General features: G+C 38.9%; 3 protein-coding genes and 1 pseudogene across 10 annotated transcripts; all 4 read right to left on the bottom strand.

Moving 5' to 3' along the window:
* Positions 1–22096: 22096 nt before the first annotated feature.
* Positions 22097–186396, bottom strand: FYB1 (FYN binding protein 1). 4 transcript variants are annotated; one of them, XM_043488907.1, is made up of 20 exons: positions 186303–186344; positions 135641–135778; positions 116093–117257; positions 68632–68788; positions 57525–57571; positions 55318–55337; positions 54839–54873; positions 53730–53850; positions 50975–51134; positions 50313–50457; positions 45730–45752; positions 44599–44665; positions 43449–43586; positions 41774–41799; positions 39783–39849; positions 36819–36909; positions 35678–35840; positions 27350–27383; positions 24994–25025; positions 22097–24211 (listed from the first exon to the last, which is right to left on the bottom strand). In XM_043488907.1, exons 3-20 carry the CDS (start codon positions 117228–117230, stop codon positions 24189–24191), a joined length of 2487 nt encoding a protein of 828 aa, XP_043344842.1. In that variant the 5' UTR covers positions 117231–117257; positions 135641–135778; positions 186303–186344; the 3' UTR covers positions 22097–24188. The 4 variants fall into 4 exon arrangements, with proteins under 4 accessions (XP_043344842.1, XP_043344841.1, XP_043344843.1 ...); XM_043488906.1 differs by lacking the exon at positions 135641–135778 and having other exon boundaries at positions 186303–186396; XM_043488908.1 differs by lacking the exon at positions 186303–186344 and having other exon boundaries at positions 135641–135819.
* Positions 186397–200905: 14509 nt separating this feature from the next.
* Positions 200906–200977, bottom strand: LOC122454673 (annotated as a pseudogene).
* Positions 200978–204894: 3917 nt separating this feature from the next.
* Positions 204895–268043, bottom strand: C9 (complement C9). The gene is made up of 11 exons (XM_043489093.1): positions 267900–268043; positions 252578–252677; positions 252013–252157; positions 251640–251787; positions 244707–244845; positions 233239–233514; positions 224311–224551; positions 221372–221497; positions 218790–218968; positions 209515–209743; positions 204895–205220 (listed from the first exon to the last, which is right to left on the bottom strand). The coding sequence occupies exons 1-10, from the start codon at positions 267974–267976 to the stop codon at positions 209528–209530; spliced, it is 1647 nt and encodes a 548-aa protein (XP_043345028.1). The 5' UTR covers positions 267977–268043; the 3' UTR covers positions 204895–205220; positions 209515–209527.
* A 14061-nt stretch (positions 268044–282104) lies between these two features.
* On the bottom strand, positions 282105–474376 carry DAB2 (DAB adaptor protein 2). Of its 5 annotated transcripts, XM_043488491.1 has the most exons (16): positions 337642–338042; positions 318328–318408; positions 306685–306877; positions 305562–305701; positions 304664–304762; positions 301461–301592; positions 300901–300981; positions 300081–300107; positions 299784–299837; positions 299316–299378; positions 293829–294482; positions 292675–292831; positions 287033–287665; positions 286178–286287; positions 285534–285604; positions 282105–283832 (listed from the first exon to the last, which is right to left on the bottom strand). In XM_043488491.1, the coding sequence occupies exons 3-15, from the start codon at positions 306773–306775 to the stop codon at positions 285539–285541; spliced, it is 2307 nt and encodes a 768-aa protein (XP_043344426.1). In that variant the 5' UTR covers positions 306776–306877; positions 318328–318408; positions 337642–338042; the 3' UTR covers positions 282105–283832; positions 285534–285538. The 5 variants fall into 5 exon arrangements, with proteins under 5 accessions (XP_043344426.1, XP_043344427.1, XP_043344425.1 ...); XM_043488492.1 differs by lacking the exons at positions 318328–318408; positions 337642–338042 and adding an exon at positions 474262–474376; XM_043488490.1 differs by lacking the exon at positions 318328–318408.
* Positions 474377–474601: the final 225 nt, after the last annotated feature.

Below are 474601 nucleotides of genomic sequence, written 5' to 3'. Positions count from 1 at the left end.
GGACCACGCCTCTGAAAGATAACTGCTTGATTCCAAAGATACAATGACTTCACTGATAGTCATTCTCTGGGTTCTATTTCTATCCAATTACACACAGTTAATAATTCTAATTATACACCAAATTGTATCAGTTTCAGATACAGTGGTAACACTGAACAGAAATGAAGCCTTGCCAAAATCTTAGTTCCCTTTATCTATCTGCCTTATTACATAGGCCATATGAAGATAAAGTAAGTCAAAAACCACAACATTTGATCAGTCTATTTTTTGGTAATTTCATCCCTTAGTTAAACCACAATTTAACATCCAGATAAAGGCTATTAAAATGACAGATGGTGGTCTAAAATAGATATTATAATCCTACACAGAATTGACAACTACAAATTGACCTCTCACTACCTCTTTGGAACAGTTCTCAGAGCTATCTGGGATGTTATCTCCCAGGCTGCAGTCCTCATTTTACCCAAAAATAAAACTCACATTGTGCATCTTTATAGTTGATAGGATTAATTATGAAGATTCAGCCTTGTCACAGCACAAAGTTGCTTCTTAGTATTATTCCTTTCAATTTCGATCTCTGTTCCAAAACTTGATGTAAATTTCATTTTTTAAAAAAAATTCTGTAAAGTATAAAGGCCCTCAGTGAAAACAGCTTTAAATGAAATTAAGAGTATGTTTGTGAAAGAAGATGAATAAATTCGTAAAATCTGGAAGGGTATGGGCTAAAGTTTCAACAGTGAATATCTCTGGTTGGTAGAATTTTGAGTGATTTTATTTTTCTTTTTCTCATTTTAATTGTTCTAAAACAAATTATTAACTTATGAAAAACTTTTTTTAAAGAAAACTGTTTTAGAGAAATTTTGTTGGCTTTCTTAACCGCAATTATAAACATTTGATTGTAAAAATTTGTTAAGCGTGGACCTATCAAAATTGTTTATGTATCTCATTATTTAAAAAGAACATTTCTACACATACTCTAATACATGTATATTAGCTTTTAATTAACTAAATATAAAGCATAAAGATGAAATTAAAATGGCTCAAAGTAATTTTTAATGTTACTTTACTAATGGCACATGTAAAAGCAAAGGAGCTTGAATATACTTCAGTATTTTATTTTATTTATTTTTTATTTATTATTTTTTTACTTCAGTATTTTAAAAATCTCTTGTTAAAATCTTTGTGGTATAGCAATTCAAAAGTCTAATTCTAAGAAGAGTGGATTTGTATATTGAGTTCTAGTGGCTGGAATCTCACAAAAAAGAAGTCAAAAGTCGAAGAACTATTCTATTGGTTGCAGTTTCTGAATCATAATCCTCGTTTTTTTCAAATTCATCCAAATTCCATTCATTCAAAACTTTTTAAATGTAATTTAGCTAATGAATGTCCATCTCCCCTCATGTCAGTTCGTTTTCACAGCAAACAGGAAGACATAACATTTAGAAATATTTATCAATTTCAAAATGGTTTCAAAAATCTTTACCAAAAGATTCTAAATATGTTAGTAACTCTGTTTCCATGATTTTTAAGTGTGTAGATATAAAATTTATTTAGATTACGTATTTATATTTGTTTTCAGAAGAAAAAAAAAATCACAAAGCTATGAGCTTCCAAATACCTGTTATTTAAATGCTCTCTCCCTAGCCCACAGTTCTCTGAAAATCAATAGCTTTATTAGTTAGTCTCATCATGTCTACCTTAAAGGAAAAGATTAAATTTAATGTTTTTTAAAATTTCTGATAGATGCAATGCTACTGGACATAATCAATCATCACAAAAAAAACAGTTTGGCACTAAATAGATATCAAACACCTGCATGATACAAAAGCTCTTCATAGTCACTCCACTTCTTGTTTCAAAGCGTTTGAGAACCAAACTGTATTTTTCTGTTTATGTGTGAATTCCTTTAAAATTATAATTTATAGAAACCTCTGTTGCTTTTTTCATAAAACATTGGTTTTTTTAAGGTAGTTGTTCACTGATAAGGATATATGTTCTTTGGTACATCTTTGCTTTGGTGCTGCAAAAAAAAGAGCAGTTATTGGTGTGTTTTACCAATGAACAGAATTTAGCAAACAACATAAGCTGAGACAAGTGTCATTTATGCTTCCATCCAAGTGCACAGGAAAACTTCCATAATACCTATTTGTTCAAGTACCATTTTCTTCTAATTGTCAGTTTGTTTTTTCTTTTCCTTTTTTTGTTTTGGTTGGCCAATATGACTGCATTTAAGTTTCTTCAACAAATTGTTTTCACTGTGTGTTTTTTAAGCTTTTTTTTTTTTAACCATTGCAGGAAATGCCACTATATGACATGGACCTCTTTGTTGCTAAAAAGAACTATTTTTTGCAAAGCAATGAATTCAGTGCTTTGTTGTTGTGTTCAGTTGCTCTGTCATGTCTGATTCTTTGTGGCTTCATGGACTGCAGCATGCCAGACTTCCGTGTCCTTTGCTATTTCCCAGATTTTGCTCACTCATGTCCATTGAATCAGTAATGCCATCCAACCATGTCATCCTCTATCACCGCCTTCTCTTCCCACCCTCAATCTTTCCCAGCATCAGGATCTTTTCCAATGAGTCGGCTCTTTGAATTCAACAATGTATAACTTCTAACATTTACTGAAAACAAAATAGAAAATTATTTTCATAATATCTTCAATTATCTGCATAATATTTTGAAATATTTTTCTAATCAGATAGCTTTATACTATAATTAGCTAACATCCCAAGGAACAGTGTACACTTAGAGTTAAATAATATTAAAGGATAATGTGCATAAATTCATATTTCACATAATCTTAATCATTTCAATTTTTTAAAATGTTAACTGACACTGATATCTGATTACATTCAGTTCCGCTTACTCAGTCTTGTCTGACTCTTTGCAGTGCCATGGACTGCAGCATACCAGGCTTCCCTGTCCATCACCAACTTCTGGAGCTTGATCAAACTCATGTCCATCGGGTCAGTGATGCCATCCAACCATCTCATCTGATTACATTATCATTGCTTTTTCCTTATAATAATGTTGATAAAGTGCTAATATCAGGAGTGGGAATATCTGATCTTCCGTATTTTAAAGTCTTGTGCTGCGCTTTCACTCTTTGTGTTATATACACACAGGTCCTTTGCAAGATTCTTTGTAAACCATGTATCCACTTTGTGAAAGATAGTTTAAAATATACTCCTTTAATCCACTTATCTGGATGTAATATATGGACCTCCTTTAATCCACTTATCTGGATGTAATATATGGACATATGATGCCCAAGTGAAAGACTTCATAGGGGAGTGTTGTGAACTCCTCTGAGTTTCAAAACACCTAGTCTTCCCTCAGAATACCTTATATGACTCATGCCAATTTAACCTACTAACCAAATGACAGCTTGATTGTTAATCAGCATAATAAATACCAACAGTTTAATTTATGTTTTCTTGTTCTTTTCCTAAAAAAAAAAAAAATCTCCCAAACTTCCCCACCAAAAGCCTAACAGTGTACTAAAATTAGAGCAACAGTGAACAAATGGAGAACTGGAAAAGCCAAGCTCTCTAGAGGGCAAATGCCAATAGCATACCAGGGCTTTGAAGGCCAAACCACTAGCAGAAGGTAGAAAAGCAGAACATTGACACTTCTGCTTTAAGCCCAAGATCCCAGAAGTGGACCAAAGTGGACCCAGGTTGGTAGTGCCCCCTGGCTTCCAGAAGTAGCAATTACAAATCCTTTCTGGGAAAAAGATATGCTCTATCTAACTCCTAAGCTCTTCTTCACATTTAAGATCAAACAAATAAAAGTCCATGTTAAAAGTTCATTAAAATCATAGGAAAAAGTCACCATGAGTAATAATCAACAAAAATAAAAATCAGAATTATATCCCATCAGCTTCAGATATTGATGATCAGAAACGGAATAAAAGGTGATACCTACTTAGATGATAGGTAGATGGATAGATAGATAATTTTTTAATTAAGAATTTCTGATTCCATCCATTATGGACAATAGGTGTTGAGTTTACTTTCCCACAATAAATATTAATCTAGATAAAATATAGGAACAACTGTTTTTAGGCACTGGACAATATATATAGTGTGAACCATGACCTTGAGATTAAGAAAGAAAGTGGAGTGGCTCAGTCATGTCCAATTCTTTGCGACCCCATGGACTGTAGTCTGCCAGGCTCCTCCGCCCATGGGATTTTCCAGGCAAGAATACTGGAGTGGGTTGCCATTTCCTTCTCCAGGGTATCTTCCCGACCCAGAGATTGAACCTGGGTCTCCCACGCTACAGGCAGATTCTTTATTGTCCGAGCCACCAGCAAAGCCCAAGATTTAGGAGGATATCAAGAAACGAAGTCAACTCAACATTCTCTCTTGCTTTTTGCCTGCTGACACCTTTCAAAATAAAACATAAGTCTGTGGCAACAGAATAGAGAACAGCAGTCTCACTGAATGGAGGAAAGAAAGATTAAAGTTCAGAAATAATGAAGCAATTGAAATTTGAGGGACAAAATACCAGGAAGGAGGGAGCTGTACAGAGTAGGAATTCCAGAAATCTGGACATGAATCCTTTTGATTATTTAGCTGAACTGAAAGCTGCATAAGTATTGGTACTTTGTGAAACCTGGCAGAGAACAACTCCTGGGGACTCTGAACTGAACAGAGTAGATCCAGAATTTGCAGGCTGGTGAAAGACAGTATGAGTTCCAGCCAGGAAGTAGAGACTGGTGAACACTCTGAGCATTCAGTTAGGACTTCCCAAATGGCTATAATTTAGGGAAAGGGGTGAGTGGAGAGCCCCCAACACTTATAACTTAGGGAAAATCCTGCACCAATCCTAAAATAAAGGATACTATAGATGCATCCAAACAAAACATGAAACCAAGTCTGAACAGGATCAAACTGATTTGCCAATATATTAGCTAATGACTCGGGGGGAAAAATCACAAAGCCATTAAAAAGAAAACAATATCCCAGTTCTCAAACACATACCTTTTACAGTGTCCAACATATAATAAAAATTCTATTAGATGTGAAAAACCAGGAAAATATGGGTCATCAGAAAAAAGGTCAATTAAAACAGACCCAGAAATAACACAGATGTTGACACTAGTAGAATTTTATAAATATAGTTAAATATTTTACAGTTGGACATAGTAAATAGACAAATGGGGACTTTGACTAAAGAAATGTATACTGTTAGAAAGAACCAAGTGAAAATTCTAGAAAGGAAAAATACAAAATTAAAATTGTAAAAATCCATAAGTGATGACACATTAGACACTAAAAAATAAAGGACCAATGAATCTGAAGAGAGAACAATAAAATGACTAGAGAAGAAAAAGACGAGAAAGAAAGACGAAAGAAGGAAGAGCAAGTTTCTGTAATCCACGTTAAAAAAAAACAAGCACACAGCCTGAAACATACGTTGTTGTTGTTGTTTTTTTTTTTGAAACGTATGTTGATTGAAGTCCCAAGAGAAGTAGAAAGAGATTGGGACAGAAAAACAATGTTTGAAGAAATAATGCTGAAATGTTCCAAACATTATGAAAATAAAAACACACATCCAAGAAGCTGAAAGAATCAAAAGCAAAGAAAACCATTCCCAGATATATCATAGTCAAATTGTCAAAAATCAAAGATAAAGAGAAGGACTTCCCTGGTGGTTCAGAGGTTAAGAGTCTACGTGCCAATGCAGGGGAACGAGTTTGACTCCTGGTTTGGGAAGAGTCTACATTTTTCCCTGACTTAGGAGGAATCTGTGGGGCAGTTAAGCCCATGTACCAGTACTGAGCCCATGTGCTTCAATTATTAAAGTCCACGTGCCAAAGCCCATGCTCTGCAACAAGTGAAACCACTGCAATGAGAAGCCCATACACCTCAACTAGAGAGTAGCCCCCACTTGCTGCAATTAGAGAAAAGCCTGCAGGCAGCAACAAAGACCCAGTGCAGCCAAAGATAAAATAAATAAATTTTTAAAAAATTAACAAAGAGAAAAATCGTAGTACCCTGCAGCTTGAAAGTGAAAGTGAAGTCGCTCAGTCATATCCGACTCTTTGTGACCCCATGGACTGTAACCTACCAGGCTCCTCCATCTGTGGGGTTCTCCAGGCAAGAATACTGGAGTGGGTTGCCATTTCCTTCTCCAGGGGATCTTCCCAACCCAGGGATCGAACCCAGGTCTCCCACATTGCAGGCAGACGCTTTACCCTCTGACCCACCAGGGAAAGATTTTAATACCCTGACCAGGGATTGAAACCTTAACCTTGGCAGTGAAAGTGCAGAGTCCTAACAACTGGACCGCCATGGAATTCCCAAGAAAAAAAATCTTAAAAGCAGAGAAGAGAACGAAAAGCAAATTAACTACAAGGAATAACAATAAGAATTACTGGTGACTTCCAGTCAGAAAAAATGCAAGCCAGGCAGAAAGAATATAAGATATCAATTAAATGACATCTTTAAAGTGAGAAAGGAAAGAAATGTCTACAGTCTAGAATTCTGTATCTAGTGAAATCAGTTCTAAAAAAATGAAATAGAGACATGTTAAGACTTCCAAAATTTTCAAAGAATTTTTCATGAACAGATGTATTCTACAGTACATTTTGAAGGTAGTTCTGCAGACGAGAGAAATAATTCCAGATGGAAATTCAGATCTATATGAAGAGACAAAGAATGCAGACAACAATGGTTAATATACACGTAAATGCAAAAGATGCTTTTTAAAAGATAATTTCTAATTTAAAGCAAAGGCAACAACAATGTATTGTGGGTTTAAATTATAGAAGTAAAATGTATGACAAAACTGACTGTTAAAATGTTCTTGTAGTATGTATGAAATGATGCAATATTAGTTCAAAGTATACAGTGATTAGTTAAGATTGTATATAATATAAAAAGCTACATAGGCGATTTCTGCCCTTCCATGTCAGTTATTATACTAAAACTATGTAAATTATACACTTCCTGACTTTAAAACTTCCTGCAAACCAACAGTAATGAAGGCAATGTAGAACTGGCATAAGGATAGATGAAAACAAGAGGCAAAAGCCAAAAGAACTGCAAGGACAAAGAGATAAACACACATTTGCAGTCAAAGACTTCAGCTCTCCTTCATCAGCAATTAAGAGAACAAATACACAGAAAATCAGAATATACGTTCTTTGTAATGCAATCAGAATAGATACAAGAGAGAGCACAGTCTGGGCCATAAAACTAATTCTAAGAAATCTGAAAAATTGAAATCATATGAAACATATTCTTGGACCATACAAAGTTAAACTAGAAACCAATAGCACAAAAAAGTCTAGAAAAATTCCAAATATTTAGAAATTAAACAGAAAAGAAAGAATCAAAGAAGAAAGAGTCAAAAGGTAAATTAAAACGTAAAAATGACAGCTTAGTAAACCAAAGTTTTTGCATGAAGCTAAAGCAGAGGAATTAACAGTATTAAGTGCTTTTATCAAAAAAGAGAAAGATCTCAAATCAATTGTTTAAACTATTAGCTTAAAAAACTAGAAAAAGAACAACAAATTAAACCCAAAATGAGCAGAGGGCAATAAAAAAGTTAAGTGCAGAAATTAATGAGGACAGGAAAACAGAGAAAAACAATGAAATCAAAAGTCGTTTCTTTGAAATAAATGAGTGATAAATTTCTAGCCAGATTGATCAAGAAAAAAAAAGCTGCAAATTACAAATATCAAAAGTGAAAGATGGGACGTTACTGTTGAACCTCCAGATATTAAAAGACTACAAAAGGAATATTAACAGCTTAGTGCCAGCTAATTTGACAACTTAGAAGAAAAATGAACCAGTTCCTTGAAAGATACAAAATACTAACAGTTATTCAAGAATCTCATTTATAGGTATTAACAAAATGACTCTAAAGTTTAGAAGGAAAGGCAAAAATATAGAATAGCCAAGACAATACTGAAGAAGAAAAAAAAATGTATATTTTTTGGCTGGGCCATACAGCTTCTAGGGTTTTAATTTCCCTACCAGGGATCACACTGGAGACCTTGGCAGTGAAAGTACCAAGTCTTAACCACTGGACCACCAGGGAATTCCCAAAACAGGGTAATTTTATAGAGAAGGATAGATGTAAATGAAATGAACAAACATAAGGAGCTCAGATATAGTCATATCTTCAATGAATTTTTTTACAAAGTTGGGAAGACAAATGTTGAAAGGATAGTCTTTTCAACAAATGTGTTGAATAAATTGGATATCCACATACAAAATAATAAATTTTAATCTGCATTTCATGCTCTATGTGCAAATTAACTCTGAATGGATCATAAACCCAAATATAAGGCCTAAAACTCCAAAACTTCTAAAAGTAAAGAGAAGAAAATCTTTGCAATCTTTGGTGAGGCAAAGATTTCTTAGATATGTTGCCAGAAGCATGGTCAATATGAGAGAAAAACTGATAAATTGGATTTTATGAAAAAGAAGAATTTCTGCTCTTAGACAATTTTAAGAGAATAAAAAGATAAATGATGGCCTTTGAGAAAATATTTTCTATTTTAAAGTAGTGTATAATTAACAAATAAAAGGATTCCTAACATTGAGTTAATTAACACATTTCTCACCGCATAGATTTACCTTTTTTGTTATTGTTGGGAACACGTCTGCTCTTTTAATAAATGTCAATGACACAATACAGTATTGTCAACTATAGTCATGTTATAGATTAGATCCTCAGAATTTATTCCTCTTGTAACTTAAAGTTTGTATCCTTTTACCAACCTCTCTTTATTTCCCCCTCCTTCTGCCCCTGGCAACCACTAAACTGCTCTCTGATTCTATAAGTTCAGTTTTTTTCAGAGCCCATATATAAATGAGATCATGCAGTATTTGTCTCTCTCTGTCTGTCTTATTTCACTTAACATAATGCCCTCCAGTTTGACCCATATTGCAAACAGTAGGATTCCTTTCTATTTTTTATTGATAGTGATGATTATGTGACTGTATGTGTTTGTTAAACTTACAGGATTATATATTAAAAAGGTCAAATTTATCTGTATATAATTTTGACCTTTAAAAAATGGAAGTAAAAATTACCCCAAGATGTAGAAAATATACAGAGTGTAGTGTAAGCTCTAACATACTTTAAAAGGATTCTCAGAAAGAAGGAATTGAGATATTAGAGAAGATTCAATATTTGCAGAAATTAGGGTTTACCTTTTTAGGGACTTATTAAAAATTCAAATTTACAAATACAAGAAGCATAAAGTATGGCAAGCACGATAAATAAAATGAAATTTACACCTGGACACTACATAGTGAAAGTATAGAGCATCGAACACAAAGAGTTCTTTAAGGCAGATGTAGAAGAAAAATAGATAACCTACAGGAATCCTCAGCAGAAATAATAGATGCCAGAGGAAAGTCTCTTTAAAGTGGTAATAAATATGGCTGCCAACCAAATGTCTGTACTAAAAAAAAAAATCTATCTTTAAAGAATATGGAGAAACAAAGACATTTCTAGATAAACAATGGGAACATTCACCACCAAAAGACTTGACCATAGGATTCTTCATTATACGCATTTCAAGAAGAATAAAATGGTTTTGAAAGGATAGTCTAAGATACAAAAGAATGATGAGTAAAGAAATTAGTAACTCACATAAACAAATGTAAACAAAAAGTTTGCTTCTGAAAATAATTAATATTAGGGATTAAAAAGGAAAAAAATTAAATATCGGACAATATTAGTTTCTTATGTAGGAGTGGTGATCTGAATTAAATCTGTCCAAAAATGCTTATATTGTTCCAAGAGAGAGGATAAGTAACTAACCAGCTTTAGACTTCTTGAAGTATGCTGAAAAAAAAATGCAAGTATAACAACTAAGAGAAGAACAACGGATTACAAAGCTTACACATGAGTGATATGGGATTATGGGGAATTAACTAACAAAAACAGCAAAGGAAGAAATAAATCGGTCTTCAAAAAAAAAAGAAATCGGTCTTCAAAAAAAAAGATAAGAAGGAGAATAAAGAAGCATAAGACAAAATGGAAACCTGGCAAACAGAAAATATAATGCAAGATTAAAAACACATCTAATTATATGTACACAGATGGAATGCTTTATCTAAATTTAATTGTAAATTGACCAGTTGAAAGTCAGAAGTAGTTAAATTAATTTTAAAAATTCAATTATGCTATTGCTATACATTAAAATTTTTAAAAAGTTTAAAAGTTTAAAATTGTACAGATTAAAAAAATGAGTGGTTATATGAATATGAGTAAAAATAGACTAAGTCAAAAAGCGTAATTAGTGGCCCAAGTTATCCCAACATAATGAAAAGAGGCTTGGCAATAAGGAAGATTTAAAATTACAAAAGCATATGTACTTAATAAAATAGTAACAATACAAAACAAAACAAAAATAGAAATAAATGAAGAAAACTTGCTGATCATTATAAGGGGAGAGTCCAAAATACTTCTTTAGCTATTGTTAGTTTAGGCAGATTTCTTTCCTGATGAATGCTGTTAAAACTTGATTTTCCTGTAAGGAGTCTTATCAGAAAAAGCAAGCACAGAAGAGGAAGTAAGTAGGATTCCTTAGAAAAGAGCTTCAAAGAGGTGATTTGCTTAGGCTTTCATTTACCTTCAGTGCAGACACACAACTTGTCAGTCAGAAGAGCCTTGGGACATGGCTCAGTCAACTTTAAAAACAAATGTCACGATCTGTGAGATTTCATTTTTTCAAAAGAAGGAAAAATAATTACATGATTGGTGCCAGTCGTTTTCAGATCCTATTTTAGGATTTTCCTGAAGATCACGCTAGACATTCATAAGAATTCTTTTGTGTAAGAAAGCAATTTGTTAAATAGAATAGCTCTTGCAGGGACTGACGTGTCTGTTTCTGCTCTGCTGCAGTACCCTCTTTCCAGATTTACCTTGGAAACTGAGGTTACTTTGTCAGCATGAAATCAGAGAAATAGTTTCTTTATTTTTTAATAATTTTGCTTATTTTATTTTTGGCTGTGCTGGGTCTTCATTGCTGCTCGGGCTTTTCTCCAGTTGCAGCAAGCAGAGGCTACTCTCTAGTTGAGGTGCACGGGCTTCTCATTGTGGTGGCGTCTCTCCTTGCTGAGCCGGGGCTCTAGGGGATTCGGGCTTCAGTAGCTGTGGTGCAGCTCCCAGGCTCCAGAGCACAGGCTCAGTAGTTGTGGCCCATGGGCTTAGTTGCTCCATGGCATGTGGAATCTTCCCGGACCAGGGATCAAACCCGTGTCCTCTGCATTGGCAGGCAAATTCTTTACCCGTGAGCCACCAGCGACATCCAATAGTTGGATTTTTTGAAGAATATTTGAATATTTTAGGTTTTAACAAATTGTGTCTAATATTCCTCATTAACTTTTCTGACTTTTGTAAATTTCTAATTTGTATTTATGCTTTTATTAATTTTTTCCTTTAGTATTCCTACAAATGATAATGAATTATTTTAATTTGCTACTATAATGGAAATTTTTAAAAATTATTATGGCTTCTTTTTTAATAATTTATTGATGCTATTGAATTCTTCAGGCTTCCCTGGTAGCTCAGCTGGTAAAGAATCCGCCTGCAATGTGGGAGAGCTGGATTCAATCACTGGGTTGGGAAGATCCCCTGAAGGACGGCATGGCAAACCACTCTGGTATTCTTGCCTGGAGAATCCCCATGAACAGAGGAGCCTGGCGGGCTACAGTTCACGGGGTTGCAAAGAGTTGGACATGACTGAGCGACTAAACACAGCACACTGAATTCTTTAAATTTCTTGTAAAAAGTGCTCAGAGTCTTGAAATTATCTGGTCCGATAGGAAGCAAAGTTCAGCATGAATTTAACGGAAATAAACGTGAAGCCCTGGGAATGAGACTCACAACAAATATAAACGAGACCTTAGCATATGATGGAGAGTTGGTCTTGCATTTAGTGAAGACAGTTGAACCAGGCAAAAGTGGCCTGAAGGAGGAGCTTAATTGGGGTGGGGGAAAGATTCACATTTCCAGGTGGGTTCAAAGAATTAAAAATGGAAAACAAAACGTTCAAACTTTTGGAAGTATAGAATAGCTTCATGAACTGGTAATGATTAGAGTTTCTAAAATAAGACACGCAAGGACTTCCCTGTGGTCCAGTGGATAAGACTCTGTGCTCCCAATGCAGGGGGCTGGGGTTCAGTCCCTGGTCAGGGAACTACATCCCACATCCAGAAACTAAAGATCTCACATGCCACATCTAAATATCCCACGTGATCCAACTAAGATTTGGTGCAACCAAATCAATAAATAAACATTAAAATGAAAAGAAAACCAATTGGAGATACCAAATGGAGGTTTTTCTTGTGGAAGTATCTATTCTTGTGGAGGATGCCCCATTCTAAGATTTAAAAGTATCCCTCCTGGGTATAATGACAGAGAGAACCCTCATGTGTGCTCCCACAGAAACTGACATGAATTTCCATAACAGCATTATTTATGATGCCAAAACTTGGGAATAATCAAACTTAGATGGCAGTTTAAAAACAGAATTATCTGTGATTTGTTTTTTCAAAGAATGAGATACCTCTTCCAAACATAATGAGGAGTGACAAAAGCAGGTTGCAGATAAGTGAATATAGTATGATACTAGTTACATCAAATTTTAACAAATAAAGAATAGTTACTGATAAATTTTGAAAGAAACATACATATGTAATGAAAGTATAAAGAAATACTTAGGAATGATGAACACCAAAATCAGGCACTGTTTTTTTTTTTTTTTAAGGAGGAAAGGAAGAAATAAAATGTGATTGGAGTGAAGCACACAGGGAGCTTTAAATATATTTACAATACTTTATTTAATGAAAAAATTCATTTTTAAAAGATGGCTGAGGGAGAAATAAAAAACTGTTATACCATTATTGTAAATGTAAGATTTAAATATTCAATTAAATTTATCTTTAGATACTAAGAAAGGTTTGAGGAAATTTATGATGAACAAGAAAATACCATCAGTTTATAGTCACAGCTTAATTGTGCATAGAAGCCTTGCTCTGATTGCTTACCCACTTTATACCCTACATGAAGTTTAAATGGTTTTAGCCTACTTGTGAAAATCAAATCTACTTTCAAAGGATAAACATTTATTGTCTTTTGATAACAAAGATATTAAAAATAATTTGTTCTAAGTTCTAAAGGCAAATTTGAAGTGAAATTCTTCCTTTTTTGGCCTAACAACAAATCTTAACCTCGAACAAATAGTTGAAACAAGTGTAGATACCTAAAATTGACTGCTTTGAAAGAAACAAATACTAGGCTGAATGTGTAAATTTTGGTATGTTTGCTAAAAAGTCCTTCACTATATATTATCTTTTTTTCCCTGAAGTTATTGTAGACTTTACAGTTAATATTCTTCAAGTTTACCTAACAATAACTACATTTATATTTCAGTCTTGTAAGTCTTTCTCTTGAAACTGGACTCTGTACCTTACTCAATGCTAAATTTTCTATTTGTCATCTGTTTTATAATAAAAAAAAGAACCAACAGTGTTTCTAGTTTCTGACTGCTTTGTGTCCTAGTGATAATTTTTATGTCTGCCTTTCTTCCATTTTTTTAGTGTTCCGGAAACAGAAGGAGAAGTATGTATCAGATGCACATGGAAAGCAGGTTATCACAGTAACAAGAACTTGGGTGCAAAGTGCAAGCCTCAGTGGCCATGCAACTTGGGAAAAGCATGGATCATCTCGGAGCCTTGTTTCTTCTAGTTGAATGAGCCTGATGTAGGGTTGATGATGTAGCTTGATAGCGTTAAAGTAGGGTTTAAATGGGACAAAGCTCATAGCACTCAGTTCGGTGTATAGCACATGGGAGTCTTTCAATAAATGCTAATGAATGGTGATGATGATGACAATGCAGCATATATATACTGAAAAAGTTGGCTTAAGGTTCAACATTCAGAAAATTAAGATCATGGCATCCAGTCCCATCACTTCATGGCAAATAGATGGGGAAGTAGTGGAAACAGTGGCTGACTTTATTTGGGGGGGATCCAAAATCACTGCTGATGGTGGTTGCAACCATGAAATTAAAAGACGCTTACTCCTTGGAAGGAAAGTTATGACCAACCTAGACAGCATGTTAAAAAGCAGAGACATTACTATGTCAACAAAAGTCTATCTAGTCAAAGCTATGGTTTTTCCAGTAGTCATGTATGGATGTGAGAGTTGGACTATAAAGAAAGCTGAGCACAGAAGAATTGATGCTTTTGAACTGTGGTGTTGGAGAAGACTCTTGAGAGTCCCTTGGACTGCAAGGAGATCCAACCAGTCTATCCTAAAGGAGATCAGTCCTGGGTGTTCACTGGAAGGACTGATGTTGAAGCTGAAGCTCCAATACTTTGGCCACCTGATGCGAAGAGCTGACTCCGTTGAAAAGACCCTGATGCTGGGAAAGATTGAGGGCAGGAGGAGAAGGGGACGACAGAGGATGAGATGGTTGGATGGCATCACCGACTCAATGGACATGATTTTGGGTAAACTCTTGGAGTTGGTGATGTACAGGGAGGCCTGGTGTGTTGCGGTTCATGGGGTCGCAAAGAGTTGGACACGACTGAGCAACTGAACTGAACTGAACTGAAGTCAATCACATACATAATTATATGTAATTATCTCACTCTTTTAAACAGTGAGATTGGATGGCTTTACCATTTGGATGAATGTATAAGAGACAGAATAATAATAAATAGGCTTATAATGAACATTCACCTTTAACTGCCTCTCAGCTTATTTACCCAGTGTACATTTGGTGACAGATGATGCTGTAGTTGAACTGATTCAGGGTGCTGACAGGACCCTGACAAGCCAGGACAAGCCCTTAATGATGTGAGGAGGGCTTGCTTTAGCGTTTGGCTCATAAAATACACACTTTTGTATCCCTTCCAATTTGATGAGAGAACCACTATATGGAGAAAACTGATTTCTAATCTACTCTTGGTAAATTTTATTGGCAGGTGCACCCATCCCTGAGCTACTTTAAGAAGTGGCTGCCATAAAAAAGAATGCAACAACACCATTTACATGGATGAACCTAGAGATGATCATGCTAAGATATGATGCAAACAAACTTATCTACAAAACAGAAACAGATTCACAGACATAGAGAACAGGCTTGTGGTGCCAGAGGGTGGTTCAGGGGAGGGTTGGATTTGGAGTTTGGGACTAGAAGATGCAAACTATTACACATAGAATGGATAAACAGCAAGGTCCTCCTGTATGGTACAGGGAACTATACTCGATATCCTGCAAAAAAAAACTATACTGGAAAAAATATACAAAAAAAACGGAATCGCTTTGCTATACACCAGAAACTAACACAACATTCTAAGTCAACTATACTTCAACAACGACAACAAAAGTTTTTAAGTGGCTGCTGAAGTTCACAGCTGTACCTCACTCCAGGGAGTCACCCTCAGCCTGAAGGAACAATGTTCCCCAGAGATGCATTGGAGAATGAGATTGGGAGAGGAGGAAGCCTCTGGTAACCAAAGACTGTTGACAGGTGAACACAAGCCCAGATCCCTTGCTTCAGTGAGGGATGAGCACTGCTTCAGCGCTTCCTTGTGCATCCAGCTAAGCCTGGGCTGCACCTGTATCCATCCGTGTCTTTGCCTGCCTTCTTTTCCTGTATTATCCTGTTTCCTTTTCCCTTACAGATTTCTCCTGGGAGATCTCCCTCAACAGATACCTCACAGAAGAATTCCAGTCTCAAGTTCTGTTTCCAGAGGACCCATCTTAAGGAACCTTCCTAGTAAGTCTACCTTATTAGCCATGTTAGGAACAGGAGAGATTTTTGTCTTCTTTCTCTTCTAGATGAATGCACAAAAAACTATGTGTCCTTGAAAGGTTTGGGGTTTTGGTTTCCTAGTCCTGCATGTTTATTTAGTTCTTGGAGGTTAGTAACCAGCATAGCTTAGCATACCTCTTTTAGATCTATACATATTAAAGACGAGAAACCAAAAGAAAACTTTGGTCCCCTGCGGTGTGTGGGTGGCAGCAGCATTTCAGTGCTTTTCTTAACACGGCTTCTACCATTTAGGGTGAAACTCTGACAAGCATATCGTATTAAAGTACAACAACCTAACTTTCATCATAACTTTAAAGTTTACTTTCAACAGTGCTGCTAGCAATATGATGGTGAGTGAAGCTTCAGTAGCTCATGGCATGTGTTTGTTATATCATAAATTTGAAAGGGAAGAGAGAATTTACATGCCTGAATAAAATTCTTCATCAGCTTAAAGTTTTGGAAAAAATATTAACAATATTTCAAAGATCTATTTCTGAGAACTGAGATAAGAGGGTTGACATTGGTGGTCATAGAAAGTATTTCTTTGCTCACCTTTGTTTATAAGAATCTGACCACAAATGAAGAAAATACCTTATATTAGAAACTGAATATCATTCTCAGCTGGGCAAATCCCAAACCACAATTTTGACTGGATTTCCATTCCAGGACATGGCATTTGCAGTATATCAGAGGCTAAGGAATTTGTATGCGGCAGCATTAGTTTTTTTATGATTGTATTCCTATTAGACCTCTCAATGGCATTTGGTGTTATAATGGAATCTGACTGTAACAGACACTAAATAAATTTAGTCCACCATTTACACAAAAAGACTCATTATTGGCAAGTTGGGTAGCTATACAGTGGCCTGTGTTCCATCTCACTGATTTCTCATCATAAATGGCTGACATTGCAGATGGACCGTATGGGTCAAATCTGGTCCATGATAATTTGAGATAATAATTAGGGTTAATTTGTTAGGTCTGAATAGTGCTTTTAAGAAAACTTGAATCAAAAGTTTAAAAAAAAAACAAAAAACCTAGGAAGTATATAAACCTTGACATCACTTCTTTTGAAAAATTGAAGACTCTGTTGACACCAGACTCACAATCCATGAGACTTGAGCCATACCTCAGTAGTGCCCAGGTGAAGATCAGATGTTGCCATTCAGTTGCTCAGTCATGTCCATATCTTTATGACCCCATGGACTGCAGCATGCCAGGCTTCCCGGTCCATCACCGTCTCCTGAAGTTTGCTCAAACTCATATCCATTGAGTCGGTGATGCCATCCAACTATCTCATCCTCTGTTGTCCCCTTCTCCTCCTGCCTTCAATTTTTCCTACCATCAGGGTTTTTTCCAGTGAGTCGGCTCTTTGTATCAGGTGGCCAAAGTATTGGAGCTTCAACTTCAGCATCAGCCCTTCCAATGAATATTCAGGGTTGATTTCCTTTAGGCTTGGCTGGTTTGATCTTGCAGTCCAGGGCACTCTCAAGAGTCCTCTCCAGCATCATGGTTCAAAGGCATCAATTCTTCAGTGCTTAGCCTTTTTTATTGTCCAGGCCTCACATCCGTACATGACTACTGGAAAAACCCTAGCTTTGACTATACAGACCTTTGTAGGCAAAGTAATATCTCTGCTTTTTAATACACTGTCTAGGCTTGTCATTGCTTTTCTTCCACAGAGCAAGCATCTGTTAATTTCATGGCTGCAGTCACTGTCCACAGTGATGAAACTCAAATCGGGAAATTGGAGGAAAACTTTAAAAATGGATTGATTACACATGTGTGGACAGTGTGTGTGTGTGGCGGGGGGGGGGACCATAAAGTAAGGAGCAGTACCCTAAAACCAGTAACCTTAGGGAGTGACTACAGTCTTGGAGGAAGGAGAGGGAGAAACAGTGGAGCCATTGAGGCAGCACAATGGAGAAGCCTGTCTGGCAGAGCTGTGACTTCTCATGAAGGACACAACAAGCTTGTGGACAATGTCTCAGGGAGGAAACCACAGGAATAAACAGCTAAAGTTCACTCTCTGTCTTTCTGAGTGTCTGCTAGTGCTCTTCAATTGGGTGAGTGAAGCTACAAGTCAAGGGAGCAGCCCATAAAGGGTAGTCCTGAGGGATACAGAGCAGAATGGAGAAGATTGGAGCAGGAATTTGGATGGTCAAGTAGGAGATACTCGGTATAATTAGCAACTCAGCCCTGTAAACAGGGGATTCCCCTGTAGCTCAGTCAGTAAAGAATCTGCCTGCAAAGCAGGAGACCCAGGTTCGATTCCTGGGTGGGAAAGATCCCCTGGAGAAAGAAATGGCACCCCACTCCAGTATTCTTGCCTGGAGAATCCCATGGACAGAGGAGCCTGGCAGGCCATAGTCCATGGGGTCACAAGAGTCAGACATGACTTAGCAACTAAACCACCACCACCTGTGGACAGAGCTTGTATTCCATTATTTGCCACAGGCCCCACCATTCTTTATTGTCCTTACACCAAAGATAAGTATCAGTTGCCAGTGATCATCATGTTGACATCACGGTGTTTCTTATAGGATAGAACCATTTCTCTATGCCTCTATCAAAAGTGAACAAGGAAAGATAGAAGAGAACTTAGAATATACAAATATCTATCTATACATTTCTTATAGAGAAATATTGCTAATGTGTTTAATATGCAAACAAAATACACAGTTGTCTTTTGTATATATACATGCACACATACATACCTTGGCTGCTTTACTCATGAGGTCAGGTTTCCTTTTCTTGGTAGCACTCTGATTTTTGTATTGGGAAATTATCTTCCCACCATTGAATATAGTCTTGTTCGAGAGGATGATTTTTGGTGACTTTCTTTAAATTGGGAGTCAAAGAAGTAAGAGCCTCCCTGCCCCCACCATGTAAGCAAGTACATGACTTAACCACAGTCAATGGTTTTCTCTCTGTAGGGACTTTGACTCCATGAGTGAGTTATGCAAAGGCAACAGTTAATTTATGTTGCTTGCAGCCAGGAACTCTGAATTTTTATCTAAACTCGAGTAGGAAAACCATTAACAAGTTGTCATTTAAACATGCCTTAAAAAAAATTATTCAGTCATTTTTAGCTGTGGTTGGTCTTTGTTGCTGAGCACAAGCTTTCACTAGTTGCAGCAAGTGGGGTCTACTCTCTAGATGCAATGCACAGGGTTTTCCTTGTGGTGGCTTCTCTCATTGTGGAGTATGGGCTGTCGGCTGTATGGGCTCAGTGGTTGTGGCACACAGGTTTAGTTGCTCTGTGGCATGTAGGATCTTCCCCGACCAAGGATTGAACCAGTGTCCGCTGCATTGCAAGGCAGACTCTGAACCTCTGGACCATCAGGGAAGCCCCTTTTTGACATTTGGAAAAGTCTTCTAATTCAATAAGTTGTGAAGACACTTACAGAGGAATTGTTGCATGTGGAAAACCGCCCAAAGATGAGAGAGGTACCTGTTGCACATTTATTATTTTGCCAAATTTGCAGTTAAAGCTGAAGACTGTGACTATGCCCCAGCCTACTCTAGGAGACCATATACACAGCCTAATATTTTCCTCAGTTAAATAGAGGAAACTGAATTGGAAAATAGACTTGCTGTTCAGTTGCTAAGTCATTTCCCACTCTTTGTGACTCCATAGACTGAAGCATATTAGGCTTCTCTGTCCTCCACTATCTCCTGGAGTTTGCTCAAATTCATGTCCATTGAGTAGGTGGTGATGCTATCTAATCGTCTCATACTCTGCCTCATCCTAGAGAAAGCTGAACACCAAAGAATTGATGCTTTTGAATTGTGGTGCTAGAGAAAACTCTTGAGAGTCCTTTGGACTCAAGGAGATCAAACCAGTCAGTCCTAAAGGAAATTAACCCTAAATATCGATTGGGATAACTGATACTGAAACTCCAATACTTCGGCCACTTGATTTGCAGAGCTGACTCATTGGAAAGACTAGATGTTGGGAAAGATTGAAAGCAAAAGAAAATAGATGCTTCTATTATAAAAACCAGGATGACTACCTCCCTAGGTGTTTCAGAAGATATCAAATTAAAAAAAAAAAAGATGTCCACCCTGTAACCTGAAACTCAGATGTAGGAACTGGACCTGGTTGAGACATTGGGTTTAGTATTATATTATTTATATTTATTGTGTTAAATCTTAAGTGTTTCAATGTCACTTTCAAATTTGTTGGTGTTGTTTAGTTGCTAAGTCATGTCCGACTCTTGTTACCCCATGGACTGTATCCTGCCAGGCTCCTTTGTTCAAGGGATTTCCCAGGCAAGAATACTGGATTGGGTTGCCATTTCCTGCTCCAGGGAAACTTCTCAACCCAGGTATAGGAGTATAAAACAAGTAAGACAGATTCTTTACTTTTGAGGAGTTCAGTTTAACGATGAGTCATTGGACATGAAAAGTGAAGGAGCAGAAGCAGAGAAACTTTTGGGTTTCGAGCTTGAGTGAATGGATGGTTGATTTGTCATGGAAATAGAATCTATAGGAGGAATCATCAGCTGAAAAGGGAAAAGAGGTTGAGTTTAGTTTTGAGTCATGTGAGTTAGAGGTACTGTGGGATATCCACATAACCTTGACTTGAGAGTAATTGTAGCAGAGACCAGACTGCAGTAAGTTGAAGATTGAATATAACTTGAGAATGTAGTAGAGGGTGAATAGGGGCCAGGGCTTCACATTAAATTCATATTTAGAGGTAATTAAAAATTGAAACCAACAAGAATCTATTATATTGCACAGGGGATTGTACCCAATGTTTTATAATAATTATCAAACAATAATTTTATATTAGATTATATATATGTATAACTGAATCACTTTGCAGTATGCCTGAAACTAACACAACATTGTAAATCAACTATACTTCAATTAAAGAAAATTGATGGAAACAATTCTTCACCAGATATTCTGATTCAGTTGATCTGAGGAGGATGTGCATTTTTACAAACTCTCCAGCGCTACGGTGGTCAGTGCAGGTCTTCTGGAAAGCAAACACCAAGATGGAGTGAAAATGCAGTAAAATGGGAGACGAAAGTGAAGTCGCTCAGTTGTGTCCGACTCTTTGCGACCCCATGGACTGTAGCCTACAGGCTGTCCATCCATGGGATTTTCCAGGCAAGAATACTGGAGTGGGTTGCCATTTCCTTCTCCAGGAGATCTTCCCGACCCAGGGATTGAACCCCAGTCTCTGGCATTGTAGGCAGATGCTTTACCATCTGAGCCACCAGGGAAGTCAAAGTAGGAGATGGGGGAGGGGCAAATACATGTGTCAGAGGAAATGGGAGGAAGGCAGGGAAGGCTGGAGGAGTCAACAGCGAGCAAGGCAAGTCTGAACCCAGAAAGGGAGGAGGAAGAGATGGTTGGGGCAAAGCGTCTCAGAGTGATATGATGGTCAGGAAGGGCTAGCCAGGTTGTTGGAAGGTTTTGTATCTTTCAGGAATAGGCCTGCCACACTCAATTGCTGGGTACATAGGAGCAGTCTGTAGGAAGGCTGGCATTGGCAGGACTGAGGCCTTTGGTTAATTAAGCTCTCTGTGGTTGAAGGTCCATGAGGCAAATTTTCCTGGCTGCCACACATATATACTTTTTTGGGGTTGGGGGGCCACATCTCATGTGACGGTCTTTCTTCCTTGACCAGGGACAGAACCCAGGCCCCAAGCAGTGGAAGCATGGAGTCCTAACCACTGGACCCAGGGAATTCCATATACCATACCATTGAAAGACAACAAAGTGAGGAAAAGAAGATAGAACAGATTGTAGTTAGAAGGGTATTTGGATGGTAGGCAAGATTTCCTGTTTTTCAAGCAGGAAAGACTTGAGTATGTTTGCAAGCCTAAAGGAGGGAATTTGCATAATGGGAGAAAAAGAAAAGAGGAAATGTAAGAGGGAAAAAGGGATGGGGAAGAAGTGAGAGAGGGGGGTTGAGAATGAAATAATTGTGAAAGAAGAAGACTCCAGAGAAGGCAGGAAAACGTGAGATAACAGGTTGTGGCTTTGGCTCTGAGTGGTGACATCTTATTTTCTGGGTTAGTGTCTGGATATGGATTAAGGCTGCACCTTGTAGGATATTCGAAGCATTTGCACTTGGTTATCTCAATTTCTATCACAAAAACAGGAGGCGGATATCAGGGACATCAGTGGTGGAAGGTTTGGTTTGAACCAGAGGTATCCCATCCTCTGAGGCCGAAGCCAAGAGGTAAGAATGGGCTCAGAGTCTTACACAGATATGGGATCAGTTAAGGAACAGAAAGCCTGCTAGACTTGATTTCTCGATAAGTAGGAGGCAAAGTTATCTGCTAAAGGTATTATTTATTTGTCACTCTTCTCACATGACAAAATTCCTTATGTAAAACCAAAACAAATAATATTTAGTATATTAAAATTAATACTTCAGATATTTCCTTTATATTAAGGCAATTACCTATTATATAAATCTTTCACAGGCATGTATCTGTTTCTTTGTGTATGAACCAAAATTCTAAAAGATTCTCTTGATATAATTTAGCATTTTTAAAACTGACATTGTATTGAGTTTATACTATTCTCAATCAGAAGAAAAAATTAGTGGAAACCCACTGTCAGTGTATTCTGTATATTTGTTACCTGATTTAACAAACAAAAACCACATTTGGATGATGTAATTTTATCTGGTTTTAAAGTAAATTCATCACATGAGCAAATACTGGCTCCCTCTATCAAAAATTAGACATCAAAATATTTCATAATTGGAAGGGGCCTTTTAAGATCAGTGTCTTCTAACCTGGGGGCCTCAGACTACCAGAATCTATACATGGAACTATAGTAGTTGATAATCTATTTTTACATTTCAAAGTACCTAGTAGAAATCCCACTTAACCCATATGAAGACTTTGAATTCTTTTACAATTACTTGGAGTTATTTCAATTCAGAGGGGCTACTCTTCAGACTCTCCAATGGGTGGGCCTTTGAAATATTAAACCATGGATAATGCATTAATCATTATTTCATCACTGAGTTTTAAAAATCAGCAAAAGCTTCTAAAACACAGGGCTAGGGCAGAGGAAGATTATAGAAGTTAACTGATAGTGAAAACATTGGGAAAAACTGACTTAGTCTAACCCTGAAATTTGCAAATGAGATAACTATTAATAGGAGGAGGATTAATAATTTATCCAATATCACATCAAGGTTCATTAATAGCAGAGCCAGTATTGGGATTTGCTCAATTCATATTTTGTTCTAGTCACTAAGTCCTGTCTGACTCTTTTGCGACCCCATGGACTGTGGCCTGCCAGGCTCCTCTGTCTATGGGATTTTCTAGGCAAGAATACTGGAGTGGGTTGAAGTTAAAAAAGTTTCCTAATATACTCTTTTCTTGGGTGTTAGGTCTCCTCAGTTTGTGTCATGTTTAGTGTTCTTAGCATTTGGAACCCAAATGATTCACATTTTGTTTTGGGGTTGTTTTTGGTTGAGTATGTACTAATAGGAAACACAGCCCAAACGCTAAGATTTATTAATTTATATTCCCTCTGTTGGCCAGCTTTCCAGTAAAATGGTTTAAATTTTTTTCCATAGAGGTAATTGAAAAACAAAAACCTTTAAAAGAGGCTTCATAGAAAAGAGGTGCATTAAAGCCTAGTTACTTTCAAACTTCATTCTTCATAATTTTAGGGTAGTCTTCATTCATATCCACTCTACTTACAATAGCACTTTAAACAGAATTATACTGTTAGCGTACAATTCTACAAAAAGAAAACATTTTAGACTCTTCCACCATTTTAATCTTAGGTGTGTATAGGAATTGCATACATTCTCATCAAATAATTAAAACATATTCACAATTAACAAATAGAGACAAACTTTATACAAAAGTTCCACTACTACTTTCATTTTTAAAAACATCTAACCCACCAATAAGAGAGGAGATAGCCCTGCCTTTTAAAAGCTAGGTAATTTGAATGGAGAATATAAGATATGATCATTAGAAGTACAAACAATAGTTTTCCCTCTTAGGAAAAGTCTAAAAATTTCCTTCCATTTATTTTTTGTTGTTCTTTATGTTTCTTTAGACAACACAGTCATTTCTTCTCAAATGATTTTTTTAGGAAGAGTTGTCTATTGATGGACTAAAAGAAGTGCCTTCATTGTAGCTGAGGCAGAACTGGGTTTTTAATATTTCTTACATCTCATAAATGCAGTCTTCTAAGATGTTGATTAGGCAGAGCTATCACTTTCCAAGTGCAAAATTTCAAGATGTATAAAAGTAATTTGGAATTTTTTAACAAAAGTACTAAGTAGCTTTGTGCATTCATTTTCTATGATACTCGATAACACAGGCCAATTAAAATCCAGACTTCACATTGATGTCAAATGAACGTAGCAGAATGACCAAAACTGAGAGCTAGTCGTTGTCATAGATGCAACCTGAAAGAAGAAAACAGAAATTTAAATTAGTTACACAAAATACATATCCTCTAAGTGTTCACACACTGGAAATGTAAATGATTCATACTCTCCTAGTTTAGGATTAAGAAAAAGTAGCATTGGCTCATTTTATGAAAAAGCAGTTAAATGGAAGGCCATATATTTATTTAGCATTCATTGCTCAGTGTACTTTTCCAAACAAAGTTTCTGGATAAATCTATTCTCTATCAAAATGCGACTCAGGATTATTTAATCTGAAACTTTATTAAATGTATTTTTTGAAAGTAATTCTGGATGAGGAAGAAAATATTAAGCATCAGTAAGAATCGTACATTTAAAAGGAGACTAAAAGGAACATTACACTATGCTTCATTTAAGGTGAGATTAAATTTTTAGATCATAATTTAGAAGTGTTCAATGCTTAGATAATACTAATGAGTAATACATGTTATGAAATATTTACCTATTTATTGTCCAAGCACAGATATTTTTTGTGGATAAAAGCAATTCTTATTAATATTCATGGTATAATGAAAAATTCACTAAGTATTTTTATTCTTTTATTTTCAAAGGAAATGAAGAGATTTTCTCTTGATTTCCAGTCATGTACAAAAATAAGTTTTTTTAATTATACCAAGGTATTTACATTTCCTAACATTTTCAGGTGATTCAAATTCTGATCAGATTGGAAGGCTCTTGTTAATCCAGTAAGCTATTTCCAGTATCTGTAAGAACAGTAAATTCACCATTCTTCCCTATGGTGGGTGCCACATGAGACTTACCATCAGCAATATCATCATAAATCTCTCCATCACTGTAAAGTAGAAAATAAATTTTACTTTAATGACATAATCTTCTTAATATTAAAGTAACACTTAGGTTAAAAGTTTAATAAATTATTTCATGTCATACAAGACATTTAAGGATGAGAAGTATGATGATGATGAGGATTATGTGTTATACAGTTATAAATGGGAAGAAATTTCATATACATCTGCATCCCCTTTCATTGACTTAATCTAATCTTCTGTTTCATTCTTAAACACACACGCATGCACACACACACACAACTTATTCCATATCATAGACATACAGAATAGTGAAAACATGCCCCAAGAGCACAGACTATGCCTTATTCATCTTTCAATTGAACTATAAGCCTAGCATACATCTGTCCTTGGTTAAGAAATGTTTGTTGAACTGAACAAACTGAAAAATCAAGGCACAGTACTCTACTGGGGGGCCTAATCCAAAACTCTGATGAATTCTTTATGTTTGTTAATATCAAATGTATACTACTTTCATATGAACTTCAAGTGTTGAAGGAAATACAAAAATATTTGGTATAGGAAATGGGTATATCATTTTTACAATATTTCTAATTATAATTTGTAAATATTAATTAAAAAATATATAAGTATTGGTTACAAAATAAGCAGCCAGGATATTGTTCATAAAGTGATTCTTATGTTATATAATTTTAAAAAGTTTGTGGTTATAGGTAGCATTCATAATAATAGTTTGTGACTTTTACACATTTTAGGTTTTATCTGATCCTGAATCTTTGTGACATATTCTATTTCACACACACACCGAGTCCCTCCTATGTACCAGGAGACTTATAAGTAAGACGCAGCCTTTATTTCTAGAAGCTTATAAGCTAATGGAGAGAATGACATGCAAGTAATTAAAACAGAATTATAAATATTAACAGAACCTTGAAATGGAGGACACGGTTTTGAAGTGCAGAAATGTGAGGTGAGTTGGTCACTTAGACCAGACCTCCTCTTGGTTCCTGTACTACCCTTGTGCATTTAGAAGCAGCAGGCTTTTCAAATTGCTGCCAACCATGGCAGATGCCGTGAGTTCCCTATGTCTTCTGTTTGAATCCTTTTTCTGAGATTGAGGAAGGATTTGGCTAATGGAAATTTGATACAAATGCAAAGAGGACAGATGTTTTTTCTACCGTTCATTCAATAAACATTTATTAACTGTTCACTTCAATAGATGGTAAAGCAATAATTAGAGAGTACACTTTCTGAATTCTCTCTGAATCATCCTGTAATAATCACTGATGAAGATGTGGTCCCATTATTTGTCACACATTCTTTCCTTGAAATTTGTATCTTTCATAGAGTAAAGCCCATTGAAAAGTCCAATGCCTACTACTGTGATTAATGCTCTGAAGAAAACAAAAGTGTTATGGTTATTTTTCTCTTGATTCTTTACTAGTTTGCTGACAGAGCACTTAACCTTCCGTTGTCTCTTTCTGATGGTGTCAGGTTGTTTATGGATACAGTTTGTGAATCCTCTTTGATTTCTTAATTATGCTGAATTCTGTACATCTCTGGACTGGTGTATGACCTACTGTGATAATGGAGTTCATTTCTTGCACTGGTTTACTTGGAACAGAATCTTATAACATTGTGGGGGGCAGGAGGGAGAGGCGAGGGTGACTCTAATAGCATTAGTACCAGACCGTGACAATGTCCTCGTCATAAAAATAGAAGAATCATTGACCTCTATCTTTTCTTTTTGGCTTGCTTCCAAAAAAGGCAACTTAATACTCTATGATGCATGGTGTGAGTAAAGAAAAACCCTCAATTAGGAGCCAAACTATAAGCTGTTAACAGGTGACATTTGTACCTACTCTGCAGAAGCTATTGATCTCCGATCAATCCAATCAACTGCATTCTTGTTTTGTTTTGTTTTGGAATCTTAGCTCCCTGATCAGGGATCAAACCCATACCCTCTGCATTGGAAGTTGAAATCTAAACCACTGGACTGCCAGGGAAGTCCCTCAACTACATTAATAGCTAGTGAAAAGTAAAGTATTAATGAAAATGCTAGCAATTTCGATCTGTACCAATGTTTGCTATGTCTGTCTCCAGTGAATATATAAAACCAGCAATGGTATAATCATGAATGAGAAGGACTCCTCCTTTATATTTAAAAGAGTGACACTTAAAACTAACTTCATTATGGATATACCATATTGATATTAGTATAGAGTATTGTTTTAAAATTTATTTATGATAGCTTAGTAGATTATGTTATTTAAATGATATTAGGAATCCTTCCTAAAGAAAAGAATATCATTCTTTTTGAAAGTATAGTAGGAGGAGAAAATAGGCTTACTTGTCCACCAAGTAGCTCCGAAGGACATAACCATCTAAGAAAGAAAAAGAAAATATATTTTATTAACAATATAAACTTGAAAACTCTCTACTATTTTTAAAGAAATTGAAATAGAATTTAATAATTAAAATATATAACATATTGAATAATTATATCCATCTCCAAATATGACTCATTTTTATGTGTCCACTTTTCTTTCTTTTTTCTCTCTCTCCTGTTTTCTGCCATTTACAATATTTCCTCCTTCTCCCTTAAATTAAAAACCAGTATTTTCTTTTCTAAGCTACTGTATGTTGTAGCTCAAGCTTCTTTCTCAGTTTAATCTATTTCTTCAAGGTGTTACCCATATGGCACAATTTTAAGAATTTATTAAGCATAATTTCTCCAGTTATAAGAGTAGGTCACAGGGGTGTGTGCTTAGTCATTCAATCATGTCTGACTCTTTGCGACCCCACCGACTGTAGCCTGCCAGGCTCCTCTGTCCACGGGGATTCTCCATGCAAGAATACTGGAGTGGGTTGCATGCCCTCCTCTGGGTTGGATCTTCCCAACCCAGGAACCAAACTGGGGTCTCCTGTATTGCAGGTGGATTCTTTTATCAGCTGATCCACAAGGGAAGCCCAGGTCACGGATAGGGATTTTAAGTATCTCCAGGTCTAAGACTTAACTTTTCAATTTTTTTTACACTGAACAGTCAGAACTGTATTCCACTCCCCTTTCAGATCTGCAGTCTAGTGGTTACTTGGGGGAGTGTGCATTCTAAAAGGTTTCAAAACAGCTCTTTTATAATCAGTGTGAATGATCTTTCACTATTGCTTTTGCCACTTGACAGAATGTCAATGTTTGCATTTTCATCTTTCATGGAACAAATAATTATTAGAAGAACAGATATCAGAGATTCCAGTGATTCCTCTGTTAAATAGAAAATAGACATTTTATACAGGAAAGCAAACAACTTTTTTCCACTTTATTTTTGCCCCTCTTGAGCAAAATATTCCTAAGAAAAAATATGGACTATTTTTCACAAGAAAATATCTGCTGACATCTAATTTACTAACCTTTATAGCTATTAGTTTTGTGCTAGCACCTAGTCACTATTGCCTGCTTGACATTAGTACCATTTATAGTTTTACCAATGAACATCTAAATAATTTCTTTCACAAAGTCAATTTATAGGTTTTGCTCCACCTCAGATCTGGTTTTGGGTTCTAAACCAGAGTAAACGTGTAAAAAATGACAAAGCAGGAAGTCATAAATGAAAATTAATACCAATGCTAATAAACTTACTTAAACATATTAATATATTGCCACTGACTTAGCATGCAAAAATTTTAAGCTAGAATCATATAACTGAAATTGTGCATTAAAATTTAAGGAAACAAACTTTCCCTTGAAATATTCCAGGGTAAAAATACGCCACCAAATATTCTGTCAAGATTCACCACTTTTTGATAAAAATTGTTTATAAGAGTCATATTTGGAAAATAAAGAATCAAAGTTATCTCTGAATTCCTGTAGCATAGAGGTAATGAAGCATGTGTCAAAATGATAAAGACAGACTAAAGTAATATTTTTCTTGGAATATGAAAAAATTAGACCATGTTTTATCTTCCATTTTACTTCAATTAAAGCAGATGTGGAAAAAGTTAATATAAAGGTCATCCAAAATTAATATCTATGATCCTTAAGTTGCCTTTGATTCCACAGTTCTTTCATTTCACATGAACAAACTTAAAAAAATTTAAGGTTAGACACCATCCATTTAGCATGATTTTTAAAGGGGGATAAGCTCATTAATAAATTCAATTCTCTGTGTGTCTCTCAAAAGAGAAACTTTGTGCAAATAACAGACTTTTAGAACAAACTGCAGATTTTGTATCAGGGTTTCAATAGTGGAAATCTGTCTTTACCTGTATCTGTGTTTAGGGCTAACATAAAGTGTGAACCATTTCTACAGACAGTAAGAGTCAAATACTTTATTTTTTCGTTAGTTAAAATTGATGGCTATGTTTTCATCTTTAATTTTCTCTTAAAATGAATTGGAAAGTAAAACAACACAAGTTAAGTGTTCCCATGATATTCATGTTTAAATTAATAATTTAAAAATAACGACTGAAGCCTTCAATGATGAAGTCAATCTCTTTGTTAGTTGTCTGGGCTTTGTAAAGTATCTGAACTAAAATTAGAATGTAGACAATTAGGGAAATATATAAGAAATAAGAAAATATTGCCATAGAATGGAATTATTCTGGCATCAAGTATATTTGTTGTCATTTGTAAAAAACATTTAGAAAGTCAAAAGAAACAAAATCCAAAATAAAGAATATAATCCTCATTTTGGAAATTAAAGGTTTTTATTTTCCTGTGCTAGAGGAGCCTGGCAGGCTACAGTCCATGGGGTTCTAAGAGTCGGACATGACTTAGCGACTACAGCACCACCACCATAGGACATCTAGTTTTCTAAAACTCAATTATGCTAAAATTGTGTTGACATGGATAAAACACTATCTGTAATTAGGCGTAAAACAGTCCTTTCAGTGATCAAAGTTAATAACTCACAATACAGTTTAATTACCTAATCTCACAAAATTAATTATAAAAAATATATTTTCTTAGCTTCTCAAACCTCTATTACATTTCCTCCTATATCTTGTCTGTTCAAGAGTTCTAACCACTTTTTCTTTTGAGGAAAGCTCTAATGTTGTTGCTGTTTTTGTAGTTGTGAGATACATAAACATCAATGATTGGGAACATTGTTTGAGAGCAAACATATTAAGGGATTGGAGCAGGGTTGGTCCTGCGCTGCTCTATTTTAGTTCCCTGAAATGATGTGATCATTTAGGGCTCATTAGCTATAAAATCACTATTAAATAGCATTTCTACAGGGTGAACAACTTTTAATACAGCATAGGTTTTGCTGTCTAGTACCTTTAAAAATCTCTGCTAAAACTTCATTCTATTAGAAGCATGATTCATGATAGTGTCAAAACAAGTGTCTTACCATGAATTTTTATACAATCTCTCCATTATAGTTCCTAGAAACAAATTTTTGTTTGCAGTAGAAAATATTCTCTTTGCTCACATATTCCAAGTACAACCATCATAGGGAACATTAATGAAAAATACAAACAATTGAAATAGAAAATCTCACCGTAGTTCTAAAACACGCAGAGGAGCTGCTGTGTTTAGTTAGCTCTATAATATGATGGACACTGGAACACCAGGGAGTCTCATATATCATATGAAATTATTATTTGGAAACTTCACATTCACAGAGCAGAACATAGAACACAGTGGCTTGAAACAAATGCTTTGAAATATGTGGTGGGGTAGAGCTAGTTAAGAAAGTCACACCCACCCCCTATACATGCCAGTTAATTTCTTCCCCTAACATTACTTGCTACAGGGCAGATGTGTCCTAGAACTAATGACTGACCTTTCGAAGGGCGTTGTGAATATAAAATTACCAAGGATATACGAAGCCATCTTTGGAATAAAATGAAAGAGATCGTTGTTCTAATATTTTCAAATTTTTTACTCCATAAAAATGAGGAATTGTATTATTTCCTTATCATTTCATTTGCTGTAAGCAAGCCCAGAAATGAAGTTAAATTTACTCAGTTTGGCCTCATGAAGTTTAAAAACAATAAAATTACATTGCATACTTTTACCCAGGCAAGTGAAACAATGTCCAACTTCAAGAGAAAATGCTCATAGTGGAATAGAAATTAAAAATGAAATGCAGTATATAATACTAAATATAAATTATTATCCTAGTGTATTAGAAATGTTCTCTTTCCTCTCTTTTTCTCTCCGTACTTAGTTTTAGGGTTTCAAATCAGAAGAATTATTAAATTTCTGAATAAAATTTTTTTTCTTCAGTTAGTATGTGTTGTTTTAAAATGGAAAACAAAATTACCTAAGCAAAGAAATGATCAATTGGATTGGAGACATTCAAAGTACCTTTAAAATTCCCCTTCCTTTGATGCCCAAAGGAAATGGAGGACATTTTGACCACAAATAACTCAGCTCATGTCTCATTTCACATATTTTTGTAGGAAAATTTTCTCCAGGAGGTGGGAAACTCATAGCTTATGAGGCATTGAGTTAAGGAAAATGCACAAATATTATCAAGAAATTCTAAACATTTGGGAATGTGCCGTCAAATATATATTTAAGATCTCAATGCCTCTACAATATGCTCTTCTACAAGTCTGTGGGCGAGACTTTTTCAAATGTGTTAATGCCAGTAAAAATGACTTGTACTCTATTCAACAGTGAGAAGGGATTACTGTTCATGCTTTAGCCTTGGATTTCTATCATTAGAAATTGTGTTTAAGTAAACTATGGTTTTCTCTCTCTTTTTTTTTTTTGCCAGATTAAAAAAGAATAGAAAGTAAGGAAAATGTTAGGATCACCGTGGTGCTGAATTGCAAATGCTATTACTGCGAATTACATGTAGAAAAAGGAACTGAAAGATTTAAAGTCTCTCAAATGATACACAACAAGTGAACTGAATCACTAACGCTTAAGACAGAGAACTTGTGTCTTAAAACAAGTTAAACTGTTCAACAGACTTCTTCCCACAAATGTCAGTATGTCAGATTTTCATCTGGTTAAACAATTGCAGTCTCCAAATTCTTATACTCAATTCAGCAAGTCCCAAACAAGGTACCAGGCAGTGCAGGATGTGTTGGCAATACAATGTTAACATTTCACTGAAGTTACTCTCAAACTCAGAGTCTAGTAAGAGTAATATGTTGGTAAAGCAATAAGGACAATTGCAGCAGTAACAATAGTGGTATGGTGGAGCAAGGGAGAGATTGATTGTGTTAGGTAGGCTAGGGAGGAGGGAGTGAGTGTGCTTCCAATTTTAGATGACAACTGGTTTGTTTTTAATACATAAATTATGGGCATTTTAAATAGAATAAAATAGTATAGAAGGGTGAAATAGCATAATTTACTCAGGCAATGACAAGTCGGTAGTCTGTATTTCTGAAGTATCAGCTGCAGATGGGAAATAGTTGATGAGGGGAAGGCTAGATCATAAATGATTTTATATACTAACCGTAAAGACTTCATGTTTTTAAAAATAATATTTGGGTAACAGTGTGGTGAGTGGACTGGCTGAGAGTAATGGTAAGGGAATCATATCCTTTGAAAGGTTATTGGAATAATCCAGATGAGGGAGGGTTAAATCCACACAGCAACTGTCCCAAATCCTATAGTAATATTTGAGGAATGGATCAGACATTAAGAAAATTAAAAATGTCAAGGATTCAGTTCAGGGAAAGAATAAGGAGCAATTTTGGAAAAATTAAGAAAGATAAGAGATTTGGGAAAATAAAAGGGAAATGAAATAAATCTGATCATTGAATTGTGGAATAATGCAATTGAAGATGCTTTTGATGGCCCTCCCATGTACTTTCACCCTCATGATTTCAGAGCTTTGTGGTTCGACTTGCAACTGATAGTAATTGCATTTTCTATTTATTTACGGATGGCTTTCTTTTTCTGGCTTCCCATAACTCTCGTTGTCTGCTTTTTCAGTGTCCTGAATGACTGGCCACATGCCCAGGGGTAGGCTTCAATTCCTGATGGACAGGAGTTGATGTATAAATACCCCTGTTTGTTTCCCACTGGATGGGATAACACTGCTGTTTGAGTCTGCCAATGAAGAAATGAGAGATGTGGGTTCAATCCCTGGGCCAGGAAGATCCCCTGGAGGAGGGCATGGCAACCCACTCCAGTATTCTTGCTGGGAGAATCTCATGGACAGAGGAGCCTGACAGGCTACAGTCTATAGGGTCGCAAAGAGTTGGACACGGCTGAAACAACTGAGCATGCAAGCTCCACCTACCCAAATGATACCTCTTTTTGATAACAAGGTTTTATTAGCTGCCTTCTCTTCCCAGTCTACTCTGCCACTTGACCACAGGAGTTTCCCAGACTCACCTTCCAACTGGGGAGGCCAAACTAAGACAAAGTCCAGGTCAAAGGAAGTTTTTAAATAAACAACAACTAGTATACAGGATATAATAAGATAATTTTCATTCTGTTTGAGATGAACCCCAAACCACCAAAGAATTGAATTAGCTATTCGTGACCTTGGGAACTGTAAACTGCATTGGTCCTACACCAGGGGAAAAAAAGGATAAAAGTAACAAGGAACCCTTGATTTTATCATGTAATGTTTTCACTTCTCATTTTTAACAGATGATAAATTCTTAAGAGGATGGGAGCCCTCCACTATTTATACTAGTATTTAGAATGATTGATGTCCAAATAGAAAATGACAGCAGATTACAAATTATCCCTGAATGGCTGCTTTTTCTCCTGTTTAAGGTCTGTTGATTCCTAGATAGGAGTCTACTCCAAATTTCAATTTTTGATGCTGAATCTACATCTGCCCATCTGTATCTATACATGTTTGTTGCTGAGGTCATTTACATCCTGTTACTCAGAGTCTGTTCTGTGGACTAGCAGCATGAAATACATGAGACCTTGGGAAAACTCCTCACCTCAGATCTACTGAATTAAAATCTACATTTTTAACAAGATCTCTGTGAAGTGTATGTACTTTTAAGTCGAGGAGAATTGATCTAGATGGGATCTGTTGTTAAGGACAGGAATCTCCAGACAGCAGGTCAAAATAAGCCTGAAATTTGTCCTCTGGAGAAAAGTCCATATAACAAGCATTAGAACAATTGTCTGTTGTGAAAAATGTGACATAATTGGAAAAGCAGAGGGAAAGAAACTTAGGCCCATCACCCTGCGCATGCGTGCATGCTCATTCGCTTCAGTCTTGTCCAGCTTGCTGTGACTCTATAAACTGTAGCCTGCCAGGCTCCTCGGTCCACGGGATTCTCCAAGCAAGAACACTGCAGTGGGTTGCCATGCCCTCCTCCAGGAGATCCTTCTGACCCAGGGATTGAACCAGTGTCTCTTACGTCTCCTGCATTGGCAAGTGGGTTCTTCACCTCTAGCGTCACCTGGGAAGCAACCCCCTCCATCGCCCTCATCAGCCATTATTAACATTTTCGTTTTATTTACATATTTTTTAAACATGGCTATAAATAAATCCCATCCTTTATTAAGCAGGCTTCTTGTTTCTGTTACTAATGGATCATGAGCATTTCCTCATGTTACCATAATCATAATGGAAAATATTCGATTTGGTATATTCATCATAACTTTAATAATTTAAAAATCTTGAACATTAAAAAAATATTTTGGCAGCCCTTTAAAGCATGCAGTTATCTGCATTTAAGACCATTCCTTAGGGTGTGTGTTCACAAATCCTGTATTGAATGGGGGTATTCTTTGTCTCCTGCAGTGCTGTCTTCAAATGATCTCCGTGACCTTCTAGTCTAAACACTACATACCCCTGCCTGTTATCCTTTGTACCCACATTCCATTTTTCCCTTTTACAGCCAACCACACCTTGTCCATAAAAACTCTAGATTCATTTTCCCCACCCTTGAGTCACTGTGTTTTATTCTTAAAAGATCCATTTTCGTTCCTGTCCTTGAGTCACCTTCCTGTCATTAAAATTGAACTCAGAGCTTGTGTTTTCCGTGCAGACTTACTGGGCTGATATGGGACAGCCAGGCTGGCTATTCAGTTTTAAATATAGGACGACAGAATTTTGACTTACTCTTCCCCGGACTTTAAACGAAATAAGCTACCTTTTAAAATTGGACAAAAATATTTCCATCTGTCAGCTTAAGTAGCTGTCAGAGAGGAAAGGACTGTCTTGTATTTATTTGGAAGAGTAGGTTATATTAAATGTGCCAAATAGGAAATGAAAACAAGTGAATTTGCAAGGTAGGAAAACTGGAAATGCTAGGTGTGACATATGAGATATAATTTTAAAACCAGACCAGAGCAAGAATCACTCAATTCTTTAGCACAGTGGTTCTCACTTTAGTGTACATAGGAACAAACTAGGAAAGACTTACAATCTCTGACCCCCAGAGCTCATGACTCAGCAAGTCAAATGTGGGGCTAGGGTATTGCAATTGTGATAATCGCATCAGACTTTTCTGATGCTGGGGGTCTGTGGGACCATATTTCCAGAAACATGAATTTGGCATTATCTTTGCAACTCAGTGCCAAATATAGCAGGTGGGAAATGAAAAAAATTAAAATGAAATACACTGATTCCAGCCCAGCAAGATCTCCAGTTTCTTAATGTGAATTTTCCAGAATTTACAAAGCATGGAATTTACAAAGCATGGATCAAAAAGAGTTTGGAGTGATCACTAAAACTTGTTTAGCTATTAAATGCTGGAGCGTCATATTTCTGAAGAGTAAGTAGTGACTTACATTTTCCTTCTTCATTCCTGCAGAGAACTTTTGTATCGTCTGTGTTTTGTATAACTTCCAGAGATTCTCCAGGCTTTATCTGTAGATCTCTGTTGCCCCACTTTTTAGAAGATAAGGAGGGTGCAACTTTGGTGGAATAGAGGACTCTAATTTCACCATCATACTGGAAAAATAAGGGAAAACATTTATTATTGATTGATGTGTATTATTAAAGTAATTCACTTATTGACAGACTTACTAAAAAATTTTGTTAAAAATGCCAGCAAAATTTCAAATTTTGTTAAAAAACTAGTTCCTTGTTATCTTTTCAAAAGATAACATAAGAAGATTAAAGAAAACTTTTTTGGAGAAAAATCACTTGCAACCTCACGAACCTAATATAATAATTATTTTTAAAATAAAAAAATTAAGATGTACATGTGTTTATTTGTCACACTCATTTTCTGCAAAATGATTACCATCAAAACTTCAATTCTGTTGGTTCGATCACTTTACATAATTACCATTGCTTCTTTGTAGTGAGAACATTTAAGATGTACTCTCTTAGGAATTTTCAAGTATGTAATACAGTATTGCTAACTATAATCACCATGCTGTAATTAGATCCCTAAACTTACTCATCTTATAACTGAATATTTGTACCCTTTGACAAACAGCTCCCCCTGCTCTCCACCTCTGGTAACCACCACTTTACTCTTGGTTCCTGTGGGTTTGGTTTTTTTAGATTCTACATATAAATGATATCATATAGTATTTGTCTCTGCCTCTTGTCTGACAATTTACTTAGCATAACGTTCTTGAGGTTCATCCACATTGTCACAAATGGCAGGATTTCCTTGTTTTTCATGATTGAATAATATTTCATATATATATATCACATCATTTTTAATCATTCTATTTTAAGCTTACCTTCTTATTGAGTTTCAAAGGACAGCTAAATTTAGATGATTACCACAGTATGTATATTGGGCATGTACAAGAGTTTGCTTAATTTCTTATAGGAATAAATCTAAATCTAAAACAAAGTTTGTAGAAAATAAAGGTGTTGTGATGGATAACTGTGATATTGATAGTTACACAGAAAATCATCAGTTTTTTCATTAGAGCTTTGAACTTTGTATAATATTTAATTGTAACATACTTTAAATTTTTTCCTGAAGTCTTTTTCTTCTTTTTCTTGCTTTTTTAGCTTCTTAGGGTCTTTTTCTTCGGCTTTGGTCTTGGGTCCTTGACTAGGATGGCAGAACACACATAAAACAACATTTAGTTTCAAAACATAAAAAGAATAGTGTATAATGGAGAATTCATAGCATTGCATTTTTGTTCAATTTCATTTTCAATTAATTATTTTTCTTACAATCTAGTACATTCACTGTGATAAATGATAACTTTTCTTAATGTAGAATATTCTTCAACAGAGTACAGGCTGAGTTAAAATGGAAGTTTGAGATTATCATGTTGAACAATATAAAATGACCAAAGTGTAGTTTAAACATTGTTACATATCAGCAATTTCAGATGATCCAACCTATTCTTAAATCCTCTATATTTTTCAACCCTTCCTAGGTAATCAAGTGGTTTGACTAATGTCATAGAAAAAAACTTTTTTAAAAAGGACATTAAAAAAAAATTTGACCATGCCATGCAGCTTGCAGGATCTCAGTTCCCCGACCATGGATTGAACCCGTGCCCTAGCACTGAAGGTGCTAAATCCTAACCACTAGACCATGAGGGAATCTCCCACCAAAGAACACTTTTTGAAAGATTGATTTTCATGGCTTAAAAATTTATCTATATATTAATTTTTTTATATCTACTTAAAATGAAGCCAAGGTTGTATCTTATGATATCAACTAAAGTCAATTACTGTAAGAGAAGTGAACTGGTCTAAGGTAGTGATTCTCCAGCCCGGTCACAAATAGGATCACCTGGGAAATTTTTTAAAGATACCACTGCCCTTGTCTAAATCCTAGAAATTTTAATTACATTAAATTAATTAAAAATTCTAATTAATTAGGTTGAGTGAGGTCCAGGTACCGACACACAGATTTTAAAAGCCTCCAGGTGATTTAATCTGAAATCAAGGTTGTGAACCATTCCCCAGGATTAAATATGGTTGTTAGGAAAAGGCTGTGAATCTCTGTAGGAAGGAATTTTAAAAAGCAGAATATTTGTGACTAATGACAGTTTTTAAACACTGATATTAATTTTTATTTTGATTACCTAAGATAAAGCTTTGTTTGTAACTGAGCTATTTAAAATGTTTGAGTCTTAATTTTTCAATCTTAGAATTGAGTTTATTCACTGGGAGTGAATTAGTATACACTGTCCTGCCCTAAGTTCTGCACTGTCCCTCAGCGCCTTCTTCTGCAGGCTTCCCTGGTGGCTCAGTAGTAAAACATCTGCCTGCTAATGCAGGAGACACAGATTCCACCGTTGGGTTGGAAAGATCCCTTGGAGAAGGAAATGGCAACCCATTCCAGTATTCTTGCATGGGAAATTCCGTGGACAGAGGAACCTGGTGGGCTACAATCCACAGAGTAGGAAAGAGTTGGACCCAACTGAGCAACTAAAGGATACAATCTTCTGTCTGTTGGTGTCCTGGGCAGTGATGGAATCTCTGGCCCAGATTAGCACACTGGAGCAATCAGAACACACACGAATGTTAAAAAGGCCCCACAAGTGCTCTTGAAAGATAATTTATTGAAATTTATTTTTAAAAATGCAATGCTATGTTAGAGAATACACAATTGTCTTAAAACTCTGAAAACAAGCAATGGGAAAGAAAATAGTCCATACTGCATAATGTTGAATCAGCTGGGGCTTATTTTGCTTAAAGAAAAGGGCCAGTGGATGACTCTGGGTTCCTAGAGAGCTATTTAATGGAATGTGGTGACATTTCTACAGTAATATTAAACACAAAAATGCATTTAAAACTATCAGGGGTAGAAGCGGCTTCCCTACGGTGAGGACTATTGGATTTTCCTTTCATGGAGCACTAAAAAATGAGAATGGTTCTCCTTTCACATTTCTGGTGTGTTTTGCCTGTAGAACTTGATCATCATATATGAATAACAACATATTTCCCCTTAGTTTCTTTGATCTTGACACTGCCTCTTGTTCCGTAAAATTAGTTTAACAATGTTGGTAAAAAATAAATATTTACTTAGAGTTCCCTCATGCATTTTTTTACCAGTATAGCTCAGAAGACGCCGCTTGCTATATTCCACTGATGTTACTTTCATCCTTTAACTGATCAATTCTGAGATCTTTTTATTCATCTTTCTTTTTTCTTGAAAAAGTTAAAGGTGTTCTTCCTTTTAGCATGTATCAGATCATCTCACATACTCACTGGAGCACAAGAAAGCATTCTACCCTGTTACATTCAATTTCAGAAGAATTTTCAAAAGGTACTTGATTTTAGATTTTCTTACAATTTTTGTCTAAAATTAAGTTGAAGCCTTAGGGAAACTAAAGAATGTCACAATTGACTGTTGACTGTTTTTGTTGTTGTTGTTAGTTTGAATGGAACCTTTGAGAATCTGATGCTTTTGTAAAAATATGACATAACTTTTAAAAGTCCTTTCAAAATACAAATCTTGCTCTCATCTTTTTCACAGAAAGAAACAATCTTCTTGAGGAGGACTTAAAGCAGGTGGGTTAGGATTTGAGATACAAATTAAGCAGTGTCTTCAAGACAAACAGTGTTTGGGAAAAAGTAAAAATAAAGGGAGGGGATGAATTAGTGAGATCAATTGCTATCAGGCTTTCAGATATTTTCCCAGTGAATGAGAGAATAAATGAACGTAGACATTGGTGAGTCACAGGGCAGAGGATGACCAGGGGACCAGAAGGACCACTGGGGAAAGGGGGGGGGGGAAGGGAGAAAAGTGGGGGAGGGGAGAGAGAGGAAGAGGAGGAGGACCTGGGCTATCCATCCATTCACAAACCTGGCAGAGACATCAGAGCTGGGATTAGGGAGAGGAGGACAGAGCCAACAGGATGGCACACAGTACAAACGCACCCTGCTGGGGTTTTGTCCAATTGAATGTTCTTGAACTGTCTGATTTTCATTACTTCACTGTAATGAGAACATTTTAATTACCTTATCTCTATTGGGGGAGGAGGGAAATCAGAGGCATCCACATCGTCATAAACTTCATCTCCCATGTCTAACAAAAGACAGAATAGCAAATGGTGAAACACTGTTAGTGGACATTTTGATATGAGCATTCAGTGATGTTTTTAATATAAAGATTGTTTTGAGGACAACAAAATAACTTTCCCTGAGGCCTCTGTACATTTCTCCTGTATGCATCACCTATTCTTTAAAGAGGAAAGATTTTTCTCTTCCTTGATGCTTGTGTTAAAATTCCCTCAGCAACAACAGTGACAATGATTATAACTACTGTTATCAGGAAAAAACCCTCAAATAGTAACTGAGATTAGTTGAAGATCCACAAGTATGAAGAATGGCAGGATTAGTTGATTGTTGACAAAGTCAATATTACTGGCCATCAGCAGCAGGTAAAGATATTTAAAAAGTACTCAAGAAACTTACCTTTGGGGTGCTATGATAATATCTATCATTTTACTTAGCCATAGATATATGGCTATGTCTTTGTCTATGTATCTATCTACTTATCTATCGATTTGTCTATAACTCTTTTTTACTCACTGATCTTCATTAACTTTTACCTTATAGTAATATTATCTGTGGCAGTACCTGAAAATAAAAGGTGCTTGTGTCAGAAGGTTTTGAGAATCAGTATTGGTGGAAAAGTGGCTATGACCTTAACTGCCTCAAGGATTTTTCCAATCTGCAGACACTTTTCTTCCTTCTAGACTTCTTGTTATTAAAGTTAGGGGCAGTGCTTCCTTTCTGCACTAAGTTGCCCCACAGCAAATTAAGCTGAAGAGATGGCTTGAAAGGAGTACAAATGTTTTAAGGAATGATTAGCACAGAAAGTTTAAAATGCTCTCTAATAGTGGCAAGAATTTGATTTCCTTTAACTCCCCCTTGTTCTGTATATATGTACACACATATACATGCTGTATTTATATGTGCATATTTTCCTTCCACTCAGATTAACTAATTTCACAGTATAAAAACTTGTTAAGCTACATGAACAATCTAGAATAAATATATAAAAAATAATGACATATCACTGGTATTCAGAAGAGGAAAAATTACTGTTCCACGCACATGCACTTAAGACAAAATTAAAGGCAAAAGAAATAAAAACGAGCAATACAGTTTTTACTTAATTGATCACATTTGTTCCATTTTATACCTACTCTTTGTGGAGCTAAGTTTCTTGAGTACTTTTTAAAAATTATAGGTTAACACATAAGTTCATCATCAGTTATTAATCAATTTGAGCTACAGCCTTACATATTTTCAAATTGTTAGATGAAAACAAAGTCAGATAAACAGTCTGGAAGAATAGATTATCTTTGTGTTTCGTTTGCGTTTTCAATTTATTTATAGATTAAAATAAACTTTTTGAAAGCCTCTTAATATTCTTGCAAGACATTTTATTTTGTTCAAATAAAACTTAAGAAAATTCTTTAAGTCTCAGCAGGGGTAAAAAAAATAAGATGATCAAAATTGTACAAAAAAAAAACTATTTTACATTTACCAGTGGAAAAATTTCCAAAGATAATATAAATGATACAATTTTAAAAATCAAAGAAATTTAGATTCAGAAGGATCTTGGTTGCACATAGTGTGGCATGTATTTAGAACTCTTTTTGCAGAAATCTAATAACATCAAACTCTGACTAAATTGGGGTGGGATCTATAAGGACTGTTGGGGCCCATCTCTACTCACTTGTCCCTTTCTCCATAGTGATCCTGTGACTGGAAGAACTGTTTAAAAATCAGTGATAGTTAAAAATTTCCTTTCCCCACTATTTTACTGTTGAGAAACTGCGACCATCCCAGGTGCAGTTACTTGACAAAGTTATACAGTTTATTATTTTCAGAGTCAGGACTTTAATTTGGATAGCGTGACTAAAGCGATCGCTTCTGCTACCCTATCTGTAAGAAGCGAGATATAAAATCTATTAACACAATTAGTTTTTATTACTTACCCACTTGTTTAGGAGGAGAAGGGAAACTGGAAAGAAAATGAGAACATAATTATAATCAGACCAATATAAAAACAGAAATTGGGTCTCTTATTTAGGAAAAGCATGAATAAATAACAGCCTTGAGGCTTATAAAGGCTAATTAATCTGTTGAGTATTATTCCTTTCTCATCCTCCATTTCTCTGCTGAGTCCCAAGATTTTGTCAATCAATTTGGAATTTAGCAAGACTTTTTGTGAACTCTGGTATTGGCCAAACAAATCAAGAATCATGACATCCAGTGGCTTATTTTTCTCACTGTCACTGGACCAATGTTTTTGAATTTGTTCTATGAAGTTTGGGCATATTATCATACCAGAGTAAATGAAATGATCTAAATATTTCAGTCATTGCAGTGTAGCTTCAGATGAAAACTGTTTGTTTGACTCAAAGAATAGGAATGTAGGGTCAAAATCAACAAAAGTCACAGGAATCTTCATGTAACCATAGTATTGTATATGGTCATATGAAGATCATAGTATGACATAATATTGTTTGATAATATGTACACATATATCCCCAAACAGAAGAATGGTGAATAAGAGAGGAATATCCACTGAAACCAGAGAGTGACAACTTATTAATAGAAGTGATTTGAAATCAGGATTGGGTGACTTTTAGTTGCAACAGAAAAAAACCTGTGTTTTTATTACTTTCTGAACTTGAAACACACATACACACATAACTGGAAGAATGGTGCACAGTTACACTAAAGTGTGAGAGGTCATTAGTAAAAGTGATTTAAAATCAGAATTAGCTGGTGTGTTATTGAGCAAAAAAAAAATTTGCTTTTATTTCTAAGTGAGGACTACATATGAGTAATGATACATGAAGAGAAGATTTGCTATGTTTACTTACAATTTTAAGTATCTCATTTATTGGGTGTTGTTTTAGTGTCTCACAAAAGGATTTAAAACTAGGAATTCTGTGTGTAATTAACATCTTATAAAGACTTCTGTTAAAGTGTGGTGAGTCTATTAGTATATATAAAACAATAAAAATTTGAGTGTACTTAAGGTCCTTCAAATTTATACACATGGAACTTATGCTAAAAGATTATTTTTGTATAGAAAGATAAAATGTATGCTTTAGTCTTATTTATACAAACTGAAGATACTTAGAATAATTTTAGTATAGGACAAACATGTAATTCAAGTGGAATTACTATGTCATTATTGCGAAAGTTACAAAGACTTTAGATACTGTACTTAGAGAAAAGAAATTCCAAATTTTGTCCTTTTTTTCCTATAAATTAACTTTTAAAAGAGAATGTATATTTTGAATAGTCAGTATAAAATATTATATAATAAAATGTAGTGTTGGAATTGTGACCTTTTAGATGTGATCTACAGCTTAAAAAAAGGTCCTACTAAATGGAGGTTGAGTGTATGTATGCTTGTGGATTTGTGCATGTTTGAAAGGAAAACAAAATACATTTTTGACGCATATGATGATTTTATGTAAATGCACGAGTTTAAAAGTGACACAGTAAATGAGACTAGAATGACTAATGGAAAAACACATTAAAATTTCTTAAGACTGTCAGAATTTGGTTACTGGTTATAAAATATTAGTAGCATTTGATTAAATTATTAGTGTAGTTATTGTGCACTGGATTTGGTGGTTGGTTGACTCTTACGATGAACCTTCATCATTGTCTGACTCAGAGTCTTTAGGTTTCTCTCGTATACTTTTCTTTCTGTCATCTTTTCCCTTTAACATCTTCAAAATCCCCCAGGACCAGGTGTTACTCTTCTCTTCAACCTGTAGTGTGGAGCTTTGGAGCATGCAGGCATTGATCAGATTTTTTATAATTATACTGTGTTGATCATTCAGGCTATAAGCTACTTATTGTATTCAACAAGATGAAGCTATTAAGTTTATAAGTCATGGTCTTTGAATACTGCTGTGACTAGGTAAATAGTAGGCAAGTTATTTTCTCCTATTTGGTAGATTTCTTAAACCTTGTTTCTTAAACCAGTGAGCTGAGTCAAAAGTTTTAAACATCAATTTAGCTTTGCTATGATTAAAAGTAAGTTGCTATTAGATTAAAATTTTAAAATATGTATTTAAATTTTAAAATGCACCACTTCAAAAGTTTAAACACCTAAAGGATTAAGTTTTCAATATTGCCACATACAGCCACAGATAAACATACGATCTCAATTTATTTGGATTGCTTACAACTATGATTATTATACAAGGGCTTCCCTGGTGGCTCAGATGGTAAAGAATCCACCTGCGATGCAGGAGACCTGGGTTCAATTCCTGGGTTGGGAAGATCCCCTGGAGGAGGGCATGGCAACCCACTCCAGAATTCTTGCCTGGAGGATCCCCATGGACAGAGAATCCTGGCGGGCTGCAGTCCATGGGGTCGCAAAGAGCTGGACACGACTGAGCGACCAAGCACAGCACAGCACGTGATTATGATACAAAGGCTAGCCATGCAACTATAAACTTTCCAGAGATTATAACAAAAATGAAGTATTGATTGATAAATAAATGATTGGGAAAAGTTTGAATACTAGTAACCCTTACCCCTTTTCCGTTTCACTCCTTTTGACATAGTTGTCAAGATTCCAAGTGGTATATTCCAAACAATATACCATTTCATTTGAAGTGCGGTATAATTACAATTCCTCATTTGCCATTGCTGTTAATCAAACATTTTTGGTTATGTAACAGGGAACGCTACTTTCTGCTTTTTATTCTAACTAGAAATCAAAACCAGTGACAATTTCAGTATATATAATATTTTGCAAAGAGGCAATTAAGCTGATTATTCTTACCCATCAGCAGCATCCTCCTCTTCTATCCCATCATAAATATCATCATCTGGGGGAGGTGGGAACATCCCTTCATGTGAATTAGGGGGAAAAAAATCTGTTAATTTTGTAATTTGGTCACAAATGCTCACTCAAAATTTGATAATAAATGTCTTATGCGAAATAAGATGCAGAGAGCATCTTATTTTTATGGCAATTATTTAAATTAAAATAGCTTTATTTTCCCACTCTTACACAGAGGTAAATTAATTTTTTAACATTATTTTATAAGGAATTCTTAGAAGTGAACTGTAAAAATATGAGGGATGATATAGAGTACTGTGCACTGGAGGTGACAGAAGTGGGAGAAATAACTGAGAAAAAGTAAAATTAAACAGAGGATGGAGTTAAAATTTATTGTGGGAAAAGAAGGGAAAAGTTGATAAGAAAAACTTAATTAGTACTAAGGAGACATTCAGAAAAAAGCATTGATCAAGATGTAACTAAAGGAAAGCTAATGAAAAGTGACTGTAAACATTGATGGGAACTGGGACAAAGAAAAGAATGGAAGGTGACTTTTTCATTTCTTTATTTCATTTCATCAAAGTAATATTTTAAAAGTTAAACCTTTGCTTGATTTGTTATCCTATGTTTGCTATTTGACAAATATTTATTTAACAAATGTTTACTGACTACCTTCTTTGTAAAAATATGTGCAATAAAGTTGAAATTAGATTTTTAAGATGAGAATTTCAGCACTGCCAGGTATTAGCAACCCTTATTTTGTTGATGGGATAATGAGAAGTCTTTAGGAGTTATACTATGGTGACTATGTAAGGAATCATCCAAATAGGGACATTTCTGAAAGTGAAGGGGGATACTACTAGAAATTGTGCTCAGACAACTGGCACAAATCAAGACTGCCCTGGGCACACTGGAAGTGGAGTCACCCCATGACCCATAACGTGGAAGAAAGAAGTGACTTACTCAGGGTCACTCAGTGGCCAGGACTGGACTCCATGTCATTGATTCCCAGTCCATTGTTCTTTCTACCACATTAAGATCCTCCTCATTATTTGCAAACAAGAGCATTTTGTCATTAATATATACAAGAACGTCGAAGACTTGAGAAACTGATAAAAGTGTGTAGCTTACCTCCACTTCCACTCTGACTGTGGCTAGGAGAAAAAGAGTAGACATTAATTGATATATTAATTATTTAGCTATCAGGAAAGGAAGTACATATTGAGCAGTTAAATGAGAGAAAAAAATAACATTCCAGTCAACAGTTATCAGGATGTTATTTACAATTGTCAAGATATAAAAACAACCTAAATGTCCACCAACAGATGAGTAGATAAAGAAGACGTAGTGTATAAACACGATGGAATGTTATTCAGCCATAAAAGAATGAGATTTTGCTATTTGCAACAATACCAGTGGACCTGCGGGGTATTATATTTAGTGTAATAAGTCAGAGAGACAAATACTGTATGTTGTCACTTATATATGGAATCTAAAAAATAAAACGAATGAATGAATATTACAAAACAAAAAGAGACACAGATATGGAGAACAAACTACTGGTTACCAGTGTTGGGGTGAGGGTAGGGGTTTAAGGAGTACAAACTACTATGTATAAAATAAATAAGCTATAAGGATATATTGTACAGTATAGAGAATATAGTCAGTATTTTATAATAACTTTAAACGAAGTATACCTTATAAAAACATCAAATCACTTGTATACCTGAAACTAATATAATATTGTAAATCAGCTACTTTTTAATTAGAAAAAAGTTATTAGATGTTATATGTGAAAAGGAATAAAAATTGTTCCTTATTGTAATAGATAAGTAGTACCTAAGCAAAAAAAAAACAAAACTAATAAGAATCAAGTGAGATTCAGTACTCCATAAAGTTTTCTAAACAATGATATTGTTTGTTTCTAGCATTTTACCATAAGGCAGTTTTCAGATTATATAGTATTACATCACTCCATAGATGGACTTATTAAAAAAAGAGAGTATTATTCTAGAACCGTTACTGCATTAAATTCAATTTCCTCTCAATATCTTACAATTACAGCATTTAACTCTTAGTCCAATAGCATTACATTTTTTACAAAGGGGATACTTAAAAAAAATTTGAAATCCTATTCGTGGGGCCTTTGTAGAGTGTAGCTCCTAATTCTCTAAATCTATATTTCTGCATTTTAAATTTCTTTCTATAACATTCTATACCTCCCCTATCTTATAATTGTTTTCTTGCCCATTTCCCCACTAGATTGTGAATTGTGGAAAGGAAAGGAAGTCATTTAGTTCATTTTGCAGAAAAAAATTGAGGCTCTGAGAAATGAAGTGATATGACCATGTCCACTTTTGATTAATTGAAAAAATGACATAAGAATCTCAGTGTCCCACTTTCCTGTATGGACGACATCATTTTGACTACATCTCACTGTGCCCGCCGTGTCATCATTTTTGCCTTTTAGATAATCTTCCAAGAACAGATATCTGATGTTACAATCATATAGTATATTTATACATCATATGTGATCCTTAGCCTTAAAGTCAGAATAACTGTGAAGTCTACTGTTAATCTAGAAATAAAAAGTACTTTCACTAATGGAATTTCGGAGAAAAACACGCTATAAATGTCTTAATATACAAATAGAAGTGATTTTTGATGAAGCTTAAGTATATTCGCTACTTGCTTACAAACTATTTTCACACTCACTGTCTTCAACACTTTCCTCTGAGCATGAAGCAAGCATTTAGAATTATGAGAAAAACTGCCAATTTGGGTTGGCTGCCACTTCTGGCAAATACAACATATTCCACCTTGGAGATTTCATACCCAATTTCCAAAGAATTGGGTGATCACAATCAGGAACAAAGCCACTATATATTATTTGATTTCTAGAGCAGTTCTTCATTTTCTCTGGAATATAAACCATTGATCTGGTGAGCTAGAGGGAAGGGAAGGAGAATGTGAGAAAAGACCAGGAAAGAGAAAGAGGAAAGGATAAATGGCAGGAAAAAGGTTGGAAAACACACCTAGAAGAAAAGTTTTTTATATGACAAAGGAGTGGTATTTGCACTTGTAATTTCCTTTTGTTCAACTTTTCACTTTTATTACAAAAAAACAAAAAACAAAACTGCTTCATTGAGAAGAAAGGGAGAAGATCAGCTGCCAGGACCTGTGTTTTTTAAGCCTCCTGTCTGCTCTCAGAGTGTGGGGTATACTGTTGATTCTCCTAACCTGGAGAAATTGGGAAAGAACTTGTCAAGAACCTCCTGATAGGGGCCAGGAGGTATCTGGGGGAGGGAGAGGAGAGGATGGTGCTTTCTCTTATTCTTGCCAGGACGAGCTGCCAGCTATACTCAGCATCTTTCCTTGTTCTACTAAGGACAAAGCATGTTCTGTTATAAGATCTCTGCCAGCAGCAGCTGTAGTTTCAAAAAAAAAAAACAACTTGTGTAGAAGTGATGTCTCTTCTTCCATTTTCTTATTAAATATGCATAAAGAAGGAATAGATGCTAGTAAATATTGTGGTGCTATACTTGTTTAAAATATTAACCAGTAAAGCTATACACTTCCTCTAACCCCATTTTATTAAATAGAAGATTCCTTTTCTGCTTCATGTTTACTAACTGGAGAGGTCTTGTAGAGCTGTGGTATGTATGGTGGTGGTGATTTAGTCACTAAGTCGTGTCCGACTCTTTGCAAACCCTGGACTATATGTAACCTGCCAGGCTCTTCTGTTCATGGGATTCCCCAGGCAAGAATACTGGAGTGGGTTGCCATTTCCTTCTCCAGGGGATCTTCCCGACTCAGGGATCAAACCTGGGTCTCCTGCATTGGCAGGTGGATTCTTTACTGCTGAACCATCTGGGAAGCCCTGTGGTATGTACAGACTAGTTAAAATGGAAACGGTAATAGCATTAGTTTTGGGAAACAGTCACTTATTATGAAGATAATGCTTCATTTTAAGGATATTATCCCTTTTTTGTGGATTTATTTATTTTCTCAGTATTTTCATCAGTGTAAATATATATATATCTCACTGGAGTTCCTTAATTCCAAAATGAGAGAAATTGTGTGTTTTTTTAAAAGATAAAAGACAAACATAAGGTACAGTGACATTGTTCAGTTGTGTCCAGCACTTTGCGACCCCATGGACTATAGTGTGCTGGGCTCCTCCATCCATGGGATTTTCCAGGCAAGGATACTGGAGTGGGTTGCCATTTCCTTCTCCAGGGGATCTCAGGCAGACTCTGCCATCTGAGCCACCAGGGAAGCCCAACATAAGGTATATATGCTGATAATATACGGGGTAAGACATACTCATGTCTAGAAAATTCTGTAACTCTCAGAATATGGCCAATTGGAACTCTGACTTCAAATTTGACATTTGCTAACTTCAAAGTAGGTCAAGGTGTTTCTTATTACTAAGGTCAATTTACAATCTGTAAACTCCAGTGCATACATGGCATGTTTTGATATATATTGCATAATTTATGATCATAATATGTTAAGACAGCATTGATATCAGACATTTTAGAATGATGAACTGCCAGAAAGCAATATAAGTTTAACTGATGCCATAAGCTCAAGACCGTAAAAGGGAAATTTAATTCTTTATGTGTTTCATAACTATTAGTATTAATAAGTATTAATATATTTCTATTTTGATTGTTTTACATTTTTAGAATGCTTAATAATAAAAACATTTTTTACTTTGAAATTTGACTTATAAAGAATGCAGACACATTTTTTTTCTCAAATGAAGATCTTGCATAGATCATGTGGGGAGGTTTCCCGATTTCACAAAGTGGGCATAGAAAAATGAGGATTCTTCGCTGGGTTGGAGATTTTCCTTCTCCTTTTCCTTCCTTTAAAGGGATTATGACTCTACCAGGAAAGGGAGATATTGGAGGAAAAAAGGAATGAAAGGAGAACAGAAAAGGAAGAAAAAGAAAGAACAAGGAAGATCAGAGCTAGGAGAATGAGACAGAAGAGGAGGCACTATAAAGGGAGCTGGAGACTGAGAAGCAAGAGAAGGAAAGTATGACAGAAAAGTTTGCCCTCCTCTTTGGTTCCTCTGGAAAGGATGTCTTGATCTGTCCCTCTGCCCCAAAAAGATGGTCCTGTAATTTTTCCGGGGAAGGTCACAGGTCCAATGGAAAGTTGAACCCTTAGTTGATTGCTAGGGATCATAGAGGATTGAGCTTTTACATTCTTACTCTTAAAGAGCAAAGATGTCATAAAAAAGCATTTCTATTTGTTATATTTTCAAATAACAATGACAAATACATTTATACTCAGATTTCAGAGAAAAATATTTTATATTTTTAGAGCTAACTTTTATATCTCATGCTTCATATTTTACAAAGTCATATGTATTCTAGGCATATCCTTAAAGTCAAATCAGAATGAATATTGCAAAACAGTATATTGTATTGACAACACATCTGCCAATGACCCATTACATTTCAAGTAGTATTTAACACAAATAGCCAAAGAGTAAAATGAAGGACTATAGAGTTTCAAATGAGTTATCATCCATATTGAAGTGATTTAATTCAGTGGTAAATTAATTTAATTTACTGGTAATTTAACTTAGTGATAGAAAGTAGTAGGAAATTAGGAAAGTAAAATTCTAGTATCTTAAAACCCACAATCTCTGACAAAGAGATAGTTTGATTTGCTTTCCAATTTGTTTTTACATATACCTGCTAACATTTTCCTGCTCTGCAACGTCATCATACACTTCCTGGTCATCTTCAAATGGTCTTGATGAAAGAGCACCGAGACAGCCTTTTTTCCGTTTCAAGGAGTCATAGTCAATCTCTACAGCTGTTGTTTTAATATAGCCATCTACCAAAAGGGGAACAATTTATGTTCAGATAACTGTAGTTTAAATATCATGGAGTTGTGAATAAAATATCAATTGTACACTTTCTTTTTAAATTTTCCCTTTATTTCTTTGCTTGCAATTCTGACTTAAAGACTTGTTGACACAGCGTCACTGTGCTTTGTCAAAGTCTCGTGATGTTGTGCTTTGGGGTAAGTCAAGTCTGTTTTCAAGGTTCTAAAGTGATTCAGAAGAAACATTTTTGCTTTTTAACATCAATGAAGAACCTAATACTCTTTGCTCCTCTTTGGGATATTATATTTACATTTTTTCCCAACTAAAAATATTACACAAATGAGGTGAAGATGGAGCTATGTTTGTCATTTAAAATCTTCCTATTTTTGTCTACTCTGTAACATAATGCTACTTATGCTATGTAGCATAATGCAACTTAATGCTATGACTAGCTTTGGAAGAATTTTCACATTAAGATTGGCTCAAAAGAAAACACTTTGAAGTCGTAGAAAAATATGCACTCACATGACCCCCTGGCTGTTCTGCCCAGCCATTTTCCTTCAGGGTTGTCTGTGATGCGAATTATTTCAATATTCTCTCCTTGCTTGAAGCTCAGTTCATTCTTTCCTCCTTTGACATCACAGCAAGCTTTTGCTTGATGGATGACTTGAATAGGGCCTGTTAGCTGCAAAGAGAAAAAAAAAAATCACAACCAGCTTCTTACTATTCACGAAATCCTTAAGGAATGCAGTTTTGAAAGACTAGGTCCACTACTTGCTAACCTGCTTATTACCAACATTTACAGGTTTGAACTAGAAGTTGAGGGTGAATGTTATTTCTGGTGAGGGTTCTTATAGGAGGGGCAAGGGGAAAATTGCAGAGGTCAGACAGAACCAGCAAAGAATAGGTACGCACATGTTCAGGGGCCAGGAGAGAATAGCAGTGATCTGTTGACCTCGGGAACTCTGTGAAAGATTTGAAGAGGAAGTGACTGAAAACCAAACACCACTTATGTATGCGACATGCTGGGTGCTATGTGTTTTTATGGGGTATGCTGGTGTTCTGCTTACTAGACAGAAGTTATTTCCCTCTCTGCTTTGTGCAATTATTCTGATGGTTCTCTGCAGGCTTAAAATAGCAAGAGAGAGAAGGATTAGTAGTGGTGGTAGGTCATACTTGTGAGAAAAACATTTTCTTTCCTTTTTTCAACTTCATGGTACTTGCTATCTATAAACTTGGAGTAGACATTACCTGCTATAAACAAGATAACAGTTTAGAAATAGCTTTGTGAATAAAAAAATAGCAAACGAATATTATGTGATGTTTTTATAATTAATATCCTGAATAGTACAGTGGTTTCTTGACAGCAGAGGAGTAATCTAGTTTAGAGTCCATGAATCTTAAAGTCCTAATTTCCTAATCTTTTGTCTTTCAACAGAATTTCTTGAATCTTTTGATATGCAAATATGCATCATGATTTTTGAAGAAGCTCTACTTTATTTATTGAACTTGTGATGTGATGAATTGTGAGATACCATCATTAATTATATACTACTAAGAAAGTAAACTAGCTTGATTTAAACTTTGATGTGCCAACAATGTTACAATGCATCCTAATTTCAGAATTTTAAAATGTGAAATATTTTGTCATAGAATTAATGAAATGTGGAACTGTATAACAGTTCTCACATTTATTTATTTAATTTGAACATCTATTAACAATTTTGTGGAAGGAATATAGCGTGTAAAGTCCTAGTCTTGACAAATGTTTGAGTTCATGTTTGGTGGTGTGATTTCATATCTTATCTTTTTCTTACTAACAAATATTATTTGAATTAATGAGTGGAACCATCCAAAACTGGCTTCTCCAAAAAAAAAAAAAAAAACCCACAAGAAAAAGCTTCACCTAATTCCTTCAAAACTATAAACAATCTTTTCATAAAAAGTATGTTATAAAGATTTTCATTTAAGAAATTAATTTTCCACGTTTTCCACTTGAAAACTATGAACATTGGTAGCCATACATTCTGTATGAGTAAAATATTTTAATATTCATATTGCAGTCTTACTTTTGCTTATATATAGTAAGCAAAACTGAATGAGAACCTATAATAGACACCATGTATTATTTTATTTAATCCCATAACAAACTTTCAGGAGAAATATCGTCTACTCACTTTAAAAATAAGAATCTGAGGTTCAGAGAAGTTTAGCAATATGCCCATGATTATATAACTCACAAATGCAGCTGGAATTTGAATCCACATCTGTCCAACTGAGTCTAAGTTTTACATTTTCCCTGCGCCCCGCTGTTGCATCTTTGTTTCGCTATAATCAATACACTGGGAAATTATATATAAGCCAGATTTTTATAATTCAAACCATATATTAAATGTTCTGGAGGAACTAAATATTTAAAGGAAACTTGATATGAATCCTTTTCAAAGTGAAGAATAGTTTTGTGACTAGATAATCACTCTAAATATAGCTGACATACCAGACCCATACCAGATGGGCCATGTCATCAAAGCCTATCCAAGAGAGTATAGCCAGCAAGTATAGTGTTAGCAGTAGTAGTAATAGGAGTCATTCAGTTAGAATGAAAGATCAGAGAAGACAGAGGTCAATGAGGAAGGAGAAACAGAAGGTATGAGAAGTCAGCATGTACATAGGCTTAAAGTAAAGGTGTAGATGTGCATCAGGTCTAGACAGCATCAGTCAGGGTGGCTCACGGAGTTTTATTGAGACAGGTCTGCTTACTCCAGAGACACTTCTGTCCCATGCACCATCATAATACATGCCAGGGATATGTATGTGTGTAGTCCTGAGCCCATATTATGAGTAGGTTAATATGAAATGCTCAGTCGTGTCTGACTCTTCGTAACCCCTCTGACTGTAGCCCATCAGGCTCCTCCGTCCATGGAATTTTCCAGGTACGATGAAATGCATAATGAGGAGAGTCAGAATGGATTTGAGTAACTGAGTATTCATTCACTCAACTGACATAAAATTTCCTGAGCTTCCACCATATTTTGTTTAGATTTTATCCAAATTATAAGCCACATATTTTATTTGGATTTTATTGTATTGCATTTCTAGTGCAGGGATAATGGAGTGTAGTAGACAAAAACATTACTGTTATGAAGGAAGTTACTCTGTAGAAAACAATGATTAAGTAGTTGTCCAACCATGTAAGGTTTCAAAAAATGGTGCCCCTTTTGTATGAAAGTTATAAAAAGAGAAGTTACTCTTTTTCACCCATCAGCAAGCAAGCTCTTACTTTAAATTTCTTCTTTATTTCTTGTTCTTTCTTTTCTCTCTCTTTCTGTTCTTTTTTCTCCAGCTCTAATCTCTTCTTTTCCTCCTTTTCCCTTTTCTTCTCTTTTTCTTTGGATGTGTCTCTGTGGATAAAAATTTGGCTGTTTCAGCACCTGCAGGCATTTATGTGTTAGGGCTCACTATTCAGAGAGGTTCCTACCCCAAACAGAAGATAGTATGTGGAATAGAGGTGAAGGTACAAAGCTAAGTCTTGTCAAAATTCCTGGGTGTGTGAGACTGTTCTTAAAACCTGCAGGAGGCATTCAAAGGAGGATGCCTTCCAAAGGCCCCCGCTACCTTTACAACCCCCGAGGGCAAGTGGAAGTCATTGTTATAAAGGTTCCTGTGGCCTGTCAGCATGAATACAATTAAACCTACCCCCCTACTCTCGCTCACAAGAGTACACTCACTGGTACAAGTTCACATACACATATTCACTCGTACTTATAAGTACAAATCTTCACTTAGAAACTTTACTCAGAATTAGCTGAATTCTGGGTAGGGAAGATTAACATATTTGAATCAACAAAAGATAAAATAAGAGAACATGCTCATTTTTATTTTCACTCATTTGCTAAGAAATTTCTTAATCCTGGGCCACCCAGAAACCCACTTGGAAACTTTTTAACATCTTTCTTCTCAAGCAGGTTAAAACTTTGGGATTCAGTGCTGTGTTAAATCATCTCTCAGAGCAGAATTTTGAGATAAAGTACTGCCTAGGTGAGGACATTGTAATATACACACAAACTCACTTGCCCAAAGACATACCGAGAGCAAGAAATACAGATTCCTGGCCCTGTAATTCCCTGCCTGTGGGCTGTCTAGTGGGTTGCAGGCCTCTGACCTCTCACACAATGGCATTTTAACAGAGTCCTCTGTAAAATCCTTTGACAAGAAAGGAATCTTTAGTCCTTTGTATTGAAATAAAGGTTATCATTATACGCCCGTCATTTGAACAGTTGAACTTTCCCCCTCCTAGTATTGAATATCCATTCATTCTCCCTCATACAAATTAGTATATTCATCTTAGAAGAAAAATATCATGGTAAAAAAAAAAAATGTAACTCATACATGTCTTCATATGTTTCTCCTTCACTCTCTTGTTCCTGTCGAGAAAAATATTAATAATGATTAATTGCAATTATTCAATAAAGGAACAAATATATACTACACTGCTCAAATACTCAGTAAAACAAACATAAATTTGTGTGTATGTTTGGCGTGTTTAATTTTTTTTTTTTTCCTTTTTGGAGACAGACTGGGAAAGGAAGCACAGAAAGATTTCATTTTATATCTTGCTATGTAATTCAGAGTTACAGCCAGACTTCAGTTTCTGTTTAGCATAACAAAATTACCGAGTCAGTGAAATGACTGGTGTTTAATGTCTCAAGCATTTCAGGTGAAATAAGATTGCAAAAGGAAACATATTACCATTATTCTTAAGAGTTTTCATTTTTTGGTTTATGTCAGTAGAAAATAGATCACAGCAATTGTTACATATTCTAGTTACAGCAATATAATATGAGAAGAATAAAAAAAGAGAAACTAACCTCATCTAGATTTCCAGTACCTGAAGTGTTTAAAAAAAGGGATAGCAATTAAGAAGTGCTTTAATAGAGGATTGTTAGATGTAACATAATACTCAAAACAGTCCATAATGTTAACAGAATCTATACTTCACCAAAGGTTTAGAAGTACACAATAGAATATGTGGTTTAGATCCTTACTATGGCTTTTCTAAACCTTGTAACTTATTATAAAATAATTTCATTAGCTTTCATAAAATAATGCAAAAGTGAAAAAAACTGAACACTCTTTAGTCTCTTTACAAATGGACACTGAAAGCACCCGTATTTGGTTTTTCGGGCTTGTGTGGAACACAGGCTTTACCAGAAAATCACAAGTTCACACTTTTTGACTCATTTGTTCCTAAGGATCCGCTTTCATGTATCAAACAAATCAAGTTAATTAGATTTTTTTAAAAGATATTTTACTGCTCAAGTAAGTGTTTAATAAAATCAACAAATTTTCAGGTATTAAGACATCATCTAAAACAGTAACAATAAAAACCTTGTGGAACTGATACATGAATGAATAGACCAGTAGAATAAAACAGAGAGCTCAGAGATAAAATTTAAATACACACAAATAGGAACACACATTTGTAGTTGTTTAGTTTCTAAGTCTTGTCTGATTCTTTTGCAATCCCAGGGACTGTAACCTGTCAGGCTCCTCTGTCTGTCAGATTTCCCAGGCAAGAATACCGGAATGGGTTGCCATTTCCTTCTCCAGGGGAGAAAAAAAAAATCTAGGTTTCTACCAATTCCTCAAAAGTGGACTGCAAACAATCAAAGACTAACTATAAAGGATAAAGTTCATAGAAGAAAATAGAAGAAAATATTTTTATTTCCTAGGGATAGGAATTCTTAAATAAAACTTTAAAAGTACAAACTACAAAGTATTAATAAATTTGATTATATCAAAACATATTTATGTTCAATGAAGGACAGTATGGACTAAGTTAATAGACAATGGACAAAATGAGAGAAGATATTTGCAGATATTTGCAATCCCTACAACTGCTGCTGCTGTTAAGTTGCTTCATTCGTGTCCGACTCCGTGTGACTCCATAGATGGCAGCCCACCAGGCTCCCCCGTCCCTGGGATTCTCCAGGCAAGAACACTGGAGTGGGTTGCCGTTTCCTTCTCCAATGCATGAAAATGAAAAGTGAAAGTGAAGTCGCTCAGTCGTGTCCGACTCCTAGCGACCCCATGGACTGCAGCCTACCAGGCTTCTCCATCCATGAGATTTTCCAGGCAAGAGTACTGAAGTGGGGTGCCATTGCCTTCTCCACCCTACAACTGACATGGTATTAATATCTGGAATACAAAGGAACTCCTGCAAGTCATCCAGAAAAAGATACCAATCCCAAGAAAAAATGGTCAAGGAATTGGAGTTGGCAACTTACAGAAGAGAAAACCACAAAGGCTAATAAACAAATCAAGGTTTTGAACTCAATAGTAAGCTGAGATATGAAATTGAAACAAGACATTTTATACACAGAAGATTGGAAACAACTGGAAATCTGCCTCTGCACTGGTGGAAGGCAAGCATCTTGGAGTCCTCATGCCCTGGGATGGGACTACACACAGATGCAGCTCTTCTAGAAAGTACTCCAGTACTACTCAGTCAAAATGAATATGCCATAGCTTACAAGCAGTCACTCTACTCCTTGATACACATCTTAAAGGAAGGCTCTCAGGGATTCACATGGGGATATGGACAAGAAGGTGCACTAAACTATTAATATCATTTTCGGTAATAGTGAGTTGGAGGTGAAATATGCATAGGATGCATACCATAGAGAGCTGTGCAGTAGTTAACAGAAATAAATTAAATATACACATAATCACGGATGAGCCTCACAAAACACATTAGTCTGAGTGTAAAAAAAAGACCAGAATGAGCTATAATATGCTGTTTATGTAAATTGAAGTATATACATATACACACACAACAATATACAAAGAATGTGTACAAAATACATATACACACTAAGTGCATTAAAATATTTCACTCTGGTAAGAGAAGGAAGGAAAGAGAGTGGGTCGTGAAGAGAAAAGGGAATAAATAAGCAAAACGAGAGGACTTGCATGGACTAATGATGATAATGACTCATTAATGACCCTATGAGAACAATTAACTCTAACTGTCATATCTGAGGGAACAAAAAATAAAACAGCATTTGCCTCTTACCATCAGAGTGCATGACACTATCTTGATTTTCTTCATTTACAGGGCCTCTGAAAACAAGAGAGAGGAAAAAGTGAAAATGGGATAAGTAGATGCTCCTCTTACAATGAAAAAGAAAAAAAAATAAAAGGATTATTTAAAAATAACTCTTGGACTTCCCTGGTGGTCCAGTGGTTGGGAATCTGGCAGGGGACACATGTTTGGTCTGGGAAGATCCCACACGTTTCAGGCAACTAAGCCTGTGTGCCACAACTACTGAAGCCATGCTCCACAACAAGTAAAAAACCACCACCACGAGAAGCCCATGCACTGCACTAGAGAGTAGCCTCCACTTGCCACAAGTAGAGAAACGCTGCGAGCAGCAACAAAGAGCCAGTGCAGCCAATAGTAACAATAAAAATAATAAAATCTTTTTATTTTTTATCTTTTTAAAAATAAGATAAAAATAACTCTTTTCTCTTTCATATCTACTCTGCTTTAAAACTTCAGAAGTCAGTAGAACAAGTTTTAGCTCTGTACTGATGCTGCTACTGCTGCAAAAAAGTGGAGAATTGGGGAACTTCTGTCCAGCACTGTCCATTCAAAGTGAGCACCTACAATTAATCCATAGTTTCAGGGCAGTAGTATGTTTTTCTGTTAAAAATGACAGTATATCAATAAGTCAATTCTGGATTCTGATGGCAGATAATTGGCCGTACGGTATAGATTTCAAAGGCCATTAGTTTCAGTCCTGGCTCCTCCCCGCTTCTAGGTATTCTCCACCTGGCTTTGCTTCCATCAGTTGTGGCTTGGACTCCAAGGTGCTTCATTTCAAACCACTTCACTCCAACTGCTCATCAGTTCAGTTCAGTTCAGTTCAGTCGCTCAGTCGTGTCCGACTCTTTGCAGTTATCAATACCTGGGCCCCACGAATCCTTAATGATTTATGGACCCATCTATATTTTCTATTTCTATTCTTGGGTTGATCAGCATAGCTGGGGAAAATTGTCATCTTACTGATTCGGGAGATTACAAATAATTGACATTCAGTCTCAGCTGTACTCCCAACACTATCCTATAATCTCATTACATCTTTTTCCTAGTCAATCTTCTCTTATATCATTCTTCTCGATAACTATTCAAGACCTTCACTTCTTCCCTTAAATCTCCTATTTCTCTCCTTCCCTTTATCATTAGATGATTTTGTTTCTTATTTCATTATTTAGCTGTTATTGGGAGTGAACTCTCTTAAGAAAATACATTCCTTTAACTTCCAAGTTTATCTACAATTACACCCATCCTTACATCTCCTGACCAAAGTTCTTCTTTCCATCTGTGTTCTGAATGCTATCTGAATGATCAGTTATTTCACTCCTTTTATTTGTTTTCTTCTGTGTGTCATCATATCATTTATTTTTTATTATTATTGTTCTTCTTTCCCTCCCCATCCCTAAATATCTCACTATAGTAAGTCCTCTACAAACAAATCTTCAAGTTGCAAGCTTTCAAAGATGCAAATGTGTGTATGTGTTTGCATATCCAACTACGTCAGGAGTAAATGAAATTGCAGCTTGCCCTCCATCTCCTATTGCTGATGATCCTTCAGCTCTGCTATCTCCCACCTCTTCTCCCTCCTCCAATTAGTATCTCTTCTCGCCTGTTCACTCAATACCAGCCCCTGTATGTCAGCTATTGTCATGTTCTAGTGTATTTTGAAGATACTGTACCGTAAGAGTAAAAATATTTTCTTTTTGTGTTTGTTTTTCTATGCATTATTTATGTGAAAAGTATTATAAACCTATTACAGTAAGTACTATATAGCCCATTGCGTTAGTTGGGTACCGAGGCTCGTAGTTACAGCCTAAGCAGTACTTACAACCTAGGTTAGAACAAATGAACTTACGAGCTTCCTCGGAATGGATCTTGTTCATATGTAAGGGACTTATTGTACTGCTTCCTCCCTCAGCCCAAGTTACTCTCATTCATAAAGGACACACGTTTCTCTTCACTTTTCTAAATTCCACACATCGCCACAAGGACATCTTCCTCTTCCCAGTCCAAGTAGGAAAAACTGTCCACGCTCACTTTACTTGCTCTCCTCCCCTTGTTTCTTCATTGACTGCAAGCTAACTTCCTTCGCTAGTCCTTCACTGAAACTACTCTTAAGAGGCTTAATTACTGAATCCACTAAACACTTCTCAGCCTGCAGCTTCCTTGATTGCTTTGTGGCCCTTAACACCATATCGGCTATTTTGCCTTCCTGGAGCCTCTTTTGGTTCCACGAGAAAGCTCTTCTTGCTCATCTATTGTCTCTCTGGTCTTGATCCCACAATTTTCCTTGTGGGTTAGTTTCCTCTGACTTCTCTTTTAAGTGATGGTGTTCTTTTGTGTTCTTGTCTTGGCTTCCTCATTTTTTCCCTTCTACCTTTGCCCCTAGATGGCCTTATATTCTCATATGCTTCCTTACCTTCACAAAGTATTTTAATGTTGGTGACTTCACATTGAAATGTCTAGCCCGTAGAGAATCTCATATTCTTTGTTTCAGACACATCTATCTATCTATCATCTACCTATCTATATATTCATTTTTCTATCTGTGTTTATAGGTCCCACTGATGGTTCTACATTAACATCCCTGAAGCTGAGGTTTTCCTTTCTCATTTCAGCCTAAATCTATTTTTCCTACTCAGTTTCTTACCTTGGTGACTGGCACCACAAATTCACTTCACCACCCAAGCCTCACTCAAAAAGTGAGAGCCTTTATTTCTCATTCTTTTACAATGCTATGTCAAATTAACCAAGTTCTGTCAGTTCTACATATTTAATATCTCCTATAATACACTTCCCCTTCCATCTCTCTCCCCTGTCCTGCTAGACACAAGAGCAGGATTCTACCATCACTAGTGTGGACCCCTATAGTGGCCTTCTGGATAGTCTTCTAGTAACGAGTGACTGAACTAAAGTGAACTGAACTCAACGAGAATTGTGCTTCATCTTTTCTACCCTTAAAGTCCCTTCTTTATGCAGCTGTCAAAGTGATCTTTCTAACGTGAAATAATACCATTTAAAGAATGTGAACAGGAAAAGCCTTGCTATCACTAAGGCCATAAAAAAGGCTTAGTGGGTGTCCTTGTGACTCTGGAAGAAATACCTTAGATACATATATGTAATCACAAACTTTTATCTAATAAAGTCACTCAAAAATTGAACATTTAAATATTAACATATATGCCTAGCTTACTATCTAGGTAAGTGTGAATGGCCAGTGAGATTGATAATGACACTTGTTTTTCTTAGTTGGCGTTTTTAGATCTTAGAAGATTCAGAATTATACAGAAAGGATGAAGTAATTCAAACCCATGATACAAAAATCTGTGAAATAAGTTTTCTAATCATTGGGACAATAATGTATGTTCAATATTTTAAGTGTTGTTATGTTTAAGAAATTTGTTACATTAGATATTCATGAGTTAGGCTTATTATTTTAATTGAAAAGTAAGGACTCTTAAGTGTTGAATGTCTATGATTGCTGGCCTCGCAAAACAGAGTCAGCTAAAGCTATGAGCTCCTGATAAAAAAATCCACCGTCACCTAGGAAGGAGTCTTATGTCTTACCTAAACAAAGAAAGAAACACATTTAGAAAATAGAACGAAATTCGATCAAATGCTTGTCTATATCCAACAGCCAGTTTACAGAGGAATGGGGAGCACATAAGCTTACTATAAGGAAGCCATCAGCACAGGGGAGACTGTGGGCAACTATAATGCCCACCAACAACTTGATGTATTCAACAAATAAACTGCAATAAGTAAAAAGAAAGTAATACAAGGGGAACCTATAGCTTGAAAGAGAATTGCAAAACATGTAAGCCATAGACTTTGCTTGGATTCTTACTCAAACAAACAAAAAAACCCACCCAGGATTTAAGAGACAACTGAATAGTGGCTTGATGTTTTATATTAATACAAAGGGTCTATTTTTAGGAATACCTACTGAAAGATTTACCAGCGTAATTATATGATGTTTGATATTAGTTTCAAAATAATATGAGACGAGAGAAGTGGGTAGTGTATAGATAAAACAAGATTGGTAGTGAGCTTATAATTGTTGAAGCTGGGGAGGGGTGTATGGGTACTCATTACATTATTCTCCTTGCTTTTTATATGCCTAACATTTTTTTAACATAAATATGTTTCTTTAAAAGTATCTGAAAAATCCAATTGTAAATGCAATTGGATTATTTAAAGGAACTGGATATGATATAATGGATTTATGAGTTGTTTACAAGTTCTTGGGAGGGTTTTGCTGAGTAAAGTTATGAAATTTGTTCAGTCAGGCATCAGAAATGCTTAAAAATAAAATTCAGTATGTAAATTCATACATGCAATGTCAAACATGTAAAGGAGTTTAATTGCTTAAGTTTATTATGAGCACAAGTATTGATATGAAAGAATTTAGTCTGAGTTGTCCAATCCTTTATCAAAGATCCCCCTGAAAATAATCATTTTTATTGAAATAAAAATTACTAGGTGTATAAATAGCATAGCAAGTTATGTGAATTTAAGTACTTAAAATAAATTAGGCCTTTTCACTATTAACTTTAGTGAATTGAGTATTAATTTAAAGCATAAGAGTATTAATTTAAAGCATAACACCTCAGACATCAAAATACATTGACATTCTATAGAATAAAGTCTATTGTCCTTTTCATAGTGTACAGGTCCGTAAGATGAGTCCTGCTCTTTTACAGTTTTATTTTTCATATTTCCTCTTCTTACAGCATCTTCTTCAGATATTAACACTGAATTCACTTATTCTCTGAACATGTTCAGAGAATACTTAGCCCACGCTATTGGCTTTCTCTGGAGTAATCCTCGCTTCTAATCATCCCCTGCCGAGGCCCTCCTTAATCTTTAAGATTCTCCTTTAACACCCCCTCCTCTGTGAAGTTATCTCAACTCTCCCAAGCTCAGCAGTTGCTACTTCCATATGTCATACATTGCTCACTACAGAGACTATTCTGGATTACTATAATTATACAGCGATTACTTGCAGGTCTCTATTCTTACTATAAGATCATAAACCCTTAGTATGACGAGATTATGTCTTTGTTAGTTAATTTATTATTATGACTGTCATTTTTAGGAAGCTGTTAGATTAATTCTTGTCAGGTATAGGACTTTTGACTAAATTAATGCTGTCTTAGTAACACTAAAGCAAACTGTTTATTATTTTTGAAAATAATATTAAGTTAAAAAGACTACTGGACTTGCAGTTAACTTCCTGAAACACACGGAAGAGTAACAAATATTTGCAAAATGAAGATCTGTGTAGCATGCTTGTACATACGTACTTGCACTTAATGCAAACCATTTATTACTTGCAGGTAAGGTTTACATGCATATATATATTCATGGACCCAACATTATAGCATCTAAATTTTAGTTTTATATAGGTCTGAATTCAACACATATAGAACAGCAAAATATTCACTAAGTATGAAATAATGTTAAGAATAGGAATAACAGTGAAGAATAAAAGGAAGAAAGATGAGGGGGAGAAGGAGGTGAGTGTCATCGATAGACCCAGATCAAACTGTCACCAATTGTTCAAAAAAAAAAAAGTATTACAAGCATTGAGAAAAGCCAAACAGAGAAAAATAGACAATCAACGAAACCAGTCACAACCCAAGTCCTAGAAAATGAAACAGAAGGAGTGGGTGAAAAAGAAAAGGAGGCTTATCAGTTGTTACAGTAAGGACATCTATTCAAGAAGGTCTTTCATTATAGTTCTCTGTGTTTCTACTTTAGCATAAGGAATTAAAAAAGAAAAGCAAAATTAATTTAATGTTATGACTGTCATGCTCAGAAAGCTACTAGAGCTCTATATCCTGACTTTTAAAGATGGGAAGCTATTGACCTTTATACCTTATTTGCCACTCATGACCTTTATTCCGTGACTCTAGCATTTGTCAGTTTGATTTTTAAAGACAGAGGAAATCTAAGTGACACTTTGTTCCATGCCTGCCCTCACTGAAAATGAAATCCAGTGAATTTTTCTCTGGAACACGTCTTCCTGTATTTAACGCATGAGAAATTATACAACTATGATGACTTGTTTAAGCCAATGGACTTAGGTAAGTCTGTCTGGGAGTGCATGACTGATATGGCAAGTCTCAAATTTCAGAAAATGTTAAATATTTCTAACTAATAAAAAAGGTTACAATGCTGAATTCTTACATTTCCTCTAATTTTAGAGCCAGAAAAATCTCACACTGAGTAAGAATGACCTCAAGGTAAGATCTGGTTAAGCTTTCCTTTTTCAACCTTAGTCATTTCCATTAGTTGTTATTTCTTATTACTTCACTTTTCCTGTCTCATTACTATTAATAACCATGTAATTTGCTTTGTATACTAAAATATTCAACTATTGGTTCTATATTCATATGAAGAAAAAGTTACATTGTTAAAATTATAATTAATTTTTTAAAGTGGCACCAAGAAATATGTTACCCTAAAGAAGTTGATTTGAACAAAATGATAAACGAGCTCTTCTGACCCATTTCAGTTCCTCTTCAGACTATCTGAATAAAGTAGAAAATGGAGCTAGCTGCTTTCTGACCACTAGGTGGGGAAACAATACAATTTAAAATGCAGTATAACTTTGGCTTCAACTACTTTTTAAAAAAATATGTTTATTATTTTAAATTCTCACCTGCCTCCAATTTTTTACATTCTTAAGGCATTCTGACCTGAACGATATAATTACAAGTGACTTCTGGGAAGTAGGCAGGTAATAAAGGCCATGTGATCTCCTGAAATTCTTCCTTTGATCCACATTAGAAGTTCTTTTCCTTGCCTTAAGCAACACAGACTCCACACCCTGGGGGAAATGTGAACCTTATCAGTCATTTATGCCTCTGGGGAGCTGGTCCCTCACCTGAGCGCTGGTTCTTGTTCTAATCCTTTGTTCTAGGAATGCACTTTCTCTGTGATCCTAACAATGTCTGACTTGAAGCATGGGGTATACGCCCACGACAAACATATATTTATAACTCAGAGCTCCCTTCCAGCTCTTCACTTCTTACATCTAATTGCCTCCTCAACATCTCTGCCTGCATGCACACCACAAGCTTTGAGCAACTATGTTGTCCCGATTTCCCCCACGCCCAAACTTGCTCACCTTCAGTCAATCTCATTCAGTCATGGACACATCATCCTTGGAGTTACTCAGGCTCAGAACCTTGGAGCTGCCCTGGATCCTCTTTTCCTTTCATACCCTAAGTCCAGATTCTGTGGTCTCTACCTTCAAAGTACATCCTGAATCTGGACCCCTGTCATCATCTCCACTGCACCATCCTGGTTAGAATATCTTGCCTGCATTTCTGTAGGATCTGCCTAACTGGTTTTCCTTCTTCAACATTTGCCTACTACCTTTTTTCAGACAACGATTAAGGTAATACTCACAAAACGTGAGCCTGAAAACATCACTGCTCCACTCAAGCTCTTCAGCATTTCCCCCGTCCCTTAGGATAAGAGCCATCATCTCTATCACGACCCGCAGGGCCTGCATGAGTCTGCCTCTACTACACTTTCCGTCTACTCAAGCCTCAGTTACCTCTTTCCGAGCCCCTAGACATTCGAGGACTTTGTTCTGTCTGTCCTCGCTGACTAGAATGGTCTTCCCCCAGATACCTGCATGCTTTAACGCCTTCACTTCCTTGAGTCTTTTCTCAAGTATAACTTCCTATAAAGGGAGCGACCCTCATCTCTCCTTTAAAACTTCAACACACTGTCCCCAGCACTCACACTGCACCACCTAACCTGCTCTACTTCATCCCATATCATTTGATATTTCCTAACATTCTATACTCTTTACTAGTTTATTATTTTTTCCCTTTTGTCTCCTGCCCCCTGCTTTATGTGAGTAGGGGTCTTTATTTTGTTCACTGATATTTCCTGAACTTCTATTACAAAGGCACAAAGTGGTGCCTCACAAAATAATTACTAGAAGGGTGGTGGTGCAAAGAAAAAGCACAGAGACACCCATCTTTCACAATTTTACTTAAAGATCATTCCATAAATTTCCCTCTCACATGAAATATAAATTTGTGAGCCTGACTATCAAGACCCATTTTACTTTCATTTCCTCTTTGTGTCTTTTCTAGCTTCCCCTACTTGGGGGGAAAGTTTCCAATTTAGATATTTCTTCATTTTGGATTTTACTTGGGCTCTCTGATGGGAGCCTGAAAGTCTTACACCATATACCACATTTTTACTTTTGAAAAAATAATCATCTTACAGATATCCCTTAGCTTTCATCTTCATCTGACATTTAACTTTTAGATGTGACAGTTCCAGCGAATCTAGGCAATGTAACATCTAAAGTCTTGTTTCTCAGCTTCTTTTTTTTCTGAGAGTATACATTTTGAGGAGTTGGTAACTCTTAAATGAATCAGACTTTTGAATTAGGAGTCCTTAATAAAATGGAAATAAGGATGAAGTTAAGTTGATTACAACTGATGGATTTTGCTAATTTCTGATGTAAGCAATGTTACAAGCAAAAATTTGAACTTGGTTGGTTGGTGGGCTCTTTTTGACTTTGTAAGAATTTCCTACAAATGTGGGAAATTGACCAGCATCGGTAAGACACAGTAGTCCAGGCTACTGGTCTCTTTGAAATTCTTTCTTCCTTCTACAGCATTGTATTCCTCACCTTATCATGGTGGATTCTAGGGGGCAGGTTTACAGAAAAGAGTTAACATAGCAGGCCTGAAGCTGCTATTTTAAAAAGAATCTTCTACCAAGATAGTCTGTTGGCTTATATCTGGGAACTCAGCTTCTAAAGCATTCCTTGCACTGATAGGAAAAGTTGCCTAATGATAAGAGTGCTTTGCTGTGCCTAGACTGTATAAACAACACGACTTATGGGGAACACCTGCTTTACTTCTAGAAGTCTGGTATTTTGGTAGTTGCTAGGCTGGCTCAGAGATTAAAGCGTCTGCCTGCGTCTGCCTGCAACGCGGGAGACCTGGCTTCGATCCCTGGGTCGGGAAGATCCCCTGGAGAAGGAAACAGCAACCTACTCCAGTATTCTTGCCTGGAGAATCCCATGGACGGGGGAGCCTGGTGGGCTACAGTCCATGGGGTCGCAAAGAGTCGGACACGACTGAGCGACTTCACTTTCAGGCAGAAGGTGCCTAGGTGGCAGCTTTCAATAGAAGGATGACTCTAATAGGCTTCCCTGGGAAGCAATACCACACATCTATTGCATTTTTGTAGCTAGAGAAAGAAGCAGTTTTACTCCTGTCCACTGCCAAGTTTAGAAGAAGAGTATGACTAGGGTAAATCTTAGCCACGAATACTCCTGTATGCTAAGTCTTGTGTGTCCTTGTGGTTGATCACCAAACCCAGGACTGGTCTTGGGGACTCTCAAACAACAGGAATAGTGATAAACCCTCCTCCATGATTTCTTCAGTCAAAGAATTACCAATCTTTTTGCCTTATAAATTATCAGGAATTCATACTCAAGGTATTTACTGAAATTTCTCACTAGAATTACACAGGATCCAGAAGCCTAATTAAAGCCAGCTGCTGGGATAGGGTCATATAATAAGCCTCAAAAGTACTGAGATCAAAATCTAATGGATTAAATTCTTCAGAGTAGGATAAAGACACAGGATTTAATACATGTGAAAAGAAACTCATTTATACAGAAATCAAGTTTATATAAGAGCACATATTAGTTATTTTAATTAAGTTAATATTTATTTGACACTCATATGTTAGTAAGCAAATAGCTCATATTCTCCTTTGGTAGCTGGTTGTCATAAACTAGGATTCATAAACTCAAATGCATGGAAGGGCATGTGGTTAACGTAAATGTAAAATGCCGGTTTTATGCAAGATAGTAAACTGCTCTAATATCTCCTAGTCAGTTGGAGTTCTGCTTTTAACCAATAGCGCCCCCTAACCCCCCGTCAAAGCCTAATAAAGTGAAACGTAGCACTGGCTACCCATGACAAGTATGTTTTCAACTCCTGCTCTAAATTGTAATTATCAGCATTGAAGGAAAGCTGTCAATCAGACATGATATTAATTGAGTCTATCCTAAGGATTATGGATATTAAGTACTTTAGATGTAGTGAACATCAATCTGGTAGGAGATTGAAGTAAAGGAAAAACAACTGTAGCTAAATATTTTTGGCATATTTGTGGTAAAGGATAATCACGCAAAACAATTTTTTAGAAGAAATAGAAGATCTACTCTGACTTGCAAACAGAGTCTATGCTTGCCATTGTCTATTTCTCTTTAAAACAATATTTCATTCTATCCGAGTCTTCTGCTTGCTTTTTTCTCAACCAGTTCTCTGGTAAATCACGGGTAAAGAGCCTGTGCATAACAACCTACACAGTTCTGACATTTCTAAAAAGTACCATCTAAGAAAAGTGAGAGTGGGCTTGAATGTTTCCTATTTTTTTAATACACAGTCAGAAATCTGATTACTCAGAGAAAACCTCCATTTTTTTTTTTTTTTTTACTTATAGGAGGTTATTTAGCAGAGTGGTTAAAAGTATACAGTGGACTCAGACTGCTACTGACAGTCTTCTATTGAGAGTTACTTAACCTTTGTAAAGTTCCATTTACTTATCTGTGAAATGACAAAAACACTATCCACTCAATGAAGTCATAAGGATTATATACGTAAAGTGCCTAGCACATTACAGGCAGCCAATAAAATATGGTGGTGGTGATGATAGTGGTGGTAGTGTTGGTAATGATGGTGGTGATGCAGTGATGCTAATGGTGGTGGTGGTAGAAATGATGATGAAGGTTAACGAGATGGTGGTTGTGTTGATCTGAAGAATGTTTCAGAACTTCTAAAAAGGCTCTAGAAATTTTCCTCAAATGAATTCTTAAGGAAAAACCATTGCCAAAACAGATAAATAAGAATTGCTAAAGGCTATGGAGGTGTGAGAGCAGCTTGCTAAGCCATCTCTTCTCCCTGCTCACTGACCACTTTTGTGTTTCCCCCAGAGTCACATGGAACCCTCAGCACTCAGCCAAGCATAGTCTGAAAATTCCTGACAAGAGATTGACAAAGTAATGGCAAAATAATCTTTTGCTTACTTGAGGTCTAAGGGAGGTTTAATGTTTCTGGGAGGTAGACTTGGGGCTGGCAATTGTGTTGGGTGAGACGCTGGCAATGGTGGTTGGCTGGCTGGATGGGATGGTGGAGGTGGTGGTAGGGCAGTTGTTGAGAAAGCCATTGGTCCTTTGTTGGTACCTAAGAAGCAAAACAAAAAACACTGTGAATTAAGACAAATCTTCATCATGCAAGAACTGACCATTCCAAGTATACAGAAATGAGGATTTTAAACATAATAATGAAGGAAATGCATTGTAGGTTGAATATGCTTCAAAGAATTCAATACTCTCAGTATCATGGGACATAGATTTTTAAATGTTCCATTTCTCCCCACCCCCCACCACCCAGTTTACGGATGTATAATTGACAAAATTTTAAGATATTTAAACTGTATAATGTGATGATTTGATGCACATGTATCAAAGGTTTCACATATGTGAAAGGTTTCTTCCCACCAAGTTAATTAATATATCTATCACTTTACATATCTGTCTTTTTGGGAAGAGTGGCAAGAATACTTAAGTTCTACTCTTTTAACAAATTTCAATTATACAATATAGTGTTATCAACTGTAGTCATCATGTTCTGTTTTAGATCCTCAGACTTTATACATCTTATAAATGAAAGTTTCTACCTTTGACCAAACACCTCTCCTTTCCCCCGCAAACTCAGCCCCTGGCAACCACTTTTCTACTACTTAAATATTATACAAAAAGTTTCCTAATTCCTTTTAGATATTTTTGCCTCTCTTATTAGAAATACTACCCTCTCAGAAGCCTGGCTACAGTCCATGGGGTTGCAAAGAGTCAGACATGACTGAGCAACTTCACTTCACTTCACTCTCTTCTCACTATCATAGTCCTCTTAGAGTTTTAAAAATTGTCCAGTCCCTACACCCCTGACTTGCGACATTCCTTGACAGGAGAAAATCTCACAGGATTAGCTCGTGTTTTCTATTGCCAGCCATTTTTTGGGGGGTTGAGGTAGGAATAATTAGTTCCCTTATAAATCTGATAAATGAAAATTTCTGATTACACTTATATATTAGAAATATTTTTGTCTTTTTGTCATAAAGTTAAAGTTTTCTGATATTTAAGGCTAGATACTTTTTCTTGAATTCAATTAGCAAATTTTTTCATGGATAATTTGTCTCTAGAGTTACATTTAGGAAGCCCTTCCCTACCCTGAGAACACATAATTATTAACCTTATATTTTCTCCTATTTCTCATTGGATTCATTTTTTTACCTTTAACTTTTAAAAATTATTAGTAATTTATTTTGGAATTAGATGTGAAATCAGGATCTATTTTTATGGGTTTATTATTGTTCTTAAATCATTTACCAATGTCCCAGGACCATTTGTCTAATAAGGTATTATTACTTCTTCTTTCATAAAACAAATATTAAAAATCCTAGTGAATGAGACAGATGGAAATGCAGCTTGTTATTTTAATTTATAAATAATATGGTTTGATAGAATCATAAGTGACTTGAAAGCTTTACACAAAGAGAGTAAGCCACTGTGAATGGATATTAATAAACCATTGGTGGTTTAGTCACTAAGTCGAGTCTGATTCTTGCAACCCCATGGACTATAGCCTGCCAGGCTCCTCTGCCCATGGGATTTCCAAGGAAAGAATACTGCAGTGAGTAGCCATTTCCTTCTCCAGGGTATCTTCCTAACTCAGGAATCGAACTTGGGTCTCTTGCACTGCAAGCAGATTCTTTACCGACTGAGCTACCAGGGAAGCCCAAAGAGAAGAACAATTATTTATTAGTCATTTGTGACATCTTTTCACGGGATATGTTTTGACAAGTGGGAGACTCCACCACGTGAGTGATCTAAGGCCTGAAGGTGAGAAATCATAGACATGATTTGGGGAATGCTGAACTGGGTAGACTAGAACCCAATCTACCCTGAACTCCGTAGCTACAGGTTTGCCTTTACACAGGATTAGGAGGCTTTCTGATGGGGCCGCTGGGGCGACCCCCTGCTCTTCTTCTTGCCAGGCATCTACTCCCCCTTCCCTGGTTATATTAACTTGAGCTGTTCAGAAAGTGGTGTGATTGCCTGGACTTGTAACTCCAAGGGGTCCTCAGGGAACTATGACAGCTGTCTCACCACCACCCCAGAAGGCGTGCCTGAGGGCGCAGTCAAACCAGAGGAAAGGAGAGCTGGGAGATGGAGAAGAATTGGATGGGTTGTTTTTTCAAATTACTTTTGGAAAATGGTTAGAGATAATCTGACAGGCTACGAGAAACTAAACTATAAGTGTCTTGTTCTTCTTTAAGCTTGAGGGAACACACGCTAAAGTACTCCTATGTTACACTAGTATTTAGCAATAGGATATTTTGCTTTGCAAAATCTATGGTCACTTTCAAATACTACTAGGAATATATTTGCATGCATACAAAATAATACTAAGGAAAAGCATCTTAGATTTTCAGGGAGGCAAAAAACAGGTAGACTGGCCTTACTGTAATAGGATTGGCTCTAAAATCTTAATGTAAACTTCAAAAATTGTGCCAAAATATAATTAATAATATTGGAATTCTCAAAAGCAAAAATCTAGACTGATGTGATGGAAGAAAAGAATGAATATTGAATTATAATAAAGCAAATAAAGAAGAAATGGAAACAATAAATCTATAGGAAATTTCTGAGATTAATTATAACATTAATAAATCATTTTTTGCCTAGGAACCATTTTAGGTGTTTTGCATAAAGAATTTTTTTTAACTTATTTAACACTTCTTCAGGTACTTGTTATCTAGTTTCCATTTGATAAGTAAGAAAACTACCCAACTTCAGAGAGTCAGTAAGCAACAGAGGTGGAATTCAAACTTAGCCAGAATATAAAACTTAGTTGCTATCTTCTGATGTTTGTGCCCTTTCTGCTATGTTCTGTCCATGCTCTTAAAGTCATTAGATGGAAATTATTGATAAGTTCAAATGGACATACTAACACATTTTCATAAGTCCAGCTTTTCTAATTGGTTCTTTGCCTCTTAGGGAAATATTGAACAACTGTTTTCAGCTTTATTAGGGCAATATTAACTCTGCAGACTATGAAATAATCTATAAAAGCATTCAAATAAAGTGGTGTTTTGGATATATGTTTCAGAATTTGACAATCAGATAGCAGGAAAGTAGACATCCAGGAGTTAGTGGAAAATGGGCCCCCAAAGATGGATGACTGATACAGGTTGACAGGGAAAAAAATGTCTGATGATTTGGAATTGAGGAATTTGAAATAAAATCATGAAAAGATCTAAAATATATGAATTAAAACAAAGGGAAAGAACAAGTTTAGAATTTAGTTGGTATCAAGAATTAGAAATGTAAAAGTTGAGAGTTAACAACCAAAACTCTGATCAATCCATCTATTTATCTATATATTTGGGTCTTATCCCTCAAGTCTCAGGGATATCAATATTGCCTAGGTAGTCTGTGGCTTTACAAGAATTGAAAAGACCATTTGGAATTTCTTCCTCAGAGAAATGTGCAAGAATATGGGCCTCATAGTAGCAGACAGAGCAAGACTACTGGACAGTACAGGATAGCTCAGTTGCAGTGAGCTAAGCAGGTAAATTTATATCCTACTGCCCACTCTCATTCCAAGTCAGATTCAGGAATTATGTTCCTGGGCCTTTTAATAGGAGCTTAAGGCTTAAGGTCTTAAGTATGTTTTCACCCTGCTTATTTAACTTATATGCAGAGTACATCATGAGAAATGCTGGGCTGCAGGAAGCACAAGCTGGAATCAAGATTGCTGGGAGAAATATCCATGACCTCAGATATGCAGAGGACACCACCCTTATGGTAGAAAGTGAAGAAGAACTAAAGAGCCTCTTGATGAAAGTGAAAGAGGAGAGTGGAAAAAGTTGGCTTAAAGCTCAACATTCAGAAAACTAAGATCATGGCATCCGGTCCCATCACTTCATGGCAAAAATAGATGGGGAAACAGTGGAAACAGTGACAGACTTTATTTTCTTGGGCTCCAAAATCACTGCAGATGGTGACTGCAGCCATGAAATTAAAAGACGCTTGCTCCTTGGAAGGAAAGTTATGATGAACATAGATGGCATATTAAAAAGCAAAGACATTACTTTGCCAGCAAAGATCCGTCTGGTCAAAGCTATGGTTTTTCCAGTAGTCATGTATGGATGTGAGAGTTGGACTATAAAGCAAGCTGAGCACCAAAGAACTGATGCTTTTGAACTGTGGTGTTGGAGAAGACTCTTGAGAGTCCCTTGGACTGCAAGGAGATCCAACCAGTCCATCCTAAAGGAAATACCATCCTGAATATTCATTGGAAGAACTGATGCGGAAGCTGAAACTCCAATACTTTGGCCACTTGATGCGAAGAACTGACTTATTTGAAAAGACCCTGATGTTGGGAAAGATTGAAGATGGGAGGAGAAGGGGATGACAGAGGATGAGATGGTTGGATGGCATCACCGGCTCAATGGACATGAGTTTGAGTAAGCTGTGGGAGTTGGTGATGGACAGGGAGGCCTGGCATGCTGCAGTCCATGTGGTCGCAAAGAGTCGGACACGACTGAGCGACTGCATTGAACTGAACTAAAGCTTCAAGTAGATGCTGGCCATTTTGCTAAAAAGCTGAATGGGAGTTTGACTGACACCTAGTTGTAACACTTGAACTTCCACAAGAGATGTAATAAATTTGATAATAAAATTCTTAACCATAATTTTAAAGTATGACTAATAGCAAAAACAAAAGAGAACTGACTGTACTTACAGTAGGGAGCAGTTCGTACCAGTTACAAAAAAATGGGAAGAGTTGTGAACGAAGGGGAGAGAAATTGCAAAACTGTCTAGAACATGAAAACAGCTCTCGAGAATCTGGGAAGTTAACAACCTCTGATTTGAATTTTTCATTCTCTTTAATTTTGGGAGCTTAGTAGAGGCCTTACACAAGTCATGTGCTCTGACACATGGGTGGAACACTGGGACCATTTTACTAGGAGGAAATGCCTGGCAGGGGCCTCCATGAGTCTGCAAGCAGTGCCCACGGATTATCTGCCTGAACCTTAAGGGTGGTCCCAGGTTCACTGAAACACCAGCTACTCAAAGTGGTGACATTATGTCAGGATCTAAAACTATAAATGGAAAAGCAGAATTGAGGGGGGAGGGAAGAAAGACTGAGAAGGGGGGGGATAATTAATGAAGAAACTTTGACAGTGGTAGTATACTTATATAATAGAAAATGGAAATTGTATTATTTCACAAACTTTGTACTTGAGATTTTTTCTTTTTTTTTTTAATAAATACTGGTTCCTGGTATTGTGACAATACTCTTGTAATGTAAAGATCTATGAGGACTCAGGAAATCTACCCCTTAGATTCTGACATTGATGACTTTGATTAAAAAGGTGCTTGTAACCTTTAAGGTCCACGAGGTCTAAGGAGTATCTTGAGTTGTGGTCTGGATTTCCTTTTCAATCCATGGATTCCTTAAGAAAACCAAAGATACTATGAGGACTTCCCTGGTGGTCCAGTGGCTAAGACACCACAGTCCCAATGCAGGGGGCCTGGGCTTGATCCCTGATTAGGGAACTAGATCCCGTATGCCACAACTAAGAGTTCGCATGCCACAACCGAAAGGTCAAAGATCACATGTGCTGCAACTAAGCCCCAGTACAGCCAAATAAATAAAATAAATATTAAAACATCCTGAAAAACAATGTATCATATCATCCCTAATTGCCATAAAACCTTGACTGTAGACTTAATTTCTAATTATGATTTTGTTGGGATGTCTTAGAATTGAGTCAGATGTTAGAAAACTGATTTTACCACCAGCTTTACACCAAACAGTCCTTTGTCTTCAGTAAATCATTTAATTTCTGTGTGATTTAGTTTTTCTAACTGTCAAATGGGAGTGGTATGACCCCAAATACTTCATAAAGGTTTAAAGATTAGATGAGCTGATATGTATCGAAAGCATCTTGAAAAGTCTGAAGCATAGTATAAACATAAAAGATGATCACATAAGGATGAGGGATGCGACAAATAAAAATCATTACTGAGCTATCCTGACTTGAGTTATTCTGAAATAATATTTTGAATTTTTATAAGGTCTTCAGTTATTTATTGGGGAATTATTATGTGCCTGCCCAAGAATTGATGCTTTTGAACTGTGGTGCTGGAGACAACTCTTGAGAGTCCCTTGGACTGCAAGGAGATCCAACCACTCCATCCTAAGGGAGATCAGTCCTGGGTGTTCATTGGAAGGACTGATGTTGAAGCTGAAACTCCAATACTTTGGCCACCTGATGCAAAGAGCTGACTCATTTGAAAAGACCCTGATGCTGGGAAGATTGAAGGTGGGAGGAGAAGGTGAGAGGATGAGATGGTTGGATGGCATCACTGACTTGATGGACATGGGTTTGGGTGGACTCCGGTAGTTGGTGATGGACAGGGAGGCCTGGCGTGCTGTCCCAGGGAGGCCTTGGGTTCGCAAAGAGTCGGACACGACTGAGCGACTGAACTGACCTGAACTGACCTGAACTGCTCCAAGATTTAGCCATTGAACTGGCAATGTGGAATATAAACTTTTATCTTCTCTACACCTGCGTAGGTCGACTATGGCTATTGTTCATCCAAATGGGACAAAAAGCTCTAGCAATTGTCTGGTATTTCCTGAGTCTGGGCTGATAAACTCTGCACTAAGAACAATCTAAGTGTATATTTGATGGAATCACTAGCAATGGTCTGCCCATGTACAGTCATTTACACCTAACTAAATACAGGCTCCTTCAGAATCTGGTCTCACTGAGACCTTATCACGTTTCCCATAATAGTTGTTTAAAAGCTCCCCACATTCCCGGACCCTCTCACTCCATCCTCAATTCACCACGGATACTTTACCTTTTATTTTACCAAGACCATGGAGAACACTCTACTTGACCATCCCCATTTACCTTTTGTTCTAACTTAAAACCTCCTTACATCTTGCTACCCTTATTTCCTTTGCCTCTGATTATCTGGAAAAATGTCATTCTTACCAATACTAACTGCCATTCTTGGTTCATGACATGCCTGCTTTCTTATAGACCCTGCTCCATTAATCAATAACTCCTTCACTTTCATCAAGTAAGAAACGATTATTAAGCACTTACTCTCTGCTCTGGATTGTGTTTAAGCCTTTACGATGCACTTCCCATCTTAAACGTGGTTTGATCTCCTGCACGCTAAAGAAACACAACAATATCCTTCCTTCTTTGTCCCTCACTCTAGTTAACAGCTGCTGTTTCTCATTCCCTTCATAGCCACACTTCTTGAAACACATGTCTTATATTTGCCACTTCTATATCTTTATTGTGCTTCAGTGGCTTCATGGCCGAGGGAAGAATGAAAAGTTCTGGAATAGAGAGTCTTGAGTTTGAATTCAGACTTCACCACTCATATTCATTTAATTGTTTATTACTCAGTTTTGGGCCATGAGTAAGCTGCTTGACATCCCCAAGTCTTTATTTTCTCATCTGTGAAATGGTCATATACACCCACCTTGCAGAAGCATCTGAACATTATAGTTCTTAATAAACATTCCTATTCTTAGTTATCACTTAGTCTGGCTACATCATTGATACATGGCAGTCATCCCATCTCAACTGTAAAAACCCAAACCTTTTCCACAAACAAATTATCCATACTTTTGGTTCAGTTAGGATATCTTAGAATGGACTAAGAATCAGGAAGCTTAACTCCTTATCCAGCCCTTCAGGTAACGAACAAACATTGCTTTTACTTTCTTGATTCCTGTGTGTGTCTGTGCTCAGTCATGTCTGACTCTTTGTGATGCCATGGATGATAGCCTGCCAGGCTCCTCTGTCCATGGAATTTTCCAGGCAAGAATCCTGGAGTGGGTTGCCATTTCCTTCTCAATTCTTGATTTCTGAACAACACCAGAAGCAAGTTTTCAGCATGGGAAGTGGAATGGTTTGATAGAAAGAATACTTGTGCTGGAGTCATTCAGATCTAGGTTTGACTCCCAATCCCAACTTGTAGTAGCTGTAGGACACTGGATAATGTGTTTTGCTTTTCTGGTTTTATATTCCCTGCATGTTAAAAAGACACTACTGCTTCCTAACATGCAGGATGGCCGTGAGAATTAGAAATAGTATGTACCTACTATTTCTATCCAACACAGTGGGTGTTTTGCTTAAGAAGTATCCTAGCACCTAGAACCATTTTTTTTTTTTTTTCTACACGGGACAGGCTCTTATTAAACCTCTAAGGGCACATTTATGTCTCTATGTGTAGAGAGACTAGGATAATCAAACTTACTATGTATGCTTTTTTTTTCTTTTAATTTTTGTTGAAACGTAGTTGATTTCTAATATTGTGTTAGTTTCAGGTATAGCTTAGTATGATTTCTTTAAAAAGTTTTCTTGGGACTTCCTTGGCAGTGCAGTGGTTAAGACTCTGAGCTCCCAATGCAGGGGGCGTGGGTTCAATCCTTGGTAGGGAAACTAAGATCTACATGCATGTGTGCTCAGTCGTTTCACCCGTGTCCAGGACCATAACTTGCCAAGCTCCTCTGTCCATAGGATTCTCCAGGTGAGAATACTGGAGTGGGTTGCCATGCCCTCCCCCAGGGAATCTTCCTGACCCAGGGATCAGACCCTTGTCTCCAGTGTCTGCTACAGATTCTTTACTGCGGAACCACCGGGGAAGCCCAAAGACCTACATGGTAAGGCCACACACACAAAAAGTTTTCTAAACTTCCACTTGTGCCTGAAACAACATGCTATGCTGCACTTGTGGCCATTTTGCTACAAGCAAGCTTCTGACAAGCCACCTGTTTTTTTGAAGTGTCGTGTGGCTGCCCTGCTTATCCTCTGGCTTGACACCATGCAGCCGAGTGCTGCTGGGAGAACTCTCATCTGTATATAGAGCACTCACACATGGTTTCTTATGCTAATTTTATGTTTTTTAAAGTTCCCATAAATTACTTTGTCACTTTTTAATTTAATCTCTTCCTAGTTAAATAGTAAACCGAGGGTGGGTCTGCACTGTCGCCATCTGTGTTTGCCCCACAACACTTTACATCTATCATACATAGCAGAGTATTTCATGTCTTACTGGTTTGGACTTTCTTTTTCCCTCTCTTTTCCCTTTAGGGAAAAAAAAAACAAAACTAGTTTAAAATAGTTTATTGTGAGATAAATATATGCACAGTAAAACACTTAAGGAAAGATAAGAGGGAATACTGAAAAGAAAAATCTCACATTCTATAGCCCATCTCCCATTTCCCAAAGACAACTGTTACCAGTCTCATATGTGTCTTTCAAGAAATATTCCATGCATTTTATCACATAAATTGGACCTTAGTACAGTATTCTGCACTTTGCTCTTATAACAAATTTTTTTAGAAGATTTCTTTTTACTGGCACAAAGAGGGCAATGAAATTTTCATAACTGTGGCATTCTCCATTGCATAGATTTAGCATAATTTATTTGACTCATAATTGATGGAAATTTTGATTAATTTTTAAAAAATTATTTTATCAAGTAAGAAACATATTGGTTTAAAGAGTACACTTCAGGGACTTTCCTGACGGCCCTGTGGTTAAGACTACCCCCTCCCAAGGCAGGGGGCACAGGTTCAATCCCTGGTTGGGGAACTAATGTCTGTGTGGTGCAGACCCAAAAAAAAAAAAAAAGTACAATTCAGTGGAATCAGTATGTTTGTATTAGTGCAATCATCACCCTAATCTAATTTTAGGATGCATGAATCACCACAAAAATAAAGCTGACCTATTATTTATCTCACCCCATCCTCTCCCCCTTACTCCTGCCTTAGGCAACCACTAATTTACTTTTGGTCTCAGTGGATTTGTTTATTCTGCGTTCTTCAGATTAATAGAATCATACAATATGTGGCCTCTTGTGACTGCTTTTTTCTCTTAGTTGTTTTTGAGGTTCAATCATGTTGCAGATATCAGGACTTCATTCTTTCTATGGCTGGTTTATATCCCACTGTATGGATACCACATCTACTTATCTATTTTTCAGTTGATGGACTTTTGAGTTGTTTTCATTTTTTAGCTGTTACAAATAATGTTGGTGTGAACATTTGTGTACAAGTCTTTGTGTGGACATATGTTTTCATTTCTTTTTACTATTAATATATGCCCAGCATAAAATTGCTTAGTAACTGTATGTTTACTATTGGGAACTTTAGTTTGTTTTGTATTTGATATCTTTGGATTACTAGACAAGTACAATTATAAAATTATGCTGTACTTGTATGTTTGATCACAAGTCTAAATATATCTGTAGGGTAAATTCTTAGAAAGTGGGATTCGTGGATCAAAAAATAGAACATTAAAACATTTTGGTAAACAGTGCCACTTGGTAAGAGTTTATCAATTCATGTGTCTTCTAACACAAGAGGACTACACCTGTTTTACCGTAACCTCACTAACAGTGAGGTATTATCACACTGTTTTGGTCTTAATTCTGATATATAAAAAAATGCTATGACATTTTAACTTGCATTTCAATGTTTGCAAGTGATGTTAAGGATCTTTTCATATGGTTATAAGACATTTTGTGTGTATGTGTGTTTCCTTAATATAGTATGTTAGTGATACAGCACCCTATTTAATTAAATTGCTGAAAAAAGAATTTATCTCTTCTATGATTGACAGTTGATCTAATACGTTGCTGTTTGATCTAAATAGAATATAACTTACAATATAGGCATTCAAGTAGATATTACCATTTATGTCAAAGCATCTTACAAGTTTTCAGAAGATCTTCAGTAGCTTTGAAAGGTAAGGATTTGAAAGTGTTTTTGAGCCTATTTGGGTCATAGGCTTAGAAAATCTAGCTTTACAGAATTTTTTTTCTTGCCTAATTCAAAGTCATCTATTCTTATCATCAAAGAATTTATAAGCCCATAGTGGATGTAAACCCACAGAGGATGGGAAATTTTGAAAACCAATTTAGTTGAAAACAAAGTACTGTAACTATATTAGTGAAAAACTCTTTGCTTTGAAAGCAAGCTACCAAGAAAATGTTGGTCAACTTAGAATATTCCATCAACATGGAAAGAAAAGTAATACTGAAACGTTCATGCTTGCATAGATAATTAAGCAGAAATTAAAATGAAGGTGAAGAAGTAGAGATCAAAACAAATACAATCAATTAGAGGAAAATAAGTAAAGAAAGGCTTTGATCACTATCTTAAACTTCCCCCATCTCAGATCTAACTTTAACATTCAATGTCTCTGAATCTTTTTTAATTCTTAAAAATTCACTTCCCCAATAACTTTGTTGGATATTCATAATTTATGTAGTTATTTTTATAATTAGATGTAATCATGAAGTGTTAAAAGTTTTTATTTATTTTCAGTTCATAAAATGACATGAAATTCAAATCAGGCAGTAATTTGACTGCAGGTTGCTGACTTCTGAATCTTTCTTTTTTAAAAAAGGTTAAGGGATTTCCCTGGTGGTTCAGAGGTTAAGACTTGTGGCTTTTACTGCCAAGCCCTGGGTTTGATCCCTGGTCAGGCAGCTGAGATCCTGCAAGTAGTGCGTGTGTGTTAGTCAGTCGTGTCCAACTCTTTTGTGATCCCGTGGACTGTAGTCCACAAGGCTCCTCTGTCCATGGAAATTCCCAGGCAAGAATACTAGAGTGGGTTGCCATTTCCTTCTACAAAATATTATATTAAAAGGAAAAAAGTCAGTGTATAGGAAAAGTTTTTTGTCAGAAGCTGATAGTTACAGAGTACCTTTCTTATTTCTAAGATAGAGTGTATTGGTGCAGAAGACAATAATTGAATTTCTTTTCTTCAAATGCTAAATTAAAAAAATATATATACTTAAACTTATACAGGAGTAAAGGAAGTCCTACTAGAACTCAAGGTTTAGAAAAGCCTCATGTGAACTGGTTGATATGTTGAAAGGATAGTGAATGTTTTGAGTCAATCAACATTTTTAAAATAAAAATCAATATAACCCAGAAACATAACATCTATGGGCAGAGAAGGAGTAAACATTGGTGATGCAGAGATAATAATATAGTTTCAGAATATGAGCAAATAGAGGGACATCTAAAGCAGATGCTTCAAACTCAACTTTCAGTGGAAGCCAGGCAGCAAAATGCATTTGTATGTACTGCTGGGAATTGACTGGTGAGCAGGAAAGTCATACTGTCTTGATGGGGTCACTGCTATAAGGCTCCAAACTACTGTAAATATGTGGAGAACAAGTCTAGATTTTTCCGTGAAATCTTCCAATTTTTTAATGTTGGCAACTAACTAAACAAAACAAAACAAACACATCAAACATACACCACCCTCCAAACTCTGCACACCAAACAAAGCACATTTTTGGATTATTTTGTGATAGATGTGAAATACTTTGTGAAAATTACTTTGCGATAGATGCCTTTTTTTTTTTTTTTAAATGAGAGGAAGTGTCATAAAGAAAAGGACTATTAAGGGAAATTGCCTGATCATAGGTTCATCCAGGAAGCCAGATTTTTCCTGTTAAAACTGTAAGGTTTTGAAAGGGGTAAATTAGACCATCAGACCAAGTAGATGTGAATTGAGGAAAGAGAACCAGAACAGCCAACGAAGAAGACAGAACTTCCTTGTAGTGCATGGGCAGAGCATGAAGTGACCAAGATCCAGTATAGCTGTAAGCACAGCTGTGTAGACAGACTGGTTTAAACAGAAGGTGCAATTCAGTTGCATGCTCAGTCTCTCAGTCTTGTCTGACTCTTTGTGATCCCATGGACTGTAGCTTGCCAGGTTCCTCTGTCCATGGGATATCCCAAGCAAGATTACTGGAGTGGGTTGCCATTTCCTATGGGGCTTCCCAGTTGGCACTAGTGGTAAAGAACCTGCTTGCCAATGCAGATGTAAGATGCACAGATTTGATCCCTGGGTCCGGAAGATCCCCTGGAGAAGTGCATGGCAATCCACTCCAGAATTCTTGCTTGGAAAATCCCATGGACAGAGGAGCCTGGCAGGCTACAGTCCATAGGGTCGCAAAGAGATGGACACGACTGAAGTGACTTAGCATGCCATTTTCTACTCCAGGGGATCTTCCCAATGCAGGGATTGAATGCACGTCTCTTGTGTCTCCTGTATTGGCAGGCAGCTTCTGTACCAACTACGCCACCTGGGAAGCCCCTCAATTCAATTAATGTTTGCTATGACTCTTTTTGTCATTGCTATTTTGGAAGATCACCAACAGAGAAGAGAGGAGGATCCCTGAGTCAAGAGACAGCGTGAAAATATATTGTGATAAATCAAGACCTGGGGGTGGGGGTGGGGGTGGGGGGAAAGACATAGAAGAAGAGGAGATCCAGGAGAGAAAATATAAAAGCCACAGAGAATCTCCTACTAGAGGTGTGACCTTAGGTAGGTCTTTCCCTCCTTCTTCTTCTTCTTCTTTTTTTTTTTTTTTTAAAGTATTTTAATTTACTCAGGGGGCTTCCTGAGTAGCAGATGGTAAAAAATCTTACAATGCAGGACACCCAGATCCATCCCTGGGTTGGGAAGATCCCCTGGAGTAGGAAATGGCAATCCACTCCAGTATTCTTGCCTGGAGAATTCCATGGACAGAGGAGCCTGGTTGGCTACAGTCCATGGGTTCGCAAACAGTCAGACGTGACTGACTGACTAACACTTTCATGCTTACATTAATTTTTTTTAGATTTTCACTAAAATGATAATATAATTAAAAATGTATATAGAAGGTCTAAGGGACTCTGAGAACGTCCAAAGGCCTCACGTTGAAATATACTACCTTGACAGTTCACAACTCAGTCAGATTTGGGAATTGCAAATAAAGATTCCTCCACCTCATTTATCTCATCTGTATGCTTTGCTTAATGATTCTAACTGATCAAACAATACCAAGTTTTACTGTTCCTAAATCTAATTCATAAATTTCTTCACTATTTTATGCAAAGTAAATAATATATCACATTTACATTGTGCATCTAATTTTGTATGAAGTCCAAATATAATAGTAAATTGGTGAAATTAACGTAATCAATATAATATTTAACAACCACTTATATGATTCCTATTTTGTGTTTTCTTACTCCCTATACCTAGCATGTGAACAATTTCTATCAGTGCTACCCATGAAACATATTCTGAATTCATCTCCTGTCTCTTCCACCCTAGTCCAAGCCATGTCATTTCTCACCTGAAAGTCTTCTAATCAGTCTTCACATTTATTCTTATGTGCCTACATTTTATGCTCCACACAGCAAAGAGAAGTCCCAAAATGTAAACTAGGTTATAATATTCTTCATAATGCCTCTAATTTCAGTTGCTTCCTATTACACATTTTGAACTATGACCTTCTAGAACCCAAGGAGTTTGGTCAGTGCCTACTATTACAGCCTCATCTTGAATCACTCTCCCTTCACATAGGTATTCTAGCTGACATAAGGGCTTGCTATTTCTTTAACCACATCAAGCTGATTCTTGCCAAAGTAATTTGCACTAACTCCTTTCTGCTCAGATATTCCTCTCCCATATCACTGTGTAATTGGATCCTTTCATCATTCATGACTCTGCTTAAATATTATCTGCTCAGAGACTTCTTCACTGACAATCTCTTCTAAAATCACTTCACCTTGTCTGCTACCTTCTCAATTACTTGGTTGCCTTATTGGTTTTATTTTATTCACAACACTAAGCATTCTCTGAATTTGTTTATCCATTTATTTGTGCTTTATCTGCTCTTCCAACTAGGATGTAGGCTATATGAAAGCAAAAATTATATACATCATTCTTATTGTTGAATTCCCAGGCATAAAACTATGGCAGTCAACTCACTAAATATTTGCTGAATAGATAAATGAATAAATAAGAGATCTTCTGCTGAAAAAAAATAGGAAATGTCAAATTCTCTTGCATGTTGCTGTTATTAGAACCAAAGCAAAGATTAAACATAATAATAAAGAATTTATTTTGTAATTCATGTTTATCACTAATATTCATACTAAAGATCATCATCATTTTCAGCATGAAGCAGTGAATTGAATGCTACAGGGCCCTGAACAGAAAGAATGACAGGCAAATGTAGGCATAAATGACATAATTAGTATAAAGAGTAACATTTAACATCAGACTTAGAGCTGGGATAAGATGTCGTCCAGTAGAAAAATTCACTAGATCAAAGTACAATTAAATTTTAAATCAGTGATTGATTGAAGAACGGTAAGTCTTTGGTAATAAAAGAGTCAGGCCGGTCAGGAGTGCAGGACCAAAAGAAAGGATTCTGAACAGATAAGAAATGGACTGGTCAAAAACCATCTAGATTAGGGATATTTATCGCAGTCGGTGCTGGTGCCTGCCAGTGAAGGAGATGTAAGAGATGTAAATTCCTGGGTCAGGAAGATCCCTTGGAGGAGGAAATGGCAACCCACTCTGGTATTCTTGCCTAGAGATTCCCGTGGACAGAGGAGCCTGCAGGCTATGGTCCATAGCATTGCAAAGAGTCAAACATGATTAAAGCAACAGCACACACAGGCATGCACATCCCAGAAATAAAAAGGGATTGAGGTGAGGAAACAGGTGGGGTTACAGCTGGCTTCAAATACATGAAGGACTAATTTGAGGATGAGTCACATATTTGAACATACTATACAGAGGCAGTATGAACACCAAAGGAATTTATAGAAAATTTTCAGTGGAAAATAAGATTAAAATTTCTAGAAGACAGAACACGCTAAGAAGTGGATTCTCTAGTCACAGAAATTTCAAGTGTAAGATGATGCTTCCAGGGACTTCCCTGGTGGTCCAGTGGTTAAGAATCTGCCTTCTAATGCAAAAGATGCAGGTTCGATCCTTGGTTGGGAAACTAAGGTCCCACATGCCATGAGGCAATGAAGCCCATGCTGCAAGTACTGAGCCCATGCCTCAACTAGAGAGAAGCCCGTGCAATACGGCATGTGTGCCACAACTAAGGCCTGATGCAGCCAAGTTTAAAAAAAAAAAAAAAAGATGATGCTTCCAGACATTTAGAGCCCATTCCATTAGCATGGATCAGTGGAAACGGCTGTTTGAGTTCCGGCCAGGCTAATTACCAATTGTGAGACCTTAAGCCCTCTTCCTTCCTCTTATTTAAAATGGGAACAGCTATACCTGCTACATAAATTGAATGAGATAATGTGCATAGTGTACCAGGTACAGATTCTGCAAGCAAGTAGGTGCTCAATAAATAAATAATGGTCATTATGGAAACTTTGCAACTATGAGAAGACAGCCCAGGATGCTGATGACTTGATAGCTTGTAGAGGCCTTTCAGACTCTCCGTGGCTTCTCAGTTTCCCTGATATTGATATTGAACTAACTGATATTGAACTATTCAATTAATATTGAACTAATCTTTGAATAGAAAGGACAAATTTATGACTATTATTTCAGACAATTTCTTTTATTTTGTTTTCAGGAAAAAAAGTAATATTGCCAGCATTCGTATTCATTAAGGCCTTAACAAAACTATTATATATATATTTTTAGAAAAGAATTGGACTGGTCAAAATTCATACAGAAAGATCAGCTGGGAAGGAGAAAAGAGTTCAATATAGGCAGCCAATGTAGAGTTCCAGTCAAAACCATGTACTTTGGAGTTAGTCAGACTTGGAGTCAAGTGCCCTTGACCTTGCCCATAAGTGCTCCTCTAGTCCATTGACTGAGTAATCATTGTTACTTGGCTGCAGTGTGCCTATATATATATATATCTGTAATAGTTAATCATTGTTATATAACTTGTGGACAATGAAGCAAGATAGTGTTGGTAGCCTAGTAAGAAGTCATATGTAAAAAAGCGATACTAGATGCAGATAATATGACTTGCTAAATGCAGATTTTGCAACCATGAAAGTTAGTGATACTGGAGTTTTAGCATGATGAAACTGGGGAGGGAAAGGTAAGGGGTTTAGTAAAGCTCCATTTTGCTCTTTCCACATGTGTCAAGAATTCACAAGTGAAATATTTTATGTCCAACATATGATGGACACCAACCCAAAGTTATCTTGAGGAACTAGGAGATATAAGAAGTTATGCTCATCTAAACTCCCCCGTTCTGATTTCTTCTGATATGTTTTGCTAACACTGTATTACTTATACTTTTCTTGGTAAACTTTAATATCTACAACTTGTGTGATAGTGTTCATTTTGACTAAACTTCTAATGCAGTCTTTTGCAGGACTGTGTCAAAGGGGCATACTTAACTTAGATTGTGGATAACACCCTTGTTGAAGGGTAAGCTGCTACTTTAGAAGCTAAGAATTATATTTAAAGAAACCCCGTAAGTTAGAGATATCTAACTAGAAATCATTAAACAGAAAAAGTACAAGCAAGTTAACTACTTAGTGACCAAAAAGTTAGTACAGGATGGGGAAGAATCAAGGTATGTACAGCAATCACAGAAAAACTTTCAGGGTACCCTTATTTCATTATAGGTGATACATTAATAAATTATATAGCATAGCTATATATTTATATCACATGGCTATATATTTATATTGCATAGTTATATATTTATATCACGTGGCTATAGTTTAATAAGACCCGGCTATGCTGGGTCTAAGTTGTGGCATGCAGAATCTCTTTTTTTAGTTGCAGCATGTTGGGATCTAGGGATCTACCAGGGATCAAACCAAGGCCCCCTGCACTGGGAGCATGGAGTCTTAGCCACTGGACCACCAGAGAAGTCCCTATTATAGCTGTTTTGAAATTTAAAATAGTTAATATTTTTAGATTTAAATATCATCCCTAGTTCTAAAAAGAAACCACCTTTTAGGCTGTTATTAACTTGTCAGAATTTTCCTATTCAAAAATTGAGTATAAGGCTGACTATTGAACTTGGATTTATAGCAGTAGTTTTCAAAATTTAAGAATAACTTGGTGCATATTTAAGAAGCAGGTTCTAGGAACCCATCTTTAGAGATTCTGATTCAGATGCTCTCAGATGGGGCTCAGGGGTCTGCATTCTTGCCTAGAATCTCAGGGAATTTTGATGCATGTAGACTATGGACCATGCTTTAAGAAACACTAGTTTTGCTATCTTCTCCTTTAAAGAAATAGTGAAACTCAAGCAAGCTAATGTTGATACTACTGATGTGGTAAAAGGTTTAGATTAAGATAGGAAGAAAAGCTTTAAGTAGATTGCCTAAAGAATCTTAAAAAATAACTTAGAGATAGTATTTATGCATTTTCTTCTTCTTAACAGTATTTCTTAAAGTGTAGACCCAACATCAGTAGTATCAGCATCATTTGAGAACTAGTTAGAAATATAAATTCTCAGGCCCCATCCCAGATCTAATGAATTTAGAGATTCTGGGGCTGGGTTCCAGAAATCTGAATCTTAACAAGCTCTCCAGGTTGTTCTGATGCACAATCAAGTGTGAGAATCACTGGTGCAGACTAAATGGTGGTCGACCTGGTGTGATTTGAAGGACAACAGAGTAACGTAGAAGGCTGTGAAGAGACTGGTAACTTGAAGTAGTCATTGTGCTACTAAGGTGTGCAACCTGTTGCCTGAAGTGTGCTGTTATCACAAATTCTCTTTCTCTTTTTTTTTTTTTTTTCCCACCCGACCCCACAAATTCTCTTTCTTAAAGCACAACTTGCTTATTTTGTTTTTGATCCTCATATTGGCTACTAGCTGATGTTTTCAGTTTGTACTTTATTTTCAGTTCCTTCTGGTTATTTCTTGTCCTTTCTATAGGAAGCAAACCTTAGAGGATCCAGCCATAGTTGAAATAAGAAAACCTGGTGATTATTAAACAGGGAAAATCTCATTAAGAGGATACCACACTGAATTAAGAGGTTGGGATTAACATATACACACCATTAAATGCAAAATAGGTAACCACAAAATCACTGTGGATGGTGACTACAGGCATGAAATTAAATTAAAAGACACTTGCTCCTTGGAAGGAAAACTATGACAAACCTAGACAGCAAACCAAAAAGCAGAGACATCACTTTGCTGACAAAGGTTCATATAGTCAAAGCTATGGTTTTTCCAGTAGTCATGTATGGATGCGAGAGTTGGTCCATAAAGAAGGCTAAGCCACAAAGAATTCATGCTTTCAAACTGTGGTGATGGAGAAGACTCTTAAGAGTCCCTTGGACATAAAGGGGATCCAACCAGTCCATCCTAAAGGAAATCAGTCCTGAATATTCATTGCAAGGACTGATACTGAAGCTGAAGCTCCAATACTTTGGCCACCTGATGTGAAGAGCCAACTCATTTGAAAAGACCCTGATGCTGGAAAAGATTGAAGGCAGGAGGAGAAGGGAATGACGGAGGATGAGATGGCTGAATGGTATCACTGACTCAATGGATATGAGTTTGAGTAAAGTTGGGGAGATATTGAAGGACAGGGAAGCCTGGTGTGCTGCAGTCCATAGGGGTTCAAAGAGTTGGACACGATTTAGTGACAGAACAATAACAGCTAACCAGGACCTACTGTATAGCACAGGGAACAATGCTCAAAATTTCGAAGTAGCCTGTAAGAGGAAAGAATCTGAAAAAGTATATATATATGTATATATATATATATATATATATATATATATATGAATCACTATGCTATACACCTGAAATTAACATGACATTGTAAATCAACCATACTTCAATTAAAGAAAAAAAAACTTAAGAAAATGATGACACCACACTACTCCTTTTATAATTGGATGGATGGGAAGTGAGAAGTAGGGGTAGAGGGTGATAATCACAAAGGCAAAGATCAGAAGATAACTTTAGGAGATGGCAGATTGAAAAGATTGGAGAAAGGAAGGCAAAGTGATTAGGATCAATCTTTAAAGTACAGTTTATAGAATACTGACTACTAGTCTTCCCTCCATAAAGGAAACAGAACCAGGCAAAGGTAGATTCACAAAGGAGATGGAATTTCTTTTGACTGCCTACCCTATACCTTTCTGGAGCAAATAGCCTAAGAATTAGACTCTCTGTTTCTCAAGACAGCCATAAAATTGTAGCACTGTAAGTTCTTGTGAATTTACTATTTTTGTGCCTTTCACATAATTTGGCAAAGAAAATCTATTGATTCTTTATGAAGCTATCTTCCTGCTTCTGCATAGAACTTTGAAGCAGAGAATAAGCGAATCACGTAGCCTTGTGGGTGACAAAGCACAGGATATTCCTTTAAAATATCCTCAATTCTGATCAAAGATAAGAAATCTGAGGTCCAGACAAGTTTAGTGATTCGTGAAGGAACGCAAATCTTAAAATCACGAGGTCCTGATAAAAGAATCTTGTTTTCCAGAAGAGTCTCCTGTTCTTTCTACCATCCCTGGAAACAAAATCTCTCTCTATATATATGTCATTTGTTTCTAAAGCCTAAAGTTATAAAAGTTTAGCATTTTCCTTTTGAAAGTTTTTTCAGTATCTCAACATTGAAATAACCAAAAATGTACATGTTACTGTCTATATGAAAGAAGCAGCTAAGGAGAGACTAGACAAAATAGAAAGTCAACAACTAACAGACTTAAAGGCCAACACAGCAGGCAGAACTGTTCCCCAGTAAAGAAACAGTCTCCCAGTTGTTTTTTTGTGAAAGGGAGGAGTGTTATAATTCCCCAAAGTTGTGAATATATGGTTGCTCACTCACATGTATGTGTGTGCATGTGTGTGCAGAGATGATTCTGGGCATGAGCAAAGCTGATAAATAACTTCTGGGAAAGAAGGGAATTATTCATAGCTAGATCTCTGAGTTGGAGGAAGGAAGGAGGAGCTTAGGATTGGAAGATAGAACGGAGTGGAAATTGACCCAGGCAAACTCTATGTTGAAATGTTGAGCCTTCTTTGCGGATAATCCAAGAAAACGTCAAAGAAGGGACTCGGTTGGTGGGGGGAAGGCCATGTGTCAACAGCAATCTATTTGATGAGGTTTGGAGAAGACCTCAGTGATCGATGTCACTGATATAAACAGTGAGCTGGGTTTGAATGAGTTAAAATGGTTCTGAGATGAGAATGTCTCACATGGGCTGGAGCATAGGTATGTGATGTTTGGAAACAGTGAGGGACTTCTTTTGACTTCATTGAGCAAAAACCCCTGCCTTCTGGAGACAAAAAGAAGTACTACAAAAGTTGCTGTGATAGTATAATATGTGGAATTGCCACTCTATAATTTCATAATGAGTTCAACTATTAGTGTGTCTTTTACGTGCAGGTTTCCTACTACATAGGATGTTTCCAAAAGATTTTAAACTGAAGACTCAGACTTAGACTGAAGACAGCAAAGTACTCTTCTTGACCATCCTGATAGGATGCTAGGCAGAAGAGAATATCCACATGCATCTGCTCAAGGGTCCAAATGGGGGTGGTTGGGCAGTACCAGCTTCCAAGGAAGCATTTGGAATTGGGGATGGGGGTGGGAGAGGAGGGGTTGATTTTGGCTGTTCCAGTGGCTAATCAGTGCTACTCGCTTTTCAGTAGCTAGAGATCAAGGAGGCTAAAATTCTTGTCCTAGGCAAGACTGTTCTACTTGAGGAGAAATAGTGTGTCTCAGGCTGCTGGTGGCATTCCAAAATTCTGAAGACTTCATTTTATACATGAGATCCAGGGGTCTCCAGAGGCTGGTGCAGAGCACAGAGCAGCCTCCTCTAAATACAGCAATGTAGCTTCTCTGCCCCATAGTGGCCCCCTCATGGCTGTCCTCTTTCACTCACAAAATCTCAAGTCACGTCTATATCCACCCAAGGATGGTATAAATAGAAAGGCACACTGCCACTGCTTTGCTCCCATAATCAGCAAAAGCAAATCTATATTTTCAAACAACTAAACATATAATAACTCCCCACTCTGGATGACCATACCATTAGTCTTCATTTGGTATCAATGATTAGGAGTGGCTTTACTATGAAAGTGCCAATTTTTGAAAAGATAAACCCCTCTTATCTCTCCAAATAGTCATAAATGGTAGGAAAAGAAAGTTGGAAACTTGAGAGTTTTTCAGAAGTGAGGCTTTTTGCTTGAGTTAAAAATAAAATAGAAATAGCGACACAACTTCCTGATTTTCAGATTCAAGTCATTTCATGTGCTAGTCATTTGGTTTGCCTTCCCAAGTCTACTTTAATTGAGATGGTGTAGGCAGTGAAAAGTGTACCCGTAAAACCACGACGAAGTTTCACCTTGAGAGAGAGGAGCAAAAACAGGAAGGTAAGAAGTCAGCCTAATTTCCAGAGGCTGAGTAGTTACAATTTTAATGAGGCATTATGCACCCATGGGAGGAAGGTTGTAATCCTCCTTCTCTTATGTAGCATTTGTGACTTTAAAAAATGTGGACTCTGGCTCAGGAGCTCTGGCCCTGGAAACCCTAGAAGATCACTTTGTGGCAGCTGTCCTTATTTCCAGCCATTCATGGCCTACACTTACTATTTCAGGCCCATCCTGAATTTAGTAACATGACATAGAAGCCTGCAGACTGGAGCCTAGACACCTATCTGGTTTCCTGAGGGCTGTGGCTAACCTCTGTAGTTTGTTATTTCTGTTGCTGCCTTTTTACTGCCATGCCCCTGCTATCCAGACAGGTCTCTATTTTCCTTGAGGAATTAACAACCAGTTCTGAGATCTGAGACCCACCTATTCCTTTAATGTCACAGATTTCCAGAGCTGCAAGGTACCTTAGGGGTGATCCAGTTCTACCCTCTCCTTTTGCAAATGAGAAGGTGGTCAAAGACATTACTTGTCCAAGATCAACTGAAGTTAATAGAGTTGAATGGAACTCTTGACATTAAACCCAATTGTTTACTAACTGCAGGTTGATCACAGTCACTGCTACTTATGGTGCTGAAACTGCTGGGCATCATAGAATCAGGGAATCATTTAGCATGCAAAACTACTTTTTTTCCAGTAAGTTTTTAACCTTTAACATTGCTTTATTTCCAGCCTTTGAACCTCAAATTTTATGTTGAAAATCACTCACCTCTCTCCTGTCCCTGAGTTTGTGTGTGCACGTGTGTGTGTTCTCTGAGAGAAGGTGTCTTACAGAGCTGGGTCTGAACAACAAAGTTGCTGAAGCTGTTAGAAGCTGCAACAATACCCACTTCCTACTTTACTGGTCACATATTTTTGCAAAGCCGTTCTCACTCAGCTTCCCCATCTCAAGCAAATTAAGAGTTAGAACAGTGACTTCAAATTCCTTTTTATGAAGTTTCTGCTCTGTATAGTAAAACAACTTAGCAAACAAAATATTTTTCACCAGTGAATTTGAATTGTAAGTATGCTGTTACTCTGCATTTATCTCATGCAACATTTCCTTCAAAGCTAGTTCCTGGGAACATTGGTCCTACTGAGCTATTTTGAGTGAGGAGGGGGAGAAAAAAGAGGTCTGTGTTCAAATATGATTTAGAAATTGCTGTAAACTATATTCTCTGCTTGATATTCACAGTGCTCAGTAATATGTTAAAGATCTGACATTAGAAAATTGCCTTTCCTTGCAATATTTCCCAAGCACACTTGAATTGCTTTTCCCTATAACATTTATTAAATCCTGCAGAACTCTCAGTAGATGGGCAATTCTGAGAAAACATTAACCTTTCAGTATATCTCAGTGTTCCAAGCACTGAATGGGAATTAAATTTTTTTTAAGGCTCAAATATCAGAATGCAAAATAAGATTCTGTAGTCAAAAGCCTCAGGGTTCAATTTTGGCCACATCTCTTCTTACTAGTTACATAATTTTGGGTAAATTACTTATTTCTGCTTTATTGACTATGTCAAAGTCTTTGACTGTGTGGATCACAACAAACTGTGGAAAATTCTGAAAGAGATGGGAATACCAAACCACATGACCTGCCTCTTGAAAAATCTGTATGCAGGTCAGGAAGCAACAGTTAGGACTGGACACGGGACAACAGACTGGTTCCAAATTGGAAAAGGAGTACGTCAAGGCTGTATATTGTCACCCTGCTTATTTAACTTATATGCAGAGTACATCATGAGAAACGCTGGGCTGGAGGAAGCACAAGCTGGAATCAAGATTGCTGGGAGAAATATCAATAACCTCAGATATGCAGATGACACCACCCTTATGGCAGAAAGTGAAGAACTAAAGAGCCTCTTGATGAAAGTGAAAGAGGAGAGTGAAAAGTTGGCTTAAAGCTCAACATTCAGAAAACTAAGATCTTGGCATCCAGTCCCATCACTTCATGGCAAATAGATGGGGAAACAGTGGAAACGGTGGCTGACTTTATTTTTTTGGGCTCCAAAATTACTGCAGATGGTGACTGCAGCCATGAAATTAAAAGACGCGTACTCCTTGAAAGGAAAGTTATGACCAACCTAGATAGCATATTAAAAAGCAGAGACATTACTATGTCAACTTAGGTCTGTCTAGTCAGGGCTATGGTTTTTCCAGTAGTCATGTATGGATGTGAGAGTTGGCCTATAAAGAAAGCTGAGCACCGAAGAATTGATGCTTTTGAACTGTGGTGTTGGAGAAGACTCTTGAGAGTCCTCTGGACAGCAAGGAGATCCAACCAGTCCATCCTAAAGGAAACACCGTCCTGAATATTCATTGGAAGAACTGATGCGGAAGCTGAAACTCCAATACTTTGGCCACCTGATGCGAAGAGCTGACTCATTTGAAAAGACTCTGATGCTGGGAAAGATCGAGGGCAGGAGAAGAAGGGGATGACAGAAGATGAGATGGTTGGATGGCATCATTCAATGGACATGAGTTTGAGTAAGCTCTGGGAGTTGGTGATGGACATGAAGGCCTTGCGTGCTACAGTCCATGGGGTCGCAAAGAGTCAGACACGACTGAATGACTGAACTGAACTGAACTTATTTTCTGAGCCTCAGTGTCTTCATTGCAAAGTGGGAAATATTGGAATGGATTATAATATAATATTGGGAGAAAAGGGAAAAAATAACTGGTAGAATATCCAAGTAAAATAAAGGAACATGAGCAATACTTGGGTTTTTTTAACTACATGTATGCATGCTAAGCTGCTTCAGTTGTGTCTGACTCTTTGCTACCCGTGGACTGCACCCCAACAGGCTCCTCTGTCCATGGGATTCTCCAGGCAAGAATACTGGAGTGGGTTGCCATGGCTTCCTCCAGGGGATCTTTCAGACCTAGGGATCGAACCCATGTCTCTTATATCTCCTGCAATGGCAGGTGGGTTCTTTACCAGTAGCACCACCTGGGAAACCACCCCCCCCCTTTTTTTTAACTACACCAAGATAAAAAAAAATACAGAAGTCCTGTCATTATGTTTCCAATAATTATTTTTAATCTTTAAAGAAATATTTCTTGGGAATTTATTGTTGCATGTGATAAGACAGATTTTTCCCCCCTCAAATCTTTTACCATATTGTAATAGTTTTCTAACAGATAGCTGATAATTTTCTCAAAATTTTAAGAAATCTCTAGGAAAAATATTATCTGTAGAAAATACAGAAAGTTTGCCTAAATCTTAAAAAAAAATATCCCTAGTTCTGACTCCTAGTGAATTGGTTCACAGAGAAGGTTGTAAGTTGTTTCCCATGGAAGTGTAGGTTAAACACTTATTTCCGTGCTATCTAACAAGAGTCTTTTTAGCCCAGGCTGATAGCAAATAACATTTGTAGGGTACTTCCTATGGGCCAGGCATATATATTCTCAAAGCTCTGCTTTTGGAAATATTCCTATAATTCCTCAAAAACCTTAGAGGTAGGCAGCATTATTGTTCTCATTTGTAGATGAGGAAACATGCAGATTATTACAACTTGTCCAACGTCTGACAGCTACTGGTGGGCAGCGCTGGGACTCACACCCACATAGCCTGGCTCCAGAAAGTGTGTGTCTAACTGCTATGCACCGGCTGAATGGCAGATTCCTGTCGGGGAGCAAGAAACATGGGGTAGAGTAGGAAAAGAGAAAATAAAGAGATGAGATCTTTTCCATTTCTAGGGAACCAAGAACAGTGTGTAGGATTTAATCTTTTCAGTACTTTTTTGTATTTTCCACACCTCGTCACTTCTCCCACGGATATTCTTTGAGTTACAGAAAAGTCCACTGTGGGGCCCCCGTCAGCTCTCACTTCTCTCCAGATATCTATATGTGCTCATCTCCCTCTCCACCAGCCCTTCTTTTCAGCCCCTTTCCTCTTCCCTCACTGACCTGATTGACACGCTTTCCTGAGAGGGGCGGGGGTGTCTGCTTCGGTGTCAGTTCCGATAGGAAGCCTCCTCCTTTAATTCCCAAGAATGTTATGACTCACAGTACCCAGTAGCCTGTGCACTCCTCTCCTTAGCGTTTATCAGGGATGGTATATGTGCCCACTGGCTTGTCCATGGCTCCTAGCACAAGACTAGTGTCAGGAGGACAGTGCGGCATTTGTGACCTCTCTGGCAGGCCCCTAGGGTCCCACACAGCACCTAGCACATGCTTGGTACTAAAGAACTCTTTGTGGCTGTCCACAACTATTGTTATTGTTGTCTAGTTGCTAAGTCCTCTCTGACTCTCTTGCGACCCCATGGACTGTGGCCCGCCAGTCTCCTCTGTCCATGGGATTCTCCAGGCAAGAATACTGGAGTGGGTTGCCATTTCCTACTCTAGGGGATCTTCCAGATCCAGGGATTGAACCCGCATCTCCAACATTGGCAGGTGGATTCTTTACTGCTGAGCCATCAGGGATGCCCCATTCCCCAATGTTTCACCGTGTCCAAAATAATTATCCCTCACCTACAATTTCCTTCTTCTTTGTGCTTAAACAGAAAAATCATGTTTGACCTTGTGTGCCACCGGGATAAAGAGGACGAGTACGCGTCTACTCAAGTTTTGCCTCTTTTGTCTTGTTCCATTTCATGTGCCTCATCACGACTCCTGGGCCCTTCACTGATGCTTCATTTCTATTCTGACCCTCCCATCCTTCTGTGTGACAAGGCAATCCCTTGTAGAAACACTGATGAACAAATACAGGTTGGGTGTTGACTAAGACTCTTGGGAAAGTTCCTATAGTGACCAGTCCCAGAAAGACTATGTGGCCAGAAGGCTCAACAACATCACGGTTATCTGGCCAGGTATTCTGGCCCTTGAGGGATCGAAACACAGATGCTATAGCAACAGATGCTATTGCTGTTACTGTCTCCGTGAAGTGGTCCATGGTGGTGGGTGCTACCCACTGAACGCTGGTCTCATTAAAGCTGAGTGTAGTAGAGACAGAAGGCAACTCGGGAGGACACCGTCTCCTTTCCACCACTCTTGCCTTTCCTCTGATTATGTTCTGATTATGGGTAATAAACCCTCTTACTGAAGCTGTCTTATAAACCAGATTATATTATTCTCTGTTTCCAGATTTCAGTAGTTATCTCACCAGTATAAGAGATTACCTAAGTGATTTTTTTCTACATGTTTTTGGAACAGAATTTTAGATATTATCTTGCTCAGTTACTCATTCATTCAAGCAGTGCTTGCCAAGCATATAGTACAAAGGCCTTTGGCTGAGTATGAGGGCACTTGAGGATGAAGGGTATGGTACTTGCTTTCATAGAAGTCACAGTACACAAGAGTTCAGGTACAGAAATAACTAGCACCATGTAACATGTAATTGGTGTGATATTGTTGGTGATATTAATTCAGTTTTGGAGATGTAACTAAGGCACCATTAGATCAGCATGTTCGGCAGAATGTTCTGGGATGATGAAAATTTTAAAATCTGTGCTGTCTTATACTATAGCCACTAGCCACAGATGGCTACTTAACATTTAAAATGTGATGATTGCAACTAAATAACTGAATTTTAGATTTATTTGGTTAATTTCAAGTTAAATTGCTCCCTGTGGCTAATGGCTACTGTCTTAGACAGCACAGATCTAGATAACAGCATGTCAGACAAGCAGAAATATAAACAGTCAGAAAGGCACGGGGCCCCAAGAGTCATATTGAACTATCAACAATGTAGAGAGAGAACTGAAACTGCTATGAGCACCAGACCCTTGTAACTATCTGCCTTTGTGAGGGCTCAAGGACTCTCCTGATTGAAGGTGTTCAGGAGAAAGATCATGGTCTTCTCACATAGCTAACCCATCTTTTTCTAGTCTATATGTCTCTCCAATCCACTCTCTTTTTCCACGTCTACTGCCATCTTTTCAGTCGGAGCTCCTGCCTGGATTAATGCAATGATCTCTTACTTCTTTATATTGCGTCTAGAACCATCATTCCCAAACATCAAATCTAGCCAGGTCACACTCATATTTAGGCAAAAGTCCCAAGTCCTTTACATGGTCTATAAATATAAAGTCGGACCCCTGCCTACCTCCCTGGTCCCCTCTTTCACTGCTCTTATTCCTTCCTTATTATTACTGCTCTTATTCCTCTCCATTGCAATTTCACTTACCCTCTTTTCTTTTTTTTTTTGCATTCTTTTTTTTTATCAAAATATTTTAAAACAGCATCATTCACTCATTAAAAATGTTTCTTTGATTTTTTGCCTTTTAAAAGTTATTTTGCTTTTTAAAAGGAGTAGCCAAAAACTTAATATTTAGCTACTAGCTGTTTTACACACTTAGGAGCATGTGTCAGAAATCTTTTTATTTTATTTTATTTTTTTAAAACTTGAAGTTTTATTTATTGTGGTAAAATGCATATAACATAAACTTTACCATTTAAACCACTTTTTCTCCTTTTTTAAACGGCTGAAGATTTACAATGCTTTAGTTTCAGGAGTTCAACACAGCAATTCAGTCATACATATCTATATATACATATAAGATATATATATATATATTTTTTTTTTTTTTTTTTCCAGATTCTTTCTCCTTATGCATGCATGCATGTTGATTTGCTTTAGTTGTGTTGGACTCTTTGTGACTCTATGGACTGTAGTCCACCAGGCTCCTCTGTCTATGGGATTCTCCAGGCAGGAATGCTGGAGTCAGTTACTGCTCCCTCCTCCAGTGGATCTTCCAGGACCAGGGATTGAACCCGCATCTCTTACTTCTCTTGCATTGGCAGGAGTGTTCTTTACCACTAGTGCCATCTGGGAAACCCTCTTTTCCCTTATAGGAAGTTATAAAATACTGAGGATAGTTCCTGTGCTATTTAACAGGTTTTTCTCACTTACCTTCTTATTGTCCATTAAACAATGCTAGTGTGAATGGAGAGCAGGTGGCCTGTACAGATGCTATTAATATATGTGTGTGTGTGTGTGTGTGTGTGGTTAAATATTATCTCCCACAGCCATTTGGTTTCACTAAAATTTGAGGAAGCTCCCAGAGGCATCATGCAGGTGCCTCTAAGCAATAAAAATAGATGCTTTTATTTAGGCCTAAGGCCTATCTCTGTTTAAAACAAGTTTTAATTAAACAGAAGGCTTTCAAAGAGATTCAGGTCATATACATCATTTTAACTAGGTTAGTGTGACCTATGCAGGAACAGTGTGGGAAAAGTGACCTATTTGAGCACCATCATATCCCTCACTAACATGTTCATCACAGACCTGCTACTGCTAAGTCACTGCAGTCGTGTCCGACTCTCTGCGACCCCATCTGCAGCCCACCGGGCTCCCCCGTCCCTGGGATTCTCCAGGCAAGAACACTGGAGTGGGTTGCCATTTCTTTCTCCAATGCATGAAACTGAAAAGTGAAAGTGAAGTCGCTCAGTCGTGTCTGACTCTTAGCGACGCCATGGACTGCAGCCTACCAGGCTCCTCCATCCATGGGATTTTCCAGGCAAGATTACTGGAGTGGGGTGCCATTGCCTTCTCCATCATCACAGACCTAAATCAGGGTGAAAACAAGGAGCCATAATTTAAGATCTTTGAAGGTCAGAGTATGTAGCTTGTGGGTGATGTGAAATATTTAATAAAATAAAGTACCCAGCTGGAGGCAGAAAAATGAGTAAGAGAAGACTTTCTTCACAGCACTTCTCTACAGTAGTTGGCACCTTGGTTTGACGTATTTTGTGCCATTGTTTCTTTTATGTTTGTAGTTGTTATTAATTTTTGGGTGCTTCAGGAAATTTTCATTATCCTCAAAAGTTACTCAGAACAGAATTGTCTTCTTAGGCAAAAGGAAACAAGTGTAGGCAGGCCTAGTTTTAAGCAAAACTGAGTTCACAAAGTTCATCTTCAAAGGTCCCTGTGTCTCCTCTTTGCAACTGTTTCTCCTTTTAGGTACTCTCAAACTCTGGTCCATGAAGAAAAGTTGTTATATCGAAAGTGTCTTTTGCCACAACCCAAATCAAGCGTAGTCTATGCCTTTACCTGTTTGGGCCTATCCTAACAGCACTTGACTCTTTTAGGAAGATTGGCTGAAACTCCTAGCAGGATGGGAGAATGAATGTTGTCCAGAAGTTTTCTCTGATTCTACACAAGCTAACTGACAAATCCAGCTCTAGTAGCACTTCTGGCCACCCAGCAACTATGACAAGGTTGTGTGGGGTGACGTTCAGGCCAACTGCCTGGCTTACCAGTTGTCCTTTTCTTTGATGTCTCTACCTTTCCATTTCTCCTCTATCTGGGACTTACTTAAGGAAAATGAGTTTCTAACACTGCTCAAAACAAGCCATTGTTTACTTTATAACACCAAAAAAGGCATTTGCCAGTTAAAAAAGGGCTGTTTTTTTAAAAAAAGAGAGAGAAAAAACAAAACAAAGAAGAAGGGCTGATTTAAGTTTTCTCTATTGTCAACATGCATAAGCATTTCCTGGGCAGTCATTAAAAATGGAGATAACTTGGCCTCAAAGCCAGAAGTTCTGATTCAGAAAGGTGGCTATGGTGGTGGTAGAATTGTGAGGAAGCAGTGATTTTGAGTTGGCACCCCACTCCAATACTCTTGCCTGGAAAATCCCATGGACGGAGGAGCCGGGTAGGCTGCAGCCCACGGGGTCTCTAAGAGTCAGACACGACTTAGCGACTTCACTTTCACTTTTCACTTTCATGCATTGGAGAAGGAAATGGCAACCCACTCCAGTGTTCTTGCCTGGAGAATCCCAGGGACGGCGGAGCCTGGTGGGCTGACGTCTATGGGGTTGCACAGAGTCGGACACGACTGAAGCGACTTAGCAGCTGCAGCAGCAAAGTGTCTAAACCTGTTCTGATGTAGATGGTCAACAGGCCACACCTTAAGAAGTGATGGGTAAAAAGAAAATTTTGTAACAGTTGTCAGGTGAGCTATTCTGAGAAGGTGAAAATTTACTTCTAATGGAAGACCCAGTCTACCACTTAGTAACTTAGAAGAAAACTTAATTTTCAATTATTAGAGAAGACAGTAATGCATTATAAACTGATTTGCTAGGCTAATTTTGTGACCATATGAGAAAATGTGATTATATTATTCATAAAACTATCTAAGGCAGATAGCTGCCAAAGTTTTGAGGTGAATTATAATTTAACAAATTGATCAATGAAGTCTAAAACATTTTGCAATGTTGTATGTGAAATAGAATAACAATAAGTTAAAATAATAAACAATTCAAGCATTTTAACCAAAAGAAAGTTTGGTGAGCTTTCTTCTACAGGGAGGTATACTTATCCTAATTAAATCAGTAATGTGGTTACCTGTTTAAATTATTTTAAATTACCAAAAGGTAAAAATTTGAAAACAAAAGTTAAATGGGTTATTTTGGTGAATTTGAATATGAAAATAAACTATTAGATAGTATAGTTAATACAGCTCTCTCTTTTTTCTCTTCACTCACGGAACACAAAAAATGCCAAGGAAATTTCCAAAAAGTTTTTCCATTGGGTGATTAGTCCATTTGAAGACTATGAAAAGACTCTTTTCATATTTGCAGAGAATACTAACAAATATGCTACTGCTATTGCAAACTGGGCTTTTACTTAAATATTCTTTGTTGAATCAAGATGCTGAAGTAATTCCCATCAGTTCACTGCTGTAACTTAGGAAAAAAAAACTCTTTAGTAAATGCATATATTTTTAGACAGTTCATCCTGTGCCCCTAAATTTGTTTAATAGTGCTATAGAGAGATACCTGCTGAATATATGTTTTGAATCAGTGCTCGTTTAAAAGTGACAGATTGGGGGGAAAGGCAAGCAGGGATAAACTGGGAGATTGGAATTAACATATGCAAACTACTATATACAAAATAGATAATTAGAAAAGACCTAATGTATAGCACAGGGAATTCTACTCAATACTCTGTAATGCCCTATATGGGAAAAGAATCTAAAGAACAGTGGATATATGTACATGTATATATAGCTGATTCATTTTGCTGTATACCCAAAACTAACACAACATTGTAAATCAGCTATATACTCCAATAAAAAATTGTAAAAATTCCCCACCAAAATAAAAGTGAGAGATGATGCACAACCTCTTCTGATCTATACACCTATAAAATCTTACAGAAATTCTGTTGATTTTACTTATCAAAGATTAATTAATCTATATCCCATGGACATCTTTTGACTTTAATTTATATGATTTTCCCCCAAGTAAATGGAAAGCACTTCAAGTAAAAACAATTTTGGCCCAGCTTTAATTAACCTTAATTCCAGATTATATACTGTTAGCATTTATACCTTAAGTCTGGAATCTAAGTAAAAATCCATTTTTGGAGACTACGTGATTTTTACAATGCCAAATAATGAATTACGTGTCCCTTTAAGGCACTGAGATATATTTCTCAAAGCTCTTTCTTTAGATCTTATAAGTCCTTTTAAATAGGGAAGAGTATTTATTATATGTAAACATTGTTTTTCTTGTAACATACTTCAAGAAATGAAAAGCCCACGTAAACAATTATCTTCTTTAAGATGGTTGTCATTTATTATTAGCAGGTGCAAGCTCTGACACATACATACTATCAACACATGAGGATGGTTGAATTCTTCATTGTTTTCTACACTGTGTAAATTCAAATTTTAGATGATTCTTTTAAGACAGCCCATTAAGCACTTTTTCTGATCTTAATGCTTTACGACAGTTAAATGGCTTACTAATGTTTTCCCCTTAGATATATGATTAAACGTTCCTAGTCAAGTGGCTGGTGGGTTACACAGCCTAGTAACTCTGCTCACCTCAAATCTCTAGAAATGATGGACAAGATTACTGATGAAAACAAAGAAACTATAAACATACTGTAAAGCAAGAAAGTAAATCCACAATGGACCAGCCATGAGCAATCCCTAAAAGCCATGAAGAATCCCTAAAAACAGATTTGAAGAAGAGATCTACTTAAAGAAGAAACAGAGCTCAAATGGACTACGAGAGAGAGGGCTATGAAAGAGTGGGACCCCCCTCAGAGAGCTCTTCGCTCAAAAGACAGAGATTGCTGGCAGCAAGAAGGGCCTTTGGGGGAGCACCTGGAGGAAATGAAGTGGTATAAGTTATGACCAGAAATCATGGGAACAATGACGGAGTCCTTGGGTGGGAGAAGCCGAGCAGAGCTCCAGAGGCACAATACCCAGGAGGAAAGGGGTGTCCTGGTGAAAAGCCATCAAGGCCCTGTCCCCCAGCACTCAGCTACTCCCACTCCACTGAACTCTGTCTTTCCCCCAGAGCCCGCTGCACAACCAGTAACAGCAGTTTAACTAAATCTCTACTACCGACCTGCGCACAAAGATTCTCCCTAAATTCAAGAAAAGCCAATGCCAAGAAAGGAGGACTCTGTAATGAACAAATAGTAGAACTCACACCTAAGAAGACGGCAATAGTTGGATGCAGGATGATAACTGCATCTCAAAGAGAACCAAGTTAAAACTGTGATAATGAAAATCTTGCATGTTGCATTGAAACAAAATAAAAAGTGATTTAAACTCTGCAACAATTGGATGATGTTCTTATTAGTACTGGTTGATACCTGAGGTGACTGCTGATGGCTGCCATCTATTACTCATCTATTTTTCAATGAGGTCTTTATTTGAATATTATCTTCTTTTCTCCTTTAATAAATGTAAGTAAATTGCTGCTAATGATCTGAATCTTCAGAATACACCAGGAACTTTAATAGTATATTTTATACCTTTTCATCGAATTCTCACAACAATCCCATGACACAAAATTGATTTCTTATCTCCATTAACAGATGAGAAAACTGGAGGCTTGAGAAGCTAAGAACTCTCCTTAGGGTCACAGTAATTAGCGGAGCTTGTACTAGACCCTGAGTCTCGAGCAACAGATCATCTGCTCTGAATTCTCCGTGATGAAAAACAATTGTGTAAACGCTTGCATTTTTCAAAACCAAAAAAGCACTACTGTCTTTAGAATACATCTCACTTTCTCATAGATTAGAGTGTTCACAGCGTTTTCTGCAAGCTCACGTACCAACTTCAACAGTGAGATTAAAAAAGAAAGTTTCCAGCTTACAAAAATACAGTGACAAGATTGAAAAAAATCTGTGTGTGTTTCTTTTTTTTTCATGCCATATCTACCCTTTCCTTCTCTCATTAGGCTTACATGAGCAGGAATCTGTCTGCAACATGAAAACTTGAGACAACTTTGCTCCAAACTTGCATGGCTTTGAACATCAACTAAAACAGCATTACAGAGGAAAGACATCCTTTATTTTAGGACAAACGTTAAGTTTTCTTTTGCATTGGCTAAAATTCTAAGTGCTGTGTGAACATAGGCTTATTTTGAAGGTTAGCAAATTAACATATTACACATTGGCAAAGAAAAAGATGAACATTGTTACCAAGCAATGAATTATTTATTAACAGATAAGGTGAGTAACTGGGCTTCCCAGGTGGTGCTAGCAGTAAAGAATCCGCCTGCCAGTGTGGGAGACATAGAGACAAGGGTTTGATCCCTGGGTCAGGAACATTCCCTGGAGGAAGGCATGGCAACCCACTCCAGTATTCTTGCCTGGAGAATCCCATGGACAGAGGAGCCTGGTGGGCTACAGTCCATCGGGTCCCACAAAGTCGTGAGGGATGACTGAAGTGACTCAGCATACACAGCACGCACAAGGAAGGGTAACCAGGCCAGTCCAGTTGCACTTGGGCACTAACCAGATTCAGCGCATTTAACTCTGCTCATTCCTTGGTCCTCCTGATCAGTTTTAGTGGAGGGGACCCCCAGTCTCCAAGCATGGATATCTCCCAAGGAAACAAGTGTGTCTACCTTGGGCAGGACTGTAGACTCCCCTGTAATTCTGGCCGCCAACAATATAGTGGTAGTTCTTACAGTGACACACAATTATTCAGGTTTCCAAAGTCTCTTTATCTGAGCACTTACATTTTTTCCTCTGCCTTGAGTACCACCAATGGGGCTTCCCAGGTGGTGCGGTGGTTAAAAAACAACAACAACAAAAAAAAACAGGCCTGCCAAGGCAGGAGATGCAAGAGATGAGGGTTTGATCCTTGGATCAGGAAGATCCCCAGAGTAGGGAATGGTAACCCACTCCAGTATTCTTGCCTGGAGAATCCCGTGGACAGAAGACTATGGGGCTACAGTCCAGGGGCTCACAAAGAGTCAGTATGACTAGAACACACACACACATACACATACCACCAGTAGTGCCAAATATGGTTTTTTAATTTGTTGAATAGTAACTGTAAGTGCCACGTGAAACACGCTGCTGAACTAACCTGATGGCCACTGCAGGGCAGAGGGAAGAAAAGAAGTGGAAAGAGAAGAGAATTGAGAACAGAAAAAAGGAAGAAAGGAGAGAGAGGGAGCAAGTGGCAAGAGTCCTTGATGACAGGTGTTCTGTCGGGGCGCACTGCACTCCTCCAGGCTGGCCGGCAGCCGGGGTGTACCAGCCAGCTGGTGTGTGTGATTTAACCACCAGCCTTTAAAACAGCCTAACTAGTTGAAGCTCCTGAGGGTTCCAAAACCCCCCAGTCACCCCTGGATACCTCTGTCATCCAGCATCACACAGGTTAATGCCTGATACAGCAAAAGACTTTCAAAACTCCAGTACCAGCCACCTAGATGGTAGATATTTGAATAGCACCTTCTCACTTTCCCTAACTAAGCAAATTTTTAAGATCAACACTTGGATACTATTTGTTTACTTAAACAGATCATTCAGTCATTTCCATGTTTTGATGTAATCCCTAACTTTTAATATCCTATCTCATTGTTTCAGTATTTCTTTCGTTTACAGGAAAATACCTCTGGTTTAGAAATCCTTCCTCTTCCCTTATTCCCCTTACCCCTCCCCTACTGGAACAGTCCTCATAAACAGCAGTAAACCTTAACTGTGGTCCAGAAACAACTTGCAACAGAACCACTTGGTAATGTTGATAACTATTCCGATTCTTAGGTTCCATCTCAGGCTTCTTGAACTAGAAGCTTCAGGGGCATTCTTAAGCAATTTAAAGTTTGAGAAACTTTGAAGGACTAAGACCCAACTTTGATGTTCTCTTCACTTCTTCTGAATATATGACATATCCACTGTTGATCAGAAAGCCTATCCATTTTGGTCATCTTTTTCTTTAGGACCCATTTAGTGTCACAGTGATCTGGAAGGCATGTAAGGGACATTGGTTTCCATGGCTGTCCTTGTAATATTTTAATTCAGGCAAAAGTCTGAAAACTTGCAAATCCCAGATCTCATAGAAGAAAACCACTCTCTAGCACTCTTAGTTTTTAAAGAATCCCTGGTTATTAGACACTGAAAGTAAACAAAAGAATAAAACAACCTAACTGACTATAATACCAATTTGGAACAATTCAGTTCCTGTACTTCTATCAGGACCAACCAAACTCTCCTGGATATATTCTATTCATCATCAGTTTTTTAAATCTAGTAATAAAATGGATATCAACTGCAATATAAAATAAAACCATTTCCGCTCTCCCCACCCCTGGCCATCCCTCACTACAAACTCCTTCCACTCTCAAGAGATGGTGAGATGGCCTTTGAATACGAAACTCCTGCTTATGTGCAAGGGAAGACCCCAGCTGAGTTCCAGACTTTGGGTTAGAGACAACTGAACTTTTCAACTTGAATAAGAAAATGGAAAGAGTGTTCTCATTTTTCTTTGCCATTGAGAAAGAGGAGTCAAACAAGTGAGGAAAAGAAAGAAGAAGGTGAGTCACTGTGGTGGGGACAGAAGGTTGAGTTGCAAAATGCCCAGCTGCTCTTGAAGAATGATGGTTGCCGAAGTTCCATCTTACACCTCTAGCCTCAAGCAATGTTAACTCCTGTCTCCACACACCTTCACTGAAGCCTGTCACTCACGCACACTCTTGCCTTCAGTGAGTGATTCACAGTGAAAATTAAAGGAAAGAGCCAGGTCTTGTTTGGGTGTTGCAGTATGGAACAGGGTCAGGGCGGTAGTTGCTAAATGATCCCAGTTAGACTCAGGAGCTTAAAGCAAGAAATGACCTTGAGAATTCAGGTCACATGGTTATTCATTTATCTTCTGTGGGGACCATTAAATTTGTCCATGAAACTTAGGCTGGCGTTTGGAATGAACTTTATCCAGATTTTTCAGGCGCATGTTAGCAACATTTTTTATTTCTTACTTTAGCTTTTCCATTTCAAAATCATGTTGATGCATGTATTTAGCCATACTTTCTTAGTAATTTAGAATTCAGCCACCTTTTTGAGCCTCATGCCTCCATAAACCTCAGCTTTTCTTCAGGTTTTACTCCCCAGGCTTCACTGTCCCCAAAATAAAGAGATTTGTGGTGATGGTGGAGAGGGATGGAAAAGAATAAGATTTTTACAGAGGAAACATAGAAGATGAGAATGAAGAACAAAGCAAGAAAATAGGAGGGAAGCTGATGGCTGGGGGAGCAGCGGGCTCTCATTTGCAAATTTGAGTGGCAGAAGAATGTTTGTATTCCTCCAAAATTTACATGAAACCTAATCCCTATTGTGATGATATTGGAAACTTTGGGAGGTAATTAGGTTAAGAGAGTGAAGCCCTCTTGAATGGGACTAATGCCTTTAAGAAAGAGACCCAAGAGTGTTTTCTAGCTCCTTCTGCCATGTAAGGACACAGAGAGAAAACAGCCACCTATGAACCAGGAAGTGGGCTCTCACCAGACACTGAATCTGTTGGTGCTTTGATCTTGGACTTCCCATCCTCCAGAATTGTGAGCAATAAATGTCTGTTGTTGCAAAGTCACCAGTTGATGATATTTTTGTAATAGCAGGCTGTAATGCCTAAGAAACTATGATCACTCAAAGCGAGGGTCCATTAGACAATCACTCAGAGTCAGTGGAGAAAGCAGGCGTTCCTAAGTGGTAGATAGAGATCGAGCAGAAGATAGTGATCTAGAAAGCTTGCATGCCACTCAGCCAGAGCAAGACTAACTCCTCCTCTCTAGGCCTGAGAACTCAAGTCTTCAGAGGAATCAAAGACAGCTTCTTAAAGCGTGAGATTTCCTGCTTGTCAAACTGTTCATATCTGGTTTACAAAATCCTCTTTAACTGAGAGTAACATGAATGACTGAACTGTATTTTATAGACTTGCCTAAAATTCCTTCCATATAAAACAGCTTTTGAAAGAAAATGGCTGAGGAGCCAGTCAAGGCTATATTGTGGTGTGTGTGTGTGTGTGTGTGGCCTTCTTATCCCATCTAGATGAACCAGAAGCTAAAGACTGGAGAACAGGGAAAAGTTGTAGACTAGACCCTCGATAACTGAGAATACGTGATGTATCTCAACTTATTTAAGGTGACAATTTGGAAGAGAAATAGGAACTATTGTAGGATTTAAAAACAAACCACTGAGAGGGACTCTTTTGGGCATTACTAGAGTAATGCCTAGAAGCTTCTTTCCCCACCTAACAACAGTTGAACAACTTTCATTCTAGATGAGGAGAACAAACACTGAAACACTCCTTGGATCTCTGTGGTATTTATCTGCCTTGCCATTTTGTGGGGACAGATTTTTATCTGCCTGGTTGCAGTAACCGGATCACCACAGGGGTTGCTTTGGAAAATCAGATGAGCTATCTTATTGTTCTAAGAAAAGAAAACCAAGAAAAGAGAGTGGTGGGTATTATGTGGCAAGAACTTCCCTGTGCCCCTTTCTACCTCAACAGACCCACTGTGGCCCCTGGAGAAACACCTGCCCGGTTGCTGGGAGCATGCTGGCCAGAAAAGCTGTTGTGGTGTTCAGGAGCTCAGCTGCAGAGAGATGCAGACTTCTGTTAACAAATGCAAACAGCTGATTCTACAATGCAAGTTCTTACTTTGGGGAAAGAAAAACCTCACATGGGTTTTTATACAGATTGTTTTTTTCTACAACAGATGTCTCATCTTCGGTTACTTTTTCTTGATAGCATCTCTGGGTGTTTTTTTCTACCTGTGCTTTGCCAGACAACATGAAGTATAATCTTTTTTCTTTAGTGGCAATTTAAATGGAAGAGAAATAGGCTTCTTGCCTACGTATTTACTAGTTAATATAGCAATTGGATTCTCCTGCCTATGGACTTTTTTTTCTCTTTCTTGTTTTTCATATGTTGGAAAAACAATCTATTGCTCTAGATGGTTCTCTGGGCTTTAGAGCCATGGCAAACCATCATGATTGTGCTTCAGTTCACTTCAGTCGCTCAGTCGATTGTGCTTACTCTATTAATAAAAGGATAAAATATTTTCAGGTATTTTTTTACAAAATCAAGTAGCTGGATTTCTGCTTCTGAGGCATATTTTGCTCTTCTAATAATTGGAGTTATTCTTGTGTTATCAAAGTTAATTCATTTTGCTTTGAGAATAAAACACACATGCACAAAGAGGTATTTTTTGCATTCGAACTCATCATATTCAAAAATAGCTATTATTGGGAGTTAAAAAAGGAGACTTCAATGACAAATGAATATCATGAAATTCCAATTCTTTGAAAAAAATAAAAAGGGTTTTCTTTGGCTTGGATTGGAAATTATTTTAGCAGATTATATGAAGCAAGAGATCTCTTGTCCAGTAACTGGACTGAATGTATGTTTGTCCCAATCTTTCTATCTAAGGTTCTTAAAAACTTTTTAAAGTGCAAGCACAATTGAAATTAAGGAAAAGCTTGCAGGTATTTGATTATGAGACTCATATATATTTGTATTTGACTCTTAGCTGTGACTTTCTTTTTTACCCCCTTCTGTCCTCAAGTAAACTGCAACTTCATTTTATTGTTTTTATCTCTATGGGTTGCATGTCTAACTTTTGTCTGTTTTATTGAAATATAATTGACATACAGTACTGTGTAGGTTTAAGGAGTCCAACAAAATAATTAGACATATACAGCATGAAAAGATTACCAAAATAGGTTTAATGAACATCCATGATGGAATATAGATAAAAATTAAAGAAATAGAAAAATAGTTTTTCCTTGTGATGAGAACTCTTAGGATTTACTCTCTTAACAGCTTTGCATGCTTATTTAAAGAATTAAATACTGTTGACCAAATTTGTTATATATTAAATCAGCTTGTATGCATTTCATACTATAAGAGTAATTGAGCCAGTCAGTCATTGTAAAACAATATATTCATTTATGTTACAAGTGGCCATAGCTTTTCTATGCTATGTGCTTTTCCATAGCACATATATTATGTGAATGCTAATATAATGCCAGTTGATTGGGCAATATTTCCATATTTTGCTTTGTAAGTGGCTTTAAAATGTGCCAATTCCTGCCCCTTGGTCACCGGAAGAGTTACTATATCAGGGTAAGTCATGGCATGTTGCTCCAAACTGGGTTTACCAAAATTTCTCTTCTCATAATGAGGAAAAGCAACAGTCCATCTTATAAGCATGGTGACTATCACTGAAAGGAAACTTTTTCCTGTGAGTTAAAGGATAAAAATGGATAATTGTGTCAAAATTAATATTAAAAGACTAGCTGGTGCCTGAGCCATTAAGAATGAATTTCGATGGCCAAATGAATTTTGATGCCCCAGCAAGAAAACAGGAACTTCAAGATTCTGAGGGGACTTTTACTGGTGACAGTGACCCTGGAGGGGGGGACTCTGCCCTCCCCAGGAGTCAGCCTGGTGGGCCTTTCCTTTCCCTGGCTCATCTTCCTAGCCAGTATCTAATTCCTGTCTTAGTCTAAGTATAAACTATTGGATGTTAAAGGCTTAAAATATGACCGCTCTCAGGGTTTTGTAGTCGGTAGAGGTCAGACGCTATCAACTGTCTGAGGGGAAGCCCCCATCGGGTAGCCCCCTCACCCCTTCTTGACTGTGTCCTGAAGACTCCTCAGAATAGGAGACTTGGGGAGGCAGGAGGGAGTGTCCACGCCAGTGAGCCCAGTCCAGAGCGTCCACAACAAAGCCCTCCGTAGGCACTCCAAGTCACATGAGTTTCCTTTCTGCCATCTTGCTGCCTGTCTTGCCAAGGGCTGAACTTCACAAGGTCCCTTTGGAAAAACTGCTGAGTCCTGGATTACAGCTGAAATACTTAGTTGGTATTGAACAATGAGGGGGGGGGGGGACCTACAGGATGTCTCTCTTCTAATTACCAAATAAAATAGGAAAAATGAAATAAGGCAAGATAAATATTCTCCCAAACTCAGTTGCAGCCAGCACACAAGAAAAGGAAAATAACTTCATTGAATAAACTTCAAAAATTAGTGACTAAGGGAAGAACAGAGAGTCTGGCGCCGCAGGAGGCGAGTGAGGCTTCCCACTTGTTATGTGGGCTCAGAGCAGGATGGCGTGGTGGTGGTGGGGGGGGAGACAGTTATTCTAGGGAAATCTGTGGATGCTCCCTAATACACACCAGGTTGGAGAAGTGGACTCGGGGTGAATGAATAGCCTGGGGAAGGTCAAGGGAAAATCTATAGTATGAAAGCCCTAAATACCACAACTGGATTTTCCCAGAGACAGAGCGGGGAATGAGTTGCCATGGTTGGCCTCGCCTGTGCACACGCTCTAAACAAGATGTCAGAAAATGGAACAGCATTCGTGTCCCCAGCAAGGACTGCCCTCAAGACCAGCACAGCTCACCTTCATTTTGCAGGTGAGCTGATTAAAAACAATACTCAGAACTCAAATCACAGCTCTGAGGGGAAGAATCATTTATCACACTGGATTAAAGTGAGTAGATGCATTTGTCATCCATTAATCAGATCAAAAGAAGTGGTGACCCCTCCATGTACATGGACCAGAAAATCTCTGAGAACTAAGAGGAATATCATCTCAGAAAATACTGGTGATAGAATGACTGACACAGATACATCTGGGCTAAGTTTTAAACCTTAGTAAAGACAGAAATTCCTTTGGGAATCCTGACAGAAAAGCAAGTCATTTTCAAAGAGGGGAGTTCAGGGTGGTTTCAGATTTCTCTAAAGCAAAATTATATGCCAGGATATAAAAACAAAGACCATGAAAATTGTTTATAATAGTGATAAAAATTTGGATAAAAACACAGAAAGCATGCTGGTGGAATATAATACAGCAGGGAATAGGTTACTCAAGAGAACAGGGATTAGACTGAGGAGCTGGTTTATTTTAGAAGAACGAAAGAGGTTTAGACCTTGGAGAGGAAAGACCAAGAATAAGAAGATCATAGTATTTGATTCAGCTTTTTCAGTGTTGTGAAATAACTCAATTTGTGAAATGTTTCAGAGAAATTGCCCTGGGATGTTTTTAAGTACCTTGTTTTTAGATTCCAAGCACAAAGCAGTGTAGTAATGCTTGTAGAAATCCTGCTGAAAGGATCCACTCAGCCTCACACTTCTTAAATGTGCTTGAGCATTGAATTTCATGCAGTAGTTAGGATCAACACACACCGACATCAAACATTTTTCAAATATACAATCTAATAAGGTGATTTTAAGGGAATACATGTAACAGGAGAGAGAAAGAGAAGAGACATGAGAGTTTCAGAGCCTGTGATGGGAAATCTTGCCCCTCCTAGAAACAAGTGAGTTGCTGATGAAAATAACCCAAGCACCTTTTGGTTCCAAGTTGGTGCAGGATGGATTAGTTAAAGTGATACAAACGGAGAGGGAATGGGTCAGCCACATCATTAGCCCTTTGTTATTGCCCACTGGCACCCTGGCCTTACCCCTTCAGTTGTCAAGATGATGATCTAATCATTCTCTCTCTCTCTTTTTTTAATATTTATTTATTTGACTGCACTGGGTCTTAGTTGTCGCATGAGAGATCTTTGATTTTTGTTGCAGAATCTTTTAGTTGTAGCATTTAAACTCTCAGATGTGGCATGTGGGGTCTAGATCCCCAACCAGGGATCGAACTTGGCCCCCCAGCACTGGGAGAATGGAATCTTAGCCATTGGACCACCAGGAAAGTCCCTGAGCTGATCATTCTTAAAGCTAACATGTGGAAAGATGAGTTTTAGTTTCTCTCTAGCTTTAAAAACAAGACCAGAAAAAGGGTTGGATTGAATGTTTCCCGGTAGGTTTTATCAACTCCTACATGCACACCTACAGTCAGGCTAGGGCTCCTTAGCAACTCACACTTTGCTGTGAGGCGCACACACTGGTGTCTGGGAGGAAGGCCTTTCACTACTGCTCCAGAACCAAAAGGAACCAGAGAAAAGGTTAGTTCAGAGAACATTTTGATATTTGGATTTTTTTTTTTTTTTTAAGTTTAGGCTTTTGTACCTTCAATGATTCTGGAGAAAAGAAAAGCTATTCAGTCCATGCTCAGAAAAGTGACAGGTTATATTCAAGCTGTGGTTACAAGTAACAGAATAGATCTAAATTATGGGCCATTTTGTATAGATATAATATTTATTTTGTATTGAAGCATCATTCGATTGAGAATAATTCTATTGGGACTGGTTATGTAGTTTGTTAAAAGTAATTGCTAAGCTATAGAGAGTATGAATACTGAATTCCTATTAGACTTTGGTGGGAAGACAAATTTAAACAACTAACAAGAATATATTATGTCTGTGCTCCAAATAGATAAAGTTAAACAGACTGTTCTCTGTCTACATGGATCTTATTTCTGGTATTTATAGTATTTATGGTGGTATTTATAGCAAAACAAAAACATGACAATTTTCAACCAAAGGACAGAGAAAGGGAGAAAGATGAAGATTCTGTGGGTTTCATTTATGCTTGATTTATTATTTCATAATATCTTATGTTTCAAGAGAGGGAAAGTAGCAGGGAGGGTGATGAGGGGTCACAGGCTCTGAAATCAGAGAGACAGGAGGACTGTGCCCAATGCCCAGGACCAATTTCCCTGCCTAGTCACATTGTGGATTTGGGCAAGTCCCCTAACCCTCTGAGCTTTAGTTTCCACGTAGAATTCCCATTTCCATTGGTTTCTTAGGAGGAATAAACAGGGGTAACATGTATCTAATATGTAACAAAGCCTAAATCAATGATAAGCATTCTTTTAATTTTTAAAGTTTTTTTTTTTTGATGAGGATCATTTTTAAAGTTTTTATTGAATTTGTTACAATATTGCTTCTGCTTTATGATTTGGCTTTTTGGCCATGAGGCATATGGGATTTTAGCTTCCCTAACAGGGATTAAATCCGTGTCCCCCTGTGTTGGAAAGCATAGTCTTAACCACTGGACCACCAGGGAAGTCCCCTTACTGGCTGATATATTGGACAAAAATGATGAAAGATGGAAGGTAGATTTGGAAAAGAGGTTTAAGGAATTAAATGTGAACCTGGAAAGGAAGGAATCAGGTAGAAGGCTAGGAAAAATGTTCTAGAGTTTTGAAAACCTACAGGGTTAGATGAAGTTTCAATTAATTTGAATACTATGAGACACTTTCAAATTCTAGTATTCTTTTAACCTTCCTAAACAGAATGCTAAACTACTTAGTACGGTTTTGGAACAATAGCAGTGGTGGGATTAGGAGTCAGCAGACCTGACTTTTAAGAAATTCTCTGTGTTCAGGAAATAAGCGTTCATTTTTGTGACACATATACAAAGTTATTTTCTGCAGCACTGTTTTGAGGAGCAAAAGTTTGGAAACAATACAAACTGTTACATCAATTAGGCCAGTCATCCATTTACCTGAATATCACGGAGCTCAACAGTAACCTCTTACTAAAATGTGGAAAGATAGACAGGAATTGTATTTTTATTTGAAAAATACAATCAAAGGATCAAAGCAATGCATACTGTATTTTATTTCTTCAGTAAAAGGCAAGAAGATTAATATCTATATTTATATTTGCTTGGGTAAGCATAAAGAAATTTTGGACAGATATAGCAATTAAGAGGAGTCATTTCTGTGGAGACCCAGCAAATGGTGGAGACTGACTAAAAGTACTTTTCACTGTATTTCATTTTATAGTTGTTGTTTTTGAGCCAGATATAATTTCTACTTAAAAAATCAGTTAAAAATTAAATGCTTTTTTAAAATCATGAATGCTGTAAAGGGGTGTTACTCAGAATTAGTTATGAACTGGATTGCTTTATACTGACAACAACTTGATGTCAGTTCAAATTAAGAAGATCGAGTTTTGAATTTATGGTTACCTTGGGGAAAAAGCAGCTAGGGAGTTTGGGACTGACATGTATATATACACTGCTATATTTAAAATAGATAACCAATAAGGACCTACTGTATTAAGATAGGGAACTCTGCTCAATGTTATGGGGCAGCCTGGATGGGAGGGGAGTTTGGGGGAGAATGGATACTCATATATTTATGGCTGAGTCCCTTTGCCATTCGTCTGAAACTATCACAACATTGCTAATCGACTGCACTCCAACATAAAATATTTTTTTTTAAAAATTCAGAATCCCACCTCCCACCAGAAAAAAAAAGATTGAGTTTTGATTTCTGGCAGAGGTGAATAAAGAAGGAACAGTTTGAAGCATAATATGTATCAAGGGATCAGAGGGTAGAGCTGGGGTACACTGATGAGAAGACTTAGAATCTTAACTGTGTCATGGGACACTTGAGCAGTGGGGAGGCACATCGGATGGGGACAGGGTTGCAAGGAGAAGGAGAAAGAGGGCAAGGATCAACTTGGCTTCCTAAGCAATTTTGCTTGAATTTCTTGGAGCTGTATTTCACTGAAAATCAGCTCCAGGCTGACCTTGCTGGGATGACAGAGCCAAAAGAGAGCTTCACGGGCATGTCAATAGCACAGCAGCAGACATCTGAGTACCACCATTCAAACCAGATAGTGCACTGGAAATAAAGATGGAGGACATGGAAGAAACCTCTCAAGGATTTCTATTTTGCATCAGGACAGTTTCTTTGGCATGAAGTCAGTGACATAAAATGGTGGTTATGATAGCTCATTTTTACCTGAGGCACAGAAAAATTAAGACAGGGAATTAGAAAGGGTCCTTTAGAAGATTAAAAAAACAAAACAAAGCAAACATTTCTGAGTTATGGATCAGTATTAGAACTAGCACATGATGGATGACATATGAGGACATAAGTGGAACAAGACTGACTCTTTCTAGAAAGCAGATGATCGTGGGGTCATTCCAAACTTGTTTCTGTGTGAGTGATTAATGGGGCATTTGATTACTAATCTGTGGTTTGACATAGAGAATATTGATCTTAGGGAAATGACATATTGCAAAATGTTTCTACAGGACCAAAATAAAACAAACTACCTTTATACTCAGAATTGCTTTAAATAGATCACACTCTTGTAAGTAAAAAAAGATATATCTAGTAGTGGTGTGGTCACTTGTAACCATCCTTTTCCTTTTCTCATGATAAACAACAATTGCACATTATTTGCCTAAAGTCTTAATCATTTCAAGCACAAGTGAGCTTCTTTCATCACTTGGAGGGTTACCAAGCTTTACCAAGTCATTCAGGATCAACTTTTATTGTATGCTATAGCAGGGTGGTAACATCTCTGATAGAAAATTAAACTGTTTACCCATAAGGAAAATAATGTGTCCCTCTGTCTGGCTTATTATCCTAAAGTACTACTTTAGCAATCAGGAATGTTCAGAAAACTTTATGCTGACTGAAAAACAGCAGCTAAAATATAAAAGAGTAAGTGCCCTTTCACAAGTCCTGGGCATCTCTTATTTGAATACTGGACTTACGAGACACAGGATAAATTTGTGGACATTTAAAATCATTTGTCATTCGGGCCTGGATAATTCTTTCTTGGGAGGAGCTGTCCTGCGTACTGTGGGGTGTTTAGCAGCGTCTCTGGCCTCTACTCGCTGGATGCCAGGAGCACCCTGCAGCCGTGAGAGTCAAATGTCCCCCGGGCTCCATCACTTGACTCGGAGGTTTGCTCACCTTCTAATGCCTCTGTGGTACTAGAGGGAACACACCTCATTCTTAATTCAACAGAAATGAAACCCAACAAAGGAAATAAAGGAAATGGTCATCATTAAGCAAAACTACCTAGTAATCAAACGGATGTATTCCTCCTCAAGACCCCAAAGCAGCCCCCTCAAGGCACTTCCTCACAGAATAGAACTAAGGATTTCAACTCCCTCAGACGTCCAACACCAGGAAAAAAAAAAAAAAAGAAACCTGCCAAGGAAAAGTCGTCATACACACAGGAGTACTGGTGATGGAATCATTCCTTGTTACAGATTTTTACCCAGAAGCTATAACACCCTCTGATGGGAAGCAAAATATATGAAATTACAAAGGAGAGACGAACTCACTGTTTCCAGATGTGGCTTTTCGGAATTTCGACAGGTCAACGTGGGGTGGTCTGCTGGGTTTTGGTGGAGGGGGTCCCAGGGTTAACAAGGAAGGCAGAGGTTTCTGCTTGGGGGTCGCTGAATTTTTGTCCCCCTTTTCCTTGTCTTGACTTTGGCTCCAGGGCCCTGTCGATGTCAGCTTTGAAGGGGTCTTCAAGAACTTGGCAGGAGGAGCCCCAGAGGCCGACTCTTCCTGAGTGATTTTGCTCAGGAAGACATTCTTAGCAGCGTCCAACTTCCTATCTTCTCTTTTCTCTTCAGTATTTTTGGGGAGGCCTCCGGGAGTCCCTCTGTTTGCAGCAGGTTTCAGAACAACTCCAGGAAAAGGAGATACTGACGTCTCACCCCCATGCTCTTTATTCTCTGGCTCTTCCCTGGCTGGTTTCAAAGGGCCAGGCTTGGCCTTGGCTGCCAGGGGGGCCAGGGGCCCTCTCTGGGGAGCCGCAGTCTTGGCGGGGCTCTCGTCTTCCTGGGCATCCTCTGTGTTGCCCAGGGGTGGCTTCTGGCCAAAGACAGGTTTAGGGAAGAGAGGCTTGGGGTCCAGATCTTGTGAGGCTGACAGAAATTTGCCTTTTGCCCCAGCCAACTTTGACAGGACTTGTTTTGGTTCACTCTCCAGGGCTGGAGGCATTGACCCGGGCTTGGGGCCTGGTTTTAAGTCATGGTCTTGGTTTACACTGGGAAGTGAAGGTTTAGTCCCAGGAGGCCAGGGAAATGCAGGTTTGGCATCTTCTTTTGGTAAGTTGATGGGCTTGGGGCCTACAGGTTTCAGAAATCCTGCTTTCACCTCGGGGTCTCTGGTGGCCGAGTTAGCCTGCGGTCCAAACCTGGGACTCACTCCCGTTGGCTTTAGAAATGGGGGCTTGGGCTCCTTGTCAGGTTTTTCCTCAGGAGAAGGTTTCACCCCCACAGGTGGCTTGGGGGATCCAAATTTGGGCACGTTGCTCAGTCCTGCAGGAGGGCTTGCATTTCCTTGGTTGTTGAACAAGTTCTTTTTGGCCTGGACTCCTGAAGGGGAGTTTTGTCCCGGGACCTTGAAGGGCCGGCTGTTGACTGAGACCTCCTCCGTGGGGTTGCCCCCGTTGTTAAACTTCGCCATGAGGGACTTCACATCTGCTTTTCCATCCTGCAAGCACAGGGAAGAAACACTCACTGAGAACCTGAAGTCTCACTTGCACAATTTAAAATACTACACTTTAAAGGTTTCCTGGTTTGAGGCCTTCAGCGTCGCTGATTGGTTCACGAGGTATTGTAACATTTATCTTCCTCTATGGCAAAATAAGTTGTGAGACTTTCTTTAAAGGGGAGGGCTGTGATACATAGACTTTTTTTTTTTGGTTGTCTTAGACTGACTTGATATTTTGTTGTTGTTAAGTCACAACTTATCTTTCCTTCTTTCCTCTCACTGTTTCTGTAGCTCTCTTGTGGGATTTACTCTGAACTTGGTATTTATCTGTTTTGTTGAACTTGAAAAAAATGTGAAAGTGGCTAACAAAAGACTTCTTCCATATTTTACAGCTGAGGCTCTTAAAGAGAACCTGCATTTCAAAAATGAAAGCAAGCTCTTCTGTAAATTTAGGTTGCATGCTTTATACAGCATAGCCACATTTGACATCTCTGTGGTTTGCGAGCCTGTTCTTGTTCTTATATATATTTAAAGTCTGTTTGTTCACAGGGAGATGTGGCAGAAAAACCAACTCATTTTTATATATAAGCAATAAAACAAGTTTTGTTCTACTTATCGATACATATTTAGTGTAAATGATTCAGCTGGAACCAGACTAGCAGGCCGGCTGCACTCGTTTTCAAGGGATATAGAGTCTGGGACACTGGAAAGGTGATGAGGAAGGGGCTGGAGATTCTCATTTCCAGAAACTGGTTTCTCCAGTCTCCTCTTTGTCCCTCTTGTCTAGAATCAGGGTATTACCTAGGAAAAAGGGCGGGCTGTCACCTTCTTTGAGACTATAATCCTATATAACCTGGAAAAATTCATGGTGGGTTTCCTTTTTTCTCTCAAAAGCTGGGAGTTGAACTTTTGTAGTTCTTTCAGGAAATTGAAAAAACAAAACAAACCAAAAAGACAGGTAACCAGGACAGTTTCCATTTCTATGCTTTAAAAATTCACCTAGGAAGGTTTTCTTATTTCCCACACTCACCTATCATTGCCATATGCCTGAGCATATTTCTTCTCTCAAGGCCCCACTCAGATACCAAGAAACCAGAGATGCTCTCTGGTTGGAAAGAACTGCTTTCTCCTCTTAACTCATGTAGCAGTGAAGGTGCTATGATATACCCCCGTGTTACTTTCTTTCATGATAATAAGAGCCACTGTTTAATGTGTAAACACATGTGCTTGATTCTGAACCAGGCATGTTATCTATGTTGCCCCATGTCATTCTTTTGAAGGATGGCATCATTTAATTCCATTTCATAGGAAAGAGGACTGAGGTTGAAACTGCAAGAGGATGTGATGGTAAAAGCATGGGAACTTGGTTGGAATCCTCGTTGATTCACAGGGCCTCAGTGATACAATCTATACAATGGGGATAATAGCCAGTATCTGCCAGAACTGTCATGTGCGTTAAAGATGGAGTTTGTGAAGTGCCTCCCTGCCCCTCAGCCTGGGCTCAATGAAAGGAAACTACTCTTATTAGAAATGTTAAGTAGCATATTCAAGGGCTCACAGCCAGAAACTGTAAGGCCAGAGACGCAGATTCAGGTCTGTCTTGGGCTACAAAGTCCAGAAACTGTCTCATTTTCCTTTGTATAGAACCCTTGGGGTTCTAATATATTTGGGGAATTGTTCAGGCTGACGCTGAGCTGAATTCTGTGAATGGTGATTTTTAAAAGAAATGGTCCTTTCATTAAGAATTTCTCTCTGTACTAACTTATAATGTATGTGTACTTGCAAGATGGGAGTAAGGAACCTAGACAGCAGGAGAAAAACAAATGAAAGTAGCATTTTCCAGGTTGATTTTGCTCCTTTCACTTATTACCCTATATCCAAGTTGCTGCAAATATTTTGCTTTCTACCTTGCCTCCTTTGACCATTTTTTTAATCCACATGATTTTCTCAAATCCTCAAGCAATCCCTGGGGGTAACAGGCAGGAAGACCAGAGAACCAGGGAGAGTCTGGCTGCTGGAAGAGGGAACAGGTGAAGACAAGTTTTGCCTTTGCCTCCTGAAATCATAGCTGTAGAAGACTTTAAATCTTAACACAAAATGCAAAAAGAATTATCAATACAAAAATTTCCTCAGTTTGCTTTCCTCTCTTATGGGACTAGTAAAGGCATGTCATAGGGCTGTTAGAAGATAAAACAAATCAATATCTGTAGGACATTTTAAAGAGTATCTGGAACTTGGGAGGGTTTCCTGTTTTTACAAAGCAAGTGAAGCCTTGGAAATATATAGTTCACCTCTCTCACTACATTGGTGACAGAACAGAAACCAAAGGATTTCAGTGACATCCTTTTTAGTCACAGTAACTTCACATCTTGAATTTTGGCTGGAGTGGGGGAGGGGTTGGGGGGAATCCACGAAACACACTAACCCATTCTCAAACCGCATGCCCTGATTTTACTTTAAAAATATGGAAGTGGTTGATTTGGAGTTGGAATTTAAGTCCCAGGTGCCAACCCAAACCCAGGAGGCAATGTAACATCAGGGTGAATAGCCCTAGCTCTGAAATTACTGACTTGGGTTCAAAGTTTGACTCGACTACTTACTTACTGTGTGATCTAGCAAGTTACTTAACCTCTCTGAAACTCAGTTTTCTTCATCTATAAAATGAGAATTGTAACAGTACCTATTCCTCATTGAGTTTTATTTTTTAAAAAGTAAAAGGATTAAATGAGTTAATGCATGTAAATTTCTTAGACCAAGAATTGCAATATAATATACATTCGATGATTATCTGCCACTGTGATTTTTTTTCTAATTCACTAGTCACATAACGTCATTTTCTCCAAGTGACCAAATTCTGAAGTTACAATCATTAGTGTTAAGTCCTAATTTTATATCAATGTGACTGAAACCAGCATACTGCTGGGTAACATTGTAAAGTTATGATGTTTGAGTTTGGCTTACCTCCCCCCCATCCCACGCCCCCAAAACTTTAACTGGTTGTTAAAGGACAAGGAAAGAAAAAGCCACAGATTAGCAACAGCACCTGTGTTTACTGATACTTCCCTGGTGGCTCAGTGGTAAAGAATTTGCCTGCAATGCAGGAGACCCAGGTTCAATCCCTGGGTCAGGAAGATCCCCTGGAGTAGGAAATGGCAACCCATTCCAGTATTCTTGCTTGGAGAATTACGTGGACAGAGGAGTCTGGTGGGCTATAATCCATGGGTTCACAAAGAGCTGGACACAACTGAGTGACTAATATGTTCACTTTCTGAATGGCTTGAAATCCACAACTATTAATCTATTATATGGACTACTTAGGTTTAGAAGTTTTGGTTGTTATCACTCTTAGTAAGTTTATTAGCTAAAATTTTCAACACCCAGGTTCACCCTTCATCTTAACAATAATAGTTGAATTTCTTCCTTAATGATAATGATAGAAAGGCAAAAATGGCTAAATTTTTTTTTTTTTAACATTCTCCCATTCTGATTTCATTGTAGACTGAATATTCATTCCATTTTCTAGGGCTCTTTTTACTTTGAAAAAGTTAAAAAGAGGATAAGAACAATTTATCTTATGATAGAGGGAAAAGTAATCCTGCTCCAAACACTGACTCTCTAAACCCTCCTGCCCCAGGTCTAGGAGGGTCATATACCTAACTTAACAGTACAGCACAAGTGTATGCTTATTGTTCTGGAATAATTATAAATAATGCTCCCTTTTATTCTCAAAATTGACCTGCTTTAAACAATAAATTGCATGGAGAGCTTATTCAACTCCTCTCTAGAGTCAGTCAACCACTGTTATCAGCTTCTTAGGTATATTTCTAAGCTATGCCTATATTGATAAAAATGTATATAAATAAACACACAGACATCTTTTCTGTCCCTACGTTTTATACGCATGGGAAGCTCTGCTTTGCACTTTACTTTTTTTCCTGTGCTACACACCAGCTCAGCAAGATAAACTATCAGCAGCCATTCTGATTGGTTCCTAAGTGATTCTAGTTGTTACATACTTTCAGTATCAATTTTGCTTTTTTCCCTTAACAATTGATCCATATCAGTGCCTATTATTTACACAATTTTTAAAGCCTTACTTTATTTTTTACAACAATTTTAGATTTATGGAAGAATTCAGAAGATAATATAGAGAGTTCTCACTAATTTACCTAATTTTTCCTGTTATTAACATCTTACATTAGTTTGCAGGACTTTTTTAACTTTTAATGATTTAAGGATCAGGCTTCTGCTTATCCTTAAGAAAAGGTATTTCACAATCTACTGTAGAAGATTTCAGAGTTTAAGATATTTTAAGTAAAACAAACATTTCATCTCAAATTACTCAAAACTTATTTTCCAAAGTTATTTGATGTAATTTGCTATTTTTTTTTCCATCTGTTAATGAATTTGTGCAGATCTTTCTCCACTTATGATGGGGTTTGTTCTTGCTGCTGTTAGTTGCTAAGTCTTGTGCAACTCTTTTGAGATCTTATGGACTGTGGCCCTCCAGACTTCTCTGTCCATGGGATTTCCCAGGCAAAGATTCTGGAGTGGGTTGCCATTTTCTCCTCCAGGGGATCTTCTTGACCCAGGGGTCAAACCCATGTCTCCTGTGGCTCCTGCATGGGCAGGCAGATTCTTTACCACTGAGCCACCTGGAAAGCCCTATGATAGCCCTATGATAGGGTTACATCCAAATAAATCCATAATAAACTGAAAATACCTTAAGTAGAAAGTGCATATAATTCACCTCACCTAGTGCACATTCTAGCTTAGCCCAGTCTCCCTTAAATGTGCTCAGAACCCTTACATTAGCCTTTAGTTGAGCTAAAGCATCCAACACAAAACCCATTTTATAATAAAGTGTTGAACATATCATGTAATTTATTGAATATCATGCTGAAAGGAAAACAGGATGGCTGTCTAGGTACAGAGTGGTTGTAAGTGTACTGGTGTTTAACCTTGTTTACCCTCCTGATTGCTCAGCTGACTGGGAGCTCTGAGCATCACCTGAGAGTACAGTACCACATATCACTAGCCTAGAGAAAGGTCAAAATTCAAAGTTTGGTTTCTGCTAGATGCATCATTATAATGTTGAAAAATCTGAAATTGAACCATCTTAGTTCAAGGAATGTCTGTACAATGTTTAGCCAAAACTACTACCCATTGCACTATAATGACATAGATGTAATTGTAGAAATGCTCTTGATAGAAGTGAATTTCCTTTAGATATCATATTTTCCCCTTCCTGAGAATTATACATCTTCACTGATATAAACTCAACATGTTTTCCACAGTCCCTGGGAAGATGCAAAAATACTTTAGCTACATCCTCTGAACTTCTAGTTAACAACTCCAGGTTCCAGAAAATCTTTTTTGCTTTCAGCAACTTACATAAAGGCAGCGAATCAAGTATATGTACTTAAACAAAGACTGAGATGGCATTTAGGACAGACATCAGGAAATTACACATCAAGAAATTGTAGCTAGTTCATCTACATATTTTCATATGGAAAAATTAGTAATGCCCTATCACTGTTAGTGGCAACTGGTTTTTGCTTGGTTTTAGTATATCTTGGATATTAGGTTAATCCAGTGATTCTCACATTGGGGCAGTTTCTGCAATGTCTGCAAATGCCCTTGATTGAAATGGCTAACTGAGAAAGTGCTCTTGACAACTCATGAATAGAGGCCAGAGCTGCTGTTAATCCTACAATACCCAGGACTGACCCCTGAAGCTAAGAATTATCAGTCCCAACAGTGCTAAGACTGAGAAGCTTTGAGCTAATCCTCTTACTCCTGGATTATTAGAAACATCTTACCAGAAAGCCAGTTTTTAATTTTTATAATGCAATACACTCTAAAACCTACAAAAAAACTGGTAGAGAAACTAAATAATACAAAAGACTATCACTAGATTGTTTTCAAAGTTCCTTGTCTTTCAAGTCTCATCTTTGTAAAGTTTCACTTGTAAAACACAAACGAAATAAAATACCCACAAATCTTGGGTAACTAATGGATTTAAAATAATTTTGAGGATTTCTTTGGTGATGCAGTGGATAAGAATCCTTCTGCCAGTGCAGGGGACACAGGTTTGATCCCTGGTTCGAGAAGATTCTACACGCCACAGAGCAACTAAGACCTTAAGCCACAACTACTGAGCCTGCATGCTGCAACTACTGTAGTCCGAGTGCCTAGAGCCTGTGCCCCTCAACAAGAGAAGCCACTGCAATGAGAAGCCCATGCACTGCAGCTAGAGAGTAGCCTCCGGTCACCACAACCAGAGATAGCCTGCATAGAGTGACTAAGATCCAGCACAGCCAATAAACAAATAAAATATAAAATAACTTTGAGCTTGATTTTGCTTCCTTAAGATGTGGTAGTGTCACTTTTGTAATTAAATCATGAGGAAAATTAACCCCTCTTGTGGATTCTCTTATTCTTTTCTAAATGGAGACCATGGAATAAGAAAAGAAAATGATTTTACTTGATTGCATATAATGCTTTTATTTATGAGGAAGTTGGCAAACAACAATAGTTTATTCAAATCTTTCTCTATGTCTCTGGTTCTCTTTGTTCTTTCTTTAATCACTGATCAATTTTACCACTGTATTTAATATAAATACCACTATATTTACCAATATAGATTTTCTTTTTTTATTGCTATGTTGCTCAAATACAGTCTGAATTGTTGGTTCTACCTGTAGAACAAAATTAGTTCCTACCACTGTCACTATTGCCCAGAACAGAACCCCATATAAAGTGACATCAGAGGATAATCTGAGGCTGAGATGAGATGCATATGTAATGGGAAAGCATTCCAGAGAGTCAGCCCTACTCCTGCCCAGCAAAGAGGGAAGGAGGCAGATGAGGGGTGGTGCACTACACGGGAGAGCCCAGTTCCTGCCAAAGTGATGGCTCATATTGTTCAATTTTAGGATCCACTCAGCCCAGGACTGACCAGAAGTATAGCAAAAAGACTGAAAAGATAACACATTCTTCTATTAGCCAATAAATTAACCATCCCTGAGGTAAGAATAGGCTGGTGAAAATTTGGATTAGACTCAAGCAATTCAAACTTTCATAGAGCAATAGTAGTATTTAGCCTCATTGATTTCTGTTGCTTAGATTAAAGAAAATAAAAATACATTATTCATGACCAAGCCAAGCCCTCCCCAACTTCACACACACACACACACACACACACACACACACACACACACACACACACACAAAGAGTGATAAGTTGTCTTTTCTCTTAAAAGAGACTTGATCTGCTACACCCAGTAAACTTGGAAAAAAGAATTGTTTCTTTTTTTGGTGGGTGTGCAGTTATTATAGTCTGAAAATAAAATGTCTTAAAACCCCTTTTTGTTAGAAATTATATAATAAAATGACTTTCACTGCTTTTGATTGTCAAAATAGAGTTCACGGCAGCTGACTGAAGATACAGTTCTTACGACACAGCTTCTCAAGATGGTAGATGGCAAGTTCCACAATAGACATTAAAACTGCAGTAGAGTCTTATCATCTCTGTTAACGCTGTCTAAGTATTTAGGTACTTAATGAATCATAATTTATGTATTTAATGTGTGTCCTCTGTTGCCTTAAGGAGATGAAAAATCAGGGACCTGTTTTTTTTTTTTTTCCTCAAAAATGTTCCCTCTCTGTCACTCCCCACCCAAATAAGCACTCCCATATTTCCTGATGCATTTCTTTTCATAATTGCTAATTCTAATTTATTTTTACTTAAATATTTAAAATATTTTTACAATGTTGTGTTGAAAACTGAAACTTTTAGTCACTCAGTTGTGCTTAACTCTTTGTGACCCCATGGACTGTAGCCCTCTAGGCTGCTCTGTCTATGAAATTGTCCAAGCAAGAATACTGGAGTGGGTAGCCATTCCCTTCTCCAGGGAATCTTCCTGACCCAGGGATCAGACTCAGATCTCCTGCATTGCCAGAAGATTCTTTACCATCTGAGCCACCAGGGAAGGACCTAATGTTGTGTTGGTTTCTGCCACACAGCAATGCAAATCATCCATAATTATATATACATAAACATACTAACTGATGGGATGAATTTGTTTGAATTTCTCCATGATTGATCAGACAGATGATAGTAGGAAAAAAGATTTTCTGAGCTTCTTAAGGAGCGTTGAACCCAGCCATGAATCTATTCTCAAGAGCTCCCTGTCTACTTCATGGCAAATGGGCTATTATGGATTCCAACTGGCTGAGCCTCTGATGCTGAAGGGAGTATTAAGCCCCTCTTTAACAGGATGTGGGAACGTGCCTCTCACCACAAATTGAGTTCCTGGGGCAGGAGAGGGCTGCTACAGGCTGGTCAAAATGCAGGGAGGAGGGGCTGGCAGCGGAAGAAGCGGTGACAGCCCCACTGTGACAACCCCTTACATTTTTGTCCGCGACTGAGAAGGTGGAGCGGGAGCAGTACGTGACCCAGCGCAGCCTCATGCTGAGAGGTATAGTGTAGTAAGCAGAGAACACCTGGTGCGAGCAGGGTCTCTGGTAGCTGTGTGTGTGCCTGGCTTCCTCTGGAGGCTAGACTGAGCACCTTGGCAGTAAACGTCTATAGACGCCACTGTGCATCATCACTCCCTCTTCTGTGATCTCAGGCACCTGCTGCTCTGCACTCCTTCCTGGTTCCCACTGGGTTCTCCCTTCTGTGTTGAACTGAAGTGGGGGAAGCCAGGTTACTCAGCAACCGGTAAAGTTCAGCCAGCGAAGGCTCACCTCCCAAATGCTGAGTCACCTTGAACTCTCCAGGTATATTGATCGGTTCGACTTTTGTGTTCCCTTTGTCCTGAAAGATCAGGTCTGAAAACCACCATCACTTTACAAATTAGAACCTTCAAACATCTTCCTGGTTATCTGACCAAATAGCTCCCGCATAAGTATAATTTTGTCTTTGGCATGGCCTCTGATGGCTTAACCATTAACGGATGAGGAAATTAAATATGACTCTTTAAGTAATTCTGAAGTTTGTTCTTCTGTAAATTTTTGATTTCTTGATGTTAGTGGAATGCTGATAGGATGTTGATAATAAATAGTTCTGAAACCATGGGTTTTTGTTACTCTGTTTCATATAGTTTTTACAGCAAATTTAGCTTACATTTGCTTAGGTTATAATTCACTTTAGGTCAGTCACTCAGTCATATCCGTCGCTTTGTGACCCCATGGACTGCAGCATGCCAGGCTTCCCTGTCCATCACCAACTCCCGGAGTTTACTCAAATTCATGTCCATCGAGTCAGTGATGCCATCCAGCCATCTCATCCTCTGTCATCCCCTTCTCCTCCTGTCCCCAGTCCCTCCCAGCATCACGGTCTTTTCCAATGAATCAACTCTTCGCATGAGGTGGCCAAAGTACTGGAGTTTCAGCTTCAGCATCAGTCCTTCCAATGAACACCCAGGACTGATCTCCTTTAGGATGGACTGGTTGGATCTCCCAGCAGTCCAAGGGACTCTCAAGAGTCTTCTCCAACACCACAGTACAAAAGCATCAGTACTTTGGCACTCAGCTCTCTTTATTGTCCAACTCTCACATACATACATGCCTACTGGAAAAACCATAGCTTTGACTAGATGGACCTTTGTTGGCAAAGTATTGTCTCTGTTTTTTAACATAATGTCTAGGTTGGTCATGGTTTTTCTTCCAAGGAGCAAGCATCTTTTAATTTCATGGCTGCAGTTACCATCTGCAGTAATTTTGGAGCCCCGAAAAATAAAGTCTGCACTATTTCCCCATCTATTTGCCATGAAGTGATGGGATCAGATGCTATGATCTTAGTTTTCTGAATGTTGAGCTTTAAGCCAACTTTTTCACTCTCCTCTTTCACTTTCATGAAGAGGCTCTTTAGTTCTTCTTCGCTTTCTGCCATAAGGGTGGTGTCATCTGCATATCTGAGGTTATTGATATTTCTTCCGGCAATCTTGACTCCAGTGTGTGCTTCATCTAGCCTGGCATTTCAAATGATGTACTCTGCATATAAATTAAATAAGCAGGGTGACAATACATAGCATTGATGTACTCCTGTCTCGACTAGGAACCAGTCTGTTCCATGTTCAGATCTAACTGTTACTTCTTGGCCTGCATACAGATTTCTCAGGAGGCAGGTCAGGTGGTCTGATATTCTCATCTCTTTAAGAATTTTTCACAATTTTTTGTGATCCACACAATAAAGGCTTTGGCGTAGTCAATAAAGCAAAAGTAGATAATTCACTTAGCCTGCATTAACTATATGAAATCAGAGGGTAATCTCTGAGGAATTTACATTTTGTCTAATGAACTTATAGATAATTGAAGCACTTTTATAGATCTCTTTCTAGGGGCTTATTTGGATCTTAGGATAATATTTAATGTCTACATGGTAATACAACATAAGTCATTTTATTTTTCTGTATTTCCAAGTATCACCCCAAAGAAATTTTATTTTCATCTACTATTTCTAATTTTCTATTTTCATATAAAAAAAGAGTATGAACCAGCAAAAGAGAACTCACTTTGCCAAACACATGAAATTGGAAACAAAACGATGGCTGAGAAAGCTACTCCTTGGCATAGGAAAAACAGGACAGAAATGTTCTGTTCTTTTTTCCCTCAGCCCCCATATCCCTCTCAACACACGTAAACACACGTTGACACCAAGCCTGGCAGTTCCTTTCTGCCCTTGACGGGAAGTTAGAAACTGAAAGGGTAAGGTCTACATGGAGTGGGTGGGGGTGGGGCGGGGAGGCCATCTGTGGGGTTTTCTAGAGACTTCCTTCCCAGCATGTGAGTAGTTCTGTGTGACAAGAACCACTTAGAAGAAGAAGATTTCAACAGGCTCATCAAGACAGACAGCAGCTAGCTGCCGGTCAGTGAGGGAGCCAGAGTGTGATTTGAGAGGAAAAAAAAACTAGACATTAGAAATGGAAGGTTATGGGAGATTCACATCCATCCACAGAGAGATGGATGATTTTTGGAAACTCACTTTACAGAGTATGTGGAATCCTTCCCCCATACCTCTTTCTTCTCAACTCATTTCTGTTCCATTTCTTTTGAACTTGGAAAAAAATGCACTCACTATTTCTTAGTCAGGATTAGATAATATAATCACTCCACAGTCCTGACTTCACTTGTTTTCCTCTCTTGGAAGTCACAGCAGCAAGACTCTGCCATGAAATGAGCAATTTCTCTCACCTTTGTTGTCATGGGACTCTTTAATGTCGATTGCACCTTTCCTCGTTAAAACTGTGATGTTCTCAGTTTCAACCTTTTCATGGCGTATATCCTGCTCTTAACATCTAGCCACTCTCTTTTCTCAGGCGCCCTCAGTTTTCCAAGGTGCTACATGACTTCAGCTGCTCTGGGTTTTCACATACCCACTCATTCATGCATTTCTTTATTTTCTCCAGAGGGTCCTAGTGATTCCTTGCTAATGTGTTAGTTCTGGTATGTGGCACTTTGCCACTATCTAGTTCAAAATCTGTGCTTTACTAAGATTGCTTATTCCAGGGTACAGATGATCTCAGTACTTTTCTTTGTTTGCTTGTATATATGGCAAAAACATTCTGGAGTTTGGTATTTTACACCCATTACTAACTCTATTATTAGAACTAATAATCACACTTAAAAATAAAAATTCCATGTATAATATCTCATCTGATCCTCCCAAAGCTTGGTAAATTCTTCCTGTTATAGAAAGGTATACAGAGTTCAAGCACATGGTAGAAAAGAGGTCTAAACCCAGATTTTCTAAGTCTCGTGTTATCCTCAATACAGCATAGAATCATGACATGAACAAGGAGACAGAATGTGACATAGGGGATGTAGGTCTCTGGCCAGAATATCCTGACTGGTTTTGCAATATCACAGGTCACCTGGAAAGGGGAAACAACTAAGAGAAGACAAACAATGCTGCCTGCTTTTTTTGATGTTTGGTCTAAATGTGTCTGGTGTAGGAGTCGGGGTTTAAGTAGATGACTATATTAGATCTCTTTCCTCTCAAAGAGCTGTTCTCTAGAGTCAGTGACGTGAGTCATGTAACTGTCAGTCTAGGGATCTGGAGCACCGTTCTGGTTTATCCATTGTCCCCTGGGGCTAGTGTTGCTTGTTCAGCTGACTGCAACTTCAAGTTTACTACCAGAGGGAAGTTGAAGAAGGATGTGAACCAATATGAAAAAAATTGCTTTTATATTTTCGCACAGTGAGATATATTTTTTCTTTTTTTCTAAGTTACAGTGATTGAAAGAGCAAAATTAAAATGACTCAATCTCTCACATCATACACAAAAATAAATTCAAAATGGCTTGAAGACTTAAATATAAGATGAAAAGTAAGAAAAGTGTTAGTTGCTTAGTTGTGTCTGACTCTTTGTGACCCCATGGACTATAGCCTGCCAGACTCCTCTGTTCATGGAATTCTCCAGGCAAGAATACAGGAGTGAGTAGCCATTATCTTCTCCATGAGATCTTTCCAACAGAGGAATGGAATCTGCATCTCCTGCATTGGCAGGCAGACTTTTTACCACTGAGCTACCAGGGAAACCCTCCAAAATATACAAACAGTTATACAACTCAATAAAAACAACAACAAAAAATCAAAAAACCCATTCAAAAGACCTAAATAGACATTTCTCCAAAGACGACATACAGATGGCCAACAGGTACATGAAAAGGTGCTCAAGATCACTATTAGAGAAATACAAACCAAAACTACAAAGAGGTATCACTTCATACCAGTTGAAATGACCATCATTAAAAAGTTTACAAATAATGAATACTGGAGTGGATGGAGAGAAAAAGGAATCCTCAAACACTGTTGGTGGGAATGTAATTTGGTGCAGCCAATATGAAAAACAGTGTGGAGGTTTCTTAAAAAGCTAAAAATAGAGTTACTATATGACCCTCCAAACCCACACCTGGGCATATATCTGGAAAAGATGACAACTCTTAATTTGAAAAGATACAAGCACCTCGGTGTTCACTGCAGTGCTATTTATAATAGGCAAGATGTGAAAGCAACCTGAGTGCCCGTTAACAGATGAATGGATAAAGAAGATGTGATATATATATATATATATATATTCTAATATATATATAATGGGATATAGCTTAGCCATAAAAAAGAATAAAATAATGCCATTTGCAGCAACATGGATGAACCTAGAGATTCTTATACTGAGTGAAGTCAGTCAAACATCATATGACAGTGCTTATAGATGGAATCTAAAAAATAATGAAAATGAACTTATTTATAGAACAGAAACAAACTCACGGACATAGAAAACAAATTCATGGTTTACCAAAGGAGAAAGAGGGGGAAGAGATTAATTAAGAGTGCAGGCTTTCCTGGTGGCTCAGTGGTAAACAATCTGCCTGTTAATGCAAGATAGGGGGTTTGATCCCTGGGTCAGGAAGATCCCCTGGAGAAGAAAATGGCAACCCACTCCAGTATCTTGCCTGGGAAATCCCATGGACAGAGGCACGTGGTGGGCTACAGTCCACGGGGTCACAAAACAGTTGGACCTGACTTAGTGAGTAAGCAACAACAACAATGGAATTAATAGATACACACTACCGTATACGAAACAGATAAACAACAATGCTTTACTGTATGGCACAGGGAACTATATCCAATGTCTTATAATAAACTATAATGAAAAATTATATATTTGTGTATATATATATATCTGAATCAATTTTCTAACACAGTATTATAAATCAAGTATACTTCATTAAAAAAAAAGAAAATGTCTCAAAAGAGAGGAAAAATGGTATTTCAATAATATCAAGCTTATATGCAAACATCTTACTGCTCAGAAGAAATTTCAATTCAAAATTTTTTTTAACTTCTAGAATATTTTAAATGACACATATAAGTGTGACTAACACAAAACAGTGGGCCAGTGTCAAATTTCTAACATGAATAAAAACAAAAATGACTTGAGAGGTATAAGCACATTTGTCACTGACTAAAGCTATTTTTTGACTGATGAAGTAAATACAGATATTTTGAATGGTCTACTTTGAGGTTAAGATAAGGAAAGGGGAAGGTAAGAGGAACAGGGTGTGGTGGAATCACCCTGGGGAGTTTTTCAAGCTGCACATGCTAAATGTCCCAATGCATCCTGTTTTGTTTCTTCAAAGATTTCTTTATGGAGAATAACCAGCCCAGCCAGTACAAATGGGAAGGTGTGGCATCACCTGGTGTATTTGGGTACAAAAATGATTCAAAACCATTGGGACCTTGGATCCCTCTTGCTCTTATCCTCACATGTTTATTGAGTTGCTGAAATTCAGTGGCAAGGATTGGAATGTCTTTGGGGGCTACCGTGATTCAGCATAGGCTTCCCTAGTAGCCCAGATGGTAAAGTAACTGCCTACAATGCAGGAAACCCGGGTTTGATCCCTGGGTCAGGAAGATCCCCTGAAGAAGGGAATGGCAACCCACTCCAGTGTTCTTGCCTGGAGAATTCCAGGGACAGAAGAGCCTGGTGGGCTATAGTTCATGGGCTCTCAAAGAGTCGGTCAAGACTGAATGACTTTCCCTTTTTTTCACTGACTCAGCATGGGTGAATGGAACTGGGGTACAGAAGTTGACTGCTTGTCTTTCTTAATTTCTGCCCTGTCTTCTCTACTCCCCACTAAGTGGTTTCAATGGTAGCAACCTCGAAATATATGTTCATGTCTCAGAACCTGTGCACGTGACCTTATTTGAAACAGAGGATTTTGTATATTTAGGGTCAGATGAGATCATCCTGATTTACCAGGTGGCACTAAATCCAAGGACTAGTGTCCCTGTAAGGTAAGATACAGAGGAGGAAAAGACCAGAGAGGAGGAGAATGCCACGTGTAGGAGGAGGCAGGCTTGGAGTGATGCAGCCACAGGCCAAAGAATGCTGGAGGCCGCCAGGAGTTCTGTGTGTGAGTGGGCGCATTGCTCAGTCGTGTCTGACTCTTTGCAACTCCATGAACGGTAGCCTGCCAGGCTCCTCAGTCCATGGAATTCTCTAGTGGGTAGCCATTCCCTTCTCCAGGGGATCTTCCTGACCCAGGGATTGAACTCTGGTCTCCTGTACCGTGGGCAGATTCTTTACCATCTGAGCCTCTAGGGAAGCCCCAGAAGTTGGAAAAGGCAAAAACTGGATTTTCCTCTAGAGCCTTTGGGGACAATGTGGCCTTGTGGACACCCTGATTTTAGAACTCCAGCCTCCAAAACTCTAAGAGAATAAATTTCTGCTGTTGTTAGTCACCTAGTTTGTGATTTGTTATAGGATCCACAAGGAATTAATACACCCACCCTCACAAAGATCCAGGATGCCTTTGTTCTAATTTCTCTAAATGTCCGAGCACCTGCATGGGTGCTGTTTAGGATGAAGGGCAGGAAGCATTGCTTCATAATTATCTTTTCTGGGCCACCATCGTTATCATCCCAGAGCAAGGTGTTTCTAGTGGGATGGTCCCTGGCTTGGAATAACAGAATGGGGAATTATTAATAATAGTAGGTGAGTTTTGGTGGCATTTATGGGTTCTTGGAAGCAAGATCAGATACTAGTTTGACCATCACGGGTGGCACAGGCTTAGCAACACTACTCATAAAGTATATATTGAATTTGTACAGCTCAAAGGTTTTGTTGGTTTCCTGTCATGCTAAGGAGGCTAGTTAGCAGAGATAAAAAACAAAACAAAACACGTTCTGAACTCTTCAAATATATGAGAAATCCTAGACCAGCTTCTGATGGGGGAATATTCTTCAGTTTCTAGGACCTTCCATTGAGTTCTCATCCTGACCAAATATATACTTGGTCTATTCCTTGTGACTGATACAGCAAAAACTGTATCAGTAGTTGTATCTATAGTTGCTGGCTATTTCTCATCCGCCAGCAACTATAGAAATAAATGCCTGGGACACGCTTGACTCTGGACTTTGGTAAAAAGAAAGATCAAAATGAGCCTTAAAGGTGGGCAAGTTTTAATGGGAAGACTTGCCTTAGATTTAGTGTTTGAGAAAGAAAAAATAACCTTAATGACCAATGAATTCAAGCTCTTCATTTTGCAGGAAAGGAAACAGGATATGTGATCCACCCGAGGTCACACAGCTACTTATTGGAAGAACCAGAATCTGGTTATCCTGTTTGCCCAACCATTGGGCCCACTGTCCTGCACTGCCTGACCTGTGAGATAGCAGTTTCTACAGTATCTTCCTCTTAAAAACAGTCACAACAGTAGATAATGCTGTGGATTGCCTTCTTTGTTAGGAGCTCATAATAAACCAAGAAGAAGTTATCGCCATTTTATAGACAAAGAAACCAAGGCATGGGGCAGTTCAGTAACTCACTCAAGGTCCATAGCCGGTAAATGGCAGAGGCCCCATTCAAACTCATTTCTTGATTCTGGAACCATGGTCTCAACCAAAACCCCTGGGACCACAATCTTAACTTTGCCAGCGAACCACTGTCCTCTTCCACATCCTTGGTGTTGGAAATTTTCACCTAGAAGCAGCCGCTACTAACGCCTCAGACCAGTGAAAGATCTTGTCTACTTCCTCTGATTTTCTCCGCTTCTCTTTTTCTCCCTCACCCCACCTCACTTCTCTCATTAACATGGGATTCTAGTAGTAGAAAGAAAACATGATTTTTAAGGGACAGTAAGGCCAGAGGGCTTCCCTGGCGGCTCAGCGGTAAAGAATCCGCTTGCCATGAGGGAGACCTGGGTTCGATCCCTGGGTCCTGCCCCTGGAGGAGGGCATGGCAACCCACTCCAGTATTCTTGCCTGGAGAATCCCCATAGACAGAGGAGCCCGGTGGGCTACAGTCCATGGGGTCACACAGAGTCAGACGCGACTAAGCAGCTGTAAGGAGGCGAGAACAAGCTTCAAGGCAATCGCTTGCACTTATTTGGCCTTTGCGCCACTAGGTGGCGGTGTGACTACTCAATGAGGCTGCCGGAGCTTTTAGAATTTCCCCCCCAAACAGCCTTTACTAAACGCTGAGTCCAGAGAAGGGGCCTCTGGATTCCTACAGGAGCTGGGAAGCCTTTGAAGTGAGCTGGTAGTTAAATGGATGGAAATAACACGCAGAAAGCATGGATTTGAATTTTTAAAATAATTTCCCAAGATAAATGGAGTCCTTCCCAGACATTTCTGTTTGAAACAGAAGCCTAACTTCTCCAGTGTGTTCCATGAATTTACACTACAATTCCTTTGATATTCATGATCATCTTTAATTGAGCATTTTAAAAGATATAGTTTTATTGAAAGGAACCATCTAGTCCTCCTGCCCCTCATTTATCATTAATTTCTAGGAGCATCAGAATATCTAAAGTTTGTGTCCTGCCTTGTATATGAATGTTTCGATCAACCTAAAATCATTCCCAACAATCTCTCAGCCTGTACATAAAAGCAAAGGCATGATTTTGCCTTATGTTCATAAACCCATCTATGTTTCTACACAGAATAATCTCTAATGTCAAAATATTAAAAGTGGCAAATATTAATGATCTCTAATAATATTTATTACTGTTAATATTAATACCCAATAAGTATGTATAATTTTATACTCACAACAAACCTAGGAGATAAGTACTATTATTATTCTCATTGTTTTAGTGGAGGAAACTGAGGCACAGAGAGGTTAAGTGGCTGAACCAGAGTAATGCAGTTGGTAAGAGGCAGAGTAAGAGGTCCATTTTAATTATAATTACCTCATTGTAAGTTTAGTTAAAAGGGGGAAAAGGGGGAGGATGGGCAAAAGACACTGTAATATTTTCATGAGAGACTCCAATTCATACAAGAGGGCCAAAGGCACCAACTAAATTTTGGATTTCCTCAGATGACTTGTAGCCATTGTCATTGGTCTCACTTTGCTAGAATTCCTTCTGAGAAGGCAGGGTTGATGGTAGCATAGCCCTCTTTCTCTAGTCTGTATAGGAATTTCACATGAATTTCCTGTCAGCTCTTAAACTTTGGGGAAAAAAATGAAATTTGCTCCTTTTCATCAAAAGGGTAAAACTAGGCTTGTCAGGAGCCAAGACTGAAATCAATCATCTGTGCTCAATTAGGACCATGGTTCCGGTTTTGTTGCAAGACTTCATTTAATGCTAGCAACAGCAGACGTTGGACCAGCCATGTGTGAGAAGCCCCATCTAGAGCAAATGACACATGTGTTTTTATCTGCTTATCACCCTCTGGCTACAATGAAATTGAGCTGTGGTGTCTGATGTCCACCTCTTCTGCTGTTTGCCAACAAAACATGCCTTTCTGTCAATGATTCCAGTCAGCACAATCTGTGCTGCCAGAATTTGGAGGCGGTACATTTTCCTGCTGAAAAAAAAAAAAATCCCATGTTGATTTGAAAGAGGAAACCTGGGCAGAGCTGTTACCTGACTCCTGCAGAATGAAGTGGGAGGGCTGTCTCATTGAGGAGGTCTTCCAGGGGCCAGGGACTGGACCAGTCCTCACTTTGGGCTGTCGTGTCTGCTCAGGATGGAGAGTCCAAGCCCTGTGGCACTTTCTGAGCCCTGGCAAGGAGACGTCCAGGGGAACGGTTGAGTGATCCACGCTTCCCCCCACCCCGCCCCACCAGGCTGACTTAGACCAGAAAAGTCCTCTTATGCCCTCAGGATATTGAGTAAGAAGGAAGAGGAAGAGAGGAACTAAAAAGTGTCTACTCAGCCTGAAGGCTTCTGCTGACATTCCCACCAAGCATGTGATATTTAAAAGGGTGAAACCAAGTCAGGCTCTCCTGCTGCCCCCCTGGCTGTCAAAGGGAGGAACCTGGAAGGCCTTTGGTTCCGTAACCTCTTGCACTCCTGGGATTGTCCACCTGCAGAGGAGGTCAAGGATGGGGAGCTGTGATTAGGGAGGTCCTCTCTATCGTGTGCCATATTTGGGACCCAATTGCATCTGTGGTTGGGAGGTAAAGTGGGCTGCTTGACTCTAGGAACCTAAGGGGGTGAAGCAGGTGGAAAACCCAGTGGATTCACTCGTCTGCTCTTGGCTAGAGTTTTTTTCAAACTCTGGAGAAAATGGGGTTTTCAAATGACAATCTATGTCAAGAGACTATCATTGGCACAAAGTGGGGTTATAAGAAACATTCATTCATTCATTCATCACTCATCCATATTAAGCATCTACTCTGTGGACCAAGCACTGCGCTAGCCTCTAAAGGTGAATGAGGCAAATCTCTTCCTCCAAGTGGTTTATAATCTTGTAGAGTTCATGCTGGGATTGGGCACTTTTCTTCTTAAATAATTTTCTTTTCTTCCATAGGCTTGTCACATTTTGTGTGCCCAGTCTGACTTATGACCTGTTTTACAGAGCCTCAAACTAAGAATGGGTTTCACATTTTAAAAGAGTTGTAAGAAAAACAAAAAAGAAGAAGAACAACAACAATACGTGACAAAGACTGTGATTGAGTGACTGATAGTTTCTCAGTCGTGTCCGACTCTTTGCGACCCTATGGACTGTAGCCCGCCAGGCTCCTCTGTCCGTGGAATTCTCTAGGCAAGAATACTGGAGTGGGTTGACATTTCCTTCTCCAGGGGATCTCCCCCACCCAGGGATGGAACACCTGTCTCCCGCATTGCAGACAGATTCTTTACCATCTGAATCATCAGGGAAGCCCTGACAAAGACTGTGTGTGGTCTGAAATATTTACTATTTGGCCCTTTGCAGAAAAAATTTGCCAAAACCTGTTCTATAGGAAGAGAATTCTTGCTTTTCAGCCAGGCATACAACTACACCAAATAGGATATTTTCCAGCCCCTCTTGACACTAGCGTGGCCATGTGACTGAGTTCGGGCCAAGTGGGATCGAGGTGGAAGAGATCTGCCTAGTGCTCTTAAGTTGGGCTTGTGATGCTTTTCTCTCCTAGAAGGATGTGCAGGCCTAAGCAGTTCAGGTTCATTGATAACTAGGGCTTATTAATGCCCTAGCAATGGCAGAGCCAGAGGTGGAAGGAGGCTGGACTCTGGCACCAGGGAGCACCTTGACCATCCCTGGATTTTACTGGATGGTTATGAAGGAGAGAAAGAGAGAGGAGAAAAATGTTAACTTTTTAATTAATTAATTTATTTTGGGCTGCACTGCATGGCATGTGGGATCTTAGTTCCCTGACCAGGGATCAAACCTAAGTCCCCTGCCTTGGAAGCGCAGAGTCTTGAATCGCTGGACCACCTGAGAAGTCCCCCAAAACGTTAACTTTTAAAAGTCAGTCTTATGTTTCCTCTCCCCAACAACTTCTTCCTGATACCCAAAACAAAACAAAATCTGCCATGACCCAGAAAGTGCCCTGTCTTCTTGGAAGATACTCCCTTTCTTTTCATTTACCTGCTTCATTCCTGCTGGTGCTTCAAAGCCCAGTGTAGATTGACCACGTCCTAACCTCAGTCCCTAAAGATCAAAGAAGGCGGCCTGCTTTCCTTTGTCTTCAGAGCTTTTAGTTGTTGGAATCTGTTTCTCTTTGAGGGTGGACTGTGGCTTCTTTGTCTTTGAATCCAAGCTTCTGGTACAGTGTCTGTCACGCAGAAGGCACTTTATAAATATTGTGAAATGAATTAATTTATTAGAGGCTGAGGATGGCTTCTTGGGGGGGATGCTTTTTTAATGCATTTATCTCAGGAAAAGATGTGCAGCAATATCTGCCTCTGAGGGGTAGACATAAATTTAGTTTTCCAAAATGAGGCGAAATATACACATTTAGAAAGGTTTTATTTTAAAAATTGAATGTTCGTTGGATTTGGAGGGTAACTGTGCTTGCTGATAGTGTCTGAATAGGTTTGAAGATTTAATGCTAAAAAGCCATGAAGCCAGTTTAGTAACATGATGATTTGTTCCTGAAATTAAGGGAAGTATAGATACTTACTCAAATCTATCTTATTTGAGATGATCTTATCATTATGTAATAATAAACACTCAATTTTCCCCTATTTTTATAAAGTCCTGTGGTGTTGGAGAAGACTCTTGAGAGTCCCTTGGACTGCAAGGAGATCCAACCAGTCCATCCTAAAGGAAATCAGTCCTGAGTGTTCATTGGAAGGACTGATGCTGAAGCTGAAACTCCAATACTTTGGCCACCTCATGCGAAGAGTTGACTTGTTGGAAAAGACCATGATGCTGGGAGGGATTGGGGGCAGGAGGAGAAGGGGATGACAGAGGATGAGATGGCTGGATGGTATTACCGACTCGATGGACATGAGTTTGAGTAAACTCCGGGAGTTTGTGATGGACAGGGAGGCCTGGCGTGCTGCGATTCATGGGGTTGCAAATAGTCAGACACGACTGAGCAACTGAACTGAACTAAACTATAAAGGAAAATATGTGCAAGAATATATTATTATTTGCCAACAATAACATAATAGTGATGATAAAAATTTTGTTTACTTCTCCCTTTTCCCCCTTCTATCTTATGTAGTTTATAATCAATAAGTGCAAAAGCAAAAACCACTGTTTTTGGTGTAAACCTCTTTTACCATATGCTCTTGGTATATGAATACAAGAATACAAGATAAGAGGGGCCTATTTTTCTTCACATATAGTCCTTCTTGAGATGGCATTAACAGAAGGTAGAGTTGGAAAGAATTCATTGTACAATTTTCTTTTTTTTAAGAAACCAATAATGACATGTTGATGTTTGGCAGAAACCAGCACAATACTATAAGCAATTATCCTTCTATTAAAAATAAATAAGTAAATAAATAAAACTAAACTAAAAAAATAGAAGTCAGTAATGCAACATGGGGTTTGTATTTGAATGCCTATTTTTCCTTATTTTAGTACCTACTCCCTAAAGCTTTCCATAAATTATAATCATTTAAACATTTCTTAAATCATATGTTTGATCTTACATTACGTCTGCTACAGAATCATAGCTAACACCTCAGTACTTCTGGATGTTATAATAAATTTTTAGAGCTCTGCTCCTCCCCTAGCAAGAACAATTCTAAGCAAATGATGAAGGATTCAATGAATAGCTCATTCTTTGTGCGCTTGAATACCAGGCTTTTTCTTCCCCATCCTGGGCAATTTTGTTGTGCAACACAAGGAAATAAAATACTGCAGGAGGAAAATTAGTGAGTTGGGAGCTAATGTGATGAGAATGGAGGAATTCAGCTTTCTCAACTCATTATTTCTAGTAGCAGTACCTAGTTTGGAGAAGGAAATGGTAACCCACTCCAGTATTCTTGCCTAGAGAATCCTGTGGACAGAGGAGCCTGGTGGGCTGCTGTCTATGGGGTCACACAGTCGGACACGACTGAAGCGACTTAGCGTGCATGCATGCATTGGAGAAGGAAATGGTAACCCACTCCACTATTCTTGCCTGGAGAATCCCAGGGACAGAGGAGCCTGGTAGGCTGCCGTCTATGGGGTCGCCCAGAGTTGCACACGACTGAAGTCACTTAGCAGCAGCAGCAGTAGCAGTACCTAGTTAGGATATCAGAATTTCTGTCTTTGTAATCCAGGCACATTCTTCTACTATCCCTGTCTCATCCCATCCTCACCTCTACCCCAGGCTGAGCAACTTTACCCTATCTCCATTTGGTAATTACCGCCTAGAGCACTGGCCTGTTTATACGTATAGCCTGTGAGCAAGCTTGCTTTTCTGATTCTAAATTAAAATGTTTATGTTGTTGTTTGGTTGCTAAGTCATGTCCGACTCTTTTGAGACCCCATGAACTGTAGCCTGCCAGGCTCCTTTGTCCATGGGATTTCCCAGGCAAGAAGATTGGAGTGGGTTATCATTTCCTTCTCCAGGGGACCTCCCCAACCCAGGGATGGAGCCCGTGTTTCCTGTATTGGCAGGCGGATTCTTTCCCACTGAGCCACCAGGGAAGTCCCCTAAATTAAAATGCTGTGTGTACTATTGTTGTTACACTTTAGCAATTATGACTCTTAGTGTCCCTCAGTTTAAAAAATGATACATCATATATTAGTGCATGTTTATGGCATCTAGAAAAATAATACTGATGAACTTATTTGCAGGGAAAGAATAGAGACGCAGACATAGAGAATGGACTTATGGACACAGCGGGGGAAAGAAAGGTTAGGACAAATTGAGAGAATAGCATTGACATATATACACTAACAAGTGTACAATAGATAGGTAGTGGGAGTCTGCTATTTAACATAGGGAGCCCAGCCTGACACTCTGTGAAGACCTAGAAGGGTGGGATGGGAAGAGGGTGGGAGGCTCAAGAGAGAGGGCATATATATATATAGTTATGACTGATTCATGTTTTTGTGTGGAATTAATAAAAATGACTCAGACAGTAAAGAATCTGCCTGCAATGCAGGAGACCTGGGTTCAATCCCTGGGTCAGGAAGATTCTCTGGAGAAGGAAATGGCAACCCACTCCAGTATTCTTGCCTGGAGAATCCCATGGACAGAGGTACAGTCCATGGTATTGCAAAGAATCATACATGACCAAATGACTAACACTTTCACTTTTCACAATAGAAGCCAATGCAACATTATAAAGCAATTATCCTCCAATTAAAAATAAATAAAAAAATGATGAACTCCACAGTCTAGTTCTGAGGGGAATGAGTGACATAAAGCCAAAGGGCCAGTCCCGCTGCGTCTCAAGGAGAGGTATTCTGGTTCTGGTGACTGCGTTGACTCTGCTGTGCCTGTTAAAGCCTCTTGAGATTTACTCAGGACACAAGTCAGAACGTGTTTGGGAGTGAAAATGATTTGGCCTGAAGCTGGGCTTTGGTACAATCCCCAGGCTTCCCTTCCCAGGAGGGTCTGGGTATAGTGTGAAGACAGATGGCACAGGCTTCTACCTTCTGCTTGCTCAGCACCCGAGTGCCTTTGGCAGGAGAGCCCGAGCCTCGCTCTGCTCCACGCTGAGGAGCACAAGGTGAAGCACAAATGAATTCAAAGCTCGGGGCTGCCCTGCTGACAACATATGCCTGGGCATCAGGAGTTCTGTCTCTGAGCCGGTGACGTACGATCACAGGTCGTCAAAGGTGGGTATTCCTGGAGTGAGTTCATCGCCTGCCGTCAGAAGCCACTCTTACTCCCAGACACACTGGCAGTTAGGGTGAGAGTGGATCACCTAGCAAGCAAGTCAAGAAACACGTTCTACTTATTTTCCTTGACTTTAACAGCTAACCCTCAACCCCACCCTTCCTCCCCACCCGCCAAAACGCCTGCACACAAGTCAGAGAACCAGAGAAACAATATAACCTGCAAGATTCAGGACTAGTTCCAGGTTAATGTGTGAAGAAAGGGTGGCTTTTCTCTACTTTCTTCTCCTCTTTCTCCCTCAGACCCCAACTTTCTTCTCAAACCTGCCCTTTTCTTTTTGCTTCTCAGGAAAGCAGAAAATGAGTTAATCAACCTCAAAGATTTTTCCAACACTGAGTTTCTAAGATTCTAAACATATGTTCAAAACAGGAAAAGGCAGGAGACTTGAATACCTTCCAAGTTTTCTGTCACTTGGGGTTCTATCAGTGGGCAGAAATGTTTGAAAGAAGCCAATGATCTCTGAGCAGTGGGCCTGCAAGACCCTCACACGTATTCCCTCATCTCCTTCTTGAGTCCTTTCCTGAGTTTTGTCATGCAGAAAAGTAGTCATTCAAGATTTTTCACTGTTGTAGGTAGCAAAAAATATAGATTTGAGCATATGCTCCTAATATCTGGGTATTTGTTAGTGATATCTATCTATCGATCGATCGATCGATCCATCCATCCATCCATCCATCTACATTACTTTGGGAATATACTTTATCCATCATGAAATGTAAACAAATGTGAAAAAGATGAGATTTTAAAAAAAGATATAGCGTATGTAACAATTTCTCTTCATTTTCAACAAACTGTCTTGAACCCTCCTCTGGAGGGTCCTCCACTTAGGAGACCACTGGAGAGAGGATGTTGGCAAAGGACCCAGAGCGGCAATAAAACCTGCACCCCCTGTGGTTGGTTCCACCCATTCAAATGGGTTAACCACTTGCTTTCTTTAACAGGCAAATCCAGCCACGCCCTCTGTCTGATCCACAGCCATCTCCTCACCCCATTCTGAGCTCACTGCATCGCCTTTCCTGGGTCTGAGGCTCTCTCACCACGGCTCTCCTGGCCAGGTAACCAGCTAAGGAACATTATCACCTAAATGTCCAACAGGCACCACAGTCACCAATTCCCAGGAGACTGAATCGAGAGCCCAGAAACAGCTTTAGCCTCCTTTCTCTGACTCCCAGGTCCACACCTCCCCGGAACATCCTGATGCTTCTCTATTCTGAGCACTTCGGCTCCTGCCCCAGCGCGTTGCCTCCCTCACTTCCTGCCTCTGTAGCTGCAGTGGCCTCTTATGGAATTGCTCTGCCTTCAGTCCTCTCTTCTCAGGCCTGTCGAGCATGCTCTTCCTTTGATCCACTGGATCATGGTTGCTTAAAGCCCTTCAGTGGCTCTCCAATCCTTCAGAAAACAAAACAAAACAAAACAAAAATGGAAACCCCTCACCACGGATGAGATGAGACTCTCCATCCTCTTTGCCAAACCTGCAGGACGTCACATAGCAGAACATCTGCTTCTCTCATTTCTGTAGGTTTCCCCCTCCTTCTCCATCGGTTAACCCATATCATCATCAAACTCCACTCAGAATCCACGTCCCCCCATGAAGCCTTCTCTGATCTTCCCTCTGGGCTTCAAGAGGATTTATTGTCTCAGTGATAACATTTTATGGTTTGGTTTCACTAGAATTTGCCAGTGCTAGGTCCCAATTCTTAATTTATCTGTGGGTCTTTAGAATAGTAGTCCTCATACTTTAATATTCAGACTAATAGCTGGAGATGTTTTTAAAATAAGTGCATTTCCAGATTGAGTAGGTTTAGGGTGGAGCCCAGCCACAGGCATTTGTAACTAGATTCTTCTTCCAAGTGTCTCTCATCCAGCTCCTCCTCAGAGTTTAGCACAGAGGCAGTGCTAAGACCTTCCATTAATAGCAGTGAGAAAAGGAATTCCATTTCCTTCTTTTATCTTTCCATCCCTGATAAGTGAATGCACTAACATGGGCCAGTGTTAGTTGCTCAGACATGTCTGACTTTTGGCAACCCATGGACTGTAGCCCACCAGGCTCCTCTGTCCATGGGATTTCCCAGGCAAGAATACCGGAGTGGGTTGCCGTTCCCTTCTCCAAGGGATCTTCCTAACCCAGGGATCAAATCTGGGTCTCCTGCCTTGCATGCAGATTCTTAACCACTGAGCCACCAGAGAGGCCCATAATATGGGCCAAGACAGACCATATTGACTCTGCTTTTGGAAGTGGGACCTTTGACAGACTACACCTGGGTGCAAAGATACACCCTGCCCACACACACACAGTATGAAGCTGACCTGTGGATCTGCTTTTGTTGCCTATGGGTGAGTGTGTGGGTGTGTACACACACATACACAAATTCATATAAATCATATTTATTACTAACAATTAACAATAGTTAAAAAAAACACAGCAGGATCTTTTCATGTGCCTCTTAGCCATCTGTATGTCTTTGGAGAAGTACCTATTTAGGTCTTCCACCCATTTTTTGGATTGGGTTGTTTGTATTTTTGATATTGAGCTGTACATGTGTGCATGCTAAGTCACTTCAGTCATGTCCTATGACCCTATGGACTGTAGCCTGCCAGGCTCCTCGTTCCATGGGATTCTCTAGGCAAGAGTACTGGAATGGGTTTGGCCTACTCCAGGGGATCTTCCTGACCCAGGGATTGAACCCTGGTATCCCACATTACAGTTGGAGTCTTTACTACTGAACCTCTGGGGAAGCTCCTGATATTAAGCTGGATGAGCTGTTTGTTTATTTTGGAAATTAACCCCTTATCATTTGCATATATTTTCTCCCATTCAGAGAGTTGTCTTATCTTGGTTACAGTTTCTTTTGCTGTGTAAAAGCTTTTAGGTTTAATTAGGTTCCATTTGTTTATTTTTGTTTTTATTTTCATTACTCAAGGAGGTGAGTCAAAAAAGATCTTGCTGCAATTTATGTCCAAGAGTGTTCAGAAAATAACAACATTGTAAAGCAACTATCCTCCAATAAAAATTAAAAAAAAAAAAGAGGGTAGGAGAACTCTTCTAGATTAAAAATACCAAAGAGACATAACAATGAAATGCAATATGTAAATCTTAATTAGATCCTGATTTGAGCAAAAATTTATAAAATAATGCAGGGGTAATTGGAGAAATTTTCATTTCTCCAATTGATAAAGGCATTATAGTTAAAAATGGAGAAGGCGCTTACCCTTAGGAGACACATGGTTAAATTTCCAGAGATGAATTGTCATGATTTGCATAACTTATTTTTGTTAGTTCAGGAAATTATTTATACATATACATAGAAAGAAAGAAGGATAGTGCTAAGTCATGTCTGATTCTTGCAATCCCATGAGCTGTAGCCTGCCAGGCTCCTCTGTTCATGGGATTCTCCAGGCAAGAATACTGGAGCGAGTTGCCATTTCCTTCTCCAAGGGAACTTCCTGACCCGGGAATTGAACCCAGCTCTCCCGCACTGCTAGCAGATGCTTTACCAACTGAGTTACGTGGAAGGTAGCATACATATACATAAAACATGACAAAAAGTTAACAACTGGGTGCGTCTAGCTGAAGGGAATACAGTTGCTTGCTGTAGTGTTTCTTAAGCTTTTCTGTAGATGTAACACTTAAAAAAAAAAGGGAACATGTAAATACTAGAGTGATTTCATATAATTATTCAGATTTATGACTTTCCTTGAAAAGCCTGAAAACCTGATACAAAAATTAACTGAAGTTTCACTGAGCCTCTATGATTTGCTATAGCTATACTTAGATAGGAGGCTTCCCTAGTAGTTCAGTGGTAAAGAATCTGCCTGTAATGCAGGAGATCCAGGTTCGATCCTTGGGTTGGGAAGATCCCCTGGAGGAGGGCATGGCAACCCACTCCAGTACTCTTGCCTGGAGAATCCCATGGACTGAGGGTCCATAGAGTTGCAAAGAGTCGGACACAACTGAAGCCAACTGAGCGTGCACGCATAGCTCATACTTAGATGGGGCTTCCAAGGTGGTGCTAGTGGTAAAGAAAACCCACCTGCCAGTGCAGGAGACACCAGAGACAAAGGTTCAGTCCCTGGGTTAGGAAAATTCCCCTGGAGGAGGGCATGGCAACCCACTCCAGTACTCTTGCCTGGAGAATCCCATGGACTATGGAGCCTGGCAGGCTACCAAGCATAGGGTCACAAAGAATCAGTCACGACTGAAGTGACTTAGCATGCAGGCATGCATACTTAGATCATTAAAATCACCTCCCTAGCCAGAGGAGGCATTTTATTTGCAATTCATGAGATGGAGGTCAAGAACTCTTGAAATGCTCCTCCTGGATTCTCTTGCAGGGTTGTGTCTCTTAAATCCAACAAGACTGATCTAAAATGTCTTTTGTTGGGGAAAGCGTTCACCTTGAGGAGGCCAAATGGGAACTAGGGAACAGAAGGCTTGGGCTTGCCATGTAGGCTGTGTCTGTTCTTAACACACACAGAGCCTAGAGTGACCAGATCAGGTCATCAGGATATGAGGTGAAAGATCCAGTGAGCAGCAGTGGGTGACTCTTAACTGGAGGAGTTATCATCTCCATCTTCTGGAATTTGGGATACTGGCCACACAAGTCAGGACAAACCAGCGCTGACCTTGGTGGGCAGAGAATTACAGTGAAATCATGATGGAGACTGTCTTTGGGAAGCCATGGTGGGAAATTGGCCTGAGGAGGAATGATGACTGATTTCAAGTTTCTGTACACAGTTTACTCCTTACATATTAAAAAAGACTTCAAGCAAATGTAACAAAAGTCTTGGATCCATTGGTGTTTGTTGTATCCTTCTGTGTGCTCCCTCCCCCCCCCCCCTTTTTAAACATTTCTCAAAAATAAACAAAGCAAAATATTACTTCTACCTCCCAAAAGTGTTCCATGTCCTGGACATGAAAACTTTGGAATTGTTGTCCCCTGGTGGCTCAGACGGTAAAGCGTCTGTCTACAATGCAGGAGACCCGGGTATGATCCCTGGTTCAGGAAGATCCCCTGGAGAAGGAAATGGCAACCCACTCCAGTACTCTTGCCTGGAAAATCCCATGGATGGAGGAGCCTGGGAGGCTGCAGTCCATGGGGTCGCTACGAGTTGGACACGACTGAGCGGCTTCGCTTTTTCTTTCACAGACCTGAAGAAAGCAGAAGTATAAGCTCTCATTTTCCTGAAGATGAAGAACCACAGATTTTAATATTAAGTCACTAGAGTCAATGTTTTTTGTTATGGTGAGTTTCCCCTTAATTTCCCAGCAGTTAAATAAAGAGGTTATGAAAGGAAAATACAAGGCAGAAAATGTGTGAGATTTTTCTTATGTATGATATAATTTCCCTTTTCTTTTTTCTGACTCTGGAAGCTAATAAAGCAAGATCCCTCCCTTATGATGTAATCTCCCCTCTTTTTTGATTTTGGAAGCTAATAAAATTTAAAAACACAGTTCTAGTACTACAATTGATGAGTCTTTGGGGATTTTAGCTAAATACAGCCTTTTCTCACTATGAAATTAGGTATGTTCTTTTGGTCCATTCTAATCGTTAGTAATGCATGAGAATAAAGCAGGATAGTAAAGAGGTTCTGTCTTGTGGTGATGTCATGCAGAGGGTCTCATCTCTCTGTGAGGGAGGGTATGGCTGCCACAAAAGACTGGGCTCAGTTTGGACTGAATATCCTGCTTCATGGGCTCGTATGCGGCTGGGGCTGATGGAAACAATCTGGGGTTTAGGATCCCAGGCATGGGGAGTTGAGTCCTTTAGAAGATGAGGACTGATACTCTTTTACTAATGGCAGAACTTAAAACACTAGTAGGACGATGAGCCTTATTGGGATGGGCCTGAGTTTATGTTTTCCCGCATGGAACAGCTGGTTGTGTGCACAAGATGCTAAGCTGATTTGTCCTGCAGGCTCTGCAATGTGAATGGAGAAAGCCCAAGGAGAAACCAGCCATCACCCAGAATCAAATGAAAGGACACCAGAAACTATGAACTCTCCTATCGGTTTACAGGCAATCTCAGCAGAATCAGTTGGAACCCTAAACTCTTTTAAGTCTGACGAAGAGGAGTGAGTTTGGGGTATATTCTTGGAGATTCACTTTTTATATTTATATTTTCCATCACTTAGCAATATAGTTTGGCCTGCTTTGTAAAATTGATAATTATGGCTACCTTTTATTGAAGGATTAACATGTTTCAGGCAAGGCACATGAGACTTCCTATAAATTATCTGATTTAGTCCTTATATGACTGCTATGTCTTCCCTGATGGGTCAGCAGGTAAAGAATCCACCTGCAATGCAGGAGACATGGGTTAGATCCCCAGGTCGGGACGATCTCCTGGAGAAGGAAATGGCAACCCACTCCAGGTATTCTTGCCTGGAGAATCCCATGGACAGAGGAGCCTTGCGGGCTACAGTCCATAGGGTTGCACAGAGTCAAGACACGACTGAGCATGACCACAAGGATGATTATTACGTTGATCTTATAGATAAAGGCTCTCAGGTTGAGAAATACAAAGTGAGTGATCTAAGGGCTGAAGAGAGCCTCTCCAAACAGGTATATGGGTAATACCTCAAGGGCTTCCCTTGTGGCTCAACTGGAAAAGAATCCGCCTGCAATGTGGGACACCTGGGTTCAGTCCCTGGGTTGGGAAGATCCCCTGGAGAGGGGAAAGGCTACCCACTCCAGTAAACTGGCCTGGAGAATTCCATGGACTGTATAGTCCATGGGGTTGCAAAGAGTCAGACATGACTGAGTGACTTTCACTTTCAGGCCCTGTGGGTAAGCATTCAGATACGGCCATCGCTGATCTAAAGCAGAAACATTTTGGTGCATGTCAATTTCTGTAACATCTTTCAAGTTATAAAGTTGGTGAAGTGAATTTGCCCCTCACAGCTGTATGGCTGGCTCTGGGGCAGTCCTGCCTAGATCAGTGTTTCCTCTGACCTCTACAGCATGGGACACCTAGCAACGATTAGGCCATGTTTTGACCACTTTCTGAGACTGGCGCCTGTAACAGCACAGCACCGAAGGTCTGAGACTGGGCTGTAGCTGATTTTAAAAGTTTTAAAAGCTGTCAAAGACTTTCTTTTAAATGAAATTTGTGTTAATAGTAGACATAAGTTAAAATCATTCTAGTAGAGACTGTGGTTTCAGAAACTCATTTCTCCTATCCCAACCTATGGATGCATCTCCTTGAAATTCCCAAGACGCCTCAGAGCAATCTGAAATTACTTTGCTATAATATTAGTGGAGGGAATGGGATTCCTGCTTGCCCCAGGATAGCCATACTAAGAATGCAACATAATCTTGTACAAATATATTTTCATTTTAAGAGGAAAATATACTTATTTTACATCATGATATTGATTGATATTGATTAAGAAGTGGAGGAAGATAAAGATGAGGAAGAGTAAGAACTATTAATCAAGAAATATTTACTAAGGGAGACAGTATGATGAAATAGATAACGGTGTTTGGCTCAGAGCCAAACAGCTCTAGTTTCCAGCCACAACAGTTGTTCCTCTTGGATTTCTGTGCTATCTTGGGTGTGTCCCTTCTTAATTTTGAGCCTCAAGTTCAAGAATTAAATTAGATGATTTTTGCAAAAGCACTTAGCACGGTGCTTGGCACATGGAATGTATGGACTAAATGTTGGGTCCATCTTTTGCATCTGTACTGAGTACTTTTTAGGCTACAAGGCATTCTATAATCAAAGATAAATAAGGTGAAATCTCCACTCTCGAGAAACTCAAGGCTATTTGGGGAAGAACAACACATTTTTTGAAAATTTGTTGTATAATGATTGTTACAGGCAGTGCATTTCCAGCACCAAATAAGAAGTCCAGACCAGAAAAATTATTGTGCACTTGGAGTGATCCTGAAATACTGCCTGAGGCGCAGGCAGGGTTTGGTGGGACGAAAGATGAGAATGGTGGAAACAAGGGGAGAAAGCATGCTAATAAGGAGGATCTCAGACGCTACATAATTCTGGGAGATGAACAGACAAACAGATAAGTATTTCTCTTCACTGAGTGGGGAACTGAGACAGAGAAATCTATATTCTCACAGAGTCAGCAGTTCCCAGTCGCACCCTGTCTGACTGGGTGACAGTCATTAGACCACATAACTGTCAGTGTGGTCTTTGAAGGCGGGTAAGACAAGGTTGGTTCACCAAAATAATAGCACATTTTTTACTTAGGTGATGAGACTTGAAAAGTGGTTTTAAGCAGTAGACAAGCCAGAAGACAAGCTTCAGGAAGCAGAGAAGTACATCATCAAACAGTCTGACTTAGTCTGGAGTCTTGGGACATGGATTGGTGTAGAGCAATTAGCAGTGACAAACTTTCTCTGAGCCTAAGATAAGACTGATTAAAAGAAGGAGTCTGAAAGATATCTATTTGAGAACATGCACATACATGTGCGTGCACACACATGCATACACAGGCACATGTAGATGAATACCAATGCTCTTCAATAGTCAGTCTTTATTAAAATGAACATTGTATTCTTGTATAAAAGGGATTAATTTAATATAAATGTTCCTAATAGCCCATTTTACCTAAAAGTACAACCTGTGAAGCTAAACAGACTAATAAGCTATTGGAAAGATAGTCAGGGTTAATTTAGGCACTAGTCTATCCTTTCTCTTTGCAATAACCCACAGTTGCAACAAGTCTCACAAGTAGCAACCATATGCAGTGACCACACTCAGCCCAAGTTGCCAACAGACATGCCATGTTCTCAAATTAATATTGAATTGTCATTACCTACTGTAAGGTACAGGGATCTCTACTCAGTACTCTGTAATGATCTATGTGGGAAAAGAATCTTAAAAAGAATGAATATATGTATATGTAAGACTGATTCACTTTATTATAACACTACATTATAAATCAACTGCACTCCAGTAAAAATCAATTAAAAAACTGAATTGTAATTGAAAACCATTGTAGGTATGACATTTTAAATATCTTATGAAATAAAACAATTTGCATGCAACTGGAAAGAGTTGGCAACTGTTTGTCAAATAAATGGTTTGGATTATGAGAAAACAGTAAACACTTAGATGCAACCTCCAAAGAGCTATGGGTAATTAGTCGATTGGATAAATAACAATGGTCAGCATTTTAAGCAAAGTTTTCTGGTCAAACTTAGAAACAGGTTTCAATTTGCTCTTTTCTTTCTTCAGTTAATCATTATCTAGAGGCCATTAATTTTGCTTATACTCACCATATTCTAGTACAAAGATTCTCAAGCTTTTGATTTCAAACTACATTGCATACCTAAAAATGTTCATTGCAACACTATTTACAACACCTAAAACATGAAAGCAACCTAAATGTCCATCAACAGATGAGTGGATAATGGATAAAAATGTGGTACATATATATAATGGAGTACTACTCAACCATAAAATAGAATGAAATAATGCCATTTGCAGCAACATGGATGGACACAGAGATTATCAAACTTAGTGAAGTAAGCCAGGGAAAGACAAATGAGACAAATGTCATATGATATCACATATATGTGGAATCTAAATATACATACATATGTATATATACAAATGAACCTATTTACAAAACAGAAATAAACTCACAGACATAGAGAACAAACTTATGGTTACCAAAGAGGAAAGGGGTAAGTAGGGATAAACTAGGAGTTTGGGACTAACACATACATACCACACACTATAGATAAAACAGATAACCAACAAGGACCTACAGCACAGCACAGAGAACTATGCTTCACATTTTGTAATAACCTATGAAAGAAAAGAATCTGGAAAAGAATATATATATATATATACACACACAGCTGAATCACTGAGCTCATATACCTGAAAGTAATACAACATTGTAAATCAACTGTGCTTAAAAAAAAAAAATATTGGAAGATCCTAAATAGTTTTCACTAATGTGGATAGTAGCTGAGAACATTTTGATGTATTAATTCATTTAAAATGACAATAGTAAATTATTACATGGATATTGCATGGAAAACACTTTTATGAAAAATATGTTTTCTAAAACAAAAAATTTAATGAGAAGCATAGCACTGTTTTATATTTTTGTAAATGTCTTCAGTGTATGGGGTAATAGAAAACAGCTATATTCTCCTATTTGGTCTACATTCAATCTGTGGTGACATATTCTTTTTTTGGGGGGGGTGAAATATGGCCTCATACAGATAGATATGTATCTGGAAAAGGGAAGCATAACTTAATAGCTTTTTCGTATAATTTTGGGGTCTCTGAAAAATTCCACTGAACATTCATGAGAGAATGAGAATAAAAAAGGCAAATAACATCTTAGTAGTATTATGTAGATAGCATTGATCCTGTAGAGTCCATGAAAAGGATTTGGTGATTTCCAGGGGTCTTCAGACCATACATTGAGAACTTCTTCTCTAGCCTTTCTCTGGCTTTATGTGGGGCAGATGTATTTCCAGGGGATGTGAGGTTTCCTGTTATGTATAGATGATTCTTCAGGTTAACTAAATAGACACTTCAAATGTATGATATTCAGGCTTCCCAGCTTGTTTCTAGGTATTCTAACAGAACCTTCTACCTAGATCCATTATAAAGGCCCCATGATCACAGCACACATATGTCAGATAGTCTGATTTTGCACGGAGCTAGGAGGAATCTGGGCTTCCCTGATAGCTCAGTTGGTAAAGAATCTGCCTGCAATGTAGGAGACCCCGGTTCAATTCCTGGGTTGGGAAGATCTGCTGGAGAAGGGATGGGCTACCCATTCTAGTATTCTTGGGCTTCCCTTGTGGCTCAGCTGGTAAAGAATCGGCCTGCAATGTGGGAGACCTGGGTTTGATCCCTGGGTTGGGAAGATCCCCTGGAGAAGGGAAAGGCTACCCACTCCAGTATTCTGGCCTAGAGAATTCCACTGACTCTATAGTCTGTGGGGTTGCAAAGAGTCAGACATGACTGAGCAACTTTCAATTATGGGTTTCCCCTGTGGCTCAGCTGGTAAAGAATCCACCTGCAATGTGGGAGACCTGGGTTTGATGCCTGGGTTGGGAAGATCCCCTGGACAAGGGGAAGAAAGAAAGAAATAGAGGAAAACAATAGAATGGGAAAGACTAGAGATCACTTCAAGAAAATCAGAGATACCAAGGGAACATTTCATGCAAAGATGGGCACAATAAAGGGCAGAAGTGGTATGGATCTAACGGAAGCAGAAGATATTAAGAAGAGGTGGCAAGAAAACATGGAAGAAATATACAAAAAAGATCTTCATGACCCAGATAATCACAATGGTCTGATCACTCATCTAGAGCCAGACATCTTGGAATGTGAAGTCAAGTGGGCTTTAGGAAGCATCACTACGAACAAAGCTAGTGGAGGTTATGGGATTCCAGTTGAGCTATTTCAAATCCTAAAAGATGATGCTGTGAAAGTGCTGCAGTCGATATGCCAGCAAATTTGGAAAACTCAACAGTGGGTCCCAGTACTTGAAAAGGTCAGTTTTCATTCCAATCCCCAAGAAAGGCAATGCCAAAGAATGCTCAAACTACCAAACAATTGCACTCATCTCACACGCTAGCAAAGTAATGGTCAAAATTCTCCAAGGCAGGCTTCAACAGTACATGAACCATGAACTTCCAGATGTTCAAGCTGGATTTAGAAAAGGCAGAGGTCAAATTGCCAACATCCGTTAGATCATTGAAAAAGCAAGAGAGTTCCAGAAAAACATCTGCTTCTGTTTTATTGAATATGCCAAAGCCTTTGACTGTGTGGTCCATGACAAACTATTGAAAATTCTGAAAGAGATGGGAATACCAGACCTGACCTGCCTCCTGAGAAATCTGTATGCAGGTCAAGAAGCAACAGTTAGAGCTAGACATGGAACAACAGATTGGTTCCAAATAGGGAAAGGAGTACATCAAGGATGTATATTGCCTCTCTGCTTATTTAACTTATATGCAGAGTACATCATGAGAAATGCTGGGCTGGAGGAAGCACAAGCTGGAATCAAGATTGCCAGGAGAAATATCAATTACCTTAGATAAGCAGATGACAACACCCTTATGGCAGAAAGTGAAGAGGAACTAAAGAGCTTCTTGATGAAAGTGAAAGAGGAGAGTGAAAAAGTTGGCTTACAACTCAACTTTCAGAAAACTAAGATCATGGCATCTGGTCCCGTCGCTTCATGGCAAATAGATGGGGAAACAATGGAAATAGTGAGAGACTTTATTTTTGGGGGCTCCAAAACCACTGCAGATGGTGACTGCAGCCGTGAAATTAAAAGACACTTACTCCTTGGAAGAAAAGTTATGACCAACCTAGACATCATATTAAAAGACAGAGACATTATTTTGCCAACAAAGGTCCATCTAGTCAAGGCTATGGTTTTTTCCAGTAGTCATGTATGGATGTGAGAGTTGGACTATAAAGAAAGCTGAACACTGAAGTATTGATGCTTTTGAACTGTGGTGTTGGAGAAGACTCTTAAGAGTCCATTGGCCAGCATGAGGATCCAGCTAGTCCATCCTAAGCGAAATCAGTCCTAAATATTCTTTGGAAGGACTGATGTTGAAGCTGAAACTCCAATAGTTTGGCCACCTGATGTGAAGAACTGACTCATTGGAAAATACTGCAATGCTGGGAAAGATTGAAGGTGGGAGGAAAAGAGAACGACAGAGGATAAGATGGTTGGATGGCAGCACCAACTCAATGGACATGAGTTTGAGTAAGCTGCGGGAGTTGGTGATGGGCAGGGAGGCCTGGCATGCTTCAGTCCATGGGTTCACCAAGAGTCGGACATGACTGAGCAACTGAACTGAAATGAACTAAGGAGGAATTTTAAAAAAGGTCACTCATAGAGGTTGTTTTGTTTTTAATTAGTTATGTTTTATTATTAATATGACTGTCTTAGACTTACTTTCAGGCAAGGAGACATATTAATCTTAGACACATTTGATAATTAGCACATATATTAGTTTAGTTTATCCATTTAAAAATATTTATTGATAAACAAACAAACTTAATGGTTATCTCCTATGGGACCTTGTCCCAGGAAATGGGATTATAAAACTGAATCAAACAGTCCTATTGTGCCAAGAAGCTCACAGTCCTTGAAATATGAACAAGTAATCACAAAACCACAGAGTTCATAAACACAAATTGAATAATCAATTTAAATTCTATGGCAGAAAAGAGGCCAATTGGCTGGTGAAGCAATGGAATTGCTTTTCTGTTTGTATTACAACTAGGAATGGAGGCAAGAAGTGACGACTGTCAGAAAGCTTGAAATGAAGAGGGAATTATGGATAAGATCCCAAAGAACAGCTTTTTCTTTCCCAGTCAGCGCTGGATCTTAAAAATATTTTTCTTGAGAAGCGAACAAAGGTGACATTTCTACCCTTTGGGCTTAGAAGTGGGTCAGTGCACATTTCGAAAATAAATAACACCTGGGTGATTTGATGCAGATGTCATTCACAGCTGTCCAAGTAGGGGCACAGGGATTGTCAACAATTTGCCACAAATCTGCATTTAGAATTTGGCAGAACTCATGAAATGTAGATTTCTTGTGTATAGAAAAGCTTGCTTCCTCATACATCGCTTAAATATTTAGTTTTTTTTTTTTTTTTTTAATATTGTGGTGGCAGACAACTGAGTGTCCCTACAGGAGCTGCCATCTTTATTCTACACGCACTCGTTAAACATTTCTGAGCACTTATTAAGCACCAGGTGTTGAATAAAGTGTTGAATAAAACCCTAAATTAGCTTCTTATTTGCCAGAACTTATAGTTAATATATCATTTGTTGCTGCTGCTGCTGCTAAGTCGCTTCAGTCGTGTCCGACTCTGTGCGACCCCACAGATGACAGCCCACCAGGCTCCTCCGTCCCTGGGATTCTCCAGGCAAGAACACTGGAGTGGGTTGCCATTTCCTTCTCCAATGCATGCATGCATGCTAAGTCATTTCAGTCGTGTCCAACTCTGTGCGGCCCCATGGACAGCAGCCCATTGGGCTCCTCTGTCCACAGGATTCTCTAGGCAAGAACACTGGAGTGGGTTGCCATTTCCTTCTCCATAATATATTCAGTTGTTATGAATTGCATGAAACATATATTTTTCAACAGAACTACTTATAAACTTTTAGAGGAGTGCTGTCTAATAGGTTTTTTTTTTTTTTTTTTTGTAATGTAGAAATGCTGTATATCTGGGCTATCTTATCTGTAGCCACTAACCATATTCCACTACTGAGCACTGAAATGTGGCTAGTGCAGCTGAGGAACTGAAGTTTAAATTTTATTTACATCTCATTAATTAAAATTTAAATAACCACATGTGGCTAGTGGCTACAAAATTGGGTAGCACCATTCTAGAGGGTCAGAATCACACACCATATCTTTGTTTTCTAAACCTGTCAGCATCATGAATTCTGGGCATGTAATGGAATTTTAAAAGATACTTTTATATGAAATTATATTAGTCATATTGTTATTAAGGCCCAAATCTGGGTTAATGAGAATTTAACTCATTACTTACTTTGCTCAGAAGTTAAGAATAGATATTGGAAATAATTACTAGAAGATTTATGGAACTAGATCTCTCATTTAAAGTGATCAATTTTCTTGGAAAATCTGCCGGACATTAGCTAAAGGAGGCATTGGGGCTTTTTGATATTATAATCTATGAATTGAAAAATTAAGCTATTAAATAACTGGGCAAAAGAGTAAAGGCAAATGCAGAAAATAAAGGCCATTAATGTAAATTCAATTACTTGGACACAGTGTGACAAAGCACATGTGGGCCAAAGGTACTATGATGCTTCGGCAAAAATTCAGAAATTGAGATGTCATATCCATAGAAACGAGTGACACCTAAGATCTATAAGGGATCCAGGTTTTGCAGTCAAAGGTTCTTAGCACAGTTGGACAGATGACAGAAGACAAACAAGCAGGCAGCTACATAAAATTGTAAGAATCAGAGACCAGCAAAGAACAATCAAAAGATTATCACATGATAGCAAAATTTTAATTGCCCAATTGGGAGTTTGGAAAGAAATGTTGTGAGTTCAGCATAAGCTAAACTCACATTGGACAAAGGCAGTAGAAAGAGTATGTTGTCTGAAGTTAGGCTGAGATCTGAAGGCTTAGCTCCTCACTTAATGATCAGTTTTTCTTTTCGACCAAGTTAATTATGTTCCAGCTTTCTTATTTAAAAAATTGAAAAAATATTAGCTAACTTGAAAGACTGCTGTGAAAGCTGGCGCAGGGCCTAACACATAGTAGGTCCTCAAGACTGTCAAACTACTCAAGGAATTCTGAATTCGCTACTACCACCAGGATCTTCTGGAAGAAGAACAAATATAAGAAATCTGATGCTGTTGGTGATAGGCAGTGAATATGTGAATTTAAATTGAATTGAGGTTGTTGGAAAAATTTGTAAGAGAATCATTTAACAGGTAAGATGGGCCTAAATAATTTCTTTTCCTTAATGAAATATTGACAAAAGAATTTAGGTTTGACTGTCATTGGTGATGGGAAACAATTACAGGTTCATGCAAAAGCAGTGGGGAAATAGATTAGTCACTGACACCACCAACGACAAACTTGGGGGAAAGGCAAGGGTAGCAGTTAAGACGATGTTACAATAATCCAAGTGTGAGATAACGCCCTTGATTGATTAAGATGATAGCTGCAGAAATGGAAGTAAAAGGGCAAATGTGAGACATTTTGAAGAAAGAATGGACTAAATTTGAACTTCCCAGCTGTGTGTGCCCAGGTGTTACAGGTCAGCTGAGATACTGGTCCACAAATCCTTCGGGGCTGTGGGGCACTCCTTCTCCATCAGCAGGCAATAACTTTCAGACACGAGCAGACTCTTTTGTTTACCCAACCTGTGTGGGACATGACATACAAATTTCTGAACTAAAATGCTTAGTGCCAGTCAGGATGTAGGGAAAGAAGGGAAGAGAGAGTTAAAATGACTTTAGCACTTTTCATTCTCCAAGACAAGATAGGGAGGTGTTGATGAAAATGGCATAGGTAGGGGAGGGAACTGGTTTAGAGAATTTTGTTTTGGGTATTTCAGGGGCTGTGCATGTGAAATATTTGTGTGAACAGGTTGTTGGGAAAACAGGATTGGAATAAAGATGGGACTTATCTTTTTTTTTTTTCCCACACAGCACAGCATATGGGATCTTATTTCTCCCACCAGGGATTGAACCCATGCTCCCTGCAGTGGAAGTACAGAATCTTAATTACTGGACTCCCAGGGAAGTCTTGAGACCTAACTTACAGACAGAAATTATTTGAATTGATAATGTGGTGGTGGTTTAGTCACTCAGTTGTGTCTGACTCTTGAGACCCCGTGGACTATAGCCCACTAGGCTCTGTTCATAGACAAGAATATTGGAATGGGTTGCCATTTTTCTTCTCCAGAGGATCTTCCCAACCCAGGGATCAAACCCTGGTCTCTTGAATTGCAGGCAGACTAAAGACTGAGACACCAGGAAAACCCCCATTGATAATGGAATATAGTCAACTGCATTAATAGAACGGACTAAAGACAAAGGAGATTGAAACAGGTTGATAACAAACCATTAATTGACATCCTCTGAGTAGGGTTTTAATCAAATGCAATTGATAATGGCATATAGTCAACTGCATTTGTTTAAAATCCTACTCAGAGGATGTCAATTAATGGTTTGATATCAACTTGTCTCAATCTCCATTGTCTTTATGCTTGTCCTATTATTTATTTTAATCTTCATGTTAGCCAAAGATATGGAAGGATTCTGCTATTTACAAATCATACAAATATGGGAGAACTAGCTAAAAACAGTGGTTGATATAATCAAGGTTTGGAATGATTTGTTGACCCTAAACTAAGAAGATAAAAATAAAACAAGTACACCCAACAATGCAAATGTACTTGATGCTACTAAACTGTATGTGTACATAAAAAATTACTGTGGTTGGGAGTGGGATGGGGAAGGTAAGTCATAAGGAAACCTTAGAAGAAGATAAGAATGCTTTGCCCTTTTCTAGGTAAATATTTTAGTTTCGTCCTTTGGATCTCTCTTAAATAAGTCACTCCTAATATGACAAAGATCACAATATTTAATTAAGCCAAGATCAATTTGTTTGCGGGGCCTCCCTGATGACTCAGAGGTAAAAGAATCTGCCTGCACTGCAGGAGACCTGGGTTTGATCCCCGGTCGGGAAGATCCCCTGGAGGAGGGCATGGCAACCCACTCGAGTGTTCTTGCCTAGAGAATCCCATGGACAGAGGAGTCTGGCGGACTGCAGTCCATGGGATCGCAGAGCGTCAGACACAGCTGCAGCTGATGAGCAGCAGCGGCGGCAGCAACTTGTTTGCATCACTCCTGGCGGCCAGTCCACTTGCCTCCTGAAGAAGGGGCAATAAAAAGCAGCTATTGCGTGAGCAGAAAGCTAGACAAGGACAATGCTGTCTCTGTGGTCAGACAGAACTCTTACCAGGGCTCAAGAAGAGAAAAAAAGGAGTTCTCAAGCCCTATGATGATCTGTGCGTAAGGTCTACAGCAGCCCCCATCCAATGGGCAGAAAGTATGTCTAGCGGCTTCTCCAGAACAATTAAACAAACAAAAATGAAGGAGCACGGCTGAGAAAGTTTTTTTAAGAACATGGCAAAGGTGAGAGTATATCAGAATGAGGCTTTGAGTTTTGTTTACTTCTTGCTCCAACAACTAGGCTTTCAAACCACTTCCCCTTTAACACGTAAAAATCTTTGTTGTGTTAGATCGTGCCGAAGATTTCTGCAATGCCAATGTGTCTTATCGGTCAGCCCAACTTGTTTAAGGAGCCTTGGGCATAAGTGGAGTTATTCTAATGGAAGTGTCACCAGCTGGGGGTTCTCATAGGCTTGGCTTGGGGAGATGGTCAAAGTAGAAGGGACATGGGCTTCAGTTTTGCTCCTGGGCTTGGGAGCTACATGTTCTCAGCTCATGTATTCCCCTCCAATTTCCCATTTATTTCCACCTCCTTCTCTTCCACTTCCCCTTTGCTCTTGTTCCTCAAAACCTAGAGTGATGAAGAGGTGGTGAAAAGGAAGGGAAATGAGGTCCCTGGGATTTCCACCTTATTTCCATTTTTCTCTCATTTCTAAGGGTGGCTCTGAGCAGGCAGAGCACCAGGTGTAGTTGAGCCGATTGTGCCCTGCGCAGCCTCAGGGAGCGCCGTTCATAGTGCGCGCGCAATGCGAAGCACTGGCCAGTGAGGATGGAAAGGAGACTTATCACTTGGGCTCATCTGATTTGTTCCTTCTACATTTAAATGCTGGAGGGTATCTGTTTATAACCCTGTTCAGAGAATGTTATTTAAAGTGTAATTCTCTTGTAAATTTACATTAAAACCCCAAAGGAAGTTTTATCAGGCCAAGAATTTTGCATTATGCTCCCTCTTGGCCGTAATTCAGCCCCAGCCCCCTACTTTTTTAGTCATCCTGAGGTTATGCTGCTAAGATCCTTTAGCACGCTTACATATTGTTTTTTGTACTCCAGAAATTGTTAAATCATTCCCCTGTTGGGTTTCCACCCCGCTCTGGTTCAAATAATCCCAACTCTCCTAGGTTGCCCCAAAGTTTTTCTTTTCAATCGACTTCAACAATTTTCTTAAAGCTGTCAAATGCTGGAAGCCAGAGTTAATTTCCTTAAAAATTAATTTTTAAAAAGGGTAATGTGTGTGCATGAATTGGGGGAGGGGATGCACCTAATTTGTACAGAAATATTTTCCCAACTCAAAATGAGACGTGATCATAATAGCTATAAATTTCTGCACTACAGTTGTTAGTAATTATATTTGTCAATGTGTGTGTGTGCGTGTGTGTGTGTGTGTGTTTGGAAGAGTGAGGTGAAGGAGATGGAAAACATAATTTATCAGGTTTTTTTGAGAAGGAAGCAAGAATAAGATGATGGTTAGATGATTATTTCTGTGAATTTTTGAGAGAGTTCTAGCTGAGAATTCGCTATGGTCTCATATGATCCACCAGTTCCTTATTTTTTTGGCTGTGCTGCAAGGCTTATGCAATCTTAACTTCTCAATCACCAAGGATCAAACCCTGGTGGTCTTAACCACTGGGCCACAAGGGAAGTCCCCTGCAACAGCCTCTTAGGCCAGACACAGCAGAGCTGGGAGTTGCATTTAGGAACACGTGAGAGAAGAGGCTTCCTTGACTAGGATGTCCCAGCAGGAGGAGGAGGGATAGGCTTTCCTACAGCTTGACAAGCAAGGTTCTTAGCTCCTAGACTATCCTTCTTCAAAGAACACAGCACATAAGACTTGGAGGGGGCCATTTTGCTTGCTTCCACTATAATTCTAATTTCTTCTTTAGAAATTTCACAGCAACTCTATGTGTAGGATAAAGAAAATATTTTTCCCTTCTGTTTTGTTTTGTCCATGCCTAATGTATATAGAAAAAAAATACAGCGGTGTACCTTTCTTTGGGGTGGACAGGTGGCTCAGAGGATAAACATGGGAAAACCCTAAATTTAAGGATGAAGCATAAAGGCAAATGGAAAAGGATTCCTGTGGGAAAGAGAGACCTTAACCTCAGAACCGTTCTACGAGCACATCACTGTGTCTCCCAAATCACAAAGCTGTTGTTTTTATTTTTATTTCTTCTCTGGCTGAGCCACGTGGCTGGTGGGATCCTTAGTTCCTTGACCAGGGATTGAACCTGGACCCTTGACAGTGAGAGCACAGAGTCCTAACCACTGGACCACCAGAGAATTCCCCAAAATTGTCATTTGTAAAAGCCCAAGTATAAGAACTATCTTTCCCCTTGTATGATAACCAAATAAATGTGTGGGAATATAGTATATAATAAACATAATCGTATGATTACAAATCAGCTTAGGTCTATTGTCTACCAGTTTCATTTTTATCTTAATGATAACCTCAAATGATTAGGCAATTTTTCCACAACAATATTTCTAACCCTGCTAAGTTCCTGTCACACAAAATATCATTTCTTCCTAGGAGAGCTCCAAGTTACACTGTCCACATACTCTTTTCATTTGGTTCCTCTCTTATGTCACACAGGCAATTGTTCTGAGTTAAAAATAGTGAAAAAATTAAAATTCAAAATCCACATAGAGGGAAAAGGTTAAACAACATGTAGTATTATCGAGATAAGGGAATATTATTTGTCTATTAAAAAGATGCTACAAGGGTTTCCCTGGTGGCTAAGATGGTCAAGAATCTGCCTGCAAAGCAGGAGACCTGGGTTCAATCACTGGGTTAGGAATATCCCCCAGAGAAGAGAATGGCAACCCACTCCATTCTCCATTGTCTGGAGAATCCCATAGACAGAGGAGCCTGGAGGGCTACAGTCCTTAGGGTCACAAAGAGTTGGACATGACTGAAGTGACTTAGCACATATCACATATGCTAGGATCATACTGTGCGTTTAGTACAGTTCGTACTTGGGTGGCTCAGACGGTAAAGAGTCTGCCTTCAGGAGAACTGAGTTTGATCCCTGGGTCGGGAAGCTCCCCTGGAGAAGGCAACCCACTGCAGTATTCTTGCCTGGAAAATCCCATAGACAGAGAAGCCTGGTGCGCTACAGTCCATAGGGTCTCCAAGAGTACTTAGAAACATTTGAAAGTTGGATCCACTAGCAATGTTTCCTTTTCGAAGCTCTGGGTGTACTTTTCTATATTTTTTCAGAGAGACTTGCGTCCCTCCTCTGAGGTTTTGGGAATTTGATATGGCAACTTAGAAGTGGTCAAAGCACACCTCTTTGGTAGCTCCTGTGTAGCAGGAGGAAAATTGTTCCTGTTTAAGGGGGTCCCTACTCTGTGGCCACTCTCTGGGTAGATCAGGAGTCAGGTAGAAATATGCCACAGCAATAATTCATTTTCTAAAACTCAAAGCCTCCTACTGAAGTTCACTGATAATATTTGGTTCTGTCTTCCACATCCCCCAAGACATCCCAGCTGTTTTTGAGCATTGTTAGAAAGTATGCTATTGATCTTTTTAAGAAGAATTTTGAACCTTCAAAACCATTTTGAAGGGAATCAAGAACTTTCTGACTTTAAGGTCGTGAAAGTATTTGAATTTGAGGTTTGAAGCATTTTAAACAGGACAAAATATCAAATGTCCCATAAGTGCCCATTCTGGGGTAGGCTCAGTGCTAAGTGCTTTTGCAGTGTTGGCTCATTTGATGTTCACTGGCATCCACAGGGAAGGCTATCCTTGCCCCTATTTTACAGGAGGGGAAACTGGATCATTGAGGGTGAAGCAGTTTGCAAAAGGGGAAGGAGGTAGTAGAAGGTAATGCTTGGATTTGTGCACAGACTGTCCGGCCCTGGAGACCATTCACTGTGCTGATCCAGGAGGAAGATGACCCCTAGGAGTGCATATGGGCAACACTGACTACTTGGTGAGAGGATAAAAAGAGAAGTGATCTGCTAAACAAACTACACCCTCATCATGCAGTACTTTATCCTTTTTCTCTATATTCTTGATCCTACGGGGATAAGATATTAGACTATAAATAAGATAGTAGAGCCTTAAAAAACCATTTGAAATAGATTAAAATCTTCCGATTTTAAACCTCAACAAATGAAAACACGTCAGTGTTGAGAAAGTGTAAAGCACCTTAAAGTAATTTGTCTTAAAGCGTTCTTAATTCTACACAAGCCAAAAGGAGTTCCTGAAGTTGTCAATATTTATGGTGGAACCTCAAAAGGAAATGTGTGGAAGCTTTGCTTTGATATTCTGAACACTGAGAATGTGTAGAGTTGTAGATTTTTGGCTGACTTTGAAATCCACCTGACTGGGCTACATTCTCCAACATTCTAAGAACCGATACTGACATTTTTTGGCTGCTCCTTTTAAGGACTGTTGAATGTCATTGTGATTTGTGTCACACACACAACTCAACACACTGGGCTCATGTTGGTAGAAAACTCAAACTCTAGTTTCTTGACATCCTTAGTTTAGATCATGTTAAAATATGCTACAACTAAATAAAAAACCCGTTAGCTACAGTAGCTAAGGGGTCACAGAAGGCACAAGTAACCAGTGTGTTCTCAAAAAAGGCCCAATGAACAGATTTCATAGAGGTCAAACAAGTAGGTTGGCAGAACGGACATGGGTTGTTCATTACTACTTTTAGAAGAATGTGGCATTTCTGACTCTAAGTCTCAAAGATGCTATTATGAAAGTGAACTTTAAAATGTGTAAACAAAGTCAGGTGGCTGAGGGGATTGTAATCCCCTATTTTTCCCAGAGAGAAGTCAACATGTCATGGGGGAGGAGGGGTTTCTAGGATATTTTAGCACTTGTACAAGCAGCCATTCTTCATTTGTCAAAGAGCTATCAGTGAAGAAAAGAGATTGACATGTTGAAAAATCAGTTTGAATGTGGAATTAATCTATTTGACCAGTATTAATTAAGCTTCTGGCACACACCAGCCATTGGATTAGGGGCTTTTTAGGCAGACAAAGATGAGTTGGGCCAGGTTCTGCATTCAGGGACTGTTACTCTGGTTAGGGGAGATAGATTAGAGTTAAAAATTTTTTTTCCTGATCATATGAATAAATATGAGGACACAGTACAACAGGGCTTAGAAAACAGAAAAGCCTCCTTAGAAAAGGTGAGCCTTAATTCACTGTTGAAATGTGTTTCCCCGATAGACAGGGTATTCTAAGTATTTTAAATATTCCCGTTAGAGTGAGCAAAGATATTGTTGGTGACACAGTCTAGAATAATTCTGTCTGACGTAGTAGACACTAGTCACATGTGGCTTTACTTAAACTTATGTTGATTACAGTGGAATACGGTGTAACATTTAGTTCTTCAGTTTCCTTAGCCACATTTTAAGCACTCAATAGCCACACGTGGCTAGTGGATATCACATTGGACAATGCAGGCACACCTGCATCACCGCAGAAATGTCTCCATCACCGCAGAAATTTCTATTTTCAGTGCTGGGAAACGGCAAGCAGATGGTCACTGCTGGCGGGTCAATTTTAAGGGGTGTGTGGCAAGAGCTAAGCCTGGAGGTAGGGGTTGCAGGTAAAAGATGGAGGTCTCACGTGTCATATCTCAGAGTTCAGTCTGTACCCACTGGGTTAGGCATGAGCAAAAAAGGGCCAGATTGTAAACATTCTTGGCTCCTGGGACCACACAGTATTTGTTGAAACTGTACAACTCTACTGTTGTCGCCTGAGATCAACCACAGTCAATATAGAAATGAACGAGTGTGACTGTGTTCCAATAACACTTGATTTGTGAAAACTGAAAATGGGCTGTATTCAGCCCACAGACCACAGTTTGCTGACCCTGCACTAAAGCATTAGGAAACCCCCTGAAGGGATTGAAGCCAGAGAGTTGCATAATTAGATGTTTGCTTTAGAAAGACCATTCTAGTAGCACAGTAAAAAGGATTTAAGGAGTGTGAGATGCAAGACTAATAGTCTGGTCAAAAAGGATAAGGGCCTGAATTCTGAATGCAGCCTATGGACTATGGTTGGAGAGAAGGGAATGTGTATGTGCTTCTAAGTTAGGTGGCAATGGAGAGATATCAAACAATATAGAAATATAAGGCAGGGGTGGTTAAGTAGATGGTGGTACACTATCTTGGCTGCACCAAATTATACAATATAAGAAGAAGAACAGATTTGGGGAAGGGTGATGACTTCAGACTGGGTCAGGTGGCATTTGAGATGCCACACATGTGAGTCATTAGCAGAGGGTAGTAGCTGAAGCCTGGAAAGTGACAGAAAATACCCAGGAGATAAGGCAGGCAGAGTGCCTGCAAATGATGGTGCCTTGAGTGTTACCAAATGGAAGACACTTTCAAAGGGAATTGAGAAGGAATTGTTACTGGCACAGCGAGGAAAACCAGGGGAGGATGGTATTGCAGAAATCAAGGGAAGACTTCAAGTGCTATTTAGAAGATTAAAAAGATTCCATTACATTTGGCAACTAGGGAGTCATTTTTCAAATGCTTTCCAGAATAGATTTCACAGAAGGAAATAAGATATATTAGGTTGGCCAAAAAGTTCATTTTGGTTTTTCCATAAGATGTTATGGGAAAACCCCAATCCAATATATCTTATTTCTTATTACCCCCAATAATAAGGAAACTCCTTTTAAATATGATTAAGTGGGATAATAGCTATGACTTCTCATGTTCTTGGTTTTCGTGTGTGTGTGTGTGTGTGTGTGTGTGTGTGTGTGTGCACGCGCATGTGTGTGTGGACAAGGGACCCTGGAGTTCTATGTAATAAACACTTGGTTCAATATAATACTAATAAAAAAATGAAATAGCAACAGTTTTAAGACAGAATCATGTGATTTGGGAGTGCTCCATTTCACAATTTAATGGTCAAAGAATTAGTCACCCCTTCAATGGAGGAGTGTCAAATGATGATTTATAGCCACCTCATAGAGGTTTATATTAGGAAAATATTTTACATGCTTAGTGGATGAATATAACCTACTCAAACTTTGCATGATTTGTTGTTTAAAATTTTGTCTTAAAATATGGAAAAACTGACAAAAACATGCTTGTGGTTTTTAAGAGTATTTCATGAGAGAATAAGAGTTGGTATTTGTTCCTGAAGGAATTGCTTTAAAGAGCATGAAAATCTAAGGAACACACATTTCTCTTTGCTTTAAATGACTTTTACCTCTCAGCAAGGGAAAAGTGAAGTGGAATGACAATAATACAACAATAATAACAATAACAACACAAATAAAAGAAGGAGCCTCTTCATCACCAGTGACTATTTGGCTCACTGGGTAGACGGAAATACAGTTTCATCATATTTTTTTTTTTTAGGCTGCATTAGGCAGCTTGCGGGATCTTAGTTCCTTGACCAAAGATGGAACCCGTGCCCCCTGCAGTGGAAGTACTGAGTCCTAACCACTGGATCACCAGGGAAGTCCCTGGAGTACAGTTTTATCTAGCACTAGAGTTTTACTGAAGGCTAACTTTATTCTCTGCTCAGACTGCTCTCTATTCTTTGGCAAGACTCTGCCCTGAACTGAAAAGTCATTCTGAGAATATGTAGGTCTACTTGAATAGACAGGAACATCTCTAAAATGTGATATATGAAAAGTAAATTGAATTCTATACAGAACTACATTGAAAAGGAAAGCTGTACACTATTTTTTTTTTTTTGATACTGAAAGAGTGACAGAATCACAACAGTAATGTTTGAAGAACTTAATTAAAAACTTTACTTAGAAAAATACATGAGCATAAACATCAATGAATATTGTGACAAAAGAGGAGCAATAATGGAGGGCATGAAGGAGATTAGCTCTATTAGATATCAGAATATATTATACAATAATAATTGAAAAGGTATAATAATACAAGCATAGACATAGATGGCTCGAAAGAGAGCCATTATATGCAATAATCTAAAAATAACAAAAACAGGGAAATAGAATATCCACATAAATATTATTTTAACTTCACACTGAATTTCGTCTCTAAGTCATAGTACATTGCAAATAGAGAGTAGAGTTAAAAGGAAAATCAGCAGAGTATCGATTACAGTTTTTATCCAGAAAGGTGTTGGCTTCTACAGAATTTACAGCAGAGGAGACCAGCTCATAAAGGAGATAAACCTGCCCTGTGACAATGGACAACAGCAATAAAATAAATAGAAAACAAAATATATAAATTATTTGCACAAATGTGATCAAAATTTAATATATTCTAAATTAAGAATTTAAATATGAAGGTATCATTAAATGTCAATAGATAGCCCCTCACTCCCTGTACACCCATAAATCCTCTATGAGAGGAAATAGTAAGCTAATGTAATTGAAAGTGTTCAACAGCAACTAAAGAAAATTTATTTAAAATGGTTCTTTCATATTAAGTAATTAATGTGAAAAAATTAAGAATCTTATTCTTTCAGTGTTTATATATCCATAAAGTACCAATAAATTTATTTTTTTAATTACCTTTATGACTTTAAGGAAATCATCCAAATTAAGAAAATAACCAACATTATTATATGCAAGAAAATGTTTATTACAATTTTCTAATTGGGAAAATCCTGGCAGCAAACAAAATGTCTAAGTAAATTATGCTATCTTAACTTAAATCACTAAAAGAACTATGAGCAGCAGGTAACAGCATGGAAGAATGCTCATGAATTAACCTTAGGTGAAAAAATGCTAAGAAAATTATATTAAAATATTTATATATTTACTAGTGGATAAAGAATGAATAGTCATACAACATGAAGGAAATAGTTTTGACTGTGGATTATTTCTCTTTTCGAATTTCCTTTAATATATTTTGCTTAACAGACAAAAAGAAAAAAAGTCTGTTGTGCACAGAAGAGGGAAGGAAGCAGAAGGCAACTTGATGTTTTTCACAAAAGGTTAAAGCATTTTTAAATAGAAGGTTAAAGCATATGTCTTAAAAGGAGGGCTCACAGCATCCATTCGGCACAGTTAACTAGTAATCTGATACTAACTGAGTAACACCCACCTAGAGAAAGATAAACTCATTTTAGTTTATGAAACAGTAAGTTCTATCATCCCCACCTCTAGGCTATTCTAGTGCCATTTCTTTGTAGTCTAGAGTCAGTCAAGTGGAATAGTTCAGGCCCAGGCTCTGGAGAAAGTCTGGGTTTGGATCTTAGTTCTACCACTTATTTATTGGTTGTGGGTTATTTAGCCTTTGGTTTCCAGATCCATAAAATGGAGTAAAGTAGTATATCTCACAGAATTGTAAGAATTTACTGAACTGATATTTTTAAAACATACCATTGTCTGGTATACAGGAAGCACTTAGTAAAATGTTAGCCATTGTTACTATGTTCCTTATTTCCTCAGTACAAAGTTTGAAAAGTGATTCAAATATCCATATAGCTCAGGACAGTGCTATACTAAAAGGAGGGAGATAGAAAAAAATCCATTTTTATAATTCTAAAGAAAAGTATACTTTTTATCACCCAGATTATCTAGCCTATTAATCTATTATTTGAGATTCCCTGAAAGTTTTTAATAGGAATAAGATGTTTCTATCAAATAGGAAACCATTTAAAAATTTACAGTGCAAAAAGGTGAACTCAAGGAAACTCTGAAGTAGATTTACTAAAGACAATTTTCAAATATGAGAAAAGAATATTTCTTTTTGCTCTTAAAGAATCCAAAATCTAGTTTTATTTCTATGAAATAAAAATGGCCGTAAAAACTGCCAATACCCATCTAGGGAGCCTGAACCCTCCCTGTTCTGTTAGAGACTGTACCAATCATTCATTATCAGCCCTTGGGAAATGTCAGTGACAAAATCTAAGATAAAACTTGCAGGGAGGTTGGCTTATATTTTCTGAAATAAGAATTCTATGTGTTATAATCTCTGTGTTTTCCATGATTTAGCTGAAATGGATTGGCATGTATATCCTTATTTTTGAATCAAGTGAGAATTTTATTTTAAACTACAAAGTTACTCATTAAATCAGGAGGACAGTTTGCCTTAATCAGATTAGGCTCCAGTAAAATTGTGAGTCTGACAGCAAACATGTACTGGCAGCTTGGGGTATGCAAGATAGCATGGTAGGATACAAAATAATTGGGGAGAAAACACATTTGAATATTAGAGGAGCTTGATGAGAACTTCAAGGCATTGACAAGAGAAATGCTGAAGGTGGGACATGGCAAGTCAAGGGGATGTAAGACTGGGGCGAGAGTGAAAAGTGGAAGGTTTCTCAAAGGAAAAAATTAGAGCCATGCATTAAAGGGAGGGTCAGAGCTGGGTGGGCAGAGAAGAAAATGGAGAAGTAGCAACAGTTTAGCTACAAGAGACATATATGGACGATCTTAACACTCTCTAGTGGTATGTCTTGAAAAATTATTACTAAAATGTTAACTGTGATTTTCTTCAGATAGTGGAACTTTCACTGTCTGTACATTTTACTTTCTCAAATTTTTGAAAAATATTCATCATCATGCATATCATTTTTATAAGAGGGGAGAACAACAAGGCTATATACAGTTAGAGGGGAAAATACTTTTTGCTGATTCTCAGTAGATAAATGGAAACTGTATAAATAAACGCACCGGTTAAGAATATAGGACATGGAGTATTTTACTAAAATTCCCAACTCTGTTTGCTCAGTCTATTTGACACTTAAACTTTTTACCCCACTTTTCATTATGAAATATTACAAGCATATCTGAAAGTTTTTTGAAAGTGAATACCAAAATCACCCCCCGCTCCTCAGAGTCTACATTTGTTAGCATTTCTCCACTCTTGTTTTTGCTTTCTATCTATTTATCCATTCATCTTTTTTTTTTCTTGATGCATTTCAAAGTGAGTTGCAGACATCAATACCCTGTTTGATACTAAATTTTAACTGCTCCCCAGTTTCCTCTGTACACACACACACTAGTCCAGAACCTTTCAGCTGGTTGTTATGCACTGAAATCTGATTGCACTTCCCTTATCTAGATACGGCTTCCAATCCAAACACATCCCATATCAGCTGCCTACCCAGAAGGCCATTTACCAAACTTAACCCTGATTCTATAAGCTCAGAACTATGGAATTTATTCAACTCATAGAATATTAAAGCCAGAAAGGAAATTATCTGATCTGGGGTCACCAACTCCAGTGTTTCCAGAATTAAGCAGGTAGCTTAAAAAGTGTGTGTCTCCTGTAAAATAATCCAGTGGATTTGATAATGGAGGCTCATTGTGGGGAAGCAACAAGGAGAAACAGTACAACCCAGGGAGCTTGAGAAAACAAAACTGACCCTGGGGCAAGACTCTCAGCCTCAGCCTATGGTTCTAATGGCCCGGCATTTCAACCACAGCTCTTTCTGTCTCCTCTGTGGGTCTAGCACACTTAGAGAAACATATTTGTTAGATATAACTGAAAGAGTACACTGTTAAGTAGAATCTTCCTTTAATTAAAAGTACTTGCAGATGCAGACTTTATAGCCTACAGTTAAATACAGATCTTAACAGTGCAAACAGTAGCACACATATCACAAATGTAAAGATGTGATATATTTCTAGTTTTTCCACACTGCTTGCCCAAGAAGGGAATATTCCTTCATCTCTGGTGGATTGACTACCTGTCTGTGTGTCCATAATGAACCCAAAGAAGAGAACAACCAGTTTTCTCACTGATCAAATATAGTGTCATTTCTCAGGAATGTGCCTGCAGATTTCTTTTCTTCTTTCTTTTTGGTCTGTGTGGCTTGCAAATTAAATAGAAGGAGTTACTGTGCGGAAGGGAAGAAAAATGGGGATGTAGGAGGGTCAGGACATATAGATATTATGCTTGCTTTTTCACGCCCATTAGCCACCTAGATGTGGTTATTTGGCCTGCTTTATGAAACTTCCTCTCTCCTTGCCCTGCTTATCAAATTCAATCAATGTTTGCTCAGGTTAGTTAACTTTTACATCTATGGAGAATTGAAAACATCTCCTTTTCATTTGTGCGTAGTTACAGGTGGAATTTGCTTAGAAATCAGAAGGTACAACAAATCTGCCTTCACAGTCTTTCCTTTGTATGCTTGATAATTAAGCACAGATAGTTTGGAAACTCACCCCTTCCCCAACCCCATCCCCTAGGGAACTAATTTATTAAACAGTATGTATCTCAGCCTTACTGTGTTGGGATAGCTAGTTCTGCTATTTGAAAAAAAAAAAAAAAAAAATCCACCCAGGCCTGAAATGCTGTCTCATGCAGTTGTGAGTACATGTGATAAAATTAGGTTCTTTCGGGTGAATGTCCTTTTGTGATAAAGTCAACTCAACTACTTTCAGAGTTATAAAGAATAAAATTGCCAGTAGTTCTTTTGGAGTATGCCTGTACACTGACAAACCAAAATGTATTAATGTAAGTTAAGCCTCCTAAACCTCCTATTTAAGAGTTTTTACTAGATTTCACATGAATTCTTTCAACTGAATGTCTGTCATAGATCAAATTCAGCAGATGTTTATTTCAACCTCTTTTGATCTCTGTCAGTACTTACATAAGGATTCAATTTATTGTTGGCTTATCAGTTTTCGTAGTTAAAATCTGACAAGAAGCTAGTGATTCTGAGCTCTGGTTTTACAGTTCCACTAGCTGGTTTTAAAAGGCATATAGTAAAATTCTGAAAAATTTTAATAAAATTAGTTTTTACTGAATTAATATTTTAAAGAGCATATAGCATTTTTTTTGGGGGGGGGGATGCTTTAAAGGAAAAGGTCCCAACATGAAAAAAAAAAGAGAAAAAAATTTGAATGCTTTTAAAATTCCCATTCTCAAAACACTTATTTTGACTAAATTTTGTTTTGCAAGTTCTTTGCACATTTTACTTATGAGACAGATAATCGTTTTAGAAAAATTTTGCATAGCTTTTGTTATGCAACAGGCATTACTCTGAAGACATTCATATGTAAAACTGCATAAGTCTTATAACAACCTTAAAAAGTAGTAGGTATAGTTATTCATTTCTTTTTACACACAGGGAAACTGAGGCACAGAGAGGGTAAACTGATCAAAATCACATGGCTGAAAATGGGCAGCACTGAGATTCAATCCTGGAAGTCCAACTCCAAACCAAACTCACTTTAAACTCTATTCACAAAAAATCAATCAATTTTCACTTAGGGTTCCTGTTACACTGGGTTAGACTTGGTGTACATGATCATCAACATGGGTTAAGCAGTAAATAAATAACTAAAGCAAACTTTAGATGTTTGAATCTTTTGGGGGAGCTTAAAAGTAAAAAGTACCTGAGCCCCAGCCGACCAGCTGAGTCAGTATTTCCGGGGGTGGGGCTCAGGCAATGGTGTATTTTAAAGTTAAACAGCCGGTTCCAATGTGCTGCCAGATTGAGAGCCACTGGTTCAAGATTCTAGCCAAGTTTTACTACAAGGAATTTCAAACTTGAGCAGGCATCAGCATCACATGGAGGGTGTGTTTAATGTACAAGTGGCTGGGTTCAACTCCCAGAACATATTCAGTCAGTCTTGGGTGGAGCCCAACAATTTCTGTTATGTATCCAGTTCAATGAAGCTGGTGTTGCTGGTTTAATGACCACATTTTGAAAAATACTGTCTTAATAAGTTGGGACAGGGATAAGGGTGGTAATAGAGACCTAGAAGAAACTGGACTAATTCTCCAAGTATCTCATCTCTGATGCTGACACATTTCCTCTAGTTTGTTGATTTATGCAATAACATTGATTGAGGATGAGAGAGAAAAGAAAAAGGAAAGATATGACCCTAAAGGGAAGTGAGGGACATGAGATAGAGAAGAAGAATCCACATCTTCAGTAAACTAGACTTTGTGACTCTTTTACTGGCCTAACCACATGTCAGTGACAGAATATGAAATGGGAAAATTTAGCAATAGCAACCCTCAGAAAGAAATGCTCCGTTCTGTGTCAGAAACAGAACAGAACTGACTGAGAGCAAGACTGGAGGGGTGGTCAGGTGGGCTGTTGCTTTAGGGTACAGAAGTATTTATTAGTTCAGCTCTTATAGGTAATCTGAGAATCTGAGCTATGGCTGATCTTTGAAACCAAGGGCGAGGACAGATATGCTTTTTCCCAGCCTCAGCACCATGAAAGATGACCAAATGATCAACGCTAAGAACTGCCTGAGGATAGAGCAGCAATTCTCAACTGGGGATGTGAACTTGGTAAGGGGAGCAAGAAGCACACTTTGTAATATCCGGAAATGCTTTGTGTTGTCACAATGAGGGGGGACAGAGGTGCTACTAGAGCTAGTGGGTTGGGACCAGAGATGCTGTTAAACATCCTGCAATGTACAACATTGCTAAAGTTGAGAAATGCTGGGCTAGACACAGTCCTAGAACCAGAATCTGGGCCAAGATGCCAGTTGACTTAGTAATGAATATACTAAATGTGCAAAAGTATTGGGGGCCTGGATCAGCTATCAATATAGACCTGTTTCTGGGCTGGAGGAACCTCATAAAGAAGTAGAAGTAAGTACAACATTGGAGACAGCAAAAACTAAACAATCTACCAACAAAACCATATCAAATGGGTTACCACATAGTTCCAAAACACAGAAAGAAGACTATTAACAAAAAATAAAAGCCCAACAAAATCAACAACTGAAAGATGGATTTGCCTCAGTTTAAGCTAAAATAATAGGACAATCTGAAAGTGACCTTAAGAATTTAGGATACATCAAGTAAAAAAATAAATGAATAATATCTGTAGGAGAGTATGAGAATACTTGAAACAAAACTGGGCAGACATTAGGCAATCACAGGTGATAACAAAAAGAACCAATTTTAAAAATTAGAAATAAAAACTTAACCATTGAAACATAAATTCAATATATGGGATGAACTATGGCTTGGACACAGGTAAGGTGAACAAATATCTTGGTCTGTCAGGGACTGAGCAGTTTCTAGGACATGGCACTTCAGTGCTAAAACTGGGAAAGTGCTGGGCAAACTGAGACTGTTGGTCACACTAGACATAGATGAAGTGAATGGGAAGATGAAGTTGATAAACTGATTCAGGATTCATCACAGAGGCACAGAGATAAAAAAAAGTGAAAAACCAGTTAAAATCACATAGGATAGATTGAATCTATCCAGCCTTCTCTAGAGTAACAGGGATGCTAGAGAAAAAAAACTAGGAAGGAGGAAATGATAGAGTAATGGTTTTTGAAGAAATAATAGCTGAGAATCTTATATAGAGTTAAAGAAAATCATTAGGCTTTACATCAGGGGTTGGCGACTATAGCCCATGGACCAAAGTCAGCCTGCCACAAATGTTTGTGAATAAAGTTTTATTGGAATGAAGCCACAGCCATTTGCTTATACGTGGTCTGCAGCTGCTTTCATGCTACAAAGTTAGAGCTGAATAGTTGTAACAGAGACCACAAAACCTAAAAAACCTGAAATATTTACTATTGGCTCTTCACAGAAATATTGTAGATCCCTGCTTCAACTTGCAACTCTGAGTATCAAGCAGGATAAATAAAAATCAATTCACATGTCTATGAAGCACATTAAAGCTGTGAAACATAAAGACAAAGTAACATCTTGAAAGGAATGACAGAATTTCACCTACAGGGTAAGACAATTAGATTTATATAGCACATGATTCAGCAACACTAGAAGTCAATGAGGTAAGTCTGCAAAGTGCTGAGGAAAAGTAATATCAATTTAGAATATTTATATATGGCTAAGCTATCATTTAAGATTGAAATTAAAATGAAACAGTTTTCAGTCATACAAAACTCAATATACATTGTAGTATATAATATTATTCTTCTTTCAAATGGGTACCCATCTCTGCCATTACTCTGAATGCATAAAGATTATACATCCCTACATCTCTGCCCTTTTTAGCTGAGGCATGACTATGCAATGTATTCTGGCTGATTAAATGTGAGTAAAAGTGGAGTACATTTCTTCCAAGTAAAAGTGTTAAGAACTAGGAATTGGATTGGAAGGTCATGTTCCATGGGTAATTGCATTGTATTAAGATTCTTGTTGTGTTCAAGAGAACAGAAATACTAAATAGCAGTAGAAATTGTTAAACAGTAAGTAAGAGTATGTGTACTTGGGTAAGAAGATATATGAATCCAGAGCCCAAGAGTAAGATGTGAGGAATAATGCTATATATGGAGTTCTATGGAGCATACAGATTGAACAGTATATCAGAGTTAAGAGTTTAGAAACAGTCACACATATATGGGAACTGGACAAACGGCAAAGGAAGCAACAGAAGGAAGTAGGTGAAAAAAGAGACTGAGCTAGATAGTACTTGACAATCAGTTGTCCACAGGTATAAAGACCTGATTATTAAAGACCTAAAGGTGAAAAGAAAATCTTTAAAATATTTAGAGGAAAGGTGAGGAAAATAGCTTTAATATTTGAGAGTAGAGAATAACTATTTAAAACTGACATCAAAGCAGAAATGACAGACTTATTTTAAAATTTGACAGCATTAAGATTTAAAACTTGTGTATAAAACAGAGACACTAAAAATAAAAAAGAAGCCATAGATTCAAAGCATAAAATTAGCAATGCATATAACTGACATGAGCTTCCCTGGTGGCTCAGATGGTAAAGAATCTGCCTGCAATACAGGAGACCCAACACCTGGGTTGGGAAGATCTCCTGGAGAAGGAAATGGCAACCTACTCCAGTATTCTTGCCTGGGAAATTCCATGGACAGAGGAGCCTGGAAGGCTACAGTGAGTCAATGGGTTTGCAAAGAGTTGGACATGACTGGGTGACTAACACGTTCCCTTCAAAAATGACATAGAGTCAATGCCTAGAATATATAAGGAATTACTATAAATCAACATGAAAAGATAATCCGTAAGAAATGAACAAAGCACATGAGGGGAATTTACAGAATAGGTTACCTGAATGGTCAATAAACTTACAAAAACATGTTCCATCTTAGTAGTAATCAGGAAAATTGAAACAAAAATGAGTTTTGCTATGCCAACAAGAGTTTAGTTTCCAAAATATACAGACAGCTCATACAAGTCAATATGAACAAAAATGAACAATTCAATCAAAAAATGAGCAGAAGGCCTAAACAAACATTTCTCCAAAGAAGACATTCAGATGACCAACAAGCATGTGAAAAGATGCTCGATATCAATAGTTACTAAAGAAATGCAAATCAAAACTATAGTGAGGAATCACCTCATACTGATCAGAATGACCATCATCAAGTCTACAGGGGAGTTCTCTGGTGGCCCAGTGGTTGAGAATCCACCTTCAAATGCAGGAGACACAAGTTTGATCCCTGGTCAGGGATCTAAGATCTCACATACCAAAGGGCAACTAAGCCTGAGAGACACAACTAGAGAGGTATGTGCACCACAATTAGAGAAAGCCTGCACATAGCAACAACGACAGAGCACAGCCAAGATAAATAAATAAAAAGAAGGAAAAAGGGTCTGCAAATAAAGCATTTTGGAAAGGGTGTGGAGAAAATGGAACCCTCCTACACTGTGGTGCTGCCACTGTGAAAAACAGTATGGAGTTTTCTTTAAAAATTAAAAATAGAGTTACCATACCATTCAGCAGCCCCATTCCTGGGCAAATATCCAGAAAAGACAAAACTCTAATTAAAAAAGCACATACAAAAACCAATGTTCATAGTAGCACTATTTGCAATAGCCAAGACATGGAAATGGCATAAATGTCCATGAACAGATGAGTCAACAATGAAGATATGACATATCTGTATCTATATTTATATTTAATAGAATATTACTCAGTAACAAAAAAGAATTAAGCAATGCCATTTACAGCAACATGGATGGACCTAGAGATTATTATACTAAGTGAAGTAAGTCAGTGAAAGAAAGACAATTATTATGTGATGTCACTTACATGTGAAATCTAAAAAAATAATGCAAATCAACTTATTTACAAAACATCCTCACAGACATAGAAAGCAAACTTACGGTTACCATAAGGGGAAAGGAGGGGAAGGAATAAACTAGGAATTTGGGATGAACAGATATACACCACTATGTATAAAATTGATAGGCAATAAGGATTTACCATATAGCACAGGGAACTATACTTAATATCTTGAAATGACCTATAATGTAAAAAAAAATCTGAAAAAGAATATATATAGATATATCACTGTGCAGCAAACCTGAAACAACAGTATTGTAAATCAAGTACAGTTTAATTTAAAAATCTGTAAATGAATAAAGTTTTGTATATAATAATAAATTCTCAAAACTCTATCAGTAAATCTGGCAATACCAAGTTTTAGGGATGATGTAGAGAAATGGGAAATGTCATAAAAGATGAGCAAGAGATAAATTGTTACAATGATTTCAGAGAAAAATTTGCTAAATTCAGTAAATTTGAAGGTGCCCAGATCCCTTATGCAAAAGAATATTTATTCTAGTACTGTTTGAAATGGAAAATAGCAGATGAATGGATAAGGAAGCTGTGGTACATATACACCATGGAATATTACTCAGCCGTTAAAAAGAATTCATTTGAATCAGTCCTAATGAGATGGATGAAACTGGAGCCCCTTATACAGAGTGAAGTAAGCCAGAAAGATAAAGAACATTACAGCATACTAACACATATATATGGAATTTAGAAAGATGGTAACGATAACCCTATATGCAAAACAGAAAAAGAGACACGGAAATACAGAACAGACTTTTGAACTCTGTGGGAGAAGGTGAGGGTGGGATATTTCAAAAGAACAGCATGTATACTATCTATGGTGAAACAGATCACCAGCCCAGGTGGGATGCATGAGACAAGTGCTCAGGCCTGGTGCACTGGGAAGACCCAGAGGAGTCGGGTGGAGAGGGAGGTGGGAGGGGGGATCGGGATGGGGAATACGTGTTAATCTATGGCTGATTCATATCAATGTATGACAAAAAAAAATAATAATAATTAAAAAATTAAAAAAATAAAAAAAAATAATGACAACAAATTCAACATCGGATAATAGATGACTAAATAATAAATAATATATAATAATAAATAATTATTTATTATAATAAATAATAAATATAATATATTTAATATAATATATAAAATAAATAATAAATAAATTTATAATTACAAATAAATAAAATAGGTGGAACTAGAGCTGCATGTGTCCAAATGCATATGTATTGAAAACATACCAATGTCAAGATAAAAGAATGCAAATGCAGAAATCATAAAAAAGCAAAGTGGGAAATCACTATTATATGGTATCTTACGGATACAGGCAGATTAAATAAAAATATAAAAACATGTTAGGGAAGGTGAGGTGTCACTCTCAGAGCCGACATTCCTTTACCTGTAGAGGGAAGGGCATGGAACTGGGGAGGGTAAAATGAGGGCTTCAACTTTGCCTTTTTAATTTTTTGAAAAGATGGCAAAATGGCAATAATATGACAAATGGTACAATAATATGCATGAACTCTGGGTGTGAGTATGTGAATATTTGTCACGTTGTTTCCTAACATGCTACAGTATTTTAAGAAGAGAAGGGTACAGGAGGAAAGAAAGGGCAGATGAAATGCATCTCCAAGAACTAGGGAAGTGATATTGAAGTTACCAAACCCGGAGCTGGAGCCCCCACCCATTTGCTTCAAGAGCAAGGCTGCTGAGCATTTAGTGTTTGCGCTAATGTGCTCTAAAGTGCCTCTCATTTCCTCCTCTGTGCATTGACATGTGCATGAGTGAGATCTGATAGAATTTGAACTTATCAATCTTGGCTCAAAACTTGCTTGTCATAACAGAGGAGCTTTTTTTTTTTTTTTTTAACACATTGGTACAGATCTTGCAGCAAAAGGGAGGTAGTCCGATTTGCAGAAGCAGAGGATATACAGATCAAGAGTAGAGAGTAGGCGTGCATGTGAAGGGAGTGTGTGGAGGAATGTGGACTTCTATTTGGGGACAGTAGCCTGTCATTCAGAACTGTGACTCACCCTCTCCAGCTTACATGATAAAGACAAGAACCACTGCTCTCCCTCTCCAAGAAAGAACTGGGTAGGAGCCCTCGTTCCCAGAGGGATTCTTGTAGCTCACATTTCATACTCTAATTTGCCTGGGATACCAGCTCTCAATTGAGCCTCCATTGTAGCCCCTCAAATTATTTGTGGGGTCACAAACTAATCCCCCTCAGAAATCCTTCACAATTTAAACTCTTGGCTGTGTTTAAATCTGGGGCTCACAGTTTTAAAGGATGAGGGAGAAAAAGTCAGTATTGACTTTTTGAAGTCAATTCAAAAAGTTGAATTAATGAAGCCCCCTATCATAATCAAGGACATCTAGAAAGGATGTGCGTTGGTTCAGAAAAAGCCCTCCTCTCAAAATGTGAATCGGACAATGACACGGACTCCTTTGCTTGGGAGTCTCCAGTGGTTGCCAGAGGGGAACAGAATACCATCAAATTCCTTGTCGTGACCCTGGAAACCCAGCAACATGTGAAAGTTGCCTCTTTCCAGAAGCCACCTCTTTGCCCCTCTCCTCTCCTCCTGCCTCATGTATTCTTGCAGATCCAAGCTCTCTCCTGCCTCTTGTCTTTTGTACCTGCCATTTCCTGTGTCTGAAATGGTCTTTACTGCCACATTCCCTGTGCCCAGCTTATTCTCAATCTTCGGTGCCATAACTCTCAACCTATACCAAGCCCCACTTTATACATTAAGGTTTCGATTTAACCAGTCTAGGCTGGGGCCTTGAGAATAGGTATGATTTATAAGGTACTCATGTGATTTCAATGTGCAACCAGGGTTGAGAACCAGGGCTTTAGTTTAAACATCACTGCATCAAAGACCAGACTGGTATCTAAAGAGGATGTTTCCTTCTTATGTCCTGTCTCAGCTCCTTATTTACCTCCTTCAGAGCTCACTACCTGGTATTTTACTTACATGTTTACTCGAATTGGTGGCTCAGATGGTAAAGAATCTGCCTGCAATGCAGGAGACCTGGGTTTGATCCCTGGGTCAGGAAGATCCCCTGGAATGACCACTCACTCCAGTATTCTTGCCTGGAGAATTCCATGGACAGAGGAGCCTGGTAGGCTACAGTCCATGGGGTCACAAAGAGTCAGACACGACTGGGCAACTAACACTTTCACTTGACTTTACTTCAATTAGCTTTCCATCTTCCAGGGAACAGTGGTCCTCCAAGTGTAGTCCCTGGACTAGCAGCATCAGCATCACCTGAAAATATCACCTAGAAATGCAAATTTCTAGGCTCCATCTCCGACCCTTCTGGATATTCAGATGTGTGCTAAAGTTAGATCCACCACATTCAGTGTGAGCTCCAAGAAGTCAGGCCCTCACCATCTTTTTTGCCCTGCATTCTTTCTTGTCCAGCAGAGTCCAACAAGGAACAAGGGCTCAATAAGCCTTCATTAAATAAAGAGTGATAACACATTTCTTCTGTAAGTAGCTTACATGCAAATTGTGAGCTGACTGAAAAGAGCAAAACAAACTAATAAAACCCTCAAACCAATTTTATACCTAATTTCTTAAACATTCTAAGGTTTATTGGTAAAAGATGTTTCCCCTCTCTAACTGTGAACATACAAAAATCTGTGCATGATTCACTATTTTCTCCTCACTATTTTTCAGGAAATCTATGACTTGAAATGTGCCTAAAAGTATTTGTCATGTGGACAGTTATCATTCTATCATTTCCATTTCGGGCTGTGAAGTGAGATAATTTGTTTAAAGTTTCAGATTATGTTAATTTCCACAGGATCAGATATTTGAGAAGTAGAATCTTACTTTTTTGTCCTTCTGCTTCTAAAATGTAGAATCATATTATAAAGAACAACAAGGAACCCATAGCCAATCCTCTACCCTTACTAAGCAACTTGAGAAAGAGCTGGCAAGACCAAGTCAAGATCCCACTGCAAAGCCAGCACTCCCTGCCACCAGGTAGCTAAAATCCATCGTTCATTATAGCTTATGTCCTTGTCCTCACAAAACCCCATGTACTTTTCCACCTAATTCCCACAAGTTTCTACAGTTCCTCTACCAATAAGTTATAGGAAGAGGGTGATAACAGGTGAATTTCTCAATAACCACTTGGGCCACCGTGTGGTTCCACTTTCTAATACCCGCTTCCGGCACTCAGCCTGGAAGAGGAGGGTTTAGTCACACCAGTAACACAGAACTTAGAGAAAGGCTAAGCATTTGATCATTGAGTCCCTTGTTCTGAGCCCTGGGGTGGAGAGCCACAAAGCCAGTGACCCCTTCAGTCTCCCACCCCAACAGCTCTGCAGGAAGATTTCTGTAAAGTGATCACTCTGAAAATAGGATAATTCATAATGGGACTAGCAGAAGTTACAAGCAGTGCCTCCCAGATCTAACAGAGGTGGTCACCAGCCTTAGGAAAGGTCCTTGACACTCCCAAAAACCAGTCCCGGGCTTTTCTTGAACCACTATCTTCCTTGGTACCTACTTTTTCTCAGATGCAGCATGAGACAGAAAAACTCAGGCCCTGAGAGCAGACAGAACTGGCTCAAATCCCAGTCCCAGTATTCACCAGCTGTGTGGCTGTGAGTAAGGGGATCACCCTTCCCAAGAGTCAGTGTTCTCAGCTAGAGAACAGGGACAATAGCAGTAACTGCTTGCAAGGAGGTGATCGGGATTTTATGGCAGACAGTGAGGAGGAACTAAAGAGCCTCTTGATGAAAGTGAAAGAGGAGGGTGAAAAAGTTGGCTTAAAACGCAACATTCAGAAAACTAAGAACATGGCATCCGGTCCCATCACTTCATGGCAAATAGAGAGGGAAACAGTGGAAACAGTGGCAGACTTTATTTTGGGGGGCTCCAAAGTCACTGCAGATGATGATTGCAGCCATGAAATTAAAAGACGCTTACTCCTTGGAAGGCAAGTTATGACCAACCTAGATAGCATATTAGAAAGCAGGGACATTACTTTGCCAACAAAGATCTGTCTAGTCAAGGCTACGGTTTTTCCAGTAGTCATGTGTGGATGTGAGAGTTGGACTGCAAAGAAAGCTGAGCACCAAAGAACTGATGCTTTTAAACTGTGGTGTTGGAGAAGACTCTTAGGAGACCCTTGGACTGCAAGGAGATCCAACCAGTCCATCCTAAAGGAAATCAGTCCTGAATATTCATTGGAAGGACAGATGCTCAAGCTGAAACTCTAATACTTTGGCTACCTGACTCATTTGAAAAGACCCTGATGCTGGGAAAGATTGAAGGCAGGAGGAGAAGGGGACGACAGAGGATGAGATGGTTGGATGGCAGCACCAACTCAAGGGACATGAGTTTGAGTAAACTCCGGGAGATGGTGATGGACAGGGAGGGCTGGCATGCTGTGGTCCATTGGGTTGCAAAGAGTCAGACACGACTGAGCAACTGACCTGAACTGAACTGATAGGGATTTGATGAGATGGTGGATGCCAAAGCTTGCGCTTTCCTGGTGGCTCAGATGGTAAAGAATCTAGCTGCAGTGCAAGAGACCTGTATTTGATCCCTGGGTTGGGAAGATCCCCTGGAGAAGGGAATGGCAACCAACTCCAGTATTCTTGCCTGGAGAAATCCATAGGCAGAGGAGCCTGGTGGGCTATAGTCTATAGGGTTACAAAGAGTTGGACACAACTGAGTGACTAACGCTTTCACTACTTTTTCATGCCAAGGCTCACAAATGTTAATGGCCATTATTATTGTCTTCCTGTGTTCACTAGGAGTCTTTATACCTCCTTAGGAAATCATTTTTATTTGGGTCTGGAAAGAAAGAAACCAACAGTCTGGCGGCTGCCTGCACTTTTATAGGTGCTTTATAATTACAGTCTTATTCACTCTTTAAAACAACCTTTCAAGATAGTGTCATCATCATCTTCATCATTGTTGGATAAGGAAACAAACTCAGAGCTTAAGTGACTTATGAAAAAACCATGCAACTATAAAGCAAAGAATAAGTAGGTAGAAATACAGCCTTTGACTGATCTATGATGTCTCTCAAGGAGAAAAAGTAGAAGAGTTTTTTCCCTTCCTTTTATATGCTACCTGCCATTCTGCAACTTGTTATAGAATGTCAAAGGCGATGTTGGGGAGAGAGAAACTAAAGGAAATCTACTTCCTTTTTAAGTATAACCTTGATAAGCTACAAAGGCATCCTATACCATTATTGCAACTGGGAAATTCGTGCACCATGCCACTATATAGTTTCGTTGTTTTTGTTGTTTAGTTGCTAAGTTGTGTCCAACTCTTTTGCAACTCCATGGACTGTAGCCCATCAAGCTTCTCTGTCTGTGGGATTTCCCAGGCAAGAGTACTGGAGTGGATTGCCATTTCCTTCTCCAGGAGATCTTCCTGATCCAGGGATTGAACCTGCATCTCCAGCATTGGCAGGAGGATTCTGTACCACTGAGTCACTAGGGAAGCCCTCACTATATAGTAGGTAAAACTAAAATATGTTGTTTTACAAGAGGGTAACTTGGTTAAAAGTCTAAATATATCTGTTTTTTTAAATTTACCTATTCTTTTAGCATTTCTTGCAATGGAAAATAATTAGGCAACAAACGTAAATGAATGTTTATGATAGTCTTATCTGTATGACCATAAAGAAAGAAAACTAAAACAAAAAACAATCTAAATGTCCAACTATATGGAACCAATTAAAATAAATTACTGGTTCCAAACAGGAAAAGGAGTACGTCAAGGCTGTATATTGTCACCCTGCTTATTTAACTTATATGCAGAGTACATCATGAGAAACACTGGACTGGAAGATGCACAAGCTGGAATCAAGATTGCCAGGAGAAATATCAATAACCTCAGATACGCAAATAACACCACCCTTATAGCAGAAAGTGAAGAGGAACTAAAAAGCCTCTTGATGAAAGTGAAGGAGGAGAGTGGAAAGTTGGCTTAAAGTTCAACATTCAGAAAACTAAGATCGTGGCATCTGGTCCCATCATTTCATGGCAAATAGATGGGGAAACAGTGAAAACAGTGTCAGACTTTATTTTTTTTGGCTCCAAACTCACTGCAGATGGTGATTGCAGCCATGAAATTAAAAGATGCCTACTCCTTGGAAGGAAAGTTATGACCAACCTAGATAGCATATTAAAAAGCGGAGACATTACTTTGTCAACAAAGGTCCGTCTAGTCAAGGCTATGGTTTTTCCACTGGTCATGTATGGATGTGAGAGTTGGACTGTGAAGAAAGCTGAGCACCGAAAAATTGATGCCTTTGAACTGTGGTGCTGGAGAAGACTCTTGAGAGTCCCTTGGACTGCAAGGAGATCCAACCAGTCTATCCTAAAGGAGATCAGTCCTGGGTGTTCATTGGACGGACTGATGCTGAAGCTGAAACTCCAGTACTTTGGCCACCTGATGTGAAGAGTTGACTCATTTGAAAAGACCCTGATGCTGGGAGGGATTGGGGGCAGGAGGAGAAGAGGACAACAGAGGATGAGATGGTTGGATGGCATCACTGACTCGATGGGCATGAGTTTGAGTAAACTCTGGGAGTTTGTGATGGACAGGGAGGCCTGGTGTGCTGCAATTCTTGGGGTTGCAAGAGTCGGACACAACTGAACAACTGAACTGAACGGAATACAATGCAGTCATTAAAAATGATTCATTATTAAAAATGCTTTCATAACTCATATATTATTCAAAATATTTTAAATTAAAAAGCAGATAAGGGGATGGTTTATAAAGTATGATAGTACTTATAGAAAATTATATTTATAAAATATATTTTAAATGACAAAATTCTAGAAGAATCTATACAAATTTAGCAATGATTGCCCCAGGTGATAGGACTATAGGAAATATGTATTGTGTCATTTCTGCATGTCTATATTTCTAAGAAATTTTTTTTAATAATGTGTTACTTTTACAATAAGATTGTGCTCTCTTAAGAAAACATTATGTAAGACATCAAACACACTATCCAATTAAACCTTTCTTTTTTTCTTCTATTACCATCTTGTGTTCCCTAAGAAAATTCAAATAACCCCGTAAACCACAATGCCCTCACTTGTTTTTGAAAAGAATATGGCAATTAAGGTCAAGATTTTTTCTAAGAATCCTAGATCTGCAGGTCAAGTATGGAAACATTAGTGAAAGTGATATTCGCTCAGTAGTATCTGACTCTTTGCGACCCCATGGACTGAAGCCCGCCAGGCTCCTCTGTCCATAGCATTTCCCAGGCAAGAATACTGGAGTGGGTAGCCATTCTCTTCTCCCTCTGGAGATCTTCCCTCCCCAAGGATCAAACCCAGGTCTCTTGCATTGCAGGCAGATTCTTTACCATCTGAGCCACCTCTGCACTTTCCCCACTTTGGCTCACAAGATTTCAGACTACAAACTCGTGCCATGAATTCTTTACCCTGTCCATTCCAGTGCCTGCAGGGTGCACTCTCTATCCCCACCAACTACTTGTAGGGATCATTGCTTCAGTCCCCATTTTCCCACTGGGAGGTGGCAAATCAGTCATCTTCTCCATAAGGAGAGATTTCTCAGTCACAAAGTCGTGTTTGACTCTCTGATCCCATGGACTGTAGCCCACCAGGCTGCTCTGTCCATGGAATTCTCTAGGCAAGAATACTGGAGTGGGTTGCCATTTCCTTCTCCATAAGGAGAGAAGGGGTAACCAATTTCTAGTCTTACAGGACCTGGAGAGTTGGGGAAAGTTGCGTGGAATTAAAAAGTTGTCTCTCTTATGGACTTTGGGAGCCTAAGAACACCACATGTATGAGAACACAATCAATTATACAGAGAAATAATAGGAAACTAGCAGAATATTAATGCTGTAGTTAAGGTTCATTATGAGTTAAGCTAGTTTTTATGGCACACTGGGAACCCAGTCACGATTTTAAGTGTGCTCCACATAAGGATTTTCTATTAACTTTGGAACACAACCTGTCCCTAAGATTTGGACTGTTTGGATTTTGTTTGCTTCTCTTAATTAAAATAATAAACTTCATTTTCTTTCTCTTTCTTTTTTTAAATTTTAATTTTTCTCCATGTTGTAGGGGCATGTGGGCTCTTAGTTTCTAGACCAGGGACTGAACCTGCACCTAGAAGTGCGTAGTCTTTAACAACTGGACCACCAGGGAAATCCCCTAAACTGCATTTTTCTAAACAAAAGAACTCCTCTTGTAAAACTTCACTATGTTGTCAAAATGACACTCATGCTCAGCAATATTACCCAATGTATATCACTGGCGTTTTCTTCAGGTTTCCAAAGTGCTCCTGAAAGGAAACTTGACTGCCCTGTGGTTCTAAACGAACCATCTTAAGAAGCAAAGACAAAGAATGTAGCTTTTCTTTCTTTAAGGCATAACTCTTCCTCTGTTCGGAAGGCTAGAATCAGAAAAGGGAACTCCTGCAGCCACAGTCTCTCAACTGGTATAATAACGCCTTAGCAACTTTATTAACAAAGGGAACGACGATGAGATAAGCAAAAATTCCAGAGGCTTGGAGGACCTGCCCGTGAGGCACACCCACCCCTCTCTGCTCTGTGTAGAAAAGATCAGATGTTTGCCAGGAGATGAAAGAGAGTCATAAAATCTATTACTTACCATTTTTTTATGAACGAGTTGATGTGGGTGGCACACAGCGACTCCGAAGATGCTGTAACTCGGACAGTGAATGTGCAAGTTAGCTATGCAGACAGTACTTCCTTTTTTGAACCCTGTGGTCTGTCCAGTTTTCACACATTGATATATAAGGTTTATTTGCATGTTATCTCAGAAACATTTGTGTAACTGGCCAGGTTTATCCAGTTACTATGCCTTACTGATATGAAAACAGCTACAGGTAGAGCTTTGAAGTCTTAAAGATTGACACAGACCTTTTTAAAAAGTGTCTGAATAGTAAATTTTGTGTATGTTATTAACCCATTTTATATATAAAATGAGTTTGTAGAGGATTCATATTAACATGTTAACAGTGGTTGACTTCGGTGGAGATATTATTATAAATCCTTGTTTTGTACTTTGCTGACTTTCTGACTTTTCAATTTTGAGTATATAATACCTATTTAAAACAAACTATAATCTTAAAAAGAACAAAATGATTATGATAATTTTAACCATCAATTTCAATGCATTTAAATCTATCTCATCAATATTTAAATACAGGACATATTTTAACCTTATCATAAGATGTTATTTGTTTCATTAAAAATATAAAGTACATGACAGTCTAGGTTCATGCGTTAATTTTTTGGTAATATTTGTTAGCAACTGACATCTTAATTTGAGGTTGCAAATTTCTAGATCTTGTAAGTATTACCACATTAACCTAGTAGAGGGGCACCAATTTTTTTTGTTTGATCCTGAGCTAATACTAACTACTACCATGACGATAAAAATTCTTTAGTAAATGGATGTTTCCTTTTATTTATTTCTTAAACAAAAATGTTTTTCAAAATTGAGATGTGGTTAGAAATATGGATAAAACCATTGCCAGGACAAGACAGAAAGGCAGAGGAGGGGTCAGTTCCCAGAGGTAGAAAGGAATTTGAGATTGCCTTGAAATTGTAGGTATTTTTAAAATGGGGCTTGAGGTTACTCAGGAGCTAGGAGAGTAGTCAGAAATTATACTGTCTCTGGCACATCATAAGCATTCAATGAATGAATGGAGGAGGAAGATCAAGGTAAGGCAGGTATGAGAAAACTAGGCATTTTTTTAGACAATAAGACATTGCCAGAAGACCTTGAAATGGAGACATTCTTTAGCATAACCAGAAAGCCTCTCATCCACTATCTGTTGGAACAGTACAAATTAGGGTCTAAAGCAGAAGTTTTTCACCTGGCAGCCCATTAAAATCACCTGGGAAGTTTTAAAAAATCCAAGTTTTCAGGTTTAATCCGAGACCATTAAATAAAGACCTCTAGTTTTAAGCCCCAGGCATCAGTGTTTTTTAATACAGTTCCCCAGGTAGTGTCAAGGTATAGGCAAGCCTGGGCTCTAAAGGGAGGAGTAAGTGACATACGAGGAAGATGAAAAACAGATTAGCAGGCAAGATTCATCAGTGGAAATAACCCTGATGTTCTGACACTGTTTACTACTAAGTTTATCAACATATTTTCACTATACACTACATAATAATTACTTTTTCTTGATCATTCCATGACTTTTCTCTCTGGGCCAGTCAGTTGGACAAAAATCACATGATAAACAAAAACTGAACAATTTCCATTAACAATGTAGCACAAGTCTCTGGTTAAATGAACACTGAGTTTCAATTTATTCATTTGAGTTCCATTTCAGTTTGTGTTTATTTAATATTTCTAAATGTAGTATATTTAAGAGGTGTATTTTGGCTAAGAAGAAACAGGCTAAAGCTCCCATCCGTAACTCATAATCCACCAATAAGTTTTTAGTTTTTGGAGCATAATCATTTTACTTCAAAAAACATGTATTTCAATCATCACTTATGTGAGTACATTTCCTGTGAAGTCAATTAAGTATGCAAATCCTTGAGCAGGAAGATGAAACAGGAAATGCAAGAAAGCTGACACACAATAGAATGATACCATCTGAAGAAGATAAAGTTTTTTTTTTTTTTTTTTTTTTTTTGTGGTATAGGCACTGAAATTATTCCTGCTAGCAGAAGGGTGAAGTACCTTAGAGAATGCAAATGTGGTTATAATTCTTCAAATCTCTTTTCATAAATTTGCATTCTGGAGAACTATTTACGTTCAGGCAATGGTAAAATTAGGCTGTCTCCCTGGTACACAGTGACAGCTAGATGGAGACTGTGAGGCTCAGAGACAACCTCGGGGGTGGAGGGGCTGGCAAATCCAGCTTCGTTTTTTTTTAAGTCAGTTTACAAGATGGAGGCAGGGACCTCTAATAACAATGTAAGTCACACTGCTTATGCTCCTTATTTAAAAACACCGTCGTTGTATCTATCAGGTTTTAAAAGGAGCATGGTTGAAGTTGTTAGCATAGAGGGTTAGAAATACTTAGAAACTCTTACATGATTGATTTCAGCTTTGTAACCTGAATGGCTAACATTTTAGAAAAGAAACAAATGATCATCTACTTTACGTGTTCAACGTTCACAGGACCGGACAAGACCCCTGAGATAGGAGAACAAGAGGATGTTGAGTCTCACCTCTTCCAGGAAGCTTTCTCTGCTGCTGGCTCATTCATCTCCCCCTTTCCTGGATTCCTGTAGAGTGAACCTGGAAATGAAGCTCTTTGATATCTTTGCCTTTTATGGTGCTCCCATTGTATTGGCTGCATTAAGTTTGGCTCCCTAACCAGATCTGAAATTCCTCCAGTGTGAATTAATTTTTGTACTTCCTTCTGTCACCCTAAGAGCATAGAGTAGCTTTTACTCTTTTTAAAGCTTTTTTGGCTTATGTGTTCTTTTCAGAATCTGATAAAAGCAGTATATAGTTTGCACACTAATTATGCATGTGCACAGTCTTCCTTGAAGCCCATCATTTCTGGGAAGCTGTAGGAGAACTCTTGGCTAAAATATCTTCAAATACTAGGAGGTAGTCACTATATTATATTGGCGCTTTTCGATGATGAAATGAAAGCACAGAAATGTTCAGTGATCCCTTAAGTTTCCAAATCAGGGAACTGGTCAGCTGAAACTTCATTATTTTGTAAACTTGTCTCCTTTTATCAACATGCATTTGAACCTTGCCAGGAAAGAACAACTCAAACTCACAAAATAGATTCATAGAAATTCAAGGAAGTTCTAGTCTCCCTGTGTGCAGAGATATGGAGTAGCCAAATGAAAACTAACAGGAAAAAAGCAGGATAAGAACAGGCACGCTTTAAAAAATTGTGCAGGAGGAAATGGGTAGTTCCTTGATTTGGCTTATTTCTCTTTCACTTTTCATTTTGAAAACAAAATGGGTGTTTTTCACTCTTGTACTTTCTATTTTTGATGAAAGAAGGCCTTAACCCTTTCAGAACATCCATGCACTGGGAAGAAATAACATGTTACACCAGTGAAAAATCAATTTCTCTTTCGAGAAATCCTATATTTCAATAGGATCATTACCTGAAAACTGGGTTTGCCTCTTGGTGAGTGTCGAGCCAAAAGACATATCAAGCCAAAGCATAGGAGAAGGAAGGACTTTTTACTTGCAACATGTAAGGAGAACACTAGGTGTCTTTCCCAAAGCAGTATTACCTGGAACAGCAACATTGGGGAAGTTTTAAGTTAAGGGTATATGCATATTCATGAAGTGGCTTGGACAGTTAGCAGTCCAAACTTTAATTGGCTGAAATCACTAGAGTCATCAAAGGTCAACATCATCATCTCTTGTTGTTGTTCAGTCGCTCAGTCATGTCCAACTCTTTACAACCCCAAGGACTGCAGCACGCCAGGCTTCCCTGTCCTTCACAATCTCTTGGAGTTTGTTCAAACTCATGTCCATTGAATCGGTGATGCCATCCAACCATCTCATCCTCTGTTATCCCCCTCTCCTCCTGCCTTGAATCTTTCCCAGCATCAAAGCCTTTACCGATGAGTTGACGCCACATCAGGTGGCCAAAGTATTGGAGCTTCAACATCAGTCCTTCCAATGAATATTCAGGGTTGATTTTCTTTGGGATTGACTTGTTTGATCTCCTTGCAGTCCAAGGGACTCTCGAGAGTCCCTCTAGATGATCTGGTGGTTGAGGGCTTCAGGCTAATCTTTAGCACTCTCAGTGAAAGACTCCCACTGAACTGCATTCTTTCGTTCCCTTAAGTTCATTAATTACTGAGACTTGTTCAAGGACAAGCATTGTGGCCAGGCTTAGAGCACAAAATGGTTAAGGCAGAAAATGACTTCTCTTGTGTCAAGAAAGTCATACAGCGTGCTAAGTCGCTTTACTCGTGTCTGACTCTGTGTGACCCTGTGGACTGTAGCCTCCCAGGCTCCTCTGTACATGGGATTCTCCAGACTAGAATCCTAGAGTGTGTTGCCATGCCCTCCTCCAGGGGAACTTCCCAACCCAGGGTTGAACCTGCACCTCTTAGCTCTCCTTCATTGGCAGGTGGGTTCTTTATCATTAGTGCCACCTGGGAAGCCCCTGGAAGAGTTCTATGTTATATATTAATTTACTTACAACTTTCCTATTTTGCGTATAATTTGTATCTTACCCTCTCTTGAGATTTGGGCACTCCTAAAGTTTTGCGGGGGCTTCCTTGGTGGCTCAGATGGTAAAGAATCTGCCTGCAATGTGAGACACCTGGGTTCTATCCCTGGGTCGGGAAGATCCCCTGGAAAAGGAAATGGCAACCCATTCTAGGATTCTTGCCAGGAGAATTCCATGAACAGAGGAGCCTGGGGGGCTATAGGCCACAAAGAGTTGGACACAACTGAGTGACTAACAGATACACAGCTCTGTAGGATTCTGCTGAGTCTTGTAATTCTTTTATCTTACTGGGTCTCTAAGAAAACATTTAACTGACACCATCAAAATATACACCTTCATTGGGTTGATCACTACCTTTGAAAATGTGTTAATGATAATTGCACTTCAATGAATAAAAGAAAAAAAAGGTCCCACATGAAAATAGATCTGTTTTCCTTTTTGTCCTTCCCCATTCATTCATTTGTTCCCATTTTCCTTCCAAACAGGAAAGTGATGCAAGAACAATTTGGAAAATAAGCTGATAGGCTTTGGGAATGAATAGACTCAGAGATGATGACAAAGGGGAAAATGGATCACTATCCCATTCTAGAGTTGTTATCCTGTCCCACTGTTGATTAACTGTAGGTATGAATATTCTCATTTTCTCAGTCTGTTGTTTAACTTTTAAAATTTATGTTTAATTGGAGGATAATTGCTTTACAATATTCTGTTGATTTCTGCCATACAACATGAATCAGCCATAAGTATACATTTATCCCCTCCCTTTTGAGCCTCCCTCCCATCCTCCCTGTTTAATTTTAAAACAGAAATATTTCCATTTTCAGTCAGTTCAGTTCAGTCGCTTAGTTGTGTCCAACTCTTTGCGACCCCATGAATCGCAGCACGCCAGGCCTCCCTGTCCATCACCAACTCCCAGAGTTTACACAAACTCATGTCCATCGAGTCAGTGATGCCATCGAGCCATCTCATCCTCTGTCGTCCCCTTCTCCTGCCCCCAATCCCTCCCAGCATCGGGTCTTTTCAAATGAGTCAGCTCTTCCCATCAGGTGGCCAAAGTATTGGGGTTTCAGCTTCAGCATCAGTCCTTCCAATGAACATCCAGGACTGATCTCCTTTAGGATAGACTGGTTGGATCTCCTTGCAGTCCAAGGGACTCTCAAGAGTCTTCTCCAACACCACAGTTCAAAAGCATCAATTTTTTGGTGCTCAGCTTTCTTCACAGTCCAACTCTCACATCCATACATGACCAGTGGAAAAACCATAGCCTTGACCAGACAGACCTTTGTTGACAAAGTGATGTCTCTGCTTTTTAATATGCTATCTAGGTTGGTCATAACTTTCCTTCCAAGGAGTAGGCATCTTTTAATTTCATGGCTGCAATCACCATCTGCAGTGATTTTGGAGCCCCCAAAAAATAAAGTCTGTCACTCTTTCCACTGTCTCCCCATCTATTTCCCATGAGGTGATGGGACCAGATGCCATGATGTTAGTTTTCTAAATGTTGAGCTTTAAGCCAACTTTTTCACTCTTCTCTTTCACTTTCATCAAGAGGCTTTTTAGTTCCTCTTCACTTTCTGCTATAAGGGTGGTGTCATCTGCATATCTGAGGTTATTGATATTTCTCCCGGCAATCTTGATCCCAGCTTGTGCTTCTTCCAGTCCAGTGTTTCTCATGATGTACTCTGCATATAAGTTAAATAAGCAGGGTGACAGTATACAGCCTTGACGTACTCCTTTTCCTATTTGGAACCAGTCTGTTGTTCCATGTCTAGTTCTAACTGTTGCTTCCTGACCTGCATACAGGTTCCTCAAGAGGCAGGTCAGGTGGTCTGGTATTCCCATCTCTTTCAGAATTTTCCACAGTGTATTGTGATCCATTTAGTATGGGATAAATAATGATGAAGCCATACAGCTTTTTTTTGGGTGCACTCTTAGAATATATTTCAAATTTGTTTATAATAGTAGATTTAATAGCATCCCCAGTTTATACTCTTTTTCCTTAAGTTTCTTTCTTTTCTCCTTTTTTTAACTTTAGAATTACTCTATTCTCTCCGTTTGAAAGATTACTTAACCTTAGTCTTTTTTGCACCCTATTGGTCAAATCAGGATTTGTCAGACTAGAAATCTTCCTAAATACAAAATTATTTATGACTTAATGCAAAATTGGCCATACCTGAGTTAAACTAGTGACAGTTTTCTTTTTGGTCAGAAAGATAGTAATATTTCTATTTTCAACTCTATAGTACTTTTTTGGAACAAAATACTACTACTTCATAATGCTATATGGAGGATGTAGGAATATCTATAATATAGCTATGAAAACAAACATATTAGAACACAATCTGTGAAATGATTCAGTGTCATCCTGATCCTCTTTTCTCTTGTCCTTTCCATGTAGATTGACTTTAGCAGGCTAGCACATGGTTTAAAAAAATCATTGATCAACAAACGATACTGGGATATTCACATTGCAAAATAATGAAATTGGAACCTTACCTTACACCATATACAAAAATTAACTCAAAATGAATAAAAAACCTAAACATAAGAACTAATAAAGTGTAAGACTCTTAGAAGAAAACATAGGGGGAAAGCTCTATGTGACATTGACTTGGATTCAATGACACCAAAAGCACAGGCAACAAAAGGAAAAGTAGGTAAATTAGACTTCAACTTTAAAAACTTCTTGCAAATCATATATCTGATAAGGAATTACTTTCCAGAATATATAAAGATCTCATACAACTCAACAGCGATGATAACAGCAAACAGGCAAAGGACTTAAGCAGAAATTTCTTCAAAGAAAAAAATACTAAAGATCAATAACCACATGAAGAGATGCTCAACATCATTAATAATTAATTAGGGATGTGTAAATTGAAACCACAATGAGATACCACTTCATACCCTACTAGGATGGCTATTATTTTAAAAAGTCAAAGTCACAGAGATAGAAAGTAAAATAGTGGCCACCATGGTTGGGGTGGTAGGGAATGGAGAGTTACTGTTTAATGGGAGTTTCAGTTTGGGATGATGAAAAATGTCTGCAGATGGATAGTGGTGATGGTTGCACAACATGAATGTACTTAATGCCACAAAACTCTATTGTTAAAAATTGATCAAATGGTAAATTTTATATAATGTATATTTTGCCTCACACACACAAAACAGCCTCCCTTAAAAAAAAATCACTGAATCCACCAATTAGATAAAGGAGAGTACTAAGCCACTCTGCCATATATTATCCTCCATTTTCAGATTTAATCCTCTTGGCTGTCTAATGTCACATACATTAGAGTCAAACTTGAAAAGATTTATATCAATAGCCTTGCATGATAACATAACAACAGCAACCACTTATTGCTCTTGGGTGCCAAGGTCTTTATATGCGTTATCTCAATGAATCAACCTAACAATTCTATGAAGGAGATATTATTATCCCTGGGTTTATCTTGGGGTTTAAGAGTTCAGTAAATTATCTACTATTAAAAAGCCACACCACTCCATTCTCTTGAACCATTTCACTGCTCTCAGTACAGTAGTTGGTAATGAACGTGAGGTGAGGGTGGAGGGGCTGGGAGGTGGACTGGTGAACAGAAGGATAGATGGTTATTCTATAAATTACTTGTGTGTGTTTGTGTATGAGAGAGAGACACATTCACAAACAGAGACTAAGAGACAAAAAGTTTTATTTTCTTTTAAACTAAACTTAAGCTGATTCTAGTCTTTATTCACCATTTTGGACAGTTTTTCATAAATATCGAGACACTAACTCAGGAGCTGCTCTTGTGGGGTTTTGGATGCAGTATTCGGCTGTGTTTGCAATCAAATACACACTCAAAAGGCCTTGGGGAGATAACGATGTAAAACAAGACAGCTCTTGGCAGTGATATAAGTATATGTCTGTCGTATCATAAGTAGAGTAAATAAGCAACTGGAGTTTTAAGTATAAAAAAGGAAAACAATAAAAATGTAGTATTTCTCTGAAGCTGTCTTTCCTATTAGGCCCAAGGAAACATGAATGCCCATCCAGCTTCCCCAGGTCCTTTGATAATGGCTGGAGCTCAGTAAAATGAACTGAATGTAAAGTCTGAGTGTCAGAGGACTATTCCCCCCACACATCCTTCTCTCTGAATTTGTGGGATGGCCTCTCAGAAGGCTGGTTATACTGTGCTCAGTCTGGCAGGACCAAGTGAGGACTTCTCTTCTCAGGAAACTTCAGTCCAAGTTGAACCATGTAAGCCTTAGCCTCCAGAGCTCTTCCTTGCCCCCAGTTTCTGGTGATTCATCCTCTGTGCTAATTCCTGTTGGGCAGTTTCTGGTGTCTCAATGGTGCACCCTGCTGGAAATGCTCTACCAGATACACCACCTCTGGAGGAAGTTGGAGAGTATCATTGTCAACAGTCAACCTACACTGTTTCCCCCATTTCCAGCAAAGGGACTCTGATAAATCATTATGCTAACCCTCAGGGATCTCATCAAGGCTCAGCTCTTTTCCTGTTTGACATTTATAATTCACAAGGATGTAAGGAATTCTCAGTAGCTAGTATGGTAACTCTTCCTTGATTCAAAGGCTCTACATCAGAAATTCTTTCAACAGTGGATTGTCTAGGAACAGAGGGTAGTATTTCTATGCACTGAACATCCTAATTCTTTCTGATTGACTCAGACTTCTGGGGCAAGGAAATAGGTACTCTTGAGTGCCAGTGCTATTTTATACCCTAAAGGGTTGGACATTGTTATTTTTAGAACACCATCTCTGTGTCCTACCTAATATTAAAATACATGTAATATCCAACAGGCTTTTTCTTTGCTAGGGAAAAAGAAAAAAACACTTGAAAATTGCTTCTTAAATTTTTCTTTTGAGGAGAGACAAGATGGCAGAGGAGTAGGTACAACTCTCTCCACAGTACATCTCTCTCTGAGTACATCTCTCTCCACAAAGATGTCAGGAATATATCTTCAGAAGCAGAGGATCTCACAGAGAACCAGTTGAGTACTGGCAGGAGTCCCTGACCACCAGAAAGGAAAATATAGTTTTGTGCAAAACTTGGTAGGATGAAGGAAGGAAATGGGGGCCGGGCGGCGGAGGAGAGAGTGAGTGGCACCTTATCTGTACCTGGGGGGGTGGGTGAGCTGAAGCAGGAGAGACACTTGCATCCAGGCCAATCAGTTGGGACAGAAAGGGAAACATTTGAGCCTGTCAGAGAGTGAAGCAGCCGATCTGTGACAGTCTGAATGGATTGAGAATCACAGAAACAATTCATGCTGTGGTCCTACGTACCCTGAACAGGGAGGCAAGTCCACTGAAATGCACCGTGGCTGGGAGCAGGAGCATGGGGATTGGGGAGCAATCCCAAGGTGAGGACAGTTGTTGATTGTGGGAAGATGACCAGAGGGGATGGGAGCGAGGAAGTCCATGGTGAGGAGTGCCTTTGGAGGAATGCTGGGCAGCTATGGAGGCAGAGTGTTGAGTCATCCACAAGGGGTGGAACCATCATGATCACCTCTCTCTCCCCACGCACTAGCAACCAATAGAAAAAGACCTCAACAAGGGTGGACTTTTGAACGCCTAACACACTGAGCAATAGTAAAGGACCCCCCCAGGGGTGCCTTTTGAGTGCCTCCTGTGCTGAATAATAGAGAAGGACCAGTCAGGGAGGCCCTTTGAACACCACCTACCAGAGACTAGAAGAGAATTCTAATAGTGCTGTATCTTCTGCGCCTGTTACTGATGGCTTCCTATACACCTAGAGCGACTGCGGTCCCTGCAATACAAGCAGGGGCACCTCCACGCCAGGTCCTCACCGGGGCAGCGCTGCCAGAGGCTAGAAAAGGACCTCATAGCACCATATCTCCAGTGCCTGTGGTGCTCGCTTCCCTGAGCACTTGGTGCCACTGGGATCCCCACTATACAAGCAGCCATGCCACTTTCACAACCGGTCCTCACTGGAGCAGACCCAAGTCCTCCAGGGCAGCCTCAGAGCAAACTTCTGTGGAGGACTCACATAGAGAAAGGGAAAGTGGAAGTGTTAGTTGCTCAGTTGGTCTGAGTCTTTGCAACCCCATGGACTATAGCCCTCCAGGCTCCTCTTTCCATGGAGTTTTCCAGGTGAGAAATACTGGTGTGGGTTGCCATTCTTTTCTTCAGGGATTTTAATAACCCAGGGACAAAACCTGACTCTCCCTCATTGCAGGCAGATTCGTCACTGTCTGATCCATGAGGGAAGCACCCCTACTATTGGGATCCAGGGATGGAATGGCTAAGGAAGAGGTTTGAAAACCTTTCCACCAGCTGTATAAGCTGAAGATTAAATCCACACAATCACCTAGGCAGACTGTGTCTATGTCATAGATATATGAGCATTCCCAGAAAAGAAAGTGCCCTAGCTCTGGCAGCTGTGGACATTGGAGGCTAGAACACGCAGGAGTAGGGTCAGATCAGTGAGCTAATTAGTCCCACAGCAGGTCCAAAGACCAGGCCTCCAATGCCACGTCGGAGGGCTTCCTAGATAGATGGCGGTGCGCTATGGCTCACAGCTGGGAAAAGGACACTGACTGTGCTTTTATGGAACACATAAAAGACAGTTATTTGTATTTTTATATTTTGATTTGTCCTGTAGTTCTGGATTTTTTTCTCTGCTGCTGTGATTGATGATTTATTACTGTTATCTCTATTTGGGCATTTGAGAGCTTTTTCTTGTTTTTGTTTTAAACACACTTTTTATTTCCTTTATATATTTCTACTTCAACTTTGGCTTTCTACAGATCTGCATTTTTATGTTTCTTTTTATTTTGTTCTTATTCTTTCCTTGTTGTTATTATACATATATATATATATATACACATATAGATCTTTTTAATATACTTTTATTTAACTTTGCTTTTCTACTTTTCTTGTTTTTCATTATGTTTGTTTGTTTTCTTTTCTTTGCTTTATTCCTTACCTGACATTCTGCTTTGGTCTTTTTTCTGTTTTAGTTAGTTTTGTTTTTAATTGTTTGATATTTTTGGTTTCCTTTGCTCACTGGGTCACTCTCTTGTACTTTGTTTTCCTAGGTCTGTTTTGGTTTTGTGTGTGTGTGTGTGTCTGTGTTCCTTTGTTTTTGTTGTTATTTGTCTGAATTTGCTTTTACCATTTGTCTGGGGTTTGTTTTTTGTTTCTTGTTATTTTGTTTGCTTATTAGTTTTTTGTTTGTTTTAATACCCTTTATTGCCATAACAGACGGCTTGTTGGGTCTTCATTCTCTGACCAGAGGTTGGGCTTGAGACTCTGGGATGGAAGCAACTGAGTTCAGGACACAAGACTTCTGAAGAAATACTGACCTCAAGGAATATTAATCAATGAGAACTCCCACAAAGGCTTTCATCTGTATCCAAGACCTGGCACCACCCCAATTGCTGGCAGCACCCACCTCAAGATGCCTCACCCAAACAACAAGCAATACAAGAACACAAACTCAATCATCAACAGATATCCCAAAACACACCACCTCACACAACTCTGCCCATCAGAGGGGGATAAACTCACCTCCTTCCACCAGAACACGGGCATAAGTACCTCCCAACATGAAGCCTTCATAAGCCACTGGACCAACCTCACTCACTGAGGGCAGAGACCAAAAACAAAGGGAACTATGACCCTATAGCCTGGGGAAAGAGACTTCAAAGACAGTAAGTTAAGAAAATGGAAAGACAGAGAAGTATTGCGCAAAGGAAGGAAAAAGGTAAAAATCCACAAGATCAACAAATGAAATAGGCAAACCATCTGAGAAAGAACACAAAGTAATAATAGTAAAGATCCAAAATCTTGAAAACAGAATGGAGAAAATGCAAGAATATTTAACACATTTAACAAGGACCAAGAAGAAATAAAGAAAAAACAAACAGTGAAAAGCAACACAATGACTGAAATGAAAAATACTGTGGAAGGAATCAAGAGCAGAATAACTGTGGCAGAGGAATGGATAAGTGAGCTGGAAGCTAGAATGATGAAAATAACTGCTGAAGAGCAGAATAAAGAAAAATGAATTAAAATATTGAGGACAGTCTCACACACTTCTAGGATAACATTAAGTGCACCAACATTCAAATTATAGGGGGCTCAGAAGAAGAGAAAAAGATAGGGTCTGAGAAAATTTTTGAAGAGACTATAGTTGAAAACTTTCCTAACTTGGTTAAGTCATCAATCAACTCCAAGAAGCTCAGAGAGTCCCATCAGAATAAAACCAAGGAGAAACAAACTAAGACACATATTAATCAAACTAACAAAAATTAAACACAAAGAAAAAATATTAAAAGCAGCAAGAGGAAAGCAGCAAGTAACATTCAAGGGAAACCCCATAAGCTTAACAGCTGATCTTTCATCAGAAACTCTACAAGCCAGAAAGGAGTGGCAGGATGTGCTGCTGGGGGTGACAAAGAGTCAGACATGACTTAGTGACTGAACAATAACAACAACAATGAAAGGGAAAAATCTACAACATTGCTCTACTCAGCAAGGATCTCATTCAAAATTGATGGAAGAATCAATGGCTTTACAGATAAGTAAAAGTTAACAGAATTCAGCACCATCAAATCAGCTTTAGGACAAATGCTAAAGGAATTTCTTTAAGTAGGAAACATAAGAGAAGGAAAAGACCGACAAAAACAAATCCAAAATAATTAAAATGCCAATAGGAATATATATATATATATATATATATATATATGAATAATTGTTTTAAATGTAAGTGGGTTAAACATTCTAACCAAAAGACAGAGACTGGTTGAATGGATACAGAGACTTACTTACAAAGGTAAGACCTATATTTATGCTGTCTATAAGAGACCCACTTCATATCTAGAGGCACATACACACTGAAACTGAGAAGAAATTCCATGCAAATAGAAATCAAAAGAAAGTTGGAGAAGCAATTCTTGTATCAGACAAAATAGACCTTAAAAGTAGAGACTTACAAGAGATAAGGAAGAACACTACATAGTGATCAAGGGATCAAAACAAGAAGACATGACAATTGTAAATATTTATGCACCCAACATAGAGGCACCTCAATAAATAAGGTGAACACCAGCAGAAATAAGAGGGAAAATTGAAAGAGGTGGGTAGAACCAATTTGTGTCATGTGCATGCTTACATGTGTCTGACTCTTTGTGATCCCATGGACTGTGGCCTGCCAGGCTCCTCTGTCCATGGGATTTTCCAAGCAGGAATACTGAAATGGGTTGCTATTTCCTACTCCAGGGCATCTTCCTGACCCAGGGATTGAACCTGTGTCTCCTGTGTCCCCTGCATTGCAGGTGGATTCTTTACCACAGAACCACCAGGGAAGCCTCATCCAAGAGGAAGACATAACAACTGTAAATATTTATGTACATTGGGGCACCTCAATACATAAGGCAAACACTAACAGACATAGAAGGGGAAATTGACAGTAACATAATAATAGTAGGGGCCTTTAACACTCCACTAACACCAATGGACAGAGCATCAAGACAGAAAATTAATAAGGGAACACAAGCCTTAAGTGACACATTGCCTTAGAGGGACCAGTTGATATTGTCAGAATATTACATCCAAATGCAGAAGAATACACTTTTTTACTCACATGCACACGGAACATTCTCCATTATAGATCACGTCTTGGGTCAGAAATCAAGCCTCAGTAAATTTAAGAAAACTGAAGTCATATCAAGCATCTTTTCTGACCATAATGCTATGAGACTAGATATCAATTATAGGAAAAAAAAAACTGTAAAAAACACAAACACATGGAGATTAAATAATGTACTCCTAAATAACCAACATGTTACTGAAGAAATCAAAGAGGAGATGAAAAATACCTAGAATAAATGACAGTGAAACACGATGACTGAAAACCTATTGGATGCAGTAAAAGCAGTTCTAAGGGGGAAGTTTATAGGAATACAATCCTATCTCCAGAAACAGTAAAGACATTGAAAGACAGCCTAACCTTACACCTAAATCAACTGAAAAAAGAACAAAAAAGCCCCAAAGTCAGTAAAAGGAAAGAAATAATAAAAATCAGATAAAAAAGAAATGAAAAAGAAATGAAAGAAACAATAGTAATGATCAATAAATCTACACTTGATCTTAGCCAAAAGGCCGAGAAGCGATGATCAATAAATCTAAAAGCTGGTTCTCTGAGAAGATAAAAAAATTTAACAAACCATTAGCCAGATTCATGAAGAAAAGAGAGAAGACTCAAATAAACAAAATTAGAAATGCAAAAGGAGAAGCTACAATAGACAATAAAGAAATACAAAATAAGAGACTATTATGAACAACTATATGTCAATAAAATGGACAACCTGAAAGAAATGGATAGATTCTTAGAAAAGTTCAACCTTCCAAGACTGAATCAGGAAGAAATAGAAATTTTGAACAGACCAATCACAATCACTGAAATAAAACTGTGATAGAAAAAAAAAAGTCTCCCCCAAAGCAAAAGCCCAGGGCTTCACAGGTGAATTCTATCAAATAATTTTTGATAGAATTCTATCAAAGAATCCTTAGAGAAGAGCCAATGCCTGTTCTTCTCAAATACTTCCAAAAAATTGCAGATGCAGGAACCCTTCCAAATTCATTCTACAAGGCCACCATCACTGTGATACCAAAGCTAAAGACATCACACACAAAAAAGAAAATTATAGGCCAATATCACTGATGAACATAAATGCAAAAACCTTTAACAAAATTCTAGCAAACAGAATCTAACAACACATTAAAAGGACCATGTTCAAGTTGATATTATCCCAGGGATGCAAGGACTTTTCAATATTTGCAAATCAATCACAAATGGTGTGATATTTCATATTAACAAATTGAAAGATAAAAATCATATGAAAATCTCAATAGATGCAGAAAAAGCTCTCAACAAAATTCAACACCCATTTATGAAAAAAAAAAACTCTTCAGAAAACAGGCATAGAAGGAACCTACCTCACCATAATAAAGGGCATATATAACAAACCCACAGCAAACATTTTCTAAATGGTGAAAAACTGAAAGCATTTCCTCCGAGATCAGGAACAAGACAAGAGTGCCCACTCTTGCCACTATTATTCAACATAGTTTTGGAAGTCCTAATGATGGCAATTAGAGAAGAAAAAGAAACAGAAGGAATTCAGATTGATAATGAAGTAAAGTTCTCACTGTTTGCAGACAACATGATACTATACATAGAAAATTCTAAAGATGCTATTAAAACATTACTAGAGCTTATCAGTGAATTTAGTAATGTTTCAGGATACAAAATCAATACACAGATACTGCAATACTGCATTCCTGTACAGTAACAATAAGAAATCAGAGAAATTAAGGAAATCAATCCAATTCATCATTGCAACTAAAAGAATAAAATACCTAGGAATAAACCAACTTAAGAAGACAAAAGACCTGTATACACAAAACTATGACATTGATGAAAGAAATCAAAGACAACATAATCAGATGGAGAGATATACCATTTTCTTGGATTGGAAGAATTAATATTGTGAAAAAGACTATACTACCAAAATAATCTACAGATTCAGTGCAATCCCTATCAAGTTACCAATTGAATTTTTCATAGAACTAGAAATAAAAAAATCACAATTTTTGTGGAAACACTTAAGATCCCCAAATAAGTAAAAAAAAAAAAAAAAATCTTGAGAGAGAAAAATGGAGTTCGAGGACTCAATCTTCCTGTCTTCAGGTTAACTACAAAGCTACAGTCATTAAGACAGTATGGTACTGACACAAAGCAAAAATAGAGGCCAATGGAATAAGATAGAAAGCCCAGAGAGAAACCCATGCCCCTATGGGCACCTAATCTTTGACCAAAGATGCAAGAATACATAATGAAGAAAAGACAGTCTCTTCAATAAGTAGTTCTGGGAAAACTGGACTTCTACATGTAAAAGAAAGAAATTAAAACACTTCCTAACACCATACATAAAAATGAACTCAGAATGGATTCAAGACCAAAATATAAGAACAGGAAATATAAAAATCTTAGAGGAAAATATAGGCAGAACACTTTTTGACATAAATCACAGCAAGATCCTCTATGACTTGCCCCCTACAGTAATGGAAATAAAAATGAAAATAAATCTTGGGACCTAATTAAATTTAAAAGCTTTTGCATAGCAAAAGAAACCATAATCAAGATGAAAAGACAACTCTCAGAATGGGAGAAACTAATTGCAAATAAAGCCACTGACAAAGTATTAATCTCCAAAATATACAAACAGCTCATGCAGTTCAATATCAAAAAAACAAACAACTCAATCAAAAAATGGACAGAAGACCTAAACAGACATCCAAAAAGGCATACAGATGGTCAATAAACACATGACAAAATGCTCAGCATAGATTATTGTTAGAGAAATGCAATGAGATATCACTTCACACTGGTGAGGATGGCCATCATCAAAAAAATCCACAAACAATAAATTCTGGAGAGGGTGTGGAGAAAAGAAGACCCTCTTGAACTGTTGGTGGGAATGTAAAATGATACAGCCACTGTGGAGAACAGTGCAGAGATTTCTTTAAAAACTAGGAATTAAACTACCACAGGACACAGCAATCCCAGTACTGGGCATTTACCTTAAGAAAACCACAATACTAAAAGACACATGTACTGCAGTGTTCATTGCAGCACTATTTACAGTATCCAGGACGTGGAAACAGCCTAGATGTCCCTTGAGAGACAAATGGATAAAGAGGTTGTGGTAAATATATACAATGGAATATTACTCAGCCATAAAAAAGAATGAATTTGAGTCAGTTCTAGTGAGGTGGGTGAATCTAGAGCCTGTTATACATTACAGAGTGAAGTAAGTCAAAAAGAGAAAGACAAATATCTTATATTAATGCATATATATGGAATCTAGGAAAATGGTACTGACGAACCTATTTGCAGAGTAGCAATAGAGAGATGCATATAGAGAACAGACTTTGGACAAAGTGGGGGAAGGAGAGGGTGGACAAATTGAGAGAGTAGCAGGGAAACATATTCATTACCATATGGAAAATAGATAGTGGGAATTTGCCATATAACACAGGGAGCTCAATTCGGTGCTGTGTGACAACCTGGAGGGCTGGGAGGGATGTTCAAGAGGGAAGGGACGTATGTATATCAATGGCTGATTCATGTTGACGTATGGCAGAAATGAGCACAACATTGTGTTGATTATCCTCCAATTAAACAGTAAATGAAGCAGTGAAAAAAATGTGCTTTTGAGATTATTTGTATTGTGATCTCTCAACAATCATGTACATTCTTGAGAATTTCTGTTAAGTGAGGAAAACTAACTTAAATTTATTTACAAAAGTGTGAGAAGTTTATTAATAAAAAGAATAAAAATTAGTGAAGACATGAGAATTGACATTTAATGAAATTTAATTATTAGTTATAAATTAGGATTTTAATAATTAAATTAACATTTAATTATTGACATTTAATTAAAATTTATCAATATTGTTTGCATTTTTCCCTTGTACTTTGAGCCTTTCTTCTTTTTCTTCTCCTTCTCCTCCTCCTTTTCCTTTTCTTCTTTCTGTTTAAGGATTGTCAGACCTCTTCAAAAACTCTCAGATCTTAAGTACCATGCTATCTAATGAATAAAAGTGTACAATCAGCTCTGTTAATTAGCTTATTATGTTGGTTGACTTATCTTACACAATTCATAAGGCTTGGTATTAAATTTGGCCGTATGAAATTCCTGGGTTTTGGGTTTTGTTTTGTTTTTGGTAAAATATGACTTAATAGAGACAATTTCACATGATTTAACTTAATGGTTTTTGGTCGCAAATACATTTTTCCCTCTGGAGGTGTAGAGTTAAATCACAAAGCTAAGACTTAAAAAGCAGAGATCTGTGCTTGTGGTAGGTGTTCGGCAAGTATTTGCAGAATGAATGCATGCGCGTATTCACGAATGACTGAACAAGACAGGAATGTAAACAAGAGCAAAATTGCATGGTACAGACGCATGGTAATGGAACTAGCAGAATGTATTCATCATATGAAGAACTGTGACAATTACTTTAAAGTCTTTTTAATCAACATTCTCTTTTTAATTCAATTTTGTTTTGCTAGCCAGAGATTGGCATTAGCTGTGTGAGAAAGAAGTCCTGGCATACCTCACTGCTGACTCTCCTCATTAGGAAATAACAAATGGAAACATCATGGGAATTGAAGGAGAAAAAGAAGCATTGTGGATTTAAGAGAGAGACTTCAGAGGTTGGTAGGCTTTTCATGAAGCATGTTGCTCTTCATTTGGCAGCAAGAACTATCTCTGGAGGGTGCTGGTGTTTTTCTTTCCATATGATCCCAGGGAAACCAACAACTCTATTTTCTTTTTTTTTGACTGCAATCCTAGAGAAAAACAAAAGATTATCAAATCTTAATGATTAATAGAGCTTCAATGTTGGGTGAGTCCACCCATCCATTTACTCACCCTTTTATCTTGTTGAACTATGATACACCAGATACTGTCCAGGTGTTGGGAAGACAGTGAGGTTTAAGATATAAGATGCATTTCCAAACTAGAGGGAATGTTCATCTGGTGTTGGGAGAGTAAATGTGATTAGTGCTAAAAGAGCAGGGGGGCGGGGGCGGGGGGGACGTGGTCAGCGCGTAGTTAGAGAATGGATGCCTGGAGATGCTGGAGGTGTTAATTGACCTGGGTCCAGAATAGAGGTTTGTTACCTTGGCTAAATAGACTAGAATAACCAGAGGATTTAAAAGAAGAGAGAAAGAAAGAGAGAAAAAGAAAAGAAAAGGTAGAGAGGGAGAGAAAGAAGAAAAAAAGAACCATGGCAACCCAGGATCCACCACACAGGTTCCAGTTTAATTGATTTGGGGGTGGATATCTGTTTTGTTATATTTCTATTTTGCCCTTAAAAAAAGCTAATAGGTTAATATTGATACAGTTAGCAACTAGATTGAGAACCATTGGTCTGGGAGAAGTAGAAACACATAAGGAGAGGGAGGTTGGATTGGTTGAAGGAGGAGAAAGTTGCAGAGTCTTCCACCCTAAGTAAATAGTATGCAAAAAGAAAGATGACGTCCTAAGGTTTTCAGCCTCATGATGGGGGTCAGTCCAGTGTATGTGGAAATGTGGAATGGAACGTTCTGTAGAAAACTGGATGCCTGGAAGTGTTTCCATGAGGGAAAGAGTCAGCAAGAAAGGTTTCACTGTGGTCTAGTGTCTCAGCGAGGAACTCATGGTCAGGTGTGAAAAGTCAGCCAGAAGACACCAGTGTTTTCATGCATGTGATGTATATAGGAGGAGGGACCTTGATTGTCATTATTCATGAATACAAAATGTAGAATCCAAATAAAGAAATTTACATGAAAAACTGGTGCAAAGTGATAAAAACAACAGGATACCCCTAGAGACAAACAACCCTAGGATTACCATCTCTACCCAGAATATACAAGGTTCCCACAGGAAACAAATTTCACTGAAGACTAGGCCTGAGATAAAAAAAAACTATTAATACTCAAGGGAGAAAAAAACGCCATGAGAATGAGTACGTGTAGAAACCATATATTCTAGGCCAATCTGAGAGAGACTTTTATATGAACATGTTCAGCATGTTCAAAGGTCTTCCCTGGTAGCCAGTAGGTAAAGATTCTACTTGCAATGCAGGAGATCCGGGTTTGATCCCTGTGTCGGGAAGATCCTCTGGAGAAGGAAATGATGACCCACTTCAGTATTCTTGCCTGGAAAATCCCATGGACAGAGGAACCTGGCAGGCTATAGTCCATGGGGCCACAAGAGTTGGACATGACTTAGTGACTAAACCACCACCAGCATGTTTAAAGAAATAGAAATAGGAAACATCCAGTAGGCCAAGAAAGAAAAAAACAGACTTAAAAAAAGAAACCACTCAAATAGAAATTAAATTTATTTATAATTAATTATAATTAGTTTATGATTAAAATAAATTTGAGAAAATTCTCATTGGTTATAGGATATAAGACTATATCCTATGTAGCTGAAAAATTAGAAGACAGAGCTGAAGAAATTACAGAAAGCTGAAGGATATTCCACATATAGAGAAATAGGTAGAAAACAGAGGTCCTGAATATGAAGTTTTTGCTACAAATGCTGCTTGGAATACAGAACATAGGATTGACATTTTAGATAGGTGAGAGACAGAGTTAGTATATAGGATAAATCAGTTATCCTAAAATTTCTGAGAAATATTAACATGTATATTGTCAGCATATTCTTGAGTTTCTGCATTTGCTAAGAAGGGCAAAAGACACTTGTAATGTGAAAATTTAAAAATTTTCTTTGTAAATACAAAAAAATTTTCTGTCAGTTCAGTCGTGTCCGACTCTTTGCGACCCCATGGACTGCAGCACGTCAGCCTCCCTGTCCATCACCAACTCCTGGAGCTTACTCAAACTCATGTCCATTGAGTCAGTGATGCCATCCAACCATCTCATCTCTGTCATCCCCTTCTCCTCCTGCTTTCAATCTTTCCCAGCATCAGGGTCTTTTCAAATGAGTCAGTTCTTCACAGCAGGTGGCCAAAAGTCTTGGAATTTCAGCTTCAGCACCAGTCCTTCCAATGAATATTCAGGACTGATCTCCTTTAGGATGGACTGGTGGGTTCTCCTTGCAGTCCAAGGGATTCTCAAGAGTCTTCTCCAATATCACAGTTCAAAAGCATCAATTCTTTGGCACTCAGTTTTCTTTATAGTCCAACTCTCACATCCATACATGACTACTGGAAACAACCAGAGCTTTAACTATACGGACCTTTGTTGAAAGGGTGGTTGAACGATAAACTTGAGGCTGTGAAATCTTTGAGGAAACTGCATAATTGTTTCAGACATTTTGTTGTAGGAAACTGCTTATTCAATAAAAAAAAGTAAGTTATGATTTTCAAAAGAAATTAATCCAGCTAATCTTGTAATAATTAACAGTTGAGCTAAAACTTACTTTTCTATTAGGATTCTAATTAAAATCCTCAGTTTTAGAAAGATGGCTAAAGTCGCTCCTCCTTGAAAAAAGCAAAATATTGAAATACAATTCCAGGGGATTAGCTGTAAAATGTGAAGAATCTCAGTTTTCTTGGTCTGGAGCCTGCTAGACTCCTCTGTCCATGGGATTCTCCAGGCAAGAATACTGGAGTGGTTGACATTTCCTTCTCCAGGGGATCTTCCCAACCCAGGGATCGAACCTGGGTCTCCTGCATTGCAGGCCAACTCTACCATCTGAGCCACCAGGGAGGATAGTAAAGTTAAAATTAAAAAATTAAAATTCAGTAAATACCATTTATGTAGATTAAAAAATCATCCAAAACAACATTGGATATTTTCCCATTGGCACAGATGTATTTGGAAAAAGTGAAAAATATGGACCAGAAGGAAACACTCCTAACTTAATGAAAGTGACTGTAAGGGGAGGAGGGTAAAAGAAGGCGAGGAATAGGTGAGGGAGATTAAGAAGTACAAAGTATGAGTCGGGGTAGGGAATGTACAGTGTAAGGAATGTAGTCAATAACTATTTAATCTTTGTAGGGTGACTGATGATAACTAGACATATCAGCATGGTGATCCTTTTGAAACATATAGAAATATTGAATAACTATATTGTGTATCAGGAACTAACATAGTGTTATAGGTTGATTACACTTCAAAACCAACAAAATAAACAAACAAACTCATAGGGAAAGAGATCACATTTGTGGTGACCAGAGGATGGGGGTTGGAATAGGTGAAATTGAATGAAGATGGTCAAAAAGGTAAAATTTCCAGTTATAAGATAAATAACTGCTTTGGGTTTCCATTTCCTTCTCCAGGGGATCTTCCTGACCCAAGGATCGAACCCAGGTCTCCTGCATTGCAGGCAGTTTCTCTACCATTTGAGTTACAGGGAGGGCCTCAGGATACAAGGTACAACACGGTAAATATAATTAATACTGCTGCACAGTATATGCAGCTTGTTAATGGAGTAAATCCTGAGTTCTCATCACAAGGAAAATGTATTTTTTTTCTAATTCTTTAATCTTGTATTAATAGATGAGATGATGGGTGTTTACCTAATTTACTGTGATAATCAGGTAAGTGAAATATCAGTCAAATAATTATGCTATACTCAAATTCATACTATGCTGTACATCAATTATATATCAATAAAACGGGAAGAAAAAGACAGTAACTGTATCTGAGTTCTGTGGGAGACAAGAATCAACCTGGGCTTTTTGCAGGGAGATGATGAGGTACAAAGTACTCTATTGTATCTGTGAATGTTTTTCTTATAAAGGGGTTCTGAAGTATTTATTGTATATATATATTTACACACACACACACACACACACACACATATCCACATGGTGAGTTCCTGGATGTTTGTTATACTTCTGTAAACTTATCCCTTTATGTAAAATTTTTATAACTAAAAAAGTAACACAATCATTACAATTTATTGTCTGTAGCTCTACTTAGAGGAAGAGGTAGAGGTTAACTGTGTGCTAAATGACACATAAAGGTTGATCTGTCCATTTCCATTATTCATTCCATTTTTATCCTCTGTTTATATGGCTAATCTAGAAGCTTAGTGCAAATTAATTGAAGAACTAGCTTTCAAATTAAATAACATCCCAATACATATTTTTGTCCTTAATGATGTTAACGAGGTTGTTCTCACCTTTAGAAATTTTCTATTTTTTTATTTCACAGGCCACTCCCTTGAACTCTCTTGGGCAGGAACACACGCATTCTCCGTCCAGCAGAACCACAGTCCCTCCATTTTGGCACGGTTGGCATTTCCTTAAACTGAATTCATTGACGTAGTCTTCAATGGCTCTTTCCAAATTTTGTTTCTTGAGGTGTGCGTCTTTCATTTTCACTGGAATCAGATCATATATCGGAGCCAGCTGCAAGAGAGAAAAACGTTTAATTTTAGGTCTTTTCCTACTGACTGATATTTTAGTTTATGTAATATTTTTGACTAAATTATTTATTCTTTGATTCACTAATTCAACAAAGGCTTATCAAATGATTATTATTGTCAGCTATGATGTTAGCTTTTAAGACCTGGTGGCTCAGATGGTAAAGAGCCTGCCTGCAATGCGGGAAACCTGGGTTCAATCCCTGGGTTGGATAGATGCCCTGGAGAAGTAAATGGCAGCCCACTCCAGTAATCTTGCCTGGAAAATGCCATGGATGAAGGAGCATGACAGGGGGTTGTGAAGAGTCGGACACAACTAAATGGATGACAACAACAACAAGATGTTAGCTTTTAAGCCTATACTAATGATCAAAAGTAGCCATGATCTCTGTAATCATGGACATCCCATTATAGAGATAAAGTGTGTTAGTCACTCAATCTTGTCTGACTCTGTGTGACCCCATGGACTGTAGCCTGCCAGGCTCCTCTGTCCATGGGATATTCCAGGCAAGAATACTGGAGTGGGTTGCCATTTTCTTCTCTGGGTTGGGGGTGGGGGGTCTTCCCGATCCATGGATCAAACCTGGGTCACCTGTATTGCAAGTGGATTCTTTACCATCTGAGCCACCAGGGAAGCCCATTACTGAGGAAAGGAGACTGATACTGCAAGATAATTTACTGACATATTTATTGTGAATCCTTTTTGCTGCCTTTTTTCTGTCTTCCCCTTCTGGAAGGTAGACAAGTGCTTGCAATCTCTTGTCTAAGAGGAGGTTTATGTGTGATGCCAAGTCCAGAATGTCCCTAAAAATAAATTTTTTATTACCTTTGAGAGAGAGCTTTCCTCCAGTCCAGGAAGGGGATAGAGTTAGCATATACTTCAAGTAGCAGGAACCATAACTAGATCTCTAACAGCTGTTTTGGCAAGTAGCAAAATCTTTGAAGGGGCCCTAGAGAAGGTGGCTATCAGGGACCAGGCTACAGGTTTGTCAATGTCTCCAATGCACAATCTTGGCATGGAAAGTTTGAAACCGCTAGATGTCAAGTAAACTTGTAAACTTGAACCATGAGGTCATCAGGGTGACCACAATGGACTAAATACTTACATATATCATATCCTTATTTCCCAAAGAGAAACATCTGGACAAGCAAGAACCACCCTGAACCCATCCAACAAATGAATGATGAATGGATTTTCCAGCAGCATGGAAGGGTGGAAATCTCAAATTTAATTATACTCAAATAAATGAAGCAAAGTGATTTATTTTGTATCCTTAAATTCCTGGAGTAAGATACATAGTTGTCACAATTGAATCAGGGAAGTTTGGAAAAGTTTTCCTGAGAAAATGAGTATGAAGTTGAGATTTGAGGGTATAAAGACAAAAAGACTACTCTAGTAATATAGTGAAGAATTTAAAAAATTCTTACAGTAGAGTTATGTTACATATATAACACATATAGAATATATAGAGTTATGTATTATAAATCTATATAAACCATATATGGGCTTCCCAGGTGGCACTAGTGGTAAAGAACCAACCTGCCAATGTAGAAGACATCAGAGACTTGGGTTCAATCCCTGGATTGGGAAGATTCCCTGGAGGAGGGCATGGCAACCCACTCCAGTAATCTTGCCTGGAGAATCCCATGGACTGAGGAGCCTGACAGGCTATAGTCCATAGGGTTGCAAATGAGACCCTTTGGTGGCATAGTACTTTGAAATGAGATAGCAAAATTTAGAAGAAATTAGAATCTGAAGACTCAAGAAAGATGAGATTAAAAAATATACCACAAATTCCTGCAGAAGAGTAATGACAGATTAAATAATGTTAACCAATCCTTTTTCTGAGGACAATGAGAAAAGCTGAACAAGTAAATAAAAGTGAAATTTAAAAATCCGCTAGAATCGGGTGGAGAGGGAGGTGGGAGGGGGGATCGGGATGGGGAATACGTGTAAATCTATGGCTGATTCAAATCAATGTATGACAAAACCCACTGAAAAAATAAATAAATAAATAAAGGAAAAAAAATAAATAAAAATCCCCTAGAAGACCCTGGAGAACTAACAAGATGACAAAAAAATGGCTAGGCTAAGACCAGGGAGGTGGTGGAAATTCAGTGAGGCGAGATCAGTACTTTTGAGTCAACAGTCCCTTTGACACATTTCCTAAATCAGAAAGAGGAGCTAAGAAGTAGGGCAGCATGTTACTGGGCTGGGAAAAAGATTGGAATTCAGAAACAACAAAGGTAAACAAGTTGTGTTTTTGGTTGAGACTCAAGGACCAGAGCCCTAGAAGTAAGAGGGAATTGGAACTGAGGAAGCCCTGGCAAAGACTGCAGCCAGTTTAAACATAATCCTGAGTCAGTACCCCAGAAGCTTTTAAAATATAAATATGTAGTTTCTTCGGAAAAAAATAAAATCACCTCAAGCCTTAAGCTACTCTGATAGAATCCCTTGCAATGTGGGAGATATGAGTTGGATATCTGGTCAGGGAATTAAGATTCCACATGCCATGGGGCAACTAAGCTTGTGTGCCTCAGCTACAGAGAAGCCTGCATGCCACAATGAATGTTCCTGCATGCTGCAACTGAGACTTGATACAGCCCAAAAGAAGAAAATAAATTATATAAAAAAATAAAATAAAAAACTAGAAAAGGGACTTTGCTGGTGGTCTGCACTTCTACTGCAGGAGATGCAGGTTTGATCCCTGGTTGGGGAACAGAGATCCCCACGAGCCACATGGCGCAGCCAATAAAAACAAAAAAGGATGCCACTCAAGGGTGAAAGTCCTCAATGAAAGAAGACATCTGTAACACTGTTATATAAGAGAATAGGCTCATATCCTGAATACATCAAGAACTTCTACAAAGTCCCCACAACTGTCCCCCAGCAGAGTCTTTTATGAATTTAGCATGTAGGATTCAGATTCCAACTCTGACATATTTAATTGGAAGAAAGAAACCTCTTACCAGTGTTGCCACATTAGCACAAACAGCATAAGTATGTGGTGGAGTTATTTTGATTTTCAAGAAAAGAAATCCTTCTTGTTTTTACCCTTCAAAGGAAAGTCAAGGCCAGATAACTGAAGATACAGGACTAGAGGGTCACAGAGAAAATACAGTTTGGATGAAATTCATAAACAGTGTTTAAAGAGATAAAAAGAAATGACGCGCAATGGCAAATAGTTTCAGAGGAGCCCCTGGAGTCAAGAATCCCAAAAGAAGACAAAGAACAATGAAAATGCACTTCTTGAAGTTTGCTTTAAGAGCCGCATTTTTTTCCCCTGGTTGAACTTTGGCCTTCTGTTAAGTAAGAAAACAGTTTTCATTGTTCTCCCATACTAACTAACTGTTCTCTTTCAACCATTTTCAGTAGAGGTTTCTTTCTCCCAAGTAAAGATGTCAAAGTTAAAATCTGAATCCTATGTGCTAATTCATAAAAATTATGAATTTTCAGTAGATGTAATCTATCATGTGACATGCTAAAATACAATGAATTCACAATACAGTTTAATATTAACTACACTTAAGTTTCTTAATGTCAACTTAATGAAACTATGTGAACCAAATTTAGTTTGTTGAAAAAGTGTTTTGTTTTAAACTGCTGTACAAGAGAGTTAGAGATGATTTTTACTATGTCACTGTAACTGTAATGACTATAGTGTAGAACACTGGTACCACACCTCTTTAAAATTCTTCTGATGTTTTTTAACATCTGGTGCATCATTCTAAGAATTGCATGATAAACAAAAATGGTAGATCAATTAACTCATTCTTACTTAAAGTTGTTCCCGAAAGAGCTTAATAAAACTTGACATGTGGGTGGATAAGAGCTGCTGAGGGAAATGAGGGAAAGGAGAATTGAGACTGCATGGCGAAGGCGAGATGAAGGCAAAAGCAACAAAAATGCACAAAAGTCATGCAGGAGGACCCATCAGTGCACAAAGTGAGTCAAAAATCTGGTTATATTTCTAGCGAGTTGAATAAGACAACTGAATTTTAATAATTACATGCATGTAAGAAAAGCTCACCTTGATTCCCAAGAGAAACAAAATGATCCTTGAAACTGAGAATGAAGAGTAATATCTCCCATGAGCTCTCATAAAGGGGACGTTGTATTATGTAACATCCTTTCAGTAAATAAAGCAAGCATAAATTCACTTTTATAATGCAAAAATAAAACTCTGTAGGAAGTCAATATGCTATATGCCACCTATACCAATCGATCTCTACTGCTACTGCTCTAGAGGAAATCATAAACTTTTTATCTTTCAGGCAATCCTTACTAAATGTAATTTTGCTTAGCTGACATTCTAATAACTAGTTTGTGGCAGTAAGCTAAAGAAACCACAGTTCAGGTATTCTATTGAGGCAAAATGTAGGGCCATTTGTGTTAATATTCAGGCAAGCAGGAAATGGAAATAGTATATTTTCATGAAAGCTGAAGACTATGACAAACCCAGTACTGGAAGGGTGACCTAGCTTATCTCCTCTGCAGAGAAGAGCTGAAGGACAATTCTTGGTCTGGGCCAAGACATTCCTCAAGAAGTGATCTGGGGTCTGCTGAAACACACACAAACAAAAGGGTAATCAAAGCCACTGTATTTTACTTAATATAGCATGGTCATAGTTACTTTGGTGTGGAAAATAAATATAAATAAAACTAGGTGCTTTGCTTAGAAAATCTCAGTAATATATTTAAGCAGCTTTTAATTTAGACTGATGTAACTTCCTCATGTTTTCTCCAAGAGAAACTCTTTGCAACATAAATACCTAGGTAATTGATGTAAACTGCTACAGAGAATTAAATATAAACCAATTTAATACAGGTAGGGAGGGGATTTTCCCATTTTTTGCATAATTGAATAGACAGGCCAATTGTTTTATTATGGTCATCCCAATATTTGGACATGTCATCATACACAGACAATGGGATGCTTCAATTACCAAAGAATAAATCCATGACTATAGATTGTTCAGTTATCTCATGGAAATGCCAATTAACCAAAGGACTTTACATTTATAAGAACGAAATAATTTTGAATCTATTTCAAGACTAAATTAAGCGTTATCTCAAATTTCTTTAGAGATTTAAAAGCCATACAGAGTCAATAAATTTCATATTATTTTACTATTTTCTGAATTTATTCTATAATAAGATGAATTTAAGAAGTGTTTCATGGTGGACTCACTATGGTTGACTTTTTCTCAGGTAGAGCATTAATATGAAAAATCCAAGCTCCCAATTCTTGAAGAAAGAAACATACAGATATTTTAGATAAAATGCCTGCATGAAAGTGAAAGTCAGTCATATGTGACTGTTTGCAACCACATGGACTATACAGTCTGTGGAATACTCCAGGCCAGAATACCAGAGTGAGTAGCTTTTCCCTTCTCCAGGGGATCTTCCCAACCCAGGGATCGAATCCAGGTCTCCCACATTGCAGTGGATTCTTTACCAACTGAGCTATCAGGAAGATGGAATACCTACTAGTCTAGAAATATGGGAGTCAATAGTTGTCCTTAAAAATAGGATAAACTGTATTTTGCATCCAGCCAGTAGTACTGAGCCAACAGAGCTATGAAGGTCTTTGAATAGTTCTAGTAAATTCAGTAGTAAGTCTTCAGCAGATACTTTATTGACTTGAGATTTAAAAAATCAGCAGCTCTAGGACATTCTGGAGTGTAATGCCAAGTAGGTCTTAGGAAGCATTACTATGAACAAAGTTATTGGAGGTGATGGAATTCCAGCTGAACTATTTAAAATCCCAAAGATGATGCTGTTAAAGTGCTGCACTCAACATGCCAGCAAAATTGGAAAACTCAGCAGTGGCCACAGGACAAGAAAAGGTCAGTTTTCATTCCAAACCCAAAGAAGGGTAGTGCAAAAAAATGTTCAAACTACTGTACAATTGCTCTCATCTCACATGCTAGCAAGGCTATGCTCAAAATCCTTCAAGCCAGGCTTCAGCAGTACATGAAGTGAGAACTTCCAGATGTACAAGCTGGGTTTCAAAGAGGAAGAGGAACCAGTGATCAAATTGCTGACACTTGTTGTATCATGTAGAAAGCAAGGGAGTTGCAGAAGAACATCTCCTTCTGCTTCTTTGACTATGTAAAGCCTTTGTGTGGATCACAACAAACTGGAAAATTCTTAAAGAATGGGGAGTACCAGACCACCTTACCTGACTCCTGAGAAACCTGTATGCCTGTCAAGAAGCAACAGTTAGAACTGGACATGGAACAATGGATTGGTTCAATATTGTAAAGGAGTATGACAAGACTGTATAGTGTCACCCTGCTTATTTAACTTATATGCAAAGGACATCTTGCAAAACAGCAGACTGGATAACTCACAAGCTGGAATAAAAACTGCCAGAGGGAATATCAGCAATCTCAGATATACAGATGATACCACTCTAATGGCAGAATGTGAAGAGGAATTAAAAGAGTCTCTGGATGAGGGTGAATAAAGAGAGTAAAAAAGCTGGCTTGAAACTCAATATGAAAAAAACTAAGGTTATTGCATCTGGTCCCATCACTTAATGGCAAGTAGAAGGGGAAAAAATGGAAGCAGATTTTCTTTTCTCAGGCTCTAAATCACTGCAGATGGTGACTGCAGCCATGAAATTAAAAGACACTTGCTCCTTGGAAGGAAAGCTATGACAAACCTAGACAGCATATGAAAAAGCAGAGACATCACTTTACTGACAAATGTCCATAGAGTCAAAGCTATGGTTTTTCCAGTAGTCATGTATGGATGTGAGAGTTGGACCATAAAGAAGACTGAGTGTCGAAAAATTGATGCTTTCGAACTGTGGTGCTAGAGAAGACTCTTGAGAGTCCCTTGGAGAGCAAGGAAATCAAACCAGTCAATCCTGAAGGAAATCAATCCTAACTATTCACTGAAAGGACTGATGTTGTAACTCCAATACTTTGGCCATCTAATGTGATCAGCCAACTCATTGGGAAAGAACCTGATGCTGGAAAAGACTGAACACAGAAGGAGAAGCAGGTGGTAGAAGGTGAGATGGCTGGATAGCATCACTGACTCAACGGACATGAAACTGAGCAAATTCTGGGAGATAATGGAGGATAGGGGAGCGTGGCATGCTGCAGTCCATGGGATTGCAAAGAGCTGGACATGACTTAGTGACTGAACAACAACAGCAATACAATATGATAAATTATTATTAAGACCTCTTCAGAGAACAATCTCGGATCCATACAAGAACAGTTGAACTTTCTTTGTAGAGATGAGAAGACAAGTCACTTTAGGTGTCCATCTGAATGTAAGGGCTTCACAGGTAGTGCAGTGGGAAAGACTTCATCTGCCAATGCAGAAGACACAAGAGATAGGTTTGATCCCAGGGAAGATCCCCTGGAGGAGGAAATGGCAACTTGTTGCAGTATTCTTGCCTGGAGAATTCCATGGACAGTGGAGTCTGGTGGACTACAGTCCATAGGGTCATAGAGTCAGACATGACTGAGCACAAATGAATGCATGAACTGAATGTAAACTTCTACCTAAATCAATTCTTTTCTTGTTTGTTTTGGCCAATCAGCTTGTAGGATCTTAGTTCCCACACCAGAGATCAGACGCAGGCCCTTGTCAGTGAAAGTACAGAGTTCTAACCTACTAGACCACCAGGGAATTCTCAACCAATTATTTTCCTATTTGAGATCTTCTGACAGATTTATTTCACTGAGTTCAAGATAATGAATATAAATATTATTTAAATATGACAAAATAAAAGTGGCCTCTTCTGATTCTAATTTTGGTTAGCTTGTTTCTTCTCTTTATCCTAGCTATTGAACAAAAATTTGAAGTCTTTCATGGATGTGTTTGAACATTTACAACTGGCTGGATTTTCAGATTTCCATCACAGTTTTGCAGTTTCTGAGTTTCTCAATCACGTAAATGAGGTAGCTTTGGTGGTTTTACTCCCTCTTTAAAGACAGTAATGAAGATTGAAGAAACCCAATTCCCCAATAACTAATCCTATCAAAAATGTCAGCAACTTTATAGCTCATTAATAAAATGGAAGTATGGGTCAATCAAAGATAAATTTGATCTGAGGGAAGATAATTGTGAAACTGACAGGGAAAAAGAGCTCAGACAGTAAAGAATCTGCTTGCAAAGCAGGAGACCTGGGTTCAATTCCTGGGTTGGGAAGATTCCCTGGAGAAGGGAATGGCTACCCACTCAAGTATTCTTACCTGGAGAATTCCATGGACAGAGGAGACTGGTGAACTACAGTCCATGGGGTTGCAAAGAGTCAGGACTGAGCAACTAAAACTTTTCCTTTTCACTTTTATAGAAGATAGTAGGAAAAATACTTTCTAACAACATCAGGAACAAAATAAGCAGTAAAGGAAAACAGATACCTTTTTAGTTAGTTTGGGGAGAGAATGATGAGGCTAAATAACATTGGCAGTTATATTTTTATATTAATAGTTATAATGTCATTTTTTTTTCCTTAGGAATAAGCACCAGACTGTAAAGTCACAAAAGGTTTATAAACTGAAGACTATTATGATCAAGAAACAAAAAGGAATGGATTGCCTAACCATGAGAATTTCTCATCCTTGGTCTTACTTTCTGAGAACTTATAAACTTTTCTTTCACAAAGGCCCCTGATAAATACGATTCTCCTCTGTCGAAAAGGGTGGTATGATGTCACCTGAAGGCGAGGAACAACTTGCACAGATGGAAGGGCACTGACAATTCCTGGGCAGCTATTTTGTACCAATCTGTGCTGCAGTCTCTATATAAGCAATCATACTAAGTCCTCAGAGTAAAACGGAGCCCTGGAGAACTCAGCGTTGCAGGAGTTCCTCATCTAGTGAGGAAGAGAGACTGAGACTCCGTCCTCGAGGGCCTGATGCCCATTCCTCACCTTTCTTCTATGCCATGCTGCTTTCAGGGATGGGTATGAGTGAGTGACTTTGATACTCACATGTCTTTCAGATGAAGTTACATTTAGTCAGAAAATGACAAAACCTTCTATTTGAAAATAAGTATTTCTTACTTTTTGGCTTATGAGCACCGGAGCATCATTTAAGGAAGAGGCCCAGTTTACAAAGTCAGTCACATTAATCATTCTGGCTCCTTGGAGAAGTTTCTCTTTCAGCTCAGTTGCATATTTTCTGGTTCCTCCTCTTATGAATGTAATAACATCATCGAAGAGGTCAGCCTCTGGGTTCGTATCTGAGAAGAGAAAGAAGACATAAGTAAAGCATGTATAGTTCTGTGATATTTGATAAATATTTATTGAACCCTTTAACAAGGTATAGTTCTAGTACATTTATTGAATTTTACTTATAAATATTACTTAGATAATTTTTTCACCCCAAATCTCCAAGGGTAATTTTTACACTTGATCTTAGCCAAAAGGCCAAGAAGAGATCCAAGGATAATTTTTATTAGTAGACAATTATAGATTTCAATCCTTTTAAAGAAAATATAAATGGAATGATATTTGAGATACATTAATAATTTAAATGAACATGAACTTGGGCAAACTCCAGAAGATGGTGAGGGACAGAGAGACCTGGCATGCTGTAGTCATGGGGTTGCAAAGAGTTGGACACGACTGGGTGACTGAACACACACAACACAATAATTTGCAGTTCATCACCTAAGCATGGGCACACATGGGGACATGAGGATGAATTTTTTATTTTATTAAAAAAAATAAATTTATTTATTTTTGGCTGCACTGGGTCTTCATTGCTGCATGGGCTTTCCCTAGTTGTGGTGAGCAGAGGCTAATGTCCAGTTGCAATGCATGGGCTTCTGATTGCAGTGGCTTTTCTCGTTGCAGAGCACGGGCTCTAGGGCACATGGGCTTCAGCAGTTGTGGTGCATAGGTTTAGCTGCCCCATAGCATGTGAAGTCTTCCCAGACCAGGAATAGAACCCATATCCCCTGCACTGGTGGGTAGATTCTTAACTACTGGACCACCAGGGAAGTCCAACATAAACCTTGACTGCATGCATTTTTTGTTGAAGACTTACTTTCAAAATTATATTTTATATTTTGTATAAATTTGCTTTAAGACTATTTTATTATTATAAAATATCAAAGAATATAAAAAAGAATAAAATAAAAAGCAAAATTTTTTTCCACCACGTTTTTTTTTTTGCACATTTCTCCCTCAGTCTCTCCCAGACCAAACCACTTTTAAAAAGATTTGGGTGAATCATTTAGAGTTGTGAATTTTTTGAACTAAAAATCTAATTTCAAGAAGATATTTTTATCCTTCCTTATTTTTATAGATGAGAAAACTGAACCTCAGAGAGGTGGAGTGACTAGCCCAAGATCACACAGTAAGCTTCAGGGTCAAATTTTGAAATCATGACATTTGATGGCAAGGTCAGCTTTCTTCTCACTTCAGCAGTAGTTTCCATTCATGACCACATGTTCGTGACTGGTATGCTTTTAAAAATATTAGGCTTTCCTCTCCTCTACTTCTCCACTATCAGCTGACTCTTTAAAGGTGAGTCTTAGGCATTTGCATTTCTGAGAATGCTCTTAAGTATTTCTGGTCAGAATGAAAAATTGAGAACTCCAGCACCACTCTTGATTATAAATCTGCCAATGACTAGCAACAGAAGTAATATTTATACCAAGCAATTTGTATTTCTTTAAAAAGTTATGTACTGACTTAACGTTAAGGATGGGTTAGGGATTTTCCCATTTTCACCCAGTTTTATTGAGATATAATTGACATATAACGCTGTGTAAGTTTAAGGTGGACAACATAATGACTTGACATACACACATATATATATTACAAAATGATTGTCACAAAGTTTAGTTAACATACATCACCTCATATGGTTACAAAAACGATTTTTTCCTTGTGATGGGAACTTTTAGGATCTATTCTCTTAGCAACTTTCAAACACATCACACAGCAGTGTTAACTAGAGTCATCATGTTGTATATTACATTCACAGTATGTGCTTATCTTATAACTGGAAGTTTGTACTTTTTGACCAGTTGGGTGAGGATGAATTAGGGATTTTGAGTCAGGTGGAAAATTAGAGTGTTAAGGAGATGGCTTTGGCCTTCTCCTCTCTTGATGGACACAGACAGCACCTCCGCTAGGCCATTCAGAAGCTTTGTTAAAATTAGGGGAAAATAAAGAAAACTTTCCTCAAGATATTTTTCTACCATTGGTATTCTACCATTGCCATGATAAATATACAAATCTTCCATGACCACTGCCAGAGTTGTGCACTTCAGGGCCCAGCCATTGAATACATGTCCCCAAGTTACTTGTGTTTATAGCCATTTGGAAAACACTATAAAGATAAAATAGTTTTGGGGAATTTCCTGGCAGTCCAGTGGTAGGGACTATATGCTTTTACCACCAAGGGCCCAGGTTCGATCCCTAGCCAGAGAACTAAGATCCCACAAGCTGGTGTGGCTCAGCCAAAAAAAATAAAAAGAAAGAAAAAAATGTAAAATAGCTTTAAACACTTTTAGTTTTTTGTTTTGTTTTTAAATAAAGAATCGAGACAATAAAGAAGACTCATAGTGACAGGGCAATTCTCATGGACATTTCTTCCTTCTTTTTACCCAAGTAAGTTAGATCATACTTACCCGTTTCACCGCTACCCTTCTTTGAGCAAGGGTTTAAACCAATATTTCCTGTAACTTCAACTCCAACCCTCAGAGACAAATCCAGATTAAACCCGAGGCATCTCTGTACTTCCCTCAGTTCAATACCTGTTTAATATATTTAGTTAGAAATTATTAGATAATATCTATCAATATCATCAATAAATTCCAATTTTGTTATTTTGTAAGAAACATACTGACTTAGATTCCTAGACATTATTACTGAACTCAACTGTAAGGTTATATCTGCCCCGCTTTGCCCTCATACTAGAATCTACTGGTCTCCTTTGACTTTGCTTGTCAACTTAATGGTAAAGGACAAATATATTTACTGCTTGTGAAAAGGAACATGAGTCAGACAAGGGTGGTTATTGTGAAGACCTTTATCTCTAATACCATAAAAGGGAGACAATGTCTAACATGTACTGAATAATTATGTGCCCAGCATCATTCTAAGTATTTTGTGGAATTAACTAACTTAATCCTCACATTAACCTCTGGAGGTAAGCTTTATCATTATCCTCATTTTACAGATGAGGGTACAGAATCATGAAACAGTTAAGGAACCAGCTTTGGGCAGATGGTTTAAATACATGACACTTTGTTCTAGTCCTATGAATGCTCTTTAGTAGACACTGGTCTTGGGAGCTGACTCATTGTGGTGTGTGGATGCTCCAGTAATAAGGAAGAAAAATCCTAATATTTACTTTAGTATATAATTTATCATCTCTTCCCCTGTTTAAAAGAGGAAATTATTTCTTTCAGAGTAACTGTCCAGGCCTCAGCTCATTGACCCTATAGCTTTTGCTCTTATTTATCATTTCCGATCACACACACATATATAAACATGTAGTTATTTTTCCTGGAAGCCAAAATACTTTATGAAAAGGAAAGGGATAGGCTAAATTAATCCCATAGTGGATTAGAATCTCAAAGTGAGATTTAGAAATAGATACCTAGGGCATTTAGTCATTCATTCATTCAACAAGTAGCTTTGATGTACCCACAATTAGTGAGAATTTAAGAAATGTTCTGTGGAATTTTCAATGGGGAGGGAGGAAGGAGAATAAAAATGGAAGACAATGTTAGAAATTCAGAATACTAAATTTCCAACCTTAACTTAAGAAGCATGAGGATTCTAAGGTGAGGATGAAAATACCTAAGAGACCCCCAAAGCTTAGATTCTCTACCTCAGCTGTGGATATTTCTATGACCAGACAGAGTCTGGACATCCCACACGGAGGTGGAGGATGTGACTTGTTCCTTGGGTGTGGCAAAGTGGAAAAGTAAGAAGAGTGACTTGCTCTTCAAAGACCCAGGGTTGACCTAATCATCTTTGTCTACTAAGGCTAGAAGGTACATAGATGTAAGCAGGTAGCTCTGAGTTATCCATGATGAAAGATTTCAACCTGTGGGGTTTTTCACCAAAGCAACTCTTAGCCTGAAGGGCTCTTTGTGATTTGATCACCCTTCTCTTCTGATTTTCAGGTTATTTAAGACATATCCCTTTTGTGCCCTTTCTCCATGTGATATCTATCAATATAGCCTACCAGTCAGGGCTCCTAGAGACCTATTTATACCATCTCTCAGAAATAGCCTTGTGAGGCAATATAAGCCAAGAAACATCATACGCCACTTCCCCTGGCAATGCTTCTACTGGTCCAAGACTGAGGCATCAAAAACAATTGGTTCTGGCCATTCAGATTTGTTTCATCTACAAAATATTTATCCATTGTGGGGACAGGTCAGGCTTTAGGATCAGAACTGAACCCCCCTTTTATTTTCACTTGACACAGAGGTTAAGGATAAGAAGCCATAGAAGTGGTTTTGGCAACATTTCCTTTGCTAAGAGATACACCCCAAAACTTTGAGAACAGAGAAAAAAGATATGCTGACATCTATCACCTCTTTAAAGAGTATTGTAATTAGCCATAATTACCCACAAAATCAATAATTAAAATTTATTAACATATAAAATTTGCATTTAGTTTATTTTTAAAAGGCTTTGAGGAAGTCTTTAGGCTAGGATTTTAATTATGTAGATCACAGACCTATTCTGTACATATGGCAGACATTGAGGATCAATAAGAGTCTCTTCTATGATTTCAACTGTGGTCAGAAACCTACTCAATATGGACCCAATTCAACTACCACTCTATGGTTAGAATTGTTATCATATGAGGTAAAACTAATTTTCCACACTTGCTTTAGACTTATATGATGTTACCACTGCTTCTTCCTTCTACTCTCGGAGAAACTTTACAACATTTTCTTTCCAATTCTCAAGAATACTTTGAAGATAATTGGCACAAATATAATTGAACCAGTCTACAGATTAAGCAAGAGGTTATATAAATGATGTCTCTTGTACTTTCTTTCACCTTGTAAATAGTGCTGTGGACTGTGTTAAGTTGCCTCTGTCAGGTCCAACTCTTTGTGACCCAATGGACTGTAGCCCACCAGGCTCCTCTGTTCTTGGGATTCTCTAGGCAAGAATACTGGAGTGGGTTGCCATGCCTTCCTCGGGTCTATTCCCAACTCAGGGATAGAACCTGCATCTCTTAGGTCTCCTGCATTGGCGGCTGGGTACTTTACCCACTAGCCCCACCTGGGAAGCCGTTTGTAAATAGTGCTTCACTAAAAGCAGCATCACCAAATAACATTATATTGCAATATGAATTTGTGCATTTCTCAGTAGCCTTGCTGAGTAGTACATGGCCAAGTTATCCTGTCTGAGGTGGAAGTCAACTTGCTGTTTGATAGGATTTTAGAGGCCAAAAGGCAGGGAAAGAATTTTTTCAAAGAAGTAGGTTATAGAACTCTACCACCATTTTTAGTGCTAAACACTGGAAGAGGTTAGTGCTAGAAATAGTGGTTGATTCAAACAACATTGGAAGCTAGAGCTCTATTTCTCAGTATACCTTTCTGCTCCATGGACTTTTTATCCAAAACATATATTAGTTCATAGACTCCTCCAAGAGATCCAGAGCTACTGTAGTGGGTTCCATAGGTTTCCAAAAATGCAAAATATTCCCCTTTTTCATAAGTAGTTGGCAGAGTATTTATAGAATCCAAGAAAGTTGTTTGCAGCATGACATCCCGACTTCTCATCACAAATCTTCCCAGGTGAACTTTTCCTTTTACATGCAGATACATTTTTTCCTTTATTGCAGAGCAGAAGAAAAGAAACATGAATTTTATCACCCTTATTTCAAATTCAAAACTCACAAAATTTAGACTTTCCATAGTCAATACGTTTTTTAGCCATGACTGCAAGGTAACACTTTAACCCATATGAACGACAAACTAAAAATCCTATCAAAAGTGTTGATTAAGATGTACAGAAAATGGAACTCTCACGTATTACTGGTGGAAGGGTAAAATGGTACAACCACTTTGGAGAACTGTTTGGCAGTTTCTTAAAAAAGTCAGCACTTCCATGGCCAGCAAATTCATTTCTACATAAGATCAGTAAAAGCGTTCACAAAAAGATCTGTAAGAGGCTTTTATAGCAACTTAGAGCAGAATAGCTTAAAATGGAAAATAACAAATGTCCACTGACAGGAGAATTAATAGACAAATTGTAGTCTATTCACACAAAAGAATACTAGTGAGCAATAAAAGGGAATGAACTACCATTACAGCAACAACACAAATAAATCTCAGAAATATTTTCCTGAGTGAAATATACACCAAAGAGTTTATACTGTATGTGTGCATGTGTGTATGGTTGTTTCAGTCATGTCCAACTCTTTGCAACCCTATGGACTAAAGCCTGCAAAGCTTCTCTGTCCATGGGATTCTCCAGGCAAGAACACTGGAGTGGGTTGTCATACCCTCCTCCAGGGGATCTTCCCAACCCAGGGATTGAACTTGTCTCTTATGCTCCTGCATTGGCAGGAGGGTTCTTTACCACCAGTGATACCTGGGAAGCCCATATACTATATGACTCTATTGTATTTATATAAAGTTCTAGAAGAGGTGAAACTAAGCCGTGGTCAGAGAAATCTGGTCAGCAGTTGCTTTCTAGGTGGTAGGTGATTGATTCAAAGGGCATGAGGGAATTTTCTTGAGGAGATGGAAATATTTTGCATTTGTTTGAGGAGGTGGTTACAAAGGTGGATATAACAGTCAAAACTCATGGAACTATATGCTAAAATATTTTCATTTTATTTTATGTAAATTATACCTCACTAAGTTGACTTAAAATGTTAACAATGGAAGGATATGTAGACATTATATATGAAGCCCAATCTTATTTTACATACAAGGAAACTGGGATACAAAGGTATCAAATTATTTTCCCCAAATCTGTGGCAAAGATTGGTCCTGAAAACCTAGGTCTCAGGCCTTTCTGTGCCTTCTCCTAAGTCCTCTGAAGCTTTGATAACAGGAAAAGACAGACAATGTTTTAAGAAGTAGTTTTTAAGTCAATCTAAACACCTCAGCACTTAAATGTTCCCAGGGATGATGGCTTACATTTCCCAAGGAAAACTGGGGCAGTGACAAAGAACTATTTGATTCAATGCTATAGACTGTCCCAGGCAAAACTAAACCACAATTGAGATCCCATGATTTTGTGGAAGGTTCTTTTAAAATTTTCCTGCTGTAGTTGTGGTGAACACATGTTGATTGCATAGGAGTTTAAAACATTTTATTATTTTTTTTAAAGGTGAATCTTGGTATGTATAAACATCACAGCAAATTTTTTATGTTTTAGAAGCACAACTGTTTACACTGTAGGGCTTAACTTCAACTGATACTGGGTGATTCAGTATCTAACAAGAATCTTAAAAAAACTTATTCCATATTTATATGTTTTCCATTTGGTTAATTGCATAATAATTCTTAACAAAATCTCAAAGATGCACAAAACATATTTGAATTTCTTTTCATTTGCTAACATTGAGAGGTGTATCTTGTCAGAAAGACATTATATTCTTTGGTTCAGCTTATTTTAGAGATAGATCATTCCCATCCAAATCCATTGTTGTTTCTTCCATCTTAAAGGAATAAAATAATTTCTTGGTTTTACTTGTCTGACCACTTGCCATCCATTTCTTTGCCCTTATTGTGTTTAGTCTCTCAGTCATGTCCGACTCTTAGTCACCCCATGGACTGTAGACCACCAGGCTCCTCTGTCCATGAGGATTCTCCAGGCAAGAATTCTGGAATGTCTGCCACGCCCTCTTCCGGGGATCTTCCCAACCCAGATAATGAACCCATGTCTCCCGCATTGCGGGTGGATTCTTTACCATCTGAGCCACCAGGGAAGCTCAAGAATACTGGAGTGGGTAGTATTCTATCTTCTCCAGGAACTCTCCCCAGCCCAGAAATTGAACCTGCATTCAAATCTGAATGCAGGGGTCTCCTGCATTGCAGGCAGATTCCTTACCAGCTGAACTACCAGGGAAGCCCAATTAGAAGTAAAATTCCTTTAAAGAGTTTTCTAGTCTGGTTGTTTCCAATTCTTTTCCCATTTTCCCTTAAATCTAAACCAGTCCTGCTGCTGCCCTCTCCACTCCCAACAAAACTTCTCTTTTATTCAAAACCTCTTCTGAAGGTGCCAGTGATCTTCATAATGCTAAAGCCAGTGGTCACTTCTACATATCCTCTTACATATATTAGTACATTTGACACAGTTCATCACTCTTTTCTTTTTTGTCATCTAGGATAGTGCTTCTCAAATCATACAGTATAAACATCTAGAGAATCTTGTCAAAATGCAGTTCTGACTCAGTAGGTTTGTTGTAGGGTCTGAGATCCTAACTTCCCAGTGACATTGTTTCTACTGGTCACAGAACACACTTTGAGTAATTAGGTTCTATGGCATTACCCTGGCTACATTCTCTTTCCTTCACTCCTGGTTCCTCAGACCACTTTCTATTGAAGTTTCTTGAGTTTAGTCTTTGATCTTCCCTTTCCTAACCACACTAAAAGGCCTACAGCTTGAAGCAACCATCTATATATTTTGTTATTCAGTTGCTTAATTGCATCTTACTCTACGGGACCCATGGATTGCAGCACACCAGACTCCTCTGTCTTCCACCATCTCCCACAGTTAGCTCAAATTCATGAGCTATCTAACCATCTTATCCTCTGCCACCTACTTTTTCTATTGAACTCAATCTTTCCCAGCATCAGGGAAATGAGTAGGCTCTTCGCATCAGGTGGCCAAAGTATTGGAGCTTCAACTCCACCAACTGCCCTTCCAACATATGTTCAGGATTTATTTCTTTTAGGATTGACTGGTTTGATCTTCTTGCTGTCTCAAGAGTCATCTGCAGCACCACAATTCCAAAATATCAATTCTTCGGCTCTCAGCCTCCTCTATGGCCAAACTCTCACATTCATACATGACTACTGGAAAGATCATAGCTTTGACTATATGGACCTTTGTCAGCACAGTGATGTCTCTATGCTGTCTAGGTTTGTCATAGTTTACTTCCCAAGGAGCAAGCATCTTTTAATTTCATGGCTGCAGTCATCTTTTGCAGTAATTTTGGAGGCCAAGGAAAGATAATCTATCACTTCTCCTTCTTTTTCCCCTTCTACTTGCCATGCAGTGATGGGACCAGATGCCATGATCTTAGCTTTTTCATGTTGAGAATTCAAGCCAGCTTTTTTACTCTCCTTTTCATCCCCATCAAGAAGCTCTTTATTTCCTCTTCACTTTCTGCTCTTACAGTGGTATCATCTGCATATCTGAGGTTGTCGATATTTCTCCCAGCAACCTTGATTCCAGCTTGTGAGTCATCTAGCCCAGCATTTCACATGATGTACTCTGCGTATAAGTTAAATAAGCAGGGTGACAATATATAGCCTCTTTTTTTACTCTTTTCCCAATTTTGAACCAGTCAGTTTTTCCATGTAAAGTTCTAACTCTTGCTGCTTGACACATGTACAGGTTTCTCAGGAGATGGGTAGGGTGGTCTGGTATTCCCAACTATATAAGAATTTCCCACAGTTTGCTGTGATCTATACAGTCAAAGGCTTTAGCATAGTCAATGAAGGAGAAATAGATGTTTTTCTAGAACTCCCTTGCTTTCTCCATGACCCAAAGGATGTTGGCAATTTGATCTCTGGTTCCTCTGCCTCTTTGAAACCCAGCTTGTTCATCTGGAATTTCTCAGTTCATGGACTGCTGAAGCCTAGCTTGAAGGATTTTTAGTATAACCTTGCTAGCATGTGAAATGAGTACAATTTTACAGTAGTTTCAACATTCTTTTGCATTGTCCTTCTTTGGGATTGGAATGAAAAATGACATTTTCCAGTACTGTGGCCATTGCTGAGTTTCCTGAATTTGCTGACATGCTGAGTGCAGCACTTTAACAACAACATCTTTTAGGACTTGAAATAACTCAGTTGGAATTCCATCACCTCCACTAGTTTTTTTGTAGTAATGCTTCCTAAATTTCACTTGACTTCACACTCCAAGATGAGTGACACACACACCTTAGATGAGTGACCACACCATCATGGTTATCTGGGTTATTAAGGCCTTTTTTGTATAGTTCTTATCTGTATTCTTGCCACCTCTTCTTAATCTCTTCTGCTTCTGTTAAGTCCTTACCGTTTCTGTCCTTTATTGTGCCCACACTTGCATGAAATGTTCCCTTGATTTCTCCAATTTTCCTGAATAGATTTCTAGTCTTTCCCATTCTATTGTTTTCCTCTATTTCTTTGCATTGTTCATTTAAGAAGGTCTTCTTATCTCACCTTTCTATTCTCTGGAACTCTGAATTCAGTTGGATATATCTTTCCTCTTCTCCTTTGCCTTTATCTTCTCTTCTTTCCTCAGCTTTGTGAAGCCTCCTCAGACAAACAGCTCACCTTCTTGCATTTCTTTTTCTTTGGAATGGTTTTGGTCACTGCCTCCTGTACAATGTTATGAGCCTCCATCCATAGTTCTTCAGGCACTATATCAGACCTAATCCCTTGAATCTGTTCATCACCTCCACTGTGTAATCATAAGGGATTTGATTCAGGTCATACCTGAATGGCCTAGTGGTTTTCTCTACTTTCTTCTTTTTAAACCTGAATTTTGCAATAAGGAACTCATGATTTGAGTCACAGTCAGCTCCAGGTCTTGTTTTTGCTGACTGCATAGAGCTTCTCTATCTTTGGTTGCAAAGAACATAATCAATCTGATTCCAGTACTGACCATCTGGTGATGTCCATGTGTAGAGCCATCTCTTGAGTTGCTGGAAACGGCATAGTTGTTTGCTATGACCAGTGTGTTCTCTTGACAAACTCTGTTAGCATTTGCCCTGCTTCATTTTGTACTCCAAGGCTAAACTTGCCTGTTATTCTGGATGTCTCTTGACTTCCTACTTTTGCCTTCTAAACCCCTATGATGAAAAGGAGATCAAACCAAACAATCCTAAAGGAAATCAGTCCTGATTATTCACTGGACAGACTGATGCTGAAGCTGAAGCTCCAATACTTTGGCCACCTGATGCAAAGACCTGACTCATTAGAAAAGACCCTGAAGTGGGAAGGATTGAAGGCAGGAGGAGAAGAGGATGACAGAGGATGAGTTGGTTGGATGGCATCACTGACTCAATAGACATGAGTGTGAGCAAGTTCCAGGCGTTGGTGATGGACAGGGAAGCCTGTTGTGCTACAGTCCATGGGGTTGCAAAGAGTTGGACATGACTAAGCAACTGAACTGATGATGAAAAGGACACCTGACATTAAGTGTCAGTTCTAAGAAGGCATTGTAGGTCTTCACAGAACCAGTAATCTTCAATTTCTTTGGCATTAATGGTTGGGGCACAAACTTGGATTACTGTGATGTTGAATGGTTTGCCTTTGAAACAAACTGAGATTATTCTATTGGTTTTGAGATTGTACCCAAGTACTGCATTTCAGACTCTTTTGTTGACTATTTGGTCTACTTCATTTCTACTAAGGGTTTCTTGTCCATAGTAGTAGATATAATGGTCATCTGAATTAAATTTGCCCATTCCCATCCATTTTAGTTCACTCATTCCCAAGATGTCAATGTTCAACCTTGTCCTCTTCTGTTTGACCACGTCCAATTTACCTTAATTCATTGGACCTAACATTCCTTGTCCCTATGCAATATTAAATCCTATGACTTTAGGAACCATCTATTTATTAATAGCTTGTGACTCAGTTGGTAAAGAATCTGCCTGCAATGTGGGAGACCTGGCTTCGATCCCTGGATTGGGAAGATCCCCTGGAGAAGAGAAAGGCTACCCATTCCAGTATTCTGACCTGGAGAATTTCATGGACTGTATAGTCCATGGGGTCGCAAAGAGTCAGACATGACTGAGCGACTTTCATACTTTCTCAAACTTTAAGCTTAATTCCAGACCTCCTTCCCAAATGTCAGACTCATAACATCAACTTACTACTTTATGTCTCCAAAGGAATGTCAAATAGATGTCTCAAACATAACCTGAAACTTAACTACTGGTCTTCTTCTCCAAACCTGCTCTACCTGAAGTTTTCTCCATCTCAGCTGATAGCAACTCCATTCTTCTGGTTGCTCAGACCAAAAACTGAGTCACGTTTGACTCTACAACTTCCTTTTCTGAACTGCCATCATCTCTCACCTAGATTCTTGCAGTAGGTTTTAACAAATCTTCTTGCTTTTGCTACTAACTTTCATAATCTTGTCCCAACAATATCCACAGTAGTCATTTAAAATATATGAAAATATGTCAATCTCCTATTCAAAACATTCCAATGGTCCCTCATGTCACTCACTGAAAAAAATTAAACTCTTATCATAGGCTGTGAGTCCTTTTATTATCTGATTCAGGGTAATCTCACTAACTTTTTCTCCTTCTGGTTTACTTTGGCCCAGTGTGCAAGTATGTTGCCATCTTAGGGACTTGTCTTTAATAGATCCTTCTGCCAGTTATATTTGACTATCTCCTCTCCTTCAAATCTTTATTCAGATCTTATCTTCTCAGTGAAGCCTATCCTAAACTTCTTTTTAATTTTTTTTAAAATTTATTCATTTATTTAGCTGCTCCAGGTCTTAGTTGCAGCACATGAAATCTTTTCTTTTCTTCTTTTTTTATCAGTTGTGGCATGCATTCTCTTAGTTGCAGCATATGGGATCTAGTTCCCTGACTAGGGATCGAACCCGGACCGCCTGCATTGGGAGCCTGGAGTCTTAACCACTGAGCCACCAGGGGAATCCCTTAATTTTTTATTTTAATTTTTTTGTGCTGAGCTGAGTTTTCATTGCAGAGCATGTGCTCCTCTAGTTGTGGTGCACAGGATCAGTAGTTGTAGTGTGCAAACTTAGCTGCCCAGTGGCATGTGGATTTTATTTTCTTCATCAGTTATTGAACCCAAGTCCTTTGCATTAGAAGGCAGATGCTTAATCACTGAACTACCAGTGGAGTCCCCTAAGTTTCTTTCTAAATACTGCCATCTGCCCAGGACTCCTGATTGCCTTATGCTATTCTACTCTTCATTTTATTCTGTAGCACCTGTCATTTTAAAAATAATCTATAGCTTCCCTTTTTTGCTGTTATGCTTATTTTTATCTATCTTCCCTGCTAAACTTTCAGCTCCATGAGGAACAAGAATCTTTGTTAGTTTGGTTCACAAATGTATTCTAAGCACCCAGAACAATGCCTAGCCACATAGTAAGTCCACAATTAAATAGTTGTTGAATGACTTCAAGGATTTTCCAACTGCACTCTTTGAGTGAGTGTGCATGTGAATAGAGGCAATGTACTGACCTATAAGAAACGGTTATATGGTTGTTGGGAGTTAGGGATAGTTAGGGAGTTTGGGATGGAGACGTACACACTGCTGTATTTAAAATGGATAATCAACAAGGACCTACTGTATAGCACATGGAATTCTGCTCAATGCTATGTGGCAGCCTGGATGGCAGGATAGTTTGGGGGAGAATGAATACATGTATATATGTGTGGCTGAGTACCTTAGCTGTTGACTTGAAAACTATCACAACATTGTTAATAGGCTATACCATAATACAAAAGTTTAAAAAAAAAATTATACAATTAGGCATAATATAAATACTAAGAGTAAAGGAGTATTATTTTTTAAGTGGTAGGAGGATACCTAAACAGGTGACTGTGATATCAGAAAAGGGAGGTGAGCATTTTACCAGCATCATACTGATTATGGAAAGTATATTCTATATTTATTCCAAAGATGATACAAACCACTAAACCTGGATTAAATATTAAAAAACAAACACATTTTCAAAGTCTCAGATTAAATGAATGATTACAAAGTAAGCAGACAATTTCATATGTAATGTATATAATTTCAAGGCATTGTTACTTTAGAAGTACACTTTATAGTAAGTAGTCATCATTTTAAGACATTGCAATGAATTACCAAAAAATTCCTGAGCATGATTTTTCATTGTAATTCTGAAGAGAATATAGATTAAACAGTCTGTTACCACAATCTCAGTCAGAAAGAATGTTCTGAATTCTTCTCTTTGTTTTTTGGCTGTACCACAGGCATGTGGGATCTTAGCTACTCCTAACTAGGAATCGAACCTGTGCCCATTACAGTGGAAGCACAAAGTCTTAACCACTGTATTGCCAGGAGAGTCCCAAAAAGTATGCTCTGAATTCTTAATATGCTTGTTCTATTTGTAACCACAAACACTCACATTACTACTGAATTGAAGCAATTTTTCTCCAGTTAACTTTCTTCCTCTGGACCCTCTAGCTACCTACACATTTGAAGATTTGTTGAGTATTATTTTTCTCTATCTTATGAGCACCATCTGTTCTAAACAATTACACTTAAAAAAGGATGCTTGGTTAGTTTGCGAAATACTCCATTATATTTTCTATGCTAAAGTTTGATCTTACCTGCTTAGAAGAAAATGATGACAACAGTTTGTAAATTTCATCTTTGGAATATGTAAATCGAAATCTAGCCTCAGCACCCTTGTTGGAAGGACTTGGGATGTATTCTTTGTTAGAATGTCCACAATCCATACATTTATGCTTTTCAGTTGCTTCAACAGGTGTATATTTTATACTTAAATCTGCATTAAAATTTAATTTCTTCTCTTCGATAATAGTTCTGAGTACCTGTATCTCTTCTTCACGATTTTCAGTTCTGAAGTTCTTGTCAGCTTTGGTCTAAGAGAAAATATACAAAAACCACCCACAATAAACATGAAAAGACAAAAATCAGGCAATTTATTTGAAAGAGAGTAGAGCAAAGAAGTTAAGAGTGAAGGCACAAAAGTGAGACTGCCAGTATTTAAATACAAATTCGATAACCTTGAGAACATTGCACGATAACCTCTCTGTGCCCAGTCTGATCCCTAGTCTATAAAATAGGGATAATCACCACACCTGGCCCAAAGGTTGCTATGAGAAATCAATGAAATAATGTATATGAAGGGCTTAGAACATAGCAAGCTTTCAAAACTTAACATATTAATAATTAAAAAGCAAGTTGCATAATAGATCAGATGTACAATATATTTCTATTTGTGTAAAAAAAGAAAGAAAAGAAATGATAAAGCTAACCCTTCAGAAGCCTTATATACCAGGCACTATTTTGAGCATTTTACACATGTCAATTAATCTAAGTAGAAATTTCAAGACTTGAGCCCTGTCTGCCTCTTAATCTTTTCACTCCACTGCCTAATCAAAAAAAAAAGAGAAAAACTTCTATATGCGTAGAAAATTACTGGAAAAATAGACAACCCACCGAGTGTTCACCCTTGGGAAGGCAAACTGTGAAGAGACAGATCTCTGGAGTAGTGGCAGGCTTGCTTTTTCTTGCATTATCTTTTATGTTGTTTGGACTTTTTGATTTTTTTTAACCGCGCTCATTTTTGCATGAAAAAGACTGAAGTAAACAACCTAGTTGTTTAGTTAAAACTAGCTGTTTAATTAAAACAACCTGGTTGTTACTAGTTAAAACTAGTTGTTTAGCTAAAACAGCCTAGATGTTTAGTTAGCTGTTTAATTAAAACTTTCAATTAAAACACATGAACTTATTTACAAAACAGACTTACAGACATAGAAAAGAAACTTCTGGCTACCAAAGAGGAAAGGATAGGAGAGGGATAAATTAGGAGCTTGGGCTTAACAGATAACAAGCTACTATATGTAAAATAGATAATCAACAAGGTCTTACTGTACAGCACAAGAAACTATATTTAATATCTTGTAATCAATAATAGAAAAGAATTTTAAAAAGAATATATATATATATATAATATATATATATATTTGAATTAGCTTTCTGTTCACCAGAAATTAGCATAACACTGTAAATCTACTATACTTCAATAAAACAAAACTTTCTTAGCCAACTTGGTTACTGTCAGGCGTCAGTAGGAGAGCTGTTAATCTCGACAATTAAACTCTCTTTCCAGAGGTCCCCTGAAGCAGGCTGCAACTCTTGTCTAGAAAGAGACACTCATCTCTTTAGTCAGTGACACAGATGGGACTTAGTAGCATACATTGAGTGACTTTTATGCACGGTGAATGCTAAGATCTGAATGTGTATGTCTCCCCTTAAATACATGTGTTAAAATCCCAATGCCCAATGGGATGGCATTATTAATAGAAGGTGGGGCCTGTGGAAGGAGCCGGTCATGAAAAGACTAGTGCTTTTATAAAAGTGACTCCACAGAACTCCCTAGTCCCTGGAAACCATGTGAGGATACAGCAAGAAGTCTGTAACCCAGAAGAGGGCCCTCACCTGACCCTGCTAGCTCTCTGATCTGAGATGCCCAGTCTCCTGGACTGTGAGCAGTAAATTTCTGTTGTTTCAAAGCTACCTGGTTCCTGGTATTTCATTATAGCAACCCAAGAAGACTAAGACAAGAAACCCAAAGTTATCATCTAATGGGAAAGATTGAAATGTGTATAATTTTCTTTAAAGGAAGGTGCTCAATGAAAAGGGGAAGAGTAACCTAACCATGTCACTTCCCTGCTTAAAATCTTTGTCTTCCCACTGCCTTTGAGATAAAGTCTAAACCAGATTTGTTCCAAGTTAGTCTCTCCCTATCTACACTCCAGCCCGCTGATCTCCTTTCCATTTCCACCGCCTATGTTTCCTCCCACCACAGGGCTCGTTTATATTGTGTTTACTCTCTGGAAACTTCTTTAATTCCCCTGCCTCCTCCACCTTCCCATAACACAAACATTATACACACTCATACACACATACGTACTATATATCCCTTGGTCTGGTGAATCCCCACTACTATTTCAAGTCTGAGCTTAAACATTACTTCTTTAGGGAGATGTTTCCTCATCCCACCGACTAACAAATCTGTTTCCTATAAGTTCTCATGGTTCTTCTTACAAAATGAAAAACTCTTCCCTTTTATAATTGCTTATTTAATAGACTTTCAGATGGTAAACTCCTAGAAGTCAGGGACCATACCCATCTTACCCACATGCCACTGTAGTTTCACCATTTAGTAAATTGCCTGGTGAAAAGTGGATGACAATAAAAAATTTATTAAATTTAATATGCAGCTTCAATATAGCTAACATAACATATGTTGTGAGTGCTTACTCTGTGTCAATAGTTGCTAAAAGTATTTTACATAAATATTTAGTTTCCTATCTTTTAATTTCTCAAATTATCCCCATTTTACAGATAAGAAGATAAAAGTTAAAAAATGCTTCCAAGATCACACAGCTAGGGAGTAGCCCAGTCAGCAATGAAACCCAGGAAATCTGATTCCAGGGCAGAATTATTCATTTTTATGTTACACTGCCAAAGAGGGCTTGACAAATTCTCTGTGGTAAATAAAGAAAAGGTTCATGGAAAAGTTTTTCTGGAACATTTGGCCTTGAAAAATTAATACATATATATATATATATATCATGCAATAATATTGTATGCTATATTAAACTGAATCACTTTACTGTACTCCAGAAACTAACACAGCATTGTTAATCAACTATACTTCAATTAACAAAAAGAGAGTGAGATGAATAAATTTCTATTGCCTTGAAATCTAAGGAGCGATTGAAGACAACTCCACTCTTTCCACAATTTCCATGCTGAGAAGTGCCAAAGCTGAACAAAATGGCACCGGAAAACTCTCTCTCTCTAACTCTTCTAGAAGGCTAAGTTCTTCCTAGTTCATAGTCTTCTAATTGGTTGTAGGATTAGAGTAGCATAATTTGTAGGCTCTTGTGCTTACATCTGAATTGGCTAGAAAGGAACCAGCCCTGGGCAAGGATCAACTTAGTTGTGTGAAGCACTGCTTGCTGGTATAAAGGAATATTAGTCAGGGTGTCAGTTAGAATGCTGTTGAATGGTCTTGTTTCACTATGCTAGAATGGTAGTAGTGAGTAAAGCCTGAAATAGTGAGGGTTGGGTCGTCCCCCAGAAAGCCTAGAGACAAGAGCTAGATTGAAAAGCTCCAAATCCATCCATTCAAAAATAAGTCTGAGCTCAGTGATAGGCATTCAGAGACGGACCAATATGTGGGATCATTCTGAAGAGAACAAAAGCCTTTGAAGAGAGGTCAAGAGGCAAGATTACAGAAAGCAGGAAGACACAAAGATGGAAGTAAGTTTCTTTATGAGAATCAAATAAACAGATGTTGGAGAAGCTGAAAACAGAGGGGGGCGGGGGGGCAAGTGTGGCTGTGTCTTCCAGAAGGTCTTTATAGGGGTTAGAGAAATCTATCCTGTTTAAAAATTTATCAACGGATGCTTCTTGAATAGAAACAAACATTACTTGTGGCCCTGGGAATGGAAGAGATAGAACACCTCAGAAAATACTTCATAGTTCAAACTGAGGAGGTTTGGAGAGAGAGTGGAAATAAAAAGTAAAGAGAAAAGATTATTAGAAGTTTCATTAAAAGTTTGTATGTACAAATAAAGAATAAAAAAATACATTACTTACTATTATTATTAAAAGCATCTCTCACTAATTGACAAAAGGAACCTGGAAAGAGCAGATTGCTGAAACCTTATGAGTCATCCTCAACTAAGGTACCTAGTCAAACCACCTAGCCATCCCCTTTTAACTGTTAAATTTCAGGATAATTTGAAAGATAACAGTAGATAATGAATATAGTTCTCTATTATCTTCAAAAGATCATCTTCTCTGCCTAGGTCTTCAATATTGGCATGTTCTAGAATTCCATTCTCTCTGTTCTTTCCTCTCTCATTATACACCTCCTGGACTGGCCTTAAGCACTCTCAAGACTTCAGTGATGCTCTGGTATATGCTGTTGGTACCTAAATTTCTGTCTCCAGTTCAAACTCCACCCTCACATTTATATATTTTATATAATCTATTTTGGGCAAGATAACTCTACCCAGAGATCAATCGTTATCTTCTTCTTGGAATTAACTCTTCTTTGGGAACATTCCCCATCTCCCCTTCCAACACACACACACACACACATGCACACACACCCACACACACATCTCAGGTCTTCTCTGATGGCCTACCATCCACTGGAGGTCTCCTTTGACTTCATGTCTCCATATTTTTCATCTATGGTGAGTTTACTTTGCATTGGACCCTGTTCTAAGCACTTTGTACTTATTAACACATTTAATCTTTTCCAAATTCCTATGAAGTATATATTATTATTACCCCACTTTATGATAAGAAACTGAGATTCAGGAAAGATAATTAAGTTGCCTGGAGTCATGTAAATGATAAGTGAAGGAATTTATCAGAATTCAAACCCAAGGAGTCTTATTCAGAACTGAGCACTTGACCTTATGCTCTACTGTCTCCAATTCATTACTGAACTGTTGGTTCTTAAGCTGAGCTGCATCTCGTATCTCCTTCTCTGCCTCTAGAATTACAGACACAGTTCAGTTTTTCATCATCTCCTTGGACCATAAAATAGCCTTCTTCACTTATTATCTCTGTTGTTGTCTCCTCAAAATTCATCTCCACAAAACACAAAGATTTCAAATGCAACTCTGACCATATTATGATCCTCAGAGGTTCCTTTATCATCCTCAGGATTATGCCCAAGTTACTTAGTATGGCATATGAGTATCTTCATAATTTGACTCCTACCTATGACTCCAAATTTGAATCCATAATAAGTTCATTGCAGACTATAGTTCCTTTCAAGATAGCAGCTTCTATAGGCATAGTCTTACTTGTTCCCCAAGAATATCAATATATAACAGATAAACTAACATGTAAATATACAATAAATTTTATTTGTTCACTGCCAAGTTTTCTAAATGCATGCAGAGAGAGTAGTTGGAATGTTTATTAAGCCTGTTTTCACTTCCTGTCAACTTTAATGGCAATTCCAATTATATGTTCACTTGAATATGGGTTATTCCCTCCATTAAAAAAAAAAGCATTTGCTTTTCTAAAGAGTGTCAATATTCTGCATGAATTTAGTTACTATTTCAGTAATCATTTATTTCCCTGGAGGAGGAAATGCAACCCACTACACTATTCTTATCTGGAAAATCTCATGTACAGAGGAGTCTGGTGGGCAATAGTCCATGGGGTTGCAAAGAGTCAGACATGACTGAATGACTGAACACACAATTATTTATTTAGCATGATATATGATGTTAGTTTCTTAGGATTCCATGGTAGATAAAATGACTAGAAACTCGACTAAAGTTAGATATGATACAGCAAAATCAACACGTGAACAGAAAGAAAAAGCAAAGGCTATTGCATAATTTGCAGAAAAGGCATCTAACCAAAATAAAAGATTCAGAGGAGAAAGCGGAGGGTGGTGTAGCAATTAAAAGCCAGATGAAGAATGACCTTTTCCTCCCTGTTAAGGAGATTGATCGTTATTCAGAAGGCTATAGGGAGACAACACCAAATTTAAGCAACAGTGTGATAAGGTCAGATTTATCATATATCTTCATACTGAAGTGTGTGGAATGAATTGAAATTGAGCAAAACTAGAGGTCTCAGACTGATAGGAAGACTAACATAGTAGCCCAGATGGAAATGATGAGAGCCCAAGGCAGAGGGCATGGCAGTGGGAATGGAGAAGAAGAAACAGAGATAAGAGACTTTACAAAATAATGGAACTTACAGATTGATTGGATGTTGTGGGCTTTGAGAGAGATGGACCTGTAGAGGGCTTTAGGAAGATTTACAGATATTTGCGTTTAACGATTAGGAAGATATTGTTTCAATTACCAAGCAGAGAATTCAAGAGAAGAAACAGAGGATTGGCAATAAGATGGGATATAAGGTTTGGATATGTGAACTGTGTGATGTTTGCAGTCAACTAGCTACACAGACCAACCTGAAAGTGAAAGTGAAAGTCGCTCAGTCGTGTCTGACTCTTTGTGACCCCATGGACTATACAGTCCATGGAATTCTCCAGGCCAGAATACTGGAGTGGGTAGCCTTTCCCTTTTCCAGGGGATCTTCTCAACCTAGGGATCGAAACCAGGTCTCCCACATTGCAGGTGGATTCTTTACCAGCTGAGCCACAACACAGACCAACCTAGACAGCATATTATAAAGCAGAGACATTACTTTGCCCACAAAGATCCGTCTAGTCAAAGCTATGGTTTTTCCAATAGTCATGTATGAATGTGAGAGTTGGACCATAAAGAAAGCTGAGTGCTGAAGAATTGATGCTTTTGAACTGTGGTGTTGGAGAAGACTCTTGAGAGTCCCCTGGACTGCAAGGAGATCCAACCAGTCCATCCCAAAGGAGATCAGTCCTGAATATTCATTGGAAGGACTGATGCTGAAGCTGAAACTCCAATACTTTGGCCACCTCATGCGAAGAGTTGACTCATTGGAAAAGACCCTGATGCTGGGAGGGATTGGGGGCAGGAGAAGGGGAGACAGAGGATGAGATGGCTGAATGGCATCACTGACTTGATGGACATGAGTTTGAGTAAGCTCTGGGAGTTTGTGATGGACAGGGAAGCCTGGCATGTTGCTGTCTATGGGGTTGCAAAGAGTCGGACACTACTGAGTGACTGAACTGAGTTACACAGATATCCAGTTCAGAGGGAGACCTGGGCTATAAATGCAGTATTTGTAAGCCATCTGGATGGAGGGGAAATCTAAAGCCACAGGAGGGAATGAAATTGCCCAATGTAGAGAGAGATTGTGAAACAAGATGGAAACTCTGGTAGCAGCAATATTTAAGGGCTGTTTCAAGTAAAGGGAACTCAATGAAGCTTAAGGTGAACTTTGGTGAAAACAGCTTGGGTAACAAGGTAACAGAGGTTTGGTGTTATGGGCTGAACTGTGACCATCCCCCCCCCCCACCCCCCGCCCCCGTCTCTCCCCGCCCCACCGCAAAATCCACATGCTGAAATTCCTGACTTCAGTTACCTCAAAATGTGATGGCATTTTGAGACAGAATCTTCAAAAAGGCTGTTAAGTTAAAATGAGATCATTAGGATGGGCTGTAATCCAGTATGACCAGTGACCTTATAAGAAGGGGAGATTAGAATCAGTCCAGCATGGAGGGAAGACCACGTGGAGATATAGGAGATAGCCCCCTACTGTCAAGGAGAGGGACCTCAGGGGAAACCAACCCTGCCAACATCTTGATCTTAGACTTTCAGCCTCTGGAACTGTGAGAAAATAAATGTCTGCTGTTTAAACCATCCAACTTGGGGCACTTTGTGACGGTAGTCCTAGGAAACAAATCCAGTTGGGGAATTCATGGGAAGTACAAAAATTGAGATAGCAAGTGTAGATGAGAAGAATATGTAGAGATGAGGACATCCTTTCTGTGTTTTTGTTTTTTAAACGAGAATCTTAAAGATACTTACATATTAAGGACAGGGTGGAAAATGAAGGAGACGGAGGTTGAACTGAGCATCAAATAAGTTTGTACATAAGTACAACTTTGAAGAAAAAAAAACACCTGAGAAGATTCTTATCTGTGGCTTGGATATTCTCTGTCCAGTTGGAGCTCCTGCCATCTAGTAAGATAGGCAGAATAATAAGTTAAAGAGCTGGAGGAGGTTGTCTAACATTTAAGCTACCCTGTGGAGACGGGGAAGGTGTGTGGACCTGCTGAGATGGGTGGAAGACCTGGGTGTGGTTATAATGCTACCCGTTCCTGAATTATTAGCATGATTTTCTCTACGGTGTCCAGTAAGGTAAGTTTACGTAGAAAAATAATAGGGTTCATCCAAAGATGGAGTTTTTCTAGAAGGAATAGAAAGCAAGGACAATGATAATACTATCAAGAGTGGTCAAAAATGGATGTAGATTGATTAGAGAAAAAAACTGGACATAGGAGGAGCAAAACAGACTGGAAGGAAAATAGATGCCCCCAAACTGGGTCTGCTGCTGCTGCTGCTAAGTCACTTCAGTCGTGTCCAACTCTCTGCGACCCCATAGACAGCAGCCCACCAGGCTCACCCATCCCTGGGATTCTCCAGGCAAGAACACCGGAGTGGGTTGCCATTTCCTTCTCCCAAAACTGGGTCTAGATGGGGTTTAAGACTAGATTAGTGGTCACAAGTGAGGATGGGAACTGAGAGACTGGATAGTTGTGATGAGGCAAAACATAAAATGCTTCAGATTTCAGAGGCAGCATAGTTCTGGTGAATACAAGGTTAAGGATGTGTCTAGAAAATTAGTGACTCTACTAGAGTAGATGTAGGAAGTTAAGAGGCAGCAAGAAATTACTGGCAATGTACATGATATAAAATCGCTCAATATTTTGTTAGGATTTGGGGTGGAAAGGATGATTATAATCCAGGTGCACTTTCCAAACCTTTGTTGACCTCCAAAATCTTACATTCTCATGGAGATTCAGGCTTAAAAAAAATTGTAATCAAAACCTGAAACCTGATACAAACTGTTACTTTCAACAACAAAAGTAGAAATGACTAAAGATAGACAAGTGAAAAGGAACTAATTCATTCATGTAATCATCACTTCTGATTTACGGTAACCAATAAACCTTGAGTGAGAATGTAACTGCTAATCAACCAGAACTGCATTTAACCAGAACTAAGTCTTCTTCTGTTTATACTTTTAAAAAGAATAGCAAATATTTATTGAGTGTTTGCTATGTGTCAGTAACCTGAATGTTTCACCTATTTAGACTCATTTATCTTTACAGGGTAGGCATTATTATTTCTATTTTACAGATGAGGAAACTGAGGCATGATGAGGAGAAGTAATCTTCCCAAGGGCTAGGATTCCAAACTCTGCAGTGTGCTCTGGAGTCAAAGCTGCCTTTGAGAGAAGAGGCATTGAGGGAAAGTGAATGTGTCAGAGTAAGATGTCATTATTAAGGGATATTCCCTGCGGAATGATAGGTTCATAGAATTCGCTCAAAAAATGAAAGGTAGTAAATTATTGCCCATAAGTAACTAAAACAAGTTTTTAAAAATTGTCATCCAGTACAATTTTGTTGAGCACCTATCCTACACATACATTGAGTGACAACTGGTAATAGGTTATAAGGAAGTAAAATATACATTCTCTACCTTTAGGCACTATCATAAGAATATACATGAAAAAGTAGGTAAAATATGCCTAAGAGTATTAGAAGGTGTAGAAAATAACCCTTTCCTAAGAAGTAAAAATAGAGATTTCCACTCAATAAACTCAAGTTCTTTAATGTTGAGCTAGTTGTGGACCTTAACAGATTAGGATACTGGGAGCATTAGCATTACTAGCACCAAGGTAGGGGGGATGATTCGGGGACTTTAACAGGCCCCAGCCAACTCTGTCAGCATCCTTCTTCAGGTGGCATGAAATAAACACTCAGGTCCACAATCCCTATCAACTTTTTTATAAGCTTGATGCCAAAACTCATTTGGAGGCATTAATCTGATCTGAACTGAAAAAAAGTTATTTATGGTCTTCATTTCTCCCACTTTTTGTAAATATCAGTTAATCTTGCCATAGATATGTTAATGTGTTTGATTCTAAGATGCTGCTCCCAGCTCCACCTCGGATGTTAAGTAATATACAGGATAAGCACCACATCATCCTTGTAAAATTCAAATCCTTCTGAATTAGGAATCACATCTGTTTTCAGAGTTGTAGATAAGGGACAACAGTTTGCTTACTTTCCAAATGTAGCTTCAAGATCAGTCCTGAGCAACCCTCTAGCCCTCATCTCTTGGTTCACACCTGTTAACTAACCTTACAGAGAAGCTAACAGGCTGGTGACAGTGTCAAAGAAAAACTGTACAACACAGACCTGAGAACTAAAAAAAAAAAACAAAACACAATAGCCCTTCTTGCATCAGCAATGACAAAGCTTCCCTTCTTTGGTATACTCTTTCAAAGAAAGTAGAACATGTGTAATACTTCTTAGAAAGATGAAAACTCCCCTTCAAAAAATATGCTTAAAGAAGGTTAACCTGGCATGATGGGAAACATCAATAATGTTCCCTTAGATTTGTGGAAAACTGATTTTTTTTCTGGACTTACAGGTACCAAAAATATGAGAGTGTGCACATGGGGGAAAGAATGCCAGTCAAATATTTGAGACATTAAGCATCTTTAACATTCACAAGACAGGATGATCACTTCAGGCTGCAATGGGTAGGGACTGATTTATAACATTGTTAGAAATAAAAGGAATACTAACTACAATTATGGAAAAGTAATATGTTTCTCAAACTGATGGGACTGACAGCAATAATAAAGGACATTGTTGTGACTAAATAAAGTAAATTTTATGGGTCACCAGTGGAACCATTTAAAGAAACAGATTATTGTAGTTCCTGGATCAGAGTAAGTTATTTATTATTCTTTATTATATCTTGTTTAAGTCAAAAATGAATCTCTAAAGGTGATAAATGCTATTCCTTTGAATGGGGGCAGGTACAGTTTGTGGATCATTTTAGAGAATTTAGGTGACTTATAGAGAGGCAGTAGGCTTGAGCTGGCATTTTGTAGAGTAAAAATCACTCTAGGAAATAATTTCACTAGAAAACTGGGGATGGGGGGTTTTGAGGTGAGTGAGAATAACCACTCATGTTAGTCAAGCAGGTGTTACAAAGGGGACATGAAGGAAAACAAATCTAGACATGTTCTTGGTAGGTTAGCCAAAACCAAACCTCGAGAGTGTGGCAGCAGTGTACTCAGTCCTTAAGTCAGCACTAATTTAATTTTCAGTTTCATCAGAACCTCAGATGATTCTTTTCACAGATATGAGATATTTGCCAAAACTCTGCCACTAACTGCATGCTACTGAGGATTGATCATAGACTGCTGTATATTGTCTAAAGAGACTCAAGCTATACCTCTTCTTTAAGTCAATCTTATGTTTACATTGAATTTTCATTCTACTGAATTTTTCACATCATTTAGAACGAAACTTATGGAAACAATTGGTCAGCTAAAGTTGAACAATGAATTGTCTTCTAAGAAGACTTACGTCATAGGTCAGCGAAGCCACGTTCCAGGGCCTGCGGTAGTACGTCAAGGTGTTGCCATCCCAAACTCGGTCACAGAGTCCATTGTAGTACTGGTTGTCAAAAGGGGTGCTGAGTGGATCCATGCCTAGGATGTTGATCCTGAGAGTGAACAGAGTGGCTTCAGGTATGGAGATACCTGTAGCGAATGCCAGGCAGCCCTCAGGAACTGGGAGAAGAGAGCTTCAGCTCATCGTGTCCCTGAAACCCGTGTGATGGTGTGATAGAATCAGGAACAGACGCAAGAGCCTGGTCACCTCTGCTCTGCGTCTGGGTGGGAGGTACACCTTAGGAAGGTCTTATAAACTCTTTTAGGCAACTAGGCCACTGTTGAGCCCAATGAAAGAAATTCAATAAGTAGGAAGCAAAGGACCATCTGGCTGTTAGAGTTGAATTCTCACTGATGTAACTCTTAGCTAACTTCCCTTGGTGAACTATAAGCCAATGCTACAATATCACCTCTTAAAATTGAGAACAGAGCATCTCAGGGGGAGGAGTATAACATATGCATATGATTTTTAATCTATGAATCAACATGGGGCCTCTTTTCTCTCCATTCTCTTTAAACTTAAACCTTTTCCTCCAGCTGTCTCATTGTTTGTCACAAACCTTGTTCCCTCCAGACTTATTTTACTCTTATCACACTTTCCAAGAGGAACAAAAAAATGTCATCATCCGGCAAGGCGTTCTCAAAGGTTCTCCTTTTTTCTCCTAGCAAAATATTGTTATTTGGCAAACTTTAATTCAGAAATAGGAAGCTTGTGTAGCCTAAAAAGTATTGACTTTGATTTGTAGGCCAAAAATCAATATATGAATAAGAAACAGTTCATTCTTTGTGAAGTGCTAATTGGTGAAACAATCCTTGCTGTCTAGACTGTATCTGGAATAAATGGCCCCAGGGCAGAGAGGCCAAAATAGAGGTTTGCTTCTCATATCCATAATGTAGCTTGGCACAAAAGCATAAATATGCTCTAAGCAAAACTCTAAGCAAAAGCTATTGCTCTGGACCATATCCCTGAGTCCAATGAGTTGGATTACAAATCTGGATGTTGGTTTCAAGAGCAATTTGTCAAAGGGTTTGGATCGTAAACCCATTGCTAATGTAAGAAAAATAATTAGAAAAGTATCCTATTTCCAATGGGTTAAAAACAACATCTTTATATAAACAGCACATTCGTAATAAACTTTGAATCTACAAAGAAGATGAACATTATAGCTCAACTCAATGAAAGGCAAATTAAAGAAATGATTCGGTAATATCTTTCTTAAGGCTGATTGTATAGTTAGAATTAACTCCTTCTTACTATTTGCCCCACCAAAAGTACCTTTCATGAAAAATGCTATGGCCCTAAATTTCCAGTAAAGGGCCAAATAGTATACTTAGTCAGTTGAACAAGGAAGAGAGGAAAAAAGAAACGCTATATATCTAGTTTACATTCTTCAACATCTTATGCTAGATGGGAGATTAAAATTTTGGCTTCAGCTTTTCACCCATCCCTGTATTCACAGACATGTGAGCAATAAATATTTTAAAAAATATTGCTAAGGTTTTGATAAAATATATAGAATACTGGAAATAAGTGATCTGTGTTTGTTTCTTAAACAAGACCTCAAGTACTTTTTCTTTATTCTGTCGTGAACTTGTCTTCCATGTATCTTACTAACAATGACCCCGTACCTCTTTGTATTAAGTGAATAATGACATTAATTTTGGCTTATAAATATGCAGAGTCAACTCATTGGAAAAGACCCTGATGCTGGGAAATATTGAAAACAAAAGAAGAGGGCAGCAGGGGATGAGATGGTTAGATAGCATCACCGACTCAATGGACATGCACTTGAGCCAACTCTAGGAGATAGTAAAGAACAGAGAAGTCTGGCATGCTGAAGTTCATGGAGTTCACAAAGTTCATGCAGTTCATAAACAGTAGGACATGATTTAGCAACTGAACAACACAACAATGGTGATGTACTCTTAGGTGACTGTTGTATCTGTTTTATCTATGAGTAGTGTAGTGTTTGTAATAAACAATGGGTAATATTAAGATAGTTAATATAGTCTTTGATTTCATTAAAATTATATTCAAGGTAGGGGTTGGATACAATTACCATCAAACTATAGTTTGATGAATGTGCATGTACCAAATGGGCAGTACCGGTAAGTGATGTGCAAAGTTCCCAAGAGGAAGAGGTCCCCATGGCAGGGTCATAAAAATGGTTTTAGAAGGAGTATCATGATTTGATTTGAGTTTTGAAGATGGGGTCTGGAGGGCAGAAGGAATGAGTGTACAAAATACTGTAAGTGGAAGGACTGCTCTGGTAGTCCAGTGGCTAAGACTCTGCACTCTCAATGCAGAGGTTCCAGGTTTGAACCCAGGTCAGGGAACTAGAATCCACATGCTGCAACTAAGAGTTCTTGTGCCACAACTAAAGATCTCAGAGTGCCGCAACTAAGACCTACTGCAGCCAAGTACATTTAAAATATTAAAAATGTTCTGTAAGTGGAAATACATATAGCATATTTTTGGGTGGTAGTCTTCAGATTTTCTGGTTGTCTACTCTAATAAATCATGCCTCCTTGTATGGTTTTAGGTTGACATCTAAAATGTTTCCTTTTAAGTTTAAGTAGTTGCAAAGGATAAATTGGTGAAAGTGAAAGAGGAGAGTGAAAAAGTTGGCATGTTAAAAAGCAGAGACATTACTTTGCCAACAAAGGTCCGTCTAGTCAAGGCTATGATTTTTCCAGTGGTCATGTATGGATGTGAGAGTTGGACTATAAAGAAACCTGAGAGCCAAAGAATTGATGCTTTTGAACTGTGGTGTTGGAGAAGACTCTTGAGAGTCCCTGGGACTGCAAGGAAATCCAACCAGTCCATCCTAAAGGAAATCAGTCCTAAATATTCATTGGAAGGACTCATGCTGAAGCTGAAACTCCACTTGGCCACCTTATGTGAAGAACTGACTCATTTGAAAAGACCCTGATGCTGGGAAAGATTGAAGGCAGTAGGAGAAGGGGACAACAGAGGATGAGATGGTTGGATGGCATCGCCGACTCAATGGACATGAGTTTGAGCAAGCTCTGGGTGTTGGTGATGGACAGGGAAGCTGGTGTGCTGCAGTCCATGGGGTCACAAAGAGTCAGACATGACTGAGCGACTGAACTGGACTAAAGGATAAGTTTCCCAGCATGCTGTAAATATTTACACTTTAAAATATAATTATTGTGCTTCTTTAAAAAATAAATCCAATGGCATATAAATTCTGTAGTGATAGCAGGTATCAAGTAATGACAATGTTTATATTTCTATAACAGCTAGATGCTTTATGTTATTCCTTTTGATTATTCTTTTTTAAAAAATAAACTTTATTTCTTAGAGCAGTTTTAGGTTCATGGCAAAATGAGTAGATAATAGAGTTCTTATATTCCCCCACCCCCTTTTATGCTTGAATCTGTATTTCTATTTCACTTCTGCTATAGAATTTTAACCTGAGATGGCTGGATGGCATCACTGACTTGATGGACATGAATTTGAGTAAACTCCGGGAGTTGGTGATGGACAGGGAGGCCTGGCGTGCTGCGATTCATGGGGTCGCAAAGAGTCGGACACAACTGAGTGACTGAACTGAACCGAACTGAATGGACTTTTAGGCATGAAAGTTTTAATTGATCACTTTTAACACTTTTCTGTACTCAAAAGTTATTAGTTGAAGTTTTAAAAACATTAAATATTCTTTGACCATAAGGTCTAAGTGTTTAATAAATTCTTCTGGATTGAGTTACCATTTTTAGTAGTACATTTAAACATATTAAAATTTAGCAATACTTAAACATAAAATTTTTATTGGAAAAGCATCTCTCAGTGAAGAGAATGGGGCTTCTTTTTAATTAATTGATTAGTTACTATAGCCATGGACGAATATTACTTACTGCTAGAAAAAACATTGGGCTCAGCATCAACTTCATTTCTACTTTCCATTTGTATAGATGTAACTGCTGAGAAATTTTATGCACATAAATAAGTAGATAAGAATAGAAGGAATTTTGTCATAGCAACATCACTCAATTCCTTGATCTTCTGAGTTTTATGCCAAAAAAAGGACACACACTAGTCTTTAGTTAAATGTTATTTTTATAGTCCATCACCTGACAATTGATTAGGACATCTTTAAATGCTGTTGGTAATAAGAATTGGAGACCACTTGACTTACAAGGCCTTAGAGTCCAAGTCCAACTGAGTACAAAATTTGGAATTGATTCTTGGTTTTTCTATCTCATAGGGAAATATGAGATGGGTGAGGGATGTACTCTTCTTTTGGGAAGTGGGAGTTAGATGATTGTGAAAGAAGAGGCCAGACAGGAGAATGGATTTGACAACTGAATGAATGATCCTGAATCTTCAAGCTTATCAGTTGAAAAATCTGTATGTATGGAATCGAAGATTTATTATTTGTTACATTAGCTAACTAAGTAACTAATAGTTGGGGAAACTGTTATTGTAAAACTCACCTATCTCCCCTCCGGAGAGTCTTTTTGCACCCCGCAGTAAGAGTACCCCAGTTTGAAGGGTTTTGTTCTAGGGAACAGCAAATTGCCCAGTTGGCTGGGTCCATTTGGAAAGTTACAATGAAGCTGATCCACAGACTAAAGGACAGCTAAGGAAGAAATGTTTCAAAACTTTTGACTTGGTTCCACTGCTACAGAGACAGCCAGTCTAGTCTAGTATGAGCCAATTTTTTTTCTGCCAAGAAACATGAAAACTTCTCATGGATGGAATGTCATCGCTTGGGAAATAAAAAGCATGTGTTCTTTGGCAGCACTTGGAGATGGCTGTTTTTACACCTGCACCTAAAACCCAGGGCAGTTCCAATTTACCAGGTGAGCAGAAGAGCGGCTCCCTCCACAGAAGTGGTGTGATGCTTAGATCACACAGAAGTAACTCCTTGTGTATAGCACGTCATTTATAGCTGGTATGGATTTTTTATTTTTTCCAATGGATGCAAGATGGGTTGGGGATTTCCCTTAAACACTTCTGAAGAATCTCAGATACCAACAAGAGGCTGAAATATTCGTGATACAAGTGAATTCTCCGGGCATGAGAATTTAAATGAAGAGTCCTTCAAATGAAAACAACTGTAAATTTAATTAATTTATGAGTACTTGTGACTTTCATGTGTAAAAGAATCTGACTGTATGTGACTGATATGACTTGTTGAGGTTTTCCAAACTGGAGAGTTTATAAGCATGTAGCTGTGATTAGTTTGTTTATTCCTATTATCTCTATTTCAATATAGTTCCATAGCCCCATATAAGCATAGTGGAGATATATAGTATTGATACATAAATATGTAACATCAATGGTATTGAAAAAATCATGATTATTGATATAACAAGGCATGCTATTTTGAAATCTCTTGTTAAATATTAATTACTGATTTTTAGTATTCTCTATAGTCTTAATTCAAATATTTGGGTAATAAATAGCTACTTAAGGAGTTTCATTTTCCAAGGTTAGCTATGCTTTGAAGTTAGGGAGCTGACATGGGCTTTGTAGTGATGTGAGTAGTGAGGGGAATGTGGGAAGAAAAAGGGTTAGGTGACATAGTGAAAAAAAAACACATAGTTTTCTATCAGTCAGGGAAACTTGGGTTTTAGTTCTGCTAGCAACTAACGTGCCAAAAGGCCTTGTTTATTTTACTTAGTTCTTATCTATAAAGTGACTATAACGTCGCCCCTAACTATCTCACAGGATTATCATGAATAGCTAAGAGAGGGAATGCGCAAAAAGATTTGGAAAAATTCAAAGTTACTATGCAAATGACAGCTGTCAAAGAACAATAGCTTTATGAAGACTAAATTAGCTACAGGTGATTGCTCATGGTAATGAGGATCTTAAAATGGTTGGTGGACAGATTCTATCAGAGCCTACCTCATTTTCCACCTCTTAGCCAACTTTCCACACAGCTGACTCCACCCTCTCACAGTCTTGCAGGCTCGGCTCTGTGATGTCATTAACAGCCGTGATCAAGGTAAGGCAGGAGGTATTTAAGGAGTCTTGGCTGCTCTCTGGGATGCCTCATTGGGAGACTCCCTGGCAGATACCATAAAATGAATTTTCTCTTCGTGTACAATAGAAACCTATAGATTGCAAATGATTGTTTTTCAGCCAAGAGGGCTATGATTTCTGTATCCTTTTCCTATAAAATCAGATGTAGATTTGCATCAAATGAGAATCCATAACACAAGTAATGCCCTGCTTTGAGCCTGTTTGTTTAGTTCAGAGAGAAAACTCCCTTAGATTCCACATAAAGCAATAATTGTATGGAAGCAAGTGAAACTTCAGCTCTGTAATGAGAAGCAGAGTCCCAACATCAGCCCCACATGGCATCAGAACTGCTCCCTCTGATCTTTACCTCTTGGGCAAACTCCAGAATGCTGGGACCCCCTAGGAACTTATACCCAGGTAGAGATCCAAGAAAAGTTCCAACAGAACTTTTCCAGTCTTCCTGGGCATTCAAATATTTGAATCGAATTACCAGACCTAATACTGGCAATTCAACTTCAAAGGTTAATGTGTCATTTTAATCTTGCTTTCATCTTCCAGAGGTTGATGACCAAGGGGTCTCCTCTCCTATTGAGCTCAGAAGTAATCACCTATTATCCTGATAGTCTAATCTATTCCACAGACACCTACTGAAGACAGGCAGTTTGTCCAAATTATCTTGAGCTGCTGATTCAGCACTTAACGTCTTTCAAGCTCAAATGTAATTCAAACAGAATACAGACCCATAGGCTACTCTCTGTACCGGCTCAAACCATCTAGCACTCCAGCACAGCAAGAGAGGTGGGGATCATTTTCACTCATCCTCATCTGCAAGGGCCCAAGCGGAGTACAGACCCATATCCTGCTGTCCGTGCCAGTTCTGACTCTTCGACCACTCTGTTGCGGCAAGGGGGGCGAGGATCACGTTCACAGTTATCCTCATCTGAATAGTCTCCGCAGTCATTGTCGTCATTACACAGAAGTCGATTCTTTATGCATCTGCCTGCAATCAAAATCAGGAAAGGCAGAAAGACACTGTGTATCTCATGCCCGATTTCCTTTCTTTCTGAAGTTATTAAACATACTTTAAAGTGAGGGAGGAGTGACCACACATTATATTTGGATTTTTTTGTATCCACACTTGGAAGTATGAGGGTCGGGAAGCACATTTCCTTCTTTTGGCTTATAAAGGCACACAGAAACCCACACTAGGCAATGGGAGGATTACCTGTACCACACTGAAAGTCGTTGCCACAGTCATCCTCGGGGTCTTCGCAGGCCTCTGTGGGCACACACTGCCGTCGGTCTCCCACGGCGTCCACACACTTTCGCCCATTAAATTGTCCAAAGATCTCAATGCTCCTCGAACGAAACTGCACAGAGACAGCTGGAAATGTTAGCATTTCTAAGGCTGAAAAGGGCTTCTGGTCTAAAACTGCATCCATACCAGTGCAGACCTCCAACCTCCAGTTGAGTCAAAGGTTTTAAGATGGAAGTCTGAAACACAGTCCCCGACATCACTTGAAGGAACACCTCATGTGGTGGGGTTGGCAGGCTCTTGTATAGAACATGGTTCCTCGTGACATTTGTTCAGTCAACTGTGCAGCATTCAGGTTTCCCAGTAAGGTTAGCCTAATCCATTTAGATATTTTCCTTTCATTCTGAGTTCACAACGCAGCTGGTGGTGGTGGCGTGGGGAGGGAAGGTTCCTACCTCTTTGTCATTTTCCTGGCAATGCTGGCAATACAGTTGCCATCTGGGGACACCAGTGGGGAATGGCAAAGAATACTTACCATTTGTTTGAGGCAAGGGTCACATTTCGACCACGCACTCCAGGAGCTCATCCTGCAGTCTATGGGTAATGGTGTGCCACTTATTTCTGCCGACTCGTTACTAAGATAATAAAACATACCGTTAATAATGACCATTATGTGTGCTTGCTTCCAAGAAGTCTTCACAAACCAGATTGATTTATTTACTCCTTTCTGTCTTTTGAATCTCAGTACTTATCCTTTTTACTCCATCTCTCATTTGACACTTGATCACATGCTATATTGTATTTTCAACTCAACATTTTGGCTTAATTCTTTTATTGCATTATAATTTAACCTTCGGCTTAAGGTGAAGAAAACTAGTAAGTCATCCAACTCAGGAATTTCTCATTGATTAGTCTTATTTTTTCAAATAGTGTGAAGCTAGGAACAGTCTTTCACTCTGTGCCCCTCAGAGAGTCTGGCAAAACTTCAAGTTGCCCTATTTCCTTGCAAATTTAAGCCAGTCCACCCAGCCATTCCTGCGACACCTCATAAATCAAGCTTTCCCACCCCTGCAATATGTGTGTCCTGAACTTACAGCATCACACTCCACATCAAGACTTATTCCTCATCCTTTTTGAATTTCAATGTATATTTTTTGGCACTTTTAACCTTTCCTCCCACCCCTAGCTGTGCTTTTCTGGCTTTGAACTTTTCTCTCTGTCTTGGTTCACCATTTCAGGCTCTTCAGATTGAAATACCACCTTGAATTACTATCTTATTCAATGGCTGAAAGGAAACCAAGAACAGAAGGTATGAAACAGTAACCCTATACTTCCTGCCCCGTTTTCCTAAAGTGGTACCTGTCCTTTTCATAATGCAGCTTTTAATTTTTATTTTGGAGGGATGGTAAGGCCAATCCCTCCTCCAAAGCTCTAGTTGTCAGCATCTCTTTGAGCCCTTGTTAACTGAGTATTTCCTCTATTAAAAACTCTCCTTCACCACCAGCTCCTTTCCATTTGTAGCAGAATGTATTCAAGTCCTTGACATTAAACATAAACAAATGAATGAACAAATAGAACACTCTTTCTGAACTTTACTTTTCCTTCCAGCTACCCCCACTCCCCCCCCCCCCCGCCCCGGCCTTCACAATGACACTTGAAGGAATTCCTAGAGATATATTTCTGTTTCTTTCTGTTCCAAAATAATAATATGTCTCAGTTCCCCCTTTTAACTACCTCCCAAATTCTCTCATCTTTTTTAGGCCAACTTTCTGGAAAAAGTAGTTTGCATTTTGGTATTTTGTTTCTTACCTTCCAATCACAGCTCAACTCTCCTGTCCTAAGGTCCTAAGTCTTGCCAAAGTCAACAGTGACTCCAAGAGGCCTGCTCCCTCGATCCCCTTCAGTCCTTATCTCACTGACCACTTCACAGCCATCAGTGAGGTTGACCACTCTTGCTCTTTAAGACAGTCTCTTTCCCTGGACTGAATGACACCAGACCCCTTTCATTGCTTCTTTCCCCTCTGTCCTTTGCTCCTACTCTCCTGGGCCGATTCCGTGTCTTTTGGCAGTCTCAGAAATGCTGTTTTTTCTCTAGTTGCTGTCTTTGGATTTCTTTTTCTTTCTACATTTTACCCAAGGGTTTGGTGTTCATGTATATGTTAAGGTCACCCAGAGATAAGTCTGCAGCCCAGAAATCACTTCTGAAATTTAAACCCTTGGATATAACCCCTAATTGGATATCTACATGTGAATGTCTTCATGGCTCATGAACTTAAGAAGGTGTGTTTTCTATGTGTCCAACTCTTTGCGACCCCATAGACTGTAGCCCACCAGGCTCCTCTGTCCATGGGATTCTCCAGGCAAGAAAACTGGAGTGGATTGCCACTCCCTTCTCCGGGTGATCTTCCCTACCCAGGGATCCAACCCGGGTCTCCTGCATTGCAAGCAGATTCTTTACCGTCTGAGTTACAGGGAAGATCCCATGAACTTAATGTTTCTCCAAACAAACCTAGTACATCTTCTCTCAAGTTTGTTCCTCCTGTATTTATTGCCTTGGTGAACAGTGCCTCCATTTACGCAGTCACCCTAACCAGAGTGGTATTTTTGTTGTCGAACCTCATCCCCCAAAGAGAATCAACCACTAAAACATTTTCTTTATCTTTGTAAATGACTCTCAAATCCTTTTACCCTTCATCTTTTCCAGACATTTCTCCGGTCTACACAAACATTTTAACTCTCTTAGATGACAGCAATTTTTTCTAATCTGGTTTCCAGAAATCATCAAGAGAGAAATTCTTAAAATACAAAGCTGATCATTCATTCCCCTACGGAAACTCTTTAATAGTTTCTCTCTGTTTTGAAGAGAAAGTCTGAATTTCTTGACACGATACAGTAGGCAGAGTAACAACCCCAAAGACATCTATGTCTTAATACCCAGAATCAGTGAATATGTTACTTCACATGGCAAAACTCTGAGCATGTAATTAAGAGGAGATTATTCTGTATTTAATCTGGATGAGCCCATTCTAATCATGTGCGTTCTTAAAAGCAGAAGAGTGGTTCAGAGAGATATGCAGTCTGAGTGGCAGGAAAAATTTAAAGCATGAAGAAGGACTCCACCCACTGTTGCTGGATCTGAAGATAGGAGTTTCACCAAGGAATGTAAGCAGCCCCTGGAAGCTGGCAGATGCAGGGAAATAGATTCTCCCCATGAGCCTCTAGAGCGGATTCTAGCCCCACCAGAGCCTTGATTTTAGCCCAGTGAGACCCGATTCAGACGTCTGACCTATACAACTGTAAGATACTAAATCTATGTTGTTTTAAGCCACTAGTATGTGGTCATTTGCTATAACTGTAATAGGAAACTAAGACATGTAGTTTAGAGTACTCTACACAGCCCATCTTCTTTCTAATTCTTCAACTTCACTTTTCCCTGTAGCCACACTGAACTTGAAATGCCCAAGATAAGCACATTTTCTTACATCTTTAGGCCTTTAAATCTATTGTTTCCTCTTCACCACACTGATCTTACTTTCAACATAGATTTTTCCCCAGAGAACTTCCCCTAACCCTTCATGTAATTTACTCTTCCATGTACATACTCATTGTTCTTCCCTGTATCATAAGTGCCTTTGCAATGACATATTTCATCTAATCAATTTATCTATTCACTTATTTATTCATTCATCAAATATTTATTGTCAACTATTTGTTAGGCTTTAAGGATACAATGGTATGCAAAACAAACAAACAAAATAAAACAGAAACCATGATCCTCCAACTAACAAAACTTACGGCCTAGATAAAAACATCAGTGAGCTAAGGAAATTCTCAATCTTGCTCAGCTTGCGTATCAAGTGTCTGGAACATAATAGGTGCTCAGTAAATGTTTTATGAATGAATAAATGAATAAGTCCATGAAGAAGAAGAAAGTTCTTGATCTTGTGGTCTAGGACAGACCCAGGTCTGTGTTCCTCTAGACTCTAATCTCCTGGTGAACCACTTATATTCTTGCAAGACTTGCTTGTCATTCAGCAAACTTCATGACTGACAATACCATTTTTGTAAGACTGACCTTTACCTATATCATCCAGAAAATCAGGACACTTGATAAACTTCAGTCTTCTAAAAGCACAGGGTAAAAACATTTAAGACAAGCTGCCAAAACTCCTTAAAGAACCTGATTTCATGGAAGTTTGAATATTTACATCTATCTAAGACCATGTGGCTGAAAAATTCTCTGCTAGAACTTTTCCATTAAACTAAATCCAGCCTTAATCAAGAGTCAATGGTGGATGCACATTTATGACTTAGAGAAACAGGAAGGTCTCACTACTGATTGCATATCATAATCCTCCAATAGTGAAAATAGGAATTGTAAAATTATAATCCCCCATTCCACATTAATTAAGGCTTAATTAAGGCATCAATTTCTAAGGATGGGCTTCCTTTCTAAGGATGCCTTAGAAAGGCATCCTTTCTAAGGGTGGGCTTCAGGCACCAATTTTTTTTTTGGCACCAATGTTTTTTAAAAGTATCCCAGGTTATTCTCATATTCACATGAAGTTGAGAAAAACAGCTTGGCACCATCTGGTGGATATCTGTGAAATCTGGGGTGTAAGGGGGTGTCCATTACATTGCATAAGCCAAGCTTGAGATCACCACTGACCTGAGTCACTGCACTGGTTTATCACCTGTTTCAGGAATTATTCTAGGCTTTACCTACTAATGTACTTATGGATCTTTGTAATCTACAAATCTAGCTTTTCTAGTATTAGTTAGACCTGCTGCCTTCAACTGGATTATTTGTTCCTGTCTTTTTTGTACTTATCACTTTTTAGAATATCATGTTAGCATTTTGTTTCAGTGTCTTCCCTGAAGAGATTAATTCTTTGGTTTTAGAAATAACACCCTAAATATACCAGTGGTATGACACATTATGCACCCAATATGTCAGTAAATCTGAAAGACCCAGCAGTGGCCACTGTACTGGAAATGTTTAATCCTCATCCCAATTCAAAGAAGGGTAGTACTAAAGAATGTTCTAACTATTGGACAATTGCACTCTTCTTCCGTGCTAGTAAGATCTTGCTTAAAATCTGGAATGCTAGATTTCAGCGTTATGTGAACCAAGAACTTCCAGAGGTCCAAACTGGGTTTAAAAAAGGCAGAGGAACCAGAGATCAAGTTGCCAACATTTGCTGGATCATAGAGAAAGCAAGGGAATTCCAGAAAAACATCCATTTCTTCTTCATCCACTATGCTAAAATTTTTGACTATGTGGATCATAACAAATGGTGGAAAGCTCTTAAAGAGATGGGAATACCAGACTATTTTACCTGTCTCCTGAGAAACCTGTATGCGGGTCAAGAAGCAACAGTTAGAACCCTGGGTGGAACAACTGATTGGTTCAAGATTGAGAAAGGAGTACGACAGGGCTGTCTGCTGTCACCCTGTTGGTTTAACCAATATTTTGAGCACATCATGAGAAATGCTGGGCTGGATGAATTACAAGCTGCAAACAAGATAAGCGGGAGAAATATCAACAACCTCAGATATGTGGATGCTACCATTCTAATGGTAGAAAGTGAAGAGGAACTAAATTGCCTCCTGATGAGGGTGAAGGAGGAGAGTGAAGCAGTCGGTTTAAAGCTAAATATTGAAAAAACTAAGATCTTGGCATCCAGCCCTATTACTTCATGGCAAATAGAAGGCGAGAAGGTGGAAGCTGTGACAAATTTCTTCTTCTCGGGCTCTAAAATCACTGCGGATGGTGACTGTAGCCACGAAATCAAAAGACTATTGCTTCTTGACAGGAAAGCGATGACAAACCTAGACAGTGTGTTGAAAAACAGAGACATTACTCTGCTGACAAAGGTCCATGTAGTCAAGGCTCTGGTCTTCCCAGTGGTCATGTATGGTTGTGAGAGCTGTGCCGTAAAGAAGGCAAAGCACCAAAGAATTGATACCTTCCAACTGCGGTGCTGGAGAAGACTCCTGAAAGTCCCTTGGACAGAAAGGAGACCAAACCAGTCAATCTTAAGGGAAATCAACCCTGAATACTTGCTGGAAGGGATGATGCTGAAGCTGAAGCTCCAGTATTTTGGTCATCAGATGCGAATAGCTGACTCGTTGGAAAAATCCCTGATGCTGGGAAAGACTGAGGGCAGAAGGAGAAGAGGGCATCAGAGGATGAGATGGCTGGGTGGCAAAATGGATAAAATGGACATCAACTTGGGCCAACTTCAGGGGATGGTGAGGGACAGGGAGGACTGGCATGTTGCAATCCACGGGACACAAAGAGTCAGACACAACTGGGAGACTGAACAACATGACACCTTAATCTTTCTCACCTGCCATTGAGACCAGCTTCAAAGAATAACTAGGTCAGAGAGTATGGTACAGACTTTGGGATTATGAATGGAAGGTAAAACTCACTGCAAATCCTGTGGAGTGACTTACAGTCCTTTGTTTGGCAAGCCTAGAGTGCAGTCAGTACCGGGGACCAGCCAGAAAGACTGTTCGTGATGTCACACATCAGTGACTAGGACCCTGCCCCCGTGATACTGGCATTGGCTATAGACGTTGCTCTAACATCCTTCACATTAAGAGTAGTCCCACATTAACAATGCGCACACTAATTGACTCACACTTGGACTTAGAACAGAGCACCAGATCTTTGCCTTTGATCTTTTATTGCCCTCTTAGACCGTGATTTCAATTCATCCTCTGAATGATCCAACCTGGTCCCATAGGTAGGTCTTCACAGATGCCACTCTTGCCTTGGAAGGACTTACACCCCTCTAAATATCAGGCTCAGTGTATTTTTTAGTTTGCTAGGACCACCATAGCAAAGTACACAGGCTTAAACAACAGAAATGTACAGGTGTCTGCAGTGTTGAATTCTCCTTGCTTTGTAGGTGAAAGTCTTCTTCCTGTGTCTTCATTTGATCTTTCCTTGGTACCTTTGTGTGTTCACAGTCACTCTTCTTATAAGGACACCAGTTATAATGGATTAGGGTCTGCCCTAACGACCCCCAGTGCAGTCACATTCTGAGGTACTGGGAGTTAGAATTTCAACATATAAATTTTGAAGGGACACAGTTTAGCCCATAACACTCAATAAAAGTTTTTTAATTAAAAAGACATGTTTTCCACTACTTTTTCTAGACAATTTCCAAAGCTTATTTTCTCAAAAAACCTTTATTTTACCACTGAGGGTAAATTCTAAGGTGTTATCAGTTATATTTTACAGACAGGAAACTAAAAACAGAAAATTATTCTGCTTATTCAAAGTTTGACAATTAGTAGCAGAACTGGGTTAAGAATCTCTGTCTCGCCACTCTCTCTTGCTGTTATTTAATCGCTAAGTCATGTCCAGCTCTTTTGTGAACCCATGGACTATAGCTCGCCAGGCTTCTCTGTCTGTGGGATTCTCCAGGCAAGAATACTGGAGTGGGTTGCCATTTCCTTCTTCAGAGGATTTTCCCCACCCAGGGATCTAACCCTCATCTCCTGCATTGGCAAATGTATTCTTTACCACTGAGCCACAACTACACTTTTACTTCCTCCCTTAGGCTATCTTTTCTCCCCACCTAAAATCCTCTTTGAAATAATCTAAAGAATCATATCTTATTCCACAATTTATGGGTGTAATAGTCTGGTGATTGTTAGACATTTAGAGACGCATTAAGTTAATAAAAATATATTTATTTTTTAAATATAGCAGCTCCATGTAAAGGTCAGCAATTAGGCAGTCTAGTTCTTGCCTGGATGTATTTTTAAAGCTTATATTCAGGTTAGCCATGAAGTTCACACCCAAATGAACTTTTTGGCCAACCCAATATAAATGTTGTCAAATTAAACAAAACTGAAAATTACTAAAAAATGTGTGAACACATGAATGTTTTGCCTTCACTGCACCAGTTACCTGGATATTTAGAGGCAAAATAAAAGTAGGGCTTGAGGGAATTATTAGGAGGAAATAACAGATTATGCAAGAGGAATGTGTTATTGAAATGAAAGCACTCTATAAATATTAAGAAAGAAGATGAGTAATCTTGGATAGATCCTTTTGTGCCCAGTACCCCCTCCCCAGACCCTTTAACTCACTAGACAGACAATCTTTTGTAGTACAAAGACTGTGTCTGTGCAAAGCCTACCACCTGCCTTTCACCCTGCTGAGCTATTAGGCTGAGTGGAGAGGTATTTATAATGCACTTTCTGGATTCTTAGATGAAATCTGTTTATCAAGTAAAGTCTACTTCCAAGTGCTTCAATCTCAGCTTGAAAGACATTTCCTAGATCAAAGAGATGTACATCAACTTGGCAGGGGGTCTAAATCTGGACCAGAAATGCATTAAATGAACAGACACTGATGTACACCCGGTCGCATCTCCCTGCCATGAAGAGAGGTTACCAGATTCAGAAAACGAAAACCTCAGGAGAGTAGTTCACACCCCAGGACACTTTGTGGTGGGCCCAGGCAGGAAAACACCTGCTGTAGCGAGGAATCCTTTTGTCAATAAATAAGACAATGTGGTTCCTTTGAGTGAAGAAATATAAACTAACAGGACTGCATTCTTAACCCATGGATCCTCCAGCTTGTTTAGTTCCTACAGTTCATCAGGACGAAGAAAAAATGTAACAGCAGTGGTCACTACTCTAAAATTTCAGGTCATCTCCTGGTTTCCCAAGTCTTAGTTAAGAGTTTTCTCTCATGTACTCCCAATGAGCCAACATTCAGTAATATTTATGGAGGATCTGCTCTGTGTCATGAATTGTCCTGGTGACTGGGGCCACAAGATAACGTCTTGACCATCATGGAGCCTATGTTCCAGTGGGTGAGATACAATAAAAGAGTATACTAAAAATGCAACATGCAATATCAGTTAAGAGATGTGAGCTGTGAAGGAAAAGAAACCAGGGTAAGAGGACAAAAAGTGCCATAGGCTGGAGTGGAGGTGGGGGTTTCTTGTAGAGGGTGGTGATTGAGCCCTCTCAGAGAAGGTGTCAGTCACTCAGTCATGTCTGACTCTTTGTGACCCCGTGGACTGTAGCCCACCAGGCTCCTCTGTCCGTGGTGGTGCTTTACAAATACATTCACAAATTTTTTCATGTTAAGACTATCAAAGATGGGATCTATGTGACCCCTTTTGAAGCTGGTGGTGTCTTTGTCAATGCCTTTGATGAGTAGAACACAGGGGAAATGAGCCTGCGTGACTTTTAAGGCTAGGTTAGAGAAGCCCATGCAAGGTCTGCTGGTTTATCTAAAGACACTGGCCTGGGAGCCTTTTTACCAATATGTATGAAGCCAGTTATCCTAAGCCCACCATGTGGAAAGTACACACGCATGTGCGTACACACACACACACACACACACACACACACAAGAGATTCCTAAGGAGAATCAATTGCTACAGTCCCCCAGCTGTTTGGGTCTTCCCAGCTCAAGTGACAAATGTGAGTGAAGTTGTCATGATGACCCCAGACCCAACCACATTTGCCTACATCCATATGAGAGATCCACGACAACCACTCAACTGAGCCAATCCAACCCCAAATTCGAGTCAAAGAAATAATTGGTATGGTTTAAAGCTCCTGTTTTGTAATGATTTGTTACACAGTAAAGAAAAAAATGACAAGAACAGGAGATGCTATTTGTTTAAAGACCTGAATGAATTCAGAGAGAAGGTACGTGATGGTCTGGAAGAAGAGTGTTCTACGCTAAAGGAGTAAGTGCAAGGGGCCTGAGATGGTATGTTGGAGGTACAGCAAATGGGGGCAGAGTGACCACAAAGGAGAGTGGGATGCATCTGGAGAAGCAGAAGCTCATGGCTTGTTGGCTGTGACGAGGAAGTTGGATTTGATCCTCAGCTTGATGGGAGTCCTTAGAGGAATATGAAAACAGTAGCAACATTCAAATTTGTGTTTTCAAAAGATTCCCCTGGTTGTTGGATGGGTAATTGACTATTACAGAGTGAACAAGAGTGGATGCAGGGTAGAAAGGATAGTGATTTGGGCTAATGTGGTCACAGTAGAGACAGCGAGAAGTGGGCAGACTTGAGGCATATTTTAAAGGTAATACCAACCAGAATTGCAGTTACATTGCATGTAGCAATGACACTAATAGAGGAATCAAGTATGGTTCCCAGGTTTTGACTTAGTAACTCGGTGAGTAGGGCTTCCCAGGTGGCACAAAGGTAAAGACTCTACCTGCCAATGCAGGAGACACAAGAGATGAAAGTTCGATCCCTGGGTTGGGAAGATCCCTTGGAGTAGGAAATGGCAGCCCTTTTCAATATTCCTGCCTGGAAAATTCCTTGGACAGAGGAGCCTGGTGGGCTATAGTCCATGAGGTCACAAAGAGTAGAACATGACTGAGTGACTGAGATCACGGAGCACAGACAACACGACTCGGTGAGTAGTGGTGCAGGTTGGGTGGGGATGGGTGGAGAAACCATTAAGTCTGTTCTAGACATGTTTAGTTTGGGATGCTTGTGATATTTTCAAGGAGAGATGTTGACTAAGTAATTGGACATTGGGCTCAGGAAAGAGATCTGTACCCTAAACATAAACTTGAGAGTTGTCAGAATATAGGTTAGATGACATTTCTCACCATGAGGCTGGAAGTGAGTGGCTGTCTCTGGAATAAGGCTGAGGACTGAGACAACATTTAAAGGAAATGTTACAATATGTCTGAAAGCTCATGGGGATGATTTTGTACAAAGGGAGATACTATTGATGTCGAAGAGGGGGCAGAATTAAAGGAGCAGTTTTTAGTGAGGCTGGAGCTGATGAAGCCAGTGTACAAGTGACCGGTTAGGTGCAAGGAACCTGTCGCCTTTAGCATTGTGGGCCTCAGAGAATTTGGCTGAATGGCTCTTGCCATTTACTTGTTGATATTCCTCACTAGACTGTAACCTCACTGAGGGCAGAGACCTCAGTAACTGGCTCTGTATTACACTATATCTCCCAAAGCAACACCTGGCCCACGTTGCAAACTCAAAAAATATCTCCTGTGTTAAATGGGTGAATAAATAAAAGACCATACTTGGCCAAGAATCATTCATAAATAAATATCTACTAACTTGTATTAAATATGGATATTAAAAACACAGATAGATACAACCAAACAAGGAGATTTTGGATATTTTCCACTTAATTTTTTTTGGCTGTGCTGCATGGTCTATGGGATCTTAGTGACCCAACCAGGAATTAATCCCACAACCCCTGCAGTGAAAGCAATAACTCCTAACCACTGGATGACAAGGAAATTCCCTGGATATTTTCAATTTAATAGTTAGGCCTAAATTTTCTATTAATGAGTGTTTGGATATTTTTCCAGATTGCTAAGTTTTAAAATAAATTGAATGATAATTGCTAACTTTTATGAGTGCTTAGTTTATGTCAGAGTCTCTTCTAAGTTTTACATTCATTATCTCATTTAATTTTTACATCAGCCTTGTGAGATATCTTCTACTAGTATCATCATACTTGAAAGATGGCAAACTAAGCCACAGTAACAATGAGTAATTTTTCTCAGGTTACACAGCAGCTTCTTGGTGGCAGAGCTGGGATTCAAACCCAGGCAATTTATCTCCAGAAGTGCCATACCCAGCTACCCTCTGGATTCCTAACTCCCAGTCTAGAATTTCTTAACTGTTAGAAAAATGAAGAATAAAGTAAATATGACAACTAGAAACATGCCACATAAACAGCCAAAAGATGAATGACAAAACTAGGAAAGATGTTTATTATTCATACAAGAGATAAAGGATAACTAATATATAAAGTCATCATAGAAATCTCTAAGAGACTCAACTGAAAAATGGGCAAAGAATATAGATAGTTCATGCAAAATGAAACAATCCATACATATAGCCTTAAACATATGGAAAGATGTATAGCCTGATGAAGAGAAAGACAAATTAATTCTATTCAAAGATACTATTTTTTTTTTTTGCCTATGAGTTCTGCAAATATAAAACTTGGCCTAGAGCAAAGCTTCAGAAAAACAAGTACTCAGCTGACAAAAGTGCAAAATAATACCTACCCATGGGACTGTGTGGCAATTTCAACAAAATCTTGAAGCAAAACCTTTTGACCCAGTGATATATTAATACCACTTCTGGGAATTAATCCTCAGGTACAATTATCCATTTTCAAAATGCTATATGAATAAGGATATTCATTGCAACACAGCTTATATTAATAATACAAAGTTGGAAACAACCCAAGTATTGGTCAATAATATACAAGTTCTCTGAACTGTATATCCATACAATGGAAAATTAATCATTTGTGAGAGGAGGAAGTTCCTTTCGACTGACACAGAAAAGTCTCCAGGATATATTGCAAAATGAAAAAGAAGAAAAGCAAAGTACAAGATAGTGTATATGATATAATACCTTTTATGAAAGAAAGGGAGAGAGTAAGATTATAGTTGGTTCTATGCTTTAATCCATGCAAAGACGTACTGGAAGCACAAACAGGAAACTAAAAAGGTGTTTGCCTGTTGGGAAAATGTGAGGTGAGGCAGGGTGTGTTCTAAGTACTTTACATGTAACACAAATCTCATGAAAAGTCAACACTTTTCAGTGTTTATTTGTTAATTTTTTGATCTTTGCTGCTGCTGCTGCTGCTAAGTCACTTCAGTCGTGTCCGACTCTGTGCGACCCCGTGGACAGCAGCCCACCAGGCTCCTGTGTCCAAGGGATTCTCTAGGCAAGAATAGTGGAGTGGGTTGCCATTTCCTTCTCCATTTGCTCTTTGAACCATGTAAATATTTTGTTTTTTACAAATGAAAAGGAAGAAACTAACAATAGCTATTTATACTCATAGCACACTCACTGCGTGCTGGTCACTGTGCTAGGCACATTGCATTTGTTATCTTGGCTTTCTCACAGGTCACGTTGTAATTTCCCTTGTGCAGGTGCTAGGAACAGGTTTAGAGAAGTTAAGGAATTTGCCGAGGGTCACATAGCTAGTAAACTGTGAACCTCAAACTCAAGCTGCCTGGCTCTGGAACCTACATTATGAGCTGTTATACTATTGTACAGGGTTTTTTTTTGTTTGTTTGTTTTTTAATATTTCTAGTCTACCTTGGGAGTCACAAGAGATGATGTGCCATGACCTAGTCTCATAGGCACGATTTTGTTTGCAAACAAATGATCACTGAAAATCCCCAGTGGTTCACCAGTTGCAATAGCAATCACTTCAGAGACTGCTTCGCTTGCAGTGTCTCTCCCCTGAAGGCTGAAGTCCCTCCCCTCCTCTCCTAAACCAGAAAGCATATTGAAGTGAAAGGAATACCAAGGTTATTACTTGAAGGAACACTTCACATTTATTGAGTTCTTACAGCATGCTGGGCACAGATATTGTAAGTCAATTATAGGTATAAAGATTTAATGTCTACATCGAACCTTATTAGATAAGAACCATTATTTTCACTGGGGCTTCCCAGGTGGTGCTAGTGGTAAAGAACCTGCCTGCCAATGCAGGAGACATAAGAGATGCAGTTCGGTCCCTGGGTCAGGAAGATCCCCTGGAGGACGGCATGGCAACCCACTCCAATATTCTTGCCTGGAAAACCCCCATGGACAGAGGATCCTGGCAGGCTACAGTCCATGCGGTTGCAGAGTCGGACATGACTGAATAACTAAGCACACACGTGTGTGCGCGTGCACACACACACACACATCGTCTTACAGATGAAGGAACCAAGGTATGCAGAGGTTGAGTAGCAGTTCAGAAAGGTTGGCCAGAGTTATATGGTTAGTAAGTAAGTAATGGCACCTCAACTTGAGCTTGAAAAGTCTGGCTCCAGAAGATTGCTCTGTTCTGATCAAATTTGTACTTTAAAGTTGCTTGCAAAATTCATTTCTTTGGCTGAACTATGTGTCTCACTCCATGACCAGTCTGAACACTCTGTTTGACTTCAACCCTGTATCAAAGGGCTGAGCACAGTGTTCGGAACGGGGCAGCCTTACCAGCCTCCTGAGGGCATGGCAATGAGAGTGACTGCAGGCCAACCCCAGCGAGTGGTGCAGCTGCTCAGAGCTGGGGGGCAGCCAAGGGGCCTTTCTGGTCCTCTCTGAAACTGCGGGGCATGACCAGAACCTACGGGATCCCAACTTCAAAGCCATGGAAGCCTTCCCAGCGGCCTCTCATTCTTGATCAGCAGGAGTCACGATCAAGGAATGTGGGTTGTTTAAATTATTTTTTAACTTAAGAAAGGGTCAGTACAAGAGAGCTAAAACAACTTTCAGTAACTGCCTTCTCCAAACTCCTTTGTACCTGATGCCCAGTAAATGCAAATAATTCTTCTTAGATAATATGGGAAGAGGTAATGATGGGATGAAGGAAAGCCTGGTGAAGCACTTCACCCAAGCCCGGGCTGGTCTGTGTAGCGTGTCTGCATCCCCTCCTGGATGATGCAGCCATGTGAGCAAACACTGCATGTCTGATGGGGCCCAGACAGAATGGTAGCCTCCACGCCAACTGGGAGGCAGGCAGTGATGTGCTTGAGATGGGCACCAGCACCCACATGGAAGTTGGTGAACCTGAGAGTCAAATGGGCTTCCCAGGTGGTTCAGTGGTAAAGAATCCACTTGCCAATGCAGGAGACCTGAGTTAGATCCCTCCAGGGTCAGGAAGATCCCCTGGAGAAGGAACTGGCAACCCACTCCAGTATCCTTGTCTGGAGAATCGCATGGAGAGAGGAGTCTGGTGGGCTACAGTTCACGGGACGGCAAAAAGTTGGACATGACTGAGCAACTGAACACCACCACTGAGTCATATGACTGAAGGGAAATTGAATACAGGTCACAGTCACATTGGGCAGAGGGACAGTGTAGTTGATTTCCCCAGGCTGTATTGTCAAAGGGTGGGATATTTTAATACTGTCACCAGATGGGATCGTGCTGTATCAGACGACACAGGACTGTGCGTTCTCTAACCATTCTGAATTACAGCGTAGGTAGTTAATAAGCACATCTTGTTTGGTTGGTTTATTTCCTGGATTGGTTTGGAATGGGCTTCCTGTTCCCAATTAGGATCAGAGCAAAAGAAGAGAAAAGTGTCTTTGCTGGAAGCCTGGCCTACAGGTCTGCACCATGGTGATTCTTCCTGAATGGAAGAAAACACTCCCCTAAACCTAAGGACAAAATGTGTGCCTCTGGATACCTCTTGGGATGTCAAGGAAGAGAAGAAAAATGGCCAACCTCTGCCTGGTGTGGAGGCAAAGGCAGGATGTAGCCACTTACTGAGAGTGTTAGATGTGGAGGCAGAGTGAGGGAGAGATTTATTTCCTTACATAACTTCTCAGACCCTAGATACTGATGCATGTGTATGTGCTAGTCGTTTGCGACCCAGTGAACTAGACCACCAGGCTCCTCTGTCCATGGAATTCTCCAGGCAAGGATACTGGAGTGGGTTGCCATGCCCTCCTCCAGGGGGTTTTCCCAACCCAGGGCTCAAACCTGCATTTCCTGCATTGCAGGCGGATTCTTTACCACTGAGCCACCAGGGAAGCCCCCTAGAAACTGATAAACCCAGGTTTATTATATCCTAGTAAAAAACAGCTTTGCTTCTTAAGTCCAGTATTTGAAGAATATCTCAGCCTTAACATTTGAGTAACTTGTTTAAAAGAAATCCCTGGAAACGGCAGCAGGTTTCCTGAAAAAACTCTGAAAGACATACCTGAGCTTTTTCTCATTCTTTTTCAAAGTTTAGATTCTCTGGTTCCATATCTTAATGTGAGTGAAAAAGTTTTACCTGCTTTGCTGCTATAGAAGCAGACCCTGAAATGGCAAAGCCCGCAGGGAAATTCCAGAGAGAGAGAGAAAATGACTCACCTGGGAGTGGGCCCCGCTCTCAGGAGACTTATTTCTAGAATGCATATTACAAAGGCGAACCTCTGGCCGGCAGACATTTTCACTAGGGAGACAGCTCCCGGAGTGGAATGGCCAGACAGTTCCTGGAAGACACTTATTTGCAAAGGACTGGGGAACAATTGTTGTTTGGTTTTGCTCAGGATTATCTTTAGAATTGGGCTTCCTGGGTGCCAAAGTCCAATCAAAGGAGAGTCATTTCGTAACTTGGGGCCTACTGTTTTTGGCCAAGAGTGTATTTATCAATTGTATATTCAAGCGAGGAGCCCGTGACTGCTAAATAGCTGAGATGTGTTGAAAACAAAAACCCAAAAAACAGACTACTCCAGTGGTTCTCATTTTCGGAGACTTTGGGAGGGATCATGTGGGACTGTGTAATTCGGGGAAAAAGGGTCTGTGGATAATTCTTACAGAGGCAGAAACTCAAAATTAGTAAAAGAATTGCTCTGACTAGAAACAGTTACAGACATAGCTGTTGCCCTCTGAGGATGAACTGTGTGGTATTTCCACATGGACAGATCTTAAAATGCATATACAAACTGACATCTTTTTATAAGTGAAGTGAGTCATTTTGAAGAATCCAGGTACATTCCCTAAGGCCTTTCCAATATCTTCCAGAAGGACATGGTGTCTTTATCTAAGAAGCACACCTGTCTTCAAGGTAGATTCTAAGATGGAACTACTTGCTCCAACCCATCAGAAAGAATTTTTTCCCCTCATTTTCACATTCTTCAGAACCTGTGAAAAGGGCAGGCTATTTTGGAAGTACTGGAGAAGGGGGATATCACAGTTGCTTTTAAAACACTGGTTGCACAAGAGAATGACTTGGGGGACCTGTGAATAAACACTGATGGCAGCCCACTGTCATCTGATACTAATAATTGATCCAGGATGGGATCCTGAATCAACATTTTAAAAAATTTTATTTATTTTTGGCTGTGTTAGGTCTTTGTTGCTTTGCTTGGGCTTTCTCTAGTTGTGGCGAGAGGGGGCTACTCTTCATTGCGGTGCTTGGACTTCTCATTGCAGTGGCTTCTCTTGCTGACAGCACAGGCTCAGGAGTTGTGGCACACAGGCTTAGTTGTTCCATGACATGTGGAATCTTCCTGGGCCAGGGATTGAACCCATGTCCTCTGCATTGGCAGGTGGATTCTTATCCACTGTGCCCCTGGGGTCGTCTTGCATCAGTATTTTTAAAATTTTGCTGGGTCATTCAAATGTGTGACCAGGGCTGAGATTTTGAATGATCACCTTGAGAAGAAACACAGGAGGTACAATATGTTATTGATGTTTTAAAAATTTGCTGACACTTAAGGGGACTTCATGGGCTTCCTTGATAGCTCTGCAGATAAAGAATCCTCCTGCAATGCAGGAGACCCCAATTTGATTCCTGGGTTGGGAAGATGCCCTGGAGGAGGGCATGGCAACCCACTCCAGTATTCTTGCCTGGAGAATCCCCATGGACAGAGGAGCCTGGTGGGCTACAGTCCATGGAGTTAGAGTCAGACACGGCTGAGCAACTAAACGCAGCATAGCACAAGCGGACTTCATAAGTATTCATTAATTAAAAATAAGCAAATTTCAAACACTAGTACTTACCAAGCCCGGCAAAACACAGAGTAGAGTTGGGGAGGTAACAAACATAGAGCTAGTTTTCCAGTACTGCCTACCTTTGGCATCTTCTCTATTATTTTACCTAGAGTAAGAGTTAACTACTTTCATCACCCGTTCTTGCCCGCTCTTATAAAAACTTTATTTTCTTTTTTATACAGAGCAAGAGCTTTCTCATGGGATTAGTTTCATCCATTCCTGAGTCTGCTGTGTAGACAATTTACACAGTCGATTATAGATCTTGCAGAATTATGTAGATCTTGCAGAACTGCCAAGTAATAAAGCAATTCGAACATGTGTGATGACACTTGTAACTACATTGACGAATAAATTTTGCCCAAAGGACTCTGCTTGGAAATACTTGCTAATGACAAGTGGGCTGTATCTAGATATAGTGTAAATCTTTCAGATATGATGGAGGAGTGCTGAACCCCCTCTCTTACATGGCCTCTCTGAACCCTGTCAGGATATTTGTGGAAAGAAGGACTTGGAAGCAGGCATGGTAGAATGATGCTTTATGCTAATTAGACTTAAAGCTAATTGTTTAGACTTTGTGATAACTGACTCATCAATTAGATGTAACTGGAGATTGAAAGGGCTTCCCAGGTGGCGCTAGTGGTAAAGAATCCACCTGTCAATTCTTGAGACCTAAGAGATGCTGGTTCGATCCCTGAGTTGGGAAGATCCCCTAGAGGAGGGCATAGCAACCTACTCCAGTACTCCTGACTAAAGAATCCATGGACAGAGTAGCCTGGCAGGCTACAGTCCATAGGGTTGCACAGAGTCAGACATGACTGAAGTGATTAAGCAGCAGCAGGAGATTGAAAAATCCCCTCTCTCCTTGGAAACTGACTCACTGGAGGTGGAAATGGATAGGGGTATTTCTTAGCTGATTGGTTTAAATATTGAATTGCTCTGTAGAAGTTATTTTTTCCCACATGGTTCAGGAAAAATGTAATGAAGCAAAGCAAAGTATAATAATAATGTACTGTATTAATAATAATTATAAAAATATAGTATGTTTTACATTTTTGTAGCATTTTTTACTCTTCTTTGCCCGTAACAGCTATCATGCATCAGACATTTTTTGAAATGAGATTTGTGTTTCCATGTGTATCTCAAGGAAATGAGGCATCGTGATGCATTGGATCAGAGAAATGAAAATGATAGCATTTAAAATTTGTGTAACACTTAGTGGCTTCCAAAGAACAGGATGAATAAATGTTTATGGAACTTCTCTAATGTGCCAGATTGTATATGTGTCATCTTATGTAATCCTCAAGATAACCCATTTTACAGTTGAGGAAGCTGAGGTTCACTGAGATAACCTCATTTGTCCAGCATCACCCACCCTCAGTGCTGGGTAGCTGGCATTTGAACTTGGTGAATTTTAGGCTTTTCCCACCACATCATCAGTTCTGTTGGTACTATTCTAATTCGTCTGGTCTTGTGCTCAGTCGGGTCCAGCTCTTTGCAATTCCCTGGACTGTAGCCTGCCAAGATCTTCTTGGTCCTCAAGGAACATGAGATTTCCCAGGCAAGAATACTGGAGTGGGCTGCCATTTCCTCCTCCAGGAGATCTTTCTGACCCAGGGATTGAATCCGTGGGTTTCATTTTACCACATGGGTCTTCCTTTACCTTCAACTTGTTGCAGCCTGCCTTTTACTCCACTGAAGACCTTCATATTACTGAGTCTGAGGTACATTTTTCTGTCCTTGTCTTTGTCTCATAGAAGCATTTGACCCTACTGGCTGTTCTTATGCTTGAAAGTTCTCTGTTTCTTTGGCTTTTATGATACAACATTTCCTGTTCTTCCACTTTTCATTTGTTAACTCCTCTCCCTTGACGGTCAGGGAAGTCTGGCGTGCTATGGTCCTTGGGGTCACAAAGAGTCAGACACGACTTAGTGACTGAACAACTCCCGTGTCCATCAGATGCTCCTGTCAGATGCTCCTTGTCCATCCAGCAGATGCTACTATTCCCTTGGGAGGAGGGGGTGGGGGTGGGGGAATCTGTCCTTTGCCTTCTTTCTTCAATCCTTACCTACTCTTCTTATCTACTCTTAAGGTTACATCCATCATTTAGAACCAGCAGTCTCAAGAGGTGGTCTGTTGGAACCAGAAGTCTCAAAAGACGGTCTGTTGAAACTCCTTTACCAAAATCTCCTGGGTTCTTGTTTTGAAAGTATAGATATCTGGAAGTGATCATTTTAAAAGATGTAAAATATATTGTGTTACTTTCCAGCTTAATAATCTTCAAGTACTTCTAAGAAATGGATTTTAATTTTTTTGTGTTAAGTTGAACTGATCATGTCTAAAATCAAATGTAAACTTCTTGCCCTCTCTCTGTCAAGGAAGTTCTTATTATATTCCTTATTTCGTTAATGAGTCACCATTTCCTTGTTTTTCTGTTTCTATATCTCAAAGTCATATTTGTATTTTATTGCATTATGATTCTGATAGTGTATGAAATATTAAGCAGTTACTTCATAGTTATTTTATAGTTACCGAATGATCGGTTGATTTCATTTGTTTCAGTTATTTACATATTTGGCTTTGGAACGTGAGACTTTGACAAAAAGGAACTAGTGTTTGAGGACCAAACTATATACAGACTTATTAGTTAACAATATGTAAACCCAGGTAAATAGAATAAGGGATGATGCTTTGCAAATCTTAAATTCTCTTTAATTTTATCTTTTAAAATCATGCTTTCTTGACACTTCACAATTTCAGGGCTGTTCACTGAGGCATGCCTAGGGAGGATGGTAAAATACAGAAGCAATTGATCACCTGTGAATCTCAAAGCAGTGTGGACAGCACAGGTGATAGTACAGAGAATGTTGTTCCTCAAAGATTATAAGAAGGAAGGAACTAGAAGTGAGAGGAGCAGGCTTGGAGATGTGTGCTCTGAGTCCTGTTTCAGGCCAGAATGAGGCCAATATGTTAAGCAGATTGAGGTCAAAGACAGATGCTTCTGTCCTTGCCATTTTGAACTCTGGGAGAACAACTTCCAGACTTTCTCAGTTTGGGGGAAAAAGCTAACTTGAAATAAAAGTGTTTGTGCTGTGTGTTTGGGCAGAGAAGGAGCGTTTGATCTGGCTTTCTAAGTTTCTTTGCCGTGTGTCACAGCGGGTATTTGTTCCCCTCTGTCCTGAGGAGGTTCCCCTGGAGGAGGGCATGACAATCCACTCCAGTATTCTTGCCTGGAGAATCCCCATGGGCAGCGGAGCCTGGGGGGCTACAGTCAGTCCATAGGGTCGCACAGAGTCGGACACAACTGAAGCGACTTCGCATGCATGCATGCATGTCCTGAGGAGGGATGGGGTGGGTAGTGTCAAGTTTGCTGTGTCAAGGGCAAAGTGACTTTGGAGGTGGGAGCAGGGATAGGAAAGCATTTACAGTCGGATCTCAGGAGTCTAGCATTAGTGAGGGCCAAGGTGAGGGTCCAGGCAGCAGGGTGGTCCACCAGGTCCTATAGACTTCCCCAATTTCATGAAGAAGAACAGATCCGACATTCTTCAGTCAACAATTCTAGCTACAGATACTAAGATGTTAGTGCCCAGGTAAATGAGATATTACAGCATAATGCTGTAAATACTGGAAGGAGGATTGTTTAAGGACCTGACTGAGGGTCTAAACTTCTTTCTCAACACCTCCCTCCACATCTCCCAGAAAACTAAACAGCATTGTGGAGAAGAGCAGGAAGAAGGGGAAGAAATCTAAAACACTGTGCACGTATGAAAAAGAGATAGTGTTACCTGGCACAGAAAGCCCGAGGACTGGATTGAGGTTCTAGGACCCGACTCTGTATCCAGGAGAGTGGAGACTTGTAAGGAAGATCAGATTCATAGGAATAAAAGAAGGAGGAAAGGAAGGGAGGGAAGGAGAAAGAAAGGAAGGAAAGAAGAGACAAAAGAATGTGGATACATTTTTCTTTCTGCACTTGAGTGTGAAAGTGAAAGTGTTAGTCCCTCAGTCGTGTCTGACTCTTTGCGACCCCATGCACTGTAGCCCGCCAGGCTTCTCTGTCTACGGGGATTCACCAGGCAAGAATACTGGAATGTGTTGCCTTTTCCTTCTCCAGGGGATCTTACCAATCCAGGGATCCAACCCAGGTCTCCTGCATTGCACACAGAGTCTTTACCATCTGAGCCACCAGGGAAGCACCTGAATATAGTGTAAGCAAAATTTTGTCTTCTCTAGACATGTTTTACTAATCCTTCTTCTCTAGGGATGGGGCTAGCCCATAACTATAGATGATTTAAGTCAGGAACTTCATCTTGTTTCTGGTCCAGCATTGTCTTCATTTTTTACCTCTCTACTGACTTGAGCTTTTCCTTGTCTTGGGGTTTTGTATAACTCATTGATGGACTGTAAGAAATCTTCCTGCTTTGAGTTCACCTGGTCAGTTTCCATTCTTTATAAGTCTAGAGTTTGTGTTTGTCAAATTAGAAGTTGAAGAAAGTTGCCACCACTGAAGAACTGAGGAGGAGAGAGTAAGAAAGCACTACAAAGGAAGAACAATTAAACCATCTGTCATCAACCCTTAGCTTTGATCCACTTCATGAAGAACGTGATACGTTAACTGGATGTTGGGTTGTAATAAAATTGTGCAATTTTGTAACGGTAGTGCTGTTATAAAATGTGTGAACTTATGTGAACAGCTTTCTTCACTGACTGTGAACCATGCACCTGGTCTGACCATGAGATGAGGCAGGAGAGTTTGCTATTTACAATGTAGAAGAAATTGGAAGAAGATTACTCACAACTCATTACTCACTGTGAGCAGTCTGATTAAAAATACTTCAACATGTTGATGGGAAATATCTGAATTAGAATAAACTGAGCTTGAGGTTAAGTTGGTTGTTGCATTTGTAACAGCCAAAAATTTACGCTTTGAAGTGATAATTTATTTTATCCTGAAAAATGAGCTCTGAAAGAGCCAAAGGAAAAAATGCATGAAAAAAAATTTTTTTTCATTCAATTTTGTAAGCATTTTGGTTAGAGGATGTGGAAGAGGAGAGAACTACTGTAGAGAGAATACAGTCTGGGTAAATATAAGACATGCCAGTCTAAAGACAATGACACCAGTTTTTGGAGGGAGTGGAGTGGGTAAGTGGTTCTCTCGAGGTTAAGTGCAAGGACTCTGGGCCCGGGGTTGGGTTTCCACTTCAGCCACTTCCTGGCTATGCGACTTTGGGCAATGACTCAAGTTCTTTGTACCTCAGTGTCCTTTTCTGTGAAATGTTTGCAGTCAGTAGCAGCAGCCCACTTCATAGAATCAATATGAAATTAAATTGCTTATTGTTATGCTCTCAGAAGAGCTTCTGCCCATGATAAATGCTGGGTAGGTGTTTGCTGTTATCATTCCACGACTTCTGTGGACCATCCCTGAATCCACTATTCGTGGTTTTCAAGTCTGGTAGTGTTGTGCTTGCGGTGAAGTAAAATGAATAATTGCAAAGCTGTTTAGAAAGTAATTACTCAGGAGTTTCACAGTCCTCCCCTCAGGATCCCTTCAACTGAAAGGGCACATCCCTTTGAGTTCAAATTAGGTTCCTATTAGCATTAAAGCCTCCCAGGCAGAGACTTGTAGTTCCCCGCCCCTTTCTGTTTTGTTCTGTTTGGTAACCTCCTGGCATTAACACACAGAGACTAGTCCTCTGCATTCTTTAGCTTCTACTTGCTAGTCAAAGTGCCTCACCATTAACTTTGCTGAATATGCACTCCAACTGTGCTTCTCTTCTGCCCTGAGGGTGTTGTGGAGTCAAAGACTGCCTCCACCTGCATTGGGAGGTCAGCCAACTTGGGGTTAAACAATGACCCAGGCTTGTGGGAAGCACATTAGCTAATCCATCATCCATTTCTAAGCTCTCTGGCCAGGACTGGCTTCAAGACCATGTGAGACAGCCCAGGGCTCAGCACTCAGGCAAGCTTCAGGCTTGGGTTAATGCTCCTGCAGCTGCCATCTTGAAATTCTGAATTTTACGCTGGGATGCTTGCTTTGAAAAGTTAAGTTTGATGGTAAAGTGGAACATGTGCACAAGCAGAAGAAATATGCACTGTGTGTTCCTCCTTCCATGGCACCCCATTTGCACAGAGTGTTTATGTTGCCCTGTGAGCATAGGATTCAAGGATTCAAGTGGATTTATGATGTGTGGGAGTTCAGTGAATCAAAGTAAAAGTGAGTATAAGGTGAGACATAACACACATTATGTTTAATACTGAGTAAGTGGGGGGTCACGTGGGGATGGGGGCTAGGTGACACTGACAGCCCTGAGCGGTCACACTCTCTGAACCAGAACTTGCTTCCAACACACACCTGCATGTGTGCTCAGTCATGTCTGACTCTTTGCAACCCTATGGACTGTAGCCTGCCAGGCTCCTCTGTCCATGGGATTTTCCACACACAGAACTCCACAAATGACCAGGAAACATCAATAAAGGAACACTTTATTACTAGTGTTCCTTCTGTGCATTAGCGTCTATGTCACACTGGAAGTGATGGTTGGGTGGCATCACCGACTCTATTGACATGAGTTTGAGTAAGCTCTGGGAGTTAGTGATGGATAGGGAAGCCTGGCATGCTGCAGGCAGTGGAGTCGCAAAGAGTTGGACATGACTGAATGACTGAACTGAACTGAACACTGAAAGTAACAACATAGAAGGAAAGAAAAAGATAGGGCAACACTTAGTTTCTTTTCGTCTGTCTTTTTCACTCATAAGTGAGACATGCTGGTGAGATGCACATGTATCAAGAAGTGAATTAAAGACAATCGAGCTAATTCTGTGCCGTGTTTCTAATGGTTCTGGTAGGAATGAAATGCATGCAAAAGAGGGCAGGAGGAGAAGGGGCAACAGAGGATGAGATGATTGGATGGCATCACTGACTCAATGGACGTGAGTTTGAGCAAATTCCAGGAGATAGTGAAGGACAGGAAGCCTGGCGTGCTGCAGTCCATGGGGTCACAAAGAGTCAGACATGACTGAGTGACTGAATAATAGCAACATGTGCATATATGACTTATGAAATATGAATTGTATAATTTCAGTGATTCCACATATGAATGAAAGATTACAGGCAAAATTCATACTAATGTTTTAACATTTTAATTTTTCTTTACTTAGAACAACATTAAATGGCAAACAAAATACATCATGTTAAGAGAGAGATTTCATAAGAAAGGAGAGAGCTTTATATTTTACTGCCTTCAGTAGCACTTTTACCCTGCGATTTGAACAATGGAGATTCCTCCATCTGTGTTTTGCCCTGGGGCCCACGAATGATACAGCCAGCCCTGCCTCTCCTTAACTCCTTTTACTATGCTTTGTGCTCAGTAGTTCAATGGTGTCTGACTCTTTGCAACCCCATGGACTGTAGCACCCCCCGCCCCGCTCCCCAGGCTCCTCTGTCCATAAGACTCTCCAGACAAGAATACTCGAGTGGTTTGCCATTCTGGTAAAGCTAAAAACTTGGTTTCCAGCCTCCCTTGCACCTCATGGTGACCATTTGACCACATTCTGACCAATGAGCCATAGTTGCAATCCACTAGAAAGCCTTGGGGAAAACTGAAATGCTTGGTATGAGGAGCAGATATTGACTGTACCACCTTTCCACTTCTGCTCTCCTTGAATGGTTAACATCCTACTCAAGAGCTACACAGCCATCTTGTGACCATTAAGGAACAAACTGAAGAGCAGAAAGCCAAAGCTACAAAAGTTGGAGTGAAAAGAGTCTGTATCCTTGAGGGTCTTGTTGATTTGCTGAGGCAGCATCAGCAGCCATCAATCTAGACTTTTATGGGAAAAAAAAAAAAAAACCCTATTAATTTTAGCCACTATGAGCCTTTCTATTACTATTGTCTGTTGATTACCAGTGGACATGTGGGCCAGTAACTGCCTGCCTTGCCCAAGGTCTTTCATCAGAAAAAGGCAGTTCCTCCTGTTTTTAGCCTTCTTGTTTCCACCATCAAGACTCAGTGAACCAGGTTCACTGGCCAGTGAGGGAGACTAGAAGGCAAATGTCACACTGACCCTTCTTTCCCTTCCTCCTCCTTCTCTGCTAGTTCCTGTGCTCCAACACTCCTCTTAGCTGTCCTCAAACAACAGGTTCTGTGATGATCCATCAATGTAAGTAAGAACCTGGTGGAGGCAGCCTCAGACATACTCCAGAAACATCCCAAATCCAGCCTCAGCCCAGTTGGTTCACCCTGTAACTTTTGGAACAGCAATCATTTTCCTTTCTTACAAGTAAAGTAAGATAATAGGGACTGAAGTCAAGCATACACAAGAATACCCAGAAGAACTATGCAAAAAAGATCTTAATGACTCAGATAACCATGGTGGTGTGATCACTCATCTAGAGCCAGACATCCTGGAATGAGAAGACAAGTGGGCCTTGGAAAGCATCACTACAAACAAAGCTAGTGGAGGTGATGGAATTCCAGTCGAGCTATTTCAAATCCTAAAAGATGATGCTGTGAAAGTGCTGCACTTAATATGTCAGCAAATTTGGAAAACTCAGCAGTGGCCACAGGACTGGAAAAGGTCAGTTTTCATTCCAATCCCAAAGAAAGACAATGCCAAAGAATGCTCAAACTGCCGCATAATTGCACTCATCTCACATGCTAGTAAAGTAATGCTCAAAATTCTCCAAGCCAGGCTTCAACAGTACATGAACCGTGAACTTCCAGATGTTCAAGCTGGATTTAGAAAAGGCAGAGGAACCAGAGACCAAATTGCAAACATCTGCTGGATCAATGAAAAAGCAAGAGAGTTCCAGAAAAACATCTACTTCTACTTTATTGACTATGCCAAAGCCTTTGACTGTGTGGATCACAACAAACTGTGGAAAATTCTTCAAGAAATGGAAATACCAGACCACCTGACCTGCCTCCTGAGAAATCTGTATTCAGGTCAAGAGGCAACAGTTAGAACTGGACATGGAACAACAGACTGGCTCCAAATTGGGAAAGGAGTACGTCAAGGCTGTATATTGTCACTCTGCTTATTTAACTTATATGCAGAGTACATCATGAGAAATGCTGGACCGGAAGAAGCAGAAGCTGCAATCAAGATTGCCAGAAGAAATATCAATAACCTCAGATATGCAGATAACACCACCCTTATGGCAGAAAGTGAAGAAGAACTGAAGAGCCTCTTGATGAAAGCAAGAGAGGAGAGTGAAAAAGTTGGCTTAAAACTCAACATTCAGTAAACTAAGTTCATTGCATCTGGTCCCATCACTTCATGGCAAGTATGTGGGGAAACAATGGAAACAGTGAGAGACTTTATTTTTTTGGACTCCAAAATCACTGCAGATGGTGACTGCAGCCATGAAATCAAAAGGCGCTTGCCCCTTGGAAGAAAAGCTATGACCAACCTAGACAACATATTAAAAAGCAGAGATATTACTTTGCCAACACAAGTCCATCTAGTCAAAGTTTTTCCAGTAGTCATGTATGGATGTGAGAGTTGGACTATATGGAAAGTTGAGCATGGAAAAATTGATGCTTTTGAACTGTGGTGTTGGAGAAGACTCTTGAGAGTCCCTTGGACAGGAAGGAGATCCAACCAGTCCATCCCAAAGGAAATCAGTCCTGAATATTTATTGGAAGGACTGATGCTGAAGCTGAAATTCCAATACTTTGGCCACCTGATGGGAAGAACTGATTCATTGGAAAAGACCCTGATGCTGGGAAAGATTGAAGGTGGGAGGAGAACTGGATGACAGAGGATGAGATAGTTGGATGGGATCACCGACTCAATGGACATGAGTTTGAGTAGGCTCCGGGAGTTGGTGATGGACAGGGAAGCCTTGCGTGCTGTAGTCCATGGGGTCACAAAGAGTCAAACATGACTGAGCGACTGAACTGAACTGAACTGAACTGAAGTCAAGCAAATAAAAATGAATTGACAGAAAACTCCACAGGGAAAACTCAGTCATGAAGACTTTCAGAGGTGAGTTTTTTTTTCCTTTTCTTTTCTAACCACATCATCTTTGGTCATGACAGGAGCCCAGTTTCCTTGCATCTGAGTGGCCACCACAGTTGTCTCCCTGGAGACTGGCACTTGTATGATCTTCAGCACATGGTAGAGGTCTAGTAAACTAAGCACATTCCAGAGAAGCAAGAGAGAATGAGGGGCTAAGTCCCTCATCGAGTGAGATGATGCAAGACTGAGCCTTGTTCATCAGCACTGCTGTAATTAGGACCCATTAAGAGGGCTGCTGCCACCACAGCCTGTGTGTGCCTACACTTGGCATAACAACTTAGAACATGAGACTTAGTTGTTTTTAACAGAAGGGAGTTTGTTAAAACATAACATTTCCCAGCAATAATCTAGTGTTTTATTATTTAGCAATCTCCTCCAAAGGTTATAATAGCTTAAATATTTACCAAGGACTGTTGGGGAGCTCTTGTCTTTCATTAGGAGACTTTATATTGAACCTATTCCAGGAATACGGGTCAGAGTCCTCACTCATCAGTTTATTGCAGGGTCAACCAAATGCCTGAGTTAGCTCCATCCTCTATTCTTTCCCCTTCTTGCTGTCAGCACAGGAAAGACACAGAATCACACTCTGGTTCTTGAGACACAATGCTAATACTTTGATAGAGGAATTTGAAACCACTGATTGAAAAGATCTCCCTACATAGCTGAATAAGACCTCAATAGCCAGAGTGTGGTCACGTGACCACTTCTAGGTACAAGGGAGGCTGGGAGATCAAGCGTTCAGCTTTACCAACTTTTATAGTAAAGATAGTTAAGAAACACAGTTTTACAGTAATATACCATGGAAACCACTCACTTGAAGAATTGAAGCAGATTTAGCCATTTTAAAGCACAGTGCCATTCTCAGATGAGCTGGAACAGTAATAGATCCCATCTCGCTGAATCACAGTGGCAAGAGAATGAAGTTATATTGTGTAAATGGTAAAGTACTTCACAAATGCAAGATTATTTTGAAAAAATTAATACCTTCTCTCTTTGTATCAGTTATGTGTGAGAGATTGGAAGGCACATTGGCTGTTAAAGTACAGCTTTTAGCTTAGATTTATGTGATGCTTCAATGAAACCCTCTTCCAAGGCTAACAGTTTTACCCTAAAAGCTGAATTCCTGGCTTACAGGTGTAAACACCACTGCTACTGTGCTGTGCTGTGCTTAGTCACTCCATCATGTCTGACTCTTTGCAGCCTCCAAGGACTGTAGCCCACCAGGCTCCTCTGTCCATGAGGATTCTCCAGACAAGAACACTAGAATGGGTTGCCATTCCCTCCTCCAGGGCATCTTCCCAACACAGGGATTGAATCCAAGTCTCCGGCATTGCAGGTGGATTCTTCACCATCTGAGCCACCAGGGAAACCCAAACTACTGGAGTGTGTAGATTATCCCTTTTCCAGGGCATCTTCCTGACCCAGGAATCAAACTGGGGTCTTTTCATTGCAGGCAGATTCTTTACCAACTGAGCCACCAGGGAAGCTACTGCTGCTACTAAGAGACTCTAAAGAGGTCTGTTTCCACTTCACAGGGACACTTCAGGAGGCACCTCCCTCTGCTTGGTTAACAGTAGTTCCTACTGCACTGAAGTGAATGTCATCCCCTTGTACACATGAGCAAGGGTTAACCTCTGGCAAGAGCTTGCTTAAGCCACATGGAAATATCACACAGGTTCAATGGGTTAGATACACTGCAGAGTATTTGGATACAACGTGTAATTTGTGCAACATATTCTTATCAGCAGCCTTTTCCAGCTCATCTGTGGTTTACTGGAAGCTGCTTAAGTGTGGAGTCTATTTCTCTATATTCTACTCAGAAACAGATCAAATGTATCAGTTAAAAGGAAAGGTAAGACAGTACTATCAAATATCCCAGAACAGTAAATGCCAATCAATGACACTTATTCCGTCAAGTTCATCTGATTACCTGGAGATGTCAAGTTTAACACCAAGACTTCTACACTCAAGCAGTGTCTGCCTTGGGGTCATCTGTTATGTAGCTCTAGGTCTTGAAATGAATGAGAGCCTTGAATGTCTTTTTTTTTTTTTTAATAGGGGAGAGTGTTTAAGAGTGTCCTAGTGCTAAAGACATTTGAACATCAGCTTGCCCATCTCACTTAGAAACTTAGAAGCTCTTCTGAGTAGCTTACAGCAGCTTGAACCAGTCCACAGAGCTGTGTTTTGATGAAGTCAAACATCGCTGAATAAAGAACAGGGGAGGAAAGGGTAAGAGGCATGAACCAATAGTTCACTAATGAATGATTTTTATACTAGACATAATTGAGGTTGTTTTGGCATAGGTCTTATCCACTGGACTCCCGTTAAACTCCCGGGAAAGGAGAATGTATAGGTCTAAGAGAGGAAAATTGAGTCTTGAAAGGCATCAGATATTAATTTACTTGTGGTCCTATTTCACAGATTTCTACTTTTTTATTTTGGTGGCAATCCAGAATGTGTTATAATTAACATTTGCTCACCTTACACTAGTATATGTTATATCTTGACCCTATCACACCAACCCAAAGCAGGAGTCAAATGAACTGACGGTAACACATGAGATTCTGCCATTCCAGTTTATTGAAATGAGTAAATTTATAGCTTTCTTTGCATACAGAAAAGTGCACAAGAAAATAAGTATGTACAAAACAATTGTGTGGCTGGTCATCAGTTTCAAAAAATTTGTCTACCTTCAAAAATTCAAACTATCTAGAAATAATTGCCTCCAGTTTAGCACATTTAAGTATTTGGACATATAAAATATTTATTTCAAGTCTGTTGATAATGACTGAGTAGAAAGTCAGACATTGCCATACACGATCAGCTATTACCATTCAACATAAAGCCATAGGACTTTAGCTTGGACTATTTGGGGCTAATCAATAGAGGTTCATGAGGCCACCATCTTGTTTTGATCCTGAGTGGTCATCCTCTTCTTCCACCTAAAGATAACATTGTATGTGGTTGATTAACACCCACAAGAACCTGAGCACTAGGGGTCAAGAAATAACATTAGAAACCCAACATAAACAAAATAAAACAAAACTCACTATGGCAAGAACAAACCCTTCAGATCTGTGCCAACAATAGGACTGAAAATGAACTGGAAGGGTTTCCAAGATTGTGAGGAGAAAAACACTTCATACATTAAATTTTTAATGATAACACCAAATACTTGCTCTACAGATTCTCCCCCGCCCCCATTTATCTTCTGACTGTGAAACAGTGGCATCAAGAAAGCTTTCCAGTTACTTGATAAAGGTCTGGCATGACCCCAAATAAGCACCTAACATGATTGGCACAATCACATTTAGCTGTGATGTGCTTCTCTTAGGAATGTAGTCCTACATTGCTGAGTCGAGTTCAATTTTTCCTCAATGTGAACTGTTGTAGAACTTCAGCTCAAGAAGATAGCCTCTTATTCCATAGAAAGGATAAAGGTTGTGTGCATTTGCAACTCTAGTTACTGAGATTAGAGATTACTGAGAAGGTAGAGCATAGAGGCTTCAGACCTGTGAATCATTAGATTTTTTTGCCCCATAAAACTCTATTGTTTATGAAAGAGAAAAGCCCAGGAGCAAAAATGAATGAAGAGAATTGGAGGGAAAAGAAGAGGAGAGATGAAAAATGATTTTTCCCTCCTTTGCAATAGCTAGCAAGAGATAAGAGAAAGGACAATCTCACCCTTGAGAGAAAAAGCATCTTCAGAAAGAAAAGTTGTATCTTTAAAAACATTCTTAGGTGTGTCAGACTCCAAGGAGATTCTCCTAAGGAGAAATTGAACTTGCTTCCATTTTACTTTAAAAATGCTCTGTAAGTGATGGTCTGAAGCAAGATTTAAGAAGGTGCCTTGTTCTACAATTTTTAGGTTTAATGCTCTGAAACAGAACCCCCAAACACTATGAACAGTAGGGATTTCAAAATTTATTCAAAACAGTATGATCTGAGGGGTTGTGGTGGCTCCATCGCCCAACCAGAGGGTACATGGGTCACATGGGTTCCAGAAGGTTCTAGGGTCACAATAGACAAGGGTCCAAATAGGAAAACTACTTCGCTTACATTCAGCTAGTGAGTTTAGGTTCTTAATTTATTTAAAGCCATAGATTCAGTTTAGCGAAACAGAAAGTAGAAGGTATTCTACAAGTGGGAGAGGCAGCAAGAAATAAGGCAACTGATAATATGTCAAAGCTAGAACAAGGGCAAAGGTCAGGACTTGTCTGCCAATTAGCTTTGTCCTTGACTACCAAGGCCAACCTCTTTGTTTCTCTGGACAGTCAGCATGCCAAGTTCCTAGAGAAGTATGGAGAAGAAAAAAACCCATGGTTAGAATTTTGGGGTGGAAAATTTAATGTGTTAAACATTAAGTCATTATTTATGTTAATGGTAGTATCTCCTAGGACTGATTCAAGAGGATAAAACAACTGATATAGAATCTGTAATAAAGTGATTAGCACAAGTGCTCAATAATGTTACCCATTTTGTCCTGTGGTAGTTCTCCTATTCACTCCTCCATCTACCATTTAGCAGGTTAACTAGAATTACCCTTTCTTCATGACCTAAAGAAGGAAGGGCTTCCAGAGAGAACTCTAGTCAATTCAATTAGGCGCAAACAATCCTCCTAGACTTTTAGTACACATTATTCCTTTTGATTGGTTCATGGGTGCCTCCCCGGGAGAGGAAGCAAGAGTGAGTCCCTGTTAAGATTCAATATATCATACCATTTTATTAACATTGCAACTCATCTGGATGCTTGCTAAAATAAAGCTTTTCCTCAGCACCAAGGGGGATTCCTCAGGGCTAGGGCTCAGGAATTTGCCTTTTCAATAATCTTACTCTGCAGCCTATTTTATGGAAAAGCATTTTCAGAAAGACTGTAATTATAGAATTGGAGTGAGGAGGGGGGCTAATCCAAATTGCAAATAAACTCAAATCTCATTGTTAGTATCAGACTTAAGATATGTATCTATTTAAGATAATTAAGTTCTACATGGGTTGAGAGAGAGTTTGGGTCAAGAGACAGTTTGGTAGTCCCACATGGATGGGGGCCAGGGGGCAAAACTGGGAAAAAAAATGGGTTTGGGTTCTTTTCATTCTTCCTGTTTTTCTCCTCTTCCAGCTATCCCCTACTTCCTCTAAAATGCAGATAAGCCTCTTCTCCTTCAAAAACTGCAATCTTTTAAGATCAGATAAAGTTGCTTCCACTAACTGGTGAGAAAGAAACATACTCCCATCTTCACTCCCAGATCTCAATCTAAGGTGGTGGTGGTTCAGTCGCTAAGCCGAGTTCGACTCTTGCGACCCCATGGACTGTAGCCGGCCAGGCTCCTCTGTCCATGAGATTCTCCAGGCAAGAACAGTGGGGTGCATTGCCATTTCCTTCTTCAAGTCTAAGCTGGAAACACACAATAACTGACTGAGGATAAAACCCACCAGTGGACTCATCTGAACTTGCCTTTCAAGGGGTTACTGGAAGCTGTCACCATTTTGAGATTTAATACCACCAGACGATTTCAGACCAATTTTGAGGTCTCCCCGACAAAGAAATGCATATTGAATTGGATGGCAAAAGTGTAATCATGATTTGTTTGGCTGACCTCTTTGGTGGTATCAGAAGGCCTTCAGAATTTGAAGCTTCTATAGAAAACTGAGTAGTTACTAGGAAACTCTGCAATCACTTCAATAAGAAGATCAAAAATCTAGAAGGTTGTTATGTGTTTATGGAGTTTTACTTCTATACAGAAGTGAAATATTAAAAACACAGGCCAGAAACCTATATCCATGAGTATATTACTATTTTTTATATGTATAAGAACTCTATTCATAAATGCTCAGCTTAGTCATTATCGAATTAGTTAAGCATAGTGTTCCATATCTTTTACTTCTCCATTTCAGAAGAATTTTTTCTTTCCAATTCTAAAATTAAAATTTCACTGTTATTCTCTGTGCCACCCTTTCTTACAAAGCCTAAGCTTAGCAGGATCTTCTACTTACAGAAGTTAGGCAAAAGGATTTCCAAATGGATCTCTATATATATCGGATGATGTGGGTTGAAGAGAAGCCATCTATGGAAACAAAACCACCTAGTCAATAACTATAATTACAATGATAAGAAAATACCTATCATTAAGACTTCTCGGATTCCTTTAAAAATCACTTAGGTCACAGACTAATCAGATATTGTATGGGTCTACAATGATTTGTGTTTTTCTGCTTGTGATTGATATATATTTAATATTTACATCAAAAGCAAGATTCAGAATTATGTTTGCTCCCCCAAAATGCAAAATATTATTTTTATGAGCTATGTCATTTTGCGTTAGGAAATTAAATGTTTGAAAGATTTTTAAAGCATAGTGTTTTGGCTCAATTTTCTTTCAAAGTGCTTTCCCAAGCTAGATTAAGTGAGAGACAAAGGACTTTTCTATATGATATTTACTTCTCAAATTCAAGAGAGTAGTTCCTGTAAAAATAATCTTTCCCCAGTTTGAGTTGAGGTTTACACTGCAGTGGTTCTCAGTGATAAATCTTATTCAAATGTCCTTTACCGTCAAAGATACAAGCAAGGTTAATTCAGGGGGTGATAACTCTACGTGGTGTGTACTTTGGAATATCAGCTTCTAATAGTTGGTACTTACAGAGGCTGGTGATGAGTGGAAAGAATCTTTAGAGAAGGGGTTCTCAAATGCATTGTCAGCAGATTTGGTAACTGGCGGGGCACTGTGTCGGGGAGCTGGCTTTGGTAGTTCTAGAAGGTGAAAAAGTAGTCAGTAAATAAGCTTTCCACCAATGCAAGCACAAATCCTCCAGTCAGGCTTATCTTAGAAATTAAGTTTCATATTTTTGAAACTGACATTGACCAAACAAAAATTATCACACCAAATACCAGGACTCACAGTGATGATTACAAGCAAATTCATCCCTTCTTGGAAGAGGAAACCAGGCATATTCACTAGAGGCGGAAGAGATTCAGAATTCCCTCACTTAAAAGCACGTACATGGCAAACCTTCATTAAGCCTGGAGGCCAACACAGAAATAAAGGCTTCTAGAGATTCAATTACCTGATGGATTAACTAGCCAATAAAAGTACAACTAGCATTCAAATACTGGTTGCATTTCAAAGCTCTTTCTTTTTACCACGTCTTTTAACTACCCATTAGATGGGTAGTATGATCCATACATACCTACTCATGAAAAAAATGAGCCCTACATACCTACCTACAGTCCTCCGGGTGCCATAACCCATTGAATTTCAATAGCTCTCGGCAGCCCTTTTAAGAATTGTCACAAGAGGGCAGCACTGGGCCAGTCCTTAGAAATAGCTAACTAAGGTAACCTGTTAACCCATAAGGCAAGTGGTTACGTTGTCTCCATAACCCCCGATAGATGAAAAAAGCAAGAGTAGGGGTCTGGAGGGGGTTCTGAGAGACTCTCTGGACTCATACGACTGAAGTCCTTGTGGGTGCAGTTGACAGAGAAATAGGTAGCTTACCATTGATCTTTCTCAATAGTTGATTAGCATCCAGATCATCATGGTCTGCATTCTCCTGAGGAATGCCAACTTTGCTGTTGAAATAATTGGAGAAGGCACTCGAGGTCCCAGAGGAGTTCTGTTCTCCCTTCCTTGCTGGCACAGTAGGTGGCTGCCGCAGTTGGAAGTCCTTAAACATTTCTTTCACTTCCTTGACTTCTCTGTCCCCAAGAGGGTCCAAGGCAATGAAGGCATCACTGGGGACATCCTTTGGAGGGCCAGTTCTGGGAGGTGGTTGAGGAGGAGTGACCAGGAGAGAGGAGAGCATAGAAGGGGGCTGGGTGGACACAGCAGGAGCTGGAAAAACATTGCCCTGAAAAGGATTCCCCAGAGGGCTGTTTGCTGACCATGTGTTGGGTGTTATGGATGCCGATGTGCCCCACGCTACAGGGGGTGGAGAGGAAACTGAGACTGCGAAAGAGGAAGGCTGGTTCCAACCCGGAACACTTGGGCTTGTGGTGAAGACGATTGGCTGACTGAATCCTGAAGGCTGACCAGCCATCATGGCGCCCGGGACCATTGACGGGGACTGACTGAAGACTAAAGGTGCTGGGCTCCATGGCCCTGCCTGGGCAGATAGAACTGGCACGCCACCTGAAGGAAGGAAGCGGGATAAGGGACTTGAATCAGAAGACCAGCTTGAAGAGGATTCTTGAGTTCCAGAAAGTCAGCTCTCTGGACAGCATTTATAGAGAACATCTACATGCCAACCTTTATTAAGCCTTGAGGCTGACATGGTTCTTATTAGATTAAAGCACTCTAAAGATGAATTGGGCTTCCCTGGTGGCTCAGATGGTGAAGAACCTGCCTGCAATGCAGGAGACCCAGGTTCAATCCCTGGGTCAGGAAGATGCCCTGGAGAAGGGAATGGCTACCCACTCCAGTATTTTTGCCTGGAGAATTCCAGGAACAGAAGAGCCTGGTGGGCTACAGTCCAGGGGTGGCAAAGTGTCAGACTCGACTGAGCAACTAACACTTTCACTTTCTTTTCAAAGATGAATTAGCTGTAGCACATATTCACATGTTTGTTGCACTTCGAAGCCCTTTTTTTCTACCACACGTTTTTAAACTTGACTCATTAGATAGGTAATACAGTCCACAAGTACCAAGTCATAAAAGAAAATGAGCCCTTTTCATACATTCATTGATGTAGTTCTAATAGCTAGAACAGAACCTGTCAGTGGTACGAATCTACATGTGGAGTAAATACATTGACATATATAAGCCATGCTTATTATGAAGTAGTTAATTAAGATAATCCATTGGATACTCGAGTCATTGATGTAATCTTTTCATTTGGCAAATGGCTCAGGTCTGGAGTCTTATGGAGACTAGCTATTAGGCATATACGTTAGGCTTTAACATGCTTACATCCTGAAGAAACCATTTCAAAGTTTCTTTTCTTTTAAATGTTGCCAAGGTTGACACAGCTATATAAAAGGATGGTAAAATTTGGTTTATGCCAAGATAGTTTTAGACTTTTACATACAAAAATGGAGGAAAGGCTGGTTACCCTAGGAGAGCTGTTTCAAATAAAAGTGCTTCCTGCCATGTGTCACTCACTAAACTCTGAAGAGGGAGAGGAGATAATGTGAAGGAAAAACAAAGACAAAACAAAGACAAAAACCCTAAACAAACAAACAAGAAACAAAAACACTTGCAATGTGAGTAACTACCCCTGTCTAGGCATCTGCTCTTTGTGGGGAAATGACTCTATAACTGGACCCCTGCCATTGTTGATCTGTAATTAATTAAATCACTAAAATCTAGGTCTCTTCAATGCTCCCCCTCCTCTTCTTGAGAAGCTCATTCCCGACATCTTGTTCTAAAATGTAGGACATTTTCTCTTTTGTGACCTCCCAAGTGTATTAATAATCCAGTTAAACTGTCACCACTAACAGAAAACCTAAATTCAGCCTCATACCACTACACAAACGATGCTATGCTCTGCTCTCAAAAACCTACTTGCTTTGGACTTTGGAGCAGAGCAGTTCTTTAGTTATGAATGCTTTCTAACCAAAGAAGGAAAAGGCCTTCAGACTTGGGTTAGGAATGTTTTTGTTTCCAGAGTGAGAGATATTTTGAAATGGTGTTCAGGGGATGATAGAGCAAGATATTCTATCTCGAATTTTCTCAGGATTGGAGCTTGGTGTTACTTGATTCAGCTTTGTCGTCACAGACCCCCTCCATCTGACCATGAACACACAGGGTGTGCTCATGAAGAGTGAGTGGCTTTCAGTGGTGGCTCATCTTATTAAATTAATATGCTTTCTTTTGAGGTGAAGAAATTGGGTAGAAGAATATTAATTATTAAAATTAGGAAGGTCACAGTCTGCGATAGAGACCAAAACTCAGGCATACCACTGATTCTAGTCCCTACCCTCCTGTTCTGTCTCCTTGACATCAAGGAACAGAACTACATTTTTTATTGGAATGTTAATTAAAATGCTTATTTATTATTCTTGGCCACACTGTGTGGCATGCAGGATCTTAGTTCTCCAAGCAGGGATCAAACCTGTGCCCTTGCATTGGGAGCACAGAGTCTTAACCATTAGACTGCCAGGGAAGTCCCTCAAATACTTATTTACATGTACACAGAAATTAGACTTCATTTACACCAAAGAATATGCACACAGGCAGACCTTGGAGATATTTCAAGCTTGTTTCCAGACTGTCATAAAAGGGAATATGACAATAAAGTGAGTCAAGCAAGCTTTTTGGTTTTCCAGTGCATATAAAAGTTATGCTTATATTATACCATATTCTAGTAAATATGCAGTAGTATTATGGCTAAAAAAACAAAGTACAAACCTTAACTTTAAAATAATTTATTGTTAAAAATGTCAACCATCATCTGAGCCTTCAGCAAGTCATTCTCTTGGCAATAGTAACATCAAAGATCATCAATCACAGATCACCATATCCATTTAAGAATAAAATGTTTGGAATACTGCAGAAATTACCAAAATGTGACAAAGAGACAAGAACTGAGCAAATGCTGTTGGAAAAATGGTGCTGATACCCTTGCTTCACTCATAGGTGCCACAAACCACCAATTTGTAAAAAAAAAAAAAAAAAATCACTGTCTCCAAAGTGCAATAAAATGAAGTGTAATAAAACAAGGTATGCCTGCATTCCTTTCACAACCAATCAAGGGAACAGTTCTCTTAGATTCGATACTACAGGCTTCTCAAAGTAGGTTGAGTTTGAACAAAGTTATTGCCATCATTTAAAAAAAATAATTTAAACTTTATTAACTGAAGCCAGAGTCACTCACTAATAATTTACTCCAATTGGATGTACAAATTGGGTAAAACTGTACCATCTTTCAGCTTGGATGACTTGCCTTCCCTTAGGAAAATGTGTAGCTTTAGTCACAGACAGTATTAGTGGGAGTGGTGATAAAGGAGAAAAACATAGTAATATTTGCCAGGAATTAAAGACTTTCCCTGGTGGCTCAGACAATAAAGAATCTGCCTGCAATGTAGAAGGTCTGGGTGGGGAAGAACCCCTGGAGAAGGGAATGGCAACCTACTCCAGTATTCTTGCCTAAAGAATTCTATGGACAGAGGAGCATGGCAAGCTGCAGTCCATGGGGTCACAAAGGGCTGGACACAACTGAGCAACTAACACTTTCACTTTCTTTCTTTCAAAGACTTTCCCAGTGTATACTTAGGCCAGCCTTCATTCCTGTCTACCAAAGCCCACGCATTGTGTTTCCAAGATATTTAAGGCCCTGCTGGAGAAAGCATGGAAAAAGAAAGTGTGGGTATAAAAAGTTAATTTTATTAACTTCCTGATGCTATATTAAAACACAGGGCAGCTAGTCAAAGCTTTCTACAATACTCTTTCCCCACCCCCAGTTCTCCAGAGGAGATGGTCCCCCAGCTGGGTCCAGTGGAAGCCAGACCTACAACCTTCCATGGCTTGGCTGAGGATCCCTGCGAGTGGACAGGGGCTATACTGTAGGGCTCAGTTTGAGTCCCAGGTCCAAACTTAGAAGAATCATCAGTATTCGGCAGTTGTATACCCCAGGGCCTCAACAGGGGCACCCAGCCAAAAAGCTTTACTTCATCTGCATAAATTAACTGTTATAGGGTCCAGCTGTATTTTCAGGCTGATTTGTTAAATATTGGCTGTGAAAATTCTTCAGGGCCTTGATATCAGACTACAAAGCTCTGTGATGTGATCTTGGCACAGCACTGCATGCCAGCTCTCTACCCCTCTGCAGGGAAAGCACCAACCAGCTCCCCTCAGGGGTGTATGAGAAAGGGCTGCAGAAACGGGAAGACCCCAAGAAATCTGAGGTGCCTGGAGAGTCTCCTGATGGCGTAAATGCCAAGCAGGGACCTGAAATGAGCTGGCTTTCACACCTGCAGGGCCTGCAGCCACTCAGCAGTTGGGAACCAACTCCCTCTTGCCACCACACTTCCAGATATGATTGAACTGATGTAGTATGACAGAACCAAAATATTTTCCTTTGCAGGAAAACAGCAGGAAGAAAGAGTCCTGATGATGGACTCTGCAGGAGGCAGAGAAAGCCAAGATCCCTGGTCAACTTTTATAAAATAGGGAAGAGAGGCCCCTTCATTTATAGCCCCCCTCCCTTAGCTCTTTCGTGAGACAGAGTCTATTTGGGGCTTGTGGAAGTGCCAAGAAGTAGAAAAACAAACAGAATCCCCAGTAGGGCGGCAAAAACCATTGTCAGAGTTTCTGAAGAACTGTTCCATGGAGGCAGGAAAGAACGGGAGGTGGTGGGCAAAAAGGAGCAGGACCAGCTCTCAGCCATGTGGCCTTTCCCAGAGTCCTGCCACAGAGGGGCTCAGTGGTCCACATGAGCTAATGACATGGTTTTGAATGCTGCTGGTTTTGACAGCAGCAGCATGTCTTAGGTATCTGATAAAATTCCATCTCTTCCATTATTTCTGTGTTCTTTTCCCCTTCAGGTTTCTGTACTGTAGACTTATCTTCTAACTCTAATAAGGGACACAACTAACCAAAATACCAGCAAGGAGCTGCTAAGGCTTAAGTGTTCAGAGACTGATCAGGATACACACCTTACTCACACCCACCACATGAAGAAGGGCAGAGCTGGGCTCAGAACCCTGCACTTTATTCAGTGACTTACACTTGCTTCAGATTTCACTTACATCCCCCTTGAGGTGTATATTCCTTCCAAGAGGGGCATTAGTTTAACAGGGGATAATAGGGCTTTGAGTTAATAACGACAAGATTACATGGAAGACATGCCTGTTATTACTTTTTCAAGTGGAGACGATCTCAACCCCATTTCTCCAATGAAACTGGTCTGAGCTTCAGAATCCCTTACAACTGTCTTCAGTAAGCCATGACAAGTTACTTCAGGTAGGTGCAACACTTGGAAACGGATTTCTTCTCACATGCCAACTCAAGGAGCCACTCCAGCTACAAGTCAAGAGTTCCAAATGGAGGTGGATTGTACAGAAGTAAAAGTGGAAGAAAGGCTCCCTAGGATGTGCAAATCTTATGCCCCAGGAACTCCTATGGATATGAAGTGCTTCCTCCTCTGAATTCATCTGATGAAAGTAACAGAGCCAAACCTAACTCCATCTCTAAACACCTACCTAGACCCGGGAGGGGCCCCAATGGGGCAGGAGCACTTGTTTTGAAGAGATCCAGAGGGTTGGTCTGTAGGGTTGCAGGTTGTCCTGTAGATTGTCCTGGAGGTTCTGAGATGGGAGGAGCAAAGATGTCTGCTGCAAGTAAGTCTTTTGCTGGAGACTGATGGGACAGAGAGGGATATGGAGGAGTTACTCAGGAACAGGGAAATACAGCTCTATTCTGTTTCCTACTCTGTAACTCGACTTTGGGTACACAAAAAGAAAAGAAAAACTTTTTCCTATTATTGATAAATCACTACAAAAAAAAAAAAACCCAAAAGACAAAACAAAACAAAAAAGACACAGATCCGGGCAGTGGACAGAATATTGGATCTTGGTGACTGATACAATGGAGGACGCTCAAAGTGAAATCTAATTTGCTTGTTCACACATTTGTATCTGTCTGACCTCCTTATCAGCTGAAAGCTGGAAGCTGGCAGTGAAAGGACAACTATAAGTGAGTAGCTTAAATATTTCGGTCATTCTCCTGGATTTAAATCATTCTGCATAAAGATGATACAGTAGTTTAATCATTGAGCCAGCTTGCATATTCCAATGAGATTTTAAAAATGAAACTTACATAAACCACATTTTAAATTGCTTTTGAATGAAGTGGTAATAGTAAATATATAAGTTTCTTTTAAGACATTGGATTATTCTGGCATTAGTCAGAGGAGACAGACTCGAGAATTTTATACCACCACCTGGACAGGAATGCAATTCAAGGGGTGGGGGGTGTGGGGGTGTGGGTTAGTACCGGGAGGCTACAAAGGGAATCATAGGAACCCTTGTCCTCCCCTCCCATTACATGACGATCAGACTTACCAGAGGTACAGAAGCATAGCAGCATTAAAAATGGAAAAACTTGTGTTTAGTTAATAATACGTGACAAGACATGCAAACGGAAAGTAGAGGGTGACAAACACTGCCGAGTGAGAAGCTTAAAAAGGGTGCTGATTAGAGGAAAGTGTTCCTGGAGAACGATGTGCCTTATCCCACCTTCTATTTTACAGCCACACAGGAAACTACAATAGCAGCAGGAAAGACAGCTTGCATCACACCACCCTTTGGTACCGCACATGCATTCTGCCAATGGCTATGTGGAGAAGACAATTCACCTTAGCAGTCCTTCTGCCTCTTCCGGGTTTGGTACTTTGTGGAGGTGGGATAATGGCTATGGAGTCATGTGGTGAGGACTGGACAGAGCTTTCCAAGTCCTGCTTTACGCCATTCGGGACGGGCAGTCCTTTGGGAGGGCTTCCCACAAAAGGGTTCGGGGAGGATTTGATATGGAAGCCGTTCTGTTCTCTTTCAGATACCTCATTGTGAGTTCTCACTGCTGGCTGTGTTTGCGTACTTGATAAGGGCCACGGGCCTGCCTGAGCTTCCTGTTTGCCAGTCCGGTTAGAGATCTGGTCAAATTGCTGACCAAAGTAATCAACATCCCCATTCAGGGGCCCATTACTCAGAGGGGTAGACGAGCTACTCAAATTCTCTTTCTTCTGATCTGGAGATTTGAGAGAATCAGACGAAGAGGGTGTCGATTGGTCTGGCTGTGCGAAAGGATCATCACGGAAAGGATCAGGATTAGGGGTGGGAAAGAAGTTGAGATTGGCAGAAAAGGCATTTTCAGGCAAGAAAGATGCCTGAGGCTTTGGTCGAGGAAGAGAGCAGGAGGTGATGCCATTTGTTAAGAACAGATTTTCTTGTAAAGAATTCTGATTGGTGTCGATTTCAGAGTTTAGATCCACTAACAGGATATCTTTGCTTTCCTATCACATTTGGAAAGAAAAAAAAAAAGAAAGGGTTAGTCCATGTTGTGACTTCAAATGAGAAAGCTACATACTGATGACCAGGATTATAAAAATTTCCATTATATTTCAGTCTTACTGGTTGACCCTTACCTCCTCCCATCACGTCCCTGAGTGTATTCACTAGTTATTGTAGAATAGGTCCTCCTTGCATCTCTCAGGCCCTTTTTTAATTAGGTTTCCACTTCATTCACCCTTCATTCAGTGAAAACTTACAGTTGTTTGTTTTACATGTCTCCCCTCACCCTTTCAGACTGACTGAGCTCATAATCATTGTTTCAATTTATGCCTTTGAAAGTCTTAAAGGGAACGGATTATAAATCATTCCAAGTGACTAAATATAATTGAACTTGAAGGAAATGAACTCAGACACCTAAACCCACTTCATACCTGATGTACACTCCTATTATAACCCTAGAGTCACCTACTATCACCTTTCTCAATAAGTGCATTCACCGGCTAATATATTCATATTTTACAGTTTTGGCTGTGATAAAGTTTAAGGTTAACATATTTCCCTATAATTGGGTTTTCTTCTGGGAGGGGGTCAAAAAAGATTGTCCCCTCCCATCACAGCCTGCTAGGTATGCCTCTTTAAATACTTAAGGGTCTTTTTGAAGGTGCTGCCAAGTTGGATCTCTCATTTTCATCATCTGAGTCTCTCTTTTGGACATAACTTTTTGTCTACATCCTTCTCAGAACACGATACTCAAAATACTGATGCAATCTAATAATTATATATTTTGTCATAATACAGCTTAGCATTGCTTGTGTTGTGACAGTAATCTCATCTCTTGTTGTTCAGTCGCTAAGTCGTGTCCAACTCTTAGGGACCCCAAGAACTGCAGCCCACCAGGCTTCCCTGTCCTTCCCTATCTCCTGGAGTTTGCTCAAACTCATGTCCATTGCTGTCAATAATACCATTAAGTAATCTCATCTATTCAGTGGATAAATTCAACTAATTTTAAAGTCATCTTTAATTTATGTATAAGGTGGAGACATGGGTTTAAGAGTTAATTTGAAAGACACACCAAATTCTATTCCTTCTTTATCATTTTTCAGATACGTTAATTATTTGAGTTCTCAATTGTCAGATAAGACATTCTTCTCAACATAAAAGCAGCAAATTTGATAAATCTGACATGTCTTTATTCAGGTCAATGATACAACTAATTAAGATTCACCCTAGGATACAGCTGTCATTCCTTCTGATTGACTGATCAATTAAATACTTAACTATGCTAGCCATAGAAGAAAATAAACAATAAAAATTGCCCAACTAAAAAAAAAAATTGCCCAACTGAAATGGAAGCTAATTTTCTATCATTAGCCTGGGCAGATTATGAAATATTTTGGTCATTGGGACAATGATCAAGACATCTTCAAGGGAATATAAAATCCTCAAACCAGCAAATAAAAAGGGAGATTGAATAGGCTTTCTCAGCTTTCAGAGAAAAGAATAAATTTTTAAAAATTTTAGGTCCTATATCAGATCTAATTGGTATTTATCTTTTGGCTTCCTTTACTGTTAGGGATAAAGATACAATTTTTAAAAAGCCAATTTTTCTCCTGATAACCAGAAGAACTTGTCAGAAGAGACAGCTTGTGATTACAAAAAACAAAAACAAAAAAAACCTTAAAAAAAAATCAAAGAAATTGATTGGAAGATCTCAATGTAGGGATCTTTAACAATCAAAAGGTAGGACAAAATATATTACAAAAGCTTGTGATTTCAATATTTATTCATTTATCATGAGCCACCTCTGGATTAGAACAGTTGGGTGTTCACAGCTGGTAGAGTTCTCCTTCAAATACTTGAGAAGAAGTTCTGAGGACACGAAACAGGAGCCACAATGTTAGACTTCTGAATAGTCACCCTATAAGTAAAATGTATAAGGCTCTCCTCAGGTTGCGTTTGTTGTTAATTCAAAATCAAAAACCCACTTCATAGACTACAACTGAAAAATGTAAGACTCCTCATCTACCTCCTCCGTCGGCATTTATTTAATTCCGCATTGGACTGTAAATGTAAACACTTCATCCACTGGCTGTCATGTGAGCACCTGAGAGACAAGAACTGGTGACATGAACATGAAATCTAGTCCCTGCTCTTAAGAGGCTCCAGTAAGAAGGGCAAGCAGGCAACCAAGAAGGTGTCTGCACAGACCAGGTTTTAAATACTGAGTTCAGTAGACTAGCTTTTCTTCAGGTAATTCATCTTGCCTAACCATTCCAGCCTACCAAACCCTGGGACTCCCTGTTTAAAGCCTTTGGGGACTTCCTGCTGTTCCCCATTTCAAAATAAACTTCATTAACCAGACTTTCAAAATGACCCACAATGGCGGTGGGTCACTTGCTTTTAACCTAACCACTACTCTCTACTTTCCTACATACTTCAAAGACCTAACTCAAGTTCAGATTCTTTAAAAAGCTTTTCCTCAATGATCCTTCTATTTCAGCTTCACTTGTGCCCACCCATTGCATCTGATATATACATGACACTGTGTTTTGTGCCCTGATCCCATCCCGGTATCAGATTTGAGGGGGAACCACATCTTATGCCTTTTTTCTTAATAACCAGGCTTTCAAATGGTAAGGTTTTTAAAGTTATGTCATGTTTTTTTATTCTTTTTTTTTCCTTTTCTTCTTCTTCTTTTGAGATACAGTATGGAAAAATATTGTTCAAGTGATTTTGTGATAAAAATTACTTTGTAAGGCATGTCACTTAGTTTGCAGTATGAGTTTCACTTGAAATGCAAAAAAACTATTCTTATAAGTGTTGGAGGGAGGCACAGATGGGTTAAGAAACTGCTCATAAAGTCTAGGTAATTTAGATTTCTGTCTCTCTTCATCTCTTTCAGAGCAACTGTTGTGAGATTTCAAAATTTTTAAACAGGTTGGTTTTATCGAGTAGAAATAAATCTATTTCATGACTTATGAATATGGAGTCATATGTAGAAACACACTGGTAAAGTCTAATGAGCACATAATTAGCACCATTAACATTCTTTTACAGATATCATCACTTTGATGTTATTTATCATTTAAATTTACTGTTAGTTTAACTAAAACTTGCATTTTATTTCTATAAGCCAAAAATTCCTAGAATGCACAAAGTCTAATATAAACAAGACTTAAGATTACTCCTGTTTTTCTTCATTTCATTTTTTAGAACTTTCTAGAATTCTACAGAAACACATTAAACACTCAGTGCTTCCCTGCCTATCTCATCTCACTGGAATTCTACTTACATTGAGTGTTTTGACCTCTTCCAATATACTAGTTGTTTGAATGTTGTTGGAAAGAAGGTTGTTCAGATGTCAGTTTACTTTGGGGAGGGAGCTTCCCATGAAGGAGGGGCAAAGTTGCCTAGCAACCAAACAGCCTCAGAGCAAGGATGGACCTTTCAGGATTATCTAATCTGGTATTTCAAAAAGTTTATCTTTATAATAGTAACAAACATTACAAAGAATGAAAGGTTGCACAGACAAATGAGTCAGGACTTCCTACTTGAAAGAATATTCAATGAGCTTCTCTACTGAAGGCTTTTTAGGGTCACTAAAATGCTATGCTTTGCGTTTTGATTCTCATAAAGGTGGGGGTAGAGATGAATATCTGCAGTCCCTGCTCCTTCCCATCTCACTGGGCCTAGGTATTTGTGTGAAATTTCATAAGCATGCCATTCTCTGCAGTACTCCATCAAGCAAAACTTTCACCACTTCTCAATCTGCTGTTTCTCTAGTTTCTATGACCTTTTTGGTCGCAGAGGTTTGCTTGACAGTTCTACAGGAGACTCCCAGATAAACATTCTTCCCATCATTCTAGACTGACACCCTTTTTCTTGAGTTATGTCTAGGTGCTTTCTCATAATTTATGTTCAAGTCTAGAAACTCACTTACTCAGAGGCATTATCTGAACCTCTAAACTAAATAAAAACCTTGTAAGTAACATCCACTGTTAGGCTTTGTGATTATTTTAACATTGGTCTCCCTGCCAGACATTAAACTCCATGACGTCACTGGATTATGAATCTCACTTCTGTACCCTGCAAACAGCAGATACTCAAGAAACTGTTAAATAAATAAAAAAGTTTTAAGAAGTCATTCAAAATTACAAGTATTTTCACTTGAAGCCTGTTTTAGAAGGTCTGAGACTTAGGCTTTAGCCTTGAAACTGAACCTCTGCTTGGGTAGATGAGAGGTTTTTTGAATCACCATTTCCTTATTTGTAAAGAAAAACATCCCTCCATTCTCAGAGTTGTTACAGATCAATAATAAGAAGATTTGATATACTATAATATCCTGTAAAGAATGAGCACCTTTTTAAACAAAGACAAGGTTTGGTTAAACATAACTGAGCCTCTTAATTGTTTGGTCTTACTTTATACCAAGCTTATGCTGCCAAATTATAACAAAAGAATAGGAAAAAAAAAGAAGAGGCCAGGAGTCTACAATCAGTCATCTAACAAACATATTTCCTTCAAGTTGGCTTACACCAGGGATTAATATTCAGCTCCTCCTTCTGATCCTAAGTAATACCAAGATGGACTACATTGCCTGACCTATTGCTCAGATTTAACTTCTAAGCAATATTCATGTGTCCGATGTAGTGCTGATCGGCTCCTACGGTGACTTAAGATGCAAATTTGTTCTAGTAGCCATTTACACTTTATGCAGAAAAATCAACAGTCACCTTCCAAGTTTCAATGAAATGCTCAAGATTTCTGGTTAATTTGCCAATTTGAGTTATAGATGCCATTTCCATTACATTGCAAATTTAAAAACAGACACTTACTGTTGGACTACTTAGGTCAGGAGGTGTAGACATGTCCCCAAACAAATCCATCTGGTCAACACCCTTAAAAAAGTATTTTGATTAGATTCAGATGTGTCTATTAAAAAGGATTATTTTGTATATTGTTGTAATTGCTTCCTAAGCTAAAGTTTAGGAAAATAGTTGTCACAATTGGATTTTCACTTATCCAATATAGATTTGATATTAGGTTAGTTAGGTCAGGTAGTGTAGAAAAGTCCCCAGACAAATCCACCTGATGCATATTTTTAAAAAAGCATTTGGATTAGATTCAGAAGTTTTTACTAAAAAGATTACTTTGTATACTGACATAAATGCTATACTGACTGTTAAAGAGTTGTCACAATTGGGTCTTCATATAGATTCCATACATATTCGGTATTAGCAACATCATTAGGAAGTAAAACCTGTGTTCAGGTAAGTAAGAATCATAAAAATTCACATACATACCAATTTTAGTTTGCAAGGTGGGTCATCAAGATTCATTAGGGCATCACTCCCATTCTGAAAAGATAGCAAATATTAAAGATTCAGTTGGTGAATTTTATCTATGCAATTTAATTTCCTAGTGTATTGCCTTATTAGCAGTTAAGATTTTGGCACTAATCATTCAACTGTACATCTTCTAAGACAAGGGGTCATGAACACACAGTAATAAGCCAGGAGGGAAGTCTGCTTGGGTAGATGGCAAACAGGGCTTATACATATGACACATGCAATTCACAAGAACAAAAGATGCTCTTTTACCTCTACTGTTTTGTTGGCTTCTTCCATCTAAAAAGAGAGACACAAATTAAATGATCTTAATAAATTATCGGTAAAAGTGAGTTCAAAGTGAAAGTGACAGTTGCTCAGTCATGTCCGACTCTTTGCAACCCCATGGACTCTACAGATGGTATAGTATACCATCATGGAATTCTCCAGATCAGAATACTGGAGTGGGTAGTCTGTCCCTTCTCCAGGGGATCTTCCCATCCCAAAGATCAAACCCAGGTCTCCCACATTGCAGGAGGATTCTTTACCAGCTGAGCCAAAAGGGAAGCCCAAGAATACTGGAGTGAGTATCCTATCCCTTCTCCAGCAGATCTTCCTGACCCAGGAATCGAACGTGGGTCTCCTGCACTGCAGGTGGGTTCTTTATCAACTGAGCTCTTAAGGAAGCCCCAAGGAAGTTCAAGAGGAAAATAAATATACGTATAGGTTCACAGGCATAAGGCATAAGAGAATCTTGCATTTGATTTCTGCCCTACATTCCCCGTCTCTCCTCATATCAATACTGGATTTGAATAGAGCTATTAGACTTGGTACTCATGTACGGTCCTTGGAATCAATGTGAAACTTACAAGGAGAAAAGACAAGAGTCAGGGACTGGAAATCAGAAGGGCCTAACTATAACACCCATCTATTGCCCTATTGGAAAGAAGAGAAATACATTTCCTTACATTCTACAAGTTGAAGAGCCACAAAGAAGCCAATTTTCCAGACAGGACATATGTTCACATAATGTACAGACACAGTCTTGAATATTATATTAAGTTTAATAGGGCCTGTATGGTACAGTACTTGCCTTTTTCTTTTCTTCTTCCTTTTTCTTTGTATTATAGATAACTTGGAAAAGGTCTTTCAGATCAATGACTAACGGCTCAGCCTGAAGCAAGACAAAGAATCTTTATCAGCATTTTAATCTATTTTCTCCCCTTTGCTCCTCATTACTTCTGATTAGTATTAGTTTTCCTCCTTTCTCTTAAAGCTCCTTCCTACCCTCCTCTGGTCTGTGGGGGATTTCCACCACTCTCACCCCTACCCCCAGAAACATAAAGCATATAGATAAAACAAGAAGTATTACTGTAATCTTCCAAGTCCCTTCAAACGTTCTGGGAATAATTCACTATTGTTCTAAAATCAGCAATGACCTTATGACAAATCCATTCTGACAGCCCTTGTGCCACACATTACATGGGTATCAGTGACATTTAAAGATCCCTTAGACCAATTAAAGAGAGTCATCCTCTGAAGCATCGTTTAGTCCTCCTACATCCAACTGTTTCCAGCAAGTTCTCTAGTTGAGAGACAGACACCCTTATGCTTAAGTCCCCCTCCAGGCATACCTCAAGGATCAGAGCTTACCTGTTGCCCTGTTTTTATGGCAAAAAACTGGTGTTGGCCTTCTCCTCCACACACATAACCAAATGCTCGGTTATCTGTCACATCACGGGCAATGAAAGAAATCTTATTTACTGGATGTTCATGTTCTATTACCTTAAAAAGGAACATAAAAAATGATGTATTGAGAAAACTAGAATCTATTTGCAGGCAAGCATAACTAAGTATCAGATACCTAGACATATATGAAAAGGCTACAACATCTGAATATTTTTCCCTCCTGGTTGAAGGCCACATTTATCCTTGCTAGGAGGGGTTCAAAATGGGAAACAAAAAACAAACAAACAAAAAAAAGGAAACTAACAACAAAGAGTAGAAAACAGAAATAGAAAGAATGATCCTTCTTAAAATATCTATACTTGAGTCTCTCTATCCCAAAGACATGATACTGAATCGCAAGGAAGAACTGAGGATTAGAAGACCAAGATTTTCTTAAGCAAAGATAGAACATATAACCTCTAAAGCATTCCAAGTAGGTCTGCTTTCCAAGTTCAGTTCAGTTCAGTCGCTCAGCTGTGTCTGACTCTTTGCAATTCCATGGACTGCAGCACACAAGTCTTCCCTGTCTATCACCAACTCCCAGAGCCTCTTCAAATTCATGTCCATTGAGTTGGTGATGCCATCCAACAATCTCATCCTGTGTCCTCCCCTTCTCCTCCCACCTTCAATCTTTCCCAGCATCAGGGTCTTTTCCAATGAGTCAGTTCTTCCTATCAGGTAGCCAAAGTATTGAAGTTTCAGCTTTAGCATCAGTCCTTCCAAGGAGTATTCAGGACTGATTTCCTTTAGGATGGACTGGTTGGATCTCCTTTCTGTCCAGAGGACTCTCAAGAGTCTTCTCCAACAACACAGTTCAAAAGCATCAATTCTTTGGTGCTCAGCTTTCTTTATAGCCCAACTCTCACGTCCATACATGACTACTGGAAAAACTATAGCTTTGACTAGACAGACCTTTGTTGGCAAAGTAATGTCTCTGCTTTTTAATATGCTGTGTAGGTTGGTCATAACTTTTCTTCCAAGGAGCAAGCGTCTTTTAATTTTATGGCTGCAGTCACCATCTGCAGTGATTTTGGAGTCCAAAAAAATAAAGTCTCTCACTGTTTCCATCGTTTCCCCATCTATTTGCCATGAAGTGATGGGACCAGATGCCATGATCTTAGTTTTCTGAATGTTGAGTTTTAAGCCAACTTTTTCACTCTCCTCTTTCACTTTCATCAAGAGGGTCTTTAGTCTTTACTTTCTGCCATAAGGGTGGTGTCATCTGCATATCTGAGGTTATTGATATTTCTCCCAGCATTCTTGATTCCAGCTTTTTCTTCATCCAGCCCAATGTTTCTCATGATGTACTCTGCATATAAGTTAAATAAGCAGGGTGATAATATACAGCCTTGATGTATTCCTTTCCCTATTTGGAGCCAGTCTGTTGTTCCATGTCCAGTTCTAACTGTTACTTCTTGACCTGAATGCAGATTTTTCAGGAGGCAGATCAGGTGGTCTGGTATTCCCATCTCTTGAAGAATTTTCCACAATTTGTTGTGATCCACACAGTTAGAGGCTTTGGCATAGTCAATAAAGCAGAAGTAGATATTTTTCTGGAACTCTTTCGTTTTCAATGATCCACCGGATGTTGGTAGTTTGATCTCTGGTTCCTCTGCCTTTTCTAAATCCAGCTTGAACATTTAGGATTTGAAATAGCTCAACTGGAATTCCATCACCTCCACTAGCTTTGTTCACAGTGATACTTCCTAAGGCCTACTTCACTTCGTATTCCAGGATGTCTGGCTCTAGGTGAGTGATCACACCATCATGGTTATCTGGGTCATGAAGATCTTTTTTGTATAGTTCTTCTGTGCATTCTTGCCACCTCCTCTTAATATCTACTGCTTCTGACTTTCCCAACTCAAACTCAAGTGAATGGCATATCTAAGCTAGAGGAATGTTCACAAGGATTCTTTGACAATGGCTCAGCCAGGTCAGAGAACCATCCTAAGTATTACTGGGGCAATTACCCCCGGGACATTCTGGAAGTCACCAAATTCTGTCACAAAGTATTTACTAACCTCACTTAGATGTTCATGTCATTATCCAAGAATGTCATATGAAGGGGGCTTATTGATTTAGTAGTGCCTTCCCCTCAGTTCCCTACTCTCCTTTCTCTTGACCCTTTCAAGTAGATAGTAGGGCTCAACTCTTGAGCATATTATTATATTGTTATATTAAGCATATTATTATATTGAGCATATTATATATAATATATAATATAATATTATATTGGGCATATTAGGAAGTTTGGGAGTAAGAGAATGCTTGTGAGGAAAATCTGTCACTATTCTCTGGCAGGCTTATGAAAACAAAAGTCAAAAGATAAGGGACAGTAGAAACAGCAGTGCATGAAGGTAGCAGGATGGCTAAGCTGTACCAGGATTCCAGGGTCCTAAGTTTGAGTGATGGATTTTTGCATATTAAATAATGGGAATCTCTAGAAAGGGCTGAATAGCAATGGGAGATCTCCCCACAGTATCCTGATACAATGAACTATTGTGTAGCAATAAAGAACCATTTTAAATGGATGAATCTAATGTTATATTGAGTGGAGGGAAGAAAAAAATCCCAGAACACTTGAAGTATGATAGTTTTTTGATAAAACTCAAACAAATCAAAATTAAGAAAGACTATTCATGTGATAGAATAATAGCACCCACAGAAAATGAGCAAGATGACACCTATGGGGTGAGAAGGAATGGGAGAGGGAAACAGAAAGGAAGATGTTTTGTTCATCAAGTTCACCCGTGACCAATATATTAAAATAGACCCATACACAGATCTATGACAGAATCACAAACCAGGGGTAAGGATTAATCTCTTAGTTCAAAAAATACCTGACTGATACTGGTACCTATGGTATACCGGTGTTGAGGTTAGACTTATTGACTTGAGGTTCACATCTATTACAGGAAATAAATTTCAAAGTAAAGTATCATGACTCCTCACCTCCTACCCTGTCTGTTTTTTGCCTGTTACTGCTGGAGAAGTGCAGCAATATGTACTATTTCCCTTTTTTTTTCCTACAGAATTTTGAAAAGGGAAAAAGGCAGCTGAAATTTACACCACAAATTATTTGTCAGACTCAGATGGTCAGAAAGGTGTCAGCGAAAGTGAATTCTTACCCCAGTTTTCTCATCAATGATTTTTATTCCAGAAAGAGAAATATTGACCCAGATCCTTTGCTTGTGTTGTCCCTGAGACCGAGCAGCTGCCGCCATTCCCTGATGACATTGGGAGAACAAGAAAAGCTCTAGTTAAAAGCACCCTATGATGCCTCTGACTCTAAAATTTTAAAAGACAATCAGCTTTGTTTTCAGCTTGGTTTACCATCTATGAAAGGATCAAGCATCTTTCATAACAGATAGCAGGATTAAATGGAAGACAGCGAGCCAGGAGATCACTAGTTAGCTATGTGAACTCGGGCAAGTCCTTCTAATTCCTTTGGCCACTGAAGAGTCACTGGCAAAGACAAGAAGATTGGACCGGAAGATCTTCAAATGTCTTCAAAGATGTTCCTTCTAGGCCTTGTCTTATTTAATGAGTATTACTTCCTTAATGAGGTTTGTAGTGTGGCAGTATTAGAATTTAAAAATTTAAATAAACCTAAAGGACTAACACTAAATAACATTTATTTCAAAGTAGAGTCTTGAGTTTTACCTGAATACCTCCAGCCTCTGAAATTTGGTCTGCTCAAAGGAAAAGGCATCTAGGGTCCTGCTGTACATGACTGCATGCTAAGTTGCTTTAGTCGTGTCCGACTCTTTGCGACCCCATGGACCATAGCCCACAGGCTCTTCTGTCCATGGGGATTCTCCAGGCAAGAATACTGGAGTGGGTTGCCATGCCCTCCTCCAGGTAATCTTTCCAACCCAGGGATCAAACCCCAGTCTTCTGCATTGGCAAGCAGGTTCTTTATCACTGAGCTACCAGGAAAGCCATAAGTAAATACAAACTTCTAATATCACTCCCTCTGTTGGACTTTTGCTTAACATAGCAACAAATTATCCTTTCCTCTGTTACCTTTAGTTTCATCATAGAATCTTGGCTCATTTTATCTCCTCTTGCATCTGGCACATCATCAATGCCAATTAGCTTGGCCTTGTATTTCACACCATCACCTTTGAATCGTGCCAAAAGATATTCATCTGTCTTTTCGGTGCCTGAGAAAAGAAAAAGTTAAAGGATCAAGTTTATACATGTGCTGAAATATCAGCCCCAAGTATGACCAGAAATGCTTTAGAATCTAAAAATCTGAGTTACATAAACCTTGATTACACTACAATTGATCAATGCAACATTCCACCATTATCCTTATTTCCTCTGAGTTAAAAAAAATAAAGAAAAAATCACACTGTGTAAAACTGTGTATGGCATTGGGGTGGAGAGAAAATAAACTTTTAATGATGCAGAACGGGCTGAATTATAGGAAACTTATGGGAATATGTGAGATAGGATTGGGGGATATTCTGGGATATTTGTCATGATAGTTATAAAAATATTTTTTAAAAAGAATATGAGGAGGATAATACTTTTTCTAATAAAAGGAAAATAAGCTACTGCACAATTTACTAACATTTTCTAACCATCAATAAAGCAGAAGAGAACTATGGGTAAATTCCCTTGAAAACCATTAAGATGATTATTTCATCAATATAACTTCTTTTGCTTTTCTTCTCATTCCCATTTCTAAAGCATGGATGTGAAAGGCAAAGAAATCATGGCATATTTTCAAACTATGAATGATTAAGGATGCTGGCGCTTTCTAGTGGCACTTTTGTGTCAAAAGAAGAGGGTCTTATAAAATAAAGATCTTGATTTTTATAAAACAGCTACTTCAGTAAAGCAAAATTGTACATAGGTTACTGAAAGATAACCATGTAATACTTGACAGTTGCATTTTCCAACTGAATAATATCTATGAAAGTTTCCCAGCAGGATCCAAGTTGAGGCAATTACTGGGTTCATAGAGGAATTGAACCAATCTCCTCCGCAAAAGTCTTATTTTCATATTTAGGAGAACTTGAGACTTGGCTGAGATTGAATCAAGGCAAGGACCAAATCTTACTTTCCCTTGAACTTCATCCTTCTTCACTGGTAACCACCACTAACTCCCCTCATAGGGCTCAAGAAGATTTCTCCATACCTTTCTTCTTTTCCTTCTTGGATGGGGCCTTTGGTGCAGCCTGTTGGTCAGGCTGACCATTAGTTGCGCTTGTTTCTACTCCGTTAGACATGGCAAGAAGGCAGACGGCCAACTCCAGCACCAGCAGACTCTTAGTGACAGCAGGCGATCCCTGATGGAGTCGTCTCAAACAAACATAACCTGCTACAGACACCTGTGGGCAGAGTTTAGAGGCACAATGAGATCATAACACAGCAAACCCAGACTTTATGTCCTAACAGGCCCACAACCAGTGACTTCCGAGTGTAGTTCTTCAGACTCATTTTGTTCTTACTTCTCTGTTAGACTGAACTCTGACAGCACAGGAGTGGGTAGGACTGTTTCCTTTGTAGTTTCCAAAATGGAAAGAAGGTATTTACTAGGTTTTCTTTAAGTAATTATTATCTGGTAATGTGATTATAGGTATGACTCCTATGTACAAAATAAACAAGCTACGAGGATATATTGTATAGATGGGAAATACAGCCAATATTTTATAATAACTATAAATTGAGTATAATCTTTAAAAATTGTGAATCACTATGCTGTACATCTTAAACATATAGTGTTGTAAATCAACTATATCTCAACAAAGTAGAACTGTTATTATCTGGCTAAGAAATTCGTATTGGAACTTTGGATAAGAAGCTAGTATTAAAGATAGGGATCAATATATGTCACATGTAGGGGCTTCCCTGGTGGTCCAGTGGTTAAGATTCTGGGCTCCCACTGCAGGGGGCACAGGTTTGATATTTGGTCAGGGAACTAGACCCCACGTGCCACAGCTTAGAGTCACATGCTGCAGCTAAAAGAGCCTACACACTGCAACAAAGATGCTGCATGCCACAAATGAGAACCAGCACAGCCAAAGAAATACAAATTGCAAAATTTTTTTAAATTTCAAAAAAATGTTCTCACCGAATGAATATACTTTGTGCTATTATTTAGCATTATTATCCTCTAAACAGCTTTCCAGGTGGCACCGTGGTAAAGAATCAACCTGCTAATGCAGGAGATACAAGGGACATGGATTCGATCCTTGGGTGGGGTAGATCCCCTAGAATGGTAACCCACTCCAGTATTCTTGCCTGGAAAATTCCATGGACAGAGGAACCTAGCAGGCTATAGTCCATTGGGTTGCAAAGAGTTGGACACAACTATGCACACACAGGGGTGGGGGCCCTCAAAACCGTCTAGAATGTTCTCCATAAAGCTCCCCCATGTATCACAGCAGGTAAAACAAAAAAGCAAAGTCATTGCAAGCACACAGAAGCGAGTTAACATTTCAAAAGGTTCTTTCGCCTCTCAGGAGTGAACATTTCTATACTGCATCAGAGAGAGAGCTAGGGAAGGTTAGCTTTCTATGTGAACTGAAGACAAAAGGCAGAGAAAAGCCACTCACAGTGTGGAATCCTGTGAGGAACACTTAGGGGCTCGTCCACTAGTCTCACCCCAAAAGCTAGCTTCATTCTTTGCAATTTTAATAGTCTTTTGAAACACATACACACACACATACATAAAATCTATGTATGGTTAATGTTATCTGAATTATTGCATTTGAAGATTTAACAGTTGTTTTTGCTCAAAGACACCTGACTGGTAGGTACCTAGGGAGACAGTCTATTTACAGGTAACAACATTAGGGGACTCGAAGTCCTATTTACCCATGACTTAGTTGGAGACCAGGCACTATTAGCCCTTTAACTGCATTAACTCCAGAACACTCATGGTAACCCTGTGAGTAGTATGAGGCAGTATTATTTCACTTTTCCAGAGGGAAAGCCAAGGCACAAAGGTTTTAAACAACGCAGCTGCTGAGTTAAAACCAGGTCTCCAATCCAGGCTGTCTGGCCCCAGACCAGAGTTCCTCAAATGCTACACTGATGAGTCTCAAACGGGAAACCTCACGTTGGCTACAGAGATGTTCTATTACATACTTGTAGTGTCCTTCACCTCCCCCCCAAAAAGATACACCCAAGTCCTGACCCCTGAACCTTTGTATGTGACCTTATCTGAGTAAAGTTTATTTGTAACTGTCATCAAGTGAAGGCTTTTGAGTTGGGATCATCCTGGATTTGGGAGGGTCCTAAATTCCATAACTAATGTCATTATAAAAGAAAGGCAAGGGGAGATTAGAAGCACAGAGACACACTGCAGAGGTGATGTGAATACAAAGGTAGATATTGGATTGATGCATCTACAAATCAGGAATGCCAGGATGACCAATGTCCCGCAGATGCTGAGACAGACGTGCAATGAATACTCTCTCAGCACCTTCAGAAGGAATAAATCCTGATGACATATTAATTTGAGGCTTCTGGCCTCCAGGACCATGAGAGAATAAATTCCTGTTGTTTCAAGTAACGCAGTTTTTGGTAATTTGTTGTGGCAGCCCTTGAAAACTAATACATCTCTGTTTTTTTGTGTGTCTTGGTTGATTTCTAGTGGTTCCAAGATTTATTTTCCAGCAATGTGATAAATCTCCTAGTCATATTCCTAGTCTTCTAATTTCAGGAAGCCAATAATAATGCTCTTCTTTCAAATCAAGAAGATATTTCCCCATGTTAACAACGTCAGGAAGTGAGACCAAGCTCTGATCTAAGGAGAAACATCAACATCCATCCTCCCGCATCCTCAGCTTCTCCCCTTGGGCCCTTTCCTTTCTGAATTGCTCATCCTATCTTAGAAATAAGGAAAACACTTCCATGTGACCCTGTAGTCCTCCAGTTACCACTTCATGATTTAAACATCTAAAATTGATGCTCTCTTCCTCTCAAAGGACTATTCATCTTAATGCTAATCTCAGAAAGTCAACTCCAACTGCTAATGGCTCTTCTGACCAAATCCAATTACTTCGCTTTCATTCTTTTGAGCGTATCTGATGGCATGCATCACACATTGATACCTTTTTGTGAGCCCCTTTTCCCCCCATTTTTTTTTTTGCTCCCATGACAATCTTGAAGTTCCAGTCCATGGCTTATGTTCACTGAATTAGGATAATCTGAATTTTTTTCTTAATGAAGGCATTCTAAATTTTAAAGTAAAGCTTCCCCACTTAATCTTGGGCCTCCTCTTGCACTTAGGACAAAGATTGAGACACTTTCATTTTATATTAAATATTTTACCCCTTGTTGTTTCTGTCGTTCAGTCGCTAAGTTGTGTCCGACTCTTTGCAACCCCATTAACTGCAGTACACCAGGTTCCCCTGCCCTTCACTATCTTCCGGAGTTTGTTCCAATTCATATTCCTGCATATCTTTAAGATCCTTTTCTTTCATTCTTATATAGAAACTCCAATATTTCTCACCTCTTTCAGAAATTTTTTCCTTTTTGACTCCTTTCCTTTTCGAATTAGCAGAGCTGCCTTATCTCTCATTTTCCTACCCATTCCTGCTACTTGTTTGTCCCTGAAGACTTCCACTCCTTCCTGCCCAATTCTGGCAGGAAAGAACCTGGCATAAGAATTTGTTGCCCCATCTTTGAAGTCTAATATCATACTTTTCTGTAGGATATTATTGCTGACAAGAAAAGTCTTAGCTCATTAAACACAGCAAATTTTATTCAAAAGTGAGTATTTTAAAGGAATTTGAGAAATGCCACAAAGCATTTTGAGGGGGCTTGGGAGAGGGAATGGCGGTGTGTGGTTTAGTCATAAAAATGATACAAGACATAACAACGTTATAACTCAAGACCAGGCATTAAATCTGGTGTCAGCAGACAGCTTTCAAAACGGAAGAGGTCTACAGTGAGTCGTGCTACCATGGTTTTATAGCAAAAACTTCTCTTGTTAGACACTGAAGTTCAACATTCATAGCATTAGGATTGTTTTAAGGTGCTTGGTATTCTTTGACTATATCCTTTCACGGTTTGGGGATGAGCAGTTACAAGAAGCAGGGGAGAAAAAAAAATGGGTATAAAACGTTCCTTTAGCATCTTAGCATATTTTTTGAAGAAAAGGAATGTGTCTGTTGGGTTGTAATAGCCAAGGGCAGGTCTCTAATGCAGGCCATACAATTTAAAAATTATCTGTGCTTCCTGAAATGATTGGAAGGTAGATTTTTCCCACAGGCTCCAAGACTCAAAGATAAATCTCTTTATAAAGAAACATCAAAGGTTTACCGAAAAGTTTTTAGCCAAAGCGTACAACCAGTTATGTGTATAAGAGAGTGATAAACACTCACCTTTCTCCACAGGTTTAAAGAGAAATTCCCTCATCACAGACCTCCCAATTGCCCAAGTTACCATTTGACCTGCGGGAGACAGAGGAAGTCTTGCTTCCAGACTGATGTCCCTCTGTACGAATAATCAACTTAAATCCAGTGTTTAAAATTCAAATGCATACTCCTTCCAACAATGTTACAGAATTGTCAACTGTGCTCATAAAACCTCTAATAGATTTTATAATGAATTGATTTTTGGGAAGGCTTTGAGCCTGAAAAAGGAAGCTGAGGACCAAAAGAGACCCTACCATTTCCTATGACTGCTTTCCCAAATTAGGGTATTGTTGAAAGAAAAAGAAAAAGAAAGAAAAAAAAAAGGCATCTATTTTAAAGCTCTTGTAAGGTAAAAAAGATTTTTAACTTTTATTTTTAAAGGAGAACCACTGGGGGTAGGACAACCAGCAAGGATAGTCCTTCTGACTAAGGACCGAAAGTTAATCAGGAAACACACACAAAGGATGCTATCATAAAACATGGATTACTAATAAAGTCCAAAAACATAATCAAAAAGTCACATGGACTGCCCCCTCACCTCACCTAAACCTAGCTGGTTTGTTATTCTAGTTCTTAGGAATGATCTGTTTACTTCTTTAGAAGCCCAAGAATAGAAATAAGATGATCATCTGAAAACAGATGAGAATCTAAAGTTACTGTATATTTTGACCCCTTTTTAAGGTCTAATACAGAATAGAAAGTTGTAAATGAAAACTATGCTAAGTCAAAAAAATGAGCTTCATTTGAGTGAAGATCTCTAACTTGGATTTTGGACTTCATGCAAACCATGTGGGGACTTCCCCTTTCCACAGCACAAGAATCAGATGATCAGGAGACATTTTGCAACATTTTTTGTTTTTATGGTTTCTGAGAAAGTTCTGAGGAATGTATACCAGAAGGCTGTGTGAGTCACCTTAAGATGATTATGTCCTTTACACTAGAAAACAATCTGCTATAGTTTATTTAGCACTTAAAGTGATTCATGCAAGTATTTAGAACCTTGGAATACGGAGCATAGGGACACACTTGTGCAGGGACAAATTTGGCTGCTGCCTCCTTATTCTTCCTCACTTTTCCATCAGGAGGAATAGTATTGGCATCAGCAATGATTCTAATGAATGACTACAGGTTTCTAAAGCAACATCATGACACAAGTTTGCCACCTCCCTCCCAGTCTATCTTTTTACCTGTTATTCGGAGCAGATAGGAATTTTCCTGGTCAGTCTCAATGCTGGTAAAAGGAATAACTTAAGAACTTATTTAAAGGTGGCCCCATTCTACAAATGATAAAAGACCTGTTTTTAACGTTAAGGGGAATAGTACAAAACCCTAACCTACCAAGCCCTTTGAACACTTGTCCTGGCAGCTCTGTGAATAGAATGTGTCTCCATCTTATGAATACTGAAATGGACTCAGTAACACAAGATCAATCACTAACTAGCTGATGGGCTTTAATTGAACATGATCTGTGTTCCCTTTCTTTTTATATATGCTGCTGTTCTTATCTTTTTTTTTAAATTCCACTGATGTTAACCTGTATTCCTCCAGCTGCTTTCAGAGTCATAATCCCATGGACTTTCACATATCAGTTAACTTTCCAGAAAGAGCCGCATAAAACAGACACAGGAAAGGGAGTTAAGGAGAATCAAGGACAAAGCAACATCGATGTCTTTGCTAGTGTCTAGCACTTTGGAAGGGTCAGAAGTATGCCTCCTTGTCCTTTGGAACCTTTTGCTTGTCTCAGCTGAGATACTGAACTAGGACATGTGAAATATTAACCTCAGGGCACATCTTGGGGTCCAAGAGGGCAGCAAACAGCCTTCAGCACTATCTTCAAAGTAGCCTTTTGAGAATAAGGGACCTTATCAGAAATGATGCAGCCAAGTTGCTGATATTTGGTGCAAAACTAGTCTCCCTTAACTGCTTGAATCCCTATACTGTTAGGAAAACTGATTCTACCCTGCAAAGGCCAAGCTGAGTAGACAGTAAGATTTTTGCAGACTATTTAATTGGGGAAATGAGACTATGTTAACACACATTGAAAAGGAGTCCTTAGGAGATTTTCTTGTAAATGCTGACTCTGCTGTAGGGGCCTCAGGAACAAAATGTGCCTGAGTCAAGGAGGTATGCACTGGTTAGGCATTTACAGAGAGCACATATCATTGCCTGTAACCCCTGGGAAGGATGCTGCAGGAAGATAGGACTTAGAAAGCTCTGAACTGGAAAACTTCTCCCAGCCTTTGAAACCAAGTCAGACCAGAGTTAAAAGTTCCCCAGACAGTTAATTTGGGAAAGAGGCCAGATAGTGTAGCAGGTCAGAGTTCAGGCTAAGAAGTCTTTAACATTTTCACTACTTTTTAGCTCTATGGCTTGAGTCAATCTATCTAATATTCATTTCTTCACCTGTAAAATGGGAATATAATTTGTAGTGTTGTTATTAAGAAATCATTAATAACTGATGCAGAGACCTCAGTGCCTCGAATACAGAAAGCTCTCAACACGTGGTAACTACGGTTAAATCACATCTAGGTTTCATGGACAATTCAGTTCAGTCACTCAGTCATGTCCAACTCTCTGCAACCCTATGGACTGTAGCAAGCCATGGACTATGTGGCAGGTATAGAGTCTTGTGTTGTAGTTGACATTGCTTTTCCACACCAAGTGTTTAAATGATTTTAGAACAAGTGGGACCAATAAGTAAATAGCTAGTAAGTTGAAATACTGTTAGAACCACCTCCTGTCCAGCTCTGGCTTCTGTGACTGTAGAAGATAGGTTCTTGCTTGGAGAATCCCAAGGGCAGAGGAGCCTGGCGAATTACAGTCCATGGGGTCACAAAGAGTCGGACTTGACTGAGCGACTAACACACACACATCTGACAGGAATAGGACTATGGGAATAAAAACTACACCAAGTTATCCGGAGAGGCCTGTTCTAATGAATTCTGAGTCAAATCTCGGCCTCCATTATCACCACTGGCAGTGTGAAGGGTCTACCTCACATCCCCTGGGGAACTTTTATGAGGAGCTCTTAAGTTGTCCAAGTCCGTGACACACCCAGATCCATTAAGTTGGAATCTAAGCAGAAAGAGATGCAAGCACCAATATATTTTAAAGATTTGCAGATGATTCTAATGCACTGACAAGTTTGAGGTATAAGTCTAACTTCCACAATCCTTTGTTGCCTTAAAGAAACAAATACCAAGTGGGTTAGGCTACTGAACTGCAATAAACCTAGGGAATAATTTCATCATACCCTTTCATTATAAGGATTAAGAAACTGAGGGCAACAAAGAATATATAACTTGTCTAACTGCTAAACAGCTGGTTGTAGATAAGAGTTGGTACCAGGAAAAATCTAGATCCTAAAATGAGACTCGAGTGTCCTATTTTTAGAGGGTATGAGTCTGTTTTTTTTTTTTTTTTTTAAAAAAAACAAACAAATTATTTTTTAAGAAGTCCATACAAGGCCCATTATATTGAGACTGAACCAAGAATGAGTTAATAGATATACCAAAGAACAGGAAGATAAATTAGCAGAATAGCTTGAATAGATGTTTTCTGAACCGAAACAGAAAAAGGAGTTTATGGGGTCTAATGATACAGTATCACTAGATCCTCCTTTGCTAGGTAGCTGGAGTCCTACCTGGTCAAACTAGCTCACAAATGCTAATTCAGCTGCTTGGAAGAAAGTATTTGGCTAGGCTTGAGACGTAACTCACAGATCAAAGAATTCACATTATTTCAGTACATTCTCTGCTACTCAGTACTTGGCCTTTTAGTTATTTTTTCTAAAGCCTGCTAGGAAGTTTGAGTTCTTCAGTTGGCAACTTCCAATGTTCTTGACTCATTATGACCTCTTAATTTTGTACCCACCTCCACACATTTTGTTTTTAAAATAAGTTTTTATTAGGAGTATTTCCTAACAGAGCCTAAAGAACAGTCATCATAATAAAAGTGTTTAGGAGAGTTTAAGACTTTAAAAACAGGCTTGCACGCGTCACTTCAGTTGTGTCTGACTCTTTGTGACCCCAAGGACTGTAGCCCTCCAGGCTCCTCTGTCCACAGGATTCTCTGGGCAAGAATACTGGACCAGTTTGCTGTGCCCTCCTCCAGGGGATCTTCCCAGGGGTTGAACCTGAGTCTCATGTCTGCTGCATTGGCAGGAGGGTTCTTTACCACTGGGAAGCACCCAAAATAGGGGGCTTCAGATAATAATGTTATTATCTGAATAATAACATATATGTAATATCTGATATGTTATTATCTGAATGAAGACCTATTCCCTAGACTGTGCAATGCAACCAATTCACTAAAAATGTTTAAAAATTATTCACAAGGTGAACTGAAGTATTGCAGATGATCAATCTTACAATCACATTACTTAGTTGTTTCAATGCAATGACTTATTTTGAAGACTTTACTAGGATTAGAAAAGGTAGAATGTGTAGATTCACAGAGTAACTTGTGTAAGCTGGGCACAAGTTAATATGCTTGTATGAACAAAGACACAGCAAACTGACTCTAGAATCTCTCTTTACACTTAGTCAAACTCTAGGAAAGAAGGTACTGTTGGAATATCTCTGCGGTCTATGGACCATGTAGAGTTTTTGTGAATACAGACACATGATGCTTAGGATTGGATTAATCGACCTCACAGAGTATACCTGTCTCAACGTTAACATCTCCTTTTACTCATGCCTCAAGAGCTATGTGGGGAAGAGAGATTGGCAAGGTAATGACTGCATGCTTGAGTCAGGTTCATAGACGGTTCATTAAGCACCATCTTGAACTACCGTATTAGCTGCTTCTCTATTAGATAACGTATCACCTATGGAAGGATACATGAGTGATTCTCATTAATCCAAAGGAAAGGGATTCTCCAGGCAATAATACTGGAGTGCATTGCCATGCCCTCCTCCAGGGGATCTCCCTGACCCCTGACAGAAGGAAGATCTCTTCTGTCTCCTGCACTGGGAGGTGGGCTCTTTACCACTAGCGTCACTTAGGAATCCATTGTTCTGGAGGAAAGGAAATTATGCCTTTTGAGGGGGTAGGAGGGGCTTGGAAACAAAGGCTACCCTTCTCCATACACCTTGGGCTTTAGGTCAGAGGTAGCTGGCAACTTAGTAGGTAAATTTGTTTATCAAGGTAAGACATATCTGGGAAATGGCCAGTGGATTGAAGTGGTCCAACATGGAGTGGGAATGTGGGGGGAGGTATAGGGGGAAGGGGAGGGAAAACTCCTTATGTCTGAGGAACAGATGAAAAATAAGAAGGCTAGATTCAAGCCCGGAGCTCAGGACTTTGCTGGTGACACCCTGGATGGGGATCCACCTGCCAATCCAGGGGACACGGGTTTGATCCCTGCTCGGGGAAGACTCCAGGTGCCTCAGGGCAACTAAGTCAGTGTGCTGCAACTACTGATGCCCACGAGTCCTAGAGCTGCATACCATAATTACAGAGCCCACACGCTGCCACTGCTGAAGACTTTGTGCCCAGAGCCCGTGCTCCACAAAAAGGGAAGCCACCACAATGAGAAGCCTGGGCACCACAATGAAGAGCAGCCCATGCTCGCTACAACTAGAGAAAGCGCAGCAATGAAGACCCAGGGCAACGCCCCCTCCCCACCCCCCTCCGCCCTTCAAAAAAGACTGGGCTCAAATGTCAGGGTCCCCAGCTATGTCTTGACTGTCCCCAGTCAAGAAGACATGCTGGCACTTCGGGCAGGCTTCAGTACCCTGGTTCAGGTGGCGCTAGTGGTAAAGAACCCACCTCCCAATGCAGGAGACCTAAGAGCTCTTCCTGGGTTGGGGAGATGCCCTGGAGGAGGGCACGGCCATCCACTCCAGTATTCTTGCCTGGAGAATCCTGTGGACAGCGGAGCCGGGCGGGCTACAGTCCATGGGGTTATGACTGAAGAGACTTTGAACACACAATACTCTGGCTGGTGAGTGGTACGTGTGAGCACATCGAAGGAGCTGTGTGACCTGCGGGCCTGTGGGGACACGATGGAGCCCTGCAGAGCACTTCTGCCCCCACCCAGGGACAGCCTGGTGGGACCAGAGACGGCAGCCCCTGCCTCAGTCACCAGAGCACTTGCTTCAGGGACAAAAGTCACCACGGTGTTGTGGTAGCACAGTAACTCACCCTGGGTGCTGTTGTAAGGCCGGGGACCCCGAGCTGCAGTTTTAAAATATGAATTCAGAAGAACTCTACTTCATACTATTAGATAGTAAAGGATACTATATTTCATTCTGCTTCCCTCCCATCCTAAAGGCAAAGGAAGAGAGTAGAATACTCTCTTTAGAATAAAGAATAAACAATCTATGAAATATTGTTAAGTTTTTTTTTTTTTTAAGGACTAAACTACTAACATGGAAGCTTCTGGAATTCTTCTATTGCAGGGCCTCTGGGGTTGTGATTTGAGAAGCATCATGGAGCTGGTACAAAATCACAGAAACATGATTTTTACTTTGAATTTGGCACCTAAATGTACAGTGGATATTATGCTTGTCCCTTGCAAGAAAATGTAGTCAAAATACGAATAAATCAGAACAAGGGAAAAGGACTGCCGTACATTTGATTTCTAGGCCAATACACTAACACTATTCACACCTTCTTCAATAATCTTCCCTCATATCTATGCATACTTGCCCCAATTGACCAGTAAATACTTCACCGCTCTCATATCTATCCTTCCCAAGTTCATTTAATAAAACTCATCTCTCTTCCTAATTTCAAGCTAGCTTTCAAATAAATCATACAGATGAAACTTAGCAGTTTGTTTCCTAGAACACACAGCATCAAGCTGTGCTTTCTCGTTCCCAGATGAAGTAACCCCAAATGAAGTCAGCTCAACCATGTCATACACCTAGCACCTGGACTTCAGGATACATGGTTTATACATTTGAACCCTTCTGTGATTTCACCTATGACGCTTGTACACATAAATCTTAACTGTTAAACAGGTCCCACTTTCTACTTGAGTGCCATTACAACAGTCACCTTGAAAGTTAGAGGACTCATCTTGAATGTTAGAAGAATTCAAGAAAAAATACATTATTTAGAAGCACCTGTATTTTATTTATTTACTTGTTTGTTTTTTTTTTTTTGCTTCTGCATCTGCTTTATTTTACTCAACATAATATCTATGAAGTTCCAGCTATGTTGTATCTTGTTCATTATCTTTACCACATATCTCATTATATGAATATACCACAAATTTTATCCAATTTGGAGCTGTTATGAATTGTGCTTCTATGAACATTCTGCTACATATCATTTGATGCATATATGTATGCACTACTTTTTACATTATTTTATTTATTGTAGTATAGTTGATTTACAATGTGGTGTTAGTATCAGGTGAATAGCAGAGTGATTCAGTAAGTTAATTTACTGTTAACTATTACCTGTGTACTTGATAGATCAGTTATCACTCTAAGGGTGGTGCTTCATGATTTAGCTGATTTCCCTTAGGAAGATTTGGTTGCCTTTAAATAAGATAAAGGAAAAATGAGTCATTTAAAAATAAAAAGGAATTTTCTATTAATATTTGTTGAATTTCAGGTTGACAGAGAAACAGCAACCTGATAACCAGCCCTCTCCTCTCACAACATCAGTGATCTACCTTGCTGAAGGTTAGGAAGTCACCAGAATGAAATCTAAAAGGTCAGGGGAACTCATCTGGAAGAAATATGCATTTACACTCATTTGTTTACTTCTTGGTTACTGGCCAAATTAGATAAGTTAACAGGTAAGAAATCCCTAAGTAATTGCAGGTTCTGTTAGATAAGCAGAAAGGTGAATCTACCAACTTGCTTTCTTGCTTCTTGCAATGATATATTAATATTACTCAAGTGTTGAAAATTTAGGTGACAGGTTCTAAAAACAGTCTGAAATAGCTAGACCACCTGCTTTGAACTTGTGAGCACACAGATATTCTAAGAAGTTGCTGCAGAGTGAGATGAAGGAAGTAGTGGAAATGCACAAGCGTCCTTAAACTAAGGTTCACACTCAATCATTATTCCCTCATCTTTCGGGAAATGGTATTGGATCAAATAAGTATATGGGGATAAATCAATGCATTTTTAAACCAAGGGGTAGAAAAATTCTAAACAGCAGCACACTAACTCATGCTAAATGAAACAGTTTTGGGATTTTAATTGCTGGGCAGTTGAAGCAACTACATTGAACAACATATGTAATCAGGTGTTCCAAGTATCAAAATATGTGTATATGGTTCATTCACTGCATGAGCACTGGAAGTTCCAATTACAAGAAAAAAAAAATCTACCACTTATATCAGACTTTCACTTCTAAAGTCTAAGTAGGTGAGACACTTTGTTTCATGAATTCTATACATAAATCCATGTGAAAGCAACCAAATTAAACCTGTTACTATTAGGTAAGTTGTCACCATTAACTGGTCCTCCCTTCCACAAACATTTCTAGGCATCTACCTAAGCAATCCTGATGTATAATTCGCAAGTTGGGAAGAGTAATTCATGGATACTTATACCTACTAAAGCCTTTAGGCAAAAGCCACTCCTATATATTCCAAACATTAAATGTTAATAATCTAAAGTTTTCAGGAAGTCAATTTCTATTCCACGTTTGGCAATCATTTAAGTGACTTCTGTAAATTAAGTTAAAACAGAGGGGGTATTTCAGTGAACTAAGTTAAGAGTTGTTAGAAAATGAAGATACAGGTTACTGGTTTTCTTTCTTGGTTGTAATAATCAAGGAATACAAGGAAAAATCTCAAGTATCATCTTAATCTGAACAGATGTCGAAAAGTTTACTCTGGGATTTAGAGTGACTTTGAAGATTTTCTAACACATATAGTCCACTGGATTGGTTTCTTAAGTCATCTTTTCTAATATTAAAATCATCTCAGAGCTCGGTGGGTGGGGAGGGGAGGGAATGACAAATTTGTGCCAGCTGCATTAAAAAAAGGTACTTAAGAAAATTGTCCTGGTTATGTCATTATGCGTATTTTCAAAGGCTCAAGTCTTGAATATTTCATTTACTCTTTTCTCTTTTTCAGAAGATAAGTTCCTGAGGTGGCATTAACCAATGACTTTGTGAGGAGCCTAGAAAAATGATATTCTTCTTGTCCAGTTCCAACATGATTGCTTTTTACTGTTGATCTAGATATTTTTCAGCAAGATCGAAGAAGTAATCAGTGTCTTAACTTTGTATTTCCATGAAGTACTATTCAATGCAGTATGTTGTTTCCTATAAACCTATACTATTAGCCTGATTCAACAGCATAGTTTGGGTATCTAATGGGCCTTCCCTGGTGGCTCAGTGGTAAAGAATCTGCCTGCCAATGCAGGAGACACAGGTTAGATCCCTGATCCAGGAAGATCCCACATGCTGCGGTGCAACCGCTGAGCCACTGTGCACCACGTGCCACAACTACGGCGCCTGTGCCCTAGAGCCAGCGACCCGCAACTTCTGAGTCCTATGCCGCCACTTCTGAGGCCGTGAACCCGAGAGCCCGTGCTCTGCAACAAGAGAAGCCTGTACACCGCAACTAGAGAGTAACCCTCACTAGCCACAACTAGGGAAAAGCCCTTGCAGCAATGAAGACCCAGAACAGTAAAAAATAAATAAATTACTTAAAAAACTGCAAAAAGGCAATAAACGCATTAACTAAATAAACCATCAATTCATATAGAAGCAAAGGAATCGCTACTTTCCAAAGGGCTGAACATATTTGAAGTGATAAATCTATACACTAAGACAATCTATATAATTTTTCTGGCTCTCTGGACTATAAAGACATTTATTAGATCTGTCTCTGTGTCTGTTCAAATGTGTTATTCATCTGCAGCTTAAGATAGTGTGAATCTGATACTGGGTAACCCTCTATTCCTTTCCAATTAAATGAATTTGACTTAAATTAATAGTGAGAGTACTATATTGTCTAACAGTTGTGCTAAAAGCCTGTGAACTTTGTCTCTTTTCTAGTTCTCAGAGCTTTGACTACAAATTGTAAGAAATTAGCACAACACTGTAAATCAAGTATATTTCAATTAAAATTTTTTAAAAAAGAAATCATATTGAATATTTGTCCTTTGCATTAAGTTACCATTTATAATCTGCCTAGCACTCATAGTTACCAAGTATCACCTCATGGTCAAGCCTTGACTTTAAGGCAAATAATTGGTCAAAAATTTAATTTACTATGGGAAGACTTTCCCAGAATAAGCCGATGAGATGGGAATCCTCCCTACTCCAAGGCCTGTTGCATGTACACCATCTCTGTTGGTTTCCATTGCCTTCTTAAGATGACAAATCGTGGGTGTGCCACACAGCTCTACAGATTTAGCATGAGATGAGCTAGTGCACTAGAGCTAGTAGAGCTTCCCAGGTGGTGCCAGTGGTAAAGAACCCACCTGCGAATGCAGGAGATGTAAGAGATGTGGCTTTGATCTCTGGGTCAGGAAGATTCCCTGGAGGAGGGCATGGTAACCCTCCTTACCATGCCATAAACTTACCATGCCACACTGGCATGGTAATCAGTATTCTTGCCTAGAGAATCCTATGGACAGAGGAGCCTGGCGGGCTACAGTCCGCAGGGCTGGAAAGAGCTGGACACGACTAAAGCGACATGATATGCACGCACAAACCAGTGGACATGGTTCCTTATCACCGGCCACTATGCTGGGCTTCCACTGAAATCTTCTGACCCATTATGACATATCATATTCATATTCAACTACAAAAAGGTTTCTGATTAGTCTTCACAGTCAACATCAATGATTCACTGAGCAAGTGGTTTCATTAGCATTTAGAGCAATCTCATCTGTTATCTGAACCATTAATGGCCTGTTGCAAAATTGTGTCTGCTAGGCAATTGACACTTAAATACTTAAGGAAATGGAGAAGGAAATGGCAACCCACTCCAGTATTCTTGCCTGGAGAATTCCATGGACAGAAGAGCCTGGCAGGCTAGAGTCCGTGAGATCGCAAGAGTTGGACACGACTTAGCTACTAAACTACCACCACCACTTAAGGAAAATATGAGTGGATAAAAGTGATTAGAAAGGGACTCCATTTGTAGCTTCTCTTTATGATCCTTATTATATATGGTCATTAAATAAAAGGAACTTCAGTTGGTCCTTGAAGCTTTAGAGTCATTCCACAGTGGCATCTGCTATTTTCCAGTCTCATTAAGTAGGCATTTTTAGCATGAGAGAATGCAATTAGATCATTTGTTTCCTTAGCTGAACTCTATAGTTCTGTGCAAGGACAAGTCTTTGAAAGCCACTATTAAGTTCCTAATCCAATCTTTATTAAAAAGACTCAATATTGTACACAAGGAGGTTAAGACAAGTTCTTTAAAAAAAGCAATGATGTCTTCTACTGCAGTAAAACTTGAAATTAGAAATATATTTATAGTTTTAATTTTTTTCTTTTCCATTATGGATAATTACAGGATATTGAATATAGTTCTGTGTACTCTATAGTAGGACCTTGTTGTTTATCTATTTTATATATATCTTAGTTTGTAATATAGTTGTAATCTCTTTAAAAACCAGAATGTATAGAAGCATGTAGACAATGAATTTCACCAAAGAAAACAGTGAGAGGAACAACAATAACATGCTTTCTTAGTCTTTCTAAGATAAGCAAAGTTTTACTTTTAAGATTAATTATCAGCTCAATTGGTAAAGAATCCACCTGCAATGCGGGAGACCCCGGTTCAATCCTAGGGTTGGGAAGATCCCCTGGAGAAGGGAAAGGCTACCCACTCCAGTATTCTGGCCTGGATTCCATGGACTGTATAGTTCATGTGGTTGCAAAGAGTTGGACATGACTGAGCGACTTTCACTTTCACTTTCATCACAAGTAGGATGTGAATAAAATATCTGGCCATTCTCTGCAGAGTTGAGCTTCTCTAACTGAAATTTCATTCTACATTTTCATCTTCAACTAAGAAATTCTCTTAAGAGTCAAATGCCACCCCTGTTGACTCTTAAGAGCATTGTGCTTAGTCAGTGTGACTCCACAGATGGTAGATCATTGGCTACCCTAGATTTTGCTCTGAAGCTATGCTACTAGAAAATTCAAAAGGCCTTCAAATACAAGCAGCTTTATTTCTTTGCTATTGTTGAAAGCATAAGGGTTTAGTGATTGATACCTGCTCAAAGCCATTACAATTCAGAGCCTGGAAACAAAGTTAACCCCTGAATGCCAGTGATTAGTGCCAACAAGTTAATTCACGTAATAAATTTACATCCCTACTATGTGCCAGGCACTCTTCTAGCACTTGAGATACATCAGTGAGTGAAATAAAGACCTATTCTCTTATAGAGTTTATTTATTTATTAAATTTATTGATTTTTAACTGGAGGACAATTGCTTTACATCTTGTGTTGGTTTCTGCCATACATCTACATGAATCAGCCATAGGTATGCATCTGTCCCTTCCCTCTTGGACATCCTGCTCACCTCCCATCCCATCCCACCCCTCTAGATTATCAAGATTGTACTTCTAGATTGTACTGTGCTGAGCTCCTGAATCATATAGCAGATTCCCACTGGCAATCTATCTTACATGTGGTAATGTATATGTTTCAGTGCTACTCTGTCAATTCGTCCCACCCTCTCCTTCCCACTGCTGTGCACACAAGTCTGTTCTCTGTGTCTGAGTCTCCATTGCTGACCTGCAAATGGCTTCATCAGTACCATCTTTCCAGATTCTATGTATATGCATTAATAATGCAATATTTGTTTTTCTCTTTTTGACTTACTTCACTCTGTATAATAGGTTCTAGGATCATCTACTTCATTAGAACTGACTCAAATTCATTCCTTTTTACCTTATGGGGTTTACACTCTAGCACGGGAAACCCATAAAGGGACTATGGGTTTCAGAAGCTGACAGGTGGTCTGGGAAAAGACAGCAGAGTAAAGTAGGTTGGGAGTTCAGGGTTGGGGATGGCTTTAATAGGTTTTTTAGAAACAGAAGGAATACCACATTTTTAAACATTAAATTTATTGAATATTTATTACTTGCCAGATGTGAGGCTATGTATCTCTTATTTAGTCCTAGAAGAAAGTATTGTCATCTCTATTTGACAAGCGTGGATGCTGAAGTACAGAAGTCAACCAGCTCCCTGAAAGTCACACGGGTCTAATATCTATGCTCTGAATTTCTTTGTTTTAGAACAATACAGGCAAAAAGAGAGAATTTTTGTAGTTCTTAAGATAGGTGGAATGAATGTTAGCCAGATAAGACATTGGGAAAGAGGAAGTGATAGCAATGAGAAAAGGATATTTATGTCATTTTGGCTAGAATACTGGACCAGTGCTGGGTTATATTATGAAAAAAAGGTTGAAAAGTGGGTCAGACTGGATTAGAGTGGATTTACAGAACTCTCTTTTGTCTAGACGGCACTGAGAAGACTTGGAGATTTTGAGCAATGGTGTGGAGGTCGAGGTGGTGACAAGTCTGTATGGAGCCACAGCATCAAAGAGCCAGATAGCTTTGTAGTAGGAGAGTTGCATGAACTTGCCATTTTGAGTGATTCAACACTGCCGGTTTCTTTCATTTACTTATGTGGCTAATCTTTTGGAAACAAAGCCTTTTAATTGAAAGGTTAAGGTCTAACAATCTTAAATGTCAGATTCAAGGTTATCCCATCTTACCAAGCTAAGATGCTTGGTGACCCTCAAACTTCAAATAAACAGTGTGTCCTAAAGATGGCTTAAAAAAAAAAAAAAGGGCAATACATCTTATAACTTTCATTCTAAAACCTAAAAGAAGAATTCTCATGTCAGTTTTATAAAAATGTATGTAAGTAAAGTGATATTTGAAATTTGAGCACTTAAAGGGACGACTTTTATAAAAGGCAACTGTGGACTAAAGTAGTCATGTCATTATAGCTCCTTGTTTAAAGCAGAATATACAGCATTTTCCCATTGTGTGTATGTTTCTCTATAAAACTACAGAGAGACTAGAAGGATCAATACCAAGGAAATGCTGGCTAAGAAGAGTAACAGTAGAGTGAGAGACAGATTTCTGCTTCTAATAGATTTAGAATAGTGATATGAGGGTGACATGTGCCTTTCTGTATTTCTAAAATGAAATTCCCTAAAGAAGTGCTAATTTGTCAGATAGCAATATTTAAAATGTAGGCAAATCTATAGTTTCACTTGGGCTAAAGACAGAATCATGAAGCTACTCTAGGATCAGTCACCTGAAATTATACTCAAAAGCTAAAAAAACCTACAAATTGAACTTGAACATCTCTGGAAACTTGTGGAATGCTGCCCACAGCAAGCTTTCCATACAGTCATCTTAGACTTCATTAACTGATGTTTGCTTATCCAAAGGTGTTTAGGAAAGCTCCTGATACATTAAAACAAATGAACAGTAAGTTTTGAATCAAACGTTCACTATGGCTTGATAAAACTCCTATGCTAGGATTTTTAAAGTTGGGGTCAGAGTATGGCCTAAAGTCAATTTTCAGATTGGTTTCCTTAGATCCAGTGAGGTCTCTGTAGAGACCAAAGTCAGCATTTAAAGAACCTAATGGATATCAAATCTGTACCTGTAATATAATTGCACACACAAATTAAAACCCAGGTTTCCTTGATTTGAGCAGAAATTGTGCTGTGAAAGGGGTAACCTTAATTATCCAGTACTGAGCCAAAGGTTTCATTTATTTTTCTCAATTTTTATTAGTTCTTTAGTAAATAGTTTGGTGGATGCTTTTAAAAGGAGAAACAGGAGGAGAATAAGAAGCTGTCCTTGGAGGAAATACCAGGTTGAGAACTATTCACCACTCTGATTATTATCAGCCAGTGATTGTGTTCACGGGGTCAGATAGATTTGTGTGCCATGATGAACATTCCAGTGGTAGAAGTTAAACCAAGGACTTGAAAAGACTACACTATCTGTTAAATTTCAGTAACAGCTTGTTGGCCTTTCTCAGGCCCTGTGCTGATATAACTTAGAGGAACCTAGGGATATTGCTCATTATAAATAACCTTAAAATTAAAAAAAAAGATTCAAAACTATTTTGCTTATACCAAAGATAAGGCAAGCTGAAGCTCCCCATTCTGCTCAATTTATAATAAATTCCAAATAATGTTGCAGATGAGTAGCTTGAGTCACTCATTCACCTGGTGAATGTTTATTGAACACCTGCTATGTACTAAGCACTGTATTATGCTATATATACAGTGACAAAAATAGATACGGTATCTAACTCTCAAGGGGCTTACAGTGTAGGCAGGGGAGAGAAAATAAGCATGTAAAATAAGCTGAGTATTTTAGAGGAAAGGTTTCCAGTTAGCCTATAAAGTTTCACTGCCATTAATAAAGTTTAGTAAAAGAAGGTAAAATTAGACTACTTCAAGGAATTCTATAAATTGCTCTCTTTTAAATATTGACCATGGAAAGATGAAAATTTTGTCTAAGAGCATAATTATCCTTTTCAAGACAGTTTAAAATGATATTTACTTAAAACATTAATTAGATGGGGAATATTTACATTAAATATTTGGAAATATTCTATAACAATATTGGGCTTCCCTGGTGGCTCGGATAGTAAAGAATCTGTCTGCAATGCAGGAGACCTGGGTTCGATCCCTGGGACGGGAAGATCTGCTGAAGAAAGGAGTGGCTACCCACTCCAGTATTCTTGCCTAGAGAATTCCATGGACAGAGAAGCCTGATGAGCTATAGTCCACGGGGTGCCAAAGAGTCGGGACACAACTGAGCAACTAACACTTTTCACTATAATAATATTGCAATCTGGAAGACAATATTGCCTCTCTGTGACAGAGCCAGTGGGAGGAAAAAAATCTTGTGATATGTTAGATCATTAAGGACTGTCAACAATGTTTCCTGCAAAGTTATCTTAAAACTAGAGCCCTGAATCAACAGTGTTTTCATAAACATGGGAAAGAAACACCATGCTCCTTTGACGGAAGTTTTGTCACTTCAGGAGCACAAGCAATTCAGAGATGACACAAACCACTATATTCTAGAACCAAAAATAGTCTGTGGCACTCTTAATTACAAGATTTATCTAAGAGTACAACAGTGTCACTTTCAGATCAGGCCAAACAATTGAACCGTGGATGTAAATGAATCAATATTTTGAAAATATAACCATGGGTCCCTACCAGTATCTTTGGTTCTTTAAAGAGCACTACCTCGTTTACAAGAGTATTAGCAAGAGAATATTAGGTAACATTTGGTTAAGGTCAGCCTTCATCAAGGAAATGGCTTTAGTATGACTCAGGGAATTCAAACCAGGGCTTGGTAACAACCTAGAAAAGTGAAAAGGGGAGGGAAGTGAGAGGGACGTTCAAGTGGGAGGGGACATGGGTAAACCTACAGCTGATTCATGTTGATGTTTGCTAGAAATGAACACAGTACTGTAAAGCAATTATTCTTCAATTAAAAGCAAATAATTTTTTTCTTAAAAAAAGGAAAATGGCTTTTCCATCATCCTGAATAGCAGCGAGGCCCTCAACAAGTGCTGGCTGCATGAAATACAAGAATCTGGATCCTAAAGCAGTACGCAGTTGCATCCATTGTTTCTATTATAGTATAATAGAGTTCTTGTATGGAAAGCTGAACATTTGTGTCTCTACACACTATCTGGAAACAGAACTACAGATTTTATTTTGTTTATGGATATACCTAAAAGATCCACAATGAAGCTAATATTGTATCTTAGACTGTTCACATGTCTACTGAATGTGGCACACTTCTGGCCCTGTTTTCCATAATTGCTCTTCATTTTCATCTCTCCTTCCTCCCCACCAAAAATTAATTTGTTTTTTACTTACTTCTGGCATTTCTCCCCAATCTTTCCTCATGACCATTCTGATTTCCTGCTTCCAAAAAAGGTGTACTACCTTGTCTCACATACCTTGCTCCTCAAAATTAGCCAACTCTTAACACAGTGCTATTTTGATATTTTTTATACACACAGTACTATGTTTTTCCAGTAGTCATGTATAGATGTGAGAGTTAGACCATAAAGAAAGCTGAGCACTGAAGAATTGATGCTTTTGAACTGAGGTGTTGGAGAAGACTCTTGAGAGTCCCTTGGACTGCAAGGAGATCAAACCGGTCAATCCTAAAGGAAATCAGTCCTGAATATTCATTGGAAGGACTGATGCTGAAGTTGAAACTCCAAGACTTTGGCCTCCTGATGCAAAGAACTGACTCACTGGAAAAGACCATGATGCTGGGAAAGATTGAAGGTGGGAGGAGAAGGGGACAACAGAGGATGAGATGGTTGGATGGCATCACTGACTCAATGGACATGAGTTTGAGCAGGTTCCAGAAGTTTGGTGATGCACAGGAAAGCCTGGTGTGGTGCAGTCCATGGGGTTGCAAAGAGCCGGACATGACTGAGCAACTGAACTGATACACACAGTACAGGTATTTCACAATATTAGAATATTTGAAGTAAAGAAGTTCTTTGTGAGGTGAATTCTACCTTTCATTTTCTCAAAAGGATCCAATGAGAATCTAAATTGTATGAGACTTTGGTTGTCCCTGACCTATTTTCATGGTTGAATTCTTGTAGTGGTACCCTATCAGACCTCAGGGTTTCCTGATTTCGTATTAATTAGGCATCACTCTTCAATTCCTCCATTCAAAGTCAACCTGAGATTCAAAGCCTTGCATAATTAGAATGCACACTAAATATATACATAGCCACCTGTTCCCTGGAGAGGCTGATCGCTTGCATTTACCATGGACACACACACAATGCCTTCTCTTATTACCTCCCTAGGCTGTAGCATTTGCTGCCTTCACCTACTTGCATTCATACCCATCATTCAAAGTCCATCCAAGATGTGTCTACCATGTACAAAATAGATAACTAGTGGGAAGCTGGTACCTAATACAAGGAGCCCAGTTTGGCACTGTGATGACCTAGAGGGATGGGATGGCAGTGGGGTTGGAGGGAGGCTCAGAGGAAGGGGCTGTTTGCTGTTCAGTTGATAAGTCCTGTTTGACTCTTTGCTACCCCATGAACTGCACCACGACAGGCTTCCCCCTCCTTCACTGTCTCCCAGAGTTTGCTCAAATTCATGTCCATTGAATCGGTAATGCTATCTAACCATCTCACCCTCTGCCACTCCCAAGAAGCAGAGACATCACTTTGCCAATAAAGGTCAGTACAGTCAAAGCTATGGTTTTTCCAGTAATCATGTACAGATGTGAGAGTTAGACCATAATGAAGGCTGAGCACTGAAGAATTGATGCTTTTGAACTATGGTGCTGGAGAAGACTCTTGAGAGTTCCTTAGACTGCAAGGAGATCAAATCAGTCAATCCTAAGGGAAATCAACCCTGAATAATCATTGGGAAGACTGATGCTGAAGCTGAAGCTGAAGCTTCAATACTCTGACCAAAAAAAAAAAAAAAATACTTTGACCACCTGACGCAAACAGCCAACTCACTAGAAAAGAAGAGAGTATATGTATATGTAAATATATATATATATAAAATATATAATTATGACAGATTCATGTTGTAAAACAGAAACAAATACAACATTGTAAAACAATTATCTTCCAATTAAAAAACACCAACAAAAAAGACATATTGTCTGAGGTTTTCACTGACCTCTCACTAGCCCTACCATTTCTCTACACTTGACCTATTGCTGCCCTCTGATCCATGTAGAAATCTTCCCCTAATTCAGTGAAATCTTGAGGTCAGGGAATTATTTATCTTACTTTTCTAGCCCCACCTCCACCCCTGCCCCTCCACCCCCAGTCTAGTAAAGAGCAGTGCCCTTAAAACATTAGGGGGAATACACAGTTGCCATTTATTGTTCCTTAATATTAAAATCTTTACTTTTCTGATTTTTCATGAAATACATGTTTTTCTTCAACTACTGAGCAATTGCCACTCAAACTCATACTGCCAAGATAGCTAGGTTAATTGATCTCAGTCAGCATTATGTTCTCCTGATTTAAAATAGAGATCTACTGAGGAGCAGATAAAGATCTAAGTTCTTGCCCTGACATCCAAAACTCTGCAATCCAGCTCTCGTTTTCAAATCTATCACCTCTGACCTCTCTCTCATTTTGTTCTTTCCCTTGGTCAGACTGGCCAGTCAGTATTCTTTGGTCATACATCTGCATGATATACTTATGAGCTTCTGCCTAGAACGCATTTTTCTTCCTCGCTTTGCTGATCTGACTTCCACCATTTGCTTAAAGGCCAAGTCCATCATCACACGAGTCCTTTCCTTTCTCTGGACCCTACTGTGTACCATTTAATTAATAATAAAACAATATATTACTTGAGCGGTTTGTCATTTTGTTTAAATTTCTTGTAGGAAGCAATTGTTGACAGTTATATGTTCCCTAGTGGGTGTTACCATTTAGAGGCTAACTTTAAAGTTACCATTTAAAGTTACCACTAGAAAGTAGACGTAGACACTTTTATCCAAATTTCAATTACAATCAACAAAAACTTCAGACCATCTGACAAATCAAAAACCCCAAGAACAAGTTATCAGGCAGCCAAGCAAATATCTGTGCATCAATATATCCTTCAGAAGACAGGTTGAACATTAAATAAAACTATCATTTCAATTCAAGTACCTGAACACTTCTGAAAAGTTTCAGGTACAGCTGAACCTTGGTCCAGGGAGAAATCAATATTAAATCTCCATACTGTCAACCACCTATCGCCAAAAGAGCCTATTCGATCAGTTACATATTTGTTTTCTATTTTGAAGCTGGGATTTTATTTGAGATGTCTGACTTCAGAGGCAAAGGTTTAAAAAAGAAATCCCAAAACAAAACCCCCAAATCACACCACCACCACTCAACGCTGATGTAGTAAAGCACAGCTGATATTTCCGTTGAAGGGATTTGAGCACCTACTATATGTACCATTCCAATTTCTGAACAAGTTAAGTTATATGTTTCCCATCAGGATTAACGTTGTGTCCCAAAGACAGACTGGTTCAGCAATCTTCACAGGACTATGTGAACCCTCTGACAAATATTCACACACATGTGGCTTATTTCTGCTGCACTAAATGGTTACAAAAAGCATGTTAGAATCTGCATTACATATTATAGGAGATTAGAACAGGTCTCGGTCCCTTAATAGGACACTTAAAATATGAAAAATAAGTGAGGTCACTGGGTGAAATGTTTATTAATAGAACAAGGAGAGCAGCTGCACCCACCACAGATCCATTAATGAAGTTATTCTTCACTTTCGGGTTCTTTGGGCATGGATTAATGTTAACCTCAGGAGGACTCAACTGTCCTGCCCAGAGAACATTTGAGAGGCGCCTTAAGAGTTAACATCTGTGTGCCTGTACTGGTCTATGAAGCGTTGCCACGTTTTCTTGCTTGACCCTCACGTTTAATAGTTTCACGGTATGTAAGAAAGATGGGCTTCTTCTCGTTTGCAGCCTGGATGCATTCATCTCTAGATTTTAGCTTGCCTAAAGACCACAAACAAGACCATTTGTATCAGCTTAGTTACTACGGACACAGTCATCTGTGGTTCAAAGCCCAAGTTCTTAACCACTAACCTCTGCTGCTTCTTCAGAGTTCCATTTCTCTCCTACATCACACCCTTGTATCTTTCCATCTAAGAAGTGACCCCTGCTAAACACCAGTCTCTCTGATTAACACCAGTCACTCAGGACTGTTGTACAAGGTGAGTGAAGTGACTCAGGGTCAGAGACATCGAGTAGCATGCCTAAGAAACAGCAGTGCGGTCATTCCACTGCAGGACTAGGGTCTACTCTCTCTCCTTTACGTAACTCAGACTTTCTTCTAGATTTCTACTCACTGGGAGTTCTTCCATTGCTAGCCTAGCCACATACTTCACATAATAGGTATTTACTAAGTATTCTGATAAACATCAAGATTTTAATCATAAAGATTCATGCTTTTATCCTGACTCTATCACTTTACTGGAATGACCTAGGGCAGGCTTATGCTCACACTGGAGCAAAGAAATGGAGATATTGTTTCTACCTTAAGTTATTTAAAGTGAAAGTCAGATGGGAGAAGAACAGTACTTCACTAACCATAAAGCACTATGAAAACCAAGTGGAACAGATTCATTTACCATGATGGAGAGACCTTCATCTGTACTCTGGACATGGCATGAAAAAACAAAATAAAAAGTTTTATAGGTTAGAGAAAACCATCTGGCTTAAGAAGAATTATCTAGTTTACTGAAATCTTTTTCAAAAAGAAGTAACTGGGACAGTTTCATAATAAATGGAGATTAATTATGTTCCTTTAAAACTCCAGAAGAGGGAAAAGAATTTGGAAGCGAGGTTATAATATAGAACTAAGGAGTAGATTGGTTTTCCTACAATCAAGAAAGCAAAACTTGAGATAGCAGGAAAAAAGTCAGAGTCTGTGCTTTTTCATCTTTTTAAGATTCAGTTAAACTGAGCTCCGTTTAAATGCTTTGCTTTATTATTTCCATGATTGTAGGAATTCAGTTACTTTGTTATGCTTTCCATTGAACAACTGAGTTATGAAAGTTTCTCTTAGATCATGTGAAGGGTTTGTTGGAATACAACTGGATGGACCCTACTGCTCATATTTGGTTTAGTGGTTCTGGGATAGGAACCAAGAATTTGCATTTCCAACAAGTTGCCAAGTGATGCTAATGTAGCTGATCTGGGGACTACACTCTGAGAATTAGTCTGAGATGAGTTCTTTCTAGCTGTGAACTACACACTCTAGTTAAGTGTCCAACACTGAAAGAATGAATGAATTTAACTGTTAAATGAGAACTTACAGCAGTTTACCTGTCACACAAAGATCTAAATCTATTTCAGAGTAACACATTGCTAGAGAGAAATGGGATCACTTTTTACCCAGAGGAAACATTCAATCATAAATTCCTTGCCCAAATCTCTTCCAGGTTGGAGAATGTTTCATACCCAGCTTTTCCAGTATTTTTACTTTCAAACCCAGCAGCTCCTTCTCCTTTGTGGATACCTAAATATCTAAGTGACAGCCTTTATGCATTCTGCCTCCTGGTAACTTCCCTGCAGCTGAACATTCACTCAGGCTGCTCTGTTGACACAAAATTCTTACCAGTTTGAAGAAGTTAAAGGTCACTTGCCTCTAGCTATCCTAGAGGCTAAGTTATAACTTATAGCTGCAGAGAGACACTGCTGGGCTGCTTCTACATTGAGGCAGCACCTTTTATGTTCCTGAAATTTTATAAGTCTTAATGTTTCTTCTTTACTGTGATGATGTAAGTATGAGCTGGAGTTGGACAATTAGGAGTAAAGTTTTGGATTAAAATAAGTTCAGAAGGGAAAGATGAGGTAGGTAGAGAGGACATTCTATGTCACTTAAGAAAAAAAAGTAACTTCCATTTTTAGACCAGGAAGCAATTTGTTCAGATTTTGCTTACCCTAAGGTAGCAGGCTTCCTTCCAAGGTATGAAAAAGATTCAGGAAGGGGAGTAACCATGGCAACCTGCCCAGCTCTGTGGGTAAGGACAGTATGGGGCCCTAGGTACTTAGAAGGCTTTTTATTTCTAGTCTAGTCCCTCAGTTTAGTACAGGGGTCTCTCCGTTCCCCCTTTCTTCTGCTCCAATGCTGACTTCATGGGGAAGGACTGCTCCCCCTCTGTAGGGAGTCTGGGGGTGGGGGGAAAGACTGAAATGAGACCAGAGATCAGCTTGACCAAACCAAACTGCAAGCTCCAGGCAGAGAACAGAGAGAAACTCCCAGCTGGTTTAGTGTAAGCACAGCAAATTCCCTGGCTTTGTTCATATGAAGAGCTTAAGGGATTAACATTTTTCAGGTAGATGGGTGGTGTCCAACTTTGACAAAGATATTCCCCATTCTGCCTTTAATTTTCACTAAAGATATGTAATTCAGGAGGCAAAATGAAAACAAAACAATGGAATAAAGGAGTCTAAGCATATTAGGTTAACAGTCTTCCCAGCAAAACTGTGGGTAGGTATTATTCTCTTCGGATAAGAAAGCTTAAATACAGAGAAGTGATGCAATTTGCTTAAGGTCACACAGGCAGCAGTGCAGTCCCTGGGATTTGAACTGAGGTCACAGGACTGCAGAACCCACTTGCCCACCACCACTCCCTGGCTTAGCTAGGTGGGAGGCAGAAACAGCCTGTGGGCCAGCAATTTGTGTTCACTCTCAGCATATTTGTTCCCCTCACAGGAAATCAGTGTGTTCTCTGTAGAAGAAGGGGACTCCAAGGCCTGCTTTCCTTCTGAGTCACAGGATTAATCCGGTCAGGATACATAACCATGAGTTAGGTTTCCCTTAAATACAGAGATCTGGGGTTACAGCTATTTCAGCTAAATGTGATTTTGGCCAACCTCTGTGCAATTCAGTGGCACAGCTTCAACTTTAGAATTACACAGCAGCACCAGAGAATTTTTAGATATCACATCCTGTTCCTCAGGTGTTTCATACTGCCAGTCCTCATTCTGGTTCTGCTTGGAGGGTGTGTGCATGCTCAGTCGTGTCCAACTCTTTGCGACCCTATGGGCTGTAGCCTGCCAGGCTCCTCTTGTTCATGGAATTCTCCAGGCAAGAATACTGGAGTGGGCTGCCATTTCCTACTGCAGGGATCTTCCCAACCCAGGGATCGAAACTGTGTCTCCTGCACTGGCATGTAGATTTTTTACCACTGCGCCACCAGGGAAGCCCCTGGAGGGTAGAGAGCCCTAGAAAGTGAAAGAAAAAGTGAAGTAGCTCAGTCGTGTCCGACTCTGCAACCCTGTGGACGGTAGCCTACCAGGCTGTTCCGTCTATGGGATTCTCCAGGCAAAAATCCTGGAGGGGGGTTGCCATTTCCTTCTCCAGGGGATCTTCCCGACCCAGGGATCGAAGCCCAGTCTCCCGCATTTCAGGCAGAAGCTTTACCCTCTGAGCCACCAGGAAGCCCTAGAGAGCCCTAGGTGTTTAGTAAAATACCAAAACTCCCTCAACCAGTCCACTTTCAAGTCTTTTCTCCTGGGGAGGAGGCATTTTCTGCTAATCCTTGGGGCAACTTAGCACCTTGGAGCTCTGTCTTTGGTAGCCTTTTTAAAGTATTTCAGTATCTTAGATTTGTTTTTAAGAAAAACACTGATTAAATCCTCAAGTTAGGAAAGACTGAGGAGGGGAAACATATGGAACCTTCAAAACTATGGCTTCCCTGGTGGTCCAGTGGTTAAGAATCCGCCTACCAATGCAGGGGACACAGGTTTGATTCTTGGTCTGGGAAGATCCCACATGCCACAGAGCAATTAACCCCATGTGCCACAACTAACTGAGCCCACACTCTAGAGCCCCTGTTCCACAACAAGAGAAGCCACTGCAATGAGAATCCAACACACTGCAACAAACAGTAAGTGGCCCCCATTCTTCAAAACTAGAGAAAGCCTGCACACAGCAACAAACATAATGCAGCCAGAAAAAAAAAGAAACTACCCAGGTGAAAAATATCTGTGGGAGCTAGTGGAGGTTTACAGACATATGAGGGTAGGATGAGAAATAAAACAGCACTTACTGGCTGTACCACCAAGAGTCCACGTCTCCACAAAGCCTCCTACTGACCAGGAGCCATGACCAAGGCTTCGGTTTTCCTCTCTGTAAATCCCCAGGTAACAGAGACATGGCTGAGCAGGAAAATAAGGGTCACCCCAACCAGCTGGACAGCCCCTTCCTGGAGTCCCTGCATGCCAACAAGCGTCTCAAAATCAATTCTGTTCAACCCAAACAAGGTGGTTGAACATCATTCGACCTTTCAGGCAAAGCAAGGAGCAAGCCTAAGGCACAGGAATTTGGGCTTTTAGTTGAATCCACAATTATTAAAAAGTCTTGAGTGGAAATGCAGATCCTAATTTCTGCCCTTAACAATGAGGCAAGGCCTTGAACAAGCAATGGGACCCCCTTCCCTCTCTCACATCCTCAGGAGAAAATCAGGTGTGTCTAAGACCACCAGAATGCGGCTACCTATGTGTCAGAGCTCGAAGCTGGGAGACAGTCCTCTACCTTCTATTTTAAAATGGAGGAGGGTAGAGCGTAAGAAGGACTAGGGCATCCATTTGGATAAGAAGGAAGAGAGCTGGGAGTGGGAAGGGAAGGGAAAATGAACTTATTCATCATCAACAGGAAAAAGAATCCAGTCTGCCTTAGGAGGGGACTGACAGGGATTTAGAACTAATCTGTCCCAGAACTACACACTGGAAAGAAAACCACCAGGCCTCCTCCTTCGTGCTTTTCCGACAAGATTGCACATTGCATTAGGTGTAGCCACATACCTAGCACTTCAACCAAAAGGGGTGAATTCTCATGGCAACAAACTTTGTTACAGTGTCGTGGAGGCCCATCTCCCCTCAGAGAAGAGTCAGAACCTGGAGAAAGGTAGGGTGGGCACCAGGCCCAGAGAAGAGTAGCCTAACCAAGGTCTGGCTGCTGGTTTAAGAAGCCAGGTAGAGGTGACCCAGAGCAGGGAAGACAAGCCTTTTGGTAGCTGTCATGCTCTGCCATTCCCAGCTAGTTTTTCCCTCGCCAATAGCCAGGAGACGCTCGTGTGTGGGGAGCCAACCTCAAGCCTGCAGGAAGATCAATTAAAATCCCATCAAAGCCATTTCGAGAGCCTTATCAGGCATCTCGAAGGCATTTTTTTTTTTTTTTTTTTTTTGCAGCTTTCTTTTCCTCAGCCATTCCTTCTATTTGAGTTACTTCTGTCTCACCTCCTTCTACCCCACTCCCCTGCTTTGTCTGATTAGGGCCAGAAATTTTTTCATTAAGTCACTTTATAGTGCAATAACAACATTTACTATTCATGAAGTCGCCCCTTCAGAATTTTTAAGTCTTTCCATGTGTCTGGAAGCTGATTTCTGCTCTTCTCATTTTACAGAGCGCCTCTCTTCCTTCCAAACACAAACTAAAAAAAAAAAAAAAAAAAAGAGGATAAGGTGGGGGTGGAGATAACATCCAGATTCTTTAAGCATTTTTAATCCAGTTAGATTTCCCTTTGGACTCAAAGGGCTCCCTGCTAAAACTGACTGCGGACCTGAATTCCGGGCTAAGAATTAAGTCTAGAGGGAAGGAACAAATAACACAGTCAGCTCCATGCTATGAAACCCGCTATGCTGACTGGGGCTCCACGCTGTTAACCCATTCATTCTTTTCCCCCCTTTCCTAAAATTCGTCCTTAATCTTTCTAGCTTACAGCAAGCAGGCAAACACCTTTTAAATCCCCGGAGGATTTCAAACAAGTTTGTTCAGTCTCTTAGGCAGATACTTTCTTAAGAAGGCGGGTGTAAGACAAAGTTCACATTTTAACGCCACACGTTGTCAGTCACTGGGAAAAAGCTTCTCGTGGGTACAAACCAGGTCCCCAGCCTTTGTCACGCGGCAGAAATAAACACTCTTGGAGGAGTTAATTAGGCGGTCAGCGGCCACGCCAGTGGGGCTTTTGAATAAGCAGACAGACACGCACACACACAAGGGAGGCGCTTGTTACATGTCACTAGCTGGACATCTGGAGTCCGACCCCAAAGGTAAAGGCTTTCCGTGGAAGCATTCCTCGGATGTCAGGCCACAAAAGCGCCCGTCTGCTCAAGTACGCCGTCTCCTTAATAAGACAGTCCAACAGTCCCAGTTCTGCATCCCAGGAGAGGAAAAGAGCAAAGGAGGGAGGGAGGTCGCCAAAAATGGGGCCAAAGGGAAGAAGGAACCAAAGCTACTCACAGTCTAGCTAGCGCCTCTGCGATGCGAGCATGACTCCTCGGTGCCCGAGCCTCCAGGCTGCCGCGCTGCCCACACGGCTGCCGCGCTTAAATAGCCGCCGGCCCGGGAGCCTCGGAGCCGCGGGCCACTCCCGGCGAGATATGGTTCTAATCAGATGCTGGCAGCTTTGGACGCCCCAGGAATGCGCCGGGATGTTTTTGCTGCCTGGGTTGGGTAACTCCCCCTCAACGTGTCTGCTGAGTCTTCCAAACTTAACTGTTTATTAACTCGAGCTGGGGCCGCGCAAAGTAGCCGGCTTCGGGGAGCGGGGAGCCCCACCAGCGGAGGGCGATCGCCCCGAGCCCGGCCAAGGGGAGGAGTAGGGAGTCGGGGCGCCGTCTGCAGCCCAGGCTCGCGGGGCTGAGGCAAGGGACCGGGGAGGGTGCGCTTAAGGACAGGAAAGGGAAACCCCGCAGGAAAGGGGTGGGACCCAGCGACCTTCATCTCAAAAATTCCTTCTCTGGACTGCCGCTTCCAGTGATGTGGCGTCCCAAGTCATCCGAACCCGATGGGGCCCTTGGAACAAAGGGCTGCCTTTACTCCTGACTTTCCTGGCTAGAGGCGGTGGATGCTAGCTCAGAATCTGCTGTCTCGAGAGTTGCACGTGTCATCGCACTCCCACCCCGGTTAAAGGATTTCGTGTGTCTTTCAGGGCAGATGTGGGTAATCTGTGTGCATATGTAAATTGGTGGGTAATCTGTGTGTATATGTGAAACACACTGCATTTATGTGTCAAGTATAATCCTGTATATGCACATGTAAAACAATACTCTCTATGAAATTGAAACAAACAAAAATGTGCAGGGCTATATAACTTATCTAAGTAAGCTATATATTTGATGTAAACAGAGATTATATACTGGCTTCCCCCACTGTATGGTCATCCCTGTGTAGACACTTAATATGACTTTATCTGATTTCCATAGCGTTTCCTATACCACTAAGAAAAAATCGGAAATATGAGAAATAAAATGTTTGCAAAGGGTCTTCCCTGGCTGTCCAGTAGTTAAGACTCCACTTTGAATGCAGGGGTCACAGGTTAGATTCCTGGTGGGGGAACTAAGATCTCACAAGTCTCCTGGCTTGGCCAAAAGAAAGAAAGAAAAAAAAAAAGAATAGAAAAAACTGAAAATATTGACACGCAGTACTTAGCAGTAGAAGGTATTCCATAGTTGTATCTTAGTGGACCTTAACAAGCTGGGGATTCATCTTTCCCATATTTTAAAATCATGAACAATTGTAAAACATCCCCAGAAGTTTGTTGCTTTTTAAGAATTATGAAATTATCCTTGTGAAAATGTGTCTGTTTCCTTCCTTTTTTTAAAAGTCTGAGACAGTGTTTGGCATGCGTGCTCAGTTGTGCACAATTCTTTGCAACCCCGTAGACTGTAGCCCACCAGGCTCCTCTGTCCATGGAGTCCTCCAGGCAAGAATACTGGAGTGGGTTTCCATGCCCTTCTCCAGGGGATCGTCCCCACCCAGGGACTGAACCGATGTCTCTTGCATCTCCTGCATTGGCAGGACGACTCTTTACCACTGGCGCCTCCAGTGTGTAGTAAATGTGAAAATACTAAACTGTGACTTGGATGGGAGGGGGTAATTGGTTTTATTGAGTAAGCAACACACACTGGATTTGCATTTTATCTCTGAAAACTGGGGGTTCAAATCGGGCTCATGGGACACCAAGGATGTATTTTGTGGTTCCAGCTTAGCCCCGACTGCAAAGCCACTGTGTAATTTGGGACAAATCAGTGTGAGTGACAGTCCCTACTCTCAAGTAGGTCAGACTTGGAACAGCCTCGGAGCTAGGGGTGCAGAGCAGCAAAACCCGGTAACAATGAGAACACTGCCTCTTTTGACCTTTACTGTTTCTGCCACCTGTCTCACCTCCTCACATCTGGGGAGGTAGAGGAAGGAGGGCGGTGCTGACAGCTTTCAATATTCCTCTGAGGTAATTTACTATTATTAAGAAAATGACTTTGTGTGAATGACAAGAGGTATATAAAATTCAGTCTTGGGACTATTTATAACTTTTATGCAGAGAACTTTAATTCTGGTATATCTTAAGACCTGGTGCTTTATTTCTAAGATCCAAGAGTGCAGAAGGTTAGTTTCATTTCCCAAAGCTAAGTAGTTAGAAAAATGACAGCTGATTTCAGGCACATACAGGCTTTGATAATTTGAGGGGGGAAAAAAAAGGTTTTCTCTTTTAACCTCACTATGTAACACTTTCTCAGAAGTGACCACCCACATCTATTTTTTTTTAATTGACTCTTATCAAGAAATGTTGACTTATGTTTGCTTTACTCCACCAAATGGAAGGGATTTGTCTAAGAAGCCAGAGAAAATGATTTCATTTGCCATGAGTTGCAGTTTCAAGAGAAGATTTTGATGAAAACAGTTCGTTTTTGAGCAGTGGGCTCATACATACAGCTTCAAGTGGACAGCTCTATCATTTCATACAGAAATCTTGAGTCGACAGTAGAGAACTCTGATTTGAGTTGAAGTGTGTTTTTATATTTCTAGGGCTCTGATATTGCTTCTGGCAGTAATTCAGTGTCCTTCTCACATTAAGAAAGAAAGAAAAAAAGACAGAGCGAAGAATGAAAATAAACATAACCCTTTTTATCCCTGGTAGCACAGAGTCCCCTGTCCCATGGAAGCTGTTGGTTTTTTAGTGGATCTAAAATGAACAGGCTCGCAGCTGGAGAATCACACCCAAGCCCACCCAGATGGTAACCATGCCTAAGCCGTGGTATTTTCTTATCATTCCTGAAATGAATGTTTGGAAAATTAAGGTGAGGAAACTTGAGTGCAGTGCTTGAAAAGCTATGATCCTTGCATGACTCTCCTTGCACAAAAGCTGCTTGGGAGGGAGAAGGAAGAAAAAAAAAACCCCTAAACTGACGACTGTTCCCAGCTGAGGAAAGGGGTAGTTAATCTCGTGATGGCTTGCTGAAGAATGCATGGTTTATTATTAAAGTAATCTCTTAAGATTTTCCTGGAATGTGCTTCCACAGCAACTCTGCCTGTGTGAGCTATCCTATGTGTATGTGTCTTTTCTTCCATAATTAAGCTGGCTTTTTCCCCCCTTCAGCTCACAGACCTAAGGCTTTCTCTCTTCTTTCTCGTGGCCCTCTTCTATCTCCTTCCTTACTGTTCCCCTCTTCCTTAAACATTCCATTTTGCATCCTGCCGTGTCTCATGAATTGTAAATGGTTCTTTAGACTTGGCCATGGGTAAGCCATCTGTGCACCTTGGTGCCTTGCTGGATGCTTCCAGATATTCTAATCAAACAAGGACTGGTTGAAGTCTGTGACTCTAACAAGGTCACCTCTTTTTTTCCTCTCCTCCTCAGTGTTGTAAAAAAAAAAAAAAAGGAAAAGAATAGTTATTGTTCCCAGAAAATGTTCTTTGACCTTCACTTGTTCTGCACCTTCATAAATGCAGATAAACTGGCCCTATCAGATTTGGCTGTTGGCAAGGCAGGGCAAATATTGGAGAGTTTTCCGTATCATCTATCTCTTTATCTAAAATCCAAAATATGTGGAGGATAGTCTCACTGAAGGCAGGCTACTTCTGTTTTGCTTTGTTGGTAGCTTTTGTTTGCTTTCTTGGTTATACCCGTATGTGTGTGGCGTGCATGCTCAGTCGTGTCCAACTCTTTGTGACCCCACGGACTGTAGCCCACCAGGCTCCTCTGTCCATGGAATTTTGCAGGCAAGAATACTGGAGTGGGTTGCCATTTCCTGCTCCAGCACCTGTATAGCACCTCAGACCTCAATATTTGTTATTTGCTTGTGATGCGAAACACTAGTGAAACGCAATTGTTCCTGGAAAAGCTGGAATGATGTAATGTGAAAAACATTTAAAAATTCCATATGATAGATTTATATGGCTTATTACATTTTGCTAATAATATAAATTTTTATAATGAGAAGTTGTAAAGGGAAAGAGTTCTCATGTGAATTATACATTAAAATACCACCTTATTTGGAAAAGAAGTTAGAAAGTTGTTAAAAACAAAAATATGTGTAATCCTGCAAAATGCTAATATCAATTATTATTGTAACAAATGCTTATACAACTCTCTATCCTGTGAACAAGAATCTAACCCTAGAAGTAAAACATACCTAAAAAATACAAAGATGTTAACTGCTGCAGTGTCCATAGCAGCAGGAACCTAAGAAAAAATTACGTCTGTCAATAAGGGAGTGATTGAATAATTTATGATTCATCTGTACTCTGAAATCATGTGCAACCATTTAAAAGAATACATTGGAGCTGAACCTTGTAATGTGAGAGGATTTCTATTAGGCAGTATTGAGTGAGAAAAGCAAATATAGAAAAAAATGTAAAATATGTTTCTACTTTAGTAATACAAAAAGCAACATCCATCTATGTAGGTTTAAGTGTGTGTGTTTGTGTGTGAGTCTGTATATATGGTTATCAGGGAGACCAGATACTGGACTGCAGTACAGATTACTGGGGACCCAATGGAGGTGAAGATAAACAAGGAGAGGAGATAGGGAGAGAGCTGCTAAAAGGGAAACATAAAAATAAAAAGAGTCTTTATGTAGATATAGTTATAGATCACATTTGTGCATTTAAGTGAAATGATATATGCATGGGCTTCCCTGGTAGCTCAGATGGTAAAGAGTCTGCCTGCAATGCAGGAGACCGGGGTTCGATCCCTGGCTCAGGAAGATTCCCTGGAGAACGTAATGGCAACCCATTCCAGTATTCTTGCATAGAAAGTCCCATGGACAGAGGAGACTGGCAGGTTACACCCCATGGGGTCGTAAAGAATCCGACATGACTGAGCAACTAACACACACAGTGGATATGTGCATAGATTTGCACAATTAAAAAGCATGTGCTCCAGATGGACTTCCCTGTTGGTGCAGTGGATAAGAATCTGCCTGTCAATGTAGGGGACACAAGTTTGATCCTTGGTCCCGGAAGATCCCACATACAGTGGAGCAACTAAGCCCGCTCTGCCACAGCTATTGAGCCTGCGAGTCACAACTACTGAGCTCTCAGCCCAGGCGCCTGGAGCCTAGGCACCATAATGAGAAACTCTTGCACCACAACAAAGAGGTTGGAGCCCTCGCTCACTGCAACTAGAGAAAGCCCGTGCAAAGCAAGAAGACCCATCGAGGTTAAAAAAAAAAAAATAGCGAAAAAAATACACCAAGTATTTTTCAGGTCAGTAAAGAGAGTTGTAGAAGAAACCCTATCGAATAGCATTTCTCTGAGGTGTTTTCCTCAAGGCCTTTCAGAAGCGGGTTCTCCTCATTGTTTTCTTCATCTTCTTTGGCCTCTAGAACAATAGTTCTCAAACTTTACTGTTCACCACATGCCTCCTGGGGACTTGCTCCAGGGAAAATTCCTGGGCCCAGCCCCAGAACCTGGAAAGGTGTGTGGGTGGGTTGGTGGGGGCTGCGAGGCATGCAGTACATGCGAATCTGCATGTTTAACCAGCTCTTCCTGGTCATTTGGAGGCTGTGGTCTTGGGGACCCTCTTTGAGAAACACCGTTTTTCTCTTGTGGTCAGAAGACAGTTTGTTCCTCTCTGAGCCCTGAGAACTGTGTGTCGAGGGAAAACAGTGAGGGTGAGAGGAAGCCAGTGCTGTTGGTCTTTTCATTTCAGTTCAGTCGCTCAGTCGTGTCTGACTCTTTGTGACCCCATGGATTGCAGCACTCCAGTCCTCCCTGTCCATCACCAACTCCTGGAGTTTACTCAAACACATGTCCACTGAGTCGGTGATGCCATCCAACCATCTCATCCTCTGTCATCCCCTTCTCCTACCACCTTCAATCTTTCCCAGCATCAGGGGCTTTTCAAATGAGTCAGTTCTTTGCATCAGGTGACCAAAGTATTGGCTTCAGCATCAGTCCTTCCAATGAATATTCAGGACTGATTTCCTTTAGGATGGACTAGTTGGATTAGATATGCCCTTTCTCCCTCCCCTTGACTCTCTGCATCCTCAGGTGGTATCCTGGTTCTGGTGGTGACTTCTCTTTCTGCTGCCTCCTATCAAGACTTGTTTTCAGAGGAAGACCTGATATTAGCCATTTGCATGCACCTATACCCAGGTATTTGCATTTCCAACCCTGACACTGTGGAGTGAAAGGCATTGGCCAGTGTTAAATAGATCTTATGCACCCATTAGTGCAGGGAAAGAATTTTTTTTCTTATTTTTGAGCAAGTGGAGGTGATTGTCAACTCTGCCCTGCACCCAGTTTAAGGTTACTCATAAAGAGAGAAGATTGTAGGACCTCTGACTCCTGGGATGGTCCTCTACTATCCCTGAAGTCATTTTACATCTTGCCTTCAAAGAGGCCATTTGAAAATTGAAACTATATTTTATGTATACAATTGTTTTTCTGATACAGCAAAGAAATGTGAGATTTAAGATCAGATCTGGAGTAAAGTCCAGGCTCCATCTCCTACTAAACTGCAAATGTCTGCAAGGTTTCTAATGTCTAAAAGACTCAATTTTCTTACATATAAAATGAGCATGCCCTGTCTTCCCTTCCCATTTTGGCTTTTGGTGGGAAGACAAAGAAGTTATGTACATTCCTGGTAGAAGAAGTTATATATATTCCTTTGGGTAGTTTTGAGATTATGTAGATACTATGCATGCATGCTCAGTCACTAAGTTGTGTCCAACTCTTTTGTGATCCCATGCACTGTAGCCCACCAGACTCCTCCATCCATGGAATTTTTCAGGCAAAAATACTGGAGTAGTTTGCCTTTCTCGGGGACATAAAATTATGTAAAAATTATGTAAAAAATACATTATTTGAGGGGACAGGAAAGGTGCTTTTTCCCCAAATTATTTCCACCACCAATATCAGAAATTCTATTACTAGTAAATCATGTGTTTAGATAATGATGCTCCTCTGACTGCAGTGAATTTTCCTGACTGACCCCTTGGCTAATCCTAGACCCTGATTTTCTAGCAAATTAGTGAGGATTACTTTAATGGATCAGTTTCATCCTCTCAGAGAGAGATGAGTGAATTTCTGCTGAAATGGGGATGTTAAAGGGGAGAGGGGGAGGCAGAAAATATGAAAATGGGCACCAACCTCTTTCATTTTGGAGATCTGTAGACAATTCAATACAAAAAAATTTCCACTCTGCTCCAACTATGGCCACATGTTGTGCTGGGGTTCCTGGGTTGGCTTAGTAACCTCTTTTCTAAACTGGAGCAACCACTTGTGAAACAAGGGGGAATACTATTTGTTATACTCATTTAATGTTCAGGTTCAATATCACCTCTTAATTAAAGAATGAAGAGAAACTGTGTCTGGACTCCAGGGTAATTTTTTCCCTAATTATTCTGAAACTTAATATGCATGTGCATATACTTAATATGCATATGCCCATGCTGATGTGCATTTTCTGAGGAGGTGAACCATAGATTTCACTGGATAATCCAAGGACCCCATGGCATAAAAGACAACTAAATTCCATTGCATTGTGGTTGTCTAGTCACATTCTTCCTGTTCATTTTTATCTGAGTGTTTTGTACCAATCTGATGAGTGTTCTCACAACACCATTGTCAAACAAGTTAGGGCAAGCATTTCTTTTTCTAAAGGTTAAGAAATTTAAGCACAGAAACCTTGATTTACTTCTGCTTACAAAGTTGGAGACAGAGCTAAAACTATTACTCAACTTTCTTGAATGATCTAGAATGTATGGCTTATGTAGTCATGACCCAATCATACAATAGTGGTTAGGACAACTCGTAGGGTTTACTGGATTCTGTACTGGTCTGTCCAATATCTGTAGATACTCCTTCATGTGAAAGACATTGGCAAATGGAAGGGTGTCCAGGGTAGGGCTGCTTGGATAGTGAGGAAATTTTCTTGGTGACTTAGAACTACTGGGTGCTCAGCCAACATGGCCTGACTGAATTGGGCACGTATGGCCAGGGGTCAGGAGTGAAAATCAGTGTATAGTAGAGCTCTTTCTGACTATCAGAAGGCTCGCTCTGTGGAAAGTAGATTGGATTCTTCTCTTTGGCCACAGATGATAGAGGGAATCCTTTGCTGGGTTGAATAGTGTTCCCCCACATAAGATTCATGTCTACCCTGGAACTTCAGGCTGGGTCTTATTTAGAAAGAAGGTCTATGTAAATGTGATTAGTTAAGATAGGGTCAAACTGGATTATATGAAGTCTCATCTTCTGTAACTAAACCTTGCTATCTGCTTTGTGATACTTTTCAGTCAGAATTTCTTGGCTTTTTGTTTATCTCATTTTCATTTCAGAGAAGGCAATGGCAGCCCACTCCAGTACTCTTGCCTGGAGAATCCCAGGGATGGGGGAGCCTGGTGGGCTGCCATCTATGGGGTCGCACAGAGTTGGACATGACTGAAGCGACTTAGCAGCAGCAGCAGCATTTTCATTTAGCACAACTCTGAAACTGGGGGCTTCCCTAATAGCTCAGCTGGTAAAGAATCTGTCTATGATGCAGGAGACCCCAGTTCAATTCTTGAGAAGATCCCCTGGAGAAGGGATAAGCTACCCACTCCAGTATTCTTTGACTTCCCTGGTGGCTCAGATGGTAAAGAATTCACCCACAAAGTGGGAGACCTGGGTTCAATCCCTGGGTTGGGAAGATCCTCTGGAAAAGGGATAAGCTACCCACTCCAGCATTATGGCCTGGAGAATTCCATGGATTGAATAGCCCGTGGGGTCGAAAAGAGTCGGACATGACTGAGTGACTTTCACTCACTTACTTACTGGAACTGGTATATCTAGGTGTGACTCCAATTGTGAGATCTGAGAATTGCTGAACTTACCCTCAGTAAAGTTAGGGAAATAACATCCTACATAGTGTTGTTGTAAGGATTAAACAGGTGAATCTGTCAAAGGACTTGCAGTAATAGTTAGCACAAGTGTAGTACTGATGATAACATGATTTTTGTCTAAATATCTTAAAAGAATAGTTTTTTGTTTTGTTATGTTTTTTGACCTCAGTGTGTGGTATGTGGGATCTTAGCTCCCCTACTAGGGCTCAAACCCTCCAGTGAAATCATGAAGTCTTAACCATTGAGTGCCAATAACCTTAAAATAATACTTTTTAAAAATATCAAGTAAATTTGAAAACAAGCTTACCTTAAACCTCAGAAATTTCACTTCTAAATCAGCATAGAACTCTAGCTCATTTGCTAAAAAATATGTCTAAGAATGCTTAGAATAGCAAATAGTAGAAACAACTTAAGTGACTACCGACAGGAGAGCAGATAAATAAATCATGGTGTAGGCATCCATTGGGAATACTCTAACAATAATAGGAATGACTTGGATATATGACCCAGAACTGCTTATATCAACACAGATGAATTAAGTAAGCAGAACAAAGAACAGATAAATACATAAAGCACAAAGTGTTTACATATGGTTTAAAATATAAAAAATAAAATTACGCATTACTTAAGAGATACAACTATTCATATAAATGAATATAAAAATGCTTCAGTTCAGTCACTCAGTTGTGTCCGACTCTTTGCGATCTTGTGGACTGCAGCACGTCAGGCTTCCCTGTCTACCACCAACTCCTGGAGTTTACTCAAACTCATGTCCATTGAGTCAGTGATGCCATCCAACCATATCATCCTCTGTTGACCCCTTCTCCTCCAGCCTTCAATCTTCCCAGCATCAGAGTCTTTTCTAATAAGTTGGTTCTTCACATCAGGTGGCCAAAGTATTGGAGTTTCAGATTCAGCATCAGTCCTTCCAATGAATATTCAGGACTGATTTCCTTCAGGATGGACCGGTTGGATCTCCTTGCAGTCCAAGGGACTCTCAAGAGTCTTCTCCAACACCACAGTTCAAAAGCATCAATTCTTCAGTGCTCAGTTTTCTTTATCGTCCAACTCTCACATCCATACATGACTACTGGAAAAACCATATCTTTGACTAGAAGGACCTTTGTTGGCAAAGTAATATTTCTGCTTTTTAATATGCTATCTAGGTTAGTCATTACTTTTCTTCCAAGGAGCAAGTGTCTTTTAATTTCATGGCTGCAGTCACCATCTGCAGTGATTTTGGAGCCCAAGAAAATACAATCTCTCACTATTTCCATTGTTTCCGCATCCATTTGCCATGAAGTGATGGGACCAGATGCCGTGATCTTAGTTTTCTGTATGTTGAGTTTCAAGTCAACTTTTTCACTCTCCTCTTTCACTGTCATCAAGAGTTTCTTTAGTTCTTTTTCGAATTCTTCCATAAGGGTGGTGACATCTGCATATCTGAGGTTATTGATATTTCTCCCAGCAATCTTGATTCTAGCCTGTGCTTCATCCAGCCCAACATTTCCCATGATGTACTCTGCATATAAGTTAAATAAGCAGGGTGACAATATATAGCCTTGAGGTACTCCTTCCTTGATTTGGAACCAGTCTGTTGTTTCATGTACAATTTTAACAGTTGCTTCCTGCATAGATTTCTCAGGAGGCAGGGCTTAGAGATGATAAATCTCAGTTTCAAGATGGAGGTTTCTTTTGAGAGAAATAAGAGGAATAAATAAAAAAGAACTCCAATCATGATAGCAATTTTTATTCCCTGAGACTTGATGCAGGATACATGGGTATCTATTATTTAACTTTTATGGCTTTTTAAAATTGACTCTTTTCTAAACACTTTATAGACATTAATTTACTTAACCCTTGTAATATTTCTGTGGGTTAGAACTTGCATTATTATCTCCTTTTTGCAGTTTAAGAAGTTGTGGCAACTGATTAACATCACAGAGCTAATAAATGGCAAAGCCAGGTTTCAAAGCCAGATAGTGTAGGTCCAGGGTCTGTGACTTAACTCCTATGCAGTCTTGACTTCCTTTAGAATTTATGAAGAAATGAAAAAGCTGCCAGAAATTAAATGAAAAAGCTACTCTCCAGTAGGACTCTGGAAGAAATGGAAGGGTGTCTATTTCTTCTCCCTCCTCATTGCTGGGTCTGCTCCGAGCCCTCTGCTTTCCAGACTTCCGGTCCTTCTGTGCTCCACTCTGGCTTCGCACCTCCGCTCACCTTGTTCTCCTCTCCTTCTTGGATCTGTCGTCTCATGTGGATTCATTTTTCTGTCTTTGGTCATGACCTCAGCATCCTTTCCAGGCCATCTCTGGTGTCTGGACGTTGACTATAAATGGAAAGGTCTGTCTTGACTTTAAGCCTGGGTCTGGCCCTTTTGGACAGGGTTGTGAGAGGGAGAAGAGAAAGGAAAAGGGGAGGTTTTGCTCTCCAGCTGAGGACTGCAGTGTCAAGGCCATGCAAGGAGTGTTTCTGAGAAAGGTTTTAAGAAAGACTGGGTAGAAGTAGAGGTGGTAGCAGATGTGTGTGTCCATGTGTGTGCATGTGTGTGTGTGTGTGTGTGTATGTTGGTTCAAGATGCAAGCTGCTGATTTATATAAGAAATACTGGTAGAAGATACAAGATATGGGGATGATTCAAAAGAACCAGTAACCCTCAAACAATTTGTACCTGGCTTTCGGAAGTCATCACCCCATCTTATTAGAGGTAATCTGATTATTTTCCATGGCAGGGAAAGCATACTTTTAGTTAACACTCAGGCTGATTGCTCTTCTCAGTCTCTCCTTGGTGAAAGATATTCTTCCAGGCCAGCCAGGCAATAGGCCAGCCTCTGCTATGGCTTTGATCTTCCGTGGAGGAAATGATCCCACCAAGGTGAGCTTGCTGGAGAAATCCCACCAGCCAAGGTTAGGCTAGGTGTGTCTGGCTGGAGGAGGAAAGCTGGTCTAGAACTATGCAACTGCAGCTGAATATGTCTAAATCCTTAAGTCATTTTGTTGAGGTGAACTGGGAAACGAGTAATCATAAACTTTAAATGTATTTATCCGTCAAGCGGACACTTTGCTATTTCATTTTATATCATGCAGTTTTTAAACTACTGTTGGACATTAACTCTACCTAGCAGTTTGATAACGCTCTCCTCTTTCTCTCTCTCTGTCTCCCCCTCCACACGTTTGTATTTAGTTGTGATTTGAGTCTGAGTTATAGGTAATAGTATATTGGTAAACCAGTTCTCTGAAAAAGAAAGCTTTGTTTTATTTATTTGGGATAGTACATTTTCTTTTGTGCCTTAATGTTTTTCCTTTTTCCTTTGTATGGTTGATTAGAGTATAGCTGATTAACAAACAATGTGACAGTTTCAGATGAACAGTGAAGGGATTCAGCCATACATACATATGTTTCCATTCTCCCACTAACTCCCCTCCCATCCAGGCTGCCACCTAACCATTGAGCAGAGTTCCATGTGCTATACAGCAGGTCCTAGTCAGCTATCCATTTTAAACATAGTAGCGTGTAAATGTCCACCCCAAACTCCCAACCATCCCTTCCCCTAATCCTTCCCCTGGCAACAATAAGTTCATTCTCTAAGTCTGTGGGTCTGTTTCTGTTTTGTATTACTTTTTATATTATTTCTTTTTGAAGCATAGTTAATTTACAATGTGGTGTGAGTATCAGATGCTTAGCACAGTGATTTAGGGGGAAGGAGTAGTTGGGGAGAAAGCTCTGCTTCATTATGTTAGCTGATTTGCTTGGGGTAACTACCTCTTTGCCACTCCTTGGATTGTACAGTCCGTGGGATTCTCCAGGTATGTAGTTACTGCACCAGTACAGATCCATTAAAACAAACAAGACCCAAAAGAGAGAGTATATATTGTTTAATTTGAGGACTGAATTTCTAGTAAGTCTAGAATATGGATGTGCTATACTTGGCATGTAGGCAGGCCAAATTGATTTCTGCCATTTGGTGCTTTTTCAAAGATTCCATGAGATGCTCTAGGAAGTATTCAGCTAACTATGAAGTACATTTGAGGTAGACTGATTCTAAACAATCCTCTAGCTACATTTACCAGTTTAGGGAAGATACACACATAGGGGATCAAGTTAAATGACACCACTTGATGCGAAGAGCCGACTCATTGGAAAAGACCCTGATGCTGGGAAAGATTGAAGGTAGGAGGAGAAGGGGACGACAGTGGATGAGATGGTTGGATGGCATCACCGACTCAATGGACGTGAGTTTGAGCAAACTCTGGGAGGTGGTGAAGGACAGGGAAGCCTGGAGTGCTGCAGCCCATGGGGTCACAAAGAGTCGGACATGACTGAGCTACTGAACAACGACAGCAACAACCAGTCATGTGAGCCAAATCCAGAGTGTGGCACATTCTATAGAAAAGCCTGCTTTTTCCAACCAGTCAGCAGTATTAATAAAATGGAGGGGGATGGTGGAGAGGCCACAGTAGATTTATGAAGGCAAGGAAAATACTGTGCTATTTTGTGAGTCTTGTATAGATTCTGATTCTAGCAAACAAATGTTAGCAAATATTTTTGAGACAGAAAAATTGGGATTTTAGAACATATTAAGGTGTTACTAATTTTGTCAAGTTGTGTGCATGTACTGTTCTTATGAGTTAGAGATGTTAAGTGTTTATGGTAAAATGATGTGGTACCTAAATGTTAATAATCTACTCCATTCCCCAAACCGAGGGAGAATAGACAAAACAAAATTCTTGAAGCAGAGTGATGGGTATATGGGGGCGGGGGGTCTGTCTACAATTCTTTCTGTTCCAGTTTATATTTTAAAATTTCCATAATAAAAAAATTAAAAATGACTGCTGCCATTAGGTATTCCATGGAGTTTATTCATTCAGCTTTTCCATGTGCTAGTTACTATGGGGTTACAAATGGGTGCTGTAGATAAACAAGGCTTAACTTACTCTAAGATTTCCATGATTTAGCTCAGAGAGCTTTTCACATGGAACTATTTCATAGGAAAAAGAATATTCTGTCAGTGTTGAGCTCAGAAATCAAACTCTGGATATAATAGTCCCACTTGTCTGGAAGGGTGACTTACCCTAATTCCTCTCCGGAGGAGACCCAGACATCTGTGTGATGGAAGAGTGCCTTCTGGGATCAAGGATCAACTGAATCATATGCATCACTCTCCACTCAGTATTAGGCTTTATCAGCAGGCCCAGGCCTGGCTCCTCTTTGATGCCCCTATGCTCCCAAGATTTTTTTCCTCTTGGTTACTGATTTCAAGCTGGAGTCAGATGATTTGGGAAATGACCTCGTCTGTCCTGTGGGCTTCACACCACAGGGGTGAAAACAATAGGTCCAAAGTCTGTTTGGCTTCTGAGCCCTAGAAGAAGGCCCATATTGCTGTCATGTGCTTGTCTGATAAGATGTTCCAGAGTTTGTTTTTTTCTTTTTTCTGACTTCATAAAGTCAGGAAACTACAGTGCTTCAAGTAGATCTGCTTTCTGGGGTGTCTTTGGTAGTCAGGATGCAGCTACCAAAGGCATTTCTACATCATGAAATTACTGCTGATATTTGGGGCAGGGAGAGGGGAGACTTCACTCCTCTTCCTTATTATTCTGTTGCTCAAGAGTTGTGGCACGTCTACCAAGGGCAGAAAAGAAATGAGATAGAACTTGAAAATTAGTTTGACTTTGATAAAGATGATGCTGGTTATGCATTTTTATGCATGTAACTTTCTAATTTAGTAAACTTTCAAATATATTCTTATTTGATCCTAATAGCCATCTTGCAAATTAAACCGGTATAATTGCTTCCATTTTAAAGATGATAAAATTATATCGCAGAAAACTCAGGGAATGGCTTCAAGTGAAATTAGATTGCTTGTGAAGGTGCCAAGATTCAAACCAATCCATCTAAGTCTTATTACCCCACTCAGTGACCTTTCAACTACTCTGTATGACCTCTTAAACATTTGATGAAAAACAAGGAAGAGGAATATAGTTGTTAGAGTTTTAAAATTATAATGTCTCCATAGCACAGATGCTATGAACTTAGCTATATTTTATCGCTGTTTTTTTTTTTTTTTTTTGCTAGATACATACTCATTTTAATTTCCAAGAATCTATGGGTGTTTTAATGTAAAATCAGTCTTCTATTTCACCTAAAATATTTTCATTGGATCAGAACATTATTCTGGTACTGTATATATGGCACAATTCAGGGCTGTCTTCAAACAAGTTGATTTCTTGCTGCACAAAGGTAGGATCCTTGTGGCTTATGCCTGCTATCAATATAGGAAAACTGTCCTTAGTTATTTGGATTAATGTTAAGTCTCAGAGTAAGTGGCAAGTCAGCACACTTGTCCTTTATGAAGGAAGATTGCCCAGAGGACATGTGAGGGGAACGTTAACTTCTCTTCATGGCCATCTGGTTCTTCTTAGGTGAGGAATGCTCTCTGATTATGGCAGTACTAAGCAAAGCCCATAGGAAGAGAGAGTCTTCCATCCAAGCAAGGAAAACAACGTGAGGGTTGGCAGAGAAGTGTTAGTCACACAAAAGATTAAAGCCTGAGATGAATCAGGTGGAAACCTTACTGTTTGGACTGGGAAAACTTAGGGGTTGAAATCATGTTTTTGAAGAATTTGTACTCTTTATTATTATTGAATAGTCTCCAAGCTGAACTAGTAATAAGTCCAGACACAACAACAATTAAAGGATTTTTTAAAAAAGAAACAATAAAAGTACGATGTTATGTAAAGAAGTGAGTTAAAATATTTGTTATTTATCTGAATAAAGTTAAGTTGCTCAGTCGTGTCCAACTCTTTGCGACCCCATGGACTGTAGCCTACAATGCTCCTCCATCCATGGGATTTATCTGAATAGGTCTTCTTAAAATACGTTAGTAGACACTCTAAAGAACCCAAATGGTAATGAGGACACAAAATCATAGGGTAGTTTACTTGTAACAAGGAAGAATGAAATTTGAGATTTCTCAGTAGAAGAGATACCCTTTTCAGATCAATAGAAGATACACTGGGCTGAGGTAGAGCTGCTGTGGTGATTAATATTGACCCAATTGTTAGTTTGTGTCCCATAGCAAATGATCCATCTCTATATGTGACATTCTTCAATTTGAAAAATACCTGTCCTGCATATCATGATAAAATAGATAAAATCAAGCATAACAAAAATGTTATATAAAATTATTCTATTGTTACACATTTTTTATGTGAAAGGAGAATTAAACATATCAAGTTTGCTTTTGTTTTCAACTGATTTATGTAAATCATCAAAATTTTAAATTGCAGATAATTTGACAAAACTCCGAGTGTTGTAAGAGATCATCTTACTTTTTAGGGCAAGATTTTTGTTTATTAACCTTTTCCCACATTATATATGAAAGACCAGACAGAGAAAGATACTGGTATTGCATTGAATATGCAATATGTCTACAGAGTCTAAATAAATACATGTCCCAAAGCAACCAGCACAGTGAAGTTGAAAGTGGATTGCATGCATGCTAAGTCTCTTTAGTTGTGTCCAACTCTTTGCAATCCCATGGACTGTAGTAGCCTGCCAGGCTCCTCTGTCCATGGGATTCTCCAGGCAAGGATACTAGAGTGGGTTGCCATGCCCTCCTCCAGGGGATCTGCCTGACCCAGGGATCAAACTTGAGTCTCCTTTGGCTCCTGCATTGCAGACAGATTTTTTACCACTGAGTTACAGGGAAGCCCTGAAAGTGGATTATGGCTCTTTTAATAATGATACGAGATAATTCATATTTGTCTCCTAGCAACTAAATACTGTGGATAGTATTTAGAGAAATTCTGAATACAACTTTAATCATCATGATGATTATTATAACAGACATAAATAGAGTATTTAAAAATGTATCCAAAATACCATCTCTTTTCAGTTATAAGGATTAGGGCCTCCCTGGTGGCTCAGACGGTAAAGAATCTGCCTGCAATGCAGGAGACCCCTGTTCTATCTCTGAGCTGGGAAGATCTACTGGAGGAGAGAATGTCTCAGTTCAGTTTAGTTCAGTCGCTCAGTCATGTCCAGCTCTTTGTGACCTCACGGACTGCAGCATGCTAGGCCTCCCTGTCCATCACCAACTCCTGGAGTTTACTCAAACTCATGTCCATTGAGTCAGTGATGCCATCCAACCATCTCATCCTCTGTCATCCCCTTCTCCTCCGCCTTCAATCTTTCCCAGCATCAGGGTCTTTTCCAATGAGTCAGTTCTTTGCATCAGGTGGCCAAAGTATTGGAGTTTCAGATTCAGCATCAGTCCTTCCAATGAATATTCAGGACTCATTTCCTTTAGGATGGACTGATTGGATCTCCTTGCAGTCCAAGGGACTCTCAAAGGTCTTCTCCAACACCACAGTTCAAAAGCATCAATTCTTCAGTGCTCAGCTTTCTTTATAGTCCAATTCTCACATCCATACATGACTACTGAAAAAACCATAGCCTTGACTAGACGGACTTTTGTTGGCAAAGTAACGTCTCTGCTTTTTAATATGCCGGGAATTAATATGAGGGAATGGCTACCCTCTCCAATATTCTTGCCTGGAGAATTCCATGGATTGGGGGCCTGGCAGACTATAGTCCTTGATGTTGCAAAGAGTCAGACATGACTGATATAGACCCAGATACTGGATTGTGTAGCACTGAAGTCATGTATTCCAATTCATCCTTCTAGGAAGTAATCAAATTAAATAGTCTTTTTTATCTTAATAAGTCTACAGGCAGATATGAAATATTGAATAGACTTTTTAACTCTTCTCACAGCTGTAGGATTCTTCACAAAAAATTTATTCTGCCTCAGTTCCCAACTTTACTCTTTTATGCTTTCCTCTTTGTGCCAATAGAAATTAAAGTTTGTAATAACCAAAACGAGAGTTTCTCTTAAAATTGTTAGATTTTTATCATACAATATGTATGATGTAATCATACAACATGGTAGATATAAGAATACAACAAGATAGAATAAGAAACATTTTGCTTCTTGTGGATACTTTTTGGAAGTTACCAAATACCAATCAGTGTGTCAAAAATTTTTGATTTAAATTTCAGGATTTACTTCCTCTTCAGCTTAAAGCTATTTGGGTGGTGGGATGGAGTGGAGTAGGGTGGGAAAGAATATTCCTTTAAGAGTTTCTATAGCAATATGATTTGTCTTTGAAACTGCAAACATTAATGAAGGCTTGGAAGATGACACCTTACAGAAATATTTCAGTTATTTTGAATAAGACTGGAAACAACATGTCTACATTTAACTCTGGATGAAAGCAGGAGGCTTGGGCATACAAACAATGCTGCTTCTATTAGAAAGCAGCCCTAAAATGAGCTAAAAATCATTCTTTTATTGTCCTCCCCCACTCTTGCTCTATCACTTAAAAGAGAAAAAATGAAGGAAAAAAGAAGGCAAAGAAAGGAAACCAAGCTGAATCAAACAAAAGCTATCTGGACATTTTTGAGGAATGTTGCATGCATATGTGAGTGTGTTTATGATCGTGTGGTAAGTGTATGTTGGATTACAGCTAGAGAGTATTTTCTACATCTCTGCAATTTCTACACCAGCTTGAAACCAAATAATATTTAATCACTTCCATAAAAATGCCAAAATAAGAAAAACATGCATGAAAAAGGCAGGATTAAGAAGAAGGCATGCTATATATGTTATAGCTGACCACAAACGTCATTCACAAAGCAAGCAAGTAGCCTAACTAGGAATTTTCCAAATGCTTTTTTTGGGTGAAGTTAACTCCCATACAGAGAGCTTCAAAATAGAAGAGGAAAATGACAGGTTAGTGCAGACCCTTTTTACTGATTTATCCCTAAAATAAAGACCACATCTTGAATTAAAATGCCAGTCACCAGAGGGTGCTTATGAGAAAGCTTTATAAATACAAATAATAATTTAGCACACCAGCCCTTTTCAGAGAAATAAACCCTACTTCCGACCAGGAGGAGACCTCTGTGTAAGAGGCTGGGCCTGCTTTTCCGACCTGGCTCAGTCCTCCTGGTTCGGGAAGATTTTTACTTCTGTCTCTGATCACTCCTTTCGGTGTTTTAGAGAATGATAGAGCTTATCCAATAGGAAATATTGGAATAGTTTTTGCAATACCTTTATTTCTCCACCACGCGCTTGAACAAGACTATCATATGGTGGTGTTGAACTTTGCTAAGAGAGCTATGAGGCATTAAATATAACATCAGTTTAACTTGAGCTACATTTGGGGAAAATTGAAACAGTCCACATAGTGCCCAGAACCATAGATTTTCAGGATCTTAAAGAACCCTGCCCATTCCCATCTCCTATCTAAGTCTTATATTTCTTCTACCATCCCCTCTCACCCCAAGAACTCTCCCTAGAACACTCTCAGCAAAAGGGATTTCCTGAGGCACTCTGTGGTATGTATTCAGTTCAGTTCATTTCAGTCACTCAGTCATGTCAGACTCTTTGCAACCCCATGGACTGCAGCACGCCAGGCCTCCCTGTCCATCACCAACTCCTGGAGTTTACTCAAACACATGCCCATTGAGTCGGTAATGCCATCCAACCATCTCATCCTCTGTTTCCCCCTTCTCCTCCTGCCCTCAATCTTTCCCAGCATTAGGGTCTTTTCCAATGAGTCAGTTCTTCGCATCAGGTGGCCAAGTATTGGAGTTTCAGCTTCAGCATCAGTCCTTTCAGTGAATATTCAGGACTCATTTCCTTTAGAATGGACTGGTTGGATCTCCTTGCAGTCCAAGGGCCTCTCAAGAGTCTTCTCCAACACCACCATTCATACTTAGCTTAAATACCTTTTCTGCTTGATCCTCAGCAAAAGCAGATACAATAGAAGATTCAGTCTCCTTTTGCAAGTTTGTTTGGCTTTTTTTAAAAGCTCAGAGACATTGCATAAGACTAACTCAGATGTCAGCTGATGTGTTATGAACTTAGAGTGGGAACCTTGAGTTCTTGCCTATCTCTCTGTGGATTCTGGAGAGGAGTTGATTTACAGTTTTCTGGGCTGACTTGGAGCTTGTGTTTCTGCTACTTTTTTTTTTAGTTCATAGTTCACCCTGCTGTTCTTTGTTTGACATCTCTGTCTTGTACCACATCAAACTCGACATCCTTCCTTGATTAACTCACACTATGCCATATGAAACACACCTAAATAAAGATTTTGTGAGTACAGTGGTCTTTTCTGAAGGTGTATGGAAATAAAATGGGATTTATTTTTTTAAAGGTTTTCTTTACTTTTTTTTCTCCTAGTTGTATTGAGATCCAATTGACATACAGGACTGTATAAGTTTAAATTGTACAGCAGAATGATTTTACTTCCACCATAAAATGATCATTTGGTGAATGTGCATTGTTTCACACAGATACAAAATTAAAGAGATAAAAAATTTTTTTTCCTTGTGATGAGAACTCTTAAGATTTACTCTGAAAAACTTTCAAACATAACAGATAGCAGTGTTAATTGTATTTATCATGCTGTACATTACATCCCTAGAACTCATAAGGGGAAATGTCTACCTTTTGACCACCTTCATCCAATTCTCCCTCCCCCTCCTCCCTGCCTCTGGGAACCACAAATTTGATCTCTTCTATGAGTTCTTTTGTTTGTTTTCAAAGTATAGTTATCTATAACACTATTTTAGTTCTTGCTACACAACAGAGTGATTAGATATTTCTGTACATTTCAAGATGATCACAATAAGTCTAATTATGATATGTCACTATACAAAAACATTGTATAATTACTGACTATATTCTTCACACTGTACATTTCATGTCAGTGATTCATTTCCTTTGCAGTCATAAATTTATACCTCTTAATCTCCCTCACTTATTTCTTTCCTCCCACTCCTCTCCCCTCTGGTAACCACTTGTTTATTCTATGTATCTATAACTCTGTTTCTGTTTTATTATGTTTGTTCAGTTGTTTTATTTTTTTAGATTCTACATATAAGTGAAATCACACAAAATTTATCTTTCTCTGTTTGACTTATGTTTAAATATATATTTTATTTGACACACATATATTAACTAAATATGTATTAATACCTTGCATGTATGCTAAGTCTCTTCAGTCATGTCCAACTCTTGTAATCCTATGGACTGTAGCCTGTCAAGCTCCTCTGTCCATGGGATACTCCAGGCAAGAATATTGGAGTGGGTTGCCACTTCCTTCTCCAGATCTTTCCCACCCGGGAGTTGAACCCAGGTCTTTTATATCTCCTGCATTGGCTGTGGGGTTCTTTACCACTAGCACCACCTGGGAAGCCCCATTATACACCTTAATAGTTACTGAAATGCATATATATATATTTTACATATATATAACACAATATATATTTGAATATTAGAATACTTATTGTTGAAAGTCTTATTCTCTGCTCCTTTGTAGAGTCATACTTTTTTTCCCAAGCCCAAATTCCTATTCTTTTCACATGCAGAGTATTCAGAAATCTTTTCTGTTTTCTCCCTAGAGTCTCTGCAACCATAAAACTAGAAGAGAGCACAGGCAGAACAATCTTTGACATAAATTGTTGCAGTATTTTTTTGGATCTGTCTTCTAAGGCAAAGGAAACAAAAGCAAAAATAAACAACTGGAAACAAATCAAACTTAAAATCTTTTGCACAGCAAAGGAAACCATACACAAAACAAAAAGAGAAGGTATTTGCAAGTGATGTGACCAATAAGGAGGTACTATACAAAGTATATAAATAGCTTATACACAAAATATCAAAAAAACAAGCAATCCAATTAAAAAATGGGCAGAAGACCTGAATAGATTTTTTTTCCAAAGAAGATATACAGATGGCCAAAATGTACAGGAAAAGATGCTCAGCATATTTAATCATCAGAGAAAGGTGAATCAATACCACAGTGATGGATCGCCTCACACCTGTCAGAGTGGCTATCACCAAAAAGACCAAATGTAACAAATGCTGGTGAGGATGTGGCAAAAGGGAACACTTGTACGCTATTGGAGGGAATATAAATCAGTACGGCCCTGTGGAAAACAGTATGGAGGTTTCTTACAAAACTAAAAACAGAACTACCATATGATCCAGCAATTCTGTTCTTGGGTATATATCTGAAGAAAATGAAAACACTAATTCAAAATTATACATACAACCTAATGGTCACAGCAGCATTATTTACAATAGCCAAGATTTAGAAGCAACCTAAGTGTGTCTCAACAGATGAATGGATAAAGAGAATGGAATACCACTTAGCCATAATAAAGAATAAAATTTTGCTATCTGCAAAACATGGAAAGATTTGGAAGGTATTATGCAAACTTCTAAATTCTTGTTAGTGACATGCTGATATATCTTTCTCTTTTACTTAAACCTCTCCATGCCCTTAGGTTCTTTTCATCCATCCTAAAGGTTTATCAAGATATTTTAAACCATCCCCTAACTTCAGAGAATACATACATTTGTTTGAATTTTTTTGGTGTCTGAGAATCTTTCCAGGTTTTGCTCCATTTAGAGTGTATTTATTGAGAAAGTTATAAGGAAGATGGAAAAATTCAAACAGCTGAGCAAGCAATAGTGAATTCTGGATAAATTTGCTGAATGTACTACAAAATGCAGATTTTTAAGCCTTAGTTGTAGGTTCAGTTGTGCTGTGCCATATATGAAAAAGTAAAAAAGATATACCCTTCTGAGCTAAAAGTGGAAAAGCTGGCCTTTATCTAGATTGAAAATACATCTAAGTCTGAAATTGGATGTATTAATTCCTTGGAGTACTGGTGAAACTACTCTGGAGGAAAAGAGTAAGAAAGTTGAGATAGGGAGTGAGAGTTTCCTGGGGTCAACTTTTTCTGATGAATTACTGTTCTATTTTGGCTTATGACTTGAGAAAATTTAATTAAGGCCATAAAAAGCATGAAAATGGGGCATTTTCAATTGAAAATGTTAATTAGGAACTATGATTGTACACTTCTAATTTTTCAGGGTAGCTCTGATTTCAAATGTTTTACCATTCTGTCTCTCATAATGCTCTTATCATGCTTATTAATTTATGGTTCAGAAAATATGTTTATTCCATATGTAAGCTTAAGAAATTGAGTTAAAATATTGCAAATCTAAATTGCAAATATAGTATTCAGTTAAAGAAGACAAATTGAACTCACACGTTACCCTCTGAAACCCCCACTAAACTATTATTAAATGAATAAAAGGCTATACGTTAAATAATCTGCCTGCCAATGTAGGAGATGCAAGTTCAATCCCTGGGTTGGGAAGATCCCCTGGAGAAAGAAATGACAACCCACTGCAGTATTCTTGCCTGGGAAATCCCATGGACAGAGGAGCCTGGCGGGCTGTAGTCCATGGTGTCGCAAAAGGATGGGACATGACTTAGAGACTAAACACCACCACCACCACCAAAAGGTATAAACCCAAAAGGACAAAAAGAGCAGGAGACGGCTTCAGCAGGCAAGGTATTTGAACAAACCATTGATTGGTAGGTGGTGGGAGGAAGGTGTAGATATTGATTTCTTAAGGCAGAAGAATCTAGACCTCATGTATTGCAGGTAGCACAATAATCACGAAGCTGCAGTTGACACTGCAGAACCCTGGAGATACCTCATGGCAGTTGCTGGTAAGATATCTGGAGGGCTGAGGCATGGGACTGGATCAGGGAATAGATGATAAGATAATATAAGTCGATCCTCTTTCCAAAGAATAGAACACTAATAATCAGGTCCTTCCAACTCCCTAATGCCCACCATGGACAGAACATTCATAACTACCACATCCCCGATTTTGACAATTATTATCATAAGACACCAGGAACAGTGGAGGATGAATGAAGGCGAAAAGTCATAGTTCAACATAAGGAAACTAATAAAATCTACTCTCACTGGAAACTAATAGAATAGTTTTATCCCACCAGTCTCCTTTTCCTGGCTATGCACACAATATCACAATCAGGAAGCTTTTCCCAAGACAAGAGATTAGATAGTCTCTAGAAAAACTGAAAGACCCCCTACAGGCTAGTGCCTAAGAAGTTCTAACAGAATGGCCAGCTGCCTACAAGATCTACCTGGAGGGAAATCAGCTAACTCTGGCCATGTGCACCAAACTTCCACGCAGGTCTTGAAGCTCCACTCTTAAATATGAATGAACAACCTTGGATCATCAAAACATAAAGGCTTGCTATTAGGTTTAAGGATAGAGAGAGAAACTGAAGTAAACAAGGTGAAAACAGAGAAAGAGAAGGAAATGGAGATAATGCAGGAATAATACATATGCTAAAACTCTTTAATTATATTCTTGGGGAAATGTGAAAAGCTATTAAATTGATAAATAATAACAGATTGCTGTAAAAAGAAAACCAAAAGCATTCTTAGAAACTAAAACTAGGATCATGCTATCCCTTCTATAAAAAATGAGTGTTAGGACTTGGAGGATAAATTCTAGGAAATGTCTCCTGAAGTAGAACCATAAGATGAAGAGAAGAAAAATTTGAACAAGATAAGAATCACAGGAAATCAATTTAGGGAGTCAACAATCTAAGTTATAGAAATTTCAGAAAGAAATATTAGAGGAAGAAAATTGTGAAGAATGAAAGGAAATTTATCAAAATGGATAGATAGGCATCTTCAGAAGGAAAAAAGCAAAACTGAGTATTCAATACAATCTCAGTGAAACTTCAGAAGCCACGAATAGAAAGATTACTCACTTATTCATGATTAATTTGATTCTTATAGAATACAAAGTGAAAGACAAAGTAAAACAAAAGGTTAAATTGATCTTGTCACTTTATGCTTAAGATCTTCATTGGCTCACCAATGTCCTGTGAATCAATTTTCATCTCTTCTGCACAATAAGCAAGGCCATTCACCAGCTGGTCCTAGATCACCTCAGTTCTTCCTGTTCTGTAGTTTTATAGACACCTTTGCATTTGCCAGAACACAGTGTTAAATTTCTCTTGCTGCCTTGTCCTTTCAAATGGCTAACTCTTCTCATTCATCTTTGAGAGTGTGGCCCAGAAGCTGCCTTGCTCCCATTGCTCTCCATAACTTCTGCAAGGCTGCATAAGGTCACCTTTCACTGTGTTCCCATAGAGTTCTGTGCTTTTGGCTAGAATAGTGATAGTCACTCTATTATAATTTTCTAGCTGCTTTCTGTATCCATTCCCCAAACCAAAACTTCTTAAGCACAAAGACTATCTCTTATTTATTGCATGTCCTTAGTATGTAGGTACTGAGGACATGCAATACATGGTAGGCATTTTTTTTGGTTCGTTTGGGTAATGTAAAAATCAGGTGAAGGAAGAGATAGATAGGGCTGTAGACAATCAGTAAATCAAAATGAAAGACAGTAGTTCTGCCTTTATAGGGATATTTAAAGTTATTCTCTTTTTATCTTGCCTTAAATTACTATATATAGTTCATTGATCCCGTTACTTTTTTTCATGTTTTAATATCTCTGAAGTTGGAATATGTCATACATTTGATGGCTTGCATAGATTTTTAAATTGGTAGCGTTATCGATCTTTTTAGTGGTAGATAAAATGGTGCATATTCCAATCAAGGAGTCATAGAGTTCATGAATCATGGCACATATAAGTTAGGTATATGTATGTATGACATGTATGGGGCTTCGCTGGTGGTTCAGACTATAAAGAATCTGCCTGTCAAAGCAGGAGATAGGAGATCTCTCCCCAGGTTGGGAAGATCCCTTAGAGAAGGAAATGACAACACACTCCAGTATTCTTGCCTGGGAAATGCCATGGACAGAGAAGCTAGGTGAGCTACAGTCCATGGGGTCGCAAAGAGTTGGACACAACTAAGAGACTGAGAACCCATACACATGACATGTAAATGGAGTCTGGGAAGGAATAGAATGGGGGTCCTGAGTTGGACTTATGGAGCATGAGGAATAAGGACTGTAAGAACTTGGAGCTATCAAAATTTCCTGGCTCAGAGAGAAACGAGGAAACAGAGTCACGCAAGAAGAATGGGAGCAGTGTAGAGAAGTTGTGGGGGTTTCCTAAATAAAAAAGATATGTTGCAGGTTGATAAAGCTCCTTATGTCAATACAGTCACCCAGATCTATGACAGATAGAGTGAGTTGTGAAGCTTAGGTTGACTTATTGTTTAGTAGTGTTGAAATAACAAGTTTTAACTAGATTTCGCAGGCCACCCTCCCAGAAAGGAGAACAAATTATTGAAAAGAAAAACAGGATTCTTGTTTCAGGATGCGTCATCAGTCAGTTAAGAAAACTTGGAAAGTGAAAACCCTCCATGTTCTTATAGGCCACAATGCCAAACCAAAAACCAAATTAGCCACTGTTGGGCAAAACCCCTGATTTTGCAAAACCTAGTCCCAAACCAACTCTGGCTGAGTACAATCAAGTGACAGACAATATTTAGAAAGTATTTTTTAGAAGAATAGCAAAATGTTCAGTTCATGAAGAAAAAACCCTACCATTGAACCACTACTGAAATTTAGTTACAGCAGGTTGCAATAATATTAGATACTTGAGTAAGCTAAAAAAAAAAAATATATATATATATATATATATATATTTTGGCAATATGTGAGCAAATTAATAGTATATATTTCCAGATAAGCAGCACTTCCATCAAAAACCGTTGTCAGTGAACGATCTAGGACATATAGTAATCTATGTTACTTTACTTGGGACAGAATTTAATTGATATTCTGACTGCTTTCACCATCACTTTATTAAGTTTTCTGATCTTTTACGTTTTGTCTAGAGTTTGTTTAGTTCTTGATGTACACCTACGAGTAGTTCTAAAAAAATAAATCATTGTTAAATGGAAAACAAAGAAGTAACCAACAAACACTTTGTAATACATGAATTCTAGGACTTCCCTGGTAGCACAGTGGATATAAATCTGGTTTCCAATGTAGGGGACACAGTTCAACTCCTGATCCAGAAAGATACCACATGCCATGGAGCAGCTAGGCCCGTGGGTCACAACTACTGAGCCTGTGCTCTAGAACCCCAGCTCCCCAGTTACTGAACCTGTGTGCTGCAAATATTGAAGCCCATTGGCCCTAGAGTCAGTGCTCTGCAACAAGAGAAGCCATCCAATAAGAAACCTTCGCACAGCAACCAAGAGTGGCTTCCACTCGCCACAACTAGAGAAAGCCTGTGCAATGCAACAAAGATCCAGTGCACTAAAAAAGAAATAAACAAAATAATTCTGTGTTAACAAGTGTTTTAGAAAATGTGAATTCTAAAAGGGCTAAGTAAAATCTCTTTTTAATGTTGAATACACTGATCTTTGGCAATAAACAGCTCACCCCTAGGAACCGACTCAATTGCTTACTGGTAACAAAATTCTGTTAAAGTATAGCAGAAGAGGCCCATGATTGAGTGTTCCTTATCCAGTGGGATATATCATTAACATGCTCACAGATGGTACAACCGTTAGCTTTTATCACAAGTCAGTCATAGATATCATAAAGGTAGAATGTTTATCTTTTACTTGATACTTTTTTTCCCCCGCTACTGTGAAGTTACGATTCCAGACCTCGATTATCAGGGAATATTTTCTTGAAATCACAGAGATAATGAAGAAATGCTATCCTTTACAACTGATTAAAGAAAGAGGGTAAATTTAGATCCTCAATTTTCTGAGCTACCTCCCTGTACAACTGGGTGGCAAAAATCCTTTGATACAGAACTTCATTTTTGCAGTACATTAGGTTTCTGACAGTTTCTGAAAAGTCCAAGTGACTCATGATTGCACTTTCTTACAGGATTTCTGAGAGTTCTGGAGACATTTCCTATTTCCAAAGAAGCATCATTGTTGTTTCTGCCCAGGTATAAAGAGTTTTGTGTGACTTGCTGCTGCAAGCAAACAACATGTATCTACAAATTGTCAGTGTTTCTTAGACAAAGATGGCTATTGTAGCCTCAAACAACTCCATTTATTTGGGTGAAGGGAATATCCTGTGAAGGAATGACAAGCTGACATATATTTATTAATGTCTCTCATACTGTGTGACAAAATCTGGCAGAGTAACTGAATGGGACAATTTGTCATGATCTTATGGAATCTTTTCACACACAGAATTCATGCCTTTGTTCAAGCTGCCTAAAGTATTTAAGTTTTCTAAAAGATTTCTTGGGCAAAATTCCCACAAAACTTCCCCTTTTATTTTCAAGGCTTTCAGCTCTTCCTTGTATACATGAGATAACTTTCCTATTTCTAACATTCTCCCCAGGAGAATATGTCTCTTTAGGAATATCTTGGAAATAAGACTTCAGTCTTCAAAGAAAAGCTGTAGAACTTTTATATTGGATGTTTTCTTAATCATGTTAATCAAATTACATAATGAGGCTTTTCTATGAACAAATGTATTTGAAAGCATCAATGGCAATAAGAATGTTTCCACTTACTGTTTTTTAGATAGTTGATTGCTTGTGTAATCAAATACTTTCATTTTGGCATTTTTCCTTTATACAGTTACTACTTTTGTTATTTTGATATTTAACTCTAAGAAGTGGTTGCAACTGCCATTCAAATAAGACATGGGATGGAGTCCAAAGAATCCCCTGATATATTGATAATTGTAATATGAATTATTTTTAATATATTTTAATACATTGTATAAAATATATATTCACACACATACATATACACATATATATGTACACACATGTATTTTAAAATATTAAATCTGCGTGTAATTATGCAAAGCTTAGATGTCTGTGATCAGACAGATTGGTGAAAATTTTAGGAAGGCAAAATTTGACTCAGTATCTGCTTTCTAACCATCAGGACTGCCATGGAACAGAAACTGCAGCTTAAGGGAACAGTAGGTTTTTCATTCCTAGAGGTGCTCACATGGAGACTGGGCCTTTTGCTAAAGATAATGTCAAGCACTGCAGGCATACACAAAAGGATCTCTAAAGTCCCTTTCACTTCTGAAATTCCTTGCAATAAAAATATTTTTTGAGGGAAATTGAGTTTAACTTCCTGTTCTTTTCAACCAAAAGGAAGCTTTCCAAATGGAGGAGAGAACCATTGTTAAAATTAATTGAAAGTCGAATGCTGAGATTTGGACAATCAGTTTATATAGCATGGTATTTGTTGTCCAAATGTTTATCTCAGAAGAGACAAGGACCACAAACAACACTTCATCATTCTTGCATCATTGAACTAGTAGTCTTTCCTTATTAACAAATTTTTAGGTTTTACACTAAGCACCGATAGCTTCAGTTATGGGTTGAATTATGTCTCCCCAGAAAGATATGTTGAAGTCCTAATCCCCAATACCTCAGAAGGTGCTCTTTTCTGGAGATAGGATTGCTGCAGATATTAAGTGAAATGAAGCCATTCTGGATAACATGGATAACTCTAATACAATTATTATTCTTATAAAAGAAAACCACTGAAGACATAAAGGCATGGGGAGAAAGCCACGTGATGACAGAGCTAGAAATGGGATTGACACATTCAGGGGCCAAGGAACACCAAGGATTGTCAGCCTTCAGCAGAAGCTAGGAGAAGGGCATGGAACAGATCCTCTTTTACAGAAGGAGTCCTCAGAAGGAATGAACTTGGCCAGTGCTTTGATTTCTGACTTCTGGACTCCAGAACTTTGAGAGAATAGATCTCTGTCATTTTTTAAGCCTCCCAGTTTGTTATAGCAAACTTTGTAATGGCACTTTGTTATAGCAGCCCTAGGAAGCTAATGCATTTTCCTTATAGTCAACCACCTATAAAAGGTATGAATTTATGTTCTTCCAGAAAATTCCTATGCATAAGCACACATAAATATCATTTTTTTCTTTCCAGTATACACTGGAAGCTTATCATAACAGCTCTATACTTGGCCTTAGGTTTGAAATGAATATAATCGAAGATTTTTCAAAATCAATATATGCAATGTTACTCTAGTCTTTTGAGTGGCTGTGTACTAAGCCACTGCATGGATCTAATAATATATTTGCTTGTCCTTACTGACGGTCATTCCAACTCATTAATTACAAACAATGCTGCAGTGGACATTCTTGGATAAATGCCATTGTGAGCTCATTCAAATACGTGTATATGATAAATTCCTGGAAGTGGAAATGTCAAGTCGGTATTTTAAAACATGACAGTTTTTGGCAAATTGTCTTCCAAAAAAGTAGTTCTAGTTAACATTTTATCTACATATGACAGTGACTGTTTGTCACTGAATCCCCACTTTTGATTTTTTTCCCTGTCTTTAATGATGAGTGAGATTAAGAATGTTTTCATATGTTTTGGCTGTTTGCATTTTTTCCCTTTAAAATTGACTATTTTTTTTTTTCTAATGGGCTATTCTTATTTATAAGAGTAGTGGTAGGATTAGGAGCTCCTTTAAAAATTTATTTCTTAGCCCTCTTATATTGGTATAAAGGATATAGTGCAGGTGGCAACTATTAATTGTAAGTATTTTTATCTTAAAAATAGTTTTTGTATGTGAAGTGAAGTGAAAGTCAGTCAGTCATGTCCAACTCTTTGTGACCCCATGGACTGGAGTCTGCCTGGCCCCTCTGTCCACGGAATTCTCCAGGCCATAATACTGGAATGGATTGTCATTCCCTTCTCCAAGGGGTCTTCCCAACTCAGGGATCAAACCCAGGTCTCCCACATTGCAGAAGGATTCTTTACCATTTGAGTCACCAGGGAAACCCAAGAATGTGGGAGTGGGTAGTCTATCCCTTCTCCAGTGGATCTTCCTGACCCAGGAGTTGAACCAGGGTCTCCTGCATTGCAGGTGGATTCTTTACCAGCTGAGCTAGCAGGGAAGCCCTATTCAGAGATTTACTTTTGCTTAAAAATGTAGCATTTAATCTATTAAAGTCAAAAATCTGAAACCATACTTAAGCTTTTATTTTTTAAATAGGGTTTTCTTTCTATATAATTTTCTTTGTTTATTTCTGGCTGTGCTGGATCTTCTTTGTTCCTGTGTGGGCTTTTCTCTAGTTGCAAGTGAGTAGGGGCTACTCTCTAGTCAGGCTTCTCCTTGCAATGGCTTCTCTTGTTGCAGAGCATGGGCTGTAGGCACATGGGCTCGGTAGTTGGGGCTCTGGGGCTCTAGAGCACAGGCTCAATAATTACGGCACACAGACTTTGTTTGGCTTCCCTGGTAGCTCAGCTGGTAAAGAATCCTCCTGCAATGTGGGAAACCTGGGATCTGTTCCTGGGTTGGGAAGGTCTCCGGGAGGAGGGCATGGCAACCCACTCCAGTATTCTTGCCTAGAGAATTCTATAGACAGAAAAGCCTGTTGGCTATAGCCCATGGGGTGGCAAAGAGTCGGACATGACTGAGCAACTAAACACAGCACAGCACAGGCTTGGTTGCCCCATGGCATAGTTGCTTAGTTGCTTCCTGAACCAGGGGTTGAACCTGTGTCTTCCACATTGGCAGGCAGATTCTTTGCCACAGAGCCACCACCCTTTACTTAAACTTTTAAATTCAGTTTACAGATTTATTATTCTATTTGTAAATCTCGATAATTTTAGTAATGATTTGTAGGGAAATTTTGAATGTGTGTATAACCACATTTATGCATTTAGTTAACTAAATTCCTTCATATATTTTAAAGTTAATGTTGTAAAGTTCATCTGCTTGACTTCCTTTTCAAGCATCTCAATTGTCTATCTGAAAAACCTTCCCAAATACTTAATATTAAAAAAAAAATCTTAAAAAAAATCCAAGCTCATAAACATAGTGAAATTTAATTTTTTCATACTCCAAAGTTTTTATATATATTGTATATGAGTTAAAATTGCAAGTCTATATCAACTACTTAATTACACATTTTAAATTGCAATTACCCACCTCATTTCTCATTTTAATATGCCAAGTTCCTTCCAAACATGGATATATCACTTAATCAAAAACGTTAGTATGATTGTTTTGATCCTTTTAAATACTTCCATACTTAATTCAAAGTTTTTCAAGAGTTGAAAGATGCTTAGCTACTAAAGGAATTATGTCATCTAATATCACTTTTGGAGCTGATTTCTCAGCTTGACTGAGGTTGCTTAACAATCAGAAATTTAGGTCAGGACATTCACTGAATTCTGACAGAACACACTGAGTCCTTTTTAAGAGTTCATAACAGGGACTTCATAATTTGAAGGCTAATATTTTAATCCTATCTTGTGTAGCAGAGATCTATGGTCTGTTGAAAGGATTCCTTATCTCTCATCCACTTGATTACTTGAGAAATTTAATCTTTTTTTTTTTTGAGTTTTAAGATAGAAACTAATGGAAATAGTGAGAGACTTTATTTTCTTGGGCTCCAAAATCACTGCAGATGGTGATTGCAGTCATGAAATTAGAAGACGCTTGCTCTTTGGAAGAAAAGCTATGACCAACCTAGACATATTAAAAAGCATATTAAAAAGCAGAGACATTACTTTGCCAACAAAGGTCCATCTTGTCAAAGCTATGGTTTTTCCAATAGTCATGTATGGATGTGAGAGTTGGACTATAAAGAAAGCTGAGTGCTGAAGAATTGATGTTTTTGAACTGTGGTGTTGGAAAACACTCTTGAGAGGCCCTTGGACTGCAAGGAGATCCAACCAGTCTATCCTAAAGGATTTCCTAAAGGAAATCAGTCCTGACTATTCACTGGAAGGACTGATGCTGAAGCAGAAACTCCAACATTTGGCCACCTGATATGAAGAACTGCCTCACTGGAAAAGATCTTGATGCTAGGAAAGATTGAAGACAGGAGGAGAAAGGGACGACAGAGGATGAGATAGTTGGATGGCATCACCGACTCAATTGACATGAGTTTGAGTTTGCTCCGGGAGTTGGTGATGGACAGGGAAGGCTGGTGCGCTGCAGTTGGCAAGCTGCAGTTCATGGGGTTGCAAAGAGTTGGATGCGACTAAACAACTGAACTGAACTGATTTTTTCCTACCTAACTCTATTATTTTATAACTCTATAGGTTATAAAACTTGGTGAGAGCCTGCATTCTTTATATATACTTCCAAGCATAACTCTTTCATATATTAAAATAATATCAACTGAACCTGTATATTATCTCACAGTTTTCCTTCATAACCTCAAAGGACAATCTGCTGACAAGAAGGCTGGGAGCTGGTTTCAACCCATCTGAATCTCAACTGCCTTTGCTTAATTACTTATGATTTGATTGAAAAACCTCATACATCTTGATAATATGGTCATCAAATGAAGGTCATATATGTATCATACAAACACATTCAAATGTATCCATAAAAACATACATCTAAAAATGTCTCTGGCAGTATTGTTTATATGATAAGGATTGGCATCAATCCAAAGGGCCACTAATAGAGGATAGGTTATACCACCTATTAAAAGGCACTTAGAATTCTGCTGCACATTTCAAGACTAAAGATGACATATTATTTGGCTTTAATGCTTTAATTTTTGGCAAGCTCAGCACCAAACCCTCCTGACTTCAAGATTCTTGGCCTGCAGGAAAACAGTCTGAACTGCTGATATCATCGTACAGAGAAGTAAGGAATGTATTTGGATGGAAAGAATGTTCCTGATAATTATGACACCACTACCAGTATATTCATCTGATTTACTTTTCTGCAATGTGATGTTTGTGATGAAAGAATGTATAGTATTTGGAAAGCAGTAGACCTGAATATCTTTTACCCCCAATGGGTAATGTTCTGGGACTATAAACAGGAAAGTCTGTTTTTCTGAGTATATACTTCTACTTTTTTTTTTTTTTTAATTCTGTTCTTTCCCCCTAGGATTTGTGTCTTTATTTTTTTAATATTTAAAAAATATTTATTTATTTATTGTTTTTGGCTGTGTTGAGTCTTCATTGCAGTGCACGGGCTTTCTCTAGTTGCGGCAAGCAGGGGCTACTCTCTAGATGTGGTGCGAGGGCTTCTCATCTCAATGGTTTCCCTTGTTGCGGAACACAGGTTCCAGGCATGTGGGTTCAGTTGTTATGGCCGATGGGCTTCGTTGCACTGAGGCATGTCAGATCTTACCAGACCAGGGATTAAACCCAGGTCCCCTGCACTAGCAGGCAGACTCTTAACGCTGGACCTCTAGGGAAGTCCGTCTGCATATATACTTCAAAGATAGGAACTATCGAGGCACTAGGCACAACTTTGACTTCAGAAATTTCTGATCAGAAGGAAAAATGTTTATCTATTCTGATAAAATTTTATATTATGAGAAATAAAATGTTAGAGCCAGAAGAAATCGTAAACTTTCTCTTTGCATGGATAGAACCCAGAGAGCCTAAATGATGTTCTCCAGGTTCCACCGGTGAAGGTAGAACTCTGAGTGCACTCAAGAACCATGGGACGTGAGTGAAAATAATCCATTCTGAGGATCCTCAGACTGAGGAAGAAGAGAAAGTCCAATTTTTTCTGAACCATAGGTCTGAATCCAACCAATCCAACCAATAATGACTGAATCCAAACAGAGATAGTAAAAAAAAAGAAAATCTAGAACCTATAGCAAAAAGATAAAGAAAAGCAATGGCCTCCCCCTCCTCCTGTCCCTGTCGCCTTTTTTTTTTTTCTTATAAGTTTGTGAAGTTGGTTTGGAAGAGGTAGGATTTCAGGAGTCAACTGACGAGAATGACAGGATGAGTAGGATGGTTTGGGGTTGGGCAGACCAGGGAGCCACATTTCCCAAGTTTTTTTTAAAAGCAAACACAATACAGATGGGTTTCTTAAATATAGGGCAGTAAATAAAATCTTGAAATGTTATGCAAACTTTTGCATTCATGTGAGTGTTTTTCATCTGGATGGAAGATCCACAGTTTAAAAAAGTTGCTGAAAGGTCAGTGGAACTGGAAACAGTTAGGCATCCATAATGATTTCCTCCTAGATACTTTGACTAAAATTCTCTGCTTGGCGAGGAATACAGAAGCAAGAGGTAATCCTTTCTAAGACGAAGACCACTGTCTCTCAAGGTTTAGTTCACAAGTCAGTCAATGCTCATGGTTTTTTTTTCCTATAGAGATTGCAACTTTTTCATAAAAAATAAAGATTTCAACAAGGATAATTGTAAATTACTGTTTCTACAAGCTAAAAACATGCTGACATGACATAATACGAGACATAAGATGAGACAGTGGGAGAAATTATTAAATTTCCAACAGCTACATTGGAAATAAATAATTTCCCTCAATGAATTTTACTATCATCAGTGTTTATATAACCCATAGGTCAAGGGGGTCATCTCTCTTTGTACTTAAGATTTAAATGCAAACTCGTTCTACCCTTCGGCCCATATTCTTACTGTTCCTCTAAATACATCCAGGAATCGGTGGTGTGGTGGAGGAAAGCTGAGGTTTCCCTTCCTGTCTCATTCCGTGAAGCTCCTCTTTTTTCTCTGTTCCAGGCCATCCTAAGCTTGAATCAAGCCTGTTACTTGATAATTTTCTAAAGACTTGGTGCACACGTGTGGAGCAGATTTTTTTTTGAAGGTTTAGCGCAATGCAGGGGATTTCCATCGCAGCACTACAGACGGCTTTAAATGGAGCATTAATGCTGCTGTTCACAAATGACCTCCAGTCCCCCACCCCTGGGCTTTCTCATGGAGCCCTGCTCTACAGGATCTGCTCCCTGTTGTGTTTCTGAGTCCCTTTTTCCTTCTCTTAATTTTCATCCCTCTTTTCTCTTTGTCCTTATCCCAATCACTAAATAAGGGTTAGCTGTTTGTGAAGAATAATTTATCTAACTCTTTAAAAGTACTCTCATTTCGTACACCATGTTTTGGAAGAGGTCTTATTTTCTCTACCCAAAGCAAACTTTCAAGGTATTTTCTTAGATGAAGCTAGTTGATCTCTTTAAGTGACCTACTGTTAAAATTACATTTGTAGGACTTTGCTGGTGGTCCACTGGTTAAGACTTCACCTTCCAATGCATGGAGGTGTAGGTTCGATCTTGGGTTGGGGAGTTAAGATCCCACATGCCTTGGGGCCAAAAAACCAAAACATAAAACAGGAGAAATATTGTAACAAATTCAATAAAGACTTTTCTCAAAAACTTTTTATTTGTATTGGAGTATAGCCGATTAACAAACAATGGTGTGATGCTTTCAAATGATTCAATAAAAACTTAAAAAATGGTCCACATTAAAAAAAAACTTTACAAAATAAAATTACAATTGTACATATAATTTTAACGAGAAAAATAATAATTTTAATTTTTTTCATCATGTTACCCTTAACTTTCCTCTTTACAACCATGAATTTCTTATTTCTTCTCACCTTTTGTGTATCCAGCTGTACTATTTGGTGTGTTAACATTTCCTTGCTTTCATCTCATGCTTGGTTTTGAGACCTCTTGAAGGTCCTTTGAAACCTCCTACTGTTTCTCAGTTCTCAAAACTTATATTTCTCTGTCAGAAATAGAGTTGTCTTATGATCTTTGGGAAGCCTTGTATTTATCTTTTCTCTACACTTAGAGTACCTTGAGTTTTTTTCTTTTTTCTTAGCATGATCAGAAAAGTATGGGGAAAAAGTCTTACTCTCTACATTGCTAAATCCAACCTCCAAACCTGAGATGCTTTTCAATTAGGAGAAAGCAGCCAATAAATAACAGGGTTTCCCAGGTAGTGAAGTGGTAAAGAATCTGCCTTCTAATGCAGGAGACCTAAGAGATGGGAGTTTGGTCCCGGGGTCAGGAAGATCCCCTGGAGGAGGGCATGGCAATCCACTCCAGTGTTCTTGCCTGGAGAATCCCTTGGACGGAGGAGCCTGGCAGGCTACAGTTCATGGGATCGCAAAGAGTGGGACACGACTGAGCATGCACACACACAGCCAATAAACACACGCCTGACCCATCCCTTTTACTTTTCCTCTCCCCACACTATCAATACTTGATTTGCATTGCAGCCTCTTTTATAATTCTATATCTTTAAAATAAACTTTGATCTTTACTTTGGGACTACATCTTTTATTCTCTGAATGTTTAAAAACACATGCTGAACAAAGTATAGCAAACATTTTTACACTGAATCACCTGGTATCCCATGGATATAAGCAGCTTGTGATGTTCTGGAGATGTCTGAGAGGTTGAGATTTCAGGTAAAGCAGTGTGGCTGCTCTGGAGGACTAGAGACCCAGAAGATGTAATCAGGAATGAATTAGCAAGCCCTTCTAGGATTTTCAGATAACAGGACAAGATGTGGTTCTGGGAATGGCAGTGAGAGCACTTGTGAAGGGAATGGTGTTGGGAAGGGGTTTCCCAGCAGGAGGAAGGTGATCCTGATGAGATACAGTGAGAACCACAGGGTTAGAAGTGTAGCATCTGGACTAAAGAAGAAGAGGTATGAGCTACACAAAGCACATGTCGTGTTTGGTTAACTAACTGAACATGGAATGCCAGAAACAGTAAGAAGCTGAACATTTCTCATTACTTGAAAGATAATCCATTACTTGCTTTGGTAGGGTACAGGAAATGGAGGATGAATTGTGAAAGCTTTGTAATTTTCAGGGTCAGTTGATATTTGTACACTCATTTCAGACAGTACATCAAACATGACTGATTTTCTGGGAAAATTTATGTATCTGAGAGAAAAGAGTTTCTAATTAGGATCTGTTTCACTTAGACCATATACATGGCAAAGACCATTCAGGCAATCTGTCATGTGTCCTAAATTATTTGAAAAGCTGTCGACATTAATCAAATTAATTATATAGGGCTAGCCTTTAGATTCTTAGGCTATTTTTAAACACACACATACAAAATGTTTCTCTTTGTTCTTTAAAAAGTCTATTTTCTAAAACATGGTCATGTCTACTGACTTTTTTTCTCTTTAAAATCCTGTGTTTAGAACAATCACTGATGGCTTGCAATAAATCATTTCCAACTTCACTCTCTTCTCAGGCAACATTATCCAAACCTGTGGTTTAAAAAACCATTTACACACCAATAGCTCCTAAAGTTATTTCTCCATCTCTAATCTCTCTCCTGAACTCCAGACTCAAATACTTGCTGCCTCTTATACATCTCTACTGGGAGGTCTAAGAGGCATCACAATCTAACAGGACCAAAGCAGAATTCTTAATTCCATCTGTTTCTCCTTCTTCAACTTGCTTCTTCCTCATTTTTCTCAACTGATAATGCCAGGATCCACTTGGTTGCTCAAAAATTTATGGTCATTTTCGGTTCTTCTTTTTTTCTCTCATTCTTAATATTGACACGACTAATGCATTGAGTTTACTCTATCTAAACATTCTTTGTGACTCGTCCCACTTTTCTTCATCTCCTTAGCTGGTATTCTGGACAATCTTCCCTTCCAGTACTGAATCCAGAGTAACTGTAGCCAGAGTAATCTTTGAATCATATTTGTTCAAATCAAATCAAATCATATCTGTTTATCTCTCTCACACTTTTAGAAAAAAAGCCTATGTGATCCTGCATCCATCTGTCTCTCTGGCTTTACCAAATCACTGTCCACGCTCACCTGATGCGACACTAGATTGTGTTATGTTTCTTAGAAAGTCCAAGGTTATTCATTCTTTATGAACTTGCATGTTTATCAGCCTGGACTGTCCACTTTCTAGAGCATCATATGTCTGGATCCTTTTAGCCTTCCAGTTCTTACCTTAAATCTTGCTTCTTCAGTTAGGTCTTACCTGATCCTCTGTCACAGTCAGATTCTACTCAGGAAAATGAAACTGCTCTTAAATATTTTACAACAGGACATTTACACATAGTATTGTTTACATATGTGGTGGAAGAACTGAGAAAACAAATAAAAGGTGGAAAAACAACCCAGAGATTGGAAACAACAGAAAGCTACTACCAACCCTGGGTTGGAGGGACAAAAAGAGGAGGTAGTTTTACTGAAGTCCAGGAGCACAGAAGAGGCTAGAACCACAGGACTGCAAGAGCCAGCGAGGAGATGTAGTCTCCGATGAAGACATAACCTGAGGCAGGGAGAGAGGGACAAAACGCCCTGGTTTCTCCCTTCTTGCAATGCTCCAATCTCAGTGATTCCATTGATTAAATCTAGCCATATGTTAGCTGACATAGGAGCCTATAGAATGTAACCTGCAAGGTCAGTTCTACTCGGGTACTGAGCAAAGTAGAACATAGGGGAGAAATTAATCTGAATGGAATCAGATGAGAGATGGTTATATCACGCATCTTAAAGTAGTCACCCTTCCCCCAGACACATCCTAACCCTTCATTCTTTTTTAATCAGAGCATATACTCATTCTCAAAAGTTTCTTATTTGTTCATTTTCTGTCATTTGTCTTTCTTTTGTTCACATCCAACCCAGCATCTGGCATATTTTATGTGCTCAAAAATGAATACAGGGAGGAGGAATTTTTCTCTATAAGTTTGCAAAAGGAAAGTTACTTAAGGAAGTCCTCTAATAACTTTCCAAGTTTGTGCACAGTGTAACTAGAAATCAAAGCTGGGTTTTTCATTAAATCAGTAGTAGATACATATTCCTTATGGATTTTCTATCTTAACAGTGAAGGATGGTGCTATATATTTTGGGAGAGATAATTATAATGCTTTTAGAAATAAATACTTGATTCATTCTTAGAGTTTAGTTTTTATCAGCTTTATTCTTTAAGGAAAACTATATCGTATAACATGCTTTTAAAATACTGTAGAATGTTTTTGGTTACAGGTAAATATTTCTAAAATCAAGAAACCCCAAGACTTAAAAATATAAAAATTTCTGAGTTACTCCTTTTTCTTCAAATTATCAATTCCTCAGTCAGTTCAATCACTCAGTTGTGTCTGACTCTTTGTGACCCCATGGACTGCAGCACGCCAGGCTTTCCTGTGCATCAGCAACTCCTGGAGCCTGCTCAAACTCATGTCCATTAAGTCGGTGATGCCACCCAACCGTCTCATCCTCTGTCGCCCCCTTCTCCTCCCACCTCCAATCTTTCCCAGCATCAGGGTCTTTTTCAATGAGTCAGTTCTTCACATGAGGTGGCCAAAACGTTGGAGTTTCAGCTTCAGCATCAGTCCTTCCAATGAATATCCAGGACTGATTTCTTTTAGGATAGACTGGTTGGATCTCCTTGCAGTCCAAGGGCCTCTCAAGAGTCTTCTCCAAGCCCACAGTTCAAAAACATCAATTCTTCAGCACTCAGCTTTCTTTATAGTTCAACTCTCACATCCATACATGACTACTGCCAAAGCCATAGCTTTGACTAGATGGACCTTTGTTGGCAAAGTAATATCTCTGCTTTTTAATATGCTGTTTAGGTTTGTCATAGCCTTTCTTCCAAGGAGCAAGCGTCTTTTGATTTCATGGCTGCAGTCACCATCTGCAGTGATTTTGAAGCCCCCCAAAATAAAGTCTCTCACTGTTTCCATTGTTTCCCCATCTATTTGCCATGAAGTGATGGGATCAGATGCTATGATATTAGTTTTCCTAATGTTGAGTTTTAAGTCAACTTTTTCACTCTCCTCTTTCATGTTCATCAAGAAGTTCTTTAGTTCTTCACTTTCTGCCATAAGGGTGGTGTCATCTGCATATCTGAGGTTATTGATATTTCTCCCAGCAATCTTGATTCCAGCTTGTGCTTCATCCAGCCCGGCATTTCTCATGGTGTACTCTGCATATAAGTCTATTTCTTCAGTTAATAATAAACACGTACATCCATGCAGCTTATAACACCTTCAGCTCAAAGATCGCAGAGTGACTGCAGACACAGTTACCACTCTCTTATTTTTCATTGAGAAACATGAGATTTAGGGATACCAAGCAGTTTTTCTCAGAATTACAGCATCAGAGGACCAAAGGACCCTTAACAAGATAATCAAATCCACTCTCTTTGCTTCTAAAGTATGCATTGAACTATTGAGCTAAAACAGGATTATATCTAAATCCTCATTTGTTAGCAAGGGCTCTTGGGGAAGGAGATTGTAAATGACTCCGTTTTAATAGCATTTACTGTGCATAAATGTTTCCTGATATTTATTCTATATCCCTCACACTATAATTTAAGCCTATTTGGTCTCATTCCTTCCTGGCCTCCCATAATACTCTCAATTTTGAATGGCTTTTTAAGTTTTTTATACACAAAAATCTCATCTCTATAACAAGATAATCAAAAGAATTACTTTGCTTGACATTGTTTCAGTTTGCCCCAGAGTGCAGGTTCAAGGATGTGTCAGCTAGCTGATGGACTGTACTGTTAGAATCTATTTCGAGTAGAGAAAGTTAGTGATTGAGTGATGTTCACATGATATTGGGGCATAAGGAGATATAACAATAACAATAATAACCACATGAAGAAGAAGCAGAAGAAGAAAAGTTAACCTCTACTGAGTTCTTGTTATGTGTCAAACAATCTTCTAAGCCCTTTTACATATTTTAACTTGGTTAATTTTCACAATGACTCTGTGGGTTGGCACTATGATTAGCCTATTCTAAAAAAAAGAAAGCTGATGTACAGAAATGTTAAATGACCAAGAATATGTGGTCAATAAGCTGCAGTGCTGACGTTCAAATCCTAGAACCCATGTTTCTAACCTCTAAACTACAGCTTCTGTGGGGGAGGGGACGGGGACTTTAATAGGAAGTATCCAGGAAATGGCATATGATAGTTCTGGTTTCAGTTCTCACTACAAGAAGAAGTGACTGTTGCTTGCGACAGCAGACAGAAGACCACTGCTCTCCCAAAGGAAACACAGCTGCCGGGGAGAAGACACATACAGACACAGAATATAGTGCAGCAAAGCCATGGTCAGCATTTGAGGGCGAGCAGAACTTTATGAAGAATTTCATCAATAAAGAGTGGCTGTGGCATGAATAGTGACCTTGACTAAGAAGTAAGGACCCGGCAGAAAGAAATGGATGTTCCAGCCCAAACCAGACATCACATTGTGCAAATAACTGCATACATACAGAAAAGCATCAGACAAGATCAGATCTGTTTCCATAGCCCGTAGCCATGTAGACTAGTCTTATGACTAGTTGCTTAGTAGACGTTGACTGCCTTCTATACATCATCATTCGTAATCAGAAAACTAAAGTCCATAAGATTCTTATTTAAGAGTGTGTACACTATCATTTTAGGGAAATTTTTTTCATCATCTAACAAAAGCTCCAAGTCAAAAGAGTCATTCTTTATACTGCTAGATATGAGTTCCTGATTGGAAGAGTAGAATGAATACACACCTAACTCCAGAATTCTTTCATTGTTAACAAGGTTTCCATGCTACCTGCTACAGATATACAATATATGTTAATATTATCTCCTGGTATTAAGTTTGAAATGGAAGTTTCAACAATTTCCCCAGCTAATTAAATAAACACACATGTACATGCACACATAAAACCACACACACACACATATAACCATATATACATACATACAACCATACACTATATTGCCATACATTTTCCTCCAACACACTGACCTCTCTCATTCTTATCTCCTCAGCTGATTGTCAAACTCTTCCCATGGTCCTGTCCCACTATAATGAATAGATACTATTTTACAATTTTTCCATTATTTTCTGCAGATGCAAAATGATGCCAAGTCATCCACACCCCTTCAGCTTGCTCTTGTTGCTTTGGCCAGGAATGACCTTCCAATTTCTAGATTTATGCAAATCCAGTTACTCTTTAAGGCCCAAGTCAAAATTTCTCAAGTGACATTCTCTATAAATGCCAATCATTCCCATCTCTGACCTCCTTTGGTATCTCCTGTGAATGCTACTTTGGTAATCAGCCAAATGGCAGCCTGCACATTGCTCTGTTTCATATATGTATGACTTGTCTGACAAATCAATCATATACTTATTGGACCTAGGAACTGACTCTTAAACTTCTTGCCCTTGCACATCTCCTGGGACAATGGCAGACACATAGCTGACTCTCAATGCACAATTGTTGGAGATAAAATGAATGAAAGTACTAAATTGTTCTTTTTCAGACTAACTGACGTCAATAAGTAAATTATTTTTGAAGGACTCTTTCCCCTCTGTGTTTCAGAAGGACCTGTGGGGCATGCTGTATATCAAAAAGAGTCAGAGTTCCCTTTAAATACACTGCATGTTCAATGAGATCAATTGAGTATGTCCTCTTCTTTCCACAGGCTTTTTAATCCGGGTAATTTATGCACCTACAATGTTGGACAAAAAAGCACTGGAAAAGAAATAGAGCGGTACAGTCTGATTATTATAGAAGCATGCAATCATTTGAGCATAAACATATTTTTATGACAGTTCTATAGTTGAATATTCCTACATGGAGTTAATGCTTAAGTCATGAAAGTTTGAGTCCTCTATGTTCAAAAATTGGTGCAATTCTGTTTTATTGACATTGGTATTTGGGCAGGCAGCCTGAATGGATTAATGAGAAATAATGAGCATAAAATATAAGATGTACCCAATGGGCTAAACTCATTGATCATAAGCCACAATGGTATTTCCCAACCTTAAACATGCTAATCCACTTTGTGAACTGCAATACCTGTGAGTCCATCAACTATGCAGTTACCTAAAACATTTTTCAACTAATTGGTTCTTTTAGTCTCCTAAATCACCTCCTGATGTGATAAGTTTAGTAATATTAATATCACCAGCAGATAACATTCAGGAAATACAATAGACCTATAATTATCTCCGTTAAAATCCTTACAACAACCCTGTGTAGAGGGTACTATTACTACTCTCTATTAGTCATTCTTTGGACTTTATCTTTTCTTTCCTCAGTTTTCAGTATTTTGAGTGTAATTTTAGGAAATGATCTCTAACCCTCAGCAATACATTATTTCATTTGCATGTCTATGGTCATTTTTCAGTCCTTTATGTGCTTCTTACAAAGGCAGGCTAAGAGGAGAATGATGTTAAAAATCACATTTAGAGAGAGATGTTGTTTATCATTGTATGGGGAAAGTATAAGGACTCTTAAAATTATTTTTCACATGTTCAACACTGTGCTGGATCCCTCAACCTCTAGTTTTATTGAGATAAAGCTGACATAACTTTGTATTAGTTTAAGATGTATAACATAATTATTTGACATATGTACATATTGTGACTTGATCACCACAGTTAAGTTTAGCTAACATCAATCACTACATGTAGTTACACATTGATTTTTTTTCTTGTGGCTTTTTAAAAAATTCAGGGACACACACTTACCAGTGACTTTAAGGAGCAATGACTACCACAACCTAGTCTAAAATAAGTGCTCACTAATTATATGTGAAACAAGAAAGAATGAGGTAAATAAATATTTTCTGTTTCCTTTGCTTGAGCCCTACATTATTCATTCACAACCATTCATTCCATAATTGTAACTGAATCCGTGAGACTCTACCCCTCAAGCCTCACATTATTTCTGAACTCAGTGAACGATACACCCACCATCTTTTCAGTTTTTCAGACCAGAAACCCAGGGGCCTTCCTTGACACCTCTCCTTTCTTTGTTTCTCTGTCCTTCTATGGTTTTGCCTTTTAGATTTTCTTTTAAATCATTCCACTTACCCACAAACCAGCTTCCCAGATAGCCCACCCACATCTCCTCCTTCTTCTCCCTCCCCACCCCAATTCAACAGACAGAATATCTATTTTAAAAACAAATCTGATTGTGTTACCCTACCCACTGGCTTAAAGTACTCAGTGGTTTCCCTTTGACGTTAAGATAAAAGCAAAACCCCTCTGTTGGTCCTTTAATGGACCGGAACCTGGCGGTCCGGAGTCGACGATGAGAGAGTGAAAGAAGGAAAGAGGCTAATATTCCCTGGGTTACGCAGCCGGCTTCTGCGCTCCAGGGAATCAGCCAGAAATAGATAGAGATAGAGAGAGAAAAAAGGAAAGAAAGAAAGAAAGAAAGACACGGGGACCAAAGCTCTGATGAAGCAAAGGTGTTTTAATCAACATGGTGTGGGCATATATACTGTAGTTATTCTCAGCAAAGATAGAGATTAAAATTCCAGCCTTACAAAACACAAGGTGATCCCTATTAAAGAGAGAAGAGGGTACTTATCACCATAATGAGAAACTAACAAAGGCAATGCCTGGATTCCTCAGCCCCTGGACAGGCATGCCTTTCCTCTTAATTCCTGAATATTCAGGAATTAATAAGGGCCAAAGCTTTCCTGACAGATCCATAACAGCACATGGGAAGCCTCCTGTTACATGCTTCCTGACACCCCTCAGTTGGCCTTAGAACACCCTCCCTTGCTTAGGTTCCTATGCCATCTTGCATGGATGCCTCCATTCCCTCTTTCTGACAACCACCCCAGCCTGCTTCCTCCCTTGCACATGAGTTCCCTGAACAGTCTTCCCTTCTTTCTTCACTCAAAGAGCATCCTTCAGAAGTTAGTTTTATTTAGAGGTCTTCTTCCTTGACAACTCTGACTATGTCATATCCTCCTACATTCATTCATTCATTCCTTTATTCATTCATTCAAATAATTCAAGAACTATCTATTGAGCAACTTCTCTGTGCCAGGCTCTGTGCCAAGGGCTGGAATACAACAGTAAGCAAGGCACGTGTGTTTCTTAATCTTGCTGTCCAAATAGAAATCAGAGCACAAGTCTGTCTTCCTTCACAGGACTTATTGCAAGCACAATTTTATACCCATTTTTATTATTAGACTTGCATCTGTTTCCTGTGTAGACTGCAACCTCCATGCTGGCAAGAATTTTTCCCCACCGTTTTGTTTCTCGAATCCAGCACCCTACCTGAAATATAATATGCACTCAATGATTATATATTGGTTGAATTAATTTTAGAAATGTAAATCTAAATACTCACATTAAAATGTATCTACCGCATACACATGTCCTAAATCTTAAAATATTCATTTTTTCTTAGTCTTGTCATTTCATAAATTGTAGTTTTATGTCAGTCACATTTTTATTAATTTATTTTTGTTTATTTCATTAATTTAATTTTTTATTAATTTATTTTAGAATGATTGTCTATCACTCACTGTTCAAAGCTAAGTCATTCTTATCTATAATCTCCCCAGATATTAAATGATAATATCTTTGGGGAAAGAGAGTGGAAGTATCTGGGAACTTTATTTCCAGGGTAGCAGTACCCATTGGGAGTTTCCCTGGTGGCTCAGATGGTAAAGAATCTATCTATAATGCAGGAGATTCAAGTTCAATTCCTGGTTTGGGAAGATGCCCTGGAGAAGGGAACAGCTACCCACTCCAGTATTCTTGTCTGGGAAATCCCATGGACAGAGGATCCTGGTAGGCTACAGTCCATGGGGTTGCAAAGAGTCGGACACAATTGAGTGACCAACACTACTATGGATACACACTGAGTTTTCTATTTTTAAGCCTTATTTAGAATTTCTTATTCATATCTAAACACTGCTTCCAATATCATACTGACTGAAGTTCTAAAACAAGTTTTATAATTACTTTCAAAATCTAAAGATATTATGTATACTTGTTACTTCCTTTCATTTCTTGCAAAAACAGTATTTCTCAATTTGTGTTCTAAGGGTGCCATGGTCAAATACTACTGGCTTAAACACAGCAGAACAAATTTTTTGCTGCAGCATTTTATAGAGTCCTAGACCAGTTATTTTGCACTGTAAATTCCCAAATGTGCCTGTGTGGCAAGGGCTGGAGGGAGTGTAGTATTACATACTCAGAACACCAGCTTTTTCAAAAACATCTGAGAGCTGGACTCCTCTTTCCAAGAGCTCTTGTTCAAACACTTTGGGAAATGCTACTTTTAATTCAGCATGATTCTAGTTGTGGGATAAATGTTGGCATGTCACTGTTTTGATTATCATTAAAATAAATGAACTTTTGCAGTTTTCTCTGGAAGTCAACTGACTGGTGAAAAGAACATGTGTCCAATTCCACCCACCAAATGGTTATTGAACATCTTTTGTCTGATCATTTAGTACCGGCAGTTCTCTTGACCAAGAAGACCACAGTGACATGCCTGCTTCTGTGGATGCAGAAGAGAATATTTGGGGGACTGAGTCCTTACTATGTTACAGCCTGCTGCAATGCCAACACATAGCACTCCTACATGTGGAAGTTCTTATTCTCTGTGATACAAGACATGGGATTCTCTGGTCACACAGTTAGCAGACAGGAGAGCTGAAACTCAAACCAAGGCCTCCTTGCTTCTAAGCCAGGTGGTCTCTCTTTCTTGGCCACAGCATCCTGACTTATGTACAGTTTTGTATGAGAAGTTCACTAAAAATACTGTGAATACTGTATAAATAAATGAGTCCTAAGGAAAACATCAGGGCTGTTTTCCTGTTTCCAACAGATGTTATTCTTCCCCTTCCCTAGACTGTGTTTTTGCCCAGAATTTGAAGAGTGCTTTGAAGAAATATGTTGCTAGCAAACCCTCTGTCTCCACCGCTCTGTCTCCTTTAAGTAAATTGTGAAATTTCCATTAATGCAGAAGTAGAACTACTTCTCAGCAGAAATTCTTAGCTTGTGTTTGTGGTTTAGGTTGGTGGCAGATGTGATTTCCTTCATAAAATCTTAGAACTAGAAGGAAGTGAAAAGATTGTCATAAGGTCCCACTCGTGAACAACCAGGACAATTGAAACCTGGAAAGAGTTAATGATTTATCCAGAATCACATAGGAAATAATAATACAAGGAAACATTAATGAAGATGCCAGGATCATTACTTTTGTATATTAAGAATCTACCATTATAAGATATGTATTATATAGTATATATTAGCCCTATTTTCCGGAGAAGGCAATGGTACCCCACTCCAGTACTCTTGCCTGGAAAATCCCATGGACAGAGGAGCCTGGTAGGCTGCAGTCCATGAGGTTGCTAAGAGTCCGACACGGCTGGGCGACTTCACTTTCACTTTTCACTTTTCACTTTCATGCGCTGGAGAAGGAAATGGCAACCCACTCCAGTACTCTTGCCTGGAGAATCTCAGGGACGGGGGAGCCTGGTGGGCTACCGTCTATGGGATCGCACAGAGTCAGACAGGACTGCAGTGACTTAGCAGCAGCAGCAGCAGCAGCCCTATTTTCAGATGGGGTATCTGAGGCTCAGATAGGTTATGTGACTTATCCAAGGACACACAGTTAATAGGTGGTAGAACCTTGGCTGAAACAGTCAGTCTGACTCTAAGGCTGGGACCCTTTCTGCCTCACTGCTCCCAGTCTCTGCACTGCGGGCTCATCAAGATAAGCAATAAGGAGTGATGCAGTCTAATCTCGCTCAACCTCAAATCAAATGGAAAATTTTAAGGGCCCAAGAAAGCCTTAAAATCACATCATTTACATGAGGTATGACTGAAGAAAAATGGACCTGGATTTTTAAAAAATGATGTCAGAGGTCATTGACCTAAAGAAGGGCATTTGTTTTCCATACTGATCATTAATTGGATGGATTCATTTTAGCAGTGGTGCCATGGCTTGAAACCATTTTGAAATTCCTTTTTATGCAGTTATTGTAAGCTGCTGTCTGTTTTTTTTTTTTTGCATAACCTCATTAGAGGTAACATATTTTCCTTTGAGAGCAGGTTTAATTCTTTCCAATGTTTGGAACTCAACTTTGTGAATAAGTGATAATGGTCAGTATCATACAATGAGACCAGTTTTCTTGAGTGACTTGATCTACAGACTCAGAAGATTTTAACTAAAGTTAAGCTCGGTCCTTTGAATCAACAGCAATGCCAGGGGAATCGAAGACTCAGATCTGCATGGACTCTGAGAGAGTTTATAGTCCCAGCTTATATGTGCTGTATGAAAACAAAATAATTGAAAACAGGTACATATAAACAAATTCTTTATTATTCTTTATTTCAAGTAAATGTAAATTATGATAATTATTGTAGTCATTTAATTTTTTGTTTGTTTGTTTAATGGTTCCTTATTTTGAAATTTTACCTATGTTTGTAAAGCCCAGCTGTATCCTACTTGGTTCAAGACAACACCCTACTAAGAAGGACCTCTGAACCATGACCATATTTGCTCTCTGTTTCAATTTCTTAGAATCTAGTCAAATACTACACTGCATTTTTATATCAGCTTTCATGGTGTCTGTCTTACCTTCTTACAAAGACTATAATATTAATACATACTTTTTAAGGAAATAAGCAGTTCAATTTTTAAAGTTCCTTTGCTTTCTTATTTTGTTTTGATTTGCCCTGTGGTAGATGCATGGTAAAATGAATGTTTTTAAGATGCATCACTTCCTTGTTTTTGTGTGTTTGCTCTCTGGGTATAAACTGAATTCCTGGGAGATTATCCATGTTCAATATCTTCTTCCCTTTTATCTTTCTCACTCTGATTTCACTTTTCCCTGAAAAGCTCCATTTGCTAACATTTCTTTCTTTTTTTTTAATGTGAGGAAATTGGAATGACTATGGTTATATTCAGTGGTTGACTGAAGTATAAAGTTCAAGTGCTTTTGGTCAATGGACACAGACTTCATCACTAATTTAAGCCCAATCTTCTACAGAAAGTCTGCATATTCAGACCTGAAAAGTTTTCTGGGATAAACAAAACTTCTTTTCTACTGGATTAAGAGGCAAGCCTGTCTTGAATTTATGGCCTCAGGACTGTCTGCCACAAGGTCTGATTTTGCTGTTTGATTAAGACAGAGGTCAAATCAAAGGTATTTGTTAAAGTGTGTTTATAAAACACCTACCTTCTGCCCAGTACCTGTAGGTATTCTCTTTTCAGCAGTACTAGTTTGGCTCATAGTTATAATTCCATTCTGAGAGAGCCTCAGAACAGAGCAAGGCAACATAAGTGAGTACCCAAATCCCAGAGTTTAAAGTCCAACAGCTCCAGGGAGAGGAAGTCGGCAGTGAGAGGGAAGTGGACTTTTCTGCCACTGGATAAGCCTCCTCACTGCAAAGGAAGTGTGCTTGGTTATAGAAGGACTAGGGAAAAATGCAGAGAGGGTATCTTTCTACTTTTTCCATAATAGAGAAAAAGTAAATTGAGAGGCCTAGCACACCACAAATAATAAACTATTGCCGTCCAGTGGCAATAGACACATTTGGAAATCAGGAAGCCAAACTTCTGTTCCAGCAGTGGTGTCAGTGAAGGATACTCCAGCACTGGAAGTCCTCTGGGAGAGCAGGGAAGTCTGTATTGGTTGCTAATGGGAAACCTGCTGAAGAGTCAGTCCTTGGGGGAGAGACTAGAAAAGTGAGGTGATATATTATAATAGAGATCTATAATGCAACTCAGTTTTTAGAAACCTGATATCTTTGTTTTTCTTCCTGGTTCACCATAAAAACATGCATGAGTGTTCACAGAATATATCTAGCAAGGAATTCCAAAAAGCCAACACACAGATTTATAAGATCAGTCTTTATCAAAGCAGGCTTACTACTTCGTAAAAAGTTGACAGAGAAAAACCATCTGGAAAGTTAAACTGGAGTTGTGTTGTATCAAGCAAAGTCACCCCTTCATGGATCATAGCCTTGTTGTGGTGGAGCGGCTTGCGTAACTCAATGAAACTATGAGCCATGCCATGCAGGGCCACCCAAGACAGATGGGTCATAGCGGAGAGTTCTGACAAAAGGTAGTCCACTGGAAGAGGGAATGGGAAACCACTCCAGTGTTCTTGCCGAGAGAACTCCATGAACAGCATGAAAAGGTAAAAAGATATGACACCAGAAGACAAGCCCCCCAGATAGGAAGGTGTCCAATAGGCTACTGCAGAAGAGAAGAGAGCAATTACTAATAGCTGCAGAAAGAATGAACTAAAGAGACTCTTGATGAGAGTGAAAGAGGAGAGTGAAAAAGTTGTCTTAAAACTCAACATTAAAAAAAAATAAGATTGGGCTTCCCCGAGGGCTCAGTGGTAAAGAATCCACCTGCCAATGCAAGAGACATGGGTTTGATCCCCAATCTAGGAAGATCCCAGATTCCATGGAGAAACTAAGCTCATTCACCACAGCTGTTAAACCAATGCTCTGGGGCCTGGAAGCCTCAACTAGAGAGCCCATGTGCTGCAACTACTGAAGTCCATGTGCCTAGAGCCCATGTTCCACAACAAGAGAAGCCACTGCAGAGAGAAGCTGTGCACCTCAACTAGAGGGTAGTCCCTGCTTGCCGCAATTAGAGAAAAGTCCGCGTAGCAAAATAGACCCAGAATAGTAAAAAATAAGTATAAAATAAATAAAGGAAAATTATTAAACAAACACACAAAACTAAAATCATGGCATTTGGTCCCATCACTTCATGGCAAATAGACTGGGTAAAAGTGGAAGCAGTGACAGACTTTATTTTCTTGGGCTCCAAAATCATTGCAGATGGTGACTGTAGCCAAGAAATTAAAAGACACTTGCTTCTTGAAAAAAAAGCTATGACAAATCTAGATAGCTTATTAAAAAGCAGAGACATTACTTTGCCGACAAAAGTCCATCTAGTCAAAGCTATGGTTTTTCCAGTAGTCATGTACAGATCTAAGAGTCGGACAATAAAGAAGACTGAGTACCGAAGAACTGATGCTTTCAAACTGTGGTGCTGGAGAAGACTCTTGGACAGCAAGGAGATCAAACCAGTCAATTCTGAAGGAAATCAACCCTGAATATTCTATTGAAAGGACTGATGCTAAAGCTGAAGCTCCAATACTTTGGCTACCTGCATTGGAAAAGACCCTGATGCTAGGATAGATTGGAGGCAAAAGGAGAAGGGGGCAGCAGAGGATGAGATGGTTAGATAGCATCACCAACTCAGTGGACATGAATCTGAGCAAACTCCTGGAGATAGAGAAGGACAGGGAAGCCTGGCATGCTGCAGTCCATGGGGTCCAAAAGAGTCAGACATGACTTAGTGACTAAACAACAGCAGCAATAATCAAAGTGAAGGTGATATTCTCAATAAGATTGAAAACAGTCTGACCCAAATGGCACAACTTAGTACTTGAGGATTCATTTTAGCAAACCAAAACAGTATCAGAATTGTTCCAGAGTTTGGATGGTACAGTGAAGAGATTTCCCATAAAGTATCCTTAAAATACTGACTTCTGCCCCTTATCACCACATCACCAAACCACTCCTTCACCCACTACCATCCTAAAGACTCTGATTCAATCCCTCTGTACTTAGGAATCGGTTTTCAAAAGCATTTAAACAGCCATGTTTGGGAACCACTGGCCAGGGCAACAAACCAATCAGGATAATTTCTGCTGGTGGGTTTCCATTCTGAATGCATGTTGAGCTACTTGGGGGCACTTTTAATGATACCAGTGTTGGAGATTTCTCTCCCAGAGATTCTGGTTTAACTTATCTGAAGAGCAAATTTCTCAAAGCCCTTCAGTTAATCCTAATACCTGGCCAGGGTGGTGAACCACTGACTTAAGCCAAATCAGACCCAAAACTTCCGATTTTGAGACTTTCTGACCAACATTCATTTTATTTTTAAAGTAGTGACATCCTTTTTAAAAAAATTTCATGTATTATTATTTCTACCTTTGATCAAAATCTCAAATTATTATAAAGCATGCATTTATCTTTTAGCTTTAAAATTAATTTTGCTATTAATGACTTTTCTTAGGATATTACTTGTTTGCAGTAGCAGCAGGAGAGGGAGAGTCTGTGACACAGTTTTCTTCCCAAAGGTTTAAACTTCTCCTGCAAATTCCAAATACTTTTGTTCAGAGAATGCACCTGCCAAAAGATAGACAAGGTGAGGAGACCTATTCAGAATAGACAGAAGATCCCCTATGCCCAAAAGCCTGGCCAGGAATAGGAAGACTGAATAGGAATGGCTCAGTTGTTCTAAGAGAAAAAGCAGCAGAGACTTCTGGAGCGGCAGTACAGGTCTTGCCTGGAGCTGTTGAGCTCCTCCAAGCCAGGCTCTGCTTCCTAACTCATTTGACTGAAAATCCACTATGCTGTCCCATACACTATCCAAGACACCACAGCCCAATTAAATCTGCATTTAACTTAATCTGCAATTACAGTATTTGCATCTTCTGTACTACATCCGAGTCCTGGAATCCTAGGTTCTGCCAACAACCTGACTACCCAACTTCTTATCATTCTATTCTAACATCTGTAAGATATTATGGAAAAACCCTTATGAACGTCCTGACCAACCCAAATTTAACTTATCTGATTTCATGTTGACTACCTGAAGAGTGTAACCCCCGCCTGCACCACTGGCCAGTGGAATAAGACCCAACATAGTAAAATGAACATTCTGGACTGTCCCTAGATGGTTTTGCCATTCTCTTTAGGTTTTATTTGACTTGTCCAGGTCATGGTAATGACTGGATGGGAGTTTGAAAATGTTAACCATTACATGGTAAAGCCTTTGTGGTTCTGAACTATTTCAGAGTTCAAGAAGAAATTCTTGTTAGAAGCTTGTAAAATGCATGTTGTGAATGAAGTAGTTGGAATAGACTTTTTTTTGACAAACAAAACCTCAAAAAGTGTTTTAGGAAAGGGAGGGTATGGGAAGGGAAGACAGTATTCAACCATCCCAAAATAGCTGGTTTATTACTACAGGAAAAAGATAAGACGAAGGCAGATTAGTCATGTTTCCTTATTTGTTATTGTACCAAAATTACCCAGTGAATTGCAACACCATTTTATATTACTATTGAGACTTCTTAAATGCATCAGATCACTGAGAAAGGAGTGGAAGAAAAAAAAATTACTTAAAGCACAACTTTTTAAAACAGTGAGTGACTCAGGTCAGTAATTTGTAATCCTTTTTTTTTTTTTGGCCACAAGTCCAGCCTTGTTCCTTTAAGAAATCTGGCTCACTCCAAAGCTGCAGAGCTGACAATGAAACCAACGTTTGGCCATCTTAGCTTGCTTTCAACTTCTTTGCTATTCTCATATACATACAGATTTGCTTTGGATCTTCTTGGTCTGTAAGTGGGACCCTCACTTATTAATATATTCATTCAACATGTATTTATTAATCATCTATCTTGTGCCATGTGACACTTTATGATTTTTCATCTAGGGTGACATCATCTTCTGCCATAGGAGTGACTCACATACAGCGGTGATGTCTTCAGCTTCCATTTTGGTTCTCTATTTGCCTATTAGCAATACCTAACACTATATGGCATTGACTTGTGCAAGGCACAGTTACAAGTGCTTTACATACGTTAACTTCTTGATCCTCCTGAGAACCCCATGAAAAATACTTCATTTTTATCTCTATTTTCCGGTTTGTTGTTGTTCAGGTGCTAAGTTGTGTCTGATTCTTTGTGACCCCATGGACTGCAGCACACCAGGCTTCCCTGTCCTTCACCATCTCCTGGAGTGTGCCCAAGTTCATGTCCATTGAGTCAGTGTTGCCATCCAACCATCTCATCCTCTGTCACCCCCTTCTCCTCCTGCCTTCAGTCTTTCTCAGCATAAGGGTCTTTTCTAATGAGTCATCTCTTCACATCAGGTGGCCACAGTATTGGAGCTTCAGCTTCAGCATCAATCCTTCCAATGAATATTCAGGACTGATTTTCTTTAGGATTGATTGGATTGATCTCCTTGCAGTCCAAGGGACTCTCAAGAGTCTTCTCCAGCACCACAATTCAAAAGCATCAATTCTTTGGTGCCCAGCCTTCTTTGTGGTCAAACTCTCACATCTGTACATGACTACTGGAAAAACCATAGTTTGACTATAAGGATCTTTCTCAGCAAAGTGATGCCTCTGCTTTTCAATACACTGTCTAGGTTTCTTATAACTTTTCTTCCAAGGAACAAGCATCTTTTAATTTCATGGTGCAGTCATCGTCCACAGTGATTTTGGAAACTGAGAAAATAAAGTGTGTCACCATTTCCACTTTTTCCCCATCTATTTGCCATTAATTGATGGCACTGGATACTGTAATCTTAGATTTTTGAATGTTGGGTTTTAAGCCAGCTTTTTCACTTTTCTCTTTCACCTTCATCAAGAGGCTGGATGTTAAATAATTTTAAAATATATCTGAGGATAGCACAACTAGTAAGTGATACAATTTGGTTTTGAACCTGGGCAGTCCAGCATTAGAGGCTGTATTTTTAACCACTGTGGAATCTCTGACTTCATCTACAAAGCCCTCATTAGTGGAATATCTCTGCTTTGACTTAACCCTTCGTGGAAGGGCTTCCACCTGACTCATTCCACTCTGAAGCAGAGCTCAGAAAGAACATTTGAAATGGAAGTCCTGCCCACTGCATACTTTTAGCCTTAGTTACAAAGGCAGTTCTGATAAATATAGTAATTTTTTTCTAAACTAGTTTTTTTGTTTTTTCAAAGTGTTAATTACAACATTTGATTTTTTTCTAAGAGGCTGTATTTTCTGCCTATTAAGATATCATATGTTCTCATCCCAATTAATTCTAAGATGATTTGTTTCTCTAGTGTCAAATGTTTCTTAAATATGAGGTCTTTCTGTGTATGTAATTTTTCTTGGCTACTGTTCAGCATAATCACTTTCACATTAAAAGAACCGAAAATTTTAATTCAATGTCAAAGCCTTTGGCACACATTACATTTAGACAGCCCCATTTGTGGCAGAAATGATGTTGTTTAGCTCATAATCCAAAGATGGCACATAGGCCAGTACCAAGAGGCTCCTGAGTCATTTGTTATCACCACTCATTTCTTTCCTGACACTTCATGGACCTTCCCTTAGATTCACCAAGATTCCTCATCTACCACTCATGAAATTATACTGATTCATAGTCTCTGTTTTCTATCTTTTATTTCGGAATTTATTGGGATATAAATGAATGAAAGGTTCTAAATAAAAAAAAAATATACTAAATAGAGAGAGAGTCCCTTTTAACATTTCATAGCAACAAATAGTTTCACAATATCCAGAAAATGGTCACTTAAATCATCTATAATGAGAAAGAAAACAAAGACTTTAAACTTAATGAAGGTCACAATGATTGCTTTTGTAGTATGTGTTTTGGTAGAGAATGTATTTGAAGACTAGAAATTCCTGAGATCTTGTTGGGAAATAACAGGATAGCAGGAACTAGGATCGCCCTGATGGCACCCTCACCCCCATTACACTCTCACTTTTGATTCTCCATGAGTTGCCAGAGTAATCCTACACACACACACACACACACACACACACACACACGCACATATCATACACAATGTATGTATGCCTCAACTCTTTTTTCCTTTCTTTCTGCAAGGTACACAACCTCCTTTCTTTCCAAAGTAGACAGAGGAGTAGGCATTTAATTTCAAATGTCAGTCTTACTAAAGATATCTCTTGATGTGCTAATTTGATAAAATGCCTTCACTTGGAAATATATTATGGTCCAGAGAGGAAATCAGGAGGTGACATTGTAATCTCATCCTCAATTCATTGATCTCTGGAGACAAATATGTTGAATAATTCAAAATGGAAAAAAAAATCACTCTGAGAGCTGAGTCATGCAGTTTGTATCATTGATCCAATTAACTGGAGGGATGCCAAATTGCCATTTTATTTTTTGCTGTAAACACTGTTTTGGTTGGTATATCTTGTGAAAGTACTTTGTGGTTCCTCGGGTAAAGTCACTCTGTGGTACTATCAGCAGTTTTTTTTCTTCTGACTTGTTAGGACAATAACTTTTGTTTTTATAGTCAACACTTAGAAATTCAGGATAACATAAAATGCTCTAAGCTTATGACCCAATTTTTATAGAACTATCCTGATCTGAAATATTTTATCTTACCATCCCCATAAACCACTGAAGTTCTTACAAATGTTGTCTTTGGACTTGGATGGACTGAAATTTGAATCACAGCTCTGCCACCCACTAAGCTGTGTGAACTTAGGTAAAATGTATTACACTTCGAAGCCTCAATTTTTTTTCATACATTCTTCCATTTTAGAGTTTAAGTGAGGATAACATAAGATCATGCATGCAAAGTTTTAGTATAATGGCTGTCTAGAAAATTCTCATAAATATTAGCTTTTATCATTGGTTAGTTCAAATATTTTTGGGTCATACTGTTTATTCTAGATTGACTTTTATAACTTGAAACTCTCCCCAAAGTATTTTTGAAAACTAACATACTTTATTTGTAAAATATGATGACTCTACCTACAAAGAATGGAGATTATATTAAACAGATAATCTTCACGTCTGCTTTAAATTAGTATCTTGAGCTTTCCTTTCCTCAGTTACAATGAAATGTGCAACCGAATTGATTTACTTGAGACTTCTATTATTCCTTCTTTGACTATTGATGTTTTATGAAATTGTTAAGTGAAATAGTGCAGGGAAAGAAAAAGTAAATGATTCAAATAGCAAATTGCGTGGTTATTTCCTAAATATTTAGATAAGATAGAACATTCCTTCCGAAGTGTTAAAATAAATCCCTATTTGTTCTAATTGCAACTTTGTGATTTGATGAAAGGCAGGAATGATTAGCCAATTTTATAGGAGGGAAAACACTGAATATGGAAATTCCCAGAAAACCTTGGCCCAGTTATTCACTGCTTATTAATACTGCTTCCTACAATCACTGAATCATATTGTCCATTGGCTGATTCATTCTTTTATTTCTATTAGGCAAATATCTATCAAGCACTTTCTACATGCCAGGCACTGTTCCAGATGTTAGGGACAGAGAAGTGAGCAGAGAAGACCAAAAGCCTTGCCTTTGTGAAGCTGCTAAAATAAATAAATAAACTACTTACTATATTATACGGTGGTACATACTACAGAGCAAATTAAAACAGGAAAGCAGGATGGGGAGTAGGGTTACAACTTTAATGAGAATGGTGATAAGCAAGGTGCTCCCTGATCATATGACTCTTGAGTCAGAGCTTGAAAGAGATGAGGGAGCGAGCCATATGGGAAACTGGAGAACAACACTGGCAAAGACTCAGTAGAAGTGTGTTAGTCGCTTAGTCGAGTCCGACTCTTTGCGATCCCATGAACTGTAGTCCATCAAGTTCCACTGTCCATGGAATTCTCCAGGTAAGAATACTGGAGTGGGTAGCCATTCTCTTCTCCAGGGGATCTTTCCAACTCAGGGATCGAACCCAGGCCTCCCACATTGCAGGCAGATTCTCTACCATTTGAACTATTCAGTAGAAGGATACAAACAAATTTAGGAACAAATTTGTAATGGAGTAATGGAGGCAGGGGGCATGTCAGGAGGTGCAGAATCTGGCAGGCCATTCCAATGACTTTGACTTTGAATGGAACTAAGTTGCAAGGGTATTTGGAAGTTTCTAAACAGAGCAATGATATGATCCAACTTAAGTTTCATTGGGATCACTCTGTCCTGGGTGGAGAATAGAAACTGGGGACCAAGGACTGAAGCAGGAAGCCAGATAGAAAACTATTGGAATAATTTACTCAAAGCTCTAGCAGAGGAGATTGTGAGAAGCAGCAAGGGCCGACAGACTTGGCTGCGTATTCTGTATGAGATCTGTGAAGGAAAGAGAAGAGCTGAGAAATGACTCCAGGGTTTTTGGCCTGAAAAACTGGAAGGGTTGAGTGGACACCATTATCTGAAAAATGCAATGTCTTTGGCCCTGAAATAAAGCTGCAAATTCAATCAATGGTAAAATCTTTTTTTTTGCACTATACTCATTTGCAATGTGTAAATTTAATTTGAGCAAGGGCTGACATAATATCTACCATTGCTTTTTCTGGAAATAATAGATGGTCTAAAGAAATAAATCATATGAACAAGACTCCAGAAAAGACTCTTTGGACAGGAGTATGTTTCAAAATTTAGCAAACAGATTTTTAAGCAAGAATATTCTCCTGGATCCATTTCAGGCTTAAAGATAATGGACAGGGTGGCCCCCAGGTTTGGGTGTTTTTAAAAGTCTCCCTAAGTGATTCCATCCACCAGCCCACTCCTTCTCCTTACCACCCCTTCCCTCTCATCTGATGAGAATGATTGTATTCTGTGAAGCTAGTTGATATTTTAAATATGTGCAAAGCAACTTGCAAAGGGTTTGTGTATTATAAACCATACACCAGTTATGTTTTTGCATTCCTTAAAGTGGGTTCCTTCAGGAGCTCTGTCTACATATCGGAATTACAGTGCTCCAAGCACCTTTGAAATCATTTTATTACCATCCATAGACTTAATGGTGTCTGCTGAGGCTGAGAGACTAATGAATGTTTACTGGAACTCTGTGCTAAGAAACGCTTTGAGGGTGCTTCTGAGGCTAATAGAGAGTCAACTGATTGAGTTACTTGGCATGCATCACATATCTGCCATCCCAACTTTTTCTGATCTCTCATCTGAATCACTGAATTTCTACTGTACATGAAGGTCAATTTCCTTGAAAGAGCCTTTCTGTTGTTTTTGTTTCTTCCATTCATTTTATTTTTAAAAAAATTTATGATTTGGCATAAAGTGGAAACAATGAAATAAAAATTATATTTTATAGACTACAGTGCATTTACAGCTAAAACTATGATCCACAAAACCAGGCGTAAAGAATTTGTGCTTTCTATCTCCAAGGCCGTGGAATGTAAAGGAAAGGGCTGAATAGCAGCTGCAAACAATTACTAAGCATTTTCAATGGTCTTGCAAAATGCCATGAATTCACAGCACCCCACCAGAAACCTGGACTGCACCCCTCTGAAATAGCTCCCTGTCATTGGCCAAACACATATCCTGCCCCTCCTTGGCGGGGTCTCCCCATCAGACTTTACAGAGGCTCTGTCTCCTGACACCTTGAAATAAAAAGCCCCTCTCTCTTTTTTGTCTCGAACTCCTTCTCCTTGCCTAGCTTTCATCCTGTCTTCCAAAACGTATATCTTACAATTTCTTTAGTTTCAGCACATCACAATTCACCAACGCAGACATGGGCCACTGGAGAACCACAATGCACCCTGCACATGCAGAGGGAAACTTTCCTTTCGTCCTGTCCAACACGAGTGAGCTAATCGTGAAAGGCTGCCCGTATGAACTTTCTTATGACTGCACTGGGGATTCCTGAGTTTTAGTTGAGAAGAAGAGAGACTTGTCTGAAAAAACTTAACTCCTTAGACTGACATGTGAAATCCACAACATAAAATGCAACTAGAATGTGCATGGTAAATTCTGGTAGCATAGCCAACTTTTGTCCAGAGAGAAAATACACCGTGGGTGATGGTAGGAGATATAGGAGTTAGAGGTTGAAAGAAACTTCAGGGACTTAACTGAAGATCTAGATGGAAAGACTCGATGAACTGATCCATTTCAGACCTCTTTGTAACTCTTAACCCAGACTCTGAGGACTTGTGCCTCAGGTCACATCACAGAAACTGGAGGTTAGCACTTAAGGACTCACCTGATCTTTTGTTAACAATTTACCTTTCTGCCATGGCCACAGTGAAAGAATAACTTTGCAGTGTAGTTATTCAACCCAACTGAGCCAGGATCTGGATAAACTGAAAACCGACAGAGGCTTTAGAAAAGACACTTTGATCTTTTTTTCCATAGTTTAAAGGAGTAAATAACTGGATGGACTGTAAGCAGTTTTCTGACTACCATATATTCAGGTGTCCTACGTGTAGGAAATAGGTCAGATAAGGGCTGAGTTTGTTGATTCTCAGAAGGAAAGGCTAACTTTGTACTCTAGTCCAGGGGTCCCAAACCCCACGGCAGGATCATCTCCTATATGTGTTGGGTGACCAGCAGTCTGCATAGAATGATGAATCCATTCTCACATCAAGATTTTGGGTAATGAATGACCTCTGCGTTTTTTGTTTTCAAGCAGTTCACATTTTTAAATTTAATAGGCTGTCCTTGTAAGGAGAAAACAAACATCATAAACATCTGCCCTATGATTGTAGACGTTATAAAGATCGACAGGAAGGGGACCAAAAAAATAATTGGAGAAATATAAGTGGACCCTGCCAAAAACCAGAACTGTTTAAGCTCAAGTAACTCAGGCTGAGGATACTGTGTTATTACTGAAAGAAACTGAAGTCATAAACATATATTTCCCCAAGAAAATAAAGTAAAATTTTTTTAAAGGAATGTTTTTGGCTCATAGTTTGCCTTAATTCTGGGAAAACAACTATGCTCCTAAGTTTAGAATTTAGTTTCCTAATTTTGGAATCTTCCTACATCAGACTTTGACTCCCAAGTGTCATCGCCATTCCAACCAAGTGTTTGACTCCTCAGTATAGATTCTAATTTTCAGACATCAATCAGCTAGTTTTTTTCAGAATATTTTCTTTCTTTTAAACTTTAAATTCTTCAATTATGAGATATGAAGTATAGTCAGAAAAAAACAGAAAAATTTAAAACTAGGGTTTAGCAGAGAGGTGATAAAGAGAATATTCATGCCACTATCACCCAGAACAGAAATGTAAAACATAACTTCACCTGAAAACACTTTCCACTGTGTTTTCCTCATCATAATATCCTCTGTCATTCACCATAATAAATTTTATGATATTCCTTTCTTTGATTTTCTTTATAGTTTTGCTAAATTATATGCATCCTTAAATAATATAGTCTTGTTTGTCCTCTTTTTGAACTTTATATCAAGAGAACCATACTATATTCATTTACTCAATATTGTGATTTATTCATATTGGTTAGTTAGTTTTTTCATTTGCTTTTCAGAATAGTATTTCAGTGTATAAAGACAACCTGTGCTACTATTGGTCAACATTCGTGTTGTTTCCAGTTTGGGGCCATTATGAACATGATATGAGCATTCTTGTTCTTGTGTCCTGGAATACAGGTCACACATTTCTATAAGGTATATGCCTTGGATATAGTGCTACATCATAGGCTTCAACTTTCCTATATGATATTGAGCTGCTTTCCAGAGTTATACAAATTTATCTTCCCACCTACAGTGCATGAATATTTCTCTTGTTCCACATCTTCCCCATCACTTGAACTTTCTAGCTTTGCTCATTTATGTATTCCTTATCATAGTTTTAATTTGAACTTTCCTGGCTACCAAAGACGATGAGCATCCTTTCATATGTTTATTGCCAAAGCAGTTGCCCTTTTCCTGTGATATGCCTCTTCAAGTCTTTTAATCATTTTTTCTATAAGATTGCTCTTTTTTACTTACTGATTTGTAGTTCTTTATATATTTTGAAATTTAGTGCTTTGTCAGAGTTTTTATATATATTATAAAGTTATACATATGTACATTATATATATGTAAAGGTCTCTCAGTGCACTAGAATATATATTCTATTTATTCATTTTATGCATATATATATATAATTTATATTTTATATTTACATAATCTCCAAGCTTTTCTTCAGTGAGCTTTAAGAATAAGAGGGTGGGATGTGCACTAATATAATGATTGGCATGGATTTAGAAGACAAAAGAGTGTTTAAATCTACACTAGCTTGAAGTTAGTATTGTATTACTTTCTTATTTACTATTGTATTATCAAATTCAGAGTATATAAAATCAATAGCAGAATATATTGGGCATCAAAAGAACAAAACAAGATTCTAAACCTAGAAAGCACCCTAGAGGTAAATATAGACCATCAAAAAATCCATGATGCTGGTTTAAAAATATAGATTAGCTGTGGTTCATGAAGTGCCCAAGAACTCATGGTCATAAATCATACATAGGACTTGACTCCTCCTTCAGTGCTCTAAAGAATTGTTAAGTGTTATGAAGAAATTGTCCCACAATTCCAGTTAGCATAGGTCTCCTCTTTGAGGCTTGCTCCCTGAAAACAGTTTTTAGTATTTAAAAAAAAAATCAGAGTCTTAAGTAGATGATAGCAAATTTAGTTGTTCTCTTACTTCTTCTTTAAAACAGGAAATACTCGGGGAGCAAATGTCCCTTATTTATTTCCTACAGAATGCTGGTTTTTCAAGCTTTCCGGATCAGGCTTCCTGCCTAGAGGGCTGGATCTTAAGTCCAGAAATCTGCACTGTCACTCAGATGCAGAATCCATCTGTGGTTGACGGCTGCTGGGAGGCCCAATGCCTCTGACCTATACAAGCATCATCCCTTCTTGACTCACAGAGCTCCAGGCAGCGTGTTTATTCAGGACTTTGGCATTTATGTTTGCTTGGCACATTCAGTTCAATGGAATCTTTAATGGCCACTCTGACTAGTCAGTGCCAATTCCAAAGCTGGGCCTCAAAGGAGAGAAGTAGGAAAATAGGACTAGAACTTGGTAGGAAGGAAGAAGACAGCTCACAAAAACTGCAATTAAAAATTTTTTTTTCATGTTACTCTTTCAGGAGTTATTCTGTTTTCTTGATAGCATCAATAGAAACATTTATAGCCTTATGTTTGAGTCTTTACAAACTGTATTTTATATGACACTAAAAATTAAATAGAGCAATAAAACTAATTTTAAACTTGCTGTATCCCCCTAGAGCAGAAAAAGGATGTGGTAATGTATAAGTGAAGCCCAAGCTGACTGTGACAAAATAATAGAGCAGTGTCATTTTAAAAAGCAAACTCTCTATTGGGATATATAAACAGACATAAACTGGCAGTTCTCTAAGTGTGGTCTGATGACTACTGGTGGCCCTTTAAGATCCTCCAGGTGGCCTTTGGGCTTGTCTCATAATTTTGATACTTAAGTACAACCGACTTTTATACTTTCTCTGTAGTCTAGAATAAATAGGTTTATAACTCTCATTAATGTCTCTTTAAAAACAGCATCTCTGAATCATTTTGGTTAGGATATGTGGTCTCTGATGCCCTGTGTCAAAAGGAAATGGTCTGTGGGCCAGAAATACATAAGATGCCCTGGAATCACATGGATGGACACTTTAGGTAAGCTAACACTTATTGCATGCTGAATATATGAGAGGAATTGCACCAGGCGGTTCTAAAATATGATTTATATGCCCCCAACTACTCACTGCCCTATCCTAAATGCAGGATGGAAAGGAATGAGATCTAGAAGGGTTAGGAGTGTAGACTTTAATTCTTTTATAATCTTCTGAGAGTTCACGTTTCTTCCAGAAAGTGTGCATTTATTACTTATAAAATATTTTAAAAATATAATGCTATCTAAAGTTAATCAAGTGTTTAGCCCGTGACAGCACTAGTCTAAAGCCTTAACTATATTAACTAATTTATTCTAATTTTAAAGAATACTAAGTCTGGTGTATTATTTCCCCTATTTTATAGTTGAGGAGGGCTTCTCAGGTGGCTCAGTGGTAAAGAATCCGCCTGCCAATTCAAGAGCTGCAGAAGATGCAGGCTTGATTCTTCGGCAGGGAAGATCCCCTGGAGGAGGAAATGGGAACCCAGCTGAGGAAACTGAGGTACATGAGCTTTTCTTAGGGTCACACAATTAATAACCAATGGAGTCAAGAGTTTAACCTCAAAGGTCTTGACTGTAGAGTCCCACACCCAACTGATACTTTGTATTGGTTCTCTAAGGATTTTATAATGGGGGGAGAGGGGGATAATTAGCAACACAGAAATTTAAGAAATAACAAGAAATATAAAAGTCTACCAAACAGATCACCAGCCCAGGTTGAATGCATGAGACAAGTGCTTGGGGCTGGTGCACTGGGAAGACCCAGAGGGATGGGAAGGGGAGGGAGGTGGGAGGGGGAATCAGGATGGGGAACACATGTAAATCAATGGTTGATTCATGTCAATGTATGGCAAAAACCACTACAATATTGTAAAGTAATTAGCCTCCAACTAATAAAAATAAATGAAAAAATAAATAAATAAAAAATAAATAAAAGTCTACCATTCTGTGAGCCACAACTACCGAGCTCACTTGCTACAACTACTGAAGCCTGTACATTTTAGGGCCCATGAACCATGACTAAAGAACCCCTGTACTGCAACTACTGAAGCCTGCAAGCCCTAGGGCCAGCAAGCTACAACTACTGAGCCCGTGTGCTGCAACTCCTGAAGCTCCTGCATCTAGAGCCTGTGTTCCAGAGCAAGAGAGGCCACAATCGGAAGCCTGCACATTGCAACCACTGAGTAGCCCCAGCCCTCTGCAACTAGGGAAAGTCTATGTGCAGCAACGAAGAAAACCTAGCACAACCAAAAACAAAAAGACACATAATAATTAATTTTTTTAAAAGTCTACCATAATCAGCATTGGGTTCAGGGATGTTTTTGCAGATTCTGGATGGTGATTCTGGTGATAGAGAACCACTGATTTAACACTCTTATGGGCTCATTTGGATACAAGACAATGTGTCCAAAAGTTTACATCAAAATCTCACCCGGACACGGTTGCAATCAAAGTGTCTTACTTGGGGGAGTGTACTGCTAGGGTTTCATTTAACTGTTTAGAGCTAAGTGGCATATTAGTACCTCTGGGGACCCCTGGGTTCATGCCACAAGCACAGAAGCAGTGAGTAGCAGGTGCTGCAAAAGTGTGGGCAGAACCACTGAGAGAGGAGATGGCCACATCCAGAGAAGGCTGGATGGTCCAGGGCTGCTTCTGATGCAAAGATCTGTGAGTATCAGGGCCACCAGTTAAGCATCAAGGCTGCGTCAGAAAGGCAGGTGAGGGCATAGGAGTTATCATGGGGGTTGCTTGCTCCTTGGGGTTCTCCTCTTTCCCCATTACTTCTCAGGTGGCTAGTAACCCAAAGGTGTCAGTCCTCTAGTTTAATATCTGAGAAATAGTTTTTAAGAGCAACGTAGGAACCCAGGAGCATATATGCACACAGAGAAATTCCCTAATGTACATTTTCTCATTCATACATGAGTAACAGAACAAAACGGCATGTGGCCCATTAAAAGCATTCATAACATGGAAGAAGAGATTTAACTAAAGGCGCTGTGGGAACCACAAGGATTTGCAGAAATGAGAAATAATTTTACAAGAACCTGCTTTGGTTCTTAGTAAAAATCAAGAGCATATGGACTTGTGAACGAAGACATTAAATATGAGGTGATACGACAGCAGACTGGGATTTCAAAACAGAACACAACAAAATTGTTCTGGCTGAGAAGCAAATAGAAATAAATAGGGAACTATAAAGGGGATAAGGAACGTGTAAGAGAAAGCCAGACTATGATAACAGGATTTGTGTCCAGCTCTGCGATCCCATGGACTGCAGCACACCAGGCTCTCCTGTCCTTCACTATCTTCCGAACTTGCTCAAATTCATGTCCACTGAGCTGGTGATGCTATCTAACCATCTCATCCTCTGTTGTCCCCTTCTCTATTTGCCTTCAATCTTTCCCAGCATCAGGGTCTTTTCCAATGAGTTGGCTCTTTGCATCACGTGGCCACTGTATTGGAGCTTCAGTTTCAGCATCAGTCCTTCCATTGATAACAGGATTACATTTACATTAGAAGAACTGGCACAATGGAAACTGTAAGATATAAATGGAATAAGTTGGAGAACACAGATGGAAATGGGTTCCAGAATCAGAAGGGACAAAGAGACAAAATGATTTCAAAAGATATTTGATATAAAATGCATAGAAAGAATTCCCCAAATATGAATAACATATGACCCAAGAAAGAGATCAGAATAAATAAGAGGGAAAATATAATAGAAAAAGACAAATCTGATCCTATAGATTGAGTGTCTTATTAGGTTTCTGGTAAGATCAGTTCAAACAGAAGCACTTTAAAGGGCTTCTTGTTTCTGCTGCCCAGGAACCATTCCCCTCCTTGAATTATTTTGAACATGGGAGGACCTCTTAGTAGGATTAAGGAAAGGTAAATCAGGTAAAAATAGAAAGATAGAGGTGAGCTCTCAGACATGGCTTGTGCTCCAGGATACTAAAGAGGGATATAATTAATATGTAAAACAGATGGAATCTCATATGTTTGTGGGTATATTAGCTCCTCTATTCATAGGGATTCTCTAAGCAAGAGTGGAGTGGGTTGCCATGCCCTCCTCCAGCGGCTCTTCCCACCCAGGTCTCCCACATTGCAGGCGGATTCTTTACCATCTGGCTTCCCTGGTGGCTCAGCCTGGTGGCTCAATCTGCCTGCAGTGCGAGAGACCCAGGTTCAATCCCTGGGTCAAGAAGATCCCCTGGAGAAGGAAATGGCAACCCACTTCAGTATTCTTGCTTGAAAAATCCCATGGATCAAGGAGCTTGGCAGGCTACAGTCCATGGGGTCACAAAGAGTCAGACACGATTGAGCGACTTTACTTTCTTTCTTTTCTTTCATTCTTTACTGTCTGAGCCACCAGGGGAGCCCAATAATCTAAACACAAAAACTAATTGATCTTCCGTTTTGTTTAGCTAAGAGCAGAGAACAGGCCCCGCAATCAGAAAGTTGGAGCATGTAGTCCTGAAAGTCAAAGTATTAGCCGCTCAGTCGTGTCTGACTCTTTGCGACCCCATGGACTGTAGTCCACCAGGCTCCTCTGTCCGTGGGATTCTCCAGGCAAGAACACTGGAGTGGGTTGCCATTTCCTTCTCCAGGGGATCTTCCCAACCCAGAAATCAAACCGAGATCTCGTGCATCACAGGCAGATTCTTTACTGTCTGAGCTATCAGGGAAGCCCATGAGCCCAGTGCTAGTTGAGTGCACAGCGACACGTTTCCTTTATCCTCCTTTTGCCTCACCTTCCTTCTCTGTGAAACTGGAAGACAAAAACTGCAATAACAATGACCTTCTGCAAGATGATGATATGAGCAGGTGAACAAAGCCACACACATAAAACTTTTCCACAAATGTGAGGTTACTAGGAGCACAAGGACCATTAAGTCTAAGCTAGTAGCTGGACTGAATCTCTGAAGGTGAAGGAGCCGTGCCAGGTGATTCTCTAAGAAAAACCTAAATTGAGAAGAAACATCTCTGCTTTGTGGATAAAACAATCTTCACTTGTTAAGAAAGAATCGTACGCTAACCTAAGCAATTGCATTTCTACATTCCCAGACGCATCAGATAAAAATCATTAAACATACATCAATCACGTTGAATAATAGAAACAGGCTTAATAGTGGAAAGTTTTCACAGGATTCATATTTCTTGCTTTGAAAATAAACATGTCAGCTTCACGTCATCACTTATTTTCCATAATGTTTTCACTTCGCTTGATCAGCATTCATATACCAGTGGGATTACTATCTCAGAATAAATAATAACACATCCCTCAAGATTTTCTCTTCATTGTACTTTACGATTTTATACTTAACTATAACAGCACCTCACAACAAAATACAGGAACAAATAAATAATGTTATAGGGAATGTGTCTTTTCGAATGTTTTCCATAATATTCCTAGAAGGATTCCACAGAAACGCAGCTCCAGGAAGAGAAGTAGGCATGCTGTTGTCCATCTGATTTCCAGCACTACTGACTTTGGTACAAGGGAATTTATTATTAGAACCCTGTATCTTTGCGGCTATATTAGTGCTTCCAAAGAGCTTTGGCTGTTGAGGCCATGGCAGAGAGGGGGCAATTACTGCTGAGTCTTTGAGTGTAGCCCTGCTGGTCAGGGCCTGAACAAGGGCAAGAACAGGGAGTTTTGCCTGGGGACAGAATGTACTGAGAGCCAAGAAAGCTTAGTCATCAAGGTAAATAATATTTGAATATAACACTCTGGAAAAGAAAACTGGAACAAAAAAATAATCCATGATGAGCAAAATCTGGAGGGGATCACTGTATCAAAATTTCAAATGAAGACAAGATCATAGCATCATTTATGGAGCTGAAATCAGATTACAGTGAGCACAGGACGGTCTTGAAGAGGGGATAAAATTAGGAAAGGACAGACCAAGGGAAAAATACTGCAGAGGGCATGAAAATACTTCTGACCGAGTGATGGTGAAGCAGTTTTAAGACTGATTATTGGCACACTCACCTCAGGAATGCTTTTTATCCCTTACTAGACAGAGTCACAGCCTAGTTATCAAGACTCTTCCTTTTTTTAAAAAACGTGATTCAATTTTATTTATTTTTGGCTGCCCTGGATCTTTGTTGCTGCTTGCTCTGAGCTTTCTCTAGTTGGGGCAAGCACGGGCCACCCTCTAGTTGCCGTCTTGGGGCTTCTCATTGTGGTGGTTCCCTTGGTGCAGAGCGCAAGCTCCAGGGTGTGTGGGCTTCAGGAGTTGCAGCACATGGGCTCAGTAGTTGTGGCTCTTGGGCTCTAGCGCAGGGCTCAGCAGCTGTGGCAAAGGAGCTTGGTTGCCCTGCAGCACGTGGGATCTTCCCAGACCAGGAATTGAACCCAAGTCTCCTGTACTGGCAGGCAGATTCTTTACCACTGAGTCACCAGGGAAGCCCTCGTGAAGACTCTTTCAAAGCCTAGAACTTAGGAGGAGGTGGAGGGGGCATCAGGTGTCCTCTGCTTCAAAGCAATTTATAGATTTCTTTGGAAGCAGCAATGTGCCTTTGTGTTTGAGGGACTGGGGTAGATATTTAAGTGAATGTTAACCCAAGAGGATAAATGTTTATTCTAAAAAAAAAAAAAAAAGCTGCCCTTAGCCACACTTTGAAAAAAATCCTTGATACACAGATGCTGGCCAGTGGGCGTGGGTGGAGCAATGTTCCCTCCAGAGGGGACAGTGAGCTCCTCTGGGGGTAGCCGTGCTGCCCTCATGCCTGGTTGCTGGCAGCACTGCAGGCCATTTGGCTAATGTACGCATGGCGCCCTGCCACAGCCCAGCAGGTCAGCTGCCCAGTTATGGGGGGCACGTCATTCTCCCACCCACTCCCAGTCTAAAACAGTTATGGTTGTTCTGGGCCTTGATTCTATCCCTTTCCCTCAGCCAAAAAGAGAGAAGTGGAAAAGAATACAATTAGTAAAAAAAAAAAAAACCAACACCTCGAGCTGAGAAGTGCATAGATGATTCAACAGTCTTCCACATTCTTTCTACTGCCTTGCTCAAAGAAAATGGCACAGATTTACTTTTCTTCTTCTGTTAAATTCAAGCATGGGTTTTATGACTTTCTGGATGGGCAGTTTATTTTTTGGTCCACATTCAGCTTTAGTTCATACCTTAGTGCTGGAATACATGATGTGTGTTCCGAAATTATCATTGATTCCTAATATCCACCCAGAACAAAAGGTTTAAGATTAAACTCAGTAACAAGAATCACAGTGATATTTGTTGTTGCTGTTCATTGTCTGACTCTTTTGGAACCCATGGGACTGTAGCTGCCAGGCTCCTCTGTCCATGGGATTTCCCAGGCAAGAATACTGGAGTAGGTTGTCATTTTCCTCATTGAACCTGAGTCTCTTATATTGGAGGCAGATTCTTTACCACTGACTCACTAGGGAAGCCTACGGTGATATGCAAATCACTATTCCAGCCTACTAGTAAGGAATTGGGTGAAAGCAGTGACAGATTTTATTTTCTTGGGCTTCAAAATCACTGCGGATGGTGACCGCAACCATGAAATTAAAAGACACTTCCTCCTTGGAAGGAAAGCTATGACAAACCTAGACAGTATGTTAAAAAACAAAGACATCACTTTGCCAAAAATTTCTTATAGTCAAAGCTATATTCTTCCAGTAGTCACATATGCATAGGCAAGTTGGACCATAAAGAAGGCTGAGTTCTGAAGAATTGATGCTTTTGAATTGTGATGCTGGAGAAGACTCTTGAGAGTCCTTTGGACAGCAAGGAGATCAAATCAGTCAGTCCTAAAGGATATCAATCCTGAATATTCATTGGAAGAACTGATGTTAAAGTTGAGGCTCCAATACCTTGGCCACCTGATTCGAAGAGCCAACTCATTGGAAAAAACCCTGATGGGAAAGACTTAGGGCAGGAGAAGGGAATGACAGAGAACGAGATAGTTGGATGGCATCACTGACAATGGACATGAATTTGAGCAAACTCCAGGAGACAATGAAGGACAGGGAAGCCTGACATGCTGCAGTCCATGGGGTTGCAAAGAGTCAGACTTAGCAACTGAACAACAACAACAAAAAAACAACAAAAGGATGAGTGGTAGAATTTAGAACTTGTTCCTGGGCCTTTAGCCAGAGGGAAGTCTGTACTCATTGTCCAGCACGAGAAGCACTGCCGACTGCCTCCAAGCATCGGATGAGGTAGAAACTTTGAATATACATAGTCACTGAAGCTCATTTTATCACCCTTTCTTTTCTATCAATATGATGAAACAGATCTGTAAGAACTGAAAAACTGTCTAAAATAGATAGGGAAATAGAATTTTTATAATCTTAGGTTAGGAAGGGCTTATAGCTATTGTTCCTCACTCCCTATCTGTAATGCTTTTCGTCCAAGAAGCTTTCCCTGCCATAGTTGGTGCTACAGAAAAAATGTCATATATCATGTGGCATTTTTATACTGCCTTGAATTCCAATTACCTGTGAATATGTCATCTACACACATATGTGTATGTGAATTTCTGGAGGGAATCACTGAATCCTATTTATTCTGGAATTCCTTGCATAGTGACTTGAATATATTAAACGTTTGCTAAGTGTGTTGAATGGATGAATAAAACTATAAAGTTTCATAAATTTAAGTTGGCCAACATGCCATTAGACAAATATATATATATATATATGTTTTTTTCTTAATTTGGACCTGTAGAGTGTAATGCTCCCCAAATTCATCTACATATTCAATACAATTCCTATCAAAATTCTGAATAGCTTTTGCAGCAATCAACAAAGTGGTAATAAAATTCATTTGAAAGGGAGCTGCATAGTTAAAATCATCTTGAAAAGGAACAATATTAAGAAACTCACACTTTCCAATTTCAAAACTTACTACAAGGCTACAGCAGTCAAGACTGTGAGACATTGGCAAAAAGATCAACAAATAGGTCAATGGAATAGAACTGATAGTGTAGAAATAAATCATATTTACAAGCAAATGATCTTTGGCAAAAGTACCAGGCAATTCAATGGAAGACAGAATAGCTTTTTCAACAAATGGAGCTGGGAAAATTGGATACGCACTTCTAAAAGAATGAAGCTGGACTCCTACCTCACACAATATATAAAATTTAAAAATGCATCAGCAATCTAATATAAGACTAAAACTATAAAATTCTTAGAAGAAAATACACACTAAATCTTTCTGACTTTAGATTAAGCAATGGTTCCTTAAGTAGGATACCCAAAACATAAGCAACAAAAGAAAAATATGAACTAGACTTCTTAAAAATTGAAAACTTCACATCAAGAAAATGAAAAGACAACCCACAGAAAGGTTTCTCAAATCCTCCAACAGAGAAATGAATCTTGAAGCAAAATACTCCTTTGTAACTATTAGAACAAGAGCATTTGAACAGTTATACAATTCAGATTTGGTGAGTGTAGGAATATAGATGCTGTCTTTATTCTCTGCTGTCTTTTAACAGAGTGCTTTGGCATTGCCTGTCAAGATAAAACTCTAAAGTTCTTTGCTCTCTAGTCAGAGAGTCTACCTATTAATCTACTCTAGTGAATTATTAAAAAAAAATCACAAAAATATTCAACAACTACGGTACAAGGATGGCTATTGAAGAATCTTTTATGGTAGCAAACACGGAAATAACCAAAGCCTATCAATGAGGAGAATATTAATAAATCATGATACAGTCAACATTCATAGGATGGCTATGTAAGCTGACATTCAAAGTTATTTACAATAAATATAGTGAAAAAATTCATGATACATGACAATACGTACAATGCCTTATTTCATACTAAACATAAAACAAAGCTTTTATGTTCATTTTGTTCTCAAGAGTCACCTAAATATTATTAGTTAAATATATACTTGCTGTAATTTATCTTGGCTTATGCTGTAGACCAGTGCTCACAGGAGAAGCAACATGATCCCAAATAAAAATACATGGAATTCAAATGTTTGTCCTTTTCATGTTCAAATTTGGAGCAACATTTTAAACTGCTCTTTATTTTAACTAAGATGTCTTCAAGTATATACTCCAAATTTGGTGAATATTCATTGAACCAATTTCACATGATATAGTAAAAGACTAATAGGCAGAAATATGATTCACATTCAAAGATATGCACAAATAATAGCATGGAAGTATCTAACCAAACAACTTTCAGAGGCAACCTCTTAAAGTATGGGTAGAAAAAGAAAACGAAGAAATTAATAGCATGGGAGACATATTTTACCTTTTACTATCTCCTCTTCTATATTTAAATTTATTATTGGCATTTAATACTAAATTTCATAATTTAAAAATGAAGAAAAAGTGAGCTAAATATACTTAAAATTACTAAAGAATTAAAATACAACTACATTTGGAAGATAGCTATTTTTTTTAAATAGTGTTCGTCTTTTTTAAAAAATTATTTTTCTCTGTTCTTGGAGCAATAAAAAAAGAAAATTTGTTCACTTCCTTGAGTCCAGTTTTTCTCTCTACAGATTTTTCTCTTCCTAGTTAAGTAGTATTGAGACAGACTAGCATAAACTTTTATTTAAAAGCCCCAGCATTTTCCAGTCTCTAATATGTCTTGCATTCTGTCTCTCAGAATAAGATCTCATTTGTGTTCAACTCAATACTCACTTTCCATTATTCTGTTGGTTGGCCTGACTTTGTTTAAGATTACAAGAAAAGATGTGCCAAATGGCATGACCCATTATTAAAATTTTAGAGCATTCCAAGTTTTGAGACTTGCACTGAGTGTTTTCAGTATCACTTACTGTTTTATGTGTATGCTTGTCAAAAGCAATTACTCCTGATTCAGCAAAATTCAATGCTTTCTAACAAATGATCAGGAGGGTAAACAACTCATTTACATGGGGAGGTTTATATTTTCAGAAATGCCTCAAGGGAACCTTTCCAAGAGGCCAGAAAGGAATTCAGCGAAAAGGAAACAGCAGGAGGATCCTGTATTTCTCTGCAGTTCAGCAGTACTGGTTGCCAATACCAACATTATAACATTTTAGAACTCAATTTTCCATATTTTGAAACTTCATACAGAGATTCCATCAAGCAAGTCAACTGCTATCAATCTCAGCTTTGTCTGTTAGTTGCTGAACTTTCTACTTCATGACTCCCGAGCTAAGCTGTAAGAGTTTTATATCCTGAGAATAAATCAGAAATGATGGGGATGCGTATTATTAACTCAGCGGTTCTCAGACTTTGGCATGCAGCAGAATTGCCTGAAGGGTCTGTTAAAATGCAGATTGCAGGGCTCAACCACAGAGCTACTGATTCCACTGAGTTTGGGAGAGAGCCTAAGAATTTGCAGAGTTTTAGGTGATACTTCTGTGATTCCTGGCACCATACTTTGAGAGCTGCGATATTAACTCTTTAGGCTGCACAAGCATGCTCAGTCATGTCCGACTCTTTGCGACCCCATGGTCGGTAGCCTGCCAGGTTCCTCTGTTGAGGGATTTCTCCAGGCAAGAACACTGGAGTGGGTCCCTGACCCAGGGATGGAAACTGCGTCTCTTGTGTCTCCACGTCTCTGTGGTGCACTGTGCCACCTGGGAAGCCCCTTTAAGCTACTAGGGCCCCAGTAACTAGGTATTTTAGCTCACTAAAAGGTGTCCTCTGGCTTTCAAATTTTAAGGAACCTAGATATTAGTGACACAGTCTCTGAATCTGGTTATTCTAAGAGAAGAGAATGATGCATGTGGCTGCAGGTTTTCTATAAGAATTCATCTAAAGAGTTGGGAATACCAGACCACCCGACCTGCCTCCTGAGAAATCTGTATGCAGGTCAAGAAGCAACAGTTAGAACTGGATATGGAACAACAGACTGGTTCCAAATCAGGAAAGGAGTATGTCAAGGCTGTATATTGTCACCCTACCTATTTAACTTCTATGGAGAGTACATCATTTGAAATGCCAGGCTGGATGAAGGACAATCTGGAATCAAGATTGCTGGAGAAATATCAATAACCTCAGATATGCAGATGACACCACCCTTATGGCAGAAAGTGAAGAGGAACTAAAAAGCCTCTTGATGAAAGTGAAAGAGGAGAGTGAAAAAGTTGGCTTAAAGCTCAACATTCAGAAAACTAAGATCATGGCATCTGATCCCATCATTTCTTGGCAAATAGACACAGAAACAATGGAAACAGTGAGACAATTTTTGGGGGCTCCAAAATAACTGCAGATGGTGACTGCAGCCATGAAATTAAAAGACGCTTGCTCCTTGGAAGAAAAACTATGACCAACCTAGACAGCATATTAAAAAGCAGAGACACTACCTTGCCAACAAAGGTCTGTCTAGTCAAAGCTATGGTTTTTCCAGTTGTCATGTATGGATGTGAGTTGAACAATAAAGAAGGCTGAGCACCAGAGAATTGATGCTTTTGAACTGTGGTGTTGGAAAAGACTCTTGAGAGTCCCTTGGACTGCAAGGAGATCAACCAGTTTATCCTAAAGGAAATCAGTCCTGGATATTCATTGAAGGACTGATGCTGAAGCTGAAACTCCAATACTTTGGCCACCTGATGTGAAGAACTGATTCATTGAAAAAGACCCTGATGCTGGGAAAGATTGAAGGTGGAAGAAGAAGGGGATGACAGAAGATGAGATGGTTGGATGGCATCACCGACTCAATGGATGTGGGCTTGAGTAAGCTCCAGGTGTTGGTGATGGACAGGGAAGCCTGCTGTGTTGCAGTCCATGGGGTTGCAAAGATTCGGGCACGACTGAGTGACTGAACTGAACTGAGGAGCTGGTGAAAATGATTCAACATTGTTGAGATGCAGATTGTCTTTTATAGGGGTGCTATTTATTTAAATGTAAACAGCCTCTCTGACCTTTGTTTGACACAGGTGAAATGTCGGGAGTGGAGAAAAGTGAAAGTCAAAGTGAAAGTCGCTCAGTTGTGTCCAACTCTTTGTGGCCCCATGAACTATATAGTCTGTGGAGTTTTCTAGGCCAGAATACTGGAGTGGGTAACCTTTCCCTTCTCCAGGGGATCTTCCCAACCCAGGCCTCCTGCATTGCAGGTGGATTCTTTACCACCTGAGCCACAAGGGAGCAGAGAGTCTGGGCTTAAATGTGCGTATGGTGCTTTAAGATTTCATGATGTTAACATTCCAAAGTAGTGGCTTCTAGCCCTGTGTCAGTCTTTACTGGAGTTATCCACAGCCCTCAGGGACTGTATAGAAGAGCGAAAGGTGCTTCTAAGTCACTTCACTAGGCTTTTCATCATATAGATAGTTTTTTAGTCTTTCAATGGAGAAAGAAATGGCAAACCACTCCAGCATTCTTGCCTGGGAAATCCCATGGACAGAGGAGCCTGGTAGGCTACAGTTCATGTAGCAAAGAGTTGGACACAGCTGACCATGACCATGAGCACAAGTCAGTCTTTAAATCAAAATCTATGCATTTCTGATTTGCCATTCAGCAAAATCACCATACTGGGGACTGGGTTCTTCTGGTTTGGAAACTCTGCTAGTTAGCTAATTATTCTACCATTAACTAAAAGTGAAGTCTATTAGTATTACAGCATAAACTGGCTTTATGCCAGGAAAAGTCAAACCATATAAATACCCAATTGAGTCAGCAAATCCAGTGTTCCAGAGGCAGTGTTAATTGTTTTATATATACTTCAGTGTTTTCTTTTTGCTATGTTTTATTGAAATGGGCAGATCTTTTATTTTACCACCAATTTAGTCAAATCGATTTTCAACTGACTCATACTCATTGGCACAGTTTTCCAGAAAGCTGAGGTTTGCCTTATCAGAAGCCAAAGGCAACTCCAATTTTTGCTTGAACTATCACTTGATTTGGGAGGAAGCTGTGTGAGCCATCCCCACCAACACACTGAGGCTGCAGGAGGACTATGAATTCGTCTTCTCTGGGAGTTTGGGGGATTTATAAAGTTGGATCACATTATTAAGTTAATAATATTTAGTATTTATAAATGTTTTCATAGCATTTTAATGGCTCTGGGATCATTTAAGCATTTCTGTAAAAGTATAATTATCATTTCCATTTTACAGAGGGGAAAGATGAAACGTAAAAAGGTAAAGAGGTTTCCTTAGGCCCTAAAACAGCTACCTTGTAATAGAAGGGAGGGTGGGGGGGAAATGGCTGGGGCTGGGGAAAAGTGAGGTTCCCTCTCTTTTACTTTGTAGGTAATAATGTAAAGGACAGAATGGACTTTTTAGTCAAAAACAACTGATTTTGATTCCAGTTTTTGTCCTTATTAGCCACATGACAGTGAACAAATTACTTAACCTCTCTGAGTTGCAATTTATTTACCTGTAAAATGGCACAATTATCTTCTTACTTTACACAGTGGTTGTGAATATTAGGGCTAATCTGTGTAAAGTACCAAGCACATAAGTATCCAAAGACATGATGATTATTAGTGCATATTGTGTATTGGGATTACAAACAGTCGGTTCTGTGCGGCCAAGAAACAAGTCTCCCTTGCTCACTGTATCTCCAGAATCTAGCAAAGTGCTTGGCAAAGAAGATAGTCATTGAATATGTGTTGAATGATTAATGTACCACAGCTAGGAGCTACTTGCAATTTAATTAATCACAAGGCTTGACATGGCCATCCTTATCCAGATTTAAAATGCTAAAGATGCCATTCCTGTGGACTGATTACATCTGCTTGTAAATGAAACCAGGGAACCATGATAGAGACTGTTTACCATTAGCGTTTTTACTGAGAAACCTGGTGGATATGCAAGGAGAAAAGCATAGCGGGGCAAGATTCTGAGCTAAAGATGTGACTTACCGTTAATGGACTGGGCTTCAGAAGTTTTGACATGGGGTCTATTCCATACCAGTTAACCCTGGACCATGCATTCCCATCCCAGAATTAGGGATCTATTTAGCTTGTGCACAAATGTGTATATTCACACCTAGAAGCACATAAAGTACTCAGTAGGATGTAAGGAAGAGCATCTTCTCTGACGGATTTTGGAATGTGCCTGGTGCCCTCCTCCCCTAAACTGGTAGCCAAAATCTATCATGTATGATGTAAGTGTATGGGCTGGACAAGTCTGGATTTGAAATCTGGCTCTTCTACATTCTAACTCTTTAACCTGTGCAAATTGCCTAACCTTCCTGAGCCTCAAAGTACCCTTCCATTAAATGGGGATGATGATAGAACCTAGACACCTAACAGGTTCGTGACTGTTAGGCCGTGATAATGTATGTAATATGCCTGCAAAGAGAAAGCCCCTGGTAGATATTGGCAATGGTGATAAAGACGCTGATGATGCATAAAGCTGGAAAGGGTCCTAAACATGATGCACTGGTCAGAAGGCTTGGTTAGAGCTCAGGATACAGACGGGTGAACAAAGGGGAATTTGTGGATATCAAAAGCAGAGATAAGGGCAACCCAGGAGCATTTTCATCTGTTTAACAATTTTACTTGATGATAACTCTGAAGGTTGTGAATATTAGCGTAAACTGCCCTAGTGATTGCACTTGAAAGGTCAGGATTATCTAGGTTCTTACTGTTCTGCAAATTCAAGATTGGTTTGAAATGTGAATTTCTTTGCATACCTTTGCAATGACAGCATAAGTAAAAGGCCAGACTATGTTCAGAGATGATGCTCCTGCTGAGTTCTTGCAGAGTTAAGTTTCCCATCACCATCCATCTCACTGATGATCTTGCAACTTGTGGTTTTGATTCCCTGTCTTGACGACAAACAAACTTGGAGTTTATAAATTCTGATTCCTCTCACTTCCAGGTGTCTTGTGATCCCAATATGACATTCTTTCCCCTCCACCAGGAAAAGGAGACTGATAGCCTCAACCACACAAGATGTTGGTCAGGTATATGTTATTTCTCTCAAATGATTTGCAAGTTGAAAAAAAGAAAAAGCCTGAGAGGCTAATCCTCACCTTGAAGGGATTAATACTTAATGATGGAATTTTGGGCTTTGCAGTACATAATAATGAGCATGCACTGAGGTAGGAACAGGTAAAAAAGCTAGTGTGGTTTCTTCTCATCTCTACTATATGCCCCCAATTCTGTATGTCTCTGTCACCCCCTATTCTAGGTTTCACACTCAATTATTGGAGGGAAAATTCACACAGAATTTGAAAGGGTTGTGTAGACAAATATATTTAAGAAATACTGACCTAAATAATTGTTCAATCCCATGTATTAAAGTTAAAAGATTATGGTAGAGCACTAGGAGGATTATTTGGTATAGTCATGATGAATTTCTGTGAAGATTCTAATAAGTAAATGACAACAAATTCAATCTCAAAATAATTATTTCAGTTAAGACCCAAAGTAGTCATTTTCTCAACCACTAGTAGAGGGCAACGTGTTTTTAGTGAAGGAGATCCTCAGTATCAAGCAGTATTTACAAGGGTTCAATACACTATGCAATATACTCTATGAGGGTACACTGTTGTCCAGTAGCCCAGTCTTATCCGACTCTTTGCAACCCCATAGATTGCAGCATACCAGGAAGGGCAGGCTTCCCTGTCCTTCACTATCTCCCAGAGTTTGCTCAAACTCATGTCCATTGAGTTGATGATGCCACCCAACCTTCTCATCCTCTGTCACCCCCTTCCCCTCCTGCCCTCAATCTTGCCCAGCATGAGGGTCTTTTCCAATAAGTCGGCTCTCCACATCAGATCAAGTATTGCAGCTTCAACTTCAGCTTCAATCCTTCCAAAGAATATTCAGGATTGATTTTCTTTAGGATTGACTGGTTGGATCTCCTTGCTGTCCAAGGCACTCTCAAGAGTCTTCTCTAGCACCACAGGCTTTGCTTATTTCCTGTAGAATTTATAGTATAGGACATGGTGCCCAGCACGTAGTAAAGATTTGTTTAATAACTGAGTAAACAAATGCAATCTGCAAACTTTGGTTCTGATGACACTTTTATTAATTAAAAAATTTTAACTGTGGGTTAAAAAATATAAAACTTACCATTTTAACCACCTTAAGTGTGCAGTTCAGCAGTGTCATGTAAATTCACATTGTGGTGCCACGGGTCTCTAGAAATTTTTTATCTTGCAGAACTGAAACTCTACATTCTTAAACAACAGTTCCACATTCCTCTTCCCTGCAGACCCTGACAGCCACTATTACTTTCCATTTCTCTAAATATTGACTACTTTGGATACCTCACATAAGTGGAGTCAAACAGTATTTGTCTTTCTATGACTGGTTTATTTAATGAAACATAATGCCCTTGAGGTTCATCCACATTGTAGCATATGCCACAATTTCCTTCTTTTTTTTTTTTTTTAAAGCCTGAACAGTATTCCATTGCATGTCTATAACACATTTTGTTTACCCACTTATCCAGGGAAGGACACTTGGCTTGCTTGCACCTCTTGGTTATTGTGAAGATGACCACCACTTGGTTCACCTGCAATGAACATAGGTGTGCAAAGACCTTTTTGAAACCCAGTTTTTAATTCTTTGGAATATATGCCCAGAAGTGAAATTACTGGATTACATAGTGGTTCTATTTAAAATTTTTTAAGGAAACTTCATATTGTTTTCCATACTGGAAAACAATTTTCTATTCCCAACAACAGTGTACAAGTATTCCAATTTCTCCACATCTTTGATGAGGCTTTTATTGACAGAGAGCGGTAGACATTAAAATGTGTTATTCAAGTCAACTCTTGTAGGGAGCCTAACTGACGGGGGCCTTCAGCTGCTGCCCATCTGGATCTATTATTGTGTTTGTGCTGCTGTCCTGCTTCCCGAGGGCTGCTCCTTGCCATGACTAAGCACAGAATATGGGGAGGGGATGGGGAAGATTAATACAGGCTAATTTCTGTGAGGCACAGGACTTTCCACCAGGCCCAAGGAGTTCCCATCAGCCTGGCCAAAACTATCTTGACATTTCATTGCCATCTGCAACTCTTCCACCCAACCCTAACTTCTTTTCCCCTCTCCTTCTACTGGTAGCAGGTCTGTATCCCCTTATCAAGGATCTCCTTGCCTTTTCCTGCTTCCTCCCCCAGTAAATCTCTTACACATATAATTCTGTCTTGGCATCTACTTCTAAGCAATCCTGAAATAACACACAGATATACAGTGGCCAATTCACAGAGAGACATGAAAAGGCCTAAGCCACGAATAGTTTAAATTTAACCTGTGCAAATCCAGCCTTGTAATTTTTTTAAAGAAATGAATAGCCAAATACATTTCATCATATCAAAATTGTCATTATTCTCACTGAATTGGGCTCAGTGTCAACCTTTTTTTCCTAGAAACATCCTCTCTCACACAATCACAAGGTCACCCAATAGATATGAGCTGAGAAAACTATTGATCAGAATATACATTAGAAGCAACAAATGTGTTTATAGAACCCCAGCAATTTCAGATTTAAATGAAAATCCATCCACGTACGTTAAAAAAGCAAGGACAGAATTACTTACATGTTAAACTTAATGCTTCATATCCCTTCACAGAATCCAGTATTATCTGAAACCTTGGCATGTGAACCAAAGCTTAGTTTTATAGCTGGGCTTAAAATCCCCACTTTGAGTGATTTCTGACATAGAGACACTTTATGTGCCAAATACACTTACAAATGAGAACATCACTTGGAATTTGAAAGTCTACCTAATTTTGACACTTAATCATATATCTAATCTTACATGAATCAAGAATTGTTGGCTGTGAATAAGTTTTTCTTTCCTATAGAATGCTCATTTCAGATAATGTTTGTGCAATGCAGAGAGAAAGATAGGCATTTGATATCTACTTGTAGATGAATATATGAAAAAATCGATTGCTAAGATATATAAAAATTCAAATGGACATTTTAGTATTTAGATCAAGATGTCTTCAACAGACATAGTGGGTTAATAAAACACAGCAACTGAAATGTAAAAGATGATATTTGTTTTTGAACTTAAAAATGATTCTTTCCAGCAGGCAAGGAAGGCCATTACCCTGAGGACCCGACTTGCCAGGTCCAAGCCGTTCCCAGGGATCTCACAGCAGCCAGCAAGCACAGTCATGAACTGGAATAACATTTACTGGAATGGGATGGAGAGGCCTCTTTCTGGATGACTAGAGGGTGATTCACAGGGACAATTTATAAAATTTTCACAGGGTCTCAAATTCTTTCTTGTTTTGAAAAATATAAGTATTTCTACACATAGGGCAAAGGAAGATAAAGAGGGGAGCGTGGATTCCCTGTGATTTCAATGCAGTTCATTGTCCCTGGTGATTTCAATGAAGTCCCTGTGGTGTTGGTTGCTTTTTATTTTTTTAATGTTATCCAAAAGACTAAAGGAAACACAATCCGTCAGCTGTGAAAAATGACTAAGTACTAGCTAGCTGTTTGCAAAGGTATTACCCATGTGACTCCTACACTTTGATGGTTAAGAAAAGCCAGCGTGGGTTTCTTTTTCATGCCTGTGTGTGCTCGCGTGCATGTCTTAGGCTGGGTCGCGTTCACTCTTGGCTGGGGTCTGGCCAGCTCCGGTTTCAGTTGTAGGCAGCCATGGACAATCTGCCTCTTTATTCTGCTTGGAAGCTCTGCTGATAGAGCTGTTTAAAGGGCTCAGGTGCTGACAAGCTGGGCGCTGTCAGTATCTGGGATTACAGGAAGTCCATCAAATCTTAGAGCTGCTTTCACTCCACACAGTGCAGAAAAGAAATGAGCATATCATTGTCTTCTTTCCTTGCTTGCCTGTCATCGGTAGCCCCAGTGCCTTCTTCGAACTCAGATTCAGTATTAAATCTATATTCATGATGTTTTGGCAAATATATCATGCTGTTACTATAAATAAGCAATAATCCCTTGAATTTGTTTTTCCTTTAAATTTTACAAATTTAAGGTCTTATTTTGAGAATTACATATTCACTACTCCCTTCCCCCAGCATCTTGACTCTAGGATAAACACATACCCAGACACAGGCTGCAAAAGCCTGGGAGACAGACTGAGTCTTTATTATATTCATAGGCAGTAATGATTCTCAGAATCATGGGGTGATGCAGCTGTTGTTAAAAAACATAGACTACTAGTCTTGACTCCAAGGAGTCAATCAGCATCTTTAAGACTGGATATCTATATCTTATACATCAAAGTGGGGCTTCCCAGGTGGCACAGTGGTAAAGAATCAGCCTGCCAATGCAGCAGGCCCAAGAGATACGGGCTTTGATCCTTGGGTCAGGAAGATTCCCTGGAGTCAGAAATGGCAACTCGCTCCAGTATTCTTGCCTGGAAAATTCCACGGATGGAGGAGTGCGACAGGTGACAGTCCATGGGATTGCAAAGAGTTGGACATGACTGAGTGACTGAGTATATACATCACAGTCTGAGAACAATTGATACATGGATTCTCTAGTGTGGTCTCTACCCAGTACAGTAAGACTTTCAGGTTTCTTTTAAAGCTCCTTCTCTGATCACTTGACCCACCAGCTATTTCATGAGCCCAGTCTTACTTCTCCAGCTGAGTTACCCATCTCAGCCACCCTGTGGCTCTGGGGTATTTCTCTTTGCCCACCCCCCCTCCCCCACTCAGCGCCCCTGGGCACATCTTGCTGAGACCTCTGTCATACACACATTCTCCGGCTGGCTCTGTCCCCGTACCTGTGCCCAGTACTCATTCACCCTCCCACTGCCATCCAAGTGTTTGCTCTGTAGAACCTGCTGCCCACCCAGGTCCAGCAAGTCTTACCAGGTACAGTGCGAACTGCTGGCTTTTTGAATCGCCAGCTCTGTGAGTATGATGAAATTGCTGATCTGTTTCCTCATCTGTATAAAAAGAGTTCTATGAGATACATTTCTAAAATTCTCTGCTTCTGGACAGCCAGTAATTTTCTGTACTCACATCATGTTGGATTATTAGCCTCTCCCCACAGCAGCTGTTTTGGCTCATATGATTTCTCAATCCGTCTGCTGGCCGCCTGTTTGGGAGGTGTCCTGTCCCATGGGACACAACTTAGCAGAAATAGTGTCTGGGGCTCTGACTAGTCCATCACAGGAGGTCAAAGAGGAAGATACACTAACCAAAGATGGCAGGGTGGAGCCCAGAAAGGACCCCAAAAGACAAATGGGGTGATGGTGGATACAGGGTGAATATTTGAGAAGTCTAGGCTAGTGGCAGGTATATACAGATCTTAACCCCCAAAGCAAAGCCCATTTATGAACCAAAGGAAATTGAAGTATTATAAACAAATATTGGGGTTGGCATTTATAAGAGGGATGTTTGGGAAATTTAGGCTACTGTCAGGTAAACTTAGATTTAAATCCCCAAAGTCAAACTCATTTAAGAACCAGAGGGATGTTAGGTGTCATAGAAAAAGTCTGGGGAATGGTTGCAAGAGGGTATCAGGGAAAGAGCTGCAGATTCTGAGCTGGCCGGCAATGACCTCAGATCCAGCCTTCTCCATGAGACGTGATGGCTATCTGTTCCTGCAGACACAGAGCATTCCATTCCTTTTGTCCTTGGCTCACTCAGACCTTGGACGAGTCTGGCCAAAGCATTGGGGTGTAATGGGAAGGTTGGGCCCCCAGTGGATAGTGTGAGATCAGTCTTCTTCTCTCTGTAGTGTCTGGGATTCATGGAGTGGGGACTGAGGTGACATGGACGAGTTGTAACCATCCCTCCTTACTTCTGTCACATCTACCTAGTCCCCATGACCACTCTCCTGCCTTGTGTCCTAAGTTTTGCTTGATGCTTTCAAATTGTGGTGCTGGAGAAGACTCTGGAGAGTCCCTTGGACAGCAAGGAGATCAAACCAGTCAATCCTAAAGGAAATCAGTCCTGAATATTCATTGGAAGGACTGATGCTGAGGCTGAAGCTCTAATACTTTGGCCACCTGATGTGAAGAATTGACTCATTGGAAAAGACCCTCATGCTGGGGAAGTTTGAAGGAAAAAGGAGAAGGGGGCAGCAAAGGATGAGATGGTTAGATAGCATCACCAACTCAGTGGACGTGAATTTGAGCAAACTCTCCACCCTGTTCCAGTATGTCTTCTTTTTAACTAATTGCATCTGCAGTGACCCTATTTCCAAAGAAGGTCAAATTCTCAAATACTGGGGAAGTATATTCATCCTTCAATATATGAATGGGGGAAGGGACACAATCCAACCAATAATACAGTTCTTCCTTGTTTTTACCAATACATTTTTCTTATATCTTCAACTTCCTATCTGTATCCCTAGCTAATAGTAGGAGTTGAGCCTTAAACCAGACGGACCACTTGGAATCATGATACTGATTGTTAGGTGTCTGACTTCACAAAGTACCCCAGCCTAGGATCCTACTGTCATGTTCTATCTACCAGATTGGACCCCCCTGGAAAGCAATACTGACCCAGGAAAAGATCAGGTGTCCCTTGAAAGTTGTGTTTGGGGCTTTGATCTATTTCCTCTCCCTTGTTTTGAGGTCAATTTTGTAAATGGGTTAGCATTCTGCATCTTCCTTTTTCCCAGTACCTTCTCTGTTCATTTGTGTATATTTTCTCCAGACAACTCTGTGAAGGCAATATCTCAAAGCCTCATATGTCTCTGAACAGTAATAGGATTTCCACAGGCTACATTAGCTTCCCTCATAGCTCAATCAGTAATGAATCTGCTTGCAATGCAGAAGACCCAGGTTAGATTCCTGAGTCAGGAAGATCCCCTGGAGAAGGGAATGGTAACCTACTCCAATATTCTTGCCTGGAGAATCCCATGGACAGAGGAGCCTGGCAGGGTACAGTCCATGGGATCACAAGAGTCAGACATGGCTTAGTGTCTAAACCACCACAGGCTACATGCATTGTTAATTACATCACTATATCATATGGGTTAAAGTAACACTTTGTGCTTTTGAATTCACAAAGTATAATTGAGAACACTACCAAGAAGTCATATATGACCTACAGTACTTCAATTATGAGTAATTTATAGGAAATCTCTAGGTAATGTGACTTCACTGATGGATTAAATTATCAGAAAGTTACCAGATAGCTCCATATTTATTTACCCTTACATTTAACTCACTGGAATATTCCTGAATTCTCATGAATCATTTATTTGGCAAATCTTCTGATCTGAACATTAGCTCTGCACTATTATGTTAGATTTGGTGGGGGGAGGGGTGGGTGTACAAAATGGATGAGAATCAGTAAGAAGAGCTTGGAAACATTGATTTCTTATATCAGGGAGTGACAAATGAGTGTTAGAGGTGGGGAATTTGGACTGTGTTTTTTTGCTCCAACACCTAAACCATCACAGTCTCTGGAGATGGTTTGCTATTAAAGCTAATTGGTTCTCTTGGAATGAACTTGGACAATTTCTTCCTTCTGACATAACTGTGAATCCTCTCCAGGCTATAGTGCATCAGGTCCAATTCCTGCAGTTGGTTGACGAGGAAAAGAACATCTCCAAGAAAAACAATGAGTCCAGAGAAGGAGCAGGGGTGGGATGGGTGGCAGGAGTGTGAGGGCGGGAAGTTGTGGGGAGATGCTAAAATAAAGGGGACTGAGAAGCTGCTAGATTTTCATCAAAACACAGCAGTAATAGCTTCTGCCAACACAGCTGCCCTGAGCTGTCTCCTGTTTACAGTAATATGGCAATAAAGGGAAATGTAGATGGATGCTACCCAAGGAACAAGTTCTTTCTTAGAAGTGTAAATTGGCATTTAGGCAAGTTAAGAAACAAGGAAAGGGGAAAGTTTCTATATGGGACACAAGACAATTTTCTGTCAGGTCAGGCTGCCGAGCTGGAACCATCTCAGCTCCCTGGGTGGACTTTCCTTAACACTTGCTCAGTCACCTAAGGTTTGGGTGGTCCATGGCTACGAGCCTCCCCTGTGGCCCTAGAGCCTGCCCTGCAGCAAACCATTAGGCTGCCAACAGGATCTCAGCACAATCATGCTGGGTAGGCCAGAGACAGAGACTGGGACCTACATGATCAACCCAGCTCCATAGGCTAGTCATAGACACCAGAAGTCACTGCCGCTGAACTGCCTTGTTCTGGGGAACTCTCGGTATTATATTCTAATTTTAATCCTAACAACAACTGAGGTCCCTCGAGAGCTTTTATTTGAGCTGAACTGGTCCTGCTTCAGCGTAATTAAGAGTTCTAATCTTCTGAACCAGTATGCTTTCTTCTCTTATTCTTCATCTGCCTCTTCTTCCACACTCTACTTTAACTCCTCATCTGTTTTTGTTCTCATGATAGTTCTGAGCTCCTTAAGTTGCTCATGACTAGACTCTTACTATTGCATGTCTTGCCTGAGGGAGAGTTCTATCCATGCAACTCTTCCTCCTATCCACCTGTTGTCTGCCATGTTATCACCTGGGCTTTCCTGGGGGGAGAGGCTGCGTCTCAGTCACCCTAGTCTCTGGCATAATGCTTGGTGAAATTTCTGCTAACCTGGAAGTGACAGAAAGGGAATGCTGATTTCCCCACAAACTTTTCCTGGTGACACCACTAGCATTTCACATCAAATCCAGCTGTCTATGGAGTGAAAGATACCATGTGCAGGAGAGTAGGTAAAGAACATTGGCACAGCTCCTAACTTCAGTGAACTTGCCATTCAGTTAGAGTGGCAGGACACAAATAAAGAAATGATCCTATAATAACTTATAGGTGGATGACATGGGTTAGTGCTCAGAGCTCAAGGTTAAGAAACCCAGAGGCTAGTCTCATTTTGTTAGCAGCAAGGTAGGAACCCATTTCCTCTGAGGCTAATTTCTTGAGCAAAGTGAAAATAAATTCCATTAGTGTTTCTCAAAGTGCGACACATAATATTTTTTGGGGGAGGGTGACCTATAGAGTCAGAATTGAGTATGATTAAATTGCAAGCAGAGAAACTCATTTCTTTTTAAATTTTCCTTTGGGTCACAGGGAAATGAGGCAAGACACAGTCTCAAGCTCAAAGTTTGCCTACTCTAGCCACTAGGATTGAATGATGTTGTGTTTTCATTTTATTTTTTCTCAGGCAAATTATTTGGGAAGTTTTTCTCCATTTATGCTAATAAGATTTGCTTTTAAAAGATTGTATTTTAGTAAGATAAATGAGTTGATTTAAATACATTACAAAAAAGTAGTAGACCATGACATGTGAGTATAACAAAAATTGTAAATGTGGTGCTGAAATATTTAAAGTTTAGGAAATACCAAATAAGTCAATTCTGGGATTATTTTCAGCCCTACACTTCCTAAGATTTTGCAATATTTCCAAGGGAATGGTATGTCTAATAGAAGATAAGAAGTGCATCAAGATGATTTACTGACAACACAATGTGTCAAATGAACCATTGAGAAATAATCTGCGATACAAGTAGCTATGGAGAGAGATACAGATAGATAGTAATATTGTAGATATAATTATAGATTGCTACACAGAAAGACTCAGATATTAATAATTAGTGTACAGATACTAATGTAGATGAGAATATATAGATAATATCTATTTTTACCCTGATTAGGTGAAACATAACTGTCAGATGACCTCGCAGCAAGAAGTGGCAAGCCACCTGATTCTTGAGACGTGAAGTTGCTCAGTTGTGTGTGACTCTTGGTGATTCCATGGACTGTAGCCTACCAGGCTCCTCCATCCATGGAATTTTTCAGGCAAGAGTACTGGAGTGGGTTGCCATTTCCTTCTCCAGGGGATCTTCCTGACCTGGGGATCAAGTCCAAGTCTCCCGCATTGCAGGCAGACGCTTTACCCTCTGAGTCACTAGGGAAGCCCTGTGATATTGAAAAAAATGTGATATATTTGCATTTTCCTCCCAAAAGGAAAAAGAATCTTTTGAATTCTTTAGCCTGGATTTCTCTCAATTCAGGGGAAATGTTATTTTTTTTCTTTATTTTTTCAAGTTTTAACCTGCAGAGATGTTTAAACTGGCTTGTCTAAAGCGAAGAGGATTCTTGAGGATATAAAGAGAAGTGATCTCATCTAAGGAAGGTGGTTGGATGGTGGGGACTAGAGAAAGAGAGGGTTGGAACTCTCTGTCTCCCAAATGTGGCAGACTCTCAGGTCAGAGGGGGAGGATTCTGTACTAAAATCTTATCATTAAAACCACAGGTTCCCACCCTCATATACTGTTGGTGGGAAGGTAAATTGATGCAGTGCATGGGTGCTCAGTCATGTTCGACTTTTTGAGACCCCAGGGACTGTACCCTGCAAGGCTCCTCTGTCCATGGAATTCTCCAGGCAAGAATGCTGGAGTGGGTTGCCATTTCCTACTCCAGAGGATCTTCTTGTCCCTGGGATCAAACCCACATCTCTTGCATCTCATGCATTGGCAGGTGGATTCTTTAATCACTGCACCACTTGGGAAGTAAACTGGTACAGCCACTAGGGAAAAGAGTTTGGAGGTTCCTTAAAAATAACTAAGACTAGAACTATCATTTGATCCATCAATTCCTCTCCTGGCTATGTATCTTAATAAAACAAAAATTAGTTATTAAAAAAACATGCATTTCAATGTTCACAGCAGTACTGTTTATAATAAACAAGACTTGGAAGCCACTCAAGTTGTTTCAACAGCTTCAACAGATGATTGGATTAAGAAGATGTGGTACACATATACAATAGAATATCACTCAGCCATAAAAAATAAGGAAGCATTACCCTTTGAAGCAATGTTGATGGACATATAGAATATTTTGCTTAGTGAAATGTCAGCCAAAGACAAATACTATATAATATCACTTATGTGTGTGCAATTTTCTGGCAAGAATACTGGAGTGGGTTGCCATTTCCTATTCCAGTAATATCACTTATATGTGGAATCTAAAAAATAGTTCAAATGATTACATACACAAAAGAGAAACAGACTCACAGATATAGAAATTAAATTTGTGGTCACTCAAGGAGAGAGGGAGGGGAGACAGACAAATTAGGGTATGGGATGAACATATTAATACACACTTCTATGTATAAAGTAGATAAGCAATAAGGATATACTGTATGTGTGCTCAGTCATTCAATCGCGTCTGATTATTTGCGACTCCATGGACTCTAGGCCCCCAGGCTCCTCTGTCCATGGAATTTTCCAGCTACGAATACTGGAGTGGGTTATGATTGCCTTCTCCAGGGAATCTTCCAGACCCAGGGATTGAACCCACATCTCTTGCATCTCCTACATTGGCAGGTGAATTCTTTAGCACTACACCAGCTGGTTTGATTCCTGGGTCTGGAAGATCCCTGGAGAAGGAAATAGCAACCCACCCCAGTATTCTTGCCTGGAAAATCCCATGGACAGTGAATGGGCTTGCAAATGAGTGGGACATGACTTAGCGACTAAACAACAGCTAAGGCTATACTGTATAGCACAGAGAATTATGCCCATGATCTTATAATAACCTATAATGGAATATAATCTGCAAAAATACTGAATCACTATGCTATACACCTGAAACTAACACCATATTGTAAATCCACACACACACAAAAAAAGACTAGAGGTTCCCATGATTTCTATGGGCCCTCCCCACCCCTCTACCCGCTACCCCAACCTACACATACAATATTCAAAATGGCCTGAGCAAACACCTGGGCAAGTGTCCACAGTATAAGACCCCTGGCCCATGATGGAGCACCACAACTGATCAGCTTCAGAGTCTTGGAGGGAGAAGACATAGAAGGTTGGATTGGGGTGGAAAGTGTTCTATTTTGGACATCTATGAGCCTTCAGACCCCAAGAACAACTGATATCAAACTTATCAACTGTGCTGAGTGAGGCACTGAAATTAAATTTATTAAAGAAAATGTAAGGTGACGTTTGTGCCTTAGTTTGTGGAAAACTTCATTCTCTTGACAGAGGAAGGAGAAATGGAAGAATCTGGAAAGCCCAGGCTCTTTTTCTTCTGACATTTTCTTCCCTTCCTTTCTTCCTCCACCACCGGCCTGTCTTTATTTTCTTTTTACCTACTCATCACACATATGTGCACATAAATTAAATGTGATTTTATATAGTATATGCAATGTTATTATTAATACAATAATAAATCATAAACCAACTTTACATTCATAAAGACATAAAAGTAATTACATCTGAGACATGATGTCTTAGAAGTAAAATAGGTGGTTCATTCCATATTCAGCACTTGGAAAAGACATGGCCACAACACTGATGGAATGCCATGACCATATACGATAATGGTTTTCATCATCTTATGAACACATATTTAATTAAACCCAGTCTGGGGCTGCGTTCTCACAGTTTAGGTCATTTCTGTGTTAATTTCCAGAAGCATCGTGTACATCCATTGGAATGTGTCAGCTAAGTATAATTTGTAATTGTACAAAATCACTTTCCAAAAGTTTCTGCATAGCATTCAGCAGAGTGCCATGTAGATAACAACTATTTGTGAAATAGATGGATGAACACTGGATAAATTATTTTCAGTTTTATTTTTTCTACAGTCAAGATGCTCCATCCCATAAAAACTTGAGTAAGCCTCTCCTCTGACTTAGCTTCCACCTCTGTGAAGTAGAAAAGCATGATGAATATGGCACCGTATGTTATACAATTAATCCTCATCCCTAAACTGTGACTTTTAGAAATGTGGTGTCATTTTCAGACACACAACTGATTACAATGAATGTGATTTAGAGATTCTAGAAAGAGAAAGACCCCAGGAAAAGTGTCTCACCAGGAGAAAAAGGGAAACTGGGCTCTTTTATTTCACTGTCTGGTCATTCAGCTTTGTGCCTGGACAGAACATGAACCTTCCTTTACTTCTGAGGATGAAACAGGAATGTTTAGAATTTCCAAGAGAAAGGGCCCGCAATTATTTCCATGAGAATTTTGGCTAAGGGCACATTTTAACAAAATGTATTCCTGTCCTTGCCTGATTTCTATTAAATGTTCTATCCTTTCCCCTGAAAACTGGGTAGTGATTTCATGCTTTTAGTATTCCAACCGATCTGAGTTTCACCAGACACTTCGTGGCTATAGTCAATTCAAAAAACAAATATATTTCCTCGATTTTACGTGAAGTTAGGAAGAAAGCCTGTGGGGAGTTAGACCCCCTGTGGAGGTCATTCTATGGGGTACTTGATGGCAGAAACAGGTGACAATGATTACTTGTATTAAGCAATGATTAGTACAAGTCATTGTACCCAATGATTACTTGTACTAAGAATATTGAACTTCACCTTAATTTTATCCATGTAGTGCAAGGAGTTTTATCCAATTGAGAATGTGTGCTTAAAAGTCTTCAATTTCCGCAAAGATTCTACAACATCTGCAATTGTATTAAAAGGAATTATTTAAATAAAAAAAAAAAAACAACGTCATCACCTTTATAATTTTTCTGCCCCATTTCCACCCAGTGTTGCCTGGAACCTTGAGTCCTAAGATTGCCAGCCATTCCCTACCTCCCATTAATTTCCTCCTAGACTTTCCAGGTGTCCTTAGGGTTATTGAACACTGATTATGAGTTCGGTCTGACTGAAGATCAGAATTAAAAATAGAGCAAGGTTCTAAACTCTTAGAGAATGAGAGAATTCTGTTCTTCATATTGAAAATAACATTAACCCAATATCCTTAGCTTATGTATGGAATTAGCCTATCAAAGCCACAGGCAGTCCGTGGGGCTGTAAAGAGTCGGACATGGCTGAACAACTGAGCAACAACACCACCAAAGCCACAGTTCCTCCATCTTTACAATAGAAATAATAATATCATCCTGATGGGGCTGTTTTGAGAATTAAGCAAGTTATATGCAAAGCACCTAGCATACTGCACATGATATACTATGTGCTTAATAAATGGGAGGGTTTTTGTTGTTGTTGAAAACAGTAGTGTCTCTCTTTATATGCTGTTAAAACTACCCTCTTCTGTACTTCTTAATTAAGCATCACTTGAGGACTCTTTGGGGCAAAAAACAAAAAAGTGAAAGACAACAATATTCCTTCAGAGATGCTGAGAGTCAGATGGATAAATCATTGGTAAGTGTATTTGATGAAAAGAAAGACCAATGGCTAAGGATGGCAGAAAGAGACTGTAATGTAGATTTTCTTACTTATCCTGGGACTGTTTTAAGAGGTTCTGAATAAATTCTGCACCATGAGTTTGCCTCCTGCTTTGTTTTTCCTATACATTCCTGGGGGATGAATACAGTTTTGTCAGACTATGACAATTCCTCGTTCAGAAACCCTCACTGACTTCCTGATCTTTACTGGATTACATCTCAAATCACATAGTCAGTTTCCAAATTTCTTTAAAACCTCAGCTCTCCCAGCTTCTCTTCATAAACTCTAGCCAAATCAGACACGTTTTATCTCCAAGGCATGCCTTATTCACTCCTGCCACAGGACTTCTGTAGGTGGCTTCCTTCTCTAGAACTCTCACAAGCAGACCAGTTCAAATGTGGTTTTCTCTCTAATATTCTCCCCTGATCTTACCAGTAAGAAGAAATCTTTTGAACGTTTGCATTTCTAAGTTATTTATATGTACATCTGTTGTTGTTTAGTCACTAAGTCATGTCCTACACTTTTGTGACCCTGTAGGCTATAGCTTGCCAGGCTCCTCTGTCCGTGGGATTTCCCAGGCAAAGATACTGGAATGATTGTCACTGTTCTTCTCCAGTGTATCTTCCCAATCCAGGAACCAAACCTGTGTCTCCTGCATTGGCAGGTGGATTCTTTACCACTGAACCACCAGGAAAGCCCATGTACATTTGTAATGTCTGTTAAAATATTCTCTGCTGCATCATATTTATTTTTCTGAATTTTATTTCATAGTCACTTAAAGCACCAAAGACGTCTTAATTATTTACTATGCAAGACTTAACACATGGTTGGTGATCAGTAAATGTTTTCCGAATAAATGAATGAATGACAGTGATTGCATTGAAATGGCTCAATGTGGTTGAGAAACAAGATAAAAGATTAAACATAAATGACAATGAGGTCACAGGTAGTGCAAGTACCAAGTGGGGGTCTGAGAAGCTGCTTCCAAGTCTGAGAGGAGAGCAAAGTAACGAAATATTGGGAGATTCAGTATTGGCCATGGAAGACTTTAGTCCTCTCTTCACCAGGTATTAATAGTTGAGAATAATGCCAAGACTTTCTCATTACCTACAAAGTAAATTAAAGTCAGAAAGGGGAATAATTTTGCTCCATATGCCAAAAATTGCTATATATTCTACATATAAATATTATTGTTTAAAATATGTTGAAAGTTTTTCCCCTCCTTGGGACAAAGAAATATTCTAGAATTCATATGTAGAATTATATATTGGGTTGGCCAAAAAGTTCATTTGGATTTTTCTATAAGACATTATGGAAAAATCCAAATGAACTTTCTGGCCATCCCAACACTATTTTTGTTGAAAATGAGTAAAGTCTTTGTAGACCATGTTTTGGGTTTAAAAAAATCTACAATTTCTCCTTCATTAGGAGAAATCTGTAGCAATGGCTTAAACCTTAGTGGTTTCTATAAAGCATTGAGATGGTGATGTCTGAATGAATTATAACACACAGATTTAAATTTCTCTTATGGACATCATTAGTATTAAAATAATGAGAGTTTTTCACACATCTGTATTTTATTGATGCTTTAGAAAAACAGATTCAAGAACTGAATGAATGAACCCATAAAACAGTTGAGTATGAATGTGCTTGTTTGCAATTTTAATGTGTTCATTTGGGATGTGGGAAATGATTCGTGTGGGACTCGTCCTCACATTGTAATACAGTGAGGAAGATTGATACATGATTGATACAATTAATATGAGGGAAAAGGATGCTTCCCATCATGGCTTAGGTCAAATGTCAAAAATCAGGAACCCAGAGGCGGATGTTAAGAACGCAAAGAGATCTGAGGGCTGGAGGCCCATCTTTCCTCAATGGCATTTCCCATCCACATTGACAGGATCAGTATCACTATCTGAAGACACAACACGCTCCTGTGACACAGGGCAGGTGGAAAGCCAACACAGGATGTACTTTAAGCCCACAAAGGGGGAAAGTACTCACTGACTTCTCTTTGGAGAGTCCCAGTGCCTAATCCTATAGCCAGTGTGACCAGCTCAGCCTGGTCTGCCTGAGACCTGCTTAGTTTTAGCACCATGTCCCACTCAGCCCTTAGGCCCAAGCGAACCAGGACAGTTGGCCACCCCACCTCTGGTCAAGGGTGTCATTTAAAGTGGTGCCTCTCTGCCCTGAAGGTGCACACCCAACATCTGTAGTGCTTGTTAAAATTCACATCTGGACTTAGCATTTAGGCTGGGGCCCAAGTTTCTGCATGTCTAAGAAGCTCTCAGGTGATACTAGTACTGGGGCTGGTCTGGGGACCACACTTTGAGTATCAGGGTTTAGAGCATATTTGTGGACTCTTAGAGGTTAGATGGAGACCTCGCTTCACCATTTACCCCATTTACGAATTGAACTTCCTTGGTGAAGTGAGTTAACCTCACTGAGCCCTGATTTCCTCATCTCTAGTAGAGACTGACAGGACTATCTTCCTCACAGGGCAGTGAGGATTAACTGAGTTAATTATGAACACAGAAGAAGCACTCAACAAGTATTAACTGCTTTTATTGTTAAGATTCTCTGATGGCTCAGACAGTAGAGTCTGCCTGCAGTGCGGGAGACCTGGGTTTGATCCCTGGGCCAGGAAGATCCCTGAAGAAGGAAACCACTTTTGTTATTACTGACATTTTTTTGTGTGTCACTGAAGTAATCAAAGAGGTGGTTGACAGTGAAAACACTAATAAGTTGAAGAAAGTTTCAGGTAATCTCCTGGTTGAAGGAGTCACAAGCACTGGTGTTTTTAAGGCAAATTAGAATGTTTGAGGCAGAGGCATATCACCAGGATGGGAAACAGGATTGACCTACTGGTAAATCTCAAAATGTGTGGTCATCATAAAACACTCATCTTTTACACTTTATTGCACTTTCTGCTCTGTATTCTGAGTTCCCTGGAATGGTAGGCATGTCACAAAAATCTGAATCTCTGATTCATGCAGAGGAAATTGGACCCACTAAGCAGTTATGCCCATGGAGTCGCAAAGAGTCAGATATCACTGAGTGATTAGGCACAGCAAGCAGTTACGCCCAAGGCTCAACCTCAAGCCCAGCCGGACTTCATGGACTTCATGGCCTGTACTGCCATTTTCTGTATGAACTCGAAGAAGTTATACAACAGTTTTGAACTTTAGCGTTCTTACAGCCCATGGGGATGATAATGCCTACCTCACAGTCCCATATGAGAATCAAAAGTGAAGTGCCTGTGCAGGTCTGGCCCATGTTAACTGCTAAATAAATACTGGCTAGTGTTATAACTATCTTTTTGGTATTAAAACAGAACTATTTCAGTTTTATATTCATTAAGGGAGAAGAGCCATTGGATTGAGTGCTTCTTGGATGTACTTGTTCTCAAAAGATAATAAAGCCCTCAGAATTTGATGACCAGATGCTGTTGGTACCTAAGAGGTGAGGAGCCTGAATTCTAACCTGAATTCTCTGCTCTATTATGAGCGATCTTGAAGCATAATTCATCTTCATTCTTACTCACTGGAGCAGGGGTACAATTTGATTATTTGTTACAAAGAAAACCATTGTTGGGCCAGTGGTCTATACCCGGATTGTCACTTTCCAAGCATTGACTGATTTGACCTGTTTTATTACCAGGTCTGAACATTTGGATCGGAGAATGAAAATGTATGAAACCAGTGCTAGGGAGTGGCAGTTCCTGGTGGTGGTGGGCCAAGAAAGATGCAGAAATTTTTAGATTTGAGAACTTGAGGCAATAATGGGCATGTCAGCAGTTAGAGTCAGAACTAATTTATTTATAAATCCTCACTTCGTGTTCAAGACATTTTCTAAAGCTAAGCCATATTTCTGATGTTGCAAGAAAAAGATCAAAAATATTTAATCCTAAGTCTAAGAAATAAGACTATTGTCCTATTCAAAATTTGGCAGGGCTATGTCTCAGAAAAATAAAACAGCAGCTCACAAATTCTTCTTTCAAATTACTTGACACACATGCTCTCTTGCTTCTCATACCTGAATGCCCTCATTGGATATAGAACTGGGTTATGAACTCATGTCTCAGTTCAGGGGAGGAGCGTTGGTTTGGAATCAGTTCAAATTCTGGCTGCTCTACTGAGGAACAGTGTAATTTTGAAGAACTTATTTAAACTCTCTGATCCTCATTTTCTTTCTTTATGAAATAGCTATAATCCCTTCTTCAAAGAGTACTGGGAAACAAATGATATAATATTCAAAGAGACTCCCGCGGAGCTCAGCTCATAGAGAGTATTTAAAACATATTCATTTTCTTCCTCTCTTCTATGCTTTGCACCTTAATATGCATTGGCTTGTTCCTCATATTGCTGTCTGCCATCTGCTGCACCTTTGAGATACAGACAAAGATTAGAGCTTCCTTGTAGGTGTTCATGATCTGATCTGGGGCATCCCTAATTTTTGTGTCCCTCAGGTCATTACTGAGCAGGGGGTAAGCCCTTGATCCGGTTATCCTGGAGAACATCATCGTCACTCCTTACCTAAAATTGATTTGAAATAGTGAGCATAAATCCAAATGTTTCCTGTATACAGTTCTCTGGTGGCCAGGATGCATTGATATGGCAATGGTGCCATTGAAATGTTTTCAGAGATCTTTTGTTTCACCACTTACCAGCTGGGACAGAGCACCTGTCAGTGAAAAACCATATTGCATTTCAGAAGAGTATTTCCCAATTTAGCCAAAAAAGAAAATTGAGGGTCTCAATCTTGAAACTGCATTGCTTTTCTTTAAGTAGGTATCATGCCATTTGGTTATAACAGTATGGAAGATTTTAGTGCATAATCGCAATAATTTCTCACAGTTTTAAAAACAGATGAATGTAGGAGTTCAGTCACACCCTAAAAACCAAGATCTGAACTCATGCTTATCCCAAATTCCTCTAACTCTTGGCAAAGTGGGGCATATAACTTCCTGCTATTTAGTCCTTCGTTTTTCATATTTTAGAGCTACTAAAATGTGAAATGTATAGGTTATGAAGCTCACTCTGCTGGAAGCTTGGATCAGTGAGCATAATTTGGTCCTAAATGAATATTCAATAAAATGTACTCATATAGTAGTTGAATGAAAGCTTTATTTTTCCCTTAATTCTTCATTAGAATCTAATTTCCTTCGTACACAGCAAACATATGTTTTCCTGTGTTTATGAATAGAAAGAGAACAAGCTATAGAAATAAGTAATTTGAATTTTATTAGAATATTTTCTTTTTAATGTGGACCATTTTTAAAGTCTTTATTTGAATTTGTTGCAGTATTGCTTCTGTTTTTATGTTTTGTTCTTTTGGCCGCAAGACATGTGGGCTCTTAGCACCCTGACCAGGGATCGATCCTGTACCCCCTGCACTGGGCAAAGTCTTAACCACTGGATGACCAGGGAAATCCCTAGAACCCTATCTTTTTGAGGAAGTAGTTTTGTGAAAGTTGGGGTTTAATTTTGGGGTTTAATTTTCTTCATCTCTATAATGATGGTTTGGCTAGCAGACTGCAATGGCAGTCTCCAACTCTAAACTTTTATAATTCTGTATAAAATCCTCATTTTTTGATCTAAAATGTGCAGTGGCTAATTTTGATATCTTTTGTTCCTCCTTTGTTGAAATGCATAGAAATTATTCCAAAGAATACATATACAGTTGTTCACTGCATTAGAAAGGAACATGCCTTATGGTACAGCACAATGTCCTCATAACGAGTGGGCAATGACTTAAAAGTCTGGTAAATTAGTTAGAAAGCTGAACAACCATTGGTGATCCAATATAATTGAAATTAGGTCATCAGTGGCCCAACATAATGGGGAAACTGGGGAAAGCTGATATTACATTCTAATGAAACAAGTATTTTTTTTACTTCTTCCCTAACTGACAGGTCATAGGGTACATTAATTGTTCTAGAGTAAAGAGAAGTGTACTTTTCTGAGAGAAATATTAGATACAAGCTGTGATTTTCAAAATATGTAACAATATGTATGGCATGGGGTCCCACCAGTCAGAAAATACAAAGAATAACCAACCATGGATATAAGCCTTAAAAAACTAAACCACATAGCGGGGAAGGAGACGGTGGGATGAATGTAGAAAGTAGCAGTGATATATACACATTACCGTGCACAAAATAGGTAGCTAGTGGGAACCTACTATATAACACAGGGAGCCCAGCCTGGTGCTCTGTTATGACATATATATATATAGTTATGACTGATTTGCTTTGTTATATAGCATTGTACAATGTTGTACACAGCATTGTAAAGCAGTTATCCACCAATTAAAAAAAAAACAACTAAAAGCCAAACCAAAGAAAAAACAACTTAGAAGTGCTTTTACTGTTCCCATCCTCAATGAGAATAATTTAATTTTTAGCAAATATGTATACCCCCAGTTTGAAAAGAAACAACCAAAGGGGGAAGCATGTATCTGATTCCTGCCTACTTCCTACTCCATCTTGTCCCACCTTCCCCTTGCTCTCACTGCGCATCCACGTACGCCTCCTTCCCACCTCTGCCTAGGCGGCTCTCCCTGCATCCTTGGGCAATGGGTTCCTAATCATCACCCACTCTCTGAGGATATCACACCATCTCCTGAAGAGGCTCTCACAGCCATCTTAGTTATTCCTGGTACTTCCCAGCACATTACCCTACTTCGTTTTCTTCTCAGCATAGGGTGATAGCTGAAATTCTGCTTTATTTATGGTCAATATTTATTTATTTTCTGTCCACTTCATGAGGGTCTGTAGAACAGACTTGAGCTATCTTGTGCATGCCTGGCAAATAGTAGGTCATTAATTAATATTTCAATAATAATAATGTGTGTGCTCAGTTGTGCAGTTGTATCCAGCTCCTTGTGACCCCATGGGCTGTAGTTCACCAGGCTCCTCTGTCCATGGAATTTTCCAGGCAACAATACTGGAGTGGGTAGCCATTCCCTTCTCCAGGAGATCTTCCCGACCCAGGGAACAAACCAAGGTATCTGGCATCTCCTGCATTGGTAGAAGGATTCCTTACCACTGAGTCATCTGGGAAGCCAATAACATTCATGATAAACCTAAAAACATATGGGCACCTAGTGCATGTCAGACTCCACCTAGAGCCACCTAGGTGGCTCAGTCGGTAAAGAATCTGCCTATAGTGCAGGAGACCCGGGTTGGATCCCTGGGTCAGGAAGATCCCCTGGAGAAAGAGATGGCAACCCACTCCAGTATTTTTGCCAGGAGAATCGTACGGACAGAGGAGCCTGGTCGGCTACAAACCATGGGGTTGCAGCAGTCGGACATTGACAGGGAATAAAGCACCACCACCCACTTAGCTTATCTTCCTACGTCTCAAATCAACTCTATGAGATGGATCTTCATTTTAACAAAGGAGGGAAAAAGAGGCTTCTAAAAGGTTAGAAAAGATAACATGCTCAAGATTTCAATGTTCTTATAGGTGTTAACTGAGATTTTAATTTAAAAACTCTGAATGCATTCTTTGCTGGGCTGCCTCCTAATTAAATATGCCTCCATAATTAATAAATCAAGCAAAATACGTCCATTGCCTTGTATTATTTGAACTATTGGATTATATTACTCTTTAGTGAGCAATGATTCTTAACATTTTATCTTCATTAAGGAAGTTAAAATGTTCTTTGCACTCCCTTCCCTAGTGAACCATGTTTCTCTAAGAGAATACGTTACTAGGGTGTATCATTTCTTACCATAAATACCAATTTTAAAATATATCACTTGGAACACCCAGATCACTGAATCTAATATTTTCCTCAGACAGACATTTATAGATTGCATATTTGTGTCCCTACATAATTCGTATGTTGAAACCTCTTTCCTCAACATGATGGTATTTGGAGGTGTTTAGGGTCATAACGGTGTGGAGCCCTCATGAATGACATATTGTTGTTGCTCAGTCATGTCTGATTCTTTGCAACCCCATGGACTGCAGCATGCCAGGCTTCCCTGTCCTTCATCATCTCCTGGACTTTGCTCAAACTCATGTCCATGTGTCATAGTGACCTTATAAAAGAGCGCCCCCAGAGAGGACCCTTGCCCCCTCTGCCTTGTGAGGTGACAGCTAGAAGGCATTGTCTGTGAACTAGAGAGTGAGCCCTCACTACACATAGAATCTTCTGGTGACTTGATCTTGGACTCCCAGCCTCCAGAACTGTGAGAAATAAATTCTGATGTTTATAAGCCACCTTTCTATGATGTTTTCATTATATAGTGACTAAGAGAAAGATGTTGGAACAATGAGGAAGGTCAGATGCTGAAATAGTAAAAAGGTTTCAACAAAAGGATAGGTTTCATGAATGTAATTCAGAAGCCAGTAAGTTAGAGGAAAAATAACTAGGAATACTAAACAGTAGATTCCTGTACACAGATAGAGTCTTAATTTTTGACTTTTGAAAGGTTTGTTAAAAATACCTAAAGGTTTCGTACTGGATCCTGAGAAAGACGGCATGATTCTTAAAAATAGAAATTGCAAGGCCCAACCCCAGATCTACTGATTCAGAATCCCCGGGTGGAGGTGGGGGGAGGAAGGAAGAGGCATCCCAGAAGAACATTATATTTAAACAAATTTGGCAAGACTGAGCCCAAGAATGCTTATTATGTGAGTAATACAGGATGCACAAAGATGATAATGTGAGGCAAGCAAGAAAGCTTTATGAAATTCTTTACATGAAAGAAAAACATTAAATCTATTATACACTCATTATTGTATTTTTGTTACTTTCCATTGCTTCTCATATAAGATCAGAATTCAATAACTACTTTAAATGAAAGATTTAAAATCTTAAGCACTCAAAACATCCATCATCAAATTTTGTTATTGTTGTTGCTCATTTATTGACTCTAAGGGTATATTTCTTTCTTTTACTTATAATGTATGCATGCATGCCTGCAAACGTGAGCACATACACCCTCACAGACGTGCACGCGCATTCACACGGCTCCATGGCAGCAAAGAAACCCTCACATTCCAGATATGTCTTAGTGAAGCATGATGGTTAAGAATTCTCAATATTTTCACGTTACTTGGAACACCAGTAGGTAGGTTACCCTGGCTCCATTCCCAGAATTGAACAGTAGGGGCCTTGTGAAATGCTAAATGATGTGTATAACAGTATTCAGGCGCTCCGAGAGCCAATCCGTCAAAACATTTGCTGCTTTGAAAATGTGTTCTTCAAAAAAATGGGCATATGGAACTTATTACGCTGCTTGGTGGAGTTCAGGCAGCAGAGTCCAAAATAAGCATAAAACCCTTTTGAGGACACAATTCTACCTTAAGGTAACAGAGTCTCTAAAATTGTCCTTCCCTGACCTAAAGAGGTATAGAACTCTCACAGGAAGTAGCAGAGTTCCAAATATTTTCCTGGGATTCAAGTGTTAGAACAGTACAAAAATTGGTAGAAGTTTTGAAAAGGCCAAAAAAGTAATATTTAAATAAGAGCTTGGAACATTTGACCTGTTTCAGTAACGATCCCTCAGTTGTTATCTCTTTATCACCCATTTCTATCAAGGTCGTTGGCCCATAATTGTTGTTTAAGAAATATTTGTGAACAAATAAATCTGACATTTTACAGCTACATATTCAAGTAAAGATTAGAATGCACAGCTACACACTTGTGGAAATTTGATGGATGAAAGGGAAATTAAATCCTTTAATCTCCACGGAAATAAAAGAAACATTTTAACAAAGAAGAAAATAATCAAAAGAAGGTCCATGATTAGCTTATTCTCATTTTTTTCCCTCCCTGCTGATTTCTGTGACACCTGGATTTAAGAGGATAGACTTTAAACTTTTTTACAGGTCCTTATATAATTGAAATAGTGAAATATCAAAGGAAGCTAATTGATAGAATTTATGAAGGATTAACTTACTTTGAACCTGCATAACATAATGTGCGCTGTACAAGGTGTTAAAAGAAAACCTGTGCTTCTTTTTCGTTAGCAGAAAAGACAAAAAATGTTATTATCAGTCACTGCAGACAGCAAGAACAGAATTTAGGTTTTGAAGCTGAAAAGCCTCAAACTCCTTACTGTGTTTTATTATGCATAACTGAAATTCTTCACAGTTACAAAAGTGTAAACTCCTCCTGATTGTATCAATATGTACTTGGAACAGGCAGGCCTGGAGACCACTCATTGTGAAGGAACTCTGCAGCTACATTTTGATTTGCTTTGAAGGAATAAAAGTAAATAGAGAAAGTGTGCTTCTCTGTGAAAGCCAAGCAGGCATCTCATTTCTACCTTCTTGTGAATCATAAGGTGAATTCATTTGCCTTGAAAATCTCCTTCATCTGAAATTTCCTGACAGTCAGAGATAGTCCCTTCTCAGCATGTTTAAGCACCCAAAGAGCCTTGCCTGGACTGCTCTTCGATGGTTTAAATTCTCCCAATGCAATGCTCACTTCTGCCCATTACCTTATTTTTCACTATTTCATGATTCGTCTTTTATATTTTATGACTGCTTCCTTTGGGATTTTTTTTTTCCAAGAAAAATGACAAGAATGATCCACATAAATCCATAAGAGAGGTTGTAAAATAAACATTATACCATGCGTGTGGGGTAAAAAAAAAAAAGCTACAAATGGCTGTTCTCACTTTCTGGCACTTACACACATGGCCATCTGTTTGAGGGCTGTTTTACTTGGCTCTTTCCCAACATTTATGTAACTGGCCGATTGAAAGGAAATGACATCACCAAGTTTCCTGAAGACTATCACTGGAGCCACAAAAAAGTTAGGAAACAAATTGCTTAGTAAAGAGAAAGATGTTTTTCAAATGTCTCTTTTCTCTTCCATTTCTTTCTTTCTTTTTTCCTAGCATTTCTAACAATATTTTCCCCTACTTCTGTACCTTCTTTATTAATATTTTCAATGTCTGCTTTAGGGCTTCTCCTCTTTGAATTATGAGGAATTAAGAGGAGAAAAAATGCTCTTCTTTGGGTTCACACGATATGATCATAACATGTTGAAAAGTAAGGAGCTCTCAGACCCACCTAAAATCCAGTAATAGATTTGATTGACTTCTTTCTCTCAAATGACAGCAGATTTTTGAACCTGTAGATCTAGGCTTTGGAAAGATCTGAAGTAGTTCTCACAAGACCTAAATTTTTCAGCTATCAACTTTCTCTTACAGCTTGATGCACAGAGCAAGATGGGATGAAGAGGAACATTTGGAAAGTATATCGTATTTGTTGGCAACACTAAGATGGCAGAGGTAGGAATGATAGAGGTTTTTATATTAACAGCATAGTTTTTAGGTCCTCTTATCCCAGTATCCAGTAATTTGCACCGCTGGACCAAGGAGGCCTTTCATCTGATTCCAAAATGAAGCCATCTCTAGGGGAAGTCTAGCAGCTATTTTTAAGGCTCACAATTGGATGGAAAACATATGAAGTATTAGAGGAAATTAAGTATATCTGCTTAATATTTTCTTAGGAGTTCAGAGCAGAAGATTATCTAAACAGGGACCTCTTTAAGCCTCTGCGTTAAAAACTTTGGACTTTTAAATGCCGTATATCATTCCAGTGGCCTTCCACTTGGGGTCTCCTGTAACATTGGGTTGTTGGAGCTGCGTCGTCCTGAATCAGCATTCTTCCAGCTGGAATGGGAGCATTAGTTAGAAAGTGTGCCTTTTTGACATTACCTGGATTGGTTTGAAACTCACCTCCTCACCTCCCCACCTCCCTTTCCTCCGATCTCTTTTCTATCTATCATCATCATGGGCAGTGGATTCTGCTAGCGCCCCGCCCCGACTGCCTCTGCCAGCTGATGCACCCATCCTTCAGGTGTTTGGGGTTCTTTCTGGAGATTTGTCAGTAGTTGATGGGAGCCACCTGCTGGGGCTGTGACAGTGTCACCATTTCCCCCACCCTCCTATTTGGCCAATGATTGACAGGTTTAGATATATAAAATTCTTAAGGGGCTTCTCTGGTGGCTCAGTAGTAAAGAATCTGTCTGCCAATGCAGGAAGCATGGGTTCAATCCCTGGTCTGGGAACATCCCACATGCTGTGGAACAACTCCTGAGTTGCTCTAGCGCCTGGGAGCTGCAACTACTGAAGCCCACGTGCCCTAGAGCCCATGCTCCACAACAAGAGATGCTTTCTCCTAATAAGGTTTGGAAAGGTTTTCCTTTCCTGTAACAAGTCACATATATCTGAAGCCCTGTCATAGACTCAGTTTTTTAGGGCTTCCTTCCTACCCAAGGCATGGATTTCCCAGTGCACAAGTGGTAAAGAACCCACCTGCCAATGCAGGAGACTTAAGAGACATGGGTTTGATCCCTAGGTCCGGAAGATCCCCTGGAGAAGGAAATGGTAACCCACTCCAGTATTCTTGCCCTGAGAATCCCCATGGACAGAGGAGCCTGGAGGGCTACAGTCCATGGGGTCACAAAGAGTCGGATACAACTCAAGCGACTTAGCATAGCACAGCACCCAAGCACTCTGATTATCAACAATGATATCCAAATGATGAGACAATTCCAAGAGCAATTCTATTGAAGTCAAAAGCATGAGAAAGGTCCCTATCAAAGTTTATACAGCAAGACAAACGGTGCAGTTGGGAGGTTATCAATCATCAGCAGCATCTAAAGAAAAAGTTTAAGGTAAGACTGTAAGGAAAAAGAAATCATCAATGATAGGTTACTTGAAAGATTTTAAAGAATCTGGTGGAGACTGCAGAGGCAGATAAAAAATGTTGTTGGATTAAAAAAAATGCTAACACGTATGAATGAAAAAACTTTGGAAAACATAGAGAAGTAAAAAAATAATGTCAAAATCACCTAGAATCCTACTATCCAGATATAATCATTTTAGATATATTTCATTACAGTTTCTTTCTTTCTATCATTTATCTATGTTTGTTATTTTATTCATGTGTATTAATTTATATACATTTATGCATTGGGAATTGCTACATATACAATTTAATATCCTGCATTTTCTTCTTGAACATTACTACTAACTTTTCATGTCATGTAGTACTCTGGAAATCCTGTTTACAATGTCTACAGAACATAAATTCTATAGATTGACTATAATATATATTTATTGTCAGAATTTGGGTTTGCTAGCAATTTCTTGCTGTTTACAACACTGCTATAAGGAATAATAGGCTTGTACATAAATCTTGATGTTCATTTTAGATTTTCATTTATAGATTATACTAATAGTATACTATATTATACTAATAGTAAAACTACCAGGTCAAGTGCATGCAAATTTTAAATAAATCATCAACTTATGTTCTGATTTTTGGCCAACATACTGGCAGTTATTTTCTAAAAAGGATGTGCCAATGTGCAATTATTCTAATAAAAATTCCATTGTGTAGTGCTATTGCCAAATTCCATATGCAAATTAAATAGAAGCAAATTTAGTAAATTTTATAGAAAACAATGTAATCATTTTTTTCTTTGTGTGTGCATGCTATTTGGACCTTGTTTCCTCTTGTGTAAAGATGAAAACTTTTTTGTTGTTGTTAACTTTAAAATAAACATTCCTAGGAAGCAACCTAAGTATCCATAGATGAATGAATGGATAAAGAAGATGTGGTGTATATATATACAATGGAATGGTACTCAGACATAAAAAAAGAATGAAATAATGAAATGGTACCATTTGCAGCAACATGGATAGGCCTAGAGATTATCATACTAAGTATGCCAGACAGAAAAAGACAAACATCATATGATATTGCTTATATGTGGAATCTAAAAAAAAAAATGATATAAATGAACTTATTTGCAAAACAGAAATAGCCTCATAGACATAGAAAAGAAATTTATGGTTACCAAAGGGAGAAAGTGGGGGAGGGATAAATTAGGAGTTTGGGATTAAAATATATACACTATGATATGTAAAAGAGAAAACCATAACTACAAGGACCTACTGTATAGCACAGGAAATGATGCTGAATACTGAATATCTTATAATAACCTATAATGGAAAATAACATAAAGAAGCATATATATACATATATATATATATGTAACTGAATCCCCTTTGCTGTACATCTGAAACTAACACAACACTGTAAATCAACTATATTTCAATAAAATTTTAACGCATATGTTTATAAAAGATAAAAATCATGTTCTTGATTTTTTCCTTTTTAATATGCCTTATTAAGGTCTAGAGAAAAAATACTCCAATGAAACCCTAGGTTTCAAAAACATGAAAACAATCTGTTGACGAGGGAGGAAGGAAGAAAAAGGTGGTCGATTGGGTCACTGTTTTGGGAGACATGAGCCTAGCACACATGAATTTCTTTACTCCACTAGAGGAAATTGATTCTTTGCTCCACTTGAATTGTCTTGATACACTGACCTACTATATTACACACACATCTACGGTATGCCTTGTCTTGTGGACATTTCATTCCCAAATGAACATTACTTGTACCTGATTAATTGAGGAATTGTGAACAAAATCACAGAACTTGAAAACAGTGAAAGCATAAAAGCCAGTCTGGTATAAACAAATTTAAAATAATGTGCAAATATCACATGGAAGAAGAATCAGGCCAACAACTGGATGGTGGCTCTTGGGACTGAAAGAGGACCCGTGGAAGGAGGAGTGGGTAGTAAAAACTCTGCGGTGCTGGACAGTCAGGGTATAGGAAAAGAGACTAAACCATCTTCCGGTTCTCATCTGCCTCCCCAGATGTCTCTTGTGGAGTCGGGTCTGGTATGTTCCTGATTTTATAATGCACCAAGTGACACTCTAGGTAAAGATGCAATGTTGTAATGGTTAATTCACTCATTAATAAGTATGCTATTATATATAACCACAGTTTCCTTTATGTATTTGATTTACAATAGTAAGCAAACTGTACATACGTGTTTTTGCTGTATGTATATATACGGATTTGTGGGCATGTGATTTCAATAACAAACTGGCATTTTTCCATTTTTAACGAATTATAGGTTTTGTCAACATGGAGTCTAAACAAAGAACAACAAAGGAACGAACACATAAGAGAAACGAATAGCAGAGGAGATGCCTAGAAAGATTGGAAAGGAGTAGAAAGGCAGAGGAAGGGGTCAGGACACGGGCCTAGAAGACTCTGCCAAAGTGAACGTTTTGATAAGAAACAGATCCAAGCTCTCTATACCCGATAAGTCACTTTACATCTGATGTTGCTTTGACATCCAAGTTCCTCAGTGGTTGAGGTACTTCAACCAGTGCCCTGATTCTGGTTTCCTTTCTCTCTCTCTCTTTTTTTCTTTTAAATATGCTGCTGTTTACTTTTAAGAAAATTGCATCTTGTTGTAACACTTTAATATGCATAAATGTCATAAAGTATACATTTTACCCACTTTAATGAAATACTTTTTTAATTAAATTTTTTATATATTTACTATTTATTTTAGACTATGCTGGGTCTTAGCTGCTGTGTGCTCTTTTCTATAGTTGTGGCGAGTGGGAGCTACTCTCAATTTGAGGTGCATGGACTTCTCATCGCAGTGGCTTCTCTTGTTGTGGAGCATGGGCTCCAGGGTGCATGGGCTTCAGTGGTTGCAGCATGTGGGTTCAGTAGTTTTTTCTGCTTGTGGGCTCTGGAGTGCAGGCTCAGTAGTTTGGCACACAGGCTCAGTGTGCACGTGGGATCTTCCCAGACCAGGGATGGAACCCATGTGTCCTGCACTGGCAGGCAGAGTCTTACTGAACCACTAGGGAATCCCCTATTGGAATACTTTTTACAAACAAAATGCCACTTGAGGTGTTGCAGGCTTTGTCTGTATATCAAAAATAATCTGACTAAAATTGTTTTCTTAAGGTTTAAAAAATGATTCTTTTTTAGACTGTAAACAACGTAATCATTTTGGGGTTACACAAAATAGGATCTTAGTTCCCCAGCCAGGTACTGAACCTATATACCATGCACCGGGTTAAGTCTTAACTATTGGACCACCAGAGAAGTCCTTGACTAAATTTTAGTTTTAAAAATCTGTTAAATTCAGTTCAGTGATATTGGCTTTAAATTGTTTCACTTAAACAGTCTGCTCTGTTATCAGGCAGAGCTCTGTTAACAACCACCTTTGTTCTCACCCTTTCTTGTCTACCTAAGAGTTAAAATATGAACCCCATGAAGTATTTAACTCCCTGGATAGTTACTGCTATACCACACTGAACCATGTAAACTTTCACATTCTCTAACTCATAATATAGAAATTTGATATGCCTTAAATATGAATTTGGGACTGCTAATATCTAATAAGTATGCACCATCCTTTATCAATCCCCAAAATTTTATTTGCTACAGATGGAATTTTATTTTTTTTTTAATGTTGGGATAGTTTTAGGTGGGCTTTCCTGGCAGCTCAGTGATAAAAACTCCACCTGCCATGTAGGAGCTGCAGGATATGTTCGACCCCTGGGTCAGGAAGATCCCCTGGAGGAGGAAATGGTAACTCAGTAGTTTTGCCTGGAGAATCCCATGGACAGAGGGGTCTTGTGGCCTACAATCCATGAGGTCACAAAGACTTAAGCATGCCTGAGCACACACATGCACACACACATGAGAAAAGTAGCATGTGTGGAATGACCATTTGGGAACATTGGGGTTGCAGAGAGTCAGACATTAGGGTCGTAAAGTTTTGGACATAACTGAAGTGACTTAGCGGCATACTTTTAGGTGGTAATTCATGAGGCCATTGCTGATTGTACATGAATTTTAAAGCCAGTGGGCCACTGGATTCTTTAGTGCAAGGAGTGATTACAGATGATATCTGAGACAGGCACTGTGATTCCCAAAGTGTCTGATTTTCCACTTTTTCCTCTCAAGATGTAGTAATGGATATAACCAATTTAAATAACTGGTGAAACAAAATCACATCTATGGGCATTTTAAACATTTCTGTGTAAACATTTTAATGAGACAAAACTAAAAGCTGGTTCTTTGAGAATATAAAATAAAATAGACAAACCATTAGGCAGACTCATCAATAAAAAAATGGAGAAGAATCAAATCAATAAAATTAGAAATGAAATGGAGAAATCATAACAGACAACACAGAAATACAAAGGCTAATAAGAGATTACTATCAGCAACCATATGCCAATAAAATGGACAATTTGGAAGAAATGGATGAATTCTTACAAAAGTATAACCTTACAAAACTGAATCAGGAAGAAATAGAAAATCTTAACACACACATCACAAGCACAGAAATTGAAACTATAATAAAAAATCTTCCAACAAACAAAAGCCCAGGACCAGATGGCTTCACAGGTGAATTCTGCCAAAAATTTAGAGATAGCTAACACCTACCCTACTCAAACTCTTCCAGAAAGTTTCAGAGGAAGGTAAACTCCCAAACTCATTCTATGAGGCCACCATCACCCTAATACCAAAACCAGACAAAGATGCCACAAAAAAAGAAAACTACAGGTCAATATCACTGATGAACATAGATGCAAAAACCCTCAACAAAATTCTGGCAAACAGAATCCAACAGCATATTAAAAAGATCACACATCATGACCTAGTGGGCTTTATCCCAGGGATACAAGGTTTCTTCAATATTCACAAATCAATCAATGTGGTATATCACATTAACAAATTGAAAGATAAAAACCACATGATTATATCAACAGATGGAGAGAAAGCCTTTGACAAAATTCAACACCCATTTATGACTAAAAACTCTCCAGAAAGCAGGTATAGAAAGAACATACCTCAACATAATAAAATCCACATATGATAAACCCACAGCAAACATTATCCTCAATAGTGAAAAATTGAAAGCATTTCCCCTAAAGTCAGGAGCAAGACAAGGGTCCCCACTCTCACCACTACTATTCAACATAGTTTTGGAAATTTTAGCCACAGCAATCAGAGAAAAAAAGGAAATAAAAGGAATCCAGATTGGAAAAGAAGAAGTAAAACTCTCACTGTTTGCAGATGACATGATCTTCTACATGGATAACCCTAAAGACACAAAAAGAAAATTACTAGAGCTAATCAGTGAATATAGTAAAGATGCAGGATATAAAATCCCTTGCATTCCTATACACTAGCAATGAAAAAACAGAAAGAGAAATTAAGGAAACAATCCCATTCACCATTGCAATGAAAAGAGTAAAATATTTAGGAGTAAATTTACCTAAAGAAACAAGACCTATATATAGAAAAATATTAAACACTGAAGAAAGAAATCAAAGATGACACAAATAGATGGAGAAATATACCATGTTCATGGATCAGAAGAATTGATACATTGAAAATGAGTACACTACCCAAAGCAATCTATAGATTCAATGCAATCCCTATCAAACTACCAATGATATTTTTAACAGAACTAGAGCAAATAATTTCACAACTTGTATGGAAACACAAAAAACTGCGAATAGCCAAAGCAATCTTGAGGAAGAAGAATGGAACTAGAGGAATCAACCTGCGTGGCTTCAGACTATACTACAAAGCCACAGTCATCAAGACAGTATGGTACCGGCACAAGGACAGAAATATAGATCAATGGAACAAAATAGAATGCTCACAGATAAATCCACACATGTATGGACATGTTAATTTTGACAAAGGAGGCAAAAATATACAATGGAGAAAAGACAATCTCTTTAACAAGTGGTGCTGGGAAAACTGGTCAACTACCTGTTAAAGAAAGAAACTAGAACACTTTCTAACACCACATACAAAAATAAACTCAAAATGGATAAGATCTAAGTGTAAGACCAGAAACTATGAAACTCCTAGAGGAAAACATAGGCAGAACATCCTCTGACATAAACCACAGCAAGATACTCTATGACCCACTTCCCGGAGAAATGGAAATAAAAGCAAAAATAAACAAATGGGACCTAATTAAACCTAAAAGCTTTTGCACAATGAAGGAAACTATAAGCCAGGTGGAAAGACAGCCTTCAGAATGGGAGAAAATAATAGCAAATGAAGCAACTGACAAAGAATTAATCTCAAAAATATACAAGCAGCTCTTGTAGCTCAATACCAGAAAAATAAAAAATGGGCCAAAGAACTAAACAGACATTTCTCTGAAGAAGACATAGAGATGGCTAACAAACACATGAAAAGATACTCAACATCACTCATTATTAGAGAAATGCAAATCAAAACCACAGTGAGGTACCATCTCACACCAGTCAGAATGGCTGCTATAAAAAAGTCTACAAACAATAAATGCTGGAGAGGGTGTGGAGAAAAGGGATGTAACCTCTTACATCGTTGGTGGGAATGCAAACTAGTACAGCCACTATGGAGAACAGTGTGGAGATTCCTTAAAAAACTGGAAATAGAACTGCCATATGACCCAGAAAACTGTTTGGGCATACACACTGAGGAAACCAGAATTGAAAGAGACATGTGTGCCCCAGTGTTCACTGCATCACTGTTTGTAATAGCTAGGACATGGAAGTAGCCGAGATGTCCATCAATGAACGAATGGATAAGAAAGCTGTGGTACATATACACAAAGGAATATTACTCAGTTGTTAAAAAGAACATATTTAAGTCAGTTATAATGAGGTAGATGAAACTGGAGCCTATTATACAGAATGAAGTAAGTCAGAAAGAAAAACACCAATACAGTGTATCAACACATATGTATGGAATTTAGAAATATGGCAATGATGACCCTATATGTGAGACAGCAAAGGAGACACAGATATAAAGAACAGATTTTTGGATTCTGTGGGAGAAGGAGTGGGTGGGATGATTTTAGAGAATAGCACTGAAACATGTATATTATATGTGAAATAGATGACCAGTCCAAGTTCAATGCATGAAACAGGGCACTGGAACAACCAAAAGGGATGGGATGGGGAGGGAGGTGGGAGGGGAGTTCAGGACTGGGGGATACATGTACACTCATGACTGATTCATATCAATGTATGGAAAAACCACCACAATATTGTATAGTAATTAGCCTCCAATTAAAATAAATAAATTAATTAAAAGAAACAAACAAAGATTTTAATGAGTTGCCCAGCAGATAGTTCAACTGAGATAATTTTTTATTATGTGGCATAGATGATTTAAAAATGATAAATGATCTTTATGTTTAAAAAGGATATAAATTAATTTATTTGTGAAACAGACTCATAGGCATAGAAAACAAACTTATGGTTACAGAAGGGGAAGGGGGGATCAGGATTAATAGATACACAGTATGATATATAAAATAGATAAACAACAAGGACCTACTGTATAGCACAGGAAACTATGTTCAATATCTTGTAAAAAGCTATACTGGAAAAGAATCTGAAAAAGAATATGTATATATATACACACACAAATATGTATAATTGAATAACTTTACTGTACGCCTGAAACTAACACAACATTGTATATCTACTATACTTCAATAAAAATAAATATACTAAGTCATTCTACATCAAAGCTATTTTTAGCCAAGTCGAGGACTCCATAGAAGCACTTGGAATTTGTGATTCCCCACACTAGGCTTGTGTAATCCATTCCATTCATATGCAGCTCCTCCATCCCACCCAACTTCCTGCTTTTTCCTCCAAAATTACTGGCTAATTTTAATACACTCCTGTTGGCTCCATTTGACTGCAATGGGATATTTACCTTGGCAAGTGTGTTTGCTTATGTAAAATGAGTAGTGTTTACTTTGTGATAACAATAGCCTTCAGAATATTGCCTTTTTAGTATACAATCACATAGTTACAGGAAAAATAAATAAGTAAATAAAATAGAAATCTATGTTTAATAAACCATAAAAGACATACATTACTTTAGCTATGTATGATTATATGTAGGTCTGTATGTATGTACATACAGATCTATATATGAATACATATATCTATATATAGTTTTAACACATCCCAATTTTGCTATATGATAGTACTGCATGTATGTGTATGATTAAGAAACCCCATTTTAGCTGTGTGTTACTTTTCCCCCCTCTAATCATATAATTCTATTTCAAATATGAAGTAAAATAGCTTAAAAATATGAATTATAGAAGCCAAACCTCTCTGAGTCATGTAGTGAACTTCCTCCATCCTACCCCCACCCCACCACCTCCCACTGTTATTTTTGTATATTTGGCATAATCGTTTCTCTTTAATGAGACAGAAATTTCCTTTCCAAGAAATGAGTGCAAGCTCCAGACTGAAATGATAAAAATGTTGATGGTGGTATCTAGTCTATTCAAGTTTATTTCTCCAGGTATGTGTTATATATATGTGCAGTTATTTTGCTGGCATCTAAAGTGTCTATTCTTTTAGCAGAATTGTCTACTATCTCTAAAATAACAAGAATGACCACTAAGAAAAAAATATATATGAAATTACACTGCTGAGAATTTTTATGCTTTTCCCCCTCTTCTGGTGGTGGAAGGACCTTTGTCTTGCAAAGGCAAAACTAGCAAGAACTTTATACTTTTGGCTTCAACATTAAACAGAAATATGTCCATTTAAATCTTTGAATAGACAAGATGGGTTTAGGTTCAGCCTCAGGAAAGATGGAATGGGTTTAAGTGTGAAGTGGGTAAAAAGCGTGGTTTTGTCTTTTTATGGCAGGTGTGATCTAGAGGAAGCAAGAGGCTTTATCTCTAAGTCTAAAGAATTAAAGGAGGATGAAAATGGGCTTACAGTATCTGATATGGACTCCCTATTGTTTGTGTCACAGTTTACATCATTTGTTCACAGTTGGTCACAAGACCTCAGTCTCTATTCCGTGCTAGGAATGTAGTTTTTCAAAAACAGGAAGCAACACTTGAAGTAACTGCACATTTACAGTGACTACCAGGCTGATCCCTGGTTTTTGTCGCCGCTTTCCTGTTGAGGTCTGGAGGAAGTGGCAGAGAAAGAAAAGAGAGGGTGGGGGAGGTGACTCGATTACAATGAGATTGCAATGACGGGTTAGACTGACCCTGGACTCATCTTAGTGCAAGAGTGATGAAAACACTTTAAAGAGTTGCCAACAGCTCAGTAGAAAGTATTTGACATCTCACCTACATCAACAAGCAAGAGTTAAAGGTTAAATCACACACACTCAAGTGCTGGGAAAAGGATGTGTTTGTGTCATCAACTTTCTTTGTTCTAGGATGGCCTATGTCAACAAGGGGACAGACACATTCCCTGGTTGGAGCCACCAGGACAATAGAGATGGAGCCACAATTTGTACATGATAAATCCCCTTCTAAGCATTTGTAGTTTGCTGCAAGTTACATGGGCTTCTTTATGGTTCTCTACATGTATTTGAATCACTATGTATTTAGAACAATGTGGTTTTGACATTTTCTCTTTCTTCATTCAGATTCTTGGGGTCCCAAGCATGAAGCTAAGTTTAAAAGGAGGAAAATCTGGGAAGGGAAAGGTTTTCTCTTCTTACATGTTTCCAGTGTTGACTCTAAATTCAGTGAGCCCCCACCCTAACGTAACTGGTGCTCACACACCGGAGGAGCTATTTTGGAAAAGCATTTATTTAGTGCTCTTCACAAAGCTCTGAAAGGTTGAACAGGAGATTTCTTGACCAGATTAACAATGGTTGAAATTGACATTGTTAAGAAAAGAGAATATATCTCCCCAAAAGAGCAATGCAAAACTATTGTCAAGAAGACCAACAGATGTGTCTTGGAAGGGAAAAAAGGGAATAGAAAAATGCATCATATTGTGGGCAGGTCAAGTCCCTTTTGAAGATCTGGGGAAAGCAATGGAATATCTATTTGCACTAAAGCTTATGTCCATGTTTAGTAACATCAGAGCCTCCTTGATGACAGTCCACAGAAATCCTAAAGGTCCTTGTAGTATTAGGGGACAGCAAGGTGTCTCCCATGCTTCCTCATCGTATTTTGACAGTTAAATAAAAGACAGTACAAAAAAGGTAAGAATAGGTATAATCAAAAGCACTTTAACAAATAAATGTTTTCTAAAAAAAGGTTCTGGACCCTGGATGGTGAGCAAGGCTTTGTACCTCCACATTTTCTGTTACCTATAGATTTTGTATAACCATCAGTCACTAGATTCTTTCATATATGAATACTGTCATTTAAGCCACAACAATACTTACTTGTTATTCTTATTTTTGGCCTAGAAAACATTTTCTCAGGTCTATGGACTTATTTTCTTTCTGATCTCTGTGGTAAGGAATATGTATAATTTGAGATGGATACATTAAGCCCTCACCATCTGATATCACGAAATACTGGCAACATTGAAAGAGCATCCTTCACCAACAATCTGATCAGTTTTCATGTAGCATTACAATGACTACATCTGGCTTGAGTAAGTCATTCCTGCAACGTGCTTGACAAGGAAGCTGACACTAGATTTTTAAGGTTGTGTAACTGTATTCTCTTCTATCATGTTGCTACTAAATGCTGCAAATAATGTCAGAATTTAGACTGAGACTTGCTCTCATCACAGTATACCAACATGGCCTGGTGTGGCTCCTGGAGGGGATCTACAGCCCTCATCTACTCTGACCATCAGAGACTATACAGATCCTACCAAGAGAACTTGACAGTTTATTTTTAATTTTTTTTTTTTTATTAGTTGGAGGCTAATTACTTCACAACATTTCAGTGGGTTTTGTCATACATTGATATGAATCAGCCATGGGTTTACATGTATTCCCCATCCCGATCCCCCCTCCCACCTCCCTCTCCACCCGATTCCTCTGGGTCTTCCCAGGGCACCAGGCCCGAGCACTTGTCTCATGCATCCCACCTGGGCTGGTGATCTGTTTCACCATAGATAGTATACATGCTGTTCGTTTGAAATATCCCACCCTCACATTCTCCCACAGAGTTCAAAAGTCTGTTCTGTATTTCTGTGTCTCTTTTTCTGTTTTGCATATAGGGTTATCGTTACCATCTTTCTAAATTCCATATATATGTGTTAGTATGCTGTAATGTTCTTTATCTTTCTGGCTTACTTCACTCTGTATAAGGGGCTCCAGTTTCATCCATCTCATTAGGACTGATTCAAATGAATTCTTTTTAACGGCTGAGTAATATTCCATGGTGTATATGTACCACAGCTTCCTTATCCATTCATCTGCTGATGGGCATCTAGGTTGCTTCCATGTCCTGGCTATTATAAACAGTGCTGCGATGAACATTGGGGTGCCTGTGTCTCTTTCAGATCTGGTTTCCTCAGTGTGTATGCCCAGAAGTGGGATTGCTGGGTCAGAACTGCCATATGAACTTGACAGTTTAAAGCAGCCAACTTGGCTTATGTCAATTTGCCTCCATTTTTCAAAATTGGTCTTAGCATTAAGCATTGCAGTGTTTTCCATGGGTAACTAGTTTGTTTTTACTTTCCAACATTATGAACCTTGTATCTGTTTTCTTTCCTCTTTGTGTTGGCTGTTTGACAGTTAAGAGTTAGTCTGTTGGTCACCTGTAGCAAGTATATAAAATTTCTTGGAATAACTTTCATACTTCTATTTCATTTTTAGAAGGTAACACAGTGAGTGATAAAGAGCATGAGTTCTAGAGACAGACATCTTGGGTTCAGATCTACTAAGTCAGTAGCACAGAGCCTGGATATGTTAACCTTTCAGTTTTCTTATCAATCTTCTTGCGGCATCCATGATGGAATGAGGTAGCACATGCAGAGCACTTAGAGCAAGACTGGAGCCCTGGTAAGAATGAATAAGCATTAGATATGACTTTTGGATCCATTGTATTTTTCTAGTTTATTTTGGCCTTGCCCCAGTTTTCTTCTTTTGTTTGTTGAAATCTTGCTATGATATGGGGTTGACTTCCCTAGTAGCTCAAAAGGTAAAGAATCTGCCTGCAACATGGGAGACTCAGATTCAATCCCTGGGTCAGGAAGATCCCCTGGAGGAGGAACTGGCTATCCACTCCAGTATTCTTGCCTGGAGAATCCCACTGACAGAGGAGTCTGGCTGGCTACTGTCCATGGGGTCACAAAGAGTTGGACAGGACTGAGTGACTAACACTTTCACTTTACTATATATGGAATACATGTGTTATAAAAATGCCTTAATTTCTTATGTTCAGACAGCAATGTTGAGGGTGTATTTGGAAAGAATGGAATTAGAAGTATGGAAGTCAATTAGAAGAATATAAAAATAATCCATCTGATAGAAGATAACTAAAATAGCAGCAGTAGAGGAAGAGAGGTATTTGAGTTATTTATGAGATTGAATTGACAGGAGCCAATGACCCATTTTATGTGAAAGGTAATTAATAGTAAATTTAGGGTGATTTTTAACTTTCTAGTTTAGCTGATGGGCAAATGAAGATACCATCAATCAAGATCAGGAATATACAAAGTGTTAGTGGTGGTTGGGGGTAGTGATAAATAATGAGTTAAGTCTTGGCCATGATGAGTTTGAAATTTTTTTGCCAGATAATTAAGTAAAGCCTAGTAAAGCTTTGAAAATAAACATCTAGAGCTTAGCAAAGATTATAAAGATGGACACATTAGTTTAGAATTTAGCAGAATGTATGTGTTTAGCAATTATTATAGGTATAATCACCCAGTATTATGCCAAGGCCATGGAACTTTTGGGAAATGTATTTGAAGACAAAAGCTGTGTCTTCTTCATCTTTGTATTTCCATCCAGGATACTAGTCCAATCTCTGGCACAGGGGAGACGATCAGAAAATTTTTACTTCATGACCTGTCAAGTGGAATGAGTGAATAAGTAAATACAGAAAAGCCTCAGAGGAGACTAAGAAAGAACAATTAGAAAGATGACACAATACTAGCAGAGAATGATTTCTCATAAGAACAAGGGTTTTAAGAATGAGGGTACAGGCAACATTTTGGGGTGCTGGGTGACATAAAATTGAGACAGATAGCAGGTAAACTGAATGACAGAACTAGGGCAGAGAGCAGACAGAGAGTAGTTACATTGAATGACAGAACTGGTACTCAAAGAGATCTCAAGAGTGTGGAAATGAGAGTTAAATCTCATTGCTATTTACTAGGGATAAGTGGAAAATCTTAACTTAGGTACATAAAATCAAATGCATAAGTAGTAGACATAGATGACCTGATTTAATTGCATTCCTAGGATTTAATAGCATGCTGAAAATTCAATATAAATTAATACTAGAGCCTGCCTGCCAGGGTGTGTAATTAAGCACTGCCAATAAAAACATCCAGCATGAAAATATGGGGATAATAATAACGTAGTACATATTATGTAGTAGATATTCCAGGTACAGTTTGGGACGATGCATTTCAAGAGAAAAAGCTATAAAACTACAGTATATGTAGGGGACAAGCAGAGTAAGGAAAAGTCTGAAAGTCATGCCATCACTTGAAGGTGGCCGAGGGAAGTTGGTGTGTCTTACCTTCATGCTGAAAAGGAACTAACTGTACTTTATGCAGTCAGGTCTAGATCAAAGGGCACCACAGAAGTGGTAGGCAAAGACTCCAACTCACTTTGAGAAAGAATTTTCTGTAATTAGGCCTATCTCACAATGGAATTAGCTCTTAATGGGAAAATGGCTTTTTTTTCCTAATTTCTTTCTTTACTTACTTACTGAACTAATACTTTGAGGGCATCTACCAAAGTTTCTAAGATACATATCCCTTGGCAATCAGGATATAATAGTAAACCAGTGACAGATAACTATTACCCTACTGGAGTTTACATTTTATGTTCATTTATTTATTGAGCATTTATTGGGTTCATGCTCTATGCTAGACTTGTCCTATGCCTCCAGGATACAGGGGAAAATGTCTCTGCTATTATGGCCTCAACCATCTGTGGGGGAAGAATACACAAAGCAAATACATACATAAATATACATGAAATCACAGACTAGACTAGAGGATAATTTGTACTATGTAGCCAGATGAATTTTAAACAGAAGAAGTTAACCAGGGGAACTAATGTATTTGGTGAAGTCTGGAATGCTCCTTCTAAGAACTGGCAGATTGTGGGTAAACATGGAGGAACAGTATATGCAAGGCTGTGGTCAAGGATGGAGAGAAAGCCAGTGAGGACAGTGATACCATAAAACAGGATACATAAAAGGAAAAGGAATCCTTTGAATTCCGTATGAAGAATGCATTAGAGAAGGAAAAACTGGATGTGGAGAAAATAAGGACCTCATTTCTTCAGTCTCAATGAAAGGTCATAGTGCTTTGGAAGAGGATGGAGGCAGTGGAGATGGAGAGGAATGGATGAAATCAAAGTATATTTCAGAGCAGGCTCAACAGTGATTGAGGACCTTGTCTGAACTGCACTGATTTTATATGAGGAGTTAGGATGAGGAGGATTTCAAGAACAATTTTCAAGATGCTAGCTCCTGTAATTGGCTGCAGTCTGAGAGAAGGCCCTTGGAGAAGCTCCATATTTGTGGTGGTAGGAAGATTGATCATGGATATGACCATGGATATGAGTCCTCTTTGGACAGGTGACATTTTTTCAGATGACTGTAGGCATCCCAGTGATATCAGTTAGAACTAAATCAGAGTCAGGGAGTCAGTGTGTCTCCTACGGATGGGTCCATCATGTTCCTTGGTGTTCAGGAGCTCTGCCTCCTTTTCACTCTCCCCTTGATATCTGGGATGGAAGGAGAATATGGAACTCCCTTCTTTTTGTCAACAGAAAACTGTGTAAAAGATTTTTCAAGATCTTTTTTGTTGTTGTTGAAGGAATTCAGATAGAAGCCTTGTTATCTGCGTTGATTCCAACCAGGGCTTCAGAAATGATATTTTTCAGATTATGTGTGGTCTTGTATCCTTGGCTTTGTAGTCCTCATTCTTCATTGGTACTGAGGATGACTTTAGATGCCTCTTTCTATAATGAAGATGTTTTCTAAATGTTTAACTGCTTGTCAACAATCTGAGAGAATTCATAGACATGTCGGTTGCAGATTTTTCTCCTACTGAATTATATTGTACAAGAATCTCCTCTGAGAAATTGGGAAATCACCTAGAAGTTGTTAAACAGCAGTGCTTCTTTGGTAATATTGTTGATGGATATGAGAGAAAAGACCATTAAATCAGGAAAGGTAAGATAAGCACTCCTAAGAAAGTACACTTCGACAGCTGTAATTAAGTGCCAAAAAGTCTTTCAAATAAACACAATAAAAGGAGAGACAAAATAGCCACCAGATAGAATGATCTCCTCCACCCACAACGCCATGTCATTTTTCTTTATAGTCTCTTGATCCACTACTTCTACACTGACGCCGATAATTTAGTATATCACCTTATTTTAATGCATCATCTCATATGTGGGTTCTTGAAATAAGGTCTTGCTTTGGTCTCCTCTCCCCTCTGCCCTCCTTCCCTCTATCATCAAAGTAAATGTTCAAAAATGCTTCTTTCAATACCTATCTAGAGTTCAAACTCTTCCACTCAGCCTACAGGTTATGGTGATAAACAAAACAAAACCCACCTCCTTAGACTGATGGTTAAGAAACTCTGAAGGATGCAACCCATCCCAGCAATGGTATTTCGTGCCCCCGACCCCATCCCCCCCCACCACCATTCACTGCCTTGTGAGCACACTGAAATGTTTCCATCTCAGTGTTGGTTTATGCTGCTCACACCTTCAGAATGTCCACCTCCTCCCTGACTTTGCCCTTCTTTCAAGCCTAACACTGAACTCCACCTCTGGAAACACTCCTAGGCCATGATACTCTCCTGCCCCCATTCTCAGTAATCCTCTTCAGAGAGGGCCTTATGAATGCCTGACTGGAGGTCAGTGGGATAACTGAGGTCATCTGTATTTAGAGTCTAGACATTTTCCAGTAAGGAAGGAGATAGGCTCATTTGAAAATCTAGTGCTGGAAGTAGGAATGAAGAAAGACAGCTTTTGCCAGATGCTCTGGGAAGTATAATGTGCAATAAAATGTAAGGCATTTTTTATCTCTTCTCTCTTTCTCTGTCTCAGCTTTTGGAGCCAATTTCCCCATGTCTGGAACTGACAAATTTTCTGGTTTCTTCCAGAACCTGTTTCCTCCTTCAGTCTTTCTATAACCTCTAAGCATACGTCCTTTCATGGTCTCTTTTTCTCTCCCAGATCGTATGAATAAAAATATTTATTTCATGGTCTAACCTTTACTCTTTTTTCAGTTTTTAATACTTTATTTTCTTTTTGTTTACTTCTTAAACTTAATTTTTATTCATTCACATTTTCTTGCTGAGTCAAGAGAGACTTCCTTTTCTCTTTCCTTCCTCTAAGTAGTTTATTACTAAAGGAAGTGACAACTTTATAGGGAGAACATCTTGCATTCAGATTACTACAGAGCAGTAGTTTCTTTTTATTCCTCGTGTTCCTGGCCAATTATAATTTTGAGTACATTTTAATATTGTCTTAAAGTTTATTTGGAATGGGATGTAAGGTTTTATAATAAATTACTCTAGAGTACTTGGTTTTGCAGTAAATTATGCTATACTATCTACCATATTGGCATATATTGTCACAGCAACCCACTCTAGTTTTCTTGCCTGGAGGATCCCATGGACAGAGGAACCTGATGGGCTACAGTCCTTGGGGTCACAAAGAGTTGGACACAACTAAAGTGACTTAGCAAGTATGCACATGCTATATTACCTGTTACTTACATACTAGCTTGATTATTGTCTTTAAATGGCTCTGAGCTATCTGAAGGCTTCCCTGGTGGAATAATCAAGGAATGTTTTTGTTTTTGCCCTTAAGGTCCTACCATTTAAATCTCTGGTATCTAAAGGAAAATGTTGCAATAGCTTATCCACCTGATACGCAGTAAAGAGTATGTCAGACACACACAGAGATGGGGACTGTCGTCATGTTTTAAGCAAATAGAGGCATTTCTTAGCCACATAGTCTCATCAACTCTTTCTCAGATGAAGTAGTAGCTTCCTTCCTTGTGATGAAAATAAGTTCTTGTTTGAAGAACAAGAGATGATTAAAATACATATGCTTAAGGCTTATGAAAAGACTGAAGGAGGAAACAGGTTCTGGAAGAAACCAGAAAATTTGTCAGTTCAAGACACGGGAAATTGGTTCCAAAATCTGAGACAGTCCTAATCTTGTTGACTCTATTTACTCAGACTGTATTTACTCAGCATTATAATAGGGGCAGCATTATAACAGGGAGAAAGAACTCAGAGCAGTTGCCCAAATGTGGACTCTGTCCTAGGAGAGGAAGGAGAGAATGAGTGCTTAACACTTAGGTGAATACTTTTCATGTCAGTTGTTGGGTTCCTCTCTATGCTGGGAGTAATTTATCCCCGACTGGGACCAGAAAAGTCAAAATCCTTCTACTATGAAACATTTCCAGGATGCAAAGGCAAAATTCATTCATGTGGAAAATGTCACTTATTGTTTTGTAAAGCACAGTTTGAAACCGAACTTCTATTTTTATTTATTTATTTCTGTCTTTCTTGTACAGTATTCACTGTACTTAGATTTTGAGGTATACTACTACAGCTTGCAGAGATTTCAGGTTTCTTTAGCAGAGTAGCCTGGACTCTTGTTTAAAACATAAAAGATTTCAAGGTTTTCATATATTCTGGCATTCCATATTGCCCCTGTCTTAGCTGGCTTTATTTTCAGCTAAAATGGAAACAATAACAATACTGTGTGTGGTCCTCAGTTGCTTAGTTGTGTCCAACTCTTTGTGACACCATGGACTGTAGCCCACCAGGCTTCTCTACCCATGGAATTTTCCAGGAAAGAATACTGGAGTCGGTTGCCATTTCCTTCTTCAGGGGATCTTCCCGACCCAGGAATCCAACCTGAGTCTTCTGTGGCTCCTGCATTGACAGGCGGATTCTTTACCTGAGCCACCTGGGAAGCTAAATAATAATAGTAATAGTAGTTTTACTAAGCATTTAATGTATGCAAGGAACTGTCCCAGACATTATGTATAAATTACATCAATTCATCTTCACAATAATCCAATGATATAGGTAGTGTTGCTCAATATCCGTTTTCAGATGAGGAAGTAGTTCAGAAGGTCAGTTCAGTTCTGTTCAGTTGCTCAGTTGCGTCCAACTCTCTGTCACCCCACGGGCTGCAGCACGCCAGGCTTCCCTATCTATCACCAACTCCCGGAGCCTACTCAAACTCATATCCATTGAGTTGGTGCTGCCATCCAACCATCTCATTCTTTGTTGTCCCCTTCTCCTCCCGCCTTCAATCTTTCTCAGCATCAGGGTCTTTTCAAATGAGTCAGTTCTTTGCATCAGGTGACCAAAGTATTGGAGCTTCAGCTTTAGCATCAGTCCTTCCAATGAATATTCAGGACTGATTTCCTTCAGGATGGACTGGTTGGATCTCCTGCAGTCCAAGGGACTCTCAAGAGTCTTTTCCAACACCACAGGTCAAAAGTATCAATTCTTTGGCCCTCAGCTTTTCTTATAGTCCAACTCTCACATCCATACATGACTACTGCAAAAACATAGCTTTGAGTAGATGGACCTTTGTTGGCAAAGTAATGTCTCTACTTTTTAATATGCTCTCTAGGTTGGTCATAACTTTTCTTCCAAGGAGTAAGCGTCTTTTAATTTCATGGCTGCAGTCACCATCTGCAGTGATTTTGGAGCCCAAAAATACAAAGTCTGTCACTGTTTCCATTGCTTTCCCATCTATTTGCCATAAAGTGATGGGACCAGATGCCATGATCTTAGTTTTCTGAAGGCTGAGTTTTAAGCCAACTTTTTCACTCTCTGCTTTCACTTTCATCAAGAGGCTTTTTAGTTCCTCTTCACTTTCTGCCATAAGGGTGGTGTCATCTGCATATCTGAGGTTATAGATATTTCTCCCAGAAATCTTGATTCCAGCTTGTGCTTCATCCAGCCCAGCATTTCACATGATATACTCTGCATGTAAGTTAAATAAGCAGGGTGACAATATACAGCCTTGACGTACTCTTTTCCCAATTTGGAACCAGTCTGTTGTCCCATGTCTAGTTCTAACTGTTGCTTCTTGAACTGAAACAGAAAACAATTAATTAATTTTGCTCAAGGTAGCTCTGTTCCATCTGGGGGTGCCATTACTAAAATTGGACTTTATTTCCCATTTTAGTAGCTACTTCATAGTAAAGTTGTAGTGACAGAAAAGAGGAATATTTTTACATGGTGGCAATGATTGTTTGAATAGATAGAGGATAGAACCGATTTTCCAAATTTAGTTGGCTTGACTTTTATAGTCCCTAACATGCTTGGTGAAGTCAGGAAGTGGGATTATTTATTGGATGCTAAAATTCCATGCCCCAACTTGATCTGGGTTTCTGTGGAGGTATAATGCAAATACTTCAGAGAGTGTAATTCTTTTACCTTAGTGAGAAGACAGTAGCCAAAAGAGAATCTAGTGGTGAGTTATTAGAGAGTCAGTAGGAGAGTTTGTGTAAGAAGGGAGTTTTGGAGAGAGGACAATGAAATGTTTTATAGTAAGCTAATGGTAAAAGGATCATGGTGACTGCAGTATAGTTGGTTATCATTATCCAGTTAAAATCATTCTTGAAACTCAGCAGTAGTTTCTTTCCTTGCTTGTGATACTTGCCATTATTTCATAGGTTTGAAAATACAAACTTTGGAAGTTCAAGCCCTATCTGGGTTACATCTTTCTTCTTAGGATCATACACATTATTATGACAACTGCAATGAAGTGAATAATGGTGTTCCTTAATGGAAGCATAAGTCCAAGGACAAGGTTGTTCCTGTGTGTGAATGATAAAGAGGGATGGAAATAAATAATAAGAATAACATGGGTTTTTAGTACAGAATAGCTTTGCCCTAAAAAACCTAAATTTAGTGCTCTAAATTATTCACTAAATAAGAAACTTGATTTTACTTCAGAACCTAAAGAATGAGATTATATAGAACAATATTTAAAATCAATACTTAAAAACACTTACATGTCTTATAGTTGTCAACTATCATACTTACTGTTCAATAATTACTCTGGTATTTCCCTTAAACAGGGGAAATCCTACTCTCTTCTTATGGAAGAAACCTCCAGGCTTTGCTCACTCCCTGAGGGCATGGTTCAGTGGCTCTTTTGTTGTTGTTTAGTCGCTAAATTGTGTCAAACTCTTTGCAACTCCATGGACTATAGCCTGCCAGCCTCCTCTGTCTGTAGGATTCTTCAGGCAAGAATACTGGAGTGGTTTGCCATTTCTTTCTCCAGGGGATCAACCCAGGATCAAACCTGTGTCTCCTGTGTTGGCAAGTGAATTCTTTATCAGTGGCTCTTTAGTGGTGTGTTAAATGGATCTTTCCTCTGTCCTTTAACTCATTACGCTATTTAATCCTCACAGCAACACTACATTACAATTGAGACATGGAGAAATCAAATAACTGGCCTCAGACTACATAGCTAGTGAGCGGATTTGAATTTTGGCAGGTCTACTCAGAATCTAGGCTTTAAATCACTACCAATCTGCTTCTATAATTCTATTCACTTGTTTTGGAGAATTCCAATATCTCAGTCTAAGAACAAACACTTATCACTCCACAGAACAAAACAAAGAGAACACACCATTTAGTAATAAGATTTCATGGAAAAGATCACCGGTACCTTCCAGATAACATCAGATGGCTTGTGAATCAGGTGAGTTACGCTCTTCAGCTGACTCCCTTTGCTTGGCTTTCTCAATATTAAATCACAGCTGGACTACTTTTACAACCTGTTCTTTAAGGGATGGGATCACATTTCAAACATATTTGAACAAAGGAATTTTTAAGCCCGTATAATGGCCTCATTTGATTGAGAGAATGAAGGAAATTAAATATTTTGAGTGCCTCTTAAAAGTACCAGTGTGTCACTAGGGGTGAGCATATTATTTATTTCAGTTAATCTTCCCAAAGAATATGTGAAGTAATTATTATTATCTCATTTGACAGATAAGAAAGCTGAGATTCAAGAAAGCTTACTAACTTTAGTAAAGTCACAAAAGGCAGTGCCAAATTATAAACCCACATTTTTTGGTATTCAGAATCCACATCTGTCATTTTAGGGTGCCGAAGCCTGTTCTGTTGGATGCAGAATGTAGCTTTTAATTTTAGGGATATATTTGTGTTAAGCTACACACACTCTTTTGTTCAAAGATGCATACTGTGGGCTTGGAAAGATGCCTTCTAAGAATCTCTGCAAGAAAATGAATGTGGCAATGTAAGGACTTGGAGATTTATAAAATGGTGTCTAGATGGCTAGTGGTGCATTTACTAACAGTTTGACTTGCTTGAAAAGCTAACTGCAAAGAAATTTGATGAGTCCAATTTGGGATGTATTAAGTCTGAAATGACACTGGAACATATTGAAACAGCTGGCTGGAAGGCAATTGGGAACAGACCTCAGAAGGGAAGTTGGAGCTCAGGTTGGGTGTGTGTATAGTTGGAGATCTGCGTTAGGGAGAGGATGAGATTTCCCAGATTGAATATGTGCAAAGAGCAGAGGACAAAAGATAGAATTCTGTGAACTGCCAAAGGGCTGGGAACTGAAGAGGATGATCTAGTGAATGAGACTGTAGAGCACTCACGGAGGAAGGACCTATTTCGAGGGACCTGTACTTTTGAAGAAAAAGTGGGAGAGACTTTCAAGTAGAAAGGAGGTGTTAGTCATGTACAGCAATAAAGATAATTTAAGAGGATGAAAGCTGAAAAGGGTCCACATGATAAAAAATTAGTAAGGCATTAGGGATACATTTTAAAAAATAAATGTGCTTTAATAATGGAGTTTGTAGACAGTGTTTTCAAATCAGAAAGAGAACTAGTCTTTGCTGTAGACCAACCTATTACAAGCAATAGAAATCTTTCTGAAAAGAGAAAACTTGCCAGCAGATAATTAAGCAGATGGCACATAATTATTTGAAGTGAGACAAGTCTGGGAAGCTCAAAGAATGCTTTGGAAGCCTGAGTTGTTGGAGCAGAGAGAGTGAGGAGGAGAGTTGTAGGAGATGGAGTCAGAGAGAGAACCATGAGAGTGGAGAGCATGGGTCCTGAGAGATTACTGTGTAGAGAATGCCACTCTCCACTCTGAATGGGATGGAAAGCTTCACTGGGTTCTGAGCAGAGGAATGACATGATCTGACATATGCTTCAGCAGAATCACATCCAGATGCTATGTTGGAAATAAAGTAGAGCAAACGAGTGGCAAAAAAAAAAAAAAAAATGGGAAGACCACGTCAGAAACTATTGGGATCCAAAAGACTTGATAGTGCCTTGGGCTAGAATGGTAGTGGTACATATGGTGATATGAAGTCAGATAGCTGATGTGTTTTGAAGGCAAAACCCGCAGGGGGGGGAAAAAAGTTGAACAGGAAATGGGAACTATATACACACACCATTTTCTTTTCTAAGATTTTTTTTTTTTTTTTTTTCCTGTAGAGAGTAGTTGGTTGGAGGTAGAAGCAGTGTTGAGGTGAATTGTTTTCCAGACTGGGAGAAGTCACAGCATATCTGTTTGGTAATGAGAAAGCTGTAGAGTAAGGAGAAAGTTAAAATGGGCAAATTGCCAGCATGGTGTCCTTGAATAAATGAAAGAGGAAGGGAGGCAACTATGCCAGCTGGGAAAAAAATGGCTCACTTCTACTCATTACTCTGTACTTAGACCTGGTATGGAGAAGGCAGTGGCACCCCGCTCCAGTACTTTTGCCTGGAAAATCCCATGGAAGGAGGAGCCTGGTAGGCTGCAGTCCATGGGGTCGCTAAGAGTCAGACACGACTGAGCGACTTCACTTTCACTTTTCACTTTCATGCATTGGAGAAGGAAATGGCAACCCACTCCAGTGTTCTTGCCTGGAGAATCCCAGGGACGGGGGAGCCTGGTGGGCTGCCATCTATGGGGTTGCACAATGTCAGACACGACTGAAGTGACTTAGCAGCAGCAGCAGCAGACTTGGTATGTCCTGAACTTCTTATGTAAGATTTTTTTTTAACATGAATGATTTTCAATGACTATCTATGTTAGCTTTGTACTGTGAATACTGATGGATGAAGAAAATGCAGAATGATGACTGTGTTACTAACTATGAAGTTACATGAGAAGCATTGGTTTAGTTCAGGTTAGCCTGACGTTTCGTGCATATATAGACCACAATATCCCATGACACCAGAGAGTCATGCCTATTGTCCACTGCACGGCCCCTTGCTTTCTGAACATTGCCTGCATGTTTCTGCACATGCAATTTCCTTCAGGATGCTCTTGTGTGTTACACATCCTTCAGGGCATAGCATAACTCCTCTTCCACAAAATTTTTTCAAGCACAGGCTTCATCTCGTTCTTTGTGTTCCAATAATTAATTTCTTCCTGTCCTTTACCCATATTCTGTTTGTATAATAATTTAATTCACATTGTATATTTCTGGACCCCTACACATTTTAAATACTTTACTGTGCAGACATATTATTTGTCTATGTATCTTCTCTCCTCTATTACCTGAGATTATTTCAGCCTAAAATGTTGTCTTGCTCGTTTGGTTTCCCAACAATGGACAGTTCAGTATTGAATGAAACGGAAATACTTGAAAACTGGATTTATTTCATGGTGTTCCAGAGGACAGAATTAGTGGGAAAAAGTAAGAATAAGATAGATTTTGGCTTGGTCAATGGAAAGGTATTAAAACATGGTGACATTTCAAAAATGGGAAAGACTGTTATTTAAAATATTAATTCCAGGCAGCCTGGATGGGAAGGGAGTTTGGGGGAAGATACATACAAGTAGATGCATGGCTGAATCCCTTTGCTGTTAACTGAGACTGTCATAACATTGTTAATCAGCTATACCTGAATATAAAATAAAAAGTTAAAAAAGATAAGTTCCAGGTAACTGAAAAAAACCCAGTCAGTTTTTCTCCCAACTATCATTTAAGCTCAGAGCACCATACCAAGTATGTTATAAAAAATAGTATCACATTTAGTCTTTATACTAGTCCCCCAAAGAAGGAATTTTAATCATCCCAATTTTACTTTAAATGATTAACCAACTTGCCTCTATATACAGCTAACTGGTGAAAGTGGGCTGGTATTGGAACTCAAGTCTGTGTGGTGCCCAGGTCTAGATATTTGATTCAGATGCTTCACAGTGTCAGAGAGATTCCACATTGGGTAGGATGTAGGCACAGATAAATCTCTGAGGTTATAAAGGAATGTACAATTCAAGGAAAAGGCAAATTATCTAGGTAGACTCCCGTGTCTTTATGACTGTTAAACAGGCTTACTTTCCAAAAGAGAGTCAAGAGATGAAACTGGGAGAGACAAAGCAATCCATAGTGAGGTGCCAAGATAATCTTACAATTTGTTCATCTCTAGTTATTCTTAGATCCCAGTTATCCCTGACTCAAAATGAGAGTGGGTTCATGGACTTTGATAATCACATTATGACTGAATAAACACAGCGTAGGGCTTGGGGCGCTTAGAAGACCTGTCCCAAAGTGGAGTACACCCAAACTCTTTGAACACTGGACACAACTCACAGAACTTGTCATGAATATTACCAGAATTTTCAGCACGTGCCTGCAGTAGGCGTTTAATTAATTTTATCAGTATCTCCTTTCTTCTCCATCCTCTCTGAGTCCATATATATCACAAGCTACTGTCTTGAGTAGCGATAACATAAAGGTATCATTTTTATTTGACAATGTGTTATCTATGAATAGAAGAAAACATAATGTATATTTATATGGTAAGCCTTTGCTCCAAGTCTTCACAAAAAGGAGAAGGCTATATTTTTGCAAAAGTTTTACTTTTGATGTTTTGTTCAAGAAAATATGCATTTACACGCATAGAATGGAAATAGAGTGTTAAATAAATTCTACTTATGCATTTTCTTACCATATTTCAAGATGTTTACTCTTTCAGCAAGTAATCCGACTTGACATTTCTAAGCTTGTAGCGTGGAGAGAGGCATTACTACCTCAACCTTTTGTGTTTCTGCTGGATTTTGTGTTTTTTTTGACAGTCCATTCAGTATAACCAAAGAAAACTTTATTCAAGTGAAATTCAACTTCACTTTTCATAGAACTATGACCTTAAAAAACTAGTCTCTTAACTTCCTTCAGGGAGCCATGTGACTGACTGCCTTGTCAGCAAGCTACTTTTCCTGAATCTAAGTTATTTCCTTTCCTGCAGAGAAAAATTGCTGTTATCACTTCCAACCCTTTCAGTAATGGGTATTTTCATATATAGTTTACCCCTTCAAAACAAACAAAAAAAAAAGAATGCCTCTTTTTGCTTATTTGCTAAAAAATTGTTTATCCTAAAGAAAAAAAATGTAAGGATATAAGCACATTTCATGGTCTATGGAAAAATCAGCATTTCCTGAGATTTCTGATCCAAGAGATAGCTACAAGTTCTCTAAAACACCTATTTTAAGATATTCATTTCAATTATCTAAACATAAGAAAAACATGGTCTGGTTAAAGCTAGCATCACCCAAGTACTTCCCAATTTCTTTATCTCATAACCATTTCTTTTTGGTCTTTATTCTGCATACTTTTCTCTAACATCTAACACTGGAACTACCTCTGTCTTGTTGGACATTCCCCTGGTGTTGGCTTTTGAGAGATGCTGTGTCCTAATTTCTTCTCTTAATGATTTTTTTCTCACCCCTTGTCCAGAACTCCCTTCTCACTAACTTTTGGCGCTTTAAATGTTCTATCCTTAGCATCTTGCTCTCTTTCTACACATTCTCACTGGATATTCTCACAGTCACTCACCTAGGCTCAAGCCTCGTCTGCTCACTGATTATTCCCACATTTAACCTAGACTTTTCTCCTGAACTCCTGCCCAAATACCTCCAAGCTTTCCAACAGTTCATCTCCAGTGTAGCATGTCCCCAACTGCACCCTTATCTCCTTCTCAGCCAGATCTTCCTGTGCTCCTCCTTATCTTAGCAGACTATTTCCATGTACCCAGACACCCAAGCTTAAAATCACTGAGTCATTCTCAATTCCATTCTCCTCTGAAAGTTTTCTCCTATCTGTTCCTTCTCTTTCTTCCTGATACTGCACACGGAGTTCAGGCACTCGGGGGGGAGTTCTGTCTGCCCCCCACCCCCTGGTGTTCACAACTGTTTCCTAACTCCCTGTTTTCTTATCCTAGTCTACTTTGAGATCAGAGACTTATTATGAAAACGACATTCTTTGAGTTGGCCCTTTGCTTTAAAACCTTTGATAGTCTCCATTTCACATGCAGAAAAACCCGAAACTCCTTAACAGACAATCTAAAGCCACCTGCAGTTTAGATTCAAGTGGCTCTGCTAGGCCCATCTTTAGGCATCACTCCACCCCAAAGGATTCCTAGGTGGTGCTAGTGGTTAGGAACCCACCTGCCATTGCAGAAAACAGGAGATGCGAATTGGGGGAAGATCCTTGGGTGGGGAAGATCCCCTGGAGGAAGACAAGGCAACCCACTCCAGTATTCTTACCTGGAAAATCCTACGGGCAGAGGAGCCTAGCAGGCCCCAGGCCATAGAGCCGCAAAGAGTCAGACTCGACTGAGCAACTTAGCACACCCTCCAAAGGCATATGCGCTGAGTCTTTGTCATTGCACATGCCATTATTCTCTCTCCTTGAGATGTTTCCCCCTATTTTCTTTTTCCTACCTAATGACTGATGGCTTTCATTTTTCAAGAGCCACATCAGATGATGTCTCTTCTTTGAAATCTACCCTGACTTCTGTAGAAGCATGTCTTCTGTCTGCTGTTAGTGGCCTTAGCCTACCTTCACACTAGCATCAGGATGCTGTGTTGTAAATATTACACAGTAGTAAAGGACTCTGAAAGAGCAGGGGCTATGTCTTCTTTTCTGCAGAGCTAAAGTCTATCATTATGTCTGACTTGTGATAAAATTTGGTTCTTATTTGTTAAATGAAAATGAAGTTATTGTAATAAGTAATAATGAAAACTCTTAAGAATGGCCCAAATGATTCCAAATAGCTGTCCTAAATATTTATGTTTACTCTATATTTTCTTTCTTCCAAAGAACTTTGTTTAATTCCATTTTATTCTATCAGTGGGACACCTGAGATTGGCAACTAAGACTCAAGGGAAAGGACAGAGAAAGAACTCAGTAACTGCACTGACAAGACACTGGAGTCAGACTCAACATTTCTAAGAGATGATGGGTGTGGCCAGCTACTACCAGCCTCCATCTGCTACATTTTGTTGTTGTTTAGTCACCAAGCGGTGTACAGCTCTTTTGACTTCAAGGGCTGTAGCCTGCCAGGCTCCTCTGTCCATGGGATTTTCCAGGCAAGAGTACTAGAAGGGATTGCCATATCTTTCTCCTGGGGAATCTTCCTGACCCAGGAATCAAACCTGTATCTCCTGCTTTGCAGACAGATTCTTTACAACTGAGCCACCTGGGAAGCCCTCTGCTACACTGCTACACTAAAAAACTGGCCGCTAGAGAGTGAGGAGGTAAATCCAAGGGTCGACAGAACAGAGTGTCCATGAGATGAGAGGCAACTCCTTTCCCATGGGGAATGGAAATGGGGATACCTGGCCTTTCTCCCTAAAAGCCTCCTTAGGGGTTTGAAGAGAATTGTTCATAAAGACTGTTGTATCCTTTGGTCCTCTAGTTGGGCGTTTGCTGAGGAAAAGAACTTGAATTTATCATGGGAGCAAGGAAGATGAGTTTTGGTGAAAGGGCTAGAGGGAGGGGACAGTGTTGGGGTACTGAGTTTAATGGTCAAGAAAGGAGATTTCTGTGGGTCAAGTGGATTCGAGTTTGAATTAATTTGAGGTTGATTCACCCCAATTCCAAGACTTTCCCCACCACACTCCAGCTACAGAAGACTATATAGTACATGGCCAGTGACAAGAGCTGAAAATGGATTTTCAACTTCTCAAATCATTGGATCTCAAAGAACTCATACCACTAGCCCCCAGAGTCAGAATTTGGAGCCTGCCTCACAGCTGGCATCAATAGCCAGGCTGTGTCCAGAGAAGCAGCACTCACGAAGACAGAGACATTATGGTGGTATCCTGTTGGCTTGGTGTTCTTCCCATTCCTTGTGCACCTCTCAGCTCAACACCCCTGAAGGGTAATCCTAGAAGGTGGACACAAGGTGGTGGTACCCTTGAAGCAGTCCTGCGATCAGGTAGGGCACCAGTTCATACTTGGACTGGGTAAAGAGGCAACAGGTAGAAGGTGAAGATAAACTCCAACTGAATGGCTGGACTGCGGCTTAATATCTGAAAGTGAAAGTGAAAGTCACTTAGTCGTGTCCAACTCTTTGCGACCCAAATGGACTATACAGTCCATGGAATTTTCTAGGCCAGAATACTGAAGTGGGTAGCCTTCCCTCCTCCAGGGCATCTTCCCAACTCAGGGATCAAACCCAGGTCTCCCACACTGCAGGTGGATTCTTTACCAGCTGAACCACAAGGGAAGCCCAAGAACGCTGGAAAGTGAAAGTGAAAGTGAAGTCACTCAGTCGTGTCTGACTCTTTGTGACCCCACCGACTGTAACCTACCAGGCTCCTCTGTCCACAAGATTTTCCAGGCAAGGGTACTGGAGTGGGTTGCCATACTGGAGTGGGTAGCTTATCGCTTCTCCAGTGGATCTTCCCAACCCAGGAATCGAACTGGGATCTCCTGCATTGCAGGAGGATTCTTTACCAACTGAACTATCAGGGAAGCCCTTGATATCTGAAAACAACTGGAAAACTATGACATTGCCTCAGATACCTGAGGAGACCTACTACCCAGTAGAGGATTAATACTTGATATCATACAACTGGGGAGAATGATTGAGAAACACAATGGATTTATGTTTCTTGTTGAGTTAGCACTGCTTTCTAAAGTAGGTACATGTGGAAACTTACTTAAATTCATAGATGCTCTGCACAAAGTTCAACCAAAATTCAACCCCAAACTGCTATCAAAGCAAACCTTTCTTTATTGATTTATCACTGAATCTGACAAGTAGCACCATTCACTAATGTCCCCACTGAACCCTCTGGGGATCAGAACATGGTCAGAGGTACCCATGGAGGATGTGCAGAAATGCAGTCTTGTTCTGACCCAAAGGGGCTCACAGTATAAAAATGAAGTGAAGATGTTATGGCAGCTCCTACTCAGATCAGTTTAGAATGAGTATCTAACCAGTTTCAGGATGATCTGGAACTTCCCAGAACCACTGAGAACTCTGCTGATTCGTATATTAGGAGACATTACGTAAGCCGTCCATGTTTGGAAAGAGCTGATATGTTTGTTCTCTCTAGAGCAGAAATGCAAAGTATTTCATGATACTAGAGAATATTAAGAGTAATTTCTCTCATAATTCTTCTGAGGGAAGACTAGGCCATGTTTGAACTACTTCTAATTCGGTCTCTGTTCCCTCAACAATTTCACATCTCCATTGTTTGTTGTTTATTTAGTCACTAAGTTGTGTGTGACTCTTTGCAACCCCATGGACTGCAGCTCACCAGGCTCCTCTGTTCATGAAATTTCCCAGGCAAGAATACTGGGGTTGCCATAAGCAATACACACACACACACACACACACACACATATATATTGCATCGCTCTTGTTTGTAGACTCCGTTCCTGCCAGTCCCTTATTAGTCTAAGTCTATATTCTGACCAATTTCTTGCTTTCTCAGGTCATTCTCCCATAATCACTCTGAAAAGCTGAGGCACTCTGCTGTAATAGAATTCCTTGCACCATATAATATTAGTCTTTGAAGTAGTATGTGCTGTACTGTGCTTAGTCGCTCAGTCCTGTCCGCCTCTTTGCAACCCCATGGGCTGTAGCCCACCAGGCTCCTCTGTCCATGGGGATTCTCCAGGCAAGAATACTGGAGTGAGTTGTCATGCCCTCCTCCAGTGGATCTTCCCAACCCAGGGATCAAACCCAGGTCTCCTGCATTGCAGGTAGATTCTTTACCTTCTGAGCCATCAGGGAAGCCCTTGGGGTATTATATTACCCATATACCTGTTTGAGAGCGTTTCTGATTTTTCAACTTCCTCCATGAATGATGCCTCTTCTCCTGTTAAATCCTTTACATTCCAGTCAATTCCCCATCACCTCCCTCTTCTCTGGGACTGTTTCCCTGAACTTCAGCATTCCCTTAACTAACTCCCCTAGAAACCTACTTTACTACTCCTGGGGACATTCTTGATAATGTATAAGCAACACTCACAGAAATGTGTATGAGAAATTGTAGAATTTTAGCTTCAAAAGGTTTTATGCATAAGGGTTCTGTTGATGCTAGAATGAAACAAGTAATCAGAGGTAGGGGGCTATGAGAATTAGCTAAAATGCATTAACATTCATAATAACATAGTTACAGGTAGTACAGTATACATGTAGTATCAGTCATTTACTCCTTGACTCTGTGTGAAGTCACATTGTGTGTTTTAATGTAGGACCTTGAAACAACCTGGTAAGAAACAGAGCAAATATTGTTTCTAGTGATAATCAGTGAGTGTGGCCTCTCAATCTCTCCCTTAATTTTTAAGTGGGCCCAAGTAGTTTAGAAACCAGAATTACTGGACAGAAGTAGTCTGGGCAGCATTGATATACCTTATGTGGTAAGGGTAGGTGGATTTTGGCATGGCTCTTTTTTAGGCCTTGGAAGTCCAATTCTAAACATCCACTTCTATCGGGGACTTTGGGACTGCAATAACTACATGAGATATGCTTTATTACACGGTGATGGAAGTAATCATGAAATACTTTTATGTTTTGCAGATGCTGGCACTTCTTCCCTTTTGATGTAAAATATAACATGAAGTCTTTGCATTAAAATCAGAGGCATAAAATTTGCTAGCATCTGTAAATATTTTATTCTTTAGGTACTCCCTGGTCCTGAAAAGAAAAGGTAGAGAACCTTGCCGGAATTTCAGTCATCACCTCCGTCCAAGAAGAAACCACCCGCGGTTTTTTTTTTTTTTTTTAATCATAACAGCGCCCCCTGCTGCTTCAAAGCGAAGGCTTCGAGATTGTTTGCTCGTTTTCCTTTCAGTCTTTGAGAGACTCTGGAAACGTGGCTGGAAAACATTATCCTCAACTGAACCACGGCCAGGGAAGTCTCAGGAGGGAATTCTTTCCTGACATAAAATTAAACCTGGCTTCAGCATATCTTTTGCGGGAGGGGGTGGAGGTGGGGGGTGGAAAGGAGGAAAACTTACTGTTGATGTTTCTTGGCTTGGCTTTCTATTCGGTTCTTAAAGCAACATTATTTTAAAAATCTGTAACAAAACCTGTCATCTGCCAAGTCAGCCCCAAGCCTCCCAGTCTCTCTCAGCACAGCTTTCCCCGTCTTGCCCTCTTCCGTCGCCGCACTCCACTCACATTTGGCAAAATGTATTCATAAACAGACGCCTTTTAACTCACCGATGGTAGGAGCGGTGATGGACTGTCTCCGCTGTGGAAGGGAAGCTGGTGCCAGGAGGCCCGCGGAGTCCCGGGCACCGGGGCGGGGAGGTGGCCGGGGGTGGGGGGCACCGATGTGGCTGTGGAGCTGCGGAGGAAGCAGGCCTCCAAGCGGCTTGCTTTCAGCCTTGCTCAGTGGAGAGCTGGCCCTCGACTTCGGAGGTGGCTCGGGAGCAACTGGCAGCAGGCGATGCAGTTTCAGGTCCAGCTGGACGCACTGCTTGTGGAGAGCGGAAAATCTGGAAGCTGTGGTGGGAGAAGGCTTTGGCCTCTCTGTGCCTGTGGGAGACGGTGCCCTGAA

The sequence above is a fragment of the Cervus canadensis genome, chromosome 16 (genome assembly GCF_019320065.1).
Source record: "Cervus canadensis isolate Bull #8, Minnesota chromosome 16, ASM1932006v1, whole genome shotgun sequence".
Lineage (NCBI taxonomy): Eukaryota > Metazoa > Chordata > Mammalia > Artiodactyla > Cervidae > Cervus > Cervus canadensis.
This window is presented reverse-complemented; position numbering and strand designations above follow the sequence as displayed.

Bases quoted from the DNA above. Each gene is read 5' to 3' on its own strand.
- DAB2 (XM_043488492.1), bottom strand. From the start codon at position 306,775: ATGTCTAACGGAGTAGAAACAAGCGCAACTAATGGTCAGCCTGACCAA. The intron at 300,982-301,460 runs GTAAGCTCTGAT...GTCTTGCTTCAG, and splicing joins CCATAAAAACAGGGCAACAG to GCTGAGCCGTTAGTCATTGA. The intron at 287,666-292,674 runs GTAGGTGTTTAG...TCCTTCCTTCAG, and splicing joins GGGGCCCCTCCCGGGTCTAG to GTGGCGTGCCAGTTCTATCT.
- C9 (XM_043489093.1), bottom strand. From the start codon at position 267,976: ATGTCTGCCGGCCAGAGGTTCGCCTTTGTAATATGCATTCTAGAAATA. The intron at 218,969-221,371 runs GTAAGTATGATC...TTCTCTTCTCAG, and splicing joins GAAGGGTAGCGGTGAAACGG to ATACGAACCCAGAGGCTGAC. The intron at 209,744-218,789 runs GTAAGAAATACT...TCTCTCTTGCAG, and splicing joins CGGTGCTCATAAGCCAAAAA to CTGGCTCCGATATATGATCT.
- FYB1 (XM_043488906.1), bottom strand. The intron at 54,874-55,317 runs GTTAGTTTCTCT...TTTTCTCGACAG, and splicing joins GTACTGGAAATCTAGATGAG to GAACAAGAGAGTGAAGGAGA. The intron at 45,753-50,312 runs GTATATGTAAAA...TTTTTCTCCTAG, and splicing joins GAGCAGGAAAATGTTAGCAG to CCACAGTCAGAGTGGAAGTG.